This window comes from Ammospiza nelsoni, chromosome 2, assembly GCF_027579445.1.
Source record: "Ammospiza nelsoni isolate bAmmNel1 chromosome 2, bAmmNel1.pri, whole genome shotgun sequence".
Lineage (NCBI taxonomy): Eukaryota > Metazoa > Chordata > Aves > Passeriformes > Passerellidae > Ammospiza > Ammospiza nelsoni.
The window spans coordinates 50,442,575-50,986,011 of NC_080634.1; the positions used below are offsets into that span (position 1 = coordinate 50,442,575).

The 543,437-nt window shown below is 42.9% G+C and overlaps 5 protein-coding genes across 9 annotated transcripts; 2 read left to right on the forward strand and 3 right to left on the reverse strand.

The window, feature by feature from the left end:
* The first annotated feature begins 658 nt into the window (after window positions 1-658).
* On the forward strand, window positions 659-9,230 carry POMP (proteasome maturation protein). Its single transcript, XM_059493565.1, has 6 exons — window positions 659-752; window positions 2,177-2,274; window positions 3,068-3,128; window positions 5,190-5,291; window positions 6,970-7,063; window positions 8,732-9,230. The coding sequence occupies exons 1-6, from the start codon at window positions 750-752 to the stop codon at window positions 8,797-8,799; spliced, it is 426 nt and encodes a 141-aa protein (XP_059349548.1). The 5' UTR covers window positions 659-749; the 3' UTR covers window positions 8,800-9,230.
* Window positions 9,231-11,616: 2,386 nt separating this feature from the next.
* On the reverse strand, window positions 11,617-24,206 carry SLC46A3 (solute carrier family 46 member 3). 3 transcript variants are annotated; one of them, XM_059493562.1, is made up of 5 exons: window positions 23,697-24,206; window positions 17,697-18,570; window positions 17,205-17,288; window positions 15,611-15,767; window positions 11,617-14,162 (listed from the first exon to the last, which is right to left on the reverse strand). In XM_059493562.1, the coding sequence occupies exons 1-5, from the start codon at window positions 23,886-23,888 to the stop codon at window positions 14,075-14,077; spliced, it is 1,395 nt and encodes a 464-aa protein (XP_059349545.1). In that variant the 5' UTR covers window positions 23,889-24,206; the 3' UTR covers window positions 11,617-14,074. The 3 variants fall into 3 exon arrangements, with proteins under 3 accessions (XP_059349545.1, XP_059349546.1, XP_059349547.1); XM_059493563.1 differs by having other exon boundaries at window positions 17,697-18,566; window positions 23,693-24,206; XM_059493564.1 differs by lacking the exon at window positions 15,611-15,767.
* A 54,490-nt stretch (window positions 24,207-78,696) lies between these two features.
* MTUS2 (microtubule associated scaffold protein 2) lies at window positions 78,697-321,990 on the forward strand. Its single transcript, XM_059493947.1, has 16 exons — window positions 78,697-78,750; window positions 159,390-161,989; window positions 167,736-167,976; window positions 177,270-177,476; window positions 242,723-242,887; window positions 257,621-257,782; window positions 265,994-266,092; window positions 272,371-272,579; window positions 298,440-298,506; window positions 305,023-305,237; window positions 308,847-308,952; window positions 310,700-310,773; window positions 312,196-312,294; window positions 312,634-312,753; window positions 315,065-315,162; window positions 318,088-321,990. The coding sequence occupies exons 2-16, from the start codon at window positions 159,698-159,700 to the stop codon at window positions 318,302-318,304; spliced, it is 4,371 nt and encodes a 1,456-aa protein (XP_059349930.1). The 5' UTR covers window positions 78,697-78,750; window positions 159,390-159,697; the 3' UTR covers window positions 318,305-321,990.
* Window positions 321,991-323,514: 1,524 nt separating this feature from the next.
* On the reverse strand, window positions 323,515-360,773 carry SLC7A1 (solute carrier family 7 member 1). Of its 3 annotated transcripts, XM_059493291.1 has the most exons (12): window positions 360,606-360,773; window positions 344,831-345,214; window positions 340,010-340,168; window positions 337,632-337,806; window positions 335,697-335,821; window positions 333,922-334,144; window positions 333,003-333,142; window positions 331,216-331,318; window positions 329,301-329,512; window positions 328,818-328,966; window positions 326,559-326,667; window positions 323,515-325,958 (listed from the first exon to the last, which is right to left on the reverse strand). In XM_059493291.1, exons 1-12 carry the CDS (start codon window positions 360,748-360,750, stop codon window positions 325,849-325,851), a joined length of 2,034 nt encoding a protein of 677 aa, XP_059349274.1. In that variant the 5' UTR covers window positions 360,751-360,773; the 3' UTR covers window positions 323,515-325,848. The 3 variants fall into 3 exon arrangements, with proteins under 3 accessions (XP_059349274.1, XP_059349275.1, XP_059349276.1); XM_059493292.1 differs by lacking the exon at window positions 340,010-340,168; XM_059493293.1 differs by lacking the exon at window positions 360,606-360,773 and having other exon boundaries at window positions 340,010-343,757; window positions 344,831-345,029.
* A 45,743-nt stretch (window positions 360,774-406,516) lies between these two features.
* UBL3 (ubiquitin like 3) lies at window positions 406,517-462,917 on the reverse strand. Its single transcript, XM_059493604.1, has 5 exons — window positions 462,007-462,917; window positions 416,570-416,678; window positions 412,953-413,039; window positions 408,688-408,765; window positions 406,517-408,279 (listed from the first exon to the last, which is right to left on the reverse strand). Exons 1-5 carry the CDS (start codon window positions 462,031-462,033, stop codon window positions 408,227-408,229), a joined length of 354 nt encoding a protein of 117 aa, XP_059349587.1. The 5' UTR covers window positions 462,034-462,917; the 3' UTR covers window positions 406,517-408,226.
* Between the last annotated feature and the right edge of the window lie 80,520 nt (window positions 462,918-543,437).

Genomic DNA, 543,437 nt, shown 5'->3' on the forward strand with positions numbered 1-543,437 from the left:
CCGAGAAAAGCTCCCCATACCAGACATGGCTGCCCAGTCCACTATGTGAAGGTGTTTGTCAACTTTAGCTCCGGCTTGGGACCACAGTGGCACTGAGACAGCTAGGCTTTGCTGGCACGTGAGAAGTTTTAGCCTGGAAAAGCAGATGTCAGGGGTGACCTTATTGCTCTCTCCTAGTGCCTTAAAGGAGGGTGCAGCCAGTTGTGCGTCGCTGTCTTCTCCCAGGTGACAAGCGACAGGACAAGAGGAAATGGTCTCAAGCTTTGTCAGGCGAGATTTAGGTTGGACATGAAGAAGAATTTCTTCACAGAAAGGGTGATTTGGAATGGGCTGCCCAGGGAGGTGGTGGAGTCACCGTCCCCGGAGGTGTTTAGGGAAGGACTGGATGTGGCACTCAGAGCCATGGTATCGTGAACATGGCAGTGTCCGATCTGGGTTGGACTCGCTGGTCTGATAGGTCTTTTCCAACCTAACTGATCCTGTGCTTCAGTGAACAGCGCGTTCAGTTTACAAGGCACAGACCTCCGAGTAAGAAAGCCAATGAAAAGGAGGGCCCAGGCCGGGACACGAACCCCCCGATCCCTCACAGGGCGCCGGGCCAGGCGGTGCGGCCGCCATCAGCCCCCGCCCCCTCAGCGCTCCCATGGCCCCGCGCGGCCCCGCCCCTCACGCGGTGACGCACGCGGGGGGCGGGGCGGAAGTGAGCGGGCGGCGGCGGCGGAAGTGGCTGCGCGCGTCGGGGGCTCAAGATGGTGAGTGCGGGCAGCGGCGGCGCCGGCCGGGCGGCGGTGTCCCTGTGCCGGACCGCACGGAGCTGAGCCTGACCGGACAGAACCTCCTGCCCCGCCGCCCCCGCCAGCTCCCCCGCCTCTCACCTCTCGGCGTCCCCGGGGGCAGCGGGGCCGTGCTGAGTCATAGGGGTCCGGCGCGGCCATGGCGGGTTTCCTCACGGGCCGGGAGGCGCGGAGGGCCCGTGGCGGCTGTGGTTAAATTCCTTCCCTGCGGCGGGGCGGGACGGGACGGGGAGCCCCGGCGGTGCCAGCCTCCCGCAGCCCGCGGCTTCGGCGGCGCGGCTCCCGCGCAGGGAGGTGACGCCTGGGCCAGCCGTGGTGGGCAGCGGCGCTGGGGCCGCCTCGGACGGGCCGGCCACTGGGGTGACTCGAGAGTGTTGGTTCTGGGGCGCGTTGCGTGCTTTTCTCCGCGAGTTTAACTTTGATCTTCCCTCGGGTCCCGTCACCCAGGTACCGTATTGCTTTAATGCTCTCATTTACAGCAGTCTCACAAAGGTCTGGTCAGTGCTGAGTGTGTAAATTGGTAGATGTGTTATGTGCACGGAACAACAGGCATGTTAGGACTGTCCTACAGCTCTTATGTTACTGAGAGCTCACATGTTGGTACAAAAGATCTTAGCTGTAAGCATGACTTTTCTGTTAGATCTGTCAGTGCTGCTGGGGGAAACCCTTGCACTGAACTGCTCATCACTGTCATCTTCCAGATATCATTGCTGTCACCTTTTGTTGTGTATTAGATATTGCCCTATTGGTGGAGCAATTTTTATGAACAATCCTAAAATCACTCCAGTAAATTTGGGTAGCTTAGAGTGAAATTAGTGGCCTGGGTTACCAGTAAGCAGTATTTAGTAAGTCTGTGGACTTCTGGTGATCCACTGCAAGTTAATGCTTGCTCTTTTCTTTCAGTTAGCTGCATACTGGACTGCTCGAATACACCTTGTCCTCCTCATGGCAGCCTCAAACTGTGCCTAAATTTGGTCTTGTGTCAGTATTGCAGTAAATGAAGGAATGCTCCTTTCTGTCCTGTCAGCTGTCAGGACTTGCCTCTTTTCTTTCCATCCCTGCAGCCCAGGGTGGGAGCAAACAGGGGACATATTGTGAGTTTAACCTGATCTGGGTCATCCAGATCCAAAAATGTTGTCAGTACCTCTAGTTCTTATCAGACTCTCTGAAAGAATTCTATATTAGCGTAGGGTTTATGTTGTGGGGTGTTTTGCCTCTATTTAAAGAAACTCTAAAGTCTAGGAGCATTCCAAGGCGTTTTTGAGCACTTCCTTTCATTTGGCTGGCCTAACGGCCCATACAAAAGTGATCCGGTTCTGTTGAAGTAATCCTCTTTCTTTTTCTTTTTCTTTTTTCTTTTTTTTTTTTTTCTTTTGTTCCAGAATTCCAGAGGTGCTGCTTCTCTGTTGAAGGATAGTATCTCATTTACAGATGTTTCAGCTGCAGGGCTGTTTGAAGGTCATGATCTTCTGCGCAGAGGGTATGCTGTTCTTTTGCTTGCTGAATTGTGCAATAGACAGTGCTGAACTGCAGTGTGTGTTAAATGTTGGCTTTCACAGAAGTTTCTTGCAAGGTGTGTTGCAAACAGGCATTTACCTCTGTGATACTGTTCTTTAGAAAAGAAACAGCAAAATGTTGATAATTGTGAAATATCTGATAGTTTTAATATACTTTTATATGAGTGTACCATAACACTGTGGGAAATGGTTAATTTCAGCACTGGGAAAAACCTCAAAAGTAATATAATAAAAATATTTTGGAGTTTGCTATTTTCACTCAAGTGCAAACCTTACATCTCTGTCTTGGATAAAGAATCCAGAATAAGTTCATGGAGTTTAAAATGCTGTACAACTGGCATTGGGGGGAAGGTGTGTACAATATTCAATTGCAAAAGCTTGGAGGCTTCAAAAGAAGATACAATGTAGCTTGGACATAATTAAATCTGTAATGATTTCATTTATTAGTGTTTTAATCTCTTTCTGAAAGAGAACAAAAGAGATCAGAAAGAGATACCTTTCTTTCTGAAAGGTATCAAGAAAGAAAAACATTCTGTTTTGTCAAGCATAAAGAATGCTTGAAACTCTTTTTTTCTTCTGGTAGTGCTGTAGTTAAAGGTTTTGCTTCTGCTTCACTATTCATCTTCTTTTTTGTAGTTCAGACTTTGCTAGTTGTGTGTCTCTGGTGTTTGTATCTGAGATTGGTTTTGGAATGCAACTTAAAAAACCATATCCCAAATAATTTGAAGTTAATGTCCTTTCTACTTATTCTTCTAGCTTTACAAGTGTGAAAAATGAATTGTTGCCCAGCCACCCACTGGAGTTGACAGAAAAGAATGTAAGCATAACATCAAATGTAGCTATCTTCACTCTTAACTAATTATGAAGTTTAAATTAATGGTGTGGTTATCTGAAGAACTTTGTACAGTAGTGAGTAATGAGCGGGGTCTTTAACAGAATGAAGCTGTTTAACAATAGCAACATTTTATTTATACAAATAACATTGTCAGCAAGTCTGTTTAATAATGATCTCTTACTTATATCTCTCCCCACTTCAAGTGTGTAAGCAGGCTTCCAGGTAGGGACTTGTGTGGTCAGGTTTAGTCATCCAAGAGTGTGTGCAGCCACCATAGGTAGGCCTGGGCCACCCCTGTCACCTCGTGAAGGCTGATCCTCCCGTTTTGTCTGTAGATTTACCATCTGTCTTCATTTTCAGCCTTTCAGCCTGTGAACACATGTATATTTTTCCATAAATTCCTCAATCCCATCTAGACATTTTACACCTACAGTTTATCATGAGTGTTTGCAATCTTGTCTGGCTCAGTCCTTGCTCATGGACCATTACAAGTGGTCTGTGTAAGGTAGAGGGAGGCCAGGCTTGCTGGTTCAGCTGAGTGTCTCTGGTGCCTGTTTTGTCAGCACAGAAGAGACAATGTATCAAGCTGTCCTGAAGCAAAGATGTTATTTTGATAGAATGTTCCAAATTGCTAAGTTAAACAGCAGGACAAGGTCTGATTGTAATGTCTAATATATTCTGATTTTGGCCAGTGTTAGTGTTGCCTTGCATTAAAAGGATGATTTTGTGACACCAAATTTGTGTGTTTATTTATAAATACTGTTAATGTTTCAGAGCTATTTTATCAGTTTATTTTATTTTTTAAACTGATTGCTATAACTTCATTTTTAACTCTGTACAAAACCTGTATGCTTAAAAGATCATATGTTAAAGGGTCAAAAATGCACAGACAAAAATAAAATAGGCTATGTGATCCCCTAAGAAGTATGTGAATCTTCTAAATTGTTTCTTCCACATTTGCTTAAGTTTTCTGTAAGTTTAAGGCAACTTCAACAATTATTTTAATGTATATTTGATTGGGAAAATATTTAACTTAGCCTGAGATAGTTATGGTTGTTTTTGCTGCTACAAATGTTAAAAAGGTTTTTCAGGTAGCACTGGTAGAAACCAGATGTCTCTGCTGTCCAAAAATCCTTCTCTCTATAAAATTAAAGAAATGGAAAAATAATGTAACCAGAATTATAAGATTAGGATGAGGCATATAAATAGTATTTTCTGCTACCTTTTGAAGAGCATTCAATATAGATTGTTGCAAAGAAAATGCTTGTTATGTCTTTGACTTGTATTTTTTAGTTGGTTTTTGAGATCCCCTCTCATAAATATGATATTCTCATAATAAGAGGGTTTTGTCGTGGCGATGGAGTACAGATTTTAAAATTAAATACTTTAATTTTTTTGAGCTTAATGTTAAACTTAAGCTTTTTATTTAAGCTTAAGTTTAACTTTAGGTATAACATACTTTGTACTCCAATATACATGAGTAAGTGCTTTTTCTTTAAAAAGCCTCTACTAAATAGATTTTCTTTGTCTTACTGCTAAGTTTGAGAGCAGTTGGAGAAAATATGAGTTTTCATTTGCTTTTCAGAATCATAAGGACTGTAAGTGGTGCTCTGTTTCCCTGCTTGACCAGAAAAGAAGTACATCAAGTGTTTCTAAGTAGTCTTTGATGACTAACTAATGACTTCAAATTGGTTTTTGTCATCTTTAAACTGGACTTAGCTTCCTATTCATCCAAACAATATCCTTGTGAAGTAGTGCAAAACTGTACCACTTGGTGGTGTTACATCTCCTGATTATCAAAAATAACAAAATAAAATTTCTGCTATTAATTTGGAATAAAATCCAGCAAAAAGCCAATTTCAGTTTCATAGAAATCTTACTGTGTCACTCTCTTTCCTGTACACTTGAGATATGTTTGATGGTATCACTGAATTTTTACATACATATTTAGTAAGCATGTTCTTTTAAGTAGGATGTCACAAATTTCTTCTATGGCTGTATTTTAACTTTTTCTAAAATAAAAATCAGTATTGTTTGTGACAGTTCCAGTTAAATCAAGATAAAACAAACTTTGCCACACTGAGAAACATCCAAGGAATCCATGCACCTTTGAAGCTGCAGATGGAATTCAGAGCAGTGAAACAGGTAGGCATTTTTATCCAACTGATATAACTTAGGCCATTTGAAAAAAAAGTTTACCTTGAAACATGCTTTCAGAGACACATCTTCCTTTGTTGAGATGCCTTGTGTTTCCAAAAGAAATTAATTCACTGTTAAAAACAATGAACCAAACAGTGCAATTACTAGTTTTTAGAGTAGTCCAAATACTGAAGCCTCTTAACTGCTGTTCTTTTATTGGTTATTTGGTGAAGTGATAACTGCTCTAGCTTTGCTGTGGAATAGCTTCCTGTAAGCCTTCAGAGAAAAGCAGGAGGAATTGAGTATTGATTTCTAAAATTAATAGTCTCCACTGCAGAACGTATGACCTTCACAGGAAGGACTCTCTGTAGCTGTAGGGAAAAGAGACTTAGGGGTCTGAAGCAGGTAGTTATTTGGGAGTAGATGTAGAAGTAATGTGAAACCTGGAACAGAGTTTTCTATGTGCTTATTGTTCCTCAGCCTTTGTTGTAAGATCAAGGGAGCTCTACAGGGAGTTAAGTTCAAAGGTTTTAACTCTTAATTGAGAAGCTGAGTCTGTCTCCTTTTCCTTCTTTTCTCCTAGGATTGAGGGTTGCTAGAGAAAGGGAAACATAGAAAGCTCATTGGTCCTAGTGAACTTTTTTGTCTTCTTGAAGGTTGTCAAGCTACTAAGAGTAGGTTTTCCAAGTGAATTAGAGCAATTTTGCACTCTGAGTGATAAAGAATTTTGTATTAAACCATAGTGAGCTGCATTAAGCTTGGAAGAAATTACTGGTCCTGAAGGTGTGAAAGTCAGAATGTGAAATACACAAACATCCCTTGGTCTCAGCTGTGCTGTCTTGAGGAATCTTTTTCCTAACTAACATTAGTACATTGCAGAGAATGAGGGAGGTGAGGATATCCTGTTAGTCTGTCTCCAGAGGTGGTTTTGGGAGATGGGTGGGGGAAATATGGTGATCAGAAGGTTTTTTGCTTCAAGATTCATGTTGGGTATACAAGTTTTCTTGTAGTTTAGCTGAAGTATCTCTAGCAGTAGTGAATGCATTCTCAGAAAATTAATGCTGTGAAATCTATGTGTGCTACTTGAATTTTTTTCAGAAATACTGTGAGTGAAGGGTACAGAAGACTGTTGAAAGTAACTAGGAGTGGACTTGAAGCTTAAGAATTGGTTGAGATTAGAGACATAATTATGATTTAGATTAATTAAAAGGAGGATTATATTTGAATGTGAAAGTCAGTATAGCTCTTTCACTTGCATTCCTGACCCGTGTTAGAGATGTAGGAGGCTTAGAATGTAGTTCCCAAACTCTGCAGTATGCATCAGTCATACAGTACTGACGTCAGGGTCTGGAGGTTTGCAGTGAACCTCCCCACCTTTATGTGAGAGGAGCTTTACAGAGTAGACAGAAAGTACTGTGTTATTTTTTAAAGTGCACTGTTTGCTGTACTACCTACACCACAGTGAAAACTAAAAATTTATTAGAGGGCTGTTCTTCTCAAACAGATAACCAAAAGAAGATGGTGGTGTTTGTGTGCCTTTGTGTGCCAGTAGTTCTCTTATTCCGGTGTTGCTTTTTCTGGCTGTTGATTTTTCTAAGTCACTTCAGACTGAGAAATCCAAGTATGAACCCTTTCTATTTCAGACTTGCTGAGACTTGAACTCTTGCTTGAACTCTTTTTACAGGTCCAGCGTCTACCATTTCTTCACAGCTCAAACATGTCAATGGATATTTTGAGGGGAAATGATGAATGCATTGGTTTTGAGGATATCCTTAATGGTAAATACATTCTGGCTTTAATATTATGGAAACATTTAAAGGTAAAGTTTGGAGGCTGTGAAGTTCTTTGCCTCTACTGAACAAGAGAATTAAACTCCCAAAATGCAAAAAAAAAAAAAAAAAAAACCATTAAATCCTAAAAGCAAAGAAGCACTGGGGAAGGAGAAATAAATGTAATTCAGCTGTAAGTTATGTGGAAATTACTCTGAAATATTGAGCAAGACTGTAAGCTGTCTTGCTTGTAGGCTGGGTTTCTAAAGGAGTAGATTATTGCATGTATGTTGTATGTCTCTTAGGAACTTTTAAAGTACTTGTGCAGATTTTGTCAACAGAGGTTACAAAGTTTTTGACATTCTGTAATTAAGAAGAAAATGTTGGAGAAGAAGTACAGAATTAATGAAACAGATACTTAGCAGGGGAAAGGCTCCCTCTAATGAGCTCAACAGGCTGAGGTTGCATGGTAGCCTGCTGACTGTTAGTATGTGTGGAATAGAATAAGCCTGGATAAATGGCTTTTGAACAAATTACTTCTAGCTTGTATTTAAGGAGATGGAAGGAGGCAGAGAGTATTTTGAAGTGGCATTGGAGAATGGAAATAGCTGGGGAGATGAGGAGCTGGAAATAATGGAGGAACAAATCTGAATCTAGAGGCATGAAAATAACCCCCAAATTTGGGGTTATTTTCTGCGATGGATATAGAAGGACCAAGGGAAGGAATCTTGGGCTATTGTGGTTCCACAGGGGTAGAGCAATGTTGAACGTAATTTGGAGACATTTGGTTATTTACCACTGCTCACAACAAACTTAGATTTTTATAGAGTGGTGAGGAGTGAGTGGGTTACAAGTGTTTTTGTAAAGGGCTTTATTTATCAGAAAGTGGGCTAAATATTTTTGTTGTCTCTAGAGGAATCAGGGGCATTAATATGTCTCATTTATGGAAGGAAAACATGATTGATGCACCCATAAAGAAAAGTGTTTTTCTTCCAAACAGTCACAACATGTATGCTGGCTCTGGGTTTGGTTTTTTGTTTGTGTTGTTTGTTTTTTTTTTTTATTTTAAATTTTTTGTGTAGAAAAGGAGTTCATACTGTCAGTATTGGTCTCTCTTGTGTCCTCTGCACATTCCTTGGTAGCCTTTAAGTACAGTGACTAATGTCAACCATATTTTACAGAATGGAGGAAATCTCAGATGTATTTACCGGTGTAGAATTTCTGTGAAACTAGGCAGCTGGGTGGAGAAGAGGAACCAGGATTATGTCCCACCTAACAGAAGGGAGGACTGTGAGCTCCAGTTGTGCTGGAAAGAGGAATAGGGCAGCTATGGAGAAATGCTTCAGTCAGACTTGAGTTTCCTCAAACACTAAACTTGTGGTGTAATCCCTTTGAGATCCAGGCAGTTGGAGTCTGTGCTTATGCAGAACTGGTTTGTTTTACTTTAAATGTGTGTGGGTCCTTAGGAAAAGCTGTTCATAATATATGTGTTTGTTCTATCAGTGCTTTGGATAGAGGCTTCTGAGTTGCAGGTCTGCTCTCTGCAACACTGCCAAAAATCAGTCAAGTAACTGTTGCACTAAGCATTATAATGAAAGGAGATGTTCAACTTCATTAGTTGTTGTTAGTATTTGTAGCTTGGTAAAGGTTTCATGCTGTCAACTTTTGTTTTTTCAGATCCTTCCCAGAGTGAGGTTATGGGAGAGCCACACATGATGATGGAGCACAAGCTTGGTTTATTGTAACAAAATATACTTCAGAATAATGTTTTGTGTGTGTCTTTCTAGTGCAGATCTAAGTACATGGTACTAAATTGACACTCACAGTGTTAAGCAAGCAGACCTAGTTATCACTCGCCTTCCTTAATGAAAAGGCACATTAAATGTTTCATGTCTCTAAATTGTTCTGTGCTTGTTTCCAATCATACATATGTCCTGTAACTAGGTAGTTTAAATAATGCCTTTTCATAAACTGCTCAGGACAATAGCTTCTCAAATATGGAAATACTGTATATGTATACAAGAAATTCAAAAATACCCAGGCATTTTAAAACTTACTACTGTGGTAAATGCATTTAATAGGGGAAGAGGAAGGTATTTTCCGTTGCATAACTCTTTGTTCATGAAAATTTCCATACACTTTTTAAACTATTGAATAAAAGTTTGCTATAAATGCTGTTGCGTTTCAAAATGTATTTAATCCTAAATCAAGAATCTCTTATCCATGACCCAGTGTTGTCCCTTTTGTTGTAATATCTTTAAAGGTTTTTAATTTTGGCATTGCCAGTTACATACATTGTAGCCCTCTCTTGACAGCTGTTTGAGTGAGCTATTAAGCTTTTATGTAGAATTGAAAGTATTGCTGTAAGAGTGGAATTAAAGGTCTAGGTTTTTTTCATGTGTCCCTGAGAGGGTATTTTGGTTTCTGGAAGTAGAAGCAAGTTCCACTTGGGGTTTAAAGAGATTTTAAAATCTGTTTGAACATAATCCAAAAGAGCGCTCCCAGGTCTAGGTATTTTAGTAAGAAAGAATGCAGAATTATTTAAGTGTCTAATAAGCTGCTGCAGTAAGGACATGAAGATATGGTGGTACAAATGCAGAAAACGTTATTTGTGGGTTTACTAAAATCAGATCTTAATTAAGGAAGAGTGAGAGATTTATACTTAAATACATCTTTTAAAGGAGCAGACCACTGGAAGGCTTTTTGTGTGCCTAAGTGGTTTTATTTATTAAATGCAGGGTTGTAACAATTATTCCTGGTGTCATACATGTGTATACATTATATCAATCCTGCAAGGCAGGTAATACAGTGTGGCATATCAGGAAAAAAGTCTGTGGTTCAAAAAACGTTATCTATTGTTAGATATTAAGAACTTGAAAGAGTATTTCTAAAACAGGAACTGTCTTTATTCAGCAAGTTTTAATGACTTGGTTAAATGTAATTAGTGTTCTGTTGTAGATAATTTTAGCAGGAATGTTGCTATAAACCTTTTTCCACAACTGCAAACCTCCCTTGTGCTTTACAGTAGGCTTACAGCTACTGCAAATTCCCTATCAGTTTGGGCCAAAGCCTCTAGCTTCTGTCCTGTAAATTTTATAGTGCTTTTATATGCAAAACATTGCAGCATTTTGGAAACATTAAGATAATAGTATGACTCAGTGGTGGTCTTAGTGGTGGTCTTATTTGGTTTTATATTTAAATTTGTTTCATTTAAGAATTGAAGCCTCTAAAATTTTCTGTCACTAAAGACTTGTAGATACTAGAGGCTTGTGTATGCAGTACAAGCTGTTTAATTTGTTGGGGTTTTTTCCTTAGGGAAGTTAAAGAGGGGACCAATAAATTGAACATGCAAGTGCAAACCTACTCACATTTTTGTTTTCTGCAGCTGTCCTCATCTGTGACTTGATAATCTTTAATAAATATCAGAGTTGGCTGCTGGTTTATATTAAAGCAAAACCAAACTGTTATGAAGCAAGCTTGGGATTCAGTAGGCTTTGTACTGCTCAGGACTCAGGCCAGAAAAGCTGAGGGATTACATTGCCAGGTCAGGGACAAGTTAAAGATGCTGGCATGGATTTTTAGGAGATCTGCCATCTTACCTGCACTTTTCAAGAAAACAGGGAGCCATCCAACAATCAGACACTGGTACCTTACAACTCCCCACTTCAGGGTATTGAGCTGGTTGGCCTTTCCTAGTGTTGGCTGAAAGATGGATGCTGTTGCATATAAGCAAAACTACATTAAAACAAGTAATTTACTAGAGTTTCTTATTAGTGCTGTGTAAAAGCAGAAGCAGATTAGGAGGCTGCATGCAATTTCTAGGTGGTTTTGTTCAATGATTAGTATACTTTGTAATAATCTTGGGTGAGATCAAGCCATATTCAGAGCCAGGAAGTTGCATTGTTCGTTATGTCTGTAAGGAAGCTAATCCTAGGGGTTAGCCAGGCTGGAAAGCAAATAGTATGTGTAAGAGGCCTGTCTGAGAATTTATGCTGTTAGTAGAGAAATGGGAGTCAAGCAGGACTGAGGCAAAAAGCTTTTGAGGTAAAAAGGAAGGGTTTCATTTTCTCAGTGCTACAAGGGTTGGGCTGTGGACTGGGCTTCCTGCCCCAGCCCATTCTTCCCATTTTGTACAAGCCTCATTCTGTAAAGCAGGTGCTACACAGAGCAACCCATGGAGGCAGCTGAGTGGGGTGTGCTGGGCCCTGGAGCTGGGACAGATCTGGCCTGGGTAAGGGGAGGAAGGCACTTGCAGCTCTGCTGCTCTGGCAGGAACAACACAAGCCCCCACCATGACTTCTTGCAGGTAGCAGTGCTGTCCCTACTCTGTAACTCCCCACACCTCCTCTTGGTGCCAGTGTTCTGGGCAGCATCTTTTCCTCTCCTCAGGTGCAGGAGGGAAGCAAAAGCACATCTACTCTGCTGTTTGTGTTATGACCATAAAAAAGAGATGGTACCGTGGTGCTGCTCCTGTTTACACCAACAATCCTCTATCAGTCATGCCATTGGCCATTTGTCAAAAAACAAAATTTAGAAGCAGAACAACTCCAAATGCAACAGAGTTTAAAAAACCCAAACTTTATTGTTATTATGTCAAAATAATTTGTATTTATACACAAATAAAGAAATTATTATAAACTTAATAGATTTTGCTTTAATAATCTGATGCATATTAGTACTTGGCTCCTCAGCTTCCACTGTGCAAGGCTTTTTAAAAACACAATCCATATCCTCCATGTGTTTTGGCCTAAATTTATAGCCAGTTCTAAATGCTCCATCTACCAGAAACCTCTGCAAACAGCATGTACTTTGTGCAGTTAAATCATAACAAAGCCATTCCTGAGGTGTACCACTGTGCAAGTGGCTCGCTTTGTTGTGAGCTCCCAAGTACTAGGAGAGGTGTGCACTGAAGAAGAGCAACTGAAGGTACACATCCCTTCTGCATCTGCTTTTTTATTTCCAGGCAGTTTTGTGTGAAATAGTTAATTTCATAAAGCCTTACATAACTGCATAATGAAGAGGCAAGGAAGACAATGTAACGTTTGTGCTAAAATCCTTTACATCAGTGTTTTCTTAATCTCTCTACAAGTACTCATTATGTTTTGGACCCACTGGTTATTGTAGCACTCAGCTCATGTTTCCAATAAGTTGGCAGTAGCTTTGGCACCTCAAAGGCATTAAGCAGTTTTATTTTCTGGCCCTCGTCTAAGCTACTGAGAGAAAGCTAATGATCTTTAATTGCCAACATCAGTCTTGGGAGTTCAGGACAGAAGTGTAAGAGCTAACTAGAGGTGTTTGCCCATTCCCTCTGGCCTGGATAAATGGCCCTGTTTTCACCTGTGATGGGCAGATAGTGGTATCCTGAATATAAGCTCTCCCTTTAAATTATTTGAACCTTCTTCCAGGCTTCTCTGTGATCATGACACATAACTTAGAAAGAATGCAATCCTTCAGTTATAAAGGATCTATAAAAGTATCATCATGATTTGGCATTACTGTTTTTTGGTGGAGTACCACTGGGAAGTTCTGCAGGAGTCTCTGTTCATAGGATGGGTATCAGTGGCTGTAAGCAGCTCATTGTTTATACATGCTATGTCTGTCTGCATTTTCATCCTAAGCTGTGTGCATGTGAAGTCATTGTAGTTGCTTTCCCACAGGTTTCATTCTCTAAAGGCAATGTCTTTACATTGTTTTGCTTTTTCTACCTAATCTGTCTTGGGGGAAAAGTCACACACAACTTTGAGAGATCAGAACAGTATTGGCTGTCAAATTCTTAACAAAATCAACAGATGGGAGTGGTCCTTAACATGATGTTATACTCACATTTCTGCTGTGCTGTGCATTCTAGAATTTAATACTCAGGATAATTTCTACTTAAAGATTTTCAGGGAAAAGGTGGGGAGTCAGTGCTGAAACTGATTCCTAGGTTTGGCAGTCTCACCAGTTTGCACTGGGCATGTCACTTGTCCTCTCTGTTAATTTCTCTCTATCCAACCGAGAGGATAGTATCTATTATGGAAGGATGTTTTGAATAGCATTTTTAAAGTGCTTTGAAGATTAGAAGTGCTGTTCAAATGTTCATAAATTATGCTGCATTTCTTGCAAGATGAATAGATTATTGATTTGATTTTGTCACCTCATTTCAGAGTTGTTAAAAAAATAAAGATCTACAGATAAGAAATGCTATCACAGATTTTCACTAAAAGAAACCTTTAAGCTAAGTACCAACTTAACTAGAAAACAAGTATCCCTGGGACAAAACAGAGATGTCTGTATGCATTCCTTAATATATGGAAACTGATAAATATGCAATATGGCCTCTGCAAAATGTAGGTTTAGACTAAACTTCACACTCCACAAGATTTCTCTGCAAGAAATTTTCTGACAGTTCTGTGTGAAAATCCATTTCAAGAGCTAAGTCACAGGCAAGGTCCACACATATTATGTTAAACTTACACAAACACTCTGCTAGCTGCAGAACAGTAAGTGTGCTTATGGCAGGTGTAAGTACTGCCTCCAGTTTGCTTTCTGAAAAAAACTACTTTTTAGTTTAGTAATTTTATACAGTTTGGGGCTTCGGTATTAAGACAGGCCTTTCAAGATGTATGCAGTGAACCACATCCTCCGCTGGCACAAGCTGCAGTGGCTTCAGCAGAAGTGCCAGCATCCTCTGGGTTGCTAAGCTTGTCTTTGCCATCCAACTTAGAGTGATACAAGATGTATCACAATCCACAGCTGACATTCTCAAACTTGAGAAAGAGTAAGTGGAAAAAGTACCATCCTACCTTATTTTTTCCTTCATGCTGAAGCAGCATTAATCTCAATTGTCAGCCTATTTCCATAGTTAATAGCTAGCTTTAGTCAAATGCTAAAAAGAGATTGGGTATTGAGTGGTACCAATTTAGTGCTTATTGCTGTAGGGCCACTTGGAGATTGTGTTATCTCTGTGGTTTCTGTGTGACATAACTATCTCTGCCACTGCACGTCAGATTAGAAATCCTGGGTATGTGGATCCTTTGTTCAACTATCAGCACTCTCTAAGCTGGATACTTCTTCAGGTACCAGCAGAGCCAAGTCCTCCCCATTCCAGCTTGTGCACAGAAGCCAGCTGTAAGACAAAGATAAGACAGGTATCTTTAGCTGAGATAGTTCAGTACAGCATGCTGATTCAGCACCAGCAAACACACAGGCTAGCTCTCTGCAGCCATCTTCTGTGGCACAAATGTATCTTAGTGAACAAAAGCAGTGACACTATTTGCCCTAATTACACAAGTCAGACAGTATCATTACTGCAGCCTTTGAGCACAGTACTAAACTACTCTGCACGTTACAGACTGGAACAACTACCTTTCTGCTTTCCAACTGCAACACTGAACAACACTAAAAAGAAACGGTCAGATATCTGAAACTGATAACAGAAGAGACAGTCTCTCTGCTTCCACTGAACTAAACTAAAGATAATACTTAAGAGAACAAGTACTTACTATGCCTTTGTTAATGTAACTGAATTTCTCAATCATTTTATTACTTTACTGGAAAGTATTCTTCTCACATGCAAGACCCCTTTGCTTCAATTCCCTCAGGTCTTAAGACCCATCACTACTTTAAATTACCATTAGTACAGTCTACTCTTACTTCATTATAATTATTTACAAAGTCTTTACATCTTCTGTTAAGACTGTGTAAATAGTTATAATGAAACAGGAATAGACTTGAAATTATGTGAAATGTTCTAAATCTACAGCATTATCACTGCCTATTTGAATCTTAAAATGCAGCTGATGCAGAGATAAAAGGAGACCGAGGTAAAGCCTTAGGAAAAAAATATGCAAGTCTCCAGCCAGAGTGCCACCCTCTTAAGAAAAAACATTTTTTTTCCCCAACTGTAAATCTATCTAATGAAAAGTGATTCCTCTGCCATTTCGATTTTTGTTTCAGCATCCTAAAAAGAAGTAATTTATAGTGGAAATAATTTTTGCTTATGAGTACTCGTGAATGGTATTTCACTGTCCTTGTTACTAGATGGCCACTAGGTATGATTAGACACAACTTCTATAGAGGCCTTTATTTAAAACATGTTTAGAAGTTTATTCTTTTGGGCTTTAAAATCTTTTACAGATTTTAATGGCAATGGGTCACAAGGTACCCATGACCAACGACCAGGACAGACAGTTTTCCATTAAACCCAGTGGGTGACTGTCATGTTTATAACCCTCATTAGCATCTAGAAGAGCTCAGATTGCAAAATTAAGTTCAGGGAAAGGTTTTCCTGGAAGAAAGACCAGATAAAGGTCTCAAACCAAGGGAAGTCACGTGCGGTCAAGGGTATGGTGTATCCCACTGGCAGTGCATTCAGTTATCTTCAGTTTGGGGGAAATTCACAGCACAGAGCTGAGGGAAAGTGGCTGGATGAGAGAAAAGGTGTGAAGCTAGAGCCACTACAGCACACTAGCAGATAGGAACGTTTGAGAACTACCACACTAAACTACAAAGTTTCAATTCATATCAAAATTCCTGGCAAAGGCAGTCAGAAGAATCCTCCTGATCTGTACTTACCACAGGACAGACAGTGGAATTAGACAAAGGCCTGCTGATAGGAGGAAGCTAAAGCCTGAAAACCATGCAACAGTAGTTGCATAGAGAATATTAAAAACTGAAATTGACATTGTGCCGGTCACAACTTCTAAACAGGCAATACAAGCAAACACAGCACCTGCCAAAAATAAATGGGCAAATTACAAACAAAACCAAACCAAACCAACCCTCTTCAAAGTACTGAAGTTTTTAAACATGGTTCAAAAAATATATGTGTCGACAGTATTTTTGCAAGTATGCAGGTTACAAGCACTAAGCAATCATACTTTGCTGTGAAAACCATGGCAACTCCTACAAAATGCTAGTTATTTTAAATGAACAAAAACCCAACAAATAACACATTTTGTTGATGGAAACTATTTTTCTTTCCTATTATTCTGTCACCATGCCTACTTTCTTGCATTTGCTTATCACATCAAGTTTAACCTGTTCATCCTCACTAACCATGTTGTGCACATTTCCATCCTTTACCCCTTCCAGTTCTCTTCATTTAACTTTTCCCTTTCTTGTTTCTTCCTTCTCTAACCTTCACTTTTATATGTGGAAAATACTGATTCAACGAGGACTGCTGGTTCAGCTTAAAACCACTGCCTTCTCATTTTTGAAAAGAAACAAACAACTTGTTTTGGACTGAACTACCCTTTGGGGTGGCAGTCTATCTCACAAGTGTCTTGTTGAACACATTTTCTGGAGCTGCATTCATAGTCACAGAACCATAGCCAAAATCACACTAGGTAAGCAGAAAAGGATGACAAGAGGCAACCTGATTGCTTCATCAAATACTCAAATAGCCAAAGCCCTGAAGAATGCCAAGAAACTCAATACCAGAGGTGCATCTGGCACAGCTAGTAAAAGAGGTCTTTGTTTTAGTGTATGAAGATTAATCTTTTAAAAAGTAAAACACAGCAACTCAGGAAAATGTTTCTAGAAAGTATATGTTTCCCAAAATCTAGAAAATACACACCCTCCAAAAGCAAAATATGGAATATTAGAGCCGTATTTTGAGGCCTGACATGCTTTTTTCTGTGTTCCATAAGGAAATGACTTTGAGAAGTATTATGTTACATTTCTAGGGATATGTTTAGCAGCCACAGGCCTGAAGTTGGGGTCCTGCTCCATAGCTCAGGATACAAGTCTAATTGTTTTCAAGTGCTATGAAGATTGACCACCTACTGCTTACCTTTTTTAAATTAGTAAGTGAGAAATTGACTAAATAACATATCTTTCTCTGCATGCTAAATCTTGTGAATGTAGAAGCCCTTGTGAAACAGTTGTATAAATCTTGGTCATTCCCTGCTTCAAGTTTCCCATGGTCTTTAATTTAAGAACAGCATTTTGTTTTAAAGTTGAAACTTGGAGTACTTTTTAACACAGTATTGTTTATATTTAATTCAGAACCAGAAATCATTAATGTCAAGACACAGGCTTATATTATATAGAACTTGAAAGAAAAGGAATCTTAAAGTACCAATATCTGTCTGTTTAAAGGTAATCTTTGTGCATCTCTGTTCAGAGGCACCATATTATTTTATTGTTTAAAAACAATTCTACTTACCCTGTTCACCAGGGAGAACCACTTTTGACAGCATGGATCGGAGAACAGGAATAGGCATAAAGCAGAACAAAGATGGCACTCTCACTGTAAAGCAGCCATGAGACATTGAACTAATTAAAATCCAGGGATTTACAAATATATTGCAACTGCATTAGTCATATACTTTTGAACACTTAGTTCCCCAAATAGTAAAAGGCAGCAGAAAAGTCAGACTACTAGTGCACTGAGACACATTTCTCCAAGAACAGAGAAATTTATAAATCAAGTATATTTCTATGGCACTAAAACCATAAGCAGGTAATTCCATTGTTTCTCCACACAGTTCATCTTTTAATCAAATCCTAGATCAGGCTGATCACCCATCTATATTTAACCTCTCTGTGACCCTTTCAAGGTGGCACATTCAATTTCCAACAACTGCATTCACTACAGATAACACAGCAGTATTTTCATATACATTGTTGACCATGGAATAACTGATTCTGAACTCACCTAAAAACATGAGCAGAGTAGTTTTGGCAAAGGCAGCCATGATCATTCCTCCAATGTAAGAACACATCCCAATAAAGACAATATAAATGTCTTTGAGACATTTGGAAAATAAGTAAACTCCTAAAAAGCTGGTCAGTGAGACAGAAGTGGATGCAGCTGCTCCATATCCAATGTATACTTCATTCCAGCAGAGTGGCTCATCCAGTTCATACAGTGTAAAAAGTGAAGTCCCACCCAGCACAGTAAACAAATAAGTCATAAATGTAAAAAGTAACACAATTATTAAAATTCTCTTTTTATAAGGGGCAGTTTGAAAAAGCATGTACACTCCAGAAAATGTCTCCCTAAGAAGGTCTTTCCAGGATACTGGTGCTTCATGCTGGAATTGAGATACACCTACGGTATCTTCCAGAAAAAATACAATATAGATTATATTAATGACATGGAGCAGAGATGCTATCACAAATGTCCATGCAAAGCCTATTCCTCTTAGAAAGTAGCCAGATGACAATCCTGCCAATCCAGATACAACTCCAAAAATCAAATCCACTACAGCTATTCGTGTTGTTTTCTGCTTCTCATCATGACACTCCTCTGCTATGTAAGCAAAGCCTCCTCCAAGGAAAGTTGCAATACTCCCAAACAGTCCAGAAATAAATGCAAATGCAAATAGGACAGAGAGTGACAAGGAAAAATATGATATTGCAGTGAAGCTAATACTAGAAATCAAAGCTCCCATTGATGGTAAAACTAAAGACCTTTTGTGTCCCTGGCGATCCCCATTAGCTACAACGACAAAGGCAACTATAAGGCTGGGAACGGCTCTAGTTAAGTCCAACTGCATAATAAAAACAGAGGCTTTTTCTTGAACTTCCTGCAAAGAGAAAATAAAAATAATTGTAAATAATATAATAAATTGGAGAAAAAATCTGTCACAATATTGCTTACATAATTATTAGTATGCAATATAATGAATATCACTGTGCATGGTTACAGATTATAAATTATACTATTATAAAACATAATACATGCAATGTAGTTTTATAACATTATATGACATTTTGATATACTAGGCTATATACTCTATATATAAAACATGTATATTCAGACTTTTGTAATTTGATCTTCAATATTCCTCAAACATTCCCTGTTACATTTTAACCCGAAACTTAAAGCTGAAGACAGAGTCTTACTAGTACTGTTGACAGAGAAGTTCCAATGCAGACAAGAGAACTATCCTTTTGAACTTGTACTTACAAGAGCTGTAAGTATCTTTAACTGCAACTATCTCCTTCAATACAGGATATGGCAAAAGAGCACTGGGCTATTTTAATACTACTCAGAAATCAGTAGTAAGCCAGTCACCGATTGAGGAACACACTCAATGCTCCCTCTTCACAGGAGCTCTTTTTTCCTCCCAAATGTAATTCTGCTGAGGGGGGTACAAAGAAGAATTAATGGACTAGAGCACACTATGCAAGTAAACAGATCACAGTTTGCTCTGACATCCCACTGTACAATCTTACTAGTACTATTACAAACAGCAGTAACAACCAAAAAAGTGAAATACAGCTTTAAATACTGTACTGACTCACAGGTACATGAATTAATGGATTTTGCAAACACTGTAAAGCTCTGGGTTCAGGAATTGTCCAAATCAGTGATGTCTCTACACATACACCACAGCAGGTATTCACATAAGGAACAGCAGCTAGCACTATAAAAATAAACACCCATTATGGGAAAAATTTCAGACTTCTTTTTAGCAAAAGTATAAAAATTAAATGTGACTGAAAACCAACCATTTAACAGAGCATGAATGCCTGCAGAAAAAAAAAAGAACTAAAGAATATTTAATTAAAAAGAATTGTTATGAAGCCAGCTGCTAAAGGACCCTCAGCAAGCAAATTCTGATCTTGTTTTTAATGCAGATATGAGAGTACCTGATGAGTGTAGCCACAACAGCTCTTTCAAAGACAGCCACCTGATCAGACAGTAGGGGAAAAGGAAGCAACTTTATTCATACAAACCCTTTATACTAGCTAAAATAAAGTTTCAGATGCAGAGAGCAAAGTCTTGTTGAAAGTCTTGGAGTTTTCTGAGGCACAACACTGACTTGGGCAGGCATTGTGCTCTTCAATCAGCAATAGGCACACTTCTGCAAACCTGCCCACGCCATTCTCAGCCTGTATTCAAGCCATCTATACTCCACATTTCAGGTGTCTCCTATGTAGCTAACATAATCCTGATTGAGTAGCATCCAAAATCATGAAAAAGCCCTAAAACTTACAGGAATGTACCTGGGGAATTTTAAAAGCTGCTGAATGCTGTATAAATTCGTATTTAAATTTACAGGCAGAGACCATGAGTTTCTCATTCAATCTCTTCCTTTGCTTACAAGATACCAGGCTTTATTACAAGAGGAAAATCAACTGATCCTGAGGTTCCCAAGGAAAGCCTTCAAGATCCCCAGCCCTCCAAAGTCTTTTGCTCCCTTCCCTTATGGTGTCTGACTGCCTTAGCATTCATGACATCCTGGTAACTTGCCAGCAATGCTGTCACCCTGGAAGAGTCAAAACCATGAAGACTGAACAAACTGAGTTGGAAAACATTATTCTGATCTTTAACTCTTCTGCTGCTGACAAAAATAACTCTATGTGGTCGCAGACGCTGCTTCTTTACTAGGATTGTCTTGTTCAAAGCCATGAGTATCAAACAAATGCTACTATGTTAAAAGTAAAATTAAATGTTAATAAGTATCATCTCAGCCCACGTGAATGACATAATACAGAGATTATCGCCAGACCATAATGAAGTGTAAAACTGAAAGAAAGAAAAACCCAAAACTTGGGAAGAAGTTGTGCAACACACAAAACATGGCTTCACATCCACGTGACACATGGTAACACACGTGAGCATGAACGTACTGAGATAAAAAACTTGATATCCACTGAAAAAAAGACTACATACATAAGTACAGGAAAAATCCATTTAGAGTGTAAGGCACGCAACTGTTCACTCTCTGGTTTTATGAAGCCAAAGGAAAAGAATATAGAAAATGATAGGTCAAACCTTCAGCTTCTTTAAAATCACATAACTCCATTAAATAATCAATGGAACTACATGTATTTGAAGGGAAAGGTATAGGTTTTTAATCTGCAAATTCACTCTACTCTGAAAAATTACTCACAGTGGACTGAAATAGGTATTTCAATCACCTATTTCAAAATTAAAAGAACAAAAATGAAAAAGCAAGTAACTTATATAAGGATTAAGAGAGAAGGGCAGCACCTGAGATTGAACAATATAAAGGACATATAAAATCACAGGCTGATAAGATAAAATATTACTGAGTAGGAAGGGGAAATTAATGGATTGTATAATGAATCAATGGGATGATAAACAATGTTTAATGATTAATAATACAGCTCTTTCTGAGATATTAAAAAAGGATTATCCAAGCTGGTGATCAGAATGCTTCAGTTTATATCCATATTACTTTCAAACTCACTTCATTATGACTATTTTTTTCAAATTGTAAAAAAAAAATCTAAATTTTGTGAAGATGAACCATTTTGAACTATATTCTACTTTTTATGCAGGCTCCAAGTGATTTTTGTCTTCAATTTCCTTTTACATTTTGCTTTGAAATAGGTGAGATTTGTATAAAGGTTCTTCATTCTCAGAACATAAGGACTTACACTAAATTAACTGTTAGTAGAGGTGCTCTTTTAAACATTAATGCCAAACAGGGCCTTACAGCAACAGTTACAACATCTAATAAAGCTAATTCAGTTAGATTTAGGTTAGGAAGGTCTTGGAAAATCTGGAACACCTACTTCACACTTCCTTGTGAAAGGGTTTGGAATTAAGCTACTGGATCTGCTCTTTGGCCCCCTCACAGGACTATAACTCAGCACAGAGGCCCATTTGCACTTAAATTAATGGGTATTTTGAGCACCTACATCGTTACACTATGGTAACTAGTGTGGTATGAAAATGCAGCAAGGCAACCAGACAAGAGTGTAATTGTTCAAAAGCTCATGCCCTACTGGCAATCACTGAAATGCAGGGAACGGAAATTTGGCAGGAAAGGGAAACGAAGAAGTTCTGTTGGCCATTATTCAACTGCTGTCTTGAAGGACTCATGTTCTCAAATATCAAATTAACTATAATTTGTAAGCAAAAGACCTGTAAAGTGTCATCATTTGATGAATATGTCATCAAATCAGATATGCTATCTAAACTACAGCTGAAATGAAGCACTCTGCTTCAATGTTTTGAGAAAAAAAAATGAAGTCATATCTTGAACCATAGATGATGGCAATTTGAAAGTCAAGTTTAATTTGAGGGGGTTGCAAAATGCAAAGATGTATTTGAAACATTGATTTCTTGATGGGCTCTGCAATTAGAATTGTATGCTTAGAGAAAATTGCCAGGCACAGCATCAAATGGGGAGCTAATACTAAATAAAACACTTTTGGGAGTAACATACAAGCATCACTCCAACAATAACTGGTGATTACCTCCATGGGTCAGCCCAGAAGCCATGTTGGACCACAATTCTATTGACCTTTTCACATTTTTTCTATAAGACCAGCTTCTGTCACATGATAAAGAACATATGCCACACTAGAAGTCCTGAATTATTTCTTTGATCACCTTCACTGGAAGCATGTTCCATTAGCAATCTCCTTTTATATATGACAAACGAGGTAGCTAAGCTCAGGCATTCAGTCTTTTCAGTCTTGCACATATGCAGCACATCAGAGATTCAGATATGGGATGTGAGCAAAACTTTTCAAGTACCACCTTTTCAGCAGTGTAAGGAAATGCCAATTGACTCTTTCTGTGACCCCAACTTCTGTGTAATTTACACAGTGAATCATTTACTTTTCTGGCCCTAAAGTGGTTTCATCTTTCACTTTATCCAACCCAACTGCCAGTTGTTGTTGACAAGTATGGTGCTATTGCACCTCTTCTGAAAATATGTTCACTCTGCTGTTCTCATGTTAGACACAGAAATCATGTGGCCACTGAGTGTGCCAGAGCAGTGTATTGCTTCAGGAAAAAAAACCCCAACATTCAAAAAACAACAACCCCAAAACAAGAGATGAGCTTTCTGTTGAATCAGTGCCCCACTCAAATCCAAACCATAACCTCTAACTGCAGAACTGCAAGACACAACATGTGGGGTGAGAGGGGGAAGGGAAATGGAGAATATCCATCTCTTCTGCTGGCAGCTCTCAGCCAGCTCTGCTTAAGTGTAGCATTAAAACTGCACTGGAAGTGCAATGGAAGAGGTGCCAGTCAACAACTAGCTATCCAGCACACTGAACTATGGAAAAGTGCTAAAAATGTAACTGACCATGGGATCCTGTCATGCTGACGTCCTTGTATTCCAGCAAGGCACACTAGTGCTCTGAATGGCAAACCATCAACTGCATTTAATCATGTAAAGATCAGTTACATTTTTTTTCCACGTTTTAAAACCACAAAAAAATTTAATTTCCTCTGTTCCTCATTCTTGTAATTCCTCTGAAACACATGTATTTTAAGCTAGATACTGTTCCTCAAAATTACAGCGCATTTGCTAAGCTTCACTCGGTTACAAAGAACAGCAGGAGCCTCAGAGACAACGGGTGGCTCACAAACACAACACGCACAGTGGTGTGGAAGGAGGAGCCTCCACCTCCACTTGTACCCGCGGTAATGTCAGCCCAATGCTAATTTGGTCCCCATTCTCTCAGGCGATCTTCAACTCCCGCTAAAATACGAATTTATCTCAGTATCTTCCTGGAGACACATCTTTGTCTTTAAAGCACTGTCTCTACCTACAGCATAACATTAGAGCGAGGAGACAGTGAAGTGGGAGCAGGTTACAAAACTACGGCTTTCCGCAGAGTTACAGGTCAAGGTTATGAAACAGGAGGTTATACTGAGGCAGCACCTCCTGGCAGCAAGTTTATTTACAATTATTATTCTTCCCCCGCCACTTGCCTTCTGTTTGATATAAGCCGGGCTGCTCTTATTCTGCTCGCAGTGACTGGCATTGCTGTCGCTGATAAAAGTGGAGTTGTACTCCTGCTCCCACAGCCGCCGGTAGATGAACTGCTGCACCAGCGGGGTCGTCAGGGAAAACGCAAACACGTAGCAGAAAATGACGGGCTCCACGCACAGAACCTTCCTCATTTCTGGGTCTGGGCTTCAAACCCTGCGCCAGGAAACAAACCGCGAGTGCTCAGGAGGTGGAAGCGAAAGCCCCGGGCGGCAGCGGGCTCGGTGACAGCCCCACGCACGGGGGCCGCGCTCCGCCAGCTCCGTCCCGTCCCGCCGGGCTGTCCCCTGCGCACCGGGCCCGTCCCGCAGCGCCGGGACATCGGGACACCGGGGGCGGGACGGGGGCGGCCGTGTCCCTCAGCGGAGGAGCGTCCCCCGCCGCGCCGTCACCGCCCCCCGGCCGCCCAGAGGACGAGGCCCGGTGCCGCCGTCCCGGAGCTGTCCCTGACCGGGCCCGGGCCCGGGGCGGGGCGCTGCGGCGGGCGGGGCCTGACCGGGCCCGGGGCCGAGCGGGGTCCCTGTGCCCGCCCGCGGCTGCCGCCGCCGCCCTGCTTGTCCCGAGGCCGGGGGCGCTGCTGCCGGAGGCCAGCGCACGTCAGCACCGTGGCCATGTCAGCTGCGCGCCCCGGGCCCGCGGCGCGTTCGGGCTGCTTACACAACGAGGATCTGCGCTGTCAGCGGCATCGCCGGCCTCGTTTAGCACCGCCAGCCCGGCCCGGAGCTCAGCCTGCGCAGGTGGCCGTGCCTGGCCGAAGGGGAGCCCACGGCACGCTGCTCTCCCGTGCTGCCGAGCGCTCCGCTCCCAGCTGACAGAGCTTAGGGGTTTTGTTACAGCCGCTCCCCTTCCGTGGGCTCCCGGCTTGTCAGCGTGTGTAAAAGCAACATTTGTTAGCCACCAGCGGGTCTCTCATTAATAGAGTCATAAAGCTGTGTAGGTTGGATAAGATCTCTAATATCATGAAGTCTAACCATTAACCCAGCAGTGCCAGGAAGAGACAGATCTCGCTCTCTGGGTCTGGCATAGCTGGTGCCGGGTGTCGGGGGAAACGCTGTGAACAGCTTCTGTCGCTGTGAGCACCTGCTGGGGCACCTGCTGCATTTCCACATGAAAGGCTGTGCTGGGGCAGACCCGCAGTTGTGCGGTTCAGATACGGCCTCTGCCCGCCCTGCTGTCCACGGCATCCACAGCACGGCGAGCACACAGCTCTGCACTGTCCTCCCTGGACAGCACCGAGTAATGGCTCTGCCCTTGTCACAGGTGTGGTGTACCAAGGAGAGGTGACATAGCCAGGGCATCCTGAAGGACCACCTTTCAGTCTTAAATACTGGTTCTCCATCACAAGTACGGCAAAAAAGTCCCTTTTGCTAAAAGCACACCCGAACTTCAAAGTTTCCCTGATGTATTTGCTCTATTAAAATAAGAAGAGCAGTTTAGAAACTTCATGAAAATTGAGTTCCTCGATAAAGTGATTTGAAGACAGATTGTCCATAACATGGGTCATATGATCTTGAGCAATGCTTTAATTTGTTCACTGCCATGTGACATGTCATTCAGTCCCAAATTTAGGGACAACACTGGTTTGTCAAGTGTCTCTTAGCACAGGATCAACTCAGCATACCAGCTCAGTGGCCTTGATCATTTACTTGAGCTTCTTTGGTCTCGCATATAGGTTTGCTCACAAAGGCACACAGGCAGGCTGATTCAAAAAAAGTGCTACTCTGGCATGACATCAGCTTGTAGAGAATGGTGTCCTGCTCCTCAGCCTGGCCAAGTCCAAAGTCTGACTCATCCTGTGACAGCATGTTGTTTGTCACAAGGTAAAGCCAAAACAATCATGTGAGGCTGTAAGGTGAGAGGGGCTGTTCAGGTCACTTGTCCAGCTGTTAACATTTATTTGAGCAGGGTGAAGAAGGGATTTTAAGCCTGTTGGAACTTCCTTTTATTCCACAGAGGGATATTGTCCAGAAGCCATTAAGTTTCTTACCAGATCTAGCTGTGCTGAAGAGCCTGTCACTTACAAAGGAACACAAGTGTCTGGGTGCAGTCCAGGTTGGTGACCCAACTTGTTTTAATGCACAGCTCCTTCAGAACAGCCTTCCCAGAGCCAAAGAGTGGAGCTGTCCATCTGTGTTCTGGAGAGGTCCTCTGCTTCTCTCCTTCCTAGTAACAGGGTTTAAGTTAGGGCTTGGGTTTACAGAGCCAAGTGGCTCCAGCAAAGCTGTGATCTCGCCAGTGCTGAAGGCAAAGCTGCAGCCTGAGCTGCTCACCTGGAAGCGCCTTTTTACCTTTGTGCAACAGCTCGAAGCAACAGCTGTTCGTGAATATCTCCCAGTGCTGACACAACATATTCCCCTCAGGCAGGTGCACTGGGAGAGACTTGGCCCTCATTTGTTTCCAGTCTCCCTCACTGCAAGGAGAACTAAAAGCAATAGATATCATTGGGCTTTTAAGATCATACTTAACTGGGTGATGCTTATTCTTTGAAGTTGAGCATTTCCAAATAACACAATACATGGCAAGCTACCTTCCACTGTCCCCTGCCACCAGTATTCACACTGGCCCAAATTTGAGTGGCATGCCCATGAACAGACTTCACAAAGATCACAGGTGTGATCACATCACATGTGGTGGCTGCAGCTCTGCAGTTTGCACTGGTTTGCATTTTATGACATCCTCAATGTGTGAAGAATTGAACATTCTTTTGATGAAGATATTTTGGAAAAACGCTTTGCTGAAATATTTTGCTGAAAACATCAGTATTGCTCTACTAAATAATATTGACATGTAAAATGTAATTTTAATTCCTTCTGAGAAGTCAAGTACTTTTTGAAATTGAGTTGGCTTTAATTTACAGTGCTAACAATCTACTGAGAACCTTAGCCCTCTGCATGTAATTTATGGATTACAGAGTAACATTACTGTACTGTTTGTACTAATGTTCAACTCATGTTTTCAAGGCTGTCTTGAGAACAGTAGTTAACACAAATTTTAAAAAAGGAACATAAAAAGGGAAGAGAAGCACATTTTTGGCAGATAGTTTTATACGAAATGCAGTTCTGCAGAAATCTTTCATAACCTGTGTCATGCCCATGAGCAGGGCAAACAAAGATGTATGAAGGAAGTTCTCCAAATATTGAAGGAGGAAAAAGAGAGTAAGTAATGTAATTCTGCAGAGGCATACCTAAGTTTAGATGTAACTGTAACGGTGTGGGCAACAACATCCCACTGACTTTGTGTTCCTGAAAATGGGGTGCTCTGAACACCTCAGTCACAGCACCAGCACTACTGTTAACATTAGTCTTCATGCCATATGGCACTTTTTACTCTTCTGAAGTGTTGTGTTGAAAATTTGTGCTTGTTTGAATCCTCAAGCATATCTAAGGCATCAGGATATATTTATTTTTTCTGAATAAGAAAATCTTAACAGAACTGGGGTTCTTGCTGGCATCTTGTCTCACACACCACATAACAGCAACCATTTCTAAATAGTGTGGTTTATTTAGTAGTTTTGCTTTTCAGTTACCTACCTCTCGTACTTGTGTATTTGCAAGTCCTCCTTGTTCATCCCTGATTATTTCATATGTCAGATTTAGTTATCTCCATTGAAAGGCCTTCACACTGGTGGCTTTTCTGTTTAGATGACTCAGTGGCAAAGAATTTAACAGCTCCCTTTGGGCTGTGTTCAGGTGTAGCTTGTGCAGAGAGCCTGCTGTGGCTTTGCCCAGTCCTAAACAAAGCTACAAGGGTTACTAGATCTGCTGTGACTTGTTTTCAGACTACTTGAGGATTTGAAATTTAGTGCAGCTTCTTGGTTCTGTTTGAGGTGATGTGGTCTTTTGTTTTCCTTCCTGTTTTGCTTTCAATCGCATTTATGTACTGGGCATGTGATTGCTCTTCACTGTAGATAGCTGATGTAAGTTGTTTTCGTCTGGCCGCGTTGCTTCATAAGGAATTTCTAGTGAGCCATTTCCCAGCTCCAGTCCAGCACCTCAGACGTGCTGTGGGAGATAACTGGTGGCGCTGGTAGTGCTGTGCTGCCTGCCCCTCCCTGTCCCTGCCTGGGCAGCAGCGGTGCCTTGGCAGGCCATGATCAGCAGCAGCAGCAGCGCGCTGCAGATATTCGCCGCCGCCGTGACTCAGCGAAGCTCTCCTCGCCTCGGTCTGCGGCTCACCTCACCCTTGGCAGAAGCGGACAGAGGCATGCTTCTGCCTAACAGCGTCTTTTAATCTGAAACAGCAGGTTTCTTTCCTTCTTTCAATTTTCGTCTGTTTAATGTAAACAGCTCCTTAACGGGGAACTGAAAGTAGGCAGCGAGGCAGAGCTGGAGTGCCTGCCTCTGAGTCACATGCTGCTCTGTTGCAAGAGGCTGTTAAATTTCATCTGCTCTTAAAATCTTGCTAGAGCAAAGTTCTTTCTACGTTTGTTATATGAAAGTGCTTTTCATTCCTAGTAAGTTGTTGGGACTGTTGGCTGCGTTCCCTTTTCAGAGATAAGGACATCCACCATTGCCCTCCTGAGAAGCAGCAGCTCTTTGAGGAGCTTCACAAAGACCAGTAAGCAGAATGCAGTGTGTTTAGGATACAAGTATTTAAGCTGAGTATCATCAGGAAGGTGGTGACAGATGATGAGCTGCTCTCATCTTTCAAAGTCACTGAGAGATTTGCTGCTGTTCTCCCAGAGGATTGTGCATCAGGTTTGAGCCTGAGCAGTCCAGCTGAACTCTTGAGATCAGTGACAAAGTCTTCATCACTTGAAGGAGTTTGAAATAGGGTGAGACTGTGTCTCTACCCCAGACAGGGTTTCCATGTGCTTTTTTCAGTTTTAGATTCTCAGGGGAAAAAGAAAATGTTTTCAAGGATGAACCTGTGAAAGGTTTCAGAGGAAGAAGTACTTCAGTCTGCTTAGCTGTGGTTTAGGTGGTAATGGCATTTTTCCTCCACCAATTGACCATCAAAACTATTCTTGACATTCAAAGCAGCAGGGGACATGGTTACCAGTCCTTATTCCTATCCATCCAAAAATACCCAAATACACCCTTACCCAGATTTTCCAAACATCTGCCCAGATCTGTTCAGGAAGATCTGCAAAGTGATGTTCAATATGCCCTGTTGCTTGAAGTGGAATAATTCGTTCCCTGGCATGATTCTGTTGTATATTTGCACATAAACATCACTGGGTATTTATCCCAATCATGCCTTTTTTTTTTTTTTTTTTTTTTTTATATAATAGTTGCAGCAGTAGGTCTCCTGGTGGTCTCTAAGGTGTCATAGAACAGCAGCAGAAAATTTCCTGGGTTATTTCCTGGGTTCATTCAGATTATGAAAAAACCTGAAGCAGATTTGTCACTTGTTTTCAGACAAGTGTCTTGCAAAATTTCTTATACAGGAAGATGGGGCAATATTGCTGAAAATAATATAGCACTTCAATCCAGCTTTAGGCATCATTATAAAATAATTTCTTCTACAATACTGTTGAATGCTATTTATTGCTCCTACAAGGAAAGCAAATAATAAAGCAGCTCCACTGCTTTGGAATTTGGAGCCCATAAAGGGGAGGTATTGAGTTGAGCCAATTGAATGATAAGAGTGAATTCTCAGGTTAAGCACCTTAAACAGGTCCTTCTGGGACCTGTTAAACCCAATAACCTAACCATGACAGATGACATTCCTGGTTGAAGAAGTTCCTGAACTGATGATTCCTGGAACGGGGGAAGATATCCTGAGAACAGTCAGCAGATGTACTTGTTCTTTAACCTGTTTTCTGTGCATCTGTTATTTGCCTCTGCCAGAGAAGGGAATTTGAAGTAGATGGACTTTTGTCAACTCAATGTGGCCATACTTATTTCAGTAGGACTGCAGTGCTGATAGTAGTATAGAGCTAGCATTTTGAAGAGATTTCATAAAAACTGGGAGCATAAAAATGGGAGCATACAAGGCAAAGGCTGTACAAATTAACAAAAAGGAGAAGCTGCTCAAATAAATTTGCATGAAGATACAAACTTTGGGCTATAACATGTACAGTTAGTTACAGGCAGTTTTGCCCTGAATTATTCACCTGTATAAATGTATAAGTTTACATAACATCCTGGAAAAAAATTTTATTTTTTGCATGGGCCAGGGGATAGTTGTTTTTTCTATGAGAAGGTACAAGTCATTTCAGATAGCTTTGAAAGTGAGCTGAGCCTGATCAGGAGTTTAAAGCTTGCTGAGCTTTAAGCTTACCTTGCTGCTGTGAACAGCAAGTTTTGCCTTCTGTCTATTTCAAAAAGTAGGTTTGTGCTGGGGAAATAGGAAACCAGTTATCAAGGGGTTTTGCATAACAAAGTTGATTGTGACAGTGTGCCTTACAGACACTGAACCTCCTGTTCATAACTATGCTGTCTGCTTTCCCTGACTGTGTTTATATGGCATGCCCATGGCTGCTAAAACTGCTTAATGGGAAAAAGAACAACTAATAAAGCACTTAGGGACTTAATTGCAAAATTAATTTGGCAAACTGAAAAAGAACTGCCTGACTCTCAGAGATCTTTTTTCTTTTTCTTTTCTTCTCTGCTGCTGATTCTCATTGACTATGTTGTGATGGTTTTCCTCTTTGCCACTCCAAATTCCCTGGTACCCTGTGCCCTCTTTTTGGTTCATCTTATGCCCAGCTTCCTACATCCCCTCAACCTCTTTGACTGAGGCCTTGTGATGGAGGAGTGAGCTCCTTGGGAGCTTTTGTCTCCCTGGCATGCCTGAGGCCTGGGAATATCTACTGTTATTTCCATGCCTTATTCCCCAGCACTGACACCTCAAAGAAGTAGCTGGGCCTTCTTCCAGAATTGTTTCCAGCTCTTTGCAGATGTCAGGTGACTGAAGCTTGGAAGCATGGAAAAGAGCTGGAAACCAAAAAGCCAGGCTGTCACCAGCAGATCAAGCTGCTCTCCATGAAACCAGACAGTGTCCTTAGCTCCCCTATCATTTTACACTGTTCTTACTCTCTGCCTGTCCTGCTCCATCCACACCCATTTCAACACCTGCAATCCAGGCTCTGAGTTGAAGTGATTATGCCTTCTCACAGCTTTTCTTTTTGAACTTCAATAAGCTCTCTTTATTCTATATTGACAAGAAAATGCTTTATAAGTATAGTATTTTGAGCCTGAACTTGCATACATTCTCCAGGGCAACATGAGAAAACTTCCTCTTTCAAAACGAAACATTTCTGTTGTTTTTGAAACAAAACCACATTAACAAAGACATCACTAAATATCATCAGTAATTCAAATAGATTCATAGAATAGATTTACAATAAAACATACTGTATTCAAGTGTAAATAATGTTTACCTGGGAAAAGCCAGATGTGAAACAGTGAGTACTTGAAATACCCTCTTTTCCCCCTCTTCTTTTGTTCTAAACTTTCTGAAGACTGGACTTACATCACAATACTGTTGTTTTATAAAAAACATTTTGAGAGATAAATGAAGAAAATAGAATATTTCATTTAGAAATAGAAAATAGATATTTCATTTAGAAATATCACAGCTTGAAGTTTGTTCTTTCTATTTCAAATTTCTGACTGTGGCTTTTGTTTAGTTTTTACAAGACTGAACTGGTAGAGAGCCCCCCTTTGTTGCTTGTCTTTGTGTTTCTTGAGGGGCTGGCACTCCTCTGGGGCTCCAGAAGAGCTCTGTCAGTGCAGGAGGCACCAGTCTCATGTCTACAACCAACCCACCTGTAAGCTTGAGCTCATGAGATAGTGACAGGTGAGTTGTGTTTCTTTGGCTTGGTTTTTTGGCATGTTTAGAAGATATCAACAACAAATATAACTATTTAAAAGTCTTTACTTATTTACATGTGAATCAATGAGAGATTGATTTGTGGTATCTCCACGCTCAGCTATTTTTTATTTTCTGAACAAGAGTAACACTTCTGACAGTCACTCAGGCCTTAGTTTAATAAAAGAGGAAATCAAATTTTAGCATGCCTCATCCCAATCCAAACCACTAATGCTACTTTAAATTGATAAGATTTATGGCAGATCAGATAGCGTCTGACCAAACCACTCCAATGCTTTGCCTACATGGCCACAGGCCACATTCCTTTTCCCTGTAAGTTAAATACTGCTTTTTTTTTTCCATGATGTGACAGCAAGGCTTGTGGTTAAAGGTACTGAAACTTTTCATTAAACTGAACCTTCACTGGCTGTTACACTGAGGTCCTCTCTGGAAATTGTTCCTTGTTGCTGTGAGCAAGTTCAGCTCATGTTTTCAGGAGATCTGACATGTTTGCTGTTGCAGTGTCATTTGCACTTTTCATTTATTTTGGTTATATGCGAAGCACAGGCAATGCTGTATGGTGTTTGCTGTCTGCTTGTCACAGCCTGGGGGAAGAGAGGTAAAAAGTGGTTAAGATGGGGCTGGGTTGTCTGGGGGTTCCCATTTTTCTTCTCCCCAAGCTGTTCCCTGGGTGTGTGGTATAGATTAGATACCTCATTTTGGGATGATTGAGGGGAGGTGAGATTCATCCTCATTCTTGCATCTTCTGAAGAAAATTTGGTGCAAGTATTTTAACTAATTTGCAGTATATCTGATTATTCTTTCTTAGTAATATTGGTACTATTTACCTGTCTTTGAAAAGCTGCTGAAATTAATGTAGCCTCAAGCATTCTTTAATTTAGGGTAGCAAAGTACAAATTTTCAGTAAGTAAGCATCCTGAAATTACTGGTTAAAGACTGATTTAATTCTCCATCCTAGTGCAATTCTTCAGTCTAACTCAAATACAATTTCACAGTTCGTTCATGCTGAACTAAACATAAAATATTTTATACTTTTTTTGTGAAATCACCTCAGACTCTTACACATCCATGATACTAATCACCTATTTAATGAGCACAACTGAAGAAATGGGTGTACTTACAGAGGTCAGGGAACACTGTATGAGAGAGGAAATTATACTATTCCTAAAATTTCAAGAGTGGATTTTTTTCTAGTAGAAAACTCAGCCCAATTTCAGAAGTGGATGATATGAAATCCCATAGTAAATTGTGGAAATTTATAATAAAATCTAAAGAATCATGCCTACTACCATACAGGAGAGTGAAGTTCTGAATTTTCTTTTTTTGATTGCTTCCATTTCAGTGGCCAGATTTCTTGCAAGAAGCAGGTTTTAAGAGGATGCAGGGAGGGTCAAAATGCTGAGGATAGCTCCATCAAATTTAAAGAGAAGCATGTGAGATAGAGGTTCCTCTGCTGCCTCCCCTCTCCTCCCGTCCCACACCAATCTTCTAATGAATGATGAAAGTCTGTTGAATAGTAACACTATATTTTTGAGCAGCATGTGGGAGAAAAAAAATTGTTAAAATGCAGTAAAAATTCTCTCCAAAGATGAATTTACATTAGAAAAAATATTATCAAGGTGGAATTTCTAGATCTGTAAGTCCTATTTATAAAAAAAGAAAAAAGGACAGACTTTGTGATATTTCATGGATATTAGCAATAATACCTGTGCAACAACTGTATCATGACTGCACATAATGGAAGGAACACAATGGATGCAGATTAGGACACAAGCATAGCCATTATAATACATGATTGTGTTCTGTAATGATAAAGAAATTTAGAAAGACAAAGTGAGTAGCTGTTGCTTGTTGATGATATATTGTTCCTTCCCCTTTATAATGGACATAGTGTAGAAATATCTCAGCAGAATGACGAGGCTGCAGGTAGAAGACAATTGCAATTACTTCAGAAAGGTGAAAAGTAACAGGTGTTTTTAAAACTCCGGGGAGCACATTTGATGGAGGCAGCTGCAGCATTGTCATATTAATGTCTATCAGTAAGACAATCCTCTGTATTATAAGAAGTCATGAGAAAATAAGCTGTCATCCTCAGTGTTGTGACCCTGCCAGCATCATCAGAGCAAGCCTGTCTTAACTGATGAGTCCCATCAGCTAGACAACAAAACTGAAATCAAGTAATTGTAAAAATAATTATTCCCTAAAGTAATTTTTTTCCCTGAATATCAACCATTCCTTCAGCTAGCAAAAGCTGACAGTCTTTATTTCCTGGTTATATTTGTAATTTCTTATTTTCCAGAATATTGTCTATAGAAGTTTTTCCCTGCGGATGAAAGTTCGTACAATGTTAAATGTGATCAAATTTGCTTCAATTTGCATGATAGAAGTAACAAATCATAGCTTTCACCCATGACTGCACTGTACATTTCTGCACAATAAATCTTCCTCTCTCACGTGTTTTTCATGCTGATGAACCTTCCTCAATGTTATGCAATATCACACAATCTGTAAAATGGCCACTAGGGAGCCCTGGTTATCATTCCAGTAATTTCTTATGTGAGACTGGGATGGGAATATTTGGCAATATTTGATTTTGCAGCTATCACAATATCCTATCTTGCCTATCCTCTTGAGGCTGTTGTTCTTGTCTGGAGTCATCTGCAGGCAGTCTGGTACTGCTTGCAAGTAGACAGCTCTGGGAATTTTCTTGCCTTTCATGCTTTGAAGCTTTGCTTGAGAAAGCTCTGCTTTCATCCATTTTTCCCCCTTAAAGCTGTTGTCAGCTATCCTTTGCCGTTCTTTGGTTTGATGGTAAAGTGCAAAGGAATGCTGGAGTCTTATCTTCCCTTGACTGGAATGCAGTCCTAACAAGCTGGAAGTGATGTATTCCCGTTAAAATCTCATTGTATCCTCTGTTGCCTGGCTTTGCTGATGCTTAGCACTACCAAGGCAGTGGTACTGTGCAGGACTCCTCACTGCACAGAACTTTGTGTGTCTTTCTAACCCTGACCTTGAGCACTTCTCTAGTGGAAGATGCTATGAAGTGATGCCCAGCTGCTGAGCCCCTTAAACAGGGTAAGGTGGATTGTACCAAAACATCTGTGTGCAGGAAGAAGAGTTTCTTCACCTTTTGACCCACATATCTTTTGTGCCCTCTGTGCATCTTCTGGATCCAGCTGCAGCCTCTGTAGTGGAGATTAATGATACAAAGGTAAGGAAACTACAAACCAGGCCCTGCAGGGCCCACAAAACAAGGCACAAGGCCAGCATCAGGGACACCATGAAAATCCTGCTATTGTCTGCACCTAGTCATTGGGTATTGGTTGGCCATCACTGCTTCTCATCTCCCTGTGATTTACAGGAGCCTGTCCCCTTCTGTTGTATGTGTACAGGGAATGTATTCACAGATCTCTGAGTGCAGCAATATGTACTGCTCGTTAATGCCACTAGCCATTTGCTTCCCAAAAAATCCCTGCCAACTTTCAGTAGGAAAAAAGTCTAGCTACAAATCAGGGCTGGCATTGCCGAATGATCTGAGATCTGCTGTCAGCTTTGCCAAACTTTTGCTGTTAAATAGTGGGAAAACCAGGTAGGTTAGTAGTTTATATTTTAATTTTAAATTATGTTGATAGCTAGTATTTTCCATTGTGGCTGTTTGAGGTGAGATGCATCTGAAAATGGCTGGTGTGTGTGTAGATCCCTTTGGCTTGATAGTTGGTGTTCATCACTCCTGTGAATCTAGATGGTCTTATGCTTTTCAGTGCAGACATCAGAAGTTTCTTCTGATCACATCCTTTCTATTTTGGGATTTTCCCATGACTAATATGAATGGAGTGATATTATTCTGACACCAGGTGCAAGTTCAATGTCACCAAATAGATTAAGAACATAAAACTGCCACCAAAACTGCTGGGGAATTATGCAAGGGGAGAATTCCTTTAATGACAAGGTTCAATTAATGGGAGATTTTTAGCTGTCAAGTCATAAAGAGAAAATTATAGTCTCATTTCCTCTATAATTGATAGAGAACAAATTTCCTTGCTTTATGATCTCTGGTTTATGCGTAATTGTTTTATTTTTGCATACCAAGTCAGTTATTGTGGGATTATCGTCTCCTATGATGTGGATTGCAGCCACAGTTTAAAAGTTTCCTTTTAAAGGAAACTATAATGTCCTAATCTATTTTTTTGGCATTATATCATTTATAGACAAAATGAACAGGATCAAACTACAGTTGAAGAATCATGGCATTTTTAGCTAAGGAAACGTTCCTGATGAAAACATAGATTTTATTAGTGATACTACAATTAAATAAGCCATTATCAACTTCCTACAGATCTCCTAAGAGCAGCTCTCTTTCATTCTGGAGCCCAAATTACGGAAGCAATCTTCATAAAGGCCACTTCCCCAGCTATAGCGCCTGCTGTGATATGATTCATGCCTTTTGTCTTCTACTTGGAATTTGGGGATGTTTATGAAGGACTGTTATAAATACTGCATCTAATTCCTCTTTTCACAAGATGCTTTATTCACAAGAAAAAATAAAAAGAAAGAAAGAAAATCGCATCACATGTGTACGTCACATCATTTCCATTCCCACTGCCATCTGGCACTATTCTTGTTGCCTCCTTCATATCCATATTGAAAGGATGTGAGGCCAGTGCCAGGCAGACTCTGGAGCACACGTTTCAGCACTACAGCTGGGAGTTTAATGGGGCACAGGCACCTTTGAGACAGTGAGTCTGTGTAAATGGGCGTTTGAAGGCTGGAGCTGGAGACTTACGTGCTTGGGAGCAGAAGTAATGCATAAGAACCCCATTCTCCATGCTGTGTATCACTAGTGATCTAACACAAAAGTTATGAAAGTGAGCAGATTAAATAGCTTAGCTGTTCTTATACTGCTCAGGCTTTCATTTTCCATAGCGAAGCAGTGGTATCATAGGTACCTGGAAAGTACCTGGCTGTTGATTTACCCTAAAGTGTTGTCTAAAAATACATGTCAGTTCTTTTGGCTTGGCAACTTCTTTGAGACAGCAACTGTAATTGCAGCAGGATCCTCTTTCAAAGAAGAGAGAGATTTTCGAGGCTAAAAAATGATCAGCAGGATGATCAGTGCAGACCCACTGCACTCATTTTCCCTCCTTAAGGTGAAGGGTGATGATGGTGGTTGCATTCATATTCAAGCAGTCTATTTATGTGAACCATTATGCTAATAAGTGACAAAATTATTGGTTATGAAATTCAGATGGGCTTCCAAATACAAGGCAAGTGCGGCCTTGTGACAGGGGAAAGGGAGGAATTTAGGAGTCAGGGATTTCTGTGCAAAATACTTATCTGAAAAGCTAGAGAAGTAATTTGGTCATAGGTTCAGAGAGCTGATCTTTTTATAAAGTATACCTAGTTATGGGTTACACTGCTATCATCATTCCTCTCTGTCCGTCCTAGTATTGATGCCACCCTGACTTCTAGCAGTTGTGACAGGACTGGACATGCAAAAATAGTTGTCAGCAGACACATCCAGTCCTTCGTGGTCTGCATTTGCTACCTGAACTTCTGCCTCCCTTGCTGGGCCTGGGGCTCTGTAGCATTGGCTTGGGAAGGCAGTTCAGCCAGACCAGACAGCTCCTGCCCAATGGCTCTGAGGAGTGCACATGAGGGACCACAACCTGGAAGGAGGTGTTTAGGAGACCCAATACCTGCCTCAGCATCGTGAGCAGAGCCCAGCTCAGAATCACTGTGGGGTGCTCACTGTCTGGAAGCTCAGTGTTTGCCTGCTCCCGAGGACTGAAGCTTGTTTAAGTTAGAAATCTGAAACAGCATCTCTAGAGCCTGCAGACCAATGAGCCCCAGCAAACAGAGATGTGGATGGAGCAGAAAAATGAAGCAGTTTGTGGTGTTTTGGTTTTTTGTTTTGTGGTTATTTTATCCTCCAGCTGAATAAAGGATAAGGTGGATTATTACACATCCTATTTTGTGGTCTGGCATTAAATCATTAAAGCGATTTATATTTGGGAAGAGTCATTTTTAATCAGCTGGGTACAAATTACCCAAACTGCAATAAACAAAACAAAACTCATGAGTAATTCATATTTAGTGAGTCAAAGGCTCAATTCTCATTTCAGTAGCTTTGTTCTCTGCCCTGAAATCCCAAAGAAGGACACAAAGCCCAGTGGTGGTTCTGGGATTCCTCTATCTGCTGTGTCAATTATGGAGATTGATACATCAGATACTACAGGAGAAGCAAAGGCTACATAATTCCAGGAAAACAAAATGTAGCAAATGTGTTACAGTGGTTGCATGACCTTAGCATCCTTAAGGCAGCACTTGTGATTATCAACTATAAATGAAAAATAAATGGAATTAATTGCAATTCAGGAAGTACTTCTGGAGAGCTCACTACGTTCAGCTTCTTTGGGTGTGGGCTCCCCAGATGAACAATACCAGATTTTGAGTGCTGCTCTGACAGTGGCCGTGTGGCATCTCAGGACAGGAGCTGCTATCATGGGGAGTGAAACCCTGCCCGACAGCACCTGGCATTTGCCACTGATCATGAAGGGAGTGCTGAGGACTGATTTAAAGTGGAGTCCTGTTTCTAGAGGGCTGGAGTTTGGCTGATAGGTTGGGCAATTATAGAACAAATTTTCTGTTCATCAGCACTGATGTGATCAGGAACAGTAAAATCTGTCTAATCCATTCCATTTTCATCCCTGAACCTTCCTGGCAGTAATAGCTTCCCGTAAACTGGATAATATAATTCTTATGCAAAACCAACTCCTGATCTCTCTTTATGCTGCAGGATTTATGCAGCTTGATACACTTTCCCCTCTCCAAAATGACTTTGAAGCACTAAGGCATATAGTTTCAAATAGGATAGGAAAGCTGAGAGCTCCCACTGGTAAAATAAAGAGAGCTGAATACAGACTCCTCCTCTGAATTGCTTTTAAGAGCTGTGCTTTCCCCTGGTTTATGAAGGGAAAACAGAGTGGCTTTAAATGCAGCTGATGCAACACTGCCTCCCTCTGCTGCATCCCGTTCCTCTGATGCCTCAGCCATGCTTCTGCCAGCACAAGCCCACTGCTGCTCCAGTGGGAAAGCAGTGGGCACCACAGATAAATGCTGGGACTTTTCTCATTTTCTTTTCCATGCTATTGATTCTACATGCCCACATGGATAGATCTAGGTCCTTGTGCTGGGCAGTCTTCAGAGCAGGAGCTGAAACTTCCATCTCCCTTTGTGGAGAGGAAGTTACAATGAAGATATTCCAATTAAAAATCTTCAAATGACAGTACAAGACAGTGTTTCTTCTTTGTTTTTTTTTCTTAATCAGAGGAGCATTCCCTCTTCTAGGAGTGCACATGCACAGAGCAGCCTCCACACTGCTACCAACAATCACAAATAAATAGAAATCGACTAGGTCACATATTGTACATTTGTTTTTCACCTCAAATAGCCTTAAATTCACCTTAAATATAAGTAAGTGTTTCATAGACTTCCATGCAAAAGAATATATGTATACTGTATATACATATATGTATATATATATGTATACAATATACCAATATACATATACATATACATATGTATGTATGTATGTATGTATGTATGTATATGTATATTTTAAATGTATATGTACATTTTAAAATATATCTTTGCCACCATCCCACCAAAGCAGAGGCTGAGAGCAAAGCAAAGGGTGAGAGGAAGCACTCTCCTGTACCAGCTGATTGCTGAAAAGGCTGTTCTTGTCCTGTAGCAGCACTGTGCCTCACTAGGGGATACTTGTTTTTCTGAATTGGCCCTATGGCAGGCTGCCTAATTCACTGTGGCAAGTACAGTTGTGTAGCCACTTGCTTCTACTTCCCAGGACAGCCTTTTCCTCCCCCACAGATCTTTCCAGAACCGAAAAAAGCACTGAAGGTACTTTTTACTCCAGTATTGACCAGAGCTCATCCGGACAGGGATTCTGTTCTCCATTGTGGGTTTCAAGGCAGGAGTTGGGCAATATCTCACTCTGACATTTCACAACTTTCTTCTGACTAACCTAGGCTGCAACAATCAAATCCCCAAATGTCCTGCCAGGTGTCTTGAATTCTCATGGTTGTTGATGTCTAAGGAGATTTTGGCTTTAAGATTGCTGATTCAAGACTATTAACGCAAGACCACCTTTCAGACATCCCATGGATCAGTCTCCTGCACCATCATGCTCTCCAGATATGGTGCATCAGAGGACATACTTCTGCTCTGCTCTCCCAAACCCACCCTGCCCGTGGGCAGCTGGCAGCAGAACAGCCCTTACAAAACCTGATCCTGGATTCTCCATTTGTTAATCACCCAAGAAGGTTTAGCTTATAAGATAAAGATTTTTTTTTTAAAGAAATAACCACACAGAGTTACTTTAACTGTTTCCTACCCCTTCTATGACAAAAATCTGTGTTTTCTAGTCAAGCAGCTGTGTATCAGCTGACAGCTTTTCTAGCTGAAAATTGTAGTGCTTTTACACAGTTTGGGTTGGAGTCCTGGAAGACCATAAAATTTGAGCATATGCCCCTTGAAAACATTTAGTTTTCTTTTGATTTCATAGGTGGGTTTCCAGTGACATGTGAACTGTAATCCCTTGTGTCTGGTCTTTCTTTGATGAGGCTGCCTGTTCTTTTGATCCAGTGGGATGCTATTCCTGCTAGTCAACATTGTAACGCTCATTAATCAGTTTTGAGACTGTCCAGTGTCATCTCAGAAAGGAGGTTCAAAAGACAAACAGTTGGGAAAATTAAATTTGTGAGTTGTAGTTGTTTCTATTTTTCAGCCTCCACATATTCATCTATGAAATTCACCTATGGAATTTCTGCTTTTTCCCCCCATAAGGGACAGCAAAATGAAACGTGCAGCTGATGTGTATCTTTTCACAGAGCTTGAGAGCGCAGAGCACCATCAGAGCTGGCTTTTGGGGCTGAGGCAGGCTGCATCCAGGGCGCTGGGAAAGCTCCCTGCTATCTTGCAGTTGAAGGCTCGTGATTCATGCTCGGGCTGCGTGCAGGGCCGGGAGCGAGCAGAGGAAATCAGGAAATCCTTCCTCCCTCTCCCGCTACGTGTGGAGCGGCGCGCAGCTGGGCCGGCCGGCGTGCCTGCCTGCCTGCAGACACGGCATCCCCGCCGAGCCCGCCCGCTCCTTATCTGAAACAAAAACGGACACCTTCCGTGCCCGCAGGACAGCCGTGCACTTCCTCCGGCCGTGTGGCCGTGTGGCCGTGTGTCCCTGTGTCCGTGTGGCCGTGTGGCCGTGTCCCGCAGCACGGCCCCGGCTCGGGCAGAACGTGTGAGCCCCTTGAGTGTCCGCTGCGAGTGTTGGCCACACATCCAGCCGCTGGGAGAGCTTATTCCTGGATGCCAAATAATGCTGGCTGGTAGTATTGACCTAGGAGAGCAGCCTGTGGAATATCTACCCACCTGCAGCAGCATGAATCCCTCCCACTCCAGTGCAAAAAGTTGTCGCCGTTCTGCAGCAGAATTGCCGTGTCCGGGATGTAGGGGGGATTCACAAAGCCTCAGGCTGCCACGGGGTTTGTAAAAGTGCTTGCAGTAAGAAGGAGCAGATGCATAACAACCAAAGCTAATGGCATCTGTTCCAAGCTTTAAAAAAAGGTTTTACTTTTGTGCTTTTCCCCATTCCAAAAATGGAAAAGTCTGTTCAAGAATCCCTAGTGGCCGACTGTGTTTCATAAAGTGAAATTAAAAAAATAAAACAGCAAGTGGTTGTCGGGAAAGAGCGCATATGTAAAATGTAAATTGTATCATAAAGACTTGAAAGGGGAGCAAACATCAGCTACCTCTGGTGTGCCAGATGCTGGAGGCCCTTCCAGCCCTGCCCATGGAACAGCATGCTGCTAAATGAGAAAGACCATCATCTTTTAGCAGCAAAAGGGAAACTCAATTCCATAGCAACCACATGATGTCTGATATGCTGGAAAGGCAGAATTCATTATGGGAAAAGAAAGCTGTGCCTGGCTTGGAAATGTGAAACTGCCACTCTGACTATGGGAGATCAGAACAGATGCCATTAGAGTGAGATACAGGATGCTGTGTTACAGAATTGGAAGGAGGCGATTTGTGACAACTTTCCTCTCTAGAGTGGGGAGTAAAGAAGAAAGAATTATTTTCATCATCCGCTAATTTTCAGTAGTTTAATTTGACTTCTGATTGTCATTTGTTTAAGTTTTACTAATATTTATTGTACATCTCTGCTGCATCATGACAAGGCAGACAGGCAGCTGAATAGTGTTGTACCTTTGTAATCTTCAATTATAGTTGTTATTTTAGTACAGTTCACAGTCATTCCCTGCAATACAGAAGTGGAAAGTTCAACTGCCTCTCAAAAGAGATGGATTGGGACTGGAAAATGTTCAGAGCAGGATGTCAACAGTGGCCAAAGGAATGTTTATTTCTTCTTCCATACAAGAAATAAACAATACAGTTCTTCTAGCTGGAAAAGAGGTGACAGTGGAGAGAGGAAGGCAGTCTCTAAGTGCTGGGGCAATAGGGAACAGGAGAGGGTTTTCACCATCCTTCCAGTGCAAGAATGAGGGAAACCAGTGGGTAAGAAGTTTCGGGGCACAACTCAAGGTGATTCTTCAAAAGTCTACGGGCTTTGTGAGCTCCTCGCCACAGGAATTGGAGGGTGATAAAGGTCTTCATGCATTTCATTCTCATCAGAGAAATCAGTGAAGGGTTGGTAAACATAAACACAGCCCATATGGTCCAGGCAGTCACTGCCCTGCAGGTTGTGACTGGCTGGCAGGATGTTCTGGGCAGTATCTCTACAGGCATTTCCTTGCTTAAACATTTCTCTAGGTAGCTACTTCTGGTCATTGTCAGTAGAGCTAACTGATATTTGATCCAAGCTGATATAGTTTTCATATTCTCAGAGACTTGGCACACAGGCAGTGGCTATTTTTAAAAAAAGGTCAGAAATCTCCAGTGGATGCCCCTGTCCTGCCATGTTTCCTATCTGCTGTTCCTGTTGCAGCTCTGTTGAGCTTCCCCACTGTGCGCGTATCTGTCTGACCTCGACCCTCAACTCACACAAATTCCACCCTCCATGAAGGAAAACCCAGGTGCAGAGTGGGACTAAACCCCTCCAAACCATTGCTCCTTGGATGCCAGGGCACCACATAGGTGTAGGGCATATTGTGCTAGATTTTTGGACGCTTATGGTCTGGCCCAGTATCGTACTGCCATCAAGAATGAAAGAATTCTTTCTTATAACTTTCTTTTCAAGGTTACACCAGAATTTCCGTTTGTCTAGTTCTCCAGCTTAGAGTCTGTCCCATATCCCTGCTGAATTTACATTTAAAATGTGTGTAGCCAGCGCGTGTGTTTTGCTGTGGTCATTCTTGGTTAGCACATAAAAATTCTACTGGGATATTGGCAACTGTAGTTGGTTTACTTCTTATGTGTCCTTTCATTTGCTTATCAGCCATATTTGGGGAAAAGAGGGTTTTGTACAAATGTTTCATCCTTGGCTGCAGTAGGCTGGAACCTGATCCTGTTCACGTGTGCACAGGGAGCTGAGGTTTGGGTTACATATATGTAAAGAGCCTGTGGAGCTTTTCCCTGTTTTTGTGACTGTGTTGCCCTCTGCTGACTGGAAACGGTTTGGAAGATCCCGCAAGTCCCCACAGAGCAGCCCAGGCGCCTGAAGGCATTCTGCAGCTTATACCGGGATGCATTTTTGACCTGGGTTGACAACCATGCTCTCCTACCTAAGGTTAGCCGTGTAGCCAGAGTTGGGAATTCCCCAATAATTCAACAAACTGAATATCCCTCTCCACCCACATTTTCAGCTTAGCTGATATTTTATTAAAGTTTTGATCCTAATTAACAAGTAAAAATTAAATTGACAAAGCTTCAAAACCCACTCTCTATCTCCTGTGAGCAGTGTCTAATGCCTCTCATCAGCTGGTTTAAGAAAATCACAACATGACACACTGTATGGAGGGACGATGGAATTTGACAGTAGTTTACACAAGAGCTAGTTTTCAAGGGCAGGAAAAGGAGATGGCAATTATTTGAAAATAGATGCAAGTCTGTGCAAAGAGAGAAATCCATCAGGAAATGTAAAGCCAGAGATGATTACGTACTCAGGGCATGAACCACTCCAGACTCATCTTCAGAATTGAAAGAAAACTCTATTACTTAGTTAAAATGTGCTTTCCTACAATCCCTAAAAAAGCTGTTGCCCTGGACCCTGATCCTTTCCCAGGAGGAAACTGAGGAGCAGCATTTATTGAAATGTTAACAGAGAGATTTGTGTCAGGCGGAGAAAGAGAAGCCTGCCCTTTGACATGGTGGGTTCCTATCTCAAACACAGTCTCTCACATAAAAATTGCTTTGAGTAGCTCCATCAAGATTTCAGCAAACTCTTGTTGATAATGCATACCTCCTATTTGTTGTCAGCTTTGAGACTTAGGATTGAAAAAGCAGAGTCTGAGCTGGAGGCAGTATTTACTTTATTTACAAGGGCTGAATGCAGAGAGCAAAGGGAGATTGAGTGATGCTTGTAGACAATGTAACAATACCCCAGGCACAGATGCCCTAGATCTGACTTGCAATTCCATCCTGGGTTATAGTTCTTTTTAAATTATCCAGGCTCAAGGCAGGCTGAGCTGAGTATGTAAGAGCAGTTTAGCCAAAGAGCTAAAGTCTCAGACACATTAAAAATACCCCAGATCCCTGCAGAAACAACTATTAGCTCAGAGAGTGTTTTTCATACCTTCAATTTAATAAATCTGTGCAGGGAAGTCTTGCATTTGCAGATTTAGGAAACTATTTTTGCATTTTTATTTGGCTATCAGATAGTTTCTTGCTAATAAGCACCATCTTTTGAAAACTAAAAGCAAGTGCAGCTGCACAGCCATTTAATACCAGAGTTGCCCCTTTTTATGAATGCTGTAAAGTTCTACCCTAACAGCATTACCTTTTCATACATGTCTCTATGTTTTTATATGTAATTTTATATGTGATTTCGAAATGTAGAAGCGGGTCTAAATGCAGATCTGTACAGCTGCATGCAATGTTGTATCATACCCTGACAGGCAGCAGCCCATCAATGCAGGCCAAGACTCATACTTGCCTCTATTTGCATCAGAATCAGCAGTGCTGCAACTTTTTAAAGCATGAGTTCTTTTTCTGTGAGCATCCAAGATGTGTGGGTGATCACACATTTTATTAAAAGCCCAAGCCTGGAGAAAGTCAAACTTGGTTCAGTTCTACAAGCTCTCAATAAAGGAAGGAGAGAAAGTTCCAGAGAATCTTTAACCTGTGATGATAGAGGAAGAGGTGCGCTTTCATAAACATGAACTGACTTCATTGTCAGTTTAATTAAGGAAACTCATTTAAATATGACTCAAAGATTCGTACTCTCCAGATGAATATTGATACTTGTGGTAGATTTACTTCTTATTTGAAGTGTGGTTATCACTAATTGCCTGCATATATTGGGATGACTACTGATTATGTCGATAATGTCAAAAGTGTTTTTGGGAAGAGACTTTCTCAGTTGTCACTCGTTAAGGACAAAGCAGATGTCACTGTAATTAGGAGCTAAACATACTGCTCATTTTTAAGAGCATCTAGATGAGCATGCTCCTGTTCAGGTTTGTTTATTTACTTCAAATCTGATTTCTAGCTGGAGACCACTTCTGGAACAAGGACCAGTGCCAGGTGTCCTGTCATCTTCTGCTCTGAGATTCTTTTAAGTGCTAATGCTCTCCTTATTGGAAATGAACAGTATTTCTCCCAGAGAATGGTTAATCCTTAGGAAGGAATACCTAAATAATATATACACTTTTTTTCTGGCATAGGTGCTGTGGTCTCTAACTGAATGATGCAAGTAAATTTGCATCAGATTAATATTGCATTTATTTTACCTCATCCTACAATTTTCTGCTAGTTTTGTTTCACATTCTCTCATTCTTTTTTTTCCCCATCCATACTATATTCTCCCATGTTGTTCTTGTATCAGCACACTTTCCTGGTATGGTTCTCTTCCATCTTTTTTCTTCCCAGGAAAAGTGGCCATTAACCCTACCAGGTACCCCCACCCTTTCCAGGTTTCTGGACATGGTCAGCATCCTGAAGTAGAGATGTGGTTAGTGACAAGAGTGCCCGTGAGGAGCTGTGATAACACATCTACACATACTTTTGGGTGTAAATGATGAGGCAGCAGTCAATGTTGCAGAGGATCAGGCCTACCAGGTGAGATGGAGTGAAGGAAACTTGAGCTGAGGCTTACTGGAAGCTGATCACAGAATTACAGAATAAGCTGAGTTGGAAGGGACCCACGAGGATCATTGAGTCCAACTCCTGGCCCTGCACAGCACCATCCCCAAGAGTCACACCATAAAATATTACTTGTCTTTTGAATCCCTTGAATTCCTAATTCCTTTTGGCTGGTTTCAGCCAAGTTTGATACGGAAATAGAAAGCTTAAATATCTCAAGTGCTCACCTGTGGCATGAAGGCAGCAGCCAAGAACCCCATGTGCCCTCCCCAGAAGCACAGGTGGGTGAGCTGACTTGCACTATAATGTATCAGAGAAGGCACAGGGTATCTCAGCAGCCTGGCTGATCCCCACACAGCCCATGGGCGTCTTGCTCTTACTGCAGCTGCCTCACCTTATCACAGGGAGCCCAAGGAGGTGGTGCCAAGCCTGGGGAAAACAGGCTCCAGCAGCTCCAGTGCCAAAGACTTGTGCTGTTCAATAAAAGCCTTACCAGGGCTCCCCTCTCCCTATGGAGGATCTGAGGTGTCCAGCTGGATTTTGTCTCCCTTTGAGGGAGGACACAGTCAGGGTGGGGAGCACCCCTGTGCATCCCCAGCTGTGACAATGAGCCCCAAGTGAGGGAGACTGCATGGGCATGGCCTCTCCTTGGACAGGGAGGCAGAGAGGGTATCAGGGCAAACCAGGCAGTGTAGTGCTGTTTTAATACCAGTTTTTTCCCAGGTGTTTGGGAAAGATTTGCATCAGTCTCATTTGTAGGACCTAGGAGCTCGTAATTCCCTGTTTGGTACAGTACTCCTTTTTTTCTTAAACACAAACCCTGGAAAGCTGACATTTGTGGCCCATGTGAAAGCTGACCCATGTGAAGCTGACATTTCCTACAGCATTTTACAAAACTCATAGAGAGACAGTAATCCATTCATTCTTAGGGGCTTAGAGCTGAGTTTGGTTAAATACAATACCCAAGGACAGTAGGTCAAGTGCCTGCAATGAGAACATGTCCATCTCTGAGGCTGGTGCAGAAAACTGTTGTGAAACAAGTATGTGCTGAGGGGGAAAGAGAGAAAAGAAACAGGAGTGAGAGAAAATCCCATTTCAGTCCTCCAACTCTGTCTGTTGGACTCAATTATAAGTGTGTTCTTCACAGAAGAGCAGATACATCATAGTTTTAATTTTTTTCCTTTTAATTGCTTCAGAGTCCACGTAGTCTCATCATAAAGCAAAGCCAAGCTCAAAGGGCAGTGTCCAAATGGAAATGTCCATGGTGAAGGAGGCTGACAGGTGGCCTGCCCTGGGGGAGCCTGTATAACTGATGCTTGCAGGAAGCCCTGGAGCAGCCTTCTCCCTCTGCCCTCAGGGAAGCCAGAAGAGGGTCCTTATTTCTTGATTGTGCCTCTTTCCTGCTGCCTACAAATCCTATGGAGGCTAATGATGTCTGGGGCTGTGATAAACCCTGACAAACCATCAGCCCGGCACAGGCAGGTGGCATGTGGACTCAGTTAGCCTCCCCCTGCTCCTCCACTCACCCCTTCTTTAAACTGCAGTCCCCATTGGCAAGGAGTCACCTTCATCAAGAACATCCCAAGCTCCGTGATGTCTCTGCAGGTGAACTCAGGCTCAGGAAGTGAAACTTTGTCCCAGGGGAAAGCAAAGTGGGAAAATACCTCAAACTCTCCCCAGATCCCACCAGCACAGTTGGCTGTTGGTCCCAGCTGTTGAACCTTGGGTTTTAAAGTGGGAGAGTCAAAAGTTTGACAGTTTAACTGGGGCGTTACTGGATGGTGCCATAAAGCCAGAAAAAATTGACAGATAAGAGAATGGCACACAAAATGGCACAGATTTCAATATAAGTCCTGTATAAATAATGGTCCTTTTTTGAAGCTTTTCAGTTGTCTGCAGTATGTAGAAATCTCTGTCAGGGCTGATCTCTGTTCTCACTGCTCCTTCTCTCTGTGGCTGCTGGACTCAGCTGCCCTCAGGAGAGAATCTGCAGCCAGTGCCACTGCTGCTTATGGGCCTGCTAAAGCACTTGCTGAAGAATTCACTTTCCTTGGAGATTGTCAGAGTCACTGCCATCATTTTTCATTCTTCCACTTCATTTGCAATATCATTTTCTGGAGGAGCATCCCTGCCATTTTGGGCTGCTGATAAGTCCCACTGTCAGTCATAGCTCCACAAAGCTCATTATTTTGCATCCACATGAGTGTCAGTTCCCTTTGCTTTCCTGGCTGTGACTGTATTGCTGTTGTTTTCCTCCTGGTCCTCATTTGTGGCTGTTTTCCTCCCTCACATATTTATATGCAGTGAGTTTTCCCTGAAAATTACCTGGTGCTGCTTTTCCAGCAGTTGAATGACACAGGTAACAGCAGCTCTACTGTAAACCAGCTTCTATTTTCTTTAGTGCCATTATATAAATGTACTCTGAGGAAAACTAGCTGATACCATGATAAAGCTGAGCCATCCCTGTTCTCAATTTATTCCTGATTTTGACAGTTCCCAGCTCTCCCAGGAGGAGATGCAGAGAAAGGCATGTAGATCTACCATTGCTCCAGCAATGTTGGCATGGTTCAGCCAGGGCTTGGCCACATTCTTTGTTCCCTGGTGACTGTCTACAGTGCATCCTAAGCTGTGAGTTTTCAAAGGAAGTAATCCAAGCAGAAACTGATGTTCTGTTAAAAACTACTCTGTTCTTCTTCTCTGCTTGATTTATCACAAGTTCAAACAGTGATAGTTGGTGAGAACAGGGTGCATTTTCCTACTGCTGATTTGCAAAGCCATAAATCAGACCAGCAGGCAGCTGAGGAGGATATCTTTGGGTGTGATTTTACAACAGCTTACTCTGACCGCTGCATTGCTAGCAACCTCTAAAATGGGAGTGTCCAGCAGGTCTGGCAAGGTCCATAACCCTCTGTAAAAACACCTGACTGCAATGTTGTCTTGTATCCAACCTGCCTAAGTCCCATGAACAGGCCCGGCTCCCCCACAGCATAGACACCTTCAAATACAAAACTCCAGTTTGAAATGCATTTGGGTTTTCCTGTTCTCCATACAGCAACATTCAGAGAACTGAAATCACGGCCTTGAGAGAGCTGTGAAGCACCTCCAGCCCTTTTTTTGGCCAGTCAGATGAAATACACAGCCATACTCTCCTTTCCACTGAGAACATGCTCCTGAAAAGCATGAGCACTGGCCATGCAATGGGTAGGGAAGCAGTTTTTCTTATCAGAGTTAATGAGCAGGTAAGTGTAGGAAATTATCTTGGCTGCTTTGTTTCGAGAGAGAGCACTCCAGCATTATCCTCCATTGCTGCCCTTCACGCTGCATTGACTTGACTGATCTTGATTCATCTGAGGAAGATGATGCTGAATGTGCCCCAGAAAGAGGCATCAAAAACACTCACAATAAAAGATGCTGGGTGCTCATTCTCATGGATAAGGCAGCCAGGAGAGTGGATTGCTTGTGTCCTCCTCAGGTGATGATCTGGACAATCCTGCTCCTGCATCTTCATCCTCCACATAATATTACTCTGTTCTTGTGCATGTAAGGTATATTTCTCAAGTCTCTGGCACAGCCTCCTGTCTTTCATTAATTCTGAGGGAAAAACTGGTTCATTATCCAGTGAATTCAGTCACTTTACCAGCCAAGCCGAACATTTTATATAAAATTTTTGCGAGGATCCTTGCTGCTGCTTTTTAATAGTCACATCTTTCTTCTCCTCTCCCTCCTCCTCAGATGAATCAGGAGTCAATCAAGGTAAAGGATGGAGAACACAGTAATGAGGATGGTTGGTAGGGCAGGGACTTGAATGATCACTATGGATCTCTAAAGTGATGGACACAGGTGTGATGTAGGTTACACGGACAAACGAGTGCTCCAGGGCTGCCAGAGGGGACCTGGGTGCATGAATATCAATAACTTCACTTTAATATGCTCCTAATTTTAGTGCAGGTCCTTCTCCCTACCCATGCTTTCTGGACAGGGTGTATCTCTGCTTCCTGCACAGGTAGTTGTTCCCTGTTCCTGCGCTGGTCATTCAGGATGACTCTGTGCCATGTCCTCTCTTTCTGCCCTGTGTTTCTCTGTGTTCCTGGGTGGCTGCAGGGGCAGTGTAGCTGCTGTGCAATCTCCCCATTGGTCAGGACTGTTGCACCCCACAGCCTGCAGCCCATTCTGCTGCCTATTTATGGAAGTGCAACCACTTACTGCATTGCACAAGGACTTTTTTCCTAAAACAATTTTCTGGAAATTCAAAAACTTGTGCCTCATCTCCTTAAGCCAGCCTGTAGTGTGAGGGCTGTTTTAAGAGTCAGGCTGTGGTTTGACAACAGAGACTCCCACTGGCCATCCTTCCCTCCACCTGCTCCTTCCCATGGCATTCCTTGGGCAGTCATGTACACAGGAAGGACCAGGGGTCCAGCCTCCTTTGTGTAGGGAAGGTTTTCTGAGTGACCAGCTGCACTTTAATGAGCTGAGCTGTGTGATACACTGAGTCAATCTAACCAGCTCTGACAAAAGCTGAAATCCTTCTCTTTCCTCCCTGTTCTCCTTTCCCCTTACCCTTTCCTGCTCTCCCCACTCCACCTAATGCACTGATGCTGATGCTCACTGAACTCCTTTGTGAGGCAGATCAGTTTTCTTAATTTTTTTCCACCATTTTCTGCCAGCCAGTCGTGAACCTGGCAGAAAATGAACCACCTTAAACCAGACTGGCTGTGTTGCCAAATCAGCCCTCAGCCCACCCCAGTGCTGACTCCAAGGGTGTTGCCTCCTGTCCCCCACCCCCAGGGCTGTGCTGCAGCCCTGCTGCTGCTGCAGTTCCATTGCAAACTCAGGAGAAGAGCTTTGTTGTCCTGTTGGTTTTTTGCAAGGCTTGGGTGGCTCAGAGCAGGTCCAGCAAGTGCTGGGGCCCCTATGAGCAGAGCAGGAGAGCAGCCCTGCTGTGGGATGGCAGCTGGAGTGGTTTGAGCAGGGTTAGTGAAATAAATTGGCTGTGGTATGGACTCAGCAGCCAGCAGGGCTGGGGAAATGAGGGAGCAGGCTGGGACTGAGGGGAGGGAAAGGACTGGAGAATCAGACTTCCCCACCCATGGTCAGTAAGGTACAGCTTGTGTGCAGTCTGTTCCCTGATGGCAGCAGCCCAATGTGTGTAGGCAGCCACCAAAGCCCACTCCAGGCTTAACAATGGAGCTCCTTGTTTTCCTGTTCAGAACACTGATAGTCTCCAAATCCCAGCTCTTGGCAGAGGAATTGAAGGGAGGTGGCTCTTCTGCAATGTGCCCATCCTGTTGTCTTGAGCTCTGCAATTTGAAAAGGAACTGCTTGGATCTAGGGACTCTTGATTTTTGTGGCTCAAAGGGCAGCAGATGCAGACAATCTGCAAATAGACTGCTGACTGTGTTTATGTGAACTTACATATAGGTATGTGTATGCATATTGATACATGCAATTGCATAAATCCATGGAAATCCATGATCTACAGAGAGTCACACTGCTTGGGCTGCCCCAACAGCTGAGGTTTTCTCAACTGTAATGTTCCTGCAGTACAAATTGGGGGGAAAAAATAAAATGGAGTGTATAAATATTACTTAAATTGTGCAGTCTTTTCTCATGATGATTAGAAATTATGCACATGAAAAGCCCCCTTGGTCCATGTAAATGTGCTCAATTATATTTATTCAGAGAGCAAGCTGATGTGCTATGCAAGCTGCCATTTTTATCTGACCGCAATTACTCTTTTTCATGGTTGGGATTCCTCAGGTCCCATGGGACAGATATCTTCCACGGTGTCATTCACAGTAGCTCACATCAAACTGCTTTATCATCTGTCTGCAGCGTTTCACTGCTGTTATCAAGCAGTAACACAGCTCAGAGAAGCAACTATTGTGATCCCAGAAGATTTTGAATTTATGGCTTAAAATAATCCAGCCATTTGAAGAGTATTTGAAGTCATCTTAACCAATTGGTTGTACTCTACTCAAAGATGAGCAGGTTATTGCTGTTAGCATGCCTAATGCAATGTTTTTGCAGGATTTTCAGTCGCTAGTGACTTGAGTATGGAAGATAGTCCTCATAATTTAAATGAAGGAGAAATCAACTTCATAGATTAACTTGATATTTTCCTGGGCAAGACTGTTTGCTTTTCATGATGGATTTGCCCTGACTGCAGCCATTTATTTCTTACTAAATTAGCCAGCCAGCAGCCACAGATGAGAGAATAAGTTGATTCAGCTGTAATTTACATAGAGCTCCCCTACATCTTCACAGTACAGGTTTCTTTGTGAGGCTGTGTCAAGCCAGTGTGATGAGAAGAGCAGCAGCCAGCCAGCAGACAGAGCCAGCTTCTCAGTGTTTACTGGGACACAAGAGCTGTCCCACTTTAACTGCACTGATAACAGTTTAAGTGACCCAGTCACCGCTTGTGTTAGTGGAAAAGTGCCTGTGCTGTTACAGCTATTCAAGCAAGAAGATACCTAAGTTAGTATCAGATAGCCTCATACTGGGACAAGCATGTCAGCACTTGAGTTTTACCCAGTGTAACTGAAGTTTAAGGTGGCATTTAAATAAAAATAGCTGCTAGGACTACAGTAGTTATGTAAATTAAAAAACAGAAAAGAAAAATAAAACCAAAACCCTAAAACAAATGAAAAACAACAACAACAAAGAAAAACTCCCACAACCCACAATAATATATAAAAATCATACTTTCAACTGCAATAATTTTGCTCATGAACTGTGTGCAGGTCAGACCTGGAGTGCCAAGGAAAAGTTCCCTTAGGAGACAGCAGGTGATGCATCTTACCCAGTCAGAGCTGGGCACGGGGAACTGCCTGTCTGTGCCCCCAGGCTGCAGCTCCAGCCCCTTCTCCTGTGCCCTCAGCAGTGCTTGCAGCCCAGGAGCTTCTCTGTGGACCCTTCATCATGCAGACCCAATCTGCATCCTCCCTGGTACAAAAACCTTTAAAAAATCTTCTGGAGCTAATAGCCTTTAATATGATGTTGCAGCTTTTGCAGCTTTATCTGAGCACAGGAGAAGAGGCTATTTTTTCCCCTGACTTTCATCATTCCCAAATAATCTGCAAAGCTGAACACCGATTGTGACTCTTGCTTATTCCTGGAGAGAAATGAGCCTTATGCAGCTTTCTGGCATCCCCAGCTTTGTATTTATCACTAAGTGCTGCCAGGGGCACAGACTGGCTATATCCATGCTGCACAGTGCTTGATCCTAGGCTCCCATCTGGTGCTCCTGTGGCCCCAAGACATTGGTATTAATGCAGAGATGTTTTCTTTTTTTTTTTTCCTTCCCAACCTGTGCTGCCTGAGCAAATGTAAAGCTGTGCAGCAGCCCACAGGAATGGTGTTTTATTGCATGAAACAGGGTGTGGATTGCATGACTTGGAGCGAAGTTTGTGGTTGATTAGCCTCCTGTGACAGAGCTGGCAGCCTGCACAGGGTTATGGAAATGGGAAGCACTGCAGTCCCATCTCTGCTGCTTGCTGGGGACAATCCCTCCTGTATGGGACTGTCCTATACAGGATTGTGCCCAGGCTACACAGCACTGGCCTTGCAGCACACTTGCAATTAATCAGCAGGGATGATCACCAATCCAGCTGGCTCCCTGGTCCCACCGTGTCTGTCAGTACAATCAGAGCCACTGAGGTATCCTGGTGCTTGTTCAAACATCAGGGATGAAGCCTGGATGTGCAGCAAGAGGTGCCTCCAGTGTGCCAACCATCCATGCTCCTGACGACAGCGAGGGAAGACCTGGGGGCCTTGGCAGGTCAGCCACGGCCAAGGTGCGTGGCTGTGCCATTCCCCAGCTCCATCAGGGCCCCATCCAGCCTGGTGTGCTCCAAGGCAGGCTGTCCCTGCCCTGCCCCAGGGCCCCCCTCAGCCTTCTCTTTCCAGCTCTATGTGTGAGGCTATTCTGCCACCTCTCTGTGGCTGCAGCAGCTTGTTCCTAAACACACTGACAAAGTGGGTTTGGCTTGAAACTGCTCTGCCTGCTGTCTATCAAAGCCATGCCCTCTTCAGTTTCTCATCATTTTCTTTTACTCTTTGCAGCATAAACAACTATTCCTTTGTTATGCCTTCTGCTTGTGGGAGCTGCATAAGAAATCTTTCATTGAACATTTTTATAGGCTAGAGATCTCTCTTCCAAATGTTGAAGAAAAACAAGTTTATGTGAATTATCTACAGCAGATAATTTCAGTTCTCCACAGAATCTAAAAATAAAGTGAAGCCCACATTCTACAGCTAAGTAGCTTTTAATTAGGTGTGATAACAGCATGAATTATCTTTTAGAGTGCAATAGTTCCATGATCAGAAGTCAAAGGAAGAGAGCAATGATTGTTTGCAAAAATGATTGAGGGAAGAAATATGATGCTGGCATGTATCTTAGTTTTTTTCCCCCATATAATAGATCAGGCTGATTAATATTTTGGGTAAATTTGGACCTTCTCTGTTATTGTCCCTGTTTTAATAGGGCCAGTGGGTCCTTTCAAATACTGATGTAAAAGAGGGCAGTGAAAGCCTGCTAAGTCTATGTTGTCAACAGCTTCATGGTAATGCCTTTGGACAAGACAAATGGCACTGCTGCTTCCTGAAAATCAGTGGCTGAGGTGTGGGATGGCTTAATTAACTTCCTCTGAATCCCCTCTCCTTATTTTAGCCATAGATAAGCTCAGGGCCTGAACATAAATAATATTGTGAATTGTGAGCTGAGGTGCAGCCACGTCTCCTGTCCTGCCTGCTTTGCTGGGAGGCAGGAGGGTTCATGTCCTAAATCACCCCAGATAAAGCAGCCAGTGCCTGGTTTGTCAGGGTTTGTCCTCCTTTGTGCTGGCCAGAGAGATGCTCTCAGTGACTTTACCAGCTGAGATCCTTTATCTTCATTGTCTTTGTAACTGAAGCGTATCATTTAGTCCAGAGTGGTGTGGCTGGGTGTGGGGGAGGAACACAGCTTTATTCAGCAGGAAGACAAACCTTAAAGGAAGGTCCTTTAAGGATAAGAGACACCCTTATGGTGCCACAGGGATGGTACTTGGCACTTCAGATTGCAGACAGATGCAAGCACAGTGTGTTTGAGCACAGGCAGAAATAAGGAAGTTATTGTGTGCCTGGGAAATAAGGATATATCCTGTGACAGTGGCTGTCCTGCCGTGTGAGGCTGTGACACCAGCCTGACCAGGCAGGCACCAGGGAGGCAAAGCCTTTCCTCAATACTCCACTGAATCCCAGCTGCCAAAGGGCCAGGCTGGCACTGGGATGCAGATAATGGACATTTCTTCCCATGTCTCCCTAGGCTCCCAGGCACTCTGTCTCATACCTCTGTGCAAGCTCCTGGCTGCTCTCCCGGTGTCTCCAGGCATCACTGCGGGGGCTCCCAGACAGGAGGATGCTGTGCATCATCTGGCCGGCCTCGCAATCCAGGAATCCCTTCATCACCCCCTCCTGAACACATCCTCAAGCATTTGCCCAGAGGACTTCATAAAAATTAATTGAGTTGCCCAGCATTAGACACAGATCATAAAACTCCCATCTGATCTCGTGCCTGCTGCCGATGTTAAGAGCTGATTGAAACAATGAGCGCCAGCTCACCGGGAATGTGACAATGCCCGCTGAGAGCCGTAGCACGGGCTGTAGGTGTAGATAAGGCTGTAAACGCACAATACAGATCCTCTGCCGGTACCACAGAGCTCTCTTTGCTACGGGAGTAAAACCCTTGGGCTGCAGCTTAAGCATAGCAAAAGTGACGGAGATTACTCTTCGAGTTACAAGTTTTGCTGAGAAGCAAATCTGTCTCTTGCTGTTTATTTAAATAAATAAACATTTATTTGTTTGTTTTTCTATTAACTTGCTCATTGTAAACTGAAAGAGAAATGAACTCGGAGTGAGGGAGAACTCGAGGGCAGCCAGGCAAGGAGCAGAAAAGCCGTGCCACGAGCAAGTCCCGTTTCTGCCTGATGCTATCAGAGGCACTATTACGCAGACGCTGATCCTAAACATTTCCCTCCCCTATCCCCAAAAACAAAAAACCAAAACCAGAACAAAATTCCCATTCGGTAACGTACTAACAACCACCTACGTGCTTCCAGGGCGCTAACCGGGATGGAAAAGCCAACCGGGGCGCTAACCTGGGGAGGCAAGCGGGCCGGGGAGCGGCAGGAGCGCGCACAGCCGTGTGGCCGGGGGTCCCCGCGGGCGGAGCGCGGGGCGCGGGGCGCGGGCGGGCCCGCAGGGGGCGCTGCTGGGCGGCGGCGCTCGCTATAAAAGCCGGGCCCGAGCGCGGCCCGCGCCGTCCGCCCGGCCCGGCAGCGGCGCAGGCGGCGGGAGCGGCCCCGGCAGCATCAGCACCGCTACTGAGGCAGGTGAGCGCCGCGCATCCCGCGGGCTCCGCTCCCGCCTCGTGGGTGTGCGCCCCTCCCTGCCCCGCGTCGCCCCGGGGCTGCTATTGCTCCATGCTCACCGCCCCCGGGGCGCCGGGAACGGGACACGGGCAAAAGCTCCAGGAGACGGGGATGGCTCCCGTGAGGGAGGGGCGCGGCGGGGCTGGCGGATGCTCCTGTACCCCTGCTGCGGGCAGGAGATGGGGGAGCAAGAGCAGCTTGTCAGGGTGGATAATATTTGTGATGAAATCCGTTCAGGCAAAAGTTCTGGGGATGTCAATAACCGGACGGGCTGGAGCGGGCTTTGCTGTCCGTGCGCGGATCGGAATTGCCAGCGGGGCGACAGTGCCTGGGGAAACAGGGTCCCGGCAGGGCTGGGGACCCCGGGACAGGGCCGAGCCTTCGGCACGGGCCAGCGGCGGGCTCAGGGCAGGTGCCGAGCTTGCCGGCAACCCACGGGCGCGCAGGGCTGAAGTGCTGCTGTTACTCTCAGCCCCGTCCATGGCATCTAACAGCATCCCATTATTTTTCCGAAAGATGACGGAAGGTAAAGCAGCTACTATGAATAAAAAGCTGCGTTTTTCTAAGAAGGGAAAGCTAAACGTGTGGAAGATAGGGCAGCGAATCCAGGTCTTCCTACTCAAGTGAAATGCCTTTGCGTGAAGAGCTGTTCATTCAGATCGGTCGTTTCCAGCTCTGTTTAAATGAGTACGGGTGCCCTTTTGCTCTTTGCTTTAGCTCCCTCTCTGTCTCTGCCGCTGCTCCTTTCTCCCCGGTGCCCATCGCTGCCTCCCGAAGGTGACAGTGCCGAAGGGGCTTGTGTGCCTTGGCGCCCGCTCCCTACAGGTGCCTCTGCGAGCGAGCCAATGATCTCAGGTTGCGCTAAACATGAAAAGAGTAAGCCAGCGGGAACCTCGATATTTATCATTGCATTAAAACGGCGAAAGTAAAAAAAAAAACAACAAACATCTCTCTGCGGATCAAGTGTTAGAAATATTTGCTTGTAGTAAGGCATCGGTAGCAAAATCATTTGCCTGTCAAGTGTTTGCATGCAGGTTAACTTTGCAACGGATGGCTGTATTAAGGAGGCACTTGGCAGCCGATGAGCTGGCTGTAATGTGATGCATAAATGCTTTGTTTTGGTTTGTGTGTGATTTCATAGAGGGATTGTTTTATGCTCCTTACACCCAGTGCAGTGTTTGAGAGTTTTATCGTTTCTCATTGCCAATTTCAAGCAGGGTTGTGGGCTTTTCTGTATCCCATGCTACATAAACCCTTTACTGGGTCTGCCTGTTTGCAATGCAATTAAATATGCCCAGCTACTTGTCTCCTATTTATGCAATCCGTGGTGGAGAGCAGCGCAGCCAGTGCTGCCGGGGAGCGGTAGGAGAGAGCTATGTGTGTGCAAATGAGGGTTAACTTCTCATTCCACGGTGTTTAGCTTCACCTTCATTTCTGGAGAATCAGCTCTATTTGAAGGTACAGAAGGGGGATCCTGTAAGTAACTCTTTCAGTGCTGCACTGTTAGTTTGGAAATTGCTACCTGGGAATGGGTGGGGTGTGGAGATGGGATGGGACACAGACACCGAGGAAAATGCTTGCAAGGCTGTGTCCATGTGGTTATCTGCAGTAGCTTTTGATATGGTACCATGTTGCTCTGTATATTTTTCTCTTTAAGGACAGAGGTGGATATTTGGCTACTGTTCTAACAAATGGCAAGTGTAGGGTTGGGTCGGATAAATAGGTTTTAATTTCTTTAAAGCTTTTTCTATGGTAAAATTTTCTAGGGTGTTGTCTTTTATTTTAGTGATAGCAACTGTAACAAGCAGGAAAGCAGCTTTAAACTCATGTCCTTAATTTCTGGAGTGTGTATGTTTATGCAAAATACACTTATAGTAAGCAATGCTAGCTATTTAGGAAGCTAGGAGAGGAGAGCTAACAGCAGAAGTGCAGCTTCCACAGCTGTAAAGCACATCAGAGCCTGTGCAGGGAAATTGGTAACCAGTGAGAATAGTCCTCTCTCTGAAGTTAGGAAAACCAAGATTTTCAGCTTTCAGTGTGTGTTCTCTGACTCTTAAGTTCATTCAGGAATTACCAGAAATCAGCGTAGGACAGAGTTACAGCCATTTCCGCTTAAATATGTGCTCTCTGGAAAGTCATACAACGGCAGGTAAAGTGAAGCACAGTACAGCAGAGACTCATACACAGTGTTTGGTTTAGTATTTGATTGAAGGCTCTGCAGGAGAAAAGATCTAGGCGTAATAGCGGACATCTGGGTGAAGGTATTTGCTGAAATGCCAGCAGCAAGCAGTGCAAGAGGATCTCCTCTCCTCCTCCCCTGTCTGGATGCTGAGGCTGCTAAAAAGACTATTGAGACACAGCTGATTTAGCAAATGCTTTCCCTCCACAAGTACTGCATTTTATCTGAAGTTATTTATAATTATACTGACGTTGTTTAAATGCAACTATTACCAAACCTGCTGCAGTCAGTTTTGTTAAGGAAGTTATAAGCAGCTGAAACTGAAAAGAAAGTAGCAAAGGAGGGCAAAACTTCAGTGTATGGTGCTTTGTTCTGTACCTGAACTTTTTTACTGCCAACTCAAACCTGTTGAAACAGTTTTTCTTTAGGAAAATAATTCAGATGGATTTTGCTGTAACTTACTCTGGCACTATCCTAATATAAGTAGCATCCTTGTGAGCTTGGGAATGCTGTCACTTTCTCTTGCTGGGTATACATTTGATGCCGTTCTCTCTGTAAACCTGATTTGTTTGTTGTTCTGCCCACTGCTGTTACGTGGTATCATCTTGCTATTCTGGGTTTTCCAGTGGGGAACTGGAAAGAGGATAAGATCCAGTGCTTCACCTAAGGTGACCAGAAAGATCTCCAGAATACAACCAAATGCTGGAATCACCTGACTGGCCTCTGCCAATGACTTCATAAGAAATATTTTCTTAGTAAGAGTCAGTAGGCTGCAAAGCAAGTGGAGAAATGGCTAGCTGCTATAATTTGCTGTAACTTGACAACCAAGTGATTTATACCAATTAAAGCTCTGCCTCATGTTACTCTGTTATGACAGAGAACCAGGTCATTATTTTGCAGCCAAATGACATATATGTAAAATGTTGAAAGCATGTGAAAAATAGTCCAGCTGTTAACCCAGCACTGCCAAGTCTACCATGTCTCCAAGTACCACATCTACAGGTCTTTTAAATACCTTTACCTATGGTGACTCCACTTTCCTAGGCAGCCTCTTCCAGTGCTTGACAACTCTTTCAGTGAATCAATTTTTTCTAATATCCAACCTAACCTATCCAATCCAAATCTCCCTTGTCGCAAACTGAGACGATTTCCTCTTGTTCTGTTGCTTATTACCCATGAGGAGAGGCCCACCCTCACCTCATTACAACCTTTTTTCTGTGCAGTTGTAGAAAGCAATAAGGTTCCCCAAGACTCTTTTCCCCCATGCTAAACAGCCCCAGCTCCCTCAGCTCTCCTCATAAGACTTGTGTGCTAGACCTTGCTTTTTAAAAGACTTTAAGCAGTTGCCTTAGTAATTTCTTAAAGGACTTGTATTTTCTTTTTAAATTAAGAGGGTACAAAGCTGACAGTCAGGCAAGCAGTTCCTAAGCTCCTGATATAGTGAATCTTCACATTTTAGGTCAGGACCTGTCTTCTGCTCAAGGAAAAGTAAATGTCACTTTTGTGAGTAGTGTGGCATAGCATATAGTGAACCAATGGTGCATTGGGTGGAAGGTGAGGAAATCCAAGTTTTGTTCCTATGTAAATATGGGAACTTTGGTTTAAGACCATGGCTGTGCTGGCTCACTCTTACAGAGCATTTGGGGACTGTGGATGGTGAAGTCTGTTTTGTTCCAGCAGAGGTCTCAACATCAAACATCTCTGAAAATGTCTTAATCCTCAGAAGCATCTGGTGTAGCAGCAGTTACCAGGCTTTTGCTGTTAGTGACATATCTTGCAGATCAGTGATTTTATGCAATCCACAGAACTAGCAAAAGCATCCCAATTTTCTTGGGTTGCCCTCCTGGCCTGCAGCTGTGGCTCTCAATTCAGATGTTGGTGTAATACAGGTTGCTGCTCCTTATATGAGCCTGAGGGCTATAAACTGCTTTAAAAACAGCTGCTGCACGGGATGCAAAGCTGGAAGAAAGGCATAACTTGTTCTTCTTTGCACAGCTGTGAGTCTCACTTCTTGGGCACAATCATCAAGCACTTGCAGGAGAATTGCTTCCCTTTGAAATCACAGCTAAAAAGTAAACAAGCCTCTAAAACAGATACTGGGCAAATTAGTTTCTCTATTAAATTTTACTTTTTGAATTTTAACTATTTGATTGCTTATTCTAAATGAGTTGGCTTCCATGTTTATTGTCCTCATGGGGTGCTCTATGTTATGGCAAAACACTAGGGCTGTCAAAGAGCCAGTCTGGCAGGCAAGGGTAGCTCAAAGAGAGATGCTCTGATAGTTCTTTTGCCCTCTGGCCTATTTTCTCTGCCAAGTTTCACAGGGGGCACATGGAACAGCAACCTTTCAAGCCACCTGTGATTTCAGTCTGAGGCAGGTCTCTCAGTAATTCTCAAATTCATCCTGCCAGAAAAATTCAGAGAGGCCATTACCCAGGTAATGTGTTTCTGTGCTCCACAGTATGTTAGTGTTACTGGACAAGAATTAGATTGTGATGGGAGAAAAATATAAAGCTTTGTATTAAGTATTTCTGACCTTGATGCAGTTTGTTCATGTCAGAATGCTGGGAGGAATCATAATGTGCTATGCACAGGCAGATGCTGGGCACAGATAAGAAATGTAAAAGTAAATGACACTTGACCATGTAAGACCTCAGCAGACTCATGCTCTAAGGATGAATTTGTTCCTTCTGGTCCATCAGACCATGGGGATCTTAGGTCCTTCTCTTGCTGCTGCTGCCAAGTTGTTTTGCTCTTGGTGTGATATAATGGTGAGGCTTTAAAGAGGAAGGAACAGTAACACAGCCTCTGGAAACAGTTCACATGAGCTTTGGTGGACTCCAACAGCTGCATGAACAAGACTAGAAATGTCAGACCAGGTACAAGTGCTTAGGACAGGTTTGCTGTATCACCATCACAATCTGAACAGCTTGTTTGGGGTTTAATGCTAAAAGGATCACAAATATTTAGTATGAGCACTGAAACTGGACTGTTTCTTCAATGTGCTAGAAGCTTGAGGGGCAAGGAGAATAGATAGGAAATCAGCGCTACATCAAAATAGTGCTCTTCTCCTTTTCAGATCTCAAACTAAGAAAACATTGGGGAAATAAAAAGGAAAAATTCTTTGTTTGTAAGCTGGAAATTAGTAACTTTCTAAAACAAAACCAGACTGGCTGAAGTGCTAATCTTGATATGATGGCAGCTTGATTAAATGATCAACCAGGACTCCCTGAAACACCTGCATCTCTCCATCCTTGATACTGCTGGAGCATGCCCCATATGTGAGTTAGGTGATTTACACAAACAATGGAATTTCCTGCATTGATATGAATGTTTTTTAAAGTAATATGTGTATACATAGATGTATCATGCAAAATTGTGTGCATTACCATCAAAATTGTTACATTAACAATCTAAGACGACAAACTCTTGAGACTTTGGCAAATGAGCTTGCATTTTTCATTGATGAAAGCCCAAGTGTCAGGGTGGCTCACAGCCACCATCCAGTCCAAGCAGCAAAGTTCAGAGCCAGGTCCTCAGCCTTTATTTATATGAGTAATCCTTAAATGTCAGTAGAGGCAGCAAGATACTGATGCTGAAACAATGAAAGCCCTCAGGCTTGGTTCAGAAGGTGAAAGCTGTGCTCGTCACCTGGTGGAAGAAGTTCTCTTTCTTTTTCTGTATCTAGAGTGAAGTGAGAGCTGAGTCATTGTCCCTATAAGCTACAGCATTTTTAAGGTTAAACTTGGATTTAGAGTGGAAAACATAACACTGAGTCTGACGGAATCCCACTGTTCATTTTCAGCTGCTCAGCACTTTTAAAAAATCAAATCACAGAAAAGCTGCCCTGTTTGATTGTTCCTATTACATAACAGCAACATCTTTGGGATTTGAGAGAAGCCATGAGCAGCATGTCCCTTACATAACAAATCTAAGTTGCTTTAATCCCTGCTGCGCTGCTGCTGACCCTGGGCAGCCAGGAATAGCCTGGGAGTGGTGCTGAGCTCCCCAGGCTCTCCTCTGGGGCTGCAGGATAGCCATGGAGCAGAGGTCCTCTGCTCTGAGGGGTTTTCTGCCAATCATGCTTGCTGGATTTACAGTCTTTCTTCTAAAAGATTGCAAATAGTGGTTGAAGCAGGAGCCCTGCCCATAAAAAGTCCTGCCTTGCTCCTCAGGAGTAGACCTGATCCTTTACCACTTCCATTTCTTTTTTTTCCTGAAACCATCAGCATTTACCTCCATTTCCAGCTGAAAACTGGTCATCTTATGGTTTTGGTACCTTTGTTCCTGTGCTAATTTAAAAAAACACCCAAAAAACCCCCTGAAAAACCTAAGGCTAGATCAGACTTTTGGAGCAGGTCCTTGTGAGGCTTTCTCCTGTCTCTGGGATGATGCCATGTCTCGATGCCTCAAGGGATGTGCTGGGCTTGCCAGGGTGGGTGCTGTGGGGGAAGAGCTGCAGCCAGGTATCATTCTGAGGTCAGGGAACACCTGTGATCCCTCCCCCAGCTTTGGTGGGGTGTGGGGGCCTTGTTCCTGCTCTGTTCCCCCTTTCATGGGATGGGTGTGGGTGTGATGTTTCAGGGGAAGGATGGCTCATGGAGCAGAAAGGAGGCTAATGGGAAAAGTTTGGAGCTTGGTGTCCATGCAGGGGGTCTGACCCTTCTGTCATAAGTTGTCATTAATTAAATCTTTTTATTTAAAATGGGTGGAAGAGTGTGGACGGGCAGCTCAGCCCTGCCCAAGGGGTGTATGTGTGTTGCTGGGTGCAGATGCAGATCCTGCCTCTCCATCTCCATGGGAGAGTTCTGCACTGCCCTGATCACCTGGGCTGCCTCTGGTGTAATCGGGAGCATTTGAAGAATGATGTGAAAGAAGAAACATTGTGGGATTGTTTGGGGGGAAGGATTGAGGCAGCTGTGCACAAAGAGACCTATCTAATTAAAACTGCAGGGGAATGGAGATGGTGGCTAATGAGGCTGAACACACAACTTAATTTTACTGAGTTATTTGAAAAGAAGCAACCTGCATTGCTGGGAAATAGAAGAGGGGGGGAAAATGGTAAAATGTACCTGGAATTTCATATTAAAATACAGATTTATTTTATAGCCATTAGTGTATGCTTGTCTGAGAGTTATTTTGGATTTGGTATTTTACCGTATTCATGTGAAATGTGTCTTAAGTGGTTACCATCAGTTGCATGTGAACAAAACATTTTGAAAGACTATTTGATTAAATCTGTTTCCTAAAATACTATTTATATCTTACATCTTCTAATATTTCCCAAGATTTTCATCTAACTTTTCTCCACTTGGTCTTTACCACAAGGAAAAAAAAAAAAAGACTGTCATGATCGCCCCTTCCTCCCTTGCCTTTACTTCCCCATTCTTTCTCTCTCTCTCTTCCCTTTTCTCTATTATACTGTCAGATCTCACCTAAACTCCACCTGCTCTGCTGGTCCCACAGTAAGATCCCTTATCTTGGTCTTCCATGCACTCATATATCTTAATTCTTCACTTTAATATCTCCTGTCTGTTTCCCATCATAATATAAATAAATGCACATCACTGACATAATTTTAAAAAATCCCATATATTTTTTTCCCCCTCTAAAATCCAAACCCAAAATATTTTTCACCTCTTTTTATTGTCTTTTTAAACTGGTTAGTGCTACTTGAGAGAGCCTGTTCTTGTTTCATCTCTGAATCTCAGCAGTCTGGTTTCGGCCTTTTTTTTACCACTGGTAAAAGCACATTTCATGACTGCTTGTCAAATCTCAGGACTGGCTTTCTTTCCTTCTCTGCCTTGACCTGTGGTTTTTTGACATAACTCACATTCTCTGATTCCAGTGTTTAGTTTTTGTGATTGCAATCTTTTCCTGACTTCTGTGAGAAGTTCCTTCTGCATGCTTTCTGGATGATCTTCCTCACCCTTTCTTGTTTTCCTTCTTTCCCTCCATACTTTTTCTGGATGATCTCATCACAAGCAAATGCAGCTAAATCTCCCCAAACAACACCACATCACCCATGTCACATCAAAATGTGGCAAGGGGACAAGGTGTCAAGTAGCACAGAGTGTCTGTAAAACAATGATCTCTGTAAATATATGAAAACCTGACTGGGTGGAATCTGTGCTTCCCCTTCAGTTTCTGTACCTAAATTTGACTTGAGTGTTGACTTACTCTAAAGATATTCCAGAGGAAGAGGAACAGAAAATGTGGAGTTTGTTTCACAAAGGTTTTGTAGCCTCTTCCCCTTTTAAGAGTAGGTGCATTGCTTCACTTCACTCAGTGCTAAGGCAGATCAGCTTATCTGTGAGCTAATGCCAGGAAACTTGGACAGGATCCTAATCAGAAGAGCAGGATGTTTAATCTTGAGCACTGTGTTTACAGAAGATTTGATGGTGTATGGCCTTGTTACCTACTCTAGTTCTAATGAGTCTTTTGTTTTGGTTTTTCTTTCTTTTTTTTATAAGGTTTCCACCTTTGGACTGTCTTCTAAGGCAAACTATTACCAATGGAAGAAAAACCTGTTTTTCCAGCATTTTGGGTAAGCTTGTCTTCTGTATTATTAATGTCTGATTTAATCTTTTAAATGTATTTGCCACTAAAGAACTCTTTCAAGAAATCTTTGAATTTTTTTGAATAGTGCTATTTTATCCAATGAAAATTCCATTTAATGATTGTGTAAGCAGTAGAGATAAAGGTAATTTCAAAGCAGATCATGAGGCTTTTTTACTGTGGGAAATTATGGAACAAAGATAGACCTTTGCTTTCCTAATGTTTTTGCTTTGTTTTTTAGACATAGCATACGCTGAAAATATGACTATCTAAACCAATGTACTATATATATCTAAAGTAAATCCTGTTACTTTTTGAGGCATTGTAACACTATTTGAAGATAGTCTTTCATGCTTGGGAAGGCATAACTTTGTCAGTGGGGAGAAGACTGTGACATAGATCCTGGAAAAGCTGTGCTGTAGTGGCACAAGGCTGCGTTCATGGCGAGCAATAACAATGCGTGCTGAACTCTCTGTGCATGCATCTCCTGTGGCCAGGCATGATCCTGTCCCTCAAGTGATAAAAAACAGTTTGGCTGGACAAGTTCAGACATCAACAGGGCATAAGTTGATGGAAAGTTGCTCTTTCCACTGGGGAGACCCAAAGTCAAAAGCAGTTTCTCTGGTGACAGTCACACTCAGTCACAAATACTGTGATTATGGCTGGGAAGTGAGTGATTGAACTGGAGTGACACTGTCGTCTGGGTGGCACATACATCCTGGTCCTAATCCTGCAGCATCAGGTGGCTAAACACCAAAGAGGAGGAATCTTGTGCTCATGGGCTCACAGGTGGCTTGTGATGCTCCAGCCCTGTTGTGTTGTCCCACATGAAAGAAGAGGATGCCCAGTGCAGTGCACATCTTCTCTTTGAGGACAACATTGCAGGACACTGAGTGATGCAAAGATTGTATAGAAATATTTTTAAATGCATTTCCATTGTTACAAATGGCACTGGTTTAAAAGTGGTTGTAACTGTGCCTACTCATCATTGGGGGTGTAAGTCTTGAAGCAATTGTGGTGCCTGCTGCAAAACTGGAAGTAGAAATCCTCTGGCCCGTTCCAGAGTTGTTTCCAGAATGACATTTTCAAAACCCTGTGTTTTGTTTCAGACAGAATCAAATAATGTTTGGCAGGGGTAATGTGACTTTCACCTCTTGTACTGATCTCAGCCCACAGCTTAGGAAGATGATGGGTATATAAGAGCACAACTCTAATTGCATGAAATTAGTGTTAGTCACAGCTGTGCCTGCTAGGAGGCTTTCTGATATGCCATGGAAATACTGTTCTGGTAGTGTCACTGTTAATAACACTTCCTAGGAACAGGTTGAAGTGATCTATGTGGGGAGGTGTGGATCAAGAGTTTGAAGCTGCCCCTCCCCATTTGTGCATAGGGATAGATTTTTGCTGCTTTCAGCCAAAAAATCAGAAATTCAGGGGAGTGACTTGATAATATTTTAACAGTCATCCAGCAATTTAACACTGGATTACAGTTGAAAACCCATAGAAACACTCAAGACACTTTACTCTGTATCAGATGGATTAAGCATGATTCACTTATTGCATTAAATTCCCGAGGGATTAATAATGTTTGGGTTGTTGTTTCCTAGGCTTATGAATTTAAAGACCAAAGAGGACCACATGAATATCTATTCTTCTTGCCTGCTCTGTGGAGGTCCGAGGAATTCATAGCATTTCAGTAGTAGTCCTTTAATTTTTATTTAGCACATGTTTTTGAAAGAGACCAGGTTTGATTTAAAGGGTGCCAGTAGTACTCAGTCTACCATGCCACCATGAAATTTCAGTAAATAATGAGCCTTGCCTTCCAAGACAGCCTGTATCTCTTTTGAGCTTCTGAGTGTTGTACTTCACTTTTTTCCCCTACTGGACTGACAAGGGTTCTATTATCAGGATGTTGATTCTCAGTGTAGTAATCCATTTAGCTAGTCACTTTTGAAATTCACTTGCTATGAGCAGTGTTGATTTAGTATGGTGAATCTTTTAATTCAGGATTTTATGTATAGCATGACTTTAAATCACTGCCTAGTGGGAAATTAGGGCTAGAAATATGTCCTGTCAGCACATACCATTATCAAATGATGATGTCACTGCATACAAATGATCAGATTTACATGGCCAGGCCTGTTTTCCATACAGCTGTGTTGATTGGTGTTAATTATGTGACTGTCTTTCAATGCCTTATTGATTGTGTCCCATGCTAATCTTTCCTTGCTGTTGCTTGCTACTGATGTCAGTCTAACTGCTTGATAGGTGCTTTGCTTATCCCACTTAACCCTTGTAAATGCTGCTTTGATAGCAAGTCTTTCCAGTCACCAGGAACCTTTAGTGCACCTATGGCTTTTAGAGTCATTGAATTAAAAGTTATTGATTCACCTGCCCTCTGCTCTTGAATGCAGGGTTTGAACTGAGGGGCTATTTCAAGCTCTCTCAAGTCATAGTGGTATCTTTATCACTGTAACAAGTGAATAGGACACCTTGCATCTTTCTGAATGCAGAGAAGTAGTTGTAAAATCTGTCTTTTTCTGAATTTTTTGGCAATTTTTGTCTGGAATGACCAACTATTGAAGTGATTTCTTGGCATTCTCTTATTCTTGTTCATTCAGGGAGGAGCTCCTCTTGCCATAAACCTCACCACAGTTTTTGCTGGTTTTTGCTTCCATTGTTTGCTTGCATTTCTGCAATGTTAATTTGTATTCATTGCTAACAGTGTCTTTCCCCCATCTGTTATGTACTATGCATTTGTTTTACAGATTTCTCTGCTGCTGCTTTCGCTCTCTGTAGCCAGGACTCTTCAACCATAAAAGCTTCCTTTCATGTCTGTAGCATAGTGACTTTCCTTTTTATTTTTGTCATGTAATAAAGCATCTCTTAGCAGGTCCTTTTATATTTTTGTATGTGACTATTTTCCTCTGCTCAGTTTAACATATGATTTGTTTTTAATTTTGTGAAATGGTCTTTCTAAATTATCCAAACAAATAGATATTGGTTAAGATTCCACATTGTTTTCCATTTGCAAAAGAAATTAGAGCACTGCCCTTTGCCTGTATTAAATAATAATTTTCTGGTTAAATGGTTACCTGTATCCTGTCGAAGTCCAATATGATATTGGTTGGAGTTGGTATCACTGCTTGCTTATATTAAGACCTGACTAAAATTTGAAGACTTTCCCAAAGCCACACTTTTAAAGTGGTCCTTCCAGAACAGATTCTCTGCTAGAATAAAATTCAATGTGACAATATTTTTCATACCTTTGAGGATACATACTTGAGAAATACCTCACTTGTTGGATTTCTAGCAGACCTCAGCCTCTCTCTCAGCTTGTCATTTGTCAATACTCCAGATTGTTTTCCTTCTTGGACATGTGGTATCCATGGCTTTATCTTCCCACTCTTTTTCTCATAAATAAGTACAGTGCCTTTTAGTGTTTTGGGGTTTTTTTAATCATGTGTTTGTCTGTTACCTTCTTAACCTTTAAAAGAATTGATCTTCCTTTTTGAAAAAGGCAATTCTAGCCTTTTTCAAAGGCTAGAAATGAAATGAAATGAAGCCCAACCATTGCCATTGCAAGCAAGCTTTCAGGGGAATGAACTGTTTGCCCTTTTAAAAGAGAAGCTATTCAAATACCACAGTATGGTGAAAGAATTGATTTCTATTTCTAGCTCTGCAGTACACCAATCACAAGTATTTTGGCCATGTGTTTTGACATGGGGAGGCTCTTGCTTGCTGGTCAGACCTCTTGAGTTGGCAGCTCCCAGCCCCTGTGGCCTTTTGCAAGCCAGTGGTCATTGCTTGGCTGCTGTGCAGACAAGGCAAACTTCCTGAGCTGGAGTTGGTGCTGGGCCTGGCTCTAGAAAGCAGCTGAGGTCAAAAGCTGATAAACTTTCTCTTTTCTCCTTCCTTGGGAAGGCCTTGAAAGTAAAGTCATGAGAAATGGCTGTTACTGTGATAACCAGGTAAATGGTTTAGTGAAAACAGCATGCACCTAGAAATTAAATTCTCACCAGCAAGTGGCTGCTCAAGGTGTGATCTTGCTCTGTTGCCAGAAATGACTCTCACATACAGACTTGGGGAGGATCTGTAATGAGCTGTACAGACAGGGGATAGTTCACATGAGGTGATCAAATGCCTGAGAAAAGCACAGTATAATACTGAAATGTGTCATCACAAAGGTATTTTGACAGCTAAGTGCCATGAGAGGGGAACCTGCAGAATGACTCACTGTATGCGTTCAGGTGGGTTGTGAAAGCCTTACTCAGCACTGGTGGGGCAGCACCTCAAGCTCTGTGCTCAGTTCAGGGCCCCTCACTGCAAGGAGGGCACTGAGGTGCTGAAACATGTCCAGAGAAGGGAAACAGAGCTGGGGAAGGGTCTGGAGCACAAGTCCTGTGAGGAGCAGCTAAGAAGTCTGGGGTTTCTTAGCCTGGAGAAAAGGAGGCTCAGGGGAAGCCTTGTTGTTCTCTACAACTGCCTGAAAGGAGGGCGTAGCCAGGTGCAAGTTCTCCCAGGAAACAAGCAGTAGGAAAAGAGAAAGGCCCTCAAGTTGCATGAAGGGAGGTTTAGATTGGGTATTAGGAAAAGCTCCTTCCCAGAAAGAGTTGTCAGGCATTGGAACAGGTAGCCCAGGGAAGTGGTTGAGTCACCATCCCTGGAGATATTTGAAAGATGTGCAGGTGTGGCACTTGGGGACATGGTTTGGTGGTGGACTTGGGAGTGCTGGGTTAATGGTTGGACTTGATGATCTTAAGGGTGTTTTCCAACCTAAATGAATCTATGATTCTACATCTCAAGTTTCTGGTTTCCCATCTATAATCACACAATTTCTGATTTGTTTCTAAGGAGCAGCATTCCAGCTGGAAACAAGTCCACAGAGCAGGAATTAGCTTGTAGATGTTTTGGGACAAGAAGACTCTTTTCATTCAGCATTGTGTGGCTTAGTAGCAGGATGCTTACCCCAAAAACCTTCTGTGCAAAGAATTAGTCAAATAAAGTGAAGTTTATAAACAAAGATTAAGAAATAATTTGTCTGCAATGACAGAATAGCAACAACTTCATAAGCTCCTGGTTTAGCTTGCTTAAAGTTACTTGCGAAGAATCTTCTGATATGTTAATTATATTATTCATATTGCTTTTTCTGAATTTCAAAACAAAGTGTGACCTGGATTTCAAAGCAAAAGTGCATCAAAGCATGCTGTGCTTATTTTTCATAATTAATCATGTATAAGCCAATTTTATGGCAAAACAGATAAATGAGGTGTCAGAGTATTTGTTTGTAAATACTTTGCTTCAAGATGTTAGTGCAATTTGGTTCTTACTTTCAACAAAATCCAGTCTATCAGCGTAGGATGAAAGCACAATGTGTTAACAAATACTGCAGTTAAACTCTAAATGGATATACCATAACTGGAACATACATTTCCTTTAGTTATTGTAGTATGTGTGCTAAAACAGAAAAAAAAAGGCCCATTGAAGCATTTGACTAATAAGAAATGCCTGTGAACATCACATATGGGTAATTTTGCACAGTGAAGTTTAACAGCTAATGAAACATACTTTGATTTTAAATAGGATTTACTGAGTTCTACTGTGAAGTGTCATGGAAAGGTATGATTTTATAGCTCACTTCAGTTGTCCCTCTACCCCTGTCTAACAGGTCCTGGCATTTAGTATGTTACAAACACAGTATGTTAAGTGTTGCCATTACTCTTCATCTGAGCTAGTGCTAGTTTGAATCTTATGGCTCTTCCTCCTAAAGCTGCCGAGTGGTAGAGGACACAGCTCCAATGAGAGAACAGCTTAAACTTTCTCAGTGAACCAGTTTTGAGAAGAGTTTTGCTCAAATGCAGAGTTTCACACTGAGGCAGAGTGATTAAAAGCCTATGGGGGAATCAAGCATGGGAATGGTTTTAAAGAAGATCAAGGGACTGAATGCAATTTTTTCTTCAAATGATATAATTAAAGAAACAGCATCCTCATTAGCATAACACACTAAATGATAAAAAGAATTGGACAGATGCCTAATCTTGAAATGCTTCTTAATTTACAAGTATACATTTTAAAAAGAAAGCAATTGAGGTCTGTTCTTTCTAGCTGCATGCTTGAATCATTGAAACTGCTGCTTATATAACTTACTGTCTCAAAGAGGGAAAAAATACACAAAAATTAATCATGTATTCCAGGATACCATCCATATAATGTCAGTTGCACACGTGTATAGATGCTAGAACATCCACAGTGCTTGAGGTCATCTGAAATTGGATGCCTACCAGACAAAAGTACACATTTGAACTGTTCTCAGCTGGGGCCATATGCAGCCCCAAAGCAGTGAAAGACAGCTAGCATAAAAGTGAAACACTTCTTTTATTGTTGATTTTGACATTATCTGGAAGGTGATTGGTCTGAGTTTATGTTGAGTCACAGAGAAATGTATTTGAGATTCCCATCAAATTTAGTTTTTAAGGAGAATTTTTCTGAATTCTTACAAAAATAGCTTTGTGGTTTTAATGAAATTGTGAATCAGATGTGTCAAGAAGAAGGTGGCATTTATGTTGATGCCTCCATGACTTGCCTATATTCTGTTCTTGTCCTATATAAGCTGCAATGTTGCCGTTTCATTTTCTCTTCAAGTTTCATGCTACTTCTGTTCCCTTACCAACACATCTGTAGACTCCCAAAGGCTTTTGAGATGAAACAAATCTTGTGAAGTCTGAGTTATGTTGCCACCTGTGAATGTGGGGAGGTTCCTTAGACTGTGTCCAGAGTGCTGAACAAGAGGTGAGTGTGTGGCAGGGAGGGATTTACTTGCCCTACTCTGTGTGGAGAGTTGTTCTGCACTGCCCAGCACTCAGTTCAGGGTCTCCTAAGGGACCCACAGTGCTTTGTGCAACACAGTTATTGCTCCATGTGCATTTTTTCCAGTAAATATTTGTGAAATATCGTGATCACCAGAGTATTTGGGCACACAGGGTCAGAGCTACTGACTTTTGAATTGTTCCACCCACAGCCTCAATGCAAGGTAGAGGCTGGCTGCAAATTAATATTAGTTTTTCTAGCTGGAAGCAAACCTCCTTTTCTCTAGTCCTGAAGCTTCTTAGATGGAGAGGTAGGAACCACCACTGTGAAGCTGCTGTGGCAGCCAGAGAGCAGGCAGGGTAAGCTGCAGTAGGCAGTCTCTACCATAACAATATTCTGCTCCTTTGAAGCTTACGTATTTCGGTATGTACAAATCCCAGTTCAATGTTAGATAAGGAAAAGTCATCTGCTGATGAGCAAACTGACAGGTCACTCTAGAAAGTCAGAAGATCTACTGGCAGTAGTGTTAATGTTGTTGCAGGCTGGGTTTGTGTTTGGCATCAAGACTGTTAAGAAAATATTAATAATGCTCAGAAGACGGTATGGCAGGTAACGTGCTCTGTTTTCATCTTGACCTTTGGAGTAATTTGGAGCCAAAGACCTGCCTGTTTGATTTTTCTTCTGTTTTAACACATCCAGGTGAATGTGATCCCTTTCTATCCTGCCAGTCTTTCATATATGCTGAAGTAGTGAGGCCTCAGAGTTCCATCTATAAAAGGCAGTACTATTGATCTTGCTGATACAAGTTCAAAGCTCTATCTGAAAATACATGATAGTGCTAGAGAATGAATCAATGGTGTGCTAGGGTGTGCATTTTTGAGGCAGGGCTGTATCTCATTCAGAACTATGGTTGCCCCCTAAGATGTGAGCATGTCTGCATTTAGCCAATCTGATCACTGGTAGCACTTCAGCCATTCGAAACTCAGTATTGCAGTCTGTAGGACTCTGCAAACTTTCTCAGGGTTTTCTGTCCGTGCATCCCTGTTCTCTGCATACTGTGCCTGGGGCTGCTTCATGGGGCATGAGGTGTAGGACAGAGGGTGACCCTTCTTCATCCACTTCAAGTATTTTGGGATCTAAAGGTGTCCTTTGCTGGCACGGCATCTGGGTTTCTTTATCAGTGAGAAAGGTGGAGACAAGGTGACATGGAGGTGTGTTGCTCTGTGGGCTTGGGATCTAGTTAGAGTGTACTTTTTCAGCCTGAGGATTCAATTCCTCCCCAGACAAGACATTATTATGTAGTCTGTGCTCATGGAGAGCTTGGTATAACTTGTGTGAGCAGTAAGGACCAAGACTAAAGCAGTCTTCTTTGCTTTGTTTGTTTGGGTTTTTTGTTTGTTTTTTCTAGTCAATTATAATGATATTCATTACAGTCCTACTAATTTTTCTTCTGAGTCTCCTGATATTTCATGATTTTTTTTAATGCCTGATTTGCATGCATGTTCTTTATACATATGTGTATAAGCTTTTTCGAATATCTACAGTTTGAGGAGAAAAAGCAATGCAACTGTTCTCGAAGTCTGAATTAACGATTGACAAACAAATATGTTGTAATTTATTTTTAATGGTGAGGGTCTTGAGGAGTGACTCATAATTTTTTAATTGCAGGGTTTTTCAGTGCAAAAGTTATTCTGCTCTTATTTATTTTACTTACTCTTGCAAGTAAATACATGTAGACTTGGTTATTTTTCCTGCTGGAAGTACATAGGATTGTAGCCTGGCATGTATATTTTTCTAGAATTCCCATAAATCCTGTCAGATGTCATCTGTTGACATTTGAGCTGCAGTTACGGGTTTGTCTGTGTTCCACTGTTGGGATCCATCACTACCATACCTAGGAGGTTTCCCAGAAACATCAGCAGTGATCTTACTTTTCCTCTCATAAGGCAAGGGTTCAATTTTTTCCGACAATGCTTTGTTCTTATTACATTAGTTAATACTGGGATAAAATACTTCTTATTAGTTTTGACTTTTTAAAAAAGAAAAACTTGCCAGAAACTCAGAGTAAGCCTTTTGTCTGCCCAAATATTACACAGGGTATGAACAGTTACCATGCATAAAGGTACCTCAGAAAGAGAGAGTGAGGCTGCTTCTTGCTCAAGAGAGTTTAACTCTTCAGAAAGAGGAGGTCTTTGTTGACATAATAAACCATTCAAAAAATAAATGTAGGAAGCTTGGAGCCTGTATTCCATTTTCTGATTTCCACCACATTCTTCTTCTGTCTGCCCTGATGCTGTTTAAAATTGTAAATTTTGGGGCTTTATTAATTTGACTGACTTTAAAATGCTGTTTCTATGGAGTCAAAAGCATGCTTCGCATGCTGGTTCCTTAAAAAAGCAGATAAAAAAGTAAATAATTGTTCCACCTTTGAATATGAGAAAAGATGAAGAGTACACCAAATTCCTTTGTTTAAAAATAAAGGGAAACATGTATGATCTTTCTCCCAAATTCTCTTGAAGAATTTATTTGTTAGATATTTGTCTCTTAGGGATTCTCTGAACAGAAGACGCCTGAATTTAGGCATATAGCTGTCTTTAGAATGTGTATTTTTTTCAGTTTTGACTCACAAAAGGTAATATAAATATTTCGTGTATTTAGGGGTTTATGTTACTTCTAGTTTAGACTAGAAAATACAAAATTGTAAACCTGCCACAGTTTTTAGAGAAACCCACATCATTCTATTTTTGCAGCAGATACATGTTCCACTCTTAGTAAATTTCAAAGACTACATTGCTAAAATTCCCTGGGCAATTGGCTTGGCATCTGCTAATTTAATTCCCATGTAGTACTGTAATAGGATATAAAGTAGAACTCTGGGGACAAGTGATAGTGTTCAGTGAGGATGAAACTCTAAAGGATATGAAAAGGATTGCTTTGCTTATGCTGCAAGTGGTGATAAGAGGTAAAAGAAAGTTTAGGGGAGTAGATGGAGATTGAGCTCTTCCAATACCAAACCTTATCCCAGATGGAAAGAAATTATTTGCACCCTGTATCATAGAAATGCTTGAGATTAAACTTGCTGTGACAATGAGAGAAAATAGGTGTTGACTGTCACCACCTTCCACACCCTCAAGGTCAGCAAACAGATTTTTCTTTCCCAAGTCTCTCCTCTGGTCTCCCTCAATTAATCCATACTTTAAATTCCTGGCTTGACTCCCCTGCTCATATCAGTTACTTTTACCATCAGTAAAAACCTTCTGGACCTGTTGGTTTTTTGATTTCCCACCTTCCTTCACCTGGGAAAAGGCAAGAAGAGTATGCTGAGGGTTAGGAAGTACCATGTTGCCTAAAGACTCATCTCCTAACTAGAGGAGGACACAGCACAAACTATAATGGACTGTGTGTAGATTCATATTGACATGGTTTGAAAATAATGCTTTGGTTAAGTTAGGAGAAAATGTTATTGCTCCACTGAGCTGCAATTATGTGAGGTGGAATCATAGCCATGCAAGTCTGAATAGAGGCAAGGGGGAATACTTATCTATAGATGAAGAAACAAAGAAGGAAACAGCTCTCTGAAAAATTACTCTGCTGCACTTTTTACCACTATTGATGGGTCTCTTCAAACTTTGCCATGCCTAGCACATTTTTTTCTTCCACTTTTTCAACTTTTTTCTGGAAAAAATTAAATGTTCTTGGATTTCTGTTCCTGCTGTTGACGCTGCACTTCACATGAAAAACATTTTATTTGGTAACATGCTGATATTTTTGCCCAGCCATTACTTTATAAATTCATCCTCTCATCCCCATCCCTGAGTGGGGGATTTTTGTAGCTCCTGGGTGGGACTGACCTGGTTTTACCACCTTTCACAGCTGCAGTCACCACTGCTTGGTCAGCTCTTTCCAAGACTACCTGCCTGATGTCCTGCCGTGGTATTCTGCACCTTATTGCATCTCTGGTTTCTCTCTGTGAATGGCTCATCAGTATTTCAGGCATGTAGCTAAAATAGATATTCTCCTTTTTTTTCTCCCTGTACATGTCTCTCTGCAGATAGCACAGCTGACTACTTCCCACTCTCACAGCAGGGAGTTACCTATACATTTTATTTGAAATCCTGTCACTTCTCCTGTAACACCCCTTAGATACTCAGTGCCCCACTTCTGATGGAAGTGCTTTTCCCATCACAGCTGTGCACATCAGCCACTCTCCAGGCTGACCTTCCCTGCTGCACCACCTCCTGTGCCAACCCCCTTTGCTGCCTCTCATCTGTGGCCAAGACAGTAGAAAGTTCTTATCCTCAGTCCTGAATGCCCTTCACATCTTTACCGAGCCTTGGCCACTTTGATGCCTCACTCATGAGCCCCTTGTCAGTGGACTCTAACAGTGCACTATTATGTTTGTTACATTTAAACTGATTTTATTTCCACATGCTGGGAACTCGTGAAGTTGACTGGGGATGCTGGTAAAAATAGTTTTGTTGTAATGTAATTTGCCATAATGAGTTTGTGCATGGTCAATAATGGTGGGTCAGTTCTAATCTTGTGGGAGGTTTGGTGGTTTTTTCTTCTAATTATGAAGAAAATCACTAGCAAGAATGCTGAAGATTTCCGTTTTCTGCCCTTTGGTGCAAGCCCTTCCTGGAAATGAAAAATCTCTTCTCAAAGATGGACAATTTATAAAGTGAACTCCATGGATTCACTTCAGCATTTTCAACTTTCATGGTCAAGAATAAGTAAGAAAACTACTTGGGGCTTGAATATCTCATCTGGCTTTGCACTGAGTCAGCTCCAGCAACTCTACCACAGAGTAACACCTGAGTTTTACAGTGTTCATACTCAGAAAATCTTCTGAATTGAAAGGGACCCACAGGAGCCATCAAGTCCAGCTCTTATGTGAATGGCCATTTGTGGACAACAAATTTCAGTGGATTAAGCCCATTAGGTGCTCATTGATGTATTGTATTATGAACACAGACTGTGTCTTCAAGACACATCTTTTTTATAAAAACCTCCAGGCTGTACCTCATAATATACCAATTTTATTTCACTTTTTAAATGTTATTAAAGGAGTTTGTATTTTGCCTTAAATTTCTAGTTTGTAGTACTACAAGCTGCATTGAAGGAAAGGGTGCTGCTGCTGTAAAAATCCAGCTGGTTTATGCAGTCTTCTTGGAGTAGAGTTTTTTTACTAGCTGGAATTACAAAAACTGTCCTTGCCACTTGACCCAAGGGAAGAATGAATAGCACTAATTCTGAAAAAATGCCTCTGCAAACCATTGGTAGGACAATATCCTGAGGAAAGTTCCACAGCAGAGAGTGGAATCAGTAGTCCTGGAGTCTCATTTTTTAAGTGTGGAGGTCTGTCAGAGCTGGAGCTTCCCTTTGCAGGATATCTGGGTATTTACACATGACTTGAGGGCTTTACTAGGAGGAGCCATCACTGAGCACCTCCTCAGGTGCACTGGTCACCCTTCTGAGTTGACACATCACTTTTATTCCAGGAGAGTGCTATGCACACATAACACAGAGCAGTGCAGAGGTTCCTCTTTGCCATGAATTGCCCAAAACTGTAAACAACCACTTTTCACCAGAGAACACTGTTGGTCTCCATTTGTAGTAAATTTGGGCCTTGCTGACTAGTCTACAAGCCCTCTTGCAGGCACCATTTCCTTTACCCAGCCTCACACCATAAGGGAACAGCCTCCCTTTCTTGTGAGAGCAAGTAAGTGTAGGCTGTTTATCAAAGTAAGGTGCAAGAGTCTATGCCATCTCATATTCTTGGTGGAATAAAAGAATTTGTGCTCAATGAAATATCTTTAGGGAACAGAAGAAATCTTTATTTTGCTGCTGAGAAGTTGGCTTCCTGCTGATCTAGTGAATTTCAGCCATCCCCCCTGCTTATTAACTTTTATACTCTAGGAGTTCATTTTGAGTGTTCTCTTCTGAGAGGCCAGAGAAAATTGCCTGGGATATGGAGAGCAGGGAATATGAAAACATCTCTAGTTAATGCAATATGTAATCCTCTTATTTGATATCAGTGATAAGCGGATCCTTGATCTGTGTATACTATGGTGCTTTTTGTAGTCAGGATATTCTGTTAGCACAATGACTAATGCCTCCCTTCCCAACTACATGAATGCTTCTTATTTACACAGCTTAAACTCTTTATTCTTGATTCTAGCTGATCATTTAGCAGACTGGCTGCTGGCATGGCTGGGCACTGCAGACTGAAGGAGAGTGCTCTCAGTGACGCACATCATTACATGGGCTCTGGCCCTTGCTGCTGGGAATTGTGTAGGAATAACAAAAACTGTAGAAATATCTGGCACACTAAGGCTGAAAAGCACAGAACTGAGCCACTTGCACTGCTTAACTCTTAGTGTTCAGAGTGTCTTGCAGCATGATCTTAAGCCACAGTAGATGTAGTGAGTAAAACAAAATCTCTCAGCAAAGCTGAAGGTCTTTCATAGCTAAAATGTTCAAGAGAATCCTTGACAGCTTCAGCTGTGTCTTAGGATGGTACTTATCACTTGTTTTCATACGTGATTTAGGGAAACAGTCAGTACAGTATGATTGCAAGCATGGTTTAAATTTCAGTGGAAATACAGAAGAGAAGGCAGGAAATTAAGGTTAGAGAAAACAGACAGGGGGAGGATAATTAGGTGCAAAAATTGAAAGTCTAAGGAGTGGCAGACATAAAACTTGGAGGGATGATGAGGAAGTAAACTTCAGGGAAGCAACAAAAGCTTTCAAAGAAGATGGTTAAATGGTCTGCAGTTGTGGAGAGAGTCCCTGAAAAATCTATGTATTGGATAAGTGGGTTCCAGTTACTCTAAATGAGCTACAGCTGTGAAGTCCTTAGTTGGGCAGCAGCTGTAGCTTGTGAAGATAACTGGGATAAAAGGGGTGGGTTGAGAGCTCTGGAGGAGCCCCGGTGAAGCCATGAGGAACTGTGCTACAGAGAAGAGCAGATGGTAGAAAACCAGCTAGAAGGTATGGACTTTAAGAATGTTATAACAACAGTATGGGACTCCAGAAATATGATAATAATGTCAAGATAACAACAATTGATGACCCCGACGTGATGGAGGTATGCCGCCTGAGAGATGTAGAGAAGAATATAGCTATTGAATCAAGGAGCTGTGGCAGCCAGGAGCTGCGAGAAATGGCCTTTGAGTCAAGAAGCTGTGTGTGTGTTGTACATGACCTTTGAGTCATGGGGGAATGTGTGTATTGTACTTGTGTGTTGTGCGAGGCCTTTGAGTCTTGGGATAAAAACATGTATTGTAAGGAAATGCATATATTGTACTTGAATATCTATATTGTATTTGAATACATCTGTTAGTAATAGAAAAAGGGGGAAATGTGGAGAGAGTCCCTGAAAAATCTATGTATTGGATAAGTGGGTCCTAGCTATTCTAAACGAGCTACAGCTGCGAAGTCCTTAGTTGGGCAGCAGCTGTAGCTCGTGAAGATAGCTGGGATAAAAGGGGTGGGTCGAGAGCCCTGGAGGCGCCCCTGTGAAGCCATGAGGAACGGTGCTACAGAGAAGAGCTGCTTGGTAGAAAACCAGCTATAAGGTATGGACTTTAAGAATATAATAACAACAGTATGGGACTCTAGAAATATGATAATAACAACAAGATAACAACATGCAGTCTGGTAGAAACATACATACTGTTTTTTGTCTGTTTCAACACAGATCAAAAAATGTACTGTTCAATACAGGCTTTATCTTAATGGTGTATGTTGTAGACTTAGAAGAGGAGAGCTGGAAGGCATCCTGAGATGTCATCTTTTACATGTGCACCCTCTAAATGTTGCTGACCCATTTTCACATGCACTGATGAGAATCCATGGCACTCACTAATTGCATGGGTACTCTTTTAGACTCTGCTCAGGCATCTGGAAATATTTAATTGATATCAAGCATGACTGGAGGTTGAATCCAGGTAGTAGGATAGTCCCCTCAGTAAAAGTAACTTGAAAAGTAACTATGTGTGTACACCAGACACCAGTATTACAATGGTAAAACCAATCCTTCTGGAGGAAGTCTAACAGTGATACTGGGAATAATTTAAACTTCAAGAGCAATGGAGTTGAAGTGTGTTTTTGTTGAAGAACACTTTGATTTTTAGCATCCACAGAATTGCTAGAGGAAGGTAGCTAGAGAAAGGACGTTAGTACTCAGAACCTCTTACTCAGTGTTGTGTAGTTTTGGTTCTTACCAGAGATCTGTGACTGGTGTAATTTATCATCTTTTGCCCAGCTGACAGACATCCCCATGTTTCTGTTTCCTTACTTGCCTCATGTTTGAATTATTGGTCCTTAAACCTGGAGCTGCAACAGATGAGTCTCATGCATGTAAATAAAAGTTCTTATGCAGTGTTATGAGTACTTATAAAGTTTTTCTTGTATGTAGAACATGTTATCATATCCTAATACAAGTATCAGCAAAAATAAGGGTAGGAGGAAGCTGTTTCTGAACTGTCTGGTACACTTGCACTGTGTTCAATTAATTTTAGAGAATTTTCTTATGAGTGCTGGGAGCTCCAATCACTCTACATTCTAACATGAAATCAATGGGACAATCTGTAAAATCCAATGTTGATCCAGGAGAAAAAGAGCAAATCCCTTTCACATAAAGAAATGTTGCATTTATCAATTAACATGTCCATGACCACCAAAAATTAGTAGAATTTTTAAAACAGGACAATTTTATGAGTTTCAAGACTACAGAATTATGCAAATAGTCACAAAAATAGCAGAACAACTGAAGCTTGGTTTCTATTGGATTTTTCTCTCATGATTAGCTCACTTTTTACTGAGGTGTACCAAGCCCTTTTGTAGGAAGCCAAAGAAGCCAAACAGGGGAGAGTCCTTAGTGATGCTGAAATTGCTGTGGAAACATCAGTCACAGTAGCACCTCATTAGGCAATAGACAGTCACCATGGGAGAGACACTGTGATGAAGAGATTATTTCCTTAGTGTATCATAAAATACTTATTTCAGTTGCAGCTTTCTCATCATTAAGGAAAAATTTTCCCATGAAAACTTTCTGTTGTCACATGAAGTGAAAGCTACTTTCTGTGCTTTCCTCAGCTCTACTCCCTGATCACTAGCTTTCACAGAACTTGTGGGAATTCAGCACTTCCACCACAGTTGCTTGAAACTGGCCAGGAAGTCAAAAAGAAGACAGGTCATGCATATAAACTACTCGTAGTAATTTAGGATGTACTTGGACATAAAGGAAACCCTTATGTGTAAGAGCTCATTTGGTCTGCAGCGGGTGGATCTGAGGCTATGGGGTCATAGAGGAGGGGAATGTCCCTTCTATGCTTTCTGCATTACTCCTATGTCATCCTGTGAAGTATGGTTCATACGGATATTGAGCATAGGGTGAGAAGCCAGATGGGCTTCAGCTCTGATCTGAGAGGGCAACTGCTGTAAAACACCTTCAAATTCCTTTATAGAAAGATGATTAAAGCATAGAACACCCCAGTAATGAGCATTTTAATACAGTGGAAGGCAGGCAGTAAGCTAGCCCTAGCTGGGAGGTTCCTCAGAAAAGACAGCGATGAATGTGTGTGGAGCAATCAAGGAGCACTTCTGGACCTCACAATGGCTGAAGACAGCTTTGACAATTTTGTAGCTCAAGGATTTTCATCTCTATGATTTCAGCATGGTAGATTGTACAAGCACTAAAAGCAAAAAAAAGGAAATCCACCCCCCAAAAAGCTGTTCTACAATTGCATGCTAAAGTACAGTATGGACAACTAGAACTTCTCTCCTAGGTAGTTTCTATTCTGTAATGGGAATTATGTATTGATGTCAGAGAATACTGATTCTGATGGTGATCTTAACTTGCTGCTTGTATAGGCTGTGCTACACAGTAACTGAATATGAATGCTTCCAGTTCAGACAAAGGATAAATACAAAAGTCTATTGAGCTAAAAGATGCTTGTTTCTGAAGCAAATCAGTGGTGATGTTTTTTCAGAAGCTATGATAAAAGAACCCAAACAAACAAGAAAACCCAAAAACCTCTTTTAAGCTGTGGAATTTTATATTTTTTTGTCATGGTTTAGCCCCAAGTCAGCCCCTCATACATTCCCTACCAGCAGGATTGGGAAGAGAATTCAAAGAGTAAAAATGAGAAAACTTGTGGGTTGAGTTAAAGACAGTTTGATAGGGAAAGCAAGAGCTGTTCATGTGAGCAAAGAAAAACAAGTAATTAAAATCACTATTTCCCATGGGCAGGGTGATGTTCAGCCATTTCCAGGAGAGCAGAGGCCCATCACACAGGGCTCTGACTTGGGAAGACAAACCTCATAATAGGAGGATAGAATGTAAGAAAATAAAGATAGTGCAGAAGGTAGTCTCACACCTGAGGAGTTGCAGCTGTTCTAATCACCAAAGATTAGGAACAGGCCTGCCCTTAATAGGCCACAGCTGTGTCCAATAAGGAGATGAGTGCTACAAAAGAGTGGGTTAGCTGGGCGAGGAGAGAGCTGGAGTTTGTTGGCTGTGCTGTGAAGAAGGAGTCAGTGCTGTGAGGAGCTAGCCGTGAGAAATCACAGAGGAGGTATGGGACTTTTGCAATTAGATGACAACACTATAACTCCAAATGTCCCCCCCCTGCTTCCTCCTTTTTCCTCCAGCTTTATACACTGAGTGTGACACCCCTGGTCTGGGATATCCCCTTGGTCAGCTGGGGTCAGCTGTCCCTGCTGTGTCCCCTCCCAGCTCCATGTGCATCCCCAGCCCAGTCACTGGTGGGGTGGGGTGAGAGGCAGAAAGGGCCTCGACCCTGTGTAAGCCCTGCTCAGCAGCAACCAAAACATCCCTGGATTGCCAACACTTTGTTTTTCCCAGCACAAATCCAAAATGCAGTCCAGTAAGCAGCCACTGTGAAGAGAATTAATTCTATATAAGCCATAACCAGCACAACATGCTTGACATGCAAGTTCTTTGTAGAGAAAGAAAACATTTAAATTTTTATTTCTAGTGCTCTTTCATCTGTGCTTGGAACTTTTTGGGTTCATGGTGTTCTTGTATCTGATTTTTGGGGATATTTTTGGTTGCAAAAGGGTTTGTATGTACTTTTGGCTGTTGCTGGCTTGACTGATGAGGAGTGCTGCTATCTGTCACTGGTTTATTTCCTTATAGTGGTCTTTGTGCAAGACCTTATATAATGATATTTCAGGTGGAAGAGTGTCCTCCTAATACTATACTGGGAAATAAGCTGTATGTGTATTGTTGCCTATAAGGAGATTCCCAGTTAATTTTCAAAACTGTTTATTCCTGGTAGAATAAAGACCTTAACACAGGTTTTTCCTTGTTGTGCTGGTGAGGAAGATCAAACATACCAGGCAGGTTTTTAGCTGTGAAAATAATCAGCATCCAAATCCCAGTGGAAATATAAAGTAATATTTGGGGTCTCTTGGCAAATAAAACAGCTCCTTCAACACCTTTGCAAGTTAAAAATGGGGCATTAAATTGTATCAATCGTATAGTTTAAAAACTGGATTCCAGTTCATTTTTATTTCAACAAATGTAGATGTTGAATCTCAGATGAAGAGTATGCATCAGGAGGGCATATTGTGTTTGCTTTTTGGTGTGTGTGTTGGTTTGTTGGGTTTTTTTACCCAGAAATAGCTCTAAACAACTTAAATGCAGTTAAAAGAAGCCCATCTGTTACTGTTCTTGTTTTCTTACCCATCATTTAAATGGTAAATATCAAACTGTAAATACTTAAACTGTGTTCTCCTCTTTGACAAAGAACAGGTGGTATCAGTTCACCTTATTGTGGAAGTAGTGCAAAAAACACAGGGCAGGTCTGAAATCATCAACTGCTTGGTACAAAGTACTTATTCCAATCAACTGCCAAAACATTTCCCTCTTAGTTTCTTTAGGTCACAGTTACCTGCTTTTCAGGCTCTCTTCTCCATTAATCTGAAAGGAGGTAACCCTAGCTGATAGGAATGTTTTAGAAAGGAACAGTTTACACCCTGTGAATTTTTGAAATGCCCTTTTTATTTAATGGTCCACATATGCTTTGTTTAATGAGTTTGAAAAGCTTTAATTTAAATTACAGTGGGTGCTCTAGTGCTCTACTACTACTGCTGAAGCACTGTCAGGCAGCGTTGGTTCTTATCCAACAAAACAACATAATCAAAATGTGCAGTAATTTTTATAACAATAATGTTTTCCTTCATGGAAAACAGCAAATAAATGTGCCTGAAGACTTTGCCTGGGCACAAATTATTTAAGGCTTGCTGTTGTGGTTTTTTTTTTTTCATGTCAAATTTAAACTTCCATTTGTATCTCTGCTGTCACTTGTAGGTTTTATCTTTCTGAACTTAAGGTTTTTCTTTATCGGCTGTATCTCAAAAGCCATTTATTTAAGGTTCTTGAGTTTTCCTACCATGACAAGCATACTATTTTTTTCTGATTTTCCAGGATAGTCAAGACAAATGGAGTGGGATGAAAAAATAACAGGTTTTCTCTGACCAGCTGCAGTATTATGTTAAGCGATGGGTTTGTCTCTATTAGCAAAGGGCATTGCCAGGCCCCAAGGAGAGCCTGTCTGCTGACACTGGGAAGCTGCTGGAGCAGCTAATTCCTGGTCTGAATTGGAGCCTGCCAGGCAACTTTCTCCCAGTGGGTACCCAGGCCTATTTTCAGGAGTTGTAGGGTCAGGACATGTCCCCATCAGGCGGCTGCATGCAGTCACCCATTTCAGTCGAATCTTGGAAGGTGACCTTATTCCTGGGAAGCTACTTGGGAATGACTAATTGAGTGGGATAGCTGTGGCCTGTGAGGTTTCCTCAAGCAGCCTGAGCTGGCAGTGCTGGCAGCTGGTGAGCGAGGCAGCAGCTGTCCCATAATAGCAGAGTTTGATCCCACATCTGTGTGTGCCCCTTCACTGGGCTGATGGAGCGGTGGCGTGGGAGGTGAAGAGCTCTGTGTGGCATGGCTCCTGTCTGCCCTGCCACCAACACTGTGCTAGAGGTCCTCTGTCCTCTTGCTCTAAAGGAGGTGAGGAAGTCCCTCAGGACATTTCCTTATGGACACAAGAGCATGGTTCAGTGGTTGAAGTAATGTATCCCCCATTGGCAAAAAGGGAATCGGAACATGTGTCAGAAAGTGATGTTTTCAGGCTCAACAGATTAACAAAATGATTTAAAATGAGGTTGGTGTTAGTTTGTGATTTCTTTTTCCTCATTTTCTTTCTAAGCACTGAGTTTTTTATTTGTTTCTCAGATCATTCTTCTCCTTCCATTTCTCATGACATTGCTTTCTTGCCATGCCTGTTTCCTCCTTCTGTTGTGTTCTCACATTCCTGGCTGCTTGCCCCACTCATGAATTCTGCTGTATTGCATAGTTTCACTTGTCTGTGACCCAGTCCTAATTTTCTGTAGTTTATCTCTTCCCTGGTGCACACCTTGTCATGCCCTCAATCACCTTTGCATCCCATCAGTGAAACCACAGTGGTAATGCCTGTGACTCTCACCTTTCTTTACTTCCCTCCTTCTCAGTTTTCTCAGATTGAGGAGGAGTTTCTCCCTTCCCAGACTGCCACCTCTAGCTGAGCTCAGTGTCCTTGCCCATCTCAACCCTTTCCAAGTTTCTCTGGTGTCTCATCATACTGATAGACAAGGATTTGGGTTCCTGGATATTGATACTGCACAGGGTAAAGTAGGCACTGACTAATCTTCTCCTGCTCAAGCAGCTTTAAAAAGCAGGATTTTTAATCCTTCTTCCCCAGTGCAGACATATTCAGGTGAGACTGTTCTCCAGTTTTAGAAGAAAATTAGAATTTGTTGCCATACAGAAAAGGAATAGGGAAGAAACGGTGATTAAATGGTGGCACATTTAACTGTTTTGTATTTTTGCAGCAGAATTGCATAAGTGCCAAGTGACATCTCTGTCTCTTTGTGGGCTGGTACCAGCAGTAGGGAGAGCTGTGTGAGGCTGCTCATGGGGGAGACATGAGGTGGCTGCCCAGATACTTCAGTTTGGTGCTTTGGCAGTATTTCCTGAGCCCCAGTTACTGGATTTTCCTGCTGGCGCAGGGGGATCTGTGAGCTGCAGCTTCCTGGCAGGATTCTGGGAACAGCACCAAAACCCCCGACAGGCAGCGAGCAGGTTTTGTGCTCTGAGTCAGAAGCAGGCTGAGAAGATGCAGCCTTCAAAGCATGTATCCAAGATGGGGAAGGGGATCTGTGCAAGGAGGAAATTTCCAGTGTGAGGCTCAGAGCCTGGAGGGACCCTCTCGTGCCAACACTCTCGGTGAGTCTGCGGGTCAGATGCTAGTTTTTGTACAATCACAGGAGAAGAGAGATTGCTGCCTTTCACCACTGCTACCCTGAGCCAGCTCATCCTTCTAGCTATTTCTGTCTATGCTTATCGATAGCATCATCCCCCTTGTGCTTGTGTACCTGCCAAGCATTCAAAACAGGCTCTGCTGTGGCAGCCTCTTTCCTTCTCTCCAGCCTGGAGGATAAACGACTGGATTGCTTTATTCTTTTTTTTTTTTTTTTTTAATTGTTTCTCTGCATCAAGAATTTACGGTGGGAAAGCTAAGCTGGAGAAATGCTTTCTGGAGTGGGTGGCCAAATTGGCAGATCTACTTGTTCTTAGCCCCTAGAGAAGTCCTGCAAGCTGACCCTTGCTGGGCTCACTCTGCTCTTTTTGAAAGCGATGGTTTCTCAGAGTGAGATGTGGTCTTGGGTAAAAACAAAGAAAGTTTGGATGCGAGAGAGAAGATCTGGATCTGACTTGCCCACAAGGGGACCCAGAACAGAAAGTTGAATGCTTGGGTGAGTTCACAGCAGCTGGCTTGTCCAGTGCAGGACACTGTATTCTTCTTTATTATAGACTGAGTTATCCGAGGTAAAAATAGCAGTATCAGAAATCTTATTATGTCTACACTATCTGTATACTCACTGCAGCTATATGTGTGTTTTGTTTAGTTTGGGCCTGTGAAGCAGACTGCTCTCTGTGTTTAGTCCATCTCACTGTGGCTTGTGACTTTACTCCCCACTGGGAATTTCAGTGCTTGCATCTGGAATTGTGCAAATACATGCAGGTGTGCAAAATTTACATCCTGCTTTAGCACCTTTGTTACAGCACTGGTTTAAGTAATTAAATTTCACTCAGATTTGATAATTGACATTAAAGTGTGTCTTCTGCTACATCAGTGTATGACTTCACAGGCAAAAAAGCATAAATATCTATATTTGTAACATACTGCTTCGTATCCTTAAAATACAAGGTGCAGACATAGTGAAAGTTTCAATGCACCTTCCCAAAGTTGAATTGTTGGATAGGTGTGAAAAGATTGAATACTCAGAATTTTCTTCTTTTAAGTAATCAGATTTTAAACACAGAATTTTAGTGTGAGGCTGTCAGGGCTTCCCAGATACTTCTATCCTTACACTGATTGAAACTCTCATTCTAACATTTGAAGTGAGACCTGGGTTCAGACATCCTACATCTATATTTCTTTGTTAAATCTGTAATTAAATATGAATTCCTGTGGCAATATGTATAGTGGAAGTTGTTTTGATGAGAAAGAAGTGTTGCAGTATGTGGAGTATCTAAGTATCTAAATTTCTGTGTTTTTGTAATAGTGTTTATAAAATACCTCTGTGATGTAGGCAACCACTGAATTAATTTACAAAATGAAGCTTTAAAAATAATTTTTGCACTTCCACAACAGCATAAGTATATTTGTAGGTGGTTACAAGTGATGGAGCATTTGGGCTGAGATGTCCTGTGAATGAATGTGAGTTGGAGTTGATGATCCTTGTGGGTTCCTTCCAACTTCTGTGATTCTGTGTGATTCTGCTGGCTATAGTTTGGGTGATACTTGTCGACAGAGACGTTTGGCCAGCATTTTGGCTTAGTTTCTTACTGGCATGTGATGTTAAACCTGGCAAGTCCAAGGAAGAATGTGTTTGACCCTGGTGGTTAAAAATTATCCACCTTTACTTGTATGAGTCTGACAGGTCTCGATATATATTAATATTAAGAGGTTTTCAAATTCATAAGTAACAAAATTCTACTTTTTCTCAATCCATAAGTAAAACTAACCAGTGATGCAGAGCCCTTGTCAAGTTGGTGAGAAAACCCTTTACAAAGGGAATTGCTGCCACTGAACTGTTCTGTGCATTGAGGAATGACAGCACAGGAGGTGGGAGGAATTTTGCCTCATTTTCACCATCTGAAGTTAAACTGGTCATTTAGGCTCACCACCACAGAGTGAGGTGCACAGTTCATCACATTCTGGAGTATCTTTGTCTTCTTTGAGAAATGCAGTTAAATATCTTCATTCTCCTGCTCAGTCTCAGATTCTTGTTGCCTGGATTTTATTTTGTTGCCTGGGTTTCTTTGCTTCTAATGCTGCCTTTTGGAGACAACTAATTATTTTCCTCTGAGAAAGAACCTATTTTAATTTTGAGGAGGACAGCTTATGGAGGGGACTGACACAGGAGGAGTTAAGGGTGATGCTACACCAGGTCTGGCTCCCACATCCTAAATATCCTCCAGTGCTGTCTCACCAGCAAGGTTACCAAAAGCACCCCTGTGCCCATGCATTGCTCCAAGACGTGCAACACCCACTGCATGCAGTGGAATCCTGCCCTGGTGAGCTGCAACACAGACCTCACTTTGTAGTGGGCAGTTCTGAATGGAGAAAATAATCAACTGTCCTGTGGCACGTTGACATGTGGGCAAAGAGCTTAGTGTAAGGATGTGACAAGGGACCTGTCCATGGTGTGGGTGTCTCAGGCAGGATAGAAGCTGCCCAGTTGGCCAGAGAAGGGCTCACCTGCAGAGCTGGGTGAGATGCAGTTCAGGCAGCTGACAGATGGAGCAGATCTGACCTGAGGTGATGTGCACAAGGTCGCTCAGCAGGTGGGTACTAAAGCTGGATACAAAAACCAACCCACCTGCTACTCCTGAGGACACACCACCTCCACAGCAGCCAAACAACCTGGGTTAAACACTGCTGTCTTCATGCCCCACATGAGGTGGATCTGGGTGGGGAGTGCCCAGGAATGAGGCTGTACACATGGCTACACAGCCATGCCTGCAGGATGATGGGAAAAACAAATTGGCAAAAAAGGTTCTTTTCCTAGATTTTGCAAAACATCATGGCTAATACCCTGTTGTGCAGCAAAGACAGCAGGTGCCTGGGACTCTGAGTGGTCATGGTGCCCTTAACCGATCCTTTACAAGCCACCCAACCACACAACATTTCAACATTTGTGAATGCTGCTGCGGTGAGCTCCTTTGCGTTCCAGTTCCTATGGAAACATGCTGTAAGAATGTCTAAAATAAGTACAGTGCTTTGAAACTATTATTTTGATCTTTCCTTCCCCCCACCCCCTTCCCAAAATCTCCTTTACCACCTTTCTGGCTGAATTTCTAATACATTAAAAAGATTGTTGTCATTATCTGGAAGAGCGTGCTACCCTGCTTACCCATATGTCTGCATCCTGGGATCTGATGGATCCCAGGCTGACACCAACTCCCTTCCCCTATCCTCCCTGCTCAGTGGGGTGGCGAGTTTTTGGTGCATGTGTTGAACATATATCTATATATATATATAAATCAACAAGCTTTTTTCCTGCTCTTTTTGAGATGTAGAATACGGCTGTGGGCTGTTTAGAGCAGCTCTGGCAAAGGAAGTTACTTGTTCTCCCCAAAAGGGTGCTTGTGCTGGTAACTGTAAACAGGGCTGGGTATTTAAAGCGCTTTTCCCCTGTGCTCCTGTGGTTTCCTTCTAAAGCTTTTAGCTTCCTAAGAGCAGAAGTCTCCCTGACCTTAGTGATGTCTAAGATTTTCAAACAGCACATCTCGTTTTCAAAAACTACTTTTGATGAGTGAGCTTTAGGAAAGCTAGGGCTAAATCCTACAAAGGGCTAAAAAACATTAGTTAGAGCTAGGTGCTATTTTTTTCTCATTTTCAGGCTTCTGGCCTCTTGTAGTACTAAGCCTCAGAACCCAGTGCTAGATACCAGGAGAAGAGCTGGAGGTGCATGTTGGGCATTCAAGGGGGAAGCAGGCACTTAAATTCAGAAAAGTGATTCAGGAGTTTTTGGGTAGTGCCAAAACCTTTTGACCCCCCTACATGCTGGACACATATATATCCAGGAAGTATCTGCATTCCCAAAGCATCTTCTGGGGATCTACACCCCTTTTGTTTCTGATCCTAAGTGTGGAGGCAACAACAAAACCAGGGTTGAAATACAAGGGAGTTGACACTTCAGCATTATTTTTCATGACTCTACATCCTAGACAAAATAAATTGTGAAGAGTTATGATGATTTGGATCTAGCAAACATTATGCTTTAACATTAAACTAAGTCTTAGCAATTTGAGAAGTGTAGGCATCTGTTTGAATCCTATTCCAAATCACCAGGCCAAAATTTGCTCACAGGGTTCCTTCCTGCCAGTGAGCAGATGCCGTGTAATTATGCATCCTGATTTATACTGCTCAGTGCTTAGGCTTTGCATGGTTTTTTATGTGTTTGTGGTAACTGTAGTGGCAACTCCAGACCTGTTTTATTTTGGTGCAACACTGAAGGCCAGTAGAAAAATTATGAGACTAATCTTAACAGACAGAATAAAACTTTATAGGCTATTTTCAGGGTTGCTATAATTTTGAGGTTAAACCACTCATTAACTGAGCAGTCAAATTTAAGTGGAAATGCTTGTAAAATAAATTGTGAAGCTTGGTATTTGCATTGCATTTCATATCTGCAAAGATCCTTACTTGAATGACAAGTGCTGGGTCCAGCACTGAAGTGAATACCAAGAGAGATGAGAATCATGAACTATGGAACAGCAAATCATAAAGAATAATTGCTCTGTTTTAACGTGAATAGGCAGGGCTGAGATTCTTTTTGTGAGGGCTCTGTTTGAACTGCTTTTGAACTGGAGTTGGGCCACTGTAGATGTAACCTTTCTAACCCAATTGATAAGTTCATGTATATGCACAGTATGTAGGTCATTCACATTTATTCCGAGTAGCCCAGAAAAGAATGCAGTGAGATTTCAAAATATTTTGCATTTCAACCTTTTGTTGTAGCTGATTTCTCTCTCTCACACTTCCTTGTTCATCTGTGCTGGAAAAAGCCCTCAAGGGGCATGGAAAGCTGATAAATGTACATGCAGAAGTGATAAATGAAACACTAAACAAACAGCTACACTTGTGAGAGACCAAGAGGCAGTTAGAGATGCCCTGCAGGTGTGAGGGACAGGATCTATGAAATAGGGAATTACCTACACCTTTACTACATCATTGCAAATTTGTTTAGCAGTCATGAGAATTTTGGAATTATCTTCTATTTGAGAAGGGCAATATTGCAGTGATTTTAAGTAATTGTTCTGGCTTATGTCATTAGATAATATTAAACACTGGCTGTAGGAAAGTAATAGTTAAACTCTCTTAAGAGAAAAATCATAAGTTTTCATGGAGGTGGTGGACTGATTAGGAATGTGCATGTGGTTCAACAAAGGAAAATCACAGAATATAGAAGTGACTTTTAAAGGTGACTTGTTAATTTTGACTTTTTATTGATATAGTTTGTAGAAACATAAATTGGTTTGTGTTGGAAGGAACCCTAAAGACCAGATAGTTCCAACTCAGAGGTAGGCGCACCTTCTACCATCACCTCCTACTCTTGCCTACCACACCAAATAAATTTCTTGGGCCCAAGTAATATCAGACATACCTAAAATGACATCAGTGGTAATGATAGATGGTCATACTTTAAATTGGGATGTAATGTCCATTGGGTTCCCACAGGGATTCCCATTAAGTCTGACTGGTGAATACAAAATTCAATTGAATTTGAAGGTAGTACTAGACTGGGAGGCATTGCAAGCTCTGGTGAGAATAAAGAGAAGTTTTTACCTGGGGAACTAGAAATACTGTATTTTCTATCTGTAAGGCTCAAATATGACATAAACACACATTTCCACAGATCTGTGGAAATGATCCGAAAATATATAAACAGTAGTGCCAGGAAGGAGAAGAGGTTCGAGTTGTCGTCTTGTAATGTGGTGTCTCTTGATGCTGGATAAGGACTTAGTAAGGACTGTTCCAGACTGAGCAAGACACTAGCTTATGGCACTGTTCATTCAAGGCCCTTGGGGAGAGAGCAGCCAAACCCCTTGTTTCTCTTGTGGCACAAGTGCCCCTGAAACTCTGCTGGCACTGAAGGTTCAGTGAAGGGCGGTGGCTGCTCTGTCACCACAGTGAGCTGCCACATATACTGCAGAGGCTCTCCCTGTTCTACATCCAGCTCCCATCCCAGTGTTCAGTTTTAGCTCCTGCTGGTGGAAAATGGAGATAGAAATGGAATTAAGCATAAGCAATGTGGATGGGGAGCCATAGTACGTGGGGACAGAAGGGCACCACCATGGAGTCCTGTTAAATGGGGTGGAAAGAGCAGAAAAGGCAAAGGGAACTATCCCTTCTCAGAGCCACCCTCCCTAAACACGAATCTCTTAGGCCACGTTGGTTAAACTGGGTAAGCAGAGGGACAGCAATCAATGCAGGTTTTGATCTTGGAATAAATTTTTTGCCAATCAATACACTTTGCCTAATCAAGCATCTATATGCCTTCAAGGATTAACACTTCAGTATTTAATTTGTCTGCCACTGGATAGATTAAAATATTTCCCTCTTTAACTTTGCTTCTGTGTTTTCTCAGTTAAAACATGATGTATGTTTTGTTGTCTCAGAAAATGCTTTTCCACATCCTAATGTATGTCTTTCTGTGAACCCTTTCCCAACCACAGCGAGCACAGGTTTTCATGGATGCCCTGGGGAATTACATTGTAGAGCATCATTACGTTTGAAATTTCAGATTTCTTAAAGTGAACTCACACTCTCCTCAACCACATAAGGTGCTTGTTTTTTGTAGTAGAAGGATGGAGTGCTTAAAGAGTTTCTAGTCACAGAGCACTAAACTGGGTATCAGGAGGTCATCAGTGCTTCTCTCTTTTACCTGTCCACTGACAAAGCTTTTTGCTGGGGTGTTTCTTCCACATGACTTTGGATTTTCCCCACTTTTTTTTTTTTCAACTTGTCCTACTTTAACTTTTTGAGGTGATGTCCATTTCTTACTTTGTGTTTGTATAAAGCCTATAGCACTTGACTGTCTGCCTGTGAACAGCTAAAAATGAGGGCTTATTTGGAGATGACAAGACACTAGGAGATAAATGTCTCAGGGGGTTAGACATAGTAAGTAGCTGAGATGAGAAAAATTTTTTTCAGTTGGGCCTAAAATGCTGGCCTGTTTCAAGAAGGAAACTTTGATTTCTGCTAGCAGAAGTAGACTAAATGTAGTTGACAGGAATTCAGCTGGAGAGGATTACAGTCATTAAGAAATACCTCTTTTGCTGAAATGTGGTTCTTCATATTAATATAAAACATAATTTGCCATTGATCCCCCAGAAAAAGCATTTTTCTAACATTTACAGTTAATGTGTGTTGCTTCAGATGTCCCTGAGAAGAAAATGTAGTTTTAGTCCCACACTGTCTGGGCTTTGCCTCCCTGCAGCAGGTCCATGTCCCCAAGCTGAGACTGGGGCACTTCTTTTGAAAATCTCCCCCAGCCTGTTTCTCTGATGAATGGCTGAAAGCAATTGCAGTGAAAAGAGATTTGAGGAGTGCAAGAAGGAAACAGGGACATTGCTGCATCCAGACTGGAGAGGCTGTGAGGAGCCATGGGGACAATTTTTACCTTCCTTTGCTTCTCTCTGCTTCTGCAAATGGTGTATCAGGCTTTGTTGGATTGTGCTAGATGTTTTCAGAGCTCCGTGGATGCTTCTGTAAGCATTATTGTTGCATTCTTCCACGTAGGCAGAAATTGTGGTAGAAGCCAGTGCATAAGCATATCTTTATTCAGTCAGATCTCAGCTATTTCCTCAAATCCAGCTGATCAAGCTAAGCCCAAATTATCCTTCAATCTCCAAAGCACCTATCAACCTCTCTGCTCATGCCCAGACCAAGTACTTCAAAGAATTTAAAAAAACCCTAAAAATTATATCCTATGGCCTGTTTCCTTCCCCAGGGTATTTCATTATAGGACAAGTTGAGTGAAGGGGAGAGGTTAGCAAGTTTTTGTGGTTTTGATTGCACACATTTGGATCAAACTCTTATAACATTTTTCATGAGATCTGCAAATTGTTTTTTTAAACTAAATTTAATCCCTTTGAGCATTTGTGCACTTTATAGCTCTTAAATGATGCTTAGACTACAAGTTCTGTTACTGTTCATGAAAAGTAGGTTGTCTTAATTTGTAAGATCATGAGAATCTTTTAAGCCCACTGGCTCTCATTGCTGTCAATGGGATATTTTTGCTTTGTATTCCAGCTGGAGGAAGATAAACTCTATTGCCACTGGGTAATGTACCTTTAACTGTCCTGCGTCCTACTTTAGTAATGGATGCATTCTGCACTAAGTTGTGACATTTTCATTTTCTAAGCTGTTTATTAATTCAGACGCTGAATAATTAAATAGGAGAAAGAAGCAAAAGGAAAACATCTTTTAGAAAACCATCACAGAAGCTGTGTATATAAAAAAGGATGCAGACCACAGGGCAGACTGCAAACATATACGAAGAGCTACAAAAAGGCCAAGGAAGTCCAGAAGATCTGTTTCCAATTATGCACATGCAGTGTCTTTAAGTGAGTGATGCAATACCCTCAACAAATTCTTGCTTGGTACTTCTAAATACAGAACTTGGAGTTACAGGCAGGCATAGTAAAGCAGCATCAGTAACCTGCTTTCCACTGTAAGATTGACTAAATATGGCTCAGTGTGTTTTCCTAACTGATTTTTTAAAACATCATTTACACAGATAGCATGCAGTGGTGCCCCACCACATTTCCATAGAGAAATCAAAGAATAACAAAGGAAAAAGAAAAAAAAAAAAAAAAGGCAGTGCATTTTGAGGGACTGTGAGGAAGCAAACTGAAATTTAAGTGTTAGTTGCCAAAAAACATTGTTTCATGTCCTTGGGAGAACAGCAAGCACTTCACGCTTTCTTTTCCCCTGGTGTTTCACTTTTTATACCAATTCAAAACTACAGCAATGTGGTTTTAATCTTTCACTTCTGTGTATTGCACCTTATCTTCTTCTCAGAGGCTTCCAGCAAAAACGGGATTAAAAAACTTTGATAGGGGAATCAATCAGATAAATCTGTGTGGATTTTCATCTGATTTGTACTGAAATGACACTATGTGCAGTGCTGTGGCAAAGGCACGAGATACAATTAAGACTGCACAGCCCTCAGGAAATATTAAGGTTTAATAACAATACTGAAACCTGATGTGCCATTCCCAGCCCTGTGTACAGTGTGGCATTTGGATGCTGTTGTGTGCTTCAGAATGAGTCTCTGCTTGGTTATGCAAATTATTCTTGTAGCAAGGAACCACTGTGTGCTGCAAAATTAGAACTGGGAGGAAAAATAACCGGTGTGGGATAACATGCAATAAATCCACTAAAGCTGCTGGCTCTGGTGAGGTAATGTCTTGTCCCTCTATGGGTGGAACATTTCTCTATTGAGTCATTACAGTTTTGCTCAGAAACATCCTACTGCTTGAACTGCTGTGGGAAGACGGGTAACGTCAAGCAGATATCAGGTTTTCCCAATAGGAGCATGCTGCTGGGAAATGAGCTGCGCTGGTGTGATGGTGTAAAAAGCTCAGCTGCAGCAGCTCTCTGTAATTGCTATTCCCTTCTGATTCCTTTGCTGGATGTACAAAACTGCTTCTCACAAACAGATCTGAGAACAAAATCCTTGACTTGTCACCAGTGTAATACTCTGCATGCTAAGCTGGGCTTTCTGACTAGTTTGCCTTCATTGTCTCTTTCAATCACTATTTGAAATTAAGTTTGTCATCTCCTGTTATGGTACCAAAGCCTGACACTTGAGAGCAAATGCCGCTGTTTCAATCATTGATGTTTAATTTTTCATGATGAGTGCAGTTTATTAATGCCTCCCCAGGTAGGAGACTCTGCTGCTAATTACCAAGGAAATGTTTTCTGCCTGCACAGGACACATGTGCACTCTGCATCCTGGTTCTGTCAGGCGTCTGAGCTGGGTGGGATCAGTGGTGGTGGCTGCTGGCTGCATCAACAGCCTCTTACTACCACTGCTGCTTGAAGAAAGACCTGCTCACTTTTCTTCTTGTAGCCCACCCAGCTGCCAAAGAAAGTCTGTTTTATGAGGACACTGTTGAAGGAGGTCTGTAGTCCTGCTTGCACTGGTAAGCATCACTTCCCAGAGAGGAGCGCTGTGTTTGTGTGGTGTGAACAAAGGGACAGGCTGGGTTTGGTTCTTCCATGTATTCTTCATTGATGAGTAGTTTAGTCTTAATTTTCAGCAATTGGCTTGTAGACCTACAGCAGAAAACATCTCGCATCTTCCATAATGAGTTGTTCTAATTTTTGTGGATTTTTGGGGGCTTGTTTGTTTGTTTTTGTTTTGCTTTGGCTCTTTTTGGTATCCAGTTAAAAACTGTGACCATTTAAAATTTATTTTCTATGATGATGTTGGGTTGAAAAGGTTGGTAAGGTTTATCTTACATTTTTGGTGAGCTTATATCAAGACAATTGAACACCATAGCAGTTATGGTATTCCATTTAAGAGCTGTTGAATGGAGTGTTCTGGGATTTGCTTAGAAGGGGTTGTTTTGAATGTATACTTACTCCTTACATAATTTTCTAAGCTGTTGTTTAGCCCCACCATTCATTTTTTTAGTCATAAGTCACACAGAATTCTGCTCTTCTCTTTGATCCTGTATTGTTTGCCGGGAGGATTTTCAGTAGCAGCCTACTGTACTCAGAGTAGAGCATGTAAATGGAGGAATTAGAAATGCCTCGTCATGGGTTTTTTGTGTCTGCTTGTGCTGAAGAGCAGTGGCTTACTTAAGAGAGATAAGACAGTAAAACCTCTCCTATGATAAAGCAAAAGAAGAAGTTGCATGTTACGGGGACTTTACACTTTACCACCATAGAAAGAAGGGGCTGCTGCAGTGCTCAGACCTGCCCAGGCTGCTCCAGTACTTTCCTCTTAGGGAATTCCTGTTTCAGAGTGAGAGAGTCAGCAAATAGAAGCAGCACTGGCAAAAACTGGCTGAAGAGTTGGCTTTCCAGGGTGTGCAGCTGGTTGTTCCCATGTCCTTATTTCCCCAACCAGAGCAGAGCTGGGTTTTGGGTTCTGTGCCTGTGGAGACTCTTTAATGGCTGTGAGGTATGTATGGGGTATAGGTTTGACTTTCTGGGGACACTCTTGGCAAGTCTCACCCCACAGGGAATCAAGGAGGAGCACTGAGATCTTTGGCAGTGATTTGAATGGGATGATGAGCCCCACAGTGATGGTTTGAGAAGGGGCTGCGTGCAGGGCTCTTTCTCTCCATGTGCTTTATGGCATACTAACTGCAGAGCATATCCCACGAGAAGATCAAGGTGCACATGCCTTTCCATAGAGGGCCTAAGGTTTTTAGAGCTGCTGTAACTAAATTTAAGAGCTTAGTTTTGAAAACAGAAGGGCTTGACTCAAGGGCTGGCATGGCTCCCATAAGAAATCCATAAACCATAGCAATTCCTAAAGCTTGCCCTGAGCATGGTTAGGATGTTAGGATCTGAACAGATATAGCAAATCAAGCCCTTAGGACTTAACTGAGGCCCAAAGGACTTGGAGAGCTGTCAGTCCTTTAGATCAGAGCTATGTGTCCCCGCTGCAGGACGCAGGTAGTTGCACGGAGAGCCCCATTTCTCAGTGCTCAAGAGGAAAGATTATGAGCACTCAAGAAAATGTTTAGTAGAAGCACAAGTGTTGCAGGATGTGCTGTTGCCCACACCTGGGTTGGTCACGACTTGTTGGATCATAACCCTCTTGAACACTGGTGTTAATTCCACTTAGACAGCACTTGGATGTCTGTACTTGCTGTTCCAGGTCATACTATGGGTTTCCAAACCAAGGCAACTGCTCTAAAACTTCTTTTTCCAAGAATTACAGGGACTTTGTTTAAGTTCTGCAATATTTCAGATTCTTTTGCCAGAGTGGAAAACTTGAAATTTTGTTCCAAATTAAAGTACAAGAATTTCATTAGAGGTAATTGGAGTGGCTCAGTATATTTGACTTTCTGAAGAGTTGCTGATGAGGTATTTTAGTGTGAAGTTGGGATTTGAGACTGGGTAGTGTCAAATCAAGCTGCGGTGTCTATATTTGAAAAGGATAATACAAATTCTGACTAAATGAAAACCTGGTTCTAGAGGTAGTGAGAATTTAGCATTTCCTTTCAGATTTTGGTATTGTATGAGCTAAAGAAGCAGTCTACAATTTTTTGACCTTCACAAATTTTGACCTAATCTGCTTTCTCAAAATAAATAAATGAGAAAAGGCAGCTGAAAGCTTACTTGTGGGAGTGAATGGCTATGACACTTTACCTTTTTCCACCAGGGCAGGGCTAACTCCAGTAGATCTTGCAATTTTCTGCAAGTCCTGCTGATTTGGTGTGGTCCCTCCTACAGTTACAGACACCAATGTCACAACTGTCACTGAAGATGGGAGCCAAGTGCCTAGTGCTCATGGGGAAGAAATAAAAAATATGATTAAGAGACACCCAAAGGGGGAGTGAATCCAACCCTGACACAAAGTGTGGTATTAAAAATTTGTAAAATCTAATTTTTTAAGCTAGGCTGTGATAATCACAATTATTTTTTTAGAATGGTGATATGCTGAAACAAGAAGTCTTCTGAGCTCTTGGGAGGCTTCCTCTGCAGACATGGAGGATAGAAACTTATTCATTTAAGTGAAAGCTTTCACTCTTATTTAATCTCATGCCTCGCAGAGCAAAGTTCTGTAAGAAAAACACTGACATAACATTCAGCAATTTGTTGTTGCTCTGTGGGGATTTTTTTGCTCCCCCCAAAACTGGTCTTGGCCATCTCCTTTTTGTTCAGGGAAAATTAGTGAGCTGCGCTTACTGCAGCAATTCAGCTGAGTCCTCACCTCCTACTGCAGGTCAGCAGCAGAGTGCCAAGTACTTATTTTGGGCTGTGGAAAGATAATAATGGCAACAAAAGTAGTTGGATGTCTGTGTTAGACCTCTTCTTATGAGTTCAGTGTGTTTTATACACAAGGGTGGAAAGATTGTTTTCAAATCAGCATGTCTTGAGGTTTTTGCTGCAAATGTTCTGTTCAGAAGGTGACCAGCCTCAATGATGTGTGTGAGGTGTGCAGGACCAGCTAGAGCCAGGAACTGGAACTCTGTGGTTTAAGGAGTACCTTGTATTATTGAAATGTAGAGTGCACACCACATACTTCAGCAGAGCTGAGCAGCCTGTGTGTGTGCTAGAGGAACACTTTATTCAGCAATAAACCTGAGCTGAATAAATTCCTGTTTCCTGTAGCTGGGGAATATCCATGTGACACTGATGAATTCTGCCAGCTCACATGTTGGAGTTCTATGTTTAATGTTGAAATTTAGTTTTAGGAGGGCTTTACTAAATCAGTGCTGTTATGGATGGGGAAACACGTAAGTAAACAGAGATTAATTGATTCAGGAAAACTGAGCCGCTTGCTTGGAAGAAGAGTGTGTGGATGGGATCCTGTAATGGATGTCTGGGTGTCAGGGTAAAATATTGATGATTATTTCTGTGGTTCAGGTCACTAGAATGAATGACATTATATCTTACAGAGGAAAATTGATTTGCATTAATTTCTGTTTGGAATGCACAATTAATGAGGTATTTATCAGAAGATACAATACTGTGTCTCTTTATATTTTACTGTAATATTTTGTGTGTTCAATTTCTACAGTGTTTTGCCTGGGATCCTTTAGAAAATTACTTTCATAAATACACAAGAATGAGCAAACAATGAAAAAAAACTTCACTCCTCATCTGATCTCATCTAGTACTTAATTTAAAGTGGCAAACCACCAGGAATTCAGAATTAGTAATACTTCACAGCTAATACTGACTTGTTAAAGATTTCTGATTTTAGAGCATCCTACTCTATTACAGAGCCATGAACTGAAATTTCAGTGTTAGCTTGTAAGCAATCACAATTTTTCTATCTATATTTCTCTGTTTTTGAAGTAAGAAAGGCAAAAAATCAAGGATTAGGTTTATTTTATTTTAAAAGCATTTAATATTTCATGCTTCCTGCCAGGCCAGCTGGGACTCTGTAAAAGCACATATTTTCAGGAGCTGACCAACATGTTTCTGGTATGGGGTTTTGTTTATTTTTTTCTTCTTTTTTTTTTTGTTTTTTTTTTTTTTTTTTTTTTTGTTTTTTTTTCCTCAGAAAATGCTGATGGGTCAAGCTCACAACTCTGAAGTTTGAATGAATTTTTAGTTTTATAGAACGTTCAAAAATATTTTGAAACTGGACCAGGATACCCCTGGAGGTTCAAAATAAAAGAATCTAGTTTTATGATTTTGGGGAGGTTAAAAAAAGGTAATTATTATACCAAAAATACAAGTAAAAGGAAAAATCAAGCAATATTTTGGTGCTATTAAAAATATCTTTTTCTCCCAAATACTACAGTAAAATATTATTTCTTGAACGTTTTAATTTCAAATTTATTTCCTTCTTAACTTGTGTGTCAAAAAAAAGGATTCTGTCCCCAGAATTAGAAATAACAAAGACTCAGTCCATTGGGACTCCGATTTTGACATTGATTTTAATGTGGAAGACAGACTGGGATCACTGTGAGGGGTGTTCTCATGAAGCTTGTGACAATTATAATAAGTATGAGATAATGATAGATGAATATGGAAGCATACAGATGGCAGCTGGTGGCCCATGAAAGATGCAGGAAGCCACATCCAATTTGTTGTATTCGTTCAGACAGGTTTATTGTCCATCCGTGTACTGTGTGGAGCATATTGCAAGTGTCTGGTTGCTCTGTCTTCCTTCCCTCAATTCTGTTTGGACTTGTTCTGCTAGCAATAGCTTACCTTTAAAATATGCATCTTATTGGCTATGTACTTTTGTTATTCAGTTTTGGGCCATGTCACATTTCCTCCACTGAACAATGAATCTTTCTGCTCAGCCTGTCTTCTCCCCTCCTTGAAACGGAACAGCCATCAGTGTTTTGAGGGGTTCAAGCCCACCTGGGTACCACATGCCCTGTTTTCCATGGGTTTGGAATGGGTTGCCATGGGAGATGCTGCCCTGGGGCCAATGCTGAGGGTCCCAGCAGTACAGGGACAGCACAGGGTGAAAGACTTGACATGGGATCCTGTTTAGTGAAAATAATTGTGTGGATGGCATTGGAAATCAAAACCCATTCCCTTTGCCAGCTGGTTCAGGTTGATACCTGCTGTGCCAGAGCTCCTCAGTGTCACTCCTGCCAGCCTGCTGAGGGGTATTTCGGGGACATTGGTTTTCCCTTTGTACTCTAAGTGTTTGCTGGAGAACATCAGCTCTGCTGCTGCCATTTTGCTGCCAGCAGCTCATTTCAGACGCAGGATCTGGTATTGATTAGAATTGATTAACATTTCTATAGCGCTTCTTCACGTGGAGCCGAGTGCCATTGAAGCCACTTACAGCTGGTAATCTACATCCTGAAGGGTAAAAAGTCTTGTCCTGAGTGATCCAAGGGATGACAGCCACTGCTCTGCTCATGGGCTGTGGTGGTACCTGAGGGTCCTGAAGGAGGGGCTCTGTGCAAAGCAGAGTGCAGTGTCCCCATGCTGAGGGTCTCGGGAGACCTTGCAAGGCGGAGAGGAGGAATGGAGGCATGTCTCTGCCCTTGTAACTCTGGCTCTGTATCTGCTGTATCAGAGCAGCTTCTGGAAAAAAAGTGTGTGAAGAAAACAAAATGTGCATTGGACATCCATCCTCTTCTAGCAACTTAGCTCTCGTCTGAATAATGGAAAGGTGTGAGCTCCTGGAATGAAGCATTTGTAATGAAAGTGGTAATCCAGTGATGCAGTTTGTGATCTGGTTTTGAAAAGACTGGTGACATTTGTTAGATTTCTTGCTAATTTCTTTCTTTATTTGTATTTCTGATCTTTGCAAAAAACCCAAAATCTCTTTGAGGTAACTCCAGAATCAAATAGAAAATGTAAGGTGCATACACAGAAATCCTTCAAGCTTTACTTGTACTTGCTTTTGTTTCATCAGGCATATTCAAAGTCACTTGAAAGATTTTTTGTTTTCTTATGCTCAATTTCTTTATCCAAAAAATATTGGAAATGTCCTATCATTTCTCCCCCCTTTGAAATTTTTCAGAGGACAGAGATGTGACCAGCTAACATTTTCTTTCATTCATTAATTGAAAGCCTGGAAAGTTTTGATCATTAATAAGCATATCTTTTCTTCCAGCTGTTTATATGACATCCCTAAAAGACAGAGGTTAACATTGCTGAAAAACAGTTTTAACCCATTTAATCAAAATGATTTCTTTCCCTCAAGCAGAGGTCACTGTTATGGTTGCTATCATTCTCCTTGTTCCTCGCTCATCAAGAGGGTCTTTCAAAGAAATACTGCAGACAAGGACTGAATTTAAAGGAAATGCAGCAGCCTGTTCTTTGAGGCACTCTCTGCATTATAAAGAAGGAAAGAGTTCTAGGGCTAGACTTAATCAAGTACTCCATGTGTCTGGGTTTACTCAGGCATATCCTCTTCTACTTTGTTGTTCAGGGCACCCTGAGAGCTCACAGGTGGTCTTTTCTGGCCCCAGTTCCCAGAATGGCACTCAGGAGTAGCTGCACACGTGCTTTGGGCACAGGTGCCTGTACATCTGTCCTGGATTTCTGAGTGACTGTGGGGAGCCCTTATTGTCATCCCATGACAGTTCAGCCTCTGTATCACCATTACTGATCAAGTGCCCGTTCTCCCTGCTCCAGCTCCACTGCCTCCAGGGGCTGTGGGCCCAGGCCAGGTAGGGCATGCTTCCATCTCCACCTGGGCTCCATCTCATCCCTTTCCAAGGCAGCTGCTCCATTTCTGAGCAGCAGTGCTCTGTGCTGCTTGTGCAGGCTCCCCAGTCAAGTCCTCCCAGCTCACCTGCCAGGGTCTGAGCTGGTAAGTATCCTACTGCTGATTGCTACTTCTGAGCCACTGCACTGTGTGCCTAAATAAGACATTTTTGAAAGTACGTTGCACTTCAATGACTTGTCAGTTTTGCTACAGTTAGCTCAGTTAGCTGGTATTATTTGTCAGACTGGGGTGAGTTCTGGCATATTGCATCTGACTCTTCTTCATATAGGGTATTGCAATACCATTAACAACATTTGCAAACACTCTGCTGTTTGGCTGGGCAGTAATGAAAGTGCTGTGATGAGTCTGAACTGGGTGGCAACGAAGGAATCAGGAAATTATGCTCACTTTAAAAGACTTGAAAATTCATCTGGGAAGCATCTTTGCAGGTGAATGGAATAGCAGTCCATTTGGTTAAATTTGCCTTGGGTTTGGGGATATGTAGAGGTCGGGGTAAGATTCAAATGCAATTACATCAGTCATTCAGAATGTAATAGTTTCCAATACCACATATTCTGCTCAGTACTGCCTATGCAAGTAGATAGAGGAGAAAAAAAATAGCCCAAGGGAATGCCCACATTTTCTTAGAGAATCAAACCACTCATTTTGCACAGGTGTCTGTGTTCGTGTGTGTGCATGTGTAATCCATTTCTTGCAGAGCCAGACAGCCAGCTATTATTCTCTGGAACAGGCAGAAGCTGAAATCTGCTGTAGACTTATGCTGTGCTGGTCCTTTTTTGACTGACTGACTACTATCTAGGTGTATATATTTTACATCCCCCTTGTATTATAAATATGTCAACTATAAAGTATATAGGAGGCAGCAACCATAGATAAGATTGTAAAGTAGTTTTCATTACACAGTTTCCTGGATTTAGGTGGCCAGCATGTAGTGAAACATTTGCTTTTCTAGATGAGAAATTCCAAACATGGCCCATGTCCAAAGATGACAGCCTGATTTTAGAGGTTTTACAGATTCACTAAGCAATATTTTTAAGGCAGGGAAGTGGAAAAAGAAATGTTAGCATTTAAAGGGATTTTTAAGATGCTTCCCTGGGAAGGTGGGAATCATATGAAACTTTGAACCTGATGGCCTGATCATGTTTGCAAAACAGGGGGTTCAGCATGCTACAGCTTTTGGGGGAGATGATATTAATGATCATTTGAAAACCAGCTGATGTTTGTACACAGCACAAATCCTGTGAGCCCTGCTCTCAGTCTCCGTGGGAGTCAGGTATGCTTGCAAAGCCAGTCAAGTTTTATAATTAGCTGCCTGATCCAGTGCACTACTCCAAGGTTTCTCAGAAAGCTTTCCAACAATTTCAGGGGATGCAAGGTCATGGCAAGCAGACCTTTTTCTTGTAGCAGCTCGAGCCCTTGTGCTCCCTGTTGGCCGTAGGGGATGAAAGTCCTTAAAGTAAATAAACTCAGCTCCATATAGGGACTTCAGAAGAGCCTTTGAAGATTGGTGCCCTGTCATCTCAGTGGGGATGTCAGAGCCCTGGAAACTTTTCTGTGGAAAAGTCTCCAAGAAGGCATGCTCCATCCTCCTTTCCAGGTCTGCTGACACTGCAGGTGCTTGTGCAGATCCATGTAACCCCACTGCAGGGAATCTCTATTAAAGTTGCATAGTGGAGCACTTAAAGCCAAATACAAGTCAAGAAAAAGGTTAAAGACACAGTTTTACTCCCCCCATCCCCTTCCCACCCTATATTCATTCTGTTACTTTTCAGCTGCCTCACTGCAGCACATTTTTTTTTTTCCCTGGGAAAGCACAAGTAGGTTGGAGGGGAATGCCCAGGGAAAGCAGAGACGCCACTTGTGCAAGTCCCTGTCCCCAGGGATTGCCCTCAGGATGCACTGGGAGTGATGCCATCACTCAGTGGGCAGCCTGGTGGGGAGCTGGGAGTTACAGGTCTGTTTTAAGGAGGAGGCAGCAGGTGGAACTGCTGCACCTCCAGAGAGGACAGAGACTCCCAGCCTGAGTGCAGAGCCTGGGTGGCTGCTGCTCTTGTGGGAACAGGGGCTGAGAAGGAGGTCCCTGTGAGCAGTTGAGGGCTGGCTGGCAGTGTCAGCAGAAACAAATCTAAAAGAGGCATGCAGGGCTCAAACCTGACTGATTTCTTGATGGGAAGGCATGTCACATGCTTCTTGCTTTAGGGGGTTACTCAAAATTAATTGATATGTCTGCTGGGGTGCCCTTACCTGTGCTGGAAGAGTTTATTCTGCAGAAATCTGAGGGCTGTGGTGTGGAGAAGGAATGGCTGCTGGTGGGGATGGAGCATGGCCAGCATGTCTCCTCCTGACCAGCTGCAGCCTTGTCACCTGCGCCCTGTCCCCAGAGCTGGTGTGCATGTCATGCACCTGGGCCAAGACTTACCTGTGCAGACTAGGGAGACTGCTTTACATATGTCTCAGAAGCTGGCAGGGAGGACTCACTGTTTGGTTCAGTGTATTAGTGACTGCTGAGAAAAGTGCCTGGCTCCTCTTTTCCTTACAGCCTTGTGAGCGGAAACTTTTGGAGAGCTCATTACAAACTTTCTCCCAGCTGGCCCTGGGGGGAGATCAGGTGGTATTTGCTTCCTTCAGGAATGAGTTTTCCTGCCCCTTATTTACTGCAGCACGTTTTTCCTGTGAGACCTGTGAGAGGGCTGGGCTTTCCCATAGCTGCAGATACCCTCGATGCCCCCACCACAGCAAGGCCTGCAGGCTGGAGAGCTGCATTAACGTGCTAATAAGAAATAAGCTAATAAGTTATAGGCTAGTCAGTGTCTGAGGAGAATCCAGAAGTAGCTTGTGAACTGGTAACCTGAAGATTTCTGCATGACACCCAGTGTGGCTAAAACCTGCCTTCTGCCTCTTCGGGCACTTGATGTGCTGGTGCACCATCCATCTTCCTCCTGGTCATCTCTCCTTAGGCAGCAGCTTAGGCAGTGCAGGGTGCTGTGTGTGACCTGAGGACTTGCTCCAGGAGCTGCAGCTGAAGTAATGAAGAGCACATCAGCTGTGTTTCCTCTTTCACATGGAGTGCATGCTGCCTCTCTGGACCCAATGAGGGGGTTTACTTCTGAGAAGCACCTCAGCACAGGTGGCTGCTGACACTGCTGGACTCTAAGCAGCACCTGCTTTTTGCACTGATGTCAACAGTTGTGCTGCTAAAAATAATAGGAAGTTAAACTCTGCAGATGTGTTTTCACAGTCTGTTTCCTATCATACAGATCACATGTCTGTATGGGATACTCAACATTGGCTCCACCAGCAGATAGACATTGAGTATCCTTTAGGAAGCCTAAGCTAGAGGAAGAGGAATTGCTTATGTTTAATGCAGCCAGTTAGCCTGAAGCAATCCACCTGGCTACAGAAACAAGTTCTATGGGATGCTACTTTTGCTCTCTTCAAATATTTGGGGGAAAGCTGAAGCATTCCAGTGAGGTTATAGCCAAATGCTTATTTTAGTCACTGGGTGTAAAAACTACAGGGAAGAAAAAAATAGATGTTTTTTGTCTTTCTTTGAAGATTTTATATCCTTGTTTTAAAAAGAACATCAAAACTGAAGGTGCAGAAAAGAACCATTGAAATAAGAAAACACAGTTACAGGCACTGAATGTCTCAAAGAAAGCCTGAGAGGTGACTTGATGTCATATATAAACTCAGCCATAAAGGGATAGTGACAGTAAAAGAGTGGTGAAGAAAGGACTGTCAAGGACTAATAGTTGAAAGCTGATACCACTGAAATTCCAACTGGAAGTAAGTCACTACTTCTATGGCTCAATTAGGGAGCTAATGAATGAAATTTAATAACTCCGCATATACAGAGGTCAGACCAGATAATTGGTTCATTCCTCTGGGCTTAAGTTCCTCTGGGCTGATGTGCCTTCCATGGTTTCACCAAGGAAAAAATATGTAGTAACTAGCAAATGTGTTTCCTCAACTCTGAACCAATTATAACAGTCTAAATGGGGTTTCAGGGTGTCAGAATTTTAGAGGCATTTTTGCTTCAATTTTTGGTAAAGTTATTCTGAGACCAATTATCTCTGAATTATTACTGTGTGCAATTTGGCAAGCATGCATTGATTTTAAATAGATGTAAGAAAATCTTTGGAAAATAATATTAATTAAGAATCTTTTAAAAAGCTAACATTTCTGAACTGAGCACTAGTTTTATCCTTTGGGAAGTTAAACAAATTAGTTTGCTTTCAGACTGGTAGAAATCAGGAGTAATTAAACTAAAGTCAGCAGAGTGGACTTTTGTCAGATTGGATGTAAGCTAGTTTGTATTGCAGGCCACCAACAAGGGTTAATGTTGTTAACCCAACAAGGGTTAATGTTAAGGGTTAATGTAAAATGTTCTCCTTGTGGGTTTTCTGCTTTCAGCTGTTTATTAAGACTGCTTAAATTATTCATGATGTATAGCGTATAACTTATCTGATAAATTTGAGTTCTTTTTCTATCAGTGAAAATTTGCAGCCTACCTCCAGATACTGGAAAGGAAGGATTTTCAGCCCCTGAGTGTTTATGGAGTTCACTTTGACTATCTGCATTTTGCAGCCTGTGGGCTGGTGGCCAGTGGGTCATGTTCATCACGTGTCGCTGCCCCAGCTGGGCTTAGGCATAGCTGTATTTCCAGCAGGATGAATAGGCACACCCAGGGAATGAAAGTCCCTTCAGAGCGGGGCAGGGACTTTCTTCTTGTTGGGGTATGCAAGACCTGCAGACCCAGCTGGGCAGTTCTTGGGTTGCACCAGTGTCTCCTGCCTGTCTTCTGGCCCCTCCATCCCCAGCTTTTCCCCTCTGGGGCCCTCACCCTGCAGTGTCCAACATGTGGAGTCGTGGTCACACTGGAGCCCTGCTGCCTTTCCCTGAGCTCCAGCGTGGGGCTTCCTGCTGTGGGAAAGCAAAATGCCACAGTCTGCTCATGAATGATCTTTTTCTTGTGTGCATACATTCACGTGCATATGTCCATATGCACGTGTGTCTCCACAGTTACGTATTCGTAAGGAGCAATTGGTAACCAAAGTCTGGGGAGTGCAGGAAAAGCCTCTGCTGCCTGGTTCTCCTCCTCATAAATTTTCCTCCTGTGTGAGGGAGGGGAAAAAAGTGTGGGATGAGCATGCATGCACTCATTGTTTTGTACAGAGGGAATTTGCATTGCCTGGTGTGTTTGAATTAGTACATTGATAAAAATGTGGTTTTGACTGTTGGGAATGGTTACACTGAAGCACTGCGCTTTGTGTTTCTCTTGCCTTAGCCTCTGTGAAGCAATTCTCAGAATAGCCTCAGACTTGGAATGTCTGAATTTAATTACTGTTAACACTCAAGATATTTAGTCCCATTTGGGGGAGGAAAAACCCACAAATTTTCAGGAACGGAGGTAGCTTGTAAGGATAGCAGCATTGAGAAGTTTGTTAGCTGGTCTGTAGTAATTAAGCTTATTTCCATAGCAACATTATCAGTTTAGCTTCAGAATTTTAAGATTTTTGTGTGCCTGGTAATTAGAACTAATATCCTAATTTTAGCAGAGATATTACGTTTTTGTTTGGCAAGAGCCTTGTAACTAGGCAAACTGATTGAAGAGTGAAATAATGTTCTATTTTTCTTGATTTCTCTTTCTTGGATCGCTTCAGACTGCTTAACCAGCTAAAAGCAGATCACTGCACTCTTCTTTCTCAGTACATAAGACTGAATTTACCATTGAGGAGAAATGTATATGTGTCTATATCTATGTAAAATGTGGTTACAATTATAAAAGCTTGCCTGTCTGTGCAGTCCATAGCAAAACACAAAGGCAGAGCTGAAGTACAGCAGTTAAGGATTCCCATACAGTTCTGGTCTAAATTGCTCCAATATAACATGTCAGTGACCTCTTTCTCTGATGAGGGATTTGAATGAGTTGCTGCTGAGCCCGGGAAGGGAGAGTATCCTGCCTGCTCACGAGCAAGCCATGGTGCTGTGCTGCTGGGATCTGCAGGGAAAGGAGGCCCCCATCCCATCTTGGTCTCACTTCTCACCAGTGTTCCTTGGTTTCCATGAGGTCTGTGATCCTTTCCAGGGCAGAGTGCCATTTTTCCACTGAATTTGGTGGAATGACTCCAGTTTATACTATTTGGCCCCATGTGACCAGACTCTGCCTATTTCATATAACCAGCCTGGCAGAGTACACTATTTCATAATTATATACGTTTGCCTTACAAATTAAAACATAAGTGTTCTACTCACCGATGTTGTCCATGAAAAGAGTTATGAAAAACCAAGGAGCCTCAGTGTGAGAACTTGGGTTTGTGCTCTCCATCCTCTAATCCCTCTCAGCTCCCGCAGCATGCCGTGTTTGCTCTATTTTCCCAGCCTGGTGGGTAAACATCACCTCAGGCTGTGGCTGATGTGAGTTAGGTGTGTGGGGACAGACAATGGACTGTTGCCTCGCAGGGTGGGCAAAATACTCCTCTCTGTCTTCCGTACCTACCCAGCCTCTAATTTTCACATGATCTGTCAGGACTTCTGCCTCTGAGATCTCTTTCTTCCCTGAATCCAGCTGTCAAAGTTGCTTAAAACTGGTCAAGAGGTTCAAGGGTGGCTAAGGAAGGAAGGATTGATGAATGCCATACAATGTGATTTTGTAATTCTCCATTTCCTTAGAAGCAAGGCTAAAAAACTCTGCAGTGTTTGGACAATAAATCCCTGCATCTAGGCAGAGTTCACAAAGACCAATGGGTGGGTAGCTACCTACTGGCTCAACATGCTTTGTGGGTATTTTTAAAGATTTTTTTTTTCCCTATCGTCAATTTGTTTTTTAAATTCACTGTTTAAAATAAGGCTAATATCGGAAACACACCACTTTTGAGTGGCACAGCAGGTCAGCATATGCAGGGGTACATAGTGGAAAAAATAGCATTAGAAGACTTGCTCCTGTTGTTAATGAGTTCTGAAGGTAAGAAAACAGTTAATGTATTCATAACAGACTTAAACTCAAAGATTTGTAAATAATGTATGACTTTCTGTGACTGGGAAGCCAACTACCATAAACCTTGGACCCAAGTAGAAAATAATTTTGTGGCAGCAAAGGACTTTGGATTTTGCAGATGCAGCAATTCAGCTATAATCCCCCTGGCGGGGGAAAAAAAATTATTTAGTCAACTTACCATGGAATATCTGTGGACTTAGAATTCTGTTTTTATGACCTCCTGGCATTCTATCACAATTTGGCATCTATTTTCCCCTAAGGAAAATGAAACTCCTTGCAGTGTTACCAGTATTTTGCCAACTTGTATTTATCTGTGAAAAAAATACTATTATAAATCTAAATTAAAGACAGGAGAGAAATAGGCTGTTGGCAAATGACCTCCCCACTGGTGATGGATTTGTGTGTAAATTGGCAGATAGTAAATATTCTTAGAAATACTAGTGAAATAGACATACTTTGCATGTGAATCATGGTGGTCTTTGGGAGTCTGGAGCACTGATTTCTTTTACCATGGATTCAAATGACTGACCTACTGTTAAAAGTATGAAAAAAATCCATGCAAATGCTTTTTTGTAAGATTGCAATAAAAATCAGAATGGGTGCTCAACAAAATGCAATGGCAGAGGAGACAGCTTATGGACTGGATTCAAGGGAATTGCCTTTGTTCTCAGTTGAGCTGTTTATATAAAGGTAAAATGAAGGTGTGAGCAATGCATTGCTGTTGTAACCAAGACATGTTCCAAAGTGTGAGCATTGATGGCAACCTTTCCACATACAGTGAAGTAGCATTGCTTATGCTCCATAAGAACAAAATGATTGGAGCATCTCCAGAGAAGGGCAATGGAGCTGGGGAAGGTTCTGGAGCTCAAGTCTGAGGAGCAGCTGAGGGAGTCGGGGATGTTTAGCCTGGAGAAAAGGAGCTTGAGGATGGGCTCTTATCACTCTACAACAGAGGAGCGTGTAGCTAGATGGGGGTCGGTCTCTTCTCCCAGGTAACAAGTGACAGAACAAGATGAAATGGCCTCAAGTTGCTTCCTGTAAAAGATGGTCAAGCATTGGAACAGTCAGCCTTGGGAAGTGGTGGAGTCACCATCCCTGGAGGTATTTAAAAGATGTGTAGAGTGATATTTGGTGACATGGCTTAGTGATGGATTTGGCAAAACTGGGTTAATTGTAGGTCTTGATGACATTAAAGGTCTTTTCCAGCCCAACCAATCCTTTGATCCTTTTGATTGGCTCAAATAAGGCAATTTTGGCTCTAGGAGGGGAAGTGGAGAGATGAAGGTCATGGTGATGAGAGACAAGAAGTGCTGGTTGCCTGTTCTGTTGTTAGTAAGTTTGTGTGAGGACATAGCGGCTCTCTGGTGAATTCAGCCAAGCTGTCTTCACTTGGGAAGGTTTTCCTCCTTGCTAGGAGCCACACTCTTGAAGGAGATGGAGGGTTTGAAGCCCCTTGCTATCAGACAAACTATGATCTTCCTTTAAAATTTACTTTGGGTTTTGGACCTATGTTACTGCATTGATCTGCAGCTCCTGTGAGACTGTATAATGTTATTCAAAGTTCCTAATTATTCTCAATTTGTTTAGTTGGTAGGGAGCCTTTTAATATATTTTTTTTTATTCCTTTGCAGTTTTTATTAACATACTTTGGGTTTTAAAGATAATGGTTGAGTTAATAGTTGCAGGTATATTTTCTTGAGGTGTATTTCCATGTCTCTTGGCTCCAGGAAGGGGGTCAGTACAGAGAACAAAGAGATTTCTTCCCACTGACCTCAAAATTTTGCTAAGGTAATAACCAGACAATTATTTATGAGGATGTGGCAAAATAAATTAGTTTTATGACTTAGTTTGGCCCTTTGTTCAGTGAAAATTTGAACTCTAGAAGTTGTGTCTAACAGTGCTCATAAGCATAATTTGCAACCGTTTCAAAAAGATTTTATGAACCATCTATGGACATTTCCTGATTGACAGCAAACAAGAAATTGCACTTCTAAAAATTCTGCTTTCCTAAGAGATTGTATCCAAAGAACCTTTTTTTCAAGTGCTGGTGCCCTTAGCAGCAACACATAGCTTGCTGAAATGAAAGAATAGCTGAAAAATTAGATATGTTTATAGTTTCAGCTATTTCAAAAGAAGTGAGTCAAAATGTGCCTTTTTGCTCATGAAACAGTAATATTTTGCCTTCATGATTAAGATAAATCACCTTGGCTTTCTGTGATAACTACATATTAGGAGTGACATTTAGGTGCAAACTGGTGGGAATCTGGTCTGCTGCATACAAATGAGGAGGCCCCTACGCAGAAGCATGTCTTTGGCCTCTCTCTGTGTGATTCTTACACCTCATGCATGAAAAACAGAATTGTGAAAGGGTTTTTAAGGCTGCAGTACATTGTGGGATTTGTTGTGAGGAGTAGTGAGAACTGGAAAGCCAAAGTGGCCTATCATATTTTGTCTGATAAAGGGATTTGTATGGCCTGCTGCAAAAGGTAAGTGGAGCAGTTTTTCTGCCTTAATGGATAGTGCATAGCAGTAAATATGAAAGAAAAAAAGAGTTGGCAGTGTTTCTTTGCTTTAGACTTTATAGGTAGGACATCATAATCTACAATGCAAAATCAAATAAGGTCTTTCCTCAGGAAAGATTCCTATTAACTGGTGCAAAATATGGGGATTACTTTTGCTAAATATGTTTGGGAGACATTTTTTCTATTCTCTCTGCACTGTGATTGAGTGGACGGAGGAGTTAAGTTCTGTTAAATGGGGAAGGTGAAAAGTAAAGGATAGTAAGCGTTTCTGGCCTGAAACGGATGAATTGTGGGAAACCATGAAGAGAATTTCTTTGAAGATTTAATGGAATATTAGTGACTGGCATTTCCTTATGGTGCCAGAAACAGGATGGTGAGCCCCTGGATCAGAGTTAAAATCAAATAGGAGGCTGTCAACTAGGAAGAAAAGCTACCCAGGAGGCCCCAAACTTGGGAGCACTTGGACTCACAGCCATGGATGCACACGAAAGCTTTACTTTTGTTCTTTTCCCCCCACGTTCTTGCATAAATCCTTTCGTTTTGCAAGGCTGTCCCACATTGTTGCAAGGGAACATACCGCTGGATGCACCCAAGTCTGCTCACAGGTAGCCACACAGAAGGCAGAAAGGTTTGCAAATGTCAGCTTCTGTCTCAGATGAGATTGGAAGCATTAACCCTGTGTGTTGGTCGCATGACTGGAAGAAAGGGAAACTCATTGGGATCTGCTTAAATAGTGATAGCAGGAAACCTGCTAAAGTTAGGGTACCTGCTAAAGATAGGGATGTGGCCTGATAACATTTAAACTTCATAGCACATGAGAGCTGTGTTATGACTTAAACACCATCCTTCTGGTCACCCAAATTAAGTACCTGAATTGTGTGTGTTGTTGCATATGGTTGCTGAGAATGTACCTGATTCCCCTTCTATTTATTTTAGTTTTAAATATCTCATATATGAGACTATTTGGCAGCTCTTTCTTTGCAATTCATTGCTGTATTGTTGACTCATTGTCCATGATAAAGTGAAAGGGAGATGAACTGCAACTGGCTCTGTGCTTTTCACCTTACATGATCTCTGAATGCTTGACATGACCGTGACCCACTTCAGACACCACTGCAATGTGTACACTGAGTAATTGTGCAATGATTGGCTGGGTTGAGACGACAAGTGAAAAACAATGAGTTTGCAATTCCAGCAAGCCTTTAGTGAAGCAGTACATTGGTAATTCTGTTAGTGTTTGTTTGTGGAAGGAGAGCTTCTCACAGGTTTGAAAAGCTAAGGAAAGCGTTTTCAGACCACAGCAGTACTCAGTTATGGTAATTTAAATGACCACAAAAGATGAGTTGTCAGGTAGCAACTTGGCTGGTTTAGTTTTAGAAGTATTATTCAAGAAAATGGTTGGACTAACCTGGAAAAGATGGACTAGAGAACAAGGAGGTTTGTCTTCAGCTAACTATGAAGTTATGTGTTTACACTGGGAAGAAATGTAACAGGTAAAACTCTGGTCATTGGTTATTGCTTCAGAGCAATTACATTGATGTTAATAAAATCAGTGATGGAGATGGAAAGGGACATCTACTGCCCTGGCTTACTGCCCTAAGATCTACATTGCTGCAGAATAGTTTTGTTATACTGTCTAATGAAAAGCAGCAGTGCTTAGTTTTATCAGTTAAATCACTTAAAGGAACTAGAATACTGATAAGTTAATACTGATCCTTCTAATTGTTGAATAAATTAGCATAAAGGAAATAAACTATGCAATCCTGGACTTAAAAGAAGGTAATTTTATTAGAATGATAATTTCTTCAATTGTTTCTTTTCTTAGTATTCAGGTGTGATTTTTTTTTACACCTGACAATAAAAAAGATATATGGAAACCAAACCAATTATTAAAGAAAGTATAGTATGAGAAGTAGTTGCTTGCTCTTTGATTCAATAGATATATTTACTTTCAAATAATTTATGAAGACAAGTGCATTCAGAGAAGTTCTAAAAACTTTGTCTTTTTTGATTCACATTACAATAGTGCTTCCATTAGTAGTGTACCCGCATTCCAGAATTCACATATTTTCCAGTAAAATTACATGAAGTCATGTTAGCAATGCAGCTGGCAAGAATTTTGTGAAACTATTTCAGAGAAGAAATCGTAGAGGTGATAATTTAAATTTTTTCCTGTTTTGTTATTTTGGCTACTGCCTTTTTCTCTGATTTCTTAGGTGGGTTTTGTAGTGGCTGATGCCAGTATGAGAAAGGATGTGTGTAGGGAGCCAGAGCAAGATGCTGTCTTTGGTAGTCTGACCATGAGTCACAGAATATGTCAGGTTTGAAGGGACCCTCAAGGATCGAGTCCAGCTCCTGGCCCTGCACAGGACCATCCCCAAGAGCCACACCATGGACCTGGGAGAGCTGTCCAAGCACTTCCTGAGCTCTGTCAGGCTGGTGCTGTGACTGCTTCCCTGGGGAGCCTGTGCCAGTGCCCAACCACCCTCTGGGTGAAGAACCTATTTCTAATATCCAACCTAAACCTCCCTGACACAGCCTCAGGCTGTTCCCTCTGGTCCTGTCACTGGCACCACAGAGCAGAGATCAGTGCCTGCTCCCCTTTCTCCCTCCATGAAGAAGCTGCTGACTGCAATGAGGTCTCCCGTCAGTCTCCTCTGCTCCAGGCTGAACAGACCAAGTGACCTCAGCAGCTCCTCATGCGGTTTCCCCTCCAGACCCTCCACCATCTTCACTGTCCTCCTTTGGGCGCTCTCTAATGACTCAATCTCTTTCTAAAATCTCATAAGTTTCAGATGTCTTCAAACTTCAGCAATGTGCTGAAAGAGGGAGGGGAAATAAAAATAGATGAATGCTATCAGACTTGCCATTGCATTCAGAGGACTCTTATTGAATTAATTTGAAGTCTGTGCATTGATCAGTCCTTAGTTTGGATGACTGGCACTGTGTTGTAAATAATGGTGAAAACTGCTGAGGATGTTACCTAACCTTTCCTTGTAATGGCAGCATCAATCACTCCGTGATTAACATGCTCACAGGCACTTTTTTCATCTTTTGCTGTAGCATTTCTTCCAGTAAAAAACTGGATTAACAGCTGAGTGCTGAAGGAAGAGTCTTTTCTGAAAGAGACTCTATGAAAGTCCATGGAAAAACATAATTTGTCATGTGTCACCTGAAATAATGAAGCACAGAGAGATACCCTCCTCATCTCTCAGAATCAATAGTTTTTAAAATATAAATGGAAATATATAACTGACAATGAGGATTGTTTTACCATTGAATACCTGTAACCAAATTATATAGTAGCTTTGATTTATAAATGCTTTTTTTTTTTTCCTGGATGGGGAGAGATCAGTCTAATCACATTTTCACAGCCAGAATCTCATTCTTCTGGGATATCAATCAAATATGTGCCTCCTCTCACCCCTGTCTTGAGCATGAATATTTATTTAGCAAGATTCAGGAAAAGTATGTAGTAAAGAAATCTAACGACAAATAGTAAGATAAAGCAAAGAGAGAAAATATCTAATTGCATACTAAAATATAACTTTTCATTTGTTAAGTTTTCAGAATGCTCTTTTGAAGAAATAGTAAATTTTCATCACTACTTGTGCGCTAAACAAATGAGCAAAGAAAAGTATACCAAATAGATAGCAGTGTAAGAGGTTACTTTATTTATTATGCTCTTAGAATATTTTATGAGGATTTAATCTAATATTGCTTTTTCTCTATACTGTCCTAAGAGAGGTTATACAAAGATTTTCATGGCCACGAGAATTTCCAAAGCATGTGTAATTGCCCATCAAAACAATTCTGAGAAATTAAAAAGCGTTACTTACCTATGCCCTCTATGGCACACAGCACTTAAGCTGTCAAGAGGTCACTGTCTTAAAGATTGCATCCTGTAGTGTTTTGGAGTCACTCATCCTCTGAGCTGAAAATTTCATTTTCTCTGACTTTTAAAGCCCAGAACTTCATCCTGCCCCAGAAGAACTGCATCCATGTCTGAAAACTGCTTGCAGAGTGTTCAGTTCTCCCAGCACTGCATTGGCCCAAAGCTTGTGCTGAAGTGCAAGCTGCAACTCAGGCAATGATATAAATAGAAAATCTATGCTAGAAAATAGAAATTAGTAGAAAATGTAGTTCAAACATAATTGAGAGTGGTCCTTGTGTGAAAAAAAAAACATACTGACATTTTAATAGTAATTCTATAATTCAAAGAACTTTCCTATTGACCTAGAGTGATTTTTTTCCCCCATTTTGATATCTTTTGAAGGCTTCTGATGATCAGAGCAAGAGTCTTCCCCAGGGAGCATCTTCAGCAGAAACCAAATAGTAAGTCATGCAGGAGGTGTGCAAGGTGCACCTTGCAGACAGCAACTCGATTCCATGTGGTCTAATGAGTACCTCCAGAAATTACTCTGCCTTATAACTGTAAAGGAGCATATGATACCCAGTTTATGTGCAGCCCATTCTTTGTTTTTGGACTTGCACTGGTAGGGCAGTAATCCATATTTTTCAACAAGATTTCTGTGTCTTCTGCTCGTTGTCAGATGTACACACTAAAGAAAAGACTGTAAAATAAAGTTTTTTTAAACATTTAAGTGTTCTTACCCCACTTCAGCCAACTGGCTTTAGGTGACTAATATTAGTCATTTCACAAGAAACAAATGGTTGTATTGAAATTGAAACTAGGGCTCTGTTGTAAACCAACTTCTGATCCCTCACCTAACTTCCCATGAGGGAAAGCTCATCTTTCTGGAAGTTTGTGTGCTGTATCTCAGCAGTGAATATGGGATTTCTGGGAATGTAAGGGAAACAGGCTTGGGTAAAATTGTAAAATCTCACTTATTTCATAGCCAGAAAAACTCAGTCTGGGGTGTTTGTTCTAATTCTGAAAGAGCTGGGCTAGACATCCCATGTGTGCTTTGTCTTTGGGGACTTCCTTTGGGCTGTGATTATTTTGTGGGAAATAATAGGTCACCTGCAGATATGTGCAGTAGACTCATCATTTAAAATGCAGAGGGGAGACAATTAATTAGATTTGTTTTAAACTTGGCTGGAAAGGTTTGTCCTACTTTGTGACTTACACTTTAGGCAAATGATTTAGAACTCTTGTGTATTAATTAGAAGTTGTAGATGCGATCATGTTTCTTATCTTTTTGACAACAGGTGTTATGAGCGATGCAGAAAGGATGGTAAGTTGTGTACTAAAAGTTGGTAAAGCTACTGACAAAATTCAGAGTGATTGGTAGGTGTCAGAAATGTTCAGGTTTTTGGGCAATGGAATGTCCTCGTGTATAAAATATGCCAAAACTCCTGGTATGTGTGAGAAGGACGTAGGAGGCAGAAAGCCTTTACACCTGCCATCCTTTTTTCTCTTTTGAAGTTCAAATTTCAGATGAGGTTTTGCACATCTAGGAGATAATTGCTTTCCAGTTTTGATAATTACTTTATATACCAATTCTTCCAGTCATTAGACACAAATTGCAGTACTTTGCAAACAGAAGATCTGATTTATTGTCTGACCTGACTAGTAATGAGGCATTTGACTGTAGCTGGCCTAATTCTCTGCTGTGTAAGCATATGTAGCAACTTAGAAGTGAATGGCAATACATGAGATTGTACTAGTGATAAGTTTGGCCCATTATTAATAAAATACAGCAAATAAATAGGTTTTGTGCTCATAAATTATTTGAATATTCAGACCAGGACCTGCTGGTAAGCAATTATAAGGAAATCTTTCCTCTGACACAAAGAAATGTCAGATTTTTCTAAGAAAACCAAATGATTCTTATCTTCAGAACAAAAATATGTTGGGTTAGAGGGCCTTCTGTTAAATAGGTACAACACTCAAAATTATGCATGATCTTTATCAACTCCAGTGCTGTTAAAACACAAAAGTTACACATCCCCTCTGAGTGTAGACTTTGGGATAGGTGAAGAAATGTGTGATGCATTGTCCTGCCTTAGGCTGAATCCTCTGTGGAGATGGCTCCTGCTCTCTATTCACTACATGCAGAAAGCTAAAATTATTATCTTGGACTAGACAACTAAGTTTTGGATTGCTAAAATCAACTAAGTTGTATCCACAGCCTCTATCTTTATCTTCAGTGTATCTTTTTCTATTTTGTTTTTAATTTCATGTCTCTCCACTCACCCATTTTCTGTGTCTTCTGCAGTTTTTCTCTAAATCCATCATCCCACATCGTACAAGTTATTTCCTTTAACTTAACCATGATCTCTGATGCTGGAATGGCAAATGGGATTCTATGATACTTCTGCTTCCACTCTATTTGCTGAAACATTGATTTTCTTAGAGCATTTAAGTACTGAAAAAAATCAATAGGGCTATATACAAGTAATATAAAGGCATCTTGGTAACTTATGGAGAAAGAGTCAATTGACAGAGTTTCATGTCATTCAGTGAGAGGGAAACCTGTGGTTTCTAGCTGAGGGCAAATGATAGCACAGTTCTCTCACACCCTGTGTTCCACACCTGCCCATCAAGGGTAACCACAGCCTCACAAGGTGTACAGGAAGACAGAGCACGATCTGGAGAGAATAGTGTGAAGATCCCAACGAGTAATAGGGGGCTCCTGGTCCCAGAAATGCCCCTGTTTTCTTGGCTGACTCATGCCTTGAGGATCATTACTGGGAGCTCCCTCATGAGGAGGTCCAGCAGCAACCTCTCTTCCTTATGCCAATTATCCCTTCTCATTTCTGCCCGGCTTGTTACAGGAGGGCTGTATCTGCCCAAGTCTAGTGTGAGGGAGCTGCTGTGAGCTGGGCATGGCCTCTGCACCCTCTCAGGTGTTGGAGGGGATTTTTGGCATTGCATATAGCATTCTGCCAGGCTCTGGCTCACTCCAGGTGTGTCCCCCCACCACTGCCTCCAGCTGCTCAGCCCCTCATGGACAAAATTTCAAGCCCTCACAAATGACATCAGGTGAAAAGGAAGCCAGGGCTGCCACCATCTCAACGTGAAGGCAAACCCACAAGCCCAGCAGTATTTTTGTTCAGCAGCTCCGTTGGCACTGTCAAAATGTATTATGAATGAATGGCCAAATATTTCACAGATGTAATGCAATAGGGCTCAAGCTCCAAGGCCAGAAATATCTAAGTGTAAAGATAACTGATGTTTGCAGAGATACCTTAAAAATTTGTCTCCTGGTGCATGTAATGGGATTTTTCCATCTTTTTGCCACATAGCTGGGGAATGCAAAAGCTAGAGTATGGTAAGATTATAATCAAATTCATTTATTTTTCAATTACTGCTGGGTATATTTTATTTCTGAGGCTGGGACAAGATCCAGAATTTTTAGCCTGAATGTGAATAATACAGGTTACAATTTTTTCCTCAAAATGTTGGAGTGCTTATTTTTCCTGTGTTTGACATTGTATAATCACAGATACTGTAATTATAGGTATTCATTTTTTGTGATGAAATGTGGCTAGTGTAACAACATTCTTTAAATACCTGTCTCTTTTTCAGTGAGAAAGAAACATTTGGCAATGTCTCATTTTGCCATTTAATTAAGCCATGTGAAATATGTGAGCAGGGGTAAGAATAGGAAGTCTTAAACCCTAGAACATCCAAATTAGACATGTGTCTGTCATGTCCCAGTCCTGGTATTAGTGCACATGTTTTTGATGCTCTGTTAGAGATGCTGTAGTAAAATAGAGAAATTCCTAGGAGGAGTGAGTGGCACTGTGATGGAGATGGTGTAATGCAAGCAAGCACAACAGGTACCTATCAGTCACCTCTGTGAACGTGACCAAGCCCCCAGTGGTAGGACCTAAGAGTGTATGTGCTGCTGGAAGTCTCTTCCCACAAAGATGCATCAACAGAGATCTCTGGAAGTGAAATGAAAAATTTTCCTAAATGTTCTTCAAAGGGGTGGTAGAGAAGAGACAATTGCTTGATTTGTATTTCCTTGTTGGGAAGGGTTCTTTTAAGAGACAGAGTATGTTTTTTTTATCTATGCAAAGATGTGGATGCATACGAACCTCACAATGTAAACAAGCTGTCAGATTTCACTCCCTTAGTACTTGCAGTTCATTGCTTTAGGCCATGAATGCCTGAGAGGATAAGTTATAGAGGTTTGCCTTCTTGTAACGTGTTCTGCTTGCCAATCTTAAATCTGCTCTTTCTTCTATACCTAAAATCATAAATTTGGTAGAGGAAGGCCAGTCAGCAGTGTTGTGTTAAGCACTGAAGCATCCTAAGGCAGTCTAGATGAGCTCCGTCAAGTATGCACTTCTGTGTGCTTCCCTCAAGGATAGTGATATTTTCCTCCAGAAAACTTTAAGTTGTTAAGTTCACTGATGCAATTTCCTGTGATACACTGTAGGATCCACATTTTGACTTTCAGATAGATAATCCAAGTAATATTCTGTAAAAGATGGTCAGCATCCAGTAAAGAGCCTCTATGCAAATGTGGTATGAAACATCTACAATAAACTGATGGGGAGAGCCAGTTTGTGGATCCTTTCATGGTGTGGGATTTTGTTCCTGCAAAGGGCTTTCCACACAGGTTTCATGAACTGATACTATGAACTACTTTGTAATCTCTAGTGCTGGAAGGAAAAGCTTTCCCTAAAGGCTCAGTAACTCCCAGCCTAGGCAGGCACATTGCTGATGGAATACACCAGGCAGAAATGAGAAGAGATAAATGGTCTGGGTAGGAGATATTGCTGTTGGAATTCCTAGTGATGCTCCTAGGAGCTCCAGTGATGTTCCCTAGAGCCTGACTCAGTCAAGAACACAGTGGTGTTTCTGGGAACAAGGAGACCCTGCTGTTTGTTGGGATGTTCCCACTGTATCCCCATTGTCTTTGCTCTTGGTTGAGTTCTTGTGTCAGTCTTCCAGAGCCACGGCAGCCATCCTGCCCTTTGCACCAACACACTTTCTGTCTGCTAGCAAAGCCTAGTAGCCAAAACATCCCCTTTGGAGTTCTTGCCACTGGAATCTGCATTGCTTCTTTTCCATTGATGGAGTTGTCTTAGCAACAGCAAGAAGTTTAGGGCAGGGCAAGGTGTTCTGCACAGTGCAGTGCAGAATTCACAAGGCCATACAAATGTTTTATGACAATAATTTTCCTTCCTTCAACAGTTTGTTGTGGTCTTTTAGCAGCTGAACTTCATTTTGTTATTTGTGGCCCATTAGTACTGCTTCCAGGAAGGACTGACAAAGCCATTACTGAAATTGTTCACTTACAGGTATAGATGGTATCCAGAGGACCAGCTGTTTTGTTGAACTGCACAGCTCAGGAGATTTTTCTAGCCTCACACTGATTGTGGGTTGCTATGCTAGCAACAGCAGCATGTGACAGCAGAAGTGCCATTGCTGTACCAAATGCAATCATCACTGTGGCATCAAAAATGAAAGCCAGCTGAGAAAATAGGGAGTTTTGCTCCTGAACTTGCCAGCATGGAGATTTCCTGCTTGGCATCGTAGCATATGTGGAAATTTGGTTGGGATGGCTTATTCAGTCCAGGATCACCTAGGTGTCCATTCCTCCTGCTTTTTGGTGCTGCTGATTTTCAGGGCATGGTTCACAGCCAGTTTGGCTAGGAGAGATATGATAAAAGAAGTTAAAAGTTCTGCTGTAGTGCCTCACTAGTAAGATATAATAAACCAAAGGGGAGTCATGGTTCTGGAGAAAATTTCTGTCTGTTCCTATGGGAGAAGCAATATGACTACCTGAGGGATTCCATTCTGTTATTCTGTGAAGATGGTGCCTCTGATGTCTAATCAGCAGCAGAAGTGGAAGGACAGAACATGGTCAGAGCAGATTAAATCTTCATGGTTTTCAGTTGCTGTAATAGCTTTTTTAGCTGCTAATATCTTGATTGAAATGTGATTTTCTTTCTTCTTTTTTTTTTTCTATGTAACACTCATATATTCAGCATATTTTATTCAAGAAGGACAAAAATTATATGCAAGACACCAACCCCCTCTGCCAAGTCATAAGCTGCAGAGGACGAGGACACAATGAAAGTGTCACAAGTGTCACATGGGTGTCTCTAAGGTGCATTTTCCATAGGCTGATGGCTGAAATACTTACCTTTACCATTATTATTTCTTAGAAGGATTCCCCCTGGACATGTCACCTACTGCAGAGAAATTTGGCTTCAGCAGCCAAAGGGGCCAGGCCTGTGCTCAGTGCAGGACCAAAGCTGGAGGTTTTGGTTGTGCAATGGAGGGCACAGCTTGTTGCTTTCATTCCCTCTTTGGGAAGGGTGTTCAGTGTGCCAGCTTCTCTGCTTCCAGGAAGGCCCTGGGACTTTCCTTAGCTGGGCCCTTGGATGCTGCTGGCCTCAAACTGCCTGGAGCAGCAGAGCTGCTTCCCATAGAGCATCTCACTGGAAAAACTGAATCATCCTGGATTTTGTGTGCAGGTGGTTTTCCTTCTGGGGGCTCACTCAGCACAGAGAAGGAAAATTGGCTAAACAGTTTTAGTTTAGTTTACAGTCATCCTTTCAAGTGGTATTCAGCCTCTCCAAGGTGTGAATTATATATGTTTATTTGTTAAGAGAAAGCCTTGACTGATATATAATTAAAATTGTATAAACATTTGCATTACTCTTACAGAGTATAAATTTAGACAAAGTTTTTCGTGAAAGTCTGTCCTTTAACCAAATAATCTGTCAATGTTTGAAGTTATAAAGGTATATTCATATAGGGAAATAAATTTGTTGCCTACCTTTCATTTGTGATACTCAGTAGATGATAAAAATAAACTAGAATAAAAAGGAAAATAAGGTTATAGAAAATGGAGAAGGCAGGCCGACAGGTATATTAGTGTTGAGCAAAGAAAATTGGAAGACAGGCTGAGAAGTAATGACATGCTGTTTGTTTTTTTATGGACACTCATTATTTCTGCAGGGAACATCTGCTCTGCAGGGGTTCTTTGCAGCAGCTCACCAGCAGAGGTGAATAACCCCAGATTACCTCATCCTTAATGCATACTATACCTCATCCACATTTCAATTGATGCTGGCTCTTTCTGTTTTCAAGTTTACATACAATTCTGAGGTTTCTGGTTGAAGTCCTTCTCTTCCATCCCAAGAGGAGAAATAATTTTGGTGACACATTCATATATATGAGTTTTTATCTGAGATAAATCCTTCTAAGTTACTGTTTTAACCACTGTGGACCGAGGTGGTTTGTCCAACAACCTGGTGCATATTTACCTGCAGTGTAGATGTCTGAGTTCAGATGAATCCAGCCCTACAGTATCTGTTGACTGTGATTTGTCACACCTATCTCGGGAGCTCTTGAAAAGCTTCCCAGTTCTTACTTCCTCCCCTGTGTACCTCAGTATCTGGAAAATTTCATCCCTTATCTTTATATATTTACTTGTGGAGGGGCAAGGGTCTTGGCATGCTGAACATGTTAAAGGTTTTCTCCAAGTTTACATAAGATATTCCTTTTGTTTGCTGTGTGAATTGCTCTTTATATGAAGGCACTCAGACCCATGTAATATCAGCACACCTAGCTGTGCAAATACCAGAAACACTGTCTTTGAAATTTTCAAGGGGGTTGAAACAATCACTATTAATCACTCAAAGATATGAAAATGACCTACCCAAGTGAAAGATAAGGTGCTTGACTTTCCTTTTAGTTACACTGGTGAAAATTGAGAGTTGCTGGTGTCAATTATGTTTTGTCTGGCTTAATGGAGATAACAATCAGGTCCCTTGGCTTCTAATCAAGTTTGATATTACCGTGGTGAGTTGTTCTAATCCCTTAAATGGCACCATGCGGTAAGAAATCAATTGTGTTATGAAAATTACTCAGCTTTTCAGTTGTTTTAGTGTAGTTTGGTCTAATTGCCTAATTTTATCTTCTCAATAAAGAAAATATTCAGAATTCTCTGTTGTGCCACATCTCCAGTAGACATCCATATTTGTAATTCTTATTATAAAAAAGAATGACAAATATTTTTGGTTAAACGAGTTTTGAATAAGCAACTCAAAATAACTAGGAACTAATAAGCACACTGTCTTAACAAACACCTTGTAGCTGTCTTCTATACTTTGTGCACAAGTGCTTGGGTAAGTTGCTTTCTTTTTCTGAAGGCAACCTCTTGCCAGTGCAGATACTGCAGGTTATTTCTGCTGTTGCATGTGTGGGATTCTGCATGTGAAATTTATGCATTACTGAGCAATAGTTCTATAAATGTTGCTGTGCACAGAAAGTGTGGGTATGTTCTTCTCAGAACCAAATACGTCTGGAATACAGTTTTGAGTGCTATAAATTCTGTAGTGGAATAAAACAACACAAATAAGCACACTCACATCTGTACAGCTGTTTGCTGTTAGAGTTACCTAGGTGCAAATTTCTATCATTTGGGAATATCTTGTCTCTTGTTGTTGCTTTGACTCTGGCTTTGAAACCAAACCAGTAGATAGAGTTTGTGCATGTGTGTGCTTGGTCATCCTGTGGCCAAGGTGAAGAGATATTTTTGTCTGTTTTCTGAAGACAAAACATTATGAATCACTGAACATTTGCTTTGTGCTTGGAGTTGTCTCCACTATGCAGAAATGCCTTGGAGCACTGTGAGAGGGATTGCTTGTGTAAGCCATGAAAGGTAATTATGGCATTTAGAGGCACTATGAAGTGGAAAAATTTCAACAGCTTGGTTTCTTAAAAGCCATGTTACCTTGCAAATGGCCTGTCCTACTTTTTGCTCTGCTGGTGTGTCACAACAGACCACCCTGCTACAGCACTAAAATGCAGTAATGTGTTGCTGTATAGGATGTAAGTTATGCCTGCATGACTTATGGAGTGGTTGAGAGCAAGGTAAGCAACAGGCATAAGCAAAAGCCAGTTGTGATCAAGTGTATAATGATAAAAAATACATGATTTGCCTCACTGGGGAAACCCTTCTGCACTGGTCTGGGTGAAGGTATTTTCTGAAGCAATCAGAATTCTTGGCATCACAGACTGTTTGCCCTTCTGGCTAAGTTCATGCTTCATGAAACCTGTTGGATTGTAACATCAAAACAGTTACATTTCATGGACTTGGAAAAATATTTTGGGATTTCTTATATCCTCTAAGGAACAATCTCTTCACAGAACTAGACCTTATAGTGGAGTATTAGAATGAGTAGCAACTTGTAATATTCATGCCCAATATACTTATGCATTGATCAAATTATTATCTGCTTGTGTTATGTATTTTTTTTTTGTTTCCTTTCTTTTTTTTTTCCAATGAGGAAAAATATGGACTAACAATTCTTCAGAATCATCAATTTCTTATAATTGTTTCATTATGGTGGAGATTAAAAGAGCAGAACAAAGGGAAGGTGTCTTATATAAAGTGACAGTTGATTTTCCTCTGCTTGCTCATAAAATACCTCTTTATCCCAGTCTTCTCTGAATATCATGCTTTATTTTCCAGAGAAGATAGTCTATGCTTGGGGCACATTTCCTTAAATCTTTGCAAACCACTGATGCCCAGAATACGTTCTGCTTAGCATAATCACATTAATTCCACTTTTCACAGACATATGTGTTCCACCCTCCACATCTCTTAATCGCTAATCCCACCTCCATGAAGAGCTTTTTTTTTGGGAGAAGCATGCTGTAAAAGATGAAATTAAGTTGTTCCAGAACCAGTTTCTGAATGTCACATGGAAGTTTTTACTTTTGGCAATAATGACATCAGTGTGCCTTTACTTCAGAAAAAAGTCTAGACATGAAGCAAAAACCTGCCCCTTTTTTTAAGCGACACAGGGACTGGGCTTTTTCTCAGTACTGTTTCATCCTAATCACTGCTGGGGAAGTGGAGCATTTGATTGATCAGGCTGGAATATGTTCCACTCATAACTCATCAGCTCAGTCCTGGACATGGATCATCCCTATTGTCGAGCAGGCATGATGCTTTGACTGAGACTGGAAAGACTCACATGTTTTTAAAATGCTGTTATAGGTTTATATTCATGCTTGCCAATCCTAAGATTTCCCTTTACTATTGTTTTTTTGAGTGGGAAGCAAAAATGGAGGAGTATGATTGAGGAAGAAAAAGGGAGAAACAAACAAGTGAAACACTGGCATAACCAAGCTGGGACTGTTAAAAGTGGGAGATTGACATTTGTAATAGTAAGGAGGCACTGTGGAAGTCTGGACTGGAAAAGGCCTTCAGTATTGAGTATTTCAGTGAGAGCTGTCTCCTCTGCTTTAGGACGCTGGCCCCAGGTAAGGAATTAATAAAATATTGACTTGACAATAAGTTCTTCTCCTGATGTAATTGTTCATGATCTGAAAAAATAGTCCAAAGAACCTAACAAAAAAGAAAATATCATTATTAAAATTGTCTTCCTGAAATGATTGCACATGGAAAAATTATCTGAGGATCACTTCATCTTGATTGTGTGTCATGCTGTGTATCAAATTACATCAGATTTATTCCACAAGCAGACATCCTTCAGGACCATCTGACTAGCAAAAGCTTATTCTAGCCAAGAGGCAATGCAATTGTGTAAATCATCCCATTTCATCGGTATAATTATTCAATCAATCAGCAGAAGGGGAGTAAAAGTTCTTGACGTGTTGGTCATATTACATCTATCTAACCTGGGATGTTTTCCATTGTGTGATGGTGACATCTGAAGCTGTATAGGGCAACTTATTTATCTGTGCAGAGTCAGATCCAGCCAACGGTGCATTCAACGCGACATTACTCCATAAATAAAAGTAATGGGACTGCCTGAAAAATGAGACTTTGCTTAGACTGAAAAAAAGTTACAGTCTGGCCCTGATAGAGTTGAACCTCAGTTTCAAGAAATGGATGTGAGGTATAAGAAAAGATAGCCTTCCCCTTTCTGGTCTCTGAAAACTTTCAGCAGCTTATAGTTCATGGCTAATGCTCCCAGGAAAGTTAGATGCCTGTTGTCATTCTCTGCTCATATAAACCGTGACAACAGATTGCATATGGAAGTGCAGTGAATTGTTGAAAGTCTTCCATTTCATGTACAAGTTTAATTACTGTAATTTTCTTAATAAAGTTTTTCATTTTCTACTTTAACAATAGTGACATAGATAAGTAATAATAATAATAATTGTAAAGAAGGATTATAACATGAAATGGGAATTAAAAAAAACAAACCCAAGTTCCTGTGTCAGCAACACAGCAGTAAAAAAGCATTAAGAAAAAAATCTTGGTCTGAGAGGGAGAAGCAATTTCCCAGGTAATAAAGCTTTAGTCTAAATCATGATTAGGACAGGGGTTTCCCCAGAGATTATGATAAAGCTTTTACAGGTCCCCAGACCACTACTCGTAGTTTTCAAGGCAACGAGTCTTATTTGTCTGGTGTTGATATCTCCTCTTTCCAGCCTCTGCACAGTTTCCAAAAATTGATGACCTCCCAAGAGAATACTGGGATTCATCTAGGTTAATAGAGCTAATAGAGCTGGCACTTTTACTATAGACCTTCTACTGGCACCTCTGGTGTACCTGAGAGTGAGCCAGATGGCCAACATCTGCCCCATGTCATTCCCTCACTTGTCTTCTTTGCCTGGTACATTCTTTCTTTCTGAAATTGTGTCTTTTGCTCCATAATCTCTGTTGTTTCTGTTCCTGGAGCAGCCCTGAATTTACAAGAAGCCTCTGATGCAGTCGTTGTTGGACTTGACCAAGTAGTAGAAATAATTTAGAAAGCAGAACACTGTCAGCTTGTAAGCACTTGGAGTGCTGTGGTGTTTAACCACAGATGACCACTCACTCTCCTACCAGTGGGATCAGGGAGAGAATTGGAAGAGTAAAAGCTGGGAACAAGGAATTAATTCACTGCTCCCCATGGGCAGGCAGGTGTTCAGCCATCTCCAGGAGAACAGGGCCCCATCATGTATAATGGCTTTCAGTTTAAATCTGTTCCCTCTTGTCCTATCAGCGCATGTCCTTGTAAAAAGCCCCTCTTTCTTGTAGGCCCCCTTTAGGTTCTGAAAGGATGCTGTAGGGTGTCCCCAGAACCTTCTCTTCCCCAGACTGAACAAGCCCAGCTCTCTCAGCCTGTGTTCATAGCAGGGGTGATCCAGTCCTCTTTCCTGAGAGACTAATGGAAAAATGTGTGCTGAGATCCTCTAAGAGATTTTACCCCAGGTGCACTGGACTGAGTGTGTTTGCACAGGGCCAGCTCAGCGTAGTGCCTCCAAACCACGATTTCCTAAGCAGTGCTCTCCTGAGCACTGTGCAGAGATGAGAGTTTAGCTGTGTGTTAACAGCTTCCAAGCAGCATTTCTCACTTGTTTCAAGTGTTGTTAAAAGTAGACTGTATGGTCTCATGCCAAACTTTGGAATCCTTATGTTTTGATGAGTGTCCAGTGCTACTTTGAAAAAGTTTTGAAATTCCTTGTTTGTTGCATAGAAAGAATTGGGATTTGATAAAATACTGAGTAACTCTGCTTCATTTAAAATATAAGGAGCAGAAAATATGAGGAGATGAACAGGAGTTTCATTATCATTTACCCAGTGAAAATCTGAGGGGTTAGATTTTTGTGTAACTGCTTTGCCCAACTTTACTCTGACCTGGTGCTGTGTTCTCCTTGCTTGGGTCACTTGCTGCTATATAGGATTCTCACACAGGCATGCTGTGAGCTAGAGTAAGAGGGAAGTTAATACACAGTTAAAGCTCTTTCTAGAGGAGGTCTTTATAGGATTGGTGTGGGACCGCCCCTTGCATAAAGAATTGTCCAAAAGACACTAACCTCTTCCTTTTCTATGTGGTATTTAAAAGGGACAGATGAGGCATCTCCCTGTCTCTCTGCAGATGTTCTCAGGTGGCAGCGTGCAACATTAATCACCCTGATGCATCCACTGTGCTGTCAGGAAGGTTTCACGCATCCTGAGTGCTGTGAAATCCCTTTCCCAAGGCACCCAGTCCTCCTCATGTTCCTAGGACAGCACACACTCTGTCTGGTAGAGGATATGAGCTGAAGACAGAGAGATTCCGCAAAGGAAGTTACTGGCCAGCTTAGTCATTCAGGATCAGGAACACCCCTATCTTCCTCATGGGTGCCATCATCTTCTTCAAAAGAGAAGACTGTAGTAGAGAGATCATTAAAAAGGGGTGCTGGCTTCTACCTTTTCTTCCTCAAGGAGCCCAGAAGCAGCGTGTAGAGGGGCCAGTTGTAGGCGATCATCTCTAATTGGAGAGATGGACCAAATGCACCCCAAAACCAGAGAGGTCAGTACAATAAGAGATGCTCTTTTTGTTGCTTTGTTCTTCTGCATCTGGGATGCCAGTGTTGATCAAAGTAATTTTTTTATCACCTCTTGGCAGATTTTCCCAGTGCGCCACATTTGGTAATTTACAGCACAACACTTCCAGCAATAACCACAACTGACAGCTGAAAGTGGTTTGCACACATTTAAAAAATTGGGCAATATAAAAGTTAGGCAATGTTTGCAGGAGAGGTAACATTGCAAATTGTAACAGCTGATGTAGCTGGAAAGGCATGGGCACATTTCCAAACACCCATGGCCTTCTCAGGATTGCTGCAGAGACAGACACTACAGAGGAACAAAAATCCAGCACCTCCCTTTCAATTGTGGCATTTCTGAAATGCCTCCCAGTGCTGCAAATCAGTACAAGTTCAGAATAATCTGATTTATAGCCATAGCACATGCTGTGAGACTGGAAACTCAGTAACATTTTATTACCTACTAAAGAAGTTGTTTATTTAAATGATTACTTCTTGTGACATATACCAGAAGATAAACAGTGTACAAATGAGTAAAATGTGTGACTGACTGCTTTGTGACTACACTCTTCTGTTCATTTTATGCCATTCATTGCTGAGTTTATTCCACAATAAATACAGACACTACTATCAGACTACATTTTCCAGAAAAAAAAAAAAAATCTACTGCTAAAGGATCCTTGTCAGTGTACCTTACAAGAACCACATCTTTTATCAGATTTTATTCTAATACTCATCTACAATTGAAATTGCTAAGTTTCTGTTTTCAGAGTGAAAAGCAATGATAATTGGTGTGATATTTCTCCCAGCAAAACAAAAGCAAAAAGAAAAAACCCCAAACCAAATTAGGAAGCTTCATTTTAGGTATGTGTAATTAGACACGATGGGAAGATGCCTTAATCCATGGCATCACATTAATGGATATTAATGGATATACAGGGGGAAAATAAGTTGACAAAAGGTGTTTATCTGCTGGTCATAATCTTGAACTAACCTTTCCCCTCCCCTCACTATTCTTGAGAGTATTATTTAATGTAAATTCCTATTGTAGCTGTTGTGCTGTAAAAGGTGATCTCCTTTTCCCTCAAAGGTGTGATAGCTCATTTTGAAAACTGATGTATAGCCCTGGTCCATCCTGGTCCTCTGCCTAAAGAAGCAGTGAAGAGTTGAAAGGGTCCTGTGGTCCTGACCTCATGACACTGAAAAGAGGGTTTCTGCCTACCCAGTGTCATGGGAAATGCCATGGGCTCGTGTAGCCAAGACTGTGTTTTGCCTGATGGCCTAGGAAGGCCTTCTTTAATCAGGAAAATGGTATCTGGTGGAGCTGAAGATTGGAGCTCTTCCCATCTCCCTCTGCCTCTTTTCCTGACATCCTTTTCTGCTGACTTTTTGCTGCCTGCTGGAGACAAACTGAGCATTATTTTTATAGTGATGTGACAATTTATTATTCTTTCTTCCATCTCCAAAACCTGTCAATTTCAGCCTCACCTTTACTAACTTAATGTTCTGCTAATTGCTTTGTCAGATCTTTCAGGTCTTTTTCTGGGGTGGGGGCAAAAAACAGATCCAAATTGACACAAACATCAGCACAAGGCTATAGTCTCCTTTTCTCCTGCTACAGTGAGCGTTAAATCTGTTCCTGGTGAGGCTGGCTAATAAACCCCATCACATCCTGGCTAGCATTTGTCATGCTTAGCTGCAGGCACATATTGAGGTTCCTGTTGGAAATAGTTGCTTGCATTTCTGTTCCGTCAGTGCACAGACACTGGAATTTCCAGAGTCAGATTCACAAGGATTATTTTAGACTTTTACAGGGATTACTTCTGGCCAAAGACTGTGGTTACATAGATGTAAATGCTAATCTTAAATGCCTAATCGTAAAAAAATTTTGGTGTAATGTCTACAATGTAGGCACGGGAAATTAGGTGAGGTTGATCTCTCTGATATATTTTGCAGTGATCTCTCTTTTTTGGATAAAGTGGGCAAATGTCAACTGCTTCAGCACCCACTGCCTCTTGTAATGGAACTAAAATGGGAGGAGAAACACTTTTCTGGGGACTGCTCTCTGCTCCAAACCCTCGCACCTATTGGTTTGCACCCGTACACCATGGCCTGAGCTGCAGCAGCAGATCCTGCCTGAGTTCAGGGCTCACTGGGAGTTTATCATTCTCACAGCCATGGTCATCCAGCTCAGGGCACTGGACCCCCTTAGCTTGTCATCAATGATGAAGACAGAGACAAATAAAACATTAAGCATCTCTGCCTTATCTTATGAGGTGACCATAATGTTGTCAGACAATTTGGCCTTGGTCAAATATAATCTAAATATTTGCTGAGAGCCATGCCTGTTGTATGTTAGGAGAGCAATAGCCAAGTCCAAAATGGAGCTTTCTAGAGAAATCAAGTCTGCTTTTACAATTAGCCCATTAAAGTTTCTGTGTGTTATAGAAAATGTCGCAAGCCGGGCTAATGTACTAACAAATATTTATCTTGGGCAGAATGGCTATAAAATACAGCAGAGCTGTCATTGCTTTTTTTTTAGCAATCCTAAAATGTAATCACTGTTTTCTAATGCACTTCTTAATATTTCAGTGTTTCTCATGTCTCTGTATCTTCATAAAACGACTTCTTCCATTGAAGTGCTGACATTTTCCTTAAATAAGCAACACCAAACACTAAACTCCATTTTCACAAAATAAATTATTCAGTAAGTCTTCTTTAATTATCTCCTCTGACTGCTTTGTTGCCTGAAATGTTCATTGCTGTTGCAGAGAAGACGAACCCCTGGATTTCCCTGATGGTTGTTGTAGATGTCAGCTGTAGTGCTCAGGCTCTTCAAAGGATCACCACTCCCATGGCCTAATCTCCAGCGCTCCCCAGAGCTCACCAGTGATTACTTTGGTGTGTTCTAGTAGCGACTGTGAGGTGGGGGGCAGAGCTCATCGCTAGATTTTGTTATCCGCAGGAAAAGCTTTGTACCATTGAAAAATGCAAGCTGAATACTGATTAATGTGCCAAAGACAGCTAAGGTCATGGCCACATATAGAGTGGGAAACTTGCCACTTATTGATGGGGTAATCAAACGGGTTGGAGGAGTGAGTGAACCGTAGATAACAGACATTAGCCACGTCTCTTAAGGGACTATTGGAAGGTGCCTGGATGCTGCTAAGAGTAACCTGATACAAACAGCTGCACAGAAGAGTAAAGTAGATTTAATCCTGCACCGTGTGCCCTTCTGTTTACTTCCCTGTTTCCACAGATAAGTAGCGTGGTGGTATTTGGTCTCAAAGCTTCTCTCTGACAGGCAAACAGACAGGAGGCAGGGGAAGCAGTTGCATGGCAAAACTTTGTTCACTGCTCCTGGAGGAATGTTGCAGTTCAGGCTCACCCTAAGTGACTGAAGTACCTTGTTGAGCTGTGTGGGATTTCGACAGAACATCCTGGTGAATTGATACATTCTGTGTTTGCACTCGGGGCTAGATAGCTGCAATCTCTGTGAAGGCTTACTCCTCCTCCCCGGGAAAGCTGTCCAGTTTGGATGTTACCAGGCAGGGTTGGATGTATCAGTCCTTCAGCCACTGAGTGACTGTGTCCTTCAGGCCAAACTCTGACATATCAAACAGCTGAGGCTAACTCTGACTGAGACCAGACTGGTTCACAGCTCAAAACAAGTTTTCTCCTTTGAGGTGCGCTTGGTTACTGTCAGCACTGAACCTGCAAAGCTGAACTTCCTTTCTCGTGTCCAGACTTGAGATGACTTTGTGCAAAGGTAAACACGTCTGCAGAGCCATCTTGGCTTTATAGTCACTGTCTTTGCAGGAGTGTGCAGCTGTGGCATGCTGTTGACCTCTTGAAAACCAAGCTGCCAAGGCTTTCTCTTTCCCCACAGGCTTCCCTAAAAACCAGCAGATTTTTTGGTAAATATATTTATACTAGCAATAGTATCTTTTTCCCTTTTCAATTTTTTCTTAGCAAATTGATTCAGTCTTTAATTCCTAAACGTGACAGGTGAACTCTTTGGGCCAAGTTTTAACTTGCAGCTTGTATTTATATGAGAGAAGTAGGACATGGAAAACCAGGCTTTGAAATGGAAATTCTGCCTCAGCTACAGCCACAGCAGTGCTGCTCAGAGCCCTATTTTGTTTTCTTTTTCCCCTAGTCAGCCAAATCAGAGTCACCACTCCTTGCTCAAAGGAGAAGTGTTAACTTTCCAGAATTCCCTGTGCTGCTGCTTATGAGTCTTACAGACATTGTTGAATGTCATATCCAGTAATCCATGTCTTTGAGCAGGTCTTGAGTTTCTAAGAAAAGACTATTCTTCTCTGACTTCCAGAGTCTTGGAGCTAGCTCTAGGATACAGGGACCCCAAACAAAATAGAAGGTATTTTTTCAAATTCCAGTGCTTGTGTGTGATTCTAGGCCAGTGTATGCATTTCTGCTGGATAGCCCTACCCCAGCTGTATGCTTCTATGTTACCAGTCTGCCATCAAATCAGCAGCTGATATACATACAGCCTGTGCAGAGTAAACCGCTATTGGATATTTGTGGGAACAGTTAATATGTCACTGGGAAATTCCTTAAATGTCTGCTCGATAACAAAGTCAAGTGATAAAGTGAAGGTAAGTTGATTGTCAAGCTGGAACTTCTACACAATTGGAAGGCTACTGTAATTGTGAGCTACTGTTAACATTTTTCTTTTTTTATGCTGTCTCTTCTGGAATTGATCTTGTTTCTAAATATACAAATTCTGATCTAATTCCATTTGGAGAGGTTCTGTGTTTTGGCAGATGGCAGAACTTTCTGCAGTGTGGCTTGCAAATGTTGGGGTGTGAAGCATGCTTGGCAGTGATGCTCAGAAAATGATCTGGTGGGATTTGTGAAGCATGTTGTGCTGCTATGCAGTACCTGGGGGAACGAAACCATGAGCACAGTGTCGTGTGCCCAGACCTTGCACAGGGTAGCATAAAGCATCACTCCTTGGCTTTTCCTCCAGTGCTGAAACAGCAGGATTTTAGCTGACGATCTTGCATGGCCATCTGGTGAAAGAGAGTGAAAGAACTTTACAGGGACTAATTATTTCCCAGATTAATACTGCTGACAAGTACTCCATGATGCAGTGTGTGTTTGCCGGGTGTTTTGCTGCTAGAAATGCCATTAATTATCTTGCCTGTGATTCGCCGAACGCTGTGATTCTGTGTGCTGGCGTTCTGCCCCAACATCACCATCTGTGTATACCCTAGTATTTATTTCAGAACTTTCTGGAGACTTTTCCATTTTCAGATTTAAGAGCCTGGATTAAGTGAATGTTAATAGAAGGTGTTAAAATGATGTATTTTTTTTAACACAGTTTTCTTCTCAAAGCTTGTCAAAGTCTGCTTACTAACAATATGCTCTGTGGGTTGTATTCTAGGTGTGACTGCTCTCAGGCACTGTAGTTTAAATGGAGTGTAAGACTCTTATGCATTGATTAACTTCTCTATGTTTTCTTCTTAAGAGAAGTTACTGTGACATATTTTTTTATACCTCGTAACTAAGGTATACTATTTATTTTGTTGTAATGAGCATATGAAAAATACAGCATTGGTTATCCATGCATATGGAGACACTTCAATAATTTAATCAAATATGTCAATGTAATCAATGTAACCATCAGAAATGTTAAAATAATAATAGAAATATTCCTGGTTTCAAAATATTAGAAATGCTAAAGTTTCAACTGTGGTTTTCTTTCATGGCTTAGGTAGATTCTGATTGATGATGATTTTCATCCCAACACAGAATTCTGGTGTAATTCCACATCCAATCAAAGAACTACTCCTTTTTAATTGATTTATCTACAGAGATCTTATTAAGAATAATTTCAGATTAAAATGCCCATAGGTTCTCTTTGACCTTTTGTGTTACTGAGTTTTCAAGGTCTTTTAACACTTCAGGTGTATAAAATCAGACTGATATGACAAACCCCTCTAGGTTTTTGTGTTGTTTAGACAGATGTCCTGCCTTATTTACTGAAAAATGGAACAATCACCCAGTGGAGCAACACATATGGTCTAAATTCACTGACCTATATTCATTGATAAAAAGAAAATCTCTGGTGGAACCTCAGAGAGGGAAGAAACATCGTGTTATCCCTTCAGAGAGAAAAAAAAAAGGAATCAAAGAGTTTAAAGAACACTGGGGACTTTATGTAAGATAAAAGTGGCTTTGGGGTGGATGACTGTGTGGAAAAATAAGTACTTTTATACTCTGAGGGCAGAAACAGAGGAAAGTAGTAGAATTTGTGAAAGTTGAGTGGGATAAAATGGGAAAGGTAAGGTTTGTGGGGTAGCAAGAGGCATCTTGTAAATGAAGCAGTGTTGCTGTCCTGAGGGAGAAGGGTGTTCTTGCTTGGGAGAAAGCTATGGATTTTCCTCACTGCTCTCAGAAGTATCACCCAACCCAAACCCCAAAGTCAGTACATAACTTTTCAAGAAAAAAAACATAGTTTCTCATAATTGAGAAAGGAACAGGTAAGATGAAACTACTGAACTCAGTATCTTAGATTATTAAATTGCTTCAGGGGTACAGTCACTCACTGTTTCTTATCACAATGACTGCTGCAGTCAACCTAGAAACCTGTTATGAATGGCCAAATAAAACCTGTATTCTTTCCCTTTTGTTACCTTTGCATTTGGCAAAGGTTTTCCTTATTTGCATAAGTCTCTTAGAGCTCTAGCACAGCGTAACTCAAAAGTTGGCTCTTAGTGCAGTGTCTGCTTAACCCTGACTGACTGAAGAGGTGACCCTACCCCAGTGAGGTCACCTGTGCTGTAGAGCCAGAATGATGCCGTCAGGACTGTTAGTGATGACCCAGAGAATCAGATCTGTTGCTGGTGCAGCAGCTCTCTGTTCCCAGTGCATGGCTTCCCAGAGAATCTGTTAAAACCTCGGTGTGGCTTTAGGTCCAGAGCAGGTAACGTACAAGCTGAGTCACCTCTTCAACAGAACACAAACTCTTGAACTGCAAGAAGATGAGTACTTTTACAAAGCAGACTGTTTGCCTGATTTACATTCAACTACCAGGAACCTGGGTAGTGGTTTTCCTTGAAGGAGCCAAACCTGTTTTTCAAAGGCTTCTCCAGAGCCCTGCCCATAGGTTCCAGCATTCTAACTGTAGGAAATACTGTTGCAAAACAGGGAGCCAAGATTTACCTGAATTTAACCATATTAAAGAGTCAAGATGATTCAGGACACAAGTTTAACTTGAATTTCCATCAAGAGCCTTCTTCTCTCAGCAGATTGCAGAGTATGCCTGTATGACTTGCTTAAACTCAATGCTTACATCCTGGACAGCAAAAGTTTGGTGGAAAGAAACTCTGCTCTACAGAGATGAAGGGATTTGCCCTTCACTAACATTGGCTGGAGTCCAGAGACCAGAGTTCAGACCCCCAGCCTGAGACTCTGGCCAGATGCAGAGATTGCACTGCAGGTGTCTAGATCTGAACCACAGACAGCAGGTGTGGTTCAGGCAGCATTTAGCTCAGCAGAGAAATTCACTCATCTCAGTCTGAGCTAGGTACATGAGATAAGTGAATCATGCCCTGGAAATACTTAATTTTCTCTATTGTTTGTGAAAGGAGCTTGAGGTGACTCGTTCAGCTGTAGATGCTCTCAGAAAGGTGAGATGAGTCCAGCCTCTCATCACAGCCCTTACTCTACAAATGCTGGCCTTAATAACAACAGACTGCAGTCAATTGCAGCTCCTGATGGATCCTGATGGATCCTGATGGAACAGGGAATAGACTGGACTGGTTGGGAGGTTGCCAATTGAGATTTCATTTAGTCTTAAACATAACTAAGTCAATCTGCTGCTATGTTGTGCTGTGAGTGATGGATCACAAGTAAATCAAGTCCTAGATCTTTATTCTAGTCACTTTTACCAATATAAAAGCAAAGGATAAGTTGTTGCAGGTTAATGCAGATAGGACATGAGCTAATAATAAACAGCTTTAGTACCAATGGTGATTTAAATTTAAGGTCCCCATCCACACAGTTTTCAACAGTATTTTTCATCATCTCCCTTCTTCATGCTCAGTGTTCTGGTGACCCCTTTTCTCACACAAACATCTGCCTGGTGCTCATTCTCTGGATTACAGGTCTGGGGCTCTTTTTCACATTTGTTCCTTGCTCCAGATTCTCTAAGCATTTTTCCTTTCAATACAGGACAAGCCTTTTGTCACAGCAGCTTGGGTTGGCTTAAGCAACATGTAAGGGCAGAAAAATTGGAATGACCCTGAGATGTGTAGTATGACATTTCTTCCCCCAGAATAGCGGAATGACAGAGCATTAGACAGGATAAACCTGAGCATCACAGATGATTTAAATCTGTTGCTCCCTCACACCGTGATGGTGCCCTGTGTGTCTGAGCAATGTCTGTGCAAAGGGAGTAGGCTGCATGTGAGGTTTGAGTGCTCTGTCTCAGCTTTCCAGCTGCTATTTATATTACATTACCTCACAGAGCATCCAGCTGAGAACAGGACCTTGCTGTGGGAAGTAGAAGGAGTGTACAGATGGTTTTGTACAGTCTTTGACAAAATATCACAGTCTTTTGGCGAGTCTTGAACGGACATTGACTAAAAAAAGTCAAACAAGTTAAACACACAGGGCAAGTGAGGGGTAAAATAGGAGAGAAAAGTCTGTGGGGGGCTCACCATGAATCAAAAAGAAATGCAGGATACATGTCTATGTTTTTTGTAATTTGATTTTATACTTAATTCTGTTTTTTCTTGGATGTCCTCAGTGGCCCATGCTAATCAAACAGGTGAAAGAAATCTGCAGCATGTGAATCAATTCCCAATAATGAATTCAAAGATGCTAAAGCAATAAAGGATCTGCTCTTATAAATTACTTGGCACACCTTCAATTTACTCTTTTTAACAAAGACTGAGGTGGAGCCAGGAATGAGCAAGGCTGTATCACTAAAGATTAGGCAAATCTCTCCCTGTTTCCCCCAACCCTAACATTGTGCTGCAACATTTCAAATAATACCTCCTCACTAATCTATACTTCTAAGTGAAATATCTGTAATGTATTTTATTACATTCTTCTGTCTTGGATTGGATATGTCACAATTGATCTCTGAAGTCTCTCCAAATTAATGAGATTAGACTTCTTTCCAAATTTTCTCTGCTTAAACACATTGCTTTGATCTTTTTGTGTGCCAAGTAGGACTGAAAAGAAAATGGAATGACTTCTTGCAGGAAATAATTGTTTCTGGTAATGGAGAAGGATCATAACAATGTGTTTGCTTAGCTGCAGATTGACTCTGTGTGGACAGGGAGTCCAAATCTGAGCCTTGCTAAGATGTTCAAGGGATCTGTGTACTGGCTGTACAAGAGCTCCCAAATGGATGCAGCTCTGCCAAGAGCCCTGCTCCCATCAGAGCTGCGTGTGCAGGTTTGTGATTGTTGATAGGCAAGGACTCCCAATAGCAGGATCAAATCTTCTTTTTCTTAGTAGAGCTTCACTATGACACCTACCTGGAGGGCACTTTCTGGTCCATGAGTTCTGCACCACCTGCCACAAGTTTCACATCGTCTAATCCCCCCCAGAATTTTCCCATCTTATGTTTTAGAAATACCTGGATAGCAAAAGTCTCTGCTGTGAAGGCTGGAAATTATCTTCTATTTTCTGCCCAGCTCTATTGACTGCCCTGTTGTACTCACTTCTTTTTATGACCCAAATTTAAGTATCTTCTCTCATGTATCATTCTCATATTATTTTTTCTTAGATTAATTCCCTTATGCTCCCCTAGAGAGGGAGAGATCAGCCTGTCTCTACTTTTGTTTGACTGGACTAAACAAGCCACATTTTCTTTGCTCTTCTCCCCAAAGAGGTTTATATCTCCCTCAGTTACCTTAAATGCCATTATCTGCATATTGCATTGAACGTGACTTGCCAATTGGGTCACTTGGTATCTCACCAGTGCTTTATACAGACTGAGACATCTAAATTTGTGATTCTGTGTTGAAAAAGCTTCCCTAATATTCCATTTGCCATTGTTTTGGCTGCATCACATCAGAAGCTTGCAATTACTTTATGATCAGTTGATTCCAGCAATTCCAGCTGTTGAGTGTTCGGGTTTGAGCTGTTGCTTGTGTTACAAATCCATGAGGGCAAGACAAAAGTGTTGTGAGCTTACTGACTGCCACAGAAAGCAAGTGCTGGAACAAGGACAGACCTGGACACAGCCTGATGTTACCAGTGCCAGACGTGACCTCAGACTTTCTCTTGTAAAAATTTCTGGTTTTGAGCAAGATAACACTGATACCATGGAAGTCATGGAAATAGATTATTTTCATTATTGTCCTTGTCTCCAAGATAACATCCCTGATTTGAGTAGCAGCACAGAATAAGGTGAAGTCACATTCAAAACAGTTACTTTGCTTATCAGAAGGAAGCAGTTTTATTTCTGTAGGGCACAGCCATGGCTAATCACTTTGCTTGCATTTGTATTTCTCAAAAAACATCCCCCTGTATGTGATAAGGATAATGGCCTCATGCCACAATTCCTCACCCAGCGATCCCTTTTCCAAGGACAGGGAAAGGGCTGATGGCAGGAGAGCTTTGGACCCTTTGCAGGGGAGGTGCTTGTGGAAGGTGTGTGGCTGATGGTGATTATCAAGTAATTGCAGCAGGAAGGCAGAAGCCAGCCTGAGTGCTCCCATGCTGCATTCAGATAGCAAAGCTCCCAGCTCCTAACGTAATCTTCCACTGATCAAACAGGGATTGGGCTAAGCCAGGACTTGGCTGAGTGTGATGTTCTGCTTGCCAAGGAGGTCAGGGCTAGGCCAGGCTGGCTGGGAGCTGGTGGAGAGAATGAGGGAGGTTGGTTGATTGTGTGTCAGGGCAGACAGATGCTCCCCAACCCACTGGGGACCTCTCTGAGATGAGCAGCTGTCCCCTTAGGCTTCCAGGTAGGTGCAAGGGTCACAGTCTGGATCTCATTGCAAAGAAAATTAATTAATGCAAGAGAAGTCTGCGAGGGAGCAAGGAGAGGGAAGAATTTCTCAGTATCTAGATCAGATGAGAACAGAATGTGGTTGCTCCAGAGTGTCCTTTTTAGCAAAACGCTGGGAAACAGTGTGTAACAGGAAGTTATTTAGCCTGACTTTATTCACTTCTTAAGCCTTGACTGTGTACACTGTGGTTTTCTTCCATTTTTTTTCAACTTCTCCAAAATCCAAAGGGTTTTCTGTGAGTGACAGTTCTTCCTGAGAAAGGCAAGAATTGTTATTTGCAAGTGGGTGCAATTTCCTTCTCTTCTATGATTGTACTTCCCTGTCGTCTTCTTGGTTATCAGCCTATTCCAGTTTCTTTTACTTTTATTTGTCCTTTTATTGCAAATAATGGATTTCTCAACACTTCTTCTCTTTCATTTTTTTTAAATAATCTCATTATCCATTAAGATTGATGAACTGTTTCCTGCCTTCCTGCTTTCTCTCAGCTTTCCTTCTGCTGTCTCTGCAAATATTCTTCAGCACTCTGATGTTGTCCTTGCATCCGTTGTGGGACAAGGCTTATTAGTACAGGCTTTGCACTTTCTTTGTAGGTCATGGTGTGGCTTTATGCTGGCTGACTTGGACCCTTTTGTACTGCAATGTCAAGTAAAAAGGCCAGAAACTATTGACTGGATTATGGGGAAAATGTAAAAAAAAAAAAAAAAAAAAGAAAAAATTTAGATTTTTTCAAAAACGACTTTTCAGAATTAGCTTTTAAAAAATATACTTACATAGTCATAACCCCCTTCGTCTCATCTCTACTTAAAAAACACCAACAAGATAGAAACTTTCCTGCCAAAAATGTATAGAATTTTAATGATGTGAATGGGTTATTTTGATTGAAAAAAATTGATCTGCATTAGTAACCCCAAAGGAGTGAAAACTTGTTCCCTTAAAGGCGGCAGATGTTTTGCTGTGAACATTCAGGCACTGATCTCTTCTCTCTGGTAGCCAGTGACAGAAAACCTGAGGGAATGGCCTGAAGCTGCTTCAGGGGAGGTTTAGGTTGGATATCAGGAAAAGATTCTTCACCCAAACAGTGGCTGGGCACTGGAGCAGGCTTCCCAAGGAAATGGTCATGGAGCCAACAATGACAGAGGTCAAGAATCTTTTGAACAATGCTCTCAAGAAGGTGGTGTGTCTCTGGGGGTGTCCTGTGCAAGGCCAGAAGTTGGACTCAAGGATGCTAGTGAGTCTTTTCCAATTCCAGGTATTCCATGACTTCTTGCCAGGAACTTATGTAAGGTTCAGGAGCATCTGGAAGATGAAAGCCTGTCCTGCACAGTGCTCTAGGCAGCTGGGGAGAAAAAGACATTTTGATGCAGAAAGTAATGGGGTGCTCCAGGCACGGCATCTCCTCCTGTCAGGGTTTGACTCTGGCTTTTGTACCATGTGAGAAATGGGGCAGAAGAGACTCAGTTGCACTCTGGGGGACTCCACTGACTATATATGGTTGTTTTTAAATTTGAAGCCGCAAATGTCATGTAAATGAAGTACTTTTGTATGACTGTATTTTTACTGGGGTGTTTTGTACATGAGCTCTTTTCCAGAGTGAAAAGTCAAACAAGCAGAGGAAAAGCATTTCAGGAGTAGTAGGCCATTACTATTCAGTGGTTGATTCCTGCCTTTCAGGGTTATTTCACTGGGATTTGGAGTCCGGGAATATGGTGAGGCTCTCTACAGGATCCCAAAAAGTTACAGTTTCATCAGATACATTTTCTTGTGTTTCCCCCCAGCCACATCCATGCAGATGAACTAAACAGAGAGCCTTCCTGAACACACATTGATCTCCTCCTGGTTAAATCTTTGGAGTGGCTGGCAGCATAACTTTGGTCCATGAAGATTAATATTCTCCCAAAATATTTCCTTAGAATATCTCCAGTGTTTGAACACTCAAGGATGCAGTTACAATTATCCATCCTCCTTTGGGGGATAATAATTTCTGAAAGGATAGAGATGGATTGATGAGCCATTTCAAGCCAGCTGTCTCCACTGCCCAGGAACATTTCTAACCATGTGTATTTTTAGTCTAGGTGTTGGCTGAAGTGCTATCATACCCCTTTCTTTCCTTTTTCTTTTTGTTAAACCTCTGATATCCTTTTTGATTTAAAGTATGTAATTTCACCAAGGCAGCTGTGCTATGAGAACATAAATGATGGTATTTTATGAAAAAAGTGAGGTGTCAAAGGGGCATTTTTGTTGTTTGGAAAAATTCTTGCCAGTGTAACTCATACAACAATAGAGCTAAACCAAACGCTGGAAAACATTTGCACAAATAGCAGTAATTGCAACTGAAAGGTGTAATTGTTGTATCTTCATCTGACATGATGAATTTGAAATACCATTCATTATCAAAAAAAATTAAAGGGGACATTCCGTGTAAACAAAGTAACACGGTTCACATAGGATAATTTTCACTGATAATCTATTTTGTATGCAAAACCTGATACAAAGAGACTCTTTTCAGTGATAAGAGCTATTCTGCAGAAGAACTCATATGCTTCTTATGATGTAGTCTTTCAGCTAAAGCCAGGACAGTCTAACAAGTAATCTTGTTAATAAATGTAGGTATTTTATTCCCAAAGTTCGTTTTAAGAACTTTCACTTAGTATGAATTAATCTGTCACTGGAAATTATTGAGGTGCTTGATTTGGGTGCACATTTATCTGCAGATCTTTACTGAACTACCTATTAAATTCTCTTCACTACACAGGGTTTGCAAAAGACAAATTTGAACTTTACGTGAGTCCTGCCTTACCCAGGGCTTTTAGCTGCTGTGTTTACATCAAGGCTGCTCACACATGGGCTCTTCCACTGTCCCCACTGCAATCTTTAAGTAAGAGCAAGACAAAATCAGGTAATTCCCAAGTGTTCTCTGATCACTGAGATGTTGACCCGTTCCCAAGGAGCAATATACATGTATGTGAGTGTAATAGCTTAGAATTTAAAATGCCTTGATGCAATTATGATACAGGATTTTTGCTAGTGGCCTTTACTAATCTGGTGGTATTTTTATTCTAACATGCAATTTATCAAATGTTTTTTGAATTTATTTATATTTGATGGGGAATTAGGGGGGAGGAATGCAGGGTCACTTTAGCTTGTGGGACTTTTTGCATTCTCTAAACAAGTGGGGATGAAACACTGGTGGACATGTCTCTGAGTAACAGAGATAAGAGGTACAAGCAATCATTTCTTAATTACTTGGATGAAGAACCTTTGTTAAGATGCTCAGCTTCCAAATCCTGAACAGATTTAATACTGGGAAGAAATTATCAAAGACAAGAGAACTAATCAGTTTTTTGCTGTGTCAGGGGGCATCATTGCTGGCCTGGATGATTGTTGATGCAGGCAGCACACCAGTTCCCCACTGTGCATGGATCTCAGGCCGTGTTATACCTTCATCTTGCATATCTATGCCTGGTTTCACAGGCACTGAAATCCTTTAATTTATTCACATTCTTGGTGTCAACACACAATGCCTTTGAATACCCAAGATTCAACTGCATGATCAAATACTATGGTCTCTGTGATCTAATATTCCCTTCATCCTAAAAATCAATTCACAGAATCAAAATCAATAATGCCCTAACATATGTAACTTGTCAATTCTGAAATCTGTTTCTCGCTTGTCATTGTTTTTGTGAGCCTTGTGTTTTAGCAGAAAATGTCCTTGCTGAATCATATAACTTTAAAGAACATCCTAAAAATGTGAGTATGTGCAGGAAGACCAAAGTGCAGAAAAATTTTGATTGTGTTTCAGTGCAGTTGCATGTCTTTGCCTTCATGTCTGTGATAGGAGCACAGACTTCAGATCACATAGCAGAAATTGGATCAGAGACACCATCTGACTCCTTATGTGCTCACACCTCTGGATTTTTTGCCTACTCCTGCAACATATGAAACTGGCTGGTATTTTTCAGTTAATAAAGAGGATAGATATTGTAGAGACTTTGTTACCTCTTGTTGATGCTTTGCACTTTCCCCAAGGATAAGATAAAAGCATTTTCTGCATGCTTGTAGTTTGAACAGAACATTAGGTGTCAAGACTGTGGGAGAGGAAGGAGAGAAGATGAAAGAAGAAACATGATTAGGCATACATGTATTACAGAGGAAGTAATTAAGGTCTTGGGTAGGTTTTGCATGGATTTAAGATCTGCAGAAGTGTCCCTACACTTGTAACATCCTGCGTTTACATTATGGCAATGCCCACTGCTGTTGTACAGGGAAGAGTCTATCACTGTTTGTTTTTCCAAAACCTCTCCTGTCTTAAAAAAACTCTTCTGTAAATTATTTCTTTTCATTCATTAAAAAAAATCTACATCTAGCCTGAAATTTACCATCTAGTGTATCATTCCTGATTTTAGCTATTTAAACTTTATGCACAAACAAGGGAAGAAAACCTTTCACATGACTGTTTCCTACTTCTAAAATTACCTGGTATATAGTAATTTAGATGCTAAAGCTCCTACAAAAGCAGTTCCTTTTTAAAATGCAGCCTATAGTTAGTGTAAGGTGCAGCTTTTGAGTGCAAAAAAAGCAAAGGGGGACAAAGGTATATGAGAATGGCAGCTTAGCTAATGTTTGTGTGCACCCACTTCTGTCAGCAGGCTTTCCAAGATTTTTCAGTAAGATGTCAGCTGCATATATGTTGCTTGTATTGATTGAATTATGGGGAAATATCTCCACAACAGCTGTTCTATGATGTCTTATCAACTGTATATGTGTTTATGTAATAGGCCACAAATTCCACCTTCTAATAAGTTGTTGAATATGTATTTGCAGTACAGATTTAATGTCTCTGCAGATCTGATAACGCTACAGAAAGTTTGCCAAATGATACTAGCATGTAGTTTTTTGGCAACAGCTTTCCTTCCTTGAAAGAGTAAAAAGCCCAAAACACTGAACACAGAGGAGCTATCTATAAATAGGTCTTCTTTATGTTTTTTCAAGCCCAGCAGTGGTACATTAGCTGATTGAGTCTTTTGTGAGATGGTTTAATATAATGCCACAACGGTATTTAGACACTTTGCCAAATAGAAGACAAACTACACAATTATTAGAAAGGCACTCTTGCAGTTTTTGTATTGTATTTACTGCCATCATTGTCAGTTAACCAGTGGAAACTTTCTTGAAAGTTAATTCACTTTCAGAAGAGGGGAATACCCAAGAGGCACCCTGCTTCTTTACTGTTACTCCTGGCAAGGGGATATTTTCATTCCTCCATTGTGCTTTTGGATATTTATATTCCCTTATTGCCTTGTGTAAGTTACTGTAAGTAAACAATGAGACTGAATGACCAAGCTCCATATATAATCCGTTTCGTAGCATGAGGGCAATAGTTTCAAGATGTTTATTTTTCAGTACTCTCTTTTAATCACTTTTAAATTATCATAGCAATAGGCTTGGTCCTGCACCATTCGAGGCAGTAAAAATGCCCCTAGTAAAGCTCATGGTGCAGGACTGAGTCACAGTAGGAGAAATGTTCATTTCACTTTAATTTTCCTTTCCTCATTTTCTTCCTATTACCACTAACAGTGTTACTTTAGGAGTATTGTATGTTAGACAGACCAGCTTAACTGCTTCTTCTTTTTCAGATACAAGCCTCTAAGCAATTACCCTCAAAGCAATTAAAATGGTTATCTGACATACTGCATATTAGTCCAGTGAAGACAAACCAGGTGTGCTTTAACAGCCTTTACCACTCCTTTTGTGTAAGCATTCAAGAAGATCCCTAGTGCTCTGTCTAGGGATCATGCGAATCTGTGCTTTGGCCAGAGCCAGACCATGTCTAAGAGATCCCATCCTGAGAAATACTCCCCCACAAAATTGGTATATGATTGGATTTATATCCACAAATCATCTTTGGCTCATCCGTTCGTTAACTGTAAGGAAGTATCCTGTAATATTGAACAAAAACACTTCACTTCTAGACTGACAATATTAGGGTCTCTTTATAGATCATGGCAAAAATGCGCCAGTATCCTAAAACATTTGGTGTCAAGACATCCTGACTGCCAAAGTGGGAGCTTCTGACACTAGATCTTTGTTATTCCATCTCCATACCCTCCAAATGAATGTATGAATGCATTACAAACTAACTGATTCATTGCCTCATCACTTTTCCTGTATCCAGAATCTTACCAGTGTTTCTTGTACAAACTACCAGAGCCCTTCTCTAGCCAGATGTTTCCAGACATTAATTATTTTTATTTGGAAGCTCTCGAAGAAGCAGCATAGAAGTGTGAACAGTCATCTTTCCTCTTGCTGTACAGAAGTGAGAGTTATTGTACTCACAGTGCAAACACTGTGGCATGTCCATAATTTTACTGCTCTGAGTCATCCCCTTGACATCTGTAAGATGACTTAAGATAATAAAGTTCAGCATGTATGGAAGCATTTGCTGGACAGGAGTTTATAGTTCCCATAGTCATTATTTATCCATGTTGCATATATTAGGTTTTTTTATTGCTTTTTCCCAAAGTTTCACAGATAAGTTACAGAATAAGACTGGGAGGGAGGTCACATTATCCATTCCTCTTCAAGGCAAGATAATCTAGAATTGCGTAATTTCTAAGATTTGTCTAAAATGTTCTTAAAAACATCTAATGACAGTTCCATGTCTCCTTATGAAATTTAAGTACAATGTTTGATGAACCTTACTGGCATGCAGAGCTTAATTATGGGATACTGCTCTCCTACTAAGCAGTTATCTTGTGTTCTTCTTGATGACCTGCAATTTCTTACTGAAACATTTACATGCTCAGAGCTGTACGTGACGTGCCAATCCCTGCAGTTTCAAGGAAAAGCAGTCTTTTGTTTTCCCATTAGTGCAACATTCCTACTTCTGATAGCTGTATTGTGATCTGCCTAACACTCAAAAATACTTTTATATATATAAAAAATACTCAGAATGAATTTGAAAATACAGTAGTTAGTCCAGATACATTCCTTCTGTAGTTCTTTGAGAGCATGTAGGTGAATTCTTGTCTGCTGTTTTCCAGGGCTGTCTTCTTTTGTAACTGTTTCCAAACATTTACAGTATCTTTCCAGTTAAGGACACAAGGAGTGAATATTACTGACTACTTGGCTGCTGGTGCATTGTGTATGTATTATGAGGTTGAAGGGAGCCAAGAGTAGACATTTTATTTAGAAATTTTTTTTTCTGGAATGCTGAAGGAACTAAGGAAAAAAATGGCAACTTTGGATCACTGAGACTTCTTTACTTTGGGAGAATGAAAGGCACAGTCCCACAGACTTCCTGAAGGTAGATGATGCTATATTGGTGTCATAGGTAAGTTCTCTGTTTTGAAGAGCAGTCCTTTATTTTTAATGTTACTCTTATAAGTGAAGGGGGTAGGGGCAGGTGGGTGTTATGACTGCCCTGCTGCAGCTCAGACCAAAGCCTGGCCATGTCCAGCTATGCATTCTTGCAGCATTACTCATTAGTCATCATTACATATTTATTCAGCTTAAGATACACATTTTGCAAGTAGTAGAGTTGGTTGTAGTACAATTTTTTCTCCTTCTTACAGATTGAAATGATCTGCCTTATTTCTTGAGTTCCTTTTGATTTTCTGCTTATTTTCCTGATAGAAAAGACCTCTGTTTCAGTAACGTGTGTAATTACCCTTATAGCATGGAATTTGTTACTCCATTAGAATGTAGGGTTTAATTGAAGCAATGTGGTGCTGATTCAGGCAGAATAAAAAAAGTTTTAACATAATTTTGTGTGCTGCTTTTGGCTTGAATATTTTTCTTTACAGCAGCTAATGTGGTACTGTGTTTTGGATTTGTGCTGGAAACAGTGTTCATAATTCAGGGATGTTCTCTCTATTGCTGAGCAGCACTTGCACAGAGTCAAGGCCATTTCTTGCTCTCACACCATCGTGCCAGTAACTAGCCTAAAACTTTTACTTGCTCCACCAAAGTGAATTTGAGCAGCTGAGTCTATTCTTGTCTGTATGTCACTGGGAGAACGATTAATTTAACGTAATGAAGAAAATAGGCACTATAATTTTCTGGCAGTAATAATTCACTGACAGAAATGTCACAGATGCCAAACAGAGGGAATTTCTTGTCCTGTTTCTCTGACACTTTTGAGTGAAAAAGGATCTCAAGTGTAGCACTCACATATCAGGTTCAGCAGGGAAAGTATTTAGAGTAAAGAGCCATTTTTAGCTTCAGTTTTTTATCCAGAGGAGTTAGCAGAATCCTGGGACAGCTATTTACAATGAATAGTTTAGTGTTTGGATATATGAAACTTGTGTTTTGAATGATCTTCTGAGTTATAGAAAATGCACTCCCTAACAAAGTAGCACTGATTTACCTTCACTGAGCAGATTCTTATAGGGGTTGCTTTCATTTTGTCTCCTTACTTTATGTTGTCTAACCATGACCACACTATAAAATGCCTTGGCCAGGAGAGATAGAGCCAACCTAAAACTCAATAGATTTAATAGTAAGTATTGTGGCATGAAGAAGGATTGTATCCTCCTGTTGGCTGAGAATTTGTGCTTGCCAGTTTTACCTGAGCTACTGTAACTCACTGGTGAATGTTAGGTACCCTGTCTCTGCCACATCCTTGGTGACTCCAGCATTATTGCTTCTTCTAACCCAAAACTGAGGCTTTTAACTGCAAAGTAGCTTTACACTACAGGTGATTCTTCTCCATTCCTGTAGTACTGAGCAAATAATGGCTGCTACATTTTCTCGGTACTGTTTTTGGGCAAAGTTCACTTTATTGCAGATAAAAATACTAATTTCAGGCTGCACTGTGTCTTGTTCAGAGGCATTTCCAGCAGTGTGTCCTTGCCAAAGGAATTTCTCTCCCTTTGAAGTTGCTGCTGTCAGAACCATGGAAAAAATTGATTAAAAATAATGGACTTCTGTCTGACTTCACCTACTCCAAACCATGCTCACAACTGGACCAATTTTAGGTCAGGATGCTCAGAACCCTTTTGAGCCTCCAAGGATGAAGACTGTATAACCCCTCTGGGTGATCTGTGCCAGTGTCATTATAACCTCTGTCATTATAACATTTTTTCCCTCTTACATTCCTTACATTCCTCTTATGTTCCTAATTCTTTTTGCTTCTTTTCCTTTGGCTGAGCACCTAGGAGGTGAGTCAGGCTCTGCCTTCTTTATTATTCCCCTTTCTAGGCAATTGAGAAGATGCTATTAGGTCATTCCCATGCTCCAATCTTTCAGGCTAACACAACCCTGACCCTTGGCCCTATATTCATGCTTTTTATGCCCCAGATCTGTAACCCTCTTGGTAGCCCTTGTGTGGATCCTCTCCAGCCTCAGCAGCCTGAGGCCCCACATGGACACGGTGCTCCAGGTGCCTCGTGCATGCCGAGCAGAGGGCAGGGTCACTCCCTGGACCTGCTGGGCACTCTCTGGCTAAAGCAGCCAGCACAGGGTTAACCTTGGCTGCTGCAAGGACACAGTGCTGACTCACGTTCAGCTTGTCCTCCACCAGCACTCGTCCCCCAACCAGCTCCACCAGCAAAGCTGGAAAGTCTTGAGCAGTTCCTTGGGAGACCACATCCTTCTTCCTTCAGTTTGCAGATGCAGTCAAACTGGAGGAAGAAGGAAGGGAATTTGCAAGTGCTTCCTTTACAGCACCTCGTTGTTTTTTTTTTAACCTGATTTCAGTGTTTTGCCTTGAAAGCCCAGCTCTTTGGAACAGGCTTCAAAGCCTGAACCTCTTCCCAACTTCACAAGGAGGGAGGGAAAACAAGTGTATGGTTGGGGTAAGTGCAGAGTGGGATTACTGCAAGTTGAAACATTGAACTCAAAACATCCCTTTCTCTTTGGGCTGAGGAGGAGGGGGCTTGCTGTTTTTCAGCTGATCTGTATCTGATAGGTACAGGAGATGCCTGGGGGACAACTTTGGGTGCTAATTAACAGCATTAAAAAAATAAACATAAGCTATTAAATCCTGTAATTTTACTGTATACAAATTTGATGTTGAAAAATACAATAGAGAAAACAATCCTTAAGTACATGAGCCTTTCTGATTGGAATGCATGGTGATAGAGTGCTGCAGCTGAATCTAATTTCTGTTAATTTATGAAAATGGGGGTGCAATCTTTTGACAGACAATTTGTTCTAAGTGTTTTTGAGCAACATACACAAAATTTTTTTAGTGGAGCAAATTTAATTGTTTACAGAGCAGTGCTGGCTGTGCAGTGCTTGTAGTACACTTTCAGGATCAGTAGCAGCAGGCAGATAATGCATTAGTCGTGCTTCACCTTTCTGAATATTAAGATTTTGCATTCTGCCTTCTGTGCTCTCAGGTGAGAACTTCCCTGCCAGTTCTCCTTGCTGAGCCCTTGGCCTCCACAGACGTGTGGTGCAGGTGGGCATCTGAAATTCCAGCTTCTCAGTCAGAGTGGCCTGAGTTGAATAGTTGTCTGTGTTCCTCCTACCTTACTAACAGTTGGAATTACACCTGGAAACCTGTTTTATGTACTTCACTGAGCCTGATAGCAAGTAAAAGTGTGTATAAAACCACACTGAGATTGATGCCCTTCAGTTGGTTGTAGTAATTGTTGTAACCAAGCTCCTCTGGTGCAGAGCCCGGTCTGGATTTTAGCACAGTTTTCATCCTGACACTGCTTTTTCAAGCAAATTAACAGTGGTTTTTTCTTCCCTTAGGTCTAGTCACAAGTCATAATTTGTTCTACATTTTGGAAATGTAGATTTCCCAATCGCTAATGTTTAATCTGTATTTTGGAAATACAGTGGCATTTTGGAAATATGGATCAAATTATGGAAGATGTTTTTTACTGAGGTTAAAGGAAATGAGCAGAATTCTGATAATGCTTCACATTTGTTTCAGTTTTTACTGATGGATTGCAGTAATGCTTAGAAATTTTGACTGCAGTAGCATTTCTGAAATTTGACAGCGTTGTGGTTGTGGTTCAAACTGAAATGTGCAAACCTAGCAATCTGAAATTAGGGTTCTAAATTCATATTTAGGTATTCAGTTGAGAACTGACACATTTACCTGCTGTTGAATTCAGTAGGATTCAAGAAATTATGTGGAAAGACAGTTTACCCTTGGCTACACTTGAAGTTAAAACTGAGTTCAGTATCAGCTGTAACTGCTTTATCAGCAGTGGGTAAATTTGCTGGAGTAGACAAAGCTTCTGAGTTTCTGGGTTTTTTGCTCAATAGGAAGCAAATTTATGAACTTTTTTTTCATGTTTGAGTGTTACAACTAAATCTATTTATTTCTGTCTCCCAGATGTTTTTTGGAAGCCAGGAAGGATTTAGCAGTCTTAGCAAAAAAAAAACAATGATCATTTTGGAAACATTTCACAATCCCCTTTCTGTGTCAAGATTTTGTGCTGCACAGAAATAAATTAAGCAGTGTTTTGGGGCCCCACGCATCCACTGTCCAGATGTTGCAGATTTTATGATGAACTGCAGTTCATGTTTTTGGATAGAGAGGGACATGGAAAGCTTCTGGCTGGGCTCTAGGAGGTGAAGGCACCAGGAAGGATGGGCAGAATCCTTTTGGTGTTCTGAAGGAGAGCAGTAGGAGCTGATGGTGCCTCTCTCACCTTCGCTGCAATCTCCTGTTGCCATCAGTGGCACCGTGCCCAGGGGTGCAGTGGGGCGTGTGTGGTGCCCTGCTGGCATCTGGGCAAAAGAAAGAGTGCAGAGGGCTGTCCCCATGCCTCCTGTTTGGGGCTGACCCCTGGGTAATGTCTCAGCATGTAACAGATGGGCTGCACTGTGGCAGCAGGCCTTGATTGGATACATAATTTTTCTTCGGTTTGTTTGCACTTGCTTGGGAGGAATCAGTTTTTGCCTTGACTGTAGTTTTTGTCCATGAAAACTTCTTTACTGCTTTCCTTCTTGCCATTTTCATTTGCTTTATGGTGCCTTGGGGTGATAAAGGATAATTTTCTCTCCTTTGGGCTTTTGATTTGAGCTTTTCTTGTGCTGCCTGTGTTTTGCTCGTGGCTGTGGCAATAAAGATCCCCATGGCTTGGGTTGAGCTCTTGCCTTGCTTGATTTACCAGCTCATACTACTTAAAAAGCCAGGATGCCCTTATCTGATACTGTCTTCACAGTGACTTTCACTGAGGTTCTGCTGCTTGTTTTTCTTTCCTCAAATTGAACAGCATTGTGCCCCAGAAAGTATGAGCTGTTCCTATACCTTTACCCAGGTATGCTTGGAATTAAATTTAATTTGGAATTAAAATAAAATCAGATATTTATTCAAAGGTTAGTTGCTGTGATTATCAATCAGCCTCCTGGCTGCCATTGCTAAGACAGAGACTTCTGTCTTTTTGGAGATAACTAATTAATAGGATTCTTATATCAGAGTATGTTGTCTTATCCAACAGTGAATATATGAAAGCAAGTAGAAATGTAAAAATAAAGAAGTCTTGAAAAACAACTATTCAGGCTTATGCCTGGTGGAGACTTGATTGATGTTAATAGTGAAAATAATCTGTCAGTTTTGATAATGAGAATCTTTAATCCCAAATCTTGTACTTCTTTGAAATAGCAGTCAGCAGGAGACTTTCCATATAATGTACTTTGGGAATTCAGCCCTCACAGGTGATAAATTATTAGAGAATTATATTACAAAATGCAGTTTTGACAACCCCCCCCCCCCCCCCCCCACCAAACTCATACATTTACAAGTTTCTTAAGAAAATAAAATTATATACATTATTTGAAAAGGTTTTTGATGAGTTTTCATTGAAGACGTACTGAACCCCACAGAGTAACTGGAGGTAAACTAGGAAGCTGTACAAAAATTTCTGCTCTTGCATTGCCATTGCCACTGCCATGGCAGGAAAAATTGTGGGTGTGTTCCCCAGGGAGACCATGAAAACTCATGTTTCTTTAGCCAAGAGCACCAGGTTGTGGTTGTTTCCACCCTCAGTAGGGCCTGTGAGATAAACCACTGCAGTGCTGAAGAGGGGTGCTCAGCCAAAGGAGAAGCAGTGCATTCCCTTTGCTCCATCCGCTGTGTTGGTGTCCTCCAGCTGCCACACACAGGCAATTGAGGATGCATGGAAGTGCTTCTAACAGGGAACATCTCATTCGGGTTTTTTCAGTGTATTCAGAAAGGAAAGTTGCACTTGCAAGCCAATTACACATCATGGCACTGCCAGCTGCTGCAGTGGTTTCTAGGGCTGGAGTCTCATGCTGGCAGCTTATTTTTCAGTCCTGTTGTTTCATGTGCTGCCACCTCCCCTCCTTTGGGAAGGTGAAGGGACAGCCTTGCTTTAGCACCTTTACCTTTGGCTGTGCTTTCAGGAGTGTTGCATGTGGTGGTGATTTCCAGCAAACTGGAAGTGATGCTGCTTCCAGGGGATCTCTCAGGTGTGTTGTACTAGGAAATTGTATTACTGAAGGCTTGACCCAAAAATCTCTCTGGAAATACAGGGAAGAGAGCCAAAAAGAAATGGCTCATCCTAAGTCTAGTGAAAGCAAGAACCAGGAGTTCTCCACTGGGCTTGTTATCACCCTGTTACATAAGAAAATAAAAATACTGATTTGGGTAGGGGAAGTAACCTTTCTGTGTTACCTGACTTGCCGTTTGAAAATCTTGGCAAGATGAAGTAAATTTGAAATATTATTTGGAAATTAAAATGAAAATGTTTGATTTAGAAAATTTTGAAGCTAAATATGACAAATGTTTGAAGTCTCTTTTGCTCATAATAATTTTTATAAAATTTGATAGACCAGCACAAATTGATTAGATAGATCATTGATTGATTGATTTGGTTTGATAGACCAGCATAAATTTATTAATTATTTTGATAAAATGAAATCTGGTTTATTATTGAATAAAAATGTAAGTATAACAGAAAAAATTGCCTTGGCCTATGAAACTGTAAGTTGTTCTATCTTCAGTTTTTATACTTCTACTTATATAATTATACTTATACCTTTATAATTATACTTATAAAGGTATAAAATATGCAATCATGTAAATAATGAAATCATTAAAAATTATTGACTACAGAGACATTAGAAATACTAAAACACCAAAATTCTGGAAATGCTACAGAGCTGCACTCTACAAAAGCTTTTAATATCTTCAAATAATTTCAGTTTTACTTCTGAATCCGAACTGCCTTCCTGGCACTTTCCAGTGTGTAAAAATTTAACATTTTCTCTATCATCTCTTCTCTGCCTATGTTCTAATTGCTTGTCAGGCAGAAAGTTGTCTCTCTGAAGTACTGTCCTCTTCATGACAGACAGCAACATTTCCACAGGACCTGCCAAAGATGAGATTATGCTGTAATTTCCTCAAACAGCTGTGTCTGCTTTGTTATGAATAGAAGCTCTCAGGGACTGTATCCAAATCTTTAGTTCTCACCCTTCCAAATCACATTAACAAAATCATCACATGCCTGGCTGAGCACTTTTCTACCACTTTTAATTAATTCCAATTGTACGTTACCCTCTCCAAAAGGTTTATTGGCTCTTTTTTTTAATATCCTGCTATCAGCTTTCAGCTTCTGTCGCCATCAGAAATAGTTCTTCATGAAGATTTGGGCTTCCCAAAGAGATATTCCCAACTCCTTTCCATCCAGCACCGTATTTGTTTCATCTGTGGGCTCAGCTCTTGGCAGCCTGCAGGCTGGCGCTGGATGTGCTGGTATCTTGTCTCCCAGAGAAGGCCTCAGTAAAGCTCTGCCTGGTTTGCCAATCCTCCCCAGTGGCATTTCTTGAGACAGCTGTGCATTTCAGGAGGCATCTGTTCAGTTTTCTGTAGTAACTGTAAAAACCGCATCTGTTTCCCACCTTATACAAATATATCCCTCATCTGCTTTCCTCCATCTCCCTGCATCACTGCACTGGTCAGGGAACAGCAGTGTCTTTCTTGTGGGCCAAGATTTCTTCCTGAGGGTCTTTTTCTGCAGGAGTTTATCTGTGGGTATTGTAATGTATCCAAGACTCTCATCCTTTGGATGTGTGCTGCTTGTGCAGAGGGCAGCAGAGCTGGAGATTGTGCTCAGCCCTTGTCCGGGATGCTCCAGGAGTTTAAGAACTTGGAGCTCTTGATCTCATGATAGCCTCTGAGGGAAATGGCTGGAGATTTCTCACTTTGTGCTTTGAACTGAGTTGTGGTCAAGCAGTCATAGCTGCCTTCTGTGAGGACAAACAACCCATCAGGCCTCCTGACTGCTCCCTGAGTCATTGCCAAGTGGGCTGGTGCACAGGTTCCCCCCATGTGTAATAGAATCATAGAGTTTGGGTTGAACAGAGCCTTAAAGATTTTCTAGTTCCAACCCCCTGCCATGGGCAGGGACCCTTTCCACTGATTGGGTTGTTTGAAGCCCTGTCCAACCTGGCCTTGCACACTTCCATGGATGAAGCAACCAAAACTTCTGTGGGCAGCATATTCCAGTGCCTCACCACTCTCAGTAAAGAATTTTTTCCTAATATCTGATGTAACTCTCTCTTCATTTAAAACTATTTATCCTTATCCTATGAATATCTGCTCATGTAAAAAGTAACTTTCCCTCCATTTTATAGGCTCCCTTCAAGTACTGAAAGGCTGCAATGAGGGCTGCACCCTCTCTACTCCAGGTGAACAACCTGCCTGTGTAATCCTATTTCTTGGGCAGCACAACCCAATTCCCCATTGGGCTGAGAGCTTTTGCCTTGCAGGAGTGGGCAGCTGACAGGGGATGCTGGCCCATGGCTGACCTTTCACAGGCTCCTGGCTCTGCCCCAGCAATTTACAAACTCATTGTTTTGTGCTGTTTGGGGATTTTTTGTTTTGTTTTGTTTTATGGTAGTAGCAAGAGGCATCAGTTCAGTGGCAGATGGTAAATGAAGTGTTCAGGTGCTTCTCATACACATGGTACTGAAAGAGCAATCAGTCTAAGCCATGCACAGTGTTACCAGAACACCCAGATGTTTTTGGTGTATCTTGCTGTAAATATTCTGGGTTTAGACTCTCAGTACTGGGATGGGTAAGCAGCTGTAACAGCCTGTATTAGGAAATGTTTATAGAGGATGCAAAATGCTCAACATGTTTCAGGTTTTATTTCTTTCTTCCCATTTTTATTTGCACACGTGCTTTGATAATTCCTTTGCATATCTTATAATTATTGCTGTTCTATTTTTGTCGCAAATTGAAAACAGAACAACCAATATTGTGGAATTCTTCACAATTTTTCTTTTTTCAATTCCTATTGGGGATATCAATATTTCTACACTGCTTGTTTAACCAAAAAAAACACTGCTGTTACTATTCAGAAGCAGGCTGCTGCATTCTTTTTCCAGCCAGTTTTATTCTACAAACTTGAGCTCTGCTGATGCAGTCCCTGCTGCATGTCCTGGGACAAAAATCATCCAGCTCAGCTTCTCCTTCCTCTTGATGTCTCCAGAGATTACGGTGAGACCTGCTGGCCAAATGAAACTTGGAGTGTAGTGAAGGAACTGCAATATCAGATGGGAAGAAACTCTTGTAGGCTTCTTTCCTAGATCATCATTAAATGGGCTCAGGTTTAAAATAGAGTCTCATAAGAGATAGACATCTTAGAAGGAACCTGATGTGGCTGGAGTTAAACAAAAGTATTTAATTGTGTTTCTGGCTCCTTGAACTTTTCTTCTCCCTGTGGGATTCATAGCTAAACATAGTCTGGTGATATAATTTTGTTCCACTGTCTAGCATGTTCACATCACTTTGTAAAGGCTTTTTGTTTTGTTTTTTTCCCCACAAATACAGTTATAGATCCTGCCAGGATGCTGTGACATGGAGAGCTATGACTTCATTTTCTACTATCAGTGGTTCAGAGGGGATATTTTTACATTATACAGTATCAAGAAAATTTTATCCATATAAATCCTTACACATGCCAAGTTCAGTCTTGAAGATTGCAGACATGTTTCTTGTCCAGAGTCCCTAGTGATATGCTGCTAAGTGATGTAGTGTTGTCTTTGTTGGGCTTGAGACTCGTCTTACTCCCTTCTCCTGTTCTGAGGAGGGCATCTGAAGTTAGGAGGTTCATGTCCCTCTCATCTCAGAGCATTCCTGCACAGCAGGGAGTGACTTCAGATGTGTGTATGTCAGCCAACATCAGTCAAGAGAGGTGAGTAATAAAACATAGAGGAAGAGCCAGCAGAATCCAGACGCAGCTGAGTCTTTTCATCTCACTGACTCCAAAGAGCATAGCAAAGTTGAGTCTGGACAGTGCCATTTAAAATAAACTATCTTGCAGAAAACCCAAGCCAAAGCTTCTTACATAGCAGCTATTAACAGAAGAATGATCGAATCTAAGGTCCCAAATTTAACACAAAACCACGTATCTTACTTCCAAATGGACCTATCATGATATGTAAATGTTCAACACATTGACAGAACCAAGCTCCAAAGTTTGCATTCTCTAATAGGAAAATACATTATATTTTTATATTAATTTAGTAGGAATCTTGTACGTTCTATAGCAGAACCTTGTATTATTTACAAGCTGGGTAGTTATTGTAATGGTAGTCATAAAACGCATTACAAAATTAAGCAGGCAATATTTTGAGAAAAAGAAAATGTCTTTGGGTAATTGTATGGGTGTTAATTGTGAGAATGTAGTGGATTCTTCAAGCCTTTGACATCCCTAATCTGAGGCTGGATGTCACAAGAAGAGATGAAATTGCAATGCTGGGTGCATAGAGTCCATCCTTGTCATCTTTGAGGGGTTAGTCTCAACTGGCAGCATTCTGAGGTTGAGCAGAGCCCTGCGTTTGAGAGGGGCCAGGTATTTCCTGACCTTCATGTTTATAAATTTGTTCTAGCAACGTTAAGCCAAAGTGCTTGGTCTGTCTCTGAAGCACACCAGCATGGTCTCTCTGCACACTGTGTGTAAAGATGCTTTCAGTGAACACAGGGACCCAGACTGGCACCCAGATACTGTAGACAGAGCACTGGACTTATTCTGCACTTCTATTTAGTGCCCCTGTGAGCCCCTGGCTAGAAACCCAGCCCAGCTGGGAGTATCACAAGTGCTTTGAATTCCAGCTTCTGGGAAATGTGGAGCATGTTCCAGTTGCCAGTGCCCATGTTTCTTTATGATGAAGGGTATGAACACACAGGGTGCAAGAAATATCTCAGAGAGTGAATTTAGGCATGAAACAGACAGAAATCTCACCTTCATCTTGCTGGAGGTGATAGAAGACAAAATCTGGGCTCCCAAAGCCAAACATGTGAGGGAGCCAAAAAGAGATGCACTGTATTGGGATTGCTGTATAATCCTCTATATTTAAAAATGCACACATTCATCTGTCTCAGAAAAATTAGAATTTTTCTTTGCAGGCCTCCAGCCATAGCTTTTGCTTTCTTGGAATCTATAGATCTGGCTAAGAAATGTTGAAGGGGGTGGGTTGTTGGTGAAAGAATAGCAGTGATTTCTACAAGGCAAGGAGAAAAACCCATAAACAACTTCTATGGACCTGGAATTTTATTATTGATGACTACTGTACAGTGATGCTTTAAATGCTTCAGTAGCCACCCTTGGTGTAATAATTGTTGAAGCAATATGCAAATGTTTAGACCCTCAAGACTGGATCCTACCCTCACCTGGCTATTTCCAGTTGTAAACCTATGTGTCTTAAAAACAGTTACAACCACTCCTCTAACCAGGACAGTTTTTGCTGTGTAGCTTCTTGAGTCAGAGATCTGTCCTACACTAAGAACTTTTGCTGGGAGCAAAATTGCAATTGAAACGGCATTTAAAGTGTTTGAAAACACTCTGTCCTGGGGTTATACCTGGGAGTGCTGTTGATTTAAAGTTTGATTTAGTTAGCATGATTCGTAACATCAGTGTAATGTTGTCTGTTTGGGTTTTTGTTTCATTTGTGTTTGGGTATTTTTTTCCCCTTAGGTTGGCTGGATTAACTGGCTCTCATTCAGAGGGAACTTGGCAGATCTATTTTGCTTTTGTTGAACCTCTCTACAGCGCATCATAAAGATTTCCTAGGTCCGGGAGCTGCAGAAAAGACAACTGAGCAGCAGAAAAATGTGACTCTGAAAAGAGACTTCAAGCCTTCCAATGATGAATTTTCTACTGAACAGTTCTAATTTAAATATATAACTGAAGCATACATAAAAGTTAACCTGATAGGGAAAAACACCCTCTCATTAATTAGAACTACCAAAAAAAAAAAAAACGCAGTCACTTGAAGCTTCAAAATGAGTGCTCCGTTAATTCCAAACAAGTCATGTTATTCCCAGCTTCATGACAACCGCAGTGAAATAAGAAACAACAATGAAAGCATAGTGAATGTTGGGGATTCCAATGCCAACCAAATTGTAACAAAAGTTAGAGCCACTGACGGGGATGTTAAGAAAAATGATTTGACAGATGAGAGTGGGAATATATACTCTGGAGGAACAGAGAAAGTGACTCATCTGCCCACAGAGCAGAATAAACTTCTGACCTTCAAGGACTCTCGATCCTGTCACACCAGTGCACAGGAGAGTAAGCTGCCCTCCACCACAAGCAGGGAAATGGGGAAAGACTGTAGGACCAGCGAAGCTAAGGATATATCAAGGCATATCAGGATTAGCCGAGGACAAAGTCTGTCCAATTTAAAAAGTAGCACAAATGATGCCAACCTGGAGGTTGTCTCCAAAGGTAATATTGACTTCACCCAGAACATTCCTAAGGGAAAAATGTCCAGGACTGTGGAGGTGGAGGGAATAAAAAGGCTTTCTTTGGGAAGACCAAGTAAATTTTCTCCTCAGCCCGAAACATGTGCAAAAGACGGCGTTGGTCGCGTGTCGTGCAAACGTCTGCTTTCTGCATCACTGGACTCCATTGACAGGTCTCACCACTTGGTAGGAAGCACAGAGAAATCCCAAAAAACATCCACAGATCATTTTCTTGGGATGGTGTTTTGTCCACTTGACAATACCTCAGAGGAAAAGACTGTATTTTATTCCAAACCATCTACCTCAGGGAACAAGAAAACAAGTAAACCAGAAAATGTACCAAATGTTAGCATTGAAAGCACATTGCATACTTCTCATTCTCAACATTCAGCTGTTAAGCTCAGTGAGGTTGCTAGTAAATCAGAAGCACAATTAAGTCAGGGTGATAAAAGCAAAAAACTGGAGGTTAGGACTGCACCATCTCTGCAATATAAAAATACATGTCCACAAAAGATAGAGAGAATTATGTTGGTAGAGTTCCTGGGGTGTCCAAGACCTGAAAATACAGCAGTGCAGGAACAGAAAAGCTCTGGGTCTGACATGTCAAAATTTCAAGTATCCCATTTTCATGACACCTGTAGTAGAGTTGAGGGCCCATTTTCAAGCCAGGTAGTAACTCATCCTGATGATAAATTGCAACATGATAGCATCGCCATCAGTAGGGAAGGAAGAGGAAGCAATGACAGTGACAGCAGGGCAACCAGCCAGGCTGATGAGGAGTATTTTACTGATGAGGAAATGGAAACAATATTTCCACTCACCTGCAGCAGTAAATCCAGCATCAAAGTGACACCAAGAAAAAACAAAAATTTGCATGAAGTTGACACAGGTTGCACTGAAACAGTTGGTGAACAGATATCTCCCGTACATGATATTAATCCACCTGACAGCAAAACCTTGGAAGTTAATGAGAATAAACTGATGCTAGTCAAAGAAAGCACTGAGGATGCTGTTGTGCCTGCTTCTGATCCGTCAGATCGTCACAGAGCACGCAGTGCAGAGACAGTGTCAAACCCACAACCTGACAGTCACAGCAGTGATGTGGAAACCTCAAATGTTTCAGTTTCAAGTAAAGAAACAGCTAATGTAGAGAAACACCCTCCAGCAGAAGCACCAGAGAGCTGTAACATTCCAGCAAAGGCTGATGTCTTTTTATGTGTCCCAACTCCTGTGCGCCCAATGGCAACGCCGGATGTGAATGGTCAGCCCACACTATCAAACAGTAATTTGAAGGACCTTTATGCACTTCATGATGACAAATTGTCACCCTCCTCAGTCCTACCTCCCACTGACAGCACACAGTTGTTAAACTTATCCCCTAAAGTGCCTATCAAGACTGCTTGCAGCAGTGCCATCCCAAAACCTATCCTGGTCCACCCCAAGGGCTCCCTCGCAGATAAGGCTGGTGTGGACAGTGACTGCAGTGAAAAGCTGGAAGAAGGCGCTGAGATGAAGCCTGCCATCCCCCGGCCCAAACCTGTGAGGCCGAAGATCATCACGTACATTCGGAGGAGCCCTCGTTCCATGGAGCAGCTCGACCCTTTGTTCACGCCGGCGGGGCTGCCCTTCGACAGCACCGCGTGCAGCGTGCCCGTCCCCGCCGAGCAGAAGGCGTCCGGCGGAGGGGAGCCAAAGCCCGCCAGCGTCCTCTACGACAAATTTAAACCTGACCTCCAGAAGCCAAGGCTCTTTGGTTCTGGACTAGTAGTGTCAGGAATTAGGCCCCCAGGTCATCACTTCGGTCCAATGGGCGAGAAGTTTCTGCAGGAGGTAAGTTTCTGCAGCTTAGACAGCTGCTTTTGTGTGCCAAGTGGTGACTGTTTACTTATTTGCTGCTGCCAGAAGTTAGTTCTCAAACCTCAAATAAGAAATAAATCCTAAAACAATGTGTGATCATTAGGAATAAACTTACCTAACTGTTTCTGGCGCTGACCCTGTTGTGATATCTTAGCTGTTACTGGAAGTTGTTACTGTGTTCTTCCAGTATTCTCCAGCAAATTGATCACCTGCTAGTATTATAAATAGGGATGTTTAGAAAGAAAAAGACATACTGAATTGAATAAATTTTTTTCTTTTTTTTGCTTCCTGAAGAATAGCTTTGGGAAATGATTGCAATTTGCCCATAGAGACTCTTCACTCCTAATGGGAAAGTTGGCAGGTTTTTGTAGACAGAACACTAGAGGTGCTAAACTAATTCCATTCTGTTTAGCTGTGTGGAAACCCAGGGATTATCAGGGCTCTTTTTGGATTATACATATGATACAAAAGAAGACTTACTTTTGACTAATTTTAACGCTGTTTCTTACACTGACCTGCACCTCAAAAAATATTTCTTCTTGCCCCTGGAAATCCATGCTAAGCAGCCAAAATGTGATGGAAGTCCCTCTAGGTGCCTCTGGCTCCAGATATCTCACTGTGTTTCTGCCTTGCTAAAGTGGGGAGGAGCCTTGGGTTCCCAAAATCCCTGCTGGGAGATGAGCACAGTGGAGGAGGGATGAGCTTGCTTGGTAGGTGGAGGAAGGACAGGGAAGAGCAAGCTGTGTCTGTCATGTGCTCTTGCATCCACTGCTTGGGACCTGGAGGACTTGAAGCTTTTCATACAAACACTGAAGATAACACAAGTGATTTTATTTGAACGAGTCTCTAAAAGAAAGGATTTTTTTTTTCTCTGTGTCTTGTGGTGTTGTTAAGGCTGTTTTACTCCCTTACTCATTCTACATATGGTATAGATCCAAGGAACAGCATTGAAATAAAAAATGTAGTGACTCAGTCAAAACCTGGCAAATACCCAAATTAGGCTACTGTGTGCGAGTGTAGATTGACTCTTATGGCATATTAGCTAGAAACCTACTGAAGTGAGCAAAGATTATAATTATTTCTTGTCACAAACACAGAAAGAACAGTACTTGCTGTCCTTTTTCCTTTAACCACAGTTTTCAGCTCTGTCCCTTGTATTTTATGTCCTGGGAGTGAATTACTAAAGTCTTTGGGAGATTGTCTATTTCAGCCATCATGAGTATATTTTCACAATTGCCTTGTACGGTGAGGAAAATTACTAGGTTACTGCTGTTGAATGCATGGCAGTGGAATGAAAGGCAAAATGACCCAGACTGTTTGACTGTTTATAGGGTGGCATGACCCTCTGGAGACCACAGGTGTCTGTGAGAATTGGGGTTCAGATAATCAGGCAGGATCAGCAGACACATCAGTGAACAAAGGACAGATTTCTGAGCACTGCTGAGAACTGTTTATAGCATGAGAAGGATTCGGGTTGTGGCAAGTCTGCGGTGTGATTTTCTCTAGGCTAGGGTTAGAAGCAGGATACATGAGCTGGAGAGGATCTTCCCCTATTCCTCCAAGAAACACGACTTTTGATGGGTATTTCAACAAGAGAATATCTGAACCCAAGAAAACTGCTTCTTCAGAGAAACTGGACTGACGAGAAGAGGCTGAGAAGAAAAAGTCAAACTGTGGTTTGCGTTTGGCCAGGATTCAGGAGCTGATAGCAGAAGATGGAATCTGCTTTCTTGGTCTGCCACCTTAAAAGCAATAACCTGGTTGTCCTGCCAGCTGGAGGAATACAATGGGGCCTGATTTGGTTCAGTATGAATCAAGGGAAAGGAAAATGATCAATCCATGAAGGTGAACAGATGCTTGGAAGAGCAGCTGTGCACAGTATGGGTTAGTAGCAGATGAGTGATGTGTAATCCAAAAGAAACCAATTAGGATGCATTGAAATAGATCCAAATCACTGAGTTGAAGGGAGAATGTGGAAGACTCAGAGGTTTGGGAGACAAAGAGACTGTGGCACGATCTTCGGTCACACAGGCCATTGTCTTGGTTAGAGAAAAAAAATCCCAGATTGACCTATTTCACACATCCAGTATTGTCTTTGGAGAGCTTTGATTAGCATTTTGTAGCCCCTTCATATAGCTATGATAGTTTTAATAGCTGTAATCTCTAAGCATCATTCAGCTAAGTGGTAGGAACAATTAAATATCCCTCTGGGTGCCAGGCATAGAAGAAATAGGAAGGTGCTGTCTTGGGCAGGAGACTCCAAGAAAAGGCCTGGAGAACTCTATGAGAAAGACTTGAGGGCTGTCTCTGTGCAGAGGGAAGCCTGCAGGGCTTCTTGAGCTGCCTGTGCCAAAGCCCACTCAGGGCAGCTCAGGCAAAAATCCCAACTCCAGCATGATGGCACTCCTGCTGCACTGAGGGGTTGGATCCACAGTGGAGTTGAGTAAAGGCTGAATGGGCAAAAGAACAGAAAACCTCTCATGGTGAAATGCAAAATGCTTAAGAAATCTAGTTCTTTTCCAGGGCAGGTCCACATCTTTGATCACAACATGATCCCTATCTCATTGTGGAGCTCACCCTCTTCTAGTCAGTGCCAGTGGGTGTTTGTGGGCTCTTTGTTCTTCCAGTTGCCTCTGTGGGAAGTTACAGGGCAAATCAAGCTACAGGGACCCTAAGAGTGTAGCTGTCCTAGTGAATTGAACAGTGGAATGTCATGGCCTCCAAGGTTCAGAACAGGTTGACTGCAGGCAGAGAGTTTACCTGTACAGTCTGTGTGCTGTCAGAGAGTGGCCACTGGTCACTTTATTCACTGTTTTATGGCTGCTGCCAAGAGCCCTGACCTGGTGAGGGTCTGTAAGAAGGTCTGCTGATCACCAGCTCTCCTGCCTGCCTCACCAAGACTGTGCTGGCCTCATTCAAGTACCTTTTTGGGTCTGTTCCCCTGCACCGACATCATTGTGGTCCAATGGATGGACTAAAGTCTGTTGAAACAAAAAGCCCGCTAAGGTAAAAAAGACTTGGGGGAAGTGTTTTATATATAGTCAAACCAAAAGTTTCTCCCCTTGATCTTGTTATTTGAACTGCCTGAACTGATGTTGCCAACTTCTTTTCCCAAAGAGTTGCCTGAAGCAGGCGCTTGACAAGCAAATTCTTCCTCGAGGCATTTATGTTTGATGATGTTATAAACAAAGTAACATGAAGGAAGGTGTTGGGCATCCGTACCTGCTGGCCATGCTGCCGCTCTGCTCAGGAATACCCAGCCTGTGGAAATTCCTGTGTGCTCAAAGCATTTGTTGCAGACTTTTCTGGCTCATTTTAACAAATCCACTCTTGGGTGTGTAGGTAATGAGCAGACAGCCCCACAGAAGAAAACTCTGGGCTGACCTTCTTGGTGGGCAGGTTGCAACAGATCATTTCCCTAGAAGTCCCTCATACATAAACCTAATACAGGGTGCTAACAGGGATCATATTAATCCACATCTTTGTGAAGAGATTTAAAATGGCAATAATTTTATACAATTCTATTGAGACCAGTTGCATTTTGCACTTCACGAATTCACAGTTAAATAGAAAGGAAAAAAGGTCAATCTTCATAACAAGTTCATGTCCTGCAAAACTGGGGTCTTCAAAAAATAGCATCAAATTCTTGAGAGATATTTGGGCAAATTCAGTTGGACTTCATTATCTTAAAGGTCTTTCCCAATCTAAATTATTCTATTCTAAGTCCTTCTCCTTGAGAAGGACTCCTTCCTTGAGAAGAGGTTTTATGCTTGTGATTGATTGGGTTTGTGTCCATGTTTGTTGCCCTTCTCTGTTACTCTCAGCATACTGTCTATAAATAAAAAGAAAGGGAGTGAGAGAAGATTTGAATAGATGGACCCAGTTTATAAAAAATGCTTATTTTCTGTATTTAAAGATTTTCTCTTTTCCTTATACTGAAATACTTGGCCTTGGTGCTTAAGTTTCATTTAAGTATGAAATTATAGTATGCATAGTGTAATCTGATAGAAATAAATTTTATCAGGGGGAGAGAAGATAACTGAGGCTTATCCAGAAAAACAATCTCATATCTAGAAGCTGAAAGTAAGAAGCCAGACATCTGCAGTCCAAGTCTGCAGAATCATTCATATTATACAGCAGAAAACTGCATCCTAACTTTAAATAGGTCATAAGAGTATAATAAAAAAGGAAAGATCTAATGGCAGGAAATAGGACTGCAAATGGAGGAAAAAATATAGGGCAAAACTATAAAGCTCAATGTTTGTTGCATCTGCCCTCCTAGTTCCTGTGCAAAGGCCTCAAATATTCTTCTATATTTTGTAGTTTAGGGCCAATCTTGTCTCTTAGCATATTAAAGATTTGCTAAATTAGGATTAAAGCTCTTGAAGGCGCTAGGATCAAAGCTTTTATAGCCAATGTTGAAGTGCATATTCTAATGCTTATAATTGCTAAATAGAAACTGATTTGGCATATTATATGCATCATAACTTACAGCAGAGTTAATTAATTGGCAGTTACATTTCTTCCTAGGTAGCCTGTGGCACTTTTTGATTAATTTTTAAACAAATTTAGTTCAGATTTCCTATTTCCTATGCTTTTTTTCTTTTCCCATGGTCTAAATGGGATGACTGAAAAAATATTCATAGGTCCTTTCTACATTATGTTGATATTGCATTTTATAAGAAAATGGTGAAGAAGTTGGACTCTACTCAGAAAAGCAAAGAGTTCTTTGCAAATGTGAGAGTTCAAAACTCTGCACTCTTGTCCTGAGTCACGAAGCAGCACAGAAAAGTGGGAGTCAGAGCCCAGCCTGAATGCACAAAGACACAAGGGCTGAATCATGGAACCAGATCGTTCCTCGAGTGCAAGTTCAGTGCTCTGAGCCAGCTATGAGCTGGAAACACTTCCAGCTTGGGACTAACTCTGCTGTGCTTACAGTAAATGCCCATTAAAATACTGAGAGATTTGACACTGATTTCAACAAAGCAGCATCTATTTGTCCTAAATAGCAAAAGTTTCACATTTGCAAATCTGATAATTTTTTCTCCAATTCTCATGGGTATGTGGGTTTTATAGCTCCAATTTGGAATATTCCACAGGCCTCTGAAAGCATAAGTTAGAGAAATGTGCTCACATCCACAACAAGGTCGCTTTCCAGGAATTAGAGGGGCACAGATGACAATGAACATTTTGCAGTGAGAACATACTGGGGGTTCTTTCTTTTTTTTTTTTTTTTGTCACAGAAATTACTTGGCAGTACAATTTCTCTGATAAAATGTACCTAAACACCTCCAGCTTTATTTTTAGCTATCTAAGTTAAAACCAACTTCTCCCAGAATTGGGCAAGGATATTTTAAATAACTTCTAACAAAAATTCCATTTACACAGTCTCTTAGTATATCTACATGTGTAAATAATATAACCTTTCATGACTTAACAGTACCCTCATTTTCACTAATTGAAGGTCTTCCATTTGTCCATTTTCTTTTGGGGAAGGCATCAATTCTTTAATGGGGTGTACTTCTATATTGAGGGTGTAATATACAAGTTTTTGAAGAGGTATTCATATAGTAAGACCATAAATTTTTGAAAGTTTGCAGTGCTCTGAGGACCAGATTCACAAGGAGGGAAATTTAGCCTTTACAAGCAGTTTGGAGCTCCATATTGTCTGGGTTTATTGATTTATTGCGTAATATCTGTGTTAATGATTTTTCTGCAGGTTGGGGAAAGGCCTGCAAAAGATGAATTTTGCCCTCCAGCGTACACCCACTATGAGGTGTCACCAAGCTTTTATCGATCTGCCATGATCCTGAAGCCACAGCTGGGGCTGGGAGCAGTGTCCAGGTTGCCATCTGCCAAGAGCAGGATTCTCATTGCGAGTCAAAGATCCTCAGGGAGTTGTCTCCATCAGCAAGGAGAAATAACAAGTGCTCCCAGCCTCTACCATCCTGATGCTTCAGGTAAAGTATGAACTTTCTTTCCTTTCCCTTTACTGTTGTCACCAATAAGATACCTTTTTTTTTGAGACAAAAAAATCACAAAATGAGCAACATTTTGACCTGATCCTACAAAGCTCCAACAGCACCCTTTGAGGTGTGTCTTTTTATCCTGCAACAAGGCTGACTAGGGAGTCTGGAACTTGTGCAAAGGTTGTTCATTGCCAAAGAAAGAGAATAGTTTTCAATAATAATTCTCATTTTTCATCTTTTTATCTTTCTCCACCTTGTAAATGCCTGAAAAATCTTTGGTTTTGTTCTGGGGAAGATAATAGGATATTTTCTTCCATCATGAAGACCCCACCGTTCAGTCTGGATTTGACATTCCCACCACATTGTGCTGTGAAAACCTGGGCAGTGTTCAAATGTGCCGGCAGAGATCTCGATTCTCTGAAGGCCTGGTGTACACCTCTTTGGAGATAACACTTCTAATACCATTTTCTCCCTAGCTACTGCCCAGCTCAGCATGACCCTGGGCAGAATTACAGGGGAGGGAAAAACACAAGAAGAGGTGGAAGGAGAAATGTTTGATGTCACAAGAAAGAGAGAATAATTACTTCTATGGGACACTCCTTAATAGCCTGGAAAAGTGTGGAAGTTTAAAAAATGCACAGGGGCAAGTTCAGAGACAACTGAAAATCAGTCATTGCCAGAGTGAAGTGTAGCAGCTGTTTAACAGCCTAGAATGCTGCAGAGATTTTTTTAAGTAGTCACAACAGCTAAAGTTAATTAATGACTTAAGGTCATATGATCTCTTGCCCCAGGATGGGATTCTTTCTGATGTATCCTTATTTAACCTGTTCATGAAAAACTATTTATAAAAGCCTTTAATATGAGATCTTGGAGCCTCTGAAAGCAGAGCTGCTCCAATGCATTACCTATTTTCAAGTTAAAATTGCTCCCTAATGTTTTGCCTAACCCCCTTTGTTGCAGTTTGCTTCCCCTTTCATTTGGAGTAGTTGTGTGGTCTTTTTCTCTTTGCAGGTATTTGAAAACTATTACCATCTCTCCCCAGTGTCCATTTGTCCATACCAAGAAGAAGAAGAAATTTAGAAAAATTTAGAATGGAAATGCACCACAGCGTCTTGACTTTACCCTGAGGGGACAGTGTCAGTCAGTAATACAGGCTGACAGGATTTGGGGCTTATCAGACAATCAAGGTTCTCTGTAATACAGTGCCTCTTACCAGTATCCTGTACTGTCTGAACCTGCATGTGGAGTTTATCTGATGCCATCAGCAGAAGCTGACCAAACTCAGCTGTATGTGACTTCTGAGACACCCCAAGATTACAGGCTGGGTTGTAAATACCATTTCAGCCCTGTGACTTGAGTTCAGTCAGCAATGAACATGGGAATACAGGTGCAGAGAGTAATTGGATCATAATTTCCATTTAAATGAAACTGCAAGAGTCTGTGAGTTTAGGATATGAGTAGGGTAAACCCTTGTGTTATAGGAACCAGTTTGGGAGATAGATAAGAGAGAAAGTGCAAACAGAACCCATTACAAAATAAATGCTTTTTTCTGATCCTCAGAAATGAATACTGCCTTCATTTTTATTCATCCATCACCCATCCATTATCCACATTATCCTCCATCATTGATGCTAAACAGACATGACTTTCCTTAGCCACTTTTAATCCATACAGGAGCTTGTCTTGCATATATTCATTTACCATCTTCTATGTTATGTGGCATTTTAAAATCTAAACAGGATCAGCTTATCAGTCCCATTTTTTGTCTGTAGTACTGCCTTTAAAAAGAGCCAGTACATGAGTATACATAAGTAAATTGCACGAGCTGTTACTGTGATTCTATTCCACTAAAGTTGTATTTCTTAAGATTTTCATACTTCTCAAAAGTTAGGTTTTTTTGTAATATTTTGAATTTTAAAAAATTATTCATTTTTTTAATCACTGATTATTTTTTGGGCCTGGTCTGCTTTGGAGGTCAAGTTTAATATATAACTCTCCATAATTTCCTTCCTACAACTGTTATTTTGCTTGTTTCTCTCTAGTCTTTTGATACCTTGCTGTTTCAGAAGGGGTATAAAAGACAAGTCCTGATAGTCCAATAAGCTGTCTGTCATCTCTTTCAGGACCCCAAATTTTATGGATTTCAAATTACACAAGACTTGTTCTGGAGAGGTTGCTGATGTCTCCAGTTTTTCACTTTCCACCCTAGGACACATTGTTTTCACTTCTGGCATCTCACCTTTCATTTTCCTTGCAAGATGAAGAATGTGTTTAATTTTGCTGCAGTACCTTATTCTGTTGTGAAGTACTTTTCATTGCTCTCCTTTGTTTCAATGCCTCTTCCCACTTATCTTTTGTGTACTTCTGAAGTCTTATGTTGATTTCTTTACATTCAATTATTTTTGGTATTTTATTTCCCAATTATCTATTCAAGATTTTGTTATAATCGCCTTTTCCTTGACTAAAGCCTTTTTCCTTGTATATCTTTAATGACTTAATCCTTCTCTTGGCAATGAACTTCCTAGGTCAGCTTACCAGACTTTTTGTTTTTATTACTTTCTTTTAAAAAGAATAATGAATTGCTCACGAAAGAGGCTAAGGTGACAGAAGACAGGACAAGATTGGTGTAGGAGTGCAGAGGCATCACAGAATCGATTCCTGTGCCTGCATCCGCAGCAGAGCACACATGCAGACCAGAGATGGGTTGCTGGTTGCCATGGAAGGGATGAATGGGAGAGCACCCCCTGGCATGTCAGACCTGTTGGGGTGCTAATTGGAGGAGCTTATAGAAGGGCCAGACACCTTTTAGCCATCTGTGTTGAGGTACCCAACACCATTTTCAACCACTTTCCCTTATTTCAGCTGTTAGCTGTAGTATTATTTGCTGTATATTTGATCTGCATCATTGGTTCTGCTGCACTATTTGAAACACAGGATTAAACACAGCTTTGATAGAGTCATATTTGCAAATATGAGTAAATAACATGCATGAACATATGGGCAGTGTCTGGGATGCAGAGCCAGTAAGACTTGCTCACAGGTGTTGTGGGGTGTGAGAGCTTGGGTAACTAGCTAGGGACTAAGGGGTATTTTTCTGTCAGGGATACCAGGCCTGCCTTCAAGACTGCTAATCAGCATCTCTTGCAGCTTGATCCTGAGCTTTTAATCCAGTGTCCAGTCCTGGTGATATCAGCCCTGCCCTGAGGTAATGGAAACAGAAGGATCAGCCAGTTGCTGTCCTGTGGCAGAGTGCAGTACCGCGGCGGCTCTTACGCTGAGATCGCTGTGGCACGGTATCGGGGACAGCAGTGGTGCCTCTTAACAAGGATTTTATTCCCCTTTGCCATGCCATTCATTGTGCAGCAGTCTGGTTAAGCAGCACTGATAAGCGGGGTGGTTTGGCCCATGTATAATACTAATCCTCATAAAACTGACTGTAACTGAAGTAATTGATAATTAAATCCCTGAACTGCTGTCATGGACTGCAAGTATTATGAGTGCATTAAGGGGTTTGTTAGCTTTATGTTATGCCAGGCAGAAAGTGAAATAATGATGAGTGCTCCCTCAAGTGTGATCTCTTAAGTGTGATGCCTAAAGTGTGGTTGGATCAGTGATCCTTCTTCATCAGTACAGTGTAGGACGTGCGGTGGCATTGGCTGCAAGTGCCTTTTGAAGCAGTGCTGCTCCTTCGGTGGTGCTTTGCCTCAGGAGGGTCAGACAAGCAGCCTGACTGTAAGAAAAAGCATTTTGCAAAGTAGGTAAAATGAGAAGTCACTAAGTTATGATCTTCTTATAGGTGCCATAGAGTCTCTGAAAGCTTAACATTTGTTTATTTTATGTAAATAGACTCTACTCTTTCTATGGGAAACTTGTCAGTCAAAACAAGCATTGAAGCATACTGTGTCTATAACATGTAAAATATTAATATGTTTTTCTTGGTTATAAAGACTTCTTGAAGCAAGTATGTTAGGATTTGCATTCATTAGCTGGTTATTTTGATGGAATTAGTGTCTGATTTGGAAAAGTATAACAGAGATCTCATCATTAAAGCTTCACTTTAATTATGCTCATTAATTTAACTTAATTCTACATTTTTCAGTAGTGTTTTGGGGTATTTTTTTCTCAAAGAGTGAGTTATTGAAATGTTACTTCCTTATCACCTCTCTGTGTATTAAACTTGTCAGTCCCGAGGGTCTAGCTGCTCCTCTTATTTCTAAGCAAGTCAACTTTCCTTGAAGACAGAATTTACCCATAAATCAGGACTGCAATATTTGTCATTTCTTGGACAGACACAGATATATGCATATATTTGTGTCTTTGCATATGTATAATGTATTTCATCTCAAATGCCACAATATGCCTACAGCTTTCTCCCAGCAGGAAAGCTTTATTTTCATGTTTACTCTCAGGAATAAACAATGTAATAGTGACCTATTAATTGAACATGTAAATTAGATTTGATGACAGAAAAGAGGTCTGAGTTAACTTCCTGAAATATTGCCTTACTGCTATTCCAGCTTTGTCTGTGCTTGAGGTACTTGGATTTGGACTGGCAAGCTTCTTAACTGGCTAAGGAAAGAGGGACAAGGGAATAATTCAAAGAGGAAAATGTTCTCTGTCCTCCACTAACCTGAAGAGTTTTCAGTTCACACTCTCTATTTACTTTGGGAGAGCAATCTGACTGTACTCCATTAAAAAAAAAGTTTCAAAGGGACACACACACACTTCCTCATGAATTTTTTTTAAGGACATTGTCATCTTACTTGAGACATTGCCATCTGCCACCTCTCTGCTCCAGTTACTGTGTCTTCAAGGAATTAAACCCCATCATATTAGAAGGGTTGTCTATGTGACAGTTGTACCAAGCTGTCATTTCTAAGAACAGTATGTGGAGCAATCTGGGTGTAGGAGCAGGCAAATGCTTCCTACCTTGCCTCCTTCCTGCTCAGAGCCAAGCATTGTCTCTGGCTGGACATCCACAGCCCTTCTGAGCAGCAGGGGCAGATGAGATGCAGCTCCAGTGCAGAGAAGTGTTCTGGCTGCTCTGGGCTGCCAGTGGAAAATGCAATGAGTGAGACTCATGCATGGATGATTCCTGTGCTGCAAGATTTTGAGGGATGCCATGCTTTTCACAGTAATTGCTGAGTGAACATGGATATTTGCAGCTTGAATGAGTTGTGAGATGACAACTTCTTGGGGTGTTGAGAATGTGCTAACCAGCCTTGGTTTGCCTGGGAGCTGGGAAGGCACAGAGCAGTTTTTGGTGCTTTTAAATCCGAATCGTGAGGAGGGGAGCATTTACTACCATATGTTGGCGGACTGACCCATCAGAAATTAATCAATGTTCAGCAGTGACAACTGTTTGGCCTTTGGAACTGACCTGTCCCAGGCTTGATGGTATTTGGGTGAGGGACCATCAGGGCAGCTGGGCTCAACTTGCTCACTGCTGTTCAGGTGTAAACCGTTAAAGCCTCTGTTTTAAAGCCCCTTTCCTCAGTTCTTGTTCAGAGAGAAGTTGTTATGTCTGTACAGGGAAACCACAAATGTAGTGGCATCAGAAAAGAGTTCTCACATGTGTGATTTGTTTTTGATCTGCAAAGATACAAATGGTTGGGTTAACTCAGCTTGTATTATCTCTGACTGATGCAGTGACATTGGAAGTAAGTTTTTTACCCCAGATTTCCCAATATGCAATAAGAATAGAGATGTTCAGATCATCAGTAAGTGAGAGAAAATGGCATTTAATGATTAAAGTTTTAAAAGAAGTGCTGGTTAAAAAAAAAAATTAAAAAAAGGGAAAGCAAAGAAAACTAAAAATCCTGTGACCGGATGACAAAGACTTGCCAAGGAACCCTTAGTTACAGAGTTTTAAAGTCTTAAACTGTTACTCTTTTTCATAAGAGCATATCTGTATAACTAATTTCTTTAATTTTTCATTCATTTCAGCTAAAACATATTTCAAATTTCACAGTGAAATTACATGAAAGTTGCTTTTTACCCCCATGCACGAAGATGCAATTCTTGTGCAGTGGGGACGCATAAGAAGTGGAGTTCAGACTTTTAACAAAGTCTCCCCAGGCACATCTAGTTTGTGTCAATCAGTCCCTAACTCAAAATGTTTTTATGTTTCTGGATGGGAACAGCTTGAAGTGTCACAGAAAATCACTTGTGTGCATACAGACAACAATACTTAATTCTATAATTAGCTTCAGGCAGTGAGACAACTAGAAAGATTTTTAAGCTTATTTTGGCAGATTTTCATTAAAATAAAAGCTGCTCATTAAAATAACTTTTGTTTTGAACTCCCAGACCTTGTTTGCAGGAGTACTTCTATACTTTTATGAAACAGAAATAAAGCAAAAAACATGCATGAGAAAACTTGATGAAGTTTAGAACAGAAAATATGTACAATAGGCTGGTGTCTCATGTATTTTAATGAGAAAGAATACACAAAATTACTTAGTTTTAAGAATTTGAATGCATCCCTAATGAGGATAATGTCCTGCCCCCAGGACATTATCAGAAGAACTGGATTACAAAGAAAAGAAGTGAAAAATAATTTCAGGATGATGATGAGTTCAAGATGTAAAATATTGTTAGTTCAGGGGGAATTGGAATTGAAGTCATAAGCTAGAAACACACAAAAAAGTATGAGAAAAAAACACTGAGTCCTCTGCCCAAGTCTGGAAGAATGACTTTGAAGAAAAGGTAAAGATGGTTGGCCAGTTTGTAACCAAAACCCTTTTGGTTTTAAGGAAATTCTTCTTCATTCATGGTGCTCGGTCACAAACTGCAGAGAACAGTCAGTCTGGGGACTTGTTGTGGGCATCCCTGTAGTTGAGCTGGGGACCTGGGAGTCTCAGGTGAGCCACACTGCCCTAGGCCAAGCATGTTTGAAATGCTTTTTAAATAAAGCCATTCCTAACTTTATTCCACTGCCCCAGTGGAATTTCCCCTGTTTTGTTGCAGGAAGTCTGTGATATTTATAGTTTGTTGCTGTAAAATGGAAGTATCTCTCCCTCCCTCGATTTTCAGAGATGCTTAGGAAAAAGAAATCTCAGCTTATGCAGTCCAGGTGCATTTTTTGGAAACTGTAAAACCCGCAAGAGACAGCCCCATGCCTTCTCCCTGCTGCCACTGAGCTGGGCAGGTTCCTTGCACCTGCAGCTGCTTACCACGAGTACTTGTCTCTGCTTCAGATCTGGAGGCTGCCGGGGCTTGGTCCCATCACTGATGCAGCACATGGAGTATTTTGCAGTGGTGGGGAAGAAGTCTTGGCTTTGGAAGCAGTAAATCAGCCATAAATGAGCTGCAGTAGGCCACTGTCAAAGCAGTGCTGCACAAACCTGGCAGTGAACTGATGGTGGCCATCGCCGCCTGTCTCTTCTCTGTGCTGACGTGCCTGCACCTGAAACCCATGGCTGCCTTTGAGCCCCTCTTCACAATATCCAAAGGAAACCACATTCAGGATCATAGTCCAAAATTGCCTCTGCTGGTGCTAGGGATGGGGAGTGAATGGGGATTTTAGTAGTCTTTTCTTACTCACTATAGATATTTGTTATTTTCATTTGGGTTACTCTGCACAGCGTGTACTTCTCTGGGCTGGCAAACGTGCTGCAGACATCCATCTCCTTGTGTCTTAAGAAAGGGCTCAACCTGGGGAAAGTGGGTACAGAAATGCATTTTTAAGAGCCTAGAGTATATAAATTGTTTTATTCATTGAGCAAGGAGCATTTTTTACATCTTTAAAGGAATGTGCTTTGTAGGAGAACAAAACTCTTTTTTGCTTGGTGTTACACCTATTTCTGTTTCAAAAGGAAAGGCTTAGTTACATGAAACAAAGCTTAGCATTAGTATTGTGATGAGGTACACAAATATCTTTCAAAATCCCTGTAACATTTTTCTGCTCAAAGGAGTTAGTCTTGTTTTCTCTAAAGTCTTCTCAAAGTGAAATGCTTCATTAAAATTAATAAGGCTGTGACCTACATAGTTTACAAAAGAATTAAATACTGTAATAATATGACCATATTCTTATTGTGCAGTTAATTTGTATTTTTCTATATATTATGAATGTTTACTTCTTCCTTTGAAGTTTGTATTGGTCTAGTGTACAATAGTGTTCACTGAATAAGAACAGAAAAAGGGTGACTTTTTGGCCTTTTCAGAATATGTTGGTAGCTTTTAATGCTGCCTTTTTTACTATCCCTGATTAAACACTAGCATCAGGTTTTGGAGATTGTTGTTAATATTTTCTTTAAAAATATGTTTTTTTGCTGCACGGAATTCCACAAGGAACAGGAATCTGGTATTCTCAAATTTAGGAAGAAAAAGCTCTGTCCAAATTGATGTACACGTGAGGTCTGGAGTCACTTGGGTATCCAGACCTTCCAACCAAAAGCAAAATCTAATTTTTGGTCCTTCACCTTGAAGACAAGACTGCCATGATCATGGACCTGTAAAGGAAAAGAGGAGCATTTGTGAACCTGTGTTCTGTATTTGCCTAGGAAGGTTTGCCTGAGCAGGAGCAGCAGCCTACAGGTTAATACAGAAGCTGGAGACAGATGAGTGTTTGGTAACCACAGGCAGAAATCACAGCTGAACTGCTCCTGTGGTCTAACTCCAGGTGTTATACACCAGCTACTGGTTTATAGTAGCTGGTGGGTGTCACTCACATGGGCTGGTGTCTTAGCAAGGAAGAGTCCACCAGTGGAAATGGGCAGTGGTATGTTAAAAAAGTAGGACTTTACGGGTCATGTCCTTGTTCCCAGGCTTAGCGCAAGAAAAGGGAATTTTTTTTAGTGGAATTTTAAAGAAGAATTTCAAAGGAGTGTTTTCTTTGAAATACAAAGAAGTTCTGTGTCCTTGAAGAGGACTGTTGCTGGTTTACAATACTTTCCAAAATTGGAGGTTATGCGTAGTGTGTTTGTCTCTGTGAGTTTTTTTAATTGGCACACAATAAATGTAAAATTAGAAAGTGATACAGCACTGAAGAAGATAACATTAAAAGAAATCTGTAGCAGTGTTGAACTGCGTTACTTTGCTGGAAGTTTGAGTTAGGCCCCATGGGTACTTGGCATATTTCACCTTTTAAAAATGATTGTGACCTGAAATTTTTCCACCAAATGTCTTTTCAGCGCAGCAAAAAATAAGACGTCACTGCAGTTTGATCAGGCATTTAAACTTGTATTCAGTCTTAGTACTGCCTTTATGTAGTTGGGAGATACAGGTGATGGTCTCACAGTTAACTTATTTAACAAAAATTTCTTTCTTTTTCCTTTTTTCAGTTGATCTTAAGAAAGGATCATGTCCAAGTGCTGCAAAATCAAATCTCCCCAAGCCCTGCCCGTCTGGACTCCGTCCCCCAGGTTATTCACGGCTGCCAGCAGCTAAGCTGGCTGCATTTGGGTTTGTCAGGAGCTCGAGTGTGTCCTCTGTCTCCAGCAACCAGTCCAACGACAGCGCCCAGAGCGACCAGAGCAGGACAACTAACCGTAAGTCCCAGACGTGCCCTTTTTCCAGAGGGATATTAAACAGATGTGTCCCAGGATTGTGTAGACTGTGGTTTCTACATGGTTCAGAACTAATGAAATCTGTGCAGTACTCACTAATCTCTTCTGTGCCACTGACTTTGGTTTGGTATCTTGATTGCCCAGTGAAGTTTTTTTTAAAAATATGAATAATAATTATTAAATATTAATAAGCAAGCATTAAATTCTAACACCTGTTTAAAATATTAATAGTGAGGGATGAATAGGGCCTGAATGTTGAGGAAGTGGTTTTCCTTGCTACAGAGAAAATTCCATTAAGAGTGAATTTGAGGCATTCTTTCTTGTATTTTGTTTTTTACCTGGAACATGCCTTCTTACAAGCTGAAATAGTAAATAAACAGAGCGAACTGTGTTTGTCAAGTAAATGGCAGCCAATGCAGAACAGGACAAATATTATCTAAAATAGGAGATACAATCTTTCTCATCTACTTTTCTTCTGCTTCTTAATATTCCGTATAATAAATTCAGCCAGTGATATGAAAAATTGAGCCAGTGATACGAAAGAGATCAGGACTGATATCGTAGTACATCTACCAGACTTTGAATGATCCCCTGGCAGAAATGTCATTCCAAATCCTATTTTCTGCAAAGGCTGTTAATTTTATTAAGTACAAAATAATACCCACTGGATTCTGCAGTCCTTGGGAAATGTGCACATGCCCTGGGCTCAGAGCAGAAAGGGGGATTGAGGGATTTTAGTGCCCGTTTTTCTTTGAAGACTAGATTGAGCCTGAACTGTGTCAATATCAAAGCAAGTGGTATCAGCCCAAGAGGGGTGCAGACAGGGCCACCAGGTGACATGAAGCAGCAGAGGAAACTGCTGCAGGCTCCTAAATCTTTCACTGTTTGTATTAACAGTGAAATTAATTAAAATAAATACAATTAATATAGTTCAAAACCCTAAGGATTTTCTCTTTCCCCTTTACATGGGGTTATTGAAATGCAAAAGACTCATGTTAGCAGGGACTTTTAACTTTACCAATGCCCCCAAACATGCTTGTATCTTGTTTTACTGTTGGACTGATCACTCATTTTTTGTTATTTCCTAATAAACTTTACTTTGAGGTAAGTCAGCCTCTTTCGCTTTGTGCTTTTACCCTACATTTATGCCTTTGGAAGACTTCTCTTTTTACTGGTGTTGTCACCTTTTAGTCTTTATTTACATAAAACCTGTGTTAAGGACAGAATTACCTGATACCTGATTAGATCTAAACTACATCTCTACAAGCAATATTGTTGTTTAGCAGTTTCAGCAATTTCAGGTGTGAATCTGAAAAAAATGACAACTGTAGGTACAACACCATCCTTGAACACACCGGATGTATACAGGTTCATACAAATCTAAAACCAAAATACTCCAGTATGGTGAATTTGAATCAATTGATTTCTGTTAAAAAAATTGTGGAAGAAGCATTAGCAATCTCAGGCATAGAAAGTTGCATCTTATTCTTCAGTTCTCTTAAAAGAAGTTGATTTCATTTATGTATTCTGGTGTATTTTTATACTATCTTTGTACATTTTGCCCATAAAAACTGAAGGACATGGAAGCACTTGGTTTCAGCTGACTCAGCTGAGGATGGTAGTCCTCTTTAGTGTTGGGATCAGGATGATGTGACCATCTTGTGCATATTACAAGATCAGTTTTGATGGGTATGAAAATTACCCAGGGGAAGTGTTCTGCTTGTACAAATTAATGTAGAGATGAGCTCAGGCCATCACCTGGTGAAAAACAGCATCTATAACTTTGCTCTTGCTGCCAAGTTAGATAACTCATGGAAGCTGTTGTGGAGTTTCCCTCTACCTCCAAGTGAGAGCAGGCGAATGAGCCCCTCCCAAGGGTCATCTCTCTCACATGTCTCAGCTGTCTGGCCCAGAAGTCTTTTACTTCTCTGTAGTTCCAAAAGCAGAGTGCTTCCTCCTGGACTAAGGTGAGGGAAGGAGAAGGTGTGTTGCCAAGCAGGTGAGGAAACATCTGGTGTTTAGGGTAAGTTGGTAAGTCATCACACAGGGTGACACCTACCATCACCTGCTTGCTTTTGATTAAAGACAACGTGACTCCTGTTCATGGGGCAGATGGGTAGGAAGAAAAAGTGTTTCCTCACTGTAATTTATTAACTTTAATAGAAATGTTATCTGAAATGTTATGAAACTGTGCCATCTTTTTCTATTTATAGTCTGTGTGCCAGCAAGAGTTAAATTAGTTGCCCAGTACCCAGGGAGCACAAATTAGCTGGTTTCCATTCTACCACAGCTTATTTAACACAGAGCAGCAGTGCACTTAAACATGCACAGAAAGGACGTAGGGGAGAAGTACTGGCTAAGGAATCTTAGCATGACATATTATTTCTTCCCTTTATTGTCTGCTGGTAGAACAGTTTTATTTAAATTAAATAAATAGCTGATTCTGTAGCTACTACCTGAGATCATGTCTTTGACTAAATCAGGTCTCCTAGAGGGCAAGCAAAAGCTTTACTGTTAATTTCCTAGCTCAGTAGGGTAGCAAAATGCAAAATTATCTAGCTTTGGAAGTCTTCAAACACACATAACGCAATTTTCTATTTAAGCAGTATCTCTGCATGTCAGGGAGACAAAAGTAGTTGATAACATCTTACAAGTGTGCATTTGTTATAAACAGAGGAGCTGCCACTGTTGTAAATCATGGAGCTCACTTCAAAATCATGACATTTTGTAGGTTACTAAAAAGCCAATGACTATGGCTAGGTGGGAGGAAAACACTGGTTTATTTTAGGGAGAGAGTGTCTCTGGGTAAACAGTGATTCTTTAAGGGACCCTGGTGAGATCCTGTTCTTGCTTTTCTCTCCTCTGCCAGATGTCTTGTGGTGCTAGTTCTGCCTAAACACATTTCTTTTCAGAAGTCCCAGCTAGTGTCTCTGTCTAGGGTGTAAAACCCACTTGTTTAGAAAAAGGAGACATGATGTTTGTGTTGAGGGGAAGTTTGTTAATGGAGCTGCAATGTGGCAGCTTTGTTCTTCACCAGATTTCTCCTCTTCCTGTGACCCCTCTAAAAGCAGTAAGCCTGGATGTGCATGGTGCCTGTGCTGTGCTGCTTGGTTCACTTTCTGGCAATACCTCACATATTCAGGTTGACATAATTAAATGGATTTGAAGCTGTGGGACTGGGCTCTTTTCCCATGGTGACACAGGACACACTGGTCAGTACTTGTCTCTTGTCCTCGGGTCTTTCCTGGAGTTCTATCCCAGGGCTGTGGGTATCACCAGGCTGCTCTTTAAAACCCTGCCAGCAGTGACAGTCTTGTCACCAGCTGCTAATCAGGATCAGTCATGAGAGGGCTCTGCTGCTGGTCCTGCCCAATTTTCTGTTGAGGCTGAAGGGGCAGCCTCTGGGAAAGCCCAGGCTGAGGCTCAGCTCCTGGTCCTGTTACCAGTAGTCCAAAGATCTGTTCTGTGGCACAGATAGGTTTCTCCACTAATATCACTAATATCTTAGTTCAAGATTACCTGCAAAATTCAAATTTAGCCCCAGTTCTGGTGTACTACTTTTGAGGTTTTCAAAAAATGTCTGATATTTTAAACTATTATTCTTTATTTAGAAAAAGAGAATTTTGTATGCCTAAAAAATGATTTGCAGTGGAGAGAAACAATTGTATAAACATAAAGAGAAACTTCCACTTTAAACAACTTGTAACAAAATACTTCATGGATTTTTTTTTTTTAATCTTAAATGCGCTATATGGAAGCTTTCCCCATGTCTGCCCCAATAAAATTTGCATGAGACATTCACGTCATCCACCAAAGGCCACAGTTGTGAGATGTGGTTCCCAGTACTATCTTGTGATTTTGCAGTGAGGTAACATGATGCTCAGACTGTACCTTCTGTTTTACTGGTTTGAGGAGCTCAGAGTTTTGCATTTTGAACTGGTTTGAGGGGCCTGTATCTGCATTTTGAGTGACCAGCTGAATGTCCCGCTCACACAATTAGCTTTATGTGCTTCATCAGCATAGACTCCAACTTGCTGTAGGTACCACGTGGGAAAGAGCTTGTCAAGCACTGTGGAAGAATTTGATGTGTAGAGGATTGGAAGGAAGGTGGATTGTTTAGAATGAGTTAAGGCTAAGAGTTCAGGAGATGGAAGAGTGTCAGTATAACATCGGGAAATACTTCATAGTCATAAGGTCTACTAGTCTGTTAAATAATCTTCCAACTCAAGCAGTGAAATCCCTGTTGCTTAAGATTCTTTAAATAGAACAATGGCATGGTGTTAGAGGCAATTCTTCTCTGTCGACGTGCTAGACTAAAAGACATAATGCTATTCAGTATCTACCCACAGCTCTGAGTGCTGAAGCAATTTATTTTGGGAGTGAACAAGAAAATGGGGATGAATATTTCAAAACTTGTTTTAGTATCTCACGACAGCTATTGTTTTGTTAAAAATGACAGAGAAATGAAACTACATGTTTTATTGATGTAAACCTCCATGATCCTTTCTTCAATATATATATTTCTCACTAGTTTTTGACCTTGAATTGCCTGACCTTGCTAAATGTTGAATTTCCATTCTAATAAGCAACAATGTCAAAGTGTCAGATTCAGGTGGGTGGAGAAATGAAGAAATTAAAGTGAGCACAGAGCCTTGAATAGATGCTTAATTGGCTCCAAAATGGGTAGAACATTCAGAATTGTCACATGGTAGACAGGTAAACCAGTTGTTCTTAAATACATAAGTATTATGTTAATATGAAGAATTTCCTGCATGAAAGTACTTTCCAATCATATTTCTATGGTTAATTTTCTGTTCAGTTTTCTACATGACAAATTCAATTCTTTTTTCCCTTCTGATCATGTTTTGATATTAATGCCTTGATGAAAAATCACTTTATGCCATCATTTCACTGTGAATAGGACTAAAATAGAACAGTATTGAGATTCTCAGCTTTGTGGGTTGAAGCACTTGGAAAAGTGCAGTATGCCAGCCAGGAGGAGCAAGGCCTATAAGACATTTTACTGCCTTTACTTAGCAGCATTTACTTTTCATACTCTAGTTGCTAGTTATGGGGGGAAAAAAGATTCAAATAATTACTTGGGGGTGTGGGCACAGAAGTTTATTTCTGTTTGCAGAGATTGAAACAACAGTGCTGAAGTATAATAATTAATTGGTTATTAATTTCAGTGGGTTTTAGATATGGTGCTTATGATAATATTTTAAATTTGGTATTATTTTAATAGCTTAGATAATGTCTTTGCTGTCTCCATTGTTACCTCTTCCCCTGCCCATCAGAACACATAGCAGAGGGGAGCACTTCCACATTAGAAGGATCTTACTGTGGAATCTCAGCACCTCAGGACTGATGTGCAGAGTGACCGAGACCACCCTTGGGGGGCTCAGGAGTCCTGGAATGTTGCCAGAAGTGTCTGGTGGCTGGACTTTGATCCGACACAGGAGATGACACCTGTATGAGGATGGGAGGATTTCACTGGGGTAAATGGTGAAGGGATAAGTTAATTAGAGAGTGAAAAACAGGGTTTAGGATTTCTGTACAGGGGGGTTTAGAGAAGTAAGATGGAGGAATTGGGGCGTGTCCTGTCCTTCTTCTTCTTCTTCTTGGCCTCCATCTTCTGTGGTGATGTTGGCACTTTGGGATTGGTTATTACTAAAAGTGCACTGGTTAATAAGGGTAAAAGGTATTGGGGAAAATTGATAAATATTGTGTACGTAACTTTGAGTATAAAGATAGGTGACCGCCCCGGGGGCTCGCAGTGTGCTCATGGCTGGCTGCTGTGCAGACCTCTGTTGGGCTGAGAGAAAATCTTTTAGATAAACAACTAATAAACACTGAAGACCGAGAAAAAACCTGAAGCCTCTTCTCGTCCTTTGAAGCGCGGGCTGTCCAAGGCCACCCTGGGCCTTTCCAGGTCATTAAAACAGCCGAGAAACCGACATCTTACCACCCCTTGTAATGAATAAGTAGAGGCAGGAAGATCAAGCTGGTTTGGGAATGCAGAACTACTTTTATATGAATATGCCAACCTGAAATATTTAAAGGGTTTTCAGTTTTGCTGAGCTTAAGTTTGTCAAAACTGAAGAAATCCATGAAACACTGAATTCTGCAAAGCTTGCTTTTTATGAGCAAAGAAATGTGGAAAGAACTTTGCCAAGCTCTTGTGCCAGCTCAACTTGAGTGCTTAATCATCATGTTTGTTATTGTTATAAAGTGCCATATAAAATCTGTGGTTTTAGTGTAAGAAGTCCGGTCTGGGAGATTCTGTGTCTGTGTTCTAAAATTGTCCTGGCTCATACCCGGCAACTCCAGTTCCAGTTTTTGGCACTTATATTCTGTCTGGCTTTTAAAAAGTGGCTTAAATGATCAACCTCACTTTCCTGTCTGTAAAATGGGGTGGGAGAGTACAGATGTTTGTGCATGTACTGGGTAACAGGACGGCAAGGAAGAAACAGATAGTGACAAATCCTCTTTCCTGGCCCATTTCCACACAGGATTATTTGACTGATTATGTGCACCTAATTTAGTCACGGCGACTCTTAGTGTTTAATCTGCAGAGGGCAAAAAGTAGTTCAAACCACTTGCACATCAGGCTGCCAGACACCAGTTTACTGGAGAGGGCAGTGCATTGCCCCAGGATTAGATTATTCCCATTACAGACACCCAAGGTGTCTCTGTCCTTTAACTCTGGGAAAATGTTGATTCAATGATCAGCGTGGTGGATGGAGCTACTGTGGCAACCTCTTGGTCCCCCTATACTGGAAGGTTTCATCAGCCCCTTCTTTATTTTAAAGGTGTCCTGTGGTTGATTTTGTGCTTCCTTGGTCAATAGAAGATCATGACTACTTTATTTATTTGCAGTTTGATTAACTTAAATAATTTTTAGAGGGATACAAAGAAATCAGCAAAGCCATTTCTAAAACAACCTTTTTTCTTTTTCTATCTTTATTTCACATTTTTTAAAACGTCTAGTCTTCAGTGATCCTGAAGGGTGTGCCCTCTGGTAGGGATGTGAGAGAGACATGAGGAAGAAGAGAGCTGGTGTGCAGTGTGAGTTTTACAGTCTGGGGAAAAACCTCGGTCAGTCCAGAGCCAGTAACAGGCACAAGCACTGCATTCATCTTTCTGGGGACACTCAGCACTTGAACAGTGGCACTTAAAGTGTCCTTTTGAATTTATAAAGACTAGGAGCAGCAGGAACATGTCTGTCACATCCAAATTAAAACCCCTCTTAAGACCAGAAAACTCACTATAAATTGTCTCTTTTTCAAACTCTAATCTTCCTATTCTATCTGTTGAGGGGGGGAAATACTCGTTTAGAAGTGAACCCTGTGGGTATTCATTGAAATGGATTAATCTTTTAATTTAGCCCAGAGAAAAATTAAGGAATAAAGCTTTGAAGAAATGAGAACTCATCCATTTCTCTTTTTCTTTTTCCTTTTTTTTTTTCTCCTAATTTTTTTCTCCCCTTGCCTTCTAAAGGAATCACAGTAAAAATCTTCAGTCTCCCACTAATGAAGTACGACCTTGCAGGACTTCAGAGAAACTTTCTGCTTCACCATGTCTCTCTCATGCATTTCAGTTCAGTTTATATATCAATATTTTAAAAGGGTTAATTTTGGATTTCTAGCTATGGGGCTTATCACTGGCATATTCCACTGACTTCATCTCCAGTTTTTGTGCTTTCTGAAATTCAAGCCTGTGGTAATCTAGATGAATTCAACTCTATAAAGATACATCTTCAAAAAGCACCACATATTGCTTCTGGTGCAATTCTGCATTTTGTATTGTCTGTGAGGTTGAAGCCAGTGAGCACAGTGAGGCATTCTGCCTTTGAAATCTTTAAGTAAATCAGTTGCCTGACTGAACCAATTACTGTCAGTGACAAAAATCATTACAGACTCTATGATAATAGGCTTTCTTCCAAAGATAACTTCCCCCCTCTCCGCCCAGAAGTAAGTATTAATTTGAAGATACAAGAAGTTTGATATGGTAGTTATGAGCCAACTTTGAGTCACAGTGAAACAAAGAAAAATACCTGTGTAACAGTTTGGAGTTATGTAAATTTTGAAAGTATTTTTTAAATTATGTTTTCCTTTGTGTGATTTCTGCTTAGGGTCAGTGAGGCTGTTAGCTTGTTTTCGTAAACAAGAAGCAAATAAGCTGAGGTTCAGTGTTTCTTTGATCTCTTTCAACAAGGACCAAAATTTAAAAGTGAAATTGAGATGATCTCCTTGCAATCATATTATTAACAGCTGTAGTCAGAAGGAAAGTGTTGTGAATTTGTCACACAGTTCAGTCCAATTGCCTTACCAGCAATAAACAGGACCAAAGTTACAAGTACTGTGAATATGACTGGCAAATCTCATTTAGACCGAAAGGTTTCAGAAAACAAAACTGTCCTCTTTATAGAACATGAAAAATCAATTAACAAAATGGTACGCTTTTGCGAAATGAAGTGTGGATAATCAACACAAACAAATGGGGATTTGGAAAAAGCCTGTAAACTGTCCCTTTTGGGAGGGAGAGTGACTTATTAGTTGAGGAGAACCATGTGGATTAGTGCAGGTATGTATTAACAACGGAGCAAAGGAAGACAAACTTCAAAGATGTTTCTAATCTTTGATCCCATTAGGAATCCTGCAGAAGACTTGTGAATTCTAATTTAGTAGCGTGAGAAGTGTTACAGCCAAAGGAGTGCAGCACTATTTTTAGAGGAAAAACTTTTTCCATGTAGAGGTTGGGCTGGAGTATCACTCATGACATTTTTTTCCATCACACTAAACTAGTCCAAACAGGTTAAAATTGAGGTCATTTATGTAAGTCTTTCAGCTGCTTTTGAGAATATCTGAAATAAAGGAAGGATTAGCGTCTTTTGCAGCTTTCATTATTGCCATGAGTCTGTTAATTGTTATCCAAGAACTTGAAAATTGCAGTTTAAACAGCTTCCTTCTGGCTTGCTGCTTGGCAATCTCTAGAGGCCTGGACAAGATTACATGAGGCTGTAAACAGCTCAGAATGTAGTGGTTCTTTGCCTTGTGACAAGTGTGAGACCATAGGCTTTCAATGTGGGACTTCCAGAGTTAATTTAAATGCTAGAAGAAAGCTGACTGAAGTCTGAAACAAGTAAAACCACTGCTGGCAGAAAAATGACAGACTGAGACCCTCCAACCAAGAACACTGAGGTGGATAAAACAGGAACAATTGCACAGTCTTTTCCTCCATGGTGGGAGTTATTGGAAACTGTGGGCTGTTGGCACACAGGACATCGGTGACACCACCATTAGCAGTAGCAGACGTTCAGTCCCTTGGAAATGAGCCCACGAAATGGTAGTATGCTTCCCATGGGGCAGCTTTAAGGGTCTACCTGTGGAATTGGTGTGGTTGGAGGAGAAAGGTGCTGCCATTTCTCTGGATTACACACATGCCTATGACTCTCTGCTCCCTGTGGCAAGGAGTCAATTAAGCTGGGCTACATGGTGTAAATCTTTAATATATGCTCTTCCCAACTTCGTGATCTGCTTGTGCATTTTGACACAGTGTAAATTGCCACCACTACTTCCATGGCAGGCTAAGCAGTCAGAAATACCTATGCAGAAATATGAACTTTAGGATGGGAGAATAAAGTGCTCTGATTCAGAGGTGGGAACTGGACCTCATTGGAAGAGCTGTCAGTGTTCCCACACAAACCTCGACATGGGATCGTGTGTCACTGTGGTTTGTCTCAGAACGGGGCACGTCACTCCCTGAGTGCTGATTCACCAGCCAGTCACAAGGGTGCTTTGTTATTTTGGTGCACACCACCTGCATTGGGCCTCTAGGCATTGAGCAGTGTGTGTTTCTGTGTAAAAAGGTAAAAACTGCTAACCAGAACGCAATGGAGATGGATGCCTACACTGGCCAGCTCCTGCACTGATGCCAGCACCCACTTCTAGCAGCACTGATGCTGCACGGTGGTCCATGGTGAGACAAAACCAGGCCAGATCAGTTAGCTTTTGCATGTCACGAACCTTTCTCCAGCTGAACCTGACACTAGTCTTTTCTATTTGTTTTCTTATTTAAAGTACGTCTCCCAAAGAAGATGAATTCCATTATAGTCCTTAATTAAACTACCACAAAGAAAGAAAATAGCTTCTAATTTGCAGAGAAGAGTCAGGAGACGCCCTTCTACCCCATGCCTAAAAGCAGAGAATGAAGTTAAATGAAGGTAGATGAGTTGTCTCCTACCACTGCCATGCATCTCAGAAATACTGTGCATTTCTGGTGTCCCAATGGTGAAATATTGAAGTTCAGTGATTAACTTCCTGTCTATTACACATTGCAGTTACACTGTGCTCCTGTCAGAAAGGTGTGCACAACCTCCAGAGCAACTGAGCAAAACTGAGTGAGGAATGCTGAGTTTTCAATAAAATGGCATGTCTCAATCAAAACATCTCATGGCCAAACCTTGGAAACCCTTGTATTATCTTCCCCTGCTGCTAAACTGCATGGAATAGTGTGGGCTGGAGTTCAGTCTGTGCCCTCAAGTGTATGGCATGATTTTTTGGGTTTAAATGACAGAATTAAAAATACATCACTTTTTAACCAGATTTTTTTCTCCTAAAAATAAGAATATATAATTTATTTGCTGTTTTTTAAAACTCTTCTGCTCAGTTCTTACTGCACATCAGATAATCTATGAGTTACTATTACTTTTGTAATCTGAGGAAAGGGGATTTCCCAATGAATGTTATTACAATACTTTAATTTAAACTGAAGGTCTATTTTTAGATGCTTGGATGTGTCTTGGAAGAAAACATTCCTTCTCTGACATGTTCTAATGTTGACTAAATGTATTATGTACTGCATCTAGGTATCTAAGGAATTTTAATTGTCTCAGAGGTACACAATAGTGTTTTAGAATTAGGATATTTATCACTTGTCACAGCTTGTAAATTTAGATACAGAACAGGCCTGTACACTGTCAAACTGTGTGGGAAAGAGGAATAGGAGGTAGCGTCATGGTCTCTGTATGCCTTCCAAAGAATAGATTGGAAGTATGTTCTAAAAATGCCTAAGATGTATTTTTAAAAGGTGTCGTTTAAAAAAGCTTAAACCTGAAGGAAAGATGCAAGAAAATTTAAAAGAAAGAAGCTGATGCTAAGAAACTGTCTCTTGTGTGCACACAAGTCAGTGCCACTTCTTTGGCAGAGCGATAGCTGCTCTAAGAAATGTGCTGAATTATGCATGGCTTACCAACAGTCCTGCTCTGGAGCTCGGTTGTGATGGCTTGGGGGAATGTGTGCACTCCTGAACTGCCATCTCTGCCCCCATTGTGTGAATCAAAAGTACCTGCAGATAAAAAATTCAGATTAATTGAGAAAAGCCTCCAAGCAGCTCACTAAGTGATAGAAGCTTGCTATCAGTGACAGCTGGAAGATAAAACTGTGGACTGTCATGGTAAACAATTTGCAGCTATGATTTGTTTGGTACTCCCCACTTTGAAGCATGCCAGCTATCATGTTTAAAAAAACAGCCCAACTAGTAAAACTAGTTTAAAACATGAAAGATTTGTATATTTTAAATCAGACTGACTTTTTCATGGAACCCACAGTTTTGTAACTGTAATTTTTGATTTTGTTTTTCTTTTTAATTGGGTAGATGGTGAATGTTTCCCTAAGTGGTATCTCAGCAGCTGTCATAGGATGGTTTCTGCCCTTTGCCAGGGTGGTGGGAAGCATCTTGGCAGGGTTGAAGCAAAGCAGCGAGATCCATTTATGACTTCTCCCTTGCTCATATAGCCAGATATTTGGAATTATTATCCTCCTAAAATGCCATATAATGCCAATTTATAGTTCTTGAAATGTGGCCATTCTGTTAGTGTTTAATTCCAGCTATCTCTATTTTGCTGTTTTCTCTCATGGCTTTAGACAGGGAACTCCCTCTCTTGTGGGTGCTGCCCATCCCTTGTGTGGCACCCAGAGACGATTTGGAAGACTGGTGCTAAATAAGAACTGTGGTAGCATTTGCCTCTACTACAGCAGGCACAAAGCTTCACCCTGCTTTTTTTTTTTGCAGTTTGTAATTAACTAATGAAATGTTTATGTAATTAGCTTTGATAATGCTTCCAGGAAAGCACTGCATGCTTGTTTAACAGTTTACCTCACTGTATAGGTAATTTAGAGGGAAGTGTATTGGGGAAGAAAGCTCTGCTGGAGGTTTTTAGATGTTTTTCACTGGGTGGACTGTAAAGAAGTCAGTTTTCCCCAGTCTTGGACTTGTGAAGTTTTTGCAGCTTCCACTGCCAACACAGGTCCTCCCACTGCTTGACATACTGTCCCTTCCTGTCACTTGGAGCCCAGCCAGGTGTGCTGCCATCTCACATGGGAAGCTTGGGCTGGCCGAGCCATTAGTGGGGGCTAAGCTCACACAATTGCTCAGCCAAAAGCTCAGTCACATTGGCCCTGTGAGCGCGCACAAACTCTGCCTGTGGCTAACGAGGTGCTGCTGCCTGAGAGTGTGGGGGCGAGGAGCCGGCTGCTGGCACCTTTGGACATTTCACCCTCTCAGCTGCAGAGGGTTCCTGCTGCACCAGGAGTGCTGCTGAGAACCAAACACTCTCAACTTTCCTGACCCCTGTCCTTGCCTTGGCATTGGACCTGATAATATTAATACAATTTTGCCTTGAGAGTGGGACATGAGATGTAGGAGCCTCCTGCAGTAAAATAAGCTAGGTCGGTACGGCGCTTAATGTGTTTTATGTCCCCCAATATGTAGTGCATTTTCCTGCATATCAAGTGGTATGTTATTTACAGCATTTTGGTTACACTTAGAATAATTTTATTTAAATTTAACTTCTCTTCAGCATGCAGCAACTTAGCTTGCAGACCTGGAGATAAATAAGCCACTGTTGACTTTGGACTTCTGTTGCATTTTATTCTGCTTAGCACTTTTTTAGCTGTGCAGTTCTGGCAACATTTTAGCAAAGATTCATGCACAAATCACCTTATATAAATTACTGTTCATCTGGTAAGGGCTGGGGGACTTTAGGTTTTACACTTCCCTTCTCTTTTGCAGTGTTGTCCTGCAGATGAAGCAGTTTTTCTGGTAGTGGTTCAAAGGAAATGGATACATGGTATAAAATTTTTCAGAGCAACCTACAAGTGCTGCGAGATGGGAAGGGACAGCTTAGCTGGAGATGGCCCTGGCATCCACCCTGCATCAAGAGTCCTAAACTGTGCATGAGCCAAGGGGGTTTTCAGCATGGGGCTCAAGGCAAACTCTCCAAGAACTCAGAGTGATGCGTGGGAATTAAACAGTACAAGTACAGGGAGTAATTATGGGCTTAAGGATCATTTGCACTCATACTAACTTGAATAACTGTTTTCTTTGGCCTCATAAGGCCTAGTCAGCGCCGTATGCCTTGGAAGGAGAGGTCTCCAGCAGTCTGCTGCAGCACCAGCTGGGAATTCATATCATCCAGGGAACTTGGGAACAAGGTGTTTCCACTGTGACTGCAAGTGGGAACTCCAACAATAACAGATAAAAAGCAACCTACTTTTTCAAATATCGCACTTTTCTTTTAAAAAGCCCCCACAAAGATTATTACACACTTGAAGGTTAATCTATTTACAGCTGCATCAAGTGCTTCAGTTAGCTGAAATATGGAGAGCCTCTCCATAATGGAGTGTTAATAGCAGCTCCACTGATTTTGTAAAAATTGCCTGCACTTTCCTGCTGGCTGAAGGGATGCAGTGTGGTGACAGATTTTAGCATTTCTGTGTTGCATGATATAGCTAGACGCAGAAACCTTTAGTTTTGGTGGACAAACCTGTTCAGTTTGGACAAACCGCCTCATAAGTACAATTTAAAACATTGATATTTTTAAAGACATTTCTCTCAAAAGCTGTTGGTGAATGATAATTTGCTTTCTTCCAGAAAATTGTTGGGAGTCAGGCAAGTGTTGTGATCACTGCCTTGTGAAAAGGAGGAGCTCTCACATGAGCCATACTGCAAGGTTTATGTGGGATATTTGAAGCTCAGGTGCCTTCAGCTCTCTGAACCTGCTGTGTCCCAGGATACTTGGTCTGAGACCCAGAGATGGGCTTTCTGGGACCACAACAGGGAAAACAACCACCAGCTGTGGAAACAAGACACTGGATGAGAAGTTCACCAAAACCATGTCAGGGGGAGCATGATGATGCTAAAAGACAGTGTCTGAAGTGTTCTGAAAAAAAGTCACACTTGGCCACTTGTTCTCAGCTCCAGTAGAACAAAGCTCTGCTTCCTTAGGGAAAGTTTTAGGAACATTTATGCTTTTATATGAAGCAAGGATGTCCCCTCCAGACTTCCTGAGTTGAGGGAGAACTTCCATGGGTATTTCAGCGGTGAAGTAGATATAGTCCTTCATCTCTGTAAAGCTGGCTTTGGCATTTATCATATCAAAGTATTCAAATTTATGAAGCAGTTTCTTGGAGCTCAGCTGGTCCCATGGGTGACTTTTTTACAGAACCAGCAGCCGAACTGCCTCCCTGTTAAGACTGCACAGAGAGAACTGTGTCATGTGAACTGCAGGGAAATTAGAGCAGGCTAATCAAAAAATAGCAAAAATGGAAGTTAGACATTAAAGGTGCTTTCATATAGACCACAAGATATGAGCCTAGAAATGTGGTCCTAATGTGTACTATACTCTAGTGCACAGAATGCAGCCAGAAAAGACCTTATTTGATAAGAACTTTTCCCATTAAAAATGGTAATGAATATATGTAAGGCATTTGACAAAGCTTTTTCAGGGAGATCAGAGACATGGGGCCACTGAAAATAGGGCAGCCTGGTGAGAAGTCCTTGCTCTTGAGGATGATCAGTAACACTGAGCATGATTTGGGGCAGATTTTCTCTACTGTTGTTCATCACATGTGTAAAGGATGGACCTTGACTAGAAAGCTTGTTTCCTTTATATTTTTTGAAAATAATTCATGATGTCTAACCTATATTTCTCTTGCAAGAGTTTATGCCTACTTGTCTTGTTCTTTCTGAAGAGGATGCAGAGAATTCCTTCTGCCCAATACACATGCAGAGAATTGTTTCTGCCTAATACATATTTGAAGACTCCTGTCATGTCTCATCTCTTTTCCCTCTGTAGAAATGAATCAATCCATGTGCTTCAGCTTTATCCTATGCCATCCTTTCAAAGACCTCTAGTAGTTTTCTATTCCTTACCTTTGGACTTCTACTTTGTCTGAGTGTGATTCCCTGACCTAGACTGGTTACAGAAAGCTAATATAAATCCCACTTTGTAAAACTTTTCATAATGGAAGTCAGTCACCTATCAAGGTCAAGGAAATTAAATCGTTCTGAGTTGATATAAACTTGCCTAAGGATACCAATCAGGGAACAGGAAGAGCCAGGGAGATGACTCAAGTCTCCAGCTCCCTAGCCCGTCCTTGTGAAGGCTGGCAAACACACTGCCTGCAAGCCTTTTCTTGGAGAAATGTACCATGAGGAATCACTAAAAGATCTGGACTGCCCCCCAGAATTGTCCTTTTTCTTGCAAGATGGGAGCTGTAGCAGTGCCTCTCGTATTTATGTGCTGACTGCTCATGGTATGGCATTCACCCAGCTGAACTCCTACAGCTCCAGTCGCTTGCAGGTTGAAGGCATGACAATTTAAAATGTGCTTTATCCTCTTCCCTCTCACCTTCAAACCCTTCCGTAAATGGAGCTGGGCATCCAAGTTTAAGTTCTATTCATGTAAATGTGTGTATTTTAGTGATGGATTAGAGAAGAAAAGCAGAGTATTTTAAAAAAGAAGAGCTGGTATATGCTGCTTGCTCCAACCAGAGCTCACTTCACCAACCCAATAAAGTAAAACTACGAGTATCTGTAAAATGAGGTTGTAGGAGAGGTTGCCCAATTATTGTGCAGTAGTGAGTACATTAAGATGTTCCACCTTCTCCGTAGCAATGTGATGTTTGCTGAACCACAGCACATCTCAGCTACACCAAGTAAACACATATTTATCTATCTGATTTAAAAATGTTAAAATATCATAATAATTATTAAGCTGATCTCTACATCTTACCTTTGCAAGGGCTTGGACATGTTTACTTTTTTTTATTGTTTGTTTGGGGTTTTTTTGTGGTTTGGTGTTTGGTGTTTTGTTTTGTTTTGTTTTTTAATAAGATACATTTATTAATTTTCTTCTCTGCTCTATTGGAATAGTTTATCTGTAATTTAAGATGCAGTAATGTTGTAACTAGTGGAAATCAATGAATTAATTTGATACCAGCAATTGCTTAACCTACCCAATGCCAGAGGGACCCCAGTGCAAGAAAAGGTGTACTAATACTTTATGAACATGCAGCACTTCCACTAGCACACTGCTGATTAAAAAACACAGGAGACTTTTCTTCAAAGGATTCTGAATAAAGCCTTTGGTCCTGTTTCCACATGTGGATTTCTTTTATTTTTTTTCATTGTCCTAAATACATTTGTTAGCCTACCTCATTTTGAACTGTAGCTGAAGCTACATTAGAGAAAGATTTTGCATGCATTTAATACATCACTGAGAACAACTGAGAGTTATATATATATTTTACCTGATAAATATCTCAGCATTTTAAATCCTTCTGAATCCTTGGACAGTGCTACTTAATCTCTTAAACATGCACTTATAATTACTTATAATTACTGGAGATCTAGTGACCCAGTTGTGCTCTGCACTGCCATATGTGGGAGTTGATTTGGATTTTATTAACCCAAATAATTTTTGAACCCTGTGAACATACTGAGGACTTTGCAAATGCTAATGAGCATTGCTAGCAAGCTGAGCAAATGGTGTTGTCCAGCCAGAAGCTCTGTGATGGGTGCACACCCTGTGCTGCACACAGTGGTGGTGAGCTCTGCTCTGAAAAGATCTTTTTTAAATGTAGCTTAGTTACTAGGAAATGTGTGTGCTGGAACTTGCAATGGTGTCAGATACAGTGGCAAGAAAACTGACTGAGATTGCCTGAAAGATTTTAAGTCAAATAATAGCTTTTTTTCAAATATAAATCTTCTCTATAGTACAGAAGAAAAGTAAATGCTTTTCCTTCCTTTGAGGTACAGTGATGGTCTTAATGTGACTTAAACTGCATTTCAGGGCAATTGCTGTCTCTGAATGCTTTATTAGTATCACTAGCTACAATCCCTTTCAATGACCCCTTACCTATGAATTATTTCTGTTCCAGAGAGGGAGGAAAAAATTATTATGTATGAAATAATATAATGTCTAGTATAGATCTCTCCTGAAGCAGTAGAGGTGTGTTTATCGGTACAAATGCACCTGTATAAGTCATCATAAACCCCACTGTATAAAGTTGTTAAAAACTATTTATTACTGGTAATAATATGTATATATTTTTTAGCAGCTTTTGATATTTAAATGGCTAGCCTCATAACTAGCTGTGCTTAGAGAGATACTGTCAAGTTAAATGTTCCTTCTCTGTGTTTCTAATGGTACATTTGGTAGTTAAAATGAAAGAATGCAATAAGAAAAGAAGTTGAATTTACTGTTTTGTTTTGCTTACAGTAGTCCAGCCATGTGGATTGATTAGTTGCCATCTGAGCAATTTAATTTCAAACATCCTATCAGGGCATTTCTGAGATGTGCCTTGCATAGAAGCAGCGCTCTTTGGGTTTCTGTCCATCCCCAACTCCATTGCTGTTTGCTTAAAAAGCTCTTTTGTTTTCTACACCCTATTTACCTGCTCCGTGCACACTTTAAGACCAAACATGTCACACACCCTGTCCCTGAGTCCTCTTAGCACTGATGTTTCCATGCCAAACAAGTATCCCAAGCTGCTGCTGGGGGAGATAAAAGGAGCAGCCTTGTCATCATAGTGTGATACTGTTTGCATAGACAGCTGAAGGAGCCCTGGATTTTCGGGGTGATAGGCATTTTGGGCTCACCTTATCAGCCCATCTGCATCAGCACACGGAAGGTGGGCCTTTCTAGGAGCTGTGTAAAAAACAGGTGACAGCTGCTAATGATCATATACTGAAGACTTTGCGTGGTGAACAAGAACTATTTCTAGAGAAGCAAAATGTTTTTCTCCAGGTCCCCAGTGCGAGTGACTGTGCTGGACTGGGTCGTGGCACTGCAGGTAAAGCCCACCATGATCTGTGCTTGCCTGTGGTGAGCTGCTGCTGGCCACACCTGTAATAAGAGTACATCTGCCCTGAATATTGCCCTTCCTCCTCTGAAGACACATCACATCCTCCTCCTCCTATGCCACTGCAACAATGTCATTTGAGATTCCTCCTTGGCTACAGGTCAGAGCAGTGGTCCTCACTGTCAGGCAGCTCCTGCACCATGTGGAGCTGAAAGCCTCCTCAGAGAGCACTGACTCACCTTGCATAGCACAAGAGTCATGATTGTCATTCCAACTTAAATGTACTTCTTGAAAGGCAAATAAACCTGCTTTCTTCTCCCATAAGTAGGCTTTGGCAGTGAATGAGCCCTTTAAGCTAGTTTGCAAATAACTGCACTATAGGATAGAGAATTCTTATGGAGAAAAAGGGGCGCTTAACTGTGAGCATATTTACATACAGATAAACTCTTGGTTTTTCCTAGGGTCTAACTCAGAAACCACAGGTAAGGTAGGGTACTCTGTATTAATTGGACCAGCTCAGTATGCTCATGAGCTTTTCTTCACTCAGAGAAAGTCAGCTCCTTGCAACACTGTCTGAAGTCAGTCACACTGTGGTCAGAATAAATGCAAGTGCAGCCCCTTCCCTTGCAAGAGCCTTAGGGATCTAGCCACAGCACCAGGGGCATTATAGAACTCCATGTCACATCTTGCCCTCTAAAGCAGCTGAAATATTAACAGGGCTTCTGTGCCACAAAGCCCTGCCCTTTAAAAGTACCATAAACAAAAATCAGGTAAACAGTGCTTTTTAAAAGTACCATAAACAAAAATCAGGACTGTGAATCTTGGAGATCTGCTTGTGCCAGAGACAGGATGCTGCTTATGCACTGGACAAAACACTGCCATGTCAGAGGCATTAAAATGACATGTTTACCCTATAAAATGAACTTGAAAGGTTCAGCTCTCCAAACACCTGCTCAGGTCTGGCTAAGTATTGTCTGAGAAAGCCTGGTTGGGAAAGGACTTGTTTGGATAGGGTGGCCTTGACTGAGGGACAGTTTATTTTCCTCTGAAAATAAACATATTTTCATATTGTGGAAGATTTTTCTGAGTTTTGGAGGGGTTTTTTTTTGTCCAAAAAAGATTCCTATCACAAATGAGATAGATGAGCTGTATTGAACACACATTGAAGAATAGTGCCTGGGTAAAATACACATGGAGGATGCTCAGTTGTGTGACTGTAAGTTTCTTGTGCTGACTTGGAAAGCCCAGGAGTTCTCCTCCACCTTGTTTGGCCATACGATGTCCCCAATGCCATGCAGATGTCACAGGGGCATAAAGATGTCTAAAAATGGCATTTAGACACCTGTGATTGCATGGATGAATCTTATCTCAAGGAGAGAAATTCTGATATGCATATCCTGGCACTTGCAATGCTTCCTGTGTGCAAGCTACTCATGGCTCTGGCAACAGGAGATGTGGCTCGGTCAGAGAAGCCTGCCGGAGCTATGTGCCTCCTCCTGAAGTCACTGCTGGTTTTAGGCCTCCCTTACCTCCCAGGCCACTTTTATGTTTTATCTTCTACAAAGAAAGTAGGAGGGTAGTACAGGTAACTAAGCTGTTCCTCTCTATTGAGTCAGCTCTGATCCATGCATACCTTAAATTCCAAGGCCATGGCTTATCTTTAAAGATGAGCTATGGACATTGGTTACTCTTGATCTGCCTGCTTTCCACGCTGTTAGCTTTCTGTTTGTCATTGTGGATGATGCACAGTTCCCTCCAAAATTTGTTATTCATCTTTAGCTATGAATGCTTGAAGGCTGAATCTATTATTTCTTGTGCTCCATGACACATGAGAGATAGAGCTTTTCTTGTTATGAAAGCAGTCACTGTAATCATGTGAAGATTAATGGAAAGATTATTTATGTGAGCATCAAGAGTTCCTGTAACATTGTATGTTAATATATTCAGAAACTGGATTGCAATACTGCTACCCCCAACTCTGGTATATTTTGTCCTCTCTTTTACCCCCATGTACAGATAATGTACTGGGCTGTCATCTCCCCCCAGACAGTTGCTTGTAGTAGCAGCATCCTGAACTTCTGTACCTGCACATGATGCATCCCACTTAACCAACCCTTCATGAATCATTTGTCCTTTAAAGCATATGTTTTATTCTAGCAGAACATATGGTCTGCCTTAATCTACCTTACATACTATTTGAAGCAGCCAAGACTCATTCCTGGATGTTTTCTGCCTCATTAGAGTCATTATTGTCTTGACCTTTTGTCAGAATGGAGTCCAAAATTTTATGTTTTTTCATTCTGAATATGCTGCATCCTTGACAATTATTTTTAATCAGAGGTGTCCAGCCTCTCTTAAATTTCCAACCATATGTTGCAGAGTGATGGTGAATCTTGTCAGTTCTCAGGAGAGTTTTCATGCATTTATGTCCCCAGATTGCCATTGAAGTTCTTGTGTCTTCTGCCATGATGTGAATAAAATTCTAAGAGAATGTTTTCAGTGGCTGGCCTGAAGAGCAGCTGAGGATCTCCTTACAGTACTCCCTGCTGCAGTGAAGGGTTCTTACATGTCTTGTTTTGCTTCCTCCTCTTGTGTAAGACAGGCAGCAGAAAATGCCCAGGCCTTCACAGGTCCTGGGGATGGATCTGGTAAGGAAACGTGCAGGCATGTGATTTCTTGCAGAATTCAGCAACATTCTCCAGTGGGCTAGAGGGAAATGCTTGAGCCAGAGGGAGAGCTGCTTGCTGTGGAGATGTTTTTGCCTATCCCACAATCCTTCCTCTGTGCACAGCTGCAAGCACAACATGAGAGTCATGCCCAGGTAGCACTGCATGGCTTTGGAAGACTTTGAAGCCACATCCTCAAAGTGTTTGTCTCTATCAGTAGCATCAGTCCCTGCTCCTCCTTTTCCTGTCTGGCTCTGTAAAAGATGCCTAAATTTGATCCTTCACTTCTGTTGTCTTGCTTTTTTTAAGAGCACCCCAAGTGCAATGCCATTTTTCACAATGCAGCTGTGGAAATGTTTTCTAAAGCCCAAAATGATTCATCTCATTTAGCATGTGCCACATATATCTGGCCATACCAGGGCAGCCTGGCACCTTCTTGATGAGGGTGCCCACCCGTGCTGCTGCAGGGACAGTGCTGCAGTGACTCAGGGGCACCAGGAGGCCAAACTATTTGTTTCAGCTACATAGATTGCACAGTGGAAAATCTGCACTGAGAGACAACTACTTCTCATCATGCCATAGTAACAGTGTGCAGAGGCAGTGGCTCACCTGCTTGGATATGCCCTGAAATCACTGTTGACTTAGTCTGTCCCTGCTGTTCCTCTTACTAATTTATAGTTTATTCAGAAAACACAGACATTTGACTGAGGTGCCTTTGGGTCTTTTAGCTGGCTTCTAGCCAAGTTTGCTTGTCAAGGAGCCCTCCTTTTCCTCTGGTGCAATATGTTTGTGCTGGTTGCTAAGCAGATTACCTCCCAGCTGCATATTTAACAGGAGTGAGAATGGTAACACAGAGTTTGGAGGTGCTGGAGAGCAGCATGGGGTTTTTTGCATTAGGAAACAGTAAATAAAGGACTAAAATAATGATAGCTGCTGCTTCGCAGGATGGATTCTTTATGCATGAAGTCCTTGAGGTTCTGATACTTGCTGTATTTCATGTGGCGTCTTTATTTCTGTTAATGGTCAAAAATGATTGCACAGGCAGCGGGAAAGTACATCTGAGGAAATGTAAGTAATTTAAAATTTGTTATGAAATAGATGTTTCTTAAAAGTTTACTATTTCCCTCCAACATCTTTTAGGCAAAATCCTGTGGGCACCTGTGCTGTTGTATTTCCTCTCTTTGTGTAACCCTTTCTGTATGAATGCCTTCAAGTACAGCTTCCTCTGCTGAGGAGTTATCATGTTCTCTAAGCAAAAAGATTACTGATCTTCTCATTTCCCATTCATACTGTTTCTGTATAAAAATGATTATACTGATTGCAGCTTCCTGGTCCACAGGGCTCCTCTAAGATGCATATCACGGGGCAAGAGGAGATCAGGCAAACAGTATCCTCACGCTAATCTTGCTGTTGAAATTGGTTGGAGGAAGAATGCTACCTTAAGACGCCATCATTTTGAGTAGTTTGGGTTTGGGGACTGTCCTGGTTTAGGACAAAATTAGGGGAAATCTCCAAAAGGGAGCCCCCCAAAACAAAACAAACCTCCAACCACCCCTCCCCCAACACCGGGTTCGTGAAGGAATTTCTCGGAGGAGCAAAGTGGAAAACAAAACCTATTTATTTACAAGTAACAAAAGAACACTCCCCAACACAAGAAAAGAAAAGAAAACAGACTGTGTTGCGAAGGGTGCTGAGCTTCTCTCGCAAGCTCCTGGGGTCCTGGACATCTCAGGTCAGGTCCGGAGCCGGTCCAGTATCTTCAGGGGAGGGTAAGAAAGAGGCAACAAAAGAAAAGGAAAAAAACAGCACAAAAAGCAGAAAGCAAGAAAGCAAGCGGCTAGCCAAGCCAAGCAGCCAAAAGCCAAAAGCCAAAGTGCCTGGTCACACACTCCCTCCTCTCTTCCCCGCCCCGCCGCAGCAAGACGGCCGGGGCGGGGGAGAGAGAAAAGGCACAGCTGCCAGACACAACACACGATATTGGGATAAAGGCTGTCAACCCACAACAGGGGCTCTTTGCCTTTTTAGTGTGCCTAAGCTGTGGTCAATGCAAACACTTAGTAATTGATAATATATCTTTTCTAGTACTCCTTATATTCTTGTATTTCTTATTTTGTCTTATTCATTTGATGCTACAAGATGTCAAGGGCAGGAACTTCTTTCAGTGCACTGGGAGCTCCAGCCTAGAACCCACATGGCCATGTAAATCCCTTGAGAAGTTTGGAGTAAACACACATTTTCAAGCTGCACTTTTAAAAATGAGGAATTCCTCCCTGAACACACTGGACTCCAGCAGGGCCCCTTGTATATAGGGACTGATAACGGCTTGGTTGTCCTGGGAGGATAATCTGCTGGGAAGGGTAACAGCCTGAATTCATATTGCCACTTCTTATCATGGTCTCTGTATCTCACTCCAGCAAAAGGGCATTTGTGGGGCAGGCAGAGCCACAGCAGTTTCCTCCTTGCTCTCTTTAGGATGGTGATATTGGGATTTGGGGATGTTGCCAGGGGCAGCTTTCTTCTACTTCTCCATAGAGTACATGATGGCCTTACTTCATGCCCTGCTCTTCCCACAAAGCTCAGAGGTGCTGTCACTCACTGCAGCTGCTGTCCTCTGCAGAGCACAGCTCTTGCTGCTTTGCCTGTGCCTGTGGCACAGTTAATGATGCACATCCAAAGGCCACTTCCAATTTCCTCAGATGGGGATTTCTCTGTCATACATGGACTGCAGTGCATCCAGCTGAGTAAGGAGCATGTGCTCAGTACAGCTGAAACCAATTTATACCAGGGGCTAAATTGTCAGGTTTGGAGAGGGAAAGCAGGATGAGCTCCAGTAAGTTTTGTGGAATGTATTACCTCTGCCTGCAGGACTGTCTGTGGGACTACCTACTCCATGGCAATCATGCATTCCCTGATTTACTGCTGCCCATGTCTGGCCTCAGCAATGGTGACATTGTTGGCTACTGCTGTTCAGGTAAATCAGTCTTGGCACTACAAGCAACATTGGGGAGACAGTGCTGACCAATTTCCCCAAATCAGGGGGAAATTTGGGCTCTTGCTTCCTGATGAGTCTGGCCAGTGTTTTGGTGGGTGACCAAGCAGTCTCATCTTGTCCAAGTGTCTTATTTCCAAAACCAGTGGCACTACTGTTGGCCAGATCCAACCAAACTCAACAGAGACAGAAATTTCACCATAAACAAACTTAAAAGTAAGAGGTAAGATCTTACAGATGCTCTTACTGAGGTAAAACCTGCAAAACAAGCTCATCATCTATAATAGCAGGAAATCCTCACAAGAGAATGGCAGGGAAGTGTCCCAGTGTGCAGAAACCTTCATTAAAAGTACCCTTTCTCTTAGACACCAGAGGGTCCAGCCAGAAGACATGAGGCACCAGACTGCAAAAGCTCCAATGCTGATAGTAATTTTCCCCATTCACTTGCATTTGGAATCACCTAATTGCCACCAGCTAATGCTCTATTCTTCAAAATATTGTTCCTTTCACATGTTTCAGAAAGCTGGAAATAAAAAACAAGGGGAATCTCTTAAACTTTTTACAGTCTCAGAAGTTTTACCCTTCCCTGCTCTCCTTATGAAACGTGAACTATTGTTTCACATGTATCCAAAACACAGAGCAAACTGACAGCAGACACTGAGAGGAGAGAAAAAATAAAACTCACACAGAAAACCCTTTTTCTCAATGACCTTTTCTTATCACACTGAGAAGGCAGACAATATTATCATCATTGCTAGCATATTTGCCCCAAATATGCTGGCTAATCAGTAAATATAAAGTTGAAGTGAACAGTTTTACTTACTAAGCATTACCTTGTGCCTACCTTCATTAAAATTTATCTACAGTTGTGTTACCCAATCATCCACTTTGATTAGATCCTCCTGGAATTCCTCTCCAGTCATTTTGTGTAACTTAAATAATTCTGTTTCCTCAGCAGATTCACCACCTTGCATACTGCTTCCTTCTCAAGAATATTAAAAGTAGTTGTTGAGTTGCAGAGATTTTGAGAGCACCTACAACTTCATCTTGGCAAGAAAACTATTTATTCTTCTTTATAGCTTCTTTTCTCTTTCTCAAAACTCTTGCATTTCCACATACGATTGCAAACTTCCATTAGTGTTCTCCCATGGGACACTTACCCAAAAGACTTCAGTAAAACTAAGCAAATGTACAGCCTAGTAATTTTGTGCCCTCATAGATGTTTGCCAGCTTTATTGCAGATAATGTATTTTGACAGAAATTTTCCTTTCTTTCTGTGTATCTTTAACCATCTGAGTTATTTGTTTCTTCAGTGATCTTTTTTATGTTTAGATGACAATGATGACATCATTGTCTTTTACAGTCTAGAGTGAGAAAAGGTGTATTGCGAAACAAAGAACAGATTCCTATTTATACCCTGCAATAGAAATACTAAAAAAGACAAAAACCAGTATTGATGGTCCTCAACATTTCCTTCTGTAAATGAATGGGGCATATCCATGCATTGCTGCATATCCAGTTAGTACAAGTCCCAGATACTTTCATTTACAATGATCTCTTTGTGTCTTTGTTCTTTTCAAAGAGTATTTGTATTATCTGTTGTTTGTTGCCTACCACACATTTAGCTGGGTTTTTTTGTCTTGTGATTAATGAGTGTTAGAAGAGTGTAAGTTTAGCTAATGTGCTATAAAATGAAACTGGGCCAAAACTGTCTGAGGATACCCAACAATGGCTACATAAGATTTTCCTTCCACATATGTTGCTATTTTAGATGATGTAAAAGTACTTTAGAATTAGAAAGTCAATTATTTCCCTCCTTCTATAGTGATAGAGAATAGACATCTTTTTAAGTGGAAGAGATACAGAAACATGGATGGGCTAATTGCCAGTTGCACAAAAGGCAGATTAATACAGACGGGTTTGTCCTGTGCTGGCTTTCAGAGGTGTTGGTGTGAGCTGCTGTGCTGTTGGTTGTGTTTGTATTGTCTCATGGAAGTTATCAAAGGCAGATCTTGGATGTGCAAAATGGAAGAGGAAATAATCTTAGCCTCCTAACGGTGGAGTTGTTAGAGCAGTGGCGCACCAGCTGTTCCACAGCAGAAAGAAATCTTCAGGTCCAAACTTGAGAGAGTTCAGAAGGCCACATTAGGATAAGTTTCTCTATTTTTTTAGTTCTGTGCATCTTAGCTGACAGAAAAAAATGGCTAGTGAACTGAGTCACCCTGCTATGAGGGTCCATGTTTTTTGTGAGTGAAATGTTCAACCAGAAGAAAGCATCCTGTCCCTGGCAATCTTGTAAAATTTCACAACTTCATGAAGATTAATTTTGAGAAAGCACAGCCTACCAGCTTCTCAGTGAAAACCCACAGGAGAACCAATACTTTAGATGGTTATAACTACTTTGTTAGGGCTTTTTTCGTTTGTTTTTTTTTTTTCTTCTTTTCTTTTCTTTTGTTGTTGTTACCTGTGCAAGCAAGCACCATAATATGATTATTTTTTCATCTGTATATTCATCTCCAAGGAAGTTACCTCAGTTTGTTTACTGGGCTGTTTTTGAGATTTAGCCACAAATGATTCCATGCTGCCTCAAAAATGTGCCACTTCAGCACCATTCATGCTCACACGGTTCAAGTAGCTGCCATGTAAATGCAATGACAAATAACTTCTTAACAGCCATGCAAAAAATAATCCCCATCTGAAATACTGCTACCATCTCTGCTTGTAGACTAGGCATTGTGCACCTGTGAAGGTAAGACAGCCCTATGGTGTACCTGGAATATCCTGTCTGTAATGGCCAATAAAGGGAGGGTTTGTGTTTATTGATCAGTGCTTGTTGGTAACATTTGAATGTGATTGGCTGGACACTTCTTAAGAAAGAAAAAAGCTATGAAATTGTTTGGAGTTGGTCTTGCTCTCCCAGCCTTCTCTGTGCAGTGTTTTGTGGGGTAGATTGCAAAGGTTTGACATTGCCCTGATGTCTTATGAAATTAAAAATAATGTTTCACTTCTCACTGGAGCAAGTTGAAATTGACTAACTGATTGTCATAAATTATGGCATAATTTGGAATGGTTTATCAATGGTGTCAGTATTTGTTTAAAATAAATCTGCAGCATTTCTACCTGTTCCCACGCCAGGAACTGAATGTGCCTTAGAAATCACAGTAAGTGAATAAACCAATTTAAACACTTATCAAGCCATGCTTGTAATGCCAGTAAGATCAAGCTCTTGAAAAATGAATGGGACACCTGTGGAAACGTCCATGATGGTATTCACAGTACTTGAAAAGGGTGGGTTTTGAAAGTACTGCTTTATGTTAGGATTTCTGATCCCAAGACTGAGGCACATCTTGTTTTTGAATTGCTCAGCTGTTATCTAAGGGGAACTCTAGAGTTGCTTCTGACTCAGCAGCTCCCAGCAGAGCATCTCACAGCTTCCAGGCAAGTATTATGAAAAAAAGCTTCCCAATAACTCCTCCAGCATACTGAAAAATAGAAACAATAGAAGCATAACGTTATCCCGTGGGTTCTACAGTGTGTGCTGAGGAACAACAGTGTCTCGGTCTGTTTGTATAAGTAAGGTCTGAAAGCTGATGAGTTCTTCAGGTCTGTTGGGCTTCTGCCCTCCTGGTGCTTTATCATTGTCTTTGCCACCTGCACTATTAGTACCTAATCCTTGCTCCTTGTGGGGCATTTGGTGATTTATTTGGTTTCATTTTTGGATTGTCCTTCTTCCTGGCATGTTCATTCTTGTCAGTCCTCAGCATTACTGTATTAATTTTTTTATTCATTATGATTCTATAATCTGTAGGCTTTTGCTTGGAAACTACACTCAGAAAAACTTTTTTTAAAACTGAGTGGTATTTATTTATCATCAGGAGTAGAGAAATTGCAGAGAAAAGAATTACGCCCATCAGTCTTACCAGACGAATCCAGCACAACACATTTTCCTACCTGTTGTGCCCCAAAAATAAGCCCTTGTCTTTTGGAAGTCAGGCAGGTGAGGACCTTCTGCAGCAAGAAGATGGGACCAGGCACATTTGATAAGTGCTGTGGAAGGGGAAGTTGGAGCAATGTGCCTTCCATCCTTGAGGCATAGAGCTCTCCCTGCAGTTTCATCTCTCAGCACATCACACTAACCAGACAAGCAGAGGCCCCTGTGGTACATATATGTGTATGTGTACAAAAGAGAGGAACAAACACATATCCCGGAGGTCTTTATGCTTAGAAGCTATAAATCTCAGAGAAGTTATTTTACATGTCAACAAGATTATCTTTAATAATATGAAGGCAAGGATTGCTTCAATTTCCTTAATGTCTTGTGGGACAAGCATCTAATTACCTTCCTGTCTTAATTTTTTTTCTATTGATGAATAGAAGTAAGGAGTAAGAAAATTAAGAAGTAAGGAAATTCTGCAAGGTATTTTCCACTAATTTTTCTTTTGCTATCTGCATAACTCATTGCCCATCCATGCCTTCTTTGTGCATTCACTTGGAGAAGTTGTTCTATTGTTACAATTTTAATTATTCCTGATATCGTAGAGCACTATCTTCTTATTCTGTATCTTGTATGCTCTCAAGTATAAATCAGCATTATTGTTATGAGAATCATCCAGTACTCTTTATGTTCATCTACAAACATTAATACAAAAATATAAACGGATTCTCTTCAAAAGTAGTGGTAGATAAATTCTCAATAAAGCAAGGTATAGCAAAAAGAATCCTTTCCTTCCTGACATTAGCTGTTGAAGGAAAACTAGAAGAGGTTTAATTTCCTTGTAGCTGTCATGGTGGGAAAGCATTGGAAACAATGTAACCTTAATGTGAACAATTTATGTAGGTAAATTGTATTACATCCAATGTTGGAACCAAAGGGAATAATTTTTTACTATGGGAAGGAAACAAACGCTGTAGTTTGTACACATAATGGTCTAGCTAGGGGATTTAGACCTGAATGCATCTGTCTTCATAAAGATGGAGCAGGTCGAGGTTGCAGAAGCTCTAATGTCTGGGCTGTTGCTAAGACCAGAAGATGAAAAGTTCTCCAACCTGCTAAGCAATCAAAGATTGTTCTTTGCAAGGTGCCCAATAGCTCAAGATGAGCAAAAAAGAAACAGAGAAACAAAATTAAGTCTAAGCTGGATCCTTTTCACCCACCTCCTCCTCCATATACTTTGCACCCATTCAAGAACTCTGCATGTCGTATCTCAGGGGATTAATAATTAATGCATTGTTTTCGAAAGGCTGCTGTGTCACTGCAATTATTTTAATTTATATTCTTTTCCTGAAGGGATTAATTTAAAAAAAAAAATTTATAGCTCTTTTGGACTTCCTGTGGTGCTTGTAGGAAACCACAGGAGTGCTATAACCATTAGCTTAATTTCAGAGCTGAAAAAGTTGAGCAGCTCATAGATATGCAGGAACAATGCCGGTAGTTTGCTTAAAAGTACTCAATCTAGATATAGGTCAAAATATTAAGCAGAACTTCATAAAATTCTGAAATATAGTGCCTATCTACATTTCCAACCATCCCTCATTATTTTGCAGAGTATGTAATTAGGGAAGTTCAGTCTGTGGGGATGAGGCCGGTCTGCACTTAAGGCAGGGACACAGATCAGCGAGTCGGGTTCAGGATCAGGTCTGGACACCATGACCAGGGACAGGCCCAGCTCAGTGATCTGCAGGCAGGCCCACAGGGATGAGGCAGATGTGATCAAGCTCCAAGAGGAGGAGGACAGCCTCTGTACAGGATTCCTCCAGCCCTTTTTTCATAGAATCCCCACCAGATGTAAATCCAGAGGAACGAACAGAAGAATATTAGAGCTGCAGGGATGAATTTGCAGTGTATCAGTGGATTAAACTAAATGTTTGCAGTTGGACGATGTGAAAACAGTAAAAAGGACAGGAGGACACTAATCATTGTCCACAAGTATGAAAAAAAGAAAAAAGCATAGTGTCAGGACAGTAGAAAAATATATGTAACTTCGCTAAGGAATATAAGCAACATTATAGAATGAAAAATAAAGGTAGCAGTCAAAGAAGATAAAAAATCCAAGAATCACATATGTACAGCCATGTAACTATATATGAAGGAAGTGGTCAGAGTCTGTGGCTCAGAACATTTTTTAATTGGCTTCACTGAAGCTTTCTACCTCCTCTTCTGAGGATGAATCCATGACTGAATGTAACCTCTTACCATTTGCTCCTTTGTAAGAGCTCTGGACAATAATTTTCAATTTTTTGTCAGACAACTCAAAACATTTTTTAACATTGAAGAACTGCAAGAAGAATCTTTATGAAATATTGCTGGGTTTTGAAAAATGTTTCCACTGTGTATGGCGTCCTATTAATTTCCAGAGTCAGTAATTAATGGATGCTAACTGAAACCAGGAATTGTTCTTGTGTCTGCTGTTTGAGAACAGCTGTGAACAGATATTTTTATCTCTTCTTCCAGTTACAACAAATTTAGTAATTTAATTTCTTGTATTTTGTTATATATACAGCCATAAATTCCAAAGATAAGACAGTGACAATAGGAAGCCTTAGTAAAATGAGCCTACAGGCATATGGATGAGTGCTCTTAATAAATTTCATGTTGGTATAAAGAGAGCCTGCAACTGAGTCTTGAAACTTGTGTAGAAACTTGTGTAAAAGAGTTGCTGAGTGAAGCTAATTAGCATCTATTGTTATTATTGCTTCAAATCTCAAAGGCCTGTATTGATGCATGATTAAGCATTGAATTTTGTGTAACTCTGTCATAGTAAATGGTGTAGTCTGGTGGCAATGTGCTGGTAGGACAAATACTATGTTTGCATTCAACCCGTCAGTGTTTTTCCTTTTGTATTGCCAGCATCAGTATTAGCTGATTTTAAACTTGGAGTCATAGGATATCCTGAGTTGGAAGGGACCAAGGGTCATCAATGTCCAGCTCCTGAGAGCATTATCCAAGCATTTCTTGAGCTCTGTCAGGGTTGGTGCTGTGACCACTTCCCTTGGGAGCCTATGCCAGTGCCCAACCACCCTCTGGGTGAAGAAGCTTTTTCTAATATTCAATGTAAACCTCCTCTGATAGAGGTACCATTCCCTTGGCTCCTGTCAGTGGTCACTGCAGAGAAGAGATCAGTGCCTGCCCCTCCTCTTCTCCTCACGAGGAAGTTTTGGACTGCAATGGGGTCTCCCCTCGGTCTCCTCCAGGCTGAACAGACCAAGTGACCTTGGCCTTTGCATCTGACCAGTAATCAAATAGTTATTGCTACCTTCCTCCTGCTGGTACAGAAGGGCGCTTTATTGCTTGATGACACTTCCTGTGATAAGGCAGAAACACTTGGTGGATCATTTTGTTAAGGAGGTAAAAATAAAATTTTTGTGCTCCCATTTCTCTTTTATAGAGTGAAATCAGTGGTATATATTTACTCTGTTGAGAATGCTTTTCAATTAAAAAAGATGAGTGCTCTGACAAAAAGGTCTTGAACTGTCACTGGGCAGAAAGAAGAGGAAGGATTCTTCACTTTTCTCACAGTATTATCCAGGGAGGTTGTTCTCACTGCTTACAGTAGCTTCTAACTGTGAATAATTGCTTTGCTCCTTCTGGGATAAAAGCCCCTCACATCAGTCTGATCTTTCTGCTGTGGTGGAGACAAAACACTATCCAAAACACTGAGTTTTCCCATCTTGAGCTCCTGTTTCTGTGTAAAGACCTGTGCATTGGAGCTATGTAGCTCAAAGTGAGATCAAAGAAACAAAACTGCACTGATTGCATTGACTGGTGATGTCTTGATAGAGAAAAACAAAGTGTCTGCAATGACCATTTTTCATCTGCCTGACACAGCTGACACTATTGGTCCAGGATATTTATATTTATTAAAAAATGCAAATTCCAGCAGAAACCTGCAGGGATTGTATTGAAACGTCTCTTTCCTTTCAGAGACAATACGGGAGGTGATGGTAGGCAACTATGCACTCATACTTGCAGAGATTTCCTATGAATTACTTTAGGCATCTGTCTTGTCACTTTTCCCCTACTGTGTGTTTTGCTTCTTCACCTTTTATTTTCTGTGCAAATGAGTATGTTAAGTAGTAGGTATTCCTGTAAAAATCATAGTTAGGAAAATTTCCATCTACCTCCCTTCTGAGGTTGTGAACTTTTAAGGTAAAGCAAAATAGAAAAAAATCAACCCTGAAAGCTTTAAATGTTTATTCAGCCTTTATCATTCTCCAGGTTCTTCCCGATTTAACTCAGAATTTCACTGACAGATACACCATTCTTACTTTGTTTTACCAATTCTTTAAAATGGCTCTGTAACTGAGAAGGACAAGCAGTCTGGGTGGTCTATCAGAGTGTACATAATGCATTTCTCTCCATTTTCTTGGGAGAATTTACAATTCAAAGTGACAGTCCATGGGTTTTTTTCAGTGGAGGAAGAGAATGCTGATAATATACTACAGTGAATGTGGGGATGATGTAGCATTTGCACATACTAAAACAACACTTACGTCATCTTAAAAGCAAATATTTTCCTGGACTCAGCCCATGTAGACCATAGCTTACCACTACTTTTAAATACTCATGAGCTGTTCACAGGAGATTCATGTGGCCCAGGCCCCAGTGTTTGTTCACCGGGCAGTTAGCATCTCTGTCTGGAGATCTAATGAGTGTCAGGGGTCTGGAAATTTGAGTTAAGTGAAGGCAGGATTCTGATTCCTGTCTCAGAAGTCAAGCAGTGTGAACTGGCAATGTGTTAGTGGGGACCAGCTCCCTCTGTAGAACTGTGTTGGAGACAAGTCGTTGGAATAATGCATAGTTAGTAAAAAAGGAAAGTTAGTAAATTGCATAGTTAGTAAATTGAACTAAATGCGTAGTTAGTAAGTTGAACTAATCATTAAGGACAATCTAGAACCCAGTGCTTGGGTTTGGTCCTTGGTACTCTTTTATTTTACTCTTTAAAGACAATTCCTAAAACTATCTTAATAAGACCTTTAGGAAAGCACCACTGCCTCCTATATCTGTGTTATTCCTGGAGCTCTTCCTCATCTTTTTTCTTTGAAAAAGAAGAGATCTTATCCTCCCAGAAATTCTGGGATGTCCCTCACCCAGTCAGCAAAGTGATTCAGTTCAGATTTATGCAGACTGGCCTCTCTACGTAACAGCTCAGGGCAGCATCTGCCAGTCTTTGTGGGAGCTCCATCTCCACATGTTGCTCCCTCAAGTCCTGGTGTAAGACCACAGTGCTCAGAAGATCAGAGCAAAAGTAAATTCTGATATAGAAAATACCAGAATACACTGTCATCAGAAAATGTCTCCTGTGGCCAGTTAAAATAGATTGGCACAGACTGCAGTCCGGGGATAGCACGGAAGCGTGCTCAGCTGATCTTGTGTTGGTGTCTCCTTGAGATGACCAATGCACTATGCTCCTCCATCTGTGTTTTCTAGGTTGCTGATGAGGTGCTGGTAGCATACCCAGCTCACAGAGACACTCCTGCTTTGCTTTACCTATGTACAGGTGTCTCACCTGAAGCTGAATTCGTCCTTCCTTCATTTGCAGAGTAAATCTTTGAAGATTAGATCATGTCTACTTTTGCTTTCACTTCCAATTGCAGGTCAAGGACACTGGGATTTTCTTTTAAGAAGGTCATATATCTTTCTTGTGGTTCCAGAGTGCTGCCATAGGGTGTGTGGCTGTCAGGCAGATTGATATGCTCAAGCTGGCTGATAATCATCACACCAGCCCCACTGTTAGATCCTATCTGTCTCGGACATGCACATCAGCCACATCCCCCAGCTGCAGCGCAGACATTAATCCATCCACAGGAGCCTGGAGGTAGAATGTGGGGGCTTAACTGGGGTATTATTGAAATGAGCTCTCCTCTATCAAGGCACCTTCATGCTTAGTGTTACAGCTTTTGTTCTCAGGCGCAGGTCTGCTCAGGGGAGCTGTCACTGCCACTGTCACTGCACTTGCTGTCAGTATGGCATTTCTTAATCTTGAGGGAAACCCAGGCACACACCTCTTTCTTTCCTTTGTTTGGTTCCCCAGCAGTCACTCCCTTGACTCCATTTTTTAAGAGTGCAGATGTTTTCCTGCATCCTTTTAATTACTCGAGGGGCGTGCACCATTTACTTGGCATAATGTGCTTTGGTTTTCCTGCAGCGCTTGTTGGGGTGCATGCTTCTCTTCCCTTCTTACCTCTGAGATTACTGGAAGCCAGTTTCCTGACAACAAAGGGAAAAGAGTCTGCCTGTACTTTGAATATTTCTATCCTTGGGAAATCTTTCACATGCTGTAAGCAGTAGTGTTCAAGAAAATCAGCAAGCTATCAAAAATAGAGCAGCAAGTAGTGCGCTCCATTTATTTTTGTCTCCCAGCTCTCCGTGCTGGATTAGGAAACATGAAACATTTTGAACTGAGGAGGCAAAAGATGAATTCTGGGCTCAATGCTAAATCCTTACTATACTAGAAAAAGATAAATCAAGCTTGTGTAGTATTTGGTGATGCCTAAATACTCAGTGTTGTTTAAAATACATAATTTGACATTGTTTTGAACTCCTGTGCCATTATATTAACTCAGCCTTGGGGAAATACTTTAATAGCTGCTCCAAGCAGAGAATCCAAAATACTCTAAAATTTCCAGTACATGATCCAAGTCATTCTCAAACCTGTTCCTGTTCTCTCTTTCCCCCTCTCTCACATCAGTAAAATGTTACACATCAGAGAGCATCTTCTGTTTTCTTTTGAAGTAAATAACTATTGAACATTCCATGAAGCTAAGCTGGTATTTTAAAAGATGTTATTTTACAAAAATTTATCATGGGGGCTTCATGGTACCTTCTTGTGGTCCTCAAGAATGTCCATTAAGGTTGATTCTTGTTGATGTTTATCCTCATCCATATTTTTCTTAACCCACACTCCATTTATTAACTATCACACTGCAAACTGTTTTATCACCCCTTTGTGCTGTTCTAGCACACATTGCAGTTGCTGTACAGTCAGGAGTCTGCCTACTTCTTTCAAATGGAAAGAAGTAAAATTTAAATGAAATACATGAATGGGCAGCTCTACAGAATGCAGGCTCAATTCATTTAATTGCTTGTATGGACTAACTGCAGTTGTTATCCATCACTGCTTTAATGAAATGTTTATTTCTGTTCAAAATTGTTGTCAGCTCCAACACAGCAGAATATTGACAATAACTATAGGGATAGCAATGACTTGTAGCCAGTGTGTAATCTGTGCTTGATGTGTGTGTAATTGATAAAAATTGCTTTCAGTTGGTAACAATGAAAGAATACACCACGCTCCATATATCTGTCAGGATAGCTTTGTACTGGCTTTTGATGGTCTTCGGAAGCATTGCAATAAGACAGAAGGTCAGTGCACTTCATTCTTTTTAAATGAGTTTCCATATGGTCTTTAGTGTGTAATATAAAAGGCGAAGGCACTCTGGGCTTTCTGAGGAAACATCATTTAGGTTAAGCTAATGCTAGCATGTAGAGATTGTTGTGGAACTCTAGTCTGGTTCCTTGTATAAAGAAGGCTATCAGCTAGTACTCAAGTGATTCTTGTTTGAATAAATCTTCTCTGTCAGAAAAAAAAAATTATCATGAATTAAAGATGAAAGAGCCAGGCTGAGTGAGAGTGTGTGTGAAGACAGAGTACTCTGTCTTACTGGCAAGAAAAAAAAAAAGAGAAGGATCAAGGGATCAGGGTCTTTAACAAGGGTGGGCAGAGAAACATCCCTGAGGGAGTCATTTAGGTAGAACAAGTGAAGGGTAGGAGTTATATTCCCATCTTCTTCCCAAGGTCCTCTCTCCCAAGCAAGGAGCAGCTCTGACCTCCATTCTTGCACTCGTCTTTGTGGTAGGAGCAGGATGAGATTGCTGATTGCTTCCTTTGTCATCTGGGAGAAGTTATTCCTCTTGCTTCCACACTGACTAAGGTGGGCTAATATTTTTCCATGCTTTCTGGGACAGGAGCACACTTGGATATGCTTGAGAGTCAGGTACTTGTTCCTGTGACCTCCGTTTAAAGGGGTCATTTGGCTTTTTGGTAAGATAACAGAGTCTGCAGGCATAGGAGATGCCAGCTCCCTAAATTGCTGATGCAATATACCTAAAAAAAGTGTTGCTTCACTTGGAGGAAACAGGATCGGTATACAAATTGCATTATTGGTGAGGAGCTGGCCAGAGAAAAGACAAACTCAAGTGCCACTGAAAAGGGAGTTCTTAGGCTAAGGTGAAGATATTAATAGTCCTTCCAAAACTGATTTGGGGACTAATCTTATTTAGTATTTTAATTTCTGACCTTGGTGGGGGTTTGTTAATGAAATTTGCTGACTATCTCAGGTGTGAAAGCTGCATCAATAAAGAAGAGATTTGTTTATCATACAAAGAGTCAGATGACCTTGAAGTCTCTAGTAACAGAAGTGGGATGAAATTCAATTGTACAAAAATGCAAGTTCCTGCACTTAGAAACTAATAACAGGAATTTTTACTTCCAGCTAAGAGGATCAGCTGGGAAAAACTCAATGGGAAGATCTGGTTGTATTTCCTACCCCGTGACCAGTAATGCAATCAATGGCACATGACTCTGAAAATATCAGAAACAATCCCAGAGATTAATAGAAAGGATTATTTCAGCAGAGGAATATGGGTTCCACCTCATAAGACTTTGTCAAAACCTCCTTTAGAATTTCATCTTAGTCCGAAGAGATTAACTCCAGCTGGGCCAAAGGCAGAAAAGCCTGCCAGTGGCAGGAAACTGTTCATAGCCACGAGTGAAGGGAAATTCCCATGTCTCCTGGTAATTTGGCAAAGTGAAAGTCCAGAGGAAGTGTAGCTTCTAAATACATGTAGGTGGCCATTTAGTGACCAGTGATGGCTTCTTCATGATGGTGGATCTATTTCATTTTATTGCCAAGGACTGCTAGCAAATACTATAAGGGAGCACTGCAGTTACAGCTGAACATGTAAGCTGGTGTCTGGAGAGAAGTGCCCACAAATTTTGTCTGGATTTGCTTTTCTTTGCCCTGATTTCCAGCATAAATGTGTCCTTCACCCCAAAGATGCAGAAAAATGGCTACTAAAGTGATCAGAAGGATGAACAGCCTGATATATAATATTTGTCTTGTTTAGCATTATACAGTCATGTATTTAAATATTGTCATGGGAGGATAAAAGTGAGGATAAGAAAATATTAAATTAATGGACCATGTTGGCTTGAAAACATCTGGGTACATAAGGCTCTGTGGAAACTTAGACCTGAAATTTTAATCAATTTAGAAATCAGTAGGTTCTTAATGTAGGAGGAAAGAGATTCAGGAAGAGCTTCTATGTAGAAATAGCTTTAAAAGCCCCACACCTTTCAAGCCTGTGAACAGCACTGTGAGATATGGTTCCTAACCATATCAGGACAGAGAATTTCAGTACTCAGATTCTCCAGTCAGTCTCTGTATTTTGCTATTTTTTTGCTACCAAGGTATGAGACACATAATCAGGCCAGAACATTTTTAAGCATTATAGGGATGTCTCAGGGGCATTGTACAAACAGAGATTCTCCTGCTTTGATTTTTACATATACATAATAGTCAAGATGATTTCATCAGGGCTTTCATTCATCTTAACTTACTCGAGTATAATGGAAGCTGCCTACATTTAGAAAGTCTCCTTTTCAGAATCACAGATGTGTCATCATAATTGTAACTGCATTCCTTGTCTAATTTTTGCATTGAGTAGAAATAATAGCAAATTCATAACATTTTTTAAAGATATTGCTGTATATGTCCAACTGTGTATTAAGGTGGCAGAAAACTATTGCTGCTTTTTCCAGAAAATTTGAAAATATTGTAAATTCATATTTTTATACCCTCTTCCTTTTAGCCTTTTAACTTTTGGATTGTTTTTTTTAATTAGTATTGCTTTCTGAAAGATAAGGTAAAAGGAAAAGAGAAGGTAAAAGGAAAAAGATAGACAGAAGGAAGGGAAAAAACCCTCAAAAGGTTGGTGCAATAGCTAGAATAGCACAAATTGTATTCTGAGAAATACTGGCAAGGCAGAAAAAAGCCATTCCTTATAATGAAATATTGTTGTCACTTTGACATGAGCAGGTCTCTTCAGCCTAAGGAAGAAAAGTCTGGCTGGATACAGTAAGTCTTCAGGTCATGAAAAGGTGTTGCAAGAGGTAATAGTCTGTTCTCAGTTGATAAAACCGGTAGCTAATGGGTGAAAATTGCAGAATAACTGAAGTGGGACATTATAAAACTCCTTTTTAAATAACGGGTGCTGCAGGCAGGGAAGGTAACGTGGGAGGTTGTGGAAGTGCTGTCATCCAGAGGAGATCCTGAGAAGTGATGTGCATTCCACCAGCCCCACCAGGTTGCACAGGGGCACCGAGCATTTCTTGCAGGCTCCTGCTGACTCCCAGAGTGGCTGGAGGAAGGGACCAGCACTGCTCACTGCTGAAATGTCTCCCCTCAACAAATACTATTAAATACTATTAAATTGGAAAAATGTGAACACACACACAGACCCCAACAGAAAAAATAGCCCAAAACAAACAAAACAAAAATCGTACTTCAACATCCTTCCTTTTTCTGATTTAGTCTGTTGCATATACTTTGGTCACTTATTTGTAATGGCAAGATTTTTTCTATTTATCATTTATTTATTTTATTGTGTCCACAAGTTCGCAATTTGTTTTGAGCACCTCAGAATAATCTCTTGGCCAAGTTCTCTAGTTGTACAGTTCAGAGGTCTAAAGGGAGATCTGAAGTTATGAACTTGTGCTGTTTTATGGGCAGAGATGTTTAATAATGCCTTGATGACTTTAGCAACAAAACAAGAACTCTGACTGAAAGCAGCACAAACAATAGACAAGTTGTTTTTTTCTTTAATGCAAAGAAATGTATTGATTTCTGCAGAGGTTAATGTTTCCAGAGATAGTTTTTAGAGGTAATTTATAATAAAAATTGCCTTCTGGTCGTATTGGCCTGTAAAAGACCTGGTAGATGTCATAATGTTATTGTCAGCAGCACATTAGGTATAAACTGAGGGGTTTAGGATCTTTAAAAAAGAAAGGAATGCTCCTCTCTTCAAGTGAAGTACAAGTCATCACTACAGAATACAATGAGAGAAACAACCTTTTAAAACAATCCCTTTGAAGCAATGTACAAAAATCATGGGATTCTGAGATCCACTTTGGTGATAGTTATTGTTCTTTAGTGTGTGTCTCTTAAAAGCTGAGTATTGTACAATTCAAAAAAGTGCAAATTGAAGTAAAGGGGCCGATAAGGAGAGATTTATGGAGGGAAATTGGCAGACATCAACACATTCACATCTTTTGAGGCAAAGACTCTAGATTTGATAGTTGCTGGTGATTTTTCATTGCTTTCTCCTCAACTGAAAATCTGCGTAAAGAGCAGGCTAAATAATTTACACACGGTTAATATTGAAGTAGGGAGTTATTCCTTCAAGGCCAGCATTTCCTGGCTGCTCTTTCATGCTCGGATGGGTTCCTCTGCACACACTGAGAAGCCTGCACGAGGCACGCAACCAGCGGTCTCGCTTAGCGCTGGTACCTTTTAAAGCAACAGAGACATAACCCTTCCCCACAGCCTCAGCACGCATTTCCTCACCCTTCTCTTTCTTTCTCATTCATAAATACAGTAACTGGTCACACCACTCATATTCATCACTGTTTCTTTATGAGGCACACTCTATAGCACAGGCAGAAACAATGTTGGACTTTCTAATGTTTCCCAGGTGGTTTTACTTGAAATCATAATTACCAGTTTCTATTATATGTTTTAATATTTCATTAATAATTCAGATTTTGTTGGTTCAGTGTGAAAGGGTCTTTTGAGCATCTTTATCAGAGACCTCTGTCAGTTTTAGTCATAGGACAATGATTAATGGCATTAAACTGAAAGAGGGCACATTTGGATGGGACATGGTGAAGAAACTCTTCCCTGTGCAGGTGACGAGGCACAGGTACAGTGTGCTCAGAGAAGCTGTGGATCACCTGTCTCTGGCAGTGTTCAGGGCAGGTTGGATGGTTCTTTCAGCAACCTGGTCTAGTGGAAAGTGTCCCTGCCCACGGCAAGAGGGTTGGAAGCAGATGATCTTTTGGTCCTTTCCAACCCAAAGCATTCTACTATTTTGTGAAAATAGTTCTTCCACTAGCTGTGTTTGTGATTGTTATTAGCAAATAACATTCAAGACCTACATGAGAAGGTGTGGCATATCACTTGAATCATAATACAGATCTGATGAAGAGCTGTAAAGAACATATGTTGCATTCTGTCATGTGTACATGAATTTTCAGTACACAGCCACCAGTGCAGGCACATGTGTGCCTGCATGGACTCCTGGGCACTTGAAAACTTATCTTAAACAGCCCAAATGAAGAAAAACCAAAATTCATCCATATTACTGCTCTTTGAGCTGCCCCAAGCTGATGTTTATGACTTTTTACTGCCCTGTTTTAGTAAAGCAGATAGTTTTATATGACAAATAATTCTGTAGAATGGTTTGGAAATGGTTCTTGCTGTACATCTTTTAAGTAGTCATAATCCTGATTTACAGAGAACATGTTTTGGCCTGCACCAGCTTAATGCAGCAATACTAGTGTCTAATTTCTCCTGGGTGTAATTTTCATTGGCTATAGGAGAGAATTAAATGCACAAAGGAATGAGTGAATCCATTCAACAAAAATGCATTGCACATGAATACTTTTACTGGCTGAAGATTTTTCTGCTATGTCTAATTGGCCATGACATATTGTATTGCAAATTTCCTTGGTTTCAGCAGTTCTCATAGTTCTGTTAATCTCTTATTTGCTTGAAGATTTTTTCTTTTTTTCTCTACTTATTTTTTTCAAAGTAATTTTCCTTTTGGCTCTTAGTTATAACTTGTCTTCTAGTAGCATTCAGCTCATGGTGCTTATTTACGTGCCCAAGTCTATAATCTCCTAATTACTGTGTGCACACACATGCACACAGAACCCACATGCCTGCAATATATAGACAAGCAGAAATTATTCTGCAAAAGCTTGTGTCCTGAAGAGACATGTTAAGAGGGACTGGTAGACTGTGCTACTTGTTGGCAATGCTGCCTGTAGTTCTGTATTGGTAATTACTTAAAATTCTATTAGCTGCATCAGATATATACCTCTGTCTGCCCCTCAGTTATTAATGACTTGTTTGGCTGAGAGCCTTAGCAGAGAGAGCCTCTTGCTGCTACCTTCCTGCTGATGGCTTTCCTAGATGAGTACTTACATGTTGGACAATCCCTGGCTGTGCTTGTAGAGTGTAGGGCAAGCACTCACTAGCTTCATTCATAAAACAAATAAATTATCTGATATCTACCCATGGTATTTCCTTGTTTATGCTTGCCATTGATTTTCAGCTTAATTATATCTGTTGAACTGACTCTAGTTACTTCCCAAAGAAATTACATATTAAACTTGTCCCTTCTAGCTATTCCTACTCTTTCTTGTGCAGATTCCCAGTCCCTAATGAGATATTGCCTTCTTCTTGTACAAACACTAAATTCACAACTTGCCGTATCCATGTGTGTATTTTCTTAATTCTCTGTGAATTGCTGGATTAAGTGTTCCCAACTCTTCTTTCTGCACTGTACTTTGGATAACCTATTTCTGATCAGTGAAAAACTGGGAGACAAATTTCTGAGATTTCTCCATAAGCTTTGGGCGCTTCCATTTTCTTTCTTGACCAGTTTTGGATAGGTGTTATGGTTTTGGGCCTGGCAAAGCCAGAGCCCCACCCTCTACCTGATATCTGCTGTGAGATGTGAGCAGGAATAAGCAAAGCAGGCTCCAGCTTAAATATAAAGAAAAGTTTATTAACTAAACTACACACAATTACTAAACTACACACACACAAAAAAAGAAATCACAAGGAGAATGAAAACTACACAGAAACACTTCCCCCTCCTCCTCCAGATCCCAGTACAATTCATCTCCCAAAATTATCCACACTCGGTCTGGCTCCACGCTTTAGAAAATCAAATCTTCAGCTTATGAAGAGTAGATGGAGTCCTTCCTTGTAGCACGGACTTCTTGTCACAATTAGCACCGCCCGGAGTCCTGCTATCCCGTGACATCTCCTTTCCATGCCAAGGTGCTCTCACCACCAGGCATGGGATGGGGCAGAGGCCTGCTTTCAGGGTGGGCCTTTTTAAGGATGCCTGGTCTCGTTCCAAGCAGAGCACAGTCTCATCTCTGGGACCTTTGTCCCCCCCATTTCTTCTATACCCCCTGGGGCCGAGGGGTCTCAACACCAAACTCTCCTGGCTCCGAGCCTCCGCTTCCCCCTGCAATGCAGCCTCTGTATCACCAGGAAACAGTCCATGGATATACAACAAAAGAGTCCAGCAAAATTGCCACTCCATCTTCCCCCATTTCTTCAACATCACTCTTTCTCTTTGCCAGACTCCCTTACTGGCCTGTTTCTTCCTTCATCTTCCACTCGTATCCCTTTCCTAGGAAAGGTAATGTTCCGTGAAGTTCTCACTATCCACAAGAGTTAAAAGCTCATCCAGGCGGTTGGGCTGCTCACAGCCCCCCCCCCCCCCCCCTTCTCCTCCCAGCCGTGCTGCCGGCACATGATATCAAGTTTCAAGGTAAAAGTTCCAGCACAGGCTGCATTCTCTCTCTGTCTCCAAAAAGGTAGGGGAGGGGGAGGTAAACAGGTCGCTCAGTGCCCACACTTCCACCGAATCCGGCCTACCGTAGATGGGCCACGTGGCTTTCCCCTACCCCAGCCCAGCCAGCAACTGGGCCGGGGGAGGGAGGCCCAACCCTTCACGCTAGAAACCCCAAGAGGGCTCTGAAGGACAAGAGCCCTGCTTTTAACTCCTTGGGTTTGTAGTCTCAAGAGGCGGATCCAATACCCCACTGGTCAAACCAGGTGCTCATCTTAAAATCCGAACACCCATTGGTGACTACAGCAAAACAACATATCCCAGATGTCCCATTTCTGGTCAAACCACGACAATAGGTCATTCAGGCTCAACTTTAGGAGCTCAAACATTAAACCCTGAGCTCCCCAGCATGAGTGCCTGCCTACATGAACCAACAGGCTGTTCAAGAAACTTTTATAGGTGTTCCTGGTCATTTGGTTGGTAGCCCACAGGTGGCTCTATGAAAAAAAAAAAAGAGTCTGAGTGTAACAACACACAGTATTTTTAAGTAATTATCATATAAATGTCTCTGAGATTAGTTCAGCTGATTACAACATGATGCTAATAAAGACAAGGTTGTGGGTTAAATCCCCATATGGGCCTTTCACTTAGGAGCTGAATTCAATGATCCTTGTGGGTCCCTTCCAACTCAGAATATTATGTGAAAATAGAAATTAAAAAGTAAAAAAAAATTTTAAAAAAGGTTATCTTTGTAACACTTTGTAGCTGTTATCACTTGGTGGACAGCCTGCATGGTGACCAGCACAGGAGGCAGGAGGTGAATTGGTACTGATCCCTGACTGCTCAGTGGGCATCCCCAGGATTGTTCCTGGAATGCTGTTGAAACTGGAATCTGAAAGGAGTAGTGGAAAACCAGGATATGGCTGTGTAATTAAAGATTGTAATTGTAATCCATTTGTGCAGGAGGATAAACTTAATATTTCCTTGGCAAAGCTTTCTGCAGTGTTCTTCATTTTGCAAATCTAAACAGTTTTTGGCTCTCATGTTCCAACTACTTGGTGCAAATATGTTCCTTTTTCTAAGGTCTTTTCTGTTGTTAAAAAAATGTATAAGTTAAATGTTTTAATTTAGAATGAAACTTTCTTTAATATACCTTAGTCCAAAAATGGGATTTCGAACAATATTTCCATTACATTTGCAAACAATTGGAATAGGAAGGAAAATAAATATTTTTCTTCAACAAAATGTTTATGGTGAAAAACAGAAAAGTAGGATTTTTCTCAGAAAGAATTCAGTGGAGATATAAGCTGAGATTTTGGAAACCTGACTGTAAATGGGCTATGCCTTTGCAAGGTAGAAAGAAGGCAAGCTCACGCATAAAAATTAAATAATGAGGAAAAAAGGTAGCTCACTACTTGCAGTTCATTGTTGTGAAAGAATAATCATAGTCTTCCTTAGGAAATGTATGTTTTACAATTAAAATATACTTAATATGGTGATTTAGCAGCACATCAGCCTGTAATAAGCGGAAAATAGGAGGGAATTATCCATCTTCTCATTGTTAGGAAGCTTTTATTTCTGTACGTGAGAAGCCTGAGAAATTCTGGGGTGACTGCAGGGGATGGGTCATGTTTAGTATCCCATTCTGCTGCAGGCACCAGAGATTAGCTGACCTCCAAGGTCATATCTGATATTCTCAATAGACTGCAGAAAGATGGCCTGGCAGTGCAAAATACTGTTAGCTATTGATATCTTTAGTTTTGGGGAACTTGGCATTCAAATAAAACAAATTGGTTGATGAGAATCAAGACTGAAACAATATTGTGCAAAGCATCATTTTCCAAACACTAAAATGCATCTTTTTATGCATGAAACCCTTCCCTGGGGTGGTGGTCAAGGAAGCAATTCTATGATAGCCTCTTTTTATCAGACAGCTTGCTTTCTGGCATGGTCAATTCTCCATAGCAATCCATCACACTGAAACACTGCTCCTTTGAGCCCCACAACACCATGGATAACTATGGCAGCAGGGAACCCAATATGTAATTACTGCAATGACATCCTCCACCAAATTATATGAGCTGGTCACAAAGCAAGGTCACAGAAAATTTGTTATGTTCTTGCTGCCACATTAAAAGGAGCTCCAGTGCCAGACACATTTTGCGTTCTGAATGTCTAGCTCTGCATCTCCCTCTCAGTGTTTTTTTTAGTCTCCCAAATTAAAGTAATATTTTAACTATAGAGCTTTGAAATCAAGATTTTATTTGCTGCCTTTGGAAATATTAATGTACTTAAATGAGAAAAACACTGAGAGGTACAAAATCTGTCTGTTCCTGTACACACAAAAAGTACATGAAAGCCTTTCACACAATTAACTAGATTTATTGTTGTTGCTGTGTGGATTTTTTTCTGGATAACAAAGAAAAGAGCAATCTAATAAAGGAATCAAACAAACAAAATGTTCTTTGTGAACAGAAGCTTATAATGAGTACTTGAAGACTTCTGTTTTCCTTTTTTATATTGATATGAAACAGCAGGTGATTTCCTTTAACTGTGAAGAGTACAGTAAATTAATATTGCCAAAAGGCAGTGAGGAAGACACATTCCACTACTAATAAAATATTGATAAACATGTGAGTTTTTTGTCACATTAAATATTCTTCATATTTGGTACCCTAGAAGAAAAGCTGAGCGCACAGCTTTTAATCCAGCCACCATCTACTAATGAAAATCTCATTTCAAGGGATGAAAACAGTTTGGATAGAGGCAATTTTTAAAAGATGCATAACCTTCTTTGGTTTTTATGCAGGCTATAGGCTTGCTTGTTTAGGTGCATGACTGTATATGAGCACACCAATTATAGAGAAAATAATACTTGCAGCTCAAAAAACCTCACAAAAAACCCCAACCTGTGAGGACAAAAAAGGTTTAAGCTTCAAAGGCAAAAGAGTCCTTCACCATTTTGTGGTAGTTTGCTTGTGTAAACTGTGACCTCAATCCTTGTCTGCTGTCTGCTTTCCAACTCTATTATGAATTTGTAACAAATAGCTGTAGCCAGTTCTAAACAAAAAGGCAGGAGAATTTTTCTTTATCACTGATCTTTTAATTATTTGCTGGATGGACGTTTCTCACTGACCCCTTTACAGAGACATCCCTTCCAAAAAATCACATCAGAAGGCCTTGTATGGAATGCTCAGAGGAGGAGGTGCGTGCAAATTTCATGTTCCTCAAACCTGTAAAACATTTGATTTGGGTGATGTATCATTCTCCCAAAGTAAGGGATTTGGTTTTGCAGTCCAGGTCAGTCCCCAGTGTGGCAGTCAGTTGCCTTTACCATAAAATCATTGTCCTTTCTCCTCCTTTACTCTCCTGCCCCATTGACTGACCCACACTCCCAGTAGCACTGGCCAGCACTCTCATCCAGTGGAGTGCTGGGAGACATGGGGTTTTCCAGCATCTGCAGCAAAACCTTGGAGTTCTGCACAAGAGCAATGTGCTGTAAAGAGTCGTTTCTCGCTGCTCAGCCTGGATTTACTCCCTGAGCATAATCCAGCCTGTGGGTTGTAGGAGGTAGTGCTGCTGAAGTAAAGAAAAACACTGAACCCTTTCAGCTAAAAATAAATAAAGAAATCTAATAAAGTGACTGGGGGGAGGGGAGGAATTCCAAGTTTTTAAAGTGTATTTAGGTGATAGATTTAGATTTTTGAAAATGGGGTTTTCAATAGAAAATGTCTGCTTGTCCTCAGCAGCACCATTTTGGCCTATGTATCACTTTTCTAGTCCAGGTGCAGTTGGGGTGGAGATGTCCCTCTATCCCTCTGAGAGGCTGCCCCCCAGTATGGATGTAGCCATGCCTAGACACACAATTAGGCTGTCGCAGTGTCTCATAACCTCTTGCCCATCAATCATGGGGGTTACACTAGCATCACATCCTCTGGAGAGCTGCAAATTACTGCAGTGATAAAAGAAAAATACTGTTGAGAAAATGTGCTTTCTCCCCAGACTGAACTGGCTTTGAGCAGGATGGGTTCCCTCTCTCTTTCCAGGGATCAAAGAGGGCCTGCCTATTTTGTGATCCACTGTATGTGCCGCCTTGAGAACGCAGACACACACTGCTTTGTGATTCACAAAACACACAACATTCAACCTTGATTGCTTTTCTCTGCTTCTCTTTCTGTGATGCTGAGCTCAGAAGAACATCCAACAGGGAACCTGGTTTGATTCCTGGGTGCAGTTTGCATGTGGCATCTGGGACAAGTCGGCTTTCAAAGCCTGGCTCTTGCAGGGCAGGCACAGGATAGTGAGTACCATAACAAGAGTCCCATGTGTTGAACTGTGCTGTTTTTCTTTGCATGGAAGATAGAAAAGGGTTTTCACAGCATAATGAAACATCTGAAAGCTGAAAAACCACATCTGTTGATAGAACACCTTTTCCTAGCAGTGTCTGAACAGTGAGTATTGACAACTTTGAAATCCCTACTTGGGAAATATAATTTCTCTTGTCATACATTCCCTATCTGTACATCTTAGAGGTTTGGGTTTGTCACACATGAGTTATTTTCATGCTCAAAAAATTTTAAGATATTTGTTCAAGATTATATAATAAATAATTGATTTGTCCCCAATACTGTATTTTTAATCTAGCTGTACTTGGAGAACAGCGAATACACATTTTGAAAAAGCAGCAATCATTTTAGCCTGCTGCTGAAAGCAGAATGAATGTCAGATTTTTGTGAACTGTATTTTCACTATCTTCAAGACAACAGTGTTACATTCCAGTACTGACCAGTCTCCCGTAAGGCATTTCAAAAGAAAAAGTCAAGGACAACAGAAAGCAGTAATTCATCCCAAAGACTGGGAATGGTACAGCCAGTCACTCTCACTGACTACAGACCTTTTATATTTCTCTTCTGCTCCTTGAGGATTGGCTTTCCCTTATTTTCAGGGGATAGCCCATAGATCCTTTACTGGTGACCAGAGAGGGAATGAGACTTTATTTATGATACCCTTTTAAAGAAACTATGAGGAGAAAGAAATAAAACCCTGCTATTTTTTAAATTAACTTTTGCCTGCTTTTTCAAAATAAAAATATTTTTTTTTATTTCAGACAGAGAAAGCAAAGTGGACCCAATGGTATAATATATAGAGATCCTATAGGACTTCACATAATACTAAAACCATAAACTTATCTTTGCTTTAATGAAACTACTAAAGCAGTTAATCTTTTAACCAGAAAAATTGTTGGTCTGAGCTGAAAGAATGGAAGGGATTAGGCAAAGACCCCATGACCAGTTAAATCCCTCATCTTTATTTATTTACTATGCCATAGCATTTATGTGAAGTTTAGAATTTTTACATGTCTGTATGCCACAGGACTTGTGAGCTATGGCAGTGTGTTTTGGGCTCAAGCGCAGGACACAGCTCTCACATCCCTTTGGTCTTGGCTTTCAGGCTCTGCTTTGCTGCATCCTTCTTCCAGAAGTACCTCCCTTTCCTGGTGGTATGGAATGCAAAGGTAGCTCAGGTTGCCATGGAAAGCTTAATTTTTACTTCATGGACAGTTTTCTTGTAAAGATTTCCATCTTTAAAATTACATTAATTTTTCAAAGTGTAGTTATTCACATAAAGATATTTCTTTTGCAATGTTTGAACAGTTCAGTACACATTGTAGGAGTCTAATTCTGAGTAGGACTTTCATGCATTTGGGGATAACAATTAAAGACAAACTACAGAAAGTGACCTTTATACATATTTATTCTTGATTGTTTGAAGGGCTATATGTTTGTGACTCAGTATATTTTCATAAATAGGTGGACACACTTGGATTTTCCTTCAGATTGATGCCATCCCTTAGGGATGTGCTTATTCTTTGGAAATTATTAATCTTAGCCTGTTGGCGTGCCAGCAGTGAAAATCATGAGAATTTTTCCTGTAATCTATTTTATAGTTTTTACAATTTTTAGGAACTGTTTTGAAAATCAAGCAGGTCTATAGTATCTTAACAACAAGGCTCAAGTGAAATATTTTTCACAGTTTCAAGAAATGCAAAACTGTGACATTTGGTAATTTCTCAGTATAATGCTTTATATGGTACCATCATGACCCATGTCCAAGTCATTAAGAGTCACAGAAACAAAGTTACTCTGGCATTCCAGAAATGCAAAGATTAGACCTGAAGAGACACAAAGTTCTGATTTAAATTCAAAGGACAACTAGTAAAAATTGTAATTCTTTCAGATCCCATGGCTATTTTGTATGAAAACTGAATTTTGTCTCTTCACTTTGAGAGAGGAAAGAAATAAAACCTCAACATCCATTAAAATAAGAGTGGCTTCTTAAACATCAGCAGTTTGTAATAAGAGGTTCCAGTACCCACCTTCCTTAGAAAGCAGGAATGAGAAAAAACAGGAATCAGAAAAATTGTAGAGTGAGAATATCGTGGGTTCAGGGAAATGGGGAACACAGCTAAGAGGCGTGAGATAGACAGCTGAATCATTAAGGTGTTTATAAGGCTAAAACTGCATAGCTGGCATCATGTATTGTTTGTGAGCCTTCCCCAGCTTCATGTGCACTCTCCCAGCTTGCATTTGGAAACCTAGGAGCAGGCTGTGTGCATCCTCAGGGAATGCATGAGTGCATGATCTGTGTTTGCTGTATTTCTAATACTCCCTGACTGCTTCTCATGTTAACCTAGTTTGAAGCAAATACTGCATGTCAACACAAAACGGGTGACTTCCAAGTCAAAAATCCATAAGGACAACTTATTATCTCAAAATTCAGTTCTGGGTTACAGACTATGCTGAAATCTAGAGGAGTTACATAAAGGTTATTGAAAAGTAAAGGCTCAAAATCCCTAATAATGTCCACAGACTGTTGATATTAAGTGAAGTGGCATATGAGCTTTATTAACTTTTGCATATATAACAACAGCCCTCTGCCATGGTGGGATTTTCAGTCTTACCTTCTTCTCTGTCTCACATGTTTATGAAATTGCCATGGACATTCTTCCCCCGAATCCTATCACGAGCCACCAGATGAAAGATTATTGCAGGAAAGATGATTAGGAAAGAAGGATCTTGAATAGTTTATATGAGCCGTGGACATCGCTGATAGGATTTATTTATATTGAAAATAAATTGTCTTTGCTTTCTGGAATTTTAGTAAAACAGACTCAAAATGATTGTGCTGTTTGGGTTTAGATAAGCAGGTAACATTTTTTAAAAGCATAGTGGTGTAATGGGTCCTACATTGAATTTCCCTGTAAGTGATCAAAAGCCTGAACAAATACTATTTTTCAAAGGACTGAAATGTATTTAAATTTCAGAGAACTTTATTGAACAGTCTTTTCCCTTCCCTCTATAAGCACAGGATTTGGCTAAAAATAACTGACTTGTTGAATCAATGATGATCTGATCTAAGAAATTGCTCCTTCTCTTGTTCATGGCCTTGGATTCACTAGTTTGTGTCCATTCAGATGCAAGAAGTGATTCATTTAGAAATGATAATTAAGGGAATATTTTATAATCTTAGAGTAGACCTGTCTGGTGTGACAGACTGCGCTGCTCTGGTACCTATGATATTAAGCATTGCCAATATTTGCAGCTTGAATTGTCTTGTACTTTGTAGGTTTCCTGATCTCCATGTGATTAACTTGATGTCCATGACTGAGGCAGGTGAGGGTAGGTGACCTCACTGCTGGTGTCCACAGATCACTGCAGTGTTGGTTTGGTTTTGGGAATTTTTAGCAAAACTCTAAAAGATTGAAAGGATAACTGCAGGAATGGTGGCAATGTGGCACAGAGTCTTTTTCAGTCCTATGCATGAAACCTACAATGGGGGCTGTGTGAGGTGGAAATATGTCTGGATAATATTGTGGCATGCCAGACCAGTGCCCACATAGCACAGCTAGCCATGGATGGTGAGTTTTTAAAAGGTTTTCAGAGCCTGGCAGACACTAAGAATGAATTTGCTCTTTAAATATTGAAGGGTCAGAGCTAGGGATTTGCTGTGGTTAAATTGTGGTATTTTCTTGAATTGCATTAAATTCAGGAAACTAAATGAGGCTTTCTCAGTAATAAACCAATATCAGAATTAATTGTGTGTTTTTTATAATTGCTTTGCTTATATGAGAAGAATGTTTAATTCAAATTATATACTCTTGAGAAATCCCCTGAGGCAGCTACTGGCAGGGACCTGCACTAAAGACAGTCAGTGTGCACAATACCACAGGAAGTCACAAAAAGCTGTTCAATCAGTGTTGTTTTTCACAGGAGATTTATTAATGTTTTTTAAAAAAACAACTAGTATATTTAGACATACAGGAAAAGCAGTGGAAATGAAGTCTTCTCACATAAGGTGGCAAAGACATTAAATTGAAAGAATTGTGTTAAAGTGGGGAAAAATAATTGGCAAAGCTAAGACAGAAAATAACATTATCTTTCAAAAAATTAACAACAGTTAATTATTAACTCATAGGCAGTAATGCCCCTGCCAACGTTGTTTTGTAAAACCATTTTCATTCTTCATTATCTATTTTCACTTGGCATGAAAAATGATGCATCATGAAAAATTATGGAGTCTGAATCCACCTTCTCATCTCAAACATATGATTCAATCCAGAAATAAAAATTACATGATTTATTTATTTATTTGCTGTCCTAACTATATTGCTGGGTTTTTTCCCAGTGTTTTTACCTGGTGTCAGCTACTGCCAGACCTTCCCCATGTCCTCAGCACTCCTTGGGGCTCCATGGACAGCTTCCTCTCCCTCCCCTTCTCTGCTCTCAAAACGTGGGAATGACATGTTCTCACACTGTGTCCTGAGAGCTATCAAATGCTATTTAGTCAGAGGTCTGGCAGGCTGAGGCAAGAAATGTGATTTAAAGACAAAAGCAAAAATCCAGGCAGTATCTCCTGGCTATGCAGGCCCAGTTATACCATGGAAGAGCACAAATTTTTTGGGAGATGCTTGGCTGGTACCTGCTCCACACAGCTTCTCCTGAGCAGGGTGCACTGAGCCCCTGGCAGTGATGACAAAGGTTCAAACGCAAAAATAATCCCTGGAGATTTTGGGGAGGATGAGGAACTGTGAAAGGAAGTGGGTGACCAAGGTGATGGTAATAAAGGCCTGTCCCAGCAATCTGTGAGGGTGTGTTGGAGTCCCTGCCCAGGACAGGTCACCCTGCTGGGGTTTGAGGATTTGAGAAGCCCCCAGACACATTTTTTCTTCTGAAATGCACAAAGAGTGCCCAGTGTCTGAGCTGTCACTGAAATGCTCATACACAGCACCTCCAAACACAGGTCCCATGTCAGGGGCATGAAAGCCCCCCCAAGACCAAGCTGAAAGGGGAACAACCTGTGGGAAGTCACATTTTGAACTGGGGAAACAAGGATGGGCTTGGAAAGTCTCGGACCTTGCAGTCCAGTCACTTGTAAGACTTCCCTAGTGTTTGCATGGAAACAAAGTGCTCTTAGTTTTAACTCCACCTGGGAATTAGGTGTTTTGCTACAGATAAGTAGGCTGTTGTAAAACAAATCTATCTTTGAAACCAGCATGCACAGAGGTTTTATTGGATCTCAAATTTGAATGGCCATAGCATGTATTCTCCAGGCTTTATCAGATGCAAGCAGATCCAAAAATCATTCTCATTTGCATGATTCTATGTTTTCTAAATGCAGATGCTATAAAGCATTGGCGTTTCTTAAAACTAGGTGAATTTTTTTTCTTGGAAGTACACAATTCAGTGTTTCATAAGCTGAAATATTTGTGTGTTTGTGTTGTTATATCCGGGGTGGTAAAAGGATATAAAAAGGCAAAATATTTACAAGGAAAATTAATATTATTTATTAGAATATAGGTCAGAATTGGGGGAAAAAATAAGCAAGGTTTCAGACACATGAGATCTTCCTCAGGGTTGATATAGATGTCATAAGCTTTGAACTGGATTTAAACTACTTTGATCTTAAGTTGATTACATTAATAGGTAGATGATGTAAAGGAAAAAAGTCCTTGGTGCTTGAAGACTAGAGATGTATCTTAGATAAGGGAGAGTTGAAAAAGGCATTAATTCTTCTAGGACAAAGAAGGAAAAATAATAACCAGCTGTGAAGCAGCAAAGGTCTAGCTGAGAGTGAGCAAAATTGTTATGTGCCCATAAAGTCACCTTCTTCTCCAAGTCCATAATTTTAAGTCTCCACTTGAGTTATGAATTTCAGTTCCCAGACTCAGCTTTTGAAGATATTTTTAAGACTTTTCTGGGGTCAGGGACTGAGAAGTCAGAGATTGAGTGGCCTTTCTGTGAAAACAGATTTCCCACTAACAACTGGGTATTTCTGTCCTCTGTCAGTTATCCAGAGCATCCTCCTTCTAGAGCAGAGTGGATGATTTTTGGGAGGGTATCCAGTGCATTGGGTAGAAGGAAGCAAATCCAGGGCTGTAGAATGCCCAGACTGTTCTGTTTCTGGTGTGGGAAGCAGTTACTGAAAGAGTCTACATCACACTGATGGCACAGATTTGAGGTTTAGGGGGGTCTCTTACATTATGCTGCATTTTGACCTTCAAGGCATTTGTTTCTGGTGTTAAGATTGACAAGTTAAGGAGGTTGCCTGATCACCAAGAAAGGCAGTAATAGGAAAAGTTAATCCATGATCGTCCCAAGATCATGTTTGTTGATTTCCCCCCTCCCTCCTTTCCAGGATGTTTTGTGATGATAGAAGCACATAACCATTGGGGTTTACATTTTGTATTCTGTTACGTATGTACACTGTCCAAGCTCCTAAACACAAGTCCTTGTTGATGGTAGGAGCAGTTCTCTTCAGAAAATTTAGATGGGTGAGGTGCATGTTGCGAGTGTCCACAGGGACACTGAGGATATTGATACAACCATGACTGGTTTGGTGTATTTGCAAAGGCTGTTGGATGTGTGGAGGTTGCACTGCTGCTCTGTGGTGGCTGAAATTGTTTAAACATCTGATGTTGTGGTAAAACTGACCCAGATGCAAAACCATAAACAGAGCTGGATTAGAAAGGAGCAGAAAGTGAATATGGAACACCTGCCTCACCTACAGTATTTGTAAATGACAATGTAATATAAGAAAGCCTGAGAAAGATCTGGTAAAGAGTCTTAGTTCTTAAGTCGCACCCCTTTTGGTCTCCTTCTTAAAAAGCTATTTTTGTTTTTGAACCTGTCCTCTAGTTCAGTCCTTTTTCTTTCTTTTTTTTTTCCTTAATCTCAGGGACAACTTCATTTTCCATGAGAGTTATTTTGTCTGCGTGTTCCTTTGTTAAGTGAAAACCAGAAGTGAGGTGGATAAAGTTGAGATCAACATAGATGTCACTTCAGATTATGACTTTCAGCTCTGCCTGTAAGGTTGCACAAAGAATAAAAAGAAAGTTAAAAGTGTTTGAAGATGGAATTGAGGGACCTATTTTGGCAGGGTCACATTTAAGGATAAATGCTGAAGAAAGTGTCCTGAATTTTCAGCATTTTCTCATCTGCTGTGATATGGGGCCAGACCTTCCACTGGTGCTGTCCTGCCAAAGACTACAGTGGCCCTTCAGTGATTTATCCCACAGGTGTCTGCCTACCCCCTTAATTGCAGTTCAGCTTCTGGTCTCACAGAAAGAAGCATTTCCATTGTATTTTTTTGGAAGACATTTGCTTGCTTTCCCCAGCTGTGATACTTCAGGTCCTGCTTCTGTGTGGATGTTTCCCAAAAACAGTGGTCTACTAATCAAAATTTTTCCTAACAATAATTAATTTAAACCTAGAGGCTATAAGTGAAAAATAAGACATAATATTTTTTAAAATATCAGTTGATGATCTTTCAATAGGCCTGTAGTAGGCCATTTGAGGATATACATAAACACACCAAAATTGGGAAAGATTTATTATTGAGGAAAACCTTTGACTGAAATGAGCCAACCTCTGCTTGTAAAACATGCCCTGAAATTTAAATACATGTCAGCAGCAATACTAAATATAGCTGCTGGCATTAATGTTAGAGTAAGCAGACCTAGTATGTATAAAACTAATATCCTTTCTGCTATGGTGGGCTAACAGCCCTTGTCTAATTATTATTATTTTCAGTTGAGGAAATTTTGATATGATGAATTGCCTATTACTTGATAAGACACTTTAGATGCAATTTAAATTCAGTGTCAGTTCCACTTCAGTAATGGGCCATATTCTCACCATTCTTTAAATTTAGCTACTCAGTCCTACAGATATACTATAAATTATGGCAAGAACAATAAAATCCAGAAGCTAATCACACCCTGGACTATTGCTGCTGGCTAAAGCTCTGTTACTGGCCACAGCTTGCATGGTATATATGGGAGGAACTAAAATTCTTTATTAAAAAAAAAAATGTATTTTGAAAGCCATTTGTTTTACTCTGTAAAATTTTCCCTTTTGCATTATATTCTGATTATTGTACCTCACTGAACCCCTGGTTTTGTGTAGATGCAATGTTCACTATCTATTATTATAACAAATATATTCAAAAGTCTACAAGATCCATGTGGTTCTTATGGGTCCAGTGCAGTCCATGAACTTCTGTTTAGTTTTTCTTTCCACCTCTGCGGTGGTTTTGATAATTTTTTCTGAACCATGTGAATTTAAATAAATTTTCTGACATCTTCCACAGTTTACCAGAGTAGTTAAAATCATTCTCCTAGGAGAGTGACCATGGAGAAAATCATGGTGTGGATTTATGTTAATGTTTTCTAAGACTGTAAAGAGTGGTGGTATTTTGTTGGTAGTAATGCAGAGGAAACGGAATGGATTGGTTAAACAAGGGGTATGTTGTGGTCAAGTGAGAGAGTTGTTTATTCTCAGTATAGCCTAAGACAGAAAAAGATGAGACTAGGCACTTGTACAAGTTTCCTTCATGCTTGTACTTGGTTAGTCATAGAGAGGCTGAAGAAGTGCTGAGGCATGGGATGAGAGCCCTCAGGGATTTCTGTGTTGTAACTGCAGTGGGTAACCCAACAGGAAGAACAACTCCTGATAAAAGCTGCAATGCCAGGAAAAATAATGCTCTGTGTTTTGGAACATTTAAATTCTGCGTTTTTCTAATGCAGCTGTAGATTGTGTTATACCTGTGGCTGAAATGTGTCCTGAAGAAAGCAGGGACTGAGCGCAGTGAAGGAAGGCTGCTGCCAGGTTTCACTGCAAGCTGCAAACAGGAATAACCTGGTCCTGGGGGCCAGCAGCACCCATCAGCCTTGGAGCAGCACTGCCCTTGAAGGAAAGCCCTAGGAGGATGTGAGGGTTGAGCATTTAACCTCACAGCTAGGAGGTTTTATTTGCCATCTGGCTGCACAATTTGGGCAGCATTTGGTTTGTCCTCAGGCAGGAAAACTCTGGAGAAAGAGCCACCCTGAGGTATTGCAGCAGCAAGAGAGTTCTGTTGCCCCAAGGGCCAGGACCTGCTGCAGGGAGAGGCAGACAGGAGAAGTAGACCAGGCTTGGCACAAAGTCAGAGAGAACCCTTTTTGAACGTGGCTGGGGGAAGCAGGAGGGACAAGAAGCTCCTTTTTCCGTGCTCAGCATTGCTTGTGCCCTCTCCCTAGCCTAGTGATGCTGCTCTGGTGGCTCTCTATTGTCCCCAGCACACTGCTTCCACAGACAAGCTTTGCATTGCATGTGCCTTGAGCACACATGCTGTTGGAAAGGAGCTGCTGGAGGGTGTAGTTTTAGCTTTGAGGTGTGGGTATCTGCCAGCTTGGAGTCAACCCCGTCATCAAAGAAACGACTTTTTAACCTGTTCTAGACTAATTGAACAGAAAACACACTTTCTAAGCCTTAGACTACTTTCCCCAGCAGAAGATGACTCATTGATGTGTGATTTTAGGACTAGAGTGCAGTCAAATTTTTGATGTTGTGCCCTTAAGAGGAATTCACCTTGCTCTGGGACTGCACACCTTCCCTGTGCTCATTGAATAGGTGCCTGACTTGATGGAGGATTGTGACTTGAGCCTCATTTAGTTCCAAAGACTCGTCTCACAGATAAATATACCATAGATAAATATACTTATTTAGCTGTGTATTCTTTACTGTTTCTTTATAAGATTCTTTTTCACAGACAAACCATCTTCCTAATAACACCCATGCTTTAATTACAAACTTGTATAAGAGGCACACTGAGGAGCACAGTGCTGGTGTGAATCAAGTGCCATGTCTGAAGGTTTAATCACTTCATGGAGAAGCATTATTCCACTGTGAAGGTCAATCGAACTTATTAGCATATTGACAAGTGCAGGGCAGCAATCTTGCTTTGACAGGATCCACAGCAAACTAGGGATTTGTTCGTGGCTCCCTCCTGGAGCTGCTCTGCACACTTATCCATCCATTGAGTCCACTGGCAAAGGAATCACAGCCAAGCCCTCAGAGGGGCCAGGAAGAGCACACCAGTAGTGCCATGGGCAGCAGCAGTGGGACAGGCAGTGCTGTCACAGAGGTGGCTGCCTGGGGTCTACCCAGGAGGGGGAAGAGACAGGAAAATGCAGCAAGTCCAGCTTGAGCAGCTGGAAGCTACCCTGCAAAGGAGGAGTAGATTTTTCCATGGCCACGCTCCTTGTTCCCTACAAGCAGCTGTGGAGCTCAGGCACCCCTGTGAGAAGCTGCACAGGTTTGCAGCCCCAGGGCAGCCTGTGTGTCAGTGCAGCAGTGCTGGTGCTCTCACCATAGCACCAAGCACTGCAGTGGGACCTTGGCTGCCCTCCTTACCCTGGTATCTGCTGCTTCAGCAAGACATGCCAGGTGCTGGAAAAAGTGACTGCATTTAAGCCTGCAACCTTGCAATTCAGCCCCAGGGGTCAGGAGACAGCATGGGATTTTAGGGGTGTTTGTCTAAGCAGCTGCTGCCCCATTTTTTGCAGGAATGTGTTGCATTCACCGGTTCATGTGCACATACAGCCCCACAGCCTACTGGGCTGTGAGGGAACTGTGGGGCTGAGCTGGTACCAGGTTACACTGCCAGATGGTGACTGAAATGAGATTATATCCTAAGACCCTTTTGGAAGTCTTGCCTTGTATTTGCTATGAGCTTTCCAACTTCCTTGAAAAATAAATGGATGCTGGTTTTACGTTCCCCTCCTGCTGTTTGAATGATGCTGAGGTGCTGCAGCAGGCAATGAACGGGTGCTGAGTTCAGGAGGGCTGGCAGAAACTCCCAAGAAGATTTGCTTCCTTTGTTTCTCTGTTGTCACAACATTAGCTTTTGTCAGAAACCTGCTTGTTCCAAGGTTTTAGGTTGCTAAATATTGATGATGTCTACACAGACATTTGTGGTGTTTCGAAGAGTCTGAGCTCCCGACTCCCTGCTCTGCAAGGATTGTCACTGCTTTGAACCTTGCACACAATGTAAGAAATCAAACAAGAGTGGAAGAGTCATGGCAACAAGTCACTAGACACAAAGGAGGTCGGATCAAAGGGAATGTCTCATCTACTTGCCTGCCTATGACCTCACATAAACACCTCGCTCTCAGATCCTGGCTGCAGAGACATGTAAATTATTCAAACCAACAAACAAGTTAGATAGTGTACATGCCAGAAGAGGAAGACAGCTAGCAACAAAAGTCTGAGTATTGTTTGGGGCAATGGAAGAAAGGGAAGGCAGTAAAATATTTGGTAAAGATAAAACAGATATCAAGCTAGGATAATATATGCAAATAAAAACCACATGTAACTCTGTCCATAGGGACCCAAATGCTGTGCCAGGGTGAATCCCTGTTTCTGCAGAAGTTGGTGTTGAACTTTCTAGCACAGGATTTAATCTCCCAGCTTTTCACAGGTGTAATTGTTGCTACATTTGAAAAGGAGGACGAGGGAGTTAAAGGCTTATGAATCAGCAAAATGTGGCAAGTGTGAGGTATGTCCACCTGAGTGTGAAGAGGAAACAAAGTTGTACCAGCTAGGCCAAAGGGATTGTGAGGAAATGTAGGAGGGGATGACACTATAGGGATAGGAAGGCATTCATAGGATCAAAGGGAGTTCCAATAATTGATTATTAACTAATGAAGCCCCAATTAGCCCCACTCTGCATTAGGCCCACGAGGCACAAGGGTTTGGCCTGTTGTCTGCAGCAGTCAAACAGTCAGCAAGGATTGCCCCGTGCACCCTGCCAGCCCCCACTGCCTTCAGCACACGGCTGGCTGTGTGCTTGCTTTCCAGACCAGTACCCAAATCTCCTCTCTCTGAAGTGTTAAAGGTGTTGGTGCAGCTTCATTGGCCAAGGACGGTGGCCTGAAGTGGCACAGCAGTCCTGCCACAGGGGACTGATCACTCCCCCAGGTCCGAGTGATAATTATATGTGAGGATTTCCCTCAAAATCCAATTGGAAAAGCCCCTGGGAACCAGAGGCAGATTGGAACCCCTTGCCGTGGCTGCAGACATTTGATGGCACCATGGTGTTTCCTGCTCTCCAGTTATGGCAAGCAGTCCTCCAGCTGAATGAAGAAATGTGGGTGCCTGCCTCAAATATTGGGGCTCAGTGTTGAGGTGCCTGGCTGGCATATCTCTGACATGGCTGGGATCCAGTTAGATGGGCCAGAGGTTCATGCAGATCTTAAACATTTGCTCAGCAAATTAGGTTCAGGAAAAATGGTACCTTAAAGGCCACAGAACTGAACTGCAAAGCAGCATCTCCTGTTCATTTTTCTTCTCTTTGTCATTTTGTCATCTTTAGATTTTAAAACTGGCTGACATGGGCTTCTATTGCTTGTCTTGCTGGACTTTTTGAGTTTTGAGTCGAGTTGTCAGTCTCAGCCTCCATCAGAGACATTTTAAGGTCTTATTTTTAACTGCAAATTTCATCTCTACTTTCTTCAATTCTAGTTCACAAAAGCATATGATGGCAATTTTTTCAGAACAATTGATTTCTGATTGCATGAAAAGTGAAAATCAATCTTTACCCCAACTAACCCCCTAAATCAAATTGGGTTTCCTAATATAGTAGTCCTTCTCAGATCATGGTTTGCATATTGTCTGCTTTAAACAGTGCTTCTTGAATGATCCTTATTTTAAAATAATCTACATTCCACTTGCAGTTTTTTAACGTGAAGCCTTTTTTTGCTGAAAATAGAAAGGTCATTGATTTTTTGGTTAAATTTAAAATGTGCAGTCTGAGATTCATGCTAGCAAGAATACCATCATTAATATTATCACTTTGCAAAGAATGCTTCCCTTTTGGAAACTTTCTTGTGTTTACTAAATGACCCAGTTTATTAAATGAAACTTTATTTTTTTCTTTTCACAAAATGTATGCCTTTCACTGTAAATTTTGTAAGATTTTCTTAGGTTCCTGTGCTTCAGAAAATGTTATACAATTCCTGAGATCAGCATACAGTGACCTGAAATATTCTGTGTCACATATATACTGTGTCACATCCTCACTGCAACATTAGCTACTTGCGCAGCACATTCTGTGCAAAGTAAGCATAAGCCTATGCCCTCAAACAAACACAAGGGGTCATACCAGATGTCCTGGACCTTCCAGCAATTTATATTTTTAATATCATATCCTTAGTCAGTGCTTAATCATGATTACATAGATCTTAGATGACCTTGAATTACTTCCATTAAAAAATAATCCATAGTTTATTAGAGTGTGTCCACCTCAATGACATAGAAAGCAAACTAGTTAATTGTTGGCTCAGGGTTTTGTGTGTGGCTAACAGTATCTTTGTTCATGGTTAATTCCATAGTTCTTTTTATGTATTTATTTAATGGTTTGGGATTTTTTCTCATTTGCGTAAGTTCTCCATGCAGCTGGAGAGTGAAGGCAGTTACCATTTCTGCAGGTAGAGAGGGCATCTAAAATAGCAGAGAGCACAGGAGGAATACCTGAGGCCACATACCTTCCCTTTGACCTGGCTTCCTATGGAAATGTGGCTCAGGCAGTCATGTTTGTCGAGGTTCTTGTAGTTCCTTTGAACTCTGATTTTGACTGGGGTTAAGAACTTTTAAATCCCTGCAAATATCCTGAAAGTAAACATCTGTGTAGAGGGAGAGCTACCCTGTAAGTGTTTGGACAGAGAGAAAGGGAAAAGTGAGCTCACATGCTGTTAGGCACCAGAGGATCTGCCTAACAGTGGGACAGAGCCCTTAATAAATATCCCAGCTGTGAGAAAATGTTGCACTTTACTCCATCATTGCTAAAATAGATATGCAGAAAAAGCCCAGTTGTCCTCTCCTTTGGTCGTGAATTGGCATCTGTTGTAACTATAACCACAGTTGTGATAGCTTTAGTTTCACTTTACATATATATATAGAAGCTTTCTTCTGATAAACTACAAGCTTCATTTTTTATTAATACTTATTTTATGCATTTCTCAGTTTGGGAGCAGAAAATACATATTCATTGAGATTGCTGTGAGAGGGAAAATTGCTTATTTTATCTTTCAAAGATAAAATCCCCTCAGTCAATCCGATGATTGCAAATGCATGCTTTTTTGTTTATTTTTTAATCCCATAACATCCAATTAATTTAGTTTAATATCTTTCATCTAATCACACAATGTATCTTCCTCATGGGTGGAAAGTAATTTGTGCTTTACCAAAACATGAAAATAAGTGGCCAGTCATTTCATTCTGCCCTTTTTTGTCTTAAAGCACATCTGGGGCTGTTGGTCAGCAACTACATTCCTCCCAGTTGCGATACCAGTCAAGCTGGTCAGTCACAAGAGGCCTGTTCTGTACATTGTGCCTTACTTTCATAGTTTTTGATTCATAGCTTCTTTCATAGCTTCATTTTGCTTATTAAATATTTATAGTTAAGAGAACAGACTTTTTAAAAGAAATTGCTTGCTGTGATTTCACATAATGGTTTCATGCTTTAAGAGAATTAATCCATGAGATATCTTAGATTTAGGGAAGATTGGCTCCTCAGGGTAAAGCTCAACTCTTGCAAATTGCATTTGATAACATCAGGGACTTAGAAGTCCTGGTAAAAGTTCTGCTTCAGAAGCTTTCTGACATGGAACAAGCAGACCTTGTTTTGCCAGACTGAATAAGTGATTAAAGGTTTTTTATTTTTACAGAGAGTAAATTCCCATAAATTTCTTACATCAAGTTATGATATGCTGATATCCTCTGAAGATGTGACATTTTCCTGAATCTATAGTACACATGTATGAATAAAAGTTAAGAAATCTACAATGCTAAGCTTGTAAAAATTCATTCAGAATAGGTAGGTTCTCTAGGTACTGTGACACAACAATTGTCCTAATTTTTCTTACCTTGAAATGCATCTATTGCAGTTGCATTTTTATAGTTGCATACAAACCCAGATGGAGCATCAGCCTGACCCACTGCAACAGATCCTTTATTCTCTTGGGAATGTAGTAATTTGAAGGTCCAGTCTCAGATTACAATCCAGGAGAGCACTAAGGCAACACTTAATTGTCCCATTTAAAAAATTAACTAATTTGGGCATTTATATCTAAGTATGTGTTAAAGACCTAAGTATGTCCTGAGCTGGAGGAGGACCTTCTGATAGTAGATGGTACTTAGTGTTAGTAAGCTCAGCTTCAAATAGTTGTATCAGCAGCACATACTAATTCTGTTTTATTGGCACTTGGCTGCCTTCTAGTTTCTTTGTTGCTTAGCAAAACAATTATAATACTTCATGCATTGCTGCATCAAACAGTGTTTTGGTGATGAACAGAGAGTTATGTTTTGTTATCTCTGCATTAATAGCATAATTATAATTATTTTTATTATTATTGTCCATTGTATTATTTTGCAAATGAGATATTAAAGGCCCAAACGGATTAGGTTTGAGATTCATCCATCCTAATTAGATATCTCAAAGTTAGACTGCCTCAGTCTGCAGTATTCACCATAGGCTTCTTTTCTAATCAGCAAAGAGGAGCAGGCAGCTCTTGAAATAACTCAGGTCTTCCTAGAAGAGAGGTTTTGCAGATGTCTCCTTTCTTTCCTGACCATGAAGAGCTTGTGGAGCCACTTATTTAAATTCAGGTAGTCAGTTTTTTAGGGAAACATTTTTGCTGCGTTCATTGTGGTCACAAAAGTGTCAGTGGGAAATGTGAAAACTGAATTCAAGTTTGGCTTTCTTCTGGTCTATGCTTTGGTCCCCTGCTGGTTCCTGGTTTCAGGATATTTCATTTCAGGACCCTGACTCGGTAACTTTTTGCTAATTCAGATTGGACATGAATGTCCAAAGCCATAAAAGGCCACAAATTGATATGAGGTGTCAGTGAGTGGCACTTTTCTGTTGGCAGCTTTAGAGATACCTGAACATACATAATGTTGGAGAATCTTTGGCTGTTTGGTGCACATCTGCTCCAGATGACTACAGTTGGATTAATCAGTATCAAATATTTGTGAATTTCGTAATCCTTAATAAAATCTTGATTCTACAAACTAGTATGAGATGAAGCTTGATGCTCTGGTGCTTTGTTTTTCCTTTGTTTCTCTTTGTTAAACTTCATTTTTCTGATATATAGAACCAGAAAGCAATCTTCCACTGCCTCCCTCATCCCCAGGGAAGGAGATGGTGGAGTTGCCAAAATGGGTTTTCCTCTGTGGCGAAGTGATGGTGAAAAGCTGAATTTGGCATTAGGGGTTTCTCCTACTGGACTGGGAGAGGGAGACAACCACTGTCCCCAAAAGCCCCTCTATATCACTACTTGTAATGTTTAAAAGTTGATCCTCATAGTTTGAGTCATATTTACAGCTAGTCACTTATGCCTTAGTATGGAGTCCCATCATGACATTACCAAAGTCTTGGATGTAGCTCCTGACTCTTGGCTCCTCTATGGGCAGGTTTTTTATTTCAGCACTTTTTCATTGGTCCAGGAAAAGCTGAAAATGGGGAAATCAGTGGAGGTCACCTCTTTTGTCTCCTATTCTTCTTCTCTCTCCTGTTTCCAGGATCACAGGGAAATGCTCCCTTTAGATGTAATATGATGTTAAAAGCACAGGAGGTCTTTGTGCATTTTCACGGAATCACAAAATCATCAGGGTTGGAAGAGACCTTGAGGATCATCTAGTCCAACCATCAACGCAGCATAATCACCCCTAAAACATATTCCCAAGTGCCATGTCAAATGCTTCTCGAACACTCACAGAGATGGTGACTCCATCAGCCTTCTGAATAACTTATTCCAATACCCAGCTACTCTTTCAGTGTAACATTTTTTCCAGTATCTAATCTGAACCTCCCCTGGCACAATTTAAGATAATTTCCTCTCATTCTTTCACTTGAGACATGTCAGAAATGACTGACCCCACCTCACTACATCCTCCTTTCAGGTAGTTATGCATTTTGCTCAGATCATCCTGAGACGTGGGACAAGTGAAGGGAGATGTCACCTGGCAGCTAACCTGTGCAGGGACAAGGGCAGCACTGCATCAGTTACAGATGTGTGAGGCAAGAAAAGTCCAGCATCCTCATCACAACCCCCTCCAAGCACTGCTGCCCTTCCCCCAAGCTACATCACAGGTCACGTTTGTGTTTATGGTGTCGCTACACACGCTGTTGTTCTAGTCTGAGGCTTTGATGATTGTGCAGCAGAGGAAAGAACCATGTAGCTTTTTGACAGCATTGATTTCCAAAAACAAAAGCCAGTTACTGACCCATAGCAACATGCTTTTTCCTTCACTGCAGTGTGCTGCATTGGGACATGGTCTCAGTTCTTGCCAGGACCATTCCATGCTGGAATACAGAGAAGCTCTGAGTAAATGAGCAAAGCTGCGACTGTGTCATGGTTGAACCCTAGTCAGAAACGAAGCCCCACGCAGCTGCTCACTCACTCCCACCAGCAGGACGGGGGAGAGAAACAGAAGGGTAGAAGTGAGAAAACTCATGGGTTGACATAAAGACAGTTTAATAGGGAAAGAAAAAAACAGACAATTCAAGCAAAGCAAAAAACCCCAAGGAATTAATTCACTGCTTTCACATGGGTCAGCAGGTGTTCAGCCATCCCCCAGGAGAGCAGGGCCCCATCACATGTTATGGTGACTTGGGAAGTTAATCTCTCCAATCTCCCCCTCTTCTCCCTCTTCTTCTTTCGGAGGCTTTCTATTCTGAGCATGATGTCATGTGGTCTTGCATATCCCCTTGGTCCATCGGGGTCACCTGTCCTGGCTGTGTCCCCTCACAGCTCCTTGTGCATCCCCAGCCCACTCAGGGGCAGGGCAATGCAAGCAGAAAAAGCCTCAATGCTGTGCAAGCACTGCTCTGCAACAACTGAAGCATCCCTGTGTTATCAACACCATTTCCTGCACAAATCCGAAACACAGCCGAGGAAAATTAACTTTACCCCAGCCAAAACCAGCACAGTCAGGCTGATTATTTCCTGGATCGCTGGATCAGAAAGATTGAACAGATTAATATGTTTTGGCTTATTTCCAGAGAAATTATTTTCTTTTAACCCTATTGTTCATATCTGGCAGCTGATATCAATTCAATGAATGACTCCTGTTCTCTTTGCAAAATTATGAATTCACAGTGTACCTTGTAACTAAACAACCATTTTCAACATATTTGTAGAACACCCACTCCATCAAATGCTGAATTCAATTTCACTGGAAACAGTTCATCCTCCAGCATTTTTGCAATTTTTGTTATTTTCTTATTCCATTATCTAGTGTAAGCAGACGGAAGAATTTTCATCTAAATATTTTCCCAACGATATGAATAATTAATTTGACAAAATTACAAACGCACAGGCAGAAGCAAGTAGCAAAGCCAGGATTTGAGTAGCCAGCAGGAAAACAAGTAGCCCTTTGTTTGTTCCTCAGGTAGGCTAGGATGTCAGTCCTCGTCCTGTGCTTGGCGTGGGAAGCGGCAATCCCGAGGGACGCGCTGTCCGGAGCGGCGCTGCCCTCCCGTGGCCGCGGCCGCCAATCGCCACCGGGGCTCCCCGGCACTCCCTGTGCCTGCGAGAGGGAAAATCGACGGGAAAAGTACTCAAAAGGAATACCAGGCTGAGCCATTCAACTGCCTCTACAATTTATGGGTTTTTTTTTCTACGAGGCTTGCAATAAAACTCGTGGAGTTAATTCTCGATGAACATCGATATGTGTGAGTCAAAAAGGAACTTGGGATCTCAAGAAATACATTTCTCTGCAACTGAGCTCTGTGTATCCAGATGATTTGTGTGGTTTTGCTTAGGCTGGTTGGTTCCCAGGCCATTTCCAGTGCAAAGATCTGGTTTTCTTCTCCCTGACTGAAGTCTGTATGTAACAGGGCTCAGTGAAAAGCAAATTACTCACCCCATACACTCAAGCACCCCTCCACAGCACACATACGCCTTAACACCAAGAGAGCTGAAGAAGAGAAAGGATAGAAGAAAGTCAGGGGAGACCACCCACCCTCTCTCTATCCAAAGCCTTTCCTGGTCATTAAGGCTTGGGCTTTATATTGGACTTGTTCCAAAGGTCTGGGAGCCACGCATCTTTCTCAGAGAAGAAAGAGTGCATGGGGATCAAAATATAAGTAGAGGCTGACTGTGTAAATCAAATACTTCTTGGCAGAGAACTTAGGAAATGCCTAGATGCCATTTAGCTGCTCCTTTGGGATATTCCTCAACGATTTGTTTTCCAAAGGGGCCTTTTCAATTTCTGAGGAACCAGCACCAGCACGAGCTCCACACTGATGCGTTTGTGCTGACTTTGGTGTCAGGAGAACACATTCCCAGCTGAAGGGTGGTAATAGGAAGGTGGGGAGGCAGCAGGGCCAGGAGAGGGTGATCTCTGGGGCTGGGCAGCAGTGGGCAGGGTGGCAGGCAGAGCAGCACCGTGCTCCTCATGCAGCCGAGCTGCCTGGAGGGGCTTCTGCAGGTGCCAGCCTGCCTCCATATTCAGCATGTCCTGTTGAGCACAATTGCCTGTGTTTGCCTCTTCATCAGAGCCATGCCAACTGTATACTGAAACAGCAAGGTGTTCAGAAATGCAAAAATGTGGCTACAGAGCAAAAAAGGGAGGGACTAAAGTGTGCCACTGCTGTGGTGAGTGCTGAAAGATTCCATGGGCACAAGGACAAACTGGACAAGCCCATAGAACTGAAAGCCCTCTGTGGCTCTACGCACAGAAAGAACTTTTGAGGCTGGAAAATATGTGGGAGAAGATTCACTGTCTTTTGCTCTGTATTCTTTCTTTATTCTCAGTCTCTGCTGCTGATCACCAGTGAAGACAAAAATCTGGGTTAACTGGGTGTGCTGTCTGCCAATAGGGCTCATGTTTTGTTCTCGAGTGACCTCCCCAAAGCCAGGGCTTGATGTTCTAAAGAGATTCTATTATTTGTTGTTGCTCTGCACCCATTCTGCAGGGGGGAAAAAGAAGCACAACCAGTTTCAGCCTCATTTTGCTGAGGGCTGTACAAACTCAAGAGCTCTCACAGTTCAGCTTTGTTTCTTACTGAGGTGTTTGCTACCTTTGAGTGCTCCTATTTAAAACTATGACATAGATACACCTACACAGTTTTCAAAGAATTGTTGTTGTCACAGTTGTTGCTAGATATCAGATATCTCTGTAATTGTGACTCTTTTCTGTCTCTGTTTCATGCTGTGCCTCTAAGTTGTTCAGAGGCAACCTGAATTATTTCCAAGCCCTGCTAGGGAGGCCCCATTCTAGGTACATAAAAGAGCTTACATAGACTGTTGTATTTGCAAAACCACTTGAAGTGCAGGCAGTCTATATGTTTACATAAAGGGAAGCAATAAAGAAAGACAACTTTCATCTTGAAGGTTAGCAGTTGTCAGATGTTGAGTTTGTATTAAATACAGTCTGGTAGTACTTATTAATGTAATTGATAGGTGACACACTGTCTTATCTGCTCTGGGTGGTGGGAAGGACAGTGACTGTGGAGCAGGGAGTCTGCTTGTCCTTGGCTGAGCCATGGCTATGTTGGACCCTACAGTAACCAGTTTGTGGCTGTAACCCTTGCCAGGTGACAAGGGTCTTTTTGGGGTGATCTGCTCCTGTGCAGCTCAGAAACCCCATGTGCTGTGGGTGCCCACCTAAAGCCATCCTGGCTGCAGGCAGCTGGGATATTGGCTGGCTCCACTGCAAACCCAGTGGTGATTTCCCAATACCGAGGGACCCAGCTGGTCTCCATTCACTTGGAACTTTGGAAAGGCCCAGGAAGGAGAACCTGTCAACAGATCTTCCTCATCCCTTGGTGGACTTTCTTCTGCTTCTGGGGAGCAAATGGAAAACATAACCCTGTATGAGTTTCTTGTATGCAAATGTGTGTTTGTTTGTGTGTAATATGTGGGATGCTGGGCGGTTCCAGTTTTGTGAAGGGAGCCCAGGCCTTGAGGCTCAAGTAATCCCTCTGAGAGACTTGTATTTACCTTCTGAAGGACAGTCAGCCTTTCAGAAGTGATTGTTCCACCACATAAAGGGTCTTACAACAACTTTGACAGATACAATGGAGGTTGACTTTGGGTCATAATCACATTGAAGGCAATCATAAGGCTTTAAATTAATAAGACTTGTATTAAGCATAGCCTGAAAGCACTCTCACTTCACTAATCCACTCAGAGTCATAGCTTTTGAAGGAATCATGTAGCATTTAAGTTAATAACATATTTCTTAAAAACAGTTCTTTTAGTAGCAAATGTATGACAGCTGAACTTATTGTCCAGACTTCTAATTTAGGACTGTATTCCTGCTTAAATTGGAGTGTCTGTATAGCATTAGAGAGGCTTCCCACAGCTTACCAGTTGGAAAGCCCAGATCCATGCTTCCTTTCCAGTATCAGTACAGTCATTTTGACAGATACAAGGAAGGGCTTTTCCTCCTTCCCTTAGGTCCCCAAAGCCATCCTTCTTGTTCCAGGTAATGCTTAACTTTTAAGTGTGGTCACAGTGACTCAAATGTTTGGTGTTTCTCTCTCAATTTAGGGTTTTTTATTATTTTCCAAGTAAACAAAATCTATGTAAATCAGTGGGATTAGTCCTGTAATTCTCCATCTCTCCTGCATTTTGAACTGCTCTGAGGGAAGGAGCCACTCCAGATTCTACAGACTTCATAGAATTAGCAGCTTCCTAAAGACCAGAGATCCAAATCAGTGCTTTCCATTAAGAAAGTTCCTATCTTATGGTTTCAGTGGTGCAGAGCCTTTCTGCCCTTCTGGAATAAAACCTGCCACAACACCAGAGACTGAATAGCAGTTAGAGGCCTTGGCAGGGCAGTGAGGGTTCTCTGTGTCATTTATGAGGCCTTTTCAGAAGGGAAACACTGAAACTGCAGACACAAGGAGGATCCACAGGCAGGGGCTCATATGTTGTAGCTGATGGGGAGCTGGGAGTGCTGGTGTGGGAATAACTGGCACTTGGGTCGGCTGCTGTCATCAGTGCAGTGCAGGAGATGTATAAAGCACAAAAATTCAAAGGAGACCAGATTACATTAGTCCCCCTATTCACAGAGCAGAATGTTGAGACAAAAAGTAGATGGGCAGAAGTTGGTGATGACACTGGCATTGTTAAGTAGGGATGGGCTTCCAGATTGCCTAAAGCTCAAAGAGTTTTTTGATTTGTTGCAACTCCCTGCACTCTGCTAACAAGCACAAGAAGGTGAAATACTGTTGAGGAACCACCAGCACCACCCCAAGTTTATCCAATTTAGAGATTTTTCAGCAAAATATGTTGCATTTCCTAACTCACAGGAGCCCTTATTTGAACTTCTTTTTTTCCCTAAATTTTAGAGAATACAAAGACGATAAGAACCCTCTCTGGGGTGCAGCAGTTAAAATTTCATTATGGATTTGAACAAAATCACAGCTCTTCCAGAGAAACCAGAGATATCTGGTGTGTTGATTAATCTCAAAAAGTCCTTATTGTTTTTCAGGCTTTCCATTGTCTTTTCATTGTATAAACAAGAAAACAAAACCAAAAGAAACTCCAAAGGAAGTTCATTAAACTGTGTCATGTAAAACCAGAAGAAAAATTTGTTACTACTCATAAAAGATGAAGCTGTTTGCTTTTTTCCCAGCTACTGAGAAGCCACTGTCTGTTTTTGAGGCTGGGATTCTGGTGGAGTGGATCTTAATTTCTGATAATGGCTATCCTTGACTAGGAGACGTATGGTCTGTAATATAAAATATTATCTTCATGTGTGTCTTGTGGAGCTAGTAGTGTTTCTTACTCTCAGACAATAATTTTTGTCCACCAGGACCCCCAAATCTTTCTCCTCAGGCTGTTCTTGCCCTGTTTTCTAATTTTGATATAGTAAAGAGTAATATCCTTTCTGCAAAGAGCCTCAGCTTTATCTTCCACTTCCTCCTTCATCTGTGAGACTTTAGAAATTTGGAAGGAGACAGATGGGCTTGATGCATTGTCTTATTTCCCAGATCCTAAGGAGTTTACAGATGTTATACATGCAGTTTTAACCAAAATTGGCCTTTCTGCAGGACAGTAAAACTCTTCTGTCTCCCCTAAGACCTCCTTCTTTGTCTTCAGTATCAGTGCTCTAAAGCTCTACCACCACCCCATGTTTAAATGTCAGGGACTAGGACTCAGGTGTCCTGAGATATGTGTTCATGTTTAACTGAGAGAAGGAGGAGCTTTTTGAGCATTCCTTAGAGAAAATGCACCTTTACTCTATGTCATCACAGTAGTGTGGTGGGATATCATGGCTCATGCCATTTCAGAAAAACCCAGGACATTTCTTTAAAAGGAAGATCTTGGAGATGCTCTCAGGATACATATAAATGCTGAAGAAGAAGGTTAAAAAAGATAGAAGCATAGTGTAGTTATTATTCATATTAGTGTAATTATTTTACACTAATACCAACTGAGATTTTTACATAACCACTTGCCTTCAGGATTCAGGAATATAAGAGAACCACCAAGGGCCCTGTGAGGGTCCTGTCAGATTCTGCTGTTGTGGAGGAGAAGGAAACTCTGCAGAACCAGCAAAACAACTCAAAGGAAGATCTACTACTTAGACTCTCCTGAGGCCTCTGCCTTTGTTAGCAGGTCTAAGAGCTATCCAGCTCCTCCTGCAAAGTACAGGGCCTTGGAGATCTTTCCCTAAAACTGAAGTACTATGGAAATCACTTGAATTACAATCTTCCAGTAGACAATACTTTGGTTTAATATTTCTGCACTTGAATTTTGCCCAAAATCATCTACTAAAGGCACTGCTTTTAGTAAAGATGAGATAAGAAAAAAATTTAACAGTCACATAATTAAAAAAATTATGTTTATTCTCCATGGATAATGCCATTTATAATAGAAGACTGTTTTGCTTGTGTTTCTCTCTCCTAGTGGTTTTGAATTGCAGTTTTATACCCAGGCTCCTCATAACTGACAATATTTATTAGAAAAAACACCTTAGTTTGATTGAACAGGTGAAGATGTTTTTTGAGAAAGACATTTCATCAGCAAAATTTCTGCAAATTAAACTTTTTTTTTGAGTCTTAAAATATACAATGTAGCCAGTGCATGTGTTAAAAATAAATCTTTCCACTGAAAAATGTTTCCTAACTGTTGAAATTCTGGACAAATAATTTTTTCCAGATTTATATTTTGCTATAGATTTGGGGTTTTTTTTCTCTATGACATCCAAAATAGCTACAAAACACAGATCTGGACAGGAGTCAGCCCAGAGCAACACTGTCCGTGTTGTGCATTACTTACACAGGAGTTTGTGAAAATTAACTGGGAAAAGCAGGTTCACTTGTTTTTTCTTGAACAGCATGTTGTCCAAGAGGATGAACATGATGTGAACACAGCAAATGGCTGCTCTGAACAGCTTAGAAAACTCCCTGAGTGTTTCCAAAGCACAGATCTGGTGCCAATCATCTCCTTTCTCCTCCAACCGAAGAACTGTTCAGCATTCATGGGAGGTTCTGCTCAGCTGCTTGCATCCTTCATACTCTGAAATGGAGACATCTGTGGGTTTGAAACTCCTTCAGGGCTGAGATGGTGATTAAGAATAAGCACAGTGAGTTAAATTTGAATGTGAAATGAAACAGGAGTTAAGTTCCTAAGCAGCTTTGAGGATCTGTGCCTGAGCTCATAAAATGCAATTAATTAGTGACTAACTGGGGACTCTCTAAGGCTCTTCCATCCTTGAGGTTTCAGTATGACATCTCCCCTCCTCAGCCCGTGTCACATGCTCTGAAGTCATCATTATGCCACGTAAGGAGTCAGACACATGTTCCAGCTCTTTGATCTAGCGGAATTCTGTGTAAACCACAGCACACACATTGTGGTGGGTTTGGCAGGGAAGGAGCAGGACTGAATGCCACCTTCAGTTCTTAAGCACTGACAATTGTTAGAGCATGGCTTAACCTCTCCTAGTCTGCTGAGCTGTGCCAACCAGCACGGATTGCTAAAGCTGGTGGAAATTCATGATCGCTGTTGGAATGTCATTAACACTTTTCTAAGGATTATATCTACCTTTAAGTGTCAAAATACTCCAAGCCAGTGTTCAAGCAAATTAAAAGCAGCGATTCTGGGGAAGAGGCATTTATTGATGACAAAATGCTATGAGGTCCAACAGATGTCATTCCATATTATAATAAGGCATGTGGCTCTAATTTGGCACTTCTTGCCATCAGGAGGAACCCCTTGCAGAGCAGATGTCACTTCTAATTCTGTCTTTCATGGGTGCCTGTGCCCCTGAGGGTTTGGTATGCCAGTTCAGAAGCAGGCTCTGTGCCATGAAAGCAGATGGTCATGAGCACAAGTCATGCTACCAAACTGGTGCTTCTAGAAGTGTGGGTGCTGAGACCAAAGGACTACCCAGGAACATCAAAATCTTCCTGTGTGGGAAAATTCCCCTGAAGTAGGCTGATACATGCCACTAGTGCTTCAGTGGTAGTAAAAAATGGATGTTATCTGTATCTTATTTCTGGTTATTTTAACTTTTGGCCATCCCCTGGTGATCCCAGAGGTCATTCTGGCAGCTGAGGGCATTGGACCATATATGTGTCTGTGGCGAAAATGCCATCAGTGCTTGGTGTTACTTTGAGAGCTCTACAGTGCCTGGGTATTTTGTGGTATAGGGGACTACACTGCTGGGCAATGAGGGGGAGAAGTGGCTCCTGCACCTGTATCCATCCATCTCCTCTGTAAGATAGTGCATGACTGTGTCAGACAAGACCTGAAGTAAATCTGTGCTCCTGATTTTCTTCATGTACCTTTTTGCTTGGCATAGAGAGTAGTCTTTTGCCTAATACATTCAGCCTAAATCAAAATTTTGTTGCACCGAAGACAAACACCTCAATTGCCTTCACAGGGGTCAAATATTGTTTTTCTTACAAATTCAGTCTTCAATAACAATCAATTTCAGTAAATTTACTGAACAAAGGATCCCAGAAAACCTGCTGCTTGCATATAGCTACTTATTTACTCTCCCAAAATGAACCTTTAATTCTTAGAGGAGTTTAAATGTTTAACTGATACGTAATATGTTCTTAACTTGTGTCAGCAAGAAGAGCTTCCAAAACATTATGAGTATGTGCTTGCCTTCAAGTGTATGTCAGGTTTTAAGAACCAGCCCTTGCTACAGTTAATTGATAAGCTTCAGTAATTACAGAGTAAGATCAGATTACTCTGATCTGATCTGTTAGGAATTTTAATCCATATATCTAGGAGAAGTTTACAGCAGGTATGTTTTTCTCTTCTCAGTTAGAGAAGCAAACATTTCCCCAGTATGTAATTCTACTGTGTCAGCTCCTGCAAGTGCCACAAGAGACACTCCAGTGGAGTATTCCTGACGTGGGATGTGTCTTGTCCTGTGATCAGAGCCATACACTGAATGAGGAAGGTTTGCAGGGAAGATTTGGTCATCAATGACCTTTGATGGCTCAGCTCCAAGTAATGCCAGGAGATTCCTCTTTCAGAAGGTAGATACACAGTGATGTCTGAGGGCCCTTTTAAAATGTCATGCAGCCCAGGTACCTTTGGCACTATTCCAAAAAACTTCGCTCTTCTTAAAAAATACTACAATTGATCAGCAAAATACTATGCTGTCTTCACTCCATGTCCTATGGGGTTTGTTATCCAGTCAATGCAGAAACTCTCAGTTGGCCAAGTAGGTGTAGAATCCACTATTGGCAGGCAAAGCTACCACGAACATACAGGCTTTATTACATAATAAAATGCTCATCTTTCCTGACAGAGATGTTAACATCTCACCAGAACCCAAATAAAGTGGGTTATGTGACTCCAAAGTCAGGCATAGTCAGTGAGTTGTCTGCAATTCCCAGTAACACATACAGAGATTTTACTTTGTGGTGAAATTTTCACCTTGCCCAAGGAGGCTTGTAACATTTCAGGAGGGAGCAGCACATGACTCTGCTCAAGTAGGAAATTCACACAGCCAGATCCTAAAATAAAGTAATATATATTTTATTTGGTGATATGAAATGAATTAGTTAGCATTGACACAAGGAGGTTTATCAGCAGAAGTCTGTATTTCTGCTATCTATTATATTTGAAGGTCACTGAGGATGCATTTGTGTCCCAAAAATTAATCTATATTTCAAAAACTTGGTGTCATCAAAACCAGGAAATCATGTAAAGGAAGGAGCTTCAATTCCATCTGGCAGAGGCAAAACATCTCTACTTTTCTTAAACCCACTTTGATGTGAGTGAGACTAAGTTGAATGACCTCCTTTGCCATTGGCATGGAGCACACGTGGCCCAGCTCAGAGGATGCTCCTTGGCTGCAGCTCCAGCTGTGCTGGTGAGAAAGGGAAATGTGGAAGCCAGGCTAAGCCCAGTCTTCTGATCCCTCACTCTGTTCTGTTCTTCACACTGTGACCATGGTTTTGTCTGCTCTAACCTTCTCAGGAAAAGCTGCTGTGATCAGCCTGGGTGGTGTGAGGATGAGACAGCCTAAAATGCTTGTCCAGCTTTTGTTTAGCAGTGTAAATACAGTCTGATGGACCAAGCCTCAAATAAAGGCCATGTGTGCAAGGGCATCCTGCTGGAAGTAGGGTTACCAGGGCTGTCCTGGCAGCTCAGCTGCCACCTGAGTTAGGAAAGCACAGCCTGAAGAGGTGATGCTTCCCTCTGCCCTGCCAAAACCACTACATTTATTTTGCTTGCCTGGATCAGCTCCAAGTGGAGGATTCAGCCTAGCAGAAGTAGTCAGGGCAGCTGGATGTAGAGGAACAGCCTGACAGTGCAGCAGGCTCATCATCAATTATTAATTGGTACAAAGGGCACAGAAGTCCCTCCCTATCAATGAGAGGGCTGCCTCAGAGGTAATCATTGGCAGTGCAGAGACCAAAAGCTATCTAAAGCTGTGCTGACAAGAACTGCAAATTTGGTTCCTTATTTTGGTGGAAATTGTTAACCTGAATTCAAAATTCAAGTTTCGTTTTTGAATGTAAACACTTCTGAAAAATCCGCTTTTATAAAGTCTTATGATCAGGCACAAAATAAGTATTTTACAGGGAATTATTGCTCAAACATCTTTGTCTGAGCAAAAAAAAAAAAAAAAAGCAGTGGGAAGAAAGACTTTGAGCTAAGTAGGTTAGGCTTAAGCATTGTGTGGACATCAATTCTTAAGCATCTTCTTTTCTGGATGGAAAATAAACCTGTCATGAGCTGGTGCCTGATCTCTTGTGTATTTGGCCTGAGGAAATACCAGGCACTGTCTCTCTGCAAAGACAAAAAAGCCCCAATTAGCCAGCTAGTAATCTTATGTACTATCAAAACATCTTAATAACATGGTTAGCCCTCAGGGCTAACGATCACACCGTACCTCTTGGTCCATAGCTTTGTTTCAGCTTGAGCTACAGAGCTGAATGTTCATTTGTGTCTCTTGAAAATGACACTATGAAAACTCATATTGAAATATGCCATGCTGGACTTCAAAACAGCAACCCTTAAAGTAGTGAAATAAAAATCTCATTTGACAGGTTGCATATCTGGTAATCATTCTATAAAATTTGCTTACCACTTCACAAGTAACAATCAGGAATAAAGAATGGGCATTAACTGAAGGATGGGCAGATGTCCAAAGTTAGGGAAAAGTGTATCTTGCAGGTTTTGGTTTTAAGCATCACCCGATTATTTTCAGCAGTTTAGGTACTTTTCTTATCAGATCACTCCCCATGGCAGTGACTTTAAATTTCACGTTATGCTTATACTTTGCTTGAAAACTGGGGCACAAAAGTGCAGCCTAGTAAAACCCAGAGGAATAATACATCCCAGTGTTTTGCAGGTGAATAAAAGTCATTCCAGCCTCATTCATCATCACTTTTTTTCTGCTCACTTCTCTGTCTCTGCTGTTTCCTTGCTGTGTGAATTTGGAAAGTGGCTCAAATCTCTTTTTAAATCTTCTTCAGTTCTGTGACTAGGAAGTGATTTAGAATTGCTAAGTGGGATCACTGATACAACAACTAGGCACAACTTCATCATCATTAACCTGGCATCAAGGAGTGTCCAAGGATCTTTATGCTGGAAAGATAACCTGTAGCCCTGGTAAATGTTTTTCCTTCAGTGAACATGCACGGTGCCAGGGTGTTCCCAGTGTCTTGAGTGTGATTACAGCTGTGGCAGGAGCCATCAGCTCCAAGCCTGCTGCCAGCACAGGGAGTGCTTGACCTGCTGTGAAGAGCTGGAAACTCACTCCATGTCTCTGAGTAAGCTGCAGTAGCAGCGCACAGGACAGGGAGCTGCACTCATGCTGTAACACTCCTCTGCAGTTTGTTTGTCAGCAACACACAGACCCATGGGCATTGTCAAACAAGCTGCTTTTCTAGAGAGAATGCAAATTCTCCAGCAAAAGGAGACTTTATTGCCCTTGACTTCAGACACGGAAATCTGTAGCTGTGTGGCTCCAGAACACAGCCCTTCCTATCATTGTCTCCTCTCAGATCAAGACCTGCCACACAACATGGCCTAATTAATTTCTCATCAAATGCAGAATTCTTCCCACTCATGTTCCTGCTAGTTTTACAGTTATATGTATTATCATATGGTATTTCTATCCTTTTTAATAAAATTTGTAAATAATTTCAGAAGAGGAACACCTACAAGAGGCACAAAGTCAGTGGCACATACAAAAGAGTCTTCCTTTTCTGAGGGAAAGGAGCCCCTGAAATGAGCTGCAGCCAGATGGTAAAAAGAGTAGTGACAGATACTGAGAAACAGTGGTTCAAAGACATCTAGGAGCCGGTGGAATTTTGGTCATGGTATTCTTCGAACATGCAGCCTACAATGTGTTCCCAGCCCTAATTTCTCCATGTCTACTGGCAAACAAGTGTAGGGGAAGAGTGGCTGCAGCTGGGACTTTCCAAAGTAACTGCAAGTCTTCAAAGGAATGTTCTTCTTTTCAATATTTTTTCTCTCAGAAGCAGAAGAGTAGGATTCCTTGGGGCTCATAGTGAGGAGATGATAAAAGTGAGGCTGAAGGCCTTCAGCCCCAGCAGATTGTTAATAGCCTGTTAAACATTCTACTGCAAAGTCAGCAGTGCTGCTCCTCATAGAGCACAGAATCTGCAAAAATGCAGGGCCTTTTATGTAGCAGCCCCCAAACGACTCACCAGGTGCTTCAAAGGCAAGCAGAGCCTGCCCTGGTTTGGACAGGATGCCAAAGTAGAGGAGTAGGAGGGAAGAGATACAATACAGCAAAGGATGTGGTCACCTGGAAACTGTTCACCCACTGCACATCTGGTGTTTTTGTACAGGCTTTTACTGGAAAATAAGATGTGGTATCATGGAAAGGCAGATGCTACTGATTCACCTGCTGCAGATAATAGTGGGAGGCATTATTTCATTAGGTACTAACAGATGGACCATCTGATGAATAATCTTTCTGATTTTCCTATAAGTTGATTCCTTGAAGTAAATAAACAACTTTATCTTCCTCCTAGATCACGAGAAATACATATTCTCCTAGGTCCTTAATTTAATTTCTTCTTTGAATCCTGTTTGAGCTCTGGAATCTATGTGCAGCGAGGTGAAACTCACCTACCCCTGCTCCTGGGGAACCAGAGACTGCCTTAGTGATATCCATGGAAGCAGCAAACATTTGCTTTTTGGGGCATATTATACACACATGTGTTGCATCCCATGTCTCTTTCCAGTCTCCACCTATGAGTGAAGAGCAAAGTGAGAGACAATGTCTCTTAAGAGAAACATTGACCTTATCTCAGCAAATCCTGGGTGTCCTGGTATTGCTGTAGTGCCTTAGCTGGCTGCCAGGCACCCACCCTGCCTCTGTCTCGCTGTCTCACCTCCTGTGCAGGACAGGAAAGAAAATAAGGTGAATAAGACCACAGGTAAACACATGGAGATCACTTACCAATTGTTGTCACAAGCAAAAAATCATTGACTTGGAAAAGATTATTTAATATGTTACCAATTGAAATAAAGTTGAAAGGTGTGAAAGAAAGACAAAGCAAAAAACTAAAATAGCTTTCCCCACCACTTCTTTACATTCTCAGCTTCACTTCTGCCTTCCCAATTCCTCCACCCCCTCCATCCCATATCCCCACTGAGCAGCACAGTGGGAGGAGAATGGCGGTTGCAGTCAGTCCCTTTAAGTTCCTCTCTGCCATTTCTTCCATCTCACACTTCTTCCTGCTCCTGCATGGGTCTTTACCCAGGGCTGCTGTCCCTCAGGATAAACCTACTCTGGCATGGTTCTCATGTGCAGGCCCACAGCTTCTTCCAGGGCCCTGCTCCTGTGAGGGCTCTCCATGGGTGCAGCTTCCTTTGGGCCATGTCCACCTGTGCCAGTGTGGGGTGTGAATATCTGCTCCATCAGGGCCCTCCCCACAAGCTGCAGGGAAATTCCTTCTGGAATTCCCCATGGTCTTCCCCAGGCTCTGTAGGGAACACCTGCTCTCTCTCAGCTTCACACTTCTTCCCTCACTCCTCTATGAATGAATGTTGAAATTGAGAATAAAGGGTTTCCATTAAAGAACACTTGAACTATATTTCTCTGCAAATAATAAGAATAATTTACTCTTCAAGGTTAGTGCTTCTGCAAAGGAAACTTATAAAAAGTAGCTGAAGAAAGAAAAAAGATTTCTACAAGTGGTGTTACCCAAGCTGACAGGGTAAGCATATATATGAGACCACTTCAGGAATAGCTTCAGGGGTGAGGTGCAGACAGCCTGAGGTGGACACACAATGCTGCAGCATCCCCCTGGCACCTGGCAGAAGAGATGCCCTCATGCACAGCTGCAGAGGAGATGGGGCTGTGTTGGGCCAGATTTTGTGCTGTTACGACTTTATGGAAGTCAGCAGTGTTTTGTCACAGTAAATTCAGCACATAAACTTAAGTGTTTGTTACACAGGTGAAAAATGCATGCAGTTTGGATATTCAGCACCAACCTGATGTGCTGAGGGGTTGTTTGTTATGTGCAGAGATGTGTAAAGGTGACAAATGCTTCAGAGGTCTTTTTCTTCCTGTGTAGAGTACACTACACTGTTTTGAGTTTTTAGTGTGGCTTGGGAAAGGTCACATATGCTTGTAGAAGTCCATTTATATTGCAGATACACATTTTAAATTAAGACGTATATGCAAGCAGCCTCAAAGACACAGCGAAACTTAAAGCTGTTTATTCAGAGCCAAAAGGGATATTCTTCCTTTATCAGAAAGAGGATTTTCTTTTCCAACCTGCTTTTTATTCCTCTAGTAGGTTTTCAGTAATAAAGGCAAAAATGAAATCTCCTCTTTACTTGCACACTTTCAAGAAGCCTGTGTTTTAAAAATATTGGAGACTTGGATGTGCCAATCATTAAGATAATGCTATCATTTTCCTGCAGGCAGCACCTAACCAATATTTTATTGTATCTTTGTAAAACAATTGAAATAAAAATTATAGGTCTTTTTTGACATCCTTTGCATTTCTTGCACTATCTCCACTAGTTTTTTCAAACAAAATGTTCATTCTTCTGCAAATGTTTAAGTCCAGATCTGCTGTAATCTTTTGCTCCTCTTAGGCCTTATAGACAGATAGGTAAAACAACACTTCAACTCTGCCTTTCTCAAATGTTAAGAAAATATTGTTTTCCTTATGTCTACAAGGAATCTAGGATGTCATTATTCTGTAGATGGCAAATGCAGGAGGACACCAAACCCATTTAAAGTTTTGAAAGAGGTCAATTTAAGGTGGAAAACTTGGCAACCTGATATTTGTTATGAGAATATGACTGAAGTGGATGTGAGAGTGTAGGCCGAATCTTTTCTTTGTTCTTTATCTTATTATTCAAATGTCTGAGTGTGATCTGAGGGAGTCTTTGTGGGAAATCTCCACCTGAGCAGGGGAATTTGAAAACTTTGCACCACTGAGCCCTGCTATTCCCCTCTATTTCGAACATCAGCAGCTTCCAAGTGGTAGGATGAACGTGTGATGTGGCTCCTCCAGCAGCTATAAAACCATAAACTCATCCACCCATATATTTAGGAATTCCATGGTTTCTTTATGAGTGTTGTAGCCACATACCTTCACAGATGCGGACAAAGAGGAGGTCTTAATTTCCTGTTGGAACCAGACTGTAACAGCTGCCAAGACTTAGCATTTAAGTAAGTTGTTGGGAACTCTTTATTTCTACTTGAGGGTTTATAGTGGAGAAAGTCCGTGTCACTTAGCCCAAGCTGCAGGGAGAACGTGTCGCTGTGGATTATAATTGCTGATAGAAGTTTGGTCTGTGTACAACAGTTCACATACATTTTTTATGGACTTATAATTAGTGCAATTCCGGTCTCCTGCAGGTTCCAGCTTTGGAAATGAAGAGCAGACCACCCCTAGGGCAGCTGCACCTTCTAAGGATGCTCCCAAGGGGAGCAGCAAAGGCACGACGCAGGTATCGAGCAGCACAGCGACACCACGCAGGAGCTTACTGCCAGCACCAAAAACAGCCACAGCACCCGCTGGTAAGTGCTCCAGGCTTCAAACACCACCTGTCTTAGGCCAAGAAATGCAGAAACCTTGCTGTGATGCTGTTTTACTGCTTGCTTTTAATTAATTTTCATGCCATCCTAGAGCCCATTGCTGGTGTGCTGATTTGGACTCCATTTACTGTAGACCCTTTTGAACACAGTCAACAGCACAGCTATAATCTCATTTTCTGAGTTATGTGGTGAATTGAAGGCATTTACTGTCCCTAACTACCCATGCCAGAGATTTAGTGTATATATTGTTGGTTCTCAACAAACAGCTTTTTGAAAACATTGCGTTGCTTTGGAGACCAAAGCATTCCATCAAGCGGATAATTCATTCCTAGGTATGTTTGCAGTGATGAGGATATTGGCCTCTAGGTTTAAATAATTTTTTGGTTTTCTTACTCAGAGAGGCAGAAGGAGGCAAGCAATCAAAGCAAAAAACTCCTAGTGTTGTTTCCAGGTTGTTTCCTTGCCTAAACTCTCCTTCTGCTCAATTCAGTTATGTCTCAAATGACCAGTTCCATCAAGTTCAGATTAGATCTGACAGTTTAGATTCCAAAAGAAATAATTTTATCCAGGCTGGTTCTTACTCAACAGCGTTTCATCTCTATCTAAGTTCCATTGGTTTTGATAACACATTGCAAATGGAGCTGGGAAGGAAAAGTCAGTGCAAAATATGACACAAAGACTTTATGCATTGCTAGTTCTTCTCCCCTGGTTTCAAGTCAGATTAACATGATGTAGTGGTTTGAACTTGGCTGATCACCAGGTCCCCACCAGACCAACCGGATGGAGGGAGATAAATACAATAAAAGACCCATGGGTCAAGGTAAGGATGAAAAGATAACTCAGCAATTACCATGTCGTAAAGTTGCCTGATTTATTCTGGAAGGAAGCTAAACATGGAAGTAGGGTTACCTGCCTGTGTTATGCAAACAGTCAGACACAGTTGGTGAACAGTAGTAGCTGACAAGTTTAGGAAGTTGTTATTATACACAACAAACAGAAGTAAAAGAAACTATGATAGTCCAATGTTCTGGTTTAATTTTTTATGAGCCAAGTTAGCAGCAATTCATGATTTTTATTTTTTTTTTTTAATTAAAAGATGCTAAGTATTTGATAGGAGCAAAGGTTGAAATAAATCAAAGAAATTATGAAGGCAAGTTTTTTTTTGGCAGTTCTAATCTTGCCACTCTTGCAATAGCATATGAACACTGGGTGTAGATCCCAATGTGATAGAGATACCTACAGAATGTAAATTTTTCTCTTTAGGTATCCTTTGGACAGTGATTTCTATAGGCTTGACGTTGCATATATATATGCATCAAATACAATATATTTAGCATCTGACCAACCTCCTGTGCAAGACATTGCAGTTACTAAACTGAAGTGCTTAGAGCACTCCACAGTTACAGCTGAGGAGCGCAGGCACTACGTGTATTGCACACAGCATATTTTATGAGAGGAAGGAGAAAAGTATTTCACAAGGAGGATGGCAGTAATTTAAATATAAATAATATTTCTGAAAGAGTGCAATATCAGGTAATGTAAAAATTGTCTTTGAATTTCAGAGATCTACATAATTTTATCTATGTATGAATAGTAAATTAATTCACAAATGAAAACATCTACCTATATTGATGAATCAAAAATAGCCATCAAAAATCGCATGAAAGCTTTCGTGTATTAGATGTTTCTGGAGAAGACCACATGAACTGTAAATTTTCCCTTAAAAAAAAATAAAGACACAACTGCTCAAGAGCTATTGTATTCCTGATATTTCACTAAAAGTGCTTGTGAAATAAATTGGACTGTAGGGAATAAAAAAAAAAAATTAATGAAAATGGACTCCTTTAGCTGTGGAGCAGATGAAGTTGTGATTCAGATGATCAAAAAAGAATTGTGGCATGGGACAATAGTAGTGGAAGATCATTATCATGCAAATTGTTTTGCAGGCATGAACTGATGGCCTTTCAACTGCTCTGTGAAATGAGTGCACTTAATTAGGTTTTAGTGTATTGCACAGCCCTTTTTATATTTACATGTCTGTCAATTTATAGAACATGGAAAAGAAAACATAGACTTGACTAAAAAAAGAGAGGTCTTTTAATTTCACTTACATATATTAGCTACTTTGGGAAGTGTAGTCATAGCCTAACTAATACTTACCATTTCTATATTGCTTCATATTTTGTTTAATGATAGGTGAAAGCAGCTCTCCATCAGAAACTTTGCAACTATAATCTAGCTCTGAAATTCATATAAGCTTCCTCTTCCCACAGATGCTGATTAAAATATACAGTACTTGAAGCATACATATATGAATTTTCTGGTTTAAATTTCCCTTAAAATGGGAGATTATCTGCAGAAGGCAATGTTCAGAGACTCAGTTCTGTCCACCAGGCTGGATCTGCCACCCAGCTTTCTATGAAATCAGAGAGCTGTGAGATTTTATTTTTTCTATGTCCTGTTAGGGATTTTGAGGGGTGTGTATTATGGGATTCCTATTTCTACTTGGTTATTATTTAATGACTGTAGTCGTGCATAAGAAATATCCTAATTTGAGTGCAATGACAGTGGCAATAAAAAATTAATTTGAGCAGCTTGTTCCTACTTGCCCCCCTAAATTAAAGACAATCAAAAGCATTGTTCAAAAAAATTCACCCGGTCAATTCCTGTGCTTCTACAAGTACCAGTAAATCATATATAACAGGACAGGCTGTTAAATGCAATCAGCCAAGATGAAAAATAGGAGGCCAGTTTTATCTCAGCTCTCACCAGCAATCCTGTAGTGTAAAATGTGCTTTTTTTGATCAGATTCTGCAAAATCCAGACAGCACAACGTCAGCAGGAGGGAGAGGGATGAGCTGAGGTCACTTAGGGGGGAAGGGTGAGCACCAGCACTCTTGCAGGGATGAAGGGGGAAGAGTCTGCTGCTGCTTTGTTCCCCCTTGCAAACACTTTCCCTTCCAAGCTGAATAGCTGTGTGCAGTGGGTTACATCATATTGCTCCTGTACTGAACACTGGGATGTGCAGCATTTCCTTGCAGGTGAAAGTGGGAGTTCATCTGCAAGTTTTCCCACCTTTCTTCTGGGAACCTCTCTGAAACATGCCATAGCACAGCTGTGTGAGGAAGTGTCTTGGTTTGAAATTTCAACCTTGAATAGGAGGAGACAATAAAATGCCTGCCATAGGATCCATGCAAAATGGCAGAAAGAGGAGTAGTTGTTTTAACTCTTCAACTAATGTTGGATGTTCTGAATTACCCTGAGATTTTCTATTCAGTCCAAAGAATTGTTTTACCAGGTGTATCTTTTCCTTTATTTTTTTAAACACCAGCTAAAGAGACTTTGTTATTTTAATACAAGAACAAGGCAACTGTTTTCAGACAAGACAATTAAATAGTTGTTATCCTTTTTTTCTTATCATATTGACTTTAAATTTGAAACAAACACATAGGGAAAAGCACAAGCATTAGCAGTTTTTACTTCAAGAAGTACATGGTCTTTCTTCCACATCTCCTTCTTTATTCAGTTGTTCAGTGTCTCATAGATCACAGCTGAAGTAGAGAGTCTCTAGAGAGAATTAGACTGCTCTCATTCTACAGAAATCCATCATATTTCCAGCTTTGCTCATTTTGTCTCAAACAATGCATGCAGGGATGTGCCATTACTCACCAAGGACATGACTAGTCGTGGGTATCAGGGAGAAAGGCAGAAGGAAGCTCAGAGGGGCTCCCTGTGTCTGTGAGTGACTGAAGGTATTTCCTTGGGTTTGGTTTGGTTTTTTTTTTAAACTTGCAAACTGCATTAGTTAACTTATAAAATACTCCTGAGAACAGTTGGAATCCTTCTGAATGCAGTTACTCCCATTGAATTGTTAATGATGTCTACAGCATGTTAGGATTTGTTTTGGAAGAAATACTCAATGTACAATTTGTTAACTTGCTTTCAGTCTGAAGTATGAAAGCAAATTGAAGCCTATCCCAGTATAGTGGCTTTTGAAGACTCAGAAATGTGCAGGCAAATACAAGTGCTGATTCTGCAGGGCTTGAGGAGATGTCTTGGATGAGGTGTCTTTTGCTCTGCTTCCTAGCATTCAGCACTGCTGGGGGAATGGAGAAATGGCTTTGTTTGTCTGCTATTTTTCTAAGTGATTTCTGGAATGTTTTGCCTCGTGTTTCTAATTATTTTGCATTTGCTCTTTTTGTTTCATTTGGAGCAGGCTGTGTGTATTAATTAGGAAATATAAATACCTTTACAGAACTGTGTGTTTAGAGGCCTTTTTCAAAAGAAAATGTTGTAAGCACACTAGCAGAGAAGACAAACAAATATTTATGCTCATTGTTCTCTTATGGCCTGAAATATCCCTTTCTTTACACAAGTATAGCTTTTAAAAGAGGGGAAATGTTGAGAGATTTCTAACCTCAAATGGAATATAGATTCATATAAAAATTAGTACTTTGTAGCTTTGATTACTGGCTCCCAGAAACCTCATTGCATGAGCTCTGTCAGTGGTAGGAGGTGGCAGAGCCTTGGAAAATGTTCCTGAAAGCCTGGAAGTTAGTGGTAGTTCCTGAGATACCAGGAGCTTTTTGCTAGGAAGCTCAGTGCTAAAAGCCCTGATTATGCAGGAATAAGGCTACTGCACAGGCATTTAACACAGAGCTAATTGGAATTCCATATTTCCAGTCGGTGGGCAATAACATTAAGAATTTGAATAAATTTTGTTCCAGATCAGATTTAATATTAATATTAATTTAGATCAGATTTAATATTATTTAATATTATAAAAGACAAATTTAGAAGAAAATCATAACACCTTTTGAAATTTCAAAATATACATGATGGAATATGATTTGAGGTTTTACATGTGTTCAGGCCTGTAATAAGAACTGAATAATGTTTGCCTTGTTTCCTGAGTTACCCTGGAGCATCAGACCTGTTTTTGTGCATTTTAGTCTTTGAATTGCTTTTCGTACACTTCAAGCTAGAAAGGATCAAACTTTGTAACCTCCTGCTGCACCATATTCTGTGCTACTGCACATTATGCTAATTACTACACCAGTGCTCTCCCTCAGATATTTTAAACTTGAAAATCTATATTTCTGTGAAATGACAAAATCTGGGCCCAAACACTTGTAATCTAAAGATTTATTTTCCCTGCAGGAAATCAACATGTTTTCTGAATGTTTCTCTTTGAACCAGCTAACAGCTGTTGTTTCAAAAGACAAGAACAAGCCCCATTTTTAGAAAAGCATTCAGCTCAAGCTCTTATATGAGGTCTGATGCCAGGGATGGCTCTTCCCCTAAAATTTCCCTGTGGGTGATGAGCTTAGCAAAACGATAACAGTTTGTTCCCACAGACCGTCCTTCCTTTTGCCTGCTGTGTGCTTTCTAAATCCCTCTCCTCTAAGGAGGGCCACGGAGAGGCCACCAGGGCCCTCCTACTTGTGAAGGAGAAGTTGGATAACTGCTGTGTCCACGTGTCCCTGTGCCCTTCCCAGGCAGGCTGTGCTGGGCTCTGGCTCTCCCCTTGCGGCACAACCCTCCTCCCTTGCCCGCCTGCTGCACCGCTGCCCCACCACACCTCAGGAGCGCTCCCAGTCTTTTAGACTGAACAAGGCCACTCATCTTCCTCATTATTAGTCCCATTTATCTTTCCTTGCCCAGATATCTGTTTGCACCTTCTTGCTGCTGATCTTCCACTTTGGGAAGCCAGCATCCCCCATGCAGGTGCACCTAAGGGCAGCACCTGTACGCAGCTCCCGCTGCTCTGCACAGACCCTGCCCTGCCCTCTGCAAAATCCTGGGCTTCTTTGCTCCATTTTCTTTCAACCAAGCTCTAATTGGGCAATTGATTCTTGTTTTGTGCTTAAGGTCAAGAGACTGAGTGAATCCCCAGGTGTTCCTCATTGAAAATGTCTCAAAACCAAAAGCAGTTAATTATTTACATACCTAAGGAAAATACACACTTTTCTCTACTGTTGTCTGTGTTTGGCAACTGGTATAGCAAAATTTCTGGAGGATCTCTGAATATGGCCATTTTTACATTATACATTATATTTTTATTTTGAAAGCCCCAGAAAAGCCAAAGCCTTATTACCTGATGCTTGAATCTATAACTATATAAACTATGTCTTATAAAACAAACCCTGCTTTTGTCTCATAGCTGCTAACTCAGGTTGGTCCTTAGTAATGAAAAGACGCCATAAACTTATTTTATGTCCTACTCTGTAGTGAAGTACAGTGTAATAGGGGGCAGGCACAGGCAATTTCTATCTTCAGTCACCTCACTGTGAAAAGTATTAATCACAAATTAGAATCTTAGCCTCAACATGTTGCATTTATGAACAGCAGAGAAAATGGAGATGGACAAAAGTAAAGGTATGAGCAAGTGTTCAGTCTTTACAAGCCCTGACAGCTGATGGTGTGATTTGCCTATGAACAGTGGAAGAGAGTCAAAGGGAGTTTTAGAACTTGTCCCATGCTTCCCTCCCACAAACAGTTGGAGATGCAGGTGCATGTGCTGTTTCCAGAAGCACTCTGCAAGCAAATGCTGAGAGACAGTGCTAGGAATTATGCAGCTCAGCTTCTGGTGCGTGGCAAATGCTGTGTCTGCAGCTCTCTGCATGCAAGTCCTGATGCAGGCAGAAGTGGAAGGGTGAAAGATGCATCAGAAATACACCCATATATACTACAGCTGTGACTAGGTGTGGCTTTGGAGGGAGCAGAAAATAGTAAAGCAGTAAGTGTTCCTCAAGATTATGATCCCTATATAAAATTATCATTTTTTTCCATTGTTGAAAGAGCCAGATCGCATTTGTATTAAGCAAAATGGAAGATAGTGTTAGCTTTTGGACTGCCTCTGTCATTAGGCAGCAGCAAGAAAATCTGATTTTTTTTCCTGCTTCAGATACTTCAGATTCTGTGGGACATTTTCCTATAAAATATTTGTGAATATACTTATAAGAAAGGGGAAAGTCAATAAGGCAAACTTTGTTTTCCCTCTAAAGCAAGTAATTTGCCTCAAATCTCTCTGTTTTTCCTGTGTATCCAGGTGCTGTGACACAGCCCTTCAGACTAAAATGCAACCCTCAACAAACTCTAATGGTCAAAAAAGGAAAGCAAACAGGAAGCTACATTATTGTCCCTGGGGTTTGCTTTTTATTGCTCTTTTTCCTTACTTCTTTGATGAAAAATTTCTGCTTGAGATCCTGTGACTGTCACGCCATGGCCAAAGGAGCAGGGCAGGACCTCATGTTACTGCACTCAGCATGGTCCCCACAGCTATTTTTTGATGGGAGCTGTGGGTGGGCAGGAGGAGCTGAGCTTGGGTGGCCCCTCTGGCTTTCAGAGGCAGTCGTGTGTCCCTGGTGCAGAGGCAGTGTCTGGCTGCAGGGCTCTGACAGCTGGCAGACCGTCCCGAGGCCCTGAGCAGAGAGCTCCACTGGTGGGACACATAGCAACAGACATGGAGCTGCCTCTCTCAAAAATATTCCATGCCCTGCTTCATCCCACACTGGCACAGTGTCTTGTAGGTTTGTGCCCTGAATGTGCTTGCCCAGCTCTGTCCCTGCCTGCCTTACTGCACAGACAGACCCACGCTCATGTCCAGGCAGCCACATCCAGCCCAGCTCTGGCACATCCTGCTTGCTTCTGGTTCTGGCCTTCTCTTCACCACATGAGACCACCTTGGAAAGCTGGTCTCCAGAAAGGGCAGCTTCCTTACCTGTGGAAAAGGTGACAGGACAGGGGCTTGCAGGTAATTTCAGTCCGCTTTGCACAGTCCTATTCTGCTCCTCCTGCAGCCCAGAATGAGGTTGCACAGCACGGTGAAGAGACAGAAGACAGCACTCAGAACAGAAAGGATGGGTTGCCTGTGTAGCTATTTGTGCCTTAATGGCATTTGTCATGGTTCAGATGACTGGGAAGCCAAGGTAGTGTGTAAGGCCTTCTGTCCTTCCTCAGTGCTGTGCATGCAGCTCAGCTGCACGTACACAGTCGTGGTTGCAGACACGTCAGGTTGGCATCCAACCCTGAAGTACTGTGTAGCCTCATTCTGTGCAGAGCCCAGGACATGGATTGGTGAAATACATTTTGCCATTTTGGTGTGTATCTTAGCGACACAGTTCTGCATATTATGAACAGAATTATAAACGAGGTGTCTTTCTACCTTTGATTTTTTTTTTCCTAAAACAGGTGTGAAGAAAGAAGTGCAAAAAGATCAGGATGCTAGCAGACCAGCTGTCTCATCCCCTAAGAAATCAGCAGTAACAGCCACAAAACTCCATTCACCAGGTACTTATGAACCTGAAAGCAGTGTTTCAGGGAAGATTTAAACTTATTGACTTTGCATTTCTTGTTAACACACTCAAATCTGAGACCTACTATTGTTAAGTGAGGATTGACTGTGTCCAAGGTTCATTAAGCTGGCTACAGTAGGCTTTATCATACCAATGCATGAGCTGAATAGACTTTTGTTCTCTTTGTTATAACCATGCAATCATCTCTTTTTCAAAGCAAAGAGTTGTTGCTATTACATGTTTAAGGGCAGAGGAATTTTTTTTATCATTACAATTTTCTTACATAAGAAGAGGACAGATACATATAGCAAAATAAAAGACATCTCAGAGAATTGCCTGGAGTGATAATGTATGGCTCAGAATCCACTCTTACTTCTATGCAGAGGCACTAAATTTCCTGCGGTATTTCTGTGCATAATGGGGAAAGGGACTATCTATAGAAAAAGCCTCCAAAGTGCTATTGGGACATTATCAACTTATACCTCAATATTGGGCACAAACACATGGTTTTAACATTTCTGAAGAATACCTTTCTTTATTTACTAAAACAAAGGGAACTTGTTTCTATTTATGTCTACTGAGTGTACATTAATAAATGTGCCTAAAGACTTTTGTGAGGCTGGCCTTTGCTTGATCTAAATGCTTCTGAAATGAGTGTGCATGGTCCCACTGATTTCATTGTTTTTGCAGTTTATCTTCTGTTACCTCATTTTTAAGACTCTGCTTGAATACTTAAAATGTCATCTCTACAGCTATGTGATACTTGAGTTATAACTGTGGGGGATAGAAGCCCATGTTGCTCCATTTGGTGGCAGAATATAAATAATTTAGAAGAGCTCTCCAGCTCCTATAACTTGCACCAAGAGTTTGTCCATTATTATTAAATTCAATCTTTATTCTTCTTCTTCTCAACCAACAAAATCAATGAAATGGAAGATTAAATTTAATCTTCCCAGGCACCAACAGGACACAAAATTCTTCTCCTTACAAAGATGCTAGAGTAAAAAGATGAACTTAACGCTGTCCTCGGAGTCATATAATTTACAGGCTATTTTGCACCTGGTGAGACCACAGAGAGATCCAAAGAATTTGTTGCAGAGAGTGCCAGACCAGAAGCTCGCCGGTGTTTATAGCGGTGGGAGTCCAGTTTAAGCACCAGCACTGATTGTGGCTGTAGCAGCGTGTTACAGCTCAGCTGATTTGCTTCCACTGGGATTACAAAGCAAAATGGAACACTGCAATATTTGTACAGTGTATTTGTATTGTCTTAAGGAGGTCTGCCTCTCCATGGGTGACTAAATAGTTTTCAAGGCCTAAAGTTTTGGCATATCAAATTCATGAGGCCTCAAAGGTTTCTTCATTCTTGGGAGAGGTTGAGTAACTGACCTCCATCCATCAGACTGATTAAAAATCTGTTCAGCTTGCTTGTCTGCAATTAAGCCAATGTAAATTCCTTTATCATTCTAAGGATCAAGTAGGAAAATAAACCTCATCTTCATTTATTTTTTTAGAGTAGCCTTTGGCATTCTTTGAAATAAGTTCAGCAATAACAAAGCAATAATGACAATTTCTTCACTTACTTAACAATTTCAAAAAATACTCAAAGCAGCCTTTGAGGAGGACATGCAGTGTAGCTGATGCTAAGGGGCAGTCACAGACTTTCCTCCATCAGAATCACAAGCCCCTGCATCATTTACACTTTTTGATGGGAGAGAAGGTGTCTCACAGGTAATTTCACCACAGCTACATCTGGCCATGAAACAGGTTCCAAAACTTCTGAGTGCTGTTTCTAGGCTGTATTTGCCTCTGTTACTGGCCTTCTCACATTCAGTTCCTTTTAATCAGTGCTGGTTTTTGACTGTTGGACACAAATTTTTTGAGCTTTGACTCTGAAGACTTGCGAGGGACTTTTGAGATGCAGAGTCTTGCAGGGCTCTCAGTTTTATCCTTTGATGCAATACTCTTTCTGAGATCTGTGTATAGGAACAGGTGTCCATAGATGGAGGTGCTCTCCTTCCACTCCATTTTAGAATGGAGCCAGTGGCTTCTGGCATCAGTCACTCCACAGAATGCTTGATAACAGAATCACAGAATCACAGAATTTTCAAGACTGGAAGAGACCTATAAGATCATCTAGTCCAGCCGATGTTCTAACTGTTCAGCTAGATCATGGCAGCAAGTGCCACATCCAGTCTTTTTTTAAATTCTTCAAGGGATGATGCCTCTACCACCTCACTGGGTAAATGATTCCAGTTTCTGACCACTCTTTCTGTGAAGTATTTCCTTCTTACTTCTAACTTACATCTAGCTTGACGCAACTTGAGACTGTGTCCTCTTGTTCTATCCGTTGTCGCCCGGAGAAAGAGGCCGACCCCCAGCTCACTACAGCCACCCTTCAGGAAGTTGTAGAGAGCGATGAGGTCACCCCTTAGTCTCCTTTTCTCCAGGCTGAACAACCCCAGCTCCCTCAGTCGCTCTTCATATGGCTTGTGTTCCAAGCCCCTTATTAGTTTCATTGCTCTCCTCTGGACACGCTCAAGTAACTCAACGTCCCTCTTAAAGTGAGGGGCCCAGAACTGGATACAATACTCCAAGTGAGGCCTCACCAGTGCCGAGTACAGGGGAAGAATGACCTCTCTGTTCCTGCTGGCCATACCATTTCTGATACTGGCCGGGATGGCATTGGCCCTCTTGGCTACCTGGGCACACTGCTGGCTCATATTCAATCGACTGTCAACCAGCACCCCCAGGTCCCTTTCCACCTGGGCACGATCCAGCCACTCCATCCCCAGCTTGTATCGGTACAGGGGATTATTATGGCCGAAGTGCAATACTCGGCACTTGGACTTATTGAAGTTCATCCCATTTGATTCTGTCCATTTGTCCAGCCGTTCCAAGTCTCTCTGGAGAGCCCTACACCCCTCTAGTTGATCTACACTCATACCCAATTTGGTATCATCAGCGAAACTACTAATAAAAGACTCTAAGCCCTCATCCATATCGTCAATAAAAATATTGAACAAAACTGGTCCCAACACAGAACCCTGAGGGACACCACTTGTGACTGGTCGCCAGCTAGATGTGACACCATAACAATTGTGTCTAAGTAATTTGCTCACTTTCCTTACCAAAATGTTGGAAATTGGACAGTGAAAAGGCAAATAAATTGCATTCCCCATCTAAATCCTCATGGACAGTGTTAATTATGAGTATATACTTGTTATGTCTCCCTAGTTCAAACACTCACATAGATAAAAAAGACTTGGGAGTTTTGAAGAGGATCAAAGGGGTACAATGATTTCAGCACACACTGGGTCTGCCCCTCTGGTTCCCCCATCAGCAAAAAGGACATGAGGATAAGGGCCAGCATCATTAATATATACCCTGTTTTGTGCAGAGCAACAGAAGAGAGACATCAATGGCAGAATAAGCTTAGTAAGCTGCCTTTCAGACCCAAATGAACCGAGAAATTCAGATTTATCCCTGAGGAGAATAGCACCATTTAATTTACAAGGACAGCTTATAATTCTGACAAGGACAGCACAAGAGATGTGCACTTCAAATCTTCCAGTGAACAGGAAGGCTAGAAAGATGTAAGACTAAGCAACCTGACAGATTTCTGTTTTAATTAAAGACTGAACTGATTTCAAGGGCTTTCCCCTACACTTCTTCCTAAGCCTTCTGTTGTAACATCACTGTCTTGCTTAAACAACCCAAGATTTTTATACTAAAAAGACAGATATTTATGGCTCTTGCTTTTATGAGTTTCTTCTTTTGTGGTATTACCTACTGCACAGCTAAGAGGTATGAATGGAAGAGTCTGTATTTTCTTATTATTGCACAAAATTTGACAGACTTTAAGTGACATAAAAATGGATAGAGGGCAATAGCTATGCTGCTTGAACTCTCCTAATGACAAAAACTCCTTGTGCTGTATTATTTCGGTCTTCCAACAACATGGCATTAGTCTTGACACTGCACAACATGTTATTCGTGGTCACAAATGCAGGTCATGGACACAAAGAGTTTCAAAGGGGTTTTTGCACTCATGTCTCTCTGCAGTTGCACCATGAGATGCTTGGAGACATGAGGGAGCACCTCTTCTGGAGCTGGCACCCTGTAAGCTTAGCCTGGAGCCAGGATGTAGCTGAGCAAGATAGAAGATATGCTCCCAATGGCTCCACACAAGCTGGGGATCTGAAAATGTAGGAATGCACTCCTGGTGTATTGCTCTGGGGAAGCCATTCTGTTCCCCTGTCTGATGTCATAAAACTGCCCTTAGGATCTACTTGCACACCCAGACCACAGTCTTGAAGATCTAAAAGATCTAAAACACATCTGACAAAATTACCTCTGGAATTTGTAATACTCTGCTTTACAAATTGGCTCAGATTCATACCATCAGAGGCATCTCTGTGGAAGGATTCTTTGGCTTTTTAGGAAAGGAACAGGTAGTATTCATGGCAGAAGACTGTCTCCTATTACACTGATTGCTGGAGACTGGTTGTAGGCATGGTTTCTGTATTGTTTTCAGGAACTGGATACTACAAGACTATGAAACAACAAACTGTCCCCTTTTATCATATTATTGCACACACAACCTTTTCTACTAACACAGAAACGTTCCAGACCCATATCCACCATCTCTAGTAACACATGGGACGAAGGTGTCTGACTCGTATTTTCTCCCTCTTTCTTACTGACTTCAGCTTCTAGGGTAAAAGCTGGAGGATAATGGGGAGGATCTGTTGAGTACTGGAGGTTCCTGGCCAGCATTCAGGAATGAGCTAAAGACCATCAGCTGAGGGGTAGCAAAAAGGTAGCAAGAAAGATTGAGGGTAGCAAAATAAGTCACTAAGCTGTGCAAAGGTGATGCCCAGCTGGCCATAAATGTTTGCAGAGGAGAGTCCTCGCGAAGCAAAGAAGGTAAAGGCAGAACAGATTTTCCAAGCAGTGGCTTGAGCAGCCTGATACCACCAGAACACTGCCCCTTCTTGCTTCATCCTCATAACTGGGTATATCTGCAGAAATGCATAGCTGACTCAAGCAGGATGTGAACTTAGGAAAAAAGTCCCACCTTCCTGAAGTGGTTTATCATGAGTAAGCTTCAGTTCTGGTGCTATTGATACAAATATGACACTATACCCTAAACACAAGCTACACGAGTGCTTTCACATCTTTGTACAGCATCAGGCTTGCTTCAAGCCAACCTGGAGCACATCAGAGGAGCCAGTCTGTCTGGGCCTATTTCTGCAGGCAAACCATGAAGTGATTCTGGTGTGATCAAAGATGCTGAGAGAGCAGCTGTGCAGAGCCAGTGATGTAACTCTTGTGCGTTGTGTGGCACTTGGTGGCACTTCAGTACGTATCTGCTAATTGCTGCAATTTTGGACACATTGTAAAGGTGAGAGCAAGGGGAACTCTCAAGGTAGACTGCACTATTGTAGATAAAAAGTGATAGTGATATCCCAGTAGCAAGCAATCCATGCTGTATTTGCCTTCAGGGAGGGACAACTCCAGCACCACATTGTCCTGTGTAGAGGCAAAATGAAATCTGCAAAGGCAAAGGAAAACTGGCACCTCTGTCGAGTCACCAGGCTGGGGTTCATGTGAACAAAGAAAACATGTGTAGAGTAGAAATGTCACCTAGCTGTTTTCCACAGCATCAATAAGACCTGGAAGTGCCCATTTCTCTCACTGCCATTCAAGAGAGATGCAGACCTCTGTTTCTTGTAGATGTCTAGCAGAGTTGAAGTGCTTCCTTCCTCCAACAACCTCAGTTCTCAGTGATACGCTCTTAGGACATCTCTCCTCAACTTGTAGAAGATAGAAGACTTTCAGGCTCAGAGCCTGAGGTGAGATGGCTGTTATAAAGCTTTGAGCTTTGGCTCCTAAAGAAACATATTTCACTATGCTTTTGCCTTTTTTTTTTTTTTTTTTTGAAAGACTGGAAGTATTTTACAGAAAGAGTGGTCAGATACTGGAATCATCTACCCAGTGAGGTGGTGGAGTCATCATCCCTCGAAGAGTTCAAAAAAAGACTGGATGTGGCACTTGCTGCCATGATCTAGTTGAATTGTTAGAACATGGGTTGGACTTGATGATCTTACAGGTCTCTTCCAGCCTTGAATTTCTGTGATTCTGTGTGAGTGCTACAGACCTTTTTTTCTTTTGTAGGAATGAGTCCCAGAGGCCATAGAAACACATAAAGGTCATGTCTGTACATGTAAACTATGTGATCTGAATGGTCTTTTATTACCCCTTCCTTTGTAGGACATTCCAGGCAAAGGCCAACCACCCCAAAGAATGGATTCTCCCCCAAACCAGGAGAGGGGCGAGACACAGAAAAGCAGCTGGTTCAGAAACTGAAGGAAAAGTGCGATGAGCAGTCCCGGCAGTTAATCAATATCCAAGATGAGCTTAAAAGAGCCAGCTGTGGCTTTGATGTCTTTGCTATAACCACACAGTACTTTTACAGGCAGGTAAGTGCAATGGGTGCTTCCTACCACTGTAAAGATTCTTTGCCTTTACAACTGTCACTTGCCCAAATTTATTCCATGGTCACTGAAAATTTGCTCTTGGGATCAAAGCATGTAATTTCTTTACAATTATTATTATGAGAAGGGAATTCAAATTTCATAGAAAGGAAAACTGCAATGACAGAGGAAATCTGGCACCTCTGTTAAGTCACCAAACTTGGGGATTGGGTGGCCAAAGAAATTGTGTGTAAAGTGTAGATGTCATCCAGTCTGGTAAGTTGAATAATTTGATGCCATATATTTGAAAAAAAGGGTGTAGGAGCTTGAAAAAGGAAGAATTTTGAATGAAGCATATGTGACAAGCAGGGGTTTTACGAGTAAAGGAGATGCCGAAACTTAGAAGGCCCAGTCTCTGATTGCTAGAGCTGGAATGGAAAGTGTAACTGAGATATTAATACTTGTGTGCAACCAAAGCTGTTAGATGAAGGAAGCAATTTGATTTCCCACAATAATTATCTACTCTTCCTGTTCACCATGAATTGGGCAGGGTGTCCCTGTCACAGGGTTGCCAGTTCCTGGAGATGTGAGGATAACATTATCTCAGCATGCAGAAGATTACACACAGCAGGTATAGAGAACATAAAGAAAATGTTGCTGGTAATTAGAGAACCTTATTTATTCACTCAAGTCAAAATGAATATATTTTAAGACAACCAAAATAACCATTCAAGACTTGAAGGTTTTGCTTGTTTCAAAAGCTGTTTAGTGATCTAGGAAATGTAGCTGGGTTCTGAGGTCATTCACACCATGCCCATGTATTTTATGACATCCCAGGTTAAGCTGGTGTCCTAGCTACCTTGTAAAACAGGCAGACAATCACCAGCAGTAGGATCCAAGGCTTGGATAATACCCTTTCTAGCCTGTTTGTCTACTTTTGGGAAAAACAAGAATAAATTTTCTGTGTTAAATGGGAGAAAGAAAAGCAAGGAAACAAAATCTAAATTAAGTCAGTCTTTAAAATTCTGAAATACTTTATTTAGTTTTGAGGGTTTTTATATTAGTGGGAAAGGCTACCTTTGAAGAAATAACCACGGTTCACACTTTTCCCTAAGTAGGAGCTGATCTTGCCAGGGAAGATTCACTGAACTGAAAAAACAAGAAGTTTTTAAAACATCCTAAATATTTTAAATACCATCCCAGGAGATCTTCCCTCTCTATTTTTCTTGAGACTTGACATTTCTGTATTTCAGGACTTGTAAGGTATTTCTAAACACTTTTGGATGGGTTTAGGTTTTTGTTGTGGTTTTTGGGGGAGTTTTTTTGGGGGAGATTTTTTTAGTTTGGTGGTGTTTTGTCAGGGGTTTTTTTTTGTTGTTGTTGTTTTGTTTGTGGTTTTTTTGAGCTGGCTGTGGAGTATCCTTGTTTAAATCAGAGGGAAATAAAAAAGGGCAGAGCACTGTCAGCTCAGCTTTGTCTGTGCATTGTCCACTGGGGAGAGATTTTTCATCACATGCCTCATTCACATTTGCTGAAGGAACTCTCACATCTCCTTCATCTCCTCTGGATATGTTTTCAATGAGAACAGCTGCTGGAGCTGAGCTTTGAGATGACTGTTCTGCTGTTGGTGCCTGTTGGATCTGTCCTGAAAATGCCTCCTAAATTGAACAACTCAGGTGTCTTTATTTAATAGCACCCTCACAAAGTCTGGCCAAGCATAGCTGCACCTCACATTCCCAGCTCCTCTGTATTTCTCAGGCCCGCTGGGGATTGCAGTAATGCTCCTCTGAGTGCCTGGAGGTGAAAAATAACACACCTGTAGAATTTAAGCACCTTCAGGTTTGGGCAGGATTAGATGTAGATTTGTTCCAGATCCATGCAGATGTGGTACATCCTTCAGGAGTATGGCTGCTTTAGGCTCCATTTTTAGTGCATGCAGACATGTGAGCACTTCATGAAGACTATTTAAAGCACAAAAGACCTGAATTTCTGCTTGAGTCACTCGCCTGTCTCGTCTGAGACTTCCAGGGAGCAGTAAGGCTGCTGCACTCTTAAATTCACTGCTAAAGCTGGGAGCCTACATACAGTGGGACAATCTGGGACTACTCAAGGAGTTGTGTAACTGGGCACTCATTTGTCTTGCAACATAGACACAGGCTTACAAGGTTTTGAGTGTCATTTAAAAATGCAATCTGTAGACATTTTCTGAAGTGGCATTATTGTCTGAAAGCTTAAGTAAAATTGAGTTGGCTGTCTTTGGGTTAGGGAAGCATGGGAAAAAATAAACCAACTTTTCACATGATAAAAATAATAACAGTTGGGTGTATCTGTAGCTGAGAACCCTGCAGACAAAATGATTGAGGTCTGAGTGGAACTGCAGTTTGGCAAAGGAAAAACATTATTTTGATAAAAAGGTGCAGCCTTATTCCCAAGAATTTTGGGGTTGATTTGTCCAACTAGCAGTTCCACTCTTGCGTCTCCTATTTTGATACTGGGGAGCCACTTCTGGACTGATAGTAGTTTGTGTCCAATGTCTCTCTCTCCTTACATCACAGCAAAATAATGTTCAAAACATAGATTTTTTTCTCAGATTTGGACCTAAATTCTGTTGTAAAATATGCTCCTAGGCAGTGAGGACGGGACTGAGTCTTGAAAACAGCCTAAGAACCAGTGTAGGTGGTAAGTGGGTGCAAGTGGGCCCATGTCTGTGGCTCTCTTGTTTTGCTCACACTGTTTCTCTCCTCTTTCCAAAGCTGAGGTGGCTTTGGAAGGCAAGTGGTCCAACAGACTACTGTGTAGAAAGAGAGTGTTGTATGTAATAAAAAGTTGGACCACACCAGCAGTTTCTCTGAGTGCTTTAAGATTACATAAATTATATTTTCTTTTCATTTTTTGGATTTGTTTTCTGACTGTTTCAGGCCACTGCTGAATGTTATCCTGGAATCATCTCTCTTCCTCAGCTGAAAATGCTCTTAATTGGCAAGATTCTTTTAATTGGCATCTAGAAGTGCACAACATGTAGCAGTATTTAATGCAGACCCATTAAATGCCATTTAAACCAATTTTCTATCCTTGGGAAAAGCCTAGGCAATCAAATCAGGTGATAACTGAGGCAATAGATGTAAAAGATATTAAAGCAGTGGTTCTGACATAAGCATGAAAAGTAATGATTGCAGTGACTGTGCAGAGCATGGCTTTTAATTATTATTTAATTAGCAGGTGTATTACCTTAAGACCCTCGTATATGCACATGACTCTTGTTGACTTTTGGAACTGCTTCAAACTGATTCTGAAGAGCAGCAGATTAAATTTGTCCTTAAGGTCGTCAGATGTTCCTCCTGCCGATACAGCCCTTGTGCTGTGCTGGTACAGCAGAGTGAACAACTGTCTGGCAGGAGCTGGAGTGATACCAGGAGGGCTTTTTAGAGCAAGTATTTCCAGAGCCCTGGTGTGGATCACTCCTGACCTGCTGTGGCTTGTTGACCCAGTGATAGTGGCAGTCCTGGCCCAGCGTCAGCCCTGTTCACAGAAGGGCCCGGCCGTGATCTCTCTTGGAAGTGGTAACAGTGCCATCTAAAGGGGAGTAACCCAAAGTGACAGATCCAGGAGAGAAAATCTTTCTGGACAGAAAAAGGGAGGAGAAAATAAATCCATTTTCATATCTCTAGTACACCACAGAAGTGTTTGTGTTGAAACTGGGCTAATGGCTCTCTGCAATCCAGCAAGCAGAAAGTGCAGTCCCAGGTCTGCCTCTGAAATTTCAGAGCAGGACTCTGGAGCTCCAGTGTATGAGGAGAAGGGATCCTTTCTGGGCTGCAGACCTCCAGGGTGGGAGCAGGTGAGGGAAAGGGTTATGCTGGAGCAGTCTGTCCCATACTCTGCTTGGGCCTGGAGGAGTTTCCAGACCTGCAGCATGGCCTCTTGATATGGTTTTCATCAGGGGAGAAACTCCTCAGGACAGGTGTGGGAAGTGGATTTGATTTTGTCTGTGGGAAATGGATCTACAAATCCATTTCCCACAGACAGGTCCCAGCACAAGTGCAGCTGGATGAGCTGCATGGAGGAATGGAGGAACCACAGAGATGTCCTGAACAAGAGTTGGGACAACACTGCAGTGTTTGGTGACATCCCAGAACTTTGTGTCTACCAGGACTGGGAAAGTGTCACCAGTAACCAGAGAGTGACAGTGTGTGTCTGCACATCTAATCATGGCTATACAATATTGTATATATAATATACACATATAATACATTCCAGAATGTATTACTACATTCTTACTATTCCAGAAAAGTAAACACACATGGAAATATCCTGCAAAATCCAGGATGGGCAAGAAAAACCTTTTCCCTCATTCAGATGATGAATAGGTGTGTGCTAGTGTGCCTTTTTGAGAGGAATGTCCCTGTCCTGTGAGTGGACAATATGCCACCCAGTGTCATGTGACATCCATGGCCAGATGCTAATGACCACTTGTGCTAGAGGCAAAATTGGTCATGCTGTTTATAAGTCGCTTGGCACTTCGCACCACTGCCTCCAAAACATTAATTTGGGCTAACATTTCAAGGGATTATCTCAGGCTAAGCTGAAAATGGTTTATTTTCACAAATGTCTCAGAGAATAAGTTCAAGAGAAATATATCTATTGTTTGTGCCTGGTGCTGGCAGAGTGGTAAGAAGTCAGCACTATCAGAAAGATTGACCTTCTGGCTTTCAGGGGTAATGCTTTCTCAATGTTTGCAAAATATGTTTGAATTTGGCCCAAGAATAGTCCTTAGAAAAGTGCCATTCCTCCCTCCTCACTATTACAGTTAGGCTACGTGTCCTGCATTGAGCAAGTTCATTCTTTTCATTGCTCCTGATGAAGACCAGAGCAGTCAGAGCAGCTTAATATTTTCATTCTGTAATCCTGAAAAAAATACACTTTGGTCTCATCAAACACTGACAGTTTAGAGCTATGTATCAAAAACATTGTATTGCAAGGAAAACAAAATCTTTGTTTACTTGGAAGGAAAAAAAATAGAAAGAAGCTCTGTCATCATTTAGAGCTTTCTGAACTGATTTTTAAGGAGAAATGCACAAAGTTTGGTATGTGGGCCTATTAGTTATGGTAAAACAGAGTAAGAGTCCAGAGGTGTACTCCTTTACGTGCAAACATTACAATGAAAGCTCTGTAGATGGAATGGGACCTACAGGCCACTTACACATGGTCAGTCTACCCAAGGAATGGATTGGGGTTTGTGAAATTAAGGAAATCACCTTCTGCAGGCCCCCTGCTTCTTTGCTGTGTATGCTAAAAGTCAGGTAATGAGTAGATGAGGTGCTATAGGAAAAAGAACCTCAAAGAAGCTGAGTATCTCTCCCCTCCTCATCCTTTGGGATTTTACAGTGCTTCCAGACAGCCTGGCCAGCTCTGCTTCAGGCCCTGCAAAACAGAAGGAAAAAGGTGTAGGGAACCTCATGGCTTCTCCTTGTGTCCTCAGTGACCTTCTTAGAGACACTGCTGTGACAAAATTGTTAATTTTAGTTTTGGAAGGTGGAAGAACATGCTTCCCTGGGAAGCATTGATTTAGTTACATGGCCTTTTTTTGGAAAAAAAAACCCAAACAAATTAGACTATGTTTGTATCTGTGGCTGGAGACACATAAATGGAGACACTTGGCTAGTTACACATAAATATTTTAAATTTTGAGATAAAAAAGAAATAGCCCCAGGCATTCTAATGTTCCCCTTGAAGAGTTTTAAATGGCCATTAAAAATTAAAGGCCTCTTTATTTACATGTTGTCCTTGAAGAGCAATATTTTTAGAATGCATGCCAAGCATCAGGTAAAAGTGGATTTATTTTCTCCTTTTGTTTGTATTATTGATCTCTGTGTAAGCAGCTAACTTTGACAGCCTTGATTTTATACTGCAGAGGAAAAACACATAAGAGTCAGAAGTGTTTTTTGTGATGCTGGCAGCCTCCAGGGTGGGTATTTGTCTGGGCTTGAGAGATTTGGCAACACATTGGAAGTGGTGGGAAAAGCAGTGATGAGTAGTAGGGTGCAGTGCTATTGTGGCCTCTGATCATGCAGAGGATAGGGAAAACCCAAACCACAGTGCTTTCATGCTGTTCCTTAGGTTCAGCAAAGGAGTCAATGGAAATGTGTACCTGTTTTGAATTCCATGCATTTCAAATTCCTCTCTTACAGCAAAGAGGAAATATCCTCAGATCAATCATTGTTTGTTTTTTTTTTTTTTGTGTTTTGTTTATTGGAGGTTTCTTCCTTTAATTGATCAATTGATTACTTCCCAGAAGCATTCTACCAAAATTTCTAGTAGGAATGTAACAGAACAAAGGCTCTAAAATTCAGCGCAGATCAATAGGTGCAAGGTTCATATATGAAAGTATTAATCGCACCAGAAACCAAAGAATTTTTCTGTTTCAATGTGGGAACAGAAATATTTACCAAATGAAAATTTATAGATACCTTTCAGGAAGTGAATAAGGAAACCATAACTCTCCTTAACAGTGGAGTGGACAAGACCTGACCTGTCCAGGTGAGAGGGATCCCATCCTCTCTTTGGGAGTCAAAAAGCAGAGCCTCCATTCAAAAGCAAACTTTTCAGCATATCTCTTATTTTACACACATATCTGTGTGCATAAAGTATTTATAACAAGACCAAATGTCACTCTTTAAATTTGCTGTTAAGGAGGACGCCATGCCTCAGCTCACAGATAATCTTCAGAAGTCGTTTCAAAATGAAATTTTTGAACAGAAGTCTAAGGAAGGTTGGAATCAGCCTAGAGAGAGGTCAAATACTGAGTTCCCTCCCAGAAGAAGAAGTGACCACTGAGGAACTTGACACATATTTACTTGCTGGTAGCTGCTTCTCAGTAATCTGTCCCTCTGGAAGATCCAAATCCTTCTTTCCTATGTGGCCAACTTCAGGCATCACCGCATCCCTCATTCTGATGCCCATCACAGCATCCCAGGAGCTCTCCTGCCCTCAGATACACATTCATGGCCTTCTCTACCTTTTCCCTGCTGGGATTGTCACACCTCTGGCAGCAATATTTTTGTTTGGTGGTTTTACATCCCACTCAGGTCAAAGTGGCACAGCCATTAATAAAGACATGCCCAGTAATGACCTATATGTGCATTTTAATAGTATTGGCAACAATGATCAGTGCAATAGAACTTCAGCTTTTTCAAGTGATCTTAATACTTCTGCAGTATAAAAAATTACCAATTTATTATTCATAATAAAAGTCTGGCAATGCTAAATGTGCATCAAACCAACTATGTGCCAGCTTTTAAACTGCAGGAATATTAGGGTTTTTGCCATCACAAAACATAAAGGTTAGCCTCACTTAAAAAAATCAATTTTTTATCTTCTTATTTACCAGTGGAATACAATCTGTTTAAGTTAACATTAGCTTGTGTTTAATCAAATTACACAGAACAAAGAACAAAAAGATAATGGGATTGAACTGGGTTTGTTGAAAACAGAAAGCACTTGGCTGACTCAATGTATTCCTCTTTGTTAATATTTGAGTTCTATATAGCATTCCTGATGGAAATGAAAACATTCCAGTTTTGTTATTCCACAGTCATCCCAACAAGTGCCAGACATTTTGAGGATGACACAAAGATGACATCCCAGTCCTGGAGCACTTAGCATCTAAATAGGCAAAAGCCTGATGAAAACTGGTGTGTCAAGGTGACTTAGTCTATAAGTCACTTACTATATATTTCGTTTCTTTGGGGATTTATTTGGGAAGGTAAGTGTGTTTTTATGTGGTTACACACACCTGCATGCACACAAGCACACTGTGCTGTGTGTTCTGCTTTCAGAGACCCTCTGGGAAGAGGATCTGTGTTTCCAGTGGCTGTATGGGGGATAGGGCAAGAGCACCAGAGGGCCTGGCATCGCCTGCAGGGTCACAGTGATGGGCACCCCTGGATGAGGACTGGACAGTGAGATGTCCTGCCAGTGTGTCACCCAAGTGCAAGAGTGAGGGCAGCCAAGAAGTCCCATCAAGCCCACATACAGCAGGAGGTGCAGAGGCAGCAGTGGTTGTGTGCATGCAGCTCTGCGAGCTGTAGAAGAGAGCCCAGTGAGCAGTTTCCCTTCTGCAGACAGGGATACTCCCACTGTTCATGTTTATTTATGCCAAATGGATGTGATGAATATTTTAGATCCCACACAGGTTTGTCCCATCTGCCCTTGTTGGTGTTCCCGTGGTGCAGCGAGCGCATGGCTCCAGGCAGCTGCAGACACGAGCAGCAGGACGTGTCCTCAGCAGCACTGCTGGGCTGATGGCTGCTTCTCAGGCAAACAGGCTCCACAGCTATTCTTATTACCACACTCTCATTTCATCTGTGGGGGGAAATTGGCTATTTCTTCCTTGGTTTGTTTTGTTGGGGTTTTTTAAATTGCTTAGTGCATTACAGTCAATGAATAGACCCAGAGCGATGCTTCTCCTCCGGGGACGTATTGAGTGTGTGCACATGGATTGTACAAGAAGCCCTGGCACCTTTGGTGTGCAGGCTGGGGAGTACTGGGGCACTGAACTTGGACCTAATTTGAGGCTGGAGGTGCCTTTTATACACCTGAGTTTTGGTACCCCAGGCACTTGGCTGCATGCTGCAGGAGCACCCTTTTGGTCTCACAGCTCCTCAGTTCTGTGTCTTGGCTTCCCTCAGAGTACAGAAAGCTGTTTTTCCCCTTCTTCTGGAATATTGCATCACCTGGCACATGGGACATTCTTCCTGTGCCTGACATAGGCACCTTGCTCAAGCTTAGCCTGAGGGGATTGGTCTGAGCACAAGATACTTAAGTAGTGATCCCTTCAGCAGCTGAAGCTGGCTGCCTTTCTGGAAATGGTTTTTGAAGCTTCTTGGAAAAACCTGTGTAAGCTGAGCAGCCTGCTTTAAGCTGCCTCACAGTTAGCAGCCAGGCAGGAGGTAAGCACCAAGGCAGGCCCGTGATAGTCAAAGCTCCCCAGCCCTCTGGAGAGGCAAGGACAACCCACAGATAACATGCCTGTTATGGAAAGATATGCTTGATAGTGTGAGTGTCTGAGGAGTTATTCTGCCCTGGAAAGTAGAAGGAAAATGTTAAGGAGGGGCTGGATGTTGTCCAGATATCTCTGCATTTCCAGTGGGATCCATGTTGCAAAAGAAAAGGTTTTGGGATTTCTTTCTGCTCTGACTGCAAAAAAACAGAGATCACCTCCTGATTTGGTACAAGTTTCCAGATATTTGGCCTGATTTTTTTGCTTTCACCTCTTGCTAACTGGTATTCTTAAAAGCAAACACATTAAAAAGGAGCATAACACACTCAAAGCAATGGCTAAATACATGAAAAAGATTAATTTAGAAATAAATAGGGAACAGTTGGGTATATACCATATATTTATATAGGTGCCATTCATATATAATGCTTGAACTTCTTTCCCATAGTCCCATAGTCTTCTTTCCCATTATTAGAATATCTTGTGTTTCATGTAAAACTCAATTTCACCAATCTTTAGTTAAAATGAAGTACTAGAAGTTGCTGAGTGTTAGATGCACTTAAAAAAATGTTCTGTCTTCTTTCCCCTGCCCCAAAGGCATTTTTAAATGTCATTTGTAGAAAGACTTCAGATTATTTACTGTGTTCCCTCACCACTGCACACTCCTAAGCTAGAACACTCTGCTGGTATAACTCCCTGTCTCTCCAAAATTACTGTGCAGTCCCAGGGGGTGACAGGGTAAATATCACAAGTCCTCTCATGTAGATCCATCAGCAGATGCATTCTGAGCTGACGCACAAGAGGGACTTTGCAGCAGTGTAGTGGAACTTTCCCTGTTGATCAGAATTCCTGGCAGATGTGAGGTTGCTCCAGTGCAAAGCAAGGCTTGAAAATACAGATATCTATGAGAACTACTTCACCTTATGTGTGTCAAGGCCGTGTGCCACGTCTGCAAAAACCTCTCGTATAGACATGCTGACAGAAATGCAGCACTTCCTTTATAAGTTCTGATTTGATCTTCAATTTTTCAAGTACAGTTTCATATCTCCTTTGCAATCCATGTGGACTGTGGTTACAGATTTCAGCAGCTGGAGAGCCACATATTTGATGAGTGGAGTGCAAGCTGCCTGCACTTTTGAGCATATAAGACCAACAGGCTCACATTCCCACCGCACGGGTTTGAGTGATGGATGCAGCAAAGCCAGGCTGAAACCAGCTCTGCCTGGAACTGTGGTCTGGCCATCAGCTGGAAGGGAGTAACCCCCAGGAGTAATTAGAGTTTCTGGTGTCAGCACAAATCAATGTGAGCTCCTCTGTGAACATGTGCTAGGAAAAGCTGTCAAGATCTTTGGGTGAGTGAGCAGAGGTGCAGCCAGTCAAAGTGAGGCAGTGACAGCACCTGCATGTTCAGCCCTGGGGAGACTGACACTGAATATAGACATTGAGCACTGCTGCTCACACATCTTCAGAAGACAATGAAAAAAAGGGGAGGAAAAAGAGACAAGTAATAAGCAACTCTGACGTCTGGAAAAATCCCTTTTTGTGAGAGACAGCAGAGAACTGTTGGTTTGTTTGCAAAAAAGGGCAAAGTGGATGAGTGCAGAGGAGAATAATTCTCATAAGGAGGTACTGTTGTGTACCAGAAAGCACTTTCCCCCAATCAGGAGAAAGTTTAGCAGAAACCCCTCCTAAACTTTTGCAGAAGTTTTGCAGCTTCAACACATGAAGGAAGCACATACTTTTAGGAGTAGAGATGATCAGTTATTAGAAGAAACCACTTTGAGAAGAGAAAGTAAATCCACACCTTCATGTCAGCAGTTTGCCAATGTATGCCTTTATAGAGGGGATGTTTTCATCAAATGTGGTTATAGAACAGCAACTGTGTAAAATATCATGTCCTGCAATAAAAAAAATCATACTATTTGATTGAACCATTCCTTTGTCATTAAAGTCTACTAAGTTCTGTAGGCAGCAAGAATAACTTGACATTTAATATTTGGTGGTGCAATACATGTTAGAGGGGAGATGCCTATTTTAAAGTTGGAAGCCTTTTTCAGATAGATGTTAAGATGAATTTTCCATGCAGAACAGCTTTTCATCACACCCTCTAATGCATGGTTACTTGCTCCTTCTTCTGAATTTTCTGGCAATAATCATGGCTCGATGCAGGATCTAGATTAGACAGACCATGACTCAAATCTATATATATATATATAAATGGTAATTATTGTGTTCCTAGGACATTTTTGCTATCCTTTTGAGTTGAAAGTATATTTCCTTGATACTCCTTCTGTGTCCTCACAGCCATCCAAGAGTATGTATCTGCACTTTTGGATCATATACCCAATGCACAACCTGTCTCTTGCTTAACCCCCTTTAAGGTCTGAGCTGTCTGGTTCCAGAAATGAACTCTAAAAGGTTTCAGCTGCAATCCCCCTGAAATTCTCTGGCCTTGCTCTCACCTCTGAGAACTAATTCACGTGCAGCTTCCTGCAATCACTTCTCACATGTCGTAACTTCAGAAGGTGGTGGTGTGGTTATTATAATGATTTATCATTTGTTATTTATCATTTATCATTTATTATTTATTAAATCCAGCTCTAGCTACAAAGGAATTAGTATAAATGATACATTTCTAAAATTACTTCTAAAAATCATCTGAGTTCTGTTTTCTTTGTGTAAAAACCTCCCAAGCCCACAGCTGATAATTTGAATTCTCATTAATGGTGGTAAGTACATGAGCACTGAGAATCTTTCCAATAGGAGAAACTTGGTCCATGTAAACCTGCTGGAATATTTTGCCACTGACATTGCTGTCATAGAATGTCAGCACTTGTGCCTTGCTCTGCTTGGCCTCAAAGTACAGCAGCTTGAAGTTGTCACTGGCTTGGGCCCAGAGTAACTCAGGAGTGGAAGAGAGAGGATTGTTGGGAGAAGGGAACATTTCTCTGCAAAGCTGATTTAAGAAAATGGCTATCTGCTTGCAGCTACTCAGAGGTATGGAATTTAGATATAGCCTTGCAGGGGATGTATTCCTGGGGAGAGAGCAGGTGAGGAGTTCAGTGAAAACATGCATTTTTCCTTGTGATCTTGGTGCATAAATGATATTTCATATGAGGAAGCATGAATTCCTTCACAGCAAGAGCTAGTTCATTTGGAATGCTTACTTTGTACTGTTCCAGACATCAAGAACTAGAAAACATAGTAATGAAGCATTGTTCTTTCATGAATTTTAATCCATGGCCTTGCAAGCTACTGACACTACAATACATGTAAGGCTACACTTGCAGAAATAACAAAACTCTGAAGGAATTCTGTTTAGATCCTCACATTCTTTTATTATGAGAGCTGAATTTAAAAAGGAGTCATCTGGCTGGGCTCTCTCACTTGAGAAACAGAGGGCATGTAGTCTGTGTTAATTTGTTAAATTCTAGAGTAAACATTCTATTCATCCAAATATGCAATAGCATAATTGTACAGTTGAAAAACTATATTAAAAACATTTGCTTCCATATAAATTGCCTGAGGATCATTTAAACCTCATGGTACTGACTAATGCACAAAATGTGAAACCTCACTGTAAATCCAATGGAAATTGCCATTCTGGGGCCATCTGGCATAACTTTCAGCTCTAGCTGAGTCATCTCGCTGAAACTCATTCCTGACTGCTCATGATTTCAGAAATCCCCAAATCACTGTTACATTTTCTGATTTTTTTTTTTAAGTTAGGCAAGAACAAAAATAAACAACCCCAACCTGGAAAGTAATGAATCACGTGTGTATGTGTGAAAGCAATGTGGAAAACTGATGATGGGAGAGCTGTGTCAGAGAAAACTTGTAATGCACCTCCAGCAAGGAAAGTGAAGTGTAACAGTGAATGTATTTGCTTTCCTTCTTTCCACTGTAGTTTTCAGTCTGACCAGATTAGGGTTCAGGATTCCTGTGACAGGATTCTCCTCCTGGCTAACAGCAGAGTGTGGATTTCATTCCCTGTCCTAGGGATTGGCTCTGTGCCAGAAAAGCTGACTCTCCCCAAATTCACCATTTTATCCCTGCTTTAGTTTTAACCCCCATCTGATTCAGTGCCCAAACACTTGAGGGACTTTAAGCAAGGAAGCTGGGACAAAACAAGTGACCAGGAGAGGGGAAGATTAAAACACTTCCTTTGACAGCAGCGCTCATCTTCATTGGTTTCAAGCGCTCACAAGAAATACAGTGTGACTGGCAAGTTCAATGAATGAAATTGAAAAGACAGTTTAGGACTAGTTAAAGCTGTTTTCAAATTATACTGCTTGCAGAATTGAAGAATTAACAATACTGACAATAAATCAATTTCAGTCTTTGAGGCCAGTGTTTGGCCTATTGAAAAATAGATTCAGTTTCCCAACTTGTCTGCAACTCTTGTCAGTATACTCAACTTCCCTCTTGTAGATATCAAAATTCTGACAAAGTCCACCTGCATGTTCTGTCACACAAACTGTAACAGAGTTTGAGGAGAGCACATGCAGAGAAATAGGTTGTGATAATCACATAAAATGTGCTGGATGTCCCTTCTTTTTGCCTTGCTCTCCTGTTTTTGGCATGCCACTCAAGGATTTTCCGAGCCTCCTGTTCAGAGTACATTGCTGGAATAGCATTGCCCTGTTCTGCCTCTGCAGTGCCTCAGACAGAAGCCCTGTCCCCGGGAATGCCGCCAGCCCGGCTCCTCCTCACGCCGTGCTTTGGGGCGCTCAGTGTCGGTGTCACCGTCACCTCCCGCTGCTGACTGCAGGGAATGCCAGGGGCGGCAGCTGCCGACAGCCCGGCTTTTCCATCGCTCTCCAGAGCCGACACACTTCAGACCTTGCCGTGCCTCAGTCGTGCACCAGCTCCTCTGCATCTGACTGACACGTCTCTCCTCATTCCTGCAGTCTCCTGTTCCTTGTCTCCCTTCACCACTGCATGTCCCTTTGTCCTCTGAAATGACACCTGCAGTACAATCTTTCCTTTCGCCTTAGTCTCATCTCTTTTTTGAATCTGTACTTTTGTTTCTTTACCAAGTGAAGAAATTATTGAACTTTCGGTATGCCTCACCTCAGCCTTCTCTCCCAATAATCTCTCTCTGTATCCCCATGGTGCTGCCTTCAGTCTCCTTGGTCCTCACCATTATCAGCTTTCTCCTTGCTTCTTTTGTTTATTTCCATAAGCACTGGATATTGCCCTACCAACTAATTCCTGGAGCTGGCAGTCCTCTTGCAAAAACATTTCCTTCACGTTTCCTGCACTGTCTTTTGCTGCTCATGCCCTCAGAGTGTTATCTATTCAAATTAAATGAAATATTTGTTTGACATACTTCACATGCTATGCCCCTCAGCAAGGCTTTCCAGCATTTCATAAAGGATGAATAATATGCAGTTCCTTCAGGATTCTCCTGCTCTGGGACACACATAGCTCTGCATTACTACCTTTATCTCCCAGAGCCTTCCCCAGTCTTCAGTTCTGTTTTTCCTTCTCCATCTTCACACTTCGCCACATCTTTGCACTGTGAAAATCCAGGGAAAGCACTATATCTCTCCCAGGAAGGTTAGCCAGCCTCCATAAAATAGGGAAACATCAGATACTAATGATTAGGAATTAAAATCTTCTTATATATGTTAGAATATATGTATAAAACCCTGATTCATTGTTCATTCTCTACAGAGCAGAATGTATACAGTGATACATAAAGACCATTATGGAGCTAAAGAGAATAATGTGCCCCATTTGGGGACTGTAGTAAATTATAAAATATGGCTAATTTATCCCTACCTCTGTCAGTTTAGTTCAGATAGATGTAAAATATTGGAATTGCTTGGGCAGTAAATACGCATAGTATTATGTGCATTGTGGAGGAAAGCATTGATTCTGCCACTGTAGGGGAAAATTGCTGCCCATGGTGCCTCTTTACCATTAGAATAGGTTGTTTATAGACTGAGCCACTCCTCTGGGACATTTAGGAACATGCAGGTATCCTCCTTGGCCTTTAATTGCCTAGGAGCCTTACCCTGTCAGGTGCTAACTACATTGTGTTTCCACTGAAGTCAATAAATACTGTAAAACATACCCTGTTAAGTCACTTGTCTTGTGCAATTACTTTTATGTTTTAAAATCTAAATTTATAAGACTTCTTTCCTCTTAGGTTTGTTCCTAATCCTTTACACAAGGAACTTACCTTTCTTTGTGGAACTTAACTGTATTTTCTCTTTCCAGTAATGAAACAAAACCACAGCTTTTATGAAGAATGTTTTTTTTAACTAACAGTGCAGGTTTTCCCAGCCCATGTTGATCTCTGTCTTATCCACAGACTTGTTCATTCTGCCTTGAAGGGAAATGTGAGCCAGATCTGTTGGGACAGAGCTCCATGCAAAGCAGTTTGGCAGAGGCACATTCACATTCTGGGTGTGGACCATCAGCAAAATCCATAGCAATATATTAGTATGGAAAGGAAAGGCTAGCAAAGTTCATTCCAGGTCATCAAATCCAGATCCTCCCTGTTGCCAAACACTATAACTTCTTCCCTAAAATGATTGATTTTCAGCTTGAAAGTCATTATATTTTCCTTTGTTTCTACCAGAGAACTGTTTCAGAATCTCTTGTGATTTAGGTATGCCCAAGTTCACATTCTTTTATCCTTACATAAATACATTTTTTGACTTTGAAGTACTTCTGCCTCTCTTACTGTTTTCCCTATATTTGTAGAAAGCTGTAATTTTCCAACTTTACTGTTGTTTTCATAGAAGAAGCAGATGTGTATTTACATGGCACCCCTCCAGTGATGTAGGTTATATATATTCCCTGCCTCAGAACTGCTATCCCCCAAACATGGGGAACCAGAGCTGTCTGAGGTTTCAGGTGAGATCTCTCTGTGGCTTTTCTTGAAGCACTCAAACTTCCCTCTTAGTGTTTCCTAGAGCCTAAGGTTGTATTTGCTTTATTCAGATCTATACAGTAGACATCATTCATTCCATGATGGGATAAGCAACACAGGTTTTTGCTGTTATTTCCAGCTGATGAGTTTCCATCTTCTACTTGAATTTCCTGATATTTGTCCCTGTGATTGGGACCTTGGACTGCTCAGTACTCTGTATTTCTTATCACGACTGCCCCTATATAGCCCTAAATAGCATTCAGCTTGACAAGCATGGTGTTTTAACTCTCTCACCATGGTGTTTTAGCATCTCCCCTGATGGACAGTGCATCCCAACATCACATCAGCATTCACTAATATTTGACCAGGGTCAAAAGTGAACGACATAACTTGCCCTCAGGATTGATTGTTTGAACAGCTCTCTTCATTGTCTCCACTCAGCCCAATAGTTCCATTTCCTGCGACTCCTTGTCCTCTTCCCCCAAAGGCCTCCTCCCCACTTAACACTTCTTCAGCAGCTCCCAGTCTTTCCCAGACCGATGAGCAATGTTGTGGTGGTGGCGCCACGTGGTCACTCGGTCCCCAGTAGGTGGGAGTTACATATTACCCTTATGTAAAAATATCAATTATTTCAGTGTACAGAGGCAGCAGTCTGCACTGGTGTGGATCTATCTGCCTTTGATGCTCTGTTGTGCTGAACAGGGTGTTTTTAAAATATTATTCCTGTCAGTATTTGATCCAAGTGTCACATGCCACTGAAATCAAGCAGATGGCTCTTGCAGTTTAAAATTAAGAATCAATAATTTTAAAACCTTATTTTGAACCTGCTGTTTAAAGTGTCAGTTCTCATAGAATTTGGGTGTAGGGGCTGGCCTCTCCTTGGATGTGCCTGCTTTGCTGAGTGTTTTGCTCCTGTCTCAGTTACGTTCATTTCCCTTTCTGTATCCTTAATTCCCGAGGCATTGCTGCCCTCAGGTGTGTGCTCAAAGCCCTCCATATAGTAACCAACCTGTCAGCATGCTGCCACCACAGACCCCTCCTAAATTCTTTCTTCATCCTCCTCGTTTGTGTGTCTGACTGAGGAACTGCTCTTTAAAATAGTTTATTTTTTCCATTTGCTTTCTCAACTTTGGTCTTTTCTCACCTTAATGCTACACACCGGAAAGATGAGGTTTAATTCAAACTGAGCTTAGTCTTACTCACCTGAAAGATGAGGTTTAATTCAAACTAAGTTTAGTCTTACTTTCTCCAAAAGGATCTAAGCTGACCAAAGAGCCCAGCAGCTTTCCCAAGCACATCCTTATCCCTTATCAATCCTAAATCAGCCTGTGGGACCTCAATTCACCCTTGCCAGAAGGACAACAGATGGTTTCTGCTTAATTTAAGTTTCACTTTAATATTTTCTCTTCCAGTTTAGTGCTTAAGAGATACTAAAGTCATGGATAGACCTTGCTAGCTAACATTTACCTTGGATTTATAATCATGTGCAAGCCACAAATCCCCCATTCTTAGCAAAGCAGTTGAAGAAGATGAGTTGTTCATTTTAAAAGCATTACGAAAGGAATATTAACCATGTTTTGTTTTCCCTGCCTGACAGTCAGAGGTGGATCTAAATACTGTAGTTCTAATGGCCAACTCAGAGAAATGCCATGGTAATTTGTCTGCAAGTGGTTATGTAGGTTTTTTGTATGGCAGTTAAAAAATTTCCAGTCGGGATTTGGGATGTAAAAGATCCAAATTACAGATTTCAGGTTGTGTGGCAAGAAAGAGAAGCTCCTACAGTGAGGATGAAATTATTTCACCACACAAGGAAGTCTTATTGTACCTCTACTCTGTAGCTGTTCAATAGGCCAACCAAATTACTGTTCAGATGCTGAAAGTTAGGTCTTGAAAGCAAATGTTAAAAGGCGTTTGTAGTAATGTACTTGGAGTGCAATTTTAAATTCGGTTTGGTGTTTTGGTTTTTTGTTTATTTGTGTGATAGGCGGGGTTTCTATCTTGTTGGCTTTCTTTGTTTGTTTGTTTTTAATTACTTGACTGTGATATTCTAAAACTTTAGTTGAAGTCCTGGCAAGACTGGGGAAGAGAGAGAGAATAAGAAGTTGACATAAACCGAAGTTACCTGAGAATTTAAATGTAATTTAACACAGTTTTGTTGGACATTCTTGTTGGCTCCTACTATTTTTAAAACCACTTTGTGCATCACCAGTCACAGTTGAACAAACATTTAAACAAAAACATCTGTCCAGAGAAGCACAGACTTGAGCATCTTTCCCAGCAGAAGGCAGAGCTGTTCAGCAGTACAGGCAATGTTACTTTTCTGTATGTTTGGTAGTGATTTGGCTTTCAGGAAAATAGTGGTTTTCAGGTTAAACAGCACAAGTACCACCTTAGGTGTGAGTCATTGAGCTCTTTTGCCTTTTCCCGGCATTGGCTTTAATGTAAATTGTTCGAGGAAAATTGTAATGTAAATATGCCATGCCAAAGGCCGCAGCCCAGGAGAAACGAGGCTGCTGCAGCTCCATGTCCTGGGTCCGGCCAAGAAAATGTGTTCCCAGTGGGCAAACTGATACAGACCGTATATATACAGCACGCCCGTGTGTGTAGGCAGCTTAAGGTTAGGTTTTGTGATGTAAATATATAAATGCAGGGGCAAAAAATTATGCCAGCCCTTGAGAATTACAGAAGTCTCTGAGTACGTTGATACTGTTTTTGCCATTACGAGGAGTCACCGAGGTCCAGTGGGTGCTGATCGTCCTCACGGTTAACTAAGCGACTTCAGGGAAAGTCCTTTCGGGGCGATTAGAGCGTCTCGGGGAGCGGGGGGACACCCGGGATGGGGGGGACACCCCCACGGCGGGCGGACGAGCTGGCGGCCGGTGCCGCAGCCTGGAGCGAGCCGCTGGCAGGCAGCGCCCGGCCCGCGGAGCCGCGCAGCGCTGCGCTCGCCCGGGGACGCGCCGGCACAGCCGCGCACAACCGCGCACAGCCGCGCAGAGCAGCGCACAACCGCGCACAGCCGCGCAGAGCAGCGCACAACCGCGCACAGCCGCGCAGAGCAGCGCACAACCGCGCAGGACCGCGCACAGCCGCGCACAGCCGCGCAGAGCAGCGCACAACCGCGCACAGCCGCGCAGAGCAGCGCACAGCCGCGCACAGCCGCGCACAGCCGGCAGGACGGCGGGGCCCGCACGGCGGCCGGGAGGAGCCCAGTGCGGCAGATCCGGGAGTGGATCTGGGAGCGCTGCGGGACAGCAATCCGCCGGCAGCCAGCCGCGACCCGCTCGGCTTAAAGGCGCCATCCGAGCGGGAGCGCAGCACGGGGACCGCGCTCATCGGTGCCCGTGGATGCGGCACGGAGAGGAGAAGCCAGCGGCACCCCGGCTGGGAGCCCAGGCTCAGCCTCGTGTTTTAGCGCCTCTGCGGCTGTCGGTGCGAAGTTTGCAGCCCCGTCCCGCAGCCGCCCGCCCCGGCACTTCCCTGCGATGGCGCTGCTGGACGTGCCCTGCTGTGGGCAAGCCTTTGCCAGCCGGAGCAGCCTTTTCGGGAGAGGCCGGATCCAGCGGCGAGCGGCAGGGCGGGCAGCGCTGGCCGGGGGCCGGACCCGCCGGGCTCCGCAGCCGCCCGCCCGCGGCACCGTCCCTTCCCCGCTCCCGGCACAGCGACCCCGGCCCCGGCATCCCTTGGCGCCCCGGGAGGCATCGGGGTGCCAGGTGCCCTTGGCCGGTCCCGTGACATCCCTTTGTGCTCCGGGCCGGGCGGGAGGCTGTCCGGCGGCTGTCGGTCCGGTGGGCGGCTGTCCTGCCAGCATGGGCAAATGCTGCTCCACGTGCTTCCCCCCCTCTCTGTGCGAGGACGAGACGGTACTTTTGCCTCTTTTTTAAAGTCCTTTAGGGAAAGGGAAGGACGGTAGCGGTGATAGAGCGTGTGCTGCTGCTTGTCGCTGGGGTCGGTGGCGGATGCGCTTCCCGGGAGGCGGAGAGGGGAGCGATGCTCGGCTTGTTTGCACTGTGCTGATCTCCCCTTCGCCAGGAACAGGTCTAAGTGTCGCTTTCTCATGCACTGCAGTGCCTTACATAAGTTTATCCTGCAGTCCAAATGGAAGGGTTGCATGCTCGTGAAGCAAGGAGGGACTGCTGGCATCTTCTGTAGCAACAGTCGGTTTGATGCTTTGCTCTGCTTCTCTTACATTTTTAATAGCCATGTGGAGTACAAGTTTTAAAGGAAACTTGCAGAGAGTTTTAAAGTTTGAAGAGAGGTTATTCAACCTCTAGCTGTCCTAAAGTTTTACACTCCAACAGAGGAATGACCCTCCAGTCTAGGAGAAGTGAAACAAGACAAAACTACCTGTTTTCTTATGTTTGTGTGAATCTAAATCAAACACATTCCTAGGCACCAAAATGGGTCATGTAAGAAATGTCAGTGCAGAAGGTAGAGACAACAAAATGCTATTTTCCAACAACAGGAAAATAGCATTTGCAAGAGATGTTGTGGGACACCTTGAAAACATAGTTTTTCCCATTATTCTTCTGGAAACTTGCCTGGGGTTTATGTACAGAAGAGTGAGAAAATGAATATATGCATTTAATTTGCTTAATAGAAAATGTCTTGGCAGAAACACATGTTTGTGCAATGTATTTTGTTAGAGTTTGGCTTTATGGTATATTCATATAACTGTTACATTACAAACTGATAGTGTCTCCCATTTACTTAATGATAGTTCAAATATAGCTTGAGATATGCTACTAACTAGGTTAAGAAAAAATGTGTGGGTTAATATAAAACTTAGCAAAGTGCAGTCACTGTGGAATATCTAAGTGCTTGTAAACTTTAACCAAACTTTAACCTAAAGGGTGTTATGAAGAAGGATTGCCTGACAACCAGCATGATTGAACAGCAGTGTTAAAACACCTCTTTTTAAAGGAAGATTGTAGGTAATTTTGAGTATCAGCTGCAGTGGGATTCAGTTATTGCTTCTACAAGTGTCATCTGAAATATTTATTGGTACAATAGAATTCCCAATGTATATGATTCTCTCTCTGATTATAATATAATACGTTGCCACAGGGAGGTCTGAATACAGCACAACAGTGACTAAGCACCATTTGCAGGTCAGGGAATTTTTTTTAGTATTTTGAAAGCTCTGCATGGAAGACAGCTGTTTTGGAGGAGCAGTTTTAATAACAAGTGCCACAGAGCATCTGTGTGCAGAGAGTTTTTAGGAGATACTGTGGAGAACTGAGAAGTGTTTGTACAGTAGAGACACGGTACATGCATTTGGATCTTAGAATATAAGCACACATGTAAGCTGGCAGGGTGAAGAGCCATGTCAGTTTGGGAAGGTAATTCCAGGCTCCCATGATTGCTTCCTAGCTGCTGCTGACTTCCTATGTGGGTCTGAGCAATTTTCTGGTGTTCCTTACCTGATCTGACCCATTTTCATTTCTATGATGGATCTACTATTACTTACCTATTGTTTAAAAGTACCTGGAGGTTTACTTAATTAGTATTTTTAATTCATTAATAGCTCTCAGTTAGGTTATAGCTGTCAGAGGAGAGAGACTCTAAGGCAAACCTCAAACCTGCCTCCCCATCCCTCAGTTATTCCTGGTCGAAGGTAGAATCTCAACTTGTTTCCCTGATGATGTTCCTTGAGGATGTCTACCTGTCATCTGAAGCTCCATGCAACTAAAGCAGAGCCTTTCATAGAACCGCAGAATTACAGAATAGTTTGGGTTGGAAGGGACCTTTAAAGCTCATCTAGCCTGAGACCACTGCAGTGAGAAGGGACATCTTCAATGAGATCAGGTTGCCCAATGCCCCATTCAGCCTCTGGCCACAAGCTTTCATCACTACCTCCTCTCTTAATCTGTTTGGGCAACGCCAGCATCTTGCCCATCCTCAGGTCCACATTATGACTTCTCCTACCAAGTTATTTTGTCTAGGTCCTTGCATGCAGTTATATCTAAATTCTGCTGATTTTTTTTTTTAAGCTACGCTTCTTGGTTTGGCCATTGTTATTTAATTGCAAACTCCTGTTTTATTCCTGCACCTCTGCCTACCTGCTGACTACCTGCTTTGTTTTCTGTAGCTGTTGCACCAATGTAAGTCATGCCTCAGTCCATCCTCATCATATTTTGGGTTGAATGGAGAACTCACAGGTGTCTGTTTCACTTGCTGAAATGCTGTCCAACATCAAACCTTTAACAGGCAAAATATTGGGAGGTCTGTGTGCTTCAGAGCTCATGATAGGAAAAAGAGTTGCTACTGTGTCTTCTATTCAACAGATCAGTAGGACAAACATATCATTCTGCCTGTCTTATTCTACTTTTGTTTCTGTCTGAAGAGATGGGACATATTCCAGGCACAAGACTTAATCATTATGTTGCAGAGTTCAGGATTGAGGAGGATGTTTTTCTTCATCTCCATCTTGAGTGTAATCTTATTTATGAAAATTACTTCACTGTCAGAGTAATTTCTTGGGATGCAGCCAACAGAAGACCTTTGTCATAATTTTTCTAAAAAGTAATGCAGTCCATCATTCATAAAAGTACGTGAAAAGTAAATGTGACATTTTGATTTGTGCAAAATGCACTGTTTTGGTCTCACATTTTTGGGCATTAAAAAAGGGAATTCCAGACCACATCAAAGCAATATTTTTTCTTCCTTGCCATTTAACTGTTGCACTGGAAATGGTGGATATTTGCACAATCTCCTTACGGGGTCTCTGATCTTTTCACCTACTGAAAACAGGTGTGTACAGTCGATGAACCTTACTAAACCTGAGTTACATTTGGCCCTTGGATGCTCACCTGCAATGGCTCAACTCCAAGTGGTGACCTAGTAGAGAATCCCTGCAAAACTCCTTTGGTATGCTGAGCCTTAGTGGACACAAAAGGGCACCTCAACTCTTTGCTCTACTGCTTCTTACCTTGTCTTCTCTTTCAAATACTTTGTTGAGATAATTGATGAAGACTGATTAACCCAATGGGACATCCTCTTGACTTGGTTTCTTATCCATTTGTTTTGGGGAAGTTTTCCTTGTGTGCTTGTGAAGTTTTCAATTGTATTGATGTTTTGACAGTGGATGTAAAGGAATCTCAGCACTGAACGTGGTAGCTTTACATTCCAAAGTCAGATCCAGATTTGCCTACTGTAATGTTTGGTTTCCTTGGCTCTGGCATTCCCAGTTCCCTGGCTGCACTGACAGTGGAGTGCTGCTTATCTGCAGAGCCACACTGCTGATAACAAGCAGGGGCTCTTTTGTTTTGCACTGCTGTCATGTTTACAGTGTCGCAGGAACATGTGCAGGCCAAACCCATTGTGTCACACTGACAAAGCAGGTTCCAGTTACAGGAGATGTCAGGGATTTGTGAGTTCACTGCACATCCAGGAAATCATGAGGCTGACTTGATGATCAGCCAAAGCTGCATCTCGCTGCTCTTCCACAAGAGGAGGATAAGGACTCATGCTGTTGCTCTCCAGAAGAGCCCTCTGAGAAAGAGGGACTACTGGAGGCCTTGGCACTGAGGGCTACCCTTGTGCTTCTGATCTCACAGGAAATATAAGGTCCCAAAGAGCAGACAGGAAGCTCTGACCAAAATAAAACACAGTGCAAGAAGTACTGGCAGAGCAGTAAAATGACAGCCAAGGCACCTGAGCTGTGCTGATCTGGCTGCCATGGAAGCCCCAGGGGCTGCTCTGCTCTGGAAACCACAGCCCCAGCGTGGTGGGAGGCAGGCATGACCCCCACTGCCCTGGTGGCTTGGTGCCCATGCTGGAGCTGGAGTTATGGGATAGCATGTTTAAGCTGGCACCATGGCAGTTCTCCACATTTTTGGAGAGGATCCCACCACCAAGTGTCCTCAAGGGAAGGAAAAACCTTAGCCAACATAAAACATCATGTAAAATGTAATATTTCTTATGGGGAATCAAAATTTTTTATGCTTTTCCTCCCAAAAAATGGGGGTTTTACCTGCTTTTAACAATCCCATTGAGTTTTGCTCATCAGTATGTGATGGCAATGATTTGTGCAGAGCTCCCTTGCTTTGAATGGCTTCTGTTTCAAAGAATGAGAGCTGGTAACTCAAGTGGGTGCTTCCCATCTCCAAGTCCTGTGTATCCCTGAGCACCCTCCTCCAAGGGCACCAGGCCTGGCAGTCTGTCAAGAGCACTTCTGAAAGTGACTCCAGTGAGTTAAACACACCATATGGGCAGATGCAATGATATTCTCCAAAAGGGGAAACCTTACTCCTGTAAGGCTGCTGGTTTGGGAATCTATGTGAAGGAATCTGGTTTTTTGCTATATCAGGCTGTATTTATCTGGACTTTTTTTTTTTTTTCCCATAACTTTTTGACTAATTAAGAAAAAGAAATCTGTAAGAATCCACATAATTTTATTCTGAGCCTAAAGCAGTGGGTGAGGACTGGGCACTCTGCAGTCCTGGCACACGGCCCCCTGTGCATTACTCAGCAGGGTATGGAGCCAGGAGGAGCCACTGGGGGAGCCATGCCCTGCACTCCTGCTTCTGCCCATAACTGAATGAGAAAGATGCCCACATCATCTGGGGCTCCTCAAGCCGTCAAGGCTCTCAAATCAGTTCAGTTTATCACTCCATTTACAGCAAACTTTCTGGAATGGATGTAGTTTGGATCTGGTGGAAATCATCCCAAAAGGGCAGTATGTAAGGGATTAATTCAAAGTCCAGATTCTATTATTCTGGTATTACTAGAAATGAAGTTGTGTTACTTCTCTTAACATAGTTAAAAGTTAGGGGCAGGAAAAATACACAGAAACATTAAGTTCTGAATTTTTTTTCCACTTTCATTTCTGTAATATAAAACTGACTTGCTATCTTATCTGCTATGTATCCTGCAGCCAAAGTAATCCTGTCTGTGCCCTAGATTTTTATTAGCCTTGCTTGCTTAATACAGAAAGATTTAGTTCCTAGGACTCCTTTTAATTCAATTTACTGTTGCACTGCTTTTTGTATTGAATATGATTTTTCTGTAGTGTCCTTTAAGGATTCTTGACCTTTTCTAACCCGGGACATATTTATAGTAACCTGATCTAGTTTTATTAATCATTAGTGATCTTTCCAGCAGGGTACATTCCTTTGTCTTCTTTCTAATATGAATTCATGATACATCCCAATTTAAAGTGCCCATATGATTGAACTGCTATGCTGGGATTTATTGTACTCCAGTGGATGGAGATAAGAATTTTGTTTGTCAGTTTGCACAGCACTAGTCAGATATCTGCTGTCAAAGTCCTTGCATTTTGGTAATAACACCTTAACATTGCTCATGTAAATACATTTTAGTTTTCCTTTAGCCAATTAATCTGTTTTACTCCTTAAATATTCAGATTTCTTTTGAGACTAGTCAAGGAAAGGGGCCCTAATAAATAAATAAATAAATAAAATCACAGAAATAGATGTGGAGATGGCCATGAACATCAGGTTATTAGTGGTGTTTGTATGGGAATGCTCACCATGCATAAAATGGTGTGAGTACAGCAATCTGCTCTGTGAGTTTGACTCTGTGAATGTATTGATATGATTGGACGTGGCTAAATGCAGGCTTAAATAGATGAAAAAAATTTAACAGTTTTAATACATCCATCTTGTACATGCAGTCCAGCCATAAATGATACACTGACCACAAAATTATTAAAAAATAGAGATGTCTTTGTTGACACATAGGAGTTAACAGAGTATTCTGCACTGTTGTGTGTACAGGAGTGTGTGTACATGTACTCTTAGACATACAAGGTACTTGTAGCCCACGAGTTGTAGCTCCTAAGCTTGATTTAAAAACTGAATGAGTTCATTATAATCCCACTCCCCTCCCCTAAAAATCCCCTAAACCAAAAAAAAGAAAAAGTAGTATCTAATCTGCTTTACTAAATGAACATGTGAAAGTGCTTATCTGGGATAAACCTGGGTGCTATACATATTTTTCTCTCTTTTTCCTTAAACAGAATGAAAATGCCCTCGTGAAAATAAAGGAGTTAGGAGTCGAGCTTGAAAAAATCAGGGAGGAAGTTGGTAAGTAGTACAACAAAAGTAACAACAAAGTGATTTTCTCACTTTACATGAAAGCAGTTATTTTGATTCCCTGTGACCTGATCCTGGGGAACCTCCATGGTGAAATGTTTTCTGAAGCCCAGTGGCAAAGGGTTGTGTGATTGTGCAGGGAACCTTGATTTTACCTCTTCGCTGTGCAGATGAGTTCCTCACCACACACACTTGTGCATCATCTTTGCTATACAAATTGCTCTCCATGAATCCATAGCTTCTGTCCTCAAACACCAGCACTGCTGAGAAGAAAGCACAGTGTGATGAGAAGTGGGAGCTTGGGACCATTGCAGTGCACAGTGACTGGGAATGCATGAACAACCAGCTTATGAACATTGCTGTGTTTCACAGTTCAGCTACAAACCAAAGGACACCAAGCTCAGAATTTGCTTGTTAATATCTCTAAGATCTCTTGCTGGTTGAGAGACAGAAAGAGCAATGCATCCCATTTGGTCTGTGTATTCCCTGTATATCTGCATGCCCCTCTTTTCCTTTTGAGTTTCTGATCTAGACAGCAGAGAGAGTGTAAAGATACTGCCACTCCTGAGAGAGAGGGTGGGATTTTGCTCTGGCTTCAGCCAACAGGCTGAGTTCTTCTGGGCTTAAATCTCTCCAGAATGAATGTGATGTTGGGTTCATCTACCTCAAGGCAAAAGGAGAGCAGGACCACTGCATCAGGGCACACCTTGAGTACCAGCAGGTGTTGGAACCACTGATGACTGGAGCTATGAACAGGAGGGACCTCTCAGCTTTCCCTGCATGTGGGAAACCAGTTCCTGGGTCACCCATTAAGTACAGACTGTGTCAAGTGGCCAGCAAAGGGAGGCTCAGGCCAAACCCTTGTGGGATGGGCAGAACTGCAGATCCTCCCTGTGTTTTGCCTTCACCTTGCCTATGACAGCCCACTTCAGAAAAGCTGAGCACAGCTCTTTTCAGATGCCCAACATCTTGTGCTCCCTGCTTTGCCCCTCTGAAATGCTTTGGCTGCTTGTCATTTCATAAAGAGCTTTATTGTCCCCATGGCCAGTGTATACTGCAGCAATGGCAAAACAGGATTCCAGTTATTCCCCAATGCCTGCCTTCCTCCATCCTCTGCATCTCCACAGCTCTTACAGAAGAATTGTTGCCACTGGTGCTTTCTTCAGGCAGGGCACACCTGAAGTTCTCAGTTCAATAGCCACTTCTCATTTGAGAGCCCTACCTCAATCTAGCAGGTTGGGTTTGCTCATTTTCCTGAGTGCTTTTCTTAAGTGGTGGTGACATGGGAAGGAAAGAGACATTCAGTGCTGGAGATAAAGAGCTCTGCTTCCATTTACACCATGTTTGTACAGCTGAAATGAGCACACATCCCCAGTGGTTTTGCTGGAGAAGAGAACTTTGCCAGGGGTATAACTGGTGTCAGTTTGGGGGTCTCAGAGCAGCATGCTCAGTAACAGGAGATCCCTGCTCTGCCTGCCCTTGCACATGCAGCAACAGACACCTCCTCTGCACAAAGCTGAGACCTGGTGGCATGTGTGGGGACAGCTTTGGTAAGAACCACAGACACCCCAGGAAAGCACCCTGAGCTGCACTGCTTCAGAAGGGAGATAAGCTGGAGTTGTCTATGGGCTTTCTTTCTCAGAAAGGGAAAAGATGGTGTGACACAGTCCTTTCCTCAGGTCCTGTGGGCATGTGTAATGGAGAGGAGTCATTACAGGCCACCTCTTCCTCCCATCACTCCGGAAGACATGGAGGAGTGGAGGAAATCCTCTCTGTGCAACCCTGAGATAGCATGGCCAGCTAGAACCACTCCCACCAGGGACAAACAAAAAGATGAACATGTGCAGGTATTGCACTTCGGCAGAATGTGAAATAATTCATCAGCAATAAAAATCTTAGCATATATCCCTAAATATCCCTAGCATATATCCCATATCCTATTATGTATGGGAGGTAAATTATTGTGCTTTTTAGTATAAGTCAAAAATTGCTGCACAGTCTGTTTTCCTTTGGTATAAAATTACAAAACTTAATTTTGTGAAACAACCAATGTTTTAAATCTGTGGACAAGGCGAAATGGTAAATGAGAGCATTTCTCATCAGTGCAGCTCTTTGCAGTCTCTAAACAGTCCAAGCTGAGGTTATTACTGCAAGCATGAGGGTGCTCCTGGACACATCCAGCCCACCTGTGCTATAGGAGGATTATTTTGGTCTCACTTTCAGATGGATCAGTGTGTTGTACAATATTGTGCATTATTGATGCAAATGAAGAATGAAACAGTCCTTTATTTGACAACAGCAATGTTGGATGATTCTATGAAGAAATTCAGAGAAAATCAGAGCATATTATTTTGACTACAACCAAGCTGTAGTTCTGACTTTCTTCCATTACTTTAATAAGTAAGTTTTCATTAATTTAAAAATAACCTGTTCAGTTAAACAGCATGGGTGTTGGTCAGAAATTCCTGATTTCTCATGTGTAAATTCACCATGTCAGACTCACTGATGTAAATGCCTGAATGAATCAGTAAAACAAGGCTGGACTAGCCAGATTTGATATAGGCAGTGAGTCCAACACTTAGTTGTTTAGCTGTAATTCAAAGTTATAATTTGGGTGCTGAATGTGCTTGGTTTTCACAGTGTGCAGTCTTTAACTTCAACAGAAACTGCAGAAATCTGCTATGCAAAGCAATGAAACTGCAACAGAGAACCCACTGTTCAGAAAAATAAGAATATATGTTTAAGGAAAATTCTTGTGGTAAATAAAACCATTGCTGAAGCAATAGCAGCAATGGACCATGTGTAAAAATAACTTAGGGAAACCTGCATCCTTCTGGAGCCAGGCAAAATACTGAGGTCAGACAACACTGCCCAGTCCTGTGAAAGTGTCACACCGCATCTGAAACCAGCATGGGTAAAATTGTAAAGTGATTCTCCCTTCCCAGACCTGGGGAGGAGCCTTGGCCTCTATAAACACTGAAGGACTTGCTATTTAAAGCAATAAGGTTTGCTCATGTATTTTGCTAGAAATAGCAAGGCTAGGAAAACATGACAAGCAACCGTTCTACACTCAAGAGACCGATTTTATAAATTATAAATATAAGCACTTTTCAGCTGCAACACTGAGTCTCTTTCAATAAAGAGGTTTTGAATACCAGCTGTTTCCCTTCAAACTAGTGGAAATTAAATGTCAAAATTACCTGCTCCTTCACTGTCAGACCAATGACATGAAGTGTGTTGAGAAGAGGTATGGAGATGCATAAAAAACCTGGATGAAGGAAAGGCAATGAGATGTCAAGTTTAAAATGTGTATTATCTGTGTTCTCAAGCATTTCAAAGCCAAAGCCTTTATGCCATCTCCTCCTGGATATGCTTCCCAGTCAGAGGATGCTTAACCTGAGTGTGGTGGCTGTGATTTGTCTGTGATTTTGGGGCCAAGGCTCAGGAAGAAGAGCCCATTTCCCATGTCAGAAGGAAACAGTCCCTCTGTCAGGCCACAAGGCACCAGCCCCAGTTCCCACAGAAGCTGCATCCAGAATGCAAAGTGCCAGGGCTGGGGAGGCTGCACTGTGGCTCTGACTGTGTGGTGGGGGAAGGAAGGTCAGTCCAATGGTGACATCTACCTTTCCCTCACCTCCCCAGCCCAGCCTGAAGTGGGTTTTGCTCATCTGTTGTGCACTCAGCGCTCAGGGAGTAGGGAAGATGCAGTAGCTGGTCTCATTTAACCCAGCACACTGCCATCCAGGAAAGGCCACCTTGTGTCAGAGTCATTTCCAGCCTGTGAGCAGCAATGCAGATCCTACAGAGAAGGAAAAAGAAAACCAGGGTGTAACTCTTCAAAACACACCAGTATTAGCTGTGCTCTGCTTGTCTTGTTCCATGTCAGTAATACATTCATGTAACTTTCCAGAGTAATTTTTTCTTTCTTCCACAAGAGTAGCTCACTTTAACAGTATCCCTGTCTTGATGCCTGAAAGATAAATTCAGAGTTTTCCAGCAGCATTAGCAGGTCACCTGTTCAGGCATCTGTTATGGGGTCCCTGCTGGAGATGACCCAGCTGTTTCACCAGGACCACACAGCTGGCTCCAGCAGGACAGGCTGTCCCAGCTGCAGCTGCAAACCGCTGGGCTCCATGGGTGCTGCCTTCTGCCGTGGCTGTCCCAGGAGAGCTGGGCACAAAGTCCATCTCCCTGATAAGAAGAGATTCAATTTTTCCTCAACACTTCAGTCCTCAGCCTCGTTTGTCTTAGTCTGACACTTATGGTAGGGATCACTCCTTCCCATTAGAGGTGTTTAATATTCTGAATAGGGCAAATTGCCTCATTTTCTGCCTCCAGTAGCATTGTTGGGTGTATGGGGAACATGCCATGCAAGCTCACTTCCCCTGCCTCCCTCTTCCCTCCATTTTGCACCTGCATCAGGGTCTGATTTGTGAATAGTCTTGTATTTCAGGTTACAGGATGTGTTTCATGTGAACTTTCTTTTGGTTAGGGCATGTTTCATTTCCCAGCCCTCCCTGTGTGCTGGGTAATCTCATTAGAGAGGCTGGAGAGAGATGGGGTTCATTACATCCCCTATTTAAAGCCTGAGTAAGTTTGAATTCTACTGAAGGCAGAGCTGCAAGTACAACCCCTCCTGCTCTGGGATCACTTTACATGCCAAAGATAATAAAAAAGCAAAAAACAGGAGAGAGGGTTTAGAGCCCTAATCCAGACTGCCAGGAGACAAGATATTCCAGCTAATGTACCATTCCATTCTGGATATAAGGCAAGTGGGAAAGCCTTCTGTGTGCTGCCAATGAGGTGCTGAACTCACTGGTTCACTCTCTTTCAATCAGGAGCACACAACTTGACACGGACAGAGTCCCCCCACAGTGCTCCAGAAAATTCCAGAATCAGAACAGGAGCCCAGCAGTATTGTGTTTGCAGGGCACCCCAACAAAGGCAGGAATGATGCATCTGATTCCATGTTCTCAGAAGGCTGATTTATTACTTTATTATACTATATTATATTAAAGAATACAATACTATATTAAAGAACACAGAAAGGATACTTACTGAATGCTGAAAAGATAATAATGAAAACTCCTGACTCTTTTCAGAGCCCTGACACAGCTTGGCCCCCATTGGCCAATGAGTCCAAACAACTCACACCAGAATCCAATGAAACAATCCCCTATGGGTAAATAATCTCCAAACACATTCCAGATGAGCACAACAATACAGAAGAAACAAATGAGATAAGAATTGTTTTCCTTTTCTCTGAGGCCTCACTCGCTGCCTTTCAGCTTCCCAGGAGAAAAACCTTGGGCAAAGGGATTTTTTCGGAGAATGTGAATGTCACACAGCAGCGTTTCTCTGTCTGGACATACTGAGCAAATCTGAATATTGGTGTCCAGTAAGTGTGGAAGCAGAGCTCTAAATAGGGTGAAAAATAGGCATGTGGGGAAGGGAATGGTTAGCTTGGGTGTCCAAACTACTTGGCATGGGTGCACCTAACATAGGCTGTGGGGACAGCACTGGTAACTTGGACAAACTGTTGCTATCCTGGGAAAAATGAGCCCAGTCTGACACTGCAGCAGAAAGAGGTAGGAAGATACAGATATTGAACAATTATGTTGTCATAGGATTAATATGGGTTTGAAGCATTCAGCAGGAAGACAACTGCTCCCAATCCTCTGACTTGCAGTGCCACATGGGTCTGTGCATGGCATGTGCATCTTGAAAGGCAAGGGAAGGATAAATATGCAGTTTGTTCAAAAACCTGATCATCTTTCTAAATCAACTATGGGTCTAAATCAGAAAGAAGATCTAGCAGTGCTATTAGAAACCCATTTCTCCTTTAATATTCTGAATGTTATGGTCAGGATGATTTTAATCACTGCTTACCTGTTAGATCTTTACAAGTGAGCAAGCTTGCTCTGTAAATTTACTCTGGCTGATCTTGTCCATCTTGCATCAAGTCTTCAATATCTGGATTTTTGCAACTGTTCTTTAGCAAAGCAAATGGCTGAGGACACAGTGTTTGTGACAGTGCTTTCCTGGGACCTGGGGGACAATAAAGGTGAGGAACCAAATGGGGAAATGGGCTGATTTTCCTTGACTTGATAGAACTGTTGGAAAACACTGGTGTGGATTCTGAGACATAGCCACTGGGTTAGTTCACCAGAGTAAAAATTTCACACTTTCTGATTGCCTTTAGTATCAGTCAGTCACTGCGCTCTCTGATGCCATGAAGCACACAAGATAGTGGTTTGAACACAAAAATATTTTAAGCAAGTGTGCATGAATGGATTTGAATGGTCCTTGCTGGAGCTGGAGACAGGCTTATGGGATGAGCAGCTTCGAACAGCTCGAAAACGGGATGTATGAGATACAAGTGGTCAGTCATACCCCTTGTACAACAGAGTGGGGAGAAGCACTGAGCTCATTGCCCTGCCAACAGGTCCAATGCCACTGCTTGCTCCAGGGCAGCGTGGGGACTGTGTGGTGGTGTTGTCTCCACAGAGCTCAACACGGCGCGATGGAAGGAGCTGCAGAGCGAGAAGGAGCAGCTGGAGCGGCGCTTCCAGGAGGAGGGGCAGCAGCTCCGCAGGCAGCAGCAGCAGGAGATGCAGGCCCTGGAGCAGCGGCTGCAGCAGGAGTACCAGGCCAAGAAGGAGAGCCTGCAGGAGCAGCACAGGCTGCAGCTGGAACAAGCCAAATTGCAGCATCAGGATCAGGTCAGTCTCCACCTGTTGCCTTTGAAGAGTAGTCCACTCTAGTCCTGATTGGGTTCAGGTAATGAAATACATTGAACACTCCAACATGAAGACACTGGTAATGAGTTATGGGTGGGAAAATGTCATCCTGAATATCTTTACTGCTCTTTCTCCCTATTAGTTCTACTGTTTCTTCCATACACTAGTCTATTACATTGCCATGGCTTGTCTTCACATAATGACAATAAAAATATTGCTGATGTTTTACAATAAAAATATTAAGATTAGCTCTGCTGCCCACACATACCTGCTCCTCAACCCACCTCTTTTAGTCAATTTATGACTAAAACCAAGAGTTATAAGAATCTGTACCACACAGGTAAGGCCAGCAGAGCCGGCCCATTGTTATTTGCTAGTTAAAGGGCAACACAGTGAAGCGATAGCAACCATGCAACACATGCTGCCTAAACATCAAGCACATGATGCACTCCAGATCCCCTGATTGCTGCACCACCTCTCAGCCTAATCTCTTGGACTGTACATCCCAAGTGTTTCTCCTTGCTCTGCTTTCTATGTGTAGGCAGGAGTGTTCTCAACAGCAGCTGCTTTTGTCTGGTTTTGTCAGAACAAACACTGGAACTCAATGCAACTGGGTTGTTTTGTCCTGGACAAACTACCTATTTCTGTTCATGAACTGATTTCTAAAGATGTATTAGAAGGTGCTGTCAAATAGGTCTTTATGTGCTAAATCAGATTTCTAAAAATACTTCTCTTAAATGGTTAGAATATATGCTGAGCCATGTCTTTTGGTTCTCATTTCAGTTTATGCAAGTTGGTTTCCTTTCAATGCCCTTCAAAATTTCTGCTTTTCTTTCTGATATGAAGGAGGGGTTATGTTCCCAAAAGCCTTGACAATTTTTTCCTTTCACTGTGTCAGTGTGTCAGTCTGCCTGGTAGAGTATGTTGGCTCTAGCTGCAAAGGCTTACCTCCCCTGGCTCACCTGACAGCAGCATTTGTGAAGGAATTTGTTCATTTTTTGCTGAAATAGATTATAGCTCAGCTCTGCTCTCTTTGAAGTGTTTCTGTGAGCTCTCGGGACCACAAGAACAGATGTTGATTCTTCTCCTGCCAAGCTGATCAGTGCAAGAAAGCTGTTCAAAGTCATTGTAGGACTTGACTAGAAGTGTGCTTATTTTTCTCATGTTTTCATCTGTTGTTACTCTATTCATCATCACAGAGGAGCAGTGGAAACACATCCTTCCCTCTGTGGGGCAAATAGTTCTTGGTTCGCTCCAGAGCTCTGTGTTCCCTGATTGCTGAAAATGACACAAACATTCCTCTCCATTGCTTAGATAGTGCCTCTGTGACCCTAGTATCTCAGAGCTTTAGCCCACATTTTCAATTCACAGTTCAGTTAGCATGATGAGTTTTAGCAGGTTTTCCCTTTGAATTCCTGCTCTGCTGTGCACCCATCCTGTGCTGAGCCCTCTTGGGTCAGTGGGGGCTGACAGGCCATGCTGGGAAGCTGCTCACCAACGTTTCTTGGCCAAGGAAATGGAGCTCTTACACTGCATATGAGAAGAGCCTCGTGCTTGAGCTGCCCATCTGCATGAGGGGGATTTGAATTTGCATTCTTGAAGGCATTAACAATAGCAAAATCCTTCTGACCATGGATCTGCCTGTATTTCTGTATCCATAAATCTGATTTGGAAGCTACTCATCCCACTTTCATGGTTTCCAGTCACAGCTTAACCTTCCATGCTGTGTTGCTTCAGTCACCACTTAGTTCACTACGAGATAGCTGTTATTTGTTTGGAGACACAGTTCCTGTGTCAGGTTTTGGAGGTTCAGCTGTCTCTGAGGAGGTAGCAGAGCATGAGAGCCAAACTCCTCACAAAATAATCTTGTGTGCCAGTGCATGCTCACATCTCCTTGCAGCTGAAGGCAGAATTGCAAAGTAAAGGCTGTGATCTGTCTCGCCAGTGTTTCTCACTTGAGGTGCTCAGCTCAAGCTGTTTTGCCCAGCAGCTTGCTGAACTTCTCCCACTAGAGCTCCTCTTGATTTTACTTTATTAAGCCTTAAAAATCCCACCTGAGGTACTTTCCATAGCCAGAAATAAACATGACTTGTGTTAAGTGAGGTGATCAAGCTTCCAGAGTAAGTTATTAGCATCCAGGAGAGCTGCTTCCCAGTGCCAAGTTGACTATCTGCCATGGAAAACTGCAGACAGGACATCACTCTGGAAGATTAAAGAGAGCCATTTGCAATGTGGATATGAAACACACAGAAGGCAGAAAAATCCCTGCAGATAATTTGGGACATATTTAATTGGCTTTATAGATAAATAGCTTGTCAAGGATGGTGGCAGCAAGGGGAGACTCCTTCACCTTCTTTGGGCATAATCATTCCTAGGGGGGCTGTTCAGCTGAGAAGCAATTAGAGTACAAACAAAGGCTTCAGCAGGGGTGGGGTAAAGAACATGGCAATGCTCATGAGGCTTCAGCTTGCAGACATCATATACAAGGATGCTGTGCTCTGGGAAAAGCCAGGTGACAGTCCTTACCCCATTAGGAGCCCTTTGAGTCATCTGCCCCACCTTTCTCAGCTCTGTCTTGCAATACATCATCAGGCTGAGCCCCCATTATTTTGCAAACAGTTTTTCCCCACTGAGTTGTCTCCCACATTATTATGAAAATTAGTTTGGATAATTTTAAATTCCATGTTAGATGCCCAACTTTCATTTGAAGTGCATATTTTCTCCAGTATGGTTGGAAATTTGGCTTCTGGTGGGTTACCTAATACATATGTTTGACAACAAAAAGCACTGAAATAACATTTATTCAAGGCAAACTCAGATGAAATAAACTTCTACCATTATTTACACAACTGTAAGCAAATAAAGCTGTTTAGGGTCAAGTCACTTAGCCATGAACAGAACAGCTGTTTCACTGTAAATGTAAAATAGTTTGATCCTCTGCCTTGCCAGATATCACAGATAATATTGTGTTAAATGTATGGAACAAAATCACTGTGGTTACAAACCCCAGAAAATCAAATTGATGCATTGCATTCAGAAAATGCTCTGGACCACTGACTCAATTTTCATCAGGATTTCTTATTGTAATTCCTTTAATGATTCATATCAAAAGACCATCATTAGGGATCTCACTTTGCCTTTAGCCAAGTCTAGTAACAAACCATGCACTGAAGGAGTCGCAAACCCAAAGGGTGCTCTGGGACACAGCCCTCTTCCAGCTGCACTCCTCACTCCAACCATGGCCATGGGCTCTGTGGACATTGTTATAAGTTAGATTAATGGAATGTCGAGACTTCTGAACATTGAATAAACAGCATCTCCACCTAAGGGCTTTTTCACCTTTTGCTTTCTTATGTACCTCTTCATCACCTCTTCATCTCCATTAAGCTAAAAAACAAAAAATGCCATCAGCAGCGACGACGCACTACCACTCAAGGCATCAACATGGCAAAACTGGCTCAGGTGCTGCAAGTGTCACATTCAGTAGGTCCCTTTGCTGTCTCTAGCTCACTGGAGCTCTCCAGCAGAGGCTTGTCAGCGTGCCACAGCCTAACCATGTGTCCATGTCTGTGCTCGCTGTTGCTGGAGCAGGTGGAAGATCTCACAGCTGTACATGAAGCTGCAATGTCACAGCTGGAGAATAACCACATAGTGGCCATTACAGTCCTGCAGGATGAGAATGACTGCAAGATTCAAGGTAAGCCAAAGACGACCCAACAGCTACACAGCTGTTCCAGAGCAGGAATTAATGCTGTAGTGACACTGTGCTTCTTTCTCCAGAGCAGATTACACAGAAAATTTGTGTTGATCTAGTGCTTTCACGTGGGGTGGACCACCAGTTTCATTCTAGGGCAGAGGGAGAGATGTCTGTAGTCTACAGCATCTAACTTTGACCTGAAATTATCTGAGGGGGGTCTCTGGGTCAAAGATAAGGCTTTCTCTATGTGTTGCTGAAAATAGAATCCAAATTCCACATCACTTCTCACACAATGCTTTTTCAAGAGCCTAATCCTCAGATGCTCAGGAGAATAGAGCTCTTGGGACATCTCTGAATTTAGGTACTTAAATACCCACAAGTGCTTCTAAAAACAAGACTCATGATTTCCAGTAGCAAACTTCTGGCCATGCTGAGCAGACTAAAGCCTTTTGAAGTGCAAATCTGCACCCCAGCTCTGTTACCTTTATTTTGTGGTAGAGTTTGGCCACAGGATTGATGCTGCAGTCAAAGCTCTTCCCTCCCTACCAGTTCAGTGTCTAAACATTCGCCTTTGAGCATGCTTTGGCTGACATTTAACAGTAATCTGTACAATCTCCCTATTTTTTCCTATATTTTAAATATCTCTAGTAGGTTTTCCCACGTTTCCCAGACCACGCCATATTGCTTAGCTCTGCGTTGTGTCAATTAGAGACACGGTCCAGAGCATAACATGAACTGAGAACAGTCTATTCTCCTCTCTCATGGGCAGAGAAGGTATCTAGAATAGCATTTGTAAATTAATATACACAATTTTGAAAATAAATAAGCAAAAAGCTGATTATTACTTGAGGATAATCTTATCTCTCTGGTTTTTAGTATTTTCTGATGATAAAATTCAAAGTTGTGGTACATCAAGGGTCTGGTGGCTGAAGTTTGTGCTCCCTGCTCCTGGTGCGGGTGTGAAATGCCCTCCTGTGCCTGGAAAGGCACTGCAGCCACTGGAGCCATGTGTCACTTTGTCACACATGGCTGCTGGGACTGCGGCTGCTGAGCAGAAGCCATGGCCTTGGCAGGGAAAACACAAAAAATAGTGTCCATACACTAAAAAGACTGCTGCTACTACTGCACTGAATCATGATTTTATGCCATTGCTCTAGAGATTAAACTTTATTTCACTTTGTTTATTACACTTTTGGTAATTAGTACGCCCAGGGTGAGTTATTCTAGCAGGAAAACTTTTAATCAAGTCTTCTCTGTCTCACTACTGGACTAAACCTCTTAGCTCATCTACCACAGCTTGGGGAGAAGCACTGTCCTTTGTATTTCTGCATCTCAGGTGGCGGCCCTCCTCTCTATCCCCCCAAAGAAATTGCAACCCAAGCTTTTTAATGTATCCAATTTTAAATCCTTTGATTTAGGGTTTCTCACTCTGAACTGGTAAATGGCCCATTGTCAGACTGACCCTTTTCAGATCAGAGTGCCTGGGAACTGAGAATTCTGAGCAGTTCTGAAAAATCAGAATCTGGCCATGTAGAAACAGAGGTATCTGCAAACAGTGAAAGATCAGGGAACTCTGATTTTCAGAACAATTTACCTAAGGTCACAGAGCATATTGCTACCAGTTTCCTATTCCATGTCCTAAAATTGCATCCCAATTTGCATGTGGCTCACAACGTGTGCTCTCAGACCCTGGTTTGCTGGACTTCACTCAGTAATTCATGTCTGTGTAACCTCTCTGTGTAACCAGAACTGAATACTGCTCACAAGCTGGAAAAGGCACAACTGGAGGAGACTTTTGAGAAGCTGCGTCTGTCACTCCAGGTGAGCAGTTTCTTTGTTTCCCACCCTGTGATGTGCAGGGGAGCAGCCCTGGGCACGCTGCCCTCTGCCAGCACACCAGGCTCCTACCAGCTCTGGTACCTCCTGTGCTCTGCCTGTCCAAACTGCGATAGAGCAGCAAACCCTCGGGATCTTCCCTCCCCCTGGGCTGGTTCACAAGAGAGAAAACTTAAAGGGACTTAAAGGCATCTGGATAAAGAAAGAAATGTCTTTTTGACCCTGCTGTCTGCTGGCAAATTTGAGCTCTTCCCTGCTGGATGGGGAGAGCTCTGGCACCTGCAGTGGCTGTGAGCATCACCCTGTCTGCATGGTACCTGCCAGCTGGCACCCCCAGGGCTCAGAAACAGCGACATCTCCCAGCCTGGCCCTGAGCCTGGGTCTGTGCTTTCGCCTCCTCCTGCTGCCTGAATGTGGTAAAGCCGGTCCCACGCTGCAGACACAGCTGCAGCCCCAGCGGAGGGCAGCGCAGTCCCTGCTGTGCGCTGCCCCAGGGCTGCCCTGCTGTGCAGCCAGGCTGTGGGTGGGCAGGTCAGCCCTGCACATCGCAGTTCCCACTGCACATCCCAGTGTTTAACACCAAGGTCAGAGTCGTCTAATCCTTCTAAAAGCTCCGTGCTCTTCTCACTCGCTAGATGAAGAAATCACAGGGAGTGGAGGGCAGAACTGCGCCCCTGTGACACAAGCTAAGGTTGGAAATGTGTGAACAAGTAAAGATGCCAGAGCAATTAATGCAAGCCCTGTTTGATTTCCCAGGCAGAGATGAACTGCAATTTTTAAACGCCCTGGCTAGCAGATATTGTTGCACTGCTACAACAGCTCGAGGCATGTCAGCAGTTTTGCAATAAGGGCTGATGTAATGCTCCAGACAAGAAATCACAACTGTGAAAGATAAAAATACCATCTTCACAGCAACTGTGGATTTTACAGGTGTTGGATAGGCAGAAATGCCTTTGATGGTAACAGAAATATGATTGCTTAAAATAACATGTTGTTCCCATATATAGCTCTGAGATGAAATGATGATCATTTGAATTCCACACCACTAACTCATCATTGCATGTTACCATGTTAGAAGCTTAGAAAGGGGAAGGAAACAGGTATCTCCTGCCTCATTTGGACTCTAAGGACCACACAAATGCATGTGATATAAATGCCAGCTCTGCCAAGGAAGGACATGTCTGTTGTCATCCAGCACAAGGTGATTTAGCATCAGCCACAGGTGTTTCAGGGATTTTGTGATTCCAAGTGGCCTGATATAAAAAAATATCACCTTACAGGGGTGTCTGAGCCTTATTTAGCTTCCCTGATAAACCACTGCCTGGTTTGGCAGTACAGACTGACCAGTATGAGTGTGAGAGGGCTGCTAACACAGCTGATGTGTTAATTGGTGTGTTTCCCCCCCAGGACCAGATAGACACCCTCACCTTCCAGAATCAATCTCTAAAGGCCAAAGCAGACCGGTTTGAAGAGGCTCTGAAGAAAAACACTGAGGAACAGCTGAAGGTAGGTGACAACTCTAACTGTACAGGCATCAAGATATATGTTTCTAAGTATTACACATCACCTGATTCAATGAAGAGCAATTGGATCCTCATTCCAGGGGCAGGGGGCAGGTCCCAGCTGAGACCCTGAATATTGAGCTCTGAGGAAGAGTCATGAATCTTAGCCATAGGGGTGTCAAGGAGAAAATATCAGGGGTCAAATGGGCTGCAGGGGACCAGGTCCAGGCAGTTTTCACACCACTGATTCTCCTAAATAACAGGGTTACATGGAGGAATCTCCGTCTTATGGCTGAATGTGTATGTATGGCTGACATATCCAAATCTCTGATATATTTCCTAGATTGTGCGAGCTCCATATCTACACTTAGAAAAAGATCTGAAGAGCTTAAAACATGTTCTGGAAATGAAGAACCTCCAGATTCACCAGCAGGAGAAGATGATTATGGAGCTAGAAAAACAGGTGAGTTGTCATTTTTCCTACAGAGGAGACATCACAGAGTTAACAAAGGAGAAGTTTGGTTACAGCAGATGAACTTAAGAGAGGTGAGTACCAACATAAGGCTGGGGCAAGACACAGTCAAAGAGGTTCACATCCATCAGTCTGGATTGCTTCTTCACACAGTACCTGCTCAGCATGTTAGGTTATACAGGAGGTGAGTGGTGGAGGAAGAATGGGGAAAAGAGAAATTTGTGGCAGGGTACACCAGCCTGCACCATATGCCCCTGCAGGAATCAGGGTTGGAAAGGGCACATGGGGGAAGGTTGAGCCATGGTGAGTCTTGCTGCTGCTCCTGCAGGCATTTTGGGAGCCATATGTGGCTTAGCAATACTCAGCAAGCAGTTCTTAGCAAGGCTTGCTCTGGAAGAGGTCTCTCCAGCCCTCCAGTAATGCTTTTCTGCAGGCTATGCTGTTTTCTCCTTCTTTGCTTGTGGGATTCCCTAATGAAGAACTCCCCAGTTCACCATCAATTACATTTTTTGTGGGAAAGGGGATTCATTTTGTACAGAATAACCTGCAGTGACAGTAAAATACAGTGTGGTGACAGGATGAGGCAATACCTCAGCTGGGAGCTGTGGCAGCTGGTTCAGCACAGCATTCAGCAAGATTTGTTTCCATTTACAGGGAAATTTGAGAACTCTGGTGATTATTTTGCTGAACAGATGCTTTAGTAAGTGGATGCAGAGAAAAGTGCCTTTTTGCAACTGAGGCTTATTATCTCTGCTCCTTCCAACGTGCTACTCTTGGAGCTAAGCCAGGATTTGGAAACACTGGGGAAAAAAAATCCCAAACAACAGCCTATATAATTCCTAGTCCTTCAGATGCTTTTGCTCATTAACTGCATGTGAGTGCACAGTCCTGTTCCTGCCCTTTATCACAGCAAAAACACTGGGTCTGCTGTGGCCCAAAGGCACAACTGCTTTCCATTTCAAGATACACCTTTGGAAGTGTCAGAGCACCTACAGGACATCTCCAAATGCTCTGGAGCCTCACAAGGGAGCAAGAGGGCATTTCAAACACAGGGTCAGCCTTGGCTCCTTGGCAGCTGAAAGGGAGGCTGGAAATGCAGGTGGCATAGCTGCTACTTGTGAAAACTATTGAAGAAGCAGAGAGGGAGCCCATGATGGTGATTCCTCTCTCAGTGCATTTCAAAACAGGGACAGAATCCATGTGCTGCTCTAACAAAATTAACTGGGACAGACCAGAATATCTGAGAATCAGGAGTATCCTTTACAATTACCTGCACAGACAAGAAAACACAACCTAAAACTAATGTCTCCACCATTAAGTGTGAGTTATTGCTATCCCCAGTGCACAATATTTTGGATCTTTATAGAAGGTTGGGAAATTCAATAATCAAGCTCACACAGAGATAAGGTTACCCTGTGCTATCATGTTTTCTTTCAAAATTGTTGAATTCAGCAAAATTTTCAGCTGGAAAACCAAGGACTAAGGTGATAAAGTATGTCAAATTTCAAAGCCTGGGGAAGACAGGGTACCTGAGGCTGTGGACATGCCTGTAAACATCTTACTAATACACTGCTACTGATGTCCTCAAACCCTGCCCTTGAACTGTGCTGAATAAAAGCTACCTGTGCTTGGGATAGGATTAATTTCAGTTAATTACAGCTTAAAGTTAAATGTCTGGTTTAGGCCTGTCATTTAAGCTGACATTGTCAGCAGCAGTGAGAAGAGTCTTCAGAGGCCAGCGCACCTCATGAGAATGCAGCAGCACTCTAAGGCTGCTGGTGGGTGACTCTTTCCTCTCCATAACTGAGGAATCATAATCCTGGAGGCTGGATGTCAGACTGCAATGTCTGGGAGATGTACATCATCCCATCTTGCACTCCATCACTAGGCTGACCACTCATACCACAGTGCTGGGCAACTTTCCGTGCTGGGTGCTCCTCAAGTGTCACCAGCGCCTTCTCCAACGCCTGGTAACGCTGGCTCCTTGGAGGACAAAAGTTGTGGGGCACCACTGAGGAAAACATCCACTTGCACTGAACAAAACTAAAACCCTCCTCCTCCTCAGTTATAAGTAAGGGCTGGTTCAGCTCTGCCCCTGCTCAATGCTCTGCTGATGGCCCCAGGAACTCCACCAGTATGATGGGGTGGTGTGAGTCAGGTCTCTAAGTCTCAGCAGCAGTCAGAAAACCACCTCCACCTATCCTCAAATTTTAGAAGTTGCTCCACAGATTAATATAGAACAAATTATCTTGGATCAGGTGCTGAGTGTTCTTCAGACTTAACAAACCTTCTTTTGCTGCAGGTTGAAAAAAATTTAAAACTGGAAGAAAAAATCACCATGCTGCAACAGCAGAATGAAGAACTCAGAGCCAGGATTGAGCAAAATACTGTCATAACAAGGTTTGTGCTGGCATTTGCAATCTGTCTGAGATTGAAAGGAGGCCCCAGGTCTTAATTGTCCAAGGCTGACACTTATTTCCGAAGGGGAAAAACTTATTTGCCCCTGAAAATGTATTTGTGTTCTGCTCTGCTTATTAAAAAATATTTTTATATTGGGGTTTGCTTCCTTTAACATAAGGAAGGCCATGTATCTGTCTGTGCATCTCCATGATTTTGACATGCTGCTGAGAACAAGCTTGCTAGTGGTTCTGATCTCAGTATCAGTGCCCTGAGACCTGTTAGTCAGTGGGTAATGAGGATGCAAAATGGAAAAATCCTGGGAAAGACATCCTAAGGATGTCATTGTCACCCAGGCAGGATTAACCTTTGGCAGGTTTTTTCATCAGCACTCCCTTTTTGCAGCCTTGTCACAATGGGACACGGGTGACAAGGCTCCTTGTTAGGTGACATATGAAGAGCAGGGTAGGATAGTCCCTGTCCCAGAGAGTTATATTATGCTGTAAGGCTGGAGCCAGGGAGAAGGGGTGCCAGAGGGAGAAACTAGAGCTGGTCTTGTCCCAGCACTGCAGCTACCTAGCTGTCATGGCATCCAGAAATGATGCCACTGGCCAAAAATTTAAACTTTAGTCCATTTTTTTAAACTGTCAGTGTCTCCTCTCTGATTTTAGTTTTTGTCTTTCTCATGCCTCATTTCTTAATGACTCAGCCTTTTGAAATTGTCTCCAGCATGCGGATATTCTACCACTCAAACTGGGGTGAGAATTATGTTTTCTCCCACCTGATTGTAAATACCTCTAGTACACATCTCACTATCTGAGGTGGGTGTCTGCAGCATTTCTGTGCTGGGGGAGGAAAACTGGGTATTTTTAATTCTGGTTCACCAGACCAGTTTGTGATGCCTGCTTTTGGGCTGGATGAATTGTGGCCTGGAAGTGGCAGTGTCTCTCCACGGCTGACAACAGCCAGGGTGTCTGGTTCAGCGCCTGGCATCTCTGCATTGCAGCTCTGTCTCTGGCTGGGGAACAGCACCCTCCCTCCACTCCCTGCTGCCACCCAGCTGCAGCACTTTGCTTGTTGCCTGCAACTGCTCAGGTACTGCTCTCAAAAACACCTTTCAGGAGAAATGCTGAATTCGAAGTCAGCCTGGGAACTCAGCTTCAAGGAGAATAATTTTCAACAAGTAACTATTTGGGGACAGCTGTGGGGCAGCTACAGGGACAGCCAGGGCTTTAAAGCTGGAGTTATTAAAGCATGCATTTTCCCAGCTGCAGTAAGCACCCTGACTGCTGATTTCTGTTGTACTGGCACTGCCTGGGAGGCACAGCATGAATGAGCTCAGGGAGCTGCCCCGGATTAGAGCTATTTCTGCAGTCTGGGTGCCCAAGCGGCCGTGGCAGCCCAGCAGCAGTGAGAGGAGGGAGAGGAAAGAGCAAAGCCGGCCTCTGCAGCACCGCCAGGAGGGGGTCCCAGAGGCACTGGGGTGTGAGGGGTGCACCACAGAGATATTTCCAATTAAGGACAAGGGCAGGTACAAAGGGAAGGACAAGAGCCTTTCAGGTAGATCATGACCCAGTTTTGGATGCGAGAGCTCCACAGAGCCCCTGCTGGGAGTTCCCAAAGAACTTAAATAAGTGATCTGATCTTCCAGTGCTTCAGATCCTCCCTCAAAATCAACCAGCTTTTTTTTTGGTCCTTTGGACTGGGGTTGTCTGAAGAATGACAGTTGCCAACACCCAAGAGATCAAGGTGACTCTGCTAGCCACTGCTCACTTCACAGTTCAGAACTTTCAGGGACTGGGAGAAGAAAGAGATGCATTCTTGAGCTACATTTCTGTAGGAATTGAGGTTAAAAAAGCAAAAATTCTTTAAAAATGTCTTTTAAACAAAATCAGAAATGCCAACCCCACCCTCTCATAGACTTCTGGTGAGTGGACCAGAAGTCCCTGACATCTGCTACACCTTCAGGCTACATCCAGAAAAGCAGTTGTACAGAATTTTTTGTATGCATCCAAAATCCCCACCCAGCTGCTGCTGAACACTGAGAACACCTAGGGGGAGGTTGGGTTCCTCCCTATTCATTCCTATAAAACCCTAAATTGCTAGTAAATGAGGTTAGGTGCCTGCCCAGAGCTGCTGCAGGTTGATCACATGAGGAGCTGGCTCCTGCCCAAGCGTAGTGGGGCTGCAGAAGCCTGGTGCTCCTGCATGCATCCTTTGGGACATGGGTGTTGTCAGCACTTGCCCAAAACACGTCTCAATCAGGTCCCACAGTCTACTTGCCCTGCCCCATTTGTTTCAAAACCAGTCACTTGGCTGATGAGTGCAGACTCACTAAGGCTGTGGTGCCCATAGGAGATTTCCACGTCCCAGCTCCAGGAAAGCCATGAAGTTATGGGCATTCTAGGCAGACCACCTCCCTGGTCATTACTGGGGAAGTTTATCTGGTGTTGCAGTCAGGAATAGAGGCTATTTTGGGACCAAGGAGGATGGAACTGGAGAAAAACCCATAACCTCATGACCTTTTATAGAGTAGAGGGAAGACTTGAAGCTGAGCTGTGTCCTGCATCAGGACATCAGCTGAAATTCAGAACATGGAAAGGCCAGACTGCTTTTCCTTAGCATACTGTAGCAGCAAGTTGAAAAAATCATGGATGCAACTGCTGCCAACCCTCTTTGTACTTCGACACTCCACAAGGGCAGGGAGAAAGGCTGGGGCTCATCCCACCACGGGTGCATCTGGAAGCAGAATCAGACACTAGGGGGAAGCTATGACTTGTAGAGATGACTTTCTCACCCAGCAGTGAAGAGATCTGGGGCCAGCTGTGCCACAGCTTTGGCAGCTCAGCCCTAGGGGCAGGGGTGGCTGCATGAATGCCCCATTTTTGCCCTAGAGCGCCTTACATGTTGTCCCACTTCTCTCTCCAGGCAACTGTCAGAGGAGAATGCAAATCTTCAAGAATATGTTGAGAAAGAAGTGGAGGAGAAGAAGAAGCTCAGCAGGACTAACGAGGAGCTGCTCTGGAAGCTGCAGGAGGGAGATGCCGTGAGCCCCGTCAAGCTCCCGCCCTCACCGTCCACTCCTTTCTATCGCTGCTCATCAGGGAACTCCTCTCCAGCAAAAGTCAGAACCTTGAGGCGATGAACAGGCAGCTGTGTGCCGAACGTTCCCTGCCTTTTATGCATTTCCAGTCTGCAAAGTGTTACCATCCAAGGAAGTACTACCTACCATCAACTGGCGCCCAGGGTTCATGGCTGCAAGCATGCTCAGTAGCTGCATAGCTTTACACTAGGCAGGGTATTCTTACAGTCCCCACACAGAAATTCTTGGTTCTGACATGTTGATTAGGGTAGCAAAAAAGATAGCCAAAACTAGAACAGCAGAAAGTTAGGATAGGAAAAGGTTTAGCTTGATGTGTGAATGTTTTAACTATGGTTAGAGCCAAAAGTTGGGAAATGCTCTATTAATGTTCATTAGAATGAACTTTTGCTGCAGTATTTCAGGTTAGTTGCAAATGGTGTGAATATTTCTGTATATGTGTCTGTGTTTATATACATGTATGTATTGTACCTTTATACCTATATATAGACGCACACACATATATATGTAGTTGCAGATGTTCTGAATTACATTTTTTATATTATTGGATACTACTAAGTGCTGATATATTTTCATTACAGTCAGCAGTTTTCTAACTCGTGCCTAAGACTTGTATCTAAACAAAATGCATTTCTGTTTAGCCTCCCAGGAATATTTATACCCAACCTAGAAGAAAGTTACACAGAAGTAGAAGCGCCTTCCAAGTGACCACCAAGTGGTACTCTATGTAACATGAACACCAGCGAATTTGAAATTCTAAGACAGTACTGCCTTCCAAACCATCACCTTTGCATTGAACACCAGAAAAGATACACATACCATCCACTACTTTTTAACTCTTAGCATTGATATTCTAAGTGGAGATAGGCTAGAGATGAGAAAACTGAGAGTTTTAGCAAATTTGGTAGAGGTTACTGGTTAACATGGTTCAATTTTAGTGTCTTTATTTCAATCCTAGTCAGATCTTATCTTGTTTAACCTTGTCGTGGTTAGGATGCAATCAAAATCTCTGGCTGTAGATTTCTGTCCATTTTGTTTTATTTCAAGCCCAAGAAGCAAGAAGGAAAAAATAAGTTGCTTATCTTTGCTGGAGGAGAGGTTTCCAATGGTAAGATGAGATACTGGACATCTGCTAGGGCTCTAGCTTCCTTACACTGCAAATGCCAAACAGAGCATAGCTAACTTCATAGGTGCAGATGAAGTCAGAATTTCATTCCTTCCACATATCTGCATTATTTCGCATTGCTACAGCTTACCCAGAGTTACAGAGCACTTTGAAGATTCATGGAAATGAGTGGCTAAACTACCTTTAACTTTCCCATCTAGAAGCAAAAATGTTCACCCAGGCTTGGGGTGACTTCCCACCTGAGGGGACGGTGAGGCCGAGGAGTAGTTGGGGTCAGACTGTCTGCAGGGCCCTCATGGGCATGGCTAACAAGATAAAAATATCCCTGAGCATAATTTACAAAACAAAGAGATCTGTGGGATGCTTTTCTACCCAGCTTAGGGCAAAGAGCCTGCATGCAGGCTGATCTGTGCACTGGGGCCAAAGTTAGCAGGGCGACAGTACCTGGAGGGAATCCCTGAGGTGCAGGACGGCTGCAGGGAGGGTGGCTTCCTCACCCGGGTGTGGGGGGGCACCAGCAGGCCCTGCACCCACAGGGGTGGCACTGCACAGCCCTGCCATCCTGCCAGAGTGGGAGCTGTGCTTCAGCTTTCCTGGGAAATACTCAGGATTCACAGACTGCAGCTTAGATACAGCTTCAACCACCATCAAAGCACCTGTGGCCTGTTCCACAGTGTTAAAAAGAAAGATGATTTTTTTTCTCCTTTTTTAGAGAAATTTATTTTTGTAGCAGCTTTTGCATGGTACTGTGATACTGAGTAAATTGAACATCTTAGAATAGATCATGCCACACCAGCTACTACTGTTGAAATGCATTGCTAGATTTTAGTGTGTCCAGCAAGTACAACCTGAAAGATAGATACCTAGCACGCACATGCACACACAGCCTCTTCTTGCCAAATACGACTTTAATAATTTTGATATTTGCTAATGGCACAACTATTTGCAACACCTACAGCATTGTCATCTTTCATTCCACCAATAGAATTCTGAGACAGTGAGGTCACAGGCTCAGAGGGTTATTTGGGTTAGAAGGGAACTTTAAGACTATCCAGTCCAGCCCCCACTGCCATGGGCAGGGACACTTTCCACTAGACCAGGTTGCTCAGAGCTTCATCCAGCCTGGCCTAGAATGGGGTATCCACAATTTCTCTGGGCAACCTATTCCTACCACTCTTATTGTAAAAATTCTTTTTCTTATGTCCAATCTAAACCTGTCCTCTTCCAGTTTAAAACTGCTGTCCCTTCCATCACTACAGGCCCTGCTAAAAAGTCTCTCTCCATTTTTCCTATAGGCCCCCTTAAGGTTCTGGAAGGCTGCGAAAATATCTCCCCCAAGTCTTCTCTTCTCCAGGCTGAAAAACTCTAACTGTCTCAGCCTGTCTCCATAGAAGAAGTGCTCCAGCCTTTTAAGATCTTTGTGGCACTCCACTTAGACACACTCCAAGATGCCCATGTCTTTCTTATCCCCAGAGCTGGATGCAGCAATCCAGGCTGGGTCTCACAAGAGCAGAAGGGCAAAATCCCCCCTTGCCCTGCAGGCCACGCTGTTTTGGATGCAGCCCAGGATACAAGTGACTTTCTGGGCTTTGAGTACCAACTGTTGGTCCATGTCCAGCCTCCTATCCAGCAGTATTCCCAAGTCCTTCTCAGCAAGGCCGTTTTCAATCTCTTTATCCCCCAGCCTGTATCCATACCAAGGGTTGCCCTGGCCTAGGTGCAGGACCTTGCTCTTGGCCTCGTTGAACCTCATGATGTTCACATGGCCCCACCTCTCAAGCCTATCCAGATCCACCTGTATGGCATTCCCGTCTTCCAGTGTACCAACTGAACCACTCACCTTGGTGTCAATCCACAGACTTGCTGTGGATGCACCTGATCCCACTGAGTCATTTACGCTATTACACAGTAATATCTTAAATATCAGACGCAATACGGACCCCAGAGGGGCACCACTCCTCACTGATGGCCCTTTGGACATTGAGCTGCTCCGGATGCAACCATCCAGCCAATTCCACTGTCAGCTGCTATCCATCAAAGCTGCATCTCCCCAGTTTAGGATGCTGTGTGGGGCTATGTCAAAGGCCCTGCAGAGTCCAGGTAAATGACATCAGTTGCTCATCCCTCACTCACTAACACAGGCACACCATGGTAGAGAGCCATCAGATTAGTCAGAGTGGATTGTTGGTAGTTTCTAGGATCCTCCTTTTTGCCCTTTGTGAAAATGGTTGAGATGAAACAACTGGAGTTGTTATTGATGCTACTCAAAACTTTAAATGCACTAAAGCATATAATTGGCCCAGGACAGGCTGGCTGAATCTGTTGTAATTTATTAATCTTTCCCCTTTATACCTGGTGCTTTCCTTATCACTTTGTTGGTTTAAAACCATATTCAAGAGATGCTTCCAGCAGTGAATTGGGAGTGGGGCTTTTATGGTGGGAAAACTGGGACTGAACCCAGCTCCATCATCATTTGTTATCATTGCCAATCCCTTTCCCATCTAATTTTTGCCTCCCAATCCTGCCTCTCACTGGATTCTTCCTTGGCACACCCTCTGGGGTGTGCCCAATCACTAACAAAACTGTAGGAAGTTCTGCCTAACCAGAGGGACCCAGCAAACTGTCCCTGTGGGGGGTGTGAAGAGTGGCTCCTTCTGGTGCAAGCCCAGAAAAAGACTTCTTTCCCCAAAAGAGGTTATACCTTTTTTATACTTTTCCTCTGTCCTTTCTTTGCCTCTGCATGCTGAACTAGGTGCAAAAGAAAAGCTCAGGTCACTCGGACAGTGGGAGGAAGGGAGCAGCCCCTGAATGGGGCAGCCATTCCCAGGGAATGAAGATCCCCTGATGCAGGGCCAAGCTGGGGAGGGGAAGTGTTTGCTTCTGCAAAGCTGGAAACTTCCCAAATGCCATAGCCACTGTGGGGACTTCGCCATTTGGAAATAGGATGGCCTTTGGAAGCAGAGGGAATGTAGCCAACACTAAGCAGAAAGAGTTTCATCATCTCTGTCTTTAAGGAAGCTGTTTAATTTCATTAATCTTTACTCAATGCAGAAGGGTGTAGCAGCAATAAAACCAGCCCACAGCTGCTCCCAGGGGATTCCAGAGATGGGCACTGGGAGCAGGTATCAGCCATGGGATGGCAGGAGAGCCAGCAGCAAGTGGGGCATGGAAAACTCCTTTATATTGTGGGAAGGTACCATTTGTCCCTCCTGGGACTGCACCTTCAGTGACTGCTGGCACAGACGGGTTGACTCAATGCACAGCAGCAAAGGCTTGCGGTGGTGGCAGGTGGGGGAAGGAAAGGAAAAACTATCAAGTGCAAAATCAGGTATTTTGTCTCTGCACTGATGGTGGTTGTGTCCCATGGACACTCTGAGGAGCCTCTGTACAGTTTCCCATGCAGCAGGAGTTCTGTGGTCCCGTTTATTATGTGGCTAATGATTACAGGAAGAGTTTGTATTATTTCAATTATGATGTACAGATAAGTGTAATATATTCCTCATAATAAATCCGTGCGCCAGTGCACCTGTGGGCTGACGGATACAAACCAGCATGTCCTGCCATGTTTTCTGTGCACAAGGGAACTGGGATGAATGGGAAACAAAGCAAAAGCCCATCAGAGGCTTACCCCATTAAGGTAAAGACAGAAGCTAGTCATCAGCTTCCTGGCAGCAGGGCTGGTCAGCTGCCTTACCTGACAGTGCCTCACATGCTAGGAGTTTCCATGGACTCATTTTCTAGGATGCTTCCAGTATGACTGGGGCTGCCAGAACAGTGATTGTGGTCTGCAATGTTTCCAATGAAGTGTCATGCTGCAGAACACGGTAACAGGAACATTTCTGCCAGTGGTTCAGGCTCATCAGCAAACACCTGAACTCCCCAATGTTCCAGTTCACTCAGTTTCAACACCCCACATCCTGCCTCCTTCACCCTGCCCTCCTGCTGAGAGCCACAGAGCTGCTCAGGCTTTGCCACAAGGATTAAAAAGGGACCAGGTCATACCCCACCTCGGGAATGTGCCTGACAACATGCACCTGAAATATTTTTCACCAGGCCCTTGGCTTGCTCCATGCAAATGAAGCTTTGGTAAGGACACAAGCTTCATGTTTTCACTGAACAGAAGCTGGCAGCCAGGTAGGAAAAACATCCTTATATTTTTAGTACAATACAAAACTTTGATCCTGTCTGAGTTATCATCTTGTTGCCCTCCCACCACATTTTCAGTGCCTTTTGGAAGGCTGTGGAGTGTGTTGAGCTTGCCTGTGTTTAAACAAAACAGACTTCAACTTAGTGGCTTTTAATTTCTATATTAATCTCTCCCTGCTTGAGTAAGACTTTGTATATGCACAAGGAGCAAAGCCTTGGCAGATGGTCAAGACCCAGTGATTGGAGCAGAACCCCAACTTCATTCTGTGGGGGAAGCTGCACTCATAACACACCCTGAAGTCCACCTAGGAGGCAATTAACACATTGCCTTCACTTCCTCAAATTGCAATTCTGTCAAGAAAAGCCTCCCAATGTACTAGAATTAAAAGATGAAAACACTTCAATGGGCAGAAAGGCTATAAAGTCTCTTGGAAACATGAGAATTGGTCCACAATCCAGCCATGAAATCCAGGAGATGGTCTGATTCCCTTTTCTGCTGCATCAGATGCCTGGTGAGATCCTGGGCAAGTCATGCAGGGGTCTGTCTGTTCAGTTCTCCAACTCAATGACAGGTGCAAGAGCCTGTTGCTTCATCAGCAAGAGCCATGCTGACAAACCAAATAAGATTGTCCAGTGTTCAGAGGCAGTAGTATGAAGGACACCTAGGAAAGCATCCACTCACATTGGAAAGGGGATTTCTGCAGTATCTGGGATACTCCAACCCAGAAGTGTTTGAGAGCAGGATGGACAGGGCTTTTAGCAACCTGATTTAATTAAAGATGTCCCTGCTGATGTCACGTAAGCTGGACCAGATGATCTTCAAAGGTCCCTTTCCAACCCAACTGTTCCACAATTCTATGATTTGTTTTTCAGTACAAGCTGAAGCATTAATTTAGATCAGTGGCATTACTTGGGCATGGCTCACCTTAATAAGCCTTTTTAGAGTAGTGGATTAATTTGGCTAGGGAAAGCTATTAGAGAGAATTAAAACAAACAAAAAAAAAACATCTTACAGCCAAAACCAAGGCATTGCCAATCAAATACAGACCCTGGTCTCAACTCCAAATTTCCCACCTTTCACTACAGATAGGCTCTGGAGACAATCTCAGCCCCAAAGGGAAAGCTCCCCTCAGCAAGTCAGATCCTAGAGCCTTAGTGGTGTTTTCTGGCTTGCACATTCTGACAGGACTGAAAAATCCCTGCACACCCCCACAGCCTCCTCTGGGCAGGTGGCTGACACCAGGCATTGTTCACATCACTTTGTGCCTCTGAGGATTCTCCTGTGCTTCCCCTCCCAGGGCAGGAATGTGCTCCAGCCACCAATGCCAAACCAAAGTTGCTAATGCCAGGCAGCCAGCACAGAAGACTGATGTGGGGGGAGAAACATAGGGCTGCACTTGCTGTCAGAGCTAGCTCAGTTCTGCTGGCCACCCCCACCACTACAGCCACATCACTGGTGGTTTCTGAGGCAAAGAGGCAGAACTGCTCTTTGGAGACACTCCTTGTTTTCAAGCCTTTGCAGTACTTGCAGCATGTGGTTTCCTGACTAAAGCTGGCAATCCCTCTGTGGAGTGTACAGCTGGGAGAAACACCTGCTGGTGTGAGCTGTGTGCTGCTGAGCGATTGCTCACCTGACAATCAGCAACCACAAACCTTCCCAACATTTCACAGCAGTGACATGCCTTAAAGCATGTGAGCATGTAGCTAAAAAACCCAGTTAAATAAAAATAAAAAAAAAGGTTAAGACTTGATATTTTAAAGAATGCAAATCTTGCAGGTGCTTTGTTGACCTGGGGAAATCTAGTGACTGGGGAGAATCTTTTCTTTTTGTATGTGTGCATACACAGAGGGTACAGCTCACCTAGGGTGAAGGATGGACCCTGGTCTATGCCTGATAGTAGCACTGCAAAACCTGCTCCATGTAAAATTGAGTAGAATATCTGTTGGGAGGAATTCCTGGGGCTACTGAAAGAAGGACATTTGTGAGGCCTGGTTTCATAGCAGCAGTTGCACACAGAAGCAGCTCTCTTTCTACACACTGGGGAAAAAAAAAACAAAACCAGAGAGAGAGAGAGGGAAGTGCCCAGATGAGCCACCAGTGCTGCTGGGAATATGCCAGAGTTGTGTCTTTTCATCTTGTGGTCCCTTTTAACTGTGCTGCTAAACAAACTGCAAGCTGCAGTAACCAAGTGGGGGAGGCCTGCATTCTGCTTCCTTACTTCTGCATAACTGATTACAGGTGTAATCTGGTTCAGGATCCCCACCACAAAGTTTCTTTCACTGCAGCCATTCTTTCAGTCGCCCGTAAGCCAAACAGTCATTTACAGCTGTCTGAGCCAGTGTCTGTGTTTCTCTCCGCTTCTGCTGAGGCTGCGTAGCTGGCTTCCACACTGTGCCATATTCCATAGGTAAAGTAGATGATAAAGCCTGTGGAAGCCAAGGGAGAGGGCACTGTTAGCTCTGAAAAGAAACAGAAACCTCTACTCACAGCCACTGATACAAGTTACACCAGTCTAAATCCAGCCATCCTCATGGTTAGCTTCTAGCAGACAGCCACTATCTTCTTTAGGGAAAAAAGCCATTAACACAGGCAGGCACCAGTCTTTAAAAGTCAATCTATCCCAGCCCCAAACAGGATCCTGATTTGAGCACCTCAGACAATTCAGCCCTATCTAAGTGGCTGCTGGGAGCATCTTGGGATGCAGCTCAGCTTGTTCAGCTCCAGAAGCACAAGCTCCACCACCTGGACAGCAGTGCAAGGCTGGCCAACAAGGAATGCTCTGTGGTTTCTTGTTGGCAACAAGACCCGTAAGACGGTTCATGGGTTGTTGTTTTGTCCACACAAAGGCTTCAAGACCCTTGAATTTGAAACAAAGCTTGTTACATGCTGACTAAAGGGCTTCAGTCAAGTCACCAGGGTTGCCCAAGGATGGCCAGAGTGCAGAATCCCTCCCTGGAATGCTATAATAAATTTATGGTGAACAGAATCTAGTAACTCTGTACATAGCATTTTTCACTTAAACTCACCTAGGAGCATCCAGATTGCAAACCGAATCCACGTGCCTGCATCTAGCTGCATCATGAGGTAAACATTGACAAAAATACTCCCAGCAGGAAGGAAGGGCAAAAAAGGTACCTGAGGAAGAACAAGGGATATGTTACATCTACAAGCATGGTTAACAAGCAGCAACGAACATCACATCCCTCGTAAATGGGAAGTGATGGCTGTTACCAACTCTTCAGCTGCCAGATGTGAGAAAAGACAAGGTTAAACCCAAAGGGACATCAGTCCAACACAGGAGGGGCATGTGAACGATGCTATTCATCTGTTTTAAAAGCCTGTTTTGTGGTCCAGAAGGAGGTACGAAGCAAATTTTAGTGGCAATACTAAATACTTGTTGGGCAAAGGAGAGAAGAGTAAAAACCAAGGACTGTGTCATGACAAGCACCTACTGAAGACCAAGAGATGAAGGTAAGGGGAATGTCAGAGGAGGGACCTGAGGAACTTCATCCCTCAGGTACCAAGGCAATGAAGCAATAGAGAGCAAATTATCCCAAAGCAAGGAAAACCAGCAAATACTGCAAGAGATGACTATACCAGTACCAAGAATGTCTTAGTGGTCTGACAATCAAAGAAGAATGAGACAGCAAAGCCAAAATGCAAAAAAAAAGAATACAGAAAACAGCACTGCAAATATAAAATCAAACAAGGCAAATTATACTACTAGAAAAGTTTCTGAATATGGTGGAATTAAGTGGAAAGTGAGCTTCACTCCTAAGGGAAAAAGGAGATCTACAAAAACAAACCGGCAGAGATGTGGGCCTTTCTTAATTTAAGCTTTGTCAAAAAAATTATGCAAAGTAGCTGCTCACATCATTAGAGAGAGGGGGTAGGTACACAAATTAGAAGAGACAAGGAATATTTTTCTAAAGCTATTTTTCTAAGGCTTTGTCAAGTAAGTAGAGACATAAAATTTCCCTAGGTGGGTGAGCTATGTACCCAGAGATTGCAGAAGTGAGAGCTCTTGGTAGACTGGTAAAGTCTCTTAAGACTGGGGAAGAGAGAAAAATTACCTTTTAAAAAATACAGAAAAACAACTGGGAAACAAACAGGTCAGCCTTGGATTTCCAGAGTGATTTTGGAGAAAAATCACCATCAGGTTGTAAATGCCCGGAGAACAGCAAGGAGATAAGAAACAAGATTGTCAAGCATGGCAACAGGCTACCCAGGGAAGCAGTGCCATCATCACACCTGGAGGTGCTAAAAGACATGTAGATGTGGCACTTGGGGGCATGGTTTAGAGGTGGATTTGGCAGTGCTGGGCTAATGGTTGGACTTGATATTAAAGGTCTTTTCCAACCAAAATGATTCTATGATTACAGATTTAGCTGTGACAGGTATAATTTTCTTTTTTCTTGGACAGAGTAGTGGCTGAGGGGAAAAAACAGAGGTGAAATATCCTGAGTGAAAGGTGAACAGACCTCCTCAGAAGCATGTTCAGAAAATACCATCTAGTGAGAGTGCATAACTTTTTTGCTCCTGGATATTTCTGTTTCCACCTTTGGGACCATCACCCCAAAATGAGCTGCAAACACAACCTTGGAAAACTCTGGCTGTATTAAGTTACTAAAATCTGTGAATTTTCTGAAAATTTTTAATTGAAGAGCAATCAAAATGAACACAGTTTAGAGCATGGAATTATAACTCAAAATTAATTTAATAAATTGCAGAGCTACGTGAAATCAATACAATAAGGCATGACTTAGGATTACGCTGGGAGAAAAAATCCATCCCAGTGTTTGTTTAATATAGAAAGGATGGTGTGCTTGGAGAGGGCAGGAAAACAACAGAGTTCCTCATACTTAAGGCTGTTTAAGAGATAATGGTCATCTCTTAGCCTCCATGAGGACTAGGGAGGACATGAAAATGCACTTAGAGCCTTAGATCTTTGCCAACAAGTTTACTTCTTATGTTCTTTCTCCTTTTGTATCCATGATCCAATGTGGCCCTTCACAATCATCCCCTTTCCTCCAGTATCTGTCTGTTCCCTATCCTATAACCATCTGCTCTCAAATGCAGGTTCCTGCCCTTCCCTTCCAGCCACACCTCTGCAGCAGCTTCTGCCTTTCCAGCTTCTCCTGGATAGCAAAGCTGACATCATGCCTGTATTCTGTGCACATCCATTTGGCCAATGTCCCCCTTCTGATACAGGCCAACACATGCACTTCCTCCTCCAACCACCTCCCAGATACCTCTATCCTAGCTACATGTCCCAGGACATTCACCTTAAAGGAGAGTTTGGTTTTGCTTTCAGGCTGTTTCCGTATAATGAAGATGATAGTGACAACAAGGATGGCGGCAATAATCTGTACAGTATTTATCAGAATGTTTGGCTCAAGGGAAGTCAGGATACAGATACCCACAATAAGGAAACCTGTGAACAGACACCAAAGGTTACTGATTTTTTTTTTTTAGATACAGGGAAAACACAAGAACAAACCATAAGCAGGCAAAGCAGAATCTGAAAGCTCACAAACAAAACAGCGACTCATAAAAACCTAACCATAACAGATATGCCTTTGCCACTATACATCCCCACGCACTCCATCTGTGGATTTCTTTTTAAGTCAGAAATTCAATCTTCAGTTATTTTGGCCATTACAAAAGCTCATCAAAATCACATCAAGGAGGTGAGTTTTCCCACCATGGTGAGTACAAAGTCCTACCAGCTGACTCAGTGCCCCAGAGACACACTGCCCAGCACTCACCTAAGATGAAGGTTGAGACGTTCACCACCAAACCTGAGAATTTGGAAGGATCTGACTCTGTGGAACATAGTACGGCTTTGAGGGAAAACTTCTCCTCTTCCTCTGGCAGAAACCCAGCCTGTGACTCACTGGTGCTCACAGACTCGTTGTTATCTGTCTCCTCTGTCGACCTTGCCATCTGGTATGCCAAATTAGGCTGCTCTGGCTGGTACCTAGCAAAAGGAAATGACACAAAGAGCCTGTTAGTTTGGCTTTTAAATGAGTGATACCCTCACACAGATAGTCATGGCTACACGCCAGACCTTTACAGCACCAGAATAGGCCCACGTCACTTCTATACCCTTCTGCTTCAAGAGGAAATTTGAGGAATGATGTCATCATGATGTAAGCAAGTACGACCAGCTCTTATTCCCTACAGTGTGGCTGTAACGTAAGTGTTCTAAAGCAACAATGCTCTTTTTCATGAGCCCTGTCATCCATATCACTAGTGACATGGGAGTGACAGGAGAAGGAAACAGCAGAGGGACAGACTGATGCTCATAACCAGGGCCATTGTGTCATCTGTGGCAGTTCAGCTCTTGCATTTTGGCACAGAGGTGGCTGAGCTAACAGCTCTGCAGCTGTCACACCCTGCAGCAGCATTACTGCTGCCACATACCCCTCCACCCCAGACTCTTCTGCCAGCTTGTCTGCTACCACATAAGGAAGGAAGAACTGAAGCAAGAATGGTTGCTGCTGTGGACACCACATTCAACAGGGCTGTGACACACAACCATGTGCAACCATAAATAAAAAACACTCTTCGAGCCTCAGCTCTCTGTTACAGAATTTTTGGCAAGTTACTCAGCCACAAGTCTGACTAAAGGACTGGGCCACTTTGAAAGTCACCTTAAAACTGTTCCTGTGGGGATGTGTTCACAATGAGGCATTTGTTAAACACTAAACTTGTGAAATGCAGTGAAATCCTTGGGTGCAGCCACAGCAAGCAACTAGTGGCAGGATCTTACAGCTTTGGAAGCAATTCAGCTGCTACATCATTAAGCAGTCAAGAGGCAGACAAATCCGCTGCCAAGGTCACTACAAAACAGGCTGTTGCCTCTGCCAACCCATGATGGGGGAAATGTCATGCAATAGGTACAGCAGCTTGCAAAAACAAATTAAAAAGCCATTTCTAGCTCTGAGGAAAAGAGCAGGCTGAGAAATCAGGAAACTTAAGACGGATAAGGTAAATCGCAAGAATTTTCAAGGGGCAGGGAGCAGAGCACAATCACAAAGCAATGGTACCACAGAACAGCACTGGCCCTTCACCTACTGCAAGACTGTTCTCAGTTCAGTGCAATTGCTGTGAGAGCCTCCATCTGATTCTGAGTAAGTCATTCTATACAAAGGTACTTTTTAGTAACATGATCTTCAGATATTTTTTTCATTAATCGAGTGCTCTTGTCTGTAAGGTGCCAAGCACTGAAGATTTTTAGCTTAGGTTTGGGAAGCTGTGGGAGCTCAGCACTTCTCAAAGACACACTGATCCTGCAAACACATGCTCAGTTCTTTTCCTGCTACTAGACTTCATCTCAAATCTCCTTTTCAAAGGAGGACAACCTGAAATGGTATCCCCACTGGGCACAAGAGTGGGGACAAGGCAGGCATCCAGGATCACACATCTTTCCTCCCTACCCCTTGGCGTATCTCCTGGAGCATTTTGAGTTGACCACAGCAGGACTGGCATGGAACAGGGGTTAACCAAGTTCAGAGGACCTCCCTGTCGATCCAACTAACACAATCCCCCCATGAAATTAAAGAAACAAGCTCTTCACATGCCTGTAGCTGGAGATGTGCCCATAGAAACTATGAGGGCATCTGACTGTTGTGTGGAATTCTCTCTGTGCCAGAAGAGACAAAGCTTCTACATTCTTACCTCAATACCAACACACAAGCTGCTACCAAGGAGTAAGCCAGGAGGGTCCCGATGGACATGAGGTCCACAAGATCTTTCAAGTCAAAGAGAAAGGCCATAACAGCTGTAGGAGGAGAGGAAGGTAAGAGAGAAGAAAAATCAGCAATATGGCAGAACATGCACATCTCAGCAGTGTTAATAACAATGCAGCACACATGTGACTTGCTCAGGACTTGGTAGGGGAGCTTAAGATGTCCCAAGAGAAGGAGAGGCAGGCCTTGGTGCATGAATACCCTAAGACTCCACAGGCTGTCCCAGCCTCAGTAGCTGAAACAACAGGAAATGCTTACTACAGTGAATTCCAGCCTGTTTGTCTCGCACAGCTATGTTCACCCAACTACCAACAAAAAGCAGGGGTTTAAGCCACAACCTCATTGTTAGTCCCCAAGTGCAGCTGCAGCACTCCTAAAGTCACAATTATCTCCTGGAAGTAGCCAGAGGGAACAGAGGATGGGCATCACCTTCCCTGGTGTCTCAGCTTAGCTGGGTTGCAATCAGGCTTCTGCATGCAGTGGGACCAAGCATCAAAGAGGGCATCATGAAGTAGCAGGTGTCATCACATTTCCAGGATTTCCAGAAGAAGGCTGCCATTCCTTAGGGATTACCCTGCTTACACAGTCTCACTAGGTAACCCTGATTGTACAGGAATTTGTATAGGGCTTTCAGAAGGCAAATAAGTGGATAAAAGACACACAGTCAGACATCAGGTGGCACCAACAGCCATATGAGAGTGTAGGGACCTCAGAGCCAAGCCTGGCCCCACTCAGCCTTAATGTACAACGTGGAGCCCAATAGCCAGCCCAAACTTGAAATTCAGCTGGCAAATGTTGTCCCTGCAGCTTTGTGTGGGTTTTGGTCATAGGCACTATGGACCATTTGGATGAGACCACAAAGCTGTTTGTTTTTTTTTACTTTATATTGCTCTTTTTCCTACCTCACTATGGTCTGGACCCCAGAACAACTGAAGAGGAAGGTGTGGGAGAAGGAAGTTGTGAGGAGGCTCTGAGAGTCCCAGCAGCAGGAGCTGAGCCCCTTCACAGGAGATAAGAGCCCAGGGCAGCAGTCTGGCACAACTCCCCACCAAAGGTGGCACATTTTTGTACCCACAACTTATCCTACACTTGCAGCAGAAGGTAAAGAGAAAGCAGCAAGGCTGCTCTCCTCTTTGCCAGGCATTGTGAGGAAGGGGGTGGCTGCAAGAACAGGGTAAGCTGCTCATCCTTGCTGTCCAGGAGGTTTAATTCCTGTATTTCTGGCAGGCCAGGAGAAGGAAGGGGAGAACAGGATGGCTGCCAGCTGTGACTAACTGATTAACAAATGCCAGTGCCACAGGGGCCATCTGCTTGTCTCCGGCTGCTCTGGCATCTTCTGCAGAGCTGCTACCCACAGGCAGAGCAGTGTCTCCAGCCAAGCCAGGCCAGCAGCCACAAGGATGCTGGGGCACCACTGGCTCCTACCTTGCAGGGTGTTAATTACTTTCAAGGCTGGCTGAGCAGATAAAGGCAGTTCCTGGCAGGAGACAGGACTGTAAGCAATGAGCTCTGAGAAATAGGGACAGGCACACAGCGAGCTTCTCATGCTCACGCAGACTCCCCAGGGCATGCCCTGGAAATCCAGGACACCCTCTGGGATGCTGTATTCTGCAATATATCCAATTAGTAAGTGGGCTAGAGTCAGGCAGACTTATCTGCCCTGAAGATGAGCTTATGTCTCCTATCCACACATTTGTTCAAGTCTTTGGATCCTACCTGCAGTAGCTCCTGAGGTCACCGTTGCAATTAAGGGAGTTTTTCTCTTCTCGTTGACTTTAGCCAAAAATTTGAAGAGAAGTCCATCTTCTGCCATAGCATAAATTATTCGAGGCATCGGAAACATGGAGCCAAGGAGACTACGGACACAGGAAGGAGAAATAATCTACTTATGTCACCTCCTGCTGAGCACAGGCACACAAGTGAAAGCAAGTTTATGGCAGTGTAACTACAGAACAGGTGGCATTCATTCCCTTCAGCTTCTCCTTCAAGGGCTCCCTCTGAATACCCATAGCTGGTAACTGAGTGCAGCTCTATGATTTTGGATAGCTAAACTTAGCCATGGGGCATAAAACCAGCCTGACTTTCAGGTCGTAAAAGAGCTGTAACTTCTGTGAGCCTCTGTGAGATGCTCACCTAATTGAGTATGTCTAAGTTGATCTGAAATAGGCCTTCTAAGTTCAAGAGGTGAAAAGTTCTGCCTCCAGCCTTCCCTGCCTCCCATCCAGATGGCTGTCCTGCAGGTAACCTGCAGACAGATGGCCCTGGATATGGTAAGCCCCATGTGCTCCTGAAGATGCACCCTGCACCACCTGACACAAGTCTGCTCTCCACCCAGCAGGCCAGGATGTCTTGCACCCAAACTGTGCCTGCATTGCATAGCTGCCTCCATGATTTAGTCATTCAATCCAGATTTATATTCCTGAGATGCACCTGCTGGTTCTTCTGCTAAGATGGGACTTTCTGAAGTGATACTGGTCACCTGCTTCTCTGGTACCTACCACAGGGTGGGATCCTGGTCCTTTTGAGGTCAGTAGCCCTGAATTTCATCCCTGGTTTCCACTCCATTTCTTAAAAGAGATGGAGGTACATGAGAGATGTACCTTCAGAGACGCAAAATTGAGGAGCAGTGTCTTACCTTGTAGAAAGTGCACACAAGGAACCGACAGCCACTGCATAATTGGCTCCATCCCAATCCACGTATTTAAAGGCATTGGGTAAAGGGCTATTGGTATCCAGCAGATAGTAAGGCATCATGAGCGTCAGGGCAGCCGACACGCCAAAATAAGCCACAAAGCAAATGAGAAGAGATGCCACAATGCCAATAGGAATGGCCTTCTGAGGGTTTTTTACCTCCTCACCTAGAAGAAAGAAATTTAACTATCAGCTAAATGACAAGCAAGACCTTTATCTCAGCCTAGGGCAGGTGTGCTGGCGGGGGCTTTCAAAGGTTTCATGGGTACAGAGGTGCTCTTTGGCCATAATGCTGTTGATGGCCTGGTTCCATCCACTTGGGTTATCACAGCCTGTTTGCTCCCATTTCTGCTGCTCCTGTCACTTCTGACACACATTTGTGGAAGCCTTGTAAACTCAGGCACAGAAACAATCTGGATTAAAATAGTGCTTTGCCCAAAACAGATCATCCTTCTATCCTACTCCTTCTATCCTACTGATGCTGCAGACCCAAGAAGAGTTCAATGATCACAGATGATGGAACAAGAAATTATTCTGCAGTTGTAGGGAAAATCCATGGATGTCCATTTTAGTAACATCTCTACCAGAACTAATACACCAGGATCATGGCACCATAGGTGCCCATTTCTGGAGAAGGGCATAGTGCCTGAAAGTCGTATGGCTCTCTGAACACGCCTCGTAACAGAAGGACCTCCTCTAGTTTTTATGGAAAATTTTCAACAACCAAGTAGGAAAAAATGTGTGTAAAAAACCAAAATTCAGGCAGCGATCAATTACAGAACAGACTTGCACTTTCCTAGTCCTACAAAACTGCTCTGAAAGCAAGAACTCCTGAGGTACAGCATTTCAGCAGGATGAACTGATAAACACAGATCCATACCCCTACAAGTCAAAAGCAGATGAATGTTTCTCCCACAAGGAGAAGCTCCAGGGCTGGCTGGAGTAATGGAGCCAACACTTCTCCAGCTCCTTGCTTGGAAGAAGACACAGTAATGCTTTATCTCTCTGTGATGATTCCGTTCGCCCTCTGCTCCAACCGTTCTTGCCAAATGTGAAATTAAGGACAATCCTTTCTTCAGGAAATTAAGATTCATCTTAGCCCCAAGAAATACGACCATGCTGATGGCTTCTCTCTCAAAATGAGGCCTTTTAACCTTTACATGTAAAATCTCCTGATTCTAAAGCACAGCTCTAGGGTACAGTTTACTCCCCAGAGGCTTCCTCTTTCTCTGGATCTTTTAAATTCTCCAAGCCATCAGAGCTTCTGCAGCTGAAGGCACTGAAGAACACTGTTCCAGAATAACCTGTTAATTAAAGTACCATCTAGAGTTAGAGGCTCAAACTCATACCAGACATGTGAAGCTGGGCCTTCCCTGTTTGCCTAGCTGGAAAACCTGAACATCTGACCTGGTTGTGTCATCACTGACCATCCACTAGCTTGGGCCCTGCAGGCAAAGAAGGGAGGCAGCTCGTGGTTATACAGTTTATCCATGTGCTACAGCAGCTAGAAGTCAGCACTAAGGCACTCAGGGACTTGAACAAATTTAGCACTTTCACTATTAGGAGCAGCTGAGCCAAAAGCCTATTTTGAGCTGAGGTTCAGAGGGACAACAAACGTGGTGTCCTGAATTCCCTATTATCTGTGCTCTCCAATGTTACTGAAAGTTGATCTACCGGCAGCCAGGTTCATAACCACAACGAAGACATCTTCCCTCTTACCTGTAGTAGCAATACAGTCAAATCCCACAAAAGCATAAAAACACGTAGCTGCCCCTGAGAGGACTCCTTTCCATCCATAGGGCATAAACCCTCCAACACCGTAGAGCTTTTCTTCCTGTGTTTGACTGAAAGGCATGGCACTGGGTTAGAAGTGATCCTGCCTAGCTGGGAGTCACAAAGCTATTCACACAGCTCATAACAAAATCCAAAGCCAAAGTTTGAAGAAGCAGGCTCTCCCTTTCATATGCTAGCATACCAGGCAAAATGCTAAGCCCTACCCACTGCTGAGCTTTGGACTGGCCTGCAACAGCCTGGGGAAGGCATGGAATAAAAATGGTTCATGATTTGCTCCCACCACCTGTTCCGTGGGGTGGATAAAAACGTCTTGGCTAAGACAAGGAGAAAATAGCATGAACATTAAAAATAATTTCCTAACATTACTGCATGTGTGCACATACATATAATTCATTTGAACAGAAGCTTTTGGAAAAACTAAAGACTGAGAAACACGTGAACCATCCACTTTTTACTTTAGATGGACTCAGATAAAAGGTAGGTGAGTAGACATAAGAAAGGAATGCAGGGTGCCATGATTGTTTAAAATCCACCCCATCTTCTCAAATTCCATGTGCCAAGCTCATACCCAAACCACTCCTGTAACCATGAGAGAGAAATGGAGCCTGGATCCCTGACACACCAACTGCTTTGCTCAGCCTTAACCAAAGTTCATTTAAGTCAACAGACAAACACAGGCTGATCCCAGTGCACTCTGGATTGCAACCCCATATCCATGTGCCTTGTGTTGAGTGATATAACAAGCATGCCCTTCAGTTCAAGTGACTTAGGTAACATTTTCAGTGAAAAGTCATTGTAAAGATGAATTAAGGCAGGTAAACTAAACTAAATCCCAAATCTGCAAGTCTTCTCACATATACGTATCTGAACTCTCTCACAGAAGCTCTGCTGAGACTTAGATGAAATCTGGCCAACAGAAATAGTACAACTCAAATGTGGATCACTCTGGAAATAATGATAAAATAAACCCCAGTCAGGTTTTACAAAAATAGTAAGTCATACAGGTCAAAGACCTGCATTCATACTTTGAAACTCTTGCAGTAATTGCTCCTTGCAGGAGGAAAGGAGAAGGGACTGGTCCTATAGAAGCAATTTTTTTGCAGAGGTTGAATTTTGAAAAGAGGCTCAAGAAGTGGCTTTTACACAAGATAAATTTGACCCACACAACACTTATGAATCTCACCAAATTTTGTCCAACTGTGCTTCCTTGCAGACCATCATAAAAGTGGAGATATATAAAGGCCCTTATCCTGTGTGATACAGTCTCAAAAATTAATCACTTTGTCTTACTGGTAGGCCTCATAAGCTCATTAATTTTGATCTTGTGTAGGATGACAGAATTTTGGCCAAGCAAAATGTCATTAAAAACAGATTTATTACATGCTTGCAGCAATGCATTAAAGTAACCTGCAACTTGCCTTCATTTTATTGAGGCATTTGCAACAAGGTCTCTATAAGGTATAACAATGCCAAAGGATGTTGCCCAAGTATTCAAAGTACACAGTTATACTTGGACATGGCTTCACACAGGCACCAGAGCCAGCCTGGTGTACACTTGAGTAGAACACTGTCTAAAGAGCTCTTTTCTCTCAACTTTGGGTGCTATATTGGTTATAAGGCTAGAAATGGTCAGTCCTGCAGCAGGGCCCACGACGACACAGCTGCTCCAAGCACTTTCAGCCCATCAGCACAGCTTGCTTTCAGCAAACAACCACCAAAGACAGCTTTGCCTCCAAGGTCTGTGGCAAAGGAGGCAGTCATCCCATTCACTGCTTTTCTATCTCAGTCCACAACCCCCCATTTAAACTTGCTTTTGAAAATGCACCAGCTTCTGAGATGAGAAGAAAACATCCAACCTACTTGTCTTTGAAAAGGCTATGGCTTCTGTTGTAAATGTCCTGTTCAGTCAGGTTCCAGTTTTTAACAGATCCTTTCACAAAGCCGGAGATCACGACAAATCCAAGGACAAGGACGTTGATGCAGGTGAACACTTTGTTCACCAGGGCAGATTCTTTCACACCAAAAGCTAAAAGCCCTGGGGAAAAAATGGCATAGGTCAGGTATTTCACCATCAGCAGCAGGTGCTGGGGACTCACAGACATAGCTCAACTGCGTTCACACTGTGCTCTGCCCAAATTATCCCGTCTCATTTCTTCACAAAGCCAAGCAGCTCAGGATTCACTCAGCCAGAAGTAGGATGGGAACTTCAGCTCAGACATTATTTCTGCAGAATGTGATACACTCTCCCATCCAGCATGCCCATGTGGACCATGTCCCTGGTAAAGTGCTTTGCTAATACACTTAAACTACTCCCACAGCCTCAAACTTCACACAGAGACCCAGAGAAAGCACTACAGGTGGTTTTCAATGAAGGAACATGGTCTTATAGGTCTTGGCCAAATGCAAAAGTTATGAAGAACACTCAACTTTCCTCAGAAATTGGGGGAAATATGAGCAGGGACCAAATCCAGGAGGATTCTACTTACAATAGCTACTTCTAGAGCTGAAGACAAAGAAGGTGGCATCTTAGGAATCCTGCTCCTACTTAATCAGCAAGAGCTTTGCCAGTGAGTTCAGTGAGAGGAGGATTTCAGCTTGGTCTTAAGATGATCTATCTGAAGAAGAGCATGGCTACAGGCCTTGGGAAGCAAAATCTCACTGAAGCATAGCTTGGCTTCTCAGGTCCACAAGCTCTCTTAACTTCCTCTTCAGGTGTCTGATTTTTAAAAACTGAAACTTTTAACTCAAATCTAAGGCTGAAGGAGAAGTAAAAAAATTTCACACAGGCCCAAGGGAGAAGAGAAGCACAACACTGTTCTTCTACTGCTACTCCAAGGGACTTCAATGAGAGAAGAGCATCCTGTGTACTTACCTTTCCTTCTTTTAAAGTAAGAAATAAGCTGAGACAGCCATATCAGAAGAGTCTTTGATAGAACTACATACCAGCCCACAAAAACTTGTAAGGTACTTCTTAGAAATCTGAAACTCAAGACAGTGCAAGCAGATATAAACTTGTGATGATGGTATTTGAGACTAAAGCTGCTCTTTCAGCAGCTTTTTTTTAGAAAAGAATGGTTTGCCTTTTTTATTAAAATCCATGGAATTTGCTTCATGCAGGAGCATAAAGCCACCTTAGTACAAAGTAACCTTTGTAATTTTACACCTCAGCAGTGCTAAAGTAAGGAGTTCTAAATTTTGTAAATTGTATCTGAAATGAAAGATCAGATTCTGATTTGAAATGAGAGCAATTCATATTACATACAAATGAACAAAGGGGAAAATCTCTCTCATTCAGATGTAATCCTGAAAACAGAGGGCTGCTATTGGCTTCAGCAGCCATCAATGCAGTCCTAGATCCAAATGCAAATCCAAATGCCAAAGCATCCCTTGCTTATGAGACCTGTCCCTATGAGCACAGCTAAACTGAGAAGGCCATTCCAATCAGAGTGGGAAATGTCAGGATAACCTTGCTAGTGGGACACTGCAGCTTCTGCCTGCTGGAAACTACAGAGGAGTATGGAAGCATAATTTTTTAAATTTGCCTAAACTTGGTAATGCTTTGCAAGACCCTGCTGGAGTAGAAGTAAACATTCAGAAGAATTTTGATCTTGCAAGTTGTCAAAACTTTTCCAATTTATGAACAAAGGCTTGGCACACTTTTAGAAAAAAAAAAAGAAATGCGGACTGTGTGTGACACATTAAATTCTCTGGAGTCTTGTATTCACTTCTGCAAACTGAAGCCTGTACATATTTTAAAACACCCAAAACTAAAACAGTAGTACATGAAACTATAACCAAGTCCTCTTTCTTTTTTTCCCCTCGCTTTTCTGGCTCAAAGCATAAAAAATTGGCAGATTATCAAAGGGGGAATAAGGCTGATAGACTAACTGCATGAAATTCTTGTGTAATAGGATTTGTGGAGGGAAGGATTAAACTCCTATACCTGATTGAGGATAACAAGTCATCTTTTCTTTTCCTCCTTATAAAAAATTTGATTGAAAGCTTTAAAAGTGGCTCAAAAATATCAAGAATGCTCCCCTCTAATTCAAAACCTTGTAAGCAGGCTATGCTCTGTGCTAACTCCTCAGCAGCTATATAGGTCAATCCAACACTTGTAGCAAAGAAAGTCTTTAATATGTTGTTCAAAATAAATCAGGACTTCATGCTCATTCCAAAAGCAAACAATGAGATTACAGAAGAAGGAGGTGCAAGACCCACAAACCCATCCAGTGCCTCACCTGTTAGGATGATGATTATCACCACAGCAAAGATGTCTGGGTACTTTGCTAGCACTCCGGGAGCATCCATTGTCATGTATTTTTTACAAAACGTTTCAATGTGCTGCCCTATGATTTCATCAAACGTCGCGCTCCAGGCTCTGGCCACACTCGAGGTTCCTGCCAGAGGATAGAAAGGTAGATAGATCAAAGCAGGGGGAGCCTTGTAAGGCTTTTCAATACAGAGGGCCTCAAAGCAACCTTGCATGTGCTCCCGGGTGCTGGGGTGCTGGGAGCAGCCTTTCATATCCATACCCAGCCCACAGCCTGTGTTCATACTTGGCATCTGCTCTGATAGTAACACACACAGGCGGTGGGCCTCAGACTCACCCTGAGCTGACAAGATGAGAAAAATCTTTTTAGTCCGGCTTCTTTGCAAACCTCAGCTTTGCCTGTGATACTGCTCTGATTGACCTTTTCCTCACACCCCCAAGGGCCCTTCCCCCAAACCTGGTCATTTCTGTTACCAGAGAGGACCAAAGGTAATGCTGGCAAAAGCCCCTGGCAGCCTCAGTTAGGGGGCTGCAGGGGCTGCAGCCCAGGCAGAGGGCCCATACAGAACCCAGCTGCCCTCCAGCAGTGCAGTGCTGGAGCACCAGAGCCTGGACCACACCAGTGGCCAGCTCTGCACTCTGGAAACACCCAGGTCAGCTCTGACCTCCAGTGCCACAGCATCCAAGCAGGAAAAAAACTCAGATACAAATTACATGTTATCTGAGCATAAGTCAGCTTATTGCAGAGTGCTGGGAATGACCACAGCAAGTGGAACAGCTCCTGCCTGCAGCAAGTGCTCAGGCTTTGCCCTCTGGGGCCACTTTTTGTTTCTGTTTGAGTGCATCCAACTACGTGCAGCTTGCTGGGGTGAGAACTGAACCTGGGGTCTCAGGACAAGCAAGCTGGGGACAGTGTCTGGGCCATAAATGTAATTTTAGAGAACTGAAATAGTAACAACAAAGAGCTACCACCAGACAGTGGCAGCATTTTGTGAAATAAGTAGGCTTGTATAAAAGCCAATTTTTCCCTCTCCTGTGTTAACGTGGCTACACTCCCAAGGTCTCATACAGTACATACACTGTATATAATAGCACCTAAATGCATATCATAATTATTTCTGTACATAATTACCTAGTTAAAAAAAGACCTTGGCTTGCTTTTGGCTTGCAGAGCAGCTCCTCAGAGGATGCCATCAGGGGCCCCTTTCCACCCAGAACAGTCTGTCCTGCCACACTCACCTGTGAGTGGGTGTTCAGGTCCCAACTCCGGCACCTGCAATCCTGTCAAACAATGTCTGTGCTCACCCACAGCCAAATCCTCTGCAGCAGCGGTGGGCAGCACCTGCAGCACAGCTGGGAACACTCACCTGCCCAATCCAGCTTTGCAACAGCATAAAAATTAAGCTGCAGAACAGACCTGTTGGGAGACTCTTCTGTTCACCAAGACAGAAAAGTGCACAGTGTGAACACACCTTTAAATAGTTTGGACATCACTGCCATCAATTTAATCCTGAGAAATTGCAAAAGTTATTGTACACCACATTACAATTTTTCAGGTTAGCTTTGGCACGATTTGAGGAAAAAGACTATTTTAGTGCTATTTTTTGTCCTAGCTGTAATATTTTATGTTCTAGGAAGGGAACACCCAGCTCCTGCATGTGTTATATTAGATGCCAGCTGCTTTGATGCCAGTTCCACATAACTATCAGCCATTTATCTGGAACTCTCTGCAACCAACAGGCTTGAGGGAGCAGAGGGAACCTGACATTCTTTCAACAACACAGACACCTGGATAATATCTTGCTGTTATTAGAGAGCACAGTGTAAAGACATTCAGCTTGTACCTAGGAGGATTTACCCAGTTCTGGTCAGCATAGCCTCACCAGAGCAGATTTAGCTCCTGCCTACAGCACACAGCTCCCAGGAGAACTGCAGAGTTCAGGTGCTGGGCTCACTGCAGGAACAAGCACGGGCAAGGAGGTCACCAAGTGCCAGGAAACCCCAGCAGCACCTACTGAACAGAGATGCTGTTACTCATCATACTACCAGCTCCCGCCAGTTTCTAGTTCCTGAAACGCATCCCACAATCTGGCACAGTTCCCCAAACCCACATCATCCCAGAAGAAAATTCACATCAGATTCTGGTCCTGGACACTTTTCTCCTTCTCTCTAGACCATAACTGATAAGTTGCACGCCCATTTATTTCTCATCACCCACCTCCAAGACTCCACACAAGCCTTCCCCCAAGTCAAGTCACTTCAATTAAGTAAAAGTTACTGGCCACTCATCCTTGGGACTCCAGGATTTCTTTTACCATCCTCACAATACTTCCTGAGCCGATGTCTGAGAACCTCAGCATGAAAACACCAAGCTGGCCGAGCTCTTTAGAGATGCACATTTTTGATGCACTGCTTGGCATTTTTTCTGCAAGATTAAGAAAAAAAACAGCTTTCTGTCCCTTTCAAGCCCTGGCTCTGAAGTGCAGCGTCTGCCTGTCAGAGACTGATGTCCCGAGATATTTAGGGATGCCTGTGTGTGTGTGTGAGTGAGCAGGTCAAGCTTTGCCCCGGTGAGGCAGTGCCCTGTCCCCACACCCCCCAGCCTCTATTCCAGCACTGCACTGGCACACCAGGGGCAGGGCTCCACTCTGCCTAACCCAGCTCCTGAGAGGCCAAATGACCTGAAGTCCCACCTGGGTGAAGGGCCCACAAAGGCCCAGGGGTTTTTATGGCTGATCATGAGTGCAGCACATCTTGACCCTACCTTCCTCTTGGAGCTTGTATCTGAACACTGCTGGAACTCAGGCATTGGTAGCTCTGTGTGCTTTTCCATATCTTCTCTGTCTTTCACTCCTTCTTCTAATTCCCTCTTCTTGGAAGATTTTGAGTAACTAACAGGTGTAAAGTTTGTCAAGTTGGATGGGCTAAATCAATGCTGTGAGAAGTGTTCTTGATCAGATGTTGTAGTAAGTCTTTAGCCAAAGTCTCCTAATTTTTCAGAAGTTTGCCAGTAAACTTTTGTGTTGTTTTGACCTCTTGCGATTATCTGGTCAGTATTTCTCTCATGTGTCTAACTCAGAGTACAGGAACCATTATAAACACTTTCAAAAGTCTCATTGAGAGAGCTGATTGGGGCCTAACAGTGGCAGCCAACGTATCTTTCTCCTCCATGCCCCAGAAGCTGCTGGGAGTTGTCCTTGCTCTCAAGAGGGGCAATTAGCTCTGAGAGAAAAGCTGGGCAAGATAAAGGGACCTTCTACACCTCATATCCTCCCCCAGTGTTTTTCCACCTTAGCCACCCTTTCTCACAAATTATGAGAAAGACAGTTTGCAAATACACATTCTTGACACAGGACTGAAATAAAAGTAAGGAAGTTCTATTTGAACACATTCATGGATTGTATCTACTTGTTTTTAATTGAATTTCCTGCCCTGTGACAACACACTAAGCAGTCAACTCTGAAACAAGAACTGCGACAGTTGTTCAAAATCCACTATGAGAGGGGGAAAAAAAATCTCGGAAATACCACTCTGAGCCCAGATCCTCGGAGTAGAACATTCAGTAGGCAAAACTTTTCATTGTGCATTTGCAGAATCAGCCGTGGTTGCTGCCCCAAAACCTATGTCACTCATTTTGGTCGTCCAGTATCATGGTAGGAATGGCCCCAAAACCAATTAGATGAAGGGCATGAAGGAGACGATTTATCATTACCTTTCTGGAACAGAAGAAAAATTACCAAGAAGTCTGTTCAACTTTTCTACATGTAGCCTAAGCAGAGTCCATTGTAGAAGTGTGGAAGAAATTAAACACTTACTTTTTTAAAAATTATTTTTATCTACTCCTTGCAGTGAATGTAATTCACAAAATAGCTACAGGACTCAGATTTCTTAAGGAGAGGAGTTAAATTGACTCTGGCTTTTCATCTTCTCTCTTTTTTTTTTTTTTAAGAAGAAGGAGAAGAGGAGAAAAATATTTCAGGTAACACACAGAAGAAAGCCAGCATGATCTCAGACAGGCAGCTGCTATGCCACTATGTTGTTCTTGATATGATCTTACCCTCCAAGCACCATGGAAACTAAATTCCGAGGTAATGCTTACAAATCCCATAAAATGCATTTAAAAAAACCAACTCCCTTCAGTAATTTAGCAAACAGTTGGTTTTCAGTTTAACTAGCAAGCTTTCAGTCTCAACTGGTGAGTCTGTTGCAGCCTTAGAGGCGTGATAACAAGCAGCCTGCCCAGAATGTGTTTGAAAAGACACAAATCCTTAATTAGCAAAGTGTGGCTTAGTTTTAATGCATCAGGCTGAGTTGCACAGCGCATGCTCTGAGCTTGAGCCAGGGCCTCTCCTAGTGGGAGTCAAGGGCTTAGGAGGGATTTGCTTTGTATTTTCCAGAGACTCTGAACCTGCAGATCATCTCAAGATTAATTCTGCAGCACTTCACAAGACAAAACTCTTATCTCCAGATACTTTAAATAGATCCCAAAGGGACCAGAATTAATCCTTGATCAAGTGTGTGCCCTAGCAAGTGTGCAGAAGCCAGGGGGTGCCAGAGGGACGAGGTGGAGATTCAAGGAATTCCCAGCAGCAATAAGCCCTCAGCCAGCAGCACAGCAGCCATCAAAAACGCATCCCGCTGATGAGTCCTGAAATCCCGGTGAGCGCAAGAGTGAAGCATCTATTTTGTAACAGTAACACAGGCATGACCAGAAACAAGGGTGACCCTACACACCAGGCTGCCACCTTGAACGGAAGCTAGGCTCTCGCAGCACACTCACCACACTTACCAATAACATAGGAGAGGATGAGGTTCCAGCCTGTGATGAAGGCCCACAGCTCACCCACAGTCACGTAGCTGTAGAGATAAGCTGATCCCGTCTTAGGAACTCGAGCACCGAATTCTCCGTAGCAGAGTCCCGCCAGCACGGAAGCCAAGGCGGCAATCAAGAAGGAGATGACGATGGCAGGTCCTGCGTTCTCCCGTGCCACAGCCCCAGCCAGTACATAGACACCTGCACCCAAAGTGCTGCCTACACCCAGAGCCACCAAGTCAAACGTGTTAAGGCATCGTGAGAGGCGACTGTCTTCTCGAGAGCAGTCCACATTTTTTCGACGAAGAAGCTGGTTTCCAAAATTGGTAATTTTCTGACAATCCATCTTCCTGTTTGGGCCTGCAAGAAAGATGCTGCCATCATTATCCAGACCAGAATACCGTTCTACATCAGCATCACTGCACAGGTACAGTGCTACAGCCCTCGTACATTTCAGCAAATCAAACTTCCCATTTTCCACCTTTTTACAGGGTGAAATGTCTCCTTTGGCATTTTATCTAGACCTACCGTGGGGAATTAAAATAAACAACACCAAAGTTCTGCTTCCAACTCTCAGTCATGCTGCAAACCCTATGCAATCCCAGGAGAGAGGCGATACTCCGGTCCAGCTCCCACCCTGCTCCACAGTCACTCAGTGCCCACACACAAGTGGGCAAAACAAAAATGAAAATTTTGTCTCTCAGATTTCAGACAGGTTTTCCTGTTCTGGGCAGGAGAGTATTTTAAAAGTGAATGTTACAGCTTCTCCATCTACCACACTCTGGTTCACATTGCAGAGAGCTTGTGGAGTGCACAAACCCTGTATTACTGGGATGAATCTAAACCTGAGGATGCTGCAGGGATGTACATAACACCTCTCAACCTGATAACCTGAGGGAACAGCTACTCCAGGACAACCTCCTCTGTAAGATGCGTTGTGCAGACTAACAGATTTTCTCTGCTTTGCTCTACAAATCTCCAAGCTGTGTGCCCACAGCCTACAGGGATGAACCTCATCTTCCATCTCAGACTGCATCCTCCAACTCCAACAGCCCCACCCTGATACCCACACTGCACCATTTAGCTGGCTTCAACAACAGGGCTTTGAAAATGTTTCCTCATTAATTATGGGAAAGGAAAAAGGTTCTTTTATTTCAATGCAATGCTAGATTGAAACACAAATTTTCCAGCAGTACACACTGCACACAGACATCAATACTATGCTGAGAATAACATGCAGGAAAAAATACTCCTAAATGCAATTTACAGTACAGTTCAGTGAGATTGGTAGTTCATCAGCTCCAGCTAAAACCTAGTGTAATAGGTGGGAAAATACATGCTAAGAAACTTAATTAACTGAGGCAACTATTAAATCCATGCTTCAATTCTGTCACCACAGCATCAACTACAAAACCAAAAATCCTCTTCACTTTTCCAAGACACCCGTCATAAATCCTGGCTTAAATCCCTTTCTCTTGGCTACACACTAACTCCCCTACTATGAGAAAGTAATTACAACTGCAGGAACAGGGCTGGGGATTTATAAGGCCCACTGTGTCAGGAATTGTACCCCACCAACAGCTCTCAAACTTGTTCCCAACAGACATGGATTTAGACAAATAAAGAAAAGCAGGTTTTAGGCCAATCTTACAAAAATCTTGTTTCATTAACCATGGGAGTTCCCAACACATACAGAGAAGGAAAAATATCTTCTCCCTTCAGCAGGAAGACACATCTAAGTCTTTACCTAAATGCATTCATGTCAGATTCTTCACTCAATCTCCTTTTCACCTGAGCCTTACCCAAATCCATGTCAGCCAGGATTGCTTTTGGCTGGACAACTGCCCACTTCCATAAAACTGGGACAGGGCAGTCACAAACTTTGAACTGGTTAAATAGATGAGAAGACTGTGGTACTGGAGTGTCTCCTATGAATTCTGCTGCTTTCTAGGATGCCAACAACATGGTAGACCTTTTACTTCCTACACAGCCATCTACCCTAACAAATCCTGCAATACAAACATAACATAGTGGTTTTAATTCTGCACTGAAAATGAAGGAGTAACTGGTCCCCAATTCCCTGCCTTGTCACAGACATACACATCATGAGAAATCACTTCCTTGGCAAAAAACAGGGCTGGGGAGGGGAAACATCCCCAGGAGAGGAACAGACCTTTGGTGCAGAGATGGAGGACCAGAGAACTCGGCAAGGTCCTAGGGGGCAGGGGGACATACAATTTATTCACTAAGAAAATAACCTAGTGAATTACTTCAAGTTTATATATCACTCGAGAGTGTCCCAGAAGAAGCATATTTCAAAGCAATTTCATTTGGAAGCTCCCTTGGGCCTATCCACAGGTGTGCACAGCTGTACTATGGCCATCAAGAACAAAGCAGAACTGCTTTTTATGAATAATTTGCTTAGAAGAGGGGCTATTTAATTATGACAGACCTGGAAATTAAGACCAACATCCTGCAATTGGCTTAATGCCAGCAGACAGTGCTCTTCCAGGTGAACTCCAGATTAAGATATCAACTGCCTCTTTCACAAAAAACATGTCAAAGTCTGAGCATCTCTGCTGTGAATAGAATACTTCCTATAGCCTGCAGGTAACAAACAGGGAGCCTGCAATGCAGCCATCTTCTGTAGCCCTCACACAGAGCACTGTCATTCATCTCACAGGCACCACTGATCACCACCCAAGCATCTCTTACGTGTTTTCTTTGCTTTTGAAACAGCAGGTACCAAATCAACCTTTTACTTTCAGTTATATTCACTGTCACTTAACACAGAGACTTCAGTGAAGACAAGTGGGATTTTTACAGGAGAACAATCTTTTGGTTTTGCAGGATGCAGTACAGAGTCATTACACCTCAGCCCAAAACCTTCTGTGTATCATTTGTTATCTTTGCAAGTGTATCAAAGGGTGATTTTGGCAGAGATTATGATTTTTCCCGTCCTTAGAAGTTGGATCCAGCTGTGATTTTGCCTTCTGAAACAGTCATCCTTGACTTTGAAGTGACCCTTTGTTCTGGGCTGGTTCCACTCCCAGCCTCACTTGAAAAGATAAGCCTTTTTTTTGAATGCACAGCCAGTATTCCTGTGGCATAATGCAGTCCTAATAACGTAAAACAATATAAATTATACCAGAAATGTTTCCAGATGGTACCTAACCACCTTCAAGCTGAGGAAACTTGAATCTGAATGAATATAGATGAGTTTTGTTCTGCACATGCTCTGCTCTGGTTTCTCTGTTGAGAAGCACTGAGCTGCAAGTCCCAGCCACTCAGACCCTGAGTAAGAAATGGTTTCAGCCCAAGACTTCTTGGGGTAGCTCCACCCAAGGTCTTGAACCACTTTGGGTTCTGGCTGGAGCTGAAGTCTTTGGGACTGGTGGGAAGCAAGGACACACCCAGGTAGCCTAGCAGGGTGGACCCCAGGCCAGGGGCCACATCCTTGGGTGAATCCTGTCCCACCAAAGTCAATGGCAAAGCTCCCACCAACATCAATAGTCCAACTGCTACTGGTGTTTTATTTACAGTGCATTTTATGTTTATTACTTTTGTTCCCTGTCCAACTTTTTGTGTCTTGACTCTATTGTATTTTTAAATAAAATAAGATATTCTTCCTCCTTTTATCTAACAGTTAACATACCTATTATATCAGGTTGATAGATTTCCTTCCCCATTTCTCAAACCCATAAGAAAATAAGCAATCTGCCATGTGGTTGACAGCAAGAAGTAAACCATAATAAATATCTGTCCAACTAAACATAAAACACCATGTGTAAAAATAAGCTGACAGGGCACCATTTTACATAAGCAAGTACTATCACTTCCTCAAGAGTTACAAGTTGTTTCAGCTTCTGAAACGCCACCCCTTACCTACTTCAACGCACTGCTGCTCCTGAGAATTTTCTTCTCCAATTTGCAGAAGAGCATAAAATTAAAGCTGATTAAGCAGAACAAGGAGTTTTCTACTAAGGAAAGAAGTAAACCTAAGCCTAATCTTGCTGCATGTCCAACGAAGTCCCCAGACATCTCCTTGAAGGATGCGTGAGCTGAAATCCTCATTCAACATTGTCCCACACATGGTTATATCCATTCTGAAACACAGGGAAATGTCTACTGCCATCAGTACCCTTCTCTCACAGCAAAGTCATGTCCAGTGGACAATCTGACATCTGTTGAAGACCAAAAGAATGCTGAGGAGAAATATCCCTCATACAACTGTATAATCACTGCTACAAGTCTGCAAAACAAAGAGCTTGCCCTGGTGCTGGTATATTTGACAATGTAGAATGGTTTTCACCCTGTATTTTTAGTGCAAACGTGGTCCCAAACAAGCATGCAGTGATGATGCCAACCAGTTGATCAACACATAGGTAACAAACCCCTTTGGGAGCCCTTTCCAAAGGCTGGTTTTGCTGCTTCCATTCCCAAGGCAGCATCATTCACACAGAAGTCCTACAGAGGAAAAGAGGTGGAAAACCTCAACTCCTACTACTGCTGTTAGTCATTTTTGGGGTGTCAGATTTGACTGTAGACTCCTAAAAGCAAAAGTAAGGGACCAAACTACATCTCCTGAATGTTTTCTGAAGCATCATTCAGAAAACCGAATCACCAAGGCACATCAGTCCTGGGTGTGATCCATTCCAGTTTTAAGCAAGAATTGTGTCAGATACATCCTTCCAAAATGTCCTGCCTTGGAAAACTCCAATTTTTTATGTTACTCTGCAACAAGCAACAGAGCAGAGGTAAGATGACTACAGAGGATGCTGAGCCTTCCCAACAGATATTTGAGCACCTGTCTCTAGACTTTTAGAAACAGAAGCAAAGGATGTGGCATCAAACCCTTAAGCTGCATCTGGCTGTGTCCCTGAAGCAGCTGCAAGTGCCCCCATCAGCTGTGCTGGAGAGGGCAGGCAGTTTAGGAAAGACACACTTGAGACAAATGCTGAGACCAATTCAGAGACTTCAGCTGTAGTCATTTGCAGATGCAGCCACCAGCAAAAAGGCCAGTGAAAGCAAAGGCATGACCAAGCATTATGCAAAGCTGGAAGTCATCTCACTATAGCAGCAGCAATGGCTGAGAGTCCAAGCTAAAACCCCCAAAGTAGCTGCGATCCTTTGCATTTGTTTCATTGTGTGTGAGGAGATGTTGTCTTGCTGAAGTATTTTAACTAGAAAAGGAAGGTATTGTCTATGAGCTGGTAAAAATTTGTTCTCTTATTGATTATCATTATTTTTTTAAATATGTGTGCAAATGTATGCATGTATCTCAATATACATTAATCTAGATTACATTTGAGTGTATACACTTCGATACATACATGGACATTAATGTTAAATTCTTTGCCAATTTTGTCATTAAAAATCAAGATCAGCCACCAGCAAGGCATTTGTCACTCAGAGGAAAGGAGCCAGGCAGTTAAATACAAACAACACATTAAACAAAGATAGAGAGGCACGCACAGGAGTGGGTGTGGAGTGTACACAAAACTCAATCTTTTTCAAGTGCTTAAAGGCACACTGCCTGTCTGAAGGGGATCATATTACCCTCCTTTGCTGAGCAGATCCTTTAACACCACCAGGGAGGTGGTGCTGGGGGACCAGCCCTTGCCACAGACAGCTGGGCATGCTGCAGCTTTCTGCTCTTCAATCTCCTGAGTATTAGGAACATTTTCAAAGCAGCACTGCCCACTCCTCTCCAGGTGTCTCATAGACCTGGAGGATTTCTTCCACTGGAAAAGGTGCCGTGAGGTGCTCTTTATAATCCCTATACCACCACTGACCAACAATCAATTACTGAAAGGTGACCACCAAGTCCCACTGGACATGAGGACAGTGCTCAGTTACCACTACAGGCGAACACCAGGGTGCTGCAGCTCACTCAACTGCTTTCCAAACTGTCATGGCTACTGGCTGTACCAAGGTCAGAAAATCCTCTCATCCCAGGACAACTTCCAAGATGGCAAAGACCATCCTTTTGCACAAATTCAGATAGGAATTCTCAACTTCCCCAAAATTTCAAAGCAGGCAAACTTTGGTTTTGTCTCAATACCTGCAGAAAAGTCAATCTGGGTTATTTGTGATGATACACAAAATCCATTTTGAAATGAGCAGGTTTTTTTGACAAAAGGAGGGAGGTTTCTGCAGTGGAAGTCATGAGAAGAGTACTTCAAACACCCAGAATTCAAGCTTCAAAATCTCCAAAATAGAAGTTGTGACACCCTTTCTTCTGCACAAAGCTCCAGCTGTGATTATCATCAAACATGTCACACATTAAGCCATTCAACAGGGAAAAGTTTGGATAAATACTAATTCCCCAACTGCAGAAACACACACCATATCATGCTTAATTTGCAGTGGGGAATTTGATGCTCCAATCACTTTCCAACTGGGGGCACAATGGAAGGCTGGGACAGGGTACAATATCAGATCTCCACCACCCAAGTGTTGCAAAAACAGGTTAGAGAAATACGTTTTAAACTCTAACCGGGTATAGTGCACCCTGCCTCAAAACAGGGAAAACAGGAGCAGCCAGATAACATGTTTGTTTTGGCAGGGCTAAATCATGAAACCAGATCTTCCTCTCCCCAGCCTACTGCCTATCATCCATAGCTGTACCAGAATAACCACCTGGGGAATCACCTGAACACCACCACCACTGCAACAAACTCAGCACTGTGACTACAGCTGAGCCAATGGCAGGCCACCACAAACAGCAGCCAGGGCAGAAGAGAGGGAGGTGACACTTTCCAGGATAGATGCCCATCTGAGAAGCACCATCCAGTGAAAGGCACCCGCAGTGCCCTCAGCCCTTTTAGCCCACACCTCAAATTTCAGCCGGTAACATCCTGTCAGCTCAAAACAGCACCTGGATGTTTTGAGGAGGACAGCAGCACACTTGCCATCCACAGCTCCTCAGAAATAAAAAAGTTAAGGAAATGTCTTCCTGCCTAGCCATTAAAGGGCATCACACCTCTCTAATTACATGAATCACTATTTTCTGAAGAAAAAGCATCTAATTGAAAAGTCTCCCATCAGCTCTACTACAGTCTCCTCAAACAGTTTCTCAGCATGACTTCAAATTACACCTTGCAAGAAAATTGCTTGATTTAACTCCCTCAATTTGTCATAACACCAAAGGGGATCTCCACTGATAATTAAACTTCCCAAATGAAAGCCTGAGACAGACTGGCAGCAATTCTCTTGAAACAACCCATCGTCCATAATCTGCCAGGGACTCAGCCTTGGTATTGAACAGAAAAAAATAATGTTCTGGGAAACAATATTAAATAAGTGAGCTTCTGTCATGTTAAACCCAGATAAAATGAAGACAGAACTTTGCTTAGCCAAAAGCCCTGGCCATGTCATTCAGCATAAACCAGTGCTTGGAAGAAGGTGGGAAATGTCCCGTAGGGGATAAGGAAGTAAGTTAGACAGCAACAGAAGTTGGTTTGTTATTAAAACAATACTGGGGAAACAAACAAAACATTAAGAGCCCCAACCTTCATGCAGAACAAAAAGTATCCTGTACAGACATGGGACACATCCAATCATACTGATACAAGAAAGGAAAGAGAAGACTTCCCCAAACACCATTATTTTTACCAGGAACGAAGGGCAGAGCCAAGTTGGGACTTTCAGGTGCAGACAAGGGGCAGATCAAAGTGGGTATAAACACTTGGACTTTGCTACATCCCTGAGCAGCAGGGAACCGGCAGAGGCCAGCAGCTAGGTCATGGAGAGCAGTGGCAGCTCCAGCTGGAGGCAGGACCATGAGGCAGCTGCAGACCCTGGTCACCCCTGCCAAGTGACCCATGAGCATCCTACCTGAGTGACAGGCTGGGCCATGGACCTGTGGCCACCCCTGTGCATCAGCATGTCTGCACATCAGATGCTTCTCAAACAGGCACACTCCCAGCACTGCTGAACCAATTAAAAAACTGTCCCAATTTAAAAAATGCTGTCCCAATTAAAAACTTCCTCCATTACCATAAAAAGTACAGAATTGAAGCAAAAGATCCCTTTCCCTTGCTGGGAAAGCAGGAGTGTTGTTTCTGTGAATGAGATGGAAGAGTTTGAATAGCTTTTTCAGAGAAAACACTCTGTAACAAACTTCAGAGGAATGGCTCACATAAGGGAGTACTCAGCTGAGCTGGACACACTCATTCAGGGAGGAAGGGGAACAGAAATTGTATGTGGTCAAGTCACAGGGCTCCCTGCCTTATGCCAAGGTGATTGTAGGCTTCTGAGAAAGGTTTTGCTATCCCTGGGTAACTGTGTATGTCAATTAAGCATTTAGAGTCAGGATGGATAGGGCTTTGAATAACCTCATGGCAGGTGGATTGTACTGCATGGAACTTCAAAGGTTCCTTCCAATCCAAACCATTCTAGGATTCTATGAAAATTCAAAACACACTACATCACTCCTTTAGGCTCCTGCAATCAAAACTAAGTAATTAGCAAAGTAATTAGAATACATTTTTGTTAGTTTAGGAGTTTTTCCTCTGGTTTGCAGGCATACAAGTGCTTGCCCCATGCAGAATTCCAAGTGAGACCTGCCAACTCTGCACCCTGGTGTGGCTGTTGAAGGGTGACTCAACACAGTGGAGCAATTAAGAAAAACTTCCCTTTTTTGAAGAAACTGAAGGTAATTTCTCATTGAGCACACCAGCTGAATTAAAAAATATATTACAGCCTTCTGAGAGCGCTTGCATGACTACAGACCTAATACTAAAGCTTTTTGCAACTATGATTTACACCATAAAAAAGAGACACTGACTGTGAAAAGAGTTAAAATGTTGTTTGCTTTTAGATTCAGTATTCCCACATTCCAGCCATAATTCAAGGGCTGGGGAGGGATCAACTCCTTCCAAGCATCACGTGCTCATCACTGCAGGCACAGACAAGCACTTCACACCCCTTGCTTGGCAGGTGTGTGCAGCAGACGCATGCTCTCCTGCAGCAGAGAGGCTGTTGCATGTCTGCAGCTCCCCAGGTGCCTCTTCCAAGTAATTCCTACTGTCAAGTTCTTCAGAAAGGCGTTCCCCTAACAGGCAGTGCCCTGATGCACACTGGAATGAAAGCAATGACTGAATTCTACCATCTGATCCAACTAGTACTGCTCACTGACCAGACCCACCCCACTGACCAGGGTCACTCAGTGCTGAATGAGACAGTGCATGACTTGGATGCACCAATGCCTCAGCTGCCTTGGAACAGCAGGAGAAGCTCCCACATGAGGAAGCCCTAAATGAGGCAGCCTGGGTAGCCCAACTGAAGGCAGAGGGGCATGCTGAGCACCAATGGTGTGGCCACACTCCCAGGGTAACTGGGATATGGCAATGTTCCATCTTGTTGGGCCAGTAAACGTCTCCCCTACCCAGCCAGCCCATGGCACGTGCCTCACCAGGGACTGTCCTTTTAGGATGGGACTTGGTTGTGCAGGTCAGTCACAACACCTGGCTGCTACGTCTACAGGACATGCCTACATCAGTGTAGCCTAGACACACACACACAGAAAAACAGGAGCCGAGGATGGTGCAAGGAGGTGGAGCAGAGGAGATAAAGTATGGGGCTACGTGGAAAAAAATTCAGTCTTAAAGGTGTTTTGCATACTATTCCACAAGCCATCACTGCCAAGACTTCACAGCCTAAACTGAGTGACTTACAACAAAATGCCTTGGAAAACTGCATCTGTTTTAGGCATTTAAGTCTAAATTAAGTACGGAATATGGCAAATCATACAAGCATCATGTTGGATTAATATGTCAGTGGGGTAACCAACCATTCCTGTTTTCACACACAACCTAGTTTTGATATATTCTACTTAAACAAATCTCATCAGAAAAGTGCTAGAACACTGATGTAGAATAAATTTCACAGTGAGGTAGGTATAGAGGATTTTTTCCTTTGGGTAAATACTCTTTTCTTAGGCACACGTTCACCATTCAGCTTTCTCCTCTTCAGAACAGGAAAGCTGCTGTTTAAGTAGAGTTTTGCCTCCACCTAACTCAAACAATCATGGCTGCAAAGCTGCTGATATAGGGAAGGACTGGGGAAAAGAAGCATACAAACACAGCATATTTCATATTTATCTCAGAACTTCTACCAAAAGCACGACAAAAGACTTCCTGCTCCTTTTCTGGATCAAAGCAAGACTTGCTAAAGTTTGTGGGATTCTAAGGGGCTTTTCCCCTCAAAAAGCAAAGATGACACTGACCAGCCAAACTGTGGGCCAGACCATGACCACATATTTCACATCTCACTGCTGCCAATGTCACACAGAAGGATCCTGCACGCTGGCCAGCCCCAAGAGGGGTTTGGGCAGAAAGCTGCTGGATGTGACAGCTGAAGGAGCAGTGACAGCAGGTCATTGCAATACAGTGATACCAGGAGGTAAGAAATGCAAAAACTTGGCAGACTTGGCCTGAACCTAGACATGAAGCCACTGGAAAACACCATGCAGCTGCCTGGTTTGTACAAGGACAAGCATTACCTTGTAGATACCCTTACAGTTTACTCTGCTATCTGTGTGGCAGAAAACCAGGTCTTGCAACCCACATGTCTCTATGAAGAAAGCTTGTTCAGGCTCCCTTGGAAGCATAAGTCAACTTAGAGCAGTAATTAAATCCTGTGAGCAAAAAAGACCAGATCTGTCATCTACTTTTTATTCAATCCCTCCAGTGTAGTAGTGATCCAATCTGTAGGCTAAAATCTTACTCAGTTTTCTGAATGTATTAGAATTGCCACCTGCATCTCCCTGCCTTTCATGCAGAAGCCTGGTCTGCCCCAAAAAATGCTCCTGCAACCCAGTAACAGAGGTAAGTGAAGCCACCCAGCACACAGTGCTGTCAAGGGAAGTTATACTGCTATCCTTAAAAATAATTGTGTCCCTAACAGCAAAATGCAGTGTTTGGAGTAAGTATACACTTTTTACTGGGAGAAAAATTACTAATATAATCCAGTCTGCTCAACTTGTTGAAACAACGTTATATTTTTCCACATCATCATTCTGGCATCAAAGGAAATCATTCCTAATTATGTTTATGGGACTGAGGGAATAGACAGAGACCTAGATATGACAGTCTTGGAGAAGTGTGGTGAAATGTATAATGCAACACCTCTCAGAATATGTACAGTGCCATCTCTCCCCATGTCACTTACCTAGAACAAGAAACTTTGAAGTATAAGAAGTTCTGCTGCTGCAAGGTGCTTTAAGTGACAGCAAGAAGGAAACAAACAACTGGCTGTAAATATTCTGCTTAGCTCCCCTGCGCTAGGACTTCCAAAAGAAAATAGGTGGTTTTAAAGCAAAGTAAGTGAAACAAATGATAATTACCATTTTCCCCCAAGGGCCTGAACAGGAGCATGAAAAGTAAAGCACTGCTGTTGTGTTTTTGATGGTGCCCAACACCATACTGCTCTGCGCTCCAGGTATTCCCTTTGAAGAAAAAAACAGGTTCAAAAATGCTGCAACATCTGTGACGGCTTATCTGGAGCAGCCAAAGCACAACAGTGAGGCTTCATCACTTGTATAAGTTTTTTTGGGGGATCATCCATGTTTGTTCACATGCCAACCAGGTTATGAGGGGTAGGACTCCTCTTGACTAGCTTCAGCCCACTCCAAAGCAGACATAGGGAATCATCTCATCCCCCTCTGTAACCAACAGGCTAAGACAGGCACCTCAAGGCATGAGCTTTTTCCCTTTGGAGGAAAGACAGGAGCTATGGCCCTCCAGAGGTACCTGCTTTCCCCAGTAACCATTACTAGTGCAGTAGAGACTGCACTACTCCAGCAAACATCCACAAAAACTCCACCAGACAGATGCACGAGACAGAAGACAGGACTGCACCTAGACCCAGCTGAAGCAGAAACACCTTGATGAATTCTGACTGGTCTTTCTGTGGACAGTTCATAAAAGGATGGTGGAAGTCTTTGAATAGTCTTAGGGGTATTAACAACTCAGACATGCACTTTTCTCACAAGAGCAACAACTCCTGCTTGTTCCTGCTTTCCTCAAAAATAATAGTGTTTTCTGGAGAAACTATTATTGGGATTTCAGGACTGTCCAAGCACTGATCCTAGCACTTCCAGAGCAAAGCATAAGCATTTTGCTTCAGCTCTTTTCCAGTTACTTAGCTGTTACACTTTTCGCTGTATTGCTTGTGTTGGTACCTCTCCTGAATTATAAAGCTGCTAGAAGCCAAATTTCTGCTCCCATCTCACAGAAGTTCTCACTTCCAAAACCCCAACAAACACCTACTGTTTTTCTCCTCCAAGATGTAGCACCTCCACCCTAATCCAACATCCAGCTCATGACTTCTGGCTGCTGTACCTTCATTTTGCTTCTGGTGCCAGAACATTTTGCTCCTTTCTCCCAGCCAACTTCACAGTCAGAACAGTCGTGCCTAATGCACCTGGGGTCAGCATGGACAGACAGACAACAGTACAGCACTTCTGCACTTCAACCCAGATCAGCCCAGTGCTTTATTCTTCTCAATGGCCTCCCCAAGGGCTTTTGGAAGCTACAAGCACGCAAACCAGCCTGTCCCCGCAATGTGAGACAAACAGTAAGACTCATCACATCACCTATGTTACAGGTCATCCTGTTTTGTGCACTTTCAGAGTGAGAAAAACAAACAAAGTGGCATGCAGCAGCACCCATTGCCAGGGGATTATATCACATGGGTCATCAACCAGCTATCAGGCAGTGTGCAACCCCCAGTAAAGTTCAATCAGCAACCTAATGACAGAAGACTACATTCTGGTTACTTCAGATAACTAATTCCCTCTGGAATATTTTCTAAAGATACAACACATTATTTACTTTGTTAGCTGAAACTGCTTTATAAAAGAGTGACTTCAACAAAACAATCTTGTTCTACAAACTCGATCATGTGTTTTCCAACTAGTTTATTTTAAGAATTTGTCAACTGACAAAAGCAAGCTATTCTTAAACTTAAGGAAACAGTTCATTTATCAAATTACAGTACAGTTTCTTGTACAGTGCATTACTCCTGCTGCATACACATTCAAATAAACCTCCTACATCAGCACTCCCAAATAAAACTATGACTAGCATCACTAACTCTGGGTCAGCACTGACTGCAGCTGACCCCAAGCAAATCTGCCAGAAGCAGTGAAGCAGCTCCCCACACCACACAGCCTCAAGGCTGACCACAGCTGATGGTCAGTAGCACCAGCCTCTCCTCATACAGAGTTAAGTCAGGATTTCCTAGCTCATCCTTCAGGAGCAGCAAAGGGGCTGTGTCACATCCCCATCTGCCTTTGTCACTACTGGAAGGCAGAGCCAATAAATCCCATCAGGATCAAGCCAGCATCTCCTCAGCACATCTGCAGACAAAGTAACTCACTCTCTTTTCCTCCTGCCCCACTCTACACCAATGCTTTTAGCATCATAGATATGGGTCAAGAGAAGAAAATTAAACGTACCATTTTGTTTTCTACTCACTTAAAGCTGGGATACAACTGGAAGCGACATTTCTGAAAGGCTACCGAAGTCTAGTTAACCTGTCCTCAAGGTTGAGGAACTTGCTAGATCAAGAGTGAACTGAAGGTAGCAGAGGCAGTAATTGCAATAAGACCCCTGCCCTCCTGCACTCTAGCCATATTTCCCCCTCTCTTCTTTCCCATCTGCTTTTTCTTCTTTTCCCACTACTCCTTTTTCCCCCCTCCCTCTTGCACACACCAGGCGAGCAACTGTGCTCAACACCGGCTAGATTGGAACTCGCTCCTGTCATCTCAGAATCATGCTGTTGTTAAGGTTGGAGAAGGACCCCAGGATGACCAAATCCAACCATTTGCCACGTCACACAACTGAAAGCAGAGACACAGCACACAGGCACACCACCATGAGAATGAACACTTCCTGCCACATGGCAACAGATTACACAGGAAGAAAGGAGGAAGAAAAAAAAAAGAAGGGAAAAGAGAAGGAAAAAAAAGAAGAGGGAGTGACAAATCTTTCAACAATAACCTTAGAACTGGTTTCTCCAGTAACTGGTTAAAGAGTTACTAGCTTTTTCTTCTCTGAAATAATGCCTTCTGTTTATAAAAAATATTGCAAGGAGTCAAGAGCATATTGCATCTCAACCACACGCACGACTGAACTGCCTCAATTAGAAGCCTAGCAGGCCTCGGGTTTCTGTTACAGCCCACTGGAAACAAGAAGTGCCTTCTGAACACACTCCTCACTGTTAAGCACAGTCCTACAAGCAGCAAGACTCAAAATTTCACAAATATCACCAAAGTGGCATAAGTCAGGGACTAAACACCAATTGGCTCCCCTGCCCAAGAAAAGGCTTTATTTCAAAGCCAACGTGACCATCTAAAGCGTGCACGTGATGGAGCACAGTCAAGGTCTGACCCTGTCAGATCACTCAAAATGCAAGATACTTGAAGTAATTGAATGTAAAGTAACTTTCAAAGCTTGTGGCAAAGCACAAGCTTGCTCCTGATTTGTGCCAAGGTCAGCACTTGCAGCTAAGGACCCTGTGCCATTACACAGTCTTTTGCATTATGTGGAAAGCTTGTCCAAAAAATGGTCCAGACGGCCAATGAAGGTGACAGAAGTCCATAGAGCACCTGACCAGAACAATAAACTTGTGCCTGTTCTTTCCAAGTTTTCATTGTATTTGCCTCTAACTTGGAGATGGCAGACAGTCAAGCATCAGCACGTGAACGTACAGCTTCAAGAGGCATTGCTGTGCCACTGCAGAGGGTCACACATGACACCTGCACCGCCATGTGTGACCACATCGCCAACACTTGTCCCCGTGGCTTAGCAGAGTCCACAGAGGTGGGCAAAGGGAGGCAGGGTAGGGTATCCACTAGTTCAGCTGATGTTGGACTTCACCAGGCAGTCGTAGCTCAAGCACAAAGTAACGTTTGCAAATAACCACAGGCAAGCGAGCCATCTAACTCGTGAACCTTCAGCACCATCACCATCAGCTCTTCGGCCCAGAACAGCAGCCTCTGTAGAGCTGCAAGTGCCCTTCTGTCACTAATCTATACAGCACCTACAAAAACATCACCTTGCTCCAAAACTAAGGTTTCCAGCAGATGACAACAGAACTAACTAGCAATTTCCTACGTAGTCTCAATCTTTCTCTCCAGCCTTAGCTGCATACAAATTTCCTCTTAAGGATTTTTAGCGGGTTCCCCTTGCTCCACCCCATCTTCCACCCACATTCATACACATGCAAAAAACGATAAGACCCATATGTGAGCCAGAACAGCTGCCTGCAAAGCGCTGACAGCCCAAATGGAGAGAATTCCCCGTCCTGCTCACAGGAGCAGGTTCGGGAGCAGAACCTAGGATACGGGCCTGGCTATGAGCCCTATGGGCGATACTCGCATTCTCGGCAAATTCTAAGTCTCTTTTGCAATTTGACGAAGGAAGCAAAGCCCAGCATGGCAGCCCCCTGGGAGCCACCCTGGAAAGGCCCTCAGAGGCACGGCCCAGGGTCTCTCCACGGCACCTGGGCCTTCACCTCCAGCTCAGCATGTTCCCTGCGCTGCTGGCACGGCAGAGGAGACAGGCAAAAAAAGGGAAGGGGGTGAGGGTCAGGCGAGGCGAGGGGAGGGGGTCGCTCCGGCAGGGACGCGCCGCGGGGCCGGCTGCGGCCCGGGATCGGCCCGAGAGCGCCGCGCCCGCTCCACCGCACCGCAAAATGGACGCGCCGCGTGGGGCCCCCGCCCGCTCCGTCCCACACTCACCCAGCCGGGGGCTCGGGCAAGCGGCGAGGCAGCGCAGCCGCGACCCCCCGCTCCCCGCTGCCGCTTTAGACCTCCTGCACGGGCGCGCCCGCCCCACCGCACCTCCCAATGAATGGGAGGCGCTGTTCCAAGTGGGAAGAGCCATACGTGTGTAGGGGTTGGACCGCGGGTAGCCTACGGCGGGTGGAGGAGGAGGCCGGCGTCTCCGGGCGCGGGAGAACCGCGTGGCTGGGCACGGCCGCGCAAATCGCCTCCGCGGGGCAGGAAGGGGCTTCACACGCCAGCCCCCTGCAAACACCCCATGCCGCTCGTTTGGCGTGCGCTGAAAAGCTACTCGGCTTTTCTTTTTCTCCTGATGCTCCCTAGGAGTGAGAACTGAGGGGCAGGGTTGGACTAAACCATCCATTCGGCTGTAACACACATCATGCTCTAAGAGCTGATGGATTCTGCGGAACATGGTTGAGCAAGAGATGCCGGCGTGAAATGGATGCGGTGGGTATCACAGAATGTTAAGGGTTGGGAATGGACCTTAAAGGTCATCCAGTCCTAAACTCTCCTGCTGTGGGCAGGGACACCTTCCACTCGACCAGGTTGCTCAAAGCATTATCCAATGTGTCGTTGAAGACTGCCAGGGTTGGGGTATCCACAGTCTCCCCAGGAAACCAGTTCCAGTGTTTCACCACCCTCAGAGTAAAACATTTCTAATATTTAACTTAAATTCCTCCCTTTTCAATTTTTACGCATTACTTCTTGTCCTGTCACTACAATTCCTGACAAAAAGTCCCTTACCAGCTTCCCTGTAGGCCCCTCTAAGATCCTGGAAGGCTGCTCTGAGGTCTCCACACAAACTTTTCTCCAGGCTGAACAGACCCTGATAAGGGCACTAGAACAGCATTTCACTCACTTGATAAGGAACACTTCTTACCAAGGACAGTAGAACAGAACAGCACAGCCTTGGAGAAATAAATGAAGGATGTAACTTAGGCAAACAGAATTCATGCAAAATGCAAGCAGGATGCCAACTCAGCTCTGCAGGGCTGAAACAGTAGAAGTTAAGCAAAACAATCTTGCTGTACTTAATCAAAAGCAAGGATCAAAGAATAGCCCCCTGAAAAGGACACTGGACTTTGATGATGGACCCTCAAAGAACCAATAGAAGGACTTTGATAAGAATTGCGACTGCGTAAAATAAAGTTAAGGAAGTGGGGATAGCTAATGAACATGTAATCAGCATTTATGATAAAAAATGTACACTTGACACTCAAGGCATCGATTAGAGGAAATATCCTCCAGCATGCTGTAATAAAGAATGCCTGCCATCTAGTACTCAGAATTGTGCTAGAAAGTTTCTATCCAGCTAACTGCGGTACCACGTCTCTCTATATGTCTTCTCAGGAGAGCTGTTTGTCTTGGTTTCCAAGACAGATGTCTGCTAGGGAAGGCAGAAAAGCCTCCCTTGGAATGGAGACTATAAGCCCCTCCCTCCAAATTATTAGAATCTTGACATTAAGGGTCTCTTAGGCAAAGATATGGGAATAGGAATAACAGTTCTTTACTGATATGTATAATAAAGCAAACAAACAGCAACTACACCAAACAGAGCCCGGAACCCTCGGTGCAGTTCCGGTCACGGCCGGCAGGGGCGCTGCAGGTGCGGTGACTCCCCGGGCCTGCAGGGGGCGCTGCGGGGCGGGCTCGTGGAGCACGTGGCGATGGCGGCTGGGCCCAGACGGGAAGGGATGCAGGGGAGGCTTCGCTTCACAAACCCCGGAGGCGGCCGATCTCGGTGCCCCTGACAGGACTGTCGGAAGCAGCAGGCTGGAAACAGCAGGAATGAGCAGAAATGCTGGGGCAGGGAACGAGAATGTCCCAAAACTCCACGCCAAATAGCTGGAACCTGCCTGGTGTCCTGGCAGGCAGGGGAATGTGGGAGCCCAGAAGCAGAAGGAAGGTTCCCTGCTGAGTCACGGTGGTGGTCGGAGAAGGCAGCAGGGACAGAGTCTCACAGTGCTGGCAAATCCTCTCCACAATGCCCACAGCCTGTCTCCCCTCCGTGCCGAGAGAGGGAGAGCCAGGAACTGGCCTCAGCCCCTTCTCTCAGCCTGAATCTCTCCGTATATCAGCCACCCTCTCCACCCCCACCCCAAAAAAAAAACCTCCCAAATCCTAAGAGTTCCCCTAGACTGCCTGTCTCAAGCCATCAGTTCTGATTAGCAACTCAATGGGAAGAAATTCTACAGGTTTCTACATGTTTCCACAGGAAAGAACAAAAAAAAAAAAAAACAAAAAAACAAAAAAAAAAAAAAAAACAAAAAAAAAAAAAAAAACAAAAAAAAAAAAAAAAAAAAAAAAAAACAAACAAAAAACCAAATCCAATGCCCAACAGTGTCCCAGTCTTCTTACCAACTGTGTGACCACTCTTTGGACTTGCTCCAACTGTTCCATGACCTTTTTATGCTGGAGACACCAGAACTGTGCACAGCACTCCAGGTAGGGTCTGACAAGAGCAGAGCACAGGGGAAGAATCACCCTCAGCTTGCTGGCCGTGCTGCTTTTGGTGCAGCCCAGGATTCAATAATGGTAGACACTGGTGGACTTGGATTAGGCTTTTGACATTACCTCCCATGAAGCACAATGCTCCCAATCTGGAAAATACACTGTTGATGAAACTTCCAGAACTATGGCAAACAGCCCAAAAGAGCTGTGGATGTTGGAAGAACAGTATGGTATCTGTGCCATGCTTGACAACATCCCATTTCCATTACCATTCATAAGAGACCACTATGGTAAAACTGTCCAGCGTGCTGCAGGATGAGATAGAATCTGAATGTGAATCTTGAAGAAACACCAAGATTCACACTGTCCAAAATAAAGTGGAATTCTATAAAGGAGGAGAGTGATAGTTAAGGAAAGAAAACCAAATAAGCAGTGAAGAGCATCTGTCTGAGCAACCAATTAAAATTGCATCAGAGGAGGTTTAGATCAGCTATTAAGTAAAACTTCTTTAAGTTTTAAGAAAAACAACAAAAGAGTTGTCAAGCAAGGGAGCAGGCAGCCCCGGGAAGCAGGGAAGTCACCCTTCCTGAAGGTATTTAAAAGATGTGTAGGGACACAGGGCTTAGTGCTAGACTTGGCAGCGCTGGGTTAATGGTTGGACTTGATGATCTTAGAGGTCTTTTGCAACCTAAACGACTCTGTTTGGAAAGAGATCAAGAGATTAAAGTGGATCCCAAGAACCATGTGAGACTGATGCATGGGACTAATGGTGCTAATGAAAAATACCACCCAAAAGAACTGTATGTTTCTAGTAGAGCACCTTAATTGAAACTTATATAGTACATAGAAAGTAATTATGAAGCTGTAAACAATAGTGCCAAATTTTTAGTATGGTGCTAATTTTGGCATTTAACCATAAAGAAATACATCTACTCGGTGGAATCCTGAAAAAACACTGGTAGGAGCCACAATAATTTTAAAAAAGTGCAAGGAATTGTTTTTCTTTTCCAGGACAAAGGTAGAGTAGAACAGTCCTTCAGTGATTAAGAGCCAAAGGTATAAACACAAAAGGAAGAAAAAAATTGTTTAATGTCAATTACAATTGCACCATGATCATTAACAATTGCCCACTGGAGGGGCTAGATGACATTTTGGGGTAAGCATTCACAAAAACCCCTAAAAATGTTTTACTGCTGTGTTTCTTCATCAGCTGCTCCATGTGAGATCAACAACTATACCTGTCACGTTGCCATCTGCTTCCGCTTATCACTTCCATAGAGCCCTTGCCCTCTGTTATTATAGATGTGGTTGCATAAATAAGGGGAGCGCTCATCTGAGATAATGGCTCCTAAAATTGTTCTGGGAAAGAAACCCTCTCTTTTATGCCAAGCTGAAGTACCCAAGACACCCAAATATCAATTAATAGGAAAAAGACCCTAACCAAACAATGGTTCTGAAATTTCTTTCTGCTGGAATTACACTCTGTATTCAAAAATCATTTCTCGTACCTTAATCCTTCCTTGCTCTTTAATTAATCAGCTGGTCTGCCTGTCATAGTTCATTATCTGTGGAACCCATCCATACCAACTAACAGTATCTCAAATGATCCTTAGACACAAGAGCTGTTAACACAAGCCTGTGGCCATTCCCTGTTTACATACAAGCACCCAGTTATGGAGGGTAAGAGAATGTAATAGTAGTAATAGAACCATTCTGTTCCATAAGCATTTTCTGTCTTCAGCAAGCTTAGCAGAGCAATAAAAAAGCAATCCATACAGCTGTTTGGGGAACAGTGCTTAGGTACATGCCCTATGTTTCACTACCAAGCACAGATGTTGGCTGGATGTGTGAAACTAAGTGTGACATGAATACTGCCTTGCCTACCACAAGACATGATAGGTAAGGCAGTGAGAAGGGCAGAGCTGCTTTGACTAAGCACTTCAACATTTTCTGCAAAATTTATCAAGCCAAATGTGAAGATGTAACAAAAGGTGTACATGGAGTAATGCAGAAGTTGTCTATCAGTTTAACCAAAAAAACCCCAGTTATCCAGTGGCTAATGACTTCTCACAGTACATGACTGAAGTCATCCAAGATGTCTCAACAGCATCTGTGTCATTTGTATCATCCCAGTCTCAGAAGCTAGACTTGTGTTACTAAATAAGGTTGGCTTGTTCTCTGTCTTTGAGAGCACAGCACAGCTTACATCCATTCAGCAAAACCCTCTTCTTCTCCAAAACAGCTCCTTAGCAGGGTGACCACCTCCAAACTGCTCACTGGGAAGAACAATCTGATGCTATCCCATGAACTGTGCACAGGCATTTCCTGGGAGAGGGGTGTCTTGCATAGAACGTACCTGTAGCAGGAACTGTTCAACACCATGGGCAGTTGAGGAGTGGCACACCATCCTGAGCCCTCACCATCCCTTTATTTGCTGGTGCAGGTGTAGCCAGGGGAGGCTGGAGCTTTGCTGTGAACCTAGAACCAGACAAGATGGTGTTGGACATGTGGCTTTGGCATTTCCTCATGAGTAGCTCAAACACCACACCAGTTGTAGATTTTAGCCTCCAGAACGTGACTTTCTCTCATTTACTAGCCAGAAGAATAAGACATCTTCCTTAGCATTGTACATTTTGTTCCCAGAGCTAAATTAACTTCCTGGCATTACAAGCCTGTGTACCCCCCTAGGTCTGGCCCTTGATGATCCAAAGTGTAATCCAAATACTGTGTTTGATCTCAGCCTCCTACTCTGTACACAGCAGCCCCACTTCCTCCTTTTTAAATTTTGTTTCCATTTATACAGCTAACAGACCTTTCCGCATCCATCTTCACAGATCTTCGCAAGGTCTAACTCAGCTTGACTTTTGGCATTTGATGCTATATTCCTACAGTTTTTGACCTTCAAAGCATAGCTCCATAGACTAACTGACCTCTTTATCTGTTCCCACAGAGTGTTTACACCTAGCATCCTTCCTTGAACAGTCAATTATCCAGGTAACTGGAGAATGTCCTTGTTAGTTTTCCCTTTGTTTAGCATACAAATTCCAGAAGGATTTTTCTACCTCTGATGTAAAATCTCATACATCCTCATATGCAACCCCAGATCTTGTCAAATTGATTAACTCCAGTCACTACTTTTCTCAAATTTTTTTATGCTTTCCCTGTGGAAAAACAAACAAACAAAACTCAGAAAGATATTTTTTAACCTCTTCCCCATTCTACTGAAATGCCATAAACACTCTGATCCAATATTTTTTAATTCTAACTGTAGTTCTATAATTCTTCTATAATATATATATAATTCTTCTATAATATTCTTCTATAATATTTTGGATGCAAAACTGCATCCCAAATACATGCCCTTTTGCCTGTGGAGATACACAATACCACATCCCTTTATTCTTGAGTCTGCAACTCTGACTCACATTGAGCTGTTGCCCACCATGAGCCCCAGATCCTTTTCTGCAGGGCTGCTTTCCAGCCACTCCTCTTCCAGCTTGCATCCTCCATTACTTTGTTCCAGGTGCACAATCCAGCATTTGGACTTGTTGAATTTCATGCTATAAATCATAGCCCAGTGTTCCAATCCATGTAGATCCCCCTACACAAAGCCCCCTGTTCCTCAGGAAAGCCAAAAGCAGCTCCCAGTTTGGTATCACCAGGAAGCTCAGTACAGGTGCACTGCCCTCCTGCATCCAGATTGTTGGGAAGTACAGGAACAGGAGTGGCCCTGGAACTGATCCCTGAGGAGCACTGCTGGGGACCAGTCACCAGCTGTACCCCCTTCACTTCACAACCCTTTGAGCTCTGCCCTTCAGCCAGTCCTTCACCCAGCACACCATGATGGTTTTACATGCCATGTTCTTCCATACTCAAATCTTGTTTCTGTGCTCCTCTTATATTGCTCACATACACCCTTTGCACCTTCTTCCCAGAATGGGCCAGGCTGGAAGGGACCACAGTGGAGCATCAGGTCCAACCTGTCTGCTCAAGCACGGTCATCCTGAACATGTGGCACAGGATTGCAACCAAACAGTGCTTCAATATTCTCCGGTGGGAATATTTTCTCTGCTGCTTCTCTTTATTTATCCCAGCTTAGTCCTTGCAGCAATAGAGAGGGTTTGTTATTTCTGCCTTCCTACCTGAATTAGAGAGTCTCTTCTTCAGCAGGACCAAACTGTGACAGTAGGGCTCCTCTGTACGACAGGAACTAGTGGCCCTGCATCATTTCCAGTCTCTCTTGATAACCCAGGCAAGCCTTAACTCTCGCTCTGCCCCTGGTCTAGGCGATGCTTTCTGGGCACTTGAGCAATGTCCGGGAGAAAAGCCAGGCAAGCCACGCCACAAGCGAGCAGGCCGTGCCTGTGACCACCACTGCCAAGCACAGTGAGAACGATTAGCCGGGACCCTGCTGGCATCGAGGGCGTGTTCACACTTTGAATCCCCAGGAATCCGAGACTGAGGAGCAGCCTCCCGCCCGGGCCCATCCCAGGCCCATCCCGGGCCCATTCCGAGCCCATCCCGAGCCCATCCCAGGCCCATCCCGGCCCATCCCGGGCCCATCCCGGGCCCAACCCGGGCCCGCGGCAGAGCCGGCGGCGGCCCCGGGCCCAGGCGCCGTCCTGGGGCGCCCCCGTGCGGGCGGCGTTGGCCTTGCCGCTCCCGTTCCCGTTCCCTTCCCGCGGCGGGATCGGCGGAGCCGCCTGCAGCCCCTGCCCAGCCCCGGGAACGGGATCGGCTGCTCCGCGGGGCTCAGGCCTCAGCTCTCGGTGGGTGTTTCTGGGGCTTCACCCTGTCGTCCGCCGGGCCGCACCCCTGAGGTCCCCAGGATTTACGGGGGCTCCTGTCACAGCCGTCACTGCCGCCTCTAAGGACAGAGCCTCGCTTCCCCGGCTTGACCTCCCACCACCAAACCTTCCTCTCTCCAAGAAGGAGCCAACCCACAAAGACATTTGGGCACCTAAACCCTCCGGTTTCAGTAGGATGTTGGTACCTAAATACATGTGTTGGTCTTAATTTCTTTCACATTCTCCAGGCAGTGTGGAATTTCCCACTGAGCTAATGGAGAAACTCCCCAAGAAACCCCCTAAAACCCTCCTTTACTGACATAAAAATGAAGCGAAAACCCCGACCGTGTGGCCGTGGAGCACCTGTGTTCCATAGAGGGGGTGGTTGTGTTTCTTCACCAGAAATTACGTTGTACCCATGACACAAAAGGGAAAACATGTAAGGGGAAAACCACTCCGACCCAAAGACTGTGCTGTAGTGAGGCTGTGTGGTTTGGCTAGCTTAAATAAGATGGATGCAGTTTGCAAAGTGCTGCTGGAGCTAATGCAGTCTCCCAAGTCTTGGCCAGGTCAGACGCTGAGCAGGGTGACTGCTGAGCCCTCCTGACACCTCCAGTGGGATCAACACAGTGGGGCACTGGCTCAAATCAAATTATCCTGATGCTGGCTATTACTCCAATGAGAGCAGCCTTCCTGGATGTGGCCTGGGAGAAATGCTCCTGAGGGAAAAGCATCCCTCCTCCTTATTTAAAGGTTCCCATATTGCCATTACTGCAGCTTTTACTTGAACCTGCTGAACCAGAAAATGCCCGTACTTTGACCCTCCTCCATTTGACATGTCCATCATCTTCCCCACAAAAATTGCACACCCTCTAGAAATATCCTTTTGGTCTCCCCATTTCTTCATGAAGCATGGGGTCATTGCTATCCACAGCTCATGTCCTTGCTGACACGTAAGTGTCCTGTTTCCATCCAGGACAGAGTTAATTTTTGCAGTAGCTGTGAGGAGGGGAAGCCTGGAGTGGTGTGGACATGGCTTGGAAGGTATTCTGTACCAACTCATGTCAGTTGCTGGTGCCGGAGTTAAGGGACTTTCTGGCTTCTGTGGAGAAGGACTTTCTTTTCCAGTGAGGAGAAAGTGTGCTGTGGTGGGGAAGAGCTGCTCTGATATTTGTTGGGGCTTTCTGCATATATAGTTTTTTTGTCTTAAAACTTTTATTATTAATATTGCTGTTAGTGTTTGTTTTCTTATCTCATTACTCTTTCCAGCAAATTGTTCTTATCTCAATCCATGTTCTTTGCTTTTTGTGCTTCCAACTGGAGGGGGCAGGATGATGAGTTATTTCTTTTTAGTGGGACTACTAAATTGAAGAATACCACTCCTAGACAACAACATGCCATATATTACTTGGGTTTACAAATTTGCCATCTGTTCCTGGCTACCAAATCTTTGTTCCTCTGAGCTAGTGGCTCTTTTTCTATTTTTCTTTTTGCCTGTATTACCCTATCTAGACCCTGCTGTCCATCAGAAATGGATGGGCATTTTCCATTTTCCATCAGAAAACTCTTTCAATTTCCTTAAAAAGTAGATCCTTCCAGGTCCATGGTCTGGCCTAGCTCTCACAAAGAACTTCAGATCCTCTCCTCTCCTTCAGGCGCCTTGTTTAGGCTTTTCCATTCCTTCAAACACAGCATTTCTTCTTCTGTATTCAATAACCCTGCCACAATGGGACAGTTCCAGAAGATACAGGCCTGTATCCTCTCTGCTTTAGAATCTCACAGCCCCTCTGGTGCAGGGTAGCCTGGTGAAGCCTGGGTGCAGCCTGAAACCAGCATCTCCCAAGCTAGCATCTCTGAGATTTCTTCCTTCTGTTCTGTTCCTTCCCCCAACTCCACCATACCAAGGCAGTGAGTAGCAGATGTGGACATCTTTCCCAGACAGGAATGCATTTCCAGTATCTCTCCTCAATCACCTTCCAGCCAAATCTGTGCCTTGTGCTTGCTCATGGGTTTTCCCCAGCCCCTGTCCTTTGTCTCCCTCTCCTGCTCTGAGATGGTTGCCTACAACCAGGAATTCATTAAGGAACTTTTTATTCAGTTTTCAAGGAGAAAGGGCTACCCTTGCAGGAAACTTGAAGATGTCAATGAAAATGCAGCAGGGAATTATGTGCATGTGGTGATTCCTGCTTTAGCTTGCCTAATGTGGTCCATTCCTCTTTAGGCATTCTTAGCAGTTTACTACCCTCTCCTAAGTTTGTAATGTGGCTTTATTATAATGCACATACCTTGCGTGCAATTCTCTAAGACCTCATGGGTTTTGGTTGCTGTTTATGCTTTTTTTCCAGAGGAGTAATTATGTTCCACCCCAGCTGTGGTGCCATCTAGAAATTCCCCAGACTTTCCCTCCCACTGGTAGCCTTTAATACTTTTCTCCAGAGCAACATATCACCCTCCAGTCTCTAAGTAAAAAAACACGTGTGTTTGAGGCAAAACATCTGAGTAGCAAAACCAGAGGCACCTCTGATCTTTGCCCTGTCCTCTCAGACCCTTGCTGCCTCTGAAATGTAGCAGCTCGGTGTTTGCTGTCTCCAACTTCCCCCGCTGTGTTTTGTTTCTCAGGTTCTGGCAGAGTTAAATTCAGACAGAAAATACCTAATCACCTTATGCAATGTTTTTACCCCAAACAACCCTGGCTCTCCCAGTGTTTGGAAGCCAGGGAAGTGTTATGTGAGAACTTGTCTCCATCACTGGGAAAGCCCAGGCCCAGTACTTGGCCCAGGGCCGTGACCTTGAGCAGGGTTCAGTGAGCCTGACAAGACCTTGACTGCGTCTGTCGCTCTGTGGCACTCACTCACCGTGGAGCCACTGCCTTCCTGCCCGGTGACACAATGGCTGCGGGTGTCCTGGGGCTGCTGGAGCTCAGCAGAGCTCAGGTCACTGCCCAGCAGTGCCCATGTGCAGCACAGACAGGACGGGCACCAGGCTCCCACTGTTCCCTGTCACTCGGTGAGGGGTGTGGAGAATTGCTGGTAGAAATCAAGAGTGGGTCCCACTGCCTGGGGAGGAGATGGGTGTTCCCTGTGACACCCCCCCTTTCCTCAGGGGTGATCAGTTGATTCCTGGTAAATTTAGTGTTATCAGAAATGGTAGCAATTTTCCTTGAAAACAAAAGGAACAGTTTGACTCTTTGTCCCTGAGGAATGAGATATATGACAAACTGCCCTTGGAAGAGGGAGCACAGTGGGAAAGCAAGTCTGGGACATCCAGCTGAGAGTGCTGTGGTTCTGGAGTGCCACATCATGAAAATCAAAACAAGTCTGCATCATTATAGGAGCATTAATAGTCACAGAGATCTGCCTTTTGCCCTTCAAGGGAGAGAGCCAGGCCAGGAGCACTGGAGCTATTAATTGAGTCACAGAGCACTCATTTGTACATTTAAATGGTAGAAAGCTAAATATGTTCTGTAATCAGTGCTAGCAAAGGACACTGGCTGGGACATCCATCCACTCTGGGCTGCCTGACACAGCTCTGCAAGCACAGCTCTTTCTGCCTGGCTCTTACCAAGCTCCCTTAAAGGAGGCAGTTCCACACGCCTTTTTTCTTCCTCAAGCCAAAGGTAATAGCAAGGAAGAATTGAAATCGTCATAACACATAGCTTCCAGCATAAATAAACAACCTCACTGATTTAAAATGTCCTATTGATTTTCAAGGTGTATGTGTTGGCAGTTGTAGAAGTGGCATAAAAATATCTGCACCCTGGGCAACTCTATCCTCTGGTTCTGCCCAGAGCTACCTCAGCCAACAAAGTACTGCCCTTACAGCAGGACTCCAAGCATTCCTTCAGTTTTTCCCCCTGAATCAGATTTGCTTCCCATTTTTTCAGTCTCTATATTATTCAGTTTCCAGGTGTTGCTTGAGGAACTTGAGACACTTTTTTTTTTTTCTGTAAACCTTTCTCTCTGGCAAGACAAGCATATTGCAGCTGTCTTCTATTACTGTCACCTTGCTTTAGCCCAAGTGCTCCAGCTGGTGTCTGACCAGCTTGGTGTGCTGGCACAATCTCTGCTACTGTGTTTTCCCAGGTCTTAGTATATGAGATGCAGAATTAAGGGGTCGTGTTTCCAGTTCTTAGCTCAAATGCAGCATCATCTTTACCAGCACTATGCCAGATAGCTGTTTGCTTGAGATGCTCTTTCAAAGATCTGTGAGGGCAGTCTCCATCCCTCCCCACGGTAAGAAACGATGGTTGGTTGGCCTGTTGAAACTTCTGAGCTGCTGAATGCAAATTAAGCAATGGCTGGAGACAAGAATAACTCTCAAACAGAATGCAAAAAAGCATGTGCTGTCTTTCTACAGCCTCACCAGAGACTTGCTGATGATGAAGTGTAGAAAAATACCTGGCATCAAGTATATCCTAAAGAAAACATTCCCTTTGCATGTAGTGAAATCACTCCCTTCCAACACATTTATAGGAATCCTTTAAAATCTGTCCATCAGAGAGCTCTGATCTCTCCCTTCTTTCAGTCTCCTCTTTCTTTGGTGCCCATCCCTTCTGTTGAAATTCAGCATGCAGGATTTCCCACATAACAAAGAGACTGTTTCCTGCACATACACATTCTGAATGTAACAAGTTCACACTCACTTTGGTACTTACCTGAGTTTGCATTTCACACCCTTCCTGTTAAAGATCAGTTTGTGTAGTGTCTAGGGTTTACTGCATGTCTTGTCTTATCGATGGTGTTGTTTCCAGTGTTGTTAAAACTGGTTTTAGCCCCACACCACTTTGGGCATCTGTATCCAGTTTTAAATAAACAAATCCCCAGCTTGGTTTGGGGCTGATCACCCATGTGTGCTCTGCACCTACTGGCAACCTCTGTCAATGCTGCAAAATGTTGGACCGCTGCAGCTTTTGCATCTCCTTCCAAATGACAAACATCATCTCTCTTCGTGGTGTCTGCCACAGAGCCTGCAGCTCCTTGGGCTGTGTCTTTTTCCTGAACGGCTTGCCTTTTTCACTGGGGGTATTTTCCATTTGATTTCACATGCGGCACCAAGTACTGAGCAGTAACCACTCAGTGCTTCCCTTCAGCATAACTGGCTTTTGAGCACTGTGTAGCAGGAACCTCACTACAGCTCCACAGCATGTCTCAAGCAGCTCTGGCAAAAGCCTCCAAAACACTGTTAGTGAGGAACACCCAATCATGAGCCTTCTCTTGTTATTATTCTCTGTGTGTTCCTGGGATTCCTCCCCCCCTTGCAGTAATACCATCTTTGCTCCCTCCTGCCACAGGGTGCTGGGATTTATTGGCTAGTGGAGAAGGGGGTTTGCTGGGATTTTTCCCAGAAAGCACGGCACTTCCTCAGGCTAGCTTGCTAAAAGCTGAGTAGAAGCAGGCTGTGGAGACCAGAGCAGATGGACAGCTTTTATTTAAACGAGAAAATGTCTCTGGTGACAGGAGGGGGAAAAAACTTGGGAAGAGAATGAGAGAGCTCTCTGAATGTTCTCTGCAGGAAACCAGCTCTAACAATGGCCCTGAGGTCTGGGTCCTCCCACTGCCAGATGCTGGATTTATTTCAAGGCTGGGGATGATTAGACCAAATGGAAAATAAGATTCAAGCAGTCTAGCCAAAGATCAGGCTGACAAACTCTCAGAACAGCTCTGCTCTGTATTTCGTGGGCCAAGAGCTGAAAATATGTTTTCCTTCAAGCTGATGACTTTGAAAATGCAAAAGTCTAGAATGCTGAAGCTGGCAACTAGAATTAATATTTCATAAGATACTGGATTTTTTTTTTTTTTTGTACAAGATTGATTCTATTGGCAAAGCTTTCATAGCCCTGCACATCCCAGCACAGCACAGAGAATTCACCCACAGGTTTCATGATTAAATGTTACAGGAATTATTTTTATTTTTTGTAAGAGAGATTGCTGAATGTCAGAGAGGCTGTAGCTTGACACTGATTTGATGCCAGAGAAAGCAATTACAGCAAATACACAAACCAAGAACTCCAAGAAGCAGCAGGCGACATTGCAGGGTCCAGTAGTCCCCTAGGAAACATCAACCATGTTATTACTTGATGCCAACAGTTAAAGAAATATCAGCAATAACCTGCACTGCAGCAGCTTTTCCAAACAAGCAAAAAACAGTCTGTACAAAGTAAGGCAGAATCAAACAGTTTTGTATGCATCTGGTGCAGCAGTAGCTGCTTATTCCAATGGCTGAGGTAATAAAGGACACAAGGGCCATTAGACACACATCTGACTCTGGGGAGAGGAGGGAGTAAGTCACTGCAATAGAGAGATTTCACACTGAGAGAGTACAGTCTGTTTCAGGACTATGACAGGAACAGATACTCCTGAGAAGATGTACAAATCTCTTTTGGCTCAGCACATGCCCTGCCCTGTTGGCAGGCAATTTTATGTACCAAAGAGGTCCCCACAACCAGAATCAGTATCCAGGACACCAGCATGGTTTGAGATGGTGTCCACACAGGAAGACATCTGTTGAGTTAAAACCTTTTAAATAGTGCTGCTGAGCTGTAATTTAAGTGAAGAACTAGCTGTGACAGAGGCTTAATGAGAATCCCCTCTCAAGCTGAGAAGCTAAAGGCAAGCCATGGCTGGCCAGCAGGCCTCATACAGCTCCAGCTCCTGCAGAAGAGCTGCCTTACAGCACACAGCCCCATTCAGAGCTGCAATGTGCTGTTTTGTTGTCACAAGACTTAAATCACAGAAATGCCCAGCAGTTTCAGTGACACTCAGATTCTCCTCTCTGCTCCTGCCTCCACTTCTTACACAGACGTCTCGGTAAAAATTAGGGGAACTATCATTTCTTTGTAGGTTATTTCCTGTGGAAGCCTATCTGATATTCCTCAAAATTAACTCTGCAAAATAAAGCTCAGGAAATATGATGGGCCGTAGCATGGTCCCCAGCTTAGAGATCAGGAAAAGTGGAAACACAATCTTTAGCTAAGCTAGCAGCCAGGCATGCTAGCCAGGTAAACTGGCTGGTAAACTTGGTGCCAAGAACATGCTAAAATGAATGGTATTCTGTGGGTATCATTCCCTCATGTCTGAGATGCTCTCCAGACACCCACCAGCTGCATTTGAATGTGCAAGCTCAGATATTTATTCTTTGAAATTTCTTTTGCATCTAAGGCATTTGGAAAGACAATTAGCCACCCACTGTAATATTCATAAGCGTGACCTTCACCACATTGTAGTGCATGGCTTTATTGTCTGGATGCTTCGTGGTCATCTGACCAAAATGCTGTGACTGTTTCAAAAGGCCAGACTCATCTGAATGCAAGCAGATGTGGATTCACAAGAGAAAGCTTCATTTATTTCCATGTCCAGTACTCCCCTGGCAAGAGCCAGCTGAGGACATCTACAGAGCATCACCATGGAACTGAACTCTTATCTGGATGTGACCAACTTATTGGAAAAATAAAGAGATATCCCAAAATAGTTGGCACCTGAGAATCTTTGAACTGTGGTACTTTGACTGAAGTGCAGAAAAGGAAGTGATGGTGGGCAAAGAAGGAATTACATTACAAGACAATCTCTGTTTAAAGCTCACCTCTTTTCTGCCAGCAAAATGTGCCAATGCCATGACATTGAAAGAGGAGATCTTCCACTGAGAAAGAAGGATATGGTGAGGCTGGGCTGATGGGATATGCCTCAGGAATGCTGTTCCACAGAGAGAAAAAACATCACCACAGGCTTCTGTGTAGCTCTCACAGCTGACCATGAGCAGTTCTTCCTGCCAGGTTGTCCCAGCTTGCTCTCAGGGAGTGCAGTGAATCCAGATGTGAGGGATGAGGCAATTAGCTTGTGGTCCTGGCAGCCCAGGGGAAGACTCTTGCCACAGCAGGTGCCCTCTCAAGAAACCCATTGCCTGAAGCCAGAGGCTGGCTGATTGCAGAACTGACTGCTGGCTTATTAGGAGTGTGTTACCAGCCACAGATCAAAAGCTGGCTGAGACCTGCTCAGCAAACAGGCTGAGGAAACATGATCAAAGGAGCTCTGCCCATCAGGATACTGAATGAGTCTCAGCTAGGAATGCAGACAAAAGTTCACCCATCTTCCTGGAGAGCTGACAAAGGCATACTTTCTGCTCATCCAAAAACTGTGCAGTCCGAAACATTCCCATGTCCTTGTCAAAGAAGAGGATCTGACTTGTTTCGCCTGACCAGCAAATAATGCTTTTTTATGTCTGACCAGTATCACACAGTCCTGAGCCAGTCACATTTCATGGGGTTTATCCTAATACTGGTTTTAATTCCTAGAAATCCATCTTTGGACTGCCAGAAGTGAGCTGACTTTCCCCAAAGGCTTTAGCCACCTTGCTTGGAGACCTTACTGTTCACAGAGTGCATCAGTGATGAAGACTATGAGGATCTGTCTAGCAGGAGCTGGTCACACACACAAGGTATTATTGACTTACTGTATCGTACTGTGGCTGTGTCCTTTCTTACCAGCGCATTTATTCCAGTTTATCACAAATTTGTGCTAAATATATATATATATTCATAAGGAAAATGAGAATAGACAGAATGGGAAAACATTGTGGATATTTTGGACACCACAGGCCTCTTGAGAGAATTTATTCTTTGGTGATGGTATGTGCATTCATGCACTAGTCAAAGAAAATTTTAGGATTCCATTTGTTTTATTTTGTATCTGAAAACTCTATGCTCTTCTCCTTACCACAGCTTACCTTGCCTTGCCTTGCCTCCTTCCAGCCACCCTCTTGGGGTCATAAGAAACAGGACCAGACCAGATCCTGACCTATTTGCCCTCCTACTCCATAACCATAAAGAAGGAACACAGTGTTTTGCAGCAGCTCCTCTTTTCCAATGTGTTCATCACAGACTGGCACATCTGTCTGTCACCATTCAGAACAGGGAAAATCCTTGGGTAATCCCTTCTTCATAATTGCAGTATGTGGGAAAACATCCAACACAGATGTATCCACCCCCACACCAGTCTTCAGCGTGAGAAGCAGATGCACCAGAAATCCAGAGCCTTTCCTTGCAGTGATGGTCCTTGAAAAGCAGATATTCTCCTTCCTTGGGTTTCTGCTCATCACAGTTTGCTTGTCAGGGACAGTGCTCTGTCCTGAATCTCTCTCCTGACAGACTTGATGTGAACAGCTTTCATGTCTATGCCTTTCATTCTCATTCACTGACCACCAAATTAGGAGTTCCTGTGCCCAGACTGTTGTTTTCCATGGTTTCCTGAAAAATGAAGGAGGCTTAGAACTCTTATTTTTGTCCTGCATGCAAAAAAAGGGCCAGGGTAAGGCTGACAAACAATAAAGAAAACTGGAGTCTGTTGTATTTTTTCTTCATCTGGCCAGTGACTCATTTGGCACTGCTGTCTCAGCTAGAAATTAAAACTTAGATATGATCCAATTTGCAACCCATAGAAGGAGGCATTTTCCTCTCCCTGTTCCAGGACTCTCCCAGTAGGCCACAAAGGGTTCAGCAGATAGAATGTTTTCTGTGCTGTGTATAATGAAATTATATTCACCACAGTTTCTCCTGGGAGCTTTTGAACTCCAGGTTTTTTTCTTAAACAGCCACCGAAAATTTTATTGCCAGAACAAATAATTAAAGAGAGAATGGAGAACCTTTTCTAATGGATATATGTATCTCAAAGGAGATAAAATGATAGGTTTTAGTCAGATCATTTTTTGGGGATTGTATCACAGAGATTATATGATCAATTATAGAGCAAATTAATATGAAGCAAAGGTTTTTAAAAGTTACGCCTGCTTACCCATATCAGAAATTCCTTAAACCACTCAAAAATAGAATAATCACCCATTAAAATAATTATAACTTAGAAATGAAGCATTAAAGGAAGGTAATAGAATGTGAGCTGTCAGCCTGTGTGATATATGTGTGATTGAACTTTCTGGGTGGATCCATTTTGCAGTTGCAGTGACGCCTGTGCTAGGAGCTGCCATTCTTAGACAGCCACTGATTTTAAAAGAACATCCAAATATAGCTCTATTATTCCATATCTTTTCCTAAAAAAAATTCTCAGCTTAATCACCAGTCTCCAGGGCAGTGATTCTACATAGACTTCAGACTAGTACTTTGGAGAGTCCTGCCTGGTATTTTTGGTACATCAAGGCTTGAATTCTAGATTTGAGAGCCATTTGACAACATTAGGAAAGTAAATTAAGCACTTTGACATGGGGAGTGGCTCCGTAGCAAGAACAAATGTAACTGCAGTCAGGGAGTCTTTCCCCTTAAGGAATTACATTCGTAACCAGAACACAAAATAAATCAGCTCATGAAAAAGTAGAGCAATCAGCTCATTCCCCAGCATACAGATAAATCCAGTCCCATGAGCTACAGCTATGTCACCCAGACACATTCTCCCTGTTTTAATCACCTGTGAATGAGGAAGGAAAACGAGAGCAAAGTACTGTCCTGGACCTCTTGCAGAGGACCACTGATTTCAGAAGGCAGTAAACTCTGCATGGTGCTAATCACACTGCTAAAGCCATTACTTTCAGGGAACATTTTTCCATAGTAAAAAGCCCAGAGTCCCATTGTAGGAACTGATATATTAAATAAGGTTCATGTCTTCACTTTGTCAATGATTCATGTAAGGAGGCTTTTTACGGCTCAGAAACAATCGTTCAGCCGCTATTTAATATTTTAAACTCAGAGAAGAGCTCACTTTTCTCTTCAATTTTTTTTTCCCCTTAATGCTTAGGAAAACATAATACATAGCAATATTCATGTACCAAAACCGGGTTGGCTTATCAGCTCTCCCCAAAGCATGTGTCTGTCAGAGACTTCAGCACAGGACCTTGTGTTCAACCACAGCTTCTGCCTTTCAGTTGTATTAATCACGACATGACAGAGATAAGTGTCTCAATGCGTCTTCCCATCCTTCACTTCCTTTCTCATCAGCCACTCTGTCTGCAGGAATAGCTGCAAAATTGGTCAGAGTTGTCCAGGTTATTCTCCTTCCTATAAGTTTACTGGAAAATACTTGTTGATTTGCGCAGTTTCACATAGGTAATTTAATGCATTTCATCTGCAGCAGTGCCAAGGATCCTTTTGTACAAAGCTTTTTGTGTGTGGAACTGCCGTCAACACTGGTCAGATGCAGAAAATTTAAATACTCAGAACTTCATGAACTCTGTACAGAAACAGAAGTGAATCTCCAAGAAAAGAAGAAAAAGCTCATTTTGGACAATTCCAAAATAAACATTCCAGTATCTTGATTCAGTTGGAAAGTAATTAAGATAATCTGGAAATCAGATTCAAAATCTAGCCAGAAAGAAAGGCTCCCACTGCTAAGAGAAACAGGATGATGTTTCTGATGCTTGCAGGAGATGCTGCTATATAACACATATTCTGGTGTAATAGAAAACAACTAGATTGTTACTGCAATACAAAATTCCATTTTAATAAATAAACCCTATATATTCACTCATTTACAGCTCTGCCAGCTTTCTTTTCTTCTTTCATTGCTTGTCATTGTCCCCTCATAGACATTCCAGGCAGGTCTACTGTAAATCCTTTTCATCACACTGTCACACTTATTGACATTTCAAGGATATTTCATTTGAAATGTTAAGAAAAACAGCACTTCGCAGCCTTCCAAGTAGCAGCAGCAGAATTAATGTTGTCCCATCTCCAGCAGGACCCAAATCCTGAGAAGCAACATCTGGAAACAGGAATATCAGAAAAACTTCTAAAGGCCTACACACAGTTTGGGTTTGCCTGTGACACCACGTCATGGCAGCAATTCACTCACAGCTTGGTGCTGTAATTTAGCACAAGCTACCTCATTATTTTTTGCCTGCCTTGTCTCTAGTTTTACCCTTCCACCTGCAATTATGCTCATTCCTGGCATCCCTTGTTGCTTCCTCAGCATGCAGCTCTCCCCAGTTCCTCTTCTTCCATTATTGCTCACATCACAAGCTCACTTAGAAGATTGCATTCAAAACTGATTGCTTTTGTAAATTATCAGCATCAGATCCTCCCCTGATGTTGATCACCGTAGTCCTTGACAATTAACAGCTCGAGGCCATTGGAGGTGTTGGAGGATACAGATCACTGGTGTCAAGCCCACAATATTCTTGGAGATAGGGACTACACTGCCAATAGGTAAAAATATGTATCAATAGATAAAAAGATGGTGATAGCACCAACATGGAGTCTAAACAGCAAGGAGGAAAAGGAGAACCAGCCCTTGAACTGTGAGACATATGGCAAAGGGAATAATCAAAGGTGACCTCTGGTAATGGAGTGTGTGATGTGGGGCTTTGGAAGGTTTGCAGAAGATGGTAGAAACCAAATGGTAGAGCGGGCCCTAAATCTTGGTGGTCATGTGGATGGAGAAGGTTGGTGCAGCTGTGCACGGGTGGGGACAGCTGTGCTCCTCTGCACCTGCTCAGTACCAGGGCTTTGCTGCTGAGCCCAGCTGGGGCAGTGGGTGCTCCTGCATCAATGAGTGGGCTTGTCTTTCCTGCTTTCTCTTTTCAAGGAATACCATTTGCAAAACAGAAACATGATATAGCACAGAGTAAAAGCCCTTACTCAGTTTTGATCTGCTGGATCAGCAGTATTTGGCAATGGCAAAGAAGAAAAGAACAAAAAAATACCACTGTAGACTAACTAGATACCTGTGTCTCTAGTTATTATTTCTCTGCTTAATAAAAAAAACAATACAAACCAGCCCAAGTATGGCATCCACATTTTCTTTATCTGCTCAAAAGTAATTTCCCTGATGATGGATTTTGCTTTCCCATCATATCCTCCTCTGTGTGAATCCTGTCCTTGCAACAGACCAACTCCAGCTGTCATGGATATCAGAAAGGAGTGAATCAAGGACTGTCATTGTTTCCGCACTCTCCATCACTCTTCCCTCAATTGCTGTGTTCTTTTTTGGTTTGAAAAAGAAAAATCACACAATCAATGATGATATGCCAACGTGAGATTCACTTTGCTCCCCACTCTCTGGAATTGCAATGAAATTGTGAAATCACAGTCTTCAACAATATATCATTGATGGCCTTTGAAAGTGGCACAAAAAAGTCAATAAAGTCTCATTTCTTCAGAATGACTTCTCTGTTGTTTTTTCATATTTTCCCTGTGGGATGTTTGGCAATTTGTCACACAAGCACACATAACCAAGTTGACTTATCACACACAGTTCTTTAAAATAACACTGGAGGAATTCAAGGATTTTACTTAACACAATATTGTGAAGAAACACATCAGGGTTCTGTTTGCATTAGCTGTAATTCCCTAATGTCCCAGTGGGTCTGTTCAGCTGGAGCTTGCAATTAAGCTAAAGTTGTTTATGCAATAATTAAGTTTTTAATCATGAATATCTTTTAGAGTTCTATTTGTGGAAAACCATTTTAGAACAAACCTATGTCCAGATCAACTGTTGTCTTGGGTTAGACAAACATCTCAAAAAGTGACTAAGATGATACTGAGGCAATTTTCTATGATACCAACAACTGTCACTGGTGCCTCCTGTGGAGTCTATGTTTGAGAGAGCAGTGAGCAATTCAAAGCCCTATTTTCCAGCATGCCCAGACCCTGCCTACTTACGTGGTCCATAAAGAGAAGTCATCAAAACACCCTGCAGAGGTGCCAGTAGACTTTGGTTTGAACACAGGCCCTGCTCCTCCCAGTCTATACAGAGCCAACACTGGGAAATCTGATGTCTAAACCACTTTTTTGGGGTGTCAATGTCATAGGAAGCATCTGGACAGGACTTTGAGTGTTCAACCACCTCTTATGTTAATGCTTAGCCCTTGGTAGCGCTGTTCACTGGACAGGTTTGTTCATAAATAATCATCCAGGTTAGTTTTATTGCAGATTGTTTCATCTTTGCTGCCTATGTAGAGCAGGATTCCAGCACCACAACCCTCTCCAGAGAGTGAAAACCCTCTCTGTTGGCCTCCAAAGCAGCTCTGCCTTGGCATGAGGTTGTGAGTCCACAGCATCGTACACCTGGTGCAGCTCAGTCCAGGTGATTTGCACTTCCTGCTGCAGTGGTGCTGAACACAGCATTTCCACAGCCAGAAAAGCAGTGTTTCATGTGCCCCAGCCATCTCTGAGACTGAAAGCACCCCCAGGCTTTTCATTTGGGAGAGAGCTGTGTTCCTGGGGACAGCTCTCCATGGCACTGGCTCTAACTGTGCTGCAACATCACTGGGCCAAATCCTCAGCTCTTGCTCAGTCTCCCCTCTGGGCATGTTTACCTTTACAAATAAAGAGCAAAACAGAGACAACAAGGTGGAACAAAAACAGTCTTTGCCCTTTCTTTGAACAATGCATGAAATCACAGTGACCTCACCCTCACTGAAGGCTTTCTAGTGTTACCTAAATAAAAATAATTATCCTAATTGCTCACTAAAAGTATTTCAGGTTGACAGTAGTTGTGTCTTATAAATGAAAACATGAAATAAAAAAAATAGATGAAGCAACTAGCCTTATGAAGAAAAAAATCTAAACATCAAATCCACATCACAGTAAGACAACATGAAGAATGTGGCTGTAGCATCAACATCACACACCACAAATTAGAAGTATCTCTTTAGTACTAAAAGTTTCATCAAAAGTTTCACAAGGATTTTGGTCCTGTTTGTGGCCTGATCCCCCCTGACAAAGCCCATGTCTCAAAATGAGGGCTTTCATGGTCTGTATGCCACCTTCATAGCACCTGAAGCTGGTTATAGTACCAGGAGCTATCCACAGCCAGAAGAGAATATCCAATCCTCTGAGTGAAACACTAACAATGTGTTTGTATCACATTTGGTGATACAGCTCTTTCAAATGGTTATTTTCTGCCAAAATCCTGATCTTGACCTGGGATTGTTCAGCCTGGAGAAACTGAGGCTCAGGGGGACCTCATTGCCCTCTACAGCTACCTGGAAGGAGATTGTGGCCAGGTGGGATCTCTTTTCCCAGGTAACAAGTAGCAGGACAAGAGAAAATGGCCTCAGGCTCTTCCATGGGAGATTTAGGTGGGAGTTTAGAAAAATTTCTTCGTGGAAAGGGTTGTCAAGCACTCCTTGACTGCTCAGGGAAGTGGTAGAGTCACCATCCCTGGAAGTATTTAGAAGATGTGTAGGTGTGTGAGTGACATGGTTTAGTGGTAGACTTGACAGTGCTGGATTAATGGCTGGACTTGATGATCTTAAAGGTCTTTGCCAACCTAAATAATTCTGTGATTCTGTTTCACCTTGAGGACCAGAGCAGAAGAAACAGATCTCACTGCAGCAGGGGTTGTGCCCTGGCAGGGCAGCAGCAGTGTCTGCAGTGGCCTGTGCTGATGGGGGGAGAGGCTGGCAGAGTAATGAACTCCATGCATGTGCTGTGGTGCTGGCTGGGGCAGGCCTGCATCCCTACGTTGGCATGGAGGATGGAAAGCCTCCTTTGAAGATCTGGTGAGCCCTTTGCCTGCTCTGCTCAGCCATACCCAAAACAAACAAAACTTCCCAGAATCAGCACACGCTGATGGTTTGGGCATTTTGAGCCTAGTGAGGAGGCCTGAGAGAGGCTGTCAGCACTCTGCTCATGCCCCAGGGGCAAGCCCAGGAAGGCTGAAGAGGTTTTCTGCACTGTAAAGCAGTGCTGGCACTGAGCAGGCTGACAGCAGCTTGCCCAGGGCACTCCCCGAGGGTCCCAGGGGCTCAGGGCAGCCCCTGACCCAGTGTACAGGATGGCAGCTCCATAAGCAGGGCTAGGTGACTGATGAGGCACAGGAGGCAAAAGGAGGTTTGTTTTGATGAGCCAGGAGTCCCATCAGTCCCACAGCTCTCAGTCTCCCTGGGAATTTCCACTAGGAAGCAGAAATAGGGCTTATTAGCCCTTGCCTTATCCGTACCCATCTGAGTCCTGACTATTGCCTTGCTGCCAGTGACCACGCACATGGAGTGCATCTTGCAGGGGAGCCCCACTCTGGGGCAAACTTTATGAGTTCCTAATTTTAAAGCACATGTTTCTGTGACTTTGCCCTGTTCTTGCTTCTTTCTGCAGTATGTCACTGCCAGAATGATCCAGCCATGTAACAATAGAGACTCCTATCTAAATTTCATCCATTATGAAAATTTCAGGCCACAACATTCTTTCAAAAACATATCCCTTTGTATAACTGGTGATGCTCTGATATGAGTCAGTCTGTGAATCACAGGAGATACACCTAAAAACCCAACTAGAACATGTTCTGTTCTGTATTGTTAAAGAATTATTTTCTGTCATGGCAAATGACTCTATTCCTTCAAAAAATTCTTGTTACTTTTGCTCTTCTGTCTCCCAATTACTTCCTTTTTTACCTTCTAAGGGTTGCTTATTTGTCCCTGGCTGGAGGCACATCCTGCCACAGGCCTGCATGCTGGTGCATTCCCCTTGTCAGTGGCCTCAGGAGCACCTGTGGGAGCAGTGGGAATGCTCCCAGAGGCTGGGATCCTCTTGCTTCTCATGAATGCTGCAGCCATGCCCAGAAATGTTTGCCAGGACTATGCAAAAATTGCATGCATTGATACAACAATGCATGATACAAGTGTGCTTTTAAAAACTGAAGTGTGAAATCCCAGCTGGGGCTCTTGTGGAACCTCCTTCTCATCCTAAAGGGAAGCTTCACGCTGGAATATGTTGCTGCAAAGAGCCTTAAGCGTGTCAAGGAGTAAAGTATGAGTGCACCATCACACTGGGGTGCACAGGGACTGCCTGTGCTGGGGATCTGGGAGCCATGAAGGACATGTATCCCTGTGGCTGCATGCCTGGGTCCAGACAGGGTGAGCCCATGCAAACACCCATCTGGGACAGCAAATTCCTGGCCAGGGCAAGCAGCTCTGTTGCTCCTGAGAGCAGAAAGTTGATTTTCCTGGTGGCAAGTTTAGTTTTTCCATGGAAAGCAACTCTCTGTGTGAAGAGTGGAAACCAGATAGAAAAAAAAAAAAACCAGCAGGGATGGGAAAAACTTTCTCATTATTTTTTTTATCCAGTGCTAAATCAATTTATATTCAGCCCTCTTCTGGCCAAGTTGTCAAGATGAACGGGCACAATCACACTGAGGAGGGAGAAAAAACAGCTTTTCCACAAGTACTTCAACATCCACCTTTCCATCCCCCAACAATTAACCTAACTGCAGAGTGGAGATCAGCTGCAGGAGGAGGTATCCTATTCATTTGGTAGATATGGGTGTCCTGGTAGAGAAGAGGAGTTCACTCCTGCCTAGGCACAGGAGCCACCTGGGCATACTCCTGCCAGGGACAAGCCCAGATGGGACCAGGCTCATCTCATGCTGCAGCTCCAGCAGGACTTAGCTTTTCCAGTTTTGCAAACAATTTGCCCAAATCTGAGTTCATTCTTGCCTGCAGGTTTGGAGGAAGTCTCTCCCCCTCAGCAAGGTGTCCCCTCCAGTGGCACGAGCAAGCGCACTCCCAGTCTTCATGACCACATTCAGCCAGGCCCCGTTCTTCTTTCTTCTTGGACTGGTTTTGTGGGCAAAACACGAGGAAATATGGGCACCTCTTCCCATGCTGGATGAGCTCCCTGTCCCTCCTCACTCTGCTGGGCTGGTGTGGCTGCAGAGGGCAGGGGCAGGCGTGGCTGGGCAGCACTGCCTGTCTGTCATGTTTGCATCACGGTGTCCCGGGAAGCAGAGGGAAAACAGGGAGTGTTCAAGCCACAAACTAAAGCTAGTGAGAGTAACTAGCGCTGTGCAGGAGCTGGAATTTCCATGTTCATGGGGAATTCCCCAGTTTTTCAATGGGCTATTTTTCTTTGCTGGAGCAAAACCAGAAAGTTTTGGAGTTTCCTATAAAACTAAACTTGGGAAACACAAGTAGATCCTTTGAAACCTGTCAAGTGTTTGTTGTCATTTCAAAAACTGACAGGGCTTTTTTTGTATTAAATGAATTTCAGAACATGTTGCCTCATAAAGGATTAAGCCAAGTATTTCACCATGCAAGGGTTGAAGCAAAGTACTTTTATTACTTTAGCGCAATGCTTCCTTGCTTGCTACCAGGATTTTATTCAGCCTTTTTCTCTAGAAGTTCCCTTAAAAATTTCCCTTCAAATACTTTCTCCTGGAAAAAAGAATTATATTTTCTTGCTTTACTACTACTAACAAAGCTAAGCAATTGCAGCCAGAAGTGTGTCTCTGGCACTTCCTGAATCTTGAAAACCAGCCCTATGGAAATAAACCAGATGCTTTTTCCTTCCTCCTAGGTTTTCTTGAGTGCCAGCTGTCCTTGGAGGGGCTGGAGGTATGCCCTGGTGGCACCTGGGAAGGGGACCAGAACCTGCCCAAGCTTCCCTCCCATCCCAGGGTCCTCACCAAAGAGAAAGAGGGATGTACAGACAATTTGTTGAAGGACTACAACAACTATTCAAGCTGGAACTGACTTAAAATTTGATTAATGTGGGAGCAGAAACAAAATTCAGGCTCTGAGCAGCTGCCTTTGACAAGCTGACAGCTTGATCTTGGAGAATAGAAGACCTGATGGATCTATCAGCCAGGCCAGTCCTGCATATGTATTTAGGTTTCATGTTTTCAGTAAGAAAAATATACAAACACTTTATCCACGTCCTTAGTTTTCCATAAATCATGATCCTCCTGCGGTGAGGAGGTGCTGCAAACCCAGGTGCTCACACCAGAGAGTTCACCTCACTGATGGTGAGAAGGAAGGGGGTTCATGGCTTTGGGGTGTCTCCCCCAAGACAATTGCTAGAATGAGATGGACAGCCTGCATTGGCTTGTGAGGTGCTGCTTTCATGTAATGAATTTTAAATAACCATGTTCTCACTTGATGCACTGCCCCCCACCCCAGTTTTCCCTGGCAGCTGTGCCCAAAGACACGGCCCCCTCTGGTTTTGTTGGGCACAAGAACCACTGCAGTGCGAGTCATCCTGTTGGAGAAGGAGCCCCCCTTCAACAATGCAGATCAAAGTTGTTGCTTTCTTTCTTGGCCATATTTGTTACTTCCACTAAGTCATTCCCATCTGAATTCCTGAAAGCCAAATATCCTGACCTACATAAGGCACTTTTTAATCTTTATGAGAAAAGCAATAGGATAATTTTTCTCTGTATGAGTGCCTTTGTGTTTGTACTAACTGCTTTTTTTCATTTTAATTTTTCATTTAATATCCACTGCCCCTTTGCTGCTGCCTGAAGTACACTTCAAAGCTCCAAAACATGAGCTAGGTGCATATAAATTTCAGCATGAATCAAAGCAAAGATGAATCTCAGAAAGCCATAAAAGAGCTGCATGGAGAATCTTCCTTAACTCTCCCCACTCACAGCAGGCAGCTCTGATGCCCCACGGTTCCTCCCTGGTAGCAAAAAACTTTGGAAGAATGGTGCTCTTCCAGTACCAGCCCCACTCCAAGGATTACAGTGGGATGTAGGTGCCTAGACTGTCTGCAGACTGTTATTTCACAGGTTTCAATAAAATATTCAAGCCTGTCCATGAGCAGTGTCCACCAAACACACAAGGGACCATGTGTGCACTCCAGTGTCTTGGCTGTGAGCAAAGCTAGATCCTAATCCTCTTCCCAGGATGTGACAGCTCCTTCCAATTCCCTACCAGCCCTGCCAGGGACCAGCAGCTCCTCCAACATCTGGGTGAGAGGTGCTCTTTGGAAGGGTGGAGCTTCAAACCCTTCCATTAATTAGTTGAACCAAGAAAATGACAATGGCTTTATGTTTTGTCTTCCTAGTCCATCCATCAGCTCAGTAGAGGTTTCCTTCTACCCTGTTGGTCTTGGAGAAGCCTCCCTTGCCTTCAAAACACTTAGCTCAGTTCTGCTCTTCACTGCTTGCCTGTGCTCAGCATTCCTCTATTCCTAGCACTCCATGTGCATTGCCATGTAAGGGATCTTTTAGGCAACATTCCTGACATGCATCCAAGTCATCTCAGCTGTCTTTTCCAACACTTCAGTAACAGGGCAGCTTCTCCTCTTAGCTGTTTCCCTCATCACATCATCTTTTATTTTCTGCAGCTCTAGCCTAGCTGGCTTCTCTCTGTGGTCCCTGGGCTGCTGCCATTCTCATGCTCCTCATCCTGACCCATTCAGTGAAGCCATCTTAAACACGCTCGTTCCTGACTTTGGCAAAATGTTGGGAGTGCACTCCAGTCCTTGTAGTTTCCAGAACTGTTCCTCTCCTGGTGCCAGTTTCACAGCTCTAATCACTTCCAGTGTTTCTCCACCAGGTTTTTCTCTTTCCACCTCCCACTTCAATCTTTGCCTCTTCCTGTTGGTTTCCATGTGACATGGTTTTCTCCTCCATGCAAAGCCTCTGTCCAAGCTTTCTGATCTTCCAGTCCCACCTTGTCCCATTATTCCCTGCAGGCCTTTTTTCATCAGTGGTACCAGGTCATCAAGAGAGCTGAGCTGGGAAAGTGGCAATGAATAATTTATCGGGATGGGTGTAGCTCCTTTGTGTGCCATGGCATAGCCCTGAGCTGTTTCCCTGGACTGCTTCCAAGTCCTAGCCCCATCCAGAAGCCTGTGAATCACCAAGAGATTTATTACTCACTCACAGGCTCATCAGCCTGGGGGAAACCAAGCCCTGGCTCTCACCAAGTCCCAACTGGGTCCAGCACTGGTGGCAGAGCAATTTTCCCTCTACAGGTGCCTCACTGCTGCTGCCTTCCACAGGAAAAGGCATTTGGGAGACTCCCCTAGGGGTGGAAGATCTGGTTCCCACACACCTGTGGAGGCAGCATGGCCACTCCTCACCACTGAGCATGAACAGCAACGTGGCTGGTCTGGGTGAGCATGTGTGGCTCCCAGAGGGATTTTGGGAGAACATGGGGCCAAGGGGCTGCTTGTGGAACACAGCTAGGAGCCTCCCCCAGCTCCCATCAGAGGACAAACTCCTGATGGACACTTCTCCAAGCAAGGGCTACCAGGTAATTTTAAAATCTAATTTCATCGCCAGTTGTGTCAGAATAAAAGGTTGTCAGGAAGCTGAATAGCACAGGGAAATGTCTGACTCTGAGAAATGTCAAGGATTATTCAGGGAGACCTGTGTGCTGGCCACTTCTTTCTGAGTAATCCTTGCAATGATAAATGGATATTTAAACTGAACCCAGCCCTTCTTCCCCTTGTAACCTTAGTCACAACAGACTGACAGACAGACAGAACTTATGCAAGTGAGAGAGCATAGCTAATGGGTTGCCTTCATTCCCTGAAGGGATGGGATTTTATTCCCTTTTAGCTTCAAGTGCTGTCTTTGCACAGTGGACAGCAGTGGTGATTAATAGGAGGAAGAAGCCCATTGACCCAAACAAAAGCCCATTACAGTAAATGGATGCTGCCCATTGATTTTTCTGCATCCTTCCTCCCGTGGTCCAGTGAGAGAGGACGTCCCTAGAGCTGCTCTGCAGCACTGCTGCCTCTTGGAAACTACTTGGGTTGGGAAGGTGGGAAGTGAAGGATGGTTCTCTGCATCCCCCCAGCCCCCTGCTTTGGCCCCAGTGTATCATGACACTGTTTGCTGTGACACTATGGGCTCCACAGTCACTGCACATCACCAAAGTCATCACAGTGATGAGCACTCGTGGAAGAGGCTGTGTAGGGATGGGGATAAAGCTGGGGATATAAACCCCCTGGGTGTGGTAGGTTTTACCCCAGGGCTCAGCTTCACAGCTCACTGGTTTGGAAAGGCTCAGGAAGGGAAAAAGGCTCCTGAAAGAGCAAGTCCTGGCAGAGGGAGCTGCTCCTCTGTGGAGTCTGAGGGAGCACAGTCACATCACGCGAACAGATGTACGCACAGTTGACTCCATCAGCTAGGGTCAAAAGGACTCCCAGGGTTTCAAACCTGTGTTTTCTGGCATATCCTAATCTGGTTCACAGGAGATCACCAGTCAAAACCTGGTCATCTTTTTGCTCTTGAAAAGCTTCACTGTCCCATGGAAAAGCTTGGTCGTCACGTGGGAGCCTGGAGTTCCCATCCGTGTCAGCTGGCACAAAAGCTACCACTCCAGACAAATATTAGATGTATGCAGTTTCTACATCATTGCAGACAACAAACAGCTTGCCTGGATATTCACAAATTGGAACAGGCATAATGTTAGAAAGGGAAGTAAAAAGACCAATGGGAACAAACACAAATGCTAAGCAACAGCAGAAAAAAATACTTGAAAAACGCTGGATGCCATCCTGGGGCTGTTTTCTCTCCAGATGAAAATAGCTTTCAAGTCTCTAAATGTTGTCTAGATGTTAGGATACAGCAAAATGGCATCTATAAGTCAGAGTAGGTTACTTTTCACCTGGGATCTGTTAAAAATGTTATTATAACACTCTAGAGAAAGTTAAGGTTATTAAGCCACTGGCTCTTGGCGCTCAGTTTGCAAGACAGTTTTATTCCCATAAAACCAGTGATGTGGCAAAGCAAGCCCTGGTAATGTCTAAATGTGCTTCCCCCTGCAGTCTCACCGTGAGGATTATGATGCTTGGCAGCTGAATAGTGGTGTGTTTGAGTTTATGAGATTTGGAGTTATTTCAGGGTAAAATCTCACAAAGTTGTTCTTTTTTTTAAAAAAGCCTACATGTTTTAAGGGTCAGAAAAGCATAAAAGGGGACAAATGAGTTAGGATTTACTCTTAGTTATTCAAAATACGGAATTCAAAATGGAAAAACCCTTCCTCACAGCACTCTCTGCCCCTGCAGCGTGGAGTCCATGAACACAGGGTGCCCTGAGTTCAGAGAGCACATCCAGAGGAGAAGAAAGGAGCATTTGTCTCCTTGTTCTGTGCCAAGTGGTGCCCTGGCCTCTGCCTGCCACGCTTTGCACTCCCTGGCAATATAAATCAGGATTTCCCAAGCTGTGCTCCAGCCTGGGCAATAGGAGCTGAAATACTGAACTGCTGTGTGGCTGCCTGGAGGCAGGCAGGGCCCCGAGGCAGGGCCAGGCAGCCAGGGAGGTGAAGGGCCTGGCTCCTCCGCCCTCACACAAAATGCAACCATTTGATTTGACCCCAGGGAAACAGGGGAAATAACTGTGCCCCCCGGCCAGCCCCACCTCTGCCTGTCCCGGCTGTCCAGCCCCGCTGTGCAGGCACTGGTTTTCCTGGGGATGGCAGAGGAAGAAAAGACTCTTAAAAATGTCAATAATCCTTGACATTTTTAAGAGTCTTTTCACCCTCAAGAACCAGGTCCAAAATCTCATCACAGCAGAAGTCATGTCCTGTTTCCCAGCTCTGTCCCCAGCTGGCAGCTCCAGTGGGAGGCAGGCCATCTCCACGTGCTGCTGTCCTGCCCCCAGCTCCTTGTGTGGCCATCAGTGGATCACACTAGCAATGAATAGCTCAGTTCCACACCTGTCACCCACACAGCCATCCATCACTCCTAGCATCACCTGTATGATCTTCCCAGTGCTGGGAGCGACTCCTGCCTGGCAGGTTGAGATAGAGTTGGTCAGTGGCATCACAAGCTGCTGAGGGCAAGCAGGCCCAGCTTGGGTGCCTGGCTGATGAGACAGATGCCTTGAGTGAGTTTATGGACCTCATTTCCTCAGAAATCTGAGCTAAAATTAAGTGTTTGTGCCATGACAGCAGTGGTTTCTAAGAAGATGTAAAGAGGTAGCTCTGGGCTCACTGCATGTCCTGGGCAACTGAGAGCAAAAGGTCAAACACATATATCCAGCAATAAAGATCCCCTGTTAACAAAGACTTTCTTATTTCTGTGGCTGACAAAGAAATCCACCCCCAAGCACAGAAGCAGAGTCACAGAAAATAAGGATGGAAAAGCCTTTAAATAGGAATTCAGCCTCCTGCTCCTCAGTGGCACCCACAGCCCAGCCCAGCCCCAGAGTGGGGATGTCTGACTGCTGCCCACTGACTCTGCACCCACCCTCCCTCCACACTGCTGGTGGCTTGGGGAGCCTTCCAGAGACATCCTCATGGCCAGCAGGCCCTTCACTGAAACAGCCCGGGTCACAGCTCACCTACTGCCCAAGCTTGCTCAGCTCCCTTGAAAAAAGTCAGTTAAGCCTTATTTCTTTGCAGAAAAAGCCATGCTCCATCTGAGTCCAGGACAAAGCCTGTTCTGCCATTTTTATCAGTCTTATTTGGGAGAGGAGAGCACAAGTGGCCTGGAGCAGTCAGGCTGGGGTGCAAGGCTCATCCATTCCTTTGTAAGGGACAGCACTGCTCCCTGCCAGGCTCAAGCCAGGTGTCATCTGTGGAATGTTTCTGCCTTCAGGAGAAGAGCAGAGTGATGATTCTCTTGCTGTGTTTCCTTCTGCTGTGTCTGGCAGTGGGCACAGCAAAACAGCACCAGCCACATGCAGGTGGTGCCCAGCCCAGGGACCCCAGGGCTCTCTGCAGCTGCAGCTTCCTGCTTTTCTCCCCTCAGCCCCCCTTGCCAGGACAGAGAGGGACACTCAAGGTGCTTCCTGAAGAGCACACCTACAGCACACTCAGCAAAGATGAGCAGGGCCCAGGGGAAACAGCCCATCACCTCTACCCCAAGCATAACTTATGCCTACCCTCCCTTTTCTCCTTCACAGGAGGCTTTGCTCTACAAGGTGATGACAGCCTTTTAGCTCTGTGGCACTAAAAGAGATCAAAAAGCAAATTAAAAAATACCATTAAGAGACATGAACAAGACCAGCATCTCCTGTGTCCAGCCACAGGGTCAATAGGCCAGTGCAGGAAGAGGGATGCTGGGGCCATGCCAGCAGCAGCAGGCAGGGAAGGGGCCAGAAACCCCTCTGAAACTTGCTTCTGGCAGCCTCAGTTCAGTGAAGCCTGTTCAGGAGCCCAAATGCCTTCTTTTCTTCAGAGCTCAGCTGTGGCTCTGCACCACTGCACAGAGATCAGTCTGAACAAAATGTACTTTAAAAATAGATGGGCAAAGCCCAGGGGTGGTTCCTCAGGCAGGGAAGGGGCCACTGTCCCTCCCTCCTTTGCTTTCCTGCAGCCAGCATGCTGAGAGCTGCTGGGGATGTGTGCAGCCTCCCCTTTCTGTCTCACTGCAGGCTGCTGGTGCTGAGGAGGCAGCAGCACAGTGCAGAGACACAGGGAGCAGTTTCCTGCAGCCACCACAGCCAGCCGTGTCCTTCTCTGCAGGCAGAGCATCCACAGCCAAGCTGCCCTTCTGAGCTGGAGCAGCCTCTGCCACCATGAAATAGCCAATAAAATAAACTTTTGCATATAAGCAAAATACAACCCAGGATGAATTTCTTCCCATTTTCTCCCTCTTCTTCATGGTTTATAGGAGGTGAAGCACGTGCTGTACCCTGACACTCGTGCTGCCTTCAGGATGCTCTCCCATGGCAGGAACAGCCCATCTGTCAGGGCCAGACAAGGGCACACTGACAGGCTTTCTGTGTTCCTGAAACCACAAAAGAACACACACCCTCTGCCAGGAGTCCTGGTTGGCTCCTGTGGAAACCCAGGGACACCAGAAAATGGAAGTGGCTCTGTTAAATGGCAGAAATTACACCAGGGGAAATTTCCTGGTGTTCAAGCAGAAGCCTCAGCTGAGGGATTTTGCTTTTCAGCCAGAAGTTCACCTGACTGCAGCCATCCTCCTGGCTCCCCCTTTGACATGAATCTCAGTCAACATCTCACTCCTGTAATTGGAGAATTATGTCAATTATGAAGGTGAGGGGAAATTTTATGCTTGCAGGTGCCAGGACAGCCTCCTGGAGACAACCTCTCACCACACAGCCAACGCCTGTGGCTCGGGAATCCTTCTGCATCAAGGATGAAATTCACCCCTAGGAGAGACGTGCCAGAGCAAACCTAGGTGTGCGCACATGGTCCGTGGTTGGGGAAGGACCAGGGCTGAGGTATTTACCTGGTTTAGGCCATAAAGCCACCCTAGGACAGCTATCCCACTCATCCCCTGCTGCCTGGTTTGGAGGTGCCTCTGGGGCTGCCTGAGCACACTGGGGCTCAGGGCTGCAGCAGTGGGAAGCTGCTCTCTCTGTCCCTGAAACTGCACCACGAGTGGCTCTGCTGCAGAAACTGCTGTGAAATAGATGCTTTTCTTTTTCCCCTTTCCTTACAAGCAGACAAAGAAACCATTTGATCCTGTGTAAGCTGTGGGGTGTGCCACCTGCCCCAGTCCCTGTCCCTGCTGTGGAGCCTGGGAGCAGCACTGCAGGTCCTGGCAAGGGCAGGGAGCTGAGGGGGAGGCAGCAGCAGCCCCTGGCATGGGGTGCACACCCAGGGGGAATTGAGTGGAGCTCAGGAGGGATTTCTCCAGGCATTCCATGAACATTATATCAAGGTATAATCTAAAGCCATTCAAAATCCAAAAGCTCAAAATCCAACTGAAGCAGTAGCCAAAACACCTTAAAGGAAGTAAAAGTGTCTTCAGTCATGTTGCAGCAGTAACTGGGAGTGCAGCACAGCAGGGACAGGAGGGGCATCCAGCACTGCCCCCACCTGTACCTTCCAAAAGAAACATTGGATTTCCACTGCATGGGCTCATAGTGAAGGCTAGGAGTGCTTTCAGTCAATTGTAAAGAAGGTTTTTTCATTCATCAGGAATTGCATTCCTGTTATGCCACCAATGGCACGTGGTGATATGGCAGGGGCTGGAGTGGCAGCATGAATTGCAGCTTCCAGGGAGTGGGCTTTGCTGTGACAAAGGAGGAAAATGCCTTTGAACCAGGAAACTGATCTGGGGCATGGGAATTCAAAGGTTTCTTTCAGTGCACCCAGTTCAACTGGCAAAGCAACAAACTCAGCAGTCTGCAGCAAGAGCAGTGAAGTCATGGCAGATAAGTGATCTCAGAAGGACAGGAAGGAATGTATTGATTTAGGGGCTTGGAGACCACTTTCATGCAGAGGATGCACAGGAAAGCCAGGGCTGTTTAGCAGAACCTGTACCTTTTTTTAAATTTTTTTTTTAAATTTTTTTTTAAGCTATGAGATATCTGCCAGAGGAAAAAATGGCCCGGACAGGAAACAAACTGCCTCCCACTCCTGTCTCATTACCCATGTGTTTTTTTTGGCAGAATCACCTGAATTTGAGACACTGTTAAATGTAAGAGAGAAAATAAATTACCCTTTTCAGACTGACCTTTCTTACATTTACCTTGATATGGATTGCCTGCCTCACTCCAGGCTGGAAGGCAAAAGCTTTTAAGTATGCAGGGGTCCTCATCACCTGCCATCATTCCAGGCAGGGCCAGAGAGACGCTTTCTCCTCCTGGCTTCTTGGCCCCCGCATGCACATCACTGTTTTCCTTTTCTGTCCCCACTGAGCCTCCTCAGAGGATGCTGCAGCTATTCCTGCTCCTCCCATCCTCCCCAGGGCCACTTCAAAGAGCAGGGCATCCTTTTCCGTAGTGACAACCAGTTTTGTACTTCTCCCTGATTTAAAGCAAAAAGGTTTCTGGGAAAAGTTGTGAGTGAATAGCTTTGGGAGCAGTCAGCCACATCATTTGGTATGACTGCTCACACTGGAGCTGTTTCTAATGGAAGTATCTCTGGGGTTTTTTGTAATTGTCGGGAAACCATTTGGAAATAGATACACACCAAACAAGGCTGGAGCTGCCGCACGTGTGAGAGGGGAAGTAATGCACCAGGCTACAGTTTGTAGCTCCAACAATGGTTCAGCATTTTGTTCATCTTGGGACCCTTGGACACTTCTGGCAGGGGCCTCAGGAGGTCTTTAGTCCACCCTGGTGCCCAGAGCAAGGTCAGCTTTGAGACTTGACAGGTGCCTCTGTTGCCTCCTCCAGGCAATTGGCTAACAGTGCTAAACAGGAGAGGTGCCCACCACGGCCCCTGGCACCCCCCTATGGGGCTGTGGGCAGAGCACAACCCATTACCCTCTGTCATCTAGACAGGCTTGGCTTCTACTCGCCCACAGAGCAGAGTAGGAAGAGGATGGTAAATTTGAAAAGCTGGTCTCTGGTGGCACTACTAATTTCTCCTCTCTTCACAATGTTGTCCTCTTCTCAGTAATTATTTAGAAGTGTGCTGACACTAGTCTTTGTGAGATCAGTAGCTTTCTTTCGCAAAGAGCAGACATGACAAAGATTAGGAGGAGTAAAAGAGAACCTGTGAAGTGGTGCTATAATAATCTGGGCAGATAAAAGTGTCCTTAGGTGCCATCCATGGCTGCACCTGCACCATGGGCAGAGCAAAGCAACAAGCCACCAAGGGAAATCTGCTCTCTCCTTCTAGCCCCTTGCAGGAAGTCCTCAAATGAAAACTTTGGGAGGGGAAGATTGATCCAGCCTGCTGACTTACTCACATATCCAGGGGGAGCTTCCTCCCAGGAGCACTTGACTCTGACCTTGAAAAGGACAGAGATATCCTGCATTCAGAAAAGAAATAAAGTCTTTCACTGGGAAACTTCCATCAGAGCTCTCACCATGTTTGGTACATGGGCCAAATGCAAAGAAATTATTGGAGCCAACAGAAAATTATCCATGAGCTCCTCTAGGAACAAGAGCAGGCCACACTTCTCAGTACATCTTTCTTTTTGCTGCTCCTCTCTATTGGCAGCCCTTGGAGACCAGCCAAGTCTGCTTCCTGTGCTCCTCATTTTTCAGCACACACCTAAAAATCAATAGCCTCGCACTGGCTGCTTCTGTTAGTACATTACCATTTCCTGCAACAAGGATAGCTTGACAAAATGAAGTCTCAGCTAATTAAAGACTGTAAAACAGTTGTGTTGACAACTGGGTCTCCAGCACTCTGTGAGCCATTTCAAACGATTTCTTCTGGAGGAGATTCTGAAAGATCTTAGCTCCTTCATGGGTCCTTCTGCAGTTGCTGCTCCTGTGTGGTGCTCAGGTAGGACCTGTCCCTTGTCCATTGGGAGTTGCTCTGATTTTAAGGATGCAAGCGCAATCCAGGTTCAATGGGCTGTGAGCCCTTTGCATTGCTGTTGACACAAAGGCACCGAAGGCTCCATCCACATGCAAATTTCCCATCTGTTAATGCTGAAACCTCCCTCATGGCACATGCAGTCCTTCATGTAAATGAGCATCAGCCTTTCTGATTTCCAAAATGTTTTCAGCAGAACAGGTGCCTGCTGAGAGAACAACACACCATTGCCAAACCAAACGGCTCCCAAGAGCTGACCAAGGAGCCTTTGAAGGGAAGGAAAGGAAACTGTGCAGCAATTTTCAGTTTGCTGATAAATCCCAGGGTAGTCTGGGATTTATCAGAGGAAGACTGAACAAGATCTATCTGACAGCCATAGCTCTCCAACAGTCCGGTTAGGCTTGACAGTTTAACAGGCCAGTTTGCACAGCAGCATCATGTAGCACACAAGCTTCAAGCACTCAGATAAGGTGGAGCCTCAGGTTTTCAGACATGTGCAAAAAAGCACTGAGGGACCAACACAGCAGTGAAGCTAAATAGGGCAAAGTCAGCGCAAGGTCCTTTATCGTCTGCCCTTTCCCTAACAGGGATATTATGTCAGCTTAGGGCTGCATTAACTTGCTCAGAGAAAAATCTCTCTTCCCTCCTTCTAAACACATGGTGAATGCAATCCTGCAGCTTGGCATAAGACAAATGCAAAAAGCCCAAAAGAGAGGATGTGCTGGAAGGGGAATCTAAGAGCATGGCTGAGAAACAGCAGCTGGTGAGAGCAGACAGCCCTCTGGTTTGTTCCCCAGTGTTCCCATTTGTTCCTTTACGCCAGCCCAAAGTCAGGCATCACGTGAGGCACCTGCACACCAGCCCCCCTTCCCATCCATAGACTAAAGCCTTTTCTATTTGGTCTTGGAGTACAGCAGCCTTGTTTCCTCCTTCCCTGTGTGATGTGTGGGATGCAGCTCTCAGCTGTTTTTGCTGAGCCTTCCCTGTGATTGCTTAGTAATGACTGCACTAGCAGAACATTTATTGCTCTGCACAGGACTGCATCATAAAGATGCCTACCTCATAGGAGGAAAGGAGATTGATTCCTGCTGCTGCAGCAGCTTGGCCAACCAAATCCTGTAGTTGGCACATAAAAAAAAAAGTACGTAAGTACACAGACCACTGGTACAGGATCTGTGCAAAGACACAAATTGGGGAATTATTATAGGATTTTTCTAAAGAAGTTCAGAGGCTTGCCCATTCAGAGTTTCTTGAAAGCACCAGAAAACCTGGCAGCCTCATCCAAGGTGTGATTGAGAGCTGGAGGGGGGGACCTCTGCCTCTGTCCATGCTCCTGCCAGCAGTCTCAAGAGGGAGCAGTGATGGAGTAGCCATAAGGAGGAAATACTTCTTCCCACTACAGCAGGACTGATGGTCCAGCATTGCCAAGATGTCACATCACCCAGAAAGGCAATTTTTCATGTTGATCAAGTGAATTCAGTGCTCAAAAGAGGTGTAAAGAAGGGACAGGAAAAGAAGACATTTTGTTGAATCAAATGCCAACATCCTGGCTGGATTTTCAGTCTAGAAATGAATAATAGCATCTATTTTAAGCTTCTGCACATTTAGTCTTTTACAATCCTTTTTTTCAAGTTTTCAGTAGAAAAATACTGTTTTCATTACAAAACTAGGACCAAAAGTCAAGCTACTTTTACAGCACTGTAAAGGTGACCAAAAGGGCCTGCTCTGGAAATTATCCTTTGGTGAGACCTTATTTTCACCCTTAAGAGAACATCAGTAAGCACAAATACCCTGATGCAGGAATGGCAGCAGGTACAGGAGAGAAAGTCCTGACCTGCAGGTGCTGTGAGTGCCTTGTCAGGACCTGACACAAATGTCAGATGAAGAGCCACGGCCTCAGCTCCCCTCACCAGTCACTTCTGTGCTTCCTGACAAAACCAGCTCATCTCCCTTGGAGCATTTCTTAACACAAAGCTCTTTTCAGCAGTAGAAACTGCACTTCTGTAAAGAAGCAAGCTGGAGAGCTGCAGCTGTAATGAGCTATCAGATGTCGGAATTCAGCACCTGTATCCAGGGATCGATAACAGCCTCAGTATGACAGTCTGCAAAATCCCAAAGTGCTGGAAGCAGCGTTATTTACAAGCAGCCCTTCGTTGCTGATGCCAGACACTGCAGTAGCCTGCTTGCTTCCCCAGCTGAATGGCACTCAGCCTTTTCCCTCCTCTTCCATTACCGCGCTGCCTTTCACCTTGGAAACAGGCGTCTCCGACAGCAACGCTGCTTCAGGGGAGTTGAACCTATGATCCCTTTCCCGTTCCACAAATACTTTGTTTCGGCTTTGGCTCGCAGCCCTTTTGCCCGATTTGGCCTGCCGGTGCACTTAGGGATGCCCACATTGCCAATTTAAGGCTCCTCACGCTGGTGAGCGGGGCTGGGGCAGCTCCACCCGCAGCTGCCGGCCCTGCTCTCCTCCCCAGCGGTGCCAGGGCGGCTGGGCTGCCCCAGACTCTCCGGCCCCACACCCGGCCGGCAGCTCCGGAGGGCTATCGAGTTCCCCCGGCTTCTCACTCAGCAGATAATGAGCTTCAGTCTGGGACTCTGCAAATCCCACTGGCTGTCTTCAAAGAAACATCTGGCGAGTCAGGGAGTATTCATCCCAGGGGGTAGGAACTGAACCACTCACATTTAAATTGCTCGCCGTGTCTGAAAAGGTGAGTTGTTGAACGCCAATTATGTCAGCTCTCAGAAGCTTCGTTATCTCTAGGCTCTCCTGTTTGCCCTAATCCACCAACACAGAAATGTCTCATTTCCATTTTTCATTTTTTCACCTGAGAAAGGAGAGGTGTCTCTCCAGGTTTTGGAACCAGCCTACCGGGACCAGAGGAACCAGTCGGGTTTTTCCTGGCAGCAGCGATATTTCACTCTAAGGAGCATGCGAGGAATCTCCGTGTTTGCTGTCTGTGGCCAACTCTTCCCTCTTGGAGCACCGGGGAATACCTACACCTGCCCTCCAGGCAGCTGTTTCCAGCAGAACTCTTACCAGAGCTGACTAACTTCTGCACACTGGTTCCCCTTTCCAGGAAACAGGACAAAAGTTCTTTACTGAATCAAAGGGGAGCTGAGTTTGAGATTTAGATACCACAACACCAACCCAACATCTTTAAGGCCCACAGGCTCCCTCAAGCAGCCTGTGAACTTGTGCGTGCAAGCCTTGCCACAGACGGATCCTCCCACCCATGTACAGCCCTGCATCACTGCTGGCCCAGCCCTCCTCAAAGGCAGGGTGGGCGTTTGGCACCTTCACAGGCAACGAGCCGCCACACCTTCAAGCTGCCTTAATTTCCAGAGGTAAGGGGAGGCTTCTAAGTGCCTGGCTGCAGTCTCCAGGGCTTAACTATTAACTGGCAGGTGAGAAAGGACAGCCAGGCACACATATGATCTAACAGGAGCAAAAGCCTCCTCAGGCTTTTAACCAGCAGGCAGAAGAAACTGTGTCCTTGAAGATGAAACCCCCACAGCCCTGAAGCCCTGGGGAAGCTGCCAGGCCAATGGGGCAAAAGGAAAGCAACAGGCTTAGGCCTGGCACCCTGCAAGACCTTCTGGAAGCTCAGGTCCCCCCATGCCACTGATGGCAGCACACCTCCAGGGAGCTCGTGGGAGCATTTGATTCCTGGGGGGTTACCAGCTCAGGTGTGGGTGCTGGATCTGGGAATGAGGGGGGCAGTGAGGCTGCTCCCTGCCAGTCAGGCTGAGCCATGCAAGGTGAATGTGGTAATCGAGGTCACTTCTCACAAGGGGCTGGGGCACAGATGAGCAGTTGTGCAGCCACGGGGAGCTGGCAGAAGTGATCTGCACTGTCTGCACCTCTCCAGAGGCTCTCCAAGGACAGGACTGCCTTGGGCTGTCCCTGCCCTGCAGTTACATCCCAGCCTCCCAACTGGGAGCTCAGGATTATTCTGATCATGGCAGACCTTGAGATGGTAAAAGGCACTGGCAGCTGAGCAGCCCCCAGGCGAGCTCCTCCCAGGGCAGCTCAGGGTGCTGAAGCCAGGCTCTGTGATCCCAGCTCTGGTCCACTGTGACAGGGAGCTCCAGCAGCAGAGAAGAACGGGGCCAGGTCCCAAGCCATCCCCCCTGAGCACTCTTCCCCTGCCTGTTCCCCATGGTCCCCAGAGCAGCCAGCACAGCACTCACCTCTGCAGTAGGGACAGAGCTTAGGCACATCTGCTCTCCTGCTCAGACCTGGAGAAGCAGCCCAGGAGTTACAGCCTCCCTGCTGCACGAGGCCCACTAGCTCTCGCTGGTTTGGTCACCAGTGAGGTTCTCTGCTGCAACACAGACTTACCCAAAGGAAAGAGGCAAATGCAGCTGGAGCTGGAGGCTGGCCAGTGTTGGGAATGGTGGGTCTGCACTTTGCTTGGAAGCTCAAAGCATGTTCCTCTCCTCTAGGCAGTTCAGACTACCCATCAACAACCAGAGCCACGGAGGAGTCCTGTCTGCAGGCAGGAGAATGATGTGGTGCTCAAAGACCTTGGTGAGGAAGCCAGAGACGCTCATTGCTCAGGGCAAAGAAAAATAGGGCCTGAGGCAGCCTTCATATCTGTTCCTTGGGATGCTGTCAGTCATGGTGACAGGAACCAAAAGGTTTGGCTGGCATCACTTCATTAATGCAAGAGTACAAGAGCAGACTCTTGCCTCTTTGCTTTGCAGAGCGCCCATCACATTCACTGACAGCTGAGCTGGACAGTCCCGTGGATTTGGTGGAGTGCCCCAGTCTGGACACCTGCTGAGTTGCCACACTGACATTTTATGCCACTCAAGAGCTTTGTGCTTCTCCTGTCACACAGTGGGCACAGTTGCAGTGACTTTTCGCCTGGTGAGGCTGCAGGGCACCCCAGAGCTCCCTGCCAGTTCCACTGCCAGCTCCAGCAGAGCCATAACCTTGGGACCACTGGGGATTAATGAACCTTATTTAGGGACACAGGAGCTGCACAAGTTAAAGAACTGAAAACCAATCTTTCTTTAAATTAGCCAGCACAGGTAACAGACAGATCAAGGTAAGATATACACCAGAATGTATTGCCATCATTCTGGAAGTCCAATATCATCCATCCAACAGAGAATTGGCTTCCAGTATAATGGATTTTTTAAAACTTTAATTTTCCAACCTAACATCTACAGGCAGTTCCCCTCTGTTATTCTGCTCCCTAATGACTGGTGCAAGATCCTATTCCACTTTTTTGCCAGGCAACAGCTGAAAGTCCCAAAGTGACAACTTTCCAACCACTTTTCCCTCTCATTCTCAGCCTGAGCTATTTTGCCCTTGGAATCACTTGCTGACTATGGACAGTGATCACCTCTTTCCTACAGTTGCTCTTTCTTGCATGGGTAGCTGCTGGCCATTATTTTTTCACCAGACATTTAATGGTTGATCCTATGGTAGGTACCTAAAACTTCTCCCATTGTTTCTTCCTGATTTTTAGTTCAAGGAATGTAAAAGGAAAATTGTTGTTTCATCCCACTGCTTTGCCTCTATCCAAACAAACAAAATAGTAGTTGAAGAGAATTTTCTGTTAGAAGTGTCAGAACACTTACTACCTATAAATTCAGCATCCTTGGAATTGATAAAAGCAGGGTGCTTACATGTGGCACCACTCAAGAGGCAGCAGCTTCTGCCCTAAGGAACTGTAGTTCACACTCTCTACCAGCTAAAACACAGTAAATTATTCCCTCAAGCCTGCTCCAGCACAAACATCTCCTTGACTCTGACCAAAATTTCTTCTCAGGAAGAACAGGATTTGTAGAGATAAACTCCTGCTGGAGTAGGTGATGTGCTGGCCCTGGGGCTCACATTATGCACTTGCTTGTACATAATGAAGGTGGTAACATGCCAGAAATATTTTTCCCCTCAAAGCTGGGCTCTTCACTGAAAGGTAACACAATGTCTAGAGAATAAAAATACTACATAGTTGGGAGTTTGGCATCACTAATGTTGCTAATTCTGGAAATTCTATCGATTTTCATTGAAAAAATAATCCATTTTACTTTTATATCTAGTTCAGCTGTTCTCCTCAAATTACTTCTTGTGGCAGTGAGTGCCATTCATTTAATGAAAAAATGTTTCTATCAAATCTGAATTTGTCACCTCTGCTTTACAAATGTAAAAACCAGGCCTATAAAGCTACAAGACAGAAATAGAAGTTCTCCATCCATTTTGTCTGTGTTAATCATCACTGTAGCTATTTTAACCTCCCATTCTCTTCAATCTCTCTGTAATATTTCTGCTGTCTCACTATTTTAGCATTTTCAAAATCCTAAGGAAATTGAAATACAAAGCATCTGCCCATGATGGTCAGAATTCAGATTTGGACTGATCCAGGTAATTTCAAAAGTAAGAGTTAGAATACTTTGCTCTCTCTGCCTATGCTGTCCTTCACATTGCAAACTCCAACTTCCTTTGTCACTGTGATCCACTCCCTGAGCTTGATAATGTATCATTACAGTCCCTTTTTTTTTTTTTTTTTGTGAGCTTGACTTTCATAACCTTCATTATTTTCTATCTCACTAGTCCTTTTCCAGATTAATTTAAAAATCCCAAACCAAATCCTTATCAACAACAACAACAACAACAAAAAGCCAAGTAGGAGTCAATAATAAACCACTGGAAAAACCCAGAGCATGACAAGGGCTTTGTAATTATACAGTCTAGTGTAATAAATTGGTAAGCAAATTAGCTCACACATTTTAAATCTCTTCACAGGTATGTACATGTGGCACAGAAGGACAAATATGCCTTTATTATCCTATTTTATGAGGATTCTTAACAGTATATTATCATGTACCATATATCACCATCAGCCTCTTGAGTAACAACAAATCTTTTCTTGTGCTCTGAAAATAAGCTTGAAACTCAAAGCTACGGCTAAGACAGGCTGTCTATGAAGAGCCTCAGTACTGCAGCAGAAATTAAGGGGGAAGGAACTCTCCTTAAGTCTTAACAGATCTTGGCATTTACTCTGATTTAGGCACAGAATTCCTCCCGGTTTCAATAGTGTAACGGCTGTTAATTGTCTAAATGCCAATTTACACAGGACATATAGCTCAAAATCTGCTTAAGCTTAACCACCTGACATAAATTAGCAAGAGAGTTTTAGGTGAAGTATATCCATCCGTCTATTTGCTTCTTGAAGCAAGATTTGTGTAAGAAATCTAATCAGAGCACACACAGAACTACAAAATACACAAGCTTTACTCCCCTGGAAAGCAGCAGCAGCCACCCCTGATTTCTAGCTAGCCCAGAAACACCTGCCTGCCTTCTTACCTGTGAGAGAGGAAGGAAGTTTTTACAAAGTGCTTATGTTTCTCTTCTCTGTAAGTTAAATCATTGTTCCTTCTGTTGCAAATGTGCTAAGGAATGGTATCCAGAAACTGCAGAGATCAGCATTAAATTAATCTTGATGCAGCACCTTAGCAAAGCCTCTAATATTACAGTGGCCACGCTTTCTTCCTCCAGCAGCTGAGCTAATCCTCAGAACTGTTTCCAGAGCCATAATTTTGCTATCCTTTAAGAAAAGTTAGAAGTAGAGCACTTTCATTGCTACCAGACACTAGAGAATCACAGAATGGGCCAGGTTGGAAGGCTCCCCAGTAGGTCACCTGGTCCAACCTCCCTGCTCAGGGAGGGCCATCCTAGAGCAAATGGCACAGGATTGTGTCCAGACAGTTCTGGAATGTCTCCAGTGAGGGACACTCCACACCCCCTCTGGGCAATCTGCTCCAGTGTGCAATCACTGCACAGTAAGGAAGTCCTTTCTCATGTTCAGGTGGAACTTCCTGTGCATCAGTTTCTGCCTGTTGCCTCTTGTCCTGTAGCTCAGCACTGCAGAGCAGAGCCTGGATCCATTTTCTTGGCACTCTTCTTTAGATACTTAAAGACACTGATGAGGTCCCACCTCAGTCATCTCTTCTCATGGCTGAACAGGCCCAGCTCCCTCAGCCTTTCCTTGTAAGAGGGGTGCTCCAGTCCCTCGCTCATCCTTGCTCTTCTCCACTGCACCAGGAGCTCCACGTCTCTCTTGTCCTGAGGAGCCAGAACTGGACACAGCACTCCAGATGTGCCTCACCAGGGCAGAGTAGAGGGGCAGGATCAGCTCCCCTGACCTGCTGGCACTGCTCTTCCATCCTAATCCACCCCAGGACACCAATGCCCTTCTTGGCCACAAGGGCTCTGCTGGCTCAGGGGCACCTTGTTGTCCATTAGGACCCCCAGGTCCTTCTCCACAGAGCTCCTTCCCTCAGCCTGTGCTGGTGCAAGGGGAAGAGCCCTGCATTTGCCTTTGTTGAGTTTCAAACAGTTCCTCTCTGCCCATCTCTCCCCCCTGTCGGGGTTCTTCTGAAGGGCTGTCCAGCACTCTGGGCTATCAGCCACAATATCACTCCTCTCATGTGTGATGGTTTATAGCACACACACAAAATGGTAGAGGAGACAGAGGCAGTCCCTTCGTGGTATTTCAGAATAAGAAGGGCTCCAGATCATCCTGTCCTCCCCTTCCTTCATGACATCTATTAACTAGTGCATAGGGAAAAGATCATTTCCATCTAGCAGTGCAAATCAAATGTCAAACTCTTCAGTGTATTATCAGACCATCCAAAAGCCTGACCCTGCAAAGACTTAGCTTTAATCTCTTTGGGCTGCTAGTATCTACTTTACTCCCATCAAAGAAGAAGAGAAGCATATGCATGAGCTTTCGAAAGGCTGGGAAATGTGGGACTAAGAGCTACTGCTTTTGTTTCAGCAAATGCACAAACCACAACACAAAGCACACAAATAAAAAAGCACACATCTTTTAGCAATCCCCCGGCCACAGTTTTCCACCCTCCTCACACCACAACAGAAATGCTCTTCCAAGAGCAGATCTCTGACAATTGGTGGGAAAATTCAGGTAAACTGTTCTATCCACTTTCTGCAGGAGTCATTTTGGCATGATTTAAATTCCAGGCAGTATTTAAGGATTTGCTTGGACATGTGCATATATGCATCTTATTCACCTTAACAAAAGGGAACTCCACATACTTTGCTACAGAACCTCACCAAATATTTTAAATGGAAGCTTTTGGATTTTCATGTATTTATTCTGTATTAAGTACTTGGCAACTTTTTCAAACTAGGATTAATTACATCTCATGCATTTATTTTTCAAAATCAATGCATTTGAAAGACTTGTTTAACTAACTGAACATGTCCTGTCTCAGACCATTTCTTTTTCTTGTGCTATCATAGCCATTTCCCATCTAATTCTGTGTTACTTGGGTGGTCAGCATTTTGGACAAGGGAAGTCTATCACACTTTTGTCTTTTTAAAGAAGGATTGTGTCCCTACAGTTCCTTATTTAGCAACCACACTGCAGAGCAGAAGGAAAAGCCCCCTCCCAAGGTTCATTTTGGTAATGAGCACACAGTGGTGTCACCTCAGTTCCCAGCACCTCAAGGGGAATGTCCGTGCTCTCTGCGATCAGTAAGTGAAAACTGCAAAACCCACAGTCTGAGGACACGGCTCCTGGGAGGCACACAAGGGTCTGACACAGCTGCACTTTTGCAACTGCTCAGGCTCACATTCCTCTTCTACAGAAGAAAGACTTCCAGGCCAGTTATGGAGTGAAAGGAAAACAAATATGGAAGTGATAAATCCCATTAGCATTTCCAGCAAGCTTTGTGCCCCTCCTTTTTAAAAAATAAATAAAATGGAGTCCTTACTTAATTTCTAGATTAAGAAGTACTATTAAAAGCAGTTCAGGCCCAATTACAATCCTTGAAACACCACTGAAATGCACTACAATATTCTTTTATTTAGTTTACAGAAGAGTCTATCAGTACAGGCTGCAGAAAGAAAATGTTTAGTGCTATTTACAATTTGTTTTAAAACTCTGCTCTATACAAATTTAATTCTGATCAGTATGAACAATATTTTTGTAAATCTACTGCATATAAAGCATTTCATCAAAGCAGTAACAATGAATAAAATAACCTGTTTACATTTGAATGATGCCAATCATTCGGAAAAACGATTACACAGAACATCTGTAAGAGTTGTGGACACTTAAGTACAGAACACAATGTCAACCTGTGACTCAGTTTTTTAAAGGCTAAAGCTATTTATATGGAATATTGTTCTATTATACTACACGCCAATCTATATTTAACTTCTATAGTTATGTATTTTATAAGATTTTTATTAAATATATTCTACACATATTTGTAATTTCACCCAGGAAGAATTCCTCCCCAGTGAAAAAATATAAAATCTTTTATATTTTTAAATTTTTATTTATTTTTATTTTTTACAGGTTTAGATGAAACTAGCTCATGCTTTAGTGCTGTGCAAATTTCTTTAGCATATCAACATTTAAATTATTGATATGAAATAAAAGAATGGCGTCCTTTTCAATTATGTATGCCTTCAAAAATCAGCTTCTGATTTTAATACCATTGCAAGCACTAATTCCAAATGCAGATTATGTAAAGAAACAAAACTAGTACTATGGCAGAAGTTTTTCTTTTTGCTTTTTAAATTTTAATAATTCTTTTGAAATCTCTAATGAGTAAGCATGACACTGAAGTCTAAGGTACAGATGAGAAAAATGACTGAAAAACACCAATTGCCAATATTCAAATACATAAAACTGATTAGTAAATGATGTTTTCTAACATTTATGCACAATAATAAAAGCCTATGAACTACAGGAAACTACCCCTCCCATATTAAGGCTAGGAAATGCACTCTCTGCACTTGTTTGTGCTGTCTGAATAAGCACTCAACTAATACATGATCGGAGTGCACACAGTAACAAAAAATCAGTTTCATCAGCCCTCTACAGAGTGCTTTTAAATTACAGGCACATAGTATTTTTTCTTTGTTGCAGTGAAAAGATATATAGTTAGACTTGGTTTAGTTAGTATCTGTGCCAGTTTGGCCACCGAGGTTGACTTAGGTAGAATTGACTTAACAGTTTTTCCTTTGATTTGGCCATAAGTGAGATTTGTTTTACTTATTAATATACTATTTTCCAGTGTTGCATTATACATTGTGGGTTATTACTAGATGTCTCAAATATTGTTAGAGATTGTTGAGGAGAAATATACTGTCAACCATATTTAGTGCAAATTGCATCTAGAAAGCTTGACTGGTTAGATCCGGTTAATGCAGATTTTTGTGGTAGCAAAAAGATTCCTGCTATGGAAAAAAAACACAAACTTTTCTGGAGACTGAATTTTTTCAAAAAGTGATGTACTGTAAGATTATTCAACAAACAAAAAGGAGGAATTGAAAAAAATAAACAACTAAAGTGTTCATAGATTTTTCACTTTTTTTTTTAAAAAAGACTAATGAGACAGTGTTCGTGTATTATTTCAGTTCCATGGATTTACAGACAGGCTCTTCCTACAGGTGGTTGAAGCAAGGTAGGGCCTCTTCTATTCCAGCAGCATGAAAGACAAAGACTATATTACATCACACTTAGCAGGTAAAGCTAACAGGGTTTACAGGATTACACAGCAATTGCTTTCTCCAGTTTTTTCACGGTTCCTTTGACCTGCAAAGAAGAGGGAAGTTTTACTTACATTACATTTCTAAAGCAATGAGGCTGTTCTGTGTGAGAGTATGCTTAATACAAGTCTGTTCTCAATTATTTCCAGTAAAAAAAATTATTTATTGCTGTACACGTGCATATATAACTGAAAAATAAATCAGGACTAGTTTTTCACAATAAAAACAAGAACTTTTAAGGTCTGAGTAAGTTTCTGCACTATATAAAAATGCTAAACCAGAAAGTTAATTTCTTAGTTTTCTATAAACATGTAGAAAAGCATTCCATTAACTTCTTCACAAAAGAGCACAAGGACTTGACTTTTCTCTACAATGAAATACTCAAAGAGCCCATAAGAGACCTGACCACTCTGCCAGGTACTCAAATAAGAAACTCCTCTAGTGCCCAGCCTACCTTGAGAGTTTGGTTCTGGCAGTGTCTCTCTAGCCACCAAATGCATCACTGTTGTTTTGCCAAAAGGAAGTTTTAATGCTGCAAAAAGAAGAAGGGAGAGTTATTAACACATTATATCAGCCTTTTCCCCTCCAAAATACCCAGTTGAAACTAACTGTAATTGGATTAGCACCTACTCCAAAGTTCATACTGTTAGGTTTGAACTGCTTACTGGCTGAAGTTTGGTAAATCAGGGACTCAGGGCATGACAATAGTCACTTAGAACACTGCATTCTTAAAGACATGATACTCCTGTTAGGAAGCTCAGCCTTCCTCTTTTGAGTAAAAAAGTGAAGTGGGCGTTAATGCCAAGACTCAGGTGGTTAAGCACTCTTTAATGATAAGGATGCAAAAAATTGCTAATGCAGCCACCAAGTTGTTATTCCTGAGATATCAAAACATTGAGCCTCTACAGCAAAACAGATTTTCCTAACACATATTTTGATCCATGACACAGATTTCTTGAAATACAAAATCTCTGCATCTTGCCTTTTAATACTAATCTGTAACATCAGCTGCATGTGAAAAATATCAAATTTAAAGTAGTAGGTGTCAAAATGCTGCCTTTGTGAGCTTTAGTAACAAAAAAAATTTAAAAATGATGCTTTCCACAATTCATTCTGCTTGTGTCTGAAACTAAAATAATAATTTCTATATTCCAATTTAAGTATAAAAATACACTGCATACTTATTTTCCTTGATTGTTTTTCTAAGAAATAAAAGGTCTTCTGGCAAAGTTCTGCCCTTCCTACTTTATAGTGGAAAAAAAAGTCAGTGATAAATTTAACAAGAAATTTAATCCTTAATACACAAATAATTCTGACTTGAATAGACTTTGTCCTATCAAACTCAAGTTACCGCTTTTATTTTCACACACAGTGAAATGGCATTTTAAGTGAATAAATGAATAAAGAATGGGCAATAAACCTGAAGGCAAATGAAGCAAAAAATGCCCCTCTGTTTTAATCCCTACAGCATAGATTAAAGATTCACCAATAAAAAGCCTCACTACAACACCACTATTAAATCATGTTCATTGCCTACATATTTATTTAAATAAATGCAAATTATGATCTAAACACAGGTTCAAACACAGGTGTAAGCTCACAAAGTGATACAGAACTCCACAAGATTCTTTGAAGCAGCTGTACTTTGGGAAAAGCCATCTCTATGGAAAGGCAAATCTGAAAGTTGCTTGGTTTACTTGAAGCACTGCCTGTGCCCTGCAACTAGAAGCTGTTGAAAACTTGAAATCTGACAAAGATGATGCATTTTGGGTACTTGACACCACGATACAACTGAAAACTGTAACTGACTGTTAATATGCTCTTTGCAAACTCCATGGAAAAGGATTGTCTTCATAATATAAACTCTTGAATTACAAAATAATCACATTAGGAACATCTTTCATAATATCAACACAATTCAGGAGACATCACTAGTGAGTTGTGGAGATTAACTATTTACAGTAATCAAGTAGTACTATGCTAATATTTATATTAACTAATTTCAGCTAGTAGTTTGCACAGTTTACACAAGTTCTTGCTAGAAATTTCCAGCTTCTTGCTTGGAGCACCACGACAGCAACTGAGCAGTCTAACCTATGCTCAGTAATCCTTTCTTGCTCTTCTCTTTGTGTTCTCACCCCTTTCTCTCAGTTTAGCCAATTTGTATTTAATTCCTTTCCCAACTGTTCAATTCCACTGTTGCTTTGTATTTTCTATCGTCAGAACTTACTTTTCACCCCCTTTTGGAATGTGCATGGCACATGGTGGGTTAAACTTCCCTTCACCAGTAAATAAGGAAGCAAATGCTGCTGATTACCATTATCTACCAAGAAATGGAGAACTGTTGATTATGTATTACTTCCCTAATTAATATTATTCGAAATGCAAACCGCAGAACAAATATTTAGCTAAAGGATTAAATTTCCTGTTGGAAGCTGAAGAAGGGACTCTGCCTTGCTAGCCAACTCCCCAGCCCCCTGCACAGGCAGGGTACAGCAAAGCAGTGTGGCTCAAGCACTGCAGGCAGGAGCAGTGCAGCTTTACAGAGGGGTCTGTTCCACACTGCTCCCAGTGCCATTAGCTCTGCTGTTCCTGCAGTGACAGGCCATTCAGAAGGGGTATCATAAGGCATGATTTATCAAAAATAAAGTTTTTCACTCAAAAGCACTTTTTTCTACCAATTTCTCTTTTCTGAGGCATCTTAGTTTATAGGAGTCTTAAATTCGTAACACTACACAGACATGTAAGGTACAAGTGAACAAAAATGGACTCCAATTAAAAAGAAAAACATCAAACTGTTTCCTGGGAAACTTTTGTTTCACTGGATGATAAAATGATTTTCAGGAGGTCCAAATTCCAGTCAATATTTCCTAATCACCTAAAGCAAATATAACACTAAGTGCTATAACTCAAAGAGAACTGCAGCTAGAAAAGCTTAATGCAAGTTAAGCTAAGTTAAGAAACATAATATGAATATTGTTTAATGAACTCCCCCCTTCACCTCCCTTTTAGAGGTACTAGTTCACTTAAGGTTACCTCTAATGAACAACACAAAAAGTAAGAGTCTTTTCAGGCTGTTTCATGAATTCCTGTTCCACTTTCAGCTGTGTAATCTTACTCCTGATAACTTCATTAGTGCTGAAGTTAAGCCAAGGTTTTAGGGATTCTTTTTCTTAAAACAATGCAGCAACAAGAATATTTTTGAAAAACACTAATATACATGTAAGATCCTTGGGGTAAAAACATGATGATTAAATCTCAACGCATGAGTGATTAAGAATGAACTAAAATGCCCTGAACCCAAGTAAGTGTTCAAAATTCATAGACCTGAGTTAATGCAATAGTCAGCAGCATGCAGCTATTATTTTTCAGCTTAATTCATTAAATAATATATTAAATATATTGAACAGATATTCAACATTTTCTCATATTGAGACAAATGTCACTAAGGGAAAAATACTGGTGGTGAAGAGCAGCACTCAGTAAAGTGTAAAGTAAATAAATGGCAAAGTAAATCCCAGTTAGCTATCCTTGCCTGGAAATGTAGGGTAAGACTAGCATCTTTAATTGCAGAGATGATCCAAGACTTAACATTTGACTTTCAACTCTACTCCAACTGCTACTAGCTGCACTCACTGTCACCTGGTAAAAATACAAATTAAAGAGTGAATAAAAATTTCAGAGTTCTTCCAGCTGAGCTGACAATGATCTTGTTTGTATATATAGAAGCATTAAAAATTTATATATGTGGAGAGTAAATCTATAAGTACATCATTAGGCAACACTGGGAATGGTAGAAAGTGAATCAATAGCTATATCATCCCAGTCAATTCTTCCTGGAACATCACCATAAGCAGTCCAGAAATATTATTTTCAGATTCCTCTTAACTTCAAAATAATTAATTGGTGATTTTGTACTATATTATATTCTCCTTTCTGTACGGCATTCAGGTACCAAACCATATATAATTCGAACATACAAAGTAGAAGCATTAATTAGTTTTTAAACTGGCAAAGAATGGAGAGTCTCATATTGTTTAGTCATTGATACAGCTGATATTCCCACTGGCAAATGCTACCTACAAAAGGAGGGATGACTTAACAAATGCGTGTCACACCTCTATGAAGGGTTCCCACCAAAATGCGTAATCGTGGGGAAACACTTGCCACGAGGGGGCACAGTTGAATTGCATTTCCTTAGCAATCGAAGTGAAGCCATTTACTGTTGTTTTCACATAACTATGCAATTGTATCCCTGGGAGAGCACTGGACAGCAAGAATGCTTCCCCTCATTCTCATTCACAGGGTGTCTCCCTGCGTTGCACGAAGATTTAAAGTATTGTTTGACCAATTATCATAAAGTTTATCAAGCATTTTAAAATACTTCAGATATTTATTAAGTAGCTTGTACTGCAAATGCAGTGTAAGAGAGGTGGAACAAAATATTCCATTTAGAAAGACAACAAATAAAAGCAGCACTACAGTTGCTTTGTGTGAGAGGAGACTTGACTTGGCAGGTGGGACCTCGCAAAGTTTAACAGCTCGTGGTAACAAGATGGAAAAATATGCAATAAAGTACAATGTCACTGTATGCACAAGAACAGCAGTATAAAGCAGGCCATCCTGTGATCTTGAACAATAAAGTAGTATTCATTGAACTGTAAATAAATATCCCCTTTTGCCAAACTGTAACACGTATAATAAAAATTATTTTCATACCTCCTAATGTCACGTTGCCATGAAGAAACCTCCCTTGATAAATAAGCCGCAAGATATTTGGACTGCTGACTTGTTCTTCTTCCCAGTCTGAAGAGAGAGAATTTTCACAGTTACATTGTAATAAAAACATCTTTTGTGACTTCTCTCACCTTTACCCAGGAAGAAAATCAGGAAAGGACTCTTGTATAAAACACTGAAGAGAGAACACAGGCTGAAGGTACAGGAAGACAATTCAAGGCCAGCACTCCTGAAGTCTATTCTTGAATCTATTATTTGATCCTGGGCATTGAAACACGTAATTTTATGTCTGCAAGTATAAATATTACTGATGTCACAGACTGCAGGATATATTTAGCAGATACACAAGTCCTAAAGAAAATATTTCATACATGCAAATTGCTTCCTGAATCTTGATATCCAGGCCATTCTGAGGCTTCCCTCTCATCACCAGCTAATTGACTAGCTGGAGCCGTTCTCCAGCAGCGGGAAGCTGCCGCACACAGAGCGAGCGCTCATGTGATGGGTCACTTGAAACAGGACTCTGAGATCACAGCCCTGAAAAAAAGCTCCGCAGGCAGCTCAGCGCAGTTCGATGACGGCCAGATCCAACCAGTTCCATGTCTGGAGGGGGCAGTGACCTGAGCAGCCCCCGACGCCACCACAGAGCGCTCTCAGAGCACCCACTAATACATTTTAAGGAGCTTCTCCAAGGCCCATCCATTTTTATGTGTTTCAGTGTTTTTATGTAGCAAACACTGGTTCAAAAAAAAGCAAGCTTGCATTTTCCTACAATGCTTAAGCTATCATAAATAAATTATAAGCTTAAATGGTCTTTCCTACTCTTTTCCCATTCCCTGTCACAATGTGAAGAACAAATAAATATGCACTTTGCTTTCAGAACAAGTATCATAAAGCCTTGAAATGTTGAATTTAAATGGTCTCTCTGGGAATACAGTGTCTTCTGTTTCTTAGATGACCAGATATCTGGCTACAGTTGTTCACAAACATTCTCTCTTTCTGTTTTTGTAGTGTTTATATAGCAAAATCAATATTCAGCAAGAGATCAGGACAAGCCACAGAAACCAACCTGTTCACTGGGAACACACAATTAACATACAGGCAATAGCAACTGGCACCACAAAAGGAGAAGAACTGAAAAGGGTAGAAGGGGAAGCATGTAAAACAAAAGCCACAGCTGCAGAGTGTACAGAGAGGCATCTGGTGCAAAAAGCAAGCAGGCAGAGACTGGGCAGCAGGAGCCATCTCAGCCCCAGACCGCGGTGGGAGCAAGGCTGGTGCCAACAGTAGAATGTGCTACACTCCCAGGTGCTCCCATGTGCCTGGTTTATAAGATTAGATCAAATTAGGCAACCAAAGCTATTTGAATTTCAAGTATTTCCACTTAGGGGCTGATTCAATTGTCTTGCAATTCAAGCACATGCCCGTTCCGCTGTGCTGTGAAGTGGGCTACATCAAGGCTGAATTATTGCACTGCTACCATAATAGTTTTGTTTTGGATTTTTTTACTCCATACAGTCTGAACTCCACTATACTGTGGCTGTAAAGAGAAATTTAGCCAGTTGACAGTGCCATACTGATGTAAAAGCACAACCAAAAGAAGACAGACTAGATTTTGGCACAGGTATTTTGTCACTGTTAAGCTGTCAAGTTACCCATCCTTTTAATTTCTGCTTCTTGGCTGGAAGTCTGAAACATTTCTTTATGACATGAATTCAAATTTTAATTTCCATCGATGACTAAATGAGCCAAGGACTCACTGAATCTACCTTTTTTTTTAAAGTTCAGCTAATTGCTGTACAAGAAAGAAGTTAGTATTATTTAGCAGAAAATGGGGAGGAGAAGAAGAGAACAGGTAGCCTATCTAGATGATATACATTAAAATAAATTTGGCATTTTCTACTGCAAGTCGAGACATCCTTAATTAACAACTGTATTGCCAAAAGAGGTGGGGCAAGGTTTGCCTTAATCCTGCCAGCATGTGACAGAGGTTATTTCATTCTTTTTTTCCCCACAAGATCATGACAAGTCCAAATGGTGGTAAAAACAATTGTAACATCTCTGTTTCAAGGCAACTTTAGTCCTCATCAAGATTTCTCAGTCCTGTGGCAAAAAGGAGCACTCTCAGTCTGAAAACATCTAATGGGCAAATGTTTGTGAAAATCTATATGCTACTCTGAAGTGAGATGTCTTTTTTCCATTTAAATTGAGATTATTCTTCTTTGCAGAAGCAATTAAATATTCATCAAAATTTAGAGTACTCCCCCAGGACAGCAGGTATTTGAACTGAGATTTCCATGTCTGGTTCTACTTTTTTAAAGAAGAGACTTTAAGGTCTGGGTCTCTTCCCAACTCTAAACTCAGAATCTGCAACTTTCAAGCTCTTCACAAGACTGTGAACATGATATCACATGTTCACAGGCACAGACTTGAGTAAGGAAAAAAAATCCAGTTCTGCCTCTACCAATTCAGATAAATGTACACAAGGAACATTTGGTTATGACAACTATGTTGTACATTATGTACATATGTACATTCAAATATGTACAGCACAGAAGCTATGTTAACCTATTTTTTAAAACATTTTACTTCTGTAACTAATACTTCAGAGGACTTAAAACCTCCTCCTTCATTACATATTTTACTAAATACATAATACTGCATCCCAGCAAATCAAACAGCAAACTGAACTTTTTTCCTGACCTCAAAGACCAGTTTAAGGCCTAAAATACTGATTATCACCATTAACTTTTTGGCAGAAACTATTATCCACCATATGTCTTTGACAAAGGCACCACAGAAACAGATAGTGCAATGTTTTAGTTTGTCTAAATAGTAGTCTTTTTAACATCAAAACAGTAACCCAAATGAAGTCCTGTACCAAAAGAAGCATTTTCTTTCATCCTATGTAATGCTATGTCTGGGTTTTGGCTATTTTCCCATGAAATCATAGTTGGGGAGAACAGAAGCACTTTGTTTTGGGGAGCTATTCACATATGTGAATACACATCTTAAGTTCTCAAGTCCATTTTCCAAAGCCAGTATTCCTGCATGACACCAAGTATATTTACACAAACTACATCCAGTCTTCTAATGTCTCTTAAAATGAACTTTTATATTCGTTTTCTTCCTAAAGAAATATCAGTATTACAGATCCTTTTGAAGATAAGGCAGTAAGGAAAAAGTACTTCAGACTCAATTTCACTAATGCATTCCTGTGACTTCCAATGTTTTATTTTAGCTGTTCTCACATAAGAGGTTTTATATCTCCAACATTTCCTCACACTTACTAGATCCTCTAAATGGATCAATAAAGAAAAGTGTCTAAAGATAGGGGGAAAGAAGTACTTCAGTTTGGGGAAGCAGATTTCAGAAATAAAGTAGGAAACAGTTCTGACATCTAAAAATCTGCCCAACTGAAGGAACTGTGAAAAAGAAGGCAAGACACCTTATTTCTGCATAAATCTTTGTCCAGATAGTGAATACACATACTTAATTTGAATGTTGAGCAAGAGATCAGTTTATTGACACTTCAGTCTGAATACACAGGGAATCTCCTTGCTCACCAGTTAAAAAGCCCAAGCCACGCTGCTACTCACCCATTGGCCAGTTGTCATACACATGTTTTGCAATATCTGCAGCAGAGTCATTCGGTGAAAACAGGAACTCTTTTGTTTTCCCGCTTACCAAGATGAGGCGCAAATTTATCTGGTAAAAAACCCCAAAACATCAGTATTAGGAAAGTTTACAGAGACAACTTAAATTATTTATTTGTTACAGTTACTAAAAACTGTTGTTGGTTTTGCAAGATTGATCCAAATTATTTGAGAAAACAGTTTAACATGTTAACATATGTTAAAAAGAGGGTCAAAGAGGTCAACAGAATGTTGTTCACATATCCATAATCTAGGAGGATTAAATTCTAACAGCTGGTATTTTTGATTATAAACACCAGAAGATTCTGTTAGCAATTGAATCAACTGTGCCAGTAAAAAATAGCTTTCAACAAGGTAGAAACATACTCTAGCAATTACACATAAGGAACATAGCTCCTGAATGAAGAGGAAAAGTATAAACCTGAAAAATTAACCTAGAGAGAATTAAAATATCAAAATCTGCACCTGAATACCCTATGAGTCTAAATAAAAGCCCTAGAATGCTCCCTCCTGATCTCAGCCAGTGCATCTCCTACAAAATGCCAGAGAGTTAGACAGCATCCTTCCTTGCTCCCAGCTGCCACAAAGCTGCCTTCCTGAATCCCCCTGCCAGTCTTCTGAATCCAAAACTTTGTCCCACAAATGTCTTTTACCACAAGCAAAGTGAGGTCCACATGCAACAAAGTAATAACATCCCACCGTAATTTTTCTTTCATTAATTTCCTCCATACAACCAACAGCACCTTCAGCCATAATTTTCCTCTCCTCTATTTGCAAACTACTGAATATAATTTCTTTCCCATATAGCATTAAAATAACACATATAAAGAGCTCACTATGACATTATTTACAATGCAAAAGAGATTAAATTTTGGCTCCTCAAGCGACTGTTTGCAAGGTCACAAAATACATTTGGTAGCACTTAGCAATGCCCATGGCAAGCAGGAGTCCAGCTGCTGTTGTACTTTGACCTATGGGCCCACATTTCATCAAGTTTCAGTGAGACTTTAGCAGACTAACTGCTTGGATACTTTTTTCCAAGTCACATTCTCAAGCTGTGGCTCTCACTTTAGGTAAGTTGCAACAAAGCTTTCTTTGTTGGAATTCAGCAAACTGTTTTCTACATCAAATATCAAGTGCAGAATTTACAGCAAAGTCCAAGTTTTCTAGACTTCTCGAAAAAGATCTCAGTGCATCACATCTTCTGAACATAAGAGCCCTACCTCAGCTGCCTGCTCTCCACTTATTTCAGAAGCTCTTTAGACAGATCATCTATTCCCTCCTGAATGCTTTGGCTTGGATTCATCCCACCTATCTTTAAGCACCTAATGGAGGTATCCAAATTACAATCTCTACCATCCAGCACACTGCAAGGTCAATGAAGGAAATGACCCCTCCTAAAAGCAATTCAGTGTCTATTTCAAAGTGTAGCAAGTACAAAAGGAGTGAGCATAAAAGGCTAAGTTCTCCTCCCTGTCCTCCCACTAACACCCTTTGGAAAAATACAAGTTCCCCCATTAGGCCAGGAAAGCAAATGGCAGCTGTCTCTGAGAAAGCACCACAGCCACTCCAAGAGCATCACTGCATACCATGAGATGACAAAAAAAAACTTGAAAGAGAGAAACTGAGGGAATGCTGTTTAGTTGAAGAGAATTCTTCATAAAATTCAGAATACATTTGGCTATACACAATAAAGTTTGTTTTCTTTGGGATTTCCACAATGATTAAGGAATTATTTTCAGATTTCACCAATATTTAGCAGGAAAAGCAGCTCAAGTTCTACTGTTCTTGTTTACTCCAAAAACCTAACTACTGTGATGAAACTACAGCTTCAAAAAGTTGGACTATATTCAGGTGTTGTTTTGTTTATATTGGCTTCCAGTTTCAGTATTTTGCCCCTCTTTACTGTCTCCACCTGTGTATGTATAGACAACACTCACATACACAGTTTCTTTAGCTGGACTACCCCAGATAAGCTCTTCAAGCTTTCTCCAGTGAGATAACTATTTCTCCTTTCATCCTAGGAGCCTGTCTCTGCACATTTTTTTCTATCTTCTCCCCAAACAAATGACAATTTCTGAAGCATACTACATGATGTCTAACCAGATGCTTGTAGAACACCACCAGTAATGTCCTCTGTCTACTGGAACCACCTATGACTGTGTCCCAAGAGCACATATGCCTTCTTCATAACTGCACCACGCTGTTTGCTCGGTTACTCTGCACTCTTTTCTACTTTGATCCTTTCAATTATTCAGCCTCCAAGCTTTTATTTTGGCTGTATCACCCTAAAGAACATGGCTACAAATTTCATCCCAGTCCTATTACTCCATCCCTCAGAGAGAAAGGAGGCTAGGTATAAAGAAGTATTCTGCATCACAAAGATGTTTCAGATTTATCCCATGTCTGGGCACTGGACCTAAGAAATCTCCCAAAGCTGTTCTTCCTCTCTGCATTACAAGCACTTTTCAAACTTCATGTCACCAATGAATTCTAGCAGCAGGACATCTTTACACTTACCTTTGTCATTAAATGAATTAGGAAACATCAAAATTGATCTGACACTTGTTTCATAATGAATTTAACAACAAGCGCTCTCTGAGCTGCCTCCCCCGCTCTCAGCCAGGTCCTCTATGTGAGGCTCACAGACACACAGTTTCTCTAATACTTTTTAATTTCTCCTGTTTAACCAATAGTTTGCAAAACAGCACCACATCAGTTACTAAGTACATATTCAGATGACACTATAAAACTATGCATGTAGAAAGTAAGTTCTTTTCATCAGTTTGCCACACTCCAGCTTTTGGAAGTGGGGTGTACCGCATTTGATTCCACTCTCTCTATACCTCATTATTTTTAAAGCATTAATGCACCTTTTTAAAATACTGCCAAAAATTTAGGAAGTTCAGACCACATCACAAACTGTTACTTGTGCTTGGAATGGACTACCTGTTTAAAAGAACAAACAAACCAACCCCAAATTTTCAGCACCAGTGCCTACCTTAGCTTCTTCACCAGCAGCTCTTTTGCCTCTCACTCCAATTCCCCATATCCATTTCCTATACTCTAACTGGCTCATGAGACACCCCCTTAGCTTGCTCCCTCTGGCCAAGCAGTTCCCAAACTCTGAATTTATATAATGTATCTAAGGATTTATTTTGCTTCATCTCTGTAATTTAGCTGTGGTGGGGGTTACCTGGTTTTAAGACCACAGCACTTTCCTAGGTAGCAGACATAACACCAAACCATCCACTCCCTAGAACTACTTTGTTTGGATCCTACAAGGAGATGACTGAAAACAACCCCAAAAGATTAGCCCTGCTCAGCACTTAAAAGTATGATTATGGCACTGCATTAACATAGACGTTATGTTAACACAGAAGTGAAGTTATTCTTCTTCTGCCACATTAGGAAGACACATTTCTTTTTATTCTCACTACTGAGTTTTGAGATCACTAGGCACACTACAGTGAATACAGAAAGGAGATTAATATCACTAAAAAATAACCAAAACTAACTTGGCTTCCTGGAAAATTCCATTAAGTCATACCTATGCAGTTAATATACTCCATAAAATCAATAAAAGCAATATGTGGAGGGAGGGGGGAGGCAGGGGGAAGAGTGAAAAATGTGAGATCCTTCTTTCCCTCTACCTCCCCAAGATGGATAAGGTTCTTGATGCTGAAGAGCATTTCTTAGTCTTACTATGAAATATAAAAGGCACATTGAGATAAGATAATCATTTTACAGGGTATATTAAAAAGGATGTCTAAAACACAGTATAAATATTTTCATTAAAAAAAAAGAAATCATCCCATGTCAGCAGAAGCCCAAAATGAATTTTGAAGTCAGTCAAGCAGATGTTATATGAAGTGCAAAGTTATAGCTGTTCTAATGAAAGCTTTGAGCATTTTCTTATTTATAGTACAGCATGCCACTGACACATTTAGTTTGCATGTTTATCTCTCTCTCTCTCTCTCTCTCTCTATATATATATATATATATATATTTGTGTTTCTTAATCTTGGCTTGAAGGAATCTTAGTCTTGAGTTGCTTATCACACTACCCCAAAGGGTTTGAAGCAAATAATCCTAAAAATCCTAAAACTTGCCTCTAAATTTAGAATCCAATCTCATTTCCCTCAAGAATATTGGTAAATGTAAAACTTGCAACTGCTGTACTACTTCATCTTGCAAATAAACTATAGGGGATCTGAAAAAATTACAGAGATTCCAGAAACCTCAGAACTAAAAGAAGAAAGAGAGAAGATAAACCTGTATGTGTATACACAATAACTCAAAGTGAAGAAAAAAGTCTTGGTTAGGTAGAGAAATTTTGACACAAAAGCATCAAGTTTTTATTTTTCAAGTTAAGAAAGAATTCTTAGCAACCTGAGCTATCCTATTTCCTACATTAAAAGCTGCCAAGGAGGTTGTATCTGTATTCCTTGTATGCTTAAAGCCCCTCCACCTATTCTTGTCGAGTGTCTTGGTCACAAAAAACTTTTGCAATTCTCATAGCCCTGACAAGTTTGCTTTTCAACTGGGAATGTTAGAACAACTGTCCTGATTATGGTTTTTTTCTTTTTTTCAGGGTACCAAAGGGAGTTCCAGCCTTTTGCTACAACAACATGATAGAGATACTATCCTCACACTTCTGTGTTGTAGCATCCACTGCAACCTTACTGCTGACAGCAGTCAAGGGCAGCCAGAGTATCAGAAGAAGGTTTTAATACAATTTGCAGTCTACATCCCCTCTGCACTCTTATGTAATAGCACATTCTGTTTGTGATCTCGAGCATGCAAATCTCACCCTCTCCCCCCCACCCCAATCTCATAATCACAGCTCCAGTAACTCCCCCATCAGTTGCACTGAGTACACAATAAAAATTTTCAGCATAGATTATATTATCCAAACAACAACAAACCCCCCCACCAAACAGAAAACCATCCAAAAATAAAACTGTATTTATGAAAAGATTATAGTAACAACTGTGACCACAATTTTTGGAAGAGAAATTTGGGTCACATATATGCTGACATAGAGTAAGTTGTGTTTTCTTTGTTCTAGGCATCTGCAAAGTTTGTTCATTCTTTAGGGCATACCTACAAAATATCTTAGCGTCACAGTGCTTCTAATTTCACAGCTAATGTTAAATAAATGGGAAGTCACTTTAACATCAATAAACATTGTGTAGGTTGGAAATGTAATTTCTTAATGTTTGACTTCTCATCTATTCAGTTAAACAAGCTAATTGGTTATCAATTTTATCCTCCAGTAGCAGCTTAAGATTGCTCCCCAACTTACAATTCAAATGCAGAGAAGTGTCATATCACTACATCATATGCAGCCCCAAGTTTAAACCAACTGCTTTTCTTTAGCTGTTTGAAGATTGAAATACATGCACAAAACAATTTTTTCCTCAACATCCAATACACTTACCTTCTTGTTCAAGTTCATTAATGTAAAAAGTAAGTTGGGTCTCTAAAGACACATTAAGGTTTCCTAATGGCTCTAGGCCAAAGAGGAACCTCTCAGCCCCCACTTTAGTGACTGAATTCCACCAGATTTACATACAAGGTTGAACAAAGCCCAAATAACAGTCTAAGCATCACACAAGTCAAGTCAGCAGGGACCTGCAGGTTCTGAACACCAGGTCATTCCTGGAATGCATCCACCTGAATATAATGAAGAACTTCAGTTTTTACATGTCCTGCAAGTCCGTTGTAGAACGTGAGCTGTTACACTGAGTGCTCTCTTCTCATTCCCAGCTTAAATTTATTCTTGAATAAGTTACACTCACTGATGTCACATGCACATCACGCTTTAGCCCAAAAAACCCTGGGGTTTTGATGGCTTTCTTCTGCATCTGCAGACAAGGACACACTTAGCCAAAATTAAAAAGCAAAGGTTCTCCTCATTAAAAGCCTGGCCCTTGATGGGAACACTGTCTTCAGAATGCTAAAACACATCAATAGAGATTAAGGTAACTGGGCTTGGTAGGCCTGGAGGGGACCTATTAGCAGCCTTCCCATGCCTAAATTACCAAAGGACCCCTTTCTGTTCAAGACAGAAGATCAACAGATCAATGGTCATAAATCAACAGATCAATGGTCTTAAATGGAAACAAGAGACTGAACTGTGATCAGATAGAAAGGTTTTCACCCTGAGGATCTCAAAACAGTGGTCACTCAGAGATGCTCTGGAAGCTCTGGCCTTGTGGATTTTCAAGGTCCAACCAACAAAGCCTCAAGCAATCTGGTCTGAATTCAGTGGTGAGTCCGCTTCCAGCAGGAGCTTGGGCTAGAAAATTGCTCAAGGTCCTTTCCAAAGTGAACAATTCCACAATCCACTTTAATCCCTATCCATATTTTTAGTTTTGTTTAAACTTTCTTAAGTATGCATAATTAGAATGATATACAGTATTTCAGGAATTCATAAAATGATACTAGAACCTCCTTAAACTGACTGCAAAAGCTTCTCCATTTTCAATTACAAACATCACAACTGTCTTACATTTGTAATGCAGTAATCTCACAATGCTCCTCTCCGGCCCAGTTGTTTCTATGACATAAACTTTCAAGCTTGCATTTCAAAATACAGCTTTTAATCACCTGTAATGTACAGGATATTCTTATTGTAATTCGACTAATTCTGTTCCTCTTAATTCAGTCTTTGAGATAATCCCATCTCCATGCAACACTACAATCATCTTCTATACTATTCATCATCAACAACTTTCATCAGCATACTGATTTTCCTTGTCTTAGAGGCATAAATGAAAACAATACAAAGACAGCTGGTCCCAAAACTATCTTTAAGGAATTCCACTAAGCATAACTGACAGCCTGACACTTACATCCTGAACACTGTACTTTGCCATCTTCTCCACCTAAGTCACATACTCAATCAAACCCTTCCCCAGCCTTCCCCAGCTGATCCCTTGCTATGCAACATCAGCAACTCACTGAAGGCCAGGCAGATTACACCTCTGTCACAGACATCTTTTGTTAAAAATCCTTTCTTGGGATTTTTCTTCCTTCTGAGAAGCTGTGGCCTCAGCAACAAGATGTAAACCATGGCTGTCTGCTGCTGTGGAATGCAACAGGTGCATCTGTGATTGGTCCCCTGTGGATGTTTGGATTTACTGACCACTCACGGCAGAGCTGCTCTCACTCTCTGCCGGGACACAGATCTTTGTTATTCATTCTTTTCTATTCTTAGCTTAGCTAGCTTCTGAGAACTTTTCCTTCCCTTTATTTCTAGTATAGTTATAATGTAGTATATATATCCTAAAATAATAAATCAAGCCTTCTGAACATGGAATCAACATTCTCGTCTCTCTCTCACCCTCAAAACCCTTGTGACCACCGTCACACACCTCTTCTGCATTTCCCCTATGTGGAAAACACTCTCCTTCCAGAGAAAACTAGCTGGTGAATCTGTCCTGATCTGATTTGGATCAATAGAAATAATGAATTTTATTCCATTATTTCTTCTCTGTTCCTCCTCAGCATCCTTCCCGAGATGGCTACTCATCTGTCAAGTTCAAAAGTCTCTCTTCACATCTTTTCACTCAACTAGCATGTAGATATTTTATAACTTAATTTCTTCAGGTTGAAGAAATTAAGTTATAAAATATCTGAAGAAACACCAAGCATGCAAATCCCTCAGGCACACTCCTTAATACTAACCCACTACATTTAGTTTAATCAGCATCTGCCTCCTTGAAATCCAAAGCCTTTACATATACTTCTGCTTTGTTTATTCTTCCATTTGATTTTAACTGTATCAGCTTGTGGTCATTGAAACTAATGGTCATCTCCCCAAGCAGCCTTTTGAAGATTTCCAGAACTTTCTGGGATTTTGAGACACATCTAGAATAATAGTATTAGCTCCTTCTCAGCCAAGAAACTAGCTGGGAGAGGGACTGAGGTGCCCAAGGTAAGAAAGTAAGAGAGCAAAATTATAATGCAAGCAATGAGAATGCAAGCATTCTCAATGAGAGACAAGAGATCCTTCATTCTGAACTCTTCTTCAAGAGTCACTTGGTAAAATAAATTAAACTACAGTTCTCATTAATCACACTTCTAGCCACCTATTTTCACCAGATACTTTATAGGAAATACAGGTAACTTAACCACACTTCCCCAATTGAACACCTAAAATTTACACTTGGCAACCCTCAGAACCCCTGTATTTAGCTTTGCTCAACCTCTACAACACTTGCAGTACCTGTAATAAATTTCCTTTGTATTATGAAAAAAAAAGATTGACATGGAAAATGAAAAGAAACCTACATTGTCCATGTGAATGAACAAAGCTCTGAAGGTCCATTGCCAGCTGTGTCACTTGTTCAAAGGCACAGCACTTGTGAAAGTAGGGCAATCCCAACACGACACCGGGTAAATGTGACAGCACCCTGCGTCACTGTGCAGGGCTAAGGTGAACTTCAGACCAGTTCCAATGACACACTCACCTTTAGACTACTCCAAAGTGAAACAAATATGGTTTTATGCGCAACTGCTTTCTCAAACAAGGAATGGATAAGGAAGCTTTGAACTGCTAAAAATTTAGTTAGCAAATTTGAGAAACTTGAAGTGAAAAGAAAGAGAAAACCGAAAGAGAGCATAAGCAAATTTTACTTCAAGGGGGAAAAAAAAGCAAAATCCTATAGGCATTTAACTCAGTAGCTATGATAGAACTAGCTGTTTCTATGGAAACCATGACACTCTTGAACTTAAAATCCTAGTGCCTGGTTACACTTCATCCATTTCCTCACTTCAGTTCAAGTAACATAGGAACAATGGCAATATCTTCCAATGAGTTTCAGGGTTATGTTTTCAGAAGAAATATCTAGGAAACACTGTTCTTCAAAAGAAATGAATACAGCCACTGTAATAAATAAGCAGCAAAATACAGTGGATTTCAGTCAAGTTTACATACAGTTTCCTGTACTATCCTGTCTATTTGCATTCCTGAAACAATTCTGGGTTAGTTTGGTTTTTTGGGGTTTTGTGGAGAGGGATGAGGTAAACACAACACACTAATGTGCCTGCTGGAGCTAATTAAGAATTTTCACTGAAAATCAACTTTGACAAGACTTTAAAACCAGAAGAATAACTTTTTCTTACAACATACTCGTTGTATTAGCAAAATATTTTTTCATTATTTAATGAAGTAAGACTCTAACACAGAATAATTTGTCTCACAGCAGTAAAACAAAACTGAGGCACTACTTTACCTGGATCAAGTATCTGGTCTTCTCAGGTCAAGTGGAGTTTTGGCCACCGTATCCCACACACATACTTTAGTCATAAACTGTCTCCTGCTGCCTCCCAGGAGAATTCACTCTGACAGAGAAGACTCAAAGACCTACTCTGATTACTCATTAACCATAGTCAGGGCAGTTTCACCCTGCACATAATTGTCTTAGTCCATCATGATCCTAATGTGCAAATTACAAGACAGAAGACATCGAAGACCTTTAACTTGTCTTTAACACATGCCAGAAGTTCAGGAAACTTAATATAAATAGGTAGTAAAAAATGCAGAAAGTGGCATTCAAGTTTGCTATTTTTGGAGTTCATTCTTTCAACTCAGTGTTGGAATAAGTGTGCTTTCACTGAGGAATAAAGTGATTAAAACATGAAACAGTGAAACTGATATACTCAAATTAACATGAAATTTGGGTAGAGGCCATTTTAGCCATCAGTATGCCACACTGAGCCAGTCAATTCCAAACACAAGAGTGGAAACAGTAAAACTGCAATGCCCACAAGGGAAGTTCTTGTTTGCAGGCTGAACCAGTTAGCTCTGGTCAGCAGGGCCACAGGGAGGTGGTTTGGTATCTATGGTGGTTTACAGCTCCTGCTCTCAGGAGGGACCTGTAAAACAGGAACCAGCCCATCCTGGGGTCACATACCCTGGGGTCCCTGGCCTGTAGTGCATGCAGTTAGTGCTGCAGCTCCAACACGGGCATTTGTATGCCTTCTTCAGAACTTACATATAATAACAACAGAGGAGAGCATTCCAGGGTTTCTTTCTGAAGTGGGAAAGAGTGTGAGTAGGAGAGAGAGAGAAAAAGGTGTCTGTTTCTATATTTTCAATCTCTGTCTCCCTAAAAATATCTTTTAATGACACACATCCCAGTGTTTGACTCCAGAATTTAAAAATGCAATCAGCGTGTACCATTTGTGCTACCATTCTGCCATCTCTTCTCAAGAGCTGCCCCTGGATGAGCCCAACACCTTGTTTTCATTCTCTCCTATTAAGCTGATATTTGAAGCTTAAGAGTCCACCCCACAAATATTATTAATGATAATTCTAGTCACTTAAATTTGGATTTAATTCTGTTATAACTCAATAATTGTTCTATTGTGTTCTGTAGGGAGAATATTTAAGTATTATTTTAAAATATTATTTAGGGCAGTTCAGTGGCACCTTGTAAAAGACTGATGCAAGACCATCAAGTCTGCGAACACTGATGTTGTGCAATGCCTAACACCTGCAATTTGAAAGTCAACACTACCACTGCTGCTAACAAAGGAGAACATACAATTCCACAGAACCAGTTCCATATGCAGCTACTTTTTCCAAGTACAAGCAGCAGAGACATACTCTCTATCCCTTCATAATCCCCAATCAATTATTTTTTCTTACTTTTAACCAACTTTGTAGGGTTCAATTTGATTTAACCATGTACCTAGAAGACTACCTAGACTGGGAGATACTACAGTTTTATAACCCACAGAGGTCATACCATAGACAAAAGTCAAAGTAGTCTTCCACTTATAGCCTGGATGAATATAAACATCAGCTCAATTTGACCAAAACTAAAGCTCTTTGGAGGAAAAAAAAAAAGTGAACACAACGAAAACATTAAAAATACATGAAAAAAAATGGACATTTCAAGGGAGCTGCTATTTACTGGAGCAATCAAAATAATTATAATTGCAAGCAGCACTGATTCGTGGATATCCTCTAGTTCCACATGCTAATTTTCAGGAGAAAAGTTTCAGTTTTTAAAAATGTTCTTTGTTTGTTTTTAAATGAAGTTTTAAAACATTATTTTTCATATTTAGTTACCTAAACATAATATGGATGGACTGGGTTCTCTGCATTCTTGAGCTAGACTTTATTGCAGAAGTCCAACTGCTCCTCCCTTTGCTTCCCCTTTCTACCATGTGAGGCAGGAGCATTAACTAAGGATCACTTCAGTGTGGATATTCAGGTACATGAACATATACATAAGAAGACACAAGTAAGTAGCCAATTCAGAAAATCTCTTGGGAAATATTTAAATAAGGAAGAAAAGGATTTCTTTAAAAAGAAAAGACCCCCAAACATAAAACACACACACACAAAACCACATACAAATCCACAGAAAAATCACCCCACTGTCTTGGAAATGAATGGTCTACTCCTTACATATGAGAGCATAAAGATTCATGAGATCTTACTCATGAAGATTACAGCATGAGATTATACTTTTCCTCAGAAACAAATTGATCTCCAACACAAAGCCTGTGTTTAAAATGTGCTACACTTCAGGCCCCCAAAACCAGACAAAAATAGTCTGATTTGGAGCAGAAGAGAAATAATACAAGAGCAAGGAAACAACCCAACCTTCTGAATCCAATTTCATCTTCTCTTTTCTCTTGCAATAAGTGTTGCATTATATGTTATTTAATACAGTTTACTGTGCAATACAGAAAACATCACACTGTGACTAAGTAGGAGATTATAGCTAAAAAAATACTATTTTCCATTTCAACTAAACACAGCTTGAAAAACTTAGAAAAAAAAGTCACTCCATAAGGATAAATAAAGAGTGACACAGTTCTATGGAAGTCTCCTCATATAAACTCTGTTGCGTAAATAAATAAAAAAAAAACAACAAAACTTCCTTAGGATTTTTCAGGACCTAGATCCCAATGGAAATATCAGCAACAGGAGGTCAGATTTGTGGCTTCTCACTTCACAGTGATATTGGGACTCTGCTGACAGGTCCTTTAACTTGGTCAGCAACAACAAAGTATGAAATTTTTCAGGCCTTGAGATTGTATGTCAAAAACAAAATAGAAAAAAATCTTTAAAATCTTTTAAAACATGAAAGAGGCAAAGAGTTGCACCTTGACTTAGAGATATATTTCAGATCACTTGGGTGGGCATACCATAAAATTAAATTTTTATTAATAACTACCAATTCCTAGCTTCTCTGGGCCTGCTGTGTATCATGGCAGTCAGCCAAAGTTTTGCCATTCCAAAGCACTACATAAATCGCTGAGCTGTGATAATTAAAGGCAAGAGACAGGACATTATATATTTTTGTCTCTGATGCAAAATATAGTTCCTATTTTAATCAAAATGGATGTTTCAATGACCAGAGAACTCTTTTATTCTAGCAAAACCAAGCAACTCAGATATGAATGAGAACAGAACCTTTTCTAATTGTTTTCCTTTTAAAATAGCCCAGAGAAAACACTGAATTATGTGATAAAAATCAAGGATTTTGATGCTGATGCCAATTTATTCAGAATACAACTCTTCAAGAGCAAACAGCTTGACTTTAACCTCTGCCTGTACTTCTCAGAATAGAATAATGAACACACTTTCTTTTCCTTTTTTTCCTTCCTCAATGAGTTACCCTCCTTAATGTTCAACAAAAATTTAAACCATGTTTATAGAAACCTTACATGTTTTTCTTCTATTTAAACATTATGGCACTAATGCATCCCCAAGCTAAGTTTGCTGAAGTCAACTGTCTGAATTAATGGAATGACATCACAAATAAGGTCTGATGCAGTTATTTACTGTGCTCTGCATTCACTGTTGCACACTAAAAGGCACAGCTTATTCCCCTCTGAAGCCAGTCAAGTGCTTTTGTTGTTCCAACCAGCTCTCAGTCTAAGAGTAATTCTTATCCTGCTTCCATCATGAAGAGCACCAGCACATCCAGACTGCCTATTAATGACTAAAAGAGTTAAAGCTGGCCTTTTATTTTGGTCTCCTCCTTTTCCAGAATTGTAAAGACTTCTGTAGAGTCAGAAACATACAATTTACCAGCTGTTAACTTACCACTCAACTTCCTTGGATGATTTAGTTTCTGATGCAGTATCCCTTTATGACTACCCTGTGGCTTTGTGAAGTACTTGCTACCACAGTGTGTCTGCATGGGAAGGCACCTTAACTTTTTTTCCTCCACACAAGAGTTTTCTTCAAAGAAAAACAGATTTTAGTGAAGATGGAAAAAAAAAGATTTATAAGAAAAGCTTTTTCAGAGCTTTCTTCTATCTTCATTTGTCTTACATGCCCAGAGTCTACACAAAAAGCATTAAATTACATAAAAATGCTTCATTTCAGCCCTTCAGAAAAAAATCTATCTTCACACAAATAACACAAATTTAAGACCCAATTGATATTCAGGCATCTTCTAAGCATAAATATCCTCTTGGTCTAGGATGTCACTAAATCCTTACCACAAGGAGAGAACAGTGATGCCTTCTTGAAGGCAATACAATCTTTTAATCAGTAGCGATTATAAGCAACACCAGTCACGGCTCTCAGTTCTTACTGCATCAACAACTACATTATAACAAGCCATCTGCTCTGTGTCAAAGCAGTGAGTAAGGTTGGCTTCTGTGAATCTGGGGCAACATGTGTTCTAGCTTGCATCTTAATTATGATTTACAAAACACTAGGTATGGACAACCACAGAGGTATGTCACTGACAGCTCCCCAAGTAGCTATGATCCTTATCTTTAAAGTAAAAAGGAATTAGTATTACCTCCCTGAACTAATTTGTTTGAATCTATATACATAGGCAACAGCAGAATACATAATTTAACATGCTTTTCTTCTCATACGTTGTGACTTTTGCTAAAATAAAATCATTTTAGACCTAAGTCATATTGCAAAACTCTAAATTTGCCTGTCCTCATGTTTTTGCACGTGGTCAATACAGCTAGCACACAGTACTTGCCACCTCTGCATGTCCAAGTCCTCTGAGACCTGGAGATGACCCAATCGGAGATGACCTGACCCTCTCTCCTCATTTTTGTTTCTTGTGTACTCAGACTGTTAAGTTTTTTAGGATAGCTATTTGTTATGCCTGATATACAATATTACTTCCAGGCTACAGGACAAATGCTGATTTAAAATTAAGAGTGTTTTATTAATAGTTCCACAAATACTATAGGTATGAAAGACCCTCTAAACCTCTATTTTCACTAAGGAAAAGGCCTGACAGTGATAGCATCAACTGACCACGTTATGAAAAATTTCACTGGCACCACTGGCTATAACCAGCTGTAGTTAGAGAAGAATAATTCCCTGACAACTACTAAACTTTTGTATTTATCTCAATCGAAGCATTACATTGATGTTACAAGAAACAGAATAACCTCTCACAAAAACTAACAAGCCAGAAGATTGTCTTCCTTATTGGGGTTCAACGTGTTCAGCTCAAGAGTTGTGGACAGACGTCATGTCAGCAACAATGACCAATCTTTAACAAAAAGAATTTTATTCATATATATGTATGTATGTATGTATGTATGTATGTATGTATGTATAAAAATATATAAAGGCATCTTTTCATTAGAGGGAAGAAAGACGCTACAGTTTTGCACTTCCTGCCATGACACAATAAAGTTAATGGAACCATGCTTTTGAAGAGAAGAGGATAAGAATAGAATTTAGCAAGCCCTCTCAGTCAGGAGTCACAACACCCATTATTATAAAATTGTTTTTAGGGAAATACGTATGTATATTGGCCGAAGGTCAGTTCTGTACATATAACCTGATGCTAACAGTATTACGGTTCAAAAGTTTCCAGTTATCAGGCAAATGATTTTCTAGCTAATTACCAAGTCAAAATTACAGCACAGTAGTAGAATTGTAGATGTAACTACTTCTTACAAAGGGTCTAGCACATAGACACAAGACAGCCTAGAAGAATACAGCTGCTCTATAGGAAGAAAATGAAGGTCCACATAGTCAGATTTATTCCATTCTTCCCTATCAGTTTGGGAAACAATTATACAAAGCTGAAAGGAAGATCTGGCATTTAGAAAGAGAAGTATGTTTGTCATACAAAACAGCTATCAAGAAAACTATTGTCTTAAGTCACGCAAGGCTTGGGTGACTATTCAGCAGAGAGTCAATCAGCATCAACCTGCGACAAGTAACACTGTCCCTCACTGTGCCAGACACAGCCATGGCATCATCTGCTTTCCACACTCCCATCCTCATTCAGAAATTCCTTTTCAGCAAATATAATGAATTCTCCTGTGCATATAACTATTCCATTGATTACTTCAACAAGCAAGGCTTGCAAGAAACAGCCCATCAGATCATACCAAATAAGTGTTATATGAACATTATGCAGAATTTACACAACAAATCAAGGACCTGAGAAGCAGAATAAGCATACACCGCTGGATACTGCCTAGGATCTAAACATTACCACATTACAGAAACATTCAATCTTGTCATCTTGGGAACACATTTGTTAGTGAGTCAGCTATCTGACAGGTGAGTACCAAGTGGGACAGTTCAGTTCTGTTTTAATCTGTACTGTAAGTGAGGTTAAAGAAACCTTTTTTTTTTAATCCAAGATTTTTTCATAAAGCTTGAAACCACTATAAAGCAACTAGACAAGGCAGCACAGAGGGGAACAACAAATGTAGAAGTGGAACAAGATGACAGCTACAAAAACTTGTAGAACCTGGAAACTGTCTCCTTGGGAAAAAACCAAACAAACAAATCCAAAGCAAAACACAAACATAAAATAACTACAAACAAAAAACCCACAAAAACCCAAACCCAACTCAATTCCAGACTGCAAAGAACACAGGAGTAGCATCAGCAAGGGAAACAGAACAGCAGCAAAAGGACAAAAACCAAGAACAGTGGTGATGAACACAGCATGGAACAAGACTGAGGCTGTCAGCTATAAACTTTGTAAAGCTACCTGAAGCCTATGAGGCTCTAAGCCATGAAAAGTAACTGGCCACAAATATTCATGGCCAAGCAATTAAAAATAAGTAAAACTAAGGCAAGAATCAATTGAGTCTCCTGAGCAGCAAACCTCTCCAAGAAAGAGCAGATGAATACACCTAACGTGATATGCCCCACATAAAAGCTTAGCCAAAGTGCCTCTGAGGAAAATGTTTAGAAACTTCTAATAAAGTATCAAAGTTTATATTCTATCCTGGCAAAAACACATTTCACATTTTAATAACTGCAGCACAGAGAATTGTAACCAACCATAAGCAAAACTCCTCTGTTCAAAACCCGTGGTATTTTGGACATTTCCAACACATGCCTCAAAGGTAGGATTCAGAAGTTTAATTAGCTTTTTATGCACGTACTGAACCAGCTGATCATATTCACCTTCCTCCCCAAGTGCGTCAGTGAAGTCATCAGGGTGCTATTTGCTCTCTGAAGAAGAGACCATTATCATGATTACCTGCTAACAGCCAAGTCTCAAAAGCCTTGGTGTCATCTCAAAACAACATAGGAAAGGTCTCATGATTGCTATGTTACACAGCACAGACCTCGCACTCTTGTACCCATCCACACTCTGTAACTGAGAACACACCTGCGCCCCATAATCCATCCTCCTTTCTTTACATGTGAAGAAAACTGACTTCCTCCATAATAAAATAAAATCCTTACATTAATAAATGTCATATTAATTAATTACACATTTATATACATGACATAAATGTAATATAATAGATATAATATATTAACAAAAATATAATAGCAATGTAATAGATTAATTATAGGTTGTTATAATAGAAATATAATAGTTTAGCCAAACAGAACCAATCTTCAACACACTAAGTATGGAAACAAGAGTAAGTCTTTACATAAGATGTCTCCAACAGGATATAATCTGAAGCTTCAAAACATTGAACAGGAATGCACATAAGAGAATTGATTAAGTAATAAAAATGTGACTAGTGTTGCTAAAACCCACCGGTTTGCTAAGCATTACACATACCCCGAGTCAATCTGGTTTTGTTACAAGAACATTAACTCACGTGCAATGTCACTGTGAAAAATTAACATAAACTACCCATAGAATTTAGTCTCACTAATAGTGAGAATATCAATAATACATACAATATTAATAATTTGTGCTTTCACAAAGAAAATCCTACATTCTAGAATGCTTGTCAGGTCCCAAGTTTAAACTTCTCTTAAACTTCTGAGATATTTTTTTGCAACTCAAATATTATTAGTGTTTTTCCAAAAGGCACCTCTATCTTTCCCCATTAAAAACTCTGCTAAATAAACAACAGTAAATTCCATATACCAGCAAGCAGTTCCATAATTATTAATTATAGTATTACTTCTCAGTACTAATTCTACCTATGGAGAATATTAACTTGCAAATGGAGCTTTATTTTATCACAAACCTATTCTGGATATCTCAGACAAAAGAGTAAAATTTTTATGGAGAGTCTCATTTCCACTGTGCCATAACTGAAGCATGTTTTCCTGCCTTCAACAACTGGTTTTGGGTCTTGAAAATTAACAGCCCTGTTTGATGTAAATCAAGACAATCATTTTCACAATGACTCTTACTAAATTACATCTTCTGTCTCATTAAAACAAACTAGTAAATTCTACTCAATATTTACCTTGCAAATCCTCTCTTTTCTTGGAATCTGACCATTAATCTCCCTCACTGTCCAAAGACAATTTATATGGTTATTAACTGTTACAGTATTTTCCCATTCTTCTCTTACCTCAGAAGGGGGATTCAGCATGTTTTTCATGTCCAAAAAGGAAGTAATTCAGCAGGTAGCATACCCAATTTTGGTCTATTTTGAAGCTTTGTATTTAATCAAGAAAAAGTAATCTGTCACTCCCAAAAGAGCATTTTTATCCTTTAATATACATGAACTTCTCACTTCTCTTCAAATTTAAGGGTTAATAACAATTCACAGCTACTCAGACTGCATTATTTTCTCAGTTAATGTTTAATAGTTAACATAATTCATAATATGATATTTCCACATCACATATAGATAAAGTTCAAGTCAAATACAAGTGCACTAAAGTGCACACTGGGAAGTTTGAAAAAACATTAACTTTGATCCTTCTTTAAATAGTGATAATCATTACCAAAAAACACATGCACATACATACAGAAAAAGCATTTCCTAAGAAGTCTGCAAATTGCAGCATAAACTCAAATGTTTCTTGCCTACTAATAAATTCTTTTGTGGTTTGGTAACAGAGGGAACTTGCAGAGAGGGAAGGTACTTGCAATAAGCTAAATTACTACAGGGACATAAATCAAAATAGTATTTCACCCTCCTCTGCTTCACAAGCTACATTAACAGACACTCATCGGTTAAGTACTTCCAAACTTTCCAAAGGAAAATACAACGGTAAATAATACTTCCTTGTTGTTATATTGTTTGTTTCATCAAGGAAGGAAGCATAACTGACATAAAAACCACAAGAGACAAAGTCATTAGGACTCTTAATTATTATTTTTTCCCCTCTCTCAACAAACTAAGCTCTGAATGGATGCTGAGTGTCCAACTGACACTGATTCAACAGGAGAAGTTACAAGTGAGGCCTCTACAGCATTTCCATGTGCTTGTAGGTGGGGATGACCTGAAGTCTGACTTGCAGCTCCCCAGGCTGCTGCTGCCTCCTAACAACAGGCTGAAGCCAAACAGATTCTCCTACAGAGCTGTTACGGCTCTGTAGAAAAGCATTAAGAAGAAAACCAAAGAGAAATATTAAAGATGACAAGCTGCTAAATGGACCCCTTCCATTCCCTTTTGTCTCTCCAAAACCACACACAGCCTGTCATATGATTTGTCTCCTGCACATAAACGAGTGCAGACAGAAACACTAGGAAATACATATGGGGAAAAATTATCCTATAGGCAAACCAGCAAGATTAACAGTTGGAAGCCTAAGTTCATGACAACAGGCCAAAGGCACAAGCCTCAAATTGAGAAAGGTTTCCATTTCCATTTTGAAAACTGTGCAATATCTGTGCACACTTGAAATAGTTTTAGTCAGACATAATGTCCCTGGAAAGGACTGTAAAAGTACCACCCTCAGTACATGCTCTTAGTTGGAGATTAAGAGAAAGAACAACATATTTTTTTTTACCAGTCTTCCACAGGCAGCAGTTCAATGTGCAGAGAAGGGAACAGAACCATTGGCTTCCAAAATTAACAGATTTTAAAGACCTTGTGACTTCTGATCCAGAGTGCTCAGTAAGGACAACAATTAATATTTTTTCCAACAGTACTTCAAGAACTTCAGTATATTTTTGTGGTAGCTTCTTTTTCTTTTTTTTTTTTTCTTTTTTTTTTTTTTTGATAACACTTAAAAAGTGTGCCCTAGCATAGAAACTCTATTACTAACCAAAATGTTTTCCCCTTTGCGCATGGTTCAAGTATGAAAGCAGTACAAAACACAGAACAAATATTTAATTTCTTGAAATAACACTGATTGCTTCCCTTTCCAGAAAAGCAATAAGTGCCAGTAAATACATATCTCTTAAGAGATTAGATACTTCTATGTAAAATAAAGGATTAGTTGCTAGGGCTTTTAAATGGCCACAATTATTTTAATTGCTTCAGAAACAGCACAATTACATTTTTGTTGTATAAAACTGCAGGTTGTACATATGACTCCAGTCTTTCCAGAAAAACATTTTTAGAGACAAACAGGACCACATTCATTGCATTACTAACACATACAATGTTAGCAGCAAAGGCATAGTTAACACTTACTGAGGTTTTCCATTGAAACCTTCTGCACTGATCACACTCAATACTCTCAGACCTACATCTGTGACACTGAGATTTTCTACACTAGTTCTCACTTAAGATAGGGCTTGCTCTGTATGTTCAAAAGGAGGGCTGGAATGAAGTAATTTCTTCTGAAAAAAGTGAAGAAATAAGGAAAAATGAGAAATGCTTCCACTTACTTTTTAAAAATCAACTTTTAATATTTAAATTAAAGTTTGAAACAACTGTCTTAATACAAATGGAAAGGAACCTAAATGCCCAGTGGTAATGTTTGAGTGATGTGTACCGTGTGCTCTACTGTGCTCTTGTGAGACCCCATATGGAAAACTGCCCACAGTTTTGCTGTCCCCAACAGAAGGACATGGAGCTGTTGGAGCACGTCCAGAGGAAAGTCATTAAAGTTGGTAACAGGCCTGCAGCACCTCCTTTATGAAGACAGGCTGGGAAAGTTGGGGCTGTTCTGCCTGGAGAAGAGGAGGTTGTGTACAGAGACCTCATAGCAAACTTCCAGTACCTGAAGGGGGCCTACAGGGAAGCTGGAGAGGGACTCTTCATCAGGAACTGATAGGACAAGGAGTTATGGATGAAAATTGAAAGAAGGGAAACTTAAGTTAGATATTAGGGAGAAATTTTTCATTGTGGGGGTGGTGAGACACTGGGACAGGTTGCCCAGAGAAGCTGTGAATGTCCCAACACTGGCACTGTTCACGGCCAGGTTGGATAAGGCCTTGAGTGACCTGGTCTGGTGGGAGGTGTCCCTGCCCATGGCAAGGGCTTGGGACGGGATCATCTTTAACGCCCATTCCAACCCCTTAATGTTTATTATCTACAGCCACCTTCTAACTCAAGCAAAGAAAATTAAGCTGTTTACGGTTATCTTGAAAACTGTATCAGAGCATAACAACATCTAGTCTTTCCTGGAAGAGTTACATTTTAAAGGGAAGCTTTGCAACAAGTCATCCTTTGCAGATGTCATTTTAGCTGACAGCTTTCTGGTAATTAATTCATTGGCCCACATTGCTGTCTGTAGCTTAGGTTTCTTTCCTAGCTCACAGTGAACTAGATGCACCTAGATGAAGAAGTAAATACTATCCAAGAGACCAAGCATCCACAACAATACAGGTAAGTATGAAACACTGAGGAAATCCTTCTATAAGCATTCCATATCATATTCAGCTTCCCTCAGGAATCATCCTATACAACTAACTTTACTTTTTCTAGGTGGGTGAGTTCTTGTTCCTTGGGAAAAACAGTGCAAATCACTAGAAAACATGGATTACATCACCTTTCCTGTTTGACTGGAAATTGTCAAGAAGCCAAAAACCAATTTACTCCCAGAAGATGAACAAAATTAGCAAGAAACCACTCTGATGACTGTTTAATCCCTAGTCATCTGCTGTGATCCTGGATGCTCTTTGCTCTCTCCACCTCTTACAATACCTCAGATTCCTATCAATTTCTTTATTTATTTTCCTAACTTTCCCCCCCTTCAGCACTGTTTTCTCATTATCTGCACTCAGTACAAGGCAACTCATTTATGTTCACACATTTATTTGACACTATACATTGAAGCACTTGCCCTTAATTTAGTCACATATATGACAGTCCATTTTATCTGCAGGTAGCTCAGGCTCAGCACAATCCAAAGTAAGCTTGTGTTTTGCCTTCAAACTCTTTCCTACTTGTATCTATTCCTGCTTGTACTTACTACTATTGTCCCATTTTTCTGGCTGCTGTGAGTAGTTGCTGGCCAGCACTCACTCAGGGCACCTTACAATTTTAATTTGCTCCTTACAAACATAGACAGACACTGTCCACCTTTTCCTTACTTATCTGTAATCACAATACTGCCTAGAAATCCAAGTCTAGCACACTTAACTGTTACCAGAAATCCAAGTCTAGCACACTTAACTGTTACCAGAATAAACAAGTTGTCCCTTATAACTCAAGGTTGACAAAAAAAACACAAAATCCCTTCAGACAAACCACAAAGACAGCACTGCTCACTATTATTATGCTCAGTGGTCTTAGAATAACCACTATGAGTTGTCAAAATCCTTGTCAAAATTTGCAAAAGATATTCAAGGGGTAAAAAACCCCGAAAATATTAGTTTTGCAACAGACATACACCATACTCTTTCTGAACAGAAAGAGCACTATGGGATAAAGGTCAAGATGTACTCACTGGATCATTAAGTGCACGTGCAGCTGCCAGTGAGAGACAAACAATCCTGCTGCAAACAGAAGTGTATAATACAAAGATAAGCAATCTACTTTTTCATGAACTAGGGGAGAAAGAAACAGTGAATAGACATACTAAGGATGCAAACATTACATGTATTATCTTTGCAGATCATTCTGAAAGCTTATAAAATGAGATAAAATGAGCTTTTTCAGAGAAAAGAATACCAAAGCAACTAAAAAAAAAAAAAAAGAGAGAACCTGGACAGTACGAGCTGTAGGAACAAGAAAATGTAAATTATTTAGAGCTGCTATGAAAGAAGAATCTGAAAGCTTTAGATGAAGATCTTATTAAGGCCTTTCAATCACACCCATTCAAAAATGTTACCCAGATTACAGGCCCAAGTGATGATCAGAAAGCTGATGCTGCTCATGTAACCAGACGGGAGGTAAAGCGAACAGCTTTAGGCCCAGTTCTGTTCAAGCTAATAGAAGATTATCAGAGGGGCAGAGATGTTAGCTGGACCAAAAGACAAGCCTGGACTAGAGGCTTGCACACAAACGTGGCAGCAGATGGTTCTCTGTGAACAAGGAAGTGCTTAGCAAAGTCGTAGCAAGGAGAGATAGAGCAAAGATGGGTACACAAACACAACTGAGCAAAGTACCAAGGACAGTGTGTTTTGAAACCTCTGCTAGAAAGCCTGGAGTGAAAGAGTTTGAGCCATCTAAAGCAATAAAGATACTGCAGAAAAAAAAAAAGAGAAAATAATGTTACAGTATCCCTGAGGGACGGACTTCCTCAAATCCATTATAACCCCAAGGCTGTAATTTATTGCCAATAGTGAGATATATGCACACATCTCATGTAGAGATTAGTAACAAGTGTATTATTTAATGAACATTGGACACAGACATAAGATGTAGCTGAAGATGACATTTCTCTCAAGGATTTACAGGCACTAGAGTTGGAACAAAAGTTCCAACTTTTGTTGGGCACAGAAGTTGAAACAAGAAGTTTTGAGTCGTTTTGAGTTATTCCTAGCAGGACAAAAACAATTGCAAATTACACCAGATAAAATTGCAATTCCATCTTCAAGAAAGTAATAGAGTACTTGTATTAACACAACAGAAGACATTACCTGAAGTATATATTAAGATGCTTCAAGGAAGTGATTAAATATGTTCACAGCCTTTCAGGACTTAAAAGCCAGGATTTAAAAAAAAACAATTACAAAAAAAATTTAAAGAGGCTCCAGGACAAGCAACTACATATGGAACACAACACAAAAAGACAGCATCCCTGTCAAGGTGGGTTTCAAGAAATAAAATATGGCAAACCATCTGGATACAAGAGAGAGGTATTCCAGATTCAGTCTTAATGTACATCGGTTAACTGTAACCCTCTCTTCCATTTCTGTAGTTGTGTTCTTTACACCATTTATGTTTTCTCTTTGAAATATTATAAATATAGTTGGGGGGGTTAAATTTTATCTAAACCTAGATTTAAGCAAAAATAATATCAAAGTAAACCTGAACACTAAGGACATGAAGCAAGCTTATGAATGAGTCAAAAAAATTTCATATCGATGAATGCAAAAGTAAAAACAAAATAAAATTAAAAAATTATGCCACCAGTATTCCCCCATCCCATCCCATCCCCTAACTCAAAACCTTTCTTGTTCCCATTTATGATCACTGTCATTCACTCTCTCACCCTTTTAATTTAGTAAAAAGATTGGTTTCAGCTTTTAGACAAGCTCCTTGTAGATACAGGGAGGCTGCTCTAAGGTCTCCCCAAAGGCAGCTTTTCTCCAGGCTGAAGAAGCCCTGTTCCCCCAGCCTCCCTCACAGAAGTGCTCAACCTCACTCCTCTCTGCTGAACATGCTGCAGCTGATGGACACATTTCCTCTTTTAGTGCAGTACAGGAAACAATGTTCAAAGCTGCCACTGTATTCCTGATGCAGCCTACTGAGTGCCAAGTAAAGGTACACATTCACCTCCCCTAATTCCCTAGTTTCTGCTCCTGCTGGAATCTCCTGGGTGCTGTGAGCCTTCACTCTTGCCAAGACACCCTGGCAGCTCATGTCTGGCTCCCAGACAATCAGTCCCCAGCATGCATCACTTCTAGAGTTTAGTCCACCCCAGGTGCAAGACATCTGTTCTTGCTGAATTGCCTCAAGTTCCTGCTGGTCCCCTCTCTGGGCTGGCTGGGTCCCTCTGCATGGCAGCCCTGCAACTCCAGCAGGCCAACTGCACCAAACTGCAGTTTGGTGTTCACAAGAGCTCACAAGGCAGGAGTGTCTCCATCTCCAGGTCACTGATAAAAGATATCAAATAATCTGCTCCAACAATTAAGAGCCCTGCAGGTCTGCTTGTACCCAACGTGCAGGATGGAAACCAACCATTAGGCACAACCTTTATCTAAAGTTTAAAGATCCAACCAAGAGTTCCCTGTTTAACCAACCAATCTACAGGCTCCTCTCTTCATTTTCCCCATTCCTGGGATAGACTATCTCTGTGCTTAGAGCAGGTGGAATCTGCAAAAAGCCCTGATAAAGCAAGCTCAGACAAGGGAAGCTTCAGCAGTTTGGCAGGGGGCATGGCACAGTTTCCAGCTGGCACTGTAGGATGCTGCAGTCTACAGGATCTCCACCATTATCTAATTAAAAAAGAAAAAAAAACCTTCTGTTTCTTCTCCAACCATATGTCTGTCTACAGAATACCTGAATTAACATAGTTTTTCCACACAACCATACCACGGATGTTAGGACTTTCAGGCCAGGCAAAAGTCCAGGGAAGAAAGGCATGTCATTTCAGAATACTTTCAATTGTTGGTATATAAACCTACTTATAAATTATTCTCATTTTATTCATAATCCTCCCTTGGCACTGAGAAATAAAAGTACATTTAATATACCAATCCTTGGATCTCTTTAGAAAGACAAACATGTTGAAGAGAATAAATATCTGTTCAGAAAGTAATTTAGTATTTGAAGGTATTTTTTGTGCTTTTTTACGATTTCTTTCTCTAACTACTATGACTATGAAAAGATCATTTTTTAATTTATTAAAACAGCATGAACTTTTCCTTTCATGGCCCATATTTGAAGGGAGGAAAGAAAAATACTATAGCGTCATTTTCATTAAAATTAAGATATTCAGAAGCATGACTTTCTTAGAATATTACCCAAACTCTTTACAGAGCTTTAAGGGTGGTTCAGGCATTTTCTTAGGTCATAATTTTATTTCCAGTATTGCAATTCTTAGAGTGAAAGGCACATTTTTTTTTCCTATATCTGAAAGGATCAAAAGAGTCACCAGGTATAAGCAGTCACCCACACTCCCTCGATATACAAATGCTACAAACATGCTTTTCTTCACTGAGTCACTGCCTGTTCACACCTGGAAATGGAATGGGAGAGCAACACACCAGCAGTGACAGAGTGAAAAACACTACTCAGTATACGGTCACACCACCTGAAACACTACACAACCTGCTGCAAGGATGACACTGCCTGATAGCACTCGGATGAAGGTACTGTACATCTAATGTGACATTATCCTGAGGGGCACAGCTCCCAGTGGCCCTGCAGGATTAAACTGCTGTGTTTTACCACTTCAGAAAATGAAGGGGCTTTTCAGAAATAAAGCCAGGGGAACAGACACTCAAATGAAAAAGTTTGTTATGTACAAATAGCAAGGTACAGTGACAGCGTGGACACTCAAGTGAAGCACAGGACAGTGAAACACACATCACATGTCTGGCCAGACAGGGACAACATTGCTGACTGAGGCCCCTTTCTTAGCTGATAACAAAAGCTAAGAGCAATATTCTGCTCCAGATCTCCCTCTTTTCCAGTACTTAGCACCAAATTCCACCAGGATACATATTTCAGAGATGACAACTCTTATAATATCTGTTTTCAAAAACTGATGAGACACATGCAATAAAGCATTTCAGAGAACAACTTAAAACGCAATTTCCATATCTTCCAGTATCAATGACACCACTTAGATTAAATAAGGTATTTGCTGGTTTCTTGTCCCCCTTTTTCTGTTTGCTCCTTTCAGTAGCCTGAATGCTTAAAATAAAGTTTAAAACAAAATCAAAGCAAGCAAGCAACTAAAAAACCCCTGCAACACATTAAATTAAGTATATAAGTGAACAAAATACAGGTTACTATACATGCAAGAACAAAAGGTTAACTTCTGACCCAGAAGATTGGATGGGAGAACATAACTCTTTGCATACACTTTTAAAGCACGTTTCCCTGTTACCAAACAGCAAAAAGAGAAGAAATTTTCCTTGTGTATTGTTTTTTGTCTTACAAAAATCTGATCAACTGCTCCTCTCCAAAGCTTCACACACACAATAGCCTGTTTAACATTTGGGAAGAATTCTTTTCTTTGTTCCTATTTAGCTATCTAGTTTCAATTGAAGTATCTTGCTATTTTTAAGTTCCTCTTAACCCAAAAAATAAATTTACTTTCTCTTTCCTATTTCCACCCAAGTAACTGAGATGGCCTTTTTAGTTGGTATTTTAGGTAGGCTTGATTTTCAATATAAATCTACACAATCACAACCATTCTATCTTTAGATGGGGGCAAACATTTAAATGAAGTGAGGAATGCAAAATGACAGGCTATTTTGGTAAAAATTGAGATATATCTTCAAATTCTGATGTACAGGCAAAATCCTTATCTGCTACAGATGCCAAATCAATCACATGTGGACTTTGAAATAAAAGGAATTCTGATGTAGCTTGGTTTCCAAGAGCAAAGTATCTAAGAGCATTTTTACCATCTCGATGGTGGCAAGCTGCAGCAAGGGAAATTCCCACCACCCATGCAGACAAAACCTTCCCAGTAAAGGCAGGTTAATCTCAGGCCCTACGAGGCAGCAGAATGAGCATATTTGGACACAGCCAGAACTCAAATGCAAAAGGCTCAAGCAGCATGATCTAAGTCTGAGGTTAGCCCTGCTCTGAACCACCATCACAGCTAGCATGCTTTGGGCTACAAACTGGAGACGTCTCTTCTAATCTTAAGACTCAATGATCTATAAATACAGATTTTCTTACTTTTATTTAGCATTTGTATTAAACACATTGCATATATCAAAGCACTGGTAAACTGAATAGAGCTTCAAAGTTCATGTCTGGCAGCCTCAGCTGCCAAGCTGTAAGCCCACTAAGCCCAGCTAGTAAGTTCTGGAAAAATTATTTATTATGAGTCTAGAACTATATATCTGCATAACAAACTCTGACTTAAAACTTTTCTCTGAGATCCAAGAGATAAAAAGAAAAAAAATCTTTTATTCTGCCTAACATTTCATACTATTGCTTCACTACAACTGAGAGTTGAAGGGCTAAACAAACAAGCAAAAAAATTACAGGGATAGGTGAAGATCCCCAATGCCTCTCCCATACACGCACCTGATAGTTTTATTAAAACTGTAATGTATTAAAAGTCCTCTCTCAGACCAATGGACTTTTATTGCTACAGACTCCTCACTGTTCCTCTGATTTACTTCCTCCCCCCTCTCCGAAAACAGAACCTGTTGGGAGATTAATGCCGGATGAATATGGCACCAGGAATACGAGAAGAGAGTGAGCAAATATTCTATCAAAAAGGAATTAAAATGAAAGAAGTTTATGTCCTAAATTCTCTTCTTGGGTTATTCAATTCCATCAGAAGTCTGGAATAGCAATAACTACCTAAATAGCAATAACTACCTAAAATAAAGACTATTTAGGTATTCATCTGCCTTTCACTATTAATATATTATGTTCATGAGATAAATAAATAATCAGAAGAGGGCTTCTGTTTTGCCTGACAAGCAACTAATCCTTTAAGCTATGTTCACTGCTATGATCCGACTTGGAGACTGGCATTGTCTCAGAACAGTGGTGGTTACATAAATGTAAGCAGGCTTGGATCTCTAATGTTCAGCTCGCTGGTCTTTTCATTACTAGTGTGCATTTCCTGCTACCTCCCATGAGGTAACTCAGGCTATCAATAAAAGGGATGCTCCCACTCTCTCCCCTTTGCAGGGGTCACATCTGATGACCTACTAGCACCAGATGAGTGGGTTTAAGCTGGACCTATGGAAAAGCTCTGGGGGAATTTCTGGTAGATTACTGCTCCCTCAAATCACTCACTGGCTAATTCCTCTCAGACCAGTCCTACTATAAGGATGTGGAGACCAGCGGAAGGCAAGTATTAAGTGGTTAATTGTGTACAGACATAATGACTAGATGGGAAGGTAGAGGGAGAACCAGAGCTTACAGCACAGTTTTGTCTACTGGTTCACGTGGAGAGGTTCAAAACCCACCGAAATGCGTTCCTGCATAACCTGCACTAGGTGACCCTGCTTTGGCAGGGGGGCTGGACTAGATGATCTCCAGAGGTGCTTGGTTTGGCTGTCCACTTGCCAGGAACACAGATAAATGGACCATCTTGCAATCATCTTACATACTCTGGTTTTAGCTACAAAGCTTCCAGTGAGATTTGGAAGACAAGGGCTGGGGCAAAGGAGATTTTAAAAGCATAGATTTGAGGTCCTTGATCTTCCTAGAATAAGCCTCTGATGAGCTGGGCCAATAAAGTTAAGCCAAAGCAAACCACGTACAAACAGCAGAGACTGGATACAATTAATTCTCAAGTTCATTTTATCCAATTCACATATGCATAAAAAAGCCCCAAGCATTTCAAGTATTTTGATACCACAGCTTGATTAGCAGTCCAGATGTACTCCATACAACAGCAACAAATTCTTGTTTTCATTTCACTTGCATATCTACACTTTGGAGAAACAGCAAAATGCTACTCCATCCAGCTGAACATAAACAGTGCTGCTGTTCTGAGATCAAAAATGAAGCTGGACAAGACAAGAATACATTGGGGTACTCATATACAACACTGACTTGAGAGGTTCCAAGCTTTTAAGGGGTACAAACATGTCTAGCTAACACAGTGATGAAGAATAAACAAATGGGGACCTCCATCTTTCCCAGCACAGCAGTCTCATCCTGGCTGAACAGAGGGAGCCAATGAAAGGAGCTTTGCCACTCTGAGTGATCAGACAGAGCACACAATTTATTTCAGGGAAATAAATCAGAAAGTACAGTGCATTGCCTCAGGTGGCTTCTTCAACTGACTTCTGCTCAATTTTACTAAGGCATTATTCTGCAATTTTAAAAAGGCAAAAGTCCTGTGGAAGTCAGAAAATTAACTTCTAAAACTAAGTTTTAAAGCCAGCTCTAAATTGCAGTCAGCAAAAAGTTTTTAATTCTAAACCAATCTCTACAATTCATTATTTTTTCCCTGAATAGAGGTTGTTTTGCTGCAAATTGAGCAGCAGAATAGAATGATTACCTGACCTGCAATAACCTTCTTCCCAGGCTTTTGTAAATACTGACTTCTTCCCTTGTCTGATCATCCCTTATATAAATTATAATCAAGTACACAAACAACATAACACTAAAATCTGCCAGGTCACCCTGACACCATTACAGAATAGATTTTTTTTATTCTGAAGACAACAGTCAATGTGAGAATTATTTCAGAGAATGATTTCAGCAAACTCTAGTGGTCTGAGTGACCATCCCAAGTCACTCATGTAAAGGAAAATGAAGTTACAAAAAGCTGTATCATCTCGCAGGGTCAGATAAAGCAAGGAGAGCGGGGGGGGGGCAGATTAAGTGACCGCCACGTGGGCTGCATGTCAATAGGATTAGAGCGGACTTTGGTGGCCGCGAGCAAAGACGCACACATGGCTGGCACAGGGGTCGCTGCGAAGGCAAGCCTCCTCCTGTGGGGCAGCTCCGGACAGCGCCGGGACAAGATGAAAGCACAAACCAGAGGAGTGCAGCAGGGGAAAGGTTTCAAATACATTCCTCAGCCAGAGACTAAATATGAGGAAGTGTCAGACAAGCTAGGGGAGTTTCAGATGAAAATAAAAAAGCTTTTTGTCAACTCACAGAAAGCCTACTGTGTTATTCTTAAATGCACGCCTCCATCCAGGCAACTTTATAAAATGGACAGCTGGCTAAACCCATCCAGAAAAAAAAAAAAAGCTTCTGGTGTATTTAACAGATGGTGACACAGGTTATGAAATTGGTCTTTGCTTCAGTCTACAAATATTATTTTTAACATAATTGAGATATATTTAAACACCCTTAGAATAATTCTCAGATGAAACAAAGCTAAGCAATTACTGAAGTGTATGTGTGTATATAGATTATATCCTATTCCACATTTCTGTTTTCTGAGAAAAAAATCTGTGCTCACAAAAGTGAGGAGTTTAGGGTGACTTTCTTGTATCTAAATATTATATTTCTTAAAAAAAAATTACAAACAATTAAAAAATTTCCCCTCATTCATACAGCTACCAAGTTGTCTTCTAAATAGGTGTTCTGGAATGCACTGCCAAGCAACAACATGCAATTTTCACAGAGAAAGGAGTAGAGCTGTTATCTTTGTTTTATATTACAGGATTTCAGGGAAAAAAGAGATTTGTTTTTTATAAATAACAAAGCTCATTCCCTTCTATTCCTTCATAAATCAAAGTCTTGACCTTTTCCCATGGTATAGGAAAAAACGAAGGTATCCTCTCAAAAAACATTGGTTTAAATAAGGGGTTTTTCTTAAAGTCACAAATAAACATCTTCAATCCTGTTTAACTTAATCACCAAATTTAATGCCACAAAAAACAAGCTCGGTCTGGGCTCAAGCTAAAGTAGCACAGCCCCACATTTCATCAATTTGAAAGGAAAGCAAAACACAGAACATAACTACATAACTGCAATTCTTTATTCTAATGTTTAAAACCTCTATTTTTACATGCCTAAGTAACAAATTTGCTCATTTACAGTGACTTGACCATCCTTGAAAAAGAAAAGTGAATATATACTAGGGGAGGTTTAGATTGGATTTCAGGAAAGCATTCTTCACTGAAAGGGCTGTCAAGCCCCGGAGCAGGCTGCCCAGGGAATGGTGCAGCCACCATCCCTGGTGGTATTTAAAAGCCACGTGGATGTGGCATCAGAGACAAGGTTTAGTGGAGGCTCTGGCAGCGCTGGGTTAACAGCTGCACTTGACCTTACAGGTCTTTCTCAATTTAATGTATTCCATGATTCTGTAATTATCGGACTTCCAAAATTCAAAAACCTATCACTACAAGCTGGGCAGTCAATTCTCCCTAAATATGTACCATGCTGATGCCACAAATGTGCAAGCTACCTACTCCAGAGCCCACATCAATTATGTGGGCTGACCTCTCCAATATGTTACACTGGGTGAAACATTCTCCTCACATTAAAATTAAACCCTAAAATTTAACATTTAATAAAATACTGTGCACATTCTAATAACAGACATGTTACTCCTAAACATAAAATAATTTATTCATAATCAATCTTCAAAGAGAAGGAAGTAAAATTAAACATAGACATACATGTGCACAGATTTAGCAGTTTAACTCTTTCCAAAGCGTGGAAGTCCAGAACTGTGTCACAGCTTTACCTTACAGACCATTTTCAGCTTTGTTTGAACAATAAGAAAGTCATTTAAACAAATCGGCCTGCATTCAACAATTATAATACACTTATCCTCAAACAGAAGCTGTATGTGTAACAGTCCAGGTATCCACAAGAGAAAAGGGATGGAGTTGAACAAATATATTTGTGGGCTGATAGTTCTTTGCTCCTTTGTAATTTAAAATTATTAAACAAAAAAAAAATCTGACTCTTCAGGTCAAGTATTATTTTCAGGGTTCTCGATCTACAAGTTCTTTGTCAATTTTTCATTGACCTCTTAGTAATGGAATCTGGCCATGCAAAAGAAGTCTGCTAGGAACAAAACTACAAAGTTTACTTTTGTCAAAGGAATGAAGACTATATTAGGATATATATCTATTTACACAGTTACCATGAAAGATTCCTCTACATGAAGTTCCTCACAACATGAAGAAGTATGTAAGCAAAATAACTTTCATGACAATTTATACTGAAAAGGTCTCATTTATGACCATTAGATTTCTACCTCAAGTTAAAAAAGCAAAGCATAACCAGAAACAACAAAAACAAGAACAACACATATACAAAACTAATGTTTCAAAACTTCAATTCAGACAGAAGCACTAATATGAAACACATCAGAAAGGCTTCACTCAATCTGTAAATTAATCTTTAGCAGTACACACATACCAAAAGCTGCTCTCCAAAATATAAATGGAAAATATATTCATCAAAATGTAAGTGTGAAATTACTCCAGTATCCAAGTGGAGAAATTACATTGAATTCCTAGGGCAATGATAACAAATCTCCCTGCATTTATAACTTACATAATGCCAAAGAATCCTCATTATTTAATTATGTAAGCATAATTTTTCAACCCACTCATATTCATTTCTGCTCTGAGGATATGAAATATCTTGCAAACATTTCAGGCCAAATGTCAAGAGAGACCTGTCAAGCTTCAAGCAGCAAGCCTCTTTCTTTTAAGGTAATACAAAAACCCCCAAACCAATCCATATCTTTCTTTGCAAGATTACATTATAAAAAGTTCAGTAAAACAACCTAGCAATGGTATAGGCAGTGATGTTTCTCTCCTGCACCACAGGTGTGATTACACACCTAAGCAAAAGCACACCACATTTCTGCTGTGATTTTTAGAATAGACCGTTCAAGTCCAACTTTATACAACAGATAATGATGACAATGGATAATGCTCTTTAAAATTTTTCAGAATTACTCCAAATTAAATTAACCCAATTTTCATGCGTTTGATAACTTAGATTACTTTTAAATTTACTGTGATAACGTATAAAATTCCTTTTTCTCCTTTTTAACAGGCTGTATGCAACAGCTTAGATGGGATCATGCTTAGCAAAGATCTGCAGCCACACTGTACCTACTTCACCACCACAAGCAGCTGTACAATATTTCCATATTGTTGTAGTTAGGAGAACATCTGCTACACTCAAATGGCAGCAATGTATTTTGAAACCCAGAAAAGTTTTTTTTTTTCTTTTGGAGTGTTTGTATCTGTAGATGTGAGAGTTTTCTGTAGGAAATAACAAAGCTGGTAGAACTGTGATTAACTGAAAATTGAACTATTTAATGATTTTGAAACACTACTTAATGAATTTAAGCTAGGAAAAGCCAATCTACCAAAAACCAGTCTAAAAGGATGGGAAATGAGGTTTTACAAAGCCCCAACACATCAAAAGAATTACCTAAAAATATACGTCTAGTGCTATTTCCAGGTGTCATGAAATATGCTCTTTGTCCAGAGCAGCTGCATCTCCTGCAGGGCATGGGTCTCCTGCAGCTCATGTGTCATTGCTGCCTGCCCTTTTTGGCCATGCTGAGAATGCTGGCGTGCGCACACTGGCACGGGATGCCATGTTTAGGTAACTGAATCATGTGCTTGAAGCTTTATTGCTGTAAAGCCTGTATTTAATAAGGTAAGATCTACTTTTGCCAAAAGGTGAGATAATGTTTACACGGACACTTCTCAACAGTTTTTCCACCCAGCAAAGTAACACACACTGCTTTTCTATCTCCACTCAGCAGCAATACTGAAAATACAAATATTAAGTGATGGATTTAGATATGTTTGTGTCTGGAAGGCAGAGGAACAGCAAGGGTGTTCTTCATCAGAAACCTGTTATCATTTGATACACTAATAGCCTAATTAAATGGAATTTAATTCCTCCAAATACAACCTATGCATGGTAAGAGAATATCATTATAATTTCTTGACTGTTTCTTGCAGCCCATTGTGCTTGTACAGCAAATTACTGTCCCTAAATAAGCCTGATGGCTTTGATATGTTCAGTGTCTGTACCTTTATCACTACACGATTGTGTAATCACAATTTGTCTTTCCCTTTAAGTCCTTTCAGCAGCTACCACCACCCATCCTACAAACTGCTACACTACTCCAAAATGCCTACACTGACAAGTGAATGCCACCCAGCAAGAAGTACTTGAAGCAATTCAAAAGATTTCTCTTCCCTATCCCAATGGCTCCACAGACACGCTGGGGGGTTAGCCAATACAGCTTCCAACAGAGCCCCACAAAATAACTGCTGGCTTTATCCAAAAGTTAAACACAGGACAAAAGGACAAGACTACTCTATTTTTGGATTTGAGTAAGTGATTTCTGCATAGAAAATTTTAAACTGCTATAACAAAGAGCTATGGGTCTTCCTAAAATCTGGATCCCATTTTTTGGAACATGCTACAATCCAATTTTACAAGAAAAACTATGATGTGATATAAAACACAGCAGAAAATGTTGTGCTCATTCAAGCATAATTCTCTATGTTCCACTTCCTGCAAAACAACACCTAGTCAAAGAAAAGAAAAAGCAACTTCAAAACTGTACTTCAAATGGTCTTCATTTCTATAAGTTAAAAATTACAAAGAAAAAACAAAAAGTTTCTTTTTTTTTTTCCTTTCTTGAAGAGAACAATAAAGGGGAACAAAATCACCTCCAAACCACAAGTTCATTATAAATAAAATTCATAACCTAGGACACTTATTTAAGCATCAAAGTCAGGACAGACATGCAGGAGCAGAATCAAGTATGAAAGGCAGCAAACTATTTACCTACACTCTGCCTTATCTGGCACTACTCAGCACAGTGAATTATTCACTTTGGGGCTTGTCTGTTGGTTGTGGGCTTTTTTAAAGCTGACTTTGAAACTTACCAAGCAGCACATTCAGAGATAAACTGATAATCACATAATAATTCTGTGCTCTATGCTTAGGGCAAGCTGTCTTTCCTACATTTCATTTCCTGAAAAAAAAATTAATACAGAATTTAAAGAAGATAATTTAAGAATAAATCCCCATGTCCTTCAACACTGGGAACTACTCTGGATTTTTCTTCTTCTCCTGAGATTGTTCCAGATTTAAACTGAGGGAATGGTATTTAAAACATAGGAACATGAAAATAAGTCAATATTTGACAATCAAGAGCTCAGAATTACTACTTTATTGAAAGATCAACAAAAACACATCAACAAAATGACATGATTCTCAAATAGCAAGAGTGGAAAGAAATATTAACATAGCCCTAAAAACAAGCTTCCCCATATGCATTAGCCTCAAAACTTGCTTTTACAACTCATTAACAAATACAGTTACAACGTTTCTCCAAATGTTCTTAGGAGCATTTCTCAATGTACAAATATTTCATTGTCTTTTGCTTGATTTTAATTAACTTGCTCTCCACAAGTCTTTTGAAATAAATCCTTCACATCAGCACAGAGCATGCTGGCTTAGCTGAAATGCTGGTAAAGTCATGCTCTGCTCAATCAAGACTGACAGGCACAGAAGATGCACCAGAGCAAAGCTGGCTTGAGAAATTTCAACTATTTGAATTTCTATAAACTGACTAAATTTGACTAAAATAATAAACATCATTTAAAAAAATAAACCACAAAAAAAACACAAGAAAGTCTTGATCTTGTTTGAATTTTGACTCACTCCAATTCAAATCATAAGATTTTATTCCCTGCAGCTCTGCTGCATTTATCTAGCATAAGAGTATATTTGAATGAAATGATATTTCCTCAACATCCACTATTTTTTATAAATAATAACCTTTTTCCCAAAAAATAGATAGATTTTTATTAAGTACTTGTTAAGAAGACTAGTATCACAGGAAGGCTGAAGATTAGGATTTATTTTCCAAGAAAAGTTTGAAGAGTGCAGGAAGATAAGACACTGATCCAGTCTCTGAACAATGAGGAGGTGCTGAATATGGGGAGGGGCAAAAGCATGATTCTGGAAGAAGAGAGACAATTAAACATTCACACCACAGGATGGATAAATATCATTGAACAGTCAGATATTTAGGACCAGTTGTACTTCATTTAACAAGTCAAGGGAGTTCCCCAACATGAGGTCTCCATGTATGACACAGCACTGTGGTGCATACACCACACTCACAGCAGCCGAACACACAAGATAAAATTGTGTGTGCCACAAAATCTGTACTGAAAGACAATCTAAGCTTAAAAATTCCAGGCTCTTTGCAGAGAGATATTTCAATCCTCACAGTTAATTCAGGGATAGTTACAGCTGCACTTCTGGAGTCCACCCCCACCAAAAGCTCACCCTTAAAAACTCTCCACTCCTAACTCCTGCAGTTAAGTGCAAGGAGCATATGCTGGGATCATCAAGTGCCTGCATGAGAATGCTGGAACAAGAAGTATTGAGGAACTGCACTGCAGCCCTCTGTAGGAACTTCCCTGGCTATCCCTTGAACCACCTTCTCCCTTCCTAGTGAGAAGAAGCAAGTCAAAAATTACCCTCTCCAAATTAAAACAATTTTGCAAATACCTGCTGCCACTTTCACCAGAGCTCTCACCACAACCTTGCTCACAGTTTACCAACCATTCCACCCACTACAATGGCTACTTTGAACCCCCAAATAACTTCAAACATATGTAATGTGAAAAAAAGAGAAATTATCCATTTGCAGACTTACACGAAATCCTGATTTATCCAGAAATATACTGGCCAGATGCAGTAAGCAGACAGAAATCAAACCCCGTTGCAGTTTCTCTTTATTAAAAGCTCCTAGCTATCTTGTCATTAGTTATGAAAATGAGATCCTCAAAACAGAGTCAAATATCTCAGTAACAAACTGTTGTCTTGGTGCCAGACCTAACCTATTGCACTCAAAACCCTCAGTCATATGTCTAGAGCACTAGAAATACCCACTAGCTTCCCCTCCTACTTTCTTGGAATTGAAAGAACTTGCATAGAGCTGACCTTACAAAAAATACTTGACATGACTTTAAATTATACAGGTGGTCTCTAAAACACCTTTTCTTGGAAATCCACAGCATGAAGCACACACATTACACCCTTTTTGGTAAAAAATCTTCGAATATTCATGTCAAACATTACTCCACTTATGTGCTGTAATATGGGTAGTGGAAGTTACTAATTTTTTGTTGGGACTTCATGTTAACATCATTACCACTGAATCATATGGACTTAGCAAATGTGGATTTATTCCCCACATGTAAAATATTTTAATAAAGTTTTTTGCAAGTTTGGGATTGATTGCAAAAAAATACCTATATAAGTATGCAGAGAGTATAAATCACTAAAACTTGCAAGTCCAATAGAGTTTGCTTGCATCACAGATCAATAACCTGGATTCAGAAGTGAGAGCTAAGCATTCACTGTCACACCACACAGCTGTTATGATGCACAGATTAAAAATAAATGCACAGGCAAAATGACATAAATATTCACATATGACCTAAGTAATGTGTTGTGCATCAAATAAACCACCAAGCACTAGTTCAAAAATTAAGTTTATTTTGACATTATTGCCCATAAAAATAAGAATCCTATAAATAGAAGAAAGTACTGCAACCAGGTATTCCAGATTTTAAAAGCACACAAAGGCTTCTAATTACTTTCTTATAGCATGTAAAAGGTAAGCATGCCTTGCACAATACTTAATCTTCAAAGAACTGAAAAGAAATGTTATTTTAGAAGAACTACTTTATAGTAGTGTAATTTATCGTAAGTTTTCTGAGACTTACTAATATACGTCACAAATATTTGCATATAGATTGGCACTAATCTACTTTCAACAAGAGAATCCTGAATTTACAACCTCAGCTACGAAAGATTTTTGAATAGCACCGCACTTTGCTATTTTATCACTATTCCGTTATTTCTCTATATTAAAAACACATGTCAAATTCTGGGGACAGATTAGATAGTACCATCTAGAGCATGAATTAAGTATCAGAAACAGATTATGGTGATGTGGATTTGTGCCAAACCACAGAGCATTACAACATCACAATTTTGCTGAGGAGACACCAACCAACTCTACAGTATAAGGCTGTGAAGTACTGTTCTTTTTGAGATTAAATACACTGTTCTTTTCAGTCTCAAAGAAGAACACACATAGCTTCCTTCTGTTTATTTTGAAATTGGTATCCCATTTTTATCAAGTGCTGGAGATAATTTCTTATGCAGCATAAAACAGTTAATATTGCATAATGAAGACCACAGAAGAGCTTAGAGAAAAACTCAGGACTACTTAAAAAAAAAAAAAAAAGCAAAGAAGAAAAGGAGCTTAGCCTTCATTTCCAACCAAACTGTCCATAGAGTCACAGACTCAAATCCAGACCCTCAGCTGCAGCTAAAGAGCACCCCAGGATAAGATCACCTTTGTTCCTCAGCAGTGGTCCAAGCCCTTGACATAAATCATATCAGCCCTGAGAGAGACTGAAACCATCACAGAGGTAGACACCAACACAAACAATTCCAGTTTGTATTCCTTGTGTGAACACCAAGTATCGTTTTGGCACCTCCATCCCACTAAGGCAGAGATTTCTTGTTAGGTAGTAGTAAAACAAACCTACCAAACTCCCAGACAGAATCTCTGGTTTTACTTGGCCAATTTCTATGGGATACATAAAACTCAAGGAGTTTCTTGCTTGCTTCTGTCTCCATAACAACAATGTCATGGAATAAAGTCTCAGCTAAACTCCGCCACAAGCCTTCCATTTAACTCTAAACTGAATCTCTCAAATAATTTTAAGAAAGCAGCCAAACCAAAACAAACCCACAAATGTAATCCTGTCACTGGCAAGCTATTTTAAAATTTCTTTACAGAAAGTAAGGAAAAAACTTCAGGATGCTGATGGCAGTGTCAGAGTTGTGCAATCTGCCAAATCTTCATTTTACACAAAGTTTCTATCTGTGGAAAATGTGCATTATTTTTTTAAATCACATTTTACAATATGTGTGGAGTCTTACTACAAATTGAGAGCAGGCCTTCACTGTGGATAGTATACAAGCAGCTATAAATTTATCCTCTGTCAAGGAGCTAAACACAATCCCAGTTAGTGACCACAAAATACACCAAATTTCCACCAATATATAAGAGCTGTCAGCTGCAACATTTAAGTATTTCTCCAGAACTATACTTCTCAGGCTCAGCAGACCTACAAATAAGGTCTTAATTTTTTCTTTAAGTATTGCTCTTAAAACCAAACAGACCTACTAAATAATTAATCCACATTGTTAGAAAGCTTTTAGATCAACTTTTCTCCCACTTCAAATTTCTTTTCAGATATTGAAGTGCATTGACATGCTGCTCATTTTCCAATGTTTTTAAAATGAAAACAACAGAGTCATATTCCTTTAATAATTACAATGAGCTAAAGTTTATCCATGCAAAATTGTGTCAGGAAAGGCTCGCTACTTTAGCAGGCTCAATTAATTGCTGCAAAAACAAACTAATGTAAAAAAGAATACTGATCAACAGTAATGCCTTTCACCATAATCAGAATAAGAAATAACCAACCTAGTGGATACAATACTGTACTTAGAAGAGACTGAAAACAAGCTGAATTATCTCTTTTACATAAAACCACAAGAATGATTAGTCACATTTCAGTTATTTCTGGATTCCTGCAAGCCAGTGTAGCACTCGCAGGCTGAGTCAGAACCGAGGTCTCCATTCTGCTCACTATTGCATAAGCAGATAGAGAGATCTCCAAAAGTTTACATTCTGAGTTTTACTGAGTAACAAAGCTGACTGACCAGAAGTATAAAACAAGTAAATCCCACTGATTGCAAATCAGTGGGATGGCCATGGCTTTCAACATTCACAAAAGCTATACCTAGGAGGAACTCTCAACTGAAAAAAGTAGTAAAGCATGCCTTTAGTCATTTTGTTCAAAGTATCATGAAAGTACTTCTTCCCAAGACTGCTGCAAGGACCACGTTCAGACAGCCTAAGCTCCCACTGCAGCCTTAAGCCAAACCAAGGAAGTGAGAGATGGGCATTGAATGATTGAAAGTTTAGATTAAGATATGCACAAAGCAGTCACAAGCCCCACGGTGAAACACTGGCTACAGATACCTGACATTACCCCTAATTCCACATCTGAGAGGCGTAACTTGTTCCCATTCAGGCCCTGACTGACCTGTCCAGTTACCAGATGATTGTGATACCTGAGCATTCCTGCTGTAGATATGACTGTTTTCCTACACTCACATATACTCAGCATTTGTCTTTTGCCTCTCAGTCCTGCTGGAACCTGCCAGCAGCTACTTTCCAGCACTTCCAACATGGGAGGAGTTAAATCTCCTTCAGTATACCTTCCCTCCAGTATTTCATGAAATTAGACAACAAAAGCAGAAAGAAACCGTTCAGGTAATGACAACAACAAGGGTGGGTGGCAGGAAGGAAGGAACAGTTTATATCATCAGCCTACACTTCTATCTGTAGTATGGAGCTGCACCACAGCCCAGAGTAAGGATTAATCCAACCACAGTTTACAGCTGCTCATCCCCAAAGAAAATGAGACTATGGTCATTTAAACATTGTTTCAGAATATGTCAGATGTCTTAATATTAATATGTTACAAAGTTTCTCCTACAGCATCAAGCCTAATAATGTCAGTGCTCGCTAAGATGTTTCTTTTTGGTTGTTAGATACATTTTTAATCTGTGAAACGAAAAAAAAAGGTGGGTGGGAGAAATGATAAATACAAATAATTTTGGAGTATACCCAAATATATACACACCAAGGATGAGCTTTAGTAAGTTTATCCCTGATCAGTGCTTCCAATAACAGAGAAAGATTCTCCATTTCATTACAAGAAGCACTGCAATATGCTACAAAGGCTCAACTGGCTTATATATTGGCTCAGTACATAAGGAGTCAAAGACACTTCTCCAAGCTCTTCTTTCTGACACAGATCCCACCTCCAATTCCTCTCCAAGAGGAAAAAACAAACCCAAAACAAACATTGAGAATGGCAAAAGACAGGCTACTAATTTCTGTTATAATCAGCAAACAATTGGGGAGAAAAAATCAAAAAAGGGAAGGAAAAAAGACCCATACAGAAAAACTCAATTAGCTATTTTTATTACAGAATGTAATGAATTAGAACTTTCAACATGTGGGGGATATAAAAATACAGAGAAATAATCATACTTCTATTGCTACGAAAACATAAGGGACTGACTTAAGCCTGTTATGTATAAAGGCTACTAGGGCTATAATAATTTTCAAAACCATAAAAAGGATCCACTGAAGGCAAAAGGAAAAGCAGTTAAAACAGAAGAGCAGAGATGCAGGACTTCTCACATGTTGTTCTGATACATTAAAGTGCTATAGTGAACAAATTACTTTCTATGTTCCAAGTGTATTATAATCCTACTGCACCTATTATTCTTAAATGAAATAATTTTTCAAACTGAATGATGGCAACTAAACTCAGCTGCCATACAACCAACTACTCCTTTAAGTCTCTCATACCTGAACCTTATTCTTGGATCCCAAAATTCCCTTACCGATGTAGAATCAGTTTCTGTCCATCCTTTTCCACTGTTAGCCACCATTAGTATGTATCAGAAACAAAGTCCTTATACATGTTCAACTATTCATCAGCATTCTATACTAAATCTCCTAAAGAAGATGCACATACAGATTTCCACTAAAGATGTTAACTCTAACAAGGAGTGAACTGAGCAGGGTTTCTATTTGTTATTCTTCTTCCACCTACCACCCCATTTTAACACTGACCACATATAACCATTTTAGACCATAGCGCTATTCTATGTCTGCAAATGTCTCACACCAAACATTCAGTTTTCTTTAAAATGATCTCTCCCATACCATCTACATCTCTTATGTACAGCATATGGATTGAAGAGCCATGCACATTAAAATTAAATCCTTTAATTGTTTGGTAGATTCCAACATTTTGCTGTTTACCAAATGCAGAAAAACCCAACAAACCAACAATAAAAACCCCACCAGGAGCCAAAAGCATCATCCTCTGTTACTGCTCAGAGAGAAAAGGAATTGGATCTCCTAGAGGGCATGCAAAGAACTGCCCAGAAAGAAAGTGCTGGCAGAGCCTTTTCATTCTGACATAAAACACACGGACTACAGGAAACGGTGGACACTGTTAAAACTTTTTAGTCATTTAGGCAGGCAGCTTTCTGTGGACTCCTAAAATCCCTGAAGAATTCTAACTGTCAGAAGAAGTATCACAGGCACACAGAATACAGAGAGGAAGCTTCCCAGATTCTGATAACTCCACTAAAATAAAGGGGACTATTCAATTGAGTAAGAACTTCTTGACTGAGTATAAGTTTTTCATAGCTTCCTTTAAAATTGTCAGCTAGAGTGTTTAAATATATATCAAACTGTTTTCATTTCATCCACTCAAAAATCCTGTGTGATTAATTTCACAAGTCCATAAACCACTGCATGTCTATTTATCATTACAAAAGAAACACAACTTGCAAATAGCCCTGCTGTTATTCACAGTCAAACTCTAAATGCTACCAAATGGTAAAACTGATAAATTACCTGATTAAATTACTGAACATAATCAGAGATGCCCTGCTGCCACTACAGTCATCAGTGCATATGTGAAAAATTGAGCAAAACTGGGCTCTAGATAAGCAGTTTAGTATTCAAGAACTACCCCAGACACATCTAGTCCTAATAAAGTTAATGAAACTACTCAGGTAGAGAGGTCAGTATTAGCAGGTTTCATTCCAGGAGTGGAGTTTTAAGCCGTTGCTTAAGGAATAATGCTAAGCAATAAGGAAACATTGCTAAGGAATAATGCAGCACAAACTTACAACACTGGGAATGTGGTGTGTCACTATCCAATTTATTAGTGGAATGCAAATGATAAAGTACTGTGTTAATTATTTAGGAAGTGATGCTGAAATGGTTAGCTGGTAAAAACTGCAGTAGTTCTGGAAACAAGTCAACTCAATGCCAGAGAACAGGAGACTGGGTCAAATTATGTCTACTCAGAAATCCAAAGCTTACTGGAAATCAGATAATTTACTATTAATTTATGTATAGCAGATCATTCTCAAAGGTGGGACAGGAAGACAAATTAACACATTTTTAAGAAGCAGCAATTATAATATTATTATTATTATTATTATGAGCAGGTTAGTTTGTGAATCTGACATAAACAGTTTTGAACATTATTATTATTATAATGCTTATGTAATTCATAGCAGATTTACTAAGTATAATGGAGTCTTCATAACATGACACTCCATCACACTGCTGCCAGCTCCTACAGAAATGGGAAATCAATTTTTTGCAAATGCAAATTACACAGTGGGTGGCTAAGAGAAATGCAAACTGCAAAATCCTACACTAAATAAAAACATATATAAATATGGTGACAGCCTGGTAAGGGCTCCTCTTCAAATAGCTAAGGAATGGCAATCCCATTTTCCCTCTTGAACAAACTCCTTTCAAATATGGAGGATGTCAACAAAAATGAGTTTTCAAGCAATCTTTTCATAAAGTAATATTTATTATTTGTAATTAATAATTGGAATTTCTACAGCACACTTCAAACCTTCAGAGAGAAACTGCATCTAATAACGCAGACACTAAGAGAAAAATGATCCCATGACAGGCCAGAAAATATCTATTTATTTAGTTAAATTCTACCGACATTGGAAACATCTTTATTCAAATGTTTTTGTAATGACTCAATATTTAAACACCACTATGTATAACAAGCTTCTTCCTGATTTGAATAAACAGAGCAGCATTAGGCCCGGCTACCCCCAGCAGCGGCATTCTCATTACACTGTAACAACACAAGGAAATAGTTTTCGTAGCAAAAATTGTATTTTGCCTATCTTAAAATCTGTGTACTTTGTAGCAAATGCCGAGCATTACAAGCCGAGCGGCAGCCGCGGGACTCCCAGGCAGGCAGGCCCTAGGAGGAGCACGGAGGTGGCAGCTCAGCCCAGGGTGACAGGGGGGAGGAGGAGTGTGTTTCATGTCACAGCCAAGGGACTCCTCCAGGCAACTTAAAAAGCTCCACTGAGAGATTTGCACCTAATCCTCCACGGCCCAGGCGAGGATTGCTGTGATATAACGCCAGACAGCCACGTGCAGGAGAGAAGGGGGTTCAAAAGGCTCTCACAGTCAGAGACAGAGAGAGACACTAAAAAAAAATACGTGAAAACTGATAGCTGGGGAGCTTATTGCCTCCGAGTTTAAATCGTTTCATCACTCTTTTCATCCAGGGGAGGCAAAATTTGTTTATAGTATTTGAGAAAGGCAGAGGGAAGAAAAGAAAAAATCTGTAAGCTTATAACTTGCTGTATGATCATCCTCTGTACCTTACTGTTTCTGCTTTTTTTTGGTCAAAATTCACTCATTGTGACTGCTGTACAAAATCTGTGAAGGAAATACAGAAAGCAAGCAACTAAACAGATACCATTATTTCAACAGCCCAGTTGCCATACATATCGCAATTAACTGTACATCAATGAATTAAGCAAGGGCTACTCGATTTTATTGTTCTCACTACCGGGGCAGGTTGCACCCACAAAACACAACTTCATGCTGAGATTTAAAAAAACCCCAAAAGCACAGATAAGTCCTCTGCTTCTGGGGAGGTAAAAAAAGTACATTTAAATGTGAACATCCATGTGGAGATATGTGAAAATATTCTGCTGTAAGAATAAAGAATTAACATACCAAACTGCAGCTACAAGTTCGTGGGTGTTTTTTCCAATTAAGTGACTTATGAAAATATATCTTGATTTATGGAAATACATACAAATAGAGAAAGTCGTGCTGAACGGAAGATTACCTAGCAGACCTGAATCACCCTACCTCCTCATGATCTGCTATACCTTCCTGATTTAAATGTACCGAGCCGAGTATCCAATACAAGCTGAAGTACAGTCCGCCATAAGAAGTACTAGGAGTGCCCTTGAAAAATGTCCAGATTGCAGCTAGTGCACAAAGGACCTCGCCATGAAAATAAAGCGCATGAAAATTTCTCTCTCGCTCTTGAGCCGGCAGCAAGTGAAGAGATTAACTTCCCATCAACATCGGAAGACAAAGCGTTGTCAAGACACACGCGAAGTTTAAGAGGTTTAGAAAGAAACAAATGGAAAAAAAAAAAAAAAAAAAAAGAAAGAAATTGGTCGAGCAATTAATCCCGAATACTCTGCTTCGTATTTATCTCCCCCCCAAAAATGCTCGACTGAGCTGAAGAGCAGTACTGCACGATCCAAGCGGGATCACCCAGGTACTGACTGCCAAAGGTAAGGGAGCCCGGCATCCCCCTTCCCTCGCTACACGGGAGGCGACGCTGCAGATCTCCCACTCCATCACCGAAACGCGAAGCAGAACCAGCATCTGGAGCGGGAGGGGGGAGGTAATTAACTGGGAACTTTATGTTCCTTAAATATGTAACCACGACCTTTTTTTCTTCCCACGCCCCTCTTTATTTCCATGTTCTCTGTCAAAACCAGGCTGAAATAAACGTTATTCTATAATATAACTATTAAATAAGCAGTACAACACTCACCATATCAGCTGGAACGCTGCTGGACATTTTGATGTTACCCTAAATGGCTTAAAATCAACTTTAAAAAAAAAAAAAAAAGAAAAAAAAAGCAGCAGCACCAAGAGCAGCCCGCTGGAGATCTTCAAGACGCAAAACCGGTGTCAGTATCGGAGGCAGCAGCTTCCAGGTCCCCTACGCGAAAGAGGTGCCCGATAAGCAGCGGAGAAGGCGGCCGGCTGCGGAGCAGGAATATCCAGGGGCAGCGGTGCCGGGCTGGACCGGAGGAGCCAGCGGGAGACCAGAGATGGCAGCAGATCCCTGTCAGCGGCAGCGGCACCAGCGGTGCCAGGTAGACCAGGCAGCAGGACTACACCGCCACATGAGCTGCGTGCGGGCTTTTTCCCCCCTTCTCGCCCTCTGCCTTCTCTCCCAGCCTCGACAAATGACGACGGGATGATTCACACGGGATAATAGTGCGTCCAAGTCACCTCCTCAGTCGGCGCAGGCGACCCGGGCGCGCAGGCAGGACCTGGCTCCTGCCCTGGGCGGCGGGCAGGGAGGCGGGAGGGCCGGGGTGGGCCCGGGGCCGCTGGGGAGGACGCCGGGCTGCGGCCCCCCCTAGGCGGTGTGCGGCATCCAAGAGCGCCCGGCGGGGACGCGGGCCGGGGAGGGAAGGGAGGGAGGGCGCTCGGAGGGGAGAGCCCTCCCCCGCGGCGCTCGGAGGGGGCCGGGGGGCGTTCGACGGCGGCCGCCTCCCGCAGCCTCAGCTCTCCGCTCGCATCGCCGCCGCCGCCTCCTCAGCCCGCCCTCCCTCCCTCCCTCCCCGCCTCGTCCGCCGGCGGCTCCGGCCGCCCCCCGAGAGCCGCGCTGCGAGCCGGAGGTGCCGCTCCTTCAGCGCGATCCTCGCCCGCAGCCGCCCCCTGTCATCTTCGGCTCAAGCCAACATGGCGCCCGCCGAGCCGAGCGAGGGGACGCGGCAGGGGAGACACGGACCCTCCGCCGCCGCCTCCGCCGCCCCCGCTCCCGCCGCGTCACACGCCGCCGCCCCGCGCGGCACCATGGGGCTTGTAGGCGGCTGGGGCTCTCCGCCGCCGGGGCGGGGCCACCCGCCCTCCGCGGGCCCGGCCCGCCCCGTCGCGGCGGCCCCTGGGCCATACCGGGTTCCCGCAGCGTCGGCCAGGGAGGCTCCGAGGGGGCTCGGCGGCTCCGGCGGCGCCGCTTCCGCCTCGGCAGCAGAGACGCCCCGAGCTCCGCGTGAATCGGCGCTTTCCCCGCACGGGCGCTGCAGCTCCCTCAGGGCGTTCTGGCACTCCCCTCGCAGCCCCTGCCGCCCGTAGCGGGTGGGTGGGCCCGCGCTGTTCTCTTGGATGGCTTCCAACAAAAAAAAAACCCAAAAACCCAACCCAACTAATTAGCACACAATGATAAGGGTTTGGAATGGAGCTTAAAGATCATCTAGTCCTAACCCACCCTGCCCCTAGACCAGGTTGCTCAAGGCCTTATCCAGGCTGGCCTTGAATGCTGCCAGGATTGGGGCATCCACAACCTGCCTGAGCAGCCTTTTCCAGGGCTTCACTGCCCTCTGAGTAAAGAATTTCTTCCTAATATCTGTATTTTCCCTCATTATGTAAAAACTCATTACTCCTTGTCATATTACACATTGTCCTATCATTACACTTCCTGACAAGAGTCCCTCTACAGATTGCCTGTAGATATGCTACATTTTCATGTTATTGTTTTGTTTTGCACCCCAGATCTTCAAGTCTGGGCCGGTACATCACATTTTTTAAAATTTATTTCTCATTCTCACATTATTCTTTTGGTTTTTCTTGAGTTTGGTTTGGGTTTTTTCAATTATTTTAATTATTTGAAATTTTGGGGTTTTTTTCCCCGAACTTTGTAGTTTTAATAATGAAAAAAGCTCCTGTAAGATTCACAGTGCAAACAATGACTGCTGCCTTGGAAGCACTCTGAGAAAGGGAACTCCCTCATCATGTCAAATTCCCCTTCAGAAGCTACCTTGCTTCCTGAAGAGCTCTGCATTTTGTTATGGACCCAAGTTATCAGAAACTGTCTGCAACTGGTGTTTTATCCATCATTCCAGGCAGCTCCTGGAGACCAGCATTCAACAAAGAAAGGGAGTGCCTGATGAAAAGTGCACTGCAGCTCAAATGCACACAAAAAAAATCCACACAAGGCACATGTCTACTGAAGAAATGAGTTGGCCTTTTGAGAGGGGTGTGGATAGGCACATTCACATACCAAGACTGTGAAACTGTCCAAGAAAAAAAAAATAAATCAAGAAAATGAAGCAGATGGTGACAGATGGTTCCTTTGTGGACAAATCTCATGTAAAACCACAGGAAATTAAGACAGAGTTGTTCCCTTTAATTCTAAAAGTTTGAATCTGCCTTTCCTCTGTAGGACGTCATGCTGCAAAGGCAACCCACTGTCCCTTGCAGGGGTTATAATTCTTTACTTTGTACTCTGCCCCAAAATAGTTCAAAACTTCTGACTTCAGAAGATAGATCTGATAGTAAGCAGCCCTGTTTGATGCCTGGGAAAAGAGGTGGGGGCCAACAGAAGTGGCCCTACGTGTGTGATCTCTGTGAGCATTCTGTACTGCCACATTGTGTGACTTTAGGCATGTCACTCCCTCTCTTCTCAGCCGAATTTGCTTAGATAGTACATTTTTGGGGGTCAGTGCCAGCCCCAATCTCAGTCAGGCCTTCTAGACACCAACAGGATAAAAGGTCTTGTGTTTGTGGGAATAGCAAGCTGTGGAAGCACCACTTACTCTCTCTCTAACTGGGTATCCTTGAGGGACAGAGAAAGTAAAAGAGGGGAGTCGAAGAGATGAGATTTGAACGATGATTCTCTATTTCAAACATTATGCATTCCTGGTATCTGTGACTTTCTGATTGAATCAGTGACAAACTAAGGAATTATAAAAGATCTTGCTTAGTAGAGTTTATCCGTAGAACCTTACTAATGTGGGCTTTTCCCTGAAAAACAATCAAACAAACAAAAAAACCCCCAAGAAACATACATACAACAGCTTAAATTTATTCAGGATTGTAAGATCTGCTCCAAGGCCATCCTGCAGACCAGCCCTTCGTGCCTCTCAGACAGCAGCCGTGTCCAGGAGCCTTGAGGTGATCCAGGTAATTTAGGAAGTGCCCTGCCCATACTTTTCCTGTTAGCACTCCTAGAGTTGGGGCAAGAGAACAAGCACCACCACTGCTTGACAGGCACTGCACATCACAGCTGTCTCCTGGTGTAAACTGAAATTGGTGGCAGTGCAATTATGTCCTTGGCCACTTTATGACTGCTGAGGTGCATGGCCCTTCCCACCTCCCCTGCTACAAGCAGGACACACAGACAGTGGGCCTTTGTAATCCTTTGCAGCTCAAAGGGTGGATTGCTAAAGACTATGTGGAAATACTCTTCCACTGCACACCAAGAAGTCCATGTGCCCAAGCAAGTCAGGCAAGTAAGGACAGCAGCAAGCACAGGCAAAGTGGATGCAGGGTCAGCAAGGCAAGCAGGCAGCAGCAGGGCGCATCTGCTGCACTGGAGCTGGCTCTTTCTAATCTTCAGATGGAGGAACTCTTCGGTGGTGCATAATGATAAACACATCCAGAGCACATAACCACAGGAAAGAAACCAGCGTGATTCTATGGGTTTTGCTTTTTTGCCTCTATTTTAGCAATCCAATAAGAGGAAGGATCATGTGTTGGTGAAGCAGTGCAGTACAGGAGGAGTCAGAAGTCCTGACTACTTTGAATCTCTTCTGCTTTGTGTATGCAGTCAACTTGGTCAACTTTTCTGCCAGGTGTTGTATAAATGAGGATCAGTTCCTCTCTTTGATACGCAGCTGTACTGGCCAAGAGATGTCAATTACCTTTTAATGATTATTTTGATTACCATCTATTTGAATCTACAGTTATGACTGCTAGCCAGAATGCTCTAGTATTAGACACAGCACAATAAAAATACATATTGTGTCCTGTTTTGAAAGGTTCATAAGTCTGGGTTTGCCTAACAGCTGATATTTTTGTCATATTCAAATGATTGGTTTTCCCCTGGTTCTTATCTGTGATGACCAAACACGAATGGAGGGTCTAGTACAACTGGTACATGCTGGAAGTCATTTCAAGGTGATTGTGTGATGGGCAAATAAGTAAGAAGAGTTGCTGAATGATGATGCTGGTAGAAGTTGCGCTACATATGATGACAGGGGTAAAACCAGTTTTGTAGAGGTGAGGTCACATATGCTTGAAATGCAGGGTGGTCAAATATAAAACAGAAAAACGATCTTTTCTCCTTGACATGTGTTAAGAAGTGCTGTTATGATAGTATTAATTTCACATTTGCAGAGAGAGGAAATGAGAGTTGTGGTCAGCAGTTGTCTGGAACAAGGGACCCTGCAAAAGCATAACCACAGGCTCAGTCTCTGATCAGCCTGCAGATAAATCCCGAGCAAGTGCTACAGGCATATACATCTGAAAAAAAATCTTATCCACATCCAAAGATCAAGGAAAAAAGGGAAAATGCTGTTCAAGGGGAATGCTAGCAACATAGGAAGCTTAAAAAGCTATTCTGTTTTTGGGGTCTAATCCTGTACTCAGATGCACAAATCTCATTTCCATTAAGTCTCCTTTACAGAATTGTCATTTGAATTTGGACATCCAGGAACAAAATCATTCATCATCACTACTTTGGCAACTTATGGGGGAAATTGACAAAGTATACAACTAATATTTCATTCCTTATTTGAAAAACATGACATGACACAAGTAGAATTTGGCCATTCTGTATTCCCTTAGAGAAGAATTGTGCCAGGTATTTACAAGTGGACTGAGCTGCGGATTAAGTGTTTCATGGCCATCAGTACTAGTTGAAAGCTGACTCTGTACTGAGACGTGCTTAATAGGAATAAAAGGTCTGTTATACTAAATCAGATTAGTAGTCCAGCCAATGTGATATCCTGTCTCCAGCAGTGGCCAGCATCAAATGCTTCAGAGAAGGACACACAGACCCCCACAGTGGACAATCATGTTACAATCATCTTATTTGCTAAGTTTCCACTGCTGCCAAGGCTGCCAGAGAGGCTGGTTTATGCCCTGGAGCACACAACTTCATGTCATTTATAGCCTTAATGGCAGCATAACCCACTGCTGACATGTGAGACTGATTGCCATTTTTCAGAAGAGCAGCGCTCTCTCCCGAGTGTTGTAATTGCTGGGGTTGGAGACCACATTGAGCCTACATCCCATGACTGACACTAGAAGCTTTCAGCCCAGTACTGTCCTCCAGTGTTTTCCCTTTGAGGTAGGCTGTGAACAGGAGCATCTTCAGGAGAGGTAGCACAACATCAGGAAATTTCTCCTAAGGTGATTTCTGATTTGCCTCCAGATTTTCCAAGCACCCGGAGAAGGTGAAAAGCTCCCAAGACAAAAGGTTTAATTCTTTGGGGTTTGGCTGTGGGACAGATCAGGATTCTTTCCCTCTCTGGCAGCCACAGCAGCAAGATATCCAGGGCAGCAAGGAGCACACCAGGTTACTCAACAGGATACTTTTAATACCTTTGTAGAAACATGTGGCCTTTTTTTTTAACTCTTACAGAGCCAAGTTTGCATTCAACTCGGTATGACTCAGACACACTGAATTCAGGCACCTTACAACGAAGTGTTCAGGCAAAAAGCTGCACTGGAAATGAGGGCTGGATCCCACAGAATGCTTGCCACCCACTGTCTGCTCCTGTGCTCTGATGGTTTCTCATTTTGGCTGCTGAAAAAAACTCCTATTTTCTGTGTTCAGATTTATTTTTTTTAAACTAAACTGACTCCTTTCCACTTGGAAGAACATTGATTTTTGCCTGTTTGCTGCTCCTGTGTGAAGCCAAACCAGCATGTGGGTCCTATCAGCCTCTCTGTCAATGCCAGCAGGCTTCTGGGAACAGCATTCCTCAGGTCCTCACCTTTCTCTGAGCCAGCAGGAAGGCAACAGAAGGACCTCTGAGATTTTGCTGCATTTAGAATACACACTGCCAGGCAGAATCATGGTTTATTTATCTATTTTTTAAGTTATTAATCAGATTGATCTTGCTGGAAAATAAAAACACAGAACCAGTTTAAACCAACTCACATTGTTCCTCTGAATGCCCCAATTTGCTTTAAGGGTTTATTTTCCCCCCTCACATCTGCAGTACTCGTGTACAAACAGAAGATGATAGGAAACAACTGAGTGACACTGAGTGCCTGAGGTTGTTCCTGACCTTCCTGATGCAGCTGAACCAGGCAGGACCCATGCTCTGCCACTCTAGTGGGTGTTTCTGAGATATGGCATAGTGGTGTTACACTTAGTGATGCCACAAATTATGTCAGGTAACTCCTCAGGGCAGAGGTGAGGACTGAAATAAGAGGTTACAAAGGTGGAATTAGAGCAAGAAGTCCTCAAGCCTGTTTTAGAAAGTATTCAAAACACCAGAGTTCTGGAGGTGGTTTAATTATCCGTATACCTAGGAATAAATGGATACATCTGTCCAGTTCATACAGAAAAATAAAACAATTGGGACATGTCCCTTATTTTACAATATATAAGAAACAGGAAGGAGAAATTTTAGCAGAAAAGCTTCCATCCTGGATCAGCTTCCTGACAGCGAGGGGGAACTAGGGGAAGCATTGAGGTTACGCTACAGCTCGGAACTTGAAACTTGAATTTAACAAAATAAAACTGTAAAATGCTCTTTAATATCATGACATAAATATGTGGAAATTAAGAAGTCCTACACGACTGATTGCAAAAGTTATGGTGGCAAAAATTATTACAATTTTTCAGAGAAGAGGGAGGTCAAAGATCATGAAAAGTGCCATATCAAATTAAGTGACAGCTCTGCAGAAAAAGGAACAAGAATTTGTGGCTTTGGGGAATGACGGTTGCAAAACTCAACGCTGCAAAAGAAATTGTCTAGAAAAGAAATGGAGAAAAATCTGTGGGTAGTGTGACACTAAACCATAAGAAAAAGCAGTAGAAAGAGAAAACAGTAAGAAGAACAGTAAGAAGCAGTAGAAGAGCACCAGGTATCAGTCTCAGACCAATCAAGGATGTAAAAGGAGAATGGCTTCATAAAACTGATGTAAAACTATTTGTTAAACATGAAGGCTAAAGCCCAGATTGTTTGTTGGTGCTACCAGGATCCCATCTATTGTTTGTGCCTTACATGAGCCACAGCAGCCCAAGGCTGAGTGCAGCCTATTAGTTGTGCTGAGCCAGAATCGACAGGGACCCTGGGGTACCAACTGTGTTTTATCATCCCTCTGTCCTGCTGACGGCAGCAGGTTATTTTTTCACACTAATAGGAAGCTAAGTTCTTTTTTTTTTTTTTTTTTTACTCTAAGGGTCTCTAGTGGGCAGCTAAACATTAGTGAGCTCCCATTTTAGCAAAGATTTACTATTTATAAAATTAGTACTAAAAATACTAAATTGAAGTAAGAAATAATTTTTGCTTCTTTGAATTTCATGTCTGTTATCTGTACTACATTAGAACTATTCAGGTTTTTTTAATTTAAGGACCTTCAGATGCCTGTACTTTCAGGCTGTTTCTTATATGCATATGTATATATACTTAAACATATGTTTATAAAACTCTCAATCTGTATGCACACATACATATTAATACTCTGAACACTTTTTAAATTAGCTGAAGCACTCAGATAGATTACATGCAAATCTAATTGTATACTGCTTGAACTGAAACAAAAACCCAACCCAGAATCTGCCCTGAGGAGTTAATTGTTGTTTACATAAGTTATGTCAATGTAATATAATATTTTATTTGCCTTATTTTCTATCATTCATTACTCTTTAGATCAGAAACAATATCTGAATGAAGCAGTGTCTAGAAATGCTATTTTTAATTGGCTAAAGAGATTGGTTGACCTCTGGTAACTGGTCACTGTTGTTGGGGAGACTCTCCATGAGTGGTGGTGCATTGTTTAAGCATAATGGGCCAACAGTCTCATGTCATCCATAGGATATGGAGACACCACAGTTTTGTGTTTCTTTTACTTTATTACTATACATGCGAGGCACAATCGACAAAGACTTCCTGAGGATGAATGTTGTCAGTATATGAAACACTGAATAACTGCTTTTTGTTTTGATGAATGGTCCCCTTTCTCTCAGATTTAAAGGGGAAAGTACAGGAAAAAAGTAGTAGCTCTGGGGAATGGAGTCTTGAAGATAGGATTTATTTTTTTTTAACAGGCTTTGGGCTGCATTAAGTTCTTACGATAATTTTATATGACTTTGACTCCATTGATATAATCTAAATGATTCCAAGCTCACAATGTAATGTTAGGGACTGGGCAAATTAATAGGAAGCTGAATTCCGTGTTACTTCCAAGCTCACAGTCACTCGGGTCCTGAATGTTACCAATTTTGGGACTGATTTTTTGTTTCTATATTTTCACTTTTATTCATCATGAGAATGAAACCGAAGGGAGACTGATTTCATTCTAGTCTCCCTTTCTTATTCCAGTCCCAAGCTTCTGTGGACAGTAATAGGTATTTGTATTGCAGAGACAACTGCTCCCAAAATAGCTAGCACTAGAAGTCTTCTAATTGGTTTACTGTCAGCAAAAGAGCAACAGAATCTGAAAGACCGAGTGGACAGGTTTTACCATGTTGGAGTTTGTTCTATGTACATGTAGCTGCTTTGAAAGAGCTTTATTTGTTTTGATTAATCTTAGTTTTATTAATTTATTGAAATTATTTTAATGCAAAGTTCAATAAAAGGAGGCTTTGTCAGACACCAGTGTCACTGCTCGCTTATGTTGTGTGTGTCATTGGCAGTGGGCTGGTGCCTTGGGTGCCAGCTGCAGGCACAACAGATAGATGAAGAGCAATAGTGTCAATTCTTGTCCATGCACAAAAACTGGGACCACATTTTCAGATTCCCTTTAGCATAACTGTAAGGGTGGCACTCAACTCATCTAAATCTAGTCCTCTAAAAATACTAGATATCTTATCTAAACCACTTTTGCAGCCTCTATCAGTGGAGCAAGGTACATCCATCACTTTAACCTCTTAGATAAGATTCTTGACTTCCTTCTATTGACCATTTTGAAAGCTTTTAAATGTCTAGATGCCTAATTTTTACACAGCTGCAGATAACCTTTGTGAATTCTCTCCAGTCTCTCTCTCTTCTCTCCACTAGCATGGTGTTTTCTGCTCCCCACTCTGCTCAACTGGAAAGTTAGCCATGATTTGATGCTCAGGGCTGTTCCCCACTAACCCATCCAGACCCTGGCATTGTTCATGCCCCAGAGTGCTGAGATCCAATTCCAGGAAGGCTGCAGACATTTATGCCTGCCTGAACCTTCAGCATGAAAGCAGTACCACCATGGCTGGAGTCAGTGGGCACAGGCTGGAGGAATTACCTAACAGAAGCAGAACTGGTTACATACTTAAGCAGGTGCAGAAATTTTGGCAGGATCAAGGCTTAAATAACAATTACCTCAAGGCAAGAAAATGTTCTTTTGTTTCCTTTGCTGCACAACACTTTCTATTGTCAATTAACTCAGTTTTCAAACTGATGAATGATGGAGTAACTTTGGAAGCATTACAATCATGGCATCACTTGAAACGCCTCAGTGCTCTCCCGAGAGAGGTGAGAAGGTTATGGGCGGCCTGTTCTGCTAAATGAGGCTACTCAGTGATCACAGCATGTGCTCTGGAGTCTGCCACATCAAGTCCTTGGGGTGCAGCCTGGCTGCTATTAAACCGTATGGGCAGAGTCCCATTACCCAGGTGAGAGTTGCATCAAGTCTGAAAACCTTTCATTTTTCCAGAAAGATCCATATGTAGGACACCGAGGACACAGTGGGGGAGCTGATTGTTACAGGTTTGTTGAAAAAGAACAAGAAGAGCACATGAAAGCTTGGAGAAAATATGCCTAGATCTCTTTTTTGTCATTGCTTTAATATGGCATGTAATGTGTGTATGCTTCCTAGTCCACTGCTGCAGATTTCTCTGCAGATGCAGCAAGAGGCAGTTCTTAAGCAGAGACTGGTTACACAGAATATTAGAGTATTTCAAGGGTATTAAAAATGCCACTAAACAAAGATCTTGTTCACTCACCCTGCCCTTTCTGTGACAAATGACTGCAGTAAAAGTGAACTCCTGCTTTTCCTTATTTATGAAACACCTCCTCCCTTTTGTATAAAAAACTAATATTCCTGTGCTTTAGAAAGTGTATAAGTGGCAGTTGAGAGAGCGGGTGAAAGCTGTACATTAGAGTGGTGGAACAAGGCAAGCACTGAAAAACAAAAAGCTATTCAGATTTTCTTTTTTTCCCTAAAAGAAAAGGAATGAAAACTCTCATCAGACTGAATTGTTCCACTCCTGATTACTGTGTGTAGCATGATGAAACAAAAAATGCATTTCCATTTTAGCTCTTGCAGGCAATATGTGCCTGCAAACCTTTTGATAAAGAACTGATTTTCAAAGCAGCACATTCCTGTAGGCTGTCAGTGATCCAGCAGAGCTCTCACGCTGCTTCGACTTTTCCTCCTCCCAAGAGTATCAAACCTTTACAATTCTTTCTAGGATCCTAGCAAATTTAATAATATAGGCAAACTTCTCCACAGATTGATTTTGGATTTACAAGGCTCCTGGCTGTTTGCTTGCAGAGACATAACCCAGAGGCAGAAACCCACATATCAGTCTTGTAAAAAACAACCTCATTTGCACCAAATAGATTTTACTCTTCAACATCTTCACAACTGAAACTGGCAATGTGTCACACTTAGCCATAAACATTTTTTCAGGAAGGAACTGGTCTCAAATAAGCCAGTTTAAATAAGATCAGCAAAGCCATCTCCAGTAATACCATCTGGTGACTCTTAATCACATTCAAGTGTAGAATATTGAAAATATGAGTCAGGCTAAAAAAGACATGAGGAAAAACAGTGTGAGCAGGGAAGTGCAAGAGTATTAACTAAGAGTGGCTTGCAGGCTGTAGGATGGAGAAGAGCAATAAAGAGGAACATGTAGCAGAGCAATTCATAAACTCAGGGACTAAGGCAATACTTTCTCGTTAAATGCAGCCATGTACCAACACCCTGCCCATTCTAATGTCTGGTTTTGGCTTAGTCCTTATGTGCTACCCAGGTACTGAGACAGGTGCAGAGGTGAAAGATCAGTGCAGAGTTGAGCATTATGTATTTGCAGTGGTCTCACCAGCACTGGACTGTCCCTCCCCTGCCTGGTGAGCCACAGCAGCAACATGTGCCTCCTGAAAGTACATGAGAATCCATGAGCCACCATTGAGTCAACTGCATTTTCTAAGCCACTGGCAATATTTTGTAGAATTTGAACTTTTGTGTGTGAAGTGGTGAGATTCTTTTTCTTTTCCACATTTGTTTTTTCTTTACTGTAGTTGAACCCTTAAATGAATAACAGCCTGTAGCAGCTTGTGTCAAGAGTAACAAGAAGGTGGCTGACACCTGTACTAGTTTGAAGAAACAATTTAAAGAGTTTGGTTATGAATTCTTCTGCAAAGCAATTTTTTTTTTCCTGCTGGTATGCATAGTTAGATTCAGTTTCATTTCACTGTCTGTGATGCCATTCCTTCTCCACAATAACCATCCAAGTGATGCATCTCAGGCTTGCTGTATCAGGGAATGTTGGCAAATAAATGAATGTGCTGTTTTCTTTGGCATTTAAACCTTTTATTCAACCCTCTAAGCTAAAGACAGGAGATTTCTTAAAATGGTTTTGCATGCTAGCAAATATAAATAATCACTTAAAGTGGCAGTAGAGGTGACATCTCTATAGACTTGGAAGTTATTAGAAAAAGAAATTTAAAAGGTGAGAGTAGTTTTGCCATTTTAAAAATACTTCCCAATTAGTTTAATAGGATTTGGTGCAGTGTTTTACAGTTTGATGAGCAAGTAGCTGAATAGTTTGGGCAGCATGTGTCTAATCTTGTTCTGAATATTTTGTTTTCTTTAAGCAGGTAACAGAGTGTGCATCTGTCTCTTCATTACTGGCCTCTGTTTTCATACTCTTCCTTCTTTGGGCAAAATATTTTTGCACATGCTTAATCCCAAGGACATCATTAATCTCAGGATCTTCATGTGTGGAAACTAAGGACAGCTTTCAGTACTTTATTGGCCTGTGCTGGGACACCCAGGGACACATCCCATAGGAATCCATCTATCCTGGGAAAGTCTGTGCTGCGTGGTCTGTGTGTGGGTTTGACTTCTGCTGGCCAAGGGCGGGGAGGTGACAACCTCTTCCTGTGGCCATAAGGCAGCCATCGGGTCTTGCACAGCGTGGCCTTCAAAATCAGGCTTAAGCACCTGCTCTGGCCATAAATTCAGGAAATTAGTGAACTGTTCAGGTGATCTGTTCTAAATGTCACGCGCAAGCAGTCGGTTTAAGTCCGTCTTGGATGTTTCAGCATGGTGTCTGCTTGTAAGGTCTGCAGTGTGGCGGGTCTGGGTACAGCTCTGGTTTTTTTCTCACATTTTCAGACTGAGTCCTGGCTTTGCAGCTGTGAAGAACAGGGACTCTGAAACACCCCTCGCCCTTTTCTCACACATTAGGTGGCCAGATCTGTCAGAAGTCTCATGGGGATAGTCTCTTCCCATTTGTGAACTTCACTCATTATTGGAATTGTGTAAGGTAAGGCAATGTGTGATGAATGCTCTTGTCATGCATTGAATTATTTAAATCCTCTTGAGAGAGTCTGGGCGTTCAGTTCCTCCTACTGGGAACAGGAGATCTTCAGCTGTTCTGCAGCCAAGGAAAAGTACTGGTCAGAGAGGTGAACATAAAAAAAATACATGATATATTTATAGAAGTATGTATGTGTGTGCATAAGCAAAGCCGGTTGTTTCTTTACCCAATATCTGTTGCCTGGGAGTGCTATTACCTGGTGCTTGGCCCTCAGGACATTTTGTGTGGTTGTAGAATTAATTGGCATATTTTGTGGGGTCTTCTGTGATAGACATTTGGGGTGTTTTGGTTAAGAGTTAGTTAGTTTTATGGGTACTCTCACTCATACAGAATCAAATATACACGTGCAAATAAAGCAAGGAAGGATACAGTTACCTGTATGATTAATTTGATTGACAAAGTATGGGAATAGAGTGTTTCTTTGTCCTTGTAGAGGACATGTTTGTTGTTCTTCAAGCACTTTTGTGAGCAAATGAATATGCTAAATTAGGTCCTGTAGAGACTTGTTGGCAAGCGGCATAAGGAAGCTTGTTTCCGGTTTTGCAGAGATAGATTCTTTTCTTAATCTACCAAATTAAGCATTGGGTAGACTTCTTAAAGTCAACCCCATGGCAGAGGACAACAAATGGCAGAGGACATGCCAAGACTCTGTTCTTTGACCCTCCTGCTCTCAGGTCTGTGACCACCCTCTCTTTCCTGAGGGGGAACCAGAATTCTGTGCTCTGCAGAATCAGTGCAAACCTTTTCTGGCGCAGGAGCCTGTCTCAGATCAAACACCTCCCTTGGAAAATACTGACACACGTTAGAAGAAAACAAACCAAGCCAGAAAAAAAACCCCATCTGTTAGTTTCTTCACAGGTTTCACATTTGTTTCAAGCATGCTGGTCAAAAAAAACACACCCCAACAACACAATCACATGGAGAAAGTTCCTCACCTCAGAGAAAAGTCTTCTACTGCAACTTTGAACACTTCAGAGTGGATTCACCTCAAAGCTGTCTGAAAGATTGGTGTTTACCTTAAGATTCAAATGAACTAAAAAAAAAGGTAGGAGCAGAGGGCAAGCCATCCCATCTACTCTGGCAGCTGTCTTTAGAGGGGTGAACCATATTTTGGCAACCCATCTCTTCTCTGACCAGACAGGCTGCCAACATGGCTGGCTAAGATTAGATGCCTGATTCCTGAAAAGCTAAATTTAAGTGGTAAGAATCCCAACCTTAAATTTTTAATCCCAACAGAGTTTATTGTTCCTTTCCCAAAAATCCAAGCACTTCATGTCATGCCAGATCAATTTGAAAGACTGGTTGCCCTTCAGTTGAGATGTGGTAGTGTGGTATTCCTGCTGCCAGATCATTCTTGCTTTGCAGATAATGCAAAAAAAAAAAAAAAAAAAAAAAAGAAAAATATTCTCTCCAGCTGCACATTGAGCAGTGAGGAGCCTGGGGCTGAGAACAACAGAGTGCTCAAGTGGTTTTGACCAGTACATCTGAATAAAACAACCTTTATAATATTTGAACAACAAAACACTTTACTGCTCTTATAGCAACAAACCCCTTTGCACACAATAGCAAAGCGAGTTATTACTGGTGCTAGAGCACAGTGGTAGCTCATCAAGGGATCCATGTCTTACCTTTCCAGCATTAATCACTGGAAATTCTCACTGTACCAATAAGCTTTTACTTGCACACAGTGAAAATAATGGTCTCACCTATACACAGTGAAGTCAGAGAGAAGGCAATAGTGCAGAGCCACAGGTGGCTTTTATATCCTGTATAGTGAAATCTGGCAACGTATCCTTATACAGAGGCTAAAATACTCTGCTTGAAAATAAAGACAGTAACACTCAAAAGCCACTTGTAGCATTGTATTTACTGCTTCTCACTTTGAAACCAGAAAATGCTTGTGCCTTTTAAAAATCAAAACACAGAAAGCAGAAAATGTAATGACTTAATTTTGTAATAAGACCCAGGCACAGGAACCCACGAGGATTTTCTTTCTGATGTTGGACTTCACATCTCACACCCGGAGAGGCCACATGCTGGCTTTGGCTCCCAGCACTGTCCCCAGATGCCTTCCGGCATGGAGAGGAGAAAGCCTTCTCTGGTTACCTTCAGACTTGTCCTTGGGCTGCAGGAAGAGGAGGGAAAGGACAAATCTGTGTTGGCATCAGGAAAAGACTGTTGTCTGAGCCCCTTGCTAGAAAGTGAGTGCACAGCACTACAGGCAATACTGGCGTTTCCTTCAGCCAAAATGTGTCTGCAAAACCATTCCTCTCTCTGGAGACAGCAGCAGAAGGTCCATTGCTCTTCCTACACTCCTTCAGGGATGCTCTACAAAACAGAGAAAGAAACATCAAGCAGAGTAAATATTACCAGTCCCACTCATTGCTGCATGCACAATGAAAATCATCTGTTTCTGCTCATAGATGAAACAAAATCTCATGGAACTGAAGAAAAGCAAAGAAAGAAAATGTAGGAGTACCCAGAGACAGATCCCTGTAGACACAATGCTTCTGGAGACATGATCATAGAGCTGCTCTCCTCCTTGGTTGTTTCCAGAGCACACAAAGTTCTACTGCAGCCAGCTCAAAGCATGCTTATCTGTCTCTGGAAGGACTTACTAGTGTGCCAGTCTTCACACTCACAGTCATGGGCCCAGATACCTCATCTTTCCCCTTATTCCTCCCAATACACCTGTGACAGGGAGGGGAGAAGCAACCTCTTTCAGAAGAATGATAGGGCTCAGCCCAAAGGGGAATGCTGGCTCAGTGTGAGCACTTGTTTCACACAAAATCAGGAAGAAAATTATCCCAAAGACCTACAAAATTCCTTAATCTCAGCTGCTGGCACTACCTGTGTGTTTTGGACTGACTCCTTGCCTTGTCAGAACTGGACTTCATGCAGGAAAACAAATTACCTTTTTTTTTTATTCTAGCAGCATTCCACCCCAATACCAGAATTTTTGCAAAGAAATGCTCCTCTCTTGCCTTTTATCTCTGCGTGTGGCACAGTTTGTGCAGAGAAACAAAGGACACGGCCATGAGGCAGAAAAAATCAATGTACTGAGGTGCTGCATGAGAGCATCCGATGTGGGTTTGCTCCATTGCTCACCCAAAGGAGGTTCCAGGCTGTCCTGGCTGCCAGAGCCAGGCAGGACAGCTGGGGGCAAGGGCATGGAGCGTGTTCAGACCAAAGCAAGGATAAATGTAAGCTTCAGCCGTGCAAACAGAGGCGAGAAGCTTTTTGCTGAAAGTCATTTCCCCTCTTTCAGTGGCACCAGCTCCTGACATGTCACCATGTGCCTTGTTTGCAACACCGGGGAAGGGAAACTCATGGAGGTGATTTCCTTACATTTCTGGATTCTTCAAGCCTGAACAAAGGACTTACTACTTCTGACATTGGATTCCTGTGTCTGATGAACCCCTGACTTCCCTTACTTGAATAAGTAGTTTAATTCATAGCAGAGCTGATTTCAGCTCATGGTGTTGAAGTGTTGTCATCACAGCATCATTCAACACAGGATAGGAAGGTGACCAGGAAAAACTGAAATTAATAGTGCTTTCATATGGCCTTCCTAGAAGAGTGTGAACAAAAAAAAGCCATAACTGTAGAGGAAAAATTGCAATTTCTGTATGGAAAAGATTCATTCTGCCATTTGCTCTCCGGATCATTATATTTGCTTTCCACCACCACCATCATTCCTTTACTGTAAGATAGTAACTTTTCAGAAAGCTATTCTCCATTGACATTTCACGTCTATTTCATTGGCTCAGACAACTTGAAGTGGCTTGGATAACATTTAGTGAAAGAAAACAGACTGAATCTGATCAAACATTCTTTTCTTTGATGGAACACTTAAAAGCAAACCAACAAAAAATATATGAAATATATGGTTAGTGTCATCATATGTTCTTAATTTTGTTGGGTTACTAAATTACAGGGACTGCAAAAGGAGACATTATATAAATCCCATGTGAACATATGGCTTTTCTTTCCCCTTCTGAGACTGCAGGCTGAATCTATGCAATCTATCCTGTTAACAAAATGAGCCGTGTCATTTGAGGAGTAGAGCTTAATGACAGTTGTCAGTCATCACTAGGTACCACACTCAAGGGACATCTTGATATGCCTGTGACAGACAGATTAGATATTGTCTGGAGAGGGATGGTTGTGCAGCAGCTGTAAGGAAGCCTAGTGGAGAGGAAATGAGGATAAAAAAAAAAAGAGCAAGGAAATCAGATACAGCTTTTCCAGCCCCTGATCTCTGGAGCAGATGATTCTTCTCAGGTATGAGCTGTGTGTGTCTGAAGTTAATGGCTGGATGGGAGATGGCTGCTGCTGAGGTTTGGCTTCAGTCACCCAGAATCCCAGCCTTGTTTTGGTCAGACCTGGGCAGATGAAAACCCTCTTTCCCCCCAAAATAGTTTGCTGTATAATCAGTTTTCCTTCTCATTCTTCACAGTCTTTTGCACTGAAGGCAAATGTAATTAGCACAGCTATGTCTGAGGCAGAAAGAGACCAAAATTGTTTGGCAGTTGTGACTTTCACTGCCAGTAGCAGGAGGTAGTGGAGGGAGGCTACTGCCCATCCTTGTGCCTTGCAGGGGACCTGTTCAGTGCCAGCAGGGATCTGGAGCTGGCACAGGACCCTGCTCCCACTGCCAGAGACCCACAGCTCCCAGCTCAGGTGTACCTGTAAGAATTGCCTCCCAAACAGTTCTCTGCCTCGTTTGTCCTTGTTAATTTGCCATGTGTAAACCAAAGAGATGCAGGGGTCAGCTCAGGAGTCTGTGCACACACTGCTCTCATGAAGACGTGCTCTGTATCCACGAGTGACCAGACACTGAGCCTGTCAACCAGAGCAAAGGCTTTCATGCATTTCTAGTAATAGCCACAAGGTCATTCAACACAGGTACCGGCAGCAGGAGATAGGATTTGGAGCCTCTGCTGCAAAAGTCCTTTATCTTTTTTTCAGCCAAGGGTCAAGTGGGATTGCAGAGCAAGAAAAACAAATGGGACACCAGCCCCAGGAGACCTGATGAAGGAGGCCAGTGGAGGCTGCCAAGCCAGCAGGTTGTAGCACACGTAGTGCTGCTCACGTAAAGCTGAGCAGTGAAACTGCAGCACTCTGGGGCCCGTAAAACTGCTCCCTGCTGCCTGGCTGGGACAGCAGTGATGATGGATTACACTGGCTCCACTCTGCAGGACGCCCAGCCACGGGAACACTGCCTGCTCCTGCTGCTGGATACTGCTGGTGTCTCAGGAGGCTGCAGCCAGCATCTCCCACAGTGAGCGGCTCCCCAGGCACCAGCCCTCTGCTCACATCAGCTTTTTTTCTCTTGTGAAGTCAGGAAACTCCTTGAGGATTCATACAGTGCAACACACCCCACCTAATACCTTCAGTCTTGATCTTCGTGTCCGGAAAAGCAGATATGAACAGAACACACTACAGAACAATAAAAGTTGTATAAAAAGAAAGGAAATAAGTGACCTTGAATTGTGGAGAAAGCAAGAGAAAATTCAAGGTTTAAAGTTAATTAGCCCTTGAACTGTCAGGCCCAATTACTTCCAGCAGGCTCTGACATTTCGAAGATTAATTAGGAAGTCCGTTGTCATTTCTCACAAAGGACCACCATTATGCCAGAGAAAACCTACCTGCTTTCTGCACACAATGTCTTGAAATTTTGCTAAAAACTAATTGGGGATCTTTGATAAAAGTTTTCTGGTTGTTATATCCATTTTGAGGAATACACTTTATTTATATGCTGAAATAAATCTGGCAGCTTTGAAGGGAAGGTTTAACTCCCTGGTTGATGATTTGAAATATTTGAAGCTCCTGGGCAAAAGGTCCTTACATTCTTCTGCTTCTTTCACGACACTCTTGTTGCATCCAGCATAGATTATGCTGCAGTGCTGTACCCAGTATGTATCAATTATTTAGCACATTTACTCCCAAGCAGATCCATGCATGTTACTGTGTACCTGTCACCAAAATCAGCCTCCTGAATGATTTCTGAGCAGCAGCAAATCTGAGTGAGCAGCAGCCTCCTGCAGCAGCAAAAGCAAGCCATCTCCTGGGCTGGACTGGCAAGGGCATAGCTGGCAGAGCAGGGAATGGCATTCTTGCACTCTTCTGGGCAGTCCATGAGCCTGTTGCAATTTTGCCCCCAGTTCCAAAGGCACATTGGAAAATAGGAGAGGATGCAGTGGATGTCTATGATGGTGCTTAACTAGATGGCAAATCCAATCTAAGACCCTGTTTTCAAGGGAGAGTCACAGCTGGCAATTCCCAGAAGCTCCTCTCCTATTCTGGTGTGGTATTTTAACACTCTGATCTTCCCCAGGACAGACCAGTTCCCTGCAGAGCTGGAGGGAGAGGCCGTGTGCTGAGCTTTCTGCTCACCAGTGCAGTGAGCTCTGCAGCAGTGAAGCACAATTCTACCTGCAAGTCTGTCTATCTCACACTATTTAAAATGTTGTGAGCTCCTTAGCAGTTAGAAAGCCCTCCCTGGCTCACAACAAAGTTTGAATCTTCGACAGTGATCGTGGATAGGGTCGTTCAGAAAAATTGGAACAGAAAAAAAACACAAAAGAAAGGAAAAGGAAATGAAATCCCATTTTAGACACAAAATGGTTTCTGGCTTGCAGCCCTGCAGATATTTTTAACATGTCCATCAATACAGTCTCTGTGCACAGCAACTGACTGATCTGTGACTCTCTGTTCATGCTTCCATCTCTCCCCCAATGACCAGAGGATCCCTTAAAAGAATAATTTCGTCATAACTATTTTTATTTTCCTTTATCATCAGGGGATACTTATGTGAAAGCTGAGCTCTAGAGGGGTGGGACCTCTTGCCAGAGAGGTGGTACATGTCCCATCCCTGGAAACATTCAAGGTTGGATGGAGCTCCGAGAAACCTGATCTAGCTGAAGGTGTCCCTACTCATTGCAGGGAGGTGTGGACTACATGGCCTTTAAAGGTCACTTCCAGCCCAAACTGTTCTATGATTCTCTTGGAAGGTGGTTGTTTCTGTGCTCCTTCTGATGTCCATGGGAGGGGGGTTCCGTGGCCATGGCAGAGCTGTGTGCAGCAGCCAGTCTCCTGCAGGGGCCCCCTCAGCCCCAGTACAGCGAGCTCAGGGGCTGCTGGGGAACGTGCTGTCCCATCCATGCCACCAAGGTGGGAGTCACCAATGAGCTCTCTGACCTCAGCCAGCCGAGGTACATGCCTACAAGCCAGTGCAGCTGCAAGGCAAGGTCCTGAGGAGGATAAGGCTAGGATCACCATAATCTCCTTCAGCCATCTCAAAATTAAACAGCTAAGCCAAGTTGACAACCTGTTTTTTAAAATGTTCTTTTCAGTAGGTTCTCCTAAAAAGCACTTCATCTTAGCTCAAGATATGTGGGATGATTCACTCTCCATCACTTGTAGGGAGAACCTGGTATTTGTAGGGCCTGGCTCAGGGGATGGTCCTGACATAGGTTTTCTCTCTCTGGGAGCTAGACTTCAACTCTTAAAACCCTAAAACAAAAGTGCTTTGCTCTCCTAGTGACCCATTCAAGGTCATAAATTTGGCAAGCAGACCAGGAAATTATGTGCCCCAGCCACAAGCCTGTTTTTTCTTGCATGCTTTTCTAACCATTTTCAAACCTACCAGAAACAGATAAGAGAAAAAAACCAAAAAAAAACCCAAAAAACCCCTGAGATTCCAAATGCCTTCTAATCTTCCATACCATCAATGCCATGATCATAAATACCCCCTGGAACCAAACCAAGGATAGTTTTTCATTTCATCTTTCAAGGTCTATTTTTTTAAAAGCCGAGAGAAAAACTAGTTCCTCTACAGAAAACAGTTAATTATTAATGGTACATGCAAAACATAACATGCTTGACCCTTTGATATGGTAGGAGCAGCATGTAAGTGGAGATGACAGGATATATTGGCTTATGCTCCTCCCAGAAAAATCTGCCTTGCTGTGGGAAGGGAGGAATTGAAATCTTTATCACCTGAGCTTAGTAAGGATGTTGCTTTTGAAAGGGAGCAATTGGCTATTTTAAGGCTGCTAGCTCGTAGCCACTTCAGTAATTCTGCCTAATAAATGCAAAGTCATTCATGCTTTGTGGTTGATGTCCAACATCAGAGAGGGAAGTGCTTAGTCAGCCTTATTTTGCTGACTCACTGACTCAGCTTTTGGAGGCACAGCCCGTCTTCCCTGGGCATTGCTTTGCAGGGTGAAATGTAGGAGCTGGCAGGCAGACAGGCTGGGATCAGCACCCTGCACAGTTCTGTGTCCCCTCACCGGCACTCAGAGATGCTGCCCAAGAGGTGAGTTCCTGCATCCTCTTGGAGTCTGACCCAAGGCACTGAGTACCCTCAGCTCCTCAGGTCAGGAGGATGTAAGGATGCTTGGCATATTGCACATGCAGCCGTTTATTTCCCCAGAATAAACAGGGCAGCATTCCTTCATAAGGTTTTGCACGGACAGATCTTTAGAGAAAATCAGTATTAATAGATGTATTTTCTAAATTCACCCATAGAGCGCTTTGCAGCCCTGGGCTCATCCGCACCTAAAAAAAAAAAAAAAAAAAAAAAAAAAACAAAAAAAAAAAAAAACCACAAACCAAAAGCCAAAAACAAAAAACAAACGATCAAAAATTGAACAAACAGAGAAAAAAAATACAGAAAAGCAGACGTTTTCTTGGTTTCCCTGGCCAGGGCGTTGAGAGAAGCGATGCCATCTGCTGGCGACAGAAGGCCGGATCCCCTCGCGTCCCCGCAGCTTGTACTGCCCAGCCTTTGGTGTCACTGTGATGATTTTAAAAAATGAGGCTCTCAGCCGTGACACAGGTGCGAGGCTGCAGAGTGGATGCTCAGCCCTTTGTGTCACGGCTGATCCCCACGGGAATGACTAACCCCTAGAGAAGCAGAGGTCTGTACACATGGTGCCACAAGGTGTAAGAGGGTAATTCTGCGTGGCTGGGTTTGGTGGGAAAGCAGGGATGCTGGGCAGGAGGATGCTCTTTCTGCTCAGACACTTCCACAGGCACTGTGCTGATGTATCCCAAATTTCCCCCTCTGTGAGCCCTTAACACATGGCTTTGCATCAGTAGCAGCTGAGGTCCCCTGTGGTAATGCAGGAGCTCACATGAATGATACAAAGAGAAACTCAGAGACAAGCCCAGAAAAAGAGAGCATAAATTATGAACCTCCTGCCATGCCAGGTGTGCTGCCCACTCCTCCCCACTCCTGTGTCTGGCTGTCTCAGCAGAGGGAAGCAATTTCAACAGCCACAGGGGCCCTTCCCTGGCATTACAAAACATGCCCAGCAAGGAGAGGAACGTCTCTGAGATTTCACAGGAGCTGTAAAGCTTATTCCAGTATGTCTGCACCAGCTGTGCTGGAAGGGAAGGTGGGCAGCATGTCTGTGCCAGGGCCCTTCCTTCTCCTCCAGTCCCCCAAAGACCGCAGGAACCAAACAAACAATGTACTCCCTGGCCACCAGGTCATTTTGGCCAGAGGCAGCCTGTGCTGCCTCAGAGTTCATGTGCCTGTGCATTATTTGCCCAGGCACACACATAGGGTCAGAGCTGGGACTGAACAGGCTTCACCTCTCACCTTGCCCGGGGAGGGCTTGGTTGTGCCTCTTGCCCAAATGTTTTGACCAGAGTGTGTTGCTAAAAGCTGTAGGTAAGTGTAAGATGGAGGCTTGGAGAGGCAAATACAGTAATTGCAGAGCTAAGGAAGATTTGATCCCATTCAGTTTGTAATGCCTTGGCACCCAGATTCTTCCCAAAGCCTTTGCAGTGCACTGTGAGCTGTAGCTGTGCGTTGAGGCACATTCTGGCACAGCAAACCTGTTGCAGCTTCTTCTTCAGAGTAAATAGTTCTGAAAGAAAGATTGGATGGTTAAGTGCATACAGAAAATCTTCTGTGGCCAAGTTGCCAGCCCCAAAGCAAACCTAGGAACTCTTGAGAGGGTTATGCAAGGGCTGCCATCTATGGTGGGAGCTGAAAACAATCCTGGGTCATTCTTCCAGACTTCTCAGAAGAGACCTTCGCCTTGAAGGAGTGCTTTGCACTGAACACCACAGAGCTGAATGAGAGGGGAGGAAAGAGTGGGGTGGCAGAGCCAGGAGAGCAGGCAGCCCTGTGCAGCCAGTGCCACCAGAGCAGGTGGCCACAGTGCCACCACGCTCTTCTGCTGGGTCATAAATGGAACAGTGGGGGATCTGGAACATGAGACTCCAGCATAGGACAGAGGGCAGGCACCCACCGAGTGGCTCCCACGTGCTGTGCCGGGTGCCTGAGCCCTCACAGCAGGGCAGTGCGTGCCCCTGGCCACCAGCCTGCTGCTTTTCACAGTGGCTTTGAGAAAGCTTCAGCACTCTGAGCTCCTGGAACCTGGAGCTGAACGCCTGGTTCTGCCCTTGCCAGCACCCTCCCAGGATCACAGTGGCACAGAGAAAAGAGAAAAGTGATGTTTCATGCCTGGGCAGAGACCAGCTGGTCTCAAGAGGGAGCATAAAAAATTAGTTTCTGTTTTAAAATACCCTCAGTTTCTTACTGCCCTTTCTCATTGGTATGGCTGTGATTAATGACAACAGGCTCCCACCTGGCAGCTGGGATAGCTGCTAAGAAAAGTGAGAGGGGGTTTGTCAGGTGGTGACAGCTTCTTCCAGGGCAGGCAGGCTGTGGCTTGGGCACTCAGTGAAGGCAACCACTTAAGCTTTCTGTAAAACAGCAGCATCTCAGCTGTGACTTCTGCAAAGAGCTGTGCTGAGGACTGGAATATGGTGGCAGCCAGGCTGCTCCAGCACCATCTCTGCAGCATTGGAGCTGGGATGGCAGATCAGCTGCTCCAGAGATCACCATCAGTATGGTGTTTGGCCAGCAGTCAACCCTCTACGTTGGCTGCTAATTCTGATTGAAAGATGCCCTGCATAAAGTCATCAGATTGAAAACAGGGACAGGAGAGGGGCCATGAACTGTTTAATTTCTTGCCTAACTCAGTTGAGGAAACTGCAAAGAAGAACTTGCCATTCTTGGCCCTTTGCCCAAGGCTGTGTGCAGCTGGGGAAAGAAGAAGTGAAAGGAAGAACCTCTTGCTTGGGTACCAGAGGGAAGCATGGTGCTGATGGAATGCAAAGCTGAAGTCTGCAGCAGCCAGGCCAGAAATGCACGCAGTAGGTAAGAGCCCTGAGGCAGTCCTGCCTAGCTGTACATGCAATGAGAACACACAGTGCCAAGGGCATCTGAGCTAATTGCCCTTCTAGCCTGCACTCTGACCCTGGGCAAGTCTCTTCACCTCTGTGCTCCCTGTTGGTCTGCTCAGATTTCAAAACCTCCAGGCTCTCCCCACGCGTTTGACACAGTGCCTTGGAGTGCTGCAATCCCACTGGTAATAAACTGGTGGTGAGTCTTTCACAATGTCTGTCAACCCTGACTGAGTAAGCCAAGTCCCTTATAGCCTCACTCTCCTTGAAATGTTTTGTTTTGTACAGCTCTTTCTGTAAAGTAACTCCTCATTGTGGCATCAGAGACCTAAAAATCTGACTCCAGATACAGGAGCTCCAGAAATGAAATCCCTCAAATCCCAATGATCTACTTCATCATGTCTTGGAAGACAGGCCACGTTTCTTTGCTAAAGGTAAGTTGATTGTTGAAAAAGAGTCAGATCTCAGTTATTATTTAATACCAATTAATTTAATTCCTCAGTGTTTTATCAATTATTTTCTCCTTTGTCATCCTCCTCTTAGTTTGTGTAAATGAATGTCTGGAAGGACTCTTGCTCCCTTTTGATTAATGTGCTCATTAGCTACCCTCATCTCACCCATTTTCTGAATGGTTCTGAGTTCATTTAAAAGAAAACACAATATTTTATTTGGTTGTGGTGGATTGACCCTGGCTGGATGCCAGGTGTCCACCAAAGCCATTTTGTCATTTCCCTCCTCAGCTGGGCAGGGAAGAGAAAATGTGATGAAAGGCTTGTAGGTTGAGTTGAGGGCAGGGAGCAATCACTCACTAATTACTGTTACAGGCAAAACAGGCTTGACTTGGGGAAATTGGCTGAATTTATTATCAATCACATCAAAACAGGGTAATAAGAAATAAATCCAAATCTTAAAAACACCTTCCCGTCACACGTTTTTGCTTCCCAGGCTCAGCTTCACTCCCGAATTCTCTACCTCCTTCCCCCAGGAACACAGAGGGACAGGGAATAGGGGCTGTGCTCAGTTCATCATACCTGGCTCCTGCCACTCCTTCCTCCTCAGGGGGAGGAATGCTCACACTCCTCCCATGTTCCAGCATGGAGTCTCTCCCAAAGGACACAGTCCTCTATAAACTTCTGCAATATCCTTTCCACAAGCTGCAATTTTTCACAAACTGCTCCAGCATGGGTGCAATCCCTCAGGAACAGGTTGCTCCAGCACGGGTCCCCAGTGGGGTCACAGCTCCTGCCAACAAACCTGCTCCAGTGTCAGCTCCTCTCTCCATGGGGCCACAGGTCCTGCTGGGAGCCTGCTCCAGCATGGGCTTTCCGCAGGGCCCCAGCCTCCAGTGGGCTTCCACCTGCGGTGGTGTGGGGGCCTCTCTGGGTTGCAGATGGGTATCTGCTCCCCAGGGAATGCCAGGGGCTGCAGGGGAATCTCTGCTCCAGCTCCCAGAGCACCTCATTCCCCCCATCTTCTTCACTGACCTTGGTGTCTGCAGGGCTGTTCTTCTCGCATGTTCTCACTCCTGTCTGCCTGCAGTTGCTGCTGTGCAGCGTTTTTCCACCATTTCTTCTTCCTGTTATCCCAAAGGGATACTACCAATCTTCCTGGCAGGCTTGGCTGTGGCAGTGGCAGGTCTGTCTTGGAGCCCGCTGCCATTGCCTCTGTTAGACATGGGCCATCTTCTCAGAGAAGCCCTGTAGCCCTTCTCTGTAGCCATGCAAACCCAACTCATCAGTTACTAAATAAATGTATCTAGTGGTATATAATCACCATGGATGTAAATAACGTGTCTTACACCACTTCATGAACAGATGAATCATATTCTGCTGGCACACTGTAAGAGGTGTTACCCACCTAGCTCAGACCCTGGTGTGCAGCATATTGTGCTCGGAGGAGGCACTGGCTGTCCCGAGACCTGGAGGTTCTTTCCACCTGGCCAGGGCCTGGTGGGCTCCAGCAGAGGAGCTCCTGCAGCTCTGGCAGGCTCTTTCCCAGCAGACCTGCCTATCTCCCTGCAGGTGCTGCCATGCCCCGAGGCTGGAGCAGCCCTCACATGTCAGAGCAAAGCCCAGCACTGACATGCAGTCAAAACCCAAACAACTCCTGTCATGCAAACCAGTTGGAGGGTATGGAAAACCCTGGCATGGCCAGCCTCTTTGGGACTTTTTCTTTCTAACCCAGCAATAACACCGTGGAATTCAGTGAGGCTATCCCTGCTCTGAGAAACCCCTCATTAGTGGGAAGGACAGATGAATATTTACATTCCTCCAGAAACAAAAATTATCAGCAGAGATGGATACAGCTGAATTGACATGGACATGCCATTCTTGCTCCTGATAACCAGGGAGTAAATGGGGTCACTGTAGTTTCCTTCAACATCTGTATCTGGGGCACCAGAAATCCTGAGGTGAGGGTGAGCAAGCTATCAGACCATTATACCTGTTGTCAATTTAAAAATCAGATTTAAACTGAGGAAAGGTGGAGGAAAAATCCTATGGGGAGGGCAGGAAACTCCCCTCCCTGGGAGTCTGCTGGCCTGAGGGTGGCCACCATCCCCAGCCAGGGCTTCAGGCTGGTCTTTGCGATCTGTGTCCTTGCTGCATCCCTGCTGCCATTTCTCTGCTGGCACCCTTGACAGCTTCAGGGGCTGCCTGGCTCACTGGGGTTTCCCAGATGCAATGTGTTTGGTGGCTGCTTCTTCCGGGCTCTGTCCCAACTCGCTCCTCCTTGTTAATGAGACCAGCATGGCTTCCAGTGTTGCCAGCTGCCCAGCCCTGGCTCTGCTACATTGTTTTCACCCATGAGAATCATTTCTGCTTGGGGTAGAGAGTGAAATTCCCAAGCCTAATTCTTCTAGGTTTCTTGCCCTCTGTGAAAGGAGATCAATTGGTGCCATTGTCTGATGGACGCTGCAGGCATCATCAGTGTCCAGGATGTGGTTTCACCCAGCAGCTTATCCTGGGGATCCCTGCAGACTGCCAGCCCAATGACTGGTTGTTCAGTGCAGTAAGCAGATGTTGCTCTGCTCCACAATTCCCTTGTTGGAGGGAGCACTGCTGGGATAACCCTCCAGCCCAGTGACTGCTGCATACAAACAGTTCTGGGCTGCAGCTCACCAAAGGGTTTCCAGCCTCCAAGACTGCCCTGGGGAGCTCAGGGACTTCACAAGACATCACTTCAGTGGTGAGAGATATTCCCTTCTAACCTGAGCTGCAGTGGAGACAGGTTATAATTTTTTTCTTTTCAAATGCCAGAATTTACCTTAAATAGCCTTCCCTACCTTCTCGGGAGTTTGCAGTAGGTAGTGACAGCTCCTCTTGGCTTTCCTTTGGATGCACCACAAACATCAGGTTTCTTCCTAAACCAGCCTCCATTTCCTTGGCCAACTGGTTCTCCAGGTGCTGTTCTTTGTGGGGCACTTTGCTCTTGTAACCAAGAGCAGTGTTTGTGCAGGGACACACAGAGAGGTGCCAAACAATATTGACTTCCTTGCTTGGTTTTCTCATGGGTTGGGCCTTGTAATCCTGTAACTTGATCATTATTATTGGCAAATGGGCCTCTGGGCACTCTTTCGGGTGAGGTGCTGACAATCAGAACCACAAACACTAAAATATTTATCTTTCCAGGACAAGCAAATAGAGCTTCCTTATCCCAAAGCATTTCCTTACACATCTCCCAAATATATGTAAAAATGGGTGGTTTTGGCCAGCTTTATGTCCTCTTGGAAATTTACTCAGCAAATTGTTCTACATCTGCTCCAGGACAAGCTCTGTTAAGTTACTCCAACTATTTATTTTAGTGTAAATATTGGCATGCTTACCTCCAGGTCTGCGCCCTTTTTTCCCCTAATTTTAGTTCAATGTTCCTTGTATGTTGCGATCATTTGGGAGAAGTGTTGAGGCACAACTTAGGTTTCTGGCAAGTCTCTTAAACTGCTGTGTCCCTGGTGTCCCACAAGGAACCAGATCAGCCTTGGGCTGGTTCAGCAGGAGGTCTCTGACAACTGCAACCTAGCCTGCTGGGAGGAAGCTGAAGTACCAGCAAAAGCAGTTGTTAATCTCAGTGCTTGGTGTAGTGCATCCAATGGAAACCCACTTCAACAACCTTATTTACTGAAAAGGAGGTAAAATAACCTCCCTTTTGTACTGCAGGGATTTGTTTGATTGCTAGGAAAAAAACAAACCATGATTGCAGGTGAGAAGTGTCTTGGTCTGAGTGAAAAATTATCAGATGGAGGCAGGAAAACCTTAGTGTTTGAGAAAATTATCCCAGTTCATGGGAAGAGAGGGGAAAGACGTTAAAAAGAATCAGTGGCTGTGTTTTCTTTACTTGTTTCTTCTTTTAAAATTTTATACAGATAAGATCTGTGTCTCATCCCTCGTGATAAACTCAAAGGGTATTGGGTGACACCTTCTCCATGCCTGTCACAGTGGGAGCTCTTGGAAGAGTTTTTCTTGGTGCAAAGTGAGTCCAGGGTCATCAGTGGTCACTGGGCTTGTGGCAGGGGGTCTTCTGGAGATGAAGGTGGAGTAGACAGAACCCATTCCCAGGACATGCTCGGCAGGTCACAGGAAGCAGCTCTGTGTCATCTCTGCAGTCCAAAATGCTTGTGGGACCCTGGATCCGCTGTTTGGGGACCCAGATTCAGCAAGGTGACATCTTCTTGCATTCAGCCAAAGTATCCACTTCACAACATCATGGAGGAATATAATTTTGTGTTTAGTTTTGGAGTAATAGTCAAGGACTGTTTTAGGTGTAATTCTTCTGGAACAACTACATTTGTAAATTAATCACGTTTGGGCAAGACCTGCCCTGCTGTAAATCTGTGTTACAGAGCAGAAGAGAATAAAACCAGATTTTACACTACAGATGTAACCAGGAGGAGGACCTGGCTGGATGATTAGTATATTGGCTCAATTCACACTTTAATAGCACCAGATTTGTTGCTGAGCTCTGTCACAGAGGCCAAACACCTTGACCCTCAACATGAGCATCTGAAAATAAAGCAACCTCAGCTGAAATTCACCTCATGCAGCATCTTGCCTCTTCTGTAAGCCATCCTGTGTCTATCCATGCTTAGCACAGAAAAACAAACTCAGGGAGAGCATTGGCTCAGTCACTGGGCACTAATCCTGGTGGCACAAGGAACACAGATGTTCAGCTGAGGCTGAAGGGAACTTTCATGCAGTGCAAGTTAAAGAAATCCAACCCCAAGACCAGAGGTCACGCTTGAAAATTGTGACTGTGGATTTTATCTTAGGTCCCATCACTGTGGCCACTGGGAACTCTATGGGAAGCATAGAGACCATCAGACAGAGGACATGAAACCTAAGGAAAAGGAAACACTGATAAAAAAACCTGAATACAACTGGTCTTTTCTCAGTTAAGGAGTCATGCTGATTACTCCAGTGCTCTTGGCCTGCTGGTATTTTAATCAGAGGGTCCCACGAGAACATTGCACTTAATGTGCATTAAACACCCCAGCCAGGAATGCAGGCAGCAGAGACAGGAACACTCGAGGATGAAGTGCCTCTTAATGTGTTTTCCTGTTTAAACAAAGCCGTGCACTGGCTGAACACCGCTGCGCTGCGGAAGGAGGCGGCAGCCCTTGGCAAGGCAGCCTACCTGCGGCCCGCTCTGGGCACATGTGTGCTCTGGGCTCTAGGAGTGTACCCAGGGTGTTGACACTAGAAAGCTGTGTCCCCTGGGGCCCTGCCTTGCCAGCCAGGAGGGAGGGCTGCCCACCTCGCCGCTGGCCCCGGAGTCACTCTGACCCAGGACGCCGGTATTTCTTTGCAAGTAGCTGGAGATTGGAAGAACTAGATTAGCTCCCAGGCAAATTTAGAAAGAAATTAAGTTCTGCCACCAATGAAAGAACCAATCACAAAGCAAACACAGGCAAAAGTACTCGAGGGGAAAACAAAGGCCTTGTGTGGCAGCTCACAAGCCCTGCGTGGTTGCAGAGAGACATCACTACCCAGAGAGGTTCTATGGGTTCTACGCAGCACACAAAACAATATCTGGGTATCAGGGAGTCACAAAGATCTGTCTGTCCTGCCTGAGGCTGGACAGATGCCACACTTGCTCTCTTCCTGCAAGGAGGTCAAACCTTATTATGAGGTTTAAGAGTCTCACCCAACACATTCATTATCATCTTTGTCAATATCTGTCCATTTCCTTCCCATTATGGAGTTGACATTAGATCCTGCTATTTGGAAAAAAAAAAAAAAAAGATCACATATATGGCAATTTCTTCAGTTTTATTTTTGGTTATGGTGCATGCCTCATGCTGACCAGTCCCAGATGCTCATCTGGTTACCTCTAAAATCTTCATCCTGCTTGCAAACACTTTAAAGCTACAGAAATTAAACATCTCTCACAAGCTCTTTGGAGCCTGATCTTCAGGACTTGGAGTTTCAAGCTTTCGTCTTTCACATGGAAGAGACAAAGAAGATGATGTAACAAAAAGTTGCAATGCTGCTAAAGCTGGGCAACTGCAGCCTCTTGGTCCTTAACAAAAGCTCCAGATGCTGGAATTCAAGATGAAATAAATCAGATTGACAACATTGTATTAAAAGCACTAAATACATTTTCACTCTTATTATTCTATTTCTCTCTGTGTGACTGTACTTGTGATGAAAAGTCCTGCCATTTAGATAAGGAACCAGGCTTTGAAGCCAGGACTTGAATTAGGTTTTGGTGTCTTTTCCTTCATAGCAAACTCTGCCTGTTTGGTTGGTCTCTTTCTGCATTGAAAAGGAATATCCCCAAGCCAGGCAAGCTCCACTTTTCCCCCAGAGCTCTTTCAATTCCAGCTCATTCTGGCTCAGTGTCTCTTTATGCCATCCAAAGCATTGCCTGCAATACAAAGAGCAGAAAAAGAGAAATCCATTCAATTAAAAAATGACACAAAATAAAAAGGGCTTTGGAGGGCAGGTGTCAGCGCTGGGCACTGTTCTCACGGTCTGACTCTTGTGAATTTGTTAACCTTAAGGATTATTAACAGAAAATTTATTTCCTGCTCTTACACAGGTTTCATCTGCAATTTGTGGAGGCTTGGGGTGTTTTTTTCCAGTTCGAAAATGTTTTCTCTTGTCAGTGTACAATGATAAATTCCCATTAAATCTCCTGAGAAAAAGTAACGTCTCTGTTAAAAGAAAAGCTGTGGTGCTCTGTGAAGACCTCACTAAGGCAGAGGGACCCTTTCTCTGGATTCTGTTCTCTATTCATCATGAGGATTCCCCAACTGCTCTGGAGCTCCTAATTTTTGCTAAACCTGGTAAAGTGTCTGTTGGAGGAATCAGTATGCATATGGGCATTTCTCCAAAGCTGCCTCCTTCAGCATAGAGCAAATTAAATTCAGCATCAGTCCCAGGGCTGCTTCCCTCAGGGCCCTTTGAAAACCCCAGCTTTTAAGTCCCGCTTCAGCCTTGCAGTGGTTTTCTGTAAAGCTTAACAAGCCTAATTTGTTTGGTTTTCTTTCTTTTTTTCCCCAGACTTAATTTGTCTCGCAGCACTGTCTTCACCATATACAAAAAGTCTATTTTGAGCAAAAAATATGCCAAAATAATATGAACATACAGAGACTCCTAAAGCTGTCCCTCCTTAAGGTCTCCTAAAAATTGTGCATGTTTAGCAAAGGGAGGCAGGGGAAGTTTAATGAGCTAGCCTTGTAAGGATTTGAGTGGGGGTTGGTGAATAATAAAATTTAGATGTGGGGTTATGGCATTGATGGTGTTAGGGTAAGCACTGAGAGATGGGGAAGAGGAACCTGCACATCTCCAGCTGATGAGGGGCTGAGACGTGAGCACAGTGAGCAAAGAGGGGGTAAAAGGGCATAATCCATAAAGGCTGGGCAGTGATGTGGCCACCACAGTAGATGTGGGATTGGCCAGGGGCTTGAGATAATCGTCACCCCACACTGGGCTTGTGTGCAGCACTGCGAGAGAAGTTCATGAATATAATTCCAGGGAGGATCTGTCTGAAGTGTAAGCACGGGCGATCTCCCTAATTAGGGGAAGTTCATTTATACATGGAGAGCAGCCAGAGCTAATCTCTGTGTCCAGTCACCACTGTGTCTGGGAAATGCCTGCAGGCTGGAGCACTGCTGCAGAGTGAGCAGCCATCTGCCACGGGGCCACACCGCCGGACACAGCGCGGCACCGAGAGGGGACACGTGTGAGAGGCAGGGCAAGGCTTTCCCCTCTGTCAGCTTGGGGCGCACCGGTACTGATACAGAGACACCCCCCCATTTCCCCAGAAAAATGGAAATATAAGGGAGGCTGTGCTGTTTCACCCCTGGAAAGAGGGAAATGCAGGTGTGCAACATCACTCCAGCTCCTTGTGCTGCAGGAGGGTATGGAAACTGAGCCAGTCTCCCGTGTGCTGGGTGAGGAGAAGGAGGAGGACTGGGGTCAAAAAAAGAGGTGACAGCCTCCTCACCAGTGTCTTTTTCCAGCTGGAACACCTGACCTCTAATGGAAAAACTGAATTGATTCAGGCTGCTAAGAAAATTGCTGGCTAGTAATGGAAGCAAGAAGCTCAGGTAAGGGGCTGATGAAGAAGAACCTTTAATTTCAGGTGGCTAAAAGGCCTTCCAAGAAAAGCCTGAGGTACGGTACAGAGGAAGCCAAAAACAATTACAGAGAAAAGAACTGCAGACAAAGGCATGAGGATATCACCAACTCTCAGATATTGCATCTGCAGAGCTCTCCTTTCACAGATCAATAAAAAAGATGCAGAGAAAAAGAAAAGAAAAGAAAATCCCCACATTTTTAGTGAATACTTCCTGAAGCATCAGCTCTTGTCTGTATTACCTGATGCCAGCCCTCTGAAATTGAACCCCTTCCATTCACTGCCAATCAGTAGCCACTGACCCAAGTTTAATTTTCTGTTATTTCATGTTATTTTTATTTTGGTAGGGTGAGGTGGAAGGATTTCCACTGTGCTGTGCAGTGAGAGGCAGCCTGTGAGCAGAGGATATTAGGGCCCATAGTGGGAAAGGGACTGACTGTCCCTGTTTCACAGACACTGACCACAAAGTTTGGAAATGGACGAAAAGATGACTACAGGCTTCCCCACAGCAGCTCTTTTATATTTTTGCTCCCCTAACCAGAGCAAAGCTTTATTTTCTCTCTTCTTCTACACCAGCATCTCTCCTAGTAGGAGCCTTTAAATCCTTTAATGCTTTTAAAAACCTTTGCACTTTAACTTCGGATTTGAAATCTGTATAAGTATGCATATATACACATAGGTGTGGGTGTAGGCACATACCTTAGGGAACTCCTAAACAAAAAGGTTAGGTGCTAAGTGAGCACTTTCCTCCATCACCCCCAGCCTGCCCCTCCTTCCTGGGGGCTGGTCCTTAGCTTGGTGATGCAGGGCACACTGTGCAGGCTGCTGGCCCCTGGGCTCAGCCCCTGCTCAGTGCTCATATTCCCACTGTGCAAGCTTTGCAGCTCACAGCAGGGCCTCCACCTGGGCTTCTCTAAGGCCTTAGGTGCAATCCCTCACATCATTCCTGACAGTAAGTGGGAGAGATACTGTATGGACTGTTGGATGGATAAGGAATTGGCTGGATGGCTCTGTCCAGCACGTTACAGCAATGTCCAGATGGAAACCAGCAAAGAGAGACATCCCTCAGGGGTCAGTACTGTTTAGTATCTTCATCTGTGACATAGACAGTGGGATTGAGTGCACCCTCAGAGAGTTTGCAGACCACCAAGCTGAACTGTGTGGTTGATATGTTGGAGGGAAGGGATGCCATCCAGAGGGACCTGGACAGGCTGGAAGAGTTCACCTGTGGGACTCCCATGAGGGTCAACACGACCAAGCACAAGGTGCTGCACCTGGGCTGGGGCAACCTCTGGTACCAACACAGGCTGGGGGATGAATGCATCCAGAGCAGCCCTGCAGAGGACTTGAGGATACTGGTGGGTGGAAACTGGACATGACCCAGCAATGTATGATTGCAGCCCAGAAAGCCATCTATATCCTGGGCTGCATCCAAAGCAACGTGGGCAGCAGCAGGACAGGGAGGATTCTTCCCTTCTACCACTCTCTGGTGAGACCCCACCTGGAGTGCTGCATCCACCTCTGAGCCCCCCAGTACAAGAAATATATGGACCTCTTTGAGTGGGCCCAGAGTAGGGTCACAAAAATGAAAAGAAGGACGGAATAGCCAAAGAAAGGCTGAAAGAGTTGGGGTTTTGCAGCCTGGAGGAGGGAAGGCTCTGGAAAGACCTAGCTGTGGCCTTTCAGTACTAAAAGTGTGTTTATAAGAATAATGAAGAGAAGTTTTTTGCCAGAGACAGCATTAGGGATAACAGTATTAAACTAAGAGAGGGTGAGTTTAGATTGGGCATGAGGAAGAGATTCTTTACTGTGAGAGTGGTGAGACACTGGTGCAGGCTGCCCAGGGGAGCTGTGGATGCCCACACCTGGTAAGAGCAAGGGCTCTGGCACGAGAACCTTGAGAGACTCTGTTTTGCCCCAGAGAGCCATCCCTGCAGCACTGCAGAGCCTGAGCTGTGCTGCACACTCAGGGCTGCTCTGGCCCCTACAGGTTCAGAAAGTGGCTCCTGTCTTTAACTTTATTAGGGAGATGTTGCTAATTTTATAGACTGCCAAGACTGACATTTCTCTGACCATTTGTCAGAAGCACCACAGCAAAAATAGTACCATTAAAAATGGATCCTACCTGTGACTTGAAACTGAAAGCCATTATGTGGGCTAGCTCTAAAATTTATGCCTTAATATTGTGAGATGGGTTTATAAAGGAGCTCCATTTCAGGTTCCCATTTTCTTCTCTTCATGCAGCCAGCACTGAAGGATTACAAGCACTTTTCTGACAGGCTCTCTCTTTACACCGTCTCTTACTCATCCCTAAAAATCACCAAGTGAGTTTTCCAATAGCCCATTAGTCACCTAAGACCACTGCTCATGCTGAAGTTCATTACTTTCAGTTTAAGGAAGATTTGTGGCACATGGTAACTAAAGTTCAATTAAAAATTCTTTATTTCCAAAGACAAAATCCATCTCCCTAATAATATTTATTAACGATTTTTAACCATCACCCAAAATTTTCATTTTACCAGCTGGGTACACTCAGCATACTCAGGTTCAGGTCACTCGTGCACAGGATGAATGGCAGCTGGCCATAATCTGTGCACTCACCACTTTCCAAAGGCTCTGCATACACAACCAGCAAAACGAGAGGTTTTTATTCCCACAGACACACGAGTCTGAATGTGTCACACTTCCAGGCCCTCCGGAGAGGGAGGATAACCTGTCATCTCCCCTGGTGAGGCAGCAGGGGAAGCCGGGCAACCAGAGCCCTTCGCCCTGCATCGGTGCCAGTCTCCTGCCTTGGGATGCACTCGCTGCCAATGCCCCATGACTCCTTCAGCGCCTGCATTTGACTCTTCTCACATTTGATTGCTCCTAAATTATTAACATGCCTAGTACTCTGTGCTGTGGCTTTGTCTGAAGCCTTTTCCTTTGATCTGCATCGCCTTTGAAACTCTGCCTGTGTGTGTGGGCAAGCCATGCTGCTTTCTGCAAACCACCACCCTGCAGGGTGATATTTCTCTCACTGAAACCAGTGCAAAAGGTCCTGCAAATCCTCTGGAGCTCAGGACACAAACTGATGCATTGTTTTAATGCTGGGGTATTTTTTAGGAGCCTGGACATTTCCCTATGTCTCACAAGGTGTGAGGTATTTCCTGCAGTCACCAGCAGCAGGTGAGAGCACCAACACATCCTCAGAGGCCCACAGCATCTCCAGTATTAGATCCATCTGTTGCTGCTGCTGGTTTACACCCTTCCAGTATAAATTCAAGTCGGTTTACACCCTTCAAGTGCCACGCAAGAAAGCTCAAGCATCATCACTGCACACATTTGTACTGCAAAAATGCACATCCTGTGCCAGACCAGCAGCTGGGCTGCCCAAAAATCTGTCTGTGAAGGCATGCCTCCTTCTGGAGGAGTGTCAGAAAATGGATGTGCCAGAGCAATCTTACACATGGTGTGTAGTTGAGCCCTCCAACACAAAGCCATTTAAAGATATTATGAGGCTGGAGTTTGAAGGCAGGCTTTGGCATGCAGCATGGACAGATCATTGCTTCCCATCTTGACCTTAAATTCTGGAATGTGTCAAAGAACAAAACACAGGCATAGGAAAGCACCAACTATGACTCTTAGCAATTCCAGTGGACCAGCTGATTACCTGTTGGTGAGCAATTTAATTTGTGTTGAATTATACCCTCTGTAAGCCTGGCTCTCAGGGAGGTAATTAACCCAAATGTCTGCCCTCTGATGGGGCCCAGCTCGCTGGTGTTGTGTGGTGTCCATCCACCAGCATCCCACCAGCTGGCAGGCAGCAGGCTGCTGCAGGAAATGTCCTGGCTGCTGAGCATGAGGAATATCCATACTGCTCATCTTCTCATGTCATGGCACTTTTGAAACACCAGGGACAGTTTCAAGAATGCTTTTAAATCTGAAAAAACCCCTGTGTTTGAGCCATGTGCTGAATGTGTTTGACTTGAAGGGAAGCCAGGATAGCCAACACCCCCTAACATTAACATGAGCTGGCTGGGGCCCCAAGCTATCACAATTTTATTTACTGGAGACTTTATCTTTCATGTCCGGTTTATATTTAGGCCTGGTTGTGCAAGGCTGTCCCATGCTGCTGGGCATGCACTCATTTCCTCTGACACTGATGGCATTGCTCACATGGGGAGGACTCCCTAAGGTGAGTAAAGGGCGGCTTCTGTGGGAAAAAGCAAAGTTTCCAAAATGGCAAAGGCCTTCCTCATCTTTGATGTTTTGGCTGGGCTCACACTGCAGCAATCACAAGGTTTGATGGAGGCTCCATTTTGGGAGGACATTGTGCAACCAAAAGAGGAGGCAATTCTAGCTCTGCTGGGAAGCCTCACTTCTTTAAATTCCTAACACTTCAACACTTCCTTAAATGCTCCTGTTATGCTCTCTGATAAAATGTCTGGACAGGTATTTCTTGGCTGTGTGATTATTTGTGCCTTGATCTTGCTCTTGCAAAGCAAAAGGAGATGGCATGTTATAAACACAACAGCAACAAGAGTTACACCAGCAGGATTGCTCAAAAGTCAGTAGCACTGGGGCATGTGCCAGGAGCCAAGCAGTTGGTAATTCTGGAGTGAATGAGGCCTTATAATTGGTTTTATCCAGGATCTACAGGAGCAAATCAAGTTTTTACAGACAAAGATCACACCCTAGCATGCTGTAAAGTGCAAACAGTATTTGCTGGCAGAAATAGCTGGCAGAGCTTTGTGGACACAAAGATGGATTATTAATTAGGAAAGGATATTCCTGCTGTTATGAGATCGTATATTTAGGGGGTGGAGAGATGGTGCATAACAAAACCAGGGTCTGAGCTCGCTTCCACCTTGTGCAGCAGTCTCAGCAGAGCTGAAGCCTTCCCCAGCTTCTGTCCATCACCCATCCTGGAGCAGGGCTGCTCTCTGAGCATTACCCTTGTCTGCCAGTAAACACATGGCTGCTTGCAGCTTCAGTGTCTGAAACCACCCCTTGACTGCCAAGATTTCTCAATGCAGCTCCTCAGAGACATGTCTAGCTATGCAGTTCCCTTTCCTTAACGCAAAAGAAAGAAAGGGTGGGGAAAAAAGATTATCAGTCAGATCTACGTGTCCTACATCCCTATGGCAACCATGTGCAGTTTGGCAACGACACAGGTACATCCAGGAACTCTCTTAACAGCATCGACCCCAAACAGCAGCCTGCAAACAGTGCTGGAAATCTGTCTGGCACCCTGAGAGTATGGCAGGGGAATTGCAGGGCCAGCACAGAATTTCCCTCCCAGGGAATTCTGATGTCTCTGCTAGAGGGCAGTCAGGCATGAGTCACACTGTGCCTCGCGCAGCACATGACATCAAAGCAGCCACATTCCCCCGGTGGTGAAGGAGCACCTGTGGCAGAAGGCACTGCAGTGACTCAGTGAGCATGTACAGCTTTGGGGTGACATGAGAGACCCAATGAGCAAGGGAAGGTGGGGATACAAGGTGCAGGTTTTGCCACACTCATATTTTTTTGTAACCAAGCAGGTCTCAAAATGTGGCCAACTTTCCCTGATTCCCTCTCTGCAGTTTTGGTCCAAGCTGTGATGGGAGAGCAGAATGCATGGGACATCAGTCACCAGCAAGAAGCCACATCAGTGGGCGTGAGTTTGTTGTACCTTAAGGAAGGAGCAAAGGGTAAAAAAGGATAAAGTTTTTGAACTAACTGGTTGGGATAGCCACCAGCTGCTCTAGAGGCTGTCCCCCCCCAGCCACGGCTGCCCTAGCCCAGCTGGGTTTCCAGCAGTGCTGTGAAGGGGGTGGCAAGCAGTGGAGTAGTTTGAAGGAGAGAGTGGTTCAAAGGTGCTTTGCACAACAGGGCTTTTAGCTCCCAAAATGAGGGGTTAAACATGGGGGAAGCTCTCCAAGAGTCCCCTGTCCCAGCAGCACCAATCTCTCCCCACCGCTGCCCTCCACCTCCTTCCAGAGTTATCCATCTCAGAATGCTGGAGAGCATCGCCACTTGCCAGGCTGGCTCCTCCGCTGGTCCATGGGGCAAGAACCTGAACTTTGGGACAAAAGCATAAAGGTCTAACACTGCCCCTCCTAGTGGACTGGCTAGTTTTTTTCCAGTTAAGCCTTAGGAGATCCTTGACTGGAATGGGACCTGAACTTGTTTAACAATTCCAATGAATATTTGTCCATACTTTTCTCTGAGGCTGAATATCTTTGCAAGATTATATCCCATTCCTTCTTCCTCATTTCTCAAGCCACACTCTTAGTTTTATTCTAAGCAAATACAGGTTTTAGGCTTCTTGAGAAGTCAAATATTTAATGAACTCTCTCAGTCATGGTATTTTCCCTCCAAACTCTGTGGCTAACACATAATTTCTTGTTTAGAGCTCTGCTAAGTGGGGGGTGAGGGCTGGCCACCCATGGGGCCACATCAGCAAGAGAGTGTGCAGGATATGGAGGGAAATGAGAATTCCCCTCCACTCAGTGCCCATGGGGCTGCATCTAGGGCACTGTGATAGTGGGGATTACTAATGCTGTCTATGGGGGGACTTAGTGCTGTTTTCCATTGCCTAAGGGGAATTACAGGGAAGAGAGAGGCAGGCTCTTCCCAGAGATGCACACTCTGGAAAGGACCAAGGCAATGGTCACACATTGTAACAAGGGAAAATCTGGTTTATTAAAAGGAAAGTGTCTTGCCATGAGGTTGGTCAAACAATGGCACAGATTGCTCAGTGAGGAGCTGGGATCACTCATCCCTGGAAAAACTCATAACCAGAGTCCTGAGGACCTGGTCTAGCTTGGGAGTTGTCCATGGCTTGGGTTCCCTCTCCCTGAAATCATCTTGTAATTTGCAAAATCATCTTGACTCTGCAATTCTGTTGTACCCATAAAAAAGTAGAAGAAAATTAAAAAGAAAGGTAAAGAGAAACAGTTGTTTCTGTTCTGATGGCAATAAAAAATAAAGCAGCAGGCTTAAGCACAGCTCTGAAATGATTCAGTCTGATGAGTCTGCTGATGGTTATGCCTGAGAAAAACACAAGCTGCAAAACACAGCTAAACACTGTTTATTCTAATCCTAACATAAGATTTCTCCTTTTTTTTTCTCCTTATGAGTTTTCAAATTCACACAGGACTGCACATGAATCAAATACGGGTTTTGCTTTGCTGTGTGAAAGTGGAGAGCTGGAGCTTCCTGTTTTAAAGCTGCTAAAGCTCCCTCTGGGTGGCAGGGTGGCCATTTTATTTCCTTCAGTTTGAAATAAAGCCCTCTTTTTAAAGCCCTCGTTTGATTTCCACACTTGATCTCTGGTATTCTCAAGAACCAGAGCCTTATCACTACAATGGTATTGCAGATAAAAGGCCTCACACCCACCCTCCATGAGGCCTTTTGCCAGGAGAGCCAGGGGCACAGCTCCCTGCAAAGCAGCTCTTTTATTCCCACTGCTTTGCTGCAAACTCCCCTGGTGCCTTCTTGTGCCCCAGGTCCTGGGCTGCCTGCACTGGGTGGAAATTCCACTCACAGCAGCCTTTCCCACTCCTTTTCTTTCTTGGAATCTCTCAGGTATCTGATTCAGATTAAATTCTCTCTCTCCCACCCAAAGGCTATTGACCGCTGAATTCTTTAGGAAGGGGTGTTTCTGGCTGCTGTAATCTCTTTGGAAACTCAAAGGTTTCTCAAGCAGAGCACATACTATTTTGCAGGCATAAGGTGTTCTCCCCCAGGTGGGCAATTCCACCCTGCAGCTCCATCATCATTTAACTGAGAAAAATCATCCATCTGGGCATGTCTAACCTAGGTTAGACAGAGGCACATACATGGGTTCGTTTCTGTTGAGCTGGCCCAGGAGGTGGCTCAGGGTTGTGGCAGCCACAGGGGAACAGACAGTCCCTGATGGGACACAGAGTGAGCCTGCCAGCTTGCAAATAACAGGTTCCCTCCAGCACAGTGTGTTTATTCCAGATAAACCTTTTGTATCAGGGGGCTGGGGCAGTTCTGGTTTGATGGAAAAAGCCCCAGAGCTCCACTCAGCCTCCTGCCAAGCACAGGCCCAGGGAGCCCTTTCTGTCCCACTAACAGAGATTCTCCCGACACCACGGGCTCCGGCAGCCACGCTGAAAGTGTTGGCACTGGCATGGCACAAATGCCAGCAGCTCCTTACCACCATGTGAAAGGGGCAGGCCTGGGAGCGAGCTGGGGCTTAAAGTGGCAAGGAGGCTGAGGCCACTGAACCCCAGAACCACCTCCCAACAGATCCCAGATCGTGGGTCTCCATGAAAATTGCAGCTGGCAAGATGATGGCATGGTGAGCTCGGCTGTCCCATGCCGGGGGTGCTTCGCTCACAGCTTCTGGGATGATGATGACAGCCAGACAGCCCACAGACCACCTGAGGCAGCAACTGGAGCCATGGACACTTAGGCATATCCTCTTGGAGCCTACACCTTCTGTGAAAGCTCAAACTGCTCTTGTGGCAGCTCCCACTGGCTTGTCTCTGCTGCTTCTCCAAAGCTGTGCTCAGCTCCTGCAAACTCTCGCAGGATTTTAGGCACCAAACCTGCTGAAGAGTAGCAGAAGAAACTTAAAAGGGAGCCTGGAAGTCTCTTTCATGTGATGCTAGAAAGACAAAACAGTGGGTTTAAGGAACACAGGGTAAAACAAAGAAACCTGTGGCTGCCAAGCTGAATCTCCTGTGGGCTGCCTGCAAGTAATCCTTTAGGCATGACACTCTTCTGTCACAGGAAAGCAGTCACTCTCTTGCACATGACCAACAACAGTGATGAGAGATTAGGAAGGAAGAGAGCTATCACGATGACAAGCTGTGTTCATATGGCACTGCAGCACAGATCCTGATGAGGCAAAAATAGTATAATGATTGTCTGGGCAGGCCAAAGATGATCAGGAACTCACGGGGGTAGTTCAGGGCAAATCAAGAGCTATCCCTGCAACACCCATGCCTTGTTTCTGTGCCATGCAGGTGGTTCTGTGTCTCATGGCTGCTGACAGAGCATTCCCATGGAGCTCAGGGCAAGGGCTGGCACATAGCATCAGGAGGAGCTCAGGGCAAGGGCTGGCACATGGCATTAGGAGGAGCATCGCAGTGCTCCACAGGCCACTGTCCCATGCCAGACAGGACGCCCTTCAAGGGTCACAGGACCTGCCAAGGGGACACCTGCCCAAGGAATGGGTCACACAGCCATGCATGTGGGGATGGTTACAGCAGCTCAGGCAGAGCCCTGTGAGTCAGGGCTGGGTGAGGAGCAAAGCGTTTCCTCTCCTCTCCCAGCAGCCCTGCCTGGGCACAGGTGGGTGGGAGGCACACAGGGCACTGCCATGTCCACATCCAAGGCCCTGGCAGCTGCTCCATGACAGTCTCTTGCTGCAAAGGGACCAGCTTAGAGGTGGCCCCTGGTCCTGAGCTCCTCAGACTGGTGTGGTTTTGCCTCCAGCCTCTGTGCTGAGGGAGGTGTGCTGTGAAAAGCAGACCATTCCTACACACTCCCATTCCTTCTCTTTTACTGTTTTCCCTCTGTCAAACTGAGAACAAATCCAGGCCCAAATCCAGGACCAACATCTCCCCAGAGTGATGAACTGGAGAGAAAACTGAGCAGTATCCACACTTTGCCCACCTTTCCCCCCCATGCCTCCCTTAAACACTGTGCTCAGGGAACCTGCATTTCCATGTATTGTCTGTTTGCCACAGACATACACACAGACCAATTAGGGCACACAGGGAAACAGTAGTAAAAAGTATATTTAGCAAACCTGTCCTCGCCTTACCTTGAATTTTGTGTGAAGTTTTGATCACTGCAATATGAAAAATATATTAAACTACTGTAGAGCATCCAAAGCAGGGCAATGAAGATGATGAAAGGTCTTGAGGGAAAGCTGTATAAGGAGTAGCTGAGGTCACTTGGTCTGCTCAGCCTGGAGGAGACTGAGGAGAGAGCTCACTGCAGTTACAACCTCCTTGTGACGGGAAAAGGAGGGGCAGGCACTGATCTCTGCTCTGTGGTGAGCACTGACAAGACCAGAGGGAATGGCCTGAAGCTGTGCCAGGGGGGGTTTAGGTTGGATATTAGAAATAGGTTCATCACCCAGAGAGTGGTTGGGCATTGGAACAGGCTCCCCAGGGAAGGGGTCACAGCACCAGCCTGACAGAATCCACAGAGTGTTTAGACAGTGCTCTTAGACACGTGGTGTGACTCTTGGGCATGGTGCTGTGCAGGGCCAGGGGTTTACTTCAATGATCCTTGTGGTTCCCTTCCAACTCAGCATATTCTGTGATTCCTTTTTTGACTGCAGAGTTGTATTTAAGCTGGATATTACAAGGCTTACTTATCACTTTATTTTTGATGATAAAGAGAGTGGAAGGGCGCAAGTGACTCATCTCATCAGCCAGCAGAAAGGCAAACCACTGCTCCTCCCTCTCCAGCCCCGATGGGCAGCCCTGGGTCCCTCAGACACGATGCTGCTCAGGCTCCCTCTGCCAGGGACATTTGAGCTCAGCAAAACACCAATGTGTGAGGAAAAAGCGTCCTCAGTGCCACCAGAGGAGGAGTGCACACATGAGGGTGTGTTTGTCTAGGATCTGCCTAGGATCAGGGACTCTTTTCTGTGACAGACAGGTGGTGGTTTGGGTGTCCAGGTGCAGTCCAGTGACCAGCTTCCCAAGTGGCTTTCACAGAGTCAGTCTGTCCCACTCAGCAAAAGACAGATGTTGGGAAGGGGCAAACCCCTAATAACAAGGACCCACCTGCCCTTGTCCCCTTACCCCAGAGTGGTGCCAGAGTGAGGGGTTTGCCCAAACTCACACTGGAGGTAGGAACAACTCAGATTTCACAAAGTCCATCTTTGTGCTTTGTGCTAAGAGGAGTTTCAGCTGTAATATTCCTTTGCCGGCTCTCATATACAGATCGTAGGGCAGGATACTGTACTGGCTTTTCTGGATGAAAGATACTTTAAAAAGTAGAGAAGTATTTATTCCTGACCCCTTTCCTCCCTGATTTGCAATGAAGGATCACACCAGGCTCCCTGGCAGCCAGGCTGGCACTGCAGCTTCCCCCAGAGGGAGATTTTACCACATGATATGTGTCTGCGGGCATGGGAGGAACAGTGATAGCATCAGCTGAGATAAGGGGAGAGAAGCCAGGAGAAGATGAGGCCGAACAAATTCCAGCTCCAAGGGCCCAAAACACCACAACTGTCATGTCATGGATTATTTTGGAATAAATATGCACATGCCACTCCCAGCACTCAATTGTTTTCCATCATCAAACTGAAAGAGAGTAGGTTTGGATAAGATATTATGAAAAAATTCTTTACTGTGAGGGTGGTGAGGCACTATCACAGGCTGCCCAGAGAAGCTGTGGGTGCCCCATCCCTGTCAGTGTTTAAGGCCAGGTTGGATGGAGATCTGAGCAATCTGGTCTAGTGGAAGGGGTCCCTCTCCATGGCAAGGGGATTGGATGTGAACTAGGTGATCTCCAAGGTCCCTTCCAACACAAACCATTCTATGCTTCTATAATTCTATGATCCTTAGCAGTGGGGCTGTGCTGGGCTGTTCCTTGTGCATCTGCAGGTCAAACACACACCACGAATCCCTCCTGGAGACAAGCGCAGTCCAGCCACTGTGACATGCAGAATGGCCTCCTCTGATAAATAACCTGTGCAGCCTCCCACAGGAAGAGTTTCTTTCTCTCTGCCTCATCCCAAAGTAGAAGGAACGAGTGTGACCCAAGGCAGGCAGGTGTCAGCACCTGGAAAGACTCTGTGCTCAGATCAGCAGGCTGGGAGCAGCAATCGGAGCTGCTGGTGTGCAACTGAGAGGGTTGTAGAAAGGGATGTGAATTTGGGTCCGTGTCAGGTACTTCCATGCGAAGAATTTATTGTTCTGCCTGGCAGCTGTGCCCACAGGGAGAAATAAGGCACCATCACTGCAGAGGTGACTGCCTGCTTTGAGCATAAACTGTGCCAAACTCATCCTCTCTGGCTTCTTCCAGATTTGTCTGGGGAACCTCTCAGAGGAAAAAACAAAAATATTTTTCTGTCAAATGCACCCGTTGAGGTAATTTTTTCCCACCAGATTTGGCTGCACAGTTCTGGATGCAAATCCAGATGGGGTGAGGTCTCTGCTCATGCTCTCAGTGGCTGCTGCTGTAGGGACCCCCTGGTCCAGCACTACATTCCAGCATGTGGCACCACACTCTGAGCTTCCAGCCTTCCTCCCTGGGCACCTTGCATGTGCATCTTGCTGCCTCTCTGCTCCTCTCTGGAGTAGTTTTTTGCCTTACTGGCCTACCACAGCCAAACACAGCACCAGGGCAAAGACATCCCAGGCAGCCAGGTTTGTACAAATCCATTTAAAACAGCCCCCAAGGTAAGGCAGGATGGCCTCTGTGCTGAGGAGAGCAGATAAAAAGCTGCCATCAGTGCAACATCAGGAAACCCAGGTGAACACGATCGCTTAGGCAAGCAGAATACGATGGGGGAGGCTGTGGGCTGACCCCAACTTCCATGGAAAAGGTTTTCCCTGATAAACATGCTGAGAGCTGCAAATCCCCATGCATGCTGTGCTCCCAGCCTGCTTCAAGGCCAGGAATTAAGGCAGCTTTGCAGGCAAAGCCGTGAGGACGCTGGGGAGCTGTCAGCCCAGCAGATGATTTAATAGAGCAGCAGCAGCAGCACACGAAGGGCCAGGGCCAGGCTGGGGCTCAGCAGCCTCTCTGTGGCAGCCCAGCCCTGCCCTGGCTCCGTGCTGAGCCCAGCCACTGCAGCCCATGCACAGCCATGTGCAGCCTGGAGCACAGCAGCAGGCAGAGCATCTGCCACTGCCCTGGCCGGCTTGTCAAGGACTGGGGGGCACGGCGCTAGTGGGAACAGTTTTATTTCCCAGTCTGGAGAGGTTTTTCCCCTTTTGGAAGAGGACTATCAGCCTTTTCTGACCTTTTTCCAAGGGACAGATGTTTTTGCTCTGTCACTCATTCACTGCTAAGGCTCTAGGCTACAGCTACCGCTAATTTTTTAGGTTTTGGATTCAGTTCCACAGCAGTGGTCCCTGGCTAAGTTAGGCTGTTTAATTAGTTATGGAAATGGAAGCACTTTTTTTTTTAAATCACATCTCCTACCATTTTGGAACACGTCCACTAATAGTAGACACTACTCAGACAAGCATTTTTTACTCTGCCTTGAATAGACTAAATGATTTTGGCAAGTCAACCTTTCTCTTCTGGGTTTGCCAGACATCGGACTCCCTCTCACATTTGCTTTCAGGAGGGTGCAGCTGCCAAAGGCAAGGCAGCTGGACCAGGCACAGGCACTCTGTCACCCCAACAGCAGCATTCCCACCTGGCATTACAAGAGGATATAGGGTTGCTCCATCTCTTTAGGGTGATGGTTTGCTCTGAAAGCCTGATTAAGTGCTTGCGGAGGTATCTTGTGGCAGGATTTCCTGTTTAAGTTGCCCTACACCTTGTTATTAGCATCACACCTCTGCTGAATGCGTGCCCTCACCCTGCAGCTCTGCACAAGTCGGGTGGGAGGAGGAGGTTTGGGAAGGTGAGTCAGGAAAACGCCGGGGGCAATGGCTCTAAGCTGGATGACAGAGAGGACAATCCATGTGGGAGCAGTGGCACCATGCTGTGAGGGGACAGACCACAGTATGCCTCCTCTCCCCCTGGTGAACTCCCCAATTTACTTTACAATTACACCCCGGTAGAGGTAAGAGTCCCCCATGCATTCACCTGAGATTTGTTCTGGCACAGGGTCCCCAGGAGCCAGGAGATGCCAGGAGCACAGACAGATCCTTAAGGGTCTCAGGCTGCTTTTCTCAGCTGCTTTCTGTCCTCTCATGCATTTTACCTTCCAGAACTCTCCTCTCCTCAGCAGGAAGGTGCTGCGGGCTCTGTGCCACGCATGCAGCCTCAGCAGGGTGGTGTCGCCCTGGCCCCACCATGCCTTGTGCCATCACATCCCACACCAAATTAAGCAGTGACCTACAAATCAGCTTGACACCAAGGAACCAGCTCTGGGTGCCTGACAGAAACAAATCATCATTTCAGTGGGGAATGCAAGTGTCACAGATGCTCCAAGGCAGCCTGGGGGAAGCCAGAGCAGACCACAGAGTGAATATTTCGGTTTATTGGTTTTGTGGCAGGCTGGTGATTAGCTTGGCCTTTGCATCGAGCTAATGAGATGTCTCTGCACAAAGAGATGCCCACATGCCCTCTGAGGCTTGCATGGAGCAGTGCTTCCCATCACCCAGGCACAACTTGAGCCTTCCTCCTTCAGACGAAGACTGATGATTTCTGAGTGCTCAGCATCCATCTAACACAGCTCCCTTCCTTGGCAAGAGGTATTTCTGGGATCTGGGATATTTTCCTGGCAGGCAAAAAGTGGAAGTACACTTCCAGTATGTGCCAACCCCAACCACCCAGTGTTCCCACCACTGACATGCATGGTGGGAGGTAGGTGAAACCTCAGATGTTAGGATTGGCTTTTCCAAGGCCCTTTGGAAAAGTTGAAGGTTTGCTGTAAAAAAAGAGAGAAAACTATCAAAAGAAAGATTTTCCTGTCAGACATGAATGTTTGCTGCTGCAAAGCAAATTAGGAATGCCTTGGGGCTACACCGAGCACCCAAGGTTACCCAGTTGTTAGTATTTGCAGTTTATCTGAGGGAAGGTGCAAGCACACCACCTCTGCCTCTGTGCAACCTGCCACACCACCCTGCCAGCAAAATTAGCCACTTAGCAGATCTGAAGACTGTGTCCCTGTTAAATGGCTTAATTTGTTCAGAGGGGCAGCCAGAGGGCACATCAGCCCAGCAGTGCCACAGCCATAATCCATTGGAGTGACATTTCACAGGTGACAGAGCTCTGGGCTGTGTTAGAGGGCTGGTGGTGCTCAACACCTGCAGGAATTGAAGCTCTGGGTCTGTCATGCACAGCCTCAAAGCTGCAAAGGCAGCCCCTTTTGAAAAGGGGCCATCTGGCCCCTTGCTCCTTAAAATGCTCATGGCTAAAGTGCTCCTGGCCGTGCACCTCTGGGGGTTGCTGGGATGACCCCACTTCCCTGGCATGGAGCCAAGATGTGGCTGGGACAAACCAGTGGTTCTGAGAGATGGGGAGTTGTACTGGGCCCAGCACCCCTGCCCTGTCCCAAGGCTGAGCACTGCCTCTGCCAGGCTGGGGTTGCAGGTTCTAACCCTGACAGGCTTTGGTGGTGCCTCCCCTGGGTATTGCTTTTGGCCCCTTGCTCCCCTCCTGAGGCTGTGCCAGCAGAAGCCAGCCCAGGATCTGGGGCTGGAGCTGCTGCCAGGGAGGAGGTGCAGGGCACACCTGGGTGAGTGCTGGTCTGGGTGAGGCAGGAGGGGAATCTCCATCCCCAGCCCCAAGCAAGGCACTGTCACATCCCAGAGTCACTGCAGGATGTGGGCATGTGCTATCTCAGCTGCTTTAGCAGCTGGCAGGGATGGGGTCTCAGCCCTGTGCTGGATTGCACAGCCTGACACAGGGCACGTCCCCCGGCAGGGCAAGTGACAAAAGCCAAGGCAGGAGGATGATTCCTCACCCACCATTATGGCCTCTCTGCCCCCATCACCTGTGAGCTGGGCTGGACTTCCACAGGCCCAGCTAAGCTGTGGCAGTGCTGCCAAAGGCCTCCTGTGCCAGAGGTGGCTGCAGGCAGCTCCACAGACAGACAAACAGCCACCTCACTGCAGAGCCAACCCCAAAGTGCTCCTGCCATGCCACCCTGCAGCCCTGAAAACACCCATTGGTTTGCCATGCACAACACAGTGCAAGGCAGTCATGCCCAACAGAAACACAAAAAGAAAAGATGCCTGTGTTTCAGCAGTTCCCCCTTGGCTGTGCTACCAGGAAAAGGGCATTTAGGGTAACCATGGAGTCTCTGGGTAGCTTGGCACTGCACAGGGAGCTGCAGACTAAGCTCCCCACCTCCAATTTCCAGGCCAGATGGAGCTCAGGCAGGATGTGATACACCAAGCACCCACTGCAAGATTTTCCCTGGCTCGCTTGGGAAGGGATTTCATGCTTGTGGCAGCAGGAAGAGAGCCAACAGAGCCAGCCCTGTGGCCAGACCACAGGGGGCACCAGGCTCTGGTGTCCCTGCTCTGTGCAAGGCCAGAGCTGCCCACAGCTCCCTGCTGAGGAGGGCTCTGTAACCAGCTGTGAGAGCCTGGCCCAGCAGTGCAGGGGTGGCCTCAGCTCATCCCAGCGCTGATCCTGCCGTGGGGAGCTGCGAGGAAAGCTGAGAGATGCTCAGGAGGCGATGCTTGCTCGGGTGTCTCTGGAGCTGGGCCCTGGCAGGATGGCAGTGGCAGAGCAAGCAGCAGTGACAGCTGCTCTCTTTGCCTTGGGGATGCTGCGTTGCTCTGCCTCCGGGCTTGCCACCTCACTGTTTTTAATGGATTTAGTCCATTTCCTCAAACTCAAGCCCTGGCAGGACAAAGTAGCTCCCACTGGCCTTCTTCAGCACTGAGCAAGAGGAGTCTCATCCACCATGAGCAGTAGACCACCAAGTCACCACACTCCAGGCATAGAAGCACTCCTGCAGGGCCACCAAAGCTTTCCACCACAGCAGCAAAAGTGATTTCTAAGCTTTTAATTTCAAGAAATGAAGTGTGTGTGTGGAGTACACCTGGTCTCCCTGTTACACCCTCACTGTGGCTTTTGCTGCATGGCAAAGGATTGACATTGCAGGGAACACTTCCTCTCCAGGGAAGGGCTTCTTGCTGCCAGCAGGTCGGTCAGGCTGACCCCAACATCCCTGGCATCCTAATGTGGGCAATTACTGCTATGGCTGGGCTCAGTCCAGCCCCAGGAATGTCTCAATAACTGCAAATAGAGAACTGCTGCTAGTTAACTCATTCACCCAAAAGCTGAATTGATGGAAAGGCTTCACAGTCCGTTGCTGTCAGTGTCAGGTCAGCACGGTGCAGGGTCACCCGGAGGGACACGCCGGGCACTGGAGGATGCTAATCCCTACTGGATCACAGCATTGTTGCACTGAAGCTCTCAACCTTGGCACATTAAGAGGAGAGGCATCTTGCAGGAAGTGTTCATCCCTGAGTTAAGCACTGAAGGTGCTGCTAAGGGCACTGCTTGCTGTCGGGCCAGGGGATGACTGTGCCCACCCTCTCCCCTTGAGGGAGGGAAAGTTGCCAAAAAGGTGTTGCAGGAATATCAAAAACTGCTCACTGCATAAGCTAAGAATCAATAACACTCGGGGAAGGGAAGAAGGAAAGATTTTCTTCTGAGAAAAAGGGGTGGGGTTTTTTCTAGGGGCAGAGTGAAGGTCTGAGCAGCCTTTCCTCCATGACTGCAGAGGTGGGCCTGCAGGAGGGTTGGCAGGAGGGTTGACAGGGCCTCCTTGGATCTGATCCGATGGTAGGCAGATATCAGCGTGGTTTTCTTTAAATTCTACACACTGTCCCCAGTACAAGGTAATTTCACATTTATCTGACAGATACTTACACCCCCACAGTGCCCATCTCTGCCCAGGCTCGTTCCAGGGTCTCCAGGCAGCCACTGACAGCACTAACCAAGGCTCTGGCAGACAAGCTGTGCTGTCTTTCAGCAGGACTATGCACACTATGTGTCAAAGATCTGCATCCCAATGAACTGTCTGTGGCTTTTACACCACTACAGGAAAGCACAGAAGGCTGGAAGATGTTACATATCAAAGAATTCTCCTGCTAAATTGATGGTTTGCTGTGGTGTTCTACGAACACAGGAAGAGCTGGGGATGGGGAAGATGCTTCAGTGTTTCTCCTTGCTTTGGTAGGACTGAGCAGCATCATTGCAGGATGGTCACCTGTGTCTTTTCCCCCATAGAAGCCGTGCTTTTGAAGAACATTTTGAAGGGTTGGATCTCCTCATAAGTGGGGCTTGTTTGCAGTTTTTACTGTTTAAGACCTGAGAGAAAGCTGAATTTAGATGCTGCTGTGCAAACAGAAAATAAGAACTAATCAAAGTACTCACAAAAATTGATAGGTCAGCATTTTAAACCACTAGTTTCATCCTTCAGAACATGTTTCTACCAGCATGGTACATGATATAATAAATAGCTGGCCTAGGGTATATAAATACAATATATTATCACTCTTTCTGAGGTGTACTTGAGTATCATCCTAGAAAAGTTGCTTGTGCAGCTTTCACTTAACCTGTGGATTAGGAAAATTAATGACATGCTCACATACTGGAGATCAGCTGGAATACCTGCTCCCACCTGTGACAGGAGAGACAATGCTCCAGAAACATGTCTGGGCTGTGCACAGGAAAGGCTCCTGCCTGAAGGATCACTGCTGTGTGATACAGCTGGGAAGGAAAGAAGGGAAAGAGGATCAGTGACTTGCTGAAGTGACAGACTGATGGCCCTGCCAGAGACTGGGATTTACCCCTGCTGAACTTGTGATATTTCTGTTTCTGCCACCAGCCCACCAACCCACAGGTCGTGTGCTTTCCCTGTCTCCCAGACACGCGGGAAGCAGGGAGGGCTATGTGTGATTTTGAGGCAGCCCAGGCATGCAGAGCTGCACCAAAATGTGCTCTGCACACTGAAAATATCCTGCCCTGAGCATCCCAGGAGAGGGGGGCAGAGTGATCCCAGCCCCCTCACTGCACAGCTGAGAGGGGAGGCTTGCCCCTGCCTGCAAGGGAACAGAGGAGGCAAATTGCTGCCACACCAACACCACTGCAGAAGCACCTGAGAGGAAATGAACCATTACAAACCCTGTGCAAGGAACACCTGGGTGCACACAACCAAGCCATGAACTGGGGGTGTCCAGTAAAGGCAAAAAGGGGGTGAGTGAAGGGAATGAGGGCTCCAGACCCAGAGCTGATGCAGGAGAGGATACTGGCTTAGAGCAGGGACCTGGAGTGACCAGCACTGCTGGCTATGCTCAGCTTGCTCCTCCTCTCCTGCTACCTCCCTCCTCCTGAAAAGCCTCATCGCAGCCCTGGGAGCAAACTGGTGTGTCATGGTGCAATTACAGGCTGTCAGCCTGTGTCACCAGAGGTGGGTGGGAATTAAGGCTCCCCTGACATCTAGCATTTTTCTCATTTTTGACAGTCTGTCTAATTTCAGAGTAATTTGGTGCTTCTTGCATTCTGTCATTTGGGTTTTATCATTATTACTATAATAACATTATATTTATGCATGTTTCTGCTTGATTAAGCCTCAAATAGTAAATATCCACATGTAGTAGTCACAACAAGAACAAATCCAGAGATCTTCAGTCCCCAGCTAGCCCTGGAGCAAAAAGCACGTGACTCAGGACCTTCACCTTGGAGGAATGCATGAATTCTGGATATGATGATCAGAGAATTGCCTCTGGGCAAAGACAGGAGAAACAGTTTGCTCCCTGGCTCCAGTGTCCTTTAGGTTCCCACAGCAATCAAGCCTCTTCCTTCCTCTCTTTACTCACCTGCTGTTTGTGGCTTAACAGTTGTGTTAACATGTGAGGCATGAATATTGTGTAGAATATGTATTTATGCAACCTCTTAGGCATTTGAGGATGTTTCAGAGGCAGCAAGATATGTGAGCACCCCCATCAGCAATGCTCACCAAGGCGTTACTTGACAAATGATCAAGATTTCTCTTTTTGGCCAAGTTATAATTCTGCATCCTGGGTGACAGTGGCACCTTGATTTAGGACGTTTTTTGCACCTGCCAGCTGTGCTGGAGCAGCTCTCTGTGGTTGTGTTCAGCAGACAGCTCCAATGGAAGTGCTTGCTGGTGCAGGAAAGGCCCACAGGTGGATTGGAGCCACCAGCGATAAGCTGGTGGCGATGGCACGGCTTTGGTGCTGAGTGCCCACCTCTGGGTGCAGGAAGACAAGGAGCAAGGGCACAAGGGTGAGCATGCCAATGTCCCCTCCATGCTGCAAATGGGTCACAAGGGAGCCCCTGGTCCCAGGGAATGTGCCCACCTACACTAGTGGGAATTGCAAGCTGTGCCATGCGGGGCAGGGGCAGTGAGGGAGGGCACAAGGAAGGAAGCACCTAAAGACACAGGAGGTGTCTCACCGGGATTGCTGCTGGGGTGGAAGTCATTCTGGGACACAGTGCACACCCATGAGCTCTCCTGGCCTCAGAAACTGGGTCCTGAGCACTGCTTCGTTGTTTGGTTGGTTTACGTTTCTCCCAAACCACTGCGGTGGCAGAACCAGACTTGAAAACCTCAGCTCACCACAAGTGAGAGCTCCAAAGCAAGGCTACCCCAACCAGGGCAAGGGATGGGTGTCACCATCAGGAGGCACCACAAGGGCAGGAGGGTTTGGGTGGACCTGGCTACTTGTGAAAGAGCAGGTCTGAGCTGTGGTCTGTGAGAGCAAACTGGCTTTGCCAGGCGGAGACAGCTCTGGCTTGGCACAATTTCAGCTCTTCCAGAACCACTCCCCAGAGGAGAAAATATATTACTTTTCTTTATGACTAGAGATGTGACTTCCCTGCCCCCTCCAGAGCAGAGGCTTTGCAAGAGGAAGGTCTCTGGACCTGAGATCCACGGGAGCTATTCTGCTCCATTAAATGGGGACTAGAGCATGGTCTCATCTTCAGGTGGCTTTTTACCCTGCTTGCTGCCCCAGCACATCCCGTGGCTGTTTTGCCTTCTAGAACCAGCAGGCATTTCCTCAGGGTTTCACCCAGGAAGCACATAACATGTTATATCTGAAGCCCATCAACAGGCTGAGTCAAACCCTGAGGTGCCTGGGTCAGGACCGGTTTGTGTACACCACACGCAGACTTCTTCCGCAGCTGTCACAGGAAGGGCACAATTTCACAGCACTTGTTGTGTGAACATCAATTTGCAACATAACAGGAAGAGCCAGAGAGGGGCACCTCACGCCAGCTGCTCCAAGAAGGAGTTTGAAGGAAATGTGCCCATTTTGTGCCAGCAGGATGGCTCAGACACAAATGAAGGAAATGTGCCCATTTTGTGCCAGGAGGATGGCTCAGGCACAAATGAAAGAAATGTGCCCATTTTGTGCCAGCAGGATGGCTCAGGGGTGGCGTGGAGCTGCTGTGCTCTGTCACTGCATGCCGGGCTCAGGCAGGGCCACTGGTGACCATCTGTGCACACGTGCAGGCAGCAAATGCAGGAGCTCACCTAGGAGAAAATATGCAGAGACATTTAACCCAGGAGCTTTTCATCACCCCGGTCCAACCAGTCCCAGCCTGACTAACAGGAGGCCAAACCTATATTTACTGCAATTTATATAAATCAAGAGACATCCCATGAAAGACAACCAACCAACCTAATTGCTCTAGGGACGAATTCCTTCTGACACACACATCTGATAACATCAATTACTTCCCAAACAGACTGATTCAAATGCTGTGGGTGTTTTCAGAGGTGATAAACATTATGGGAGGAGGCTGGGCTGAGGCTGAAACACACTGGCAAAGGCATGGACCTGTAAGGAATAACACAGTCAGAGACCATACTCTCACAGGCAACAGAGACCCCAGGACGAGCTGTTCACATCTCCATGCACACCACAGGCAAAAAAAAAAACCCTCCCAGCATCTTATAATAAAATTCAGACTTATTGTTAAAAAAATTTTGAAGCTAGACTGTGCTGAGGCACACTGCTGCATCAAAACCTCCTGCAATAGCAGGGAATATATTGAATGAAAAATGCTTAAACCCGTGGACACTGCTCCCTGACAGCCTCCTCAACAAATCCATCCCACTCTCCAGCTGGTGCTTGGTGCTCAGGTGAGGGCAGGCTGAGGTCAGCAGGAGGCCAGGCAGTGCCTCAGGAGAAGAGGATGACACTGCACCCATTACTATTCATTGCCACACGGAGCAAACCTCCCTGCTGCCACAGATTCCTCTGCACCTCCACCTGCCCTTCAGGAGCTGTGGCTGCCTGGGGGGAGCTCTGCAGGGGAAGCTGGTGCAGGTGAGCTCAGACAGCTGGAGCAGCACAGCTGAGCACCCTGCAGGCTCAGGTGACTTTGTGCCCAAGCTGCCCAAGCCCACACTGCTGGTGTTGCTCAGCAGGGCTGAGCTCTGTGGCTGTGCAGCACAGGCACAGCTCCGTCTGATGGCAGCCACCCCAGCTCCTCCCTGGGCCAGGGACAGCACCTCCATCTCCGTGGGCAGGCAGCGCCTTGTGCCCAGCCTGCTGGAAGGTGGCTTGGCCTCTCACAGCTGGCCCAGGCTTGGAGTGCTGCACTGTGCCCCCACAGTCATTAAGTGAATTGTTGTTTTTCCACAATTTCCCAGTTCCAAGGGTCTGAAATAATATGTCACAGCCTGTCAGTGTGGTGCCCTCATAGCAATGGGTGCCAAGGCTGTGTTTTGTGTGCCCTAGGGTGCAGCAGAAGGGCTTTGGAGGGCATCCAAGGGTAAGAATGCCTGTAGGACTATAGCACTAAAGGACCATTAGGATAATTGGGAGCTGTTTGCATCAGGCTCGGGAGGCAAATGTCCTATCAGCTGGGTGAAATGGGCAGATACAGGGAAGGTAGCCCTCATTTCCAGTTGTATTTTAGGGCTAAAAGCAGCTTTTCTGTGGGCATTTGACAGCTGCTGCCCATCCCAGTGAATGTCTCACTCCTGGGAGGAATAGGAGGTGTGAAAGGGGAGGAGGAAAAAGGCTGGGCTGGAGTTCAGAGAACTTAAGTGTGAGAAAGAATGAGGCAGGACAAAAGTGAAAAGTAAATAAAGCCAATAAAAATCAGTAACTGCAGAACACTTAAGTGAATTTGTAAATCTTGGAAATAAAAAGGAAAGAGTTGTTATTAGAGCAGAAAGGAAGCTTGAGACCTTCAAAAACTCTCTTGTGTCTGTGAGAAGTTGAGGTCAAAGGGAATACAACACTGACCCTACTACTACACTTGGAAATGCTGCAGGAAACACCTCACTGTGAGGAGCAGCTGTAACTGAGAAGGGACAGACGTCAGGTGGGAAGGACCTGTGCTCTCCAGTGTTTGCTGGGAGCTGAAGAACCCACAGGCAGCCACGGGAGCAGAGGGAGAGGCATCTAAAGGTAATTGGTTGTGATTTGAAAGGACTAAATATAAATCCTGGGGGAAGACCTCAGCAAGCAGCACGTCTCTCCAGGGGACGCTGACTCAAGCAGAAGTGGCATGACGCAGATGAACAGAGAGGCAAGACTGTCCTGAGCAGAAATCTCATTACAGCTACTTAGCTATTCCTGCTAAACTGCCTCCTATTGACTGCCCCAAGGGCTTAAGCAAAGAACATTAAGAGTGAGATTAAGAAAGCAGAAATGTAGGCTGAATGTCTGAAAAAATTTCCCTGACACAGCAGGATGAGCCGAGCATGTCCGCAGAGATCTTTGCCTGGCTGAGACAGAGTGGAAGCACACACAATCCTGCAGCAGCCTCTCCTCCAGCCCCAGCCAAAACTGCCCGGGGCTGCTTCCCGCCTGCAGGGCACCTCGGGGCTCCTGGCAGGCAGGGGATTGGGGATGCAAGCTCCCCGAGGGCCCCCTGTGAGCAGGGCTGCTCCCACTGGCTGCGTTATCGCCCCCAGGCCGGGTCAGTTGCCCACTTGCCACTCGCCCTTGCCAGGGGTGGGGAGCAGCCCACACATCTTGGAGCTCAGGGTGGGGATTCCACAGGAAGGGGGGAACAGCTCTGGCAGAGCACGTGCAACACCTCATAAGTCTCTGAGTGGAAGGGTGAGCCTGAAGCACTTTTGTATTTTTATTTGTGGTAGCCTTTCAGCTGCTCCCGCAGCCCCCAAGAGCACTGAGGCTCACACAGGACGTGCTGTAACAGTGAAACTTCAGCCTGTGCTCACTCAAACAGCAGTTTCCCATCTCTCACCCAACTCTCCTTTTTGGTCCTCTCCAAAACAGATAAACTAATGAGAAAATGAAAAAGCACTGGAGCCTGAGCCTTGCTAATGGACAGCAAAGCCTTCCTCCCTCTCCCGTGCCCACTGCTGCCCTCTCCAGCAGCAGGACCTGCTCCAACTGCAGGAGTCCTTTGTTGCTGGCACCGCAACTCGAGGCTGACACGAGCTGTCTGTGCTGTAACTTGCTACACAGGCATCTCTGTTGGCAATTATGCACATAGTGGGATCCCCAGGGCTGCCACAGGGGCTAGCCCCAGCAAAGGGCCAGAAGGGCGAGAGCACAGCCAAGTGAGGAGTCTGGCACCCACAGAAAGTGTCACACAGTGTGTATCAGTGCCTCCCTATGGCGGGAAGTGACTGCAAATACTTGCTTTTATAGACAAGAGTTGAGTAACCAGTGCATAAATAATAATATCTTGGTTCATCTTTCCCCTGCTCCTGCAATTGCAGAGTTCCCATCTAGGCAGAAAGTTGGTTATCTCTGGGATGGGAAGTGCAGCTTCCAGGACAAGGACTTTTCTCTGAAATCCAAGGGAACAGGGAAGTGGTTGCTGCCAGGTTTAGCTGGATATTTATCCCATGCAGTCTGAGTAGCTCTAGGCTGGAGAAGGCTGAATGTCTGTGAGGTCTGAAGATGGGAGCAAATCTCCAACTCTAATTTAGACACCCCTGCACTGAAGCTTTTAAGCACATGCTCAGCTTCATTCATGAGCTCAGGCTCCAGACCAGCAAAAAACACCTGTGGTTCACAGTCATGGCAAAATCCCATGCCAGCTGCCCCCAAACCCCAGCCCCAAAGGCTGTCAGGAGTTGATGGAGCTTCACCAGCGAGAAGGTAACAGTAATTCTTCCTTCTCAAATGAATTTTGTCCTGAACATGTTTTCAGCAGTTGATTCATGTCTCTTCTGACAGGGCTTGGGCCTTAGGACCCAGATCTCCCCTGCCAGGGATCTTCTAACACACAACGAGGGAAAACTGCCCTGGCCATGGAAATCCTGGTTCTGCAGCATCTCTCTAAATTCCCAGACTGGAACACCCTGGTCTCAAAGTCCAGGAGCTGGAGTGGGGACATCATTCTGTTCCAGGCTCCATGCTCATTGGTGTCTTGTCTTGGGCAAAACAATAATCCATCCCATGTCTTTTTGCCACTTCAGACACAGAATAGCAACTTGAATTCTTCAGAAAAAAGGAGATCATCCTTTAACAATGTCCTGCTTTACAAAAGGGTGAGAACCTCATTTTTAGCTCCTGTTTGAATTGTTAAAATGATTACTTACTTCTAAGCACTTTTAATTATAACTCTGCTGTATTGCTAGTTATGTTCCGAACTATTGAATCACTCATCTACAATTTCCTGAAAGCAGCAACCACTGCTGCATTTATTATTCCAATCCCAAACCATCCTGTAAGAGTTATTTTTATTTGTACACCTCAGTGACCACTGGTAATTCTGCAGCTCAAATCAACATAATGCTTTTTCCATTCCCCAAAATGACACCAAAGTATTTGTGAGAATTGTAGTTGTCCAACCAAATTATCATCAATCACATTAAATTAGAAAGCATGAGAGGGACTGTTCCACTCCAAATCATCTTTTTTGTTCCAAGTAGAGCAAGAGAAATACAGTTCCTATTCTTCCCTGCTGACATTCCCAAGCCTCACTTCCCATTCCCTCTACTCCTGCTGCTGATGCTCTGCAGGCACCACCAGGTGCGGGGACTTTCCTTTGAGGATAACAAGAATTTGGAGATGCCATGGCATTGCCCAGCCAGCAGCCAGTGGAGCAGGCTGGGACGCCCAGGACTGCAGTGGAGAGAAAACAGAAGGAAAACAAAGTTCAGTAAAAGAAAGCTGCCTGCACAGAGGCACTGGCACATGCTGCAGTGGACCTGAGCTCTCCATGGAATGCTGTGGTCAAATATCTCACCCAGGCATCCCTGTGCATCCTGGCCAAGAAGTTCTTCTGCCCCTCTGCTCTTCCACAGCCCACAGGCACTGTGTGGCTGGGGCTGCTGCTTTCTTCTGTGCCTGGCCTTCCTGGTTTAACTCATCATTTATGATAAGTGAAAACTGCATTTCCAGAGCTCTCCCTGTATAGCCATTGCCTGGAATTGTGCACAGCTGGAGATCACACCCATCTGGGCACTAAAAAGCCTGTTATTTCTCACATGGTGTCTCATTCCAGCCTCTCTTTGACATTTGCATGGAAAGAGGCTCTACAGAAAATTTGGGGTAACATTGCAACCTTGTGTCAGGTGAAGCTAAACAGCAATGAAACTTCAAAACTCAGTTTACAGTCACAGCCATTGACTCCATACACCTTGGGATGGATGGATGGATGGATGGATGGATGGATGGATGGATGGATGGATGGATGGATGGATGGATGGATGGATGGATGGATGGATGGATGGAGCATCCCCCACAGCATCCTTGAGAAATCCCTTGGGAAGACCTAGCAGGAAAAAAAAAACCAGATAGAGCTGGGCCTTAGTCCTTCCACTGTCACTGTCATATTTTCTGAAAAATCCCTTTGCTAGGATTTCTTCTCCTGGGAAGATGAGAAGCCTCAGCATCTCCATGTTTTGCTGCTCTGGAATGTGGTCTGGAGATTGTTTATCCACACATGTGAACTGTTCTCATTTAATGACTAATCACCATCAGCTGTGTCAAACTCTGAGGAGTCAGTCATGAGCTTTCATAATCATTCCTGTTAAGCCTTCTCTCTGTATCCTTCTCTTTCTTTAGTATAGTTTTAGTATTGCATAATATAATATAATATAATATAATATAATATAATATAATATAATATAATATAATATAATATAATATAATATAATATAATATAATATAATATAATATAATATAATATCATATCATATCATATCATATATCATATCATAATAAATCAGCTTTCTGAGACCACAGAGTCTTAGTCTCATCTCTCACCTCATCCTGGGGACCTCACAAACACCACATTCTGCTTCTTGGCCATGGGGAGCAAACAAACCCAGATTCTGGAGCCCCCAGGTAAGGCAGGTGTGAGCTATAAGGCCCAGCCCTGCCGACTCGGCCAGCTGCTCTCAGTGCCGAGCACAGGAGACAACAGCATTGTCACCTGCATGGTCACACCCAGGCTGGATGCTCTGCTCCCTGCCTGCAGCTGATGTAGCTCTGCAGCTCTGAGCCTCCAGACCCCAAAATGCCACCCGTGACGTGGGCTAAGTGTGAAGGAATTCATCACCTCTGCTTTCTCTGGGGCTCGCCAGCAATGAAACACTGACTGCTGAACGCGCCAGCATGACAGCCCCAGTTCTTCTCCGGGACAAAGGACGAGATTTGCTTTCAAAACTAGGATTTAAATAAGCTTTTTAAATTCTATTTCAGGGACTTTCGACTTAGATCCGACTAAGCCATGTCTCCTGTGCCGGGAGCAGAAATGGCTGGGGATGACACAGACATACCAGAAAGCCCAAAAGTGTGAGAAGCACCCAGGGACGCTGAAGCATCTGACAAGCAGCATCAAGCCCCTCCGTTCTCCCACCCTCTCCATGCAGTGCAGGCGCCCCAGCACCGATGGGCTACAGTTTAGGTTTGAGTTTTGCGCTCATCGCACAAAGGGCGGCCGGGCCTGGGGACAGCCCGGCAGAAATGCCAGTTCCGTACACTTCCCGGGGGGATGTGGCCCCGCACGGAGGGAGCCCGGCCGCTTCCCAAGGAACCCCGCCGCTTCCCAAGGAGCAGCGCCGCACGCTGTTTTCCATGGGAGCCGGCAGAGGGCAGCTGAGCCCTGCCGAACGCCGGGAATGCCGCGCCGGGAGCGGCTGCCCTCCCGCTCTCCCCGCCCGCTCTCCCCGCCGGGCACCGGGGGCGCGCCCGGCACCGGCAAAGGCGCACGGAGGATGCGGCTCCGTCTGCTGTCCCCGCTCCCCACCCTCTGCGCCTCTGGGCAGCGCGGAGCCAGCCCGCCCGCCCTCCCTGCCGGGAATCTCGGGTTACGAGCGGCAACAATGCTGCAGCCCATCGTGTCTTCCTTTCGGGGCGGCTGGAGCTCCGGGCGGTCCGGCTGCCCGGCCAGGGCTCGGTTTCGTCCTTGAGACGCCCCCGCTGAAGCCGCTGCCTTTCTGCAGGGAAGGATGGGCTGGGCAGATGTCAACGCTTGTGCCCATGGGGGTCCCAGACCTAAGGGAGAGGACGGAGCGACAGGGATGCCGTCCTCATCCTGGCCCGATGGGGATGGTTTGAACGTTTCCAGGTAAAAGCCCATGCAGCCCATACTAGAAATGGGGTGAATGCCTTTCACTTCCCGCCGTGTGGTGGGCTCACCCTCCGGACAGGGGAGGCTGCAAAGCTCCTTCCCTTTCCAGGCACTCAGTGCCCCGTGTGAGCGAGGGGCTCAGCTGGGCAGGAGCATGCCAGGCATCACAGGGCCGTAAGGAAGGGCACAACCTTGTTAGAGATGCATTTTCTGCAAATCGTTCCTCAGTAAATAGATCGGAGCCCCAGCTCTTACATAAACATCATCAAAGAAGGTGAGTGGAAGAAATTTTTACCCAGAAATAATTTATTGCCATTCTTTCCAAATAGCTAAGGCCCAGGCAATTGGGTGATCCACATCCATGTGTGGCAAACAAACTTGGACTGGAAAGGCTTGCTGGCTTCAGCAGTAATTTTGTTATCTTCCCAAAAGCTAAGCTGTACTGCCAGGGCCCATCTTCTGTCACAAGCATTTTCTTTCTCCTCTTTCCTAAAGTCTACTCTGGGATTTCTGTCCTGGCTTTTGCCACGCTTCATCTGCATGTGGGATAAAAACAATCGTACAACAAACAGCAACCACAACCATGATGTTTCCATCTGCAACACACAGTGCTGGTGAAGGCATATTTGCAAACCAAAAAGTCAGCGGGGAAGAAGTCCCTGAGAAAAATAATTAACTATATTAATTAATTAGGAAATCACCATGGCAATTTTACACCTCCAGGATAGAAAACACACCCGCAGCTCATTTCATTGGTACTTCACCGTGTTCCTATGAAAATGTGTGGGGAGGACACACTGCTCATCCCAAAGGTGCTGTGCCCACCAGTGAGACCAGAGATGTGACGCATGTTCCTGGCCTGGGCTGTGCCCAAGCAGCAAGCAGTTCCAGGTGCATCACAGCACGAGGAGCCTGGTGCACTCCCCTCTTCAGCCACAGAGCCAGAGACTCCCTAGTTTGTACAGGGACACCAGCACTGAGTTAAGCATCAAAAATGACAACAGCTCTTGGCACCAGCCTACTGGTGTGGTGGCTCTGCCAGAGCAGGCAGTTGCCTGATGGTGTCCCACACCATGGAATGAGTGTCTCCTGTGTGCCAGGGAGATGTGGGTCCCACAGCCTGGGCTGGCCAGGTGAGCCAGGGAGGCTGCTTCCTTTGGTTGCTGGTATTATCTTGCATTTTGAAGCCACAAGCCCAGACAGGGATGTGTCCAAGCCATGGCACATTCCCGCGCTCAGCTGCACAGACCGATATTCACTGTCTTCGACATGGACATGGACAGCAAGTTAAGGCTGACAAGAATCTGACAGAGCCCTGGGAAGGGTGCTTGTTTGTTCTCCTGCCTTTGACAGCCACAGAAAGACAGTGACAGGACCACACCATGACACACCCCCATCCCCTCTCTCCACAGCCACTCAGCCAGAGATTTCTGCAGCTTTCAACAAAGCCTAAGGGCAGAAATGTACACAGAGCCCCGGTCTGCACTGCTCCCACAGGCAGCTGGAGGCTCCCCACAGCCATAGACAAGAGGGAACCAGCCTTTACAATGCTCAAAAAACGTGTGTTTGTGGCACTTGGGGAATTGGCTTTGTGGTGAAGGTGGCAGTGCTGGGTTAATGGCTGGACTCAATGGTCTCGGAGGTCTTTCCCAACCTTAGCAGTTCTATGATACCATGATTCTACAACACAACACGCTCAGTCTTCATTTACCTGACACTACTCATTGACTGTCATGCAAATTCATATTCAACTCGGGTTCTCTGAATGATTTTCAACAAATAAACTATTTATGACTAAAATGTAACCTATCATATGTACAATGAATTTTCCTGGCTTTCTGGTTTAAAAACACTGATGGTAGGCGGAACGCTAAGCCTAACCCTAGGCAGTAAAAGTCTCGTTGGGCTAAGGTGGGCTCCGAGGAAAAAGCTGTGGAGGCAGCCATGTTGTGGCAGTTTTGTGCTCTCCTTGGGATGCCTTTCACAGCTGCAGTACTTCTGGAGCTCAGGGCTTCTTGGTTTAAAAAACCCTAACCCTAGGCACAACTCTAACCCTAATGTGAGGCAGGTAAATCAGCCTAGGGTTAGGGATGGTCCCAAGGAAAAAGCTGAGGTGGCAGCCATGTTGGGGCAGTTTTGCGCTCCCCTTGGGATGTCTTTCGCAGCTACAGTGTGCCTGGAGCTCGGAGCTGTGTGGGTTTTGAGACATCAACCCTAGGTGCAACCCTAACCCTAACCCTAGGCAGTAAAAGCAGCCTTGGCCTAAGGGTGGTCCCAAGGAAAGAGCCGTGGAGGCAGCCATGTTGTGGCAGTTTTGCATTCCTTCTGGGAAGCCTTTGGCAGCTGCGGAGTTGCTGGAGCTCTGGGCCCTGTGGTTTTGGAGACGCTAACCCTAGGTGTAGCCCTAACCCTAGGCAGTAAAAGCAGCCTTGGCCTAAGGGTGGCTCTGAGGAAAAAGTTGTGCAGGGAGCCATGTTGTAGCAGTTTCGTGTTCTCCTCGGCATGCCTTTTGCAGCTGCTGTGTCCGTGGGGCTCTGGGCTTTTTGGTTTAAAACCCCTATCCCCAGGTGTAACCCTCACCCTAACCCTAGGCAATAAAAGCTGCCTTGGGCTGTTGTTCACAGTTCTCTCTTAAGTGTGCGTTTCTTCCAATGAAATCTTGGTATTATGTATAACCAAATCTAAAATTTTACACTGGAAATCACTACTGTTGCTGTGATTATTTTTCACCATCCTAGTAATATTGTTAAAACATGCAGCTTTTAGAACAAACTGATGCCTAAGTTAGACTATATTCCAAGGCATTTTTTGCAAGGAAATTCGAACAAGTCACATTCTGATTTCTTTTTCCACTTCAGCTTGTTGTCATTTTCTGTATAGTATTTAAAACTGTTTAACTTTTTGTGGTTTAAAATGAAATGCATTTTTTTAAATGTATTATTTTGTTACCTTGCATATTCTGGACTAAGTTGAGAAATCAAGGCTCTTCTCCTGTGTAGAGGATTGTAGCTAAATCAACCATTTACAAACTAATTCTTATCAGAAATACAGATTCTACAACTCTCAGGACAACCAATGCCAGTGCTTTGTCTCCCCCATAATGCAAAATTGTTTCCTGATGTTCATACAGAGCTTCCTGTTTCTGTTTGTGCCCATTGCCTCTATTTCTGGGGCAGGGATTTCATGGGTTGGCTCCTGCTGAGCAGTGCTGCCGGAATGTCTCACACACGGTATGACACACATGCTGGTTACTCAGAAAGGAAACCAGGAAGGGACGCAGGAGTCCTCGCTGGCAGAACAAGCCCTGGAGGGTGAAATATTATAACCCCATCCCTGAGGCAAGGGGAGCTCTGCATGCTCTTGAGGACTTGTTACACACCCTTGAAGCAAAGCTGAGGCAGCCAGTGATGCTCCCTTGGCCACAGCACTGGGAGTGCCTTGCCTGAGCTCCTGCCCTCTGTTGCCACCCAGCACACACTTCTGTCTCACTCTCCTGGAGCTTTTCTGTTCATGCACTTGCCTCAGGGCCTCAAATCAAAAACCTTTGTGGTTTTAGAGGGATTCTACTCCACAGGAACCAAGCTGCTCCTGCATGGACATCACAGCCCACAGACTGAGCAAGGAGTGAATGTCCATGAGTCATCGAGCTCTTCTCACACAGAGAAGCAGCTTGCTCTTGGTTATGTGCCGGAGGTGCCTGCGTCTCCTACAGGAGGTGGGAGAAGGAAGTTTTTAGCCCTCAAGTGTAAAACAAATGTTCAATAAATAGAATCACTTTTCAGCCATGAAAAAGCAGTGTTCAAGTCACTGGTGCCCCGGAGCTTATTTACTTGGCTACAAAACTGGTGGGTGTAGAACAAAGCAGCTCCTGAGTTTTGTCATGCACACTGCAGGATTTTGCTTGAGCCCTTTGGGTGTTTGTGTGGATCACTTTTAATAAGTGTGAGGTGCAGGAAGTGCTGTGGTGACGCCAAGAACGGGGCAGCTTGAACTCAGCCCTTCCCAGGCACTCAAAAAAGATTTGCTTGAGAGGTAGGGCAGACAAATGCATAAAGTTTGCAGGCACCATCACTTGTCTGGTGCTATCTTTCCCATTTCTCTAAATAATTTGCCACAAATTAATTAACACACTTGAAGCCTCAGCCCTCTCCAGTGCCCATCCCCTGCCACCCTCTGGACCAGGGTGCTGCTGAGAAGGCAGCAGTCAGTAGTGCTTTCTGAGATTAAAATTGCATGTGGAATAATAACATCCCTAGGGCTTATCATGGTTTTCACAGGAACAAGTCAAAATGTACCTACATTGGACAGAAATTTGGAATATTCCTTCACATATCCTGTCAGTTACATCCCTGTTAGCACTGTGAGCATGGTAGGCAGTGTTCTGTGGACCCAGTCCCACCATGCCTCATCCATGCTGAACTTGATTGATCCAAATCCTTCCAGGGGACAGGTGCCCCAGAACTTGGGATGGGTTGATGCCAGATCCTTGCCAGAGATGCAGAGATGTGTGTTTGGGTAGCATTGACCCCCAGGTCACCTCCCATCCCCTCCTGGGGAATTCCCACTTGCCTTTGAGTCCCTGTAGGGTCTCTGCCCTAAGGCAGCAGAGCATCCACAACCTTTTCCACATCATCATCCCAGAGCAGGGGTTTTGGAGAAAATGACATGGCTAGCCCTGGCAGGGACAACTTGGACTTATTCTGGTGCATTTGAGGGGCTCTTTGATATGCATCTCTCTCCACAGCTGAGCACAGCCAACAGGATACACCTTCTTCCATCCCTCCCCTCCCTGCCGTGAGGGCCTGTCTAGCCTGAAACCTCAGCAGCTCAGTTTAAGAGGTTATTTTGTGAGGAAGACTGACCCGTGCCAAAACTAACACAGGAAAAGAACCATCATCTGTTTCCTCTTTAGGAAGTGCTATTGCTTTGCCAAAACCATGCCCCAAACCCCTAATGTTTGATCCAAGACGCTGTCCAGCAAAAGTAAAACCACTTATGATTACAATCCTAGCCAAGTCCAGCACCTAGTGCTTGGCAGGCATTTGCTTGGAAGGCACAACCTTGGGATGCCCCATGTCTATGAATAATTTGTGCAAACCCCAAAATGTTCCAGAGGAGACCGTTTTGTGGTGCCAGCATCATTATTCAGCAGATTGCACATGCACATCCAGTATTTTCATGGAAAACCAGGCTGAAATAACCACCTCTGAAGAAACCAGCACAGAGCAGTTGGCTGATGAGGTAAAGCAAAAATGGTTTTAGTCCTGAGCTTATTTATTCAGAATTAAATCCTTTGTTTCTGACCATGCACTTGCAAGCAGGCAGGGTGGTACCTGCAAGGCAGAAAGATGACACCTGTGATAAATTGTGACTCTGTGAAAGGCAGCCAGTGTCTGTGAACAATTCTGACCTGCCTGGGCTGTCCCACCAACCAGCCGTGCTCTGGCTTGCAGTCCCTGGCAGGGAGCAGGACTCGCACACAGTGCTTCCACTGCCTTGGCTGGGGGCACCCAGCTGAGCAGGGGGGGCAGCTTCTTCAGCCAGGAAAGGATATTGCTCCACCGGGGAACAGCCTCTGGGTCCAGTCCATGCCTGCCTGGCCTCACCCAGGGCGTGGCAGGGCAAAGCCAGCAGGGCCAAAGGAGCATCCCAGAGCCCTGCCTGTGCCCAGCTGTCAGCAGCACGCTGAGCTGCAGCAGGGCTCAGGGGTGCTGCCTGCCAGGCAGAGGGGTTATCCAGCCCAGCCTCCAAAGGACCACATCTGGCTGAGCCCTGCGCAGTGCCTGCTGCCAGGAGTCACAGTGCAGTGGGAAGAGACAAAAGGGAAGTGGGCTCTGATGTCAGCACGGCACAGTGGGAAGGTTTATTCCTGAAGGCTTTGCTGCAGGCACCAGAGAGTCTTCCCTAGTTATGAGAAAGATGTGCTGGGAGCAAAGAGATCAACTCTGAGCAGCCTGTGCCATGGGGTTGCAAAAAATATCACTGCAAGGATGTCAAGGCTCATAGCCAATATCTGGATTTTTGAAATTCACAAATAAATACAGAGTTCTTCTAATTTACTACCACATTAAACATATAAACCAACAACTTATTGTTCCATCATCTCTCCCAGGGGAGGTCTGGCTGTTGCAGGGTCCTGTGAGAGCTGCAGTGAATGTTGGAGGTTAGTCCAGCAATCTCATTGTGAGAGCTCTTTGTGAGATGAGGCTCCAACAATCACTGCTCCCCAGGAAACACAGCTTCACACTGCCATGGCTCTCTGAAGAAGAAATGGGGTGCTGGATGGAAAATGCTGTCCAGGAGCAACATACCCATGAAGCCTGCAGCTGTGCTAGTCCTGCTGTTTGCTGGGTCCCAGCAGAGTTTGAAGCCACTCTTCTGGGTTTCTTCCATGTCCATAGTGAAATTTTCTTGGACAACAATCTCTTCTTGGCATCTCTGTTCCCTTGATTTTCATTCCACAGAAATGCCTCCATTTCTCAAAAACTCCACCTTTGCCCAGCAGCTTTCAAAGGACCTTTGGGACATTTTTCTTCTCTTTTGTTTTTCTGTTCAATCCCATTTCTTCAGCAATTGTGTGATACTTAATGCAAATATCTTCATAGGTCAAGTCACTTCAGGTGTTGAGCTGCTGGAGATGAGAGAAGTAACAAGTTGTTCAGTCTGTTCAGTTTCTATGGCAGCAAGAAGAGAGGTTTTTTATTAGGCTTTGCTTTCAAGATGCTGCTTCCAGAGCAGTTCCCAGGCTCTGGCAATCAGCAGTCCCTGTGTAACCTGCGGCTTCAGCACCTGCCAGACCCACAGACATCTGTCCTCCCTCAGTCAGTCTTGTGGGCAGAGGGCACTGCTCCATCCCTAGGATCTAAAAGGATCTAGGGCACTGCTCCATCACTAGGATCTAAAAGGATCTAGGGCATTGCTCCATCCCTAGGATCTAAAAGCCAAATGACTGACTTTTTACACAGACGTGAGATACTGAACAAGAGGTGAAACACTGTAATTCTTTGTGACCTTACACAGGGCTGAAGGCGCATAATCATATGTTTAAAATCCAGGAGAGAGCTTTGCAATGATGGAACAATTTCTGTAAGTAACATGCTGTTTAATGTACCTGTGGAACAAGCTCAAATCTGCTTTTCCATCAGTGCTGTTTACAATGAATGGAAGTGTGTTGGGTGTCAGGGTCCCAGCAATGCTGCTTTGCCAGGGACACGGAGCCTTCCCTGGCAACTGCCTGCTCCTGCATAGTGGTTTGTCTGGACACTTGTAGGTATCCTCCAAAATATTCTTTTGGGATTTACACAGACACAAAACATACCTTTCACATTTGTGCTGACAGAGAACAACATTTTAAGATGTAATTCAACATTCTTGGCTTTATTTTCTGTCTTATGGCCTTGATAGGTCAGATCAGGTTTTCTCCTGACCAAAACACAGGCTGCCTTTAAGAATCAAATAGCAAATAGCTCTTCTCTCTTTGAAGAGCAGGGAAAGCTTTTCTGAAGTCTTGTGAGGCAGTCTCTGCAGTATTTAATGTGGTAGCTGGGCCCGGAGCAGGAGAAGAGGCACTGCTAGCATAGGAGGAAGAGTCAGCAAACAAAATGATGGATACCATTTAGGAGAAATGTGAGGGGCTTTGGGGAGGTGTCTGGAATCAGAGAATGGAAGAACAGGGAGAGAATGACACACATGGATGCCCTTGGTAACCTGGTCAGGGCAAATCAAGCTGAGGTGTTGCTTTTCCACCAAAGGCAAACACATTTTTTTCCTATAGGAAGCATAACTCTTCAGCTCCATACTTTTCAGTATGAAAACATTGACTCTGAAAGAGCAGAAGTTCAGGATAGTGGCACATGGCATTAGGAATTGGACCTCCCTCTCTAGCTTTAGCCATATAAAACTGATTCCTGATCCCATGAAGGCAGTATATTGCCTTGGTGCTGAGCTTGGCACTCACAGGGACTTGGTCCCTTCCCACATATGTTAAGCCATGTGGTATACCTATAACCAAACCCCAAAATGGGTTGTTTCCACTGGCCAAGTCTAAGATGGCTGTTGCTCTAATCTCCAGATTAGACTCCCACTCTGTAGCCAATAAAGAAAGACAGTAAACTCCAAATACCACCACCAACACTACCAACTCACCAGTGTTAGACACACACCTCAGGATGAGCTGAATCCTCCAAGGGGAGCACACCACCTTCCACGGATGAGGCTCCAGCCCTGCCTCCAAGGCCTGAAGTAAGGTTACATGAGTCCCACCTCACACAACCTCTCACATCATCCCCGTCTGGCCAAACAATGCTCATTTGTCTTCTCTTTATCACTGCCAACAACCTGAGCACTAATGAGGCTCACAGGCCAAGAGGCCACAACTATGGAATTCCCAGGTCTGTCCAGGTCTGTCTCCAGGGCCTTGATGCAGCTGCTGCCTCCATGAGAGCTCCCAGCAGTGCTTGCAGAGCACCTGGAGCATCTCTGATCAAAGAGCACAGCTCTCCTTCAGCCCCTTTGTGCATTGCCCCTGTCCAAGGTGAAATGCTGCTCCATGGACTAGGATTACACTGCTTTCTTTAATAAAAGTGGTGCTGCATGAAGATTAAATTTTATCCTATTCCTATGCCAGTAAGCCATCTGCATAGCCTTCATTTCAAGGGATTGTGGCTGCTGTCTCCTTGCTGTCATTGCCCTGCAGGTTACTTCAAGTGTGTCAGAGAATGACAGAGTAACCCAGGTCAGAAGGGACCTCTGGAAGCCATCAGGCACCAGCCCAGCTCTAAGTAGGTCCAGTTATAGCAAACTGATCAGGACCATGATGAATTTTAACACCTCAAGGACAGAGACACTACCACCTCTCTGGGCAGCCTGTGCCAGTGTTTGACCACTCTCACAGTGGTCTGATGATTCTGATGCCTTATATCTACATAGAATTTCCTGTGCTGTCTCTCATCCTTTCACCATGTATATCCTGTAAAGGTCTGATTCATATTTTGTATTACCCCCCATGGGATAATTGCAGGCAAAAACTGGATCTTTCCTCTGCCTCCTCCCCATATGGCTGAATAAGCTCAGCTCTCTCACCATCTCCTGGTACCTCAATGAGCACCAGCGATCTTGTGACCTCCACCAGGCTCTCTCCAGTCCATCAATCCCCCAACAACTGTCTCTATACACCAGTGCTCCTGTCCCTGGCTTTGCTTTGCCCCCTGAGGTAAGGACACCCTCCCACAGGTGTCCAACAAGAAGCACACGTAGCAAGCACAGGACTGACAGTGCCTTCAGTGTCCAGGTTCCTGGAACACCCAAGCACCAGGGGTCAAAGCCCCAAACTGGCAGGTCAGCAAGGGAGAAGAATACACCCTGTCACTCTCATTCTGAGGACAGAAGCAGTGCAACAAGGTTTGCAGCAGCACAAACAAAAAAAAAACTTGGGATGGGATCTGAGCATCCTATCCAACCCCAAGATTGTTAAATCTATTTTACAGATATAGAAATGAGGAAATCTCACAGAAACCCTTCAAAGACCAGGAGACCTGAGCACTGGCACAGGGCACATTACCCTTGGGATGCTTCAGGGAATCTCTCAAAGATTTTAGAGCAATTGGGGTTAGGTCACTGTCTCTAATACAGTGCCGAGGATGTGTACTGAAAATGTATTTGCAAATGACACGGTGACTCTGCATTCAGCAAGTGTCACGAGGCATAGGAACTAAGGAAAAACCCTCCTGCCTGTGAAACATTTTCAATGCAGAAGACAGAGAGGACAAAGGGTTGTGGGTGCCCTCCTGCGTGAGGATCCCTTAAAGTGTCTCACAGTTTGCAGGGCAGGTCTATCCACAGCCAGCTGTGGGCTGAGCCTGGAAAAGATCAGAGCTTGCCTGGCATCTCAAAGCTGGGAGCAGAATTTAGCAAGGTCTCCAAGGGCAGCTCTGCGATCCCGGAGTCACTCCCCTCCCCGGGGCTGCCTGGCACTTTGTGGCACCCGGAGCACAGCCTGCCCACCACACAGGAGCCTTCACAGCAGCACTGCCTTGCAATCGGCTCTGAAGTGGAAGAAACTGTTTCCTCAGCATTTTTTTCAACTAATGTGTCCAGGCTAGTATCACAGTGTGCTATTAATCCTGCCCTGGTTTGTAATTCTGCTTTTATGTTGGCTCCATTTATCTCTTTTTAATACCACTATCTGGCCTTCTGGTTCTCAAATGTGGGGTCTATTATTTTTTTTTTTTTTTTTGTCTGCTGCAGCAGAATGAGCTAATTTGGTCCTTCAGTGCATAAGCAACAGGACTGTGAAGTGGAATAGAAGGCGATTTTATCTCTATGTATGTCCTTGGTCAGGTTGACACTGGAACACTTCATCCTGCTGAGGTGCCATATTTAAAAGAGCACATCAAAAAGATTGGAGAGGGTAAAGAAAAGAGACATAAAAAATGGTTTGAGAGCTGAAGAAAATCACTTCCAGGGAGAGACTTCTAGAGGTCAGCCTCTGTAACTTGTCAGAAAGAAAACTGAGAAGTGATCTGATGATGTGTATAAGTACATGTGTGGAGAGAAAATATGGGATGCTAATAGGGCACCAAGAATCCAGTCTGAGAAAGGCCCACAGATAGACAGTGATGGGCACTGGAGAACATGCCAAGCTGAACTAGGAATCAGGCACACTTTCTAACCATAAGGACATTAACATCCTGGAGAAAATTGCACAGCCAGTGATGGATACTGCACTTCTTGAGGTGTTTGAGACAAGACTGGATGATAATTCCACATGTCAGGATAGAGGCAGGGTTACCTAGCAGATGGAAATTGAGATGAGTTTGCCCGAACACAACCTGGGAGGCAGTAGAATCTCCCTTCACAAAAACTAGAATTCCACATTTTGTTTTATATGCCTTTTCTTCCTGTTGCCCATCATGTTCTTGGACAAAATCCTTGTGGTGGGGGGCAGCTCAGTCCCTTAAGTATTAATAAACCATAAACAGGCCAAGTTGTCCCTTTTAAGGCTGGGGGGGATATAGGGAGGGAGAGCTGGGGTGTGAGGATGCATGCTGTGAGGCTGCAGCCATGAGAACACCTTTAGGACCATGGAGCAGGCTAAGTGCCAGCACCCTAGCTGGCCCCAGTGCTTCCACAGCGACCAGCGTGGAAATGCCCATCCAGCTTGGTGTGAAACAGTGCCACCAGATTCCTGAAACTGAACTTCTCCCTCTGCCTCTGCTGGTGGGTGCCAGAAGCAACTCCATGAAGCAGCACTTAAAAACTCATGTCTTTGGTGCACAGGAAAAGGGGGATAAGGGTGTAAGGCTCAAATTGTGGCAGAACTCATCAGAACTATGTCCAGATGATCATTTAGTCCACTTTCCTGTTCACAGGCAGGATGGCTGCTCCAGTGCTGTTTATGGGGAAAAATTTTTAGTCCAGACACATTTTGCTGGAATGATGTCTCCTCTACTCTTCCAATTTTTGATGTAGGGAGGTTTGCATTTTTTCCCTTGATGTTTAACACAAATATCCCATATGTTAACTTGAGCTTGTATCACTCTGCCTTCCCTACAGAGGACACCAAGAATGGTATATCTTCTCCCTCTTAAAAAAAATTTTAGATTTTTAGAGATTTTTTGAAACTAGATTTAAAAACAGACTTTTTAGAAAAATGTCAAGTTAACCTCTCTTAAAGTTTTCTTTTTAAAAATGTAGTGACCCTCATTCTGAGCACCTTCATCCACAGACTGTATTTCTTCTCACCTCTTCCATTCCTTACTGCCTTTCTGTAGACACACTCAGATCCCTCATGTTTCAATAACCCCAGTGCCAGCACTGGGAACAGATGCCCAGGGGATAAGGACAGGAAACCCTTTCTTCCACCCAGAGAACAGGATGCTGGTCCCTCATACCCAGCTGGTGATGCCCTGAGACACCCAGACCCTTCCCTGCATGCTGTGGCTGCTCAGGTCATATCCCTACCCTGCACATACACAGTTCATAAATATATCCCCAATTATACAACTCCTCTTTAGTAAACACGGGCCTTTTAAAAGACTCCTACACGTCTGCATCAGAAAAATAACACGTCAGAAAGCCGCAAAGAGAAACTTCCAATTAAGCACACTTTGTAAATCATCTGCGGTTTCTAAACAAGCCTGGTGCATCACATTCCTCTTGGTTTTCCTCGTGATGGATGTTTGCAGTCAGCACTTTGTACACAAACCTTTGCAGTGGCTTTAGAGCTGAAGCTGCTCTGAGCAAGAGGCGCGTGCCTGAGCCCAGCCCCGAGGCCGGGAGCTGCATCCAGCCCCCAGCTACGGCTGCTAGATGCACAAACAGAAAGCTGCTGGGCATGTAAAGCAACTGCTGAGCTGTTCCAGCCCTTAAAACATCCTCAAGGGGCTTATGAATCTTGAAAGCAGTCTGAACCCTTTCTTTCTTTGACAATTTCTTACTCTCTTAAAGGACGCATTTCTGCAGATGGCTGCATTTGGGAGGTTTCTGTTGGATCAAGGAGTCAAGTGGTCTTCAAGAATTCAGAGCTCAGCAGGGCTCTGAGTCCCTTCCAGCTGAGCTCTTATGCTGTGCAGCCTCTGTGCTTCTTAAGAAATTTCAGTATTTATCAATCCAGTGTGGACACCACATCCCAAGAACGCTAAATCAAAGGGGTGACAGACTCCATGTACATGGCATATAAAACACTGCTTGAGGGATTTGTGCTGGATGAGCAAGTGGGTTCTGTACATTCAGTACCTGCACATTCCTTTCCATACAGGAAAATTACATGGAAAACTCCAAGGCTTAAATAAAAAACAAGGCTTAGGTGTAAATTTGCAATGAGTTCTGGGAGACTGGAGGAGATACTGGAACGTTTGTTATATGGCATGCTAAATCAATTCTTATGGAAAACATGAATTTGTCCCAAGGTAAAAACTGAAGCTGAAGCTGAAGAGCATAGCTTACTGGAGACACAAATGGTCCAGCTCTGTGCACTGTAGCAACAGCAGCTGGAAATCCTGGTGTGGCTAGAAAACCTTCATGAAGCTGAGCCAGGAGATGTTGCACCATCTCTCTTTGGGAGCAGATGGAAATGGTCCCAACGCCAGCTTCACAAAGAGCAGGCTGCCCGTGCTCCCAGCTGCCCATGCCCCACAGTGCCCAGCTGAGTCTGGGAGCTGCCCAGCCAAACTGCAAACCATCCCATGGCTCTAGTCTGGACAGCTTCCTCCAGAAAAGCCTGTGTTTGACCTCAACCCTTGGAAGACACCGTCTCTAGGGTTGCTAACAAGCATCAGGGACAGCAACAAGCTCAGAACATCCTGGCTGCACCCATGATGGGATGGATCTCCTACCTCTGCTCTTGCCTCTTCCTTTGCCCATCCTGGCTCGTCTCACTGGTGTCCCCAGTTTCCTGTTCAGGCTGGGGATGTTATTCCTGCGTGCCTGTTCAGCACCTTGCACGACACAGGTCTCTGAAGAGATGCAGTGCCCACAGAGAGATGGCCTTGGAAATACCCCCTTCACGGGACCCTCTGTTCCCTGCCCTTGAGAAGAGTGTTAGCAAAACTCACAGCTATGAGAAAACACAATTTAAACACCAAAGCCATGTAAACTACGAGTCTGTTCCAAACTCATACCCCTAAGGCATCCATGGATGCACTTGGGCAGCTGCATCATTGTCCCAGTACTAGCTTCAGCAGCAGGAATTCCTCCCACCTATCTCTTCCTCATCCTGTCCCATGGTCCTTCCCTGATTATGTTCAACACATAATCAACAAGTGTGAATCCCATTTGGGAGCTGTGTGGTGAGCTCTGTCAGGGTTCAGACACAACCTTGTTCCTGTGTTCCTGCCCTTTACCAAACCTGGCCAGGCATTTTTTCTTCAGTGTAACAGGTTTTTTGTCTTCTTAAAACTACCCTGCACCATTAGAGGAAAAGACTGGCCAGGCAGCCTGCAGGTAACTTCTGTCAGGACTGAGAGCTGGAACATGGTACAAAATACCTCTGGTTGGAAGAAGCCTTTGAGAAGTAGAGCTGCTGGATCTCTAATGGGAGACAAAGCCTTTGCACTCCCAGGGTCACCAAGCAGCAAAGCTGTGGCTGTCTACACACAGCCCGTGCAGCTGCTGGCACACCACAGAGTCCCTGCAGAGCAACACAACAGAGAAGCCACAAACCAGCCCTGTGGTCACTGAGGAGCACAAGAACAATAGTTTTATTCCCACCTTGACTGTAAGAGCCACCAGCAGATATGAAGGGAACCTTTTGAACAGACTCCGTCTAAGTGGGCTCACTTCTTGCATAATAGAATTTCTGGTGCCAAATGCTTAACAGCTCCCTTTGGGAGGCTGCAGTTTGGTTTTGCATTCAGACAGCTCAAGAACAAGGAGCATGCACTGGAGAATCCTGTTCCAGCAGGGTCCTGCACAGAGTGACTGGGGACTCGTGGCAGTGGGGACCTGAGTGTGAATGTCTGGGCACCCAGAGCAAGGCAGAAGCAGGGAGACAGGCAGAAGGCAGTTGTTATCCATCCTGTTCCTCCCCACTCACATTCATCCCTGGTTTCTGGTGGCCATGGACCCCTGGTCTGTGTTAGCTGTATTTTTTTCCCCTTTGCCTGGGCAGCATCCAAACGTCCACAAAAATGCTGTGGTCTCCAACCACATGGGTGCATGAAGCTGCATTCCCTGCAAACAGAATATCCACATCTTTTCTATTGCTGCTCTCTGGAGAGCTCCTGCATCTTCAACCACTTCTCTGTGTATCCCATTGCTTATGAATGCCTCAGTTATCTAATGAAACCTGTTTGCTGTGCAACGACAATATACCCAAACCTCCTGCCCTCCTGCATGCCATAAAACCAAATACTTGGTTTATTTGCTTCATTACAGGAATGCACCACGACAGCAATTTCTTTTTTTCTTTGCCTTACTGGGTAACTTGCTGTGTGTGGCTTATGGAGCCACCATGTAACCCTCCTGATGATCTGTGTTAAATAAAGAACGGTCAGAAAGGAAGGGTGCTGAGGAGGATCCAGTTTGTACAAGAGCCTGAAGGAGTTTGTACAGTACAACAAAGCACAAGGTGTTGCTTTATATGGTGAGTTTATGAAAGCATTCAGGGATGTACAGCAAATATCAGGGAGTGAGAAATATTTGTTGGACAGCGCTATCAGCACAAGATCAAATGGATACAAATCAAGTGATAACTTAGATTGGAAACAAGTTCCAAATCATTTGTGAGAAAACAAAACATCTGGAAATGCCAAAGAGATGTGAAAGGCCTCCTGGGTTTCAGCCTCCACTCCATCTTAAAACGAATTAGTTTGTCATTTGTTCCTTTGTTTTAAAGTAAATTTCCTACTCTTCTCCCATCCAGATCTACATTGCATGCCCGAGGGAATGCTGCTCCCTCTCCTCACCACTGATTTCCCCTGCACACAGACACTGGGTGGGCACACAGGGCTGCAGCCCAGCATCCCATCCCACCCCAACACTGCCTGAGCTCCTCCCCAGCCTTCTGCACGCAGTTTGCTCCCACAGGCTCCACTCGGGGCTGTGTTTTGCAAAAGCACAGCTGCCTTGGCAGGTGAAGGAGGGGAGCCTGGATGGAGTGCCAAGAATTTGCTTAAGCTGGGCAATTCCCAGTTTAAATAGATCTGAATTCCCAGGATCTAAGGAGGGAGACTGACCTGGCAGTGCCACCAGTGTGTGGCTGGGAGCCCCACAGGGAAGGGGAGGATTTCCTGCCTTGTTCCCCCTGAGCTGAGGCACACAGATCCCTCAGGCTCTTGGCTCCTCAGCAAGGGGGAAGGAAACTGGTCCCCCAGCACCATGGCAGATATGTCTAATTAGATACAACAGAGGGACAGATATGCATACCCAGGGACCTTTCTACACAAGCATAATTTAAGGAAAGCCAAATATTTATTTTAAATGGCTGCACCATATGCTGATGAAATGCTAATCTGCACAGAAGAAAACACACCGTAAATAAACTCCCCAGAAGCACCTCATATTCACTGAGCTTCATCTTTCTGAGCAAACTAACAAGTAGAAAATAAAATCAACACCATCCATTACAGATTCTCTCCTATAAGAAATTCAGGCAAGATTAGGATGTCATGGGCCAGCGCTTTTCAGACCATCAACTGTGGCTCACAGGAGCACCTATTAAGGGTCTGCAAAAGGTATTTAAGAAAAACGAACTTGCTCTATTAAAGAAAAAAAAAATTGCTCTATTTAATTCACAATACAGAGATCTTCAGCCTCTCTTCAAAAAATGCTAGGGGGCTGCAAATCAAAAGCAACTGAGAAATACTACTGTCTGCCTTAGGGTTGGGAACTGGGAGTCAGAGGGACAGTTTTGTCTCCTCCACTGATCCCAGGACCTTCCACCTCCCTCCCCATCCTTCTATCATCTAAACTCCCCATAAGCATTTGGAGTATCTCCCAAATTGTACCCAGCACAACAAAGCCCCAGGACCCTACAGAAATACACCCCTATTAACATTGCCTCATTCTTCTAGCCCTCTAAGCACAGCTCCAGTCCCACCACATGCCAAAGACTGAAGACATTTCAAGACAGGCAGCAAGCTTTTGGAAAGTCCAATTTGATTATCTAAAAGGCAGCTTTTGTAGCAGCAGTGACAAATTGGCCCCTGGAGATTGTCATGCTTTAAAGCAGAAAGGCTGGGTGATGAAAGCTGTTGGCAGTGCCTGGAATTGGTTTCCTTTGAGCCACTGCCACCCTCTTACGTAGCTTCTGCTCACTGGTGAAGACACAAAGACCCACACTTTTATCAATATGCATATTGTGGTGTTGTCAGCATCTCCTTGAGGGTATTCCCCTTTTCTTCTTGGTTGTATTTATAAGCCCTGTGCAGAGTTGCTATGGTTTCTGTTCCCGCCAGCCCAATTGGTATTCTGTGCTGTTCTTCTCACCTTCACCATTTGGGTGACCTTTCCTTCACAAGGAAGATCCCATGCCATCAGCCTGTTCAGTCAGATGTCACACAGCATGCTGTGCCAGAACACCAACAGCCAAGTAAAAGAGAGCTCTGTGGAACCAAATCATCTGCAAAGGCTGTCTGAGAGACGGATAAACAATGGCAATTATTTCAAAACAAATTGGAAACAGAAAGCACAGCCCAGCAGTGCAACAAAAAGGAAAGCCACAAAAAGAAGAAATTGCAAATCTCCGCGTCTTCAGTACTCTTGTATCTTCCTCTAGACAAATATTTTTCTACCTTTCTTGTTCTCCAAAGTCAAGTTAAAAAAAATCCTAATTCCAAGACATTTTCTTTTACCTCAAACAACATATGCAAGGGGCTGCTTACAAATGAGAGCAATACAATTGCAAACTGGCAGTAAAAATTTCTCTTTGTCAAACGAATATTCTAAATATTATATTTATGTGAGTTTGCACAAAGCTACACTGCTAACTGTACAGTCAGACAGTCAGGCAGGATGCATGATGAGTTTCTCCAAAAGTAAGCATCCTGGGAATGGGTTCAGTTGCTTCATGTACCAACCAGATAATGGAATCTCCAAAATCCTAATCCAGACACTGAACAAATACCCCATGGCTTCCCCCTTACTCTGAGAAAAATGTTCCTACTGCAACAAAGAAATCACAAATATACAAAAGCCAGGAAACAGAGCTTGGACATGATACAACCCTAACTCTGCCTGTGCAGTAGGAGTAGGAACATCCCCAGATTTTGCCACTTCATAACAAAGCCAGAACTTTCCTTGTGGCACCTTCTTGCAGCTGAGGTAAGTCTTCTTGCATTGGGCAACCAGGCCAGCCAAGATATTCATCCCATCTGGTTTTAATGCTAGCTGGGGCCTTCTAAAGAAGAGGAAAATTGCCTGAATGCTTCCAAGACACCTTCATGCAGACATGTAGAAGCATGGCACTTCAGCTGATCAAAAGAGAGCTCTGCACTGCACACAAAGAAACTCCTCTGTCAGAGGCACTGAACCAGCATGTATGCACTGAGTGGGTGACAAGAACGGGTCACAACCTGCACACAAAACCAGGCAGGCCCAGAAGGCGGAGAGGATCAAACATTCCTGTGCTGTGGGATGCAGGAGCATCCCTGGCTGCTGCAGCTCTGCTAGCTGTGCTGTGCGTGGCAGCTGGGCTCTGGGCAGGGTGACTGAGGCACCCACAGTGATGGCCAAGCTTTTGCACAGTGCTCCAGTGAAACCCTCACCATGCACTGGGAAATGGCCGGGTGAGACGTTCTCTGAACTGCACCAGCACCTGCCTTTGCACCAGCAGTCTGCTTCATTCCAGAGCACTACTGAGGCTACTCTGGTCCATCTTGGCTCCACTCTGCACCACAGTGCTGCCTGGTGCACAGCTCACGCTCACAGAGGGGCTCAGCTGCTGCCGTGGTGCTGACACCCACCTTACACCAGTGTGCAGCTCCCAGGCTCCCTGCCTGCTCCCCCGCAGCACGCTGTCACCTGCGTGTTCATCACGTATTTATTTGTCACTACAGCTCTGAAAAAACATCTCAAGTCAAAATCTGATTGAGGGTGGCTTATTCCAATAACAGATTTAAAAAGAAAAATCACTATTTCTTCATCTGCTTCCACGTCCTCATGCCTGGATTGTACCATGAAGTCTTTGCTCATTTGATGGAGGACTTCTTTACAGCACACAAGCTCTTTCATCTTTCCCATGATCAGAACAAGTCAGTGCACCTTTGCTATTTCAGTCCCTTTTAAACTGGGGTGAGCTGAACTTCCTATGCAAAGATTTGACCTCTCCTGAAATCCCCTGATCAGCATTTCCCTTGCTCACTTTCATGTCTGAAGCATTATGAAACACTGGAAACTCCATTCTTTCATAAGGAAGTTAGTGAGAAAATTCAAATAATCAACTAAGTCCCAGGAGACATGGGGTCTCTTTCCAAGTTTGAAAGCTCCTTCCTAATAGAAGTTTTGCTCTTGAAAGTCTCCTGGTTAGCAGGCAGCTGATGATACAGCTTCTTTGGAGCCTGATTATACTTCCAGCCCAGGGGCAAGTAATAAAAAGGCTGCCTGGCTCTGTGAGGTCTGAATCAGGTGCTAACACTGAACATCTGCTGGGGCCTCTGCTCTCCCCTATCCTCCCTTCCATGTGGTGGGCATTGGAGTATTCTCCATTTTATAGCTTGTGGCAACAAAAGGCCAATTTAGAGAGAAAGCACTGCTGACAGCTTTATCCAAAATCCCCAGATTTTAACTGCTCTCCATACAGGACTTTGGTGAAAGGGCACCATGACATACTGAAGAGATCCACAATGTATGGCAGCCTTTGGAAGCAGTCAGCAGCAAAGCACTCCCAGCCCCACTCGAGCAAGACAGACTCTAGCGCACATTTATTACTTCATACAACCAGATCACATACTGTACAAAAACTAACAGTGCCACCCAAGAGGGCCTCCACAGATGTTTAGAAAACACATAAACACAGCTCTAAGGCATGTTTTTTATGCAATCTAGGCACAACTACTGAAGCACCACCTATTGTGTGTGCATACTCCACATGTGTGGATGATCTCCATACACACACAGGCATAGACTGAACAGTGTCACAGCAGGCTGTGACATGCTGGTACATTGCTCTCCAAGGAATCCAGTGTCCTTACACAAGGGTTTCCAGCACTGGGATGTGAACTGGTCTCACTTTGAGCTGTAAGCTCATCCTTTGGGCCTTGAGCTGCTGCCACTGTTGGCTGTCCTTCCCTCCTGGGCTGCTCCTTGCTGCATCCACTGCTGGCTCCCCTGAGTGAATAACCCAGCTCCAAGCCCACCTAGGTGCCTGTGCCAGCATGACTTGGTAAAGATGAAAGGGTCAGCACACAAGGACAGCTCCCCTTCCTGAAAGGGAGGGATGGTCTCAGCCTTCTGGGGTGCCTGATCCAGCAGGGCCAAGTCATGTCAGTAATTCTGGGGCACAACCATCATAAACATCTACTGCCTGAAAAGTTTCACTTTTCTGTTCTGCAGCTGTAAAGGATGAATGCACCTGTACAGTAAAAACATTTCTGGGGTAGAAACCATGACCTTTAGAGAAAAAGACTGCAGCACCTGAATAATTCCTACTAAAGGGAATGCCCAGTACAGTGAATTTTGCTTAACAGCCAAGAGGGAAGTTTAATGCCTTAAGGTAGAAGGTTCATCAAAGAGCCAAGGACTGACATTTTTACCAAGTGCTGTGCTTTGATCAGTAGGAAGGTCACTTCTGATTGCAATGTGAAACTGAGCAAACTGGAACTCAGACCCTACTAAGCAGCAACTGCTGAATCCCAGCACTGCTCTTGGGCAGCTGAGTAGGGCTGTTACTGGCATTCATGTCAACTCCCTTCTACATCTTGGTTGTGCAGATTAAGCTCCTTGGGCAGCAATGGCCTCTTTAGTGAGAGACCCCATAGTGCTAATCTGGTATTGGCCACAAAAGATTTGTGTAGCTTTACTAATTTCTACTGCAAACAAACAAACAAAGAACAACAGTGGCCGCCTACAGCTTCACAAGGAAAAAATGAGAGTCCATAGCAATATTTTCAGAGCTTTCTCTTTATAAAGGTCCAGTTATTCCCTGTGAGGAATTACAGAATCATTAGGGTTGGAAAAGACCTCTCAGATCATGCAATCTGACCACTGACCCAGCACTGACATGTCAAAATGTTCACATGTACCCATGTGCCACATCTACAATTTTTTAAACACTCCCATGGATGGTGATTTTACCACTTCCCTGAGCAAACAAAGTATGTGATTTAAGGTTTTTTGTCTTAGTGTTAACATGTCATGGCCCAAGAGACCAGTGTGCT

Bases quoted from the DNA above. Each gene is read 5' to 3' on its own strand.
- MTUS2 (XM_059493947.1), top strand. From the start codon at position 159,698: ATGAGTGCTCCGTTAATTCCAAACAAGTCATGTTATTCCCAGCTTCAT. The intron at 167,977-177,269 runs GTAAAGTATGAA...TCCTTTTTTCAG, and splicing joins CTACCATCCTGATGCTTCAG to TTGATCTTAAGAAAGGATCA. The intron at 312,754-315,064 runs GTGAGTTGTCAT...CTTTTGCTGCAG, and splicing joins TTATGGAGCTAGAAAAACAG to GTTGAAAAAAATTTAAAACT.
- UBL3 (XM_059493604.1), bottom strand. From the start codon at position 462,033: ATGTCCAGCAGCGTTCCAGCTGATATG. The intron at 413,040-416,569 runs GTGAGTAGCAGC...CTCTCTCTTCAG, and splicing joins GTATGACAACTGGCCAATGG to ACTGGGAAGAAGAACAAGTC. The intron at 408,280-408,687 runs GTAGGCTGGGCA...TCTTCTTTGCAG, and splicing joins GCCAGAACCAAACTCTCAAG to GTCAAAGGAACCGTGAAAAA.
- POMP (XM_059493565.1), top strand. The intron at 3,129-5,189 runs GTAAGCATAACA...TGTTTGTGACAG, and splicing joins TGGAGTTGACAGAAAAGAAT to TTCCAGTTAAATCAAGATAA. The intron at 7,064-8,731 runs GTAAATACATTC...TTGTTTTTTCAG, and splicing joins TTTTGAGGATATCCTTAATG to ATCCTTCCCAGAGTGAGGTT.
- SLC7A1 (XM_059493291.1), bottom strand. From the start codon at position 360,750: ATGGCTCTTCCCACTTGGAACAGCGCCTCCCATTCATTGGGAGGTGCG. The intron at 334,145-335,696 runs GTAAGAGGGAAG...TCTTTCTTCTAG, and splicing joins TGACTGTATTGCTACTACAG to GTGAGGAGGTAAAAAACCCT. The intron at 329,513-331,215 runs GTAAGAATGTAG...TCCTTTTGCTAG, and splicing joins GCTTGTGTGTTGGTATTGAG to GTACCAGCCAGAGCAGCCTA.
- SLC46A3 (XM_059493562.1), bottom strand. From the start codon at position 23,888: ATGAGGAAGGTTCTGTGCGTGGAGCCCGTCATTTTCTGCTACGTGTTT. The intron at 15,768-17,204 runs GTAAGTAGAATT...TATTTTTGGCAG, and splicing joins GGTTCTCCCTGGTGAACAGG to GTGCTGTGTTTGCTTGTATT. The intron at 14,163-15,610 runs GTAAGTACAGAT...TTTGTCTTACAG, and splicing joins ATTCCACTGTCTGTCCTGTG to CTGGCTTCTGTGCACAAGCT.